Genomic DNA, 496,118 nt, shown 5'->3' with positions numbered 1-496,118 from the left:
GCCCCAGCATAAGTCTAAACACTACAAAGGAGTGTGACAGCTGGCACACGGACACATCCAGCAAGACTCGAGCAGGATGAGCCTCTGGACAACGTTCAAGGACAAGTCTACAAACCGGGGGCCCCTCCTCCAAAATCATCTTTCTCCCCTGCCTAGCACTGACAGGCCAACTTTATCCAGTGATGTTGGGAGAATACCCAGAGATGGGGAGAGGAGGGCCTCTTATTTATCAAGCAAGACTTCCTCCTCCACTAAGAGCCACAAAGTTGAGTCTTTGCCAAGAAATCTTGCACACCTCAGACACCAGAGATCTCACCCTGCTCTAATTAAAAAAGAGAAAGTCATCTTTTGTATGCAAACATCCTGAGAAATAAAACCTGGGCTCCTGGAGAAAAGAGAGCAGCACAGACCAGGTCCAATTCACAAGGAACACCCATATGTGGAAATCCACCGAGCTCCTCCTGGGGGCAGATGGAATTTTATAACTCTAGGGCCCCTGAACCAAGACAACACATTTCGTACTGCATCACAAGCACGCGAAACATCTGTGATTTACGAAGTATCCCATAAATCAGCCCGGACAACGGTCTTGGCTCATGGAGTTTAAATAGAAACCCGCAAAATGATCTAATGATTTCCATAGAAATTTTCTTTCCATAGGAAACCTGCCTGATAAGATTCATAAAAATGGGAATAAAAGAAAAATGTATCAACAGGCTCAAATTTGATAACTTCAGTTTTACTTTAAGAGGATAATACAGATTTTGGTAGCCCGGGAAGGGGAGTGGGAAGGTTGTGGAAAGGCTGGGAAACATCAGAATATCTTTATAACACAAGACATTTGGCCAACACAAGCAACCTTTGTGCCTACACACACACACACACACACACACACACACACACACACACTTTCTCTCACACACACCCCACATAAGGCACTGAACAAAACCTGTTCCTGATGACTGAGGGACCTTATGAATCCACCACTGGCTTCTAGCATGGAGGGGACAAATGCCCCCTGCCCTGAGCCTGGCCACAGCCAGCCCATCCCCTGTGGCCACTTTGTCCGAGTCCTGCAGGGGGTGTGGCTTTGCTACTCAATGGCAACTGGATTCCAAGAGTTTCAGGAAGGGTAGGGGAGCAAGATATCAAAGGCTCAAGCTCGCCCCCTTCGTCCAGACAGACTTTTCATATTTCGTTTGATGAGGATTAGGAAGAAAAGGGCGAGGATTAGGCCTAATTTACTGCCTCTGTCAAAAGCTAGCGAAGAGTGGAAGGGAAGGGAGTAAGTGGATTATGCAAAGAAAACAAATGGAGAAAAAGGGGGCCAAGGATGAACCGCGTTCAGTGATATTTATTCATCTGATTGCAAAAGGAAAAGAAGGGATGTGTTCCCATGGTTCACCTTCCTGTGAACCTGGAGCTCCCAAAACCCCGACAAAGACCTTCTGACACTGCCATGAGGTAGATCGGAGCCGTTTCATGGCTACGGTGAGAGAGGCCAGTGCTTGAGAGCCGTAATGAGGGAACTAGAGACAAAACCCCAAATCTTGGTCTTTTCCAGCCTGCTACTCTGAGCCTGGGCTATGGAGCCTGGAGAACACTGCGGTCTCATCAGGGTTTGGGTGGCAGAAGGAATGGGACCGGGGGCGCTCTCTTTGCCCTAAGCACTCACTGACTGCACAAGCGAGCCAGGTGATGGGTGCCCTCTACCAAAGCCAGCTGGCTGCTCCAGGGCAGCTGGGCACTACCACCAAAGGAGGAGTGAAGTTCAAGGGTGGGGTTTAGAAAACATCTCTCAGAGAGTGAAAGAACCCACTTGGTAAGGATTCCCCACTCGGGTCACATGGCCCAGTCGCCAGGTTCTGAAGGGTAGAGTGTCACAGCCCGGAAATCCCATGGGATTCATTGTGAACAGAGGCTAGAGGCTTTCCACAAGTTCTGATCAACCGAGTTGTTCCTTCTTGTCCTTCAGGCCTAAGAAACTCCCCAGGAAGCCCTGAAACAAAACAAAACAAAACAAAACAAAACAAAAAACGGAAATAACAGCCCCTGGGGTGAAGGGAGGACCAGGTGCACTGAAGGAAGGGGCAGGGATCAGGGACCCTGGAACGCATATTTAATTACACAAAAAACGCCAGGGCACCACCGGACCACACACGCCCCACCCCACCCCCACTCCAACCCAGCCCAGGCACGAATCTGCACTCACAGGCTCCTCACAGCTGCACTTCATACCGGAAGTGGATTCTCACCTCCACGGCCATCAAACCTTTCAGAAAATTCAGAACTGAATCCGAGGGCTTGGGGGTGGAGGGGCGGGCACTAGCCCTGTCTTCAAGTGTGAGCCAGGTCTAGAGATGGCCAGAAATCGGGGTGGGAGTGGAGGTAAAGAACTAAGCAGGAAAACCAAAGCTAGAGCCGACCCGGCGCCCTGGCTCAGGCCTGTGAAAGTGAGCTCTTCCGTGAGCTGACATCTCACCACTGCATTCCAGCCTGGGCGAAAGAGATGAGACCCTGTCTCTATTTAAAAACAACAACAACAACAACAACAAAACCCAGAGCCAACCAGGCAGTGCCAGAGTCCTCGGGACACCGCAGCGCTTTGCCATGGCGCACCTGTGTCCTGAAAGGAAAGGGCCCTGGGTCCCATTTTGGTTCGCTACTCCTCGTTCCCTCTTCTCTCGAGCAGAGCCATCCCAGCTCCCACCTTCTCCTAGGAAACTCCAAACTCAACAAGTCGACGCACGGAGACATCGCAGCCTTCCCGACCCTGAGCCGCGGTTCCCTCCGCCCGGGTTACCTACCCGTCGAGCTGTCGGCAAAGCCTGGGCTGCGCGGGGCTGGTCCCGGCCTCGGAGGCGCCCGAGGGGACGAGGGCGGGGGAGGCGGCGGCGCGGGGCTCCCGGGGCAGGCAGCCGCCACCGCGGCACAGAAGACGGCGGAAGGCGCTACGAAAGTCCGGGCTACGGCAGTAGATGAGCGGGTTGAAGGCAGAGTTGGCATAGCCTAACCAGTTCAGGGCGAGGAAGGCCGGGCCGGGGACCAGAGAGGGGCCCCCCAGGGCGCGCAGCACGTTGGCTAGAAAGAAGGGCAGCCAGCAGAGAGTGAAGGTGCCCATGATGAGACCCAAGGTGCACAGGGCCCGGTGTTCCCGAAGAGGCAGGAGGCGCTCGGGCCGCCGGCCGCAGGCGGGCACTGCTTCAGCTGGAGCGCACGTCTCAGCGCGGGCGGGGGCCAGAGTGCGAGACGGCGCCGGCGGAGACTCCTCCGGCGGAAAGCGGCGCAGCTCCCCGCGCAGCAAGCGCAGCTGGCGAGTAGCCACCACGAAAACCCGCGCATAGACGAAGAGCATCACGAGGAGCGGAAGGTAGAAGGAGACGGAGGAGGACAGCAGCACGTAGGGCACGTTGGAGGCGAAGGCACAGCAGCGCGGGTTGGAGTGGCAGCGCTGCGCCTCGGCGTCGGCCCCTACGCGCCACCACTGGCTCATGATGGGCGCAAACGACACCGCGGCCGACACGGCCCACACCAGGACCACGGCTGCCCGGGCGCGGCGCTTGGTGACCAGTGCGCTGTAACGCAGCGGGTTGGTCACGGCCAGGTAGCGGTCCACGGCCAGGGCGCACAGGGTTTCGATGCTGGCGGTCACACACAGCACGTCCACTGAGGTCCACAGCTCGCAACCAGTGGCGCCCAACGGCCAGTGGCCAGTCAGCGCCAAGGTAGCCCCCGGCGGCACCACCAGGAGTCCCACCACCAGGTCGGCTGTGGCCAGCGAAGTCACGAACACGTTGGTCATGGTCTGGAGTCTCGGCGTCCGGGCGATGGCCACGATGACCAGCAGGTTGCCTCCCACGGTGGCCAGCACAGCCAGCGCCAGCAGCGCCCCAGCCAGGGCCGCCGCCCACGGCACCCCTGGCAGCCCACTGGTGTTGGCGGTATTGGGGACGTCCGGCCACTGGGCTAGAGTACTGTTCCTGTGAGGCCACGGAGTCATCCCTGGTGGCGCGTGGGGTGGGAGGGAAAGAAGGAAGAAGAGGGCCTCCCAAATCACCTGGCTCAGGGGAGGGGGCAGCGGGAGTTGAGAGCGACTACCCTAGCCTGGACCATCTTCCCTAGCAGTCCGGGCAAGAGCGCTCAGCCTCCCCTCACCCCCACTCCCTCTGTGCCACCGCTGGGGGAGGAGTGCGGCGCTTAAAGGGGCAGCGGCCGGCGGATAGTCTGGAGGGGCCTCTGGAGCCCAATTGGAGAGTGGGGAGGATGGCCGATGAGATGTTCCACGTTTCCTTTAGCTAAATCTGGAGGAAGGGACGCCCTGGCTCCTCTGAGACGATCTGTCCACTCCTGCCCTGGCCAGACCCCTGGACTCAGCACAGCACTCCCCGGACACTGGCTTCCTGGAGCCCTGCGCCTCCTTTCCCAGAAGGTCCCAAAGCAACGCTGGGGAAAGGGAGATGAGAGGGCTCCCATCTTCGCCCTTTACCCTGTCAGAGGGAAGGTAACCCGCTGGAGTCAAGCAAAGGATCCACAGGAGCCCCTCATCCACTTGGGTGGCCTCCTCTAAGGTATTCTAAATTAAGTAATAGAGCGCAGCCAGTACTTCCTCTCCCAAGACCTCAGCCTGATGAGATCTGTCCCCTTTCCCTTCTATTTCAGTTACTTTCTCTTCCAGCTTTGTTTTTGTCTTTTTAATATTTTCATGTTATGAGGAAATTTACCATATTTCAGGACTCTTTCTCTCTCTTTCTCTCTCTCCCCCCCCCCCGCCCTTTCTCCTCTCTCTGCTTCTTTCTCTGTCTCTCTCTCTCTCTGGCGGGTAGATCTCTGTCTCTGTTTTTCCCAGGCTGGCTTTGAACTTCTGAGCTGAAGCCATCCTCCTGCCCCAACCTCCTGAGTAGCTGGAATTGCAGGCACGAACCACTAGTAGGCTCGGAAGTTTTTTTCATTGCTAGCCCTGGATTTGCATTTGGATTTGGCACTATGTAGTCTGCGATGCTGCAGAATTTCAGTTTCTCCACCTTCCCCACTCTGTACTGCCCCTTCCACGGACTTTTCCACCTAGCAGTTTTCTAGATGGCCTCTTCTCTTAAAACCCTTCTATTATATTAAAAATGGATGAGCCAAGAGGCGGAGTGGAGAGGCTCACTTGGGCCCAGGAGTTCAAGGTTACAGTGAGCCATTATCACACTACTGCACTCCAGCTTGGACAAGGGCAAGAAGCGAGACCCTATTTTTTAAAAAAATGGGTAAATGGGTGACTAGGTAAGAGGCATGTCTACCATCCCCCCCCAACTATACACAACTCTTCTGTTGCCAACCCCCCAATGGTAAGTGTTCATGCCACTTCCTTTAGGATTTTTTTTTTTTTTTTGAGATGAAAGTTCACTCGTGTTGCCCAGGCTGGAGTGCAATGGCACAGTCTTGGCTCACTGCAACCTCCACCTCCCAGGTTCAAGCAATTCTTCTGCCTCAGCCTCCCAAGTAGCTGGGATTACAGGCATGTGCCACCACACCCAGCTAATTTTTGTATTTTTAGTAGAAACGGGCATTTCACCATGTTGGCCAGACTAGTTTACTCTTGGCCTCAGTCAGGCGATCCACTCGCCTAGGCCTTCCAAAGTGCTGGGATTACAGGTGTGAGCCACCGGGCCCAGCCATCCTTGAGGATTTTATTCATGAACTTTTACAAACTAGAAGGCACTGAGTTGAGGCATTCATGCGTTCATCCTTGGGTGTGTACCATGGCAGTCCTGGTGTTTCAAAGCCTCTGAAGTCTCTTGGGCTGTTCCACCAGAGGCTTCCCTTATCTGAAGAAGCCAGAGGCCTCTTCCCCTCTCCCTTCCCTCACTCAAGACTTGGAAGGCTTCCTTTCTCCAGGCCAAGCTCTCCCAGTCTCTAAACCAGTTTCTCTCAGATTGTGTACGGGGAGGGGGTGCTGGGAAATAAAGCCTCTGGGTTCAAGTGGTGGGGCAGGAAGATGGGACACCTCATTAGGGCCTATCAGGACCTGATTCTTGAGCTATCGTGCTTCCTCCACTGAAACAATGGGGAAAAGGGGGAAAAATTATCATGGAAAATGCCTCCAGGGCTCTGCCCCGCCAGGTCTCCTCTGAATAGCTCTATATTTCCAAAGAACACTTGCGAGTCACTGGTATGAACAATCCCTCTGGGAGACTGAGCCAGGGCTAAGAGTTAGGAAGGTTGCAGGGGAATTCCGAACCTAAAATTATCCCCAAGGAAAAAGAACCAGCCTCATCTCCCAGGGACCTAGCTGCTCACCCACGAGCAGGAGCTGTCAGGCTCCCAAGCAAGTGCCTTCCATACCCATGAGGAACCCCAAGCAGGCCTTTGGATCCATGGAAATGCCCAGGGGGTGAAGGTGAAGAGTCAGCCTCTGGCCCTCCCATCTCCTACTGCCCCCACTCAAGTCATGACAGAGTGGTGCAGGCCCCACTGGGCCTGGAGTCTTGGCTATGGCTTCCTGTTGACCATCAAGGCGGTCACTCCCAAGAAGGGTTTTGCAACACCCCAGAGTGTTGTTGCCAGTTATCTCAAAAGGGTATCATAAGATTCCCAAAAAGTAATCTCTAAAAACCGATACATGCCATCCAGCATTTTTGGTTTCTTTTGTCGTTTTTTTTTTTTTGTTTTTGTTTTTGTTTTTTTGTCCAGGACATTAGCATTGGATGGGGAAGGGAAAGGGGTGCCAGGAAGTCGAGCAACTTCAAAGACTGTCATTGCCTTAGAGGTGACCTTGTAATTTGGAGGAAGTGTGTACAAATGTTTAACATATTTTAAAAAAGACAAGATTTCTCAAACCACGTGAGTGTACCTGAGCTTGGGGAATTATTACGCCAATAACCAGACGACACTGTAAGAAGAGAAATTTCTGACTCGCGTTAGGAAAGGTTTTATGAGCAAACACAGCGACGTCGAGGCACCTGGCCTCCTCCTCCTCTGCCAACCCATCCCCGCTCCCATTCCTCAGTCTGGTTTCCCACTGCCCAAGCAGATGGCAGGGGGAAGGGCTCCCTCATTTGCCACTTCAGTCTATAAGACTATTGGGTCTTATTTGTGATTTTGTCTTTTTTAACTTAATTTTTTGAATAGATTATACGTGCACATTATTCAATCATCAAAATATACCAAATGTGGTCAGGTGTGGTGGCTCATGCCTGTTACCCCAGCACTTTGAGAGACCAAGGAATGTGGATCACCTGAGGTCAGGAATTGGAGACCAGCCTGACCAACATGGTGAAACCTCGTCTCTACTAAAAATACAAAAATTAGCCAGACATGGTGGTGGGTGCCTATAATTCCAGCTACTCAGGAGACTGAGGCAGGAGAATCATTTGAAACTGGAAGGCGGAGGTTTCAGTGAGCCAAGACTGCACCATTGCACTCCAGCCTAGGAGACAGAGCAAGACTATTATATATATATATATCAAATGCATATTATAGAGACTTGCTTTCATCCCAGTTTTCATCTCCCTAGCAGGTAACTACACTTAGTCTCTGGTTTATCCCTTGGCTAATATTTTATATACATACAAGTCAATACAAATGTATATATATTCTTGTATCCTTTCTTTTCTACACAAATAGCAGTCAAATATACCCACTGTTCTGTACCTTGTTTTTTGTTTTTTGTTTTTTGTTTTTTGTTTGAGACGGAGTTTCCCTCTTGTTACCCAGGCTGGAGTGCAATGGCGCGATCTCGGCTCACCGCAACCTCCAGCTCCTGGGTTCAGGCAATTCTCCTGTCTCAGCCTCCTGAGTAGCTGGGATTACAGGCACGCGCCACCATGCCTAGCTAATTTTTTGTATTTTTAATAGACACGGGGTTTCACCATATTGACCAGGACGGTCTCGATCTCTTGACCTCGTGATCCACCCGCCTCAGCCTCCCAAAGTGCTGGGATTACAGGCTTGAGCCACCGCGCCCAGCTGTACCTTGCTTATTTTAACTTAACTATGTGTCTGTGATCCCTCCAGATCGATATACAAAAGTGTCCTTTTTTTGAGACAGAGTCTTGCTTTGTCACCCAGGCTGGAGTGCAGATGCCCAATCTCAGCTCACTGCAACCTCTGCCTCCCAGGTTCAAGCAATTCTCCTGCCTCAGCCTTTCAGGTAGCTACAACTACAGGTGCGCGCCACCATGCCCAGCTAATTTTTGTATTTTTAGGAGAGATGGAGTTTCCCCATGTTGGCCAGTTGGTCTCAAACTCCTGACCTCTGGTGATTCGCCCACCTTGGCCTTCCAAATGCTGGGATTACAGGCATGAGCCACCGTGCCCATCCAAAAGCATCTCATTTTCAGTATCCCATTATATGGATATATGATCATCTATGAAACCAATCAGCTACTGATAGACATCGAGCTTACTAACAGATGATGTTGCAACAAATAAACACGTCTTTTCACCTGTATGTGAGTATATCCTACAAATAGATTTTGCTATATTATAAGGTCTTTGCATTAGCAAATTTGAAAGATACTGCCAAATGGTCCTCCCCAGGGATGTACCCAATTATACTCTCACCATCATTTTTGATGGTCAGCAGAGGGGTGGAAGCAAGTGACCGACTGCTCTGGGAAGTCATCCTAATGACTGGCCCAAGGGGAATTAGTACTGCCTGGGCTGGAAAGGTCATCCAACTTGGGATAGAAGCATGCAGTGCCCAGAGAGAGCACATGCTGGCCCTCAGCCCCCAGATGACCTATGTTCTGTGCCCTTGGAAGCAGGCAGCGCCTATGGGCCTCTGATTGCACTGAGTTCAGGCCCCCAGGCTGCTGTTTACATGTCAGTGCTCCAGGGTTATGTGTCAGGGAGAGTCATGCTCTGAGATTTAGAGTATGTGGCTGGTAAAGCCAGAAGTGGCAGCAGCCACCTGACAGGTCGAAGTTCTAACAGCAGGGAAGAGTACTGTCTCCTGTGAACTTCATGATTGGGTGCATGTATGTGTGTGCCTATGTGTGTTCATGTGCCATGGAATAAAGAAGCCAAAGAGAGTTCAGGTGATCCCAGCCTTGTACCCTGTCTAAGACTACAATGTGTAACAGGTGGTTCTCTTCTACCATTCATAATCCACCCCTCTTGCTTTAAAGTTCTTGGAATGGTCCAGCCACGGTGGCTCACACTTTTAATCCTAGCACTTTCAGAGGCCAAGATGGGAGGATCACCTGAGATCAGGAGTTCGAGACCAGCCTGACCAACATGGAGAAACCTCCATCTCTAATAAAAATACAATATTAGCCGGATGTGGTGGCACATGCCTGTAATCCCAGCTACTCAGGTAGCAAGAGAATCACTTGAACCCGGGAATCGGAAGTTGAGGTGAGCTGAGATTGAGCCATTACATTCCAGCCTAGGCAACAAGAGCAAAACTTGGTCTCAAAAAAAAAAGTTCTTGGAACAGAGCAAAAACTAGGTGGAAGTTTTTGCTACCCGTTTACCCTGTCTCTTTTCTCCATTGCCCACAGGGACCATCCACTCATTTTTGTGAAATCATGTGTGTATATTTGCCTCTGAGCAGCTGGTTTGGTGTTTGCTGTTTCTCCTTTCATCATCAATAGTCTAGGGGCATAGGGCAGAGGTGGCAGAGCGTAAGTGCTCAAAGCAGTCTTAACGATCAAATCCAGTACCAACATTTTGCAGAATTGAAAATCTGAGACCCAGCCGGGAGCAGTGACTCACATCTGTAATCCCAGCACTTTGGGAAGCCAAGGCAGGCAGATCACTTGAGGTCAGGAGTTTAAGACCAGCTTGGCCAACATGGTGAAACCCTGTCTCTGCAAAAATACAAAGATCTGTAGAGCAGGCGTGGTGGTGAGTACCTATAATCCCAGCTACTCAGGAGGCAGAGGCTGGCGAATCGCTTGAACTCAAGAGGTGGAGTATGCAGTGAGCTGAGATCAGGCCACTGCACTCCACCCTAGGTGGCACAGCAAGACTCTGTTTCAAAAAAAAGAAAGAAAAGAAAACCTGAGGCCCAGAGAGGAAACGGAGGTTGCTCCATGATCACACAGTAAAGGTTTGTTTCTTTTTTCTTTTTTTCATCTTATGGAAAGTGCACAGTAAAGGTTCATTTCTAACATGTACGCAGGCATCCAAGGAGCTGGTCCCTTGTCCAGAACAACTCCCCTCCCTCCCAGCCAGGCCGTGACTGGTGCCACCTTCCAGCCTGTCCTCTCCAGGCCCCCACAGTGGCAATGGCCCACCATCTAACCAGGAGGCAGAGAGAGAAAAATTATCAGAACTGAAAGAAGCCCCTAACCTGAGACTTTCCTTGTATCCTATAATGTGGCACAGCCAACTCTGCACACACCTGATTCGTTTCCCAAGGTCAAATCCAGAGGACTTGAAGGGGAGACAGAGAAGGGATCTCCGTTACAGGGAAGCCAGAGGCATTCTGGTGCCTAAGGGCTGGCCTGGAATGAAAGCCTTGTACGTGGGGAGATGGGGGTGGACAGGGAGGGTGTTCTAGCAGTGCCTTCTCTTTTAGCGTCTGATTATAAATGGAAGAAGGCATAAGAAATGTTTCTTTCTCTCCTGAGATAGGAAGAGAAATCCTTCTTCCAGTTTCTGAATAATCATTGAAATTTGGCAAGTGACAGGAAGGAAAAAAGGAAGGAAGAAGGAAAGGAGGAAGGGAGAAAGGAAGGAAGGAAGGAAGAAAGGAAGGAAGGGAGGGAGAGAGGGAGGGAGGGAAAGAGGTAGGGAGGGAGGTCATTGAGATCCTACAGTTTGGGGAAGCTGCTCCCCAGACGCTGGAGAGGTCACGAGTCCCACCTACAACCCAGGCCCAAATGCTTAGGCCTCCATCCAGAAGGTAGGAGAGGGATCAAGCTTGGGAGGTGGCGGGGTGGGAAGAGAAAGCAGTGATGCAGGATTTTTCTTTTTCTTTGAGACAAAGTTTCTCTCTTGTTGCCCCGGCTGGAGTGCAATGGGCACGATCTTGGCTCACTACAACCTCTGCTTCCCGGGTTCAAGTGATTCTCCTGCCTCAGCCTCCCGATTAGCTGGGATTACAGACCCCTGCCACCACGTTCAGCTAATTTTTGTATTTTTAGTAGGGATGAGGTTTCACCATGTTGGCCAGTCCAGTCTCAAACTCCTCACCTCAGGTGATCCGCCTGCCTCAGCCTCTAGAAGTGCTGGGATTACAGGCATGAGCCACTTCACCCAACCTATGCAGGATTTTTCTTGGCCACTTTGCCAATCAGGGAGACCTCCACGACCAGCGACATCCCCTCTTCTGCCACTGCTCACTCGGTCCGTCTGTGTTATAGATTGCACCTGCAATCGGCCTTTCCCAAGCTCCTGTCCTGCATCCAAAAAGAATGAGGCTGACAATTAGAAGGGTGAGGATGGGCAATGAAGAATTCTGTTGAGCTCTCAGTCTAGAGAGGCTGGGGGGGGGGGGCTTGTCCTCCACCCCCACCGTCAGGTGGTTTCTCTTGGTGTGGCTGGGTCTGGGGCTTTTTATGGACTTAAACGGGGAGTGCGTGCTAATTGGTTTGTTGAGTATGCTCAGGTTAAAGCAGAGACACCACTTAAAGGTGGGCATGGACCATGTAGAAAACCAATTAAGAAAAGGCAGGTAAATGTAAAATAGGTGAGGGCTGGGCGCGGTGGCTCAAGCCTGTAATCCCAGCACTTTGGGAGGCTGAGGCGGGTGGATCACGAGGTCAAGAAATCGAGACCATTCTGGTCAACATGGTGAAACCCCGTCTCTACTAACAATACAAAAAATTAGCTGGGCATGGTGGCGCGTGCCTGTAATCCCAGCTACTCAGGAGGCTGAGGCAGGAGAATTGCCTGAACCCAGGAGGTGGAGGCTGCGGTGAGCCGAGATCGCGCCATTGCACTCCAGCCTGGGTAACAAGGGAGAAACTCCGTCTCAAAAAAAAAAAAAAAAAAAAAGCAAAATAGGTGAAGGGTGGGGATCAATAAGAGGGAAACATACCAAGATACCAAGACAGGTTCTCAATTTGGTCCGTGGATTTGACTTGTAGCTTGGCTCTCAGGCTTTAAAAAGTCCTCAGCACCCTGCGCGGTGGCTCAAGCCTGTAATCCCAGCACTTTGGGAGGCCGAGGCGGATGGATCACGAGATCAAGAGATTGAGACCATCCTGGTCAACATGGTGAAACCCTGTCTCTACTGAAAATACAAAAAATTAGCTGGGCATGGTGGTGTGTGCCTGTAATCCCAGCTACTCAGGAGGCTGAGGCAGAAAAATTGCCTGAACCCAGGAGGCAGAGGTTGCAGTGAACCGAGATCGCGCCATTGCACTCCAGCCTGGGTGACAAGAGTGAAATTCCGTCTCAAAAAAAAAAAAAAAAAGTCCTCGGCTTGGAGGTGTGGTTTCACAAGAGACCTGCCCCATCTGCCTAGGCATTTGTCTACCTCCTGCCACTATTAGCAGGAGAGGGTGCCCACCAACCCAGAAATAAGTTTCTAGCATCGCTAGATGTTTCGAGTCGCCTCTAGATGCTGCTTTGGCTGGTTTCTTTGCAATCGCCCAGACTGGAGTGCAATGGCGTGATCTCGGCTCACTGCAACCTCCGCCTCCCAGGTTCAAGCGATTCTTGTTCCTCAGCCTCCTGAGCAGCTGGGACTACAGGCACGCACCACCATACCTGGCTAATATTCGTATTTTTAGTAAAGGCAGGGTTTCACAATGTTGGCCAGGTTGATCTCAAACTCCGGACCTCAAGTGATCTGCCCACCTCAGCCTCCCACAGTGTATTTATTTATTTTATAGACAATGTCTTGCTCTGCCACCCAGGCTGGAGTACAGTGGTTCAATCAGAGTTCACTGCAGCTTTGAACTCCCGGGCTCAAGTGATTCTCCCTCCTCAGCCTCCGGAGTAGCTGGGGCTACAGACACCCACCACCATGCCTGCTATTTTTCTTTTACTTTTTGTAGAGCTGAGGCCTCTCACATTGCCCAGGCTGGTCTTGAACTCCTGGCATCAAGCGATCCTCCCACCTCAGCCTCCCAAAGCGCTGAGATGACAGGTGTAAGGAGGCAGCACAGAAAAGGGCACATCGTCCATGCTGCTTGATCCCTGCTCTCCTCTCCCACCCTCCCCCGGGAGGGAAAGCTCAGGCAAGGCTGAAACCTGTCTACCTCCCAAAGAAGCTGGTACTGGAGCTGAACCACGCTCTGATCCCTTCCCTCCTGTCAACCCACATCTTTCCCCCGGGAAGCATGAGCTTGGGAAAGAGCAGCTGGTGCTGGGAAGGAAAGAAGACAAGACACTGAGCATGGCTCCTCCCTGAGTGGGGAAGCCAGTGCTGGGTTTGATCAAATGCCTCTAATTAAGACAAGAGTGAGGAGCTTTCCTGGCTGAAAAAGGAGGGAAGTGGAGCCCCCTGACGCCCTGGCAGATGGCTGAGGACCCCTCAAGAAAGCATCAAGAGCATCAAGAGAATGGTCAGGATCCAGATGCCAGTGGGAGAGGGTGTGGCGGGTGAAAAGGGAAGTGTTTCCTGTTTTTGAAGAATTCATGGATGGGAAAATGCTTTTTTTTTTTTTTTTTTTTTTTTTCAATCCCAAGAGGCAGCAGAGCCGCTTGCCTTCTAGTCAGGATGTGATTTTCTTCCCCCTTCATGGTAAATTGAAAATGACCCATCCAGGAGCGCTATTATCCCAGCACTTTGGGAGGCTGAGGTGGGAGGATCACAAGGTCAGGAGTTCAAGACCAGCCTGGCCAACATAGTGAAACCCCATCTCTACTAGAAGTACAAAAAAAAATCAGTTGTGCATGGTGACACACACCTTTAATCCCAGCTACTCAGGAGGCTGAAGCAGGAGAATTGCTTGAACCCAGGAAGCAGAGGTTGCAGTGAGCCAAGATTGTTCCATTGCACTCTAGCCCAGACCACGTCAGTGCGGGACTCTGTCTCAAGAAAAAAAGAAAATGGGCCAACCATGGTGGCTCACACCTGCAATCTCAGCACTTTGGGAAGCCAAGGAGGGAAGATCACTTGAGACCAAAATTTTGAGACCAGCCTGGACAACATAGCAAGACCCCACCTCTGAAAATAAAATAAAATAAATAGCCAGGCATGGTGGCATGCACCTGTAATCCTAGCTACCTGGGAAGCTGAAATGGGAGGACTGCTTGGGCACAAAAGTTGCAGGTTACAGTGAGCTATGATGGCACTACTGCACTCCAGCCTGGGCAAAAGAGCGAGACCCTGTCTCTAAAATAAATCAATAAATAAGACAGGAGGAGGAGAAGTCACTCAGCCTGAGTCATCACAGGATGACCCAGCTGGTAGGGCTGCAGCACCCCAGGGGTGTCCAGCCTTTCCTTCCCTCCTCACACTTTTTCCAAGCCCCCACCTGTCCTTAGCCAGTCCCCACATTAGGTGTGCTGATGGAAAGATGACTAGGACCCAGTCCCTGCCTGGGGTAGGGAGCTCCCAGCCCCACAGAGAAAGGTGAGTTTTTACTTTGTTCCCCGGAAGGAGTCCTGCCAGTCCTGTGGGAGAGGCAGCTTTGGGCAGAGATATTGGGTAGGATAAACCCCTCACAGAGAGGGGAAGGAAAGCAAGTAAAGGCAGCTCCTGGGGAGACCAAGCTGATGTCTTTGTTATTGTTGTTGTTGTTGTTGTCTTGAAGTTTCACTCTGTTGCCCAGACTGGAGTGCAGTGGTACAGTCTCAGCTCACAGCAGCCTCCACTTCTCAGGTTCAATCAATTTTCCTGCCTCAGCCTCCACAGTAGCTAGACCACAGGTGCCCACCAACATACCTGGCTAAATTTGTATTTTTAGTAGAGCCAGAGTTTCACCTTGTTGGCCAGGCTGGTCTTGAACTCCTGACCTCAAGTGATCCACCTACCTCAGCCTCCCAAAGTGCTAGGATTACAGGCCTGAGCCACCAACCCTCGCCCCAAGCTGACATCTTGGAGGAGAGCCTGCTGTACCTTTCACCCAGCTCCACGCCCCTACCCCCACCCCTAGCTGGCAGACCCTTTCCCACTTCTAGTAAGACAGTGGCAACTGAATCTCTCTCCTTCCAACCATACTCCTCAGCGCCAAAAGGAGACAGCAGTAACCCTGTGTCCCACGCCTGAGCAATCCCTGTGAAAATGTTGCCTCAAGGACACTCTGCAAGATACTGGCAGTGGGAATTGGCAAAGGTTATCCTTTCTTTTTTTACAAATAATGCTATTAGGATGTGGTGAGGACACTGTTCGGGGTCACAAATGAAATGGGGTGATGAGGCCAGGAAGAAAAGCTATTTCTCCTGGACCTCCAGCCTGGAGTCTTTTTCCTCTGGCCTTGGCTGGCAGCTTATTCTGCCTTCTCTGCTGGACTGGGGTTTGGGGGAGGAGAGGGGAGGGAGGTAGAGGTGCAGAGAGGGCTGGAGACAGAAAGTAAGTCATTAACACTGACCTCCACTTCCTGGAATTTGAATTGCCCCCTGGTCTCCTGAAGGAGTTGGAAGGGATCATAAGAATCAGTAAGCTGGGCATGGTGATGCATGCCTGTAGTCCCAGCTACTCAGGAGGCAGAGGGAGGAGGATTACTTCAGTCAAGGAGTTTGAGGCAGCGATAAGCTATGACCGTGCCACTGCGCTCCAGCCAGAGTGACAGAGTAAGACCCCAACTTAAAGATTTTTCAGTTAAAAAAAAAAATAAGAAAGCCAAGTGTGGTGGCTCAGACTTTGGGAGGCTTAGGCAGGAGGATGACTTGAGGGTAGGAGTTCAAGACCAGCCTGGGCAACATAGTGAGACCCCATTTCTACAAAAAGTATATATATAGAGAGAAAACCATTTTTCTTTCTCATTAAAAAAAAAGAAAGAAAGAAAGAAAGAAAAGAGGCTGGGTGTGGTGGCTCACGCCTGTAATCCCAGCACTTTGGGAAGCCAAGGTGGGTGGATCACCTGAGGTCAGGCCAACATGGCAAAACCTTGTCTCTACTAAACACACAAAAATCAGCCAGATGTGGTGGCCAGCGCCCGTAATCCCAGCTATTCTGGAGGCTGAGGCAGGAGAATCACTTGAACCCAGGAGGTGGAGGTTGCAGTGAACCAAGATTGCACCACTGCACTCCAGCCTCGGTGACAGAGAGAGACTCTGTTTCAAAAAAGAAAGAAAGAAAGAAAGAAAGAAAGAAAGAAAGAAAGAAAGAAAGAAAGAAAGAAAGAAAGAAAGAAAGAAAGAAAGAAAGAAAGAAAGAAAGAAAGAAAGAAAGAAAGAAAGAAAGAAAGAAAGAGAAAGAAAGAAAGAAAGAAAGAAAGAAAGAAAGAAAGAAAGAAAGAAAGAAAGAAAGAAAGAAAGAAAGAAAAGAAAGGCCAGGTGCAGTGGCTCATGCCTGTAATCCAGCACTCCGGGAGGCTGAGGTGGGTAGATCATTTGAGGTCAGGAGTTTGAGATCAGCCTGTGCAACATGGTGAAACCCCATCTCTACTAAATATTTTAACAATTAGCCAGATATTGTGGTGGACACCTGTAATCCCAGCTACTTGGAAGGCTGAGACAGGAAAATCACTTGAACCCAGGAGGCGGAGGTTGCAGTGAGCCACAATCGCAATGCTGTACTCCAGCCTGGGTGACAGAGTGAGACTCCATCTCAAAAAAAAAAAAAAAAAAAAAAAAAAAAAAAAAAAAAGTAAAGAAGAGGAGGAGGAGGAGGAGGAGTGGGAAGGCCAGATGCAGTGGCTCACACCTGTAATCCCAGCACTTTGGGAAGCTGGGGAGGTCAGATAATTTGAGGCCAGGAGTTTGAGGCCAGCCTGGCCAAGATGACAAACCCCATGTCTCCTAAAAATACAAAAATTAGCCAAGCGTAATGGCACGCACCTGTAGTCCCAGCTACTCAGGAGGCTGAGGCACTTGGAAGCCTTGAACCTGGGAGGCAGAGGTTGCAGTGAGCCAAGATTGCACCACTGCACTCCGGCCTGGGCAACAGAGCAAGACTCTGTCTCAAAAAACAAAGAACAAACAAACAGAAAAAAAACTAAGAACAATGGGTGAAGGAAGGGTGGGATTCTAAGCCATGGCAAGTTAGGGCAGATTGGGCTGCCCCAGGCTTTGTTTATAGGGGCACAATTTATCTGCAAACCCAGAGAGCAGAGGTCCTGGAAGAGCTGGGGACCCGGGAGGCAAGGAGGAAGCCATGTAAACAGTGCTGGGAAGATCAACTCTCTCCTGGGAGGTGGGGGCAGTGGGAGGCAGCCCTGGCTTTCTAAAAAGGGTCCTCCCTTGTTGCCATCTGGACACCATTAAAATACTTCAAAGGGTGTGAGGGACACTGAAGGCCCAGAGCTCCCACGGCTCCCACGGGCCCTATCAGGACCACAGAGCAACAAGCAGAAATGGCAGTGGCCTGGGACAGTGCCTCGTGCCTGGAATCCCAGCACTTTGGGAGGCCAAGGCAGGAGGATTACTCGAGCCTAGGAGTTCAAGACCAGCCTGGCAACACAGTGAGACACTATCGCTATTATAGTAAAACAAACAAACCAAAAGAAATGGTAATATGCAAGAGAGTCCCAGATAGGACCAGCATGCCCCTCCTCCATTCTTCCATTCCCCTCTCAGAAAGGAGAAGCAAGAGCCAGTGAACCAAATGGAATCTGTTTCGTGTGGGGAGCTGCTTCTGTTCACGCTGGATGGCCATACACACGTGCAGCAGGGGCACCCTGATGTACACACCCAGCAAGACAGAAACTCAGACAAGAGCGCTCTCACCTCAAGGCCCCCCAACACACATATGAGCACAAGTGTAACAGGTGTGAGCCTTACACGCCTGCCTATAAGAGCATACAGCATCAGAGTCACACAAACACAGAGATGTGCACAACACTCCACAGAGCCTCAGATACTCAGAGGTACATACACCCCTGCGCCTCACCAAGGGTCATCACATCCATACATAGTCATGTACATCCAGTGGGAAAGTGCCCCCACTCAGATGCAAGCCTACGCCTCCACGTGAAATCCCAGAGGCTGAATTCCACACGGGCATGCTGGTCTGCTGAGCTGGGAATGAAGCGCCAGACCACATGGCTGCTGAAAACTCCAGCCCTGGTGCAGAAGCGGAACCGGGTCGGGGCCGGCACACTTGGTTGCATCTCTCATCACTCATCTCTAAGCCCTGGTGCTAGTGGCACAAACCTTCAGGTCCCCAGTCTGTTGTGGGAAAGTCCTCTGAAAGCATGGAAGGCAGAGCAGCCTAAATTAAACCCAGCAGCGCAACCCCTGCTTGCTCAGAGGAAAAAAGTCACTGGATAGCCAGCTCTGCTTTAAAAGGACTGAGGAAGAATGCCTGCCCTGATGAGTCAATTACCCATCCATCGGTCAGCAAGTATGGGACACAGCTACGTGCTAGGCAGCCAGGCTAGGGCCAGGTGCTGGGACATACCAAGAGGTGTCAGACACGATTGCCGCCTTCAGACAGATTCCACTCTAGAGAGAGAGGCTTAAACACAAGAAATAACTAGGGCAGAGGAGGGAAGTGAGTGCCAGTGAGGTTGGGATGCCAGGGAAGGAGAAACCACTCCCAGAGGGCGTGGTCAGAAAAGACTTCATGAAGAGGAGGAATAGGAGTTGAATGTTAACAAATGATTAGGGACTAGGCATGGTGGCTCATGCCTGTAATCCTAGCACTTCGGGAAGCTGAGGTGGGCAGATCACTTGAGGTCAGGAGTACAAGACCAGCCTGGCCAACATGATGAAACCTCATTCTACTAAAAATACAGACATTACCAGGCATGGTGGCGGATGCCTGTAATCCCAGCTACTTGGGAGGCCGAGACAGGAGAATCGCTTGAACCTGGGATGCAGAGGATGCAGTAAGCTGAGTTCACACCACTGCACTCCAACCTGAGTGACAGAGCAAGACTCTGTCTCAAAAACAAAACAACAAATGGAAAGGCACGGGAAAGGGAAAATAGCATCCAGATGGTAGGACTGGCATACGCTAAAGTGCAGAGGCTCCAGGTCAGGCATGGTGGCTCACACCTGTAATCCCAGCACTTTGGGAAGCCGAGTCAGGTGCATTGCTTGAGCCCAGGAGTTTGAGACCAGCCTGCGCAAGATGTTGAGACCCCATCTCTACAAAAAATAACAAAAATTAACTGGGCATGCTAGTGGTGCCTGTGGTCCCAGCTATGCAGGAGACTGAGTCAGGAAGATCGCTTGAGCTCAAGAGTTTGAGGCTACCATGAGCTGTGATTGCACCACTGTACTCTAGCCTCAATGACAGAGTGAGACTCTGTCTCAAAACACACACACACACAACACACACACACACACGTGTGTGTGTGACAGTCCAGCCAGTGAAGATTATAATGGAGCTGAAAAATTGCTATTGCCTAGTGAAGTTGTGTGCAATGGGTGACTCATGTGTTTGTGGTGATGATGGTGTGAACAAACCTACTACACTGTCAGTCCTATAAAAGTAAAGCACCTACAATTATCTACAGCACTTAATGCTTGATAATGATAATAACCAATATGTTACTGGTTTATGTATTTTACCTTTCCTATTACTGTTATTTTAGAGCATACTCCTTCTATTTATGTGTATACATATGTATATATGTTTGCATACATATGTATGTACATATATTTATGTGTATATGTGTGTGTGTGTGTGTTTGTGTGTGTGTATATATACATATATATATATATATTTTTTTTTGAGACGGAGTTTCACTCTTGTTACCCAGGCTGCAGTGCAATGCACGATCTCGGCTCACCGCAACCTCCGCCTCCTGGGTTCAAGCAATTCTCCTGCCTCAGCCTCCTGAGTAGCTGGGATTACGGGCACGCACCACCATGCCCAGCTAATTTTTTGTATTTTTAGTAGAGACGGGGTTTCACCATGTTGACCAGGATGGTCTCGATCTCTTGACCTCGTGATCTACCCGCCTCAGCCTCCCAAAGTGCTGTGATTACAGGCTTGAGCCACCGCGCCCGGCCAAAAAAATTTTTTTTAAATTTAATTTAAAAATAAAATTTATTTGTTTATTTTTTTGAGACAGAGTCTCACTCTGTTGCCCAGGCTGGAGTGCAGTGGCACACTCTGGTTCACTACAGCCTCACCATCTTGGGCTCAAGTGATTCTCCCATCTCAGCCTCCAGAGTAGCTGGGACCACAGGTACATGCCACTACATCTGACTAATTTTTTAATTTTGTAGAGATCAGGTCTCTCCATATTTTCCAGGCTGGTCTCGAATTCCTGGGCTCAAGTGATCCTCTTGCCTCAGTCTCCCAAGGTGCTAATCTTATAGGCATGAGCATCCCGTGCCCAGCCTAGATATGTTTAAATATACAAATACTGACCACTGTGTTACAATTGCCTACAGTATTTAGTACAGTAGCATCTGTACAGGTTTGTAGCCTAGGAGCAATAGACTATACCATGTAGCTTAGGTGTGGAGTAGGTGATACCATCTAGGTTGGTATAAGTACAGACCATGATGTTCTCACAATGTTAAATTGCCTAAATGTTATGCATTTCTCTGAATGTACCCTAGTAGTTAAGTGACACATGACTCGTGTGTGTGTGTGTGTGTGTGTGTGTGTGTGTATGTAGAAAGAGAGAGAGATTATTTATTGTGAAATAAATATTTCCCATTTGAGAATGAGATATAGATATTTCCCTTTATTGCGGGAATTGGCTCATGCAATTACGGAAGTTAGGAAGTTCCACCGTCTGCTGTCTGCAAACTGGTGGTACAGTTCAGCCTGAGTCTGAAGGCCTGAGAACCAGAGGAGCCATTCACGTAAGTCCTGGAGTCCCAAGTCCTCATAACCAGAAGCTGCAAGGTCTGAGGCAGGAGAAGAGTCATGTCCAGCTCAAGCAGAGACAGAACTCGCCCTTCCTCTGCCTTTCTGTTGTATCCAGGCCTCGGTGGATTGGATGATGCCCTCCCACGTGGCTGAGCATGCATCTTTACTCAGTCTACTGACTCAAATGCTAATCTCCTCCAGAAACGCCCTCACACACACCCAGAAATAACGTTTTAGCAGCAATCCAGGCATCCCTTAGCCCAGACAAATGGACGTAAAATTAACCATCACAATAGATCATGTTGTTCAATACCCTGTTTTTGCTGATTGAAGTGTAAAGGGACAATTCGGGGTTTTTTTGCTGGTTTTTTTTTTTTTTTTGAGACAGAGTCTCACTCTGGTTACCCAGACTGGAGTCCAGTGGTGCAATTCTGGCTCTCTACAGCCTCAACCTCCCCAGATCAGGTGATTCAAGAAGAGAAGGGAAAGGGAGGGGAGGGGAGGGAAAGGGGGGGAGGGGAAGGAAAAGGAGGGAAGGGGAAAGAAAGGAAGAAAGAATATGTTCCTCTTTAAACCTCTAGCATCCCCCTGTGAAATAATGGGTGTAGACAATGATCATCAGTAGCTACCAAAACCATCTAGGTAAAGGCTGCAGGGGAGTTGTTCAATGAATGCAAATAATAATAATAATAATGAAAGCATCCAGCTGACAACACCCGAACCCCAATAATCAATTTTAAAATCACCAAAAGAGAGATGGCCAGACTTTACATGCTCCTAATGTAATGCAATAAAAGTGCATTGCACTTTGATTAAGAAAAAAGGAGAGGCCAGGCGCAGTGGCTCACGCCTGTAATCCCAGCCCTTTGGAGGCTGAAGCAGGTGGATCACCTGAAGTCAGGAGTTTGAGACCAGCCTGGCTAACATGGTGAAACCCTGTTTCTACTAAAAGTACAAAAAATTAGCTGGGCATGGTGGCATGCGCCTGTAATCCCAGCTACTCGGGAAGCTGAGGCAGGTGAATTGCTTAAACCAAGGGGACTGAGGTTGTAAGTAAGCCAACATCGTGCCATTGCACTCCAGCTTGGGCGACAAGAGTGAAACTCCATCTCAAAAAGAAAAAAAGAGAAAGCATACTATAAGCAAGTGTACTTAAGTTGTTATTGTGGTTATGTATTTAAATAAACAGCCCTTGGCCAGGCACAGTGACTTAACACCTGTAATTCCAGCTCTTTGGAAGGCCAAGGAGGGAGGATTGCTTGAACTCAGGAGTTTGAGACCAGCCTGAGTGACACAGTAAGACCCAATTCAAAAAATAAAAATTAAAAAATAATAATAAACAGGGCCAGGTGTGGTGGCTCACACCTGTAATCCCAGCACTTTGGGAGGCTATGGCTGGTCTTGAACTTGAGCCCAGGAGTTCAAAACCCGTCTGGACAATATAGTAAGAATTTTTTTTTTACAGAAAAAAACAGCCAGCTGTGGTAGCATGCACCTGTAGTCTCAGCTACTTGGAGGCTGAGATGGGAGGATCGCTTGAGCCACGGAGGTGGAGGTTGCAGTCAGCTGAGATTACACCACCACACTCGAGTCTGGGCGACAGAGCAAACTCATGCCTGGAAAAAAAATAATAAAAGCCTTTATCTGTTAACAATCTAGATTATATAATTAAAGAAGAAATAATGGGCTCACTGGGATTCTGTTTAAAATGAACCAGTGGTGGCCGGGCACAGTGGCTCATGTGTATAATCCCAGCACTTTGGAAGGCCAAGGCGGGTGGATCACCTGAGGTCAGGAGTTCGAGACCAGCCTGGCCAACATGATGAAACCCCATCTCTACTAAAAACACAAAAATTATCTGAGGATGGTGGCAGGTACTTGTAATCCCAGCCACTCGGAAGGCTAAGGCAGGAAAATTGCTTGAACCCGGCAGAGGTTGCGGTGAGCTAAATCAAAACACTGTACTCCAGCCTGGGCGACAAAGCAAGACTCAGTCTCAAAATAAATAAAATGATCCAACGGATGTATGTATGAAACAAGATTGACTGTATATTGATCATCATAGAAGTGGGGTGATGAGTCCATGGGAGGTGAAATATATTCTGTCTACTTTCGTTTATTTTTGAAATGTTCCATAATAAAAAGTAAAGTCACAACCTCCAGTCATGATGTTATTGCAACTGAGTTAAAAGGACAAGAGGTTTTTATTCACAGCCGGACAGCTTTATGTGGGAATATCCAGATGAGGGCAGTGCAGAAGTGCAGCCAGTTCCTTCAGGATGGGCAGACAGAAAGCAGGATCCCTGGAGACATAGAAGCCGGTCCCTTCACCACAGGTGTAAACACAGGCTTCACAGTGGCAGTTTGCTGCTGACACGCACACAGCTCCTCTCCTTCCACAGGGCTGCAGCATGTGTTTGACCCCTTTTCACTTTTTTTTTTTTTTTGAGACAGAGTCTTGCTCTGTCACCCAGGCTGGAGTGCAGTGGCCGATCTCGGCTCACTGCAACCTCTGCCTCCCAGGTTTAAGAGATTCTTCTGCCTCAGCCTCCCGAGTAGCTGGGATTACAGGCGTGCCCTACCACACCCAGCTAATTTTTGTATTTTTAGTAGAGACAGGGTTTCACCATGTTAGTCAGGCTGGTCTCAAACTCCTGACCTGGTGATCTGCCCACTTCAGCCTCCCAAAGTGCTGGGATTCCAGGTATGAGCCACCGTGTCTGGCCCCGTTTTCACTTCTAAAGCCAGCCTCTGTTTATTTTGATTTACATTCACCTTGCATATAAACATACGACATGGGCTTATCATGGAAAGCTCAAGCTTTTTTCTTTTCTTTGAGAAAAAAAGGATCTCTGCCCACCAGGCTGGAGTGCAGTGGCACAATTATGGCCCACTAAAGCCTCAACTTCCCCAGGCTCAAGTGATCCTCCCGCCTCAGCCTTTGGAGTAGCTGGGACTACAAGCACTCACCACCACACCTTGCTAGTTTTGTATTTTTAGGAGAGATAGGGTTTTGCCATATTGGCCAGGCTGGTCTTGAACCCCTAGACTCAAGCGATCCTCCCACCTTGGCCTCCCAGCGTGCCAGGATTTCAGGTGTGAGCCACTATACAGTGCCAAAATAGGATTTTTTGACACATGAAAACCATGTGAAACTCAAATTTAAGTATTCATACATACAGTTGTATTGGAACACAGCTGGACTATTACTTACGGCTGCTTTCACACCACAATGGTGGTGGCATAGGTAAAGTTTGCAGCCAAACAGCCTTCAAAGGCTTGGAGGGCTGGGCACGCTGACTCATGCCTGTAATTCCAGCACTTCAGGAAATCGAGGCAGGAGGAATGTTTCAGCCCAGGAGATTAAGACCAGCCTGGGCAGCAGAGTAAGACCCAGTCTCTATAAAAATAAATAAGGTCGGCACGGTGACTCACGCCTGTAATTCCAGCACTTTGGGAGGCCAAGGCACGTGGACCACCTGAGGTCAAGAGTTGGAGACCAGCCTGGCCAACATGGTGAAACCCCATCTCTACTAAAAGTACAAAAAATTAGCCAGGCGTGGTGGTAGGGGCCTGTAATCCCAGCTACTCCGGAGGCTGAGACAGGAGAATCACTTGAACCTAGGAGGTGGAGGTTGCAGTGAGCTGTGATTGTGCCATTGCACTCTGTTGCACTCCAGTCTGGGCAACAGAGTGAAGCTCCACAAAAAATAAAAGAAAAAGAAACAAAAGCTGGTAAAAGCTTGGAGGGTCCCAAGATGGATCTGAATCCACTACCTTATTACAGTGGCTAGAACTTTCAGAACTAGGGCAAAAAAGGGAGGGGGGAGCAGCCATTCTTATCTTGTTCCCAGTCTTAGGGAGAAAGCATTCAGTCTTTCACCGTTCACAATGAAGTTAGCTGTCAGGTTTTTTGTACATGCTCTTTATCTAGTTGAGGTAGTTACCCTCTATTCCTAACTTGCTGAGAGTTTTTGTTTTTGTTTTTGTTTTTTTTTTGAGACGGAGTTTTGCTCTTGTTACCCAGGCTGGAGTGCAATGGCGCGATCTCGGCTCACCGCAACCGCCGCCTCCCGGGTTCAAGCAATTCTCCTGCCTCAGCCTCCTGAGTAGCTGGGATTACAGGCACGCGCCACCATGCCCAGCTAATTTTTTGTATTTTTAGTAGAGACGGGGTTTCACCATGTTGACCAGGATGGTCTCGATCTCTTGACCTTGTGATCTACCCGCCTCGGCCTCCCAAAGTGCTGGGATTACAGGCTTGAGCCACCGCGCCCGGCCGAGAGTTTTTATAATAAATGGGTGTTACATTCTGTCTAGTGCTTTTTCTGCACCAACTTACATGATTTTTTTTGTTTATATGGTGTATTTTTTTTTTCAAAATTTTTTTTTTTTTTAAGATGGGGTTTCACCATGTTGGTCAGGCTGGTCTTGAACTCCCAATCTCAGATGATCCACCTGCCTTGGCCTCCAAAGTGCTTGGATTACAGGCATGGACCACCACGCCGGGCCTATCTAAACTCTACTGATCTCTTGATATGGAAGACTTGTTTTTTTAACCTTCCTTTCTTGATATGGCATACTATTGATTGTTGAACCATCCCATATAGCGGGAATAAATCCTACTTGGTCACAGTACATAATTATTTTTATATTTATATTAATAATTCCTTTTCTTTTTTTTGAGACAGAGTCTCTCTCTGTCAGGCTGGAGTGCAGTGGCATGATTAGAGCTCATTGCAGCTTTGACCTCTCCAGGCTCAGGTGATCCTCCCACCTCAGCCTCCGGAGTAGCTGGGACTATAGGCACGCACTACCATGCCTGGCTAATTTTTCTATTTTTTGTAGAGATGGAGTTTCGCCATGTTGCCCAGGCTGGTCTCAAATTCTGGGGTTAAAGTGATCCATCTACCTTGGCCTCCTAAAGTGCTAGGATTACAGGCATAAGGCAGAGGGCAAGAGAAGAGCTGGCCACCCAGGGCCGCAGGGGAAAAGCTTCGACAACCGAAATCTCCCAAGAAAATCGCTGGGTGGGTCAGTTTGGGGACCAGCTCCCTCTGCTGGTCTGATGGGCATTTGGATGAGAAACTGGGCTAAAGGGGACCCGAGAAAGCAGGCACTTGTCACAACAAGATTAGTGAAGAGTAGGAAGTTAGGTCTTCCAACGCATACACCCTCCCTGTGTTCCTCATGGCACCATCCAGAGGCCACTTTCCAAACTGCAGATAAGAAGGTGAAGAATACACCAACGTAACAGGACATTCCCACAGGCGGGTCTTCACCATTGCTTACACAGTGGGGTCTGATCTTTTGGCTTCCCTGGGCCACACTAGAAGAATTGTCTTGGGCTACACATAAAATATTCTAACACTGGCTGAGCATGGTGGCTCAAGCCTGTAATCCCAGCAGTTTGGGAGGCCAAGGCAGGTGGGTCACTTGAGGTCAAGAGTTCAAGACCAGCTTGGCCAACAAAGCAAAACCCCATCTCTACTAAAAATACAAAAATTAGCTGGGCATGATGGCAGATGCCTGTAATCCCAGCTACCTAGGAGGCTGAGGCAAGAGAATTGCTTGAACCCGGGAGGTGGAGTTTGCAGAAAGCCAAGATCGTGCCACTGTACTCCAGTCTGGGCAACAGAGCAAGACTCCATCTCAAAAAAAGTAAAAAACAAAAATCAATAAAAATGTTTAAAAATACACTAAAACTGGGCCGGGCACGGTGGCTCAAGCCTGTAATCCCAGCACTTTGGGAGGCCGAGGCGGGTGGATCACGAGGTCGAGAGATCGAGACCATCCTGGTCAACATGGTGAAACCCCGTCTCTACTAAAAATACAAAAAACTAGCTGGGCGTGGTGGCGCGTGCCTGTAATTCCAGCTACTCAGGAGGCTGAGGCAGGAGAATTGCCTGAGCCCAGGAGGCGGAGGTTGCGGTGAGCCGAGATCGCGCCATTGCACTCCAGCCTGGGCAACAAGAGCGAAACTCCGTCTAAAAACAAAAAAAACAAAAAAAACAAAAACAAACAAAAAAAAAAAATAAAAATACACTAAAACTAATGATAGTTGATGAGCTAAAAAAATCGCAAAAAAGTTCATAATGTTTTAAGAAGGTTTACAAATTTGTGCTGGGCCACATGAAAAGCTGTCCTGGGCCACATGCAGCCCACAGACTGCAGGTTGGACAAGCTTTGCTTACAGTGTAGGCTGACAGAACCTTCTGAGATGGGAACACCATGTCTGTATCTACACTGTCCAAAGAGAGAGCCACTAGTCATATGGGTATCGAACACTGAAAATATAGATAGTGTGACTAAGGAACTGAATTTTACATTTGATTTAATTATAATTAGGTTTTGTTTGTTTTGAGACAAGGTCTGGCTCTGTTGCTCAGGTTGGAGTTCAGTGATGTGACCTCAGCTCACTGCCACCTCCACCTTCTGGGCTCAAGTGATCCTCCCACCTCAGCCTCCAGAGTGGCTGGGACCACAGGTGTGTGCCATCATGCCTAGCTAATTTTTGTATTTTTTGTAGAGACAGTGTTTTGTCGTGTTGCCCAGATTGGTCTCAAACTCCTGAGCTCAAGTGATTCGCCTTCCTCAGCCTCCCAAAGTGCAGGATTAGATGCGTGAGCCTGCACCTGGCCTAATTTAATTACAATAAGTTTAAATATAAAAACCTGTAAATTGACTGGTGGTTACTGGATTGGAAAATGCAGTACTAGAAGAATTCACAGAAGTGGTCATTGCACTCATCAACAAACAAAAAAACATACGAAAATCAGAATAAAGGCCGGGCTTGGTGGCTGACGCCTGTAATCCCAGCACTTTGGGAGGCCAAGGCAGGTGGATCACCTGAGGTCAGGAGTTCAAGACCAGCCTGGCTGACATGGTGAAAACCCATCTCAACTAAAAATACAAAAATTAGTCAGGCATGATGGCAGGTGCCTGTAATCCCAGCTACTTTGGAGGCTGAGGCGGGAAAATCATTTGAACCGGGAGGTGGAGGTTGCAGTGAGCCAAGATCGCACCGTTGCATTCCAGCCTGAGCGACAAAGCAAGACTCGATCTCAAAAAAAAAAAAAAGAAGAAAAGAAAAGAATAAAAATCTATAGTAAAGAAAAAAGTCACTAAGATACAATAATTTGCTTAAAATTGAACCAAGGTCAAGAGCAGTGGCTCTTATCTGTAATCCCAACACTTTACGGGGCTGAAGCAAGAGAATCACTTGAATCCGGAAGTTCAAGACCAGCCTGGGCAACATAGTGAGACCCTTGTCTCTACAAAAAAAACGAAAATAATTTTAAAAATTCGTTAGGCCTGGTGGCGTGCACCTGTGGTCCTAGCTACTCAGGAGGCTGAGGTGGGAGGATTGCTTGAGCCCAGGAGTTCAAGGCTGCAATGAGCTATGATTGAAGTCCAGTCAGGGTGATGGAACAACACCCTGTCTCTAAAAAACAAATATATAAAATAAAATTGAGCCGGGCGCGGTGGCTCATGCCTGTAATCCCAGCACTTTGGGAGGCCGAGGCGGGTGGATCACGAGGTCGAGAGATCGAGACCATCCTGGTCAACATGGTGAAACCCCGTCTCTACTAAAAACACAAAAAATTAGCTGGGCATGGTGGTGCGTGCCTGTAATCCCAGCTACTCAGGAGGTTGAGGCAGGAGAATTGCCTGAACCCAGGAGGTGGAGGTCACAGTGAGCCAAGATCACGCCATTGCACTCCAGCCTGGGTAATAAGAGCGAAACTCCATCTCAAAAATAAAATAAAATTGAGCCAAATGCCTCAATCCTTAAATTTGCACCAATGTGACAAGATACTCTGTTTTCATTTTATTTGGGCTCTGTGCATGATAATTTAAAAATTCACTTTTGGCCTGGCATGATGGCTCGTGCCTGTAATCTCAGAACTTTTGGAGACTGAGGCGGGATGATTACTTGAACTCAGGAGTTCAAGACCAGCCTGGGCAACATAATAAGACCTCATTTTTTTTTTTTTTTTTTGAGACAGAGTCTTGCTCTGTTGCCCAGGCTGGAGTGCAATGGCACAAAACCTCAGTCTCCCAGATTCAAGCAATTCTCTGCCTCAGCCTCCCAAGTAGCTTAGATTATAGGCAACTGCCACCACACCTAATTTTTGTATTTTCAGTAGAGACGGGGTTTCACCATCTCGGTCAGGCTGGTCTTGAACTCCTGACCTCGTTGACACCCATGTTGGCCTCCCAAAGTGCTGGAAATACAGGCGTGAGCCACTGTGCCTGGCCTCAACCTCATTTCTATAAAAAGAAAAAATTAATTAAAAAAATTTACTTATGACAATAAAAAGCAGCAAATCACAGACTGGGGGTTCAAATGAGATTCATTAACCAAGTATATAGAGTGAGTGGAAAGAAAGAACACCCAGAGATCTAAATTTTGTTCACTGCTACATCCACAGTGCCTAAGAATATCCTGATCCAGCACCTTGATCTTGGACTTCTAGACTCCAGAAATGTGAAGAATACGTGTCTGCTGCCTTAGCCGCTGAGTTTATGCTATTTTATTACAGCTGCCCAAGCAGACAAACATGCTGTCCTCACCTCTTTCTTCTTCAAGATGATTTTCCCCTTCTCCAGTAGAACCCGCTCTCAGCTAAAGATTCCACTTATTTCACAAGCTCCTCAGCTGATGCAATACACTCCTAAGTGGGGAATCATTGGTGGAGTGGTTAAGTGTATGGGCTTTGAATTAAATACGTTATGCAAATACTTAAATTTGGAGCCTGGGCAACATAGTGAGACCCAGTCTCTACAAGTAGTAAAAAAAAAAAAGAAGAAGAAGAAGAAGAAAAGGAAAGAAAAGAAAAATTAGGTGGCCATGGTGGTGCACACCTTTTGTCCTGGCTACTCCCAAGGCCGAGGTAGGAGGATCACTTGAGCCCAGGAGGTGGAGACCGCAGGGAGCCATCATTGCACCACTGCACCCCAGCCTGAGCCACAGAGCAAGACTTTGCCTCAAAAAAAAAAAAAAAAAAAAGGCTTTGGGTATAGCCAGGCTAACCCTCTACCCCCAGCCCCAAACCTCCTTTCCCTTGTGTATGAAATGAAGATCCTAGTACTTTTCCTATAAGGTTGTGAGGACGTTTCAGTAATTCCATCCATGTGAAACCTTGTGTGGCGCGGACACTGGGTAAGAGCTCCAGAACGTTTGTTTCCTTTCTTCCTTCTACAAACTCGGATGCCAAGGACATGTTTACAGTTTTGCAGAAACTTAGTGAAAAGAGCAGAGCACAGTTTCTCTGCCTGTAATCCCAGCACTTTGGGAGACCGAGGCAGGCAGATCACAAAGTCAGGAGTTCCAGACCAGCCTGCCTACAGGCACCCGCCACCACACCCAGCTAATTTTTTGTATTTTTAGTAGAGACCGGGTTTCACGATGTTGGCCAGGCTGGTCTCAAACTCCTGACCTCATGTGATCCACCTGTCTTGGCCTCTCAAAGTGCTGAGATTACAGGTGTGAGCCAACGCGCCTGGCCAGGATTTGCTTTCTGGAGTGCTCTGCACACCCCGTCCCTGTTTGTCATCTGCTTCACTGTGCTGGAATCTTCTGTTGCCCTTTCAGGTTTACTCTCCACTCCTTCCCACCCTGCTCTGAGCCCCAGGATGTTGACCTAAGGGCCATATCAATGGGCTGCCTTGTCCTTTGTCTCCCAGCTGGATTAGGGAACTGACAGGACATCTGAGGGCAGGAGGCAGTGAGGTGTTGGTGCCTGTGTCCCAGCTCCCTCCCTATGCCCAGGCCTGAAGGTGGAAGCCTCTGTGTGGCTCACTCGCTCTTTGGATTCCAGTCATCACTTCCTTGCAGTTTCCTTTCTGTTTCCCCATCTCCAGCCCACCCCATTGTAAATCATGCCTTAATTAAACTCTCCTCAGATGACCTAGTTTGGGTGACCCTGACTGATACATTCCTGAGGACCACTAGGTCCACATGGCCAGCCCCCTCCTGGTCCCCTGCTGTCACTAAAGATGACAGTGTCGCTGTTCTTCAGTTGCCGCCAAGGGCTCTCCCTGCTATGTTGCCTCTCCTGACCAACAACACACAATAGCTCTAAGCCTGAACCAACCCCAGGAGACACACCCAAGGCCACTGCAGGAGAAAAACCCCAGGCAGACTACCCTGTGGCCGCTTCCTCCACTCTCCAAAACCACGGTGTGGGTAAAACCATGTTCAGATGAAACCAGGGCATCGTGAAGGAGAAATAAGCCATCAGAGAGGCTCCAGCAAACTGGACCAGAGGAGTGGGGGCCACCTGAAACCCCAGCAGGCCTTATAATTTGTCCTGAAGCAGACCGTAACTAGGACTGTTACGAGAAAGAGGTCCTGATCCAGACCCCAAGAGAGGATTCTTAGATCTCACAGTAGAAAGAATTCTGGGTGAGTCCATAGAACTAACAAGTTTATTAAGAAAGTAAAGGAATAGGCCAGTCGCAATGGCTCACACTTGTAATCATAGCACTTTGGGAGGCCAAGGCAGGCTGATCATGAGGTCAGGAGTTTGAGACCAGCCTGGCCAACACAATGAAACCCCATCTCTACTAAAAATACAACAACAACAAAATTAGCCAGGCATAGTGGCAGGCACCTGTAATCCCAGCTACTTGGGAGGCTGAGGCAGGAGAACTGCTTGAACCCAGGAGAGGTTGCAGTGAGCCAAGATCGCACCACTGCACTCCAGCCTGGGTGACAGAGAAAGACTCCATCTCAAAAAGAAAGAAAGAAAGAAAGAAAGAATGGCTACTCCAGGCCAGGGTGTTCAGTGACTCACACCTGTAGTCCCAGAAATTTGGGAGGCCGAGTTGGGCAGATCACTTGAGGTCAGGAATTCCAGACTAACCTGACCAACAGAAGGAAATCCTATCTTTACTAAAAATACAAAAATTACCTGGATGTGGTGGTGGGCGCCTATAATCCCAGCTACTCAAGTGCAAGCCATTTTCGTTCCTCAGCCTCCCAAGCAGCTGGGATTATAGGCATGCACCACCACAGATGATTAATATTTGCATTTTTAGTAAAGACGGGGTTTCACCATGTTGGCCAGGCTGGTCTCGAACTCCTAACCTCAGGTGATCCACCCACCTCAGCCTTCCAAAGTGCTGGGATTACAGGCGTGAGCCACCGCACCTGGCCTGGATCTGTATATTAACGTGTGGCTGGGCAGGCCCAAGGGCACGTCTGGCTTCTCTTGTTTCTACAGCTCCAAACTTGAGAGCTCATCCTGTGCTGATATTGCATGTGAACTTCTTACGCCACTGCACTAATGACCATGAAGCAAAGAAAACTGTTTATGTGCAAATGCGCTGCACACACAGCACAGTAAAGTTATTTAATATTTGTATGCATTCCGACGTTACAGTTAACTCCTGCAACAGGTGTTGATTGAGCAGGTATGCTGATCTAAAGGAAGAAGATGAGGCACAGACATGATTTTTAAAAGTTTCCTTGGCTGAGCATGGTGGCTCACGCCTGTAATCCCAGCACTTTGGGAGGCTGAGGTGGGCAGGTCACTTGAGGTCAGGAGTTCGAGACTAGCCTGGCCAACATGGGGAAACCCTGTCTCTACTAAAAATATAAAAATTAGCGGGTGTGTTGGCACGTGCCTGTAATCCCAGCTACTCAGGAGGCTGAGGCAGGAGAATCAGTTGAACTCGGGGGATGGAGTTTGCAGTGAGCCAAGATGGAGCCACTGCACGCCAGCCTGAGTGACAAAGTCTTGCTCTGTCTCCAAAAAAAGAGTTTTCTTGAGCCAAAGTCAGAACAGCTGCCCAGGAAACACTTCGAAGTTGCTTTGGGAAAGTGCTCTGCTTGGTTTTTGTTACAAGTAAGTTGTTGTTTTTGTTTTGTTTTGTTTTTATTAGACACAGGGTCTCACTCTGTCACTCAGGCTGGATTGCAATGGTGAAATCATAGCTCAGTGTGGTCTCCTGGACTCAAGTGATCCTCTTGGGCTTCAGCCTCCCAAGTAGCTGGGATTACATGCATGTGCTGCCATGGCATGTGCCTGGCTACTTTTTTTTTTTTTTTTAGAGATGGGATCTTGCTATGTTGCACAGGATTTTCTGAAACTCCTGGGCTCAAGCAATTCTCCTGACTAAATCTCCCAAAGTGTTAGGATTATAGACGTGAACCATTGTGTCCAAACACAAGAAGATTTTTTTTTTTCTTTTTTTTTTTTTTTTGAGATGGAGTTTCGCTCTTGTTACCCAGGCTGGAGTGCAATGGCGCGATCTCGGCTCACCGCAACCTCCACCTCCTGGGTTCAGGCAATTCTCCTGCCTCAGCCTCCCGAGTAGTTCGGATTACAGGCATGTGCCACCATGCCCAGCTACTTTTTTGTGTTTTTGGTAGAGACAGGGTTTCACCATGTTGACCAGGATGGTCTCGATCTCTTGACCTCGTGATCCACCCGCCTCTCCCAAAGTGCTGGGATTACAGGCTTGAGCCACCGCGCCCGGCCAGATTTTTTTTTTTTTAAATGGAGTCTCACTCTGTCGCCCAGGCTGGAGTGCAGTGGTGCCATCTCAGCTCACCCCAACCTCCACCTCCCAGGTTCAAGCAATTCTCCTGCCTCAGCCTCCTGAGTAGCTGGGATTACAGGTGTGTACCACCGTGCCCAGCTAGTTTTTGTATTTTTAGTAGTGACAGGGTTTCACAATGTTGGCCAGGCTGGTCTCAAACTCCTGACCTCGTGATCCGCTCACCTCGGCCTCCCAGAGTGCTGGGATTACAGGTGTGAGCCACCGCACCCAGCCACAAGTAGATTTTTAAAGGCAAAAGGGAAGGAGTGAGGCTGATGTAGAGTTCTTCAACAGGAATTTTTATTTGTTTACACAAATAACATTGGTTAGTGATTGCTATATGTTGCAGAGCTATAGGGTATGAGTTACCGTGTCTGGCATATGGCACTTTCAGGTTAATTTTATGTTTGCTTGGTATCAGCTAACATAATGAGTGGCTCAGAGAGGTAGTTACTCAGCTCATGGGGTGTAGGGAGATGTGGCTGCTGTTGGATTTCAATGCCTCTCTGGGCTTGATAAAAAAAAGTTCTTTTTTTTTTTTTTTTTTTTTGAGATGGAGTTTCGCTCTTGTTACCCAGGCTGGAGTGCAATGGCGCGATCTTGGCTCGCCGCAATCTCCACCTCCTGGGTTCAGGCAATTCTGCCTCAGCCTCCTGAGTAGCTGGGATTATAGGCACGTGCCACCATGCCCAGCTAATTTTTTGTATTTTTAGTAGAGACAGGGTTTCACCATGTTGACCAGGTTGGTCTCGATCTCTTGACCTCGTGATCCACCTGCCTCGGCCTCCCAAAGTGCTGGGATTACAGGCTTGAGCCACCATGCCCGGCCTTTTTATTTCTTATTTCTTATTTTTTTTTTTTCTTTGAGACAGGGTCTCTCACTCTGTCACTCAGGCTGGAGTGCAGTGGCACACTTACAGCCTCGACCTGCTTGGGCTCTGTTGATGCTCCTGGCTCAGCTTCCCTAGCAGCTGGGACTATAGGCATGCACCACCAGACCCATCTAATTTTTTTGGTAGTTTTTATAGAGACAGGATCTTACTACATTGTGTAGGCAGGTCTTAAACTCCTGGGCTCAAGCGATCTGCCCGGCTCAGCCTCCCAAAGTGCTGGGATTACAGGCGTGAGCCACCACACCCAACTAAAAGTTTCATTTATTTCTCAGGTACTATGTGCCGAGAGCTGTTCTTCCCTTTGAAGTCCCTGCTCACATAGAATGGGTCTTCTATTGGAGGAGATGAAAAAAAATCCTAGAGCAGTTGGTAGTCGTCCAAACTATTGCAGTGGGAAGGAGATGATTCAAAAGAATATCAAAGGCTGAGCACAGTGGCTCACGCCTGTAATCCCAGCACTTTGGGAGGCCGAGGTGGTAGATCACCTGAGGTCAGAAGTTTGAGACCAGCCTGGCCAACACGGTGAAACTCCATCTATACTAAAAATACAAAAAATTAGCCAGGCATGGTGGTAGACACCTGTAGTCCCAGCTACTTGGGAGGCTGAGGCAGGAGAATCGCTTGAACCTGGGAGGGGGAGGTTGTGGTGAGCCAAGATCTTGCCATTGCACTCCAGCCTGGGCAACAAGAGTGAAACTCTGTCAAAAAAAAAAAAATATATATATATATATATAGATATAGATAGATAGATAGATAGATAGATAGATATATTAAGCCTAGGATGTGGTAAAAATTGCAGACCCTACTCTGAGCCACTAGGATTTTATGTAAAGCCTTGAGCCCATGGAGCTGCTACAGGTAGCTAGACAGGCATGAGTGGGGCAGGACAGGGCTCTCTCTCTCCCTACCAGTGGGTAGGAATATAGGGTGATGGTTTGGCAATTATCACATTGCCTCTCTAGAGTGATAAATTGGCAGCCAGCACCAGGGAGAGGCCATTTCCTGATGGCTCGCACCTGTGGCACTAAAGTGTTAATGGAATGCAGACGTCAGGGAAAAGCAACTTCCGCAGCATGCACACTAAGAGAAAAAATGGTGGGGCCAGGCGTGGTGGCTTATGCTTGTAATCCCAGCACTTTGGGAGGCTGAGGCAGGTGGGTCACCTGAGGTCAGGAGTTCAAGACCAGCCTGGCCAACAGAGTGAAACCCCATCTCTACTAAAAACACAAAAGTTAGCCAGGTGTGGTGGCGCGTGCCTGTAATCCCAGCTACTCAGGAGGCCGAGGCAGGAGAATTGCTGGAACCTGGGAAGCAGAGGTTGCGGTGAGTTGAGATTGAGCCATACACTCCAGCCCAGGCTGACAACAGTGAGACTCCCTTCGGGAAAAAAAAAAAAACAAAAAGGTGGAGTATGACCTTCCAGGGGCACTCCACCAGAAAAAGGAAGAAAGCCTCAGACGGACATGTGTACACCTTCCTAAATACACTGCGCATGCTCACTTCCCAAGGGGAAGGAGGGCACCGTGCTTGCAAGCAGCCCACCCTAAGGGAAGAATCATGGGAAAAGACCCATGAAGTCCTAGGATCAAGGTTAAACACCATGCCTGTTCTTCAAGAGAGAGTCTCACCCAGGCTCTCTCTCTCCTGTTCTAAAGCCATTTTAAATAAACTTCCACTCCTGCTCTGAAACTTGCCTTGGTCTCTTTTTCTGCCTTATGCCCCTCAGTCAAATTCTTTCTATTTTTAGGACTTTATATCCCCCTTTTTTTTTCAGCTTTTAAGTTCAGGAATATATGTGCAGGATGTGAAGGTTTGTTACATAGGTAAGCATGTGCCATGGTGGTTTGCTACACAGATCATCCCATCACGTAGGTATTAAGTCTGGCATCCATTAGCTATTCTTCTTGATTGTCTCCCTCCCTCTACCCTCTGAATTCCCTCTTCTGAGGTATCTCTACTAAAAATGCCAAAATGGTGGCACCAACCTGTAATCTCAGCTACCTGGGAGGCTAAGGAACAAGGTTTGTGGTTGGTGTTCACTTATCAGGCAAAAAAGGTGGAGGCTGCAGTGAGCAAAGATCACCCCACTCCAGCCTGAGTGACAGAGCAAGACTCTGTCTTTAAAAAAAAAAAAAAAGGTGCCGGGCGCGGTGGCTCAAGCCTGTAATCCCAGCACTTTGGGAGGCCGAGGCGGGTGGATCACGAGGTCAAGAGATCGAGACCATCCTGGTCAATATGGTGAAACCCCGTCTCTACTAAAAATACAAAAAAAAGTAGCTGGGCATGGTGGCACATGTCTGTAACCCGAGCTACTTAGGAGGCTGAGGCAGGAGAATTGCCTGAATCCAGGAGGCGGAGGTTGCGGTGAGCTGAGATCGTGCCATTGCACTCCAGCCTGGGTAACAAGAGCGAAACTCCGTCTCAAAAAAAAAAAAAAAAAAAAAAGGCCGGATGCCATGGCTCACGTCTGTAATCCCAGCACCTTGGCAGGTGGGCAGATCACAAGGTCGGGAGATTGAGTTCATCCTGGCCAACATGGTGAAAGTGTCTCTACTAAAAATACAAAAAAATTAGCTGGGCATGGTGGCACATGCCTGTAGTCCCAGCTACTCGGGAGGTTGAGGCAAGATAATTGCTTGAACCCAGAAGGTGGAGATTGCAATGAGCTGAGATAATGCCACTGCACTACAGCCTGGGCAACAGTGTGAGACTCCATCTCAAAAAAAAAAAAAAAAAAAGAATTGTAATCCCCAATACTGGAGGAGGGCCTTGTGGGAGGTGATTGGATCATGGAGTAGTTTCTCATTGTTTAACACCATACTCTCTTGGTGCTGTCATTGCAATAGTAAGTTCTCATGAGATCTGGTTGTCTAAAAGTGTGTGGCACCTCCCCCTCTCTCTGTTCCTCCTGCACTGGCCATGCAAAGTACAGGCTCACTCTTTGCTTCCACCATGATTGTAAGTTTCCTGAGGCTTCTGCAGAAGCCATTATGCTTCCTGTATACCCTGCAGAACCATGAGTCCATGAAACCTATCTCCTTTACAAATTACCCAGACTCAGGTTTTTTTGTTTTGTTTTGTTTTGTTTTGAGATGGAGTCTCGCCCTGTTGCCCAGGCTGGAGTGCAGTGGTGCAATCTCGGCTCACTGCAACCTCTGCCTCCTGGGTTCAAGTGATTCTCCTGCCTCAGTCTCCCTAGAGTTGCTTTGATTACAGGCACACGCCACCACACCCAGCTAATTTTTGTGTTTTAGTTGAGACAGGGTTTTGCCATATTGGCCAGGCTGGTCTCCAATGCCTGAGCTCAAGTGATCCACCTGCCTCAGCCTCCCCAAGTGCTGGGATTACAGGCATGAGCCACCGCTCCAGACCTTCAGGTATTTCTTTATAGCACTGTGCAAGATTAGGTGGAGAAAAGGCATACAGTTCATTTAAGCACGCATAGCACCAGAAAATTGTAGGAGAATTACCCAGTAAGTCAATGGGGTACAGATGGTTATATGAGACATCGCCACCACCTGTGGGGTCTGTCATGGAAGCCCTGACTCCACAACGGATGAGTAAAATACACTCACACACAAAGTACAGCGAACAAGTAGGCTAGGGAGCTTGTCCACTCAGAGGGCGGATTACAACTACCCAGCCCCTCAGTAGCTGCTCCTCCTCGCATTTATTCAGTATAGATTTTATAACAGAGGTTCTAAGTCAGGCGTCCCCAAACTACGGCCCGCGGGCCGCATGCGGCCCCCCAAGGCCATTTATCCAGCTTCCCACCGCACTTCAGGAAGGGGCACCTCTTTCATTGGTGGTCAGTGAGAGGAGCACAGCATGTGGCGGCCCTCCCACGGTCTGAGGGACAGTGAACTGGCCCCCTGTGTAAAAAGTTTGGGGATGCCTGGTCTAAGTCAACACGCTTGTGGTAATTAACATGGTTAAAAGAGTGGTTTTATGAATGATAAAAGCTTTGGTTCCTAGGCCCAGAACAAACACCATTAATGAGTAATCCCCCTTCCCCGCCTGCCCCCTAGAGGACCATGTGGGACAAAGTTTACATGAGTAATCAACTATTTAGAGTAGAGACAAAGGAATGTGGGGTAAACAGACTTAACTGGGGAAGCTTCTATTATCCCTAATCTTCACCCTATGACCTAATGCTCTAAGGTAAGGACCAGCTGCCTTCAGTCTGCCCCATTATTACAAGTCACTGAAAACCTTTCTGCCTTCCAAAACGTTTGAGATTATAATTTTTTTTTTTTTTTTTTTAGACAGAGTCTCTGTTGCCAGGCTTGAGTGTAATGATGTGATCTCAGCTCACTGCAACCTTTGCCTCCTGGATTCAAATAATTCTCCTGCCTCAGCCTCCTGAGTAGCTAGGATTACAGGTGTGTGCCACCATGCCTAGCTAATGTTTGTATTTTTAGTAGAGATTGGGTTTCACCATGTTGGCTGGGATGGTCTTGATCTCTTGACCTCGTGATCCACTTGTCTAGGCCTCCCAAAGTGTTGGGATTATGGGCGTGAGCCACCACACCCAGCCAAGACTATAATCTTAGAACTTCCCTAAGATTTCCCTTAATATTTTGCCAACCACCCTGAGTGAACCCAACAGTTATACAGCCTTTTTATTAGGAGAAAGGGAAGTGGGGAAATGTGGATGATTTTAGGAGGGTTCTAAAAGATTTTTAAGAGAATTCAGGCCAGGCGTGGTGGCTCACACCTGTAATCCCAGCATTTTGGGAGGCCAAGGTGGGCAGATCATGAAGTCAGGAGATGGGTTTCCCCATGTTGCCCAGGCTGGCGTCAAAGTCCTGGGCCCAAGCAATCCTCTTGCCTCAGCCTCCGAAAGAGCTGGGATTACAGGCATGAGTCACTGCGCCCGGCCTAGATATATATATTTAAAAGATATATATATTTAAAAGGTGTTTTTCTCTCCCAGGATCTCGTTTTTTGGGGAAAAAAAGGCTTTTTTTCTTCTCAGTTAACTGAATTCTGTTTTCTTCATGTGCTTCTGTCTGCCTCTCCTTCCTTTTGCCACCCTCTGCTGCCTGAGGGACATTAAATAGTTTCTAACAGCCAGGTACAGTGGCTCATGCCTGTAATCCTAGCCTTTTGGGAGGCCAAGGTGGGGGGATCACAAGGCCAGGAGTTGAAGAACACCCTGGCCAATATGGTGAAACCCCATCTCTACTAAAAATACAAAAATTAGCCGGGGGTGCTGGCAGGTGCCTGTAGTCTCAGCAACTTGGGAGGCTGAGGCAGAAGAATCGCTTGAACCCAGGAGGCAGAGGTTGCAGTGAGCCGAGATTGTACCACTGCACTCCAGCCTGGGCAACAGAGCAAGACTCCATCTCAAAAGAAAAAAAAAAAAAAAGTGAGACCAAACTCAACAGGTCTCCCCATCTCGGACCTTGTCCTCCTTGACCCATCCCAAAACTCCACTGGCTACTAGTTATCTTTCCTAAAAACAATACTAATCATGTCATCCCCCCACTTAAAAGAGCTCTGATATCTCCTGCCTCTCTAAGACAACGTCCAAGCAGTTTGGCATGATTTGAAAAACTCAGCGACCTGACCCCAATTTCCTTTTTGAAAAATTATTACATATTTTTTAGAGATAAGGTCTCTGTCCGAGGTGGAGTGTAGTGGTGTGATCACAGCTCACTGGAGTCTCCAACTTCTGGGCTCAGGCAATCCTCCAGCCTCAGCTTCCTAAGCAGCTGGGATGACAGGTGCACCACCCAATTTCCCTTTTGAACCGTCCTCTCTTCTTCACCCTCTTCCCCACATGTGCATACAATGATAGGAACTTCTCAAACCCAAGTTTTTCCACCCTCGGTCCTTCTTGCATTTTTCTCTCTCCCCTTGAACATCATCCATGCATAAATACACGCATGCATGCATGCATGCATCCATCCATCCTTCAAGGAGTACCTACTAAACATCCATCCATCCATCCAAGTACCTACTAAACCTCAGGCAGTGGGGTGGGCATTGGACCCAATTCAGGGGCTATCGGGAAACCTCTTTGACAAACTATTACTCCTCCCCTACGCGTCCTCCCTCCCCGCCGCCCCCAACTCTAAATTTAGCTCCCAGGACGCTGCTGGTTGGTTCACTCCTCCTCCCACCCCTTCTCTTCCTCTCTAAAGGCCAGGAACGGAATTGTTAGCCCCTCCACACCCACCTCCATCAAGGTCAAGAAATTGAGGTGGGGTGAGCATGACCAGTCAATCCCACTTTCTCATCTGAGGAACCGAGGCAACGAACAGGGGGTGCCGAAGGGTACACCGGGCCTGAAGTCTTAATGCCGAAACCGGGCCTTCCTGCAGTGGGCCGGGTCAGCTCGGATCTCCGCCCGGTCCCGAGACGCCGCCCTCAACCCAGCGAAGGATTAAGGTAGGTGAGCTATCCCGCCCGCCACCCCACCCGGGTCCCTGCCAGAATGGCACCGAGGGACCCGAGATCGGAGGAGCAGTCGCTGGGGGGCGGTGCAGAGGAGCCCGTGAGCAGGCGAGAGTGGATCGAGGGGCGGCGGGAGAACCCACGTGCAAGCAGCGGCCTGGAGCTGGGTAGGGCTGCCGCGCGGACTACAAATCCCAGGGGCGTGGGTCTGGAGAGGCGGAAGGGGCGTCCTGGGGCGGGGCGGGCCGGGGCGAGGCGGAGCGAGGCTGCAGGCGCTGGAGGGCCGGGAGAGGTTCGCGGGTGCAGCACACAGGAGACCATGTCCGGGGGCAGCAGCTGCAGCCAGACCCCAAGCCGGGCCATCCCCGCCACTCGCCGGGTAGTGCTGGGCGACGGCGTGCAGCTCCCGCCCGGGGACTACAGCACGACCCCCGGCGGCACGCTCTTCAGCACCACCCCGGGAGGTAGGCGCGGGCTCTGGGACGCCGCGTGCCGGCTCCCGGGCGGGCGGGAGGATTGGGAATCGCGGATCGGACCGGGTGTCCAGGCTCAAGGGCGCCGTGGCTGGAAAGAACGGAGAAGGGGCGTCGGGGAGACCGCGAGGGTCATGGAAGTGGCCGCCCGGCTGCCCTCCGAGTGCGTCGTCCAGACCCGAGCTGCAAACTGCCCCGTTCGTTTCCTCTTTCTGTTAGGTGTCAGACAGCTGACACCTAACTAACAAGCACGCCTCCAGGACGGCCACATGCCGAGCTGTGCTGCCCCTTGTGGATGTTGGGGGCGCTCCCCAGGCGGGATAGGGCGGGGTCAGTGTGGCCCACGATCCAGGAGAGGCCCAGCCTGGTGTTTTTATGGGATGAGTTGGGATAAATGATTCCTACAGGGCCGTTTTTTTCCCGAGGCACCCCTAGTTTTGCGTTGGACACTCGCGCTCTGACGGAGGTTTTGGTCTGGGGGTGCTCCCCTGCTCCAGCAGCGCCTCCCGGGCACCTGTGGCACGTTCCCCACTTATGCGAGTGGGATCTCCGCGGAGGGGCCTGGCGCCACGGGCCGGGCTGTGCAGAAAAGCACGTTCTTCTGTCCGGGGGGAGGAGGAGGCCCCGTGTGACCTCCCTGGGAGAGGATGAGGAAGAGGAAGCTGAGCTGGCTTGGCACGGGTGGGGTGGACAGCCTTGGGCTGCCCTCAGGAACCTGGCATTCCCTCCCAGCCCCGGAGCCCCAGCGCACAGGCGCTGATGAAACCTACGCTCCTGTTTGCATGATGAAATAAATCCTCGTGGCTCACCACTCTGGTCCCATCCTCGCACTGTCCCCACTCCTTTTGCTCCTCTCCCTCCATCCTCCTCCACGCTGCTTTCCAAACTACTGGAAAACGCGACAGATCCCGGCGCTTGGCTCGGTGGCGGTGGGGGTCACATGCTTATTTTCTCAGGCAGATTCTGCCCCACCGGCAGCAAGCACGGCCGGATCCGAGGTCCTCTGCCGTTTGATCCAAAACATACACTGTTAGAACGGTTAGGGATCTTGTCCAGCTCTGCCGCCTTGTTCTACAGAGCCCGGCACTGAGGCCTCAGAGCTGGAACACGTGTCTGTTGCCCATTGTCACACCGTTTTCCCAGATTTGGCAAGAAATAGCAACCAGGCAGACAACGGAGGAATGCTTCCTCTTCTGTTAGAAATGATCTGAGGAGAAGCTCGCAGGGGCTCTTGTTGCCACTCCCGGCTCATCCTCTTTCCCTTGCTGGGTCTTTTGTAGTCCATGCTGTTCTCCTTTGTCTCTGTCACAATGGTCTACCAGGCCAATTCCTGACACTTTTGGAGTTCTTTCAACTGAGGGGGTAAGTGTCTGCTGGATTTGTTCAGGGTGGGCCCTGAGGCTGGCCTGAAGGTGCAGGGAGCCCCTTTGCACCCTTCGTTGCTGGATTCTTGGGTCAAATTGGAAGCCAGGAATACTGTTTATAGGCACTTCTGGCTGAGGTACCAAGATTCATGCCTGTAATCCCAGCATTTTGAGGAACCAAGACAGGAGAATTGCTTGAGGCCAGGAGTTCAAGACCAGCCTGGGCAACATAGTGAGACTCCATATCTACAAAAAAAAAAAAAAAACAAAACAAAAAAAAAACAAACAACAACAAAAAGAATGTTGTCCTAGCTACTCCAGAGGCTGAGGCCAGAGGATCACTTGAGGCCAGGAGTTGGAGGCTGTAGTGAGCTATGATTGATCACTGCAGACCTTATCTCTAAAATAAATAATAAATGTAAAATATAGGAACTTTGAATCCACTTTTCACTTTGGATTGGGAAGTGAGGAGTAGTCAGGGGGCTGACAGACCATAGCAAATCCCACTCCCTTTGAAGGTCTTTAGCAGTAGCGGGAGGGGAGAAGGGGCTTCTGCATCGGGGCATAGCATATGTTTCTGAGATTACTGGAAGAAGCTAGCAGTGCCAGGAACCTAAAGCCAGCTCACTCTCTGGGGCGTCCTGTGGAGCAAGTACAACTCACAGTCCCTAAGCCAGGGAAATCCGGCTTACTTCTACTAAAGTCAAGCAAGCCTGGTCAGCCTCGATTAGCCAAGGTGTGGACTCTTCCTCCAAAGCCCATCGTAGCCCACTTTTGCCAGGGCAGAGAAGCTGAAATGGTCACATCCTGGGACCCTTTGGCTCCAGAGCAGAATACTGCCACTCACTCTTCCATGTGCATGAGGATAACTGGGGTCTTCATTTAAGGCATATTCTGATTCTGTAGGTGGGGGTGGGGACCAGATTCATCATTTCTTTTCTTTCTTTCCTTCTTTTCTTTTTCTTTTTTCTTTTCTTTTCTTTCTTTTTTTTTTTTTTTTTTTTTTTTTTTTTGAGACAGGGTCTACTCTGTCGCCCAGGCTGGAATGCAGTGGTGTGATCTTAGCTCACAGCAACCTCCATCTCCTGGGATTAAGCAATCCTCCCACCTCAGCCTCCCTGATACCTGGGACAACAGGCACATGCCACCCACAGCCGGCTAATTTTTGTATTTTTTGGTAGAGACGGGTGTTTCACCATGTTGGGCAGGCTGGTCTCCAACTCCTGACCTCAAGTGATCTGCCCGCCTCGGCCTCCCAAATGCTGGGATTACAGGTGTGAGTCACCATGCCCAGCCTAGAGTCAGCATTTCTAACTAAGTCAGCATTTCTAAGCTCTCAGTGATTGGTGCACATACCACACTCTGAGTACTCAGGAATTAGTGGAACATAACTTCCCTTACCTTTCAGATCTCTGGAGTCTGGAAAAAAAAAAAAGATGGTTCCATTTGAGATAAATTTTGAAGTTGGCTTCAGCATCCGTCTCTAAATCATGGTGTGGAAAGCCAGGCTTTTGATAGCGTGTCTGCACCTGCTTACTTAGAGGGACTGTCAGCTTCTCAGGAATAACCAATGGAGTAAATGCCCTCCAGTCACTCCTGCTGGGAATAGCCCTCAAGTGATTGTCCCTGGAGGGAAAGAAGCAGGAGTTGGATGGAACTGTCCCCATTCCTATAACTCCAGTTTGCTTTCCGTTTTTGTTTGTTTGTTTTTTAAACCTGAGATAAGGTCTTACCCTGTCACCCAGGCTAGAGTACAGTGGCATGAGTACAGTGGCATGATCATAGCTCATTGCAGTCTCAAACTCCTGGGCTCAAGTGATCCTCCTGCCTCAGCCTTGCAAGTAGCTGGGACTATTGGCACGTGCCATCATGCCCTGCTAATTTTTAAATTTTTTTGTAGAGGCGGGATCTCTCTGTGTTGCTCAGGCTGGTCTCAAACTCCTGGGCTCAAGCAATCCTCCCACCTCAGCCTCCCAAACTGCTGGAATTACAGGCACCTCACCTGGCCTCTAGTTTGCTTTCCATGGTCATTAACCATTTGTACACTGAGGCCCTGCTCTGAGGTTAGCTGTCTGGAGTACTTAAGAGAATTTTGCCAAAGGGAGTGTCATTTATGAATATTTGAGTCTGTGGAGTCTTGGAAATATCCAGCAATACCGTAAACTGCCCATTAGCCAACAGAACATTTGAGTGGGTCAGAAAGAAACCTTCCCCCATCAATTTCCACATTCCCAGCTCCATGTTGCCTCTTTGCCTCCGAAGCCTACAAACAGGCTTGGATGGCAGTCCTGCCTAAGACCTGTGCCTGGATAGGGTGAATCAGAGGTGAGCAGGTAGGGCTGCAGGTGTTAATGACACCCTGTTTGGTTAAGCAAACAAGGTCTGTGCCCAGGAAGCTTACCTTGGAACAGCTCCCAGGTCTTTGCACATGAAACAGTGCTGGGAAGAGAGGGACGTAGACTGGGCACCGAAGCCACAGCACAGCCCATGTCCTGAGGCCTTAAGTCACATAGAGGGAAGAAGTTATTATTAAGGACCGGTTAAAAGAGTTTGGACATTAATGCAGTGAGGAAGAAAAAATGGGCCCTCTTCTCACATTGACCCGAGCTTCCTTTTAAAGTGTTTGAAGGAGCTGGGTGCAGTGGCTCGCTCCTGTAATCCCAGCTACTAGGAAGGCTGAAGCAGGAACGTTACTTGAGGCCAGGAGTTTGAGACCTGAGTAACATAGTGAGAGACTCTGTCCGTATAAATTAAATAAATAAAAAAATTTTTAAGTGTTGGAAGCGTTCCACACTGTGTCCCTAATTAAACATTTGGTGGGGGGTTCCTGGTGTAGAGCATCCCAAACTCCCTCCAATGCTCAGACTCCTTGTTTTTTTTTTGTTGTTGTTGTTGTTTGTTTATTTTTAGATGGAGTTTTACTCTTGTTGCCCAGGCTGGAGTACAGTGCCGCAGTCTTGGTCACTGCAACCTATGCCTCCTGGGTTCAAATGAGTCTCCTGCCTCAGCCTCCTGGCTAGCTGGGATTACAGGCATATACACCACGCCCAGCTACTTTTTGTATTTTTATTAGAGACAGGGTTTTACCATGTTAGTCAGGCTGGTCTCCAACTCCTGACCTCAGATGATCCACCCGCCTCGGCCTCCCAAAGTTTTGGGATTACAGGCGTGAGTCACCGTCTCTGACCTTACTATTTTATTTTATTTTATTTTATTTTATTTTATTTTATTTTATTTTATTTTATTTTATTTTTGAGGCAGAGTCTCACTCTCTTGCCCAGGCTAGAGTGCAGTGCCCTGATCTCAGCTCACTGCAGCCTCCATCTCCCAGGTTCAGGTCAATTCTCCTGCCTCAGCCTCCTGGGTAGCTGGGATGACAGGCACATACCACCATGCCCAGATAATTTTTTTTTTCCTCGAGACAGAGTCTTGCTCTGTTGCCCAGGCTAGAGTGCAATGGTACAATTTCACCTCACTGCAACCTCTGCCTCCTGGGTTCAAGCAATTCTCCTGCCTCAGCCTCCCGAGTAGCTGGGACTACAGGTGCACACAACCATGACCAGCTAATGTTTTGCATTTTTAGTAGAGACGGGCTTTCTCCATGTTGGTCAGGCTGGTCTCAAACTCCTGACCTTGTGATCCACCCACCTCAGCCTCCCAAAGTGCTGGGATTACAGGTATGAGCCACCCCATCCAGCCTATTTTATTTTATTTTTGAGGCAGTCTTGTTCTGTCACCCAGGTTGGAGTGCAGTAGCACTATCTCGACACACTGCAGCATCTGCCTCCTAGGTTCAAGCAATTCTCCTGCCTCGGCCTCCCAAGTAGCTAGGACCACACACCCGGCTAAATTTTTGTATTTTTGGTAGAGATGGGGTTTCACCATGTTGGCAAGCTTCATCTCAAACTCCTGGTCTTAAGCGATCCACCCGCCTCAACCTCCCAAAGTGCTCGGATTACAAGTATAAGCCACCACCTCTGGCCAGGCTCCTTGATTTTATTTTTATTTTTATTTTTTGAGACAGAATCTTGTTCTGTCACCCAGGCTGGAGTACAATGGTGTGATCTTGTTTTGCTTTGTTTTTTTTTTTTTTTTTTTTTGAGATGGAGTCTTGCTCTGTTGCCAGGCTGGAGTACAGTGGCACGATCTTGGCTCACTGTAACCTCCACTTTCCAGGTTCAAGCTAAATTCCCCTGCCTCCGCCTCCCAAGTAGCTGGGACTACAGGCCTGTGCCACCACGCCCCTGCTAATTTTTTGTATTTTAGCAAAGATGGGGTTTCACCATGTTGGCCAGAATGGTCTCAATCTCCTGACCTAATGATCCGCCGACCTCAGCCTCCCAAAGTGTTGGGATTATAGGTGTGAGCCACCACGCCCAGCCTGTAATGGCATGATCCTGGCCCACTGCAACCTCTGCCTCCTGGGTTCAAAGCAATTCAGCCTCCCAAAGTGCTAGGACTATAGCCATGAGCCACCATGCCTTGACCCCCTAGTTCTTTATTTTTTGAAAGGAGAGGCCAGGTGCAGTGTCTTACACCTGTAATACCAGCACTTTGGGAGGCTGAAGCAGACAGATCACCTGAGGTCAGGAGTTTGAGACCACCTTAGCCAACATGGTGAAACCCTGTCTCTAATAACAATACAAAAAATTAAAAAAAAAAAAAAATTGCCAGGCCTGGTGGTGGGAGCCTGTAATCCCACCTACTCTGGAGGCTGAGGCACAAGAATCACTTGAACATGGCAGGCGGAGTTTGCAGTGAGTCAAGATGATGCCATCGTATTCCAGCCTGGGTGACAAGAGTGAAATTTTGTCTCAAAAAAAAGGGTGGGGGGGGGCAGTTTGATTTTTATTTTTCTTCCTAAAAGAGCAAAAAAAGCCCTTCAATTAGCAAATTTTGGGAAAAAGTCAGCAGAGCAGTGCCATATTTATCCATTGGCATAAAGTAGTGAGGCATTTTCTCATATGGACCTTTATTTTAATGTTCTGGAAGATGAGTTAGGAAGGCACAGCAACAGTTTCTGGGGTTTTTTTTTTTGTTTTGGTTTTGTTTGGTTTTTGAGACAGGATCTTGCTTTGGATTTTGAGACAGGGTCAACTGACAAGTCAGGCTGGAGTGCCGTAGCAGCCTCAACCTCCTGGGCTTACGTGATCCTCCCACCTCAGCCTCCCAAGTAGCTGGGACTACAGGCATGCACTACCATGCCCGGCTGATTTTTGTATTTTTTGGTAGAGATGGGGTTTCGCCATGTTGCCCACGCCGGTCTCAAACTCGTGAGCTAATCCACCTGCCTTGGCCTCCCAAAATTCTGGGATTATCGGCAGGCGCCACCGCGCCTGGCCTGAAACGGCACAGCAATACTGAAAAAAAGGAACATTGCTTTCTTGGGTGAGTTTTTAAATAAAAACGTTCACTTATATGCACACAAATTCTTGCCTGTGCCAACAAATTCATGAAAAACCTGTTTCTTTCTGGTCTGACTTAGACCCTGCCTGGGGTCTCTCTTCATTATGATTCACAGCGAATGAATCACACGTATTTGTTTAAGTGTTTGTTCCCTAGGTTAGCCAGGAAATTTTTTCAGGCAGTCTTACTCATCTTTGTATCCACAGGACCTAATGCCAGGTCTAGTATTTGGAAAGTGAAGAGTTGGAAAGAAGGCTAGAACGAAAGCGTTCCTCTCAGGATAGCCTAGTTTTCTTTTTTCTTTTTCTTTTTTTTTTGAGACAGAGTCTCACTCTGTCACCCAGGCTGGAGTGCAATGGCATGATCTCGGCTCACTGCAACCTCCACCTCCCAGGCTCAAGCGATTCTCCTGCCTCAGCCTCCTGAGTAGCTGGGATTACAGGTGCGTGCCACCATGCCCAGCTAATTTTTGTATTTTTAGTAGAGACAGGCTTTCAACATTTTGGCCAGGCTGGTCTCGAACTTCTGACCTTGTGATCCACCTGCCTCGGCCTCCCAAAGCGCTGGGATTACAGGCGTGAGCCACCGCGCCGGGCCAATAGCCTAGTTTTCTTACCATCAGGCCTGGGTCTCCACTGGCTCAATGATGTTGTTTAAATTTCCTTTTCTGTCCTTTAAGTTGCAGGGTATGAGTGTTTATCTCAGAATGCCCCAGGGGCAGAAATTAACTTTCTCTGTTTTGATGTTGTTGTTGTTGTCTGTTTTTTTGTTTGTTTTTTGAGACAAGGTCTGGTTTTTTGTTTGTTTTTTTGTTGCAAGTTGGAGGACAGTGGCATGATCATGGCTCACTGCAGCCTCGACCCCCTGCGCTCAGGTGATTCTCTTGCCTGAGCCTCCCCAGTAGCTGGGACTATAAGCACATGCTGCCACCACGCCTGGCTAATCTTTAAATTTTTAGTAGAGACAGAGTTTTGCCATGTTGCCCAGGCTCGTCTGGAATTCTTGGACTCAAGCGATCTACCACCTCAGCCTCCCAAAGCACTGGGATTACAGGCATGAGCCACTGGACCAGCCAGAGAATGACTTTCTCTGAACCTTCCTACTTACCCTCATACAGATGGTCCCCACTTATGATGGTGCGGCTACAAATTTTGGCTTTACAATGGTGTGAAAGTGATATGCATTCAGTAGGAATTGTACTTTTTAAAATTGTTTTTGAGACAAGACTCTCATTCTGTTACCCACGCTAGAGTGCAGCGGCATGATCTCAGCTCACTGTAACCTCTGCCTCTCAGGCTTAAGCCATCCTCCCATCTCAGCCTCCCAAGTAGCTGGGGCTACAGGTGTGCACCACCACACCTGGCCTAGAAATTGTACATTGAATTTTGAATTTTGATCTGTTTCTGGGCCAGCAATATGAGGTATATGCTCTCGAGACGCTCAGCAGGGACAGTTTGCTGCAGCTCCCATTCAGCCCTGCAAATGTGAGGACAAACAGCCAATTACAAGCTTGTCCAACCCGAGGCCTTTGAGCCATGTGTGGCCCTGGATGGCTTTGAATGAGGCCCAATACAAGTCCATTAATTTCCTTAAAACATTTCAAGATTTCTTTTTCAATTTTTAACCTCATCAGCTATTGTTAGTGGTTTTTTTTATTAGTGTTAGTGTTTTATTTTATTTTATTTTATTTATTTATTTTTTTTGAAACGGAGTTTCGCCCTTGTTACCCAGGCTGGAGTGCAATGGCGCAATCTCGGCTCACCGCAACCTCTGCCTCCTGGGTTCAGGCAATTCTCCTGCCTCAGCCTCCTGAGTAGGTGGGATTACAGGCACACGCCACCATGCCCAGCTAATTTTTTGTATTTTTAGTAGAGACGGGGTTTCACCATGTTGACCAGGATGGTCTTGATCTCTTGAACTCGTGATCCACCCGCCTCGGCCTCCCAAAGTGCTGGGATTACAGGCTTGAGCCACCGCGCCCGGCCCATATATGTATATATATATATATTCCACACCCGGCTAACTTTGTAGAGACAGGGTTTCTCCATGTTGGTAAGGCTGGTCTCGAACTCCCGACCTCAGGTGATCTGGCCACCTCAGCCTCCCAAAGTGCTGGGATTATAGGCATGAGCCACCTCGCCTGGCCAGTGTTATTGTATTTTATGTGTGGTGCAAGACTAGAGTCTAGTGTGCTGTGTTACTAGATGATTTTGCCCAACTGCAGGCTAATGTAAGTATTCTGAGCACATTTAACGTAGGGAAGGCTAAGCTATGATGTTCAGTAGGTTAGGTATACTAAATGCTTTTTTTTTTTTTTTTTTTTTTTTTGAGATAGAGTCTCATTCTGTCGCCCAAGCTGGAGAGCAATGGTGCAATCTCTGCTCACTGCAACCTCCACCTCCCAGGTTCAAGCAATTCTCCTGCTTCAGCCTCCTGGGTAGCTGAGATTAGAGGCATGCGCCACCACGCCCGGCTAATTTTGTATTTTTAGCATAGGTGGTTTTTCACCATGTTGGCCAGGCTGATCTTGAACTCCTGACCTTGAGTGATCTGCCCGCCTTAGCCTCTCAAAGTGCTGGGGTTATAGGTATGAGCCACCACACCTGGACCTGATATTTTCTACATATGCTGGATTTATTGGGACATACTTCAGTGTAAGTCAAGGAACATTTGTATTACAGATAACAGTATTGATGATAATACTTTTCCCAATATTACTGAACAGGGAGTGGATACTACTTTTTATTTTATTTTAATTCTTTTCTTTTCTTTTTTAACTTTTTACAGATAGGATCTCCCCTCTGTGGCCCAGGCTGGAGTGCCTATGGGCTGGCGTGCAGTGGCACGATCACCACTCACTATAACTTTGAGCTCCTGGGCTCAAGCAGTCTTCCTGCCTCAACCTCCCAAGTAGCTGGGACCACAGGCACACGCTACCACACCTGGCTAATTTTTATTTTTTTGTAGAGATGAGATCTCTCTTTGTTGCCCAAGCTGGTCTTGAACTCCTGGTCTCAAGCAGTCCTCCAGCCTCAACCTCACAAAGCATTGGGATTACAGATGTGAGCCAATGTACCTGGTGACTTTTTCTTATACTGAACAAATCAGTATTGGGGCTAGGGTCTCAGACACTGGGACTGATGATCTTTATTTATCTGTTTCCATCCAGTATTGCTGACAAGACAAGAGTAGATAATTTCTGCCCACTGGCATTTGGGCGCTCAAGGGCATGGGCAGCAAAGGGCTCCTTATAATCTAACTGTTCTACCCATGAAAGCTCATGAAGAGAGCTCAGATACTAGGCTCAGAGGATCAGGGTTTCTTAGCTGCCCAGGGACACTTCATGAAAATGGTTGTATCAGTTAGCTATTGCTGTGTAACAAGCCATCCCCAAACAGTAATTAAGCAGGAGCAATTTGTCATTTCTCTCCATCCTTTGGGCTGATAGGGTTCTTGGCAGACCTTGCCTGAGCTTACTCATATGGCTGCATACAGTTGACAGCTGGATTGTCCCGGAGTGAAAGCTCCAAGATGGTCTTATCCAAATATCTGGGCCACTGCTGGGGACAGCCAGAAGCTTGGGAGTTCACTCTATCCTCTTGGTCTCTCAACATTCTGATCACTTAGTAGTCGAGCTTCAGTTCTATTTACACGGCATTTTCCAAGGCCACTTAAGGCCTAGGATCAGAAGTCCCATAACATCACTTATCAAGTATTCTGTCAGTCAAAGCAAGTCACAGGGCCAGCCCAGATTCAGGAAAACAGGAAGTAAATGCCTTTTATTTTTTGAGATGGAGTCTTCCTCTGTTGCCCAGTCTGGAGTGTTGCGGCCGGATCTCGGCTCACGGAAACCTCTACTTTCCGGGTTCAGGCGATTCTCTTGCCTCAGCCTCCCAAGTAGCTGGGATTACAAGCCTGCACTACCATGCCCAGCTAATTTTTTTTTTAAGAGGAGTCTCACTCTGTCACCAGGATGGAGTGCAGTGGCGCGATCTTGGCTTACTGCAACCTCCGCCTCCTGGGTTCAAGCGATTCTCCTGCCTTAGCCTCCCAGTAGCTGGGATTACCGGTGCCCACCACCACGCCTGGCTAATTTTTTTGCATTTTTAGTAGAGACGGGGTTTCACCCTGTTGGCCAGGCTGGTCTGATGGATCAGGGATTGATACATTGGTCTGATTCGTCCGCTGCAGCCCCTGAAAGTGCTGGGATTACAGGCGTGAGCTACCAGGTCCAGCTGGCTAATTTGTGTATTTTTAGTAGAGACAGGGTTTTACTACATTGCCCATGCTGGTCTTGAACTCCTGAGCTCAGGTGATCCATCTGCCTTAGCCTCCCAAAGTGCTGGGATTACAGATGTGAGCCACCATGACTGGCCTTTTTTGTCTGTTTGTTTGAGACAGAGTCTCACTCTCTCCCCCAGGCCAGAGTGCAGTGGTATGATCTCAGCTAACTACAACTTCCACCTCCCACGTTCAACTGCTTCTCTTGCTTCAGCCTCCCAAGGAGCTGGGACTACAAGTGCCTGCCACCATGCCCGGCTAATTTTTGTATTTTTAGTAGAGACAGGGGTCTCACCATGTTGGCTAGGCTGGTCTTGAACTTCTAACCTCAGATGATCTGCCTGCTTTGGCCTCTGAAAGCACTGGGATTACAGGTGTGAGCCACCACGCTTGGCAGGAAATACGTGCCTTTTAATGAGAGAAGTTACCTGCACAAACAGGAATGGAGGAGTTGTAGGAGCCACATTTTCGAATAAGCTTCCACAAGGGCCAGACCTCAAAGAATGGGCCTTGGAGGGAACGTGCTGCCCTTCCTGATGTGTGGCCAGCACAGCGAGGACCAGGTGTGGAAGCCGACTGGAATCACAACCGTGTGAATCAGGGTTAGTTTAAGAACAAAGGACACCTTCCTGAAGGTACTGACTCATAGGTCCCATACTCTGTCTTCAAGGCCTTACATTCAGCTCCACAGAGCAAACCATGCAGGGTCGGGTACAGTAGCTCATGCCTGTAATCCCAGCACTGTGAGGCCAAGGCGGGTGGATTGCTTGAGGCCAGGGGTTCGAGACTGGCTTGGCCAACATAGTGAGACCCTGTCTTTGCAAAAAAGTTCACAAACTAGCCAGGCGTAGTGGCATGTACCTGTAGTCCTAGCTACTTGGAAAGCTGAGGCAGGAAGATCGCTGGAGCCCAGGAATCAGAGGTTACAGTGAGCTATGATCACGCCACTGCACTCTAGCCTGTGTGACAGAGTGAGACCCTGTCTCAGTAAGAAAAACAGAAAAGCAAACCACACAGGTGGCCATGATGCTGGACCACTAAGCAATATTCCTCTCTGTGTCATGCCTTCATTGCAAGCCACCACCCAGACCACCTCCTCTTCCCTCTCCAAGTGTCCTGTCAGCCAGGCTTTAGGAACATGCCTCAGAGGAGCCCACACCTGCCCTGCCCTATCCAGCACTCCCATATGAACATCCTTAATTTTCTGGAGTACTTGCGATAGGATGGACTTACTTATCTGTGCCCAGCAGTACAAAACCAGGCAGGAACGAGAAGAGCAGAGGGTGTAGTCGGATCAACAGTGTGCAAGTCTCTTGCCTTAAAGAGTGTGTGTGTGAGTCTGTGGTGTAAACAGATTTCTCTATTCTGCCCTTCTGAACGCAAGGGTAGAGTGGGCCTGTGTTAGTTTACTGTGGCTGCCATAACAAAATACCAAAGATTAGATGGTTTAAACAAAATGAGGCTGGGCGCCTGTAATCCCAGCACTTTGGGAGGCCGAGGCGGGCGGATCACAAGGTCAGGAGTTTGAGTAGCCTGGCCAATATAGTGAAATCCAACCTCTACTAAAAAATGTCAAAATTAGCTGGGTGTGGTGGCGTGTACCTGTAGTCCCAGCTACCTGGGAGGCTGAGTCAGGAGACTAGCTTGAACCCAGAAGGCAGAGGTTGTAGTGAGCCAAGACCATGCTGTTGCACTCCATCTTGAGTGACAGAACAAGACTCTGTCTCAAAAAATAAAAATAAAAATAAAAATTATCTCCCAGTTCTGGAGGCTGAAAGTCCAGGATCAGAGTGCCAGCAGGGTTGGGTTCTGAGGCCCTTCTCCTTGACTTGCAGATGGCCACCTTCTCCCTGTGTCTGCACATGGGCCTTCCTCTGTCTGCATCCAAGTCTCTTCTCATAATGACCTCAGTCAGTTTTGATTGGGGCCCTACCCTAACAAACTCATTTTTTTTTTTTTTTTTTGAGACGAAGTTTCGTTCTTGTTACCCAGGCTGGAGAGCAATGGCACGATCTTGGCTCACCGCAACCTCCGCCTCCTGGGTTCAGGCAATTCTCCTGCCTCAGCCTCCTGAGTAGCTGGGATTACAGGCACGTGCCACCATGCCCAGCTAATTTTTTGTATTTTTAGTAGAGATGGGGTTTCACCATGTTGACCGGGATGGTCTCGATCTCTTGACCTCGTGATCCACCCGCCTCGGCCTCCCAAAGTGCTGGGATTACAGGCTTGAGCTACCGCGCCCGGCCACAAACTCATTTTAATTTAATCATCCCTCCAAATATAGTTATATTCTGAGGTACTGGGGTTTGGGTTTCAACATAAGGGTTTGGAGGGCAGGCCGAGCATGGTGGCTCATGCCTGTAATCGCAGCTACCAGGAGGAGGCTAAAGCAGGAGAATCTCTAGAACCTGGGAGGCAGGGGCTGCAGTGAACTGAGATCATGCCACTGCACTCCAGCCTGGATGACAGAGCGAGACCCCATCTCAAGAAAAAAAGTTTTGGGGGGCGATGCTGTTCAGCTATTCAGCTCATAACAGGGCCATTCCCCTTCCCAACTGGGTCAGCAATCACTGCTGTTTGTAATGGCAGACATTTCAGAAGACCATTCCCTAATGGTAAAGAATTTCAGAGATAGTTTCACCACTGAGTGCATTTGAAGTGTTTGGGAGGGGACAAAGGAAGGGGAGGAGGTTGGACAGCAATCAGAATAATTAGCTCAGCTATTTTGTTCTGAAAGTTTCTGTCTAAGCCAATTTTCTTCTTTTTTCTTCTTTTTCTTTTCATTCTTTCTTTTTTTTTTTTGAGGCATAGTCTTGCTCTGTTGCCCGGGCTGGAGTGCAGTGGTGCAATCTCAGCTCACTGCAACCTCCACCTCCTGGGTTCAAGCAATTCTCTTGCCTCAGCCTCCTAAGCAGCTGGGACCACAGGCGTGCGCAACCACACCCGGCTAATTTTGTATTTTTAGTAGGGACGGGGTTTCACTATGTTGGCCAAACTGGTCTTGAACTCCTGACCTCAGACGATCCACCTGCATTGGCCTCCCAAACTGCTGAGATTACAGGCATGAACCACTGTGCCCGGCCCGAAGCCAATTTTCAAAGAAACTGACTTATTCTCTCCATGCCAGGGCCTGGGAGAGAGAGGCTGCTAATTGTCCCCGTCTGGTATTCAGCAGCTTCATAAACTCCTGGTCCCTGAGAAATGTTGGGGTCTTGGTTCTCTTTGCGGAGGTGGGTGGTTGAGGGGCAGAGGTAAAGAAAAGCCTTGGACCGAGCGTGCTCTGTGTCTTTCACCAAGATGTCCCCCTCTGCCAGTTCTGTCCTGCTTGTTAAATAATCCAGCCAGCCAGAAAAGCCACCCAGACACATGCGATTCCTCTCCAGACTGGCGAGGAGGGAGGGAAGACGGAAATTCTGGCATGTGGGTGTATTTACCTCCAGGTTAACAGGGGGCTGCTGCCCAGACCTGGAGTTCAGATTGTCCAGGGTGTTCTGCTCACTGGCTGTTGGCTTGAAACTGAGCACAAGCATTAGGACCTCCCCAACCCCGGCCCTGTTGTGAAATGCTGTCCCTCTCCCTGGAATGGGAACAGCAGTTCTAGGAATTCCATCCTCGTACTCTCACTAAGCCCCACATCCCCCCATCCAGGGGAAGAACGCTTCTGCCAAAGGAACCCCAGGGGAAAGTGAGGGACATGAGCGGCTCAGTTTACAGAAGCCCTGTCTAGCTGTGGAATATGGGCACTGGAGGGCGGTGGGGAAGCATTCAAGACAGGGAACATCCTGTTCTGACAAGCACCCAGAAGTCTAAGACCTCTTAATTTTTCCAGCCAAGAGTGTTAGCTAAGGGCTAGTAGCCTGGTCTGCCTTACTAATTTTATTTTATTTTGTAGAGACTGGGTCTCACTTTGTAACCCAGGCTGGAGTATAGTACCATGATCCCAGCTCACTGCAGCCTTGAAAACCTGGGCTAAAGTGATCCTCCTGCCTAGGCCTCTGGAGTAGCTGGGACCATAGGCACACACCATCTTGACAGGCTACTTTTTAAATTTTTTATAGCAATGGGGGTCTCACTATATTGCCCAGGCTGGTCTCAAACTCCTGGCCTCAAGCAATCCATGTGCCTTGTCCTCCCAAAACTCTGTGATTGCAGGCATGAGCCACTGCACCTAGCCGGTCTTGCTGATTTTAAACAGTAGAAGGCATTTAGGATTGGAGTCAAGGCGGGTTAGGCTGGACTCTGGATGGCTGTGAAGGGACAGCCTTTCTGGGTCTCAGTTTCCTTTTCTGGAAGGTGAGGCTCCTCCATGGGCAGTTGTAAGGGGGACTAAGACCTAGCACATCAGACTGTGAGCACAGACCAGAGGGGATGATGGATGGCAACCAGGATTGCTGTATGCACCTCACCTGAAAATCCAAGCCTTGGCTGGGTGCCACGCCTATAATCCCAACACTTTGGGAGACCAAAGTGGGCAGATCACAAGGTCAAGAGATCGAGACCATCCTGGCCAACAGAGTGAAACCTGTCTCTGCTAAAAATACAAACACCTGTAATCCCAGCTACTCAGGAGGCTGAAGCAGGAGAATCACTTGAACTAGGGAGCTGGAGTTTGCAGTGAGCCAAGATCAAGCCACTACACTCAGCCTGGGCAACAGAGTAAGACTCTGTCTCAAAAAAAGAAAAAGCTAAGCCTTCATCATGCAGCACTTCAGTGCTCCTTGGCCTCCAAAAAAATGCTCCCTGTTCCGGCTTATGACATCTTTCTCTGGTTGTATATGTTCTCCCAAGTGATCTTCTTTTTAACAGCAATTATGTGAGTGTCACTGTATTCTCATACAAAGAACTTTGATGTTCTTTATTTTATTTAATCTTCATGATACTCCTCTGAGGTTTGGATTTTGTGATTTCCTCCCTCTTAAGCTGAGGAACGAAAGAACAACTTGCAACTCAGGGACTGGTATGTGGCAAGCCCAGGTCTGAACCCGGAATGCCTGCCTCCAAGCACTGTGCTATTTGTACAGTTAGTACCTGCCAACGAGGAGATCCTAAAAATAAATGGCACATGCCTGGTGCTTTCAAAATAGTTTGAATGAGCCTAGTATAGTGCCCTTGTTTTACAAGTAAAGGAAACTAAAACCTAAGGGAATGTCTCTGTGGCTTTATTTAGTGTAATCCCAGAACTTCAGGAGGCCAAGGTGGGTGGATTGCTTGAGCCCACAAGTTCAAAACCAACCAAGGCAGCATGACAAAACCTCATCTACAAAAAATAAATTAGCTGGTCATGGTGGCGCATGCCTGTATGCCCAGCTACTTGGGAGGCTGAGGCAAGAGGATCACTTGAGCCCAGGAGGCAGAAGTTGCAGTGAACCTAGATCACACTCCAGCCTGGGCAACAGAGAAAAATGCTGTCTCAAAAAATAATAATCATGATAATTAATTAAAATATTTATTTACTTATTTTTAGAGACAGATCTTGTTCTATCTCCCAGGCTACTGTGCAACGGTACAATTGTAGCTCCCTGCAGCCTTGAATTCTGGTTCAAGCCATCCTCCTGCCTCAGCCTCCTAAGTAGCTGGGACTGCAGGAATGCACCACTATACCTGGCTAATTTTTTTTTTTTTTTTTTTTTTTTTTTTTTTAAGATAAAGTCCGTTCTGTCACCCAAGCTGGAGTGCAGTGGTGTGATCTCGGCTCACTGCAACATTAGCCTCCCAGGTTCAAGCAATTCTCCTGCTTCAGCCTTCCAAGTACCTGGGATCACAGGCGTGTGATCCAGCCACCACATCCAGCTAATTTTTGTATTTTTAGTAGAGATAGGGTTTTACCACGTTGATCAGGCTGGTCTCAAACTCCCGACCTCAGGTGATCCACCTGTCTCAGTCTCCCAAAGGGCTGGGATTACAGGCATGAACCACCACACCTGGCCTATGCCTGGCTAATTTTTAACTTCTTTTGTAGAGATGAGATCGCGCCTTGTTATCCATGCTGGTCTCGAACCCCTCTGTTTCTTTATCTGTCGAAAGCAAACTGCTGTCACCACAAAGCATGCCTTGAAAAAAATATGTATTATTCCTATATTTAGTGCACATCTGGAGTTTAAAATTCCAAAGGATACTGCCTAGGAAACATGCTGAAGTTCATGATGGTTCTTGGTTTCCGTGGACCTAAAAAGGATGGAGGACGCCCTCACCCTGTCCCCTCCAAGTCTTTGTCCTGGGTTGCTTACCTGTCCTATGATTTGTCCTTTTGACTGATAATTGGTTCCTGGTATGGATGAGACTGAATAAATGGTGAAATATGTCACCTGGACCCATGCAGGTCATGATAATAGCTAGAATTGTATGGGGCTTACATTGTGTCAGCCACTGTTCAAATCCGTACAGTAACCCTATGAAGTTGGGACTATCATCATCATCGCCATTCTTGCAGAAGCAGAAACTGAGGCTCAAAGAGCTTAAGTCATAACTTGCCCAGAGTCACGAGAGCTGGTAAATGGTATGACAGAGCTGGGTTTCCAAAGGCTTTCTGATAGAAGGAGCCTCCGTGACTGCCCACAGATAGTTCAAGACCAAACCTTGAACTCTACCCTCAGCACGCGACAGGGGCTGGATCCCAGCTACACAGATGGTTTGAGGCATAAGGCAGGAGTGCTCCTCTCTTCTCCTCCTGCCCTGCTGGGAGGCAGGGTTCTGGATCGCCCTGCCTTGCACCTGCAGGTTGGCAGTAGAGGTCAGCCTTAGCCCACTTCCCTCACCCCTTGGGCGCTGTAGAACTGGGTGAGATGGATGTTTCTCTGGGCCAAGGGTTTAGGGTCAGGCTGCCTGAAGCAGGAAGATGGGCTTGGGATTTGTGTCCCTCTGTGGTCTCCCCTTAGGGCTGTCTGTGGACTTAACATGCTTGGCTGTCATCACTTGTTTACAGGTCTTTCTCAACTAAATTAGATAAGGTTTAGATTTAGGTGCTTTTACTACATCTGACTTTTTAATATCCCTAGCACCTGGCACGGCGCTGGAACAAAGTAAAGTTTCAGTGAGTAAATAAATGAGACCAGCACACCTACTTTCAGGAAAAAAGATTGAGCAAAGACTGGCTAATCTGTGGGTGAGGATTAACACTTTTGTCCCTGGACTGCAGTCGTCTCTATACTTGAATACGGTTCACGGAGTTTAGGTGTAGTGTAGATTTTGTTTTTGTTTTTGAGACAGTCTCACCGTGTCACTCAGGGTGGAGTGCAGTGGCCAATCTCGGCTCACTGCAACATCCGCCTCCCAGGTTCAAGCAGTTCTCCTGCCTCAGCCTCCCAGCTAGCTGGAATTAATGGGTGCACGCCAACACGCCCAACTAATTTTTGTATTTTTAGTAAAGACAGAGTTTCGCCATGTTGGCCAGGCTGGTCTCGAACTCCTGACCTGAGGTGATCCACCCACCTTAGCCTCCCAAAGCACTGGATTACAGGCATGAGCCACCATGCCCAGCCTGAATCACTTTTTTGTTAGATGAGAGTTGTTAGTTTGTTTGCTTGTTTGTGTGTGTGTGTGTTTTTTTGTTTTTTTTTTTTTTTGAGATGGAGTTTCGCTCTTGTTACCCAGGCTGGAGTGCAATGGCGCGATCTCGGCTCACCGCAACCTCCGCCTCCCGGGTTCAGGCAATTCTCCTGCCTCAGCCTCCTGAGTAGCTGGGATTACAGGCACGAGCCACCATGCCCAGCTAATTTTTTGTATTTTTAGTAGAGACGGGGTTTCACCATGTTGACCAGGATGGTCTTGATCTCTCGACCTCGTGATCCACCCGCCTTGGCCTCCCAAAGTGCTGGGATTACAGGCTTGAGCCACCGCGCCCGGCTTAATGTGTGTGTGTTTTTTAAGGCAGAATCTTGCTCTGTTGCCCAGGCTGGGGTGCAGTGGCATAGTCTTGGCTCACTGCAACGTCTGCCTCCCCGGTTCAAGCAATTCTTCTGTCTCAGCCTCCCAAGTAGCTGGGACTACAGGCGCACACACCACCACACCACACCCGGCTAATTTTTGTGTTTCGAGTAGAGACAGGGTTTCACCATATTGGCCAGGCTGGTCTCGAACTCCTAACCTCATGATCTGCCCACTTCAGCCTCCCAAAGTGCTGGGATTAAAGGCATGAGCCACCGTGCCCGGCCCTCACCAGTTTTTTTCACTGTGGGCCCCTGTGCCAAAATCAGTTTCTGGAGGTCTTTATCTTCACTCTTGATTCTGAAGCAGGGGAGAGGAGAGGGTTTAAGGCTCACCATTCAGGAGGTCAACTTTAAGTTCCCTGTCACCCCCCTCCTTGGGGTAAGGGACATCTGGCACCCCTCTGGTAAGGTTGCTCAAGAGAGTAAGCCTCGGGGCAGCTGCCAGACACTGCTAAGAACCTGGGATTTTCATTTTCCATAAAAGCAGTCTCCCTGTTATCAGCCCCTCGCTCCAGATTCCATGCTGTCCCTAACTCCTGAACCTTCCTGGGCAAATGGAGAACTTGCTCCCCCTCCACCTCCCTGCATTTCAGTGTCGCCCGCCGCCTCCCTGTGAGATTGTGGTCCCTACATGCACTTGCCTCTCTCTTTACCTGTTGTGATTTGGGGTGACAGTTGGAGCTCTCCCTGCATCCAGGTTGGAAAGCGTGCTCGTCCTTCTCATTCTTGGTGTTTGGCATGACTTCTGAGATAAGAAGTAGGAGAAAAATGTCATGACTCTACCTCTTGCAGTCACCTTGATCCTCAAAAGCACTTCATACTCTTCTTTGTAGTGACCTAGTGGAGGTGGGTCATTTACCCCAGTGTAGAGAGGGGTCCAAGACAGGCTCACTGAGGAAACAGGACCTCAGCTAAAGAGGTTTTGTTTTGCTTTTATTTATTTATTTTGTGTGTGTGATGGAGTCTCGCTCTGTCTCCCAGGCCAGAGTACAATGGCATGATCTCGGCTCATTGCAACCTCCACCTCCCAGGTTCAAGTGATTCTCCCGCATCAGCCTGCCAAGTAGCTGGGATTAGGTGTGTGCTGCCATGCCCAGCTAATTTTTGTATTTTTAGTAAAGGCAGGATTTCACCATGTTGGCCAGGCTAGTCTCGAACTCCTGACCTCAGGTGATCCACCTGCCTCAGCCTCCCAGAGTGCTAAGATTTACAGCCACCGTGCCTGGCCTATTTTGCTTTTAAAAATGAGGTCTCGCTGTGTTGGCCAAGCTGGTCTGGAACTCCCAGCCTCAAGTGGTCCTTTAACCTTGGCCTCCCAGTGTCAGGATTTACAGATGTGAGTCAGTGCGCCCAGTCATAGCCCCCACCTTTGGCTAAAGAGTTTTAAGTTTTATGTGGAAGCCACATTTCTGAACATTGCTGTTTACTCCTCACAGCCCCCTCTCCAACTGAAATACTCTGATTTTATTTATTTATTTGTTTGTTTGTTTGTTTGTTTGTTTGAGATGGAGTCTTGCTCTGTCGTCCAGGCTGGAGTGCAGCGGCACGATCTTAGCTTGCTGCAAGATCTGCCACCTGGCTTCAAGTGATTCTTCTGCCTCAGCCTCCTGAGTAGCTGGGATTACAAGCATGTGCCACCATGCTCGGCTGATTGTTTTTGTATTTTTAGTAGAGAGGAGGTGTCACCATGTTGGCCAGGCTGGACTTGAACTCCTGGCCTTGTGATCCACTGACCTCAGCCTCCCAAAGTGCTGGGATTACAGGCGTGAGCCACTGCACCCAGCAAATACTCTGATTTTATTAGGTAAAATTGGAATTCTTGTTTTTATTTATTTATTTGAGACAGAGTCTCACTTTGTTGCCAGGCGCCAGACTGGAGTGCAATGGCACAGTCTCGGCTCACTGCAACCTCCGCCTCCTGGGTTCAAGCAATTCTCCTGCCTCAGCCTCCCGAGTAGCTGGGACTACAGGTGCACGCCACCATGCCCAGCTAATTTTTGTATTTTTAGTAGAGACGGAGTTTCACCATGTTCCCCAGGATGGTCTCGATCTCTTGATCTCGTGATCCACCTACCTCGACCTCCCAAAGTGCTGGGATTACAGGCTTGAGCCATCGTGCCTGGCTGGAATTCTTATTTTTAAGTAAGTGCAGTAGCCATAGGACAAAGGGCACGGAGACTTTTTCTTTCTCTCTTTTAAGTATAATTAGTGATTTTTTTTTTTTTAATTTTCTTTTTGAGACAGAGTCTTGCTCTGTTTCCCAGGCTGGAGTGCGGTGGTGCGATCTCAGCTCACTGCAGCCTCCACCTCCCAGGTTCAAGTGATTCTCCTGCCTGAGTCCAGAGTAGCTGGGATTATAGGTATGTGCCACCATATCAGCTAATTTTTGTATTTTTGGTAGAGACGGGGTTTCACCATGTCGGCCAGGCTGGCGAAAGCAAGATCTTAAAGAGGTGAGATCTTTGCCACAACCACAGGGCTCAAGATGCTAACACAAACAGAAGTAGCCAGTTCGAGGACTGAGTTGGTTAATGAGGATTACTAATAGAGATAACTTCTTCCTAGTTGTTTAGGCAGGATACATTATTTGAGTGCATTTTCTCATCTACACTGATCAAGCTAGTTTGAAATTCTTCTTATCAGCCCTTAACTATGTTAACTTTACCAACACAGACTTTGAAATATTTTTTTTCTTATCATGAAAAGCTTTTAAGTTTTTTGCCTAGACTCCAAAGTAAGAAATCAATTTAAATGATATAACTTTCAAACTAGATTTCTGAAAGACTTTATGCATCATCATTAAATCTAAATTGATTTTTCTTTAAAAAAAAAAAAAAAAGATCTTAAAGAGGTATTTGTCCTCCCATGTTGATAGCAGCATTATTCACAGTAACTGAGAAGGAGAAGCAGCCCCGTGTCTATCACTCGGAGGAGAGAATAAGCGTGATGAGCACACACTCACAATGGGGTGTTATTCAGCCTTCAGCTGGAAGGAAATCCTGCCACAGGCTACAGTGTGGAGTGGCCTTGAGGACATCATGCTAAGTGAAATAAGCCAGCCATGAAAAGGCAAATCCTGTATGATTCCACTTATGTAAGATACCTAGAGTGGTCAAATTCAGAGAGACAGAAAGTGGTAACCTGGTTGCCAGGGCCTAGAGGAAGAGAGGAATGGGAGTTGGGTTTTGTTGTTGTTGTTTTTGAAATGGAGTCTCACTCTGTCACCAAGCTGGAATGCAATGGGGCGATCTCCGCTCACTGCAACCTCCGCCTTCTGGGTTCCAGGGATCCTCCTGCCTCAGCCTCCCAAGTAGCTGGGTCTAGAGGCATACCCCACCGTGATCAGCTATTTTTTTTTTTATTTTTAGTAAGCGGGGTTTCACCATGTTGGCCAGGATGGTCTTGGTCTCTTGACCTTGTAATCCGCCTGCCTCAGCCTCCCAAAGTGCTAGGATTGCAGGCATGAGCCACCACACTGGGCTGGGAGTTGTTATTTGATGGGTGTAGAGTTTCAGTTTTGCATGATGAAAACATTTTGGAGATGAATGGCAGTGATGGTAGCACAGCACTGAGAATTTATTTAACACTACTGAACTGTACCCTTAAAATGTTTAAGACAGTCAATGTTACGTGTACTTAACCACAATTTTTAAAAAATCACTAGGGGCTGGTGACTTTTAAAGAGGCTCTCCAGACGATTGCTGGCCCCTGGGCTCTTCTATTTAATCTTTAACTTTTAGGTTTCACTCTATGGTAAACAAACCAATTAAAAAAAAAACAAAAACAAAAACAAAAAACATGGTGGCTCATGCCTGTAACCCCAGCACTTCAGGAGGCTGAGGCCAGTGGATCACTTGAGGTCAGGAGTTCAAGACCAGCCTGGCCAACATGGTGAAACCGTCTCTACCAAAAAATATGAAAATTATTCGGGCATGATAGCACATGCCTGTTGTCCCAGCTACTGGGGAGGCTGAGATGGGAGGATTGCTAGAACCCAGGAGGCCAAGGTTGTAGGAAGCCAAGATCGCGCCACTGCATTCCAGCCTAGGTGACAGAGTGAGACTCCATCTCAAAGCAAACAATAAAAAGCAAAGTTGGGGGGAAATAAGAAGCAGGGGCCGGGCGCGGTGGCTCAAGCCTGTAATCCCAGCACTTTGGGAGGCCGAGGCGGGTGGATCACGAGGTCAAGAGATTGAGACCATCCTGGTCAACATGGTGAAACCCCGTCTCTACTAAAAATACAAAAAATTAGCTGGGCGTGGTGGCGCGTGCCTATAATCCCAGCTACTTAGGAGGCTGAGGCAGGAGAATTGCCTGAACCCAGGAGGCGGAGGTTGCGGTGAGCCGAGATCGCGCCATTGCACTCCAGCCTGGGTAACAAGAGCGAAACTCCGTCTCAAAAAAAAAAAAAATAAATAAAAATAAAAATAAAAATAAGAAGCAGGGAGACTCCTGCCGAGTCTCGCAGATTAAGAAACAACAGAAAAAAAGTGGTCCCATCTGGAGCCAAGATGTCCAGCCACTTGTCCACTGAGTCCCCACCCTGCTGCCTGAACGCTGGGGTCTCTGGGGAGGGGATGATTGTACAGCCCCAAGCCTTGCAGAGTGGAGCAATGCCACATCTGGCCTCTAGAACCGAAACAAATCTGGGTCACTTTTTTAATAATTTTTTTTTTTTTTTTTTTTTTTTTTTTTTTTTTTTAGACAGAATCTTGCTCTTGCCCAGGCTGGAGTGCAGTGGTGCGATCTCGGCTCACTGCAACCTCCACCTTCCAGGCTCAAGCGATTGTCCCGCCTCAGCCTCGAGAGTAGCCGGGTCTCCATGCGCCCACCACCACACCCAGATAATTTTTTATATTTTTAGCAGAGACAGGTTTTCATCATGTTAGCCAGGATGGTTTCAATCTCCTGACCTTGTGATCCACTCGCCCTGGCCCCCCAAAGTGCTGGGATTACAAGCGTGAGCCACTGTGCCCGGCCTGGGTCACTTTTTAAAAAAGAGAGTTAGAAATTGGTCTTCCCTTTCCTCCCTTCTCACCTGCCCCTGCCATGCAAAAAGAGTACACCACCACTCTCCATCTGTAATCTACTGGGCTCACAGGCACTCAGACCTAGAAGGTGCATGGGTCTTTATTTTACAGATGAGGAGACAGCGGCCCAAAGCAGGGGTTGCAAGGAGTAACATGCATAGGGTCACACAGCTGGCTGGGAGTGGAGACCAAAGTGCAGCCTGGCTCTTTCCTTTTACCGCCTTCCTCCTAAGAAACAGCTGGAGTTCCCCAGGCAATGAGCAGGGCTGTCAACTTCACTGCCTCTCCTGCAAGGGAACAGGAAAGTAAGACCAGTGACTGCCTGGGCACAGCCAGACTAGAGGAACATGGCTGGCAGGTGAACTTTTCTCTTTAGTTATCTCTCTGCATTCCTCTGCCCTTCAGCATCTCAGGTCTTCCTCAGCATGGAGCTACATTTCATGAATTCATGCTCAGTCTCTGAGATGGAAACTGGTGCCTTTCCAGGAGTTTACAGAGAGTCCAGTGCTGAGCATCAAGAAATGAATCTCAGAATGTACAAATATTATGGCTCCATAAAAATTAAAAATCACAAAAGTAAAATAAAGCATGAGAAATGAATCTTGGCCATGCGCAGTGGTGCACACCTGTAATCCCAACACTTTGGTAGGCCACGGCAGGCAGATCACCTGAGGTCAGGAGTTTGAGACCAGCCTGGCCAATATGGTGAAACTTCGTCTCTATTAAAAATAAAAAATTTAGCCAGGCGTGGTGATGCAGGTCTGTAATCCCAACTACTCAGGAGGCTGAGGCAGGAGAATTGCTTAAACCCAGGAGGCGGAGGTTGCAGTGAGCTGAGATGGCGCCACTGCACTCCAGCCTGGGCAACAGAGCAAGACTCTGACTCAAAAAAAAAAAAAAAAAGAATCTTATCTGGTGGAATGCCACTCATCATTACCCCTAAGTGAGGGAGAGATTTCAAGTTATTGATAAGGAAGGGCATTCCTGAAGCCCTCAAATCATGGTTCCAAAACTTAGGTTATTCATATTTCATCTGCACAGTTATTACCATACTTTGCATTCCATTTGTATAGATATTTAATATTTCTTTATATCACCTTAGATTTTGAATTTAATTTACATTATTTTATCATAGACTCTATCATATATTGATATTAAATAGCAATATTAAAAGGAATTGCTGTCACTACTATATATGGAAAACCAGATTCACTTGCCATAAATAGAAGGTAGCTATAAAAAGAAATAATCATGACAGCAGACAGTTTTAACATTCTTACTAGATTCCACTGCCCTCTGAAGGCTTTGAGCCTGAAGCCTGCTCTTTGCTGAAAAGGGAGCAGTCAGCAAATGCAGTCAAGGTGTTGGAGATGATCAGCACCATACAGCTTTTTTCGAGACAGAGCCAAAGAAGAATAACCTCCTTGTTGGGCGCAGTGGCTCACGCCTATAATCCCAACAGTTTGGGAGGCTGAGCCAGGTGGATCCCTTGAGCCCAGGAATTCGAGACCAGCCCTGGCCAACATGGTAAAATGCCATCTCTACTAAAAATACAAAAATTAGCCAGGCGTGTTGGTCTTTAGACCCAGCTACATGGGAGGCTGAGGCAGGAGGATCACTTGAGCCCAGGTGGTGGAGTTTGCAGTGAACTGAGATCACGCCACTGCACTGCAGCCTGGGTGACAGAGTGAGACCCTGTTTAAAAAATAAGGGTCAGGCACAGTGGCTCATGCTTGTAATCCCAGCACTTTGGGAGGCCAAGGTGGTCGAATCACCTGAATCAGGAATTCAAGATTAGCCTGACCAGCATGGTGAAACCCATCTCTACTAAAAATACAAAAATTAGCAGGGCATGGCAATGGGCACCTGTAATCCAAGCTACTTGGGAGGCTGAGGCAGGAGAATTGCTTGAACCTGGGAGTCAGAGGTTGCAGTAAGCTGAGATCCTGCTACTGCACTCCAGCCTGGGCGACAGAGTGAGACTCGGTCTCAAAAAATTATAATAACCTCCTCACTGTTCACTGCTATTTGATAGATCAGGTAGGCCTGCAAAAATTTTGGGTCCCCTACTGTGAGAAAAAGACTCATTTCCTTGTTAGTACAGTAGTGAATTTAAAAAGATTTTTTTTTTTGTTTTTTTTGTTTCGCTCTTGTTGCCCAGGCTGGAGTTCAGTGGTGTGATCTGGGCTCACTACAACTTCCGCCTCCCAGATTCAAGTGATCCTCCTGCCTCAGCCTCCTGAGAAGCTGGGATTACAGGTGCTACCACCAACCCTGGCTAAATTTTGTATTTTAGTAGAGACAGGGCTTCACCATGTTGGCCAGACTGGTCTCAAACTCCTGACCTCAGGTGATCCTGCCCGCCTCAGCCTCAGTCCCCAAAGTGCTGGGATTACAGGCGTGAGCCATCGCATCTGGCCTCCTCTGGCTTTTTCAGGAGAATCTGCTGCCTATGCTGGAGCCACACCTTAAAAAAGTGGAAAAACCAGCAGGCAGGAGGTTGCAGGTGGCTTCAGCAACCTTCTTGTGCCCTTCTAGGTACCAGGATCATCTACGACCGGAAATTCTTGATGGAGTGTCGGAACTCACCTGTGACCAAAACACCCCCAAGGGATCTGCCTGCCATTCCTGGGGTCACCAGCCCTGCCAGTGATGAGCCCCCCACGGAAGCCAGCCAGAGCCACCTGCGAAATAGCCCAGAAGATAAGCGGGCAGGCGGTGAGTGGTGGGGCTTGGCCCTTGGGAAAAGGAATGCATGAGGCTCCTGGAGTCCATCCACCGGGAGGAATTCCAGGGAGGAGGAATGACAGGGCCTCTGCCCTACCCTCTAAGGGGCAGCTCAGAGCCCAGAGGGTGACAGTAGGGGCGGGGAGGTTTAGTTCTTCATTGGTAGCAACTTTCCCCCTGAAAGGGGCCCACACACCTCAGGAAAGATGATCTGGCACCATTTGGTCATGTAATTAGTGCGGAGCTTGTTTGAAATGGCAGTGGCTGCACACAGCAACTTTCATAAGCATCCCCCTCTATATAATTGTTCCTGAAGCGTTTCCACTTGGAACACACCCATGATGTTTGTGGTGCAAGAGACAAGTTATCAAAGGCACAGTGTACTTGTCCGTTGGGAAATTACATGTCTAATGTCTACAAGATAAGAAATACATCCGGGATGACTCCTGTTGGGCTGCTGGTCCCTAGTGGATCTTTATGAAGACAGGTAAAAACAATGCAGCCAGTTGTCTCTGCCGCTTTGACCTTTGGTAGCTGGGTTCTTCCTGGTGTCCCCACCTCCCGAGTAATCAGAGCAGCCACTCTGGTGGTGGTGTCAGTGAATGTACTCTTTGTGGCACCCTGATTGGCTTGGCAGAGTGTCAGAGTTTTTGTAAGCACTTCTGGGCAACTATAGTCAGTCTGGAACCCGCTGACCCTTCACCCAGAAGGCTATACACCAGGCCCAGATAGGGAGCAGCAGGAACCTCAGCTGGGCTTGCCCTGCTGACAGCAGCTGAATTCATCTCCCCAGGGCCCGCAGGACATGATTCATAATTATCTTGGGAACCTCACAGTTCAAGACAGACAGGAGTTGCCTGTGTCTTAGTCTTTTTTTTTCTGGCTGTAACTGAATACCTGAATACCTGGGTAATTTATGAAGAAAAGTGGTTTATTTCTTACAGTTCTAGAGGCTGGGAAGGCCAAGGGCATGGTGGCTGCAACTGCTTGGCTTCTGCTGAGGGCCTCCTGCTGCATCATAACATGGCAGAAAGCATCACAGGGCAAGCGGGGCACAGGACAGAGAACCAAGCTGGCTCTTTGTTACATTCTTGTGATAACTAGCCCACGCCTGTGGTAACCCATTAATCCAGGAGTGGGTTAATCCATTCATAAAGACGGAGCCCTTGTGACCCAATTACCTCTTAACAGCCCCACCTCTTAATACTGTTACATTGGGGATTAAGTTTCTGTATGAATCTCAAACCATAGCAGTCCAGCCCTGTACCCCCAAAATTCATGTCCTTCTCATATACAAATATATTTAGTTGATCCACCTATCCCCAAAGACTTAACGTGTTCCAGCCCAGCTCGAAACCTCAAAGTCCAGAGTTTCATCTGAATCAGATGAGACTCAGCATGATTCGTCTCAAGCTTAATTCCCTTCCAGCTGTGAGATTGTGAAACTAAACAACTTATCCACTTTCAAAAAATAGGGGCTCTCCCTGGCCCTAAAACATCAGCTGGTGGCCAGACACAGTGGCTCATGCCCAAAACCTCAGCACTCTGGAAGACTGAGGCAGGAGGAATACTTGAGGCCAGAAGTTCAATACCAGCCTGGGCAACAAGGTGAGACCCCATCTCTACACAAAATTTTAAAATTAGCCAGGCGTGGTGGTCCACGGCTGTAATCCCAGCTACTCAGGAGGCTGAGGCAGGAGGATCACTTGAACCCAGAAGGTCAAGGCTACAGTGAGCTATGATTGTATAACTGCACTCCAGCCTGGCCAACAGAGTGAGACCCTGTCTCTAAAGAAAAAAGCAAAAAGAACAAAAAATTCAGCCCAAGTGATATAGTTTGGATATTTGCCCCTGCCCAAATCTCATGTTACATTGTAATCCCCAGTATTGGAGGTGAGGCCTGGTGGGACATGTTTGGTTCATAGGGACAGATCCCTCACAACTTGGTGTTGTCCTCATAATAGTGAATGAATTCTCGTGAGATCTGGTTGTTGCAAAGTGTGGCAGCGCCACCCCACCCTCTCTTGCTCCTGCTTCCTCCATGTCACATGCCTGCTCCCACTTTGCTTTTCATCCTGAGTAGAAGCTCCCCGAGGCTCCCCAGAAGCCAAGCAGAAGCCAGTGTCATGCTTGCACAGCCTGCAGAACCATGAGCCAGTTAAACCTCTTTTCTTGGCTGGGCGCAGTGGCTCATGCCTGTAGTCCCAGCACTTTGGGAGGCCGAAATGGGCAGATCACCTGAGGTCAGGTGTTCAAGACCAGCCTGACCAACATGGTGAAACCCTGTGTCTACTAAAAATACAAAAATTAGCTGGGTGTGGTGGTGGGTGCCTGTAATCCCAGCTACTTGGGAGGCTGAGGCAGGAGAATCTCTTGAACCCAGGAGGAGGCAGAGATTACAATGAGTCGAGATTGGGCCACTACGCTCCAGCCTGGGAGATGGAGACTCCATCTCAAAAAAAACAAAAAACTTCTTTTCTTTATAAATTACCCAACCTCAGGATTTCTTTACAGCAATGAAAGAACAGCCTCATATACCAAGCATTCACCTATTGTTGACCTGGCCCTCTGTCCCCTCTCTCCCCAGGTGAAGAGTCACAGTTTGAGATGGACATTTAAAGCACCAGCCATCGCACGGAGCGCTGCCAAGGGGCCCCTCAGGCCCTTCCCGGGAGGAGTCCCACCAGCCAGGCCTTACAAAAGTGGTCATCCTGGGCAGGTGTCGGCGTGGGGTCGGCCACCCCAGCCCTCTCTCCCTCACTCAGGGCACCTGCCCCCTCCTCTTTGTGAACACCAGCAGATACCTCCTTGTGCCTCACTGATGCGGGAGCTGCCGCCCCAAGGGGAGTGACCCCTGCCAGCCAGCACACCCTGCAGCCAAGGGCCAGGAAGTGGACAAGAACGAGCCCTTCCGTCCGAATGATCGGGGGCACAACCACCCCTTCCTTAGGTTGATGTGCCTGGGAAAGCTCCCTTCCCCCTCCTTCCCCAAGAGAGGAAATAAAAGCCACCTTCGCCCTAGGGCCGAGAGTTAGGCCCTGTCTGAGCTTTTTTCAACTCTATATGGTAACTAACACCAGCTGCTATCTGTACAGTGCTTCTTTTTTTTTTTTTTTGAGACGGAGTTTCACTCTTGTTGCCCAGGCTGGAGTGCAATGGCACGATCTTGGCTCACTGCATCCTGTGCCTCCTGGTTCAAGTGATTCTCCTGCCTCAGCCTCCAGCCTCCCAAGTAGCTGGGATTACAGGCACCTGCCACCACAACCAGCTAGTGTTTTTTTGTATTTATCGTAGAGACAGAGTTTCACCATGTTGACCAGGCTGGTCTTGAACTCCTGACCTCAGGTGATCCACCTGCCTTGGCCTCCTAAAGTGCTGGGATTACAGGCATGAGCCACCACGCCTGGCCTTGTACAGTGCTTCTGAAGCATGGGGCTATCCTTATTTGATTCTGACTCTGATCCTGTGGGTAAGTAGAAAAACTGTTATCCTCACTTTACAGGTGAGAAGACTGGCACAAGAACAGGTAAAATAAAATTGCACAGCTGCTGAATGGCATGTGGGACCTGGTTGGAGTCCTGCTACATTTTTTTTTTCTTTCTTTTTTTTTTTTTTTGAGATGAGATCTTGCTCTGTCATCCCGGCAGGAGTACAGTGATGGTGCAGTCCTAGCTCACTGCAGCCTCAAACTCCTGGGTTCAAACGATCCTCCTGCCTCAGCCTCCTGAGCAGCTGAGACTACAGGTTCACATCACGATGCCTGGCTAAGTTTGTTCTGTGTAAAGATAAGGTCTTGCTGTGTTGCCCAGGCTGGTCTTGAACTCCTGGGCTCAAGTGATCCTCCCACCTCAGCCTCCCAAAGTGTTGGGATGACACATGTGAGCCACCACACCCAGCCCATGCCCTGCTATTCTTGATGTCTTGTTTTTCAGCAGCAAGGCAGTTGCCTTGCTTCTGGGCTTTCTCCCCCTTCTCTCAAACCCAAGCCTGTCAAGTTTGTCACCTTCCCCTCAAGGTCCATTCCATGCAAGAATCAAAGGGAAGAGCCCTGCCTTGGCCAGTGTGGCATCTGATCCACAGGCACTAGACCTTTGCCAAGTGATCGCTTTGTGTGAGCTGTCACGAGTGGCACAAACACAGACAAGCTCTCTGCCTTAAAGATTTTCATTGAAATGTAAGATTTGCCCAAAAGTGGGCCAGGCGCAGTGGCTCATGCCTGTAATCCCAGCACTTTGGGAGGCCAAGGTGGGCAGATCACAAGGTCAGGAGTTCGAGACCAGCCTGGCCAATATGGTGAAACCCTGTCTCTACTAAAAATACAAAAATTACCTGGGCCTGGTGGCACTCGCCTCTAGTCCAAGCTACTCGGGAGACTGAGACAGAAGAATCGCTTTAACCTGGGAGGTAGAGGTTGCAGCGAGCTGAGATCATGCCACTGCACTCCATTCTGGCTAACAAAGTGAGACTCCATCTCAAAAAAAAAAAGGTCTGCCCAAAAGTAAAGGTAGCATAGGCTGGGCACAGTGGCTCAAGCCTGTATCCCAGCATTCTGGGAGGCTGAGATGGGAGGATTGACTGAGACCAGGAGTTTGAGAACAGTCTGGGCAATGCAGTAAGAACCCATCTCTATAGAAAATTTTTTAAATAGCCAGACATAGTGGTGCATACCTGTGGTCATAGCTGCTCAGGAGGCTGAGGTGGGAGGAACACTTGAACCCAGGAGTTCAAAGCTGCAGTGAGCCACGATTGTGCCACTGTACTCCAGTGACAGAGTTGAGGCTTCATAGAGGTGATGCTACAGCTCCAGCCTGGGAATGAGTGGGTTGGGGGAGGCAAGGACCCCTGTGTTTCCAAGCTCAGATGGTCTTGGGGAGCTGGGGTGTTCAGGGATGGGACATCAAGTAGCCTGCTTTGGTCACAGCAGGCAGTTTGTGTGGGTGAGAATGACTTTTACAAATGGCCAAAGAAGGGTGAGGTGTCTGAAGGTCTTGAATGCTAGGCAGGGATCTTTGCTGAGGAACAATAGGTATTTCTCATTACAGGATATGCTAGGGGGTGGACGGATGGCCTGTGAACAAGAGGCAGTGGCTGGCATTTACTTAAGCTCCAGGTACATGGCGCTTGTCCACCTGCCATTTGGAGAGCAGCAGATGATCAGTGGCCAAGTCGCTTGCCTGGCCTTCTCCATAGTTGGGTTGGAGCCCCCTTCCCTCACAAGGACTGAAAGCAGCTGAGTCCAGGCACATGGTGATACGTGGCAGGCCTGGCCTTTGGCGTGCTGCCTCCAAGCACGCAGCAAAGTATCCATATTGATGGAAAAGAGACGCTAAGGATGGGACACTACCAGTGCAAAGAACAATGAAAGTTTCAAGTAGGCTCAAAGGAGAGGTTGGCTCAGACTTCCCAATTCCTTAGCTTTCAGATAAAAGCATCTTGCTCCAAGGCCAGGTGCAGTGGTTCCTGACTAATCTCAATGCTTTTGGGAGGTTAAGGTGGGAGGACCACTTGAGGCCAGGAGTTTGATACCAGCCTGGGCAACATAGTGAGATCCCTATCTCTACTACCAAAAAAAAATTTTAAATTAGCCAGACATGGTGGCACACGCCCGTAGTCCCAGCTGCTTGGGAGGCTGAGGAGGGAGGATCACTTTTAGCTCAGGAGATCGAGGCTGCAGTGAGTTATGCTCATAGTACTGCACTACAGTCTGAGTGACAGAACAAGACCTTGTCTTTAAAAAAAGGGCCAGGTAAGGTGGCTCATGCCTGTAATCCCAGCACTTTGGGAGGCTGACTTGGGCAGATCACCTGAGGTCAGGAGTTTGAAACCAGCCTGGCCAATGTGGCAAAACCCCTTCTCTACTAAAGATACAAAAATTAGCCAGGCGTGGTAGTGCACACCTGTAATCCCAGCTACTCGGGAGGCTGAGGCATGAGAATTGCCCAAACCAAGGCGAAGGCTACAGTGAGCCAAGATTGCACCAGTGCACTCCAGACTGGGTGACAGTGAGACTCTGTCTCACAAACAAACAAAACTCACTCTGACATTCCACCAGAGGTCTTGCCAGCCTATAGCTCCATTTCCCTTCTTGGTCTTATGTCTCAAGGTCTAAGAGACAGGGTTTAAAAAAATGATTTATCTGATAGTTCAAGGGCCGCAGTAAGATAATTGTTCAGGCTGGGCATGGTGGCTCATGCCTGTAATCCAGCATTTTGGAAGGCATCCCTTGAGGCCAGCAGTTCAAGACCAGCCTGGGCAACATGGCAAGATCTCCCCATCTCTGAAAAATAGAGACAAAAAAAAAAGAAAAGAAGTGTGCATCTTTCCCGCTGAGCAGAAGCATCCTCCCGAGGGCCCCAGGTGTGTTCTGAGTGTCAATTCTAGCTGGGTGCTATGGAATGGCCATAATCCACAACACAGTACTTGTCCTCAAGGAAATTAAAATCCTGGGGAAAGCGAGACTGTTGTGGTCCATCTGAACATGCGTGTGCACTGAGCTCCAAAGCTTCTATAGAGATGCTCACTCTAGGGGAACATCACAGTCTGGCGCTGCGACCCTTCAACATCACCGAAACCACTGTTTCTGCCATTGGGGAACCCCTCCGAGAACTATTGGACAAACGCCACATTCCATGACCCAGGAGAGACAAATGAGTGTTTTTAGCGCTGTGTGTGTTTTCTCAAAGCACTTCCAACCTGATCAGGAAATGAGAAGTCCTCCAAATAGTAAATGATCATTGGAAATATAAAGCAATTTGGATACGTCTCTGTAGCAAGGTGTAAGAAAAAAACTTAAAAAAAAAAAAAAAAGAGAAAACAAGGAAATGTAAAGCAATACTTAATTGCTTGCCCAGTGAATGGAGGGAAGGCTGTGCGTGCCCCAAACTGGAGGAATCTGAGGTTTGAGAAGCCTTCACGGAGGAGGTGTGGCTTGATAGGACTGGTAGGATTCCTGCGTCACGAATGGCCTAAGGTACAGGAGCCCCTAAGAACAGTTCACCTGGAGAAATGTGGACGCTGTTAGGCTTTCTATGCATGAAAGAAGAAGCTGGCCCGGCAGTGGAGATGGGAATGGGGTGTATTGGGAAGGAAGCTTGACACCCTTGGGTGTGGTAGAGGGAGGAGGGATGTGTTGAAGGTATCTGGTCCAGGAAACCCAGGCAAGAGATCAGAAAGGAATTGCTGGTTTAGGAATTAGGCAGAGTTAACAGCAAGGAGGCCAAAGATGGAACTGTGGGTAATGTTCCCAGTGAGCATGAGTGGAGTGTGGTGAGCTGAACTGGTGCTTTTCCAACCTCCAGACTGCTGTTGACACAGCTGTGGGCGTCGCTCCAACTCCCAGTTAGCCAGACAGGTATCACCAGGCTCTTTGTCCTGGCACCCTTCAGTGCGACATTCATCAGGATGACTCAAGGAAAAGCCTAAGGACATGTGACCAATCAAGAAGGCTCATCATCAGCTGGGCACAGTGGCTCATGCTTGTAATCCCAGCACTTTGGGAGACCGAGGCGGGCGGATGACCTGAGGTGAGGAGTTCAAGACCAGCCTGGCCAACATGGAGAGAAACCCCGTCTCTACTAAAAATACAGAATTAGCCAGGCGTAGTAGCTCATACCTGGAATCCCAGCTACTCGGAAGACTGAGGCAGGAGAAACACATGAGCCCAGGAGGCGGAGGTCGCGATGAGCTGAGATTGTGCCATTGCACTCCAGCTTGGGCAACAAGAGCGAAACTCCGTGTCAAAAAAATGAAGGCTCATAGTCTTGCCACCTGAAAAACCAACACTTCCAGAAGTCTGGGATTCAGTAAAAGACTCCAAGTGGTGTTTTCCAGCTAAATACAACCTCTGATTTTTTTTTTTAATTTTATTTATTTATTTATTTTTGAGACAGAGTCTCGCTCTGTCACCCAGGCTGGAATGCAAAGGCATGATCTTGGCTCTCTGCAACCTCAGCCTCCCAGGTCCAAGCAATTCTCCTGTCTCAGCCTCCTGAGTAGCTGGGACTACAGGCGTGTGCTACCATGCCTAGCTAGTTTTTGTATTTTTAGTAGAGAGGGTTTCGCCATGTTGGCGTGGCTGGTCTTGAACTCCCACCCTCAAGTGGTCACCGCCCTCCTAAGCCTCCCAAAGTGCTGGGATTAAAGGCATGAGCCACTGCTCTGGCCCCAACAGAAATCTGATTTAACAAGCATTATTAAGTGTCTAGTAAATGCTAGACCTTGAGGCAATACAAGAGAATTTTAAAACAAACACCTGACAAAATATGAAATGATCCAAAGGGGCATGATTAAGTACAAATAAATGGAGTGATAAATGTGACAGGCAAGCAAGACAGGGATAATCGGTGACAGTGAGAAAGATATGTAGGCTATAGAAGAAGTTGAAGCTGGGCATGTGGTTCATGCCTGAAATCCCAGCACTTTGAGAGGCTGAGGTGAGGGTGATCACTTGAGGCCAGGAGTTCAAGATCAGCCTGGCCAATGGTGAAACCCTATCTCTACTAAAAATTCAAAACTTAGGCCAGGTGCGGTGGCTCACGCCTGTAATCCCACCATTTTGGGAGGCTGAGGCAGGTGGATCACGTGAGGTAGGGAGTTCGAGACCAGCCTGACCAACATGGAGAAAACCTGTCTCTACTAAAAATACAAAAAATTAGCCAGGCGTGCTGACACATGCCTGTAATCCCAGCTACTCAGGAGGCAAGAGAATCGCTTGAACCTGGCGGGGGCGGATGTTGCAGTAGATCACGCTATTGCACTCCAGCCTATATAAAAATAGCCGAGCATGGTGGTGGGCACCTATAGTCCCAGCTACTCAGGAAGCTGATACAAGAGAATCACTTGAACCCAGGAGGCAGAGGTTGCAGTGAGCCAAGATCACACCACTGCACTCCAGCCTGGGCAACAGAGTGAGACTGTCTCAAAAAAAAAAAAAAAGAATGGCATTAGCAAAAGTGTCTGGAAAGAATCCAGCATGTGTAAGATGTTAGGATAGGCCGGGCATGGTGGCTCAAGCCTGTAATCCCAGCACTTTGGGAGACCAAGGCGGGTGGCTCACAAGGTTGAGAGATCGAGACCATCCCGGTCAACATGGTGAAACCCCGTCTCTACTAAAAATACAAAAAATTAGCTGGGCATGGTGGCACGTACCTGTAATCCCAGCTACTCAGGAGGCTGAGGCAGGAGAATTGCCTGAACCCAGGAGGCGGAGGTTGCGGTGAGCCGAGATCGCACCATTGCACTCCAGCCTGGGTAACGAGCGAACCTCCGTCTCAAAAAAAAAAAAAAAAAAAAAAAAAGATGAAAAGATGTTAGGATACTGTTAGGCAGGTGGGTGTTGGTGTGTTGGGTGGCATGTGGTAGGGTTAGATAGCATGGGATTTAATTATTGGAACCAAAAAAAAAAAAAGCATGAATGGAATGTCTTCCGGCTGTCTGGAGCTTCACTACTATCTTATTTAGGATCTTCATAATTTATGAGGTTAGTATTTTTATTCCTGTTTTACACATGACCATGGCTAGCGAAGGCCAGAATTAGAAATCCAACTCCTGTCTTTTCAGCCCCAAAACCTATGGGTTTTTGTCTTGTTTTAGTGACAGGGAGGTCTTGGATTTCTGGCCTCAAGTGATTGTCCTGCCTCGGCCTCCTAAGTGTTATGATTACAGACAGGCATAAGCCACTGTTCCCAGCCTCCAAAACCTATGTTTGTTTGGTTGTTTGTTTTTGAGATGGAGTCTCACTCTGTCACTCGGGCTGGAGTGCAATGGTGCGATCTCGGCTCACCGCAACCTCTGCCTCCCAGGTTCAAGCCATTCTCCTGCCGCACCCTCCTGAGTAGCTGGGACTACAAGCACATGCCACCACGCTTGGCTAATTTTTTGTATTTTTTGGTAGAGACGGGTTTCACCATGTTGGTCAGGCTGGTCTCAAACTCCTGACATCATAATCCGCCCGCCTCAGCCTCCCAAAGTGCTGGGATTACAGGCGTGAGCCACTGCACCTCACCCTTTTTTTTTTTTTTTTTTTTTTGAGACAGTTTTGCTCCTGTTGCCTAGGCTGGAGTGCAAGGGCGAGATCTCAGCTCACTGCAACCTCCACCTCCCGGGTTCAAGCAATTCTCCTGCCTCAGCCTCCCAAGTAGCTGGGATTACAGGCACCTGCCACCACACGCAGATAATTTGTGTATTTTTAGTAGAGACAGGGTTTCACCATGTTGGCCAAGCTGGTCTTGAGCTCCTGACTTCAGATGATCTGCCCACCTCGGCCTCTCAAAGTGTTGGGGTTACAGGCGTGAGCCACTGTGCCCAGCCTAACCACCACACCCAGCCCTCCAAAACCTATGCTCTTAATGCCATACTGTGAATAGAACTGAAGTCTGGGCTGTTCTGACTCTGAGCTGTCGGCAACTGGGATACTGACTGGAGGTGCCAGAACAGGGCCAGTGACAGATGGATATCAAGGTAAAGCAGGCGGAGGTGAGACCTGGAGCCAGGAAGTCATTCAGGTGTTTGGTGGTTACTTAGAATTCATGGGTTTAGGGGAATGAAGTAGTGTTAAGGAGTATGGCCAGGCATGGTGGCTGGCTCATGCCTGTAATCCTAGCCCTTGGGAGGCTGAGGCGGGCGGATCAGGATGTCACGAGATCGAGACCATCCAGGCTAACATGGTGAAACCCTGATTCTACTAAAAATACAAAAATTAGCCAGGAGTGGTGGCATGCACCTGTAGTCCTAGCTACTCGGGATGCTAAGGCAGGAGAATCCCTTGAACCTGGGAGGTGGAGGCTGCAGTGAGCCAAGATTGCACTATTGCACTCCAGCCTGATGACAGAGCAAGACTCTTGTCTCAAAAAGAAAAAAAAAAAAAAGAATGTAAGATTGACAGCCTTTTCGAATTTACTCAAGGGCTATTTGTTGAGTGCCTACTGTGTGCCAGGCACTGTTTTGAGCACTGGGGTAGAGTGGAGAACATAAAGCCCTGCCTTCAAGGAGCAGACCTTCCAATGATGCAACAGCCGTGTGTGCACCCGGCTTTCACTGCGGACATCACAAACTTGGCCTCCTCGAAATAAGGTGCAGAACTGAGCCTGTCCGACCTTCCCTCCCTGCAAGCAGAGGACATGTGCTCCTTGCTGTGAGACAATTAGTCCTGTATGGAGGAGCCAGCACCCCAGTGACAGACCATAGACGGAAATAACTGAACAAAGCCCCGTTTCTTGTCAGCAGGAAAAGGCAAGGAACCCACTTTCTGCAGGTTAACCATGGGGGAAAGTGCAACCCCTAAAGATTAGGTTTTGTTGAGTTTAACACACTCCAAAGAGTATGTGGCAGGGAGGGCAGGGAAGGGCTCTTGGGCCACAGCAAAGTGAAGGTAAATCCCTCCAACCCCAGCTGCAAATCAGAGGCCGTTTCCTATGCAAAACCGCGTGGGAAGCCCTTTTCCTGACGAGGAGCCTTAGAGCAGTCCTTGCTTGTTCCTTACTCTTCGGTTCTCAGGAGGAACGATGTTGCAATCCTCGCCTTTGTGCTGCCGCCTGCTGGAAGAGTTCATTAAAGCAAGGAAGGCAGGGTACGTCTAGGAAATGGTTATTGCACTCCGTTAGATGAAAAGTGAGGATGCCACATGTACTCAAGACCAGGCTGGGCGCGGTGGCTCATGCCTGTAACTCCAACACTTTGGGAGGCCAAAGCAGGCGGATCACAAGGTCAGGAGATCGAGACCATCCTGGCCAAGATGGTGAAACCCTGTCTCAACTAAAAATACAAAAATTAGCCAAGCGTGGTGGTGTGCACCTATAGTTCCAGCTACTCAGGAGCAGTGAGCCAAGATCAAGCCACTGTACTCCAGACTGGGCAACAGAGAGAAACTCCATCTCAAACAAAACAAAACAAAACAAAACAAAACGGACCTAAGCACATTTTTTCAACTGAGATCCTGCAACTGGATCTTCATTTTCTGAAAGGAATACTAAGGGAAAAGTTTTCCACAGAGAGCAGCCAGGATTGTGCTGTGGGGCAGAACCAGAGGTAGAACAGAATGCACTGCACTGCCCAGACCTGTTTGGGACAAGCTAGTTATGGCCCTGCTTCCTCCCTTCTACCAAGAGCAGCCATGCATGTGGCCATACTGCCCTTTGATCCTCGACCCACCTCTCTGGCTGGCAGCAGCCAGCTGGCTCTATCTGCCAAGGAATTCCAGCCAGGAACACAGTTTACTCTCATATGGCATTTCTCAACCCAAGCTTCCACTATTAGGTTGCATTTGAACCTTTTCCTAGGGACTGCAGTACCTTCCAAAAGAAGTCAGGACTCTGCGCTGTTCAAAACTTCTTCCCTAGCCTCTATAGGATAGGTTTCAGATTTGTGTAGGATCATGGATATACATAGCCATCACTCAGGTAACTCGTCCAACTCTTGGGACAGTTTCAGCTTCGATTTCGTTTTGTTTACTTAATTTTTGAGACAAGAGTTTCACTCTTATCTCAAAAAATTAAGGGCAATGGCACAATCACTGCAACCTCTGCCTCCCCTTAAAGTGATTCTCCTGCCTTAGCCTCCCAAGTAGCTGGGATTACCACCACACCCAACTGATTTTCACATTTTTAGTGGAGACGGGGCTTCACCATGCTGGCCAGGCTGGCCTAGAACTCCAGACCTCAGGCGATCCGCCCCCTTCAGCCTCCTAAAGTATTGGAATTACAGGTGTGAACTACCACGCCTGGCCTAGTTTCAGCTTCTGAGCCTTTCAGGAACCAACCAAGAAACCCATTCACAGCTCCCCAGCCTCTTAATTCCAATGAGGGATATCTACAGTATAGGGGAAAGCTCTGATGACCTACAAAGGAACATTGATACCCAAGTACTCTTTAAAAATTTTAATGTAATTTTTAACTGTCTTTTTGTTGTTGTTTGAGACAAACTCTTGCTCTTTCGCCAGGCTAGAGTGCAACAGCACGATTTCAGCTCACTGCAACCTCCGCCTCCTGGGTTCAAATGATTCTCCTGCCTCAGCCTCCCAAGTAACTGGGATTACAGGCGCCTGCCACCACACCCAGCTAATTTTTGTATTTTTAGTAGAGACAGGGTTTCACCATGTTGGCCAGGATGGTCTAGAGCTCTTACCTCATGATCCACCCACCTTGGCCTCCCTAAGTGCTGGGATTACAGGCATGAGCCACTGTGCCTGGCCAATTTTAAATTTTTTATTATAAATTGACAAATTATAATTATATACATTTATGAGATACAAAGTGATGTTATGCTATGTGTATACAGTGCAGACTGATTAAATCAAGCTATTTAACCTATCCAGCACCTCAAATGCTTATTTTTTTTTCTTTTTGAAGATGGGGTTTCACTCTGTCACCCAGGCTGGAATGCAGTGATGTGAACAGAGTTCCTTGTAGCCTCACCTCGTTGGGTCAAACAACCCTCTTGCTTCAGCTTCCCTCGTAGGTGGGATACAGGCATGTACCTCTGCCCAAGCCTGTTTTTTATTCTATTTTGTAGAGACAGGGTCTTGCCATGTTGCCCAGGTTTGCATATCAGTGTTTGTGGTGAGAACATTTGAATTTGATTCTCAGCAGTTTTGTGTATTTTTCTGTTTTTTTCTTTACATTTCTTTCTTTTTTTTTTTGAGACAGAGTTTTGCTCTTGTCACCCAGGCTGGAGTGCAATGGCAGGATCTTGGTTCACTGCAACCTCCACCTCCCAGGTTCAAGTGATTCTCCTGTCTCACCCTCCCGACTAGCTGGGATTACAGGTGCATGCCACCACACTGGCTAATTTTTGTTTTTTTGTTTTTGTTTTTGTTTTTTGTTTTGTCTTGTTTTGTTTTTGAGACGGAGTTTCACTTGTTACCCAGGCTGGAGTGCAATGGCGCAGTCTCGGCTCAACGCAACCTCCGCCTCCTGGGTTCAGGCAATTCTGCCTCAGCCTCCTGAGTAGCTATTACAGGCATGCGCCACCATGCCCAGCTAATTTTTTGTATTTTTAGTAGAGACGGGGTTTCACCATGTTGACCAGGATGGTCTCGATCTCTTGACCTCGTGATCCACCCGCCTCGGCCTCCCAAAGTGCTGGGATTACAGGCTTGAGCACCGCGCCTGGCCCTAATTTTTGTATTTTTAGTAGAGACAGGGTTTCATCGTATTGGTCAGACTGGCTTGAACTCTTGACCTCAGGTCATCTGCCCGCCTGGCCTCCCAAAGTGCTGGGATTACAGGCATGAGCCACTGTGCCCGGCCTGCAAAATGTATTTCTTATGTGAGTTGTGGCTAAAACATTTTAAACACATTGTTCCAAATTAATGGTCTTCAAAATTTTGTTTGCATGAGTTTATCATTTTTAGTTGCAAAGGATTTCATATGAATTGTAAACATTAGCATAATTAAATAAAACTTTGAAAAGTATTTCTATGTAGTGATTTCTATGCCTGTCATCATTCATTCAAAAAATACATAAGTCAGGCACAGCAGCTCATGCCTGTAATCCCTGCACTTTGGGAGCCAAGGTGGGCATATCTCCCCATCTAGGAGTTTGAGACTAGCCTGGGCAACATGGGGAAACCCTATCTCTTCAAAAAATGGAAAAATTAGCCAGGCATGGTAGTGCACATCTGTAGTCCCAGCTACTTGGGAGGCTGAGGTGGGCAGAGCACCTGACCCTGGGGAGGTCGAGGCTGCAGTGAGCTGTGATCATGCCACAGCACTCCAGCCTGGGCAATAGACCAAACCCTGTCTCAAAAAATCAAAATAATATGAACAAGTTTTTTTTTTCTTTTCTTCTTTTTTGAAGTAGGGCCTTGCTCTGTTGCTCAGGCTAGAGGACAGTAGTGCAATTAGAGCTTGACCCGTTTGGGCTTAGGTAATCCTCCCAAATAGCTGGGACTAAAGGTGTGTGCCACCACACCCAGCTAATATTTTGTTTTTTGTAGAGATGAGGGTCTTGCTGTATTTCCCAGGCTGGTCTCTAACTCCTGGACTCAAGCAGCCTTCCTGCCTCGGCCTCCCAAAGTGCTGGGATTACAGTCATGAGCCACTATGGCTGGCTGGCAATATAATTATTAGTATACAATTAATCAAATGTAGTATATATATTGATAAACATAAAAATCAAAATTTTATTGAAGGTGCAATTTTTTTTTTTTTTTTTTTTTTTTTTGAGACGGAGTTTTGCTCTTGTTGCCCAGGCTGGAGTGCAACGGCATGATCTCAGCTCACCACAACCTCCGCCTCCTGGGCTCAAGCAATTCTCCTGCCTCAGCCTCCCGAGAAGCTGGGATTACAGGCATGTGCCACACACCCAGCTAAATTTGTATTTTTAGTAGAGACGGGGTTTCTCCATGTTGGTCAAGACAGTCTTGAACTCCCGACCTCAGGTGATCCACCCACTTCAGCCTCCCAAAGTGCTGGGATTACGGGCATGAGCCACTGCACCCAGCTGAAGGTATGATTTTTAATGGGACTGAGCATTTATTTTTTTCAATTAATATGTTCACGAATGAATACTGTTATTGCTAGAATGAAAGACTTAGCATCGACTGTTCCTATTTTTCATTTTCTTTAAAAGACTTGTTCTCACCATGTTGCTTGCAGTAATGTTGCCCAGGCTTGCCTCTAACTCTTGGACTCAAGATCCTGTCCCAAATAGCTGGGACAGGCATGCATCACCACATTCAGCATACTTCATTTTTATAGATGTAAGAGCTTTTGTTTACATAAATTAGCATTTCCCCACCCATGATTTACTGAAGCAATGGAACTCAATTCTTTGAACCCCTTCAAAATTCTACGTCAGGGCCGGTGGCACAGTGGCTCACACCTGTAATCCCAACACTTTGGGAGGCCAAGGCTGGCGGATCACCTGAGGTCAGGAGTTCGAGCCTAGCCTGGCCAAAATGGTGAAACCCCATCTCTACTGAAAACACAAAAAATTAGCTGGGCATGGTGGCAGGTGCCTATAATTCCAGCTACTCCGGAGGCTGAGGCAGGAGAATCCCTTGAACCCAGGAGATGGAGGTTGCAGTGAGCCAAGACCATGCCATTGCACTCCAGCCTGGGGAACAAGAGTGAGACTCCATCTCAAAAAAAAAAAAATTAAGTGTCAAGCTAGCCCAGTAATATGAACTAGCAGTACCAGCCACTTGGGAGGCTGAGGTTGGAGGATCCTTTGAGCACAGGAATACAAGTCCAGCCTGGGTAACAGAGTGAAACCAGGTGACTTAAAAAAAAAATGTAGGTACCACTCAGGGTTCAATCCCCAGACCACTCACTGGCATTTGAAAGCAATGTGACATACGTGTTTCATATTGCTGGGGTCATCAAATCCATTTAGTATGTCACTAATTTAGTATTTCACTAGCATGAAAAAAAGACATAATACAAAGTTTCATAAATCTTTTGCTTCAATTAGAAATCATGTGTATACTAGGTCATTGTAAAATGCATTTCTCTGACAACTCAGTTAGGTCCTTCTTTAATTTTGTTGAAAACAAGTCATTAGAACCAACTGAGAAATCAGTACCTACATATTTTCCATGGTGTCCAGTGGCCTAGAGGTTCCTACACTATCCGTGGATACATCAAGTAAGACTAGACTGAGGATTGGCGAGGGATGCGCCGTTCTTGTGTAAATCGGAAAGAGTGTGTTGTTAGGCAATTCTTTTTTTTTTTTTTTTTTTTTTTGAGGCAGAGTTTCGCTCTCCTTGCCCAGGCTGGAGTGAAATGGCACAATCTCGGCTCACCCAAACCTCCGTCTCCCGGGTTCAAGCGATTCTCCTGTCTCAGCCTCCCGAGTAGCTGGGATTACAGACAAGCACCACCACACCCGACTATTTTTTTATTTTTAGTAGAGGCTGGGTTTCTCCATGTTGGTCAGGTTGGTTTAGAACTCCTAACCTCAGGTGATCCGCCCACCTCGGCCTCCCAAAGTTCTAGGATTACAGGCGTAAGCCGCGCGCCCTGCCCGTTAGGCAACTTTTTAGGATATAGGATAAACACTGGTATCCTGAAAATGTTTTCGGCTGCAACACTTTTGAGATTTGCATTCTCGAGTTTGGAGACCACGGCTTTTAAAGACTCCACTCACTCCAATGATGCCAGCAACCAGCTACTGTCGGTGACTTCCAAAGTTCCTACTTTCAGTCCACACCTCTTCCTTTCGTTGGGCACACTTGCCTACACTCGGAGTGCCCCGGTACCCCGCGCCCCCCCGCCCCCGCCCTGGGCTTCGCTTTCCGCCCCTCACACTAGGAAGCCACGAGCCGCTTCTGGTGCCCACGCCGCTCCTCAGCTGCCCCGCCTGGGTCCTCCATCCTCGCCCCTGGAATCGGCCTCCCTAATTCCCTTCCCTCTGTAGGTCATTTGGAAAGGGGCTCGAAGGGGCGACACTGCGTAGAAAACCAAATTCCATCCGGGCGGGCGGGGAGTGCTAGTCTCGAAGGAAGACGTTTCCCACGTTTGGTAGTGAGGAGCGTTTGCGGGACAGCCAGCGCTCTCAAGGATCCTCTGCGCGGGGATAGCCAGTCGTAGCCTCGAAAACACGTCGCGTCCGTCCCTGACTCGAAGAGTAGTCTTCGAGGAGCCCCACTGACCATCCAGCTTCCTCCGCCTTCCCCCGGCAGGGCAGGCGCGGGGGCCCCGCCCACCTCTGCCAGCGCGCCTGACTTTAAGGCGGGCGTGGAGTTGGGCTTTCTCAGGCAGACGGTGGACCCACCGCGAGCCTTTCCTGTTTGAAGATTACACCGTCACACAGCAACTCGCGCGAGACGAAGGGACTTCTCGCGATAAGTCCGGGGGTGGCCGTGATGGCGGCGGCGGGAGCAGGACCCGGCCCGGAAACGGGTGCCGGGCCTGGCCCTGGAGCGGCCGCAAATGCAGCAGCCTCAGAAGAGGGAGAGACGAAGCCGATGGCAGCGGGAGCAGCCGCTCCTGGTGGAGAGGGGACCTCTGCTGCTCCGACGGCTGAGCCCGGTTCAGGGGAGGCTGAAAGCGGGTAAGAGGTCCTGGAGCCGAGGAGGACGCGGGAGGGAGGCCCGCCCCTCGCGAATCCTGCGGCTCCTGGAGCCCTGCCGCCCGCCCCCTGCTATCCGAGGCCCCGCCACCAACGGCTCGCCCTGCCCCTGCGCTGCTTGGCCCGTCCCCTCTCTAATATATCTCGGATAACGCCCCTTCCGCACCTTTTTCTGGCGGTGGGGGCCGAGGATCCTGTCGTTATCTCTGCCTCTCGCATTCCGGCAGGAAGCTGGTAGCCCACTCTTCTAACGGGAGCCCTTCACATATCCCAGAAAAGAAACCACTTTGCAGTGCCAGACTGGAAGAATTAACAGTCACTCTGAAAACAGGGTGGGAGGGCTGTCTCTTTTTGAACCTCTCCCAGGATCAACTCTAACCCAGGTAGATTTGTCTGTAAAGGTCGATTCGGCTTCCCTCTGCTCCCTAACAGTACCTTGGGCATCCAGTCTGAGAACAGGTTTAACTGAAAAAGCTGCAGGAGTGTGAAGTTCGGTTGTAATTTGATCATCTTTGGGAATGGGCTTTTTGAGGTTTGTTTCTCTTGAAAATTCTTACTTGAGCGCTTTCATTATCTTCTAGGGACGCAAACTTGGTCGATGTAAGTGGTGGCTTGGAGACAGAATCATCTAACGGAAAAGATACAATAGTAAGTATTTCTTAGTTGTTTGCAAGGCAAAACCATCGCTTTTAAATTTTTGAGCTAATCAAAAACGTAGGGCCGGGCGCGGTGGCTCACGCCTGTAATCCCAGCACTTTGGGAGGCCGAGGCAGGCGGATCACCTGAGGTCAGGAATTGGAGACCAGCCTGACCAACATGGAGAAATCCGTCTCTACTAAAAAAAAATTAGTCGGGCGTGGTGGCGGGTGCCTGAATCGCTTGAACCCGGAAGACGGAGGTTGCAGTGAGCCGAGAGCGCGCCATTGCACTCCAGCCTGGGCAACAAAAGCGAGACTCTGTCTCAAAAAAAAAAAAAAAAAAAAAAATACGTTCAGGCCAGGCACAGTGGCTCATGCCTGCAATCCCAGCACTTTGGAAGGCCGAGGCAAGCGGATCACCTGAGGTCAGGAGTTGGAGACCAGCCCTGACCAATATGGTGAAACCCGTCTCTACTAAAAATACAAAATTAGCTGGGCGTGGTGGCGCATGCCTGAATCGCTTGAACCTGGAAGGCGGAGGTTTCAATGTGCCGCGAGCGCGCCATTGCACTCCAGCCTGGGCAACAAGAGCAAAACAAAGTCTCAAAAAACAAAACAAAACAAAACAAAACAAAACATTCAGCAGAGCGCGGTGTCTGAAGCCTGTAGTCTCAGAATTTTGGGAGGCCGAGGCGGGTGGATCATGAGATCAGGAGTTCGAGACCAGTCAGGCTAACATGGTGAAACCCCGTCTCTACTAAAAAATGCAAAAATTAGCCGAGGGTGGTGATGAGCGCCTGTAGTCGCAGCTATTCTGGAGGCTGAGGCAGGAGAATCACTTGAACCCAGGAGGCGGAGGTTGCAGTGAGCCGAGACCTCACCATTGCACTCCAGCCTGGGTGACAAAGCGAGACACTGTCTCGAAAAAAAAAAAAAAAATGCATTCAGGTCAGGCACGGTGGCCCATGCCTGTAATCCCAACACTTGAAAGCTGAGGCCTGAGGATCACTTGAAACCAGCCTTGGCAACATAGAGAGACTCTTTGTCACTTAAAAAAAAAAAGTAAAATACATTCACCTCAACTGATTTGATTCTTGAATTGCTCTGTGAACACAGGAAGGTGCTGGGGATACATCAGAGGTGATGGATACTCAGGCGGGCTCCGTGGATGAAGAGAATGGCCGACAGTTGGGAGAGGTAGAGCTGCAATGTGGGATTTGTACAAAATGGTTCACGGCTGACACATTTGGCATAGATACGTCGTGAGTACTTTTCATAGTTTATGTAAGAATTGCTCGGTAAAATAAATCTCAGCACGCTCAACAGTTAGTTTGTGGGCAAAATAAATGCAAAGTATTTCCTATGTTTTCTAACCCCTTCTCAGCAGCTAGGATGTTGAATCAGGAATTGTTTAATTCCCTTAGTGTGTTATTTGCTTACTGAGGGCACAGCCCTGATAGAGTGGTGGGTATTGTCCCTCCTTTTGAGTTTACAACCTGGTTTGGAGACCAAAAAATGCAATTACAAAGTGTTATATAAACAAATTTAGGACAATATAAACTTTGTGTGTGGGGGGTCTTGGATTTTTCAGAAAGGATTAGTGTATATGTGGACAAAGCCTGTTCTCCAAAATTTGAGACAACCCATGCTCTTTATGCCTGAATCATCCTTTTTTTTTTTTCTTTTTCATTGCTGCTGACTCATTCCTTGAAATATCTCGTCAGCAAACCTATTTCCAATCGTGTACCTCTTCCAGTATATTAAAATCATACTGTGATTGCGAATGAAATTTTTACCTTATACTGACTCACTGTCTATTGTACTGCTCGCTCTCTGTAATGTTCTTTATGGTCTATATTATACTAATATATTTATATGAGACTATCGAAAAATAAGGTTGCATTATAGTGAAATTAATCCACCTTGGGTAAGATTGGAAAGACGTATATATATATATGTTTGCTTGTTGTTTTCTCGAGACCAGGGTTTGCTCTGTTGCCCACGCTGAAGTGCAATGGCTGGGTCACAGCTTGTTGCAGCCTCAAATTTCTGGGCTTAAGGGATCCTCCTGCCTCACCCTTCCAAAGTGTTGGGATTACTGGCTTGAGCCATCATACCGTGTTTTCTTTTATAATCTGTTGTATGCTTTCTAGTTAAAAAGTTAAAGTGGGTTTTAGAAATGCCGATATCTCAATTAACATGTGACTTATGATTTAGGAAAGAGTGTTTTAAAAAGAAAGAAAAATACTGAAGGATCAAGAAGAAATAATTGATCTTGGTAGCAAGATCTGCTCAGAAAATCCTAGCTAAGCAAGACTGGTCACTTAGAGAGGCCTAAGATAGGGCTATTTCAGCCAGAATTATTTGTTTGGATTGACAGAATTTAGGAAAGGAAATTTACTAGAGAGATAACTAGGAGGAATTCAGGGAATAATCAAATCACAGTTAAAGTTTTGATAGCGGAGAGAACAGTTTGTAACTGAATTTCAAAAGTTGTATCTAAAGCCCAGTTAGGTCCTATCCGTGGTATCAAGTTTAAAAAAAAAAAAAAAAGGCCAGGCTTGGTGGCTCACATCTGTAATCCCAGCATTTTAGGAGGGGAGGATCACTTGAACCAGGAGTTCAAGACCAGCCTAGGCAACATAGTGAGACCTCATCTCTATGAAAAATAGAAAAAATTAGCTGGGCTTGGTGGTGCACACCTGAAGTACCAGTTACTTGGGAACTTTAGGCAGGAGGATTGCTTAAGCCCTGGAGGTTGAGGCTGCAGTGAGCCATGATTGTGCCGCTGCACTCTAGCCTGGGTGACAGAGTGAGACCCTGTCTCAAAAAAATAAAAAAATAAATAAAAATAATAAAGCCCAGTTAGGTGGGATGGATTACCTTTTACAACTGAGAGAGTGTGAGCTGGTGGGGTATGAGAAAGGCTGCTCTTGGCCAGGTGCGGTGGCTCACACCTGTAATCTCAACACTTTGGGAGGCCAAGGTGGGTGGATCATGAGGTCAGGAGATCGAGACCATCTTGGCCAGCATGGTGAAACCCCATCTCTACTAAAAAATAAAAAAAATTAGCCAGACGTGGTGGTACACGCCTGTAGTCCCAGCTACTTGGGAGGCTGAGGCAGGGGAATCACTTGAACCCAGGAGGTGGAGGCTGCAGTGAGTGGAGATCTCATCACTGCACTCCAGCCTTGGCAACAGAGTTAGACTCTGTCTCAAAAAAAAAAAGTAGATAATAGTTATTTGAATTCAAATACAAACAGGTGTGAAGAGCAGCCTTTTTCTTTCTCTTTTTTTCCTTTTTGAGACAGAGTCTTACTCTTGCCAGGCTGGAGTGCAATGGCGTGATCTTGGCTCACTGCAACCTCTGCCTCCCGGGTTCAAGCAATTCCCCTGCCTCAGCCTCCCAAGTAGCTGAGACTACAGGTGTGTGCCACCATGTCCAACTAATTTTTTGTATTTTTAGTAGAGACGGGGTTTCACCATGCTGGCCAGGATGGTCTCCATCTCCTGACCTGTGATCGGGCCTCGGCCTCCCAGAGTGCTGGGATTACAGGCGTGAGCCACCGCACCCAGCCTACCTACCTATCTTTAGTATGAGGCTTTGCCTTCTGTAAATGAGCCTATCACAATAGACTGTTTAACACAAGAGGTTCTACAGAGAAGTGAAGGTAAGGGAACTCAGCGTTAACATTTGTAAGAATGCTTTTAATTCCATTAGGTTGGCAATAGTTGGTAAAATGCTTGGTAGTCTTCTCTGAGGATACTCTAAGCTATTTCAGAATCCAAGATAAACTTTTGTTCTGATTTTTCTCTTTTAGCTGAAGCCGTTTATACTAAAGGTCTTCTGTTCTTCTGTTACTTTGCCTTTTGCAAGACTAAGCTGTCCTGTCCTTTTCCTGTCATCCTGTGCAGTCACTACCATGTTTCTCTTCTCAATTGCATTGGTTCCTCTGTTGCATCCAGTCTCTGCCATTCCCCTCCAGACCTCTTCCTCTCTTGCCTTCAAAACAGGCAAGTCTTCTCTTGACGTCAAGTGATCCACCCACCTTGGCCTCCCAAGGTGCTGGAATGACAAGCATGAGCCACCTCGCCTGGCCTAATTATTTGCTTTTTCTGTTTATTTTTTCATACATTCTGCCTGCCCTTTCTAACCACACTATTGATACCATCGAGATAGACCTTAGACTATTTGTCCTCTTCTACACCTGGCCTGGCATATTATTTTTAGGCACTCAAAAATAAACTAATAAGGTACCAGTGAGAACCTTCTAGATGCTGAATTGTCCAGTATAATGGTTAAGGTCTTACTATTGTGACAGAAAAATCCGGGTATTTATAAGAATATGAGCCATGTGCCGGCGTGGTGTCTCACGCCTGTAATCCCAGCACTTTGGGAGGCCAAGGCAGGCAGATCACCTCAGGTCAGGAGTTTGAGACCAGCCTGGCCAATGTGGAGAAACTCCGTCTCTACTAAAAGTACAAAATTAGCCAGGCGTGGTGGCACACGCCTGTAATCCCAGCTACTCAAAGAATCACTTGAATCCAGGAGGTTGTAATGAGCTGAGATTGTGCCATTGCACTCCAGCCTGGGCAATAAGAGCGAAACTCTGTCTCAAAAAAAAAAAAAAATATGAGCCTGTTTTGGTTTTGACAGCCTTTTTACATTTTAAGAATATGTTAACATATGAACATTTTTAATATTTTAATTTACCTGTCACTGATGGGAATGGATTCATGTTAACTTACTTCTCATGATATACAGCTTGGGCAACATGGCAAAAACCTGACTCCATTTAAAAAAAATACAAAAATTAGCTGGACATGGTGGCTTATGTTTGTGGTCCAAGCTACTTGGGGGGCTGATGTGGGAGAATCACCTGAGCCAGGGAAGGTCAAGTCTGTAGTGAGCTATGATTGGACCACTGTACTGCAGCCTGGGCAACAGAGTGAGACCCTGTCTTTAAAAAAAAAAAAAAAAAAAGGTGTGTGTGTGTGTTCACAAGTTCACTAATTTGTATAATTTGGCTCTTCTGCAGATCCTGTCTACCTTTCATGACCAACTACAGTTTTCATTGCAATGTCTGCCATCACAGTGGGAATACCTATTTCCTCCGGAAGCAAGCAAGTAAGAACAAACTCGAGTATTTGAAGATGATTATCCACTGGAAAAGAAAAGGGATCTGGGCTTAGAATCAGGAGACCTTTGCCTAATAACTGGTATAAGTTAAGTTGGAGTTTAGCTCTGAATAATGTAATTGCCCATTTCAGGTCATATGATGACTCCGTTTTGTTGCTCTTATTGTTATTTTCTGTACCACTTATTGAGTATTCCCTTGGAAATAGAGATGTAGTATTATAGATAACTATTTTTTCCTTTTTATTTTTGATAGACTTGAAGGAAATGTGCCTTAGTGCTTTGGCCAACCTGACATGGCAGTCCCGAACACAGGATGAACATCCAAAGACAATGTTCTCCAAAGATAAGGTAGAGGTGGAATTAATGTAATTGCAGTTTTACTAAAGAGTTAGAAGGAAGTTCTGGGGTCTCTCTTTGCCGCGGTGCGCCAGAGCAGAAGGAAGTTCTAAATACATTCTCTAACAAGTACTTTCTTCCCAGCTTTTATGAGTATACGACAGTGGATTCAGTGATTACCTTTTTCTTTTTCTTTTTTTTTTTTTTCAGATGGAGTCTTGCTCTGTCACCCAGGCTGGAGTGCAATGGCACTATCTCAGCTCACTGCAACCTCTGCCTCCTGGGTTCAAGCGATTCTCCTGCCTCAGCCTCCTGAGTAGCTGGGATTACAAGTGTACATCGCCACGCCTGGCTAATTTTTTGTATTTTTAGTAGAGACAGGGTTTTACCATGTTGGCCAGGTTGGTCTTGAACTCCTGACCTCATGATCCACCTGCCTTGGCTTCCAAAGTGCTGGGATTAAAGACGTGAGCCACTGCGCCTGGCCTGTTCTATTTTTTTGAGAGAGGGTCTCTGTCACCCAGGCTGAATTGGGATTACAGGTATGAGCCACTGCACGTGGCCCCTTTTTAGTTTATTTTTTACAAAATTACTTTGAAATTTTTCTTTTTCTTTTTTTTTTTTTTTTTTTTGAATTGGAGTTTTGCTCTTGTTGCCCAGGCTGGAGTGCAATGGTGTGCTCTCGGCTCACTGCAACCTCCGCCTCCCGGGTTCAAGCACTTCTTCTAACTCAGCCTCCCAAGTAGCTGGGATTACAAGTGTGTGCCACCACGCCCGGTTAATTTTGTATATTTAGTAGAGATAGGGTTTCTCCATTTTGGTCAGGCTGGTCTCGAACTCCCGACCTCAGGTGATCCACCCACCTCGGCCTCCTAGAGTGCTGGGATTACAGACGTGAGCCAACATGCCTGGCCTACTTTGAAAATTTTCAAGGTGGAATGTAGTGGCACCATCATGGCTCACTGAAGCCTTGACCTCCTGGGCTCAGCTGATCCTCCCACCTCAGTCTCTAAAGTAGCAGGGACTACAGATGCTCACCACCACACCCAGCTAATTTTTGTGGTGGTTTTTGTAGAGACAGGGTTTTACCATGTTGCCCAGGCTGGTCTCAAACTCCCGTATTCAAGTGATCTGCCCACCTTGGCCTCCCAGGGTGCTGGGATTACAGGTGTGAGCTACTGTGCCCAGCCCATTTCTTCCTAGATTTGCCAGTTAACCTTTTTTTTATTTTTTAACCTACATTTGTTTTATCTCCCCATATCTCTGTTTTTCCCTTAAGCTGTATGAGACAACATTGTAGATACACTTTACCCAATATTCTGTTATACAACCACAATGCAATTATCATAATACAAAAATTTAACATTGGTGCAGTACTACTGATTTATGGTTCATATTTGTAGTTTCTCAGGATTATTACTGTGTTCAGAATATTCTCCTTCATAGCTTTTTCCTCCATCCAGGATCTGGTCAGGATCACTCATTGCCATTAGTTGTAATGACTGTTTTGTCTCTATTAATAAAACTATTCCTTTTACTTTTTTTTTTATTATTTTTTTAAAGATGGGGTTTCACCATTTTGGTCAGGCTAGTCTTAAACTCCAAACCTCAGGTGATCCACCCACCTTGGCCTCCAAAGGGCTTGGATTACAGGTGTGAGCCACCATGCCCGGCCCAGTAAAACTATTCCTTTATTCTTTTTTTTTTTTTTTTTTTTCTGAGACGGAGTTTCGCTCTTGTTACCCAAGCTGGAGTGCAATGGCACGATCTTGGCTCACCGCAACCTCCGCCTCCTGGGTTCAGGCAATTCTCCTGCCTCAGCCTCCTGAGTAGCTGGGATTACAGGCACGTGCTACCATGCCCAGCTAATTTTTTGTATTTTTTAGTAGAGACGGGGTTTCACCATGTTGACCGGGATGGTCTCCATCTCTTGACCTCGTGATCCACCCGCCTCGGTCTCCCAAAGTGCTGGGATTACAAGCGTGAGGCACTGCACCCGGCCTATTCCTTTATTCAATTTTTTTTTTTTTGGGGGGAACAGGGTCTTGCTCTATTGCTCAGCCTGGAATGCAGTGGCACGGTGATGGTTCACTGAAGCCTCGACCTCCTGGGTTCAAGCTATTCTCCCTTCTTGGCCTCCTGAGTGCTGGGATTCTAGGCTCATGCTGCCACACCCAGCTAATTTAAAAAAATTTTTTGTAGAGATGCAGTCTCAGTATGTTGCCCAGCTAGTTTCAACTTCTCAGGCTCAAGTGATCCATGTATTTAGTAAAGTAAATACTTTTAAGTGCTTAGGCAGTTGTTCGGCATGATATTCCTCAATTTGCATTTGATTGTTTTCTCATGATTAGGTTCAGATTAAACTTTTTTTTTTTTTTTTTTTTTTTTTTTCCCTTTAATAGGGACAGGTCTCACTATGTTGCCCAGGCTGGTCTTATACTCCTGGGCTCAAGCGATCTACTGGCCTTGGCCTCCCAAGGTGCTGAGATTACAGTTGTGAGTTACCTTGCCTGGCCCTGTGTTACACATTTTTGGCAAGACTATTACATAGGTATTGTTTCTTTTTTGGACTATCACGTCAGTAGATATATAAGGTATTGGTTTGTTTTACTATTAGTGATCTTGAATTGAACTAGTTGGTTAAGGAGGGAGCATTTTTATCTTTGTGATAAGTAATCCTTGAGCCATACATGGAGATTATGTGAGTACCTTATTCTCTTACTCCTTTCAACCAGTGATTTTTAGCCACCATTGATTATCCAACCCTGAATCAGTTAATAGAGTTGGTTGTAAATCAGAAGATATTCATTGGTTGTAAATCTTCTGTAAATAATTTTCCCTCATTCTTTTTCTTTCCATTTAAATATCAATGAGTTTTTCTTTAAAACAGTCAATGTTCGGCCGGGCACGGTGGCTCACGCCTGTAATCCCAGCACTTTGGGAGGCCGAGGCGGGTGGATCACGAGGTCAAGAGATCGAGACCATCCTGGTCAACATGGTGAAACCCCGTCTCTACTAAAAATACAAAAAATCAGCTGGGCATGGTGGCATGTGCCTGTAATCCCAGCTACTCAGGAAGCTGAGGCAGGAGAATTGCCTGAACCCAGGAGGCAGAGGTTGCGGTGAGCCGAGATGGCGCCATTGCACTCTAGCCTGGGTAACAAGAGTGAAACTCCGTCTCAAAAAAAAAAAAAAAGTCAATGTTTTATAGTCCATTGTTGGGTTTTTTTGGTGTTTTTTTTTTGTTTTTGCTTTTGTTTTTGAGACAGAGTCTGGCTCTGTCACCCAGGCTGGAGTGGAGTGGTGTGGTGTCTTGGCTCACTGCAACTTCTTCCTCTCACTGCAACTTCTTCCTTCTGGGTTCAAGCAGTTCTGCCTCAGCCTCCTGAGTAGCTGGGACTACAGGCATATGCCACCATGCCCAGCTAATTTTTGTATTTTTTGGTAGAGACAGGGTTTCATCACGTTGGCCAGGCTGGTCTCAAGTGATCTGCTCACCTCGGATTCCCAAAGTGCTGGGATTACAAGCATGAGCCACCGTGCCCTGCCATTGTTGAATTTTTTATTTCTGACCCTCCCAGATTCAACTATTGTAGACAAAACTGTTGTCCCAGATTCAACTATTGTAAACAAAACCTGATTCCCTATCTGGCTGATTCCTGAAACTCTTTGATATCCATTTTTGAACTCTTCCTTACTTTCTGGAATAACAGAATATTCCAGGCTTACTTCCCTTGGTTCCTTTTAGTAAAGATTTGGTTTTCATGGAGCTAACTCTGGTGGTGGTACTTTAGAAGATAATCTAAATAGGAAGCCAGAAGATGAAGGTCAAAAGTCGTTTCCATCATGCAAGCAGGAGTTGGTGAGAGCCACAGTCACAGCAGTGGGGATAGAAGGGAGGCCCGATTGGAGTGACGTTTCTGAAATTTTAAAATTTATTTGGTGACCATTTAGGTGTCAAAATTGTCAGACAAGAGTCAAGGACAACTCTATTGTGTCTAGCTTATTCTGGGTGATCACTGGTTCTAAGTATCAGGAGCAAGAATAGAAATCTGAAAAGCAGATTTATGAGGTAAGATACCAAGTTCCGTTTCAGTCACAAGAACTTTGAGGTGCCTTTAGGATGTCCAGGTAGAGATGTCTCAGCAGGTAGAAATAGGAGCTCAGGAGAATAATTTGGGAGTCATCTTCTAATTGACAACTAAGGGACTGTGACAGAGCTTTTTCTTCCAACTGGAGTATAAGACCTGCATGGCTAAGATTTGTTTATACTTGCGGAAACCCCCATAATTTGTATATCGTGTGCATGCAATGAAATATTCAATGATTAAAAGATAAAACATGGACATCTTGCATAACAGTATGGGGGGAAAAAGCTAACATAGTTTTTCTCTTGATTCTAACAAGGTCCTTGAAAAATGCTGTTTTCTTTCTTTGTAGCATACCTTTGGCTGTAGCAGTAATAGTCTTAATATATTTTCTTTTAAAAATTAGGATATTATACCATTTATTGATAAATACTGGGAGTGCATGACAACCAGACAGAGACCTGGGAAAATGACTTGGCCAAATAACATTGTTAAAACAATGGTAAGTAGACTAAAATTGATTAGACTTGACATTAAAAAAAAATTCTTTGTAAGAAATAATATTTCGTCTCATTGTGAAATGAGAAAATGAGAACTTAATGTTAAACCTTTGAATATGAGATACAGCTAATTGTGAATTTTAATAGTTTTCACACCATTAGTGAAATGCATATTGTGTCTTATGTGAACATTGCCCACATAAGCCTGGTTTTATGTATTGAAACTTTTGTCCACTATATTTTGCAAGAACAATTTTACATTGAATTGAGACAACTTTTTTTTCTTCTATTAAAAAAAATTGTTCTAAGCCATATTGTCCTTAAACGTAAAGAGAGCACCCAGGGAGAAGTAACAGCAAGCTGTTAACAGTGCTTATCTCTGTAGGACAGAAGGATAGGTGAGGATTATGAAAGACTTGGGCACTCTTCCTGTTTCTCTGTTGTTTGAATTTTTTGATGGCTGTGTATTGTCTCTTAGAAAGAAAAACAATACTGTCTTTTTTGAAGACTACACCTAGGAATTGACTTTTGGAGTGGGTGGTTGATTATCCATTCCATACTTTTAAGTATAAAATGTTTATTAATAGTAAAACACTGCTTCGTTTTAGAGTAAAGAAAGAGATGTATTCTTGGTAAAGGAACACCCAGATCCAGGGAGTAAAGACCCAGAAGAAGATTACCCCAAATTCGGACTTTTGGATCAGGTACATTAATATGTTTTATATTTTCTTTTCAATTTTAAGCTACTTGGGGATAGCAAATCAGGTTCTGTTTACATCTGTATATTTCCCACATAACACACTGCCATTACATGCTCTTAGCATGATGGACTCCAAAAAAACAGTGACCAATAGAAGAGTATCCACCTTCAGCTAGGAGGAGACCAGTGTTTTAGTTGTGTGTCTTCCCCAGAATGTTACGAATTTCTTCAAATCACTTTTTTTTAACTTTAGTTTCCTTACTTGCAACATGTAAAAATAGTATTTCAAATTACTCATAATCTTCCTGCCATCTTAAATTTTGCTCTTAAAAACATTCTTTGTTGTGAAAAGAATTTGTTAAACGAAAAAATTTGTGTTGCATATCTAACATAACAGGAAAACGAAAATTTCCACTTTTTGTTGAATAGCAGGGGTCACATTTGGCAAGTGAGAATATCACATCTTAAAGCTCTATGTTTACATGTTTGATTTGCTGGCTTTAAAGATGCACGATTTGGCCCGGTGCAGTGGCTCATGCCTATAATCCCAGCACTTTGGGAGACTGAGGCAGGAGGATTGCTTGAGCCCAGGAGTTTGAGACCAGCCTGGACAATACAGCAAGACCCCGTCGCTCAAAAAAGAAAATGCAAGATTTCACATAGAAATTTAGATTTCTGTCTTGTAAAATGAAGATATATGACTACATGGGGCCTGAATTCCCATAGGAGCTGAGTAAATGGGGCTTAGACACTCCTGTGCCCTCTCCTGCCTCTACCCAAGTTGATTAATTCCCATTTATCACCATTCTGAAACTACTCTGATCCTTACAGTTGGCCTGCCTCACACGAACTTGCAAGGGTGCTTGCTGATCCATAACGCACCCAACTTTGGGACCCTGCAAGCTTCATTGTTTAGAATTGTCCATTTCAGGGCAGGCGTAGTGACTCATGCCTGTAATCCCAGCACTTTGGGAGGCTGAGGTGGGCGGATCACTTGAGTTCAGGAGTTTGAGACCAGCCTGGCTAATGGGGCAAAACCATGTCTCCACTGAAAATACAAAAATTAGGGCAGGCACCATGGTTCACACCTGTAATCTCAGTACTTTGGGAGGCCAAGGCAGGTGGATCACCTAAGGTCAGGAGTTTGAGACCAGCCTAGCCAACATGGTGAAACTCATCTTTGCTAAAAAATACAAAAAATTAGCTGGTTGTGGCAGTGGACGCCTGTAATCCCAGCTACTTTGGAGGCTGAGGCAGGAGAATCACTTGAACCCAGGAGGCAGAAGTTGCAGTGAGCCGAGATCGTGCCATTGCATTCCAGCCTGGGCAACAAGAGCAAAACTCTGTCTTAAAAAAAAAAATAGCCAGGTTTGGTGGCATGCACCTGTAATCCCAGCTACTCTAGAGGCTGAGGCAAGAGAATTGCTTGCACCTGGGAGGCGGAGGTTTGAGTAAACTGAGATCATACCACTGCACTGCAGCCTGGGCAACAGAGTAAGACTGACTCAAAAAAAAAAAAGAATTGTCAATTTTAGTTCCCATTCTATTAGAATTTCTCCTGTTTTATGAGCATACAGATTGACTGACTTACGTAGACTTGTTTTTTAATTGGGTATTTATTTTTGCAGGACCTTAGTAACATTGGTCCTGCTTATGACAACCAAAAACAGAGCAGTGCTGTGTCTACTAGTGGGAATCTAAATGGTAAGTGTTTACATATCTCGTCACTGAAATATTTTGAAGCTGTTGAATCCAGTTGTGCCTAGAATTGGCCATTCTTTGGATTGGCCCTTATCCTGGATACTTACTAAGATGCTTTTATAGTCCAAACTCAAGTTTTAGGAGCTAGCCAAGGATTTGGCAGACGGTAATAGAGGAGAACTTTTTGTCACTTTACAACACAGTTTGGTGTTGAGTGAGACAGGCTTAGCATGAAACAGGGAACCATTTCAAGGTCAGATTTGCTGTGTTTATATCTGTATCCTTATAACTAACATTTAATTTAGAAAGATTTAGCTGCTCTCCACTCTTTTTCTGTAATTCAGCCGTTACTTTTAACAGACTTCCTATGCCCATGTTCTAATTTTTTTTGCCTGAAACTTCCGCTAATTCATATGGTAGCATTTCTGTGTTAACCACCCATGCAGCTTGTTTCTCTGTTCACCCATCTAATAGCAGGAAAACCCTTTGTTACTAATGGTTATCTAATAAAAGTTGGGGTGGCTGAGAGATGTTTAGCTATTCCTCTGATACATGGCATCATTAACCTGTCTTTTGGAGTGGTAGCATCTTAAATATCTGATCATTTCTACTGTTACTAATATTCTGCGATGGGTTGGAAATAGTTAGATGTGTTGTTTATCTTTTTACAACATATTTCCCCCTTTTAATTGTTAAAATTTGACAAATATATGGTACCACTTCTGTTCTTACAGGTGGAGCCACTTTTGGAGGTGAATTCCTCCACTGTCTTCTTTCAGCCTCTCAGACTTAAGTATTTTGTGGTTTGGAAAATGCTTTTTGCTGAGCTGTGGTAGAAGCTAAAACCAAATAATTTTAAAGCATTGTGAAAATGGCAGTAGCACTTAATATGAAACAGTAGTTGAGTTTAATGTTAGTATTTAAAAGCTTGTATGTTGTTATATTCTGCCTTACATGGCCAGCCACACCCCTTTTGTATTGTTTGCCCTGTTTTGGATGGATCTGAAACTTCTTAAAATAATTAAAACGTAAATGACAATAAAAAATGTAATCGTGACTGGGAGCAGTGGCTCACGCCTATAATCCCAGCACTTTGGGAGGCCGAGATGGGCAGATCACCTGAGGCCAGGAGTATGAGACCGGCCTGGCCAACATGGCAAAACCCCATCTCTACTGAAATACAAAAAAATCAGCCAGGTGTGATGGCAGGCACCTGTAATCCCAGCTACTCGGGAGGCTGAGTCTGGAGAATTGCTTGTACCCAGAAGGCAGAGGTTGCAGTGAGCCAAGATTGTGCCACTGCACTCCAGCCTGGGTGACAGAGCAAGACTCCATCTCAAAAAAACAAAAATGTAATTGTTTTTGCATTACAGTGACTTAAACTAGAGTGGACATTGCAGCAGTTTAACATTAAACCTTTATGAAAAATAGGAACATCTGAGGTGTTCACCAAAGGAAATTCTGAGTAAATCTGGTCCTGTATATGCAGAATATGACCTACCTTCATTCAATGTCTTGATCCTTTTCATTGCAGCAGAACTGCTAGTAATTCCCAAGCTTGCCCCAAATTAAGATTTAGTCCTCTGCAGTTGTTTACGTAAAGGTGTTTTCCTACAGTTCAGGGATGTTTTCTGGAAGAGAGAAAAAGAACTAATTGAGAGGAATGATAGAACCGAACAAAAATTTCAAAGTACCTACTTCAGAAATACACAAGGTAATATTCCTTGTGGCTTCAGTATGTAGCTAAATTTTTCGTATAAAATAAAAAAAATTGTCTATTCATATTAATTGCTTTTAGTTCCACAAGCCAGGTTAGTCTAACCTGAATTTTGTGCATTGGCACAGTCTTAATGTTGTATTGACAAATGGGTCTGGAACTAAAAATTGCCTACCAATTTGAAAGCCTTCTTTCTTAGTTGTGTCATGTGCAACCACAGTGGAGATCTAGCACTACTGGAGAGAAACACCTTTTTAGTACCTCTGTTTCTGTTTTCCATGTTGTATGTATGTTGTCTTGTTGGATATTCAACTTCAATGCTTTAGCAGATACTGTGCCTTTATGATGTTTATGTTTACATTGTGTAGTTCAAGCAAGTGAATATCGACTTCCAGTGAGGATATTCTCTCTTTATGGGTGTTTGTATTAATTTGAGTGTTGGCCGGGGAGGGGGGGGGACAAAAAAACTGTACCCATAGTTATTTTCCTTCTATCTGTGGGTGTTTTGGATCTGAATGGGTGAAAATGCATTGTGTCACACCCTCAGAAAGTATACTAATAGTTGCAGATCATTAGGAACAAAAGTTAAAATTGTAACCCAGACATCACTAGTGCTGGATTCATTTGAGCTTATTGCCAGAACCCAGTGTTCCTGGGCTGTGAGAGGCTTAGTAGATTCTTTCAAAACCAGGGTGAAATCCAGTATGATTTTGGAAGGAAATCCTCTTGTGGTGTTACGCAAATGCACATTGGGTGTGTGGTCCTCTTGAAATTCCAGTATCCACATGGTGCTTCTCTCATGGCTCATTGAAAGTGATCTGCCTTCTCTTCAAAGGAGGAATTGCGGCAGGAAGTAGCGGAAAAGGACGAGGAGCCAAGCGCAAACAGCAGGATGGAGGGACCACAGGGACCACCAAGAAGGCCCGGAGGTGGGGAGAGTGCCCACCCCGTCCCACCTCATTATTTAAGTATTACTTGGTGCTGGGAAAGCCCAGCAGAGGGAAAAGAGGTCAAGGGTCTGAGATTAAAAAGCCTGTCCGTTATTTCCAAACCTTGAGCATTTTGAGGGACAAAATAACCCCAGGTTGGAGGTCGGGTGCAGGGGCTCACACCTGTAATCCCAGCACTTTGGGAGGCTGAAGTGGTTGGATGATCACTTGAGGCCAGGAGTTTTAGACCAACCTGACCATGGCGAAACCCCATCTCCACTAAAAATACAAAATTAGGCAGGTGTAGTGGTGAGCACCTGTAATCTCTGCTGCTTGGGAGGCTGCAACAGAAGAATCACTTGAACCTGGGAGGTGGGTTGCAGTCCGACAGGATCATACCACTGCATTCCAGCCCGGGCAACAGTGAAACTCTGTCTCAAAAACAAAACAAAACAAAATAACCCAAGGCCGGGTGCTGTAATCTCAGCACTTTGGGAGGCTGAGACAGGTGCATCACCTGAGGTCAGGAGTTCAAGACCAGCCTGGCCAACGTGGCGAAACCCTGTCTCTACTAAAAAGAAAAAAACAAAAAAATTAGCTGAACCTGGCGGTACATGCCTATAATCCCAGCTACTCAGGAGGCTGAGGCAAGAGGAGCACGTTGCAGTGAGCTGAGATCGCACCATTGCACTCTAGCCTGGGCAACAAGAATGCAACTCCATCTCAGAAAAATAAAACAAACCCAAGTTTAAGTATCATGTTTTATAAATTTGTTAGTACAAAATTTATAATAGTAACAAGGACAGCATCTTCTGGTGATAAGCCTGGGAACCTAGGGAGTGAAGGAAGTTCTGTTAAGGCAACTTGAAGGAGGATAGGTGGGGAGGGAGTAAAACCAGTGTTGAATGTTAGCGCCTTCACTTTCTGCTTCTCCCTTCTCATGCCTTTTCCTTTCCCTTAGTCTAATGCTGAGTTGACGAAATCCAGGTTACTTACTTACTTATTTATTTTTGTGAGATAGAGTTCTCTGTCACCCAGGCTGGAGTGCAGTGGCAGGATCTCAACTCACTGCACAAGTTACTTATTTAGATTAGCAAGATAGCAAGTGCTTAGGTCTCTGAGCTTCTGTTCATTACTTTATAATAATCAATATACTGAAGAAGATCACCCTAATCACCCCCGTTCCTCTTCTCCCTTCACCCCGCTAGGATGTACCAGCTTAGTTTCATAGACCTCAATTCATGCTTAAAGACCACCAGGAAGATCCCCACAGGCTATAAGTAATTTAACCAAAACTACCTTGTCCAATAAAGCTAATCCTTTCACTTCCCTGTTTTGCCTGAAGAGGGCAGAGTGATCTGAGTAATGAGAAGTATTTGCTGTGAAGTTGCATGTGTTCTAGCTGAAATCTAATAAACCAAAGGCCTTTCTTGCACAGTTGTATGCAGTTGAGCTAGAGGGGGTTTTAGTTTCTTGATTTTATTTTTTCCTTTCTGCAGTGACCCTTTGTTTTCTGCTCAGCGCCTTCCCCCTCATGGCTACCCCTTGGAACACCCATTTAACAAAGATGGCTATCGGTATATTCTAGCTGAGCCTGATCCCCACGCCCCTGACCCCGAGAAGCTGGAACTTGACTGCTGGGCAGGAAAACCTATTCCTGGAGACCTCTACAGAGCCTGCTTGTATGAACGCGTTTTGTTAGCCCTACATGATCGAGGTATGTAAAGTATTAGGGATCATATGGATGCAGGGTTACTTTGAACTGCCATCATCAGCCTTGTCAATCTAGAATTAGGGGTACATCTCAGTCTTTTACCACTGCCTCACTCCATCTCTAACTAGATTCATCCAGAATGTACAAGAAATAACCTCCTTTTCTGTTCCTTCCTATAAGCTCCAGCCATTTTATATACATATATATGGTTTTTTCATTTTTCTTTTTTTTTTTTTTTTTTTTTGAGACAGAGTGTCGCTCTTGTTACCCAGGCTGGAGTGCAATGGCGCGATCTCGGCTCACCGCAACCTCCACCTCCTGGGTTCAGGCAATTCTCCTGTCTCAGCCTCCTGAGTAGCTGGGATTACAGGCACGCGCCACCACGCCCAGCTAGTTTTTTGTATTTTTAGTAGAGACAGGGTTTCACCATGTTGACCAGGATGGTCTCGATCTCTCGACCTCGTGATCCACCCGCCTCGGCCTCCCAAAGTGCTGGGATTACAGGCTTGAACCACCGTGCCCGGCCTCATTTTTCTATTTTGAACTAATTTTAAACTTGAAGTAAAGTTGCCAAAAATAAGGTTTTTTCTCATAAAGCTTTTCCTAATGATAATATCTTAGAAAACCATATACAGTTACCAAAACTGGGAAATTAATGTTGGTAAATATTATCAACACAACTAAAGAAAGACCTTCTTCAAATTTTATCAATTTTCCACTCACACTTATTTCTCCTTAGTCTGTTGTAGTCTTTATCAGTTCCAAAGCCATTGTTTAGCTTTCATGACCGTGATATTTTTTAAGTGTTTTAATCAGTTATTTTGTTGAATATTCCTCAGTGAGGATTTGCCTGATGTTTTGTCATGATCAGACTGAAGTTATGCAGTTTGGGGAAGAATAACATAGACATGATGTCTTACAGTATCATCTCATAGGATTCATGATGTCAGTCTTACTGGTTATGTTGACGATGATCATTTGGTTAAGGCAATTATGCTGGCTTTCTCCACTGTAAAAAGCTACTGTCTTTCCTTTTATAGTTAATAAATGTCTTAGGCAAAATACATCAAGTCTATCTATGCAAATATCTTGTTTGTTTTTAAACTTAATGTCTACTGATTTTAGCACCAATCAGTGGATATTGTCTGCCACAATTATTACTGTGTTGTTAGTAATTTTCTATTTCCTCTTTCTCTTTTCCATTTATTTAATTGATTATTTATATGAGTATGGACTCACAGGTACTTATTTTATTCCAGGGAGTATAATCCAATACTTTGATTATTTTGTTGTTTAAATTATTCCAGCTCCAGTAGGAGCTTCTTCAAAAAGTTGGTTCTTGTGTCCTTTTGATAAACGGCATCTTTTTTGTTTTTTTAAATACTTACTTTGAGGCATCAAAAGGTGTTCCTGGCTAATCTTATATTTTCTGTACCTCAGGCCTACTTCTTCACTGAACCCTGGTTCCTTTGATTGGAACGTGTTGTTTAGAAGTTAACATCTAGACGCTCATTTCCGTAGCACATATACCAAAACTGGAACGACACAGAGAAGATTAGCATGCCTCTGTGCAAGAATGACACGCAAATTCAGGAAGCATTCCATATTTTTTTTTAAGTAATAAGTAGTAATCAATATCTAGGTGTTAGGCGTACTGTTACTGGGCGTCACTGCTTCTAGACTCTCTCAGTGGTCAGAGGTAGGAAATGCATGTTTGAGTTTGTACAAACCCGCATGTACACACATAACTAAATTTATATTGGTACCTGGGATGACAGCCTTCTTCCTTTCCTTATTTGTAACGTCTTTCTCCAACAGTGGGAAATGTGAATAATTAGATAATTATCTACAATATATGTACTTTATTTCACATTATATTTTATTTATTTTGTTATAGACATCAGGGTCTCACTCAAGCTGGTATGCATTGATGCAGTCATGGTCACTGCAGCCTCAGTCTCCTGGGCTCAACTGATCCTCCTGCCTCAGCTTCCTGAGGCACACAGGCACACGCCACCACACCTAGCTGATTTTTTTGTTTTTTAATTTTTTAGAGGTGGGGTCTTGTAGGTTACCTAGGCTGGTCTCAAACTCCTGGGCTCAAGCATTCATCCTTCCTCAGCCTCCCAGAGTCTTGGGAGTAAGCCACTATACTTGGCCTTGTTCATATTTGTAATGTGCACATAAAGTAGTTTCAGAATTTCTAACCCCTGGGAGAAACATTTGCTAAGTAGATTATAACATTTATATATAGCTCTTTTTGTCTTTAGCCTTACAGTACCTAGTCCAAGATACAGGTAACTTAGATTAGTTCTTTTCTTCCCCACCTCCTTCAGTGTGATCATGTCTAATTAAGTTGGGTTCATTTCCTAATGTTTGATGCTATTTTGAATTCTCCCACATCTTGATTGGTTGTGTGTCTATATGTTTGGAATGAGGATGTGAAACATGACTATGGTTCTGGGAGTCAGAGTTGTACCAAAAGGTTTACAAAATGTCACTCCTCCCTCATCACCCCTACAATGCCCTTCTCCTTCTCTTTTTTCCACCATCTTCCTGCCCACACCTTAGTTTCTAGTTTATCCTTCCTGTATTTCTTCTTCACAAATGAGCAGATAAGTACATGTATATTTTATTGTATCTTCTTTTTTCTTCGTTTGTTTTTGGGTTTTTTGGGGGGTTGATTTGTTTTTTTTTGAAGCTGCAAGGCAGTGGCCTGACCTCGGCACACTGAAGCTTCCACCTCCCTGGCTCAAGCAGTTCTCATCCTGAAGCCTCCTGAATAGCTGGGACTACAGGTGTGTGCCACCACCCCCAGCTAATTTTCCTATTTCTAGTAGAGACGGGGTTTTGCCATGTTGGCCAGGCTGGTCTTGAACTCGACCTCAGAGGATCTGCCCATCTCAGCCTCCCAAAGTGCTGGGATTACAGGCAGGAGCCACTACATCCAGCCTTATCTCCTTTTTTTATACATGAATAGCAGTGTGCTATAGTCTTTGCCCCATGCAGTTATTATATTATTTGATTTTTATTTTATTTATTTATTTATTTTTATTTTTTATTTTTTTTAGATGGAGTCTCACTCTATTGCCCAGGCTAGAGTGCAGTGACACGATCTCGGCTCACTGCAAACTCTGCCTCCCAGATTCAAGCAATTCCTCCTGCTTCAGCCTCCCAAGTAGCAGGGATTACAAGCATGCACTGCCACGCTCAGCTAATTTTTGTATATTTAGTAGAGATGGGGTTTTACCATGTTGGCCAGGCTGGTCTCAACTCCTGACCTCGTGATTCACCCACCTCGACCTCCCAAAGTGCTAGGATTACAAGCATGAGCCACCACGTCTGACTTACCTACCCATGTATGTATGTATGTATGTATGTATGTATGTATTTAGAGAAAGGGTCTTGCTCTGTCACCCAGGCTGGAGTGCAGTGGTGCAATCTCAGCTCACTGCAGCGTCGACATCCTGGCTCAAGCAATCTTCCCATCTTAGCCTCCCAAGTAGCTGGGACTACAAGCATACATCACTGCACCCAGCTAAATTTTAGTCATTTTTTGTAGGGACAAAGTATCATTCACTGTGTTGCCCAGGATGCTCTTAAACTGCTGATCTCAGGTTATCTTCCTTCCTTAGCCTCCCAAAGTTCTGGGATTACAGGCATGAGCCATTGCATCTGGCTTCATTGTTTATTTGTTCATTAGTTTGTCTGTTTTCAAGATGGGATCTCACTCTACCACCCAGGCTGGAGTGCAGGTGTTGCAATCACAGCTCACTGCAGCCTCAATCTTCCCTGATAAAATCAGTCTGCAAAGCCTCAAATTCACTCTCACCTTTTGCCATTTTTTCTTTGTGTGGAAGTCATGGGGTCCTCCCGACTATTTAAATTGCCCCTTATCTCTTTGGCTCACAGTTTCGAAGCCTGTATAAGAAGCATGGGACTAGCACCTGCTTCTGTTGAGGATCCCAGGCATGTCCACTCATGGCAGAAGGCAAAGTAGAGCAGGCATTAGATGGCAAGAGAGGAAGCAAGACAGGGAGGGAGGTGCCATGCTCTTTTTAACAAGCAACTCCCTCAGGAACTAATAGAATGAAAACTGAGTCAAACCCCCACACTCCACATTAATCTGCTTTTGAGGGGTCCACCCTCATGACCCAAACACCTCCCATTACACCCCACCTCCAACATTGGGATCAAATTTCAGCCCACACTTGGGCTCAAATACCCAAAGTATAGTGATACCTATACACCGTTCACCCAACTTTTAACAGATCAAGATTTTGTCATGTTTGCTTTATCTGTTTATTTCTTTGTCTTGCCCTCTTTTTCTGAATTAAAAAAATCCATATCATCCTACATACTCTAAAAACTATGCATCTCTTCTTAGAAAAAATATGTGGATTTTTTTTTTTATAACCGTAATAATTCCTTGCTATCATCTGGATTCAGTTTATAGTCAGATTTCCTTGATTGTCTTAAATACCTATTCATCTCCCTGAGATGTTTATTAATTACAAAAGGAAAATTATTTGTAATTGCAAAATGGAGCCCACTGTCTTAAGAACCCATGCTTCCTTCTGTTATTTTTTTGAGATGGATTCTTGCCCTGTTGCCCAGGATGGAATGAAGTGGTGTGATCTCAGCTCACTGCAACATCTGCTTCCTGGGTTCAAGCGATTCTCTTGCCTCAGCCTCCCAAGTAGCTGAGACTATAGGCGAGTACCACCACACCTGGCTAATTTTTGCATTTTTAGTAGAATTGAAGTTTCACTATGTTGTCCAGGCTAGCCTTGAACTCCTGAGTTCAGGCGATCTGCCCACCTCAGCCTCCCAAAGTGCTGGAATTATAGGCGTGAGCCACCGTACACAGCCCATGCGTCCTTGAAGTACAAGTCTGTTCAGCTTTTTATGCAGTCATTACTCTGCAACAATCACACAAAGTACCATCACTGTGGGCTTTCAGTCACTAAAATTCCATTTATGTTCCTTTTTGATAAGAACATGAGAGACTCAAGACTCAATTCAAAGGACTAGAAAACCTAATTAAATTAGCAGAAAACCTGGAGAACCAAGCACCTTAAGAACACGTTGGGTTTCACAGGGACTGACTTAGTTTGGATCAGCCATGGGTGAAGCAGGAGCAAGGAGCAAGAGCAACAGTTGATGTTGTTTCTCAAACATGAGTCTTGTGCAGTAGCCAGTAACTGGGAAACTCAGCTGAAAGCTCCCTCCTAAAGCCTGAAAATTTGTATTTCTTATCAGATACAAACATGAAAAGAGGGAAGGACCCCTCAGATGATCAGAATAAAAGTATTACTTCCTAAGTCATTCCATTGCAATGGAGAAACCTGGCAGGCGAGTGAAATCACTATTTTAACAGCATGTGTGATGCACTGAGGGGCACATTACCTCATTGGAGTTCCTGAGTAAAAATAGCAATGACTTGGACCGTAAAATGAGGAAACACCAGGCCGGGCGTGGTGGCTCACGCCTGTAATCCAAGCACTTTGGAGGCCAAGGCGGGCGGATCACCTGAGGTCGGGAGTTCAAGACCAGCCTGACCAACATGGTGAAACCCCATCTTAAAAAAAAAAAAAATGAGGAAACACCAGGCCAGAGTTACACCTGTAATCCCAGCACTTTGGGAGGTTGAGGCACGTGGATCACCTGGAGGTCAGGAGTTCAAGACCAGCCTGGTCAACATGGTGAAATCCCATTCCTACAAAAATACAAAAATTAGTCAGGCATGATGGTATGTGCTTGTAATCCCAGCTACTCAGGAGGCTGAGGCGGGAAAATCACTTGAACCCAGGAGGCAGAGGTCGCAGTGAGCCGAGATCACACCATTGCACTCCAGCCTGGACAATAGAGTGAGACTCCATCCCCGAAAAAAAAAGAAACACCAGACAAATGTAATTGAGGGACATTCTACAAACTAAAGTGACCAGTATTCTCCGAAGTATCAAGCTTATGAAAGGTTAGGGAACTGTTTGAAATTGCAAGAGACTAAGGAGACATGACAAGTAAATGAAATGTAGACTCTAGGATTAGAACCTGGGCCAGAAAAGGGGATATAACTTGGGTAATTGGCTTGATTTTAAGAAGATCTATGGATTATTTAATAGTATTTTATTATTAATTTTCTGGTGATGATTATGTTATGATTATATGTGGTGTTAACATTTGGGAAAACTGAGTGAGGTACACACTAGGACTCCATCATTTTTTGGAAGTCTGAAATTGTTTTAAAACAGTTAAGGCCAGGTGCAGTGGTTCATGCCTGTAATCCCAGAACTTTGGGAAGCCAAGGAGGACGGATTGCTTGAGTCCAGGAGTTTGAGACCAGCCTGAGCAACTTGGCCAAACCCTGTCTCTACAAAAAAATAGCTGGTTGTGGTAGTGCTTGTAGTCCCAGCTACTTGGGGGCTGAGGCAGAAGGATTGTTTAAGCCCAGGAAGTCAAGGCTGTAGTGAGTCAAGATCACACCACTGCATTTCAGCCTAAGCAATAGCATGAGACCTTATCTCAAGGGGGAAAAAAAAAACTAGATAAGAGGCTAGGCACAGTGGCTCATTCCTGTGATCCTGGTACTTGGGGGGCCAACACAAGAGGATCACCTGAGGCCAGAAGTTTAAGGCTGTAGTGAGCTATGGTTGTACCACTACACTCCAGACTGAGTAAGAGAGCAAGAACCTAGCTCTTAAAAAAAAAAAAAAAAAAAAAAAAAATAGAAGGACGGGTGTGGTGGCTCACACCTATAATTCCAGCACTTTGGGAGGCCAAGGCGGGCAGATCCCTTGAGTCTAGGAGTTCAACACCAGCCTGGGCAACATGGCAAAACCCCATCTCTACCAGAAAAATAAAATACAGAAAGTAGCTGGGCATGGTGGCACTTGCCTGTAGTCCCAGCTGCTTGGGAGGCTGCACTCCAGCACAGGTAATAGAGCGAGATCTCTGTCTCAAAAAAAAAAAAAAAAAAGAACCAAAACTTAAATCTTTTTTTTTTTTTTTTTTAATTTTTTTTGAACTATGATCAGGAGAACAAAACTTAAATCTTTTAAAGGAAAATTCATTTAAATTAAGTTCCAAACTCATCACCATTGGTTCATTATATTTTAGGGAATATGCAGTATAATTAATCAGATATCTTAAAAATAATCACACATAGGCTGGGTGCCGTGGCTCACTCCTGTAATCTGGCACTTTGAGAGGCTAAGGCAGGTGGATCACCTGAGGTCAGGAGTTCAAGACCAGCCTGGGCAACATGGCAAAACCCCATCTCTACCAGAAAAATAAAATACAGAAAGTAGCTGGGCATGGTGGCACTTGCCTGTAGTCCCAGCTGCTTGGGAGGCTGCACTCCAGCACAGGTAATAGAGCGAGATCTCTGTCTCAAAAAAAAAAAAAAAAAAAGAACCAAAACTTAAATCTTTTTTTTTTTTTTTTTTAATTTTTTTTGAACTATGATCAGGAGAACAAAACTTAAATCTTTTAAAGGAAAATTCATTTAAATTAAGTTCCAAACTCATCACCATTGGTTCATTATATTTTAGGGAATATGCAGTATAATTAATCAGATATCTTAAAAATAATCACACATAGGCTGGGTGCCGTGGCTCACTCCTGTAATCTGGCACTTTGAGAGGCTAAGGCAGGTGGATCACCTGAGGTCAGGAGTTCAAGACCAGCCTGGGCAACATGGCAAAACCCCATCTCTACCAGAAAAATAAAATACAGAAAGTAGCTGGGCATGGTGGCACTTGCCTGTAGTCCCAGCTGCTTGGGAGGCTGCACTCCAGCACAGGTAATAGAGCGAGATCTCTGTCTCAAAAAAAAAAAAAAAAAAAGAACCAAAACTTAAATCTTTTTTTTTTTTTTTTTTAATTTTTTTTGAACTATGATCAGGAGAACAAAACTTAAATCTTTTAAAGGAAAATTCATTTAAATTAAGTTCCAAACTCATCACCATTGGTTCATTATATTTTAGGGAATATGCAGTATAATTAATCAGATATCTTAAAAATAATCACACATAGGCTGGGTGCCGTGGCTCACTCCTGTAATCTGGCACTTTGAGAGGCTAAGGCAGGTGGATCACCTGAGGTCAGGAGTTCAAGACCAGCCTGACCAACATGGTGAAACCCCGTCTCTACTACAAATACGAAAATTAGCCAGGCATAGTGACGGGCACCTGTAATCCCAGCTACTCGGGAGGCTGAGACAGGATTGCTTGAACCCAGGAGGCCAGGGTTCCAGTGAGCCAAGATCAAACCAGTGTACTCTAGCTTGGGTGACGGTGAGTCTCAAAAAAAAAAAAAAAAATCACATATAATAAAAACTAGGTAACCTAACAACTTTCTCGTTTTTGTTCCTTTCTCATTATTTGCTAGTATCTTATGTTGAGATTTTTAAACTCCTCAATTAATATTTCAAACAGCTTACCTGATATTTGTGATTTTTAAATTTTGTTTTGGCTGGGTGCAGTGGCTCACGCCTGTAATCCCAGCACTTTGGGAGGGCTAGGCAGGCGGATCACATGATGAGGAGGAGTTCAAGACCAGCCTAGCCAATATAACAAAACCCCTTCTCTACTAAAAATACAAAAATTAGCTGGGCGTGGTGGTGGGCACCTGTAATCCCAACTACTTGGGAGGCTGAGGCAGGAGAATCACATGAACCCAGGAGACGGAGGTTACAGTGAGCCAAGATCATGCCATTGCACTCCAGCTTGGGCAACAAGAGCAAGACTCCGTAGGAGAAAAAAAGAATTGTTTTATTGGAGTGTAAGGGACTCATGTTTTTGTGGCAATTGGCCCCAAGAACCTCAAATAAGTTGCAGGCCTCTGTTTTAATCTCTGTCACTGTAGCTCCCCAGTTAAAGATCTCGGATGACCGGCTAACTGTGGTTGGTGAGAAGGGCTACTCTATGGTGAGGGCCTCTCATGGCGTACGAAAAGGTGCCTGGTACTTTGAAATCACCGTGGATGAGATGCCACCAGATACTGCTGCCAGACTGGGTTGGTCCCAGCCCCTAGGTAAGCTGGGGTCTTAATATGGACATCACAGCAGATAGAGAGGACAGACTATCTGGCTAAGGGCTAAGGCTTCAAGGCGTTGGGTTGACCAGATTATGGGCGTAGAATTCATTTCCTAAGGGTTGAGCTGGTTTGCAATTTCCGGGATATTTTTGTATTCTTTGCTTGTGAGAAAGTTTTTAAGCAATTTTACAAAATTGGCCAAGAAACAAAAAGGAATAGAATCTTTTTCCTTCAGCAAACTAGATTTGACTTGCAATCTTCTGAATTATTGTGTATCTTTTTATTGGGACAGGTAACCTTCAAGCTCCTTTAGGTTACGATAAATTTAGCTATTCTTGGCGGAGCAAAAAGGGAACCAAGTTCCACCAGTCCATTGGCAAACACTACTCTTCTGGCTATGGACAGGGAGATGTCCTGGGATTTTATATTAATCTTCCTGAAGACACAGAGACAGCCAAGTCATTGCCAGATACATACAAAGATAAGGTGAGTTTGTCCTCTCCCAGCAGATTTCTGGCTGTGAAGACCTGTGGCAGCCAGTGCCTATCGCTGCAGCTTATGTGTTCTCTCACGAGCTGACCCTTAGCTCACACATTTTGAGAATAACAATAATAGTCAGTGCCCAAATAGTCATACATTCATTCTTCCACCCATCTATCATTTGTTTTTTTTTTAGTGCACTACAGAGAAAATGGCAGACATCAGGGCGTTTCCCCACTAAGTACTTCAGGATACATAAGCTAGAGTTCAACCTGTTTAATTCGTTCTTTTGATAACAAAATTTATATAAAATGAAGTATGGCTGGGCGCGGTGGTGTGTGCCTGTAGTCCCAGCTACTCCGGAGGCTGAGGTGGGAGGATCGCTTGAGCCCAGGAGTTCTGCACTTACAGTGCACTATGCTCATCAGGTGTCCACATTAAGTTTGGCATCAATATGGTGACCTCCCGGGACCGAGGGACCACCAGGTTGCCAGAGGAGGGGTGAACCAGCCCAGGTCGAAAATGGAGCAGGTCAAAACTACCGTGCTGATCAGTAGTGGGTTTGTGCCTGTGAATAGCCACTGCACTCCAGCCTGGGCAACGTAGTGAGACCCCCATCTCTTTAAAAATAAATAAATGAATAAGAAAAAAACAAAGTATGGCCAGCCACAGTGGCTCATGCCTGTAATCCCAGTACTTTGGGAGGCTAAAGCTGGTGGATCACATGAGGTCAGCAGTTCAAGACCAGCCTGGCTACCAAGTTGAAACCCCGTCTCTACTAAAGATATAAAAATTAGCTGAGTGTGGTGGTGGGCACCTATAATTCCTGCTGAGGCAGGAGGATCACTTGAACCTGGGAGGCAGAGGTTGCATTGAGCCGAGATCATGCCATTGCACTCCAGTCTGAGCGACCAGAGCGAAACTCTGTCTCAAAAATAAATAGTAAAATAAAATAAAATGAGATATACAAATTCTAAGTGTACATTCACTGAGTTTTGAGTCTGACCTAAACCCCTATTGAAATGTAGGCTCCACTAGGCATGATGATTCACACCTATAATCCAAACACTTTGGAAGGCCAAGCTGGGAGGATTGCTTGAGCCCAGGAGTTCAAGACCAGCCTGGGTAACATCACAAGACCTCATCTCTACAAAAGACTAAAAAGATTAGTAGGACACGGCAATCGGTGCCTATAGTTTCAGCTACTTGAAAAGCTGAGATGGGAGGACCATTCAGCCCAGGAGTTCAAGGTTACAGTGATTTGTGATCACACCATTGCACTCCAAAAAAAAAAAAAAGAGAGAGATGTACACTCTTACCGTCACTCAGGCAGTTTCCTCATGCCTTTTCCCAGTGAGTCCACATGCCCACAGAGGCAACCACTGTTGTAACTTTCTTTCCCACGAACTTCAGTTTTTGCCTCTTCTTGAACTTATTTAAATGGGTTCATGCAATTTGTGGTCTTTTATGTCTGGCTTTTGAGACTTATCCATGTTGCTGTGTATATCTGTGGGTACTTTTCAGTGCAGGGTAGTACCCCATTGCTTGAATGTGTCCCAGTGTGTTTATCCATTTTCCTACTGACAGACACTTGGGCTGTCTCAGGTTGGGGCTGTTATGAACAAGATGCTATAAATATTCTTGTACAGGTCTTTCTGGATCATAGGATAGTTACATATTTAATTTCGTAAGAAATTGCCAAAGTGTTCCCACCATGTATGAGAGTTTTAGTTGCTGACATTTATGGTCATCAACTTAATTTTAGCCATTTTAATGGGTGTGTAGTGGTATCTCATGAGTTAAATTAGCATTTATTTGATGACTGATGCGGGGCATTTTTCATGTGCTTTTCAGTCACTCATCTGTTTTTTTGTGAAGTTTCTCTTCAAATATTTTGCCTGTTTTTTAATGTGGGTTATGTATTTGTTATTGGTGATAGGAGTTCTTTATATATTCTGGAGTACAGTTCATTGTCAGATAAATATATATATGGGGTTTTTTTTTTTTTTGATGGAGTCTCACTGTGTCACTTAGGCAGGAGTGCAGTGGTACAGCCTCAGCTCACTGCAACCTCCATCCCCCGGGTTCAAGCAGTGCTCCTGCCTCAGCCTCCCGAGTAGCTGAGATTTCAGGCGCTTATTGCCACGCCTGGCTAATTTTTGTATATTTAGTAGAGATGGGGTTTCACCATGTTGGCCAGGACGGTCTCAATCTCCTGATTTTGTGACCCGCCCTCTTTGTCCTCCCCAAGTGCTGGGATTACAAGCTTGAGCCACAGCCCTTGGCCACACATGTGTTTTTTAATTTCGAAGACAGAAAATGCCTAGATTCTCTGGAAGGATACCAGGACACTGGAACAGTGATTACTTTTTGCAGGCGAAACGGGATATGGGACATAGAGAGACTTCGTTTTACATGCTTTTATGTCTTGGGAATTATTTTTTTCTAACCATCCTTAACACATATATATGTTAAGAAATTGAAATTTTTAAAATAATGTCATCTGTTTCTCTGGGAGTGAATAGTTCAATACACTCTTTAGAACCAGTAATAAAGAGGTGACCCAGAGACCACCTATGGGAACAGATGGGAAACTAGGACAGGGAAGAAGGTGACCTTCAAACTATTTTCACAGAATAAGGGATTGTCAACAGGGTAGAGTGGCTCACGCCTATAATCCCAGCACTTTGGGAGGCCAAGGCAGGTGGATCACCTGAGGTCAGGAGTTTGAGACCAGCCTGGACAACATGGTAGAACCTCATCTCTACTAAAAATACAAACATTAGCCAGGTATGGTGGAATGTGCCTGTAATCCCAGCTACTTGGGAGGCTGAGATAGGAGAAATGCTTGAACCTGGGAGGCAGCGGTTGCAGTGAGCCAAGATTGCACCGCTGCACTCCAGCCTGAGTGACAGAATTAGATTCTGTCTCAAAAAAACCCAAAAAGAATAAGAGATTGTAGACTCAATAAACTTGTCCTTTCTTTCAGTGAGATTATTGGAAAAGATATGTGAATTTAGCCACTTTTATGTGTATTTTTGTTAAGTGTATATATATTTATATGGATGTATTTTCTCATGTTTCTTACTAAAGGCCTTCTGAAAATGTTTTAGCAAACATGTGCCATCTGGTGTTTTTTAGGAAATAAATAATAGTTCAAAATCTAGCAAAATTAAACTGCAGAGATTTTTTTATGTCTGTTTTAGACCTCAAGGGGTTAATGCTGTTTGTGTGCGGATAGGGTTTTTTCATGATAATGGAGCTGATACTTCATTGTGCCTTTTTTTCTTTCTTGGTTTTCAAGGCTTTAATAAAATTCAAGAGTTATTTGTATTTTGAGGAAAAAGACTTTGTGGATAAAGCAGAGAAGAGCCTGAAACAGACTCCCCATAGTGAGGTAAGTCATGGCCATAAGAACATTAGAATCATAAGCCCTTGAGGGTTAAGACCCATTCCTTCATTATAAAAGTGAGAATGAGGCCCAGCGGGGAACAAAGGGGCCTCCGGTAGCGCCACTGGCCAGCAGCGAGTTCACCCTCTGCTTATTGTGTTTTGCTCTTTATATAGTACCTTGCTGCTGCTGTTAGAGGCATGATCCTGTTCTTTGCGGATCACTCTGTAAAATGCATGAAAACAGTGGCCCGGCCAGGCATGGCGGATCACAAGGTCAGGAGTTTGAGACCAGCCTGGCCAACATGGTCAAACCCTATCTCTACTAAAAATACAAAAATTAGCCCAATGAAGCCGAGCGCAGTGGCTCAAGCCTGTAATCCCAGCACTTTGGGAGGCCGAGGCGGGTGGATCACGAGGTCGAGAGATCGAGACCATCCTGGTCAACATGGTGAAACCCCGTCTCTACTAAAAATACAAAAAACTAGCTGGGCATGGTGGCGCGTGCCTATGATCCCAGCTACTTAGGAGGCTGAGGCAGGAGAATTGCCTGAACCCAGGAGGCAGAGGTTGTGGTGAGCCGAGATCGCGCCATTGCACTCCAGCCTGGGTAACAAGAGCGAAACTCCGTCTCAAAAAAAATAAAAAAAAAATTAGCCCAATATAGTGGTGCACCCCTCTAGTACCAGCTCTACTTGGGAGGCTAAAGCAGGAGAATTGCTTGAGCCCAGGAGGTGGAGGTTGCAGTGAGCCAAGATTGCGCCACTGCACTCCAGCCTGGGTGACAAAGCAAGACTCCGTCTCGGAAAAAAAATCAAAATAAAACAGTGGCCTGAGGGGGAATCTACAAGAGACTGAGGAAGCAAGTCCAGCATCTTTATTCTTTATCAGAGGGGTGGTATCAAGTCCAAAGACAGGGAAACTGGAGTGGGAGAGTAGACCCTGTGGTGTGGCCTGGGGCACTAGGGTGTAATGGCTCACTCACTGTCCTTCAGAACTCTCCCTGCCTCCTCTTCCAGGGTTGCTGAGAACATGTCTACCCAAGGTCAGAGCACAGTCAGAGAAAGGCTGGCACATCTGGGCCAGCCACAAGACCAAAAGTAAAAAGGGAAGTGGGGTGGAAAGGAAGAAAGTTAAGAGCTGGAAACACTTTTTTCATAAAAATGCTAATGCTGTGAATCCACCCAGGACGCTAATAGAAGGACATGTAGGTGAAATAAAGAAACTAGAGTTTCAGCTGTTTTTGGGAAAGAAATACTAAAGAGAAACAGTTACTAGATCTAAAGATGCAATAACCTGAGACTACTGAAGCCCCCTCTTGCTAAGAAGAGAAGGGAGCCTTTTCTGAAGAACACATACAGTGGTCAAGAGAGAATATTCAGTATAATTCTGGGAGAGAAAGGACAAACATGAGGATCAGAGATGTGACATAAGAGTCTTAGAGAACTCCGAGGTTAAAAAGCAGAAGTGAGAACTGACACAAGGAAAGGGATTGATACATAAATAAGCATTCTTGCCAGGTGCGGTGGCTCAAGCCTGTAATCCCAGCACTTTGGGAGGCTGAGGCGGGTGGATCTCAGAGGTCAGGAGATCGAGACCATCCTGGTCAACACGGTGAAACCCCGTCTCTACTAAAAATACAAAAAATTAGCTGGGCATGGTGGCGCGTGCCTGTAATCCCAGCTACTCAGGAGGCTGAGGCAGGAGAATTGCCTGAACCCAGGAGGCGGAGGTTGCGGTGAGCCGAGATTGCGCCATTGCACTCCAGCCTGGGTAACAAGAGGAAAACTCCATCTCAAAAAAAAAAGCATTCTTGCCGGGCGCGGTGGCTCAAGCCTGTAATCCCAGCACTTTGGGAGGCCAAGGCGGGTGGATCACGAGGTCGAGAGATCGAGACCATCCTGGTCAACGTGGTGAAACCCCGTCTCTACTAAAAATGCAAAAAATTAGCTGGGCATGGTGGCGCGTGCCTGTAGTCCCAGCTACTCAGGAGGCTGAGGTAGGAGAATTGCCTGAACCCAGGAGGCGGAGGTTGCGGTGAGCCGAGATCGTGCCATTGCACTCCAGCCTGGGTAACAAGAGCGACACTCTGTCTCAAAAAAAAAAAAAAAAAAAGCATTCTTAAACAAGTGTGGTCCCAGGGAGTCCATGGAAGGACAGCTTGCTTAAAAAAAATAATTGTAGAGATGGGGATCTCACTATGTTGCCCAGGCCAGTCTTGAACTCCTTGCTTCAAGTAATCCTCTCTCCTCAGCCTCTCAGCTTACTTTTATAAATACAATGCAGTGAATAATGAAATATAGAACTGTTTGGTATATGTAGCACAGAAAGTCAGAAAACACCACCCAGGAGTTTGAGACCAGCCTGGGCAATATAGACAGAACCTGTCTCTACAAAAAATTTTTAAAATTAGCTGGATGCAGTGGTGTACACCTGTAGTCCCAGCTACTTGGGAGGGTGATCTGGAGGATCACTTGATCCCAGGAGGTTGAGGCCACAGTGAGCCAAGATCACACCACTGCACTCCAGCTTGGGCGACAGTGAGACCCTGTCTCAAAAAAGAAAAAAAAGAAGCCTGAATAGTGCATATTAACGTCCTTTGAAAAATCTAAGGTATTATATAAATTGAAGATGTTGTTGTTACACAGTTATGTACTGTTCTTAGGTGTGCTATTACTAGTCTTGCAGTAGCACTTCTAAGGTATTTTCCGAGAGAGTTCCTCTTTTTGTTCTTTTTTACAATTGTGAAGTAAAATCATGGTTTTTCTTTCAGATAATATTTTATAAAAATGGTGTCAACCAAGGTGTGGCTTATAAAGATATTTTTGAGGGAGTTTACTTTCCAGCCATCTCACTGTACAAGAGCTGCACGGTACGTACATGTTTCCATCCCATGAACAAAACTGGAGGGAAGCAGATGAATGGGTCATGGTGACAAAGTTACTGGGTGCTGGAAAGAAATCCAAGCAGTCTCAGATTGGCATGCGCATGTGTTGCTACCATTACTGTTTAGTCCAAAAACACCTGGGCAGCTTAAGAGTATTTGCTGGATAGAAAAAGGTCCTGCAATTAATGTGTGCCGTACTTTTCCCTTGAGTGTGTGGTGTGGTGTTATTGTTCAGTGGAAAGAATAAGAATACACATACACAAATCCTCCTGGTGGGATGTCATGATAACCCACCATTATTAATCATTGTTGCTTATATTGATTTTTTTTTTGTAATATCCAACATGAAGAAGGGGATTATCATTAGGGCCTGTTGGTTTTGGATATATAAATAAAAGTTGGCCGGGCAGATTGGTTCATGCTTGTAATCCCAGTGCTTTGGGAGGCCGAGGTGGGCGGTTCATGAGGTCTGGAGTTCAAGACCAGCCTGGCCAACATGGTGAAACCCTGTCTCTACTAAAAATACAAAAATTAGCCAGGCATGGTAGCGAGTGCTTCTTAGGAGGCTGAGGCAGAAGAATTGAAAGAAAGAAAAGTTAATGCATGGAGATTTCCATGTATTTTTAGTCTGTCAGTAGGCACCATTGAAGCAGGTTAAAAGGAGGAAATCTTTAGTTTGCAAACAGTGTCAACCAAAAACTGAGTCAGATATCAATCAGTTTAGAAGTTTATTTTGCCAAGGTTAAGGACCTGCCCATAAGAAAAAAGCACAGAATCACAGTAACAGTCCAGGAGGTCCTTGACCTCCTGGGCGCATTTGATCCTCCCACCTCAGCCTCCATAGGTCTGTGCCTTTCTCCAAGGATGAATTCGAGGACTTAAATATTGAAAGGAGAAAAGAGGCTACGGGGAGTGGCTCACACCGATAATCCCAAAGATTTGGGAGGCCAATATAAGATAATCAGTTGAGCCCAGGAGCTCGAGACCAGCCTGGGAAACATAGCAAAACCCCCTCTCTACAAAAAATTAGCCAGGCATGGTGGTACATGTCTGAAGTCCCAGCTACATGGGAGGCTATGGTGGGAGGATCACCTAAGCCCAGAAGGTCAAGGCTACAGTGATCCGTGATCACACTGTTGCGCTCCAGCCTGGACAACAGAGTCCGACATTGTCTCAAAAAAAAAATACAAAGTAGGCCCGACACGGTGGCTCACACCTGTAATCCCAGCACTTTGGAAGGCCAAGGTGGGCAGATCACGAGGTCAGTAGTTGAGACCAGCCTGGCCAACATGGTGAAAACCCACCTCTACTAAAAATACAAAAAATTAGCTGGGCTTGGTGGCTGACACCTGTAATCCCAGCTACTCAGGAGGCTGAGGCAGGAAAATTGCTTGAACCTGGAAGCCGAGGTTGCAGTGAGCCAAGATCATGTAACTGCTGTCCAGCCTGAGTGACAGAGCGAGACTCCATCTTGGAAAATAATAAATAATAAATAATAATAATAAGTAAAATGAAGGGGAAATGAGAGCTATAGAGGAAAGTGGGAAGGTATGATCATCCACATGTTGCAAGAGAAAAGGAGCAGATAGGGGAACAGTCAATCATGTATTCATCTTGTGCTCAGTAAGTCGGCACTTTACATAAGATAAGGTGAACATAAAGTGGCTACCTACGGGGATATTTAACCTTTATCCATAGGTGTCCATTTAGGAACAAAAGGAAAAGCAGTTTCTTGCATGACTCAGCTTTCAGCTTAATTTTTTCCTTTTGATAGAGCAAATTGGGATCCTGAATTTTTATTTTTCTTTGACAACAGAAGTCAACACAGACCTGTTTTACTTACCTAATTCTTAATGGACATCAGGATGTTGACCACTTTTAGTAATATTTAATATATATATCTCATTTGTTCCATTTATCCCCCAAGTATTACAGCCATGTTTAAAGTGAAAATTTCCTGTGTCAGGCTGGGTGCGGGGGCTCATGCCTGTAATCCCAGCACTTTGGGAGGCCGAGGCAGGTGGATCACGAGGTCAAGAGATTGTGACCATTCTGGTCAACATGGTGAAAACCCGTCTCTACTAAAAAAAAAAAAATACAAAAATTAGCTGGGCATGGTGGCGCATGCCTGTAGTCCTAGCTACTCGGGAGGCTGAGGCAGGAGAATTTCTTGAACCCAGGAGGCGGAGGTTGCGGTGAGCCGAGATTGCGCCATTGCACTCCAGCCTGGGTAACAAGAGCGAAACTCTGTCTCAAAAAAAAAGAAAGAAAGAAAGAAAATTTCCTGTGTCGGCCGGGCGCGGTGGCTCAAGCCTATAATCCCAGCACTTTGGGAGGCCGAGGCGGGTGGATCACGAGGTCGAGAGATCGAGACCATCCTGGTCAACATGGTGAAACCCCGTCTCTACTAAAAATACAAAAAAATTAGCTGGGCATGTTGGCGCATGCCTGTAATCCCAGCTACTCAGGAGGCTGAGGCAGGAGAATTGCTTGAACCCAGGAGGCGGAGGTTGCGGTGAGCCGAGATCGCGCCATTGCACTCCAGCCTGGGTAACAAGAGCGAAACTCCGTCTCAAAAAAAAAAAGAAAATTTCCTGTGTCAAATTAACTTTTCCAATATTTTTTGTCCGTTTTCTCTGTGCCTGCTTGAATTGAATTGTCTCCAGGTTTCCATTAACTTTGGACCATGCTTCAAGTATCCTCCGAAGGATCTCACTTACCGCCCTGTGAGTAACTTACAAATGCCTGCTTGCGTCCTCAGCATCCTTGGCTCTCGCCGTGGCTGCTCTAGTTACTGTTCGTTTCTCATTCCTCCTGCAGATGAGTGACATGGGCTGGGGCGCCGTGGTAGAGCACACCCTGGCTGACGTCTTGTATCACGTAGAGACAGAAGTGGATGGGAGGCGCAGTCCCCCGTGGGAACCCTGACCAGGTCCCTTTTTCTTTTCAAACAAGGACTTTCTAGGGAATAATACTGGGGCTTATGTTTTCATTGTAGAACTGTCTCAGATGTTCTAAAGATACTACAGAACACAGCCTGTCCTGTTAGCAAGTTAGAAGGCTGGTAGGACTGCGGGAGGCTGCCTGCCCTTCACCATTTTCTCCCCACTTCCAGTAACTGCTCTTATTTTGTGTGCCAACAACTGCTGACTCCAGGATTGCGTAAGCCCCCTGTGAAATTGGTGTCGTACCGCATACCCTGCCAGCTGGGACTTGTTATCCTACTGTATTTTCTAAGGAGTGAACAATCTTGTCCGAGTAACTAACTTATTTAAGACATTTCCTTCTATGGGCATTGACTCCATCTCACCAATTTTCCAAGGAAATGGTAACCTGTTTATGAGAACACGTGAAATCAATGGCTGTACATTTCAAACCAATCTAACAGCTATTTCCTTTTGGTGTGGGTTTGGTTTTGTTGTTCATTTTGAAATACCCTTTTGAACACTGACATGCCTGAAACTACTAGATCTTCAGAAGTGTAATTGTGAAAGAAACTTGCTTGCAATTTTAACAAAATGAGAAACTTGCCAAATAAAATGTGTTTTGAAGTTTGTGTGACAGTTTGCTTCCCTGCAGGTTGAGTGCCTCTTGTGACAGTGTTCAGAAATGTGGGCAGCATGAGGAAGGGAGCTGGCACTGGGTCGAAGAGCCGGGTTTCTGACTTATTTCTTGGTTGCTTTCCTGTTGCTCCCATTCTTGCCAATCAGCCACCCCCCTACCTGTGAAAATCTGCCACCTTGAGGAGAAGAACAAGAGTTTGAGACGGAATTTCTCTCTTGTCACCCAGGCTGGAGGGCAGACTAGTGGTGCCATCTTGGCTCACTGCAACCTCTGCCTTCCGGTTCAAGCGATTCTCCTTCCTCAGCTTCCTGAGTAGCTGGCATTACAGGCACATGCCACCATGCCCAGCTAACTTGTATTTTTCATAGAGGTGGGGTTTCACCATGTTGACCAGGCTGGTCTCAAACTCCTGACCTCAGGTGATTCACCTGCCTCAGCCTTCCAAAGTGCTGAGATTACAGGCGTGAGCCACCATGCCTGGCTCCTGGAACAAGAGTTCCAAAGAGCTAATGGTCTCCCTCCAGCTCCTCCCTTGGGATGAGCTGTGGATGTTGATATATGCAGATGATATCCTGTCTTACTCATCTTCCTTTGCCCTTAGCTGATGGCTAAATGGCAATTTTCAGACTATTAAAGACTGAAATGTAAGAATGAGCCTTCCAGCCTCAGTGGTGCATGCCTGTAATCCCAGCACTTTGGGAGGCCGAGGCAGGTGAATCACTTGAGGTCAGGAATTCAAGACCAGCCTGGCCAACATAGTAAAACCCTGTCTCTACTAAAAATACAAAAATTAGCCGGGTGTGGTGGTACGTACCTGTAATCCCAGCTACTTGGGAAGCTGAGGCAGAGAATCACTTGAACCCGGGAGGCAGAGGTTGCAGTAAGCTGAGATGGTGCCATTGCACTCCATCCTGGGCAACAGAATGAGACTTTGTCTCAAAAAAAAAAAAAAAGAGGCCGGGCGCAGTGGCTCACGCCTATAATCCCAGCATGTTGGGAGGCCACGGTGAATCACTAAGTCAAGAGATCGAGACCATCCTGGTCAACATGGTGAAACCCCGTCTCTACTAAAAATATAAAAATTAGCTGGGCACGGTGGCACATGCCTGTAGTCCCAGCTAGTCAGGAGGCTGAGGCAGGAGAATTGCTTGAACCTAGGAGGCAGAGGTTGCAATGAGCCGAGATCGCGCCATTGCACTCCAGCCTGGGTAACGAGCGAAACTCCGTCTCAAAAAAAAAAAGAAAAAGAAAGAGCCTTCTAGACGTGGAGGCCCACGCCTATAATCAGCATTTTGGGACGTAAAGGCAGAAAGATTGGTCAAGACTGGAGTTCAAGACCAGCCTAGGCAACATACCAAGACCCCTTCTCTATAAAAAAATTAGCCAGACATAATGGCACATGCCAGTAGTCCCAGCTACTTTGGAGGCTGAGATGGGAGGATCACTTGGGCACAGGAGTTCGAGGCTGCAGTGAGCCATGTTTGCCCCACTGCACTCCAGCTTGGGCGACAGAGCAAGACCTTGTGTCAAAAAACGAAAAAAGTCTTCCTTTTGTATTCCTTTATAGTTCCCTTGTCTAACTTTTCAAATATGTCAGTCTTACAAAGGCAAAGGCAGCCCTCCCAGGATTCCCCAAAGACTTCTGCATTTACCTGTCTACCTCAGTTAATAGATAGAGTGGCTCACCATGTGGTAGGTGATATGCTGCTGCAGAGTCAACCTGTTATGCCTGTAGCTCTTCTGAATATCTTGTTATTTTCCTGTTTAAGAGAGTTCCCACACTTGAAGAGAATATTGGTGTTTTAACATAGTAGCATTGACTAATATATTTGTCTCCTGATGAATTACTCAGACACTTTGATTTAGCCACTCCATATCTCTGAACAGGAAAGCTCGTATAGATGGAGTGTGATTGGAGGCTGAGCCTCAGCCCTACTCACCTTTATTTATGTATGTATGTATGTATTTATTTATTTATTTTGAGGCAGAGTTTCGCTCTTGTTACCCAGGCTGGAGTGCAATGGTGCGATCTCGGCTCACCGCAACCTCGCCTCCTGGGTTCAGGCAATTCTCCTGCCTCAGCCTCCTGAGTAGCTGGGATTATAGGGACGCGCCACCATGCCCCGCTAATCTAGACACCTATTAATGCATGAGCTGTTCAAGGACAGACCTGGTTATAAAGCTTCTGGGTCATCGGAAGGAGTCCTTTGAGGGACTCCAAGAAAATGAGGGTAGTATTATTTAGAGGAAGCTGAATGTTAACTCTGTAATATAAATTACTACATATAAGTTGTATACCCACTGTCCATCTAAATTACAAAATTAGCTTTTGTATATATTTGATTTTCACAAATCAAAGGTTACAGGTAATAATGTTCTTTTCAAACTTCAAAAGTGTGTGTGTGTTCATTAGAAGGACTCAGAGAATATTTACTTTTCACGTAGTCCTATATAAAATAGTTTCTATAATCAGATCAACGGTGATAACTTTTTTATTCCAGTGTAAAATTAAACAAGTGCGAAGATATCCACAGAGACCACAAAGATACAATTACATAGTTTGAAGGAGGCAATTAGAATCCAGCAAACTAGTGTGTTTGTTAAAAGCCTATTTCTTGACTGTCAGCCTTTCTCTTGAAACTAGAATATATGTTGCTTTAAGGTGTCTTTAAACAAGTAACCATTTTCTCTTAGCTGGTAGTGGATGATAATTCCCTTTTAGAAATACTTCTCTACAACTATCCTCTCTCAACTCTGAGGATCTTGGATAAACAATAATTTTAGCCGGGCGCGGTGGCTCACGCCTGTAATCCCAGCACTTTGGGAGGCCGAGGCTGGTGGATCACGAGTTCGAGAGATCGAGACCATCCTGGTCATCCTGGTGAAACCCCGTCTCTACTAAAAATACAAAAAATTAGCTGGGCATGGTGGCGCGTGCCTGTAATCCCAGCTACTCAGGAGGCTGAGGCAGGAGAATTGCCTGAACCCAGGAGGCGGAGGTTGCAGTGAGCCGAGATCGCGCCGTTGCACTCCAGCCTGGGTAACAAGAGCGAAACTCCGTCTCAAAAAAAAAAAAAAAACCAATAATTTTATCCACGCCAAAAATAAACTAAGAAACAATCAGAATAAATTATAATAAATACCTCTACTAGTTGTAAAATTTTAACACCTCAATAAATGCCACAGTGTTCCCACTAATAAATTTTTTAATTTAGTTTGTCATAATTTGGTTTCATCTACTCCTTTGTCTTTTTTTTTTTTTTTTTAGATGGAGTCTCACTATCTTGCCCAGACTGGTCTCAAACTGCTCTCCAACAGTCCTCCCACCTCATCCTTCAGAGTAGCTGGCATTGTGGGTAGGCACCACCATGCCCAGCTCCTGTTTTATAATATATAAGCCAGAGCTCTATTTCCAAATGTTACAAATCATCAATGCTATTAAAACAAGAATGGAAAAGCTTCAGGTGGTAATGGTGATTTTTTTCATCCTCCCTGTACTCTCATCACTGTGTGTGTGTGTATGTGTGTGTGTGTCTGTTTATGTGTGTAATTTTTTTTTTTTTTTTTTGAGACTGTCTCATCACCCAGGCTGAATTGTAGTGGCTCCATCTTGGCTCACTGCAACCTCTGCCTCTGCATTCAAGCAATTCTCCTGCCTCAGCCTCCTGAGTAGCTGGAACTACAGGTATGTGCCACAACACCTAGCTAATTTTTCTATTTTTAGTAGAGACAGGGTTTCACCATGTTGGCCAGGATGGTCTTGAACGCCTGACCTCAAGTGATCTGCACACCTCAGCCTCCCAAAGTGCTGGGTTTACAGGTGTGAGCCACCATGCCCGGCCCAAATGTATATTTTTAAAGCTTAAATTCTCTGATTCCTAGGAAAGGGAATTTGCTTTCACCATATTACCCCTTCATCCAGTCACTTCTCCCAAAATACGAACTTTTAGTCTATTTAAGCAGAGAGATTAGCAGCCCCAAATCAAATCGACAGCTGTGGAATTCTCTCAACTACTAATTGGCATCGTAACAGAAATGCTATGTAATACTGATGATTCTCTCATGTTTGGCACTGTCTTTCCTTTTAATTAGGTAAAGAAACATTCTCAGTTATAACCTTCATCTTCCAGGGCCCATTAATCAGCTATTGCTTAAGTTCTTTAAGAACTCATGCTTATCATGGAAATTACATTTTTATGAATGATCCTGGTAACAGAGTCTAAATAATTGAATGTGTAAGTTCCCAATAGTTCCTTTCCCTTTAATGAGCCTCACTAATTCAGTTTAACTGATTAAAAGCTTTGTCCCAGACTTCTCTAGTGTGAAGTTGTAAGCTAGCATAGATTTTTTTAAATAGTACGGTATTAAAACATACAAACTGATGTTTTTGTGTGAATTATGATTCTTTATTCTGACTGGTACCTACAGAAGCAATAGGGAAACCTATCTAGTTCTGTCTTTTTCCATAGAGAAAGCCTGGACTATGTTTCTGGAAGGCCCCACTGTGGGGTGCTGCTTGTTCTGTGGTGTTGCTGTGCGGCGACTGGGAGCAGTGGAGGGCTGCCAGAGACCCTCTGAGATTCTGCCTTGTGCACACACACTGCCTGCAGGGCATGGCATTCTTGAGCCTATAAAGGAAGACTTCCTGGGCCCTGTGATGAGTATCCCCCGCACCCATATCAGCCACTAGCATTTTAAAGATGGTTTTAGTTGGGCACATAAGGACCCAGAAAAAAAGTTTTAAAATTACTTCATGTCATAGTTAATCAGTGAATGACATTAGTTTTTAATCCAAGAGCCTCATTCATGTTTTCTTGGTACTAAAAACTTTTACCAATCTGAATCCTCTTGTCATACTCTGAACACTAACCCCACCCATCCCACTGTCGCCAGATGGAGATCTTAGACTTGCAGGCTTCCAGCGGGATTCTTCAAATGAGCGTCCACACCAGTGCAGCTGGACACAACTGGGAACAGCAGGCTGGTCTTCAACACCTGGCTTCAGAGGCAGGGTAGGACTCGAGGCGCTTGCGCAGGTGGTTGGCAAAATCCACCTGGGTCTGGGACAGGACCTGGTTGATGATGCTCTTGGGCAGCCACCCCTGCAGTAGGAGGTAGGAGAATTTGGCCACCTTGTAGGTGATGGCCCATACAGACCCTTTTACATCCTATCACAAACAGGCTGCCAGGGGCTTGGTCTTCAAGCTCTGTTAATAGGTACAGCCTTTGAATTGGCCGGGTCAGGGGCCACAGGACTGCCTTGCTACCCTGCTGTTGTGACTTTCAGAAGCACAAAGACTGGCCAACATTTCAGGCTGGTCCTCCCAGTTGTGTGACCCTGAACAAGTTATGTCACCTTTTTCATGCTTCAGATTTCTGGACCTAAGTTTCCTTCTTTCCAAAATGATAACTACATACAGAGTTGAACTTTGCTGTAAGACAGAAGAAGGCCCAGCACAGTGGCTCACACCTGTAATCCCAGCACTTTGGAAAACTGAGGTGGGCGGATCACTTGAGGTCAGGAGTTTGAGACAGCCTGGCCAACATAGTGAAACCCTGTCTCTACTAAAAATACAAAAATTAGACAGGTGTGGTGGCACACACCTATAGTCCCAGCTACTCAGGAGGCTGAGACGGGAGAATCACTTGAACCCAGGAGGCAGAAGTTGCAGTGAGCTGAGACCATGTCATTGTTCTCCAGCCTAGGTGACAGAGTGAGACTCCATCTCAAAAAAAAAAAAAAGGCCGGGCGCGGTGCCTGTAATCCCAGCACTTTGGGAGGCCAAGGCAGGCAGATCACAAGGTCAGGAGTTTGAGACCACCCAGGCCAACATAGTGAAACCCCATCTCTACTAAAAATGCAAAATTTAGCCAGCAATGGTGATGCGTGCTTGTAACCCCAGCTTACTCAGGAGGCTGAGACAGGAGAATCGCTTGAACCTGGGAAGTGGAGGTTGTAGCAAGCTGATATTGCGCCACTGCACTCCAGCCTGGACAACAGAGCAAGACTCTGTCTCAAAAAAAAAAAGGAGGGTACCATCACAGGCTTTGGAGATGGTAGAGTAGCAATTAGGCCATCACTCACGGCCCTTCCTTTTCTTACAGCCTGTGATTCTATCAGAATGGAAGAGGATTCTTTGTGCTGCATGGGGGAGGGGAAGAGCCTGTTTTTCTCACTACCACCTGCTCCCCGGAGCCATCTCCCGTGCCCTTCACCTTGAGGTCGATGCTGAGCAGCCACGTGAGTTTGGTCTTGGAGGGACTTCCAGCCAGCGGGTGAAGCACCATACAAGTGGGACCATGTTCCGCCCTGGCAAATGGAGAAGTCAAGTCAGGAGGACAGTTGCAAGTTGAGTTCTCTCTTGCACTGGCCAGTTATGCCAGTACTGTAGATACACGTTTCTAGAGTAACTTGTCTTTTCTAAGTCTCATCAGGGAAGTGCCCCTTGCCAATAGTAATTATTTGGCAGTTGGCACGGTTACCGCCTCATCAGAATAAAACCTGCTTGTAGCTGGAGCGGCCCCTGAGGCTGCTCGTGCCCTTTAGTTGCTGGATTACAGGGAGGTCAGGGAAAGGATTCAGGCTGGTGGCTGGGCTGGGGCCTTGTGAAATTTGGGAGGCCATGGTGTTCTAAGTGGTATGATTTATTTCAATATTTTAGTCAACATTACACCTGTGCCTGAGCATACTCGCTGAACCTCAGCCCTACCCCATGCTTCAGAAAATAATAAAGGTTCCTAAACTTTCTGAGAGGGTCAGGGCAAGTTTAAGTTTTTTTTTGTTTTTTTTTTTTTGAGACGGAGTTTCACTCTTGTTACCCAGGCTGGAGTGCAATGGCGCGATCTCGGCTCACCGCAACCTCCGCCTCCTGGGTTCAGGCAATTCTGCCTCAGCCTCCTGAGTAGCTGGGATTACAGGCATGTACCACCATGCCCAGCTAATTTTTTGTATTTTTAGTAGAGACGGGGTTTCACCATGTTGACCAAGGATGGTCTCAATCTCTTGACCTCATGATCCACCCGCCTCAGCCTCCCAAAGTGCTGGGATTACAGGCTTTAGCCACCGCGCCCGGCCTAGTTTAAGGTTCTTAAACTTTCTGGGAGCTGTCTGGCTGGCCAGGTAGGGCCTATCTTGTCCTTGTCCCCTGCTTTGGTAAATAAGTATCTTCTTTTGCACAAGGAAGCCCTGGTTGGGGATCAAGGGTTGATTTCTTGGAGCGGGGGATGCAGTCCACATGTTTGGGTGCACACCTGCAGGCCTGTGTTGGAAGAGGGGGGTTGGGAGCCTGCCACCCGTATTACCTGATGACACCCTTCTGCTCAGGCATGTTCCCGAAGTCTGTGGCCATGCCAGCCAGCACACAGGTAGAGCCTCGGCGCTTGGCACAGCGCACGCTCACAAAGTCACGGGGCCCCACCAGGCTTCCTGCTGCCTCTGCAGCCAGCTCATGGGTAATGACTGTATCTTTTCCAATCTTCTGCAGGACCTACCAGGCCATGGGGAACCAGAATCACAACTCAGCCCGTGTTGAGCTAAACACCTCCCACACCTAGGGGTCCCCTCTTTGATCCACCGTTTCCACTGGGCTCTCCTGGGCCCCTGCCACCCACACCTGGACTTTGCTTACCTTGATCTCCTTGACACTGGGGTTCCACTCCCCCATGGCCTCCATGCGTTCCACGAGCTCTTCATAGAGCCTCTCCATGGGCTGGTCCACCACGACCTCCAGCCGGAACACCTTTCCCACATCTGGGACCACTTTACTCATCACTTTGTCCCCATTGTCCTGTCAGAGAAAGGAGCCCCAGGAGAGGGTTAGACAAAAATATTCTTGGCTGGGTGCAGTGGCTCACGCCTGTAATCCCAGCATTCTGGGAGACCGAGGCAGGTGGATCACGAGGTCAAGAGTTCAAGATGAGCCTGGCCAAGATGGTGAAACCTTGTTTCTACTAAAACTACAAAAATTAGCCAGGCACGGTGGTGGGCACCTGTAATCCCAGCTACGAATCGCTTGAACCGGGTGGCAAAGGTTGCAGTGAGCCGAGATTGCACCACTGCACTCCAGCCTGGCTGACTTAGACTCCGTCTCAAAAACAAAAAACAAATATATATATATATATCTATTTTAGCCTAGGTCTCATAGATCAGGTGTCCCCAAACTTTTTACACAGGGGGCCAGTTCACTGTCCCTCAGACCGTTGGAGGGCCGCCACATACCGTGCTCCTCTCACTGACCACCAATGAAAGAGGTGCCCCTTCCTCAAGTGTGGCGGGGGGCCGGATAAATGGCATCAGGGGGGCCGCAGTTTGGGGACGCCTGTCATAGATGATACCAAGCAAGGTGGGAAGAGGAACAGCAAAGGAACTTTAAGCTGAGCACGAGGAAGCCTGGAACTGTCCTAAGATAGAGTTGGTAATCATTGTTGCCATGGCCTTGTGCGTCAGCTAACAACTGGAGGAGGTTACCTGCTGTTACTGGGCCCTTTTTTACATTTTTTTCTTGTTTTTTTGAGACAGAGTCTGTTGTTGTCCAGGCTGGAGTGCGTGACAATCGTGCAGTGACATAACCTCAACCTTCTGGGCTCAAGTAATCTTTCTAGTTGAGTCTCCCAAGTAGTTGGGACTACAGGCATACATTTTTATTATTATTTTTTTTAATAGAGATCTCCCTGTGTTGCTCAGGTTGGCCTCAAACTCCTAGGTTCAAGCAGTCCTCCCATCTCAGCCTCCTGGCATGAGCCACTGCGCCCAGCCCCCCTGGACCCTTTGTTTTGGTGGCGAATGATGGTGGTATGGGTAGGTCCAACTGAAAAGACCCTTACTTGACTTCAGAAGCTCGAGGATCCCAAGAGAGAAACCTGGGAGTGGGAAAAGTGGTTTACATCAGCTTAACTAGATATGTGGAATGTTGATGAGATCTTAAAAATTTGTTTTAGTTCAATGCCTCATTCCACACCAGAAGAATGTGGGGCCAGAGAAGGCCAGTGATTGGCTCAGGAACCCTTAGCTAAGAGAGTGCTGGCCTAAGTCCCGGGTTCCTTGACTCCCAGACAAGTAGCCTGGTAACTCCATTACTCTGAGAACTTAGAGAAGGAGAGGTTCTACCTGAACTTGGGTAGTGGGCAGCATGTCAGCTTTTGATGAAGGTAAAGCCACCAAAGTCTCCATGACAGAGCCACCAGCATTAACTGTGAACCTGGTTACTGTCCCCAGTGATGGGGCAGTGCTCAAGCACAGAGAACCCCAGAAGGCTGTGGGCCACTCTGTGTTCTAGTCCAGGCCTGTTGCAGGGTGAGCCCACATCACCCCTGCAAACCCCACCACAAGTGGGCTGACAGCACAAGACAGTGCACTTTGGTGTCGTTAGGAGACCTGACCCAGGGCGATGAGGACTCGTGTGCACTTAGGAGTCCCTCTTGCATGGTCCCTGCCAAGTGGGTCCACAATGCAATCCTATCCTGTAGCTAAGGACACAGGAATAGTGTTTCTCCAACAGGACTCTCCAGGATGCCTTCTATGGGGGAAGAGCATTAATCTGAGAATATATTCTTGGGAGAGTTCTCAAGTTAAAACCACTGGCTGCCCAGTGACTGCTGCGAGACAGAAATTCTGGGAAGAACAGTAGCCCCAGCTGGCCTTGAGGATGGCAGTAGAGCAAGGAGGAACCACAGGCTTCTCCCCGACGCTTACCTGCTGGCTCTCCTTCTTCCAGCCCTCCTGATTGCTTAGGATGCCCAAGGCTTTTTGCATGGCCTCCTCCCCCTGTCGGAGATAAGCCAGCTCCTGGTCACTGTAGAGAGTCTCTTCCAGCCGAGAACCTGGGGTACACAGCCAAAGAGAGACAGAGCTTCCTTCATCTCCCAGCCTCCACCAGCTCTCATCCCTGGAACTCTGTGTCTGCTCTTTCCTCTGAAGAGCCAGAACCAAAGCCATAGGGGCCAGCCTGCTGGTCAAGTTAGACACAGCCACCATAGGTGACCGGAGGGGGATCTGACCTTGAGGAACTCTACCTGGGAATGTTCTATCACAATGAAAGAAGGGCATGAGGGGAGCCAAAGCCACATGCACCACATCACCCTCCCAGGAGCTTCCCTGGGAAGTACCGGGACCCCAGAAGCCTCAGCACTTACCAAGCAGAGAGCTCCGCCGCCGAACCTGGTTAATCCATGCACTAGGAGTGGGGCCCCCCAGGGCCCTCCGGTTCAGCTCCTGGCCGATGGCCATCACAGCCTGTTGCCTCAGCCCTGCAGGGAGGGAAGAACCCTTTTTCTAGGAGCTGGAAAGCCCCTTAGAGATGGACCATTCACCTCCTCATCTTGTCACAAGTGAGGAAATTGGCTTGGAGAGGGAAGTGACTTGCTCAGGAGCACACAGGATTCTAGGAGGGACCTGAACTAGACCCTGGCCCCCAGCTCCCACCACAGTGCTCCAGGGTTCAGAAATCTAACTTCCATCTAGGGTGCCTGGAGACGGGCTGTACCAGAGCCTGCTGGATTTTCTGTCCCTAAAGGGGAAGAAGCTGTGTTCAAACAACCAGAAGAATCCTACTTCAGAAGGAGAATACAACCCCTGAGGTCTGTGTGCTTGCATGCATCTGTGCTTGCATGAAGTCTGTCTGCTTACCTGAGGTCTGTGTGCTTGCATGCATCTGTGCTTGCATGAGGCCATGTGCTTACATGAGTCTGTGTGCTTGCATGTATCTGTGTTTGCATGAGTCTGTGTGCTTGCATGTATATGTGCTTGCATGAGGTCTGTGTGTTTACATGAATCTGTGCTTGCACAAGTCTGTGTACTTGCATGAGTCTGTTTACATGAGGTCTGTGTGCTTGCATGAGTCTGCTTGTATGAAGTCTGTGTTTACGTGAATCTGTATTTGCACAAGTCTGTGCTTGCATGAGTCTGTTTACATGAGGTCTGTGTGCTTGCATGAGTCTGCTTGCATGAAGTCTGTGTGTTTGCATGAGTCTGCGTGCTTACATGAGGTCTGTGTGCTTGCATGACATCTGTTTACATAAGGTCTATGTGTTTCCATGAGGTCTGTGTGTTTCCATGAGGTCTGTGTGCTTGTATGAATCTGTGCATGCATGTGACTGTGTGCTTGCATGTGACTGTGTGCTTGCATGTAACTGTGCTTGCATGTGACTGTGCTTGCATGTAACTTTGTGCTTGCATGCATAATCTGCTCCGTGTGCCCCTGGATTCTGAGCCAGGCAAGTCCTATCCATCTAATGAGGACAACCTCACTGCTGGCTGCAGATCTATGAATGGCTTCCGGCTCTAACAGTAGCTAATTCGATCCAGTGCAATTGGAAAGATTGTGTCTAGATTGACTTGTGTAGCCTTCAGTGGCAGCAGGAGATTGATTCAAATGACCTTGGGTGCTAATCAGCTCTGCAAAAGTGGCCTCTTGTAGCTGGTTCCTGCCTCTTTCTGGCTATTCAGTAGCAACCAGCCTTCCCAGCCCCACCATCTTCTCTCTCTCTCTCTTTTTTTTTTTTTCCAGATGGAGTCTTGCTCTGTTAAGCAGCTGGAATGCAGTGACTTGATCTTGGCTCACTGCAGCCTCCACCTCCTAGGTTCCAGCAGTTCTCCTGCCTCAGTCTCCCAAATAGCTAGGACTGCAAGTGCACGCCACCACGCCCAGCTAATTTTTGTATTTTTAGTATAGATGGGGTTTCACCATGTTGCAAGGATGGTCTCAACCTCTTGACCTCGTGATCCGCCTGCCTTGGCCTCCCAAAGTGCTGGGATTGCAGGCGTGAGCCACCGCACCTGGCCGTCTTCTCCTTACCTGTCTTACTCCCCTGTCTCTCTTCTCCATCTTTTCTTGCCTGTGGGAGTCAAATCTAGTATTTACTCTGCCACTGTGGGCAAGACTTTCTTGGTATCCCTGCTACAAGCCTTGTCCAGCAGTAAAAGAAGGCAAAGTCAGAAATCCTTCAAAAAGATGACCAGGCATGGTGGTGCATGCCTGTAGTCCCAGCTACTCAGGAGGCTGAGGCAGGAGAAGTATTTGAACCAGGAGGCTGTAGTGAGCCAAGACAGCACCACTGAACTCCAACCTGGGTATCAGAGCAGACTCTGCCTCAAAAATAAAACAGGCTGAGCGCTGTGGCTCACACCTAGAATCCCAGCACTTTGGGAGGCAGAATAGGGCTGATCACCTGAGGTCAGGAGTTCAAAGCCAGCCTGGTCAACATGGCAAAACCCTGTCTCTACTAAAAATACAAAAATTATCCAGGCATGGTGGCGTGGACCTGTAATCCCAGCTCCTCAGGAGGCTGAGGCAGGAGATCACTTGAACCCAGGAGGTGGAAGTTGCAGTGAACCAAGATCATGCCACTGTGATCAAGGCTGAGCAATAGAGCAAGACTCCGTCTCAAATAAAACAGGCCAGGCCTGGTGGCTCACACCTGTAATCCCAGCACTTTGGGGGGCCAAGGTGAGAGAATCCCTTGAGCCCAGGAGTTTGAGGCTGCAGTGAGTTGTTATTCCACTGTATTCCAGTCTCTGTGACAGAAACCTTGATTCAAATAAACAAAGAAAAGGTAGAAGAAAAAAAGAACAAAGGAAGAAAAAGGAAGGAAGAAAGGGACAGAAGGAGGGAAGGTAAAAGGAAGAAAGAAAAGGTGAAAAAAAGACTGGAGTTCTAGAGGGGAGACCAGAAATTATAGAACGTGGATGGGATACATCTTATAACCAGCGCACTTCTTCAGAAGGGAAAACTGAGATTCAGACGAAAGAAACTTGCCCAGGTTCACCTAGTAAGAGGCACAACTAGGATCGGAATTGGGTGGCCTGAGCCTCATCTGCTGAGAGCTCTTGGCCAACCCCTCATTGCCTCCTTCCCGCAGTGCTCACCCTTCATGTTGCGCATGTGTCTGTAGGAGCTCCCGGCACACAGCTTGAATGTCGCTAGCAGCATTGTTTCCTGGCAGATGTGGCAGTGGTGGGGCTGCTGCTGCTTTTTCGTCCTTCTGGAGCCCCTCAAGCTTCACCTCTGAGTGCCGCAGCTGCAGCCTGGACCTGGTGTTCTGCGTCTTAAATACCCCCCGCTGAAGGCTGTGCATCATCATCGAGATAAAAACGCCATCACTCAATGTACAAAGGAAGGGGTCAAGGATAGAACGATTGCCTCACACTGCTGCTTTGGCCATTTGTGGGGAGCGCGGGGGGAGGGTGTAGCAGGGAGTAGGGAGGCCAGGGTCAGGCTGGAGAGATGGAGGGGAGAGAAGCAGCGGCCACTGGGATGGGGGCAATTTAGATGAAGGCACACAGTAGTTCTCAGGAGTTTAAAGTGCAGATTTCTAGCCCTTGTCCTCAGAAACTCCAGGCTCAGCTGATCTGGAATTGAGGCTCAGAAACCTGCATTAAAAGAGAAGAAAAGGCCGGGCGCGGTGGCTCAAGCCTGTAATCCCAGCACTTTGGGAGGCCGAGGTGGGTGGATCTCGAGGTCAAGAGATAGAGACCATCCTGGTCAACATGGTGAAACCCCGTCTCTACTAAAAATACAAAAAAATTAGCTGGGCATGGTGGCGCGTGCCTGTAATCCCAGCTACTCGGGAGGCTGAGGCAGGAGAATTGCCTGAACCCAGGAGGCGGAGGTTGCGGTGAGCCGAGATCGCGCCATTGCACTCCAGCCTGGGTAACAAGAGTGAAACTCTGTCTCAAAAAAAAAGAAAATAAATAAATAAGAAGAAAAAACTTCCCTTGGCCAGACGCAGTGGCTTACACCTGTAATCCCAGCCCTTTGGTTGAGGTGGGCAGATCACTTGAGGTCAGGAGTTGAAGACCAGCCTGGCCAACATGGGAAATTCCATCTCTACTAAAAATAAAAAATTAGCCAGGTGTGGTGGTGCACACCTGTAGTCCCAGCTACTCGGGAGGCTGAGGCATAAGAATCACTTGAACCCAGGAGGCAGAGGTTGCAGTGAGCCAAGATCGCACTACTGCATTCCAGCCTGGGCAACAGAGTGAGACTCCGTCTTCACACATACATACATACATACATGCATAAATAACTTCCCAGTGGTTGCAATGCATGTGTTGTGTGTACACACTACACTTTTGAGAACCACCATCTCAGGCGAGTGAACCAGGATGTTTAACAGGCAGTAGAGACCATCTGGCTGTTGTTCTGGGTGAGGACCCTGAAGTCCAGAGAGTGGAATTGACTTGTTCGAGGTTAAACAGCTGGCCAGGGGCAGGGCCAGAACAACAACGCAAGCCTCTGGCCTTCAGGCCATCTGCACAGTTCCTCCTGCAGTCCCCAGGACACCTGGTATGTTCAACTGTCCATTTATTTACTCATCCATTTATAGAAACAACCTTTCCCAAAGCCCTGTTCTGAGTGCGGGTTCCTCTCGGGTCTGTGCTGGAGCAGGAATGACCTCTCACGGCTGAGTTGGGGGTGCAGCCTTATCAGCTTACAGCAGTGAGAAGATGTGGGCCTGGGCCATGCCCGCACCCTTTCTCACGCTTTTCCCCCAGTAGCTTTGGCTGCATGAGCTGGGCTGAGGGTCTTGGTATGTGCAGAAGCTTGGAAAGACAGGGCATTGGGGTGTTCACCCTAGTCTTTGCACTTTGGGGGCCCTGTCAGGCTGAGCAAGGCCCTGGGAGGTCTCTGCATTTCCTGTTCACCCTTACCCAGGCACAGCACGTGCTGGGCTGTGACGGAATCTCTTCCCTTAATGGTGACCTTGAGGCTGCTTTTAAGCCAGATTGATTCACTGGTCAAGAATATTGGGAGTGGAAAGACTTGCATTGGAACTGCCCCTAGCCAGGGCCCTGCTCCCTGTGTGAGGGGGTTCTGTGTCCTCCCACCACCTCAAGGAGGCAGAGGGGAGTCCTAAAAATGGGGAGCAGTACCGGGGCCCCACACACTCTCACTGTCTTCCCCACTCCAGACAGGATGAAAGGGACAGGATCTGCTCAGAGCCAGGCCTGGCACCTGGAGCCCATACAGAACAGGGGAGTTGTCCTCGAGACCCGATTTCCACCTTGGTGAGGCAGTGGGTGGGCTCCTGGAGCCCAGACAACTGGGGAGTTATTCCCCCAACCCCTGATTTCCACCTTGGTGAGGCAGTTGGGAGAATCCTGTGAGCAGAGGCTGCCCAGAGGCACCTGGCCCCTTCCTCAAGTCCTTCTCCTCCAGGAAGGCTTCCTGGACCACCCCTGTCTTCTGGAATGGCTGGTTCCTCCCACCACACCCTTACGGTCAGTATCACTTGAGGGGCTTAGCTCTGGTCCTGATTTGTTGACTTGTTTGTGAGTGTTTGCTTATCTCTTCTGTGGAATTATCTCCCCAAGGCAGGTACTGGGTCCACCTTCCCCCTTAAATGCTGCCCCCTACCCTCAGCATTCAGCTCCATCAGAGACACAGGGGACTTTTGCTCCTTCTCTATTAAATTTTTCTTTTATTTTTAAAAATAGAGATGGGCTCTTGCTATGTTGCCCAGGCTGGTCTTGAACTCCTTGGGTCAAGCCATCCTCCTGCCTCAGTCTCCCAAAGCGAGCCACTGCACCTGGTGTGCTCCTCTATTGAGTGACCAACTGGGAAAGCAGCTAGGGGCGCAAGTACATCCTTAGACTCAGAAACCTGCCTGAAGGCATTGTCTCCAGCCCTTAGAGAGTCCCCAGGAGGACAGAAGGGCCTCTCCTCCTCTGTCAGCCTGTGCCTAGGACCTTTCAGAGAGGAGCTGAAGTGGATGGGCTGGGCTGGGCAGGCCAGGCACCAGCTCCCCCGCCTCCTCTCTCTCATCTGCTGGGGCATGTGCCCCTCCTGCACATGTGTGCCTGCCTCAGCGAGGTCGGGGGGAAGCGGGAGGCGGTTATTATGGGACATGCCATGCAGATGATCCTCAAGGCCCTGCTGCTGCCTTTCTGTGGAGAATTATGGCTATTCGGAGAGGGGAGGAGGTGGGAGGATCGAGCCTATGGCCATGGCTGATGTCAGAGGCTGCCATTGACTCTGGAGGGGGATTGGGAGGTGGTGCTGAGTGACCTCAGCAAGGGCCAAGGCTCTCTTCCTCATTCTTTCCAGGCAGAATGACTTGTTAACTCTTGCCATCCCTCTGAGCAGTAAGGTGGCAAGAGCGGTCTGGGAATTTCCTCTGGTTCTGGACCATCTGTATCTGGCTCTGCTTTTTGATGAGGGCAGCGCTTCCAAGAAAGGAGGCCAGATGGCCACAGCAGACCATGGGGGAGGATATCCTGGGGCCCAGCTCAGGTGGTGTGGGCGTGCCATGCTGGAGAAGAAGCCCCCAGTCGAGGGGAGAGTGCCAGGGCTTTGGAGCAGACAAGGGAATTCCAATCCCTCCCTTCCTCCCTCTCTCCTTCCTTCCTTCCTTCCTCCCTCTCTCCCTTCCTTTCTTCCCTCCCTCCTTCCCCTTCTTCCCTCCCTCCCTCCTTCCTTCCCTCCCTCCCTTACTTCCTTTCCTCCCTTCTTCCCTCCCTGCATTCTTCCCTCCCTCCCTCCCTCCTTTTTTTCTTCCTCCCTTCCTTCCTTCCTTCCTTCCTTCCCTCCTTCCCTCCCTCCCTCCCTCCTTCCCTCCCTCCCTCCTTACTTCCCTCCCTCCCTTCCCTCCCTCCTTTGTTTCTTCTTGCTTTCCTTCCTTCCTTCCATTTATTCAACAGTCCTTTCCAGAATGTCCCTATATGGCTATAAAGCTAGGATGATATGAATTCAACTATATGACTCAGTATGGACAGTCATAGGGCAGATTAGGTGTTTTGGAAGTAGAGATGATGGAACCCCTAATTCTAGTGGGGAGGGAAGGAGGAGTGTTATGGAATTTTTCTGGAAAGTACAATTGGGAGTCAGCTAGGTTTATGGAAGGGCTTGAAAATCGAGAGGTGATGGGGCGAGGGTTTCCAAGGTAGAGCAGTTGGCCAGCAGCTTGGTGGAGGCTCTGAGGGCTGTGAGCTGGCTGTCGGGGGAGCTTGGGCCGTTCCACGTGGCGTGGCTGTGGGGATCCTGGATGTTGGTGGGGTGTGGTGAGAGCTGAAGACTGGAAAGAGGAAGAGGTCAGAGTGTGTAGGGTGGGAATGGGAGGATTCCTCTTCAGGTTCCCAGGAGGCAGAGGCTGAGGTTGGGGAGGGGGATGAGCTTGTCTGGGCTCCAGCTCAGAGAAGGTGCAAGCAGCTCCTACCTATGGCTTTAGTGCCCTGAGAGTGTCAGGCAGAGTTGGGGATGCCTGTGGTTTGTGTTCAAATGACCCCCGAGTCATGCTCCCACCTCTAACTTTATGATTGTTAACAGCTCACTTCTTTCTTTTCTTTCTCTTTTTTTTTTTTTTTTTTTTTTTTTGAGACAGTCTTGCTTTGTCACCCAGGCTGGACTGCAGTAGAGCAATCTTGTTTCACTGCCACCTCCACCTCCCAGGTTCAAGTGATTCTCCTGGCTCAGCCTCCTGAGTAGCTGGGATTACAGACATGCACCACTGTACCTGGCTAATTTTTTGTATGTTTAGTAGAGATGGGGTTTTGCCATGTTGGCCAGGCTTGTCTTGAACTCCTGGCCTCAAGTGATCTGTCCACCACCTCGGCATCCCAAAGTGCTGTTTCTTTAATCTGAACTTCCTTGCCTGTAAAATAGGGATATATGCAGAGCATTGTGGCTCATGCCCATTTTCCCAGCACTTTGGGAGGCTGAGGCAAGCAGATCACTTGAGGTCAGGAGTTTAATACCAGTCTGGCCAACATGGCGATACACCATCTCAACTAAAAATACAAAAATTAGGCCAGGCATTGTGGCTCATGCCTGTAATCCTAGCACTTTGGGAGGCCAAGGCGGGCAGATCACGAGGTCAGGAGATTGAGACCATCCTGGCCAACGTGGTGAAACCCCATCTCTACTAAAAATACGAAAAAAGCCCCATCTCTACTAAAAATACAAAAAAGTTAGCTGGGCGTGGTGGTGTGCGCCGTAGTCCTAGCTACTTGGGAGGCTGAGGCAGGAGAATTGCTTGAACCCAGGAGGCAGAGATTGCAGTGAGCCGAGATCATGCCACTGCACTATAGCCTGGGCGACAGTGCAAGACTTCGTCTCAAAAAAAAAAAAAAAAAAAAAAAAAAAATTTGCCGGGCATGATGGGGCACACCTATAATCCCAGCTACTTGAGAGTCTGAGGCACAAGAATCACTTGAACACAGGAGTTGGAGATTGCAGTAAGACAGGATTGCACCACTGCCTTCTAGCCTGGGAAATAAGTGAGACTTCATCTCAAAAAAAAAAAAAAAAAAAAAGGGATATGCTTTTTATTTTTCGTAGAGATGGGGTCTTGTTGTGTTGCCCAAGCTGGTCTCTGTGACCTTCCACCTCAACCTCATCTCAATCTGTTGAGATTACAGGTGTGAACCACCACACGTGATTTTTCTTTCTTTTTTTTTTCTTAATCCTCTCAGGTTAGTTCTAAGGTTTAAATGAGGTAACAAATACATCAATAGCTCACAAGATAAAGTCCAGAATTCTTAGCACAATTCCAATCTGACCATCCTAGTACTCACCTGGATTCTTTCCAGCAGCGCTCAGCTTCCCCTATGGCACATGCTGCCATCCCGTCTGTCTGGTGCATACCTTCTTCACTCCAGGGATGCTCGCAGTGCAGTCTCCCCTCTAGGCTGTCCTCTGTGCCCCTCCTCACCCTACTCTTTAATTAGAATTCAATATTTTGGCCAGGCACGGTGGATCATGCCTGTAATCCCAGCACTTTGGGAGGTCAAGGCGAGTGGATCACCTGAGGTCAGGAGTTCAAGACCAGCCTGACCAATGTGGCGAAACCTCATCTCTACTGAAAATATAAAAATTAGCTGGGTGTGGTGGCAAATCCCTGTAATCCCAGCTACTCAGGAGGCTGAGACAGGAGACTTACTTTAACTTGGGAGACAGAAGTTTCAGTGAGCCAAGATAGGGCCACAGCATTGCAGCCTGGGCAACAGAGCAAGATTCCATCTCAAAAAAAAAAAAAAAAAAAAAATCCAATATTTTACTTTTTGGCCCCATCTTGATCATGTTTATCACAGCATCAATAAGATTCTTGTCAATTTCTCCTTGTTTTACATCTTTTCTTTTCTTTCTTTTTTTTTTTTTTTGAGACAGAGTTTTTTGCTCTTGTTACCCAGGCTGGAGTGCAATGGCGCGATCTTGGCTCACCGCAACCTCCGCCTCCTGGGTTCAGGCAATTCTCCTGCCTCAACCTCCTGAGTAGCTGGGATTACAAGCACGCGCCACCATGCCCAGCTAATTTTTTGTATTTTTAGTAGAGACGGGGTTTCACCATGTTGACCAGGATGGTCTCGATCTCTTGACCTTGTGATCCACCCGCCTCGGCCTCCCAAAGTGCTGGGATTACAGGCTTGAGCCACTGCGCCCGGCTTTCTTTTTTTTTTTTTTTTAGATGGAGTCTCGCTCTGTCACCCAGGCTGGAGTGCAATCGCACCATCTCAGCTCACTGCCATCTCTGCCTCCCAGGTTCAAGGGATTCTCCTGCCTCAGCCTCCTGAGCAGCTGGGATTGTAGGCACACACCACCACACTTGGCTAAGTTTTGTATTTTTACTTTCACCATGTTGGCCAGACTTGTCTTGAACTCCTGACCTCAGATGATCTACCTGCCTTGGCCTCCCAAAGTGCTGGGATTACAGGCGTCAGACACCACACCCGACCTTTTTTTTTTTTTTTTTTTTTTTTTTTTTTGAGACAAGGTTTTGCTCTGTTGCCTTGGCGGGAGCACAGTAGTGTAATCCCAGTTCACTGTAGCCTCCTCAGTCTCCCAGGTTCAAGGGATCATCCCACCTCAGTTTCCCGGGTAGCTGAGACTATAGGTGTGCACCTCCATGCCCAGGTAATTTTCTTATTTATATTTTGTAGAGGCAGGATCTCACTATGTTGCCCTGGCTGATCTTGAACTTCTGGGCTCAAGCAATTCTCTTGCCTCAGCCTCCCAAAGTGCTGGGATTACAGGCATGAGCCACCGGGCCTTGCCTGCTTAACTTTTTAAAATCTCCTGTCTTTCTCTGTGACAAGTGGGGCTAAGGCCGGGCGCAGTGGGTCACACCTTGTAATCCCAGCACTTTAGGAGGCCAAGTGATCATGAGGTTGGCAGATCGAGACCATCCTGGCCAACATAGTGAAACCCTGTCTCTACTAAAATATAAAAAATTTGCAGGGTGTGGTGGTGGGCGCCTGTTGTCCCAGCTACTCTGGAGGCTGAGGCAGGAGAATCACTTGAACCCAGGAGGCAGAGGTTGCATGAGCCAAGATCATGCCACTGCACTCCAGCCTGGCAACAGAGTGAGACTCTGTCAAAAACAACAACAAAAAAAGAAAAGGGGGGCTAATAGTTGCATCTCATAGCATATGCCTGGCTGCCATCTAGCAGTCTCTCAATAAATTTTAGGGTGATGGATGCTTACTTAACTTTAAATTCTGTTGGAGTCCCTTGTTTCCCCACTGACCCACCATTTCAAGCATGCAAGCCAGACTTTCGATTTCCTTTCACAGGAATTTTGGCAGAGAACATAGAGCTTTTGGTTTTTTTGTAATCACCTAAACCTGAAGAACAAACTGAATTTAACTTTCACAATATTTTTTTTTTTTTTGAGACGGAGTTTCGCTCTTGTTACCCAGGCTGGAGTGCAATGGCGCGATCTCGGCTCACTGCAACCTCCGCCTCCCGGGTTCAGGCAATTCTCCTGCCTCAGCCTCCTGAGTAGCTGGGATTACAGGCACCCGCCACCACGCCCAGCTAATTTTTTGTATTTTTAGTAGAGATGGGGTTTCACCGTGTTGACCAGGATGGTCTCGATCTCTCGACCTCGTGATCCACCCGCCTCGGCCTCCCAAAGTGCTGGGATTACAGGCTTGAGCCACCACACCCGGCCAACTTTCACAATATTTAATTTGACCTATGCACCATTTTAAGAACATTTTGAATTCGTTGCCACTGAGACCTATAGGGACAGAAAATTGAACAGTGTTATCCAGGGGCCAGAAAGGAGGAAGGAATTAAATACAAAGGGGCAGGAGTGATGAAAACATTCCATATTTTGATCATGATAGTGGTTACATGACTATGCGCAGTGGTTAAAACTTACAGAAGTCGGCCGGGCGTGGTGGCTCACGCCTATAATCCCAGCACTTTGGGAGGCCGAGGCGGGTGGATCACAAGGTCAAGAGATCGAGACCATCCTTGTCAACAAGGTGAAACCCCATCTCTACTAAAAATACAAAAATTAGCTGGGCATGGTGGCATGCGCCTGTAGTCCCAGCTAGTCGGGAGGCTGAGGCAGGAGAATTGCTTGAATCCAGGAGGCGGAGGTTGCGGTGAGCCGAGATCATGCCATTGCACTCCAGCCTGGGTAACGTGTGAAACTTCGTCTCAAAAAAACCAAAAGAAACAAACAAAAAAACTTATAGAAGTCTACACCAAAAAGGGTGAATTTTGTTTTATGTAAATTACTCCTCAGTAAACCTGACCAGAAAAAAATTGTGTCTTGGTGATGGATTCCCAGGCGTTCTGGGTTCCTGACCTTGAGATCTGCCCAGCAGTGAGCCCTCTCTCTTCCTATCGGCCCCAGCTATGGACTTGGGCCCTGACACTACTCAGTTCTCTGGTTATCCAAAGCAACAGGCTTTGAAACCCTTTTTCTACCCCTGGATCTGGCCAAGTGGCAGCAACCACTGCTGAGTAACTGAAGTCAGAGGGAAAGAAGGTAAAGGAGAATGGGTAGAAAATAGGAGGCCAAGAGGGGGTACAGAGAGGCACAGCAATAAATCCGGACAGGAGACAAGGCAGGCAGCACCTGATTTTATTCTGCTTCCAAATAGCCGTGGCAGAGTGTGGGGATTAGACAGGGCAGTACTAGCCAAGGTGGACCAAGCCAGAGCTTTGGGACAGGCGAGCAACAGATATGCTTCATTTTCTTTATTTTTATCTTTTTGAGACAGTCTTACTCTATTGCCCAAACTAGAGTGCAGTGGCGAGATCTCAGCTCACTGCAACCTCCGCCTCCTGAGTTAAAGTGATTTTCCTGTCTCAGCCCTCGGAGTAGCTGAGACTACAGGTTTGTGCCATCATGCCTAATTTTTGTATTTGTAGTAGAGACAGGGTTTTGCCATGTTGGCCAGGCTAGTCTCGAACTCCTGACCTCAGGTGATCTGCCCGCCTTGGCCTCCCAAAGTGCAGGAATTACAGGCATGAGCCACTGCGCCCAGCTGATAGGCTCTATTTTCTAGGCTTGTTTTCCAGTTCTTTCAGGGTAGAAAATTTTCCTTTTTTTTTTTTTTTTTTTTTTTTTGAGACAGAGAGAGTCTCGCTTTTTCTCCCAGGCTGGAGTGCAGTGGTGCAATCTGGGCTCACTTCACCCTCCACCTCCTGGGTTCAAAGAATTCTCCAGATTCAGCCTCTCGAGTAGCTGGAATTACAGACATGCACCATTATGTCCACCTAATTTTTGTATGTTTAGTAGACAGGGTTTTACCATGTTGCTAAGGCTGTTGCGAACTCCTGGCCTCATGTGATCTGTCCACCTTGGCTTCTCAAAGTGCTGGGATTATAGACATGAGCCACTGTGCTTGGCCAGAAAATTAACTTTTGATCTTTGGCCACTTAGATAAATACAAGACCAGTTTAACTGGTAAAAGCAAATACCCTTAAAGCAGTCTCTTGGACAGGTGGCTCACGCCTGTAATCTCAGCACTTTGGGAGGCTGAGGCGGGCGAATCACTAGGTCAAGAGATCGAGACCATCCTGGCCAACATGATGAAACCCTGTCTCTACTAAAAATACAAAAATTAGCTGGGTGTGGTGGTGTGCACCTGTAGTCCCAGCTATTCGGGAGGCTGAGGCAGGAGAATCACTTGAATCTGGCAGGGGGAGGTTGCAGTGAGCCGAGATTGTGCCACTGCATTCTAGTGTTGCAAGAATGAGAGAGAGAGGGAGAGAGAGAGAGAGACACTCCATCAAAACAAACAACAACAACAAAAAACAATCTCTTGCCCAGCACAGTGGTTCATGCCTGTTATCACAGCAGTTTGGGTTAGGATTACAGGAGTGAGTCACCACACCCAGCCAGGGGTGCTATTTTAAAGAGGCAGTCAAGGGAGGGGAAATGTGACAGAGATCTGAAGACAGTGAGAGAAGGATTCATGCAGATTTCTGGAAATAGCATAGAGATTGACAGATTCAGTCCCATCAGGGGCACAGGTGATTTTCAGGAGTTGAGAAGAAAGATACGAAAATGAATGTGGACTTAAAATTTTCTTTTCTTTTCTTTTCTTTTTTTTTTGAGACGGAGTTTCGCTCTTGTTACCCAGGCTGGAGTGCAATGGTGCGATCTCGGCTCACTGCAACCTCTGCCCCCTGGGTTCAGGCAATTCTCCTGCCTCAGCCTCCGGAGTAGCTGGGATTACAGGCATGCGCCACCAAGCCCAGCTAATTTTTTGCATTTTTAGTAGAGACGGGGTTTCACCTTGTTGACCAGGATGGTCTCGATCTCTTGACCTCGTGATCCACCCGTCTCGGCCTCCCAAAGTGCTGGGATTACAGGCGTGAGCCACTGCACCCAGCCAAAAATCTTTTTTAAAAAAACTTGGTTTCACCATGTTGTCCAGGCTGGTTTTGAACTCCTGACTTCAAGCAATCTACCCTCCTTGGCCTCCCAAAGTGCTGGGATTACAGGCGTGAGCCACTGGCCTGGAAGAGACTATTAAAGATCAAACAGAAGTATGAAATGAGACTGATCCTGAGGCCTAATAATACAAGAGTCCAGCAATGGTTGGGGAAGAAAGCAACTGGACTTCAATATCTGCAAAGACTGGCTTAGGCAAGTTGAGGGCAAACCATTGCACTGGGCAGTCAGAGAACTGAGAAGGCAGCAGATAGTCTGGAGAGTTTTATCCTTTAGGTCCAAGTCTTGGCCACTGGCTGCATGATAAAGGTCTAAAGCAAGACATTACACACAATGACTGAAACCTTGCTGTGGCTTGGAAATTTTTTTTTTTTTTTTGAGACAGAGTTTCGCTCTTGTTGCCCCAGCTGGAGTGCAATGGCGTGATCTTGGCTCACAGCAACCTTCACCTCCCAGGTTCAAGCAATTCTCTTGCCTCAGCCTCCCGAGTAGCTGGGATTATGGCATGCACCACCACATCCAGCTGATTTTTGTATTTTTAGTAGAGACAGCGTTTCACCATGTTGGTCAGGCTGGTCTTGAACTCCTGACCTTGTGATCCACACGCCTCAGCCTCCCAAAATCCTGGAATTACAGGAAATTCTTGGAATTTAAAGATTCTTGAATTATTGTGGCTAAGTCCCATTTCCTCTGGTTTAATGTAAATCATAACTCTTGCCATTACAGTGGAACTTGATGGATGTTGAAAACACAAGATAACTGTAATGAATTCACATTTCTTGGAGGTGTCACACGTTTTGAAGCAGTGGAGCTCTGAAAAACAAATGATGTCATTCTGCTGAGTATCTCATTGTAGTCAGATAGACATGTTTCTCCAAAGTTGGCACTTCTTTCTTCTATGTGGGTAGTTAACAATACACTCTATTAAACCATAAGATTATGGGCAAAATATCAGGTAAACCATTAAGTGCAACTGTTTCTTCATAAATTACCTATTGTAAAGTTAGCCCAACGATTAATAGTTCAGAAGTCTAATGGTTTATAGGCATTTTGGGCAGTTATAAAACCACCTAAGCTCATAAAATGTTTATTTAATACTATACAATAATTCACACACATACAGGCCAAGCATAGTGGCTCATGGCTGTAATCCCAGAACTTTGGGAGGCCAAGGCTGGTGCATCACTTGAGGTCAGGAGTTTGAGAACCAGCCTGGCTAATATAGTAGAACCCCTATAAGAATACAAAAATTAGCAAGGATGTGATGGTGTGTGTCTATAATCTCAGGTACTCAGGGAACCAGGGAGGTGCAGGTTGCAGTGAGCCAAGATCACACCTCTGCACTTCAGCCTGAGCGACAGAGCAAGACTCTAAAAAAATAAAAAATAATAATAAATAATAAAATCACACACATACAAATTAGATAGAAAACCTTATGAAAAGAACATCTTTGCTTAACAGATAATAAAAGGAACAACCTGGAATGATAGTTTTCTTTTTTTTTTTTCTTTTTTTTTTTTTGAGACGGAGTTTCGGAGTTTCGCTCTTGTTACCCAGGCTGGAGTGCAATGGCGCAATCTCGGCTCACCGCAACCTCCACCTCCCGGGTTCAGGCAATTCTCCTGCCTCAGCCTCCTGAGTAGCTGGGATTACAGGCACGCGCCACCATGCCCAGCTAATTTTTTGTATTTTTAGTAGAGACGGGGTTTCACCATGTTGACCAGGATGGTCTCGATCTCGTGATCCACCCGCCTCGGCCTCCCAAAGTGCTGGGATTACAGGCTTGAGCCACCGCGCCCGGCTGATAGTTTTCTTAAAATTAATGAGAGTCAGAGGATGACTTACTCGATTAATCTGCTAATAAGCCAATTTTATACCATGTCTCCGCCTACTTGGGCCCAGCCTAACAACCCATACTTCCTTCTCTTATTGAGATGGATTCTTGCCTTGTTACCCAGGATGGAATGAAGTGGTGTGATCTCAGCTCACTGCAGCATCTGCCTCCTGGGTTCAAGCAATTCTCTTGCCTCAGCCTCCCAAGTAGCTGAGACTATAGGCGAGCACCACCACACCCAGCTAATTTTTGCATTTTTAGTAGAATTCAGGTTTCACCATGTTGTCCAGGCTAGCCTTGAACTCCTGAGTTCAGGCGATCTGCTCACCTCAGCCTCCCAAAGTGCTGGGATTATAGGCGTGAGCCACCGTACACAGCCCATGCGTCCTTGAAGTACAAGTCTGTTCAGCTTTTTATGCAGTCATTACTCTGCAACAATCACACTAAGTGCCATCACTATGGGCTTTCAGTCACTAAAATTCCATTTATGTTCCTTTTTGATGAGAACATGAGAGACTCAAGACTCAATTCAAAGGACTAGAAAACCTAATTAAATTAGCAGAAAACCTGGAGAACCAAGCACCTTAAGAACACGTTGGGTTTCACAGGGACTGACTTAGTTTGGATCAGCCATGGGTGAAGCAGGAGCAAGGAGCAAGAGCAACAGTTGATGTTGTTTCTCAAACATGAGTCTTGTGCAGTAGCCAGTAACTGGGAAACTCAGCTGAAAGCTCCCTCCTCAAGCCTGAAAATTTGTATTTCTTATCAGATACAAACATGAAAAGAGGAGAGGACCTCTGAGATGATCAGAATAAAAGTATTCCTTCCTACGTAGCCAGCTATTTGAAACTGTGACTGAAGGGGGAAATCCCATTATGTGGATTCTAATACCTTTGAGAGCAGAAACTTAATTTTGTCTATTCATTAGAGGCAACTCAAACTTGGAAATAACATGACACTTTTGAGATTCATATTTTATTTACAAGTAAATGAAGAATGTCCCTGTAGACTCTGATTCGGGATACAAAGAACAATATAAAGTAGTTGCTGGCGCCACAGTGACATGTGGAGGAGTCTATGGCACTGTTTCTTGAAACAATGATTTTGTTGTTTAAAAACAAAAAAACAAAAAAACTCACCTACATGATTTCTTCATGTTGCATGTGTAAAAGAATGAAAAATAAGGCCGGGCGCGGTGGCTCAAGCCTGTAATCCCAGCACTTTGGGAGGCCGAGGCGGGTGGATCACAAGGTCAAGAGATCGAGACCATCCTGGTTAACATGGTGAAACCCCGTCTCTACTAAAAAATACAAAAAGTTAGCTGGGCATGGTGGCACGTGCCTGTAATCCCAGCTACTCAGGAGGCTGAGGCAGGAGAACTGCCTGAACCCAGGAGGTGGAGGTTGCAGTGAGCCGAGATCGTGCCATTGCACTCCAGCCTGGGTAACAAGAGCGAAACTCCATCTCAAAAAAAAAAAAAAAGAATGAAAAATAAAAGTGATTTTTCAAAACTCTACAGTCTCTGATCAACTGTGTGAGGTGGCCAGGATGTCACTTTCACTCAGTGACAGCCCCTACTCTTCAAGAGCAACAGCCTCTGGGCAAGACTTAGTACTCATCCAGAGTATCTGCTCGAGGAATGGAAAGACCTCGGTCCTTCAGGGCCTGCACTTTCAGCTTCTCTGCCTCCAACTTGGTCTGCTGTTCCACCCTTTGCTCTTCTAGAATTTCTTCAATGGACACTTGCTGGAGGGGTGTGTCACTCTCCTTTTCCAAGTCCTACAAAAGAGACAGTTTTGAAAACTTCACCTGAAGACCAAGAATAGAAAACATTACTGATCTAAAGGCAGATGGATTCCTGTATCAGGCTCGAATTATTTTTCATAACTGTGACAGGACTGAAATATCCTTCTCCTAGGGACAGGTAAGTTTTTCAAATAAGTGCCTGACAACACTCCAATAAGAAACATACTTACAATGAATGTAGTAATAGTGACCAGTATTTCTAAAACAAAGCTTTATGTGATCCACAATCCCATATTAGGATTAATTTTCTATTAGTTAAGGATTAATTTCCTTAAAAAAAAATTAGGGCTGCTTATAGACAGCTATCTCCCTGGCTGTAGAGCAGGCGTCCCCAAACTACGGCCCGCAGGCCGCATGCAGCCCCCTGAGGCCATTTGTCCGGCCCCCCGCCGCACTTCAGGAAGGGGCACCTCTTTCATTGGTGGTCAGTGAGAGGAGCACAGTATGTGGCGGCCCCCCAACCGTTTGAGGGACAGTGAACTGGCCCCCTGTGTAAAAAGTTTGGGGATGCCTGCTGTAGAGAATTCAAGAGGGAGGTTATTGAGGCAGTGTGGCCTTCGAAAAATTTTTTTAAAAATTATTTTAAGGATGAGTAGAGTGGCTCATGCTTGTAATTCCAGCACTTTGGGAGCCTGAGGTGGAAGGATCACTTGGGCCTAGGAGCTCGAGACCAGCCTGGGCAATAGAGTGAGACCCCAACTCCACCAAAAAAAAAAAAAAAAAAAAAAAAAAGCAGGTGTGGTGGTGTGCATCTACAGTTCAGGCTATTCAAGTGGCTGAGGTAGAAGGACTGCCTGAGCCTGGAAAGCTGAAGGTCAAGGCTGCAGTGAGCCATGAACATGTCACTGCACTCCAGCCTGGGCAACAGAGCAAGACTCTGTCTCAAAAATAAATAAATAAATAAAAAGGCAAAAATAAAAGGGATACTCTTGCTTTCACCTCCCAAGTAGCTGGGACTACAGGTACATGCCATCGCACTGGCTCTGTAGTCTCTCAACTGTAACACAAGACTCTTTTTCCCTTTACGGCAAGAAGTATTCTAGGGAAAACCTCAGCAGACCATTTAGGTTACTAAACCAATTTGGTCCCAATATTTTTCTCTACTATTTAAAAAATTGTTGCCTAATAAAAAATTTGTTTTCCTTATTTAAAAAATACATGCTCATTGCCGGGCGCGGTGGCTCAAGCCTGTAATCCCAGCACTTTGGGAGGCCGAGGCGGGTGGATCACGAGGTCAGGAGATCGAGACCATCCTGGTCAACATGGTGAAACCCCGTCTCTACTAAAAATACAAAAAATTAGCTGGGCATGGTGGCGCGTGCCTGTAATCCCAGCTACTCAGGAGGCTGAGGCAGGAGAATTGCCTGAATCCAGGAGGCAGAGGTTGCGGTGAGCCGAGATCGTGCCATTGCACTCCAGCCTGGGTAACAAGAGCGAAACTCCATCTCAAAAAAAAAAAAAAAAATACATGCTCATTGTAGATAATATAGAAAATAGATAAACAGGAAAAACTTAAAAATTATCCATAATTCCAATATGGAGAATTAACATTTTTGGTTAATATCCCTACAATTTTTCTATGTATATACTGACTAAAAAAAAGCCCCAGCCAGGAGTGGTGGCTTACACTTGTAATCCCAACTACTCAGGAGGCTGAGGCAAGAGAATCACTTGAACCCAGGAGGCAGAGGTTGCAGTGTGCCAAGATCACACCACTGCACTCTAGTCTAGGCGACTTGAGTAAGACTGTCTGAAGAGGAAAAAATAAATAAAAAATTAGCTGGGCATGGTGATATGTACCTGTAGTCCCAGCTACTCAGGAGGCTGAAGGGGGAGGATCACTTGAGGCCAGCAGTTTGAGGCTGCAGTAAGCCATGATCACACCACTGCAGTCAGCCTGGATAAGAGTGAGACTCTGTCTTAAAAACAACACCCCCAACCAAAAACCCACAATGCAAATATTGACTGTAATTCATTTTCATTTACATGTGGCACCGTATGCTTAATATTTTTATTTTTGAATGGCTTTATAAACATTTTTCATGTATTTATTTTTAAAGATATGGAAGGCTTCACAAATTTGTATGTCATCCTTATGCAGGGGCCATGCTAATCTTCTCTATGTTGTTGCAATTTTAGTATATGCTCTGCCAAAGCGAGCACAACATTTTTCATTTTATGTATATATTTTTAATAGAGTCAGGGTTTCACCATGTTGGCCAGGCTGGTCTCAAACTCCTGACCTCAGGCAATCCGCCCACCCCAGCCTCCCAAAGTGCTGGGATTACAGGCGTAAGCCACTGCACCCAGCAACATTTTTCATTTTTTTAGAGATAGGATCTTGCTCTGTTGCCCAGGGTGGAGTGCAGTGGCATGATCACAGCTCTCCATGATCTGAAACTCTTGGGCTGAAGTCAACCTCCTGCCTCAGCCTCCTAAGTAGCTGGAACTACAGGTATGTGCCACCACATCTGGCTAATTTTATTCTCCTTTTTGTAGAGATGGGGTCTTGCTATGTTGCCCAGGCTGGTCTCAAACTCCTGGCCTCAAGCTATCCTCTTGTCTTGGCCTCCCCAAGGGTGAGCCACTGTGCCTAGCCCTTATAAATATTTAATAACCAATGTCATAAGGCAGAATAACCTTGCTAAAAAAGTATCTCACTATCCACAGATTCAGTTTAATGTCCTTAAAATGAATGTACAGCTATTATTCTATGTTTCTGTAAGATGGCAAACCTAACAAAGTATTCCTGTTTTTTATCCTCCTCTATGACTTTCAATGACAAAGTTTGGGAAGGTATTGACACACAACTTCTCCATATGCTCTGGCCTGTATATATCACTACATGCTGCCAAGGTCTCAGAACCCACAGGCAGTGGCATTATCAGACAGCGAGAGGACTCTCGCCACAGAAATTACAATGAAAGCCACACAAATTACATAAGCAAGCCCTGGTCCAGGTCCAAAGTTAACAGCACCCAGCAAAGTATACATTACCACATAACACCTGCCCTCCCAACCGGTAAGTAGCAGCTAAAGGGAGGACAGTGTTCTCAACCTAATGCACTGCCTCTTGGGCTTTTCAGTATGTTACTCACTGAGCAATTCATGCTGCTGCTGCTTCTTCCCAACAGTCTTATCTCTTAATGCTGTGTCATCATCATCATCCTTGACACAGGATTCAGAGATTTCTTAACCAATGCAGTGTTTATAGAAACTAACTGATTTCTACATATGAACTCCTCTGGGGTTGAAACATAATTTCCCCTGACTGTTGATTCATATAACCATGTAGGCATTCCTGGAACCATGTTTCTCTAGTGGTACACCTGTAAAACTTCTGCAGCATCCAAACTATAACGTATTTTTTTTTTTTTTGAGACGGAGTTTCGCTCTTGTTACCCAGGCTGGAGTGCAATGGCGCGATCTCGGCTCACCGCAACCTCCGCCTCCTGGATTCAGGCAATTCTCCTGCCTCAGCCTCCTGAGTAGCTGGGATTACAGGCACGCGCCACCATGCCCAGCTAATTTTTTGTATTTTTAGTAGAGACGGGGTTTCACCATGTTGACCAGGATGGTCTCGATCTCTTGACCTCGTGATCCACCCGCCTCGGCCTCCCAAAGTGCTGGGATTACAGGCGTGAGCCACCGCGTCCGGCCTACGTATTTTTTTAAAAAGGGAACTTTTTCCTCACAAAAGGGATCCAAGGAAACAACAAAACTTCGAGAACAAACATGTTCACTTCTTTCTCTGTACACACACACACACACACACACACACATCTACTCAGATGTACCTCGGTGCCAATGTAACTGGTATAAAGAGCATGTTTGCTGTGTTTACTACCATAAAATAGAAGCACAGTATCTGTCAGTACTTTTTTGAGACAGGATCTTGCTCTGTCACTCAGGTTGGAGTGCAGTGGTACAATCATGGCTCTGTGGCCTTGACTCAGGTGAATCTCCCACCTCAGCCTCCTGAGTAGCTGGGACTGGTGGTGCACACCATCATCCCTGGCTAATTTTTGTATTTTCTTGTAGAGACACAGTTTAGCCATGTTGTCCAGGCTGGTCTCTTGGAGCTTAAGTGATTTGCCTGCCTCGGCCTCCCAAAGTACTGGGATTATAGATGTGAGCCACTTGTACCCACCCAATATTTTTTTTGACGGAGTTTCGCTCTTGTTACCCAGGCTGGAGTGCAATGGCGCGATCTCGGCTTACTGCAACCTCCGCCTCCTGGGTTCAAGCAATTCTCCTGCCTCAGCCTCCTGAGTAGCTGGGATTACAGGCACGCGCCACCATGCCCAGCTAATTTTTTGTATTTTTAGTAGAGACGGGGTTTCACCATGTTGACCAGGATGGTCTCGATCTCTCGACCTCGTGATCCACCCGCCTTGGCCTCCCAAAGTGCTGGGATTACAGGCTTGAGCCACCGTGCCCGGCCCCACCCAATATTTTAACTTAAGTCTTTTCCTCTGATATGCTGCCTCCTTAAAATTAAATTCAAAAAAGTATTTTAAAAAAATCCTCTATGTCCCCACCATGCAGAGATGGGTGAGCTCCCCTATATACTGGCAGTACCAAGCATGGTGGCATTTTATAGTCCCAGCTACTTGGAAGGCTGAGACAGGAGGATTGCCTGAGCCCAGGAGTTTGAATCTAGCCTGGGCAACATCTCTGGAAGAAAAAAAAATACTACTTTACAGTCATTTAGTATCTCCCCATGGGTACTAGGTGCTTGGTTTCAGCCTTTACATAAGAAGGTTAACAATTTCTGCTACGTAAACATGCAAGAAATGATAAACTTAACTAAAAGTACAAACTACAAAAATATCTTATAAGTTAGAATATGATATTTCATATACTTCACAGCAGCATTTGGACAGTATTGATAGTATGGATTAGTCATTTCTAGCTATTTCCAAAATGAGGTCTCTGAACCAACCCAACCCTGGCAGAATTATGTCCTTGCTTTCTCAAATGGCTATTAAAAATGGCTACAAACCAAACCACTCTCAAGACCTCTGCAAGCTGATTTAAGACGTGGCTAGGAATTTAGAAAACAGAATGAAAAGCTTTAAAAATTAGGCAAACACCATAGTTTTTGGTAAGAAAAAGGAAAACAGCACTGGTTCAGCCCTTAATTTCAACTAGTCTTGAAGGGATTTATATTTTGCTTTTCCTTGCAAACCCAATAATCAGAAGTAGCAAGATGAAATTAAAGGTTTTTAAATAAGGTACTTAGCCGGGCACGGTGGCTCAAGCCTGTAATCCCAGCACTTTGGGAGGCCGAGGCGGGTGGATCACGAGGTCGAGAGATCGAGACCATCCTGGTCAACATGGTGAAACCCCGTCTCTACTAAAAATACAAAAAATTAGCTGGGCATGGTGGCACGTGCCTGTAATTCCAGCTCCTCAGGAGGCTGAGGCAGGAGAATTGCCTGAACTCAGGAGGCGGAGGTTGCGGTGAGCCGAGATCGTGCCATTGCACTCCAGCCTGGGTAACAAGAGCGAAACTCCGTCTCAAAAAAAAAAAAAGAAAAAAAAAATTAAGGTACTTAAAAAAATATCTGAGTAAGGCCGGGCGCAGCGGCTCAAGCCTATAATCCCAGCACTTTGGGAGGCTGAGGTGGGTGGATCACATGGTCAAGCAATCGAGACCATCCTGGTTAACATGGTGAAACCCCGTCTCTACTAAAAATACATAACATTAGTTGGGCATTGTGGCACGTGCCTGTAATCCCAGCTACTCAGGAGGATGAGGCAGGAGAATTGCCTGAACCCAGGAGGTGGAGGTTTCAGTGAGCCGAGATCGCACCATTGCACCCCAGCCTGGGTAACAAGAGCAAAACTCCGTTTCAAAAAAAAAAAAAAATCTGAGTACTTCTAGTAGGGGGTGTGATTTAACCTTTCACCTGCCAGCTGATCTTTCTGGCACAGGTACCACTGAAATACCCTCTTTCTGGCTGTTAGCAAAGGATCCAAGTGAGACTGAATTCCATTCTCGGAATAGGTAACAGAAAAGCTTTTCCTATAGCCTGTCTTTTCCTTTTCTCCCTTTACTAATATGGATATCACATTGTACTGCATATGCAATGTATGCTTCCCTCCAACACTGTATTTAGCTTTATGTCATGAAAAACTACTTGTAACCAATTGTTTAAATGACTGCAAAATATTTCAACATATATAAATCATGCCTTCCCCAGCATATATAAATCAAGGTTTTTCAATTTTCTGCTATTAAACAAATAATATGTTAATGAACACATTTATTATAGAATAATATTTGCTACAGAATAGTATTTCTTGTCACCCAGGCTGGAGCTTTTTTTTTGTTTTTGTTTTTGTTTTTTTGAGAAGCAGGTAGAGGCCTCATCAGCTAAAAGTTAAGATATTTTGCTGCCAGTGGGATCAAAAATCTTTAAAATGCTAAAAGGCACTGAAACAAAGTTAAGTATTCTCTGTAGCTTCCCTAAACTAATTTGGTAGTTGCGCCTGTAAGAAGCCAGATGAAATGTGGAAAATATTTTTATTCTCTCTTGAAAAGACAAAAAAAAAAAAAAAAAAAAAAAATCTAACTAGCATGAATAAAGATCTACAGCAGCTTAACAATTTTCACTTACTATTTCTCCTAGTAGGACCACATTTTCTCCTCTGACCACAAAAATCCCTCGAGGAATATCACCGTATTTTTTGCCCACATGAATACGCTCCACAGTCTGATGTAGCACTAAGTTTGCTATAAGTGTATAGGGAAGAAACAAAAATATTTAGTTTAAGTTATTGGGTAAAGGCCCATAACTCAATTAATCAGTTATTTTGAATAGAAAAGATTTAGCTAAACATCATTTCCAAACTTTCTAATTCTGAGGAAGGCTAAAATTTCAAATAATCTTCTACAGTTTCATTGACTGGGACATACCACTTAGGAGATGCCTGGGATTATATTGGGCTAATACCTGAATGATGGTAGAAATAAGAGAAGTAAATTCCTTTATTAGTTAATTGCTACCAAAAAAGCCATAGGAAACTATAAATGAATAAGAAACTTGGAAAACTTGAGCCTAAACAACCACAAAGATCAAAACTTTGTTTTCTGGAAAGGAACAGCTTTTCTTTTTGTGTGGGTATGTGTATGTGATGATCTGCTGAAGATTTAACTTTGTTTCAGTACTTAGGATTCATTTAACCCAATGCAGGTATCCATGGGTTATGATGCAGAAAAACCTATTTTTTCGCCCTGACAGATAACTATACTTTGTAATCTAAAAGTCAATTTACTATTCACTACCTTTCCCTCAAAGTACTCTGATGAATCTGACTTAAGGATCAGAACTCCAATTTGTTAACAATAATTATTTTTCTTCTTTCAATTAGTACTACTTGTCCTGTTTGAAGTAAAGGAGAAATCTATGTTCATATCTTCTGTAATTCTTGTGTTTTAATTATGTTTCTTCCTCATGCTCAAATCCAGTGATTTCGCAGATATCCAATAAATGTTAGCATGAACATGAAGTTCCTTGAAACAGAAGGAAACATAATCTTTTAACTTTAGAAAAATGCATGATGCAAAACAAAGACAGAGACTTCTGATTCTAATGTATCCTTATATGTAAAGTATTAAGTTTACTGTTGAGGGTCCTTAAAAAGCTTCAGGAAATGCCTTCTACCCAATTTTCATTGGCTAGGGAGGGATTACCTTCACTTCAGGAACTGATCTGAAGTCATTACACCCAGCCAATGTAGAAATGAGCAGCCTTAGGTGGGCACAGTGGCTCACGCCTGTAATCCCAGCACTTTGGGAGGCTGAGGCGGGTGGATTACCTGAGGTCAGAAGTTCCAGACCAGCCTGGCCAAGATGGTGAAACCCCGTCTCTACTAAAAATACAAAAATTAGCTGAGTACGGTGGCTGGAGTCTGTAATCCCAGCTACTTGGGAGGCTGAGTGATGCACAACAATTGCCTGAACCCGGGAGGTGGAGGTTGCGGTGAGCCAAGACTGCGCCACTGCACTCCAGCCTCGGCTTTGAAACAGAGCAAGACCCCGTCTCAAAAAAACAAAACAAAATGAAAAAAGGTGAGCAGCCTCTTCAGTGGACTGAGTTTATTTCTATCATTTGGCTCCCCCTAATGGGGAGTCTAGTGAAAGCCAGTTTTAGAAGCATGGGCTTGTAAACATGTATAAGCTTTGAACCACCTAATCCGAATGTAGAGCAAACAATGATGTACTCAATAAAATCGGTTCCACTATGCCACACACAAGAAAAAGCTGCAGATAAATTTCAATATGAAATAACAGAAATTGCAATGGGCAGCTGTTATCCAGAGTATAAGAGATGTCCATAAATTAATACATACCAAATTGATCAATGCTTCTTAAAAAGCCTATAAGTGTCCTTCCATCTCGAAGCAGGACCAAGTGCTTTTCTGGGGAGAGGGGAAAAAAATCTTTTAAACAAAAACTGACTAGTTCAGTGAGTTTTTAAGATATTAAAGTTAATAACAGTTTAAACTGTACCACTTCCTCTGCCAATGTATTTAAGGTGAAGTTCAAGTTCATTGGAGAACTGGAGGGAGAAGCACAGCAGCCCGGGATTTAGATAAGAACATCAATGGTGAAGAGAATCAGAGCAGTGTGGCAGAGTGGGACAAAGACAGGGTATGGCATCAGGAAGCCTGACTGGCTGGCTCTAGACCCTTATTTATTTATTTATTTAGACAGAGTCTCACTCTGCCACCAAGGCTGGAGTGTACTGGCTCACTACAGCCTCCCAGGTTCAAGCAATCCTCCAGCCTCAGCCTCCTAAGTAGGTGGGACTATAGGAATATGCCACCACGCCTGGCTAATATTTGTATTTTTTTTTTTGAGATGGAGTTTCGCTCTTGTTACCCAGGCTGGAGTGTAACGGCGCGATCTCGGCTCACCGCAACCTCCACCTCCTGGGTTCAGGCAATTCTCCTGCCTCAGCCTCCTGAGTAGCTGGGATTACAGGCATGTGCCACCATGCCCAGCTAGTTTTTTGTATTTTTAGTAGAGACGGGGTTTTACCATGTTGACCAGGATGGTCTCGATCTCTCGACCTCGTGATCCACCCGCCTTGGCCTCCCAAAGTGCTGGGATTACAGGCTTGAGCCACCGCGCCCGGCTAATATTTGTATTTTTAGCAGAGACGGGGTTTCATTATGTTGGCCAGGCTGGTCTTGAACTCCTGACTTCGTATGATCTGCCCACTTTGGCCTCCCAAAGTGCTGGGATTATAGGAGTGAGCCATGGTGCCCAGCCTAAAGACCCTTATGTTTGACACTTAAACTGTCTCAGTGTAGTGTCAGTTTTTATGTCTGTAAATTGACAAATTTAGTCTAGATGATTCTTTTTTTTTTTTTTTTTTTTTTTTTTTTGAGACGGAGTTTCGCTCTTGTTACCCAGGTTGGAGTGCAATGGCGCGATCTCGGCTCACCGCAACCTCCGCCTCCTGGGCTCAGGCAATTCTCCTGCCTCAGCCTCCTGAGTAGCTGGGATTACAGGCACGTGCCACCATGCCCAGCTAATTTTTTGTATTTTTAGTAGAGACGGGGTTTCACCATGTTGACCAGGATGGTCTCGATCTCTCGACCTCGTGATCCACCCGCCTCAGCCTCCCAAAGTGCTGGGATTACAGGCTTGAGCCACCGCGCCCGGCCGTCTAGATGATTCTTACAGTCTTATTTATAGAATTATTTTGTCCTCAACTTAAAAGAAGAGCTTCTATCTCACATTTGTTTGTAACCAGGGAAGGCTTTAAATAAAAACTCATTGCTTCAGGCATTTAAAATGAAGACTAATAATAAGCTAGAGCAGAAATTCAATGTTTACTGACAGGCATATGCTATTCTGGGGTCTAGACATATAGTAGAGAATGAGACTCAGAAAGTCACCAACCTTATGAATTTATATTCATGGTGGATGAGGACAAATAAATAAGAAAATTACCCATTGTGATTAGGACAATGGAATAATAAGCTAGCAAGACAGTATGACGAAAGGAGAGAAGTGGTTACAGAAGGAAGGGTGGCAAGGAAAAGCCTCTCTCTGAAGAGGTGACTTTGAGCTGACACTGAAGAATGAGAATAAGCCAATTAGTAGCACACCCAGCAAAATTTCTTTCATTCACTTCTTTAATGCCATGCCTAAAGTACTTTGTAGATGCACAACAAGGAAAAAGAAAAAAGACAGGAACTGTGCCCTGAAGGAATTTATACTCTTCCTTGGGCTATATGTAAGTATCATACAAAGCAAATCTTAATTATATGAGACTACAGAGAGAGAAGTTTTATTTCTGGAGGAGGCAGATAATTTCTTGAAAGGTAGATAATTTCTGGGCAAGGGAAGAGTAATAGGAAGAGGCGGTAGAAGGAAATTTGTAAACTGAGGAGGAGGAAAAAAGGGGCTATATATCCATGTTTGGCTAAAAGCTGAGGGTGTGAAGGGAAAGTACAGTAGATAAAGTCAGAAAAGTACTAGGGGCAGGCTGCATTTGGATTTTACTTCATAAGAAACAAGAAAACATTAGGTGATGGAGTCTGTTAACTCAGTTTGTATATGTGGGTATGTGTGAGAGGGTGGGGTACTGAAGATGTGAGGTAAACAAGATGTAAGAGCTTTTTTTTTTTCTTTTTTTTTTTAAGAGACGGGGTCTCGCTATGTTGCCCAGGCTGGAGTGCAGTGGCTATTCACAGGCGCGATCCCAGTACTGATCAGCATGGGTGTTTTGACCTGCTCCGTTTCTGACCTGGGCCGGTTCACCCCTCCTTAGGCAACCTGGTGGTCCCCTGCTCCCTGGCGGTCACCATATTGATGTCGAATTTAGGGCAGACACCCAATCGGCGTAGCGGACTACAGCCCAGAGCTTCTGGACTCAAGTGATCCTCCCACCTCAGCCTCCCAAGTAGCTGGGACTACAGGCACGCACCACCGCGCACAGATTTAAGTTTTTTTTTGTTTTTTGAGATGGAGTTTCGCTCTTGTTACCCAGGCTGGAGTGCAATGGCATGGCCTCGGCTCACCGCAACCTCCGCCTCCTGGGTTCAGGCAATTCTCCTGCCTCAGCCTCCTGAGTAGCTGGGATTACAGGCACGCACCACCATGCCCAGCTAATTTTTTGTATTTTTAGTAGAGACGGGGTTTCACCATGTTGACCAGGATGGTCTCAATCTCTTGACCTCGTGATCCACCCGCCTCGGCCTCCCAAAGTGCTGGGATTACAGGCTTGAGCCACCGCGCCCGGCTACAGATGTAAGTTTTATAAGACATCACAAAAGTATTTACCAAGAGTTGGGAATAAAAGCAGTAAGCTCAAGGTGAAGGTTATTAGCTCTTTGTGGTTCTAAAGTGCTATCAGGACACTTACATAGAAACATATGCAGACAGTTGGAAACAATAAGACTGGAAAGCCAAAGACATCAAGATTAGAGAAAGTAATTTTGGATAAATCTACAAAGAGGTGATATGAAATTACTGAAGTAGCAGAGATCTACTGAAGAAGTGGGCCACATGTAATCTAAGTGACCATCTATTTTGGAGAACAGTAAGAGCCAAAGAGGTAAGAAAATCACCAAGTACCAATTGTTAGAGAAATCAAGAGAAGAGAATTATAGAATCTGGTAGGGACAATATCACAATGCTGCAGAAGGGAGAGAACACAAAAGAATGCCTTAGATGATTAACTTTGAAGAATGTACCTTGAGTACAGTACAGGATAAAAATTAGATTGCAGGAGTAATATAAATGGTCTATTGAAGGTGATCAGGAAACATAGTGTCAAAATGAAAATGACTCAAGGTTTTGAGATAAAGATATGAAAAAAGGGATGGGAATATGATGAGATAGAACTGAGAAAATATTTGAGATGGACAGACAATAATACATATGAAGGGAAGAACACAGGGGTTGGGGAGACAGGGGATATGAAAGAAAAAGGATAACAATGAAAAAGGTTCCAGAAGCAGTGAGAAGAGACAGTAGTAACAGACAAAAAGGTAGGAATCCTTCCTACTCAAATTAGAGGACGGGTGAAAATACTGAAAGACTGAGAGAAGAAACTGTGTGTTAGGTTGGGGGAGCAAAGGGTGCTTATCAAAATGGTTTCAGAGTTTTCATAAAGTAGGCAGTCTGGAATCTACAAAGAGGTAGGGGTTAGAGGGCTGAAGAATAAAACTGATTTTTAGTAAAATGGCAGGATGTGTTAGGGGATATATAAGAAGAGATAAGAGCAAAAGGGCATCCTCAAGCAACAAAAACATCTTGTTACACATAACAGGTTCATATAGATGTTAATATATATGTATTTAGTCCAATTACACTTAATTTCCCTTACATAGCAAAGTAAGTAATTTGAGTTTCAAAAATTGTATGTTGGCCGGGTGCGGTGGGTCACACCTGTAATCCCAGCACTCTGGGAGGCCGAGGTGGGTGGATCATCTGAGGTCAGGAGTTCGAGACCAGCCTGGCCAACATGGCGAAACCCCGTCTCTACTGAAAATGCAATGGTTCGATCTCGGCTCACTGCAGCCTCCTCCTCTCCAGTTCAAGCGATTCTCCCGCCTCAGCTTCCCAAGAAGCTGGAATTACAGGAACCCGCCACAGTACCCAGCTAATTGTAGGGCTTTCACCATGTTGGCCGGGCTGGTCTTGAACTCCCAACTTCAGGTGATGTGCCTGCCTCCTCCTCTCAAAGTGCTGGGATTACAGGCGTGAGCTACCGTGCCTGGCCCATAAAATGAAATTTTAATCACAGATTCTAAGTTGCATATTCACAGAGTAACTAAGGCAATTGCAACTTGTTTAAAACTATGTGTAAATCATCTTGCAACAAGAGGTTAGTGAGAAAGGTCACATGATTGAAACAATAAAAAATGTTGCTAGAGGAATAATGCACAGATAGAACTTAGAAAAAAGGAAAGCCAGGACAACTCCAGTGGTTCTTTCTGCTTTTGCATAGGACTGAGCTCCTCTTCCGGACCAAAAATAGGAATAAGGGAGGTCTTCTTAGTAAAAGCAAAAGTAAATTGTCTAATAGAAAATAAGTGGTTAGAAGTGACTTGGTCTTTCCGGAAAAGCCGATACCATGTCTAACAGTGGTCTTTACAATAACTTGAAGGTGCTAATTACCTTCATAGTAAAAAGAAGCTAGTAAATGACCACACCGTAGAAAGCCTATGTTTAATGCCAATTAAATACAACTACTACTGTCTTAATATTTTCGCTTTTTAATGAATCTTTTCTCTAGGTATTCAGATCCATCCACCCGTAACACGCGAATACTTCGAAATACTGCAGGTGGGAGTGGACGGGAGAGAAGCCCCCTTGGGCTTCTGCTGTTCGGCCCTCTGCTGCGGCGACCCACGGAAGCAATAATGAATTCCATCGCCTGGAGCTCACCAACCCGGAGGCTGGCAGAGGCTGCGAGGGGCAGAACAAGAAGTAGCAGGCTACCGGGTGGGCAAGTAGTGTGTCCCGGAGCTGTGAAGGACATCAACGCGGAACACCCGGATTGAGCTCAGAACACAGGGTCCCCGCCCGGGACTTATTCTACCAGCTTCTTCGGAAGAGGCGTCCGCCGGGGAGGAAGGGTCTCCCCCAGGCTCCACAGCGTGGAGATGAACTACTCACTGTCAATGTCCTCGATGAGGCTGGCGGTGCCGGGCATATAGTTCATTTTGAAGGGAAATAACGCTGCACAGAGGTGGGGGCCAGCGCGTCCAAAACCTCCGCCCTCCTACCGAAGTCGCCGCCTCGGCGGGGCTGACCCCGGAACCCCGACCCAGACCAGCACTTCTGCCCCGGCTTTCAGCCGCCGGGGCCTGCCGGAAGCTCCTCCATATTATCCCCACCCACTTCCGGTATCACGTGCCGGCCCCCCAGGAAGAGGCGGGGCAGCCGTACTGTCCATGGACACCCTTTCCCTATTCCTGTTAAGTAGGGAAGAGGAATCTCCATTGGATAGATGGTGAGGAAACGTATCCTCCCTCTTAAGGAACACGGTGTCTCCCTCCCCGTCTCTGGGTTCCCGAGATCCCAGAGTCACGGACATCCGTCCCCCAGCTCTCGGGGCTCGGCAGCAGAAGGGGCGGGACCGGGCCTGGGATTGGCTGGCGTCGTCTGACCCCCTTCTCTGCTCACCATTCGCAATCACCCGCGGGCGCCTGCGCTATGGGTCGGCCGTGGGGGGCGGGAAGCGCTTCAGGGCAGCGGAGCCCATGTCGGCCCTGAGGCGCTCGGGCTACGGCCCCAGTGACGGTCCGTCCTACGGCCGCTACTACGGGCCTGGGGGTGGAGATGTGCCGGTGCACCCACCTCCGCCCTTATATCCGCTTCGCCCAGAACCTCCCCAGCCTCCCATTTCCTGGCGGGTGCGCGGGGGCGGCCCGGCGGAGACCACCTGGCTGGGAGAAGGCGGAGGAGGCGATGGCTACTATCCCTCTGGAGGCGCCTGGCCAGAGCCAGGTCGAGCCGGAGGAAGCCACCAGGTAAGCTTTGCACCCTCTGTCCTCGCGAGGAGGTGAGGGCCCTTGGGACTGGGGTTCGTAATGAATCGGGTTTCATATTTGTTTTCCTTATGTGGAGGAGGGTTGGGGGGTGTTGGAGAGACCGAGGCTGGCATCAGAGGTGGGGGGATATGCTTGTGTTCCCTTTGCCCCTTCTTTTTTGCCTCGACCACAAAAAAATGTTTATTACCATTTAAAAAGGAAGGGAAGGTCCTGCGCGGACTTACTAAGCTTAGCAGCAGGCTGCAGTTCTCTCTCCTGGGAACGGTGCTGGGCAGGGGTGGCACGGCTTTGCTGCTGGAGCTCTAGCAATTTATCCTGCGTGGCTGGCAGGCCGGCTCTCCCGGGAGGGGAAGCGGCTGCAGCCCCTGACGTCGCTCAGCGACCCTTCCGCGTACAAGGAAACTGTGCGAGAGGAAGCGATCTGGGCATTTAGCCGTTTGCCCCTAATGCCTTGCCTGGGATCGAATCGTGAATAATCAGTGCTGTAAAGCACCTTTACGCGGATTGACTGATAAAATTTTCACAGCGACTGCGAGGTAAAATGTCATGACAGCAGCTCTTTTTTTTCCAGCAAAGGACCGGGGCTCTGCGAGGTTAACTCACTTGCCTAATACACTTGGACCTGTAATATTTTATTCTGTTTTCCTGCTGGAAATATACTTCTGCTTTGTGAATGCAGTCTTCTGGGTAGGGGGTTATCGTTCTGCGGTGGCGGCACACCTCTCTTCGTTCAAGAATTATCCTCATTTGTTGAAAATGAGATTCTCGAACATTGCTGGTGGGGATGTAAAATGGTGGAAAATAGTTTGGTAGTTCCTCAAAACATTAAGCATAGAGTTAGTATATGACCCAGCAAACCCACTCCTGTATATACACCAAAGAAAACTGAAAACATGTTCACACAAAACTTGTATACCTGTGTTCATACCATCGTTATTCATAATCGCCAACAAGTAGAAATGTCTTTTTTTTTTTTGAGATGGAGTCTCGCTCTGTTGCCCCAGCCAGAGTGCAATGGTGCAATCTTGGCTCACTGCAGCCTCCGCCTCTCGGGTTCAAGTGATTTTCCTGCTGAGCCTCCAGAAATGCTGGGATTACAGGCGTGAGCCACTGTGCTCAGCCCCAAATGTCGTTTTATCATTTGAGTTATCAAGTGAGTGAACTTCTCAGAGCCCTGATTCTTTATTAGAATACGGGAATGTTGTAAGGACATAACGACTGATGCATCACTAAACAAAATATGGTGTTAATATATTCGTACAATGGAATATTATTATTATTATTATTATTATTTTTTTTTTTTTGAGACAGAGTTTCGCTCTTGTTACCCAGGCTGGAGTGCAATGGCGCGATCTCGGCTCACCGCAACCTCCGCCTCCTGGGTTCAGGCAGTTCTCCTGCCTCAGCCTCCCGAGTAGCTGGGATTACAGGCACGGGCCACCACGCCCAGCTAATTTTTGGTATTTTTAGTAGAGACGGGGTTTCACCATGTTGACCGGGATGGTCTCGATCTCTCGACCTCGTGATCCACCCGCCTCGGCCTCCCAAAGTGCTGGGATTACAGGCTTGAGCCACCGTGCCCGGCCTACAATGGAATATTATTTGGCCGTAGAAAGAGTGAAGTACTGATGTGTGCTGCAATATGAATGAACGTTGAAAACATCACACTACCTGAGCAAAGTCAGAAAGACTGCATATTGTATGATTCCATTTACGTGAAATGTCCAGAGTAGGCAAATCTATAGAGACAGAATGCTTAATGGTTGCCAGATGTTGGTGGACTGGAGGTGTAGGTGAGAATATTGAGAATATTCTTTCTGGGATGATGAAATGTTCTAAATCAGGGCCGGGTGATGTGACTCACACCTGTAATCCCAGCACTTTGGGTGGCTGAGGCGGGAGGATTGCTTGAGCCCAGGAGTTTGAGACAAGCATGGGAAACATAGTAAGACCTCATCTCTAAAGAAAAATAAAAAATAAGAAATGTTCTAAAATCAGTGGTGATGGTTGCATTGCACAACTCTGAATATACTAAAAACTCTGAATTGTATATTTTAAAAGGGTAGGATTTATAGTTGATTATATCACAATTTAAACAATTGTATGAGAAAAACATGTAGCAGTCAGAGATTAATTATTTTTTATTTTCGAGGTGGAGTCTTGCTCTGTCAACCAGGCTGGAGTGCAGTGGCACAATCTTAGCTTACTACAACCTCTGCCTCCCGGGTTCCAGCGATTCTCCTGCCTCACCCTCCCAAATAGCTGGGATTATGGGTGGCTAATTTATGTATTTTTAGTAGAGATGGGGTTTCAGCATGTGAGCCACCATGTCAGATTTTTCTTTTTCTTTTTTTCTTTTCTTTTCTTTTTTTTTTTTTTTTGAGACGGAGTTTCGCTCTTGTTACCCAGGCTGGAGTGCAATGGCGCGATCTCGGCTCACCGCAACCTCCGCCTCCTGGGTTCAGGCAATTCTCCTGCCTCAGCCTCCGGAGTAGCTGGGATTACAGGCACGTGCCACCATGCCCAGCTAATTTTTTGCACCTTTAGTAGAGACGGGGTTTCACCATGTTGACCAGGATGGTCTCGATCTCTTGACCTCGTGATCCACCCGCCTCGGCCTCCCAAAGTGCTGGGATTACAGGCTTGAGCCACCGCGCCCGGCTTGATTTTTCTTTAATTTATAATTAATCTTGGCCAGACACTTTGGCTCACTCCTGTAATCCCAGCACTTTGGGAGGCCATGGTGAGTAGATCACCTGTGGTCACAAGTTTGAGACCAGCCTGGCCCATGCAGGGAAACCGCATCTCTACTAAAAATACAAAACTTAGCTGGATATGGTGGCAGGCGCCTGTAATCCCAGCTACTTGGGAGGCTGAGGCAGGAGAATTGCTTGAATCTGGGAGGCGGAGGTTGCAGTGAGCCGAGATCACACCATTGCACTCTAGCCTGGGAGACAAGAGTGAAACTCCATCTCAAAAAAAAAAAAAAAAAGTCCGCATTTTCTCTGCCTAAATCTGGAATACGTAGGTCATGGGACTTTATAGAGTGATGAAATGCTTGGCCAAATTAGGCCAAAAATCAGTTGAAGTGGGGAAAGAGGACAGGACCCCTCAGCCCTATCAAAACCAAAGTTTCTGGCATAGAGTTAGGGAGAGTTGGATAGACTAGAGAAGTTAAGATTTTAGCATTGTGTAAAGAGTTGTCAGGTGTGGTTTGAGTTCACTTGTACCCATAGGGTGGGTAATGGTGCTGAAGTAGTTGGAGATAAAGGTGGAAATGTGTAGTGGGCATTTGTAAACCATTTTAAGAGTGTGTGCTGTCTTTCAGAATGATTCTGAAACTATAAAAGTATAAGATGGTAATTTTTCTGCAGCAATAGAAACTAATGCAAAAGATATGCATGTTAGAGATGTTGCAATGTTTTTTTCTGAATTTGATCTTTTGTTTTTTTTTTATGTTTTTTATTTTTATAGTATAAATCTGTCAAATTAAACAAACAGTATAGGAACCTTTTATTTAACCTTGCTACTCAAAGTGTGGTCCATAGACTAGAAGCCTCAGTGTTGTTTGTGAGGCTGATAGAAATGTGAAAATCCTCTTCCAGACTTACTGCTGCAATTTATTAAGATCCCCAGGTGATTCATATGCACATTAATATTTGAGAAGCATTGCTCTGTAGAATTGGTTATATTGAGATGATGTTGCACTGAACTATAAAACAGACTTGGCTATATTAACATATTTCAATATGGCAGGGAAAAAATTTGAAATCTACCACTCCCTATTTTTTTTTTTGAGATGGAGTTTTGCTGTTGTTACCCAGGTTGGAGTGCAATGGCGAGATCTCAGCTCACCGCAACCTCCACCTCCTGGGTTCAGGCAATTCTTCTGCCTCAGCCTCCTGGGTAGCTGGGATTACAGGCACATGCCACCATGCCCAGCTAACTTTTTTTTTTATTTATTTTATTTTATTTTTTTTATTTTTTTTAAAAGGCACGCGCCACCATGCCCAGCTAATTTTTTGTATTTTTAGTAGAGACGGGGTTTCACCATGTTGACCAGGATGGTCTCGATCTCTTGACCTAGTGATCCACCCGCCTTGGCCTCCCAAAGTGCTGGGATTACAGGTGTGAGCCACCGTGCCCAGCCGACCCAGCTAACTTTTTGTATTTTTAGTAGAGACGGGGTTTCACCATGTTGACCAGGATGGTCTCGATCTCTCGACCTCGTGATCCACCCGCCTCGGCCTCCCAAAGTGCTGGGATTACAGGTGTGAACCAATGCGCCCGGCCCCCATTTTTTTTTTTTAATTTCTTTTTTTTTTTTTAAATGGAATTCCACTCTGTTTGCCCAGGCTGGAATGCAGTGGTGCAATCTCAGCTCACTGCAACCTCTGCCTCCCAAGTTCAAGCGATTGCCTCAGGCTCCCACGGAGCTGGGATTACAGGTGCATGTCACCACGCCCAGTTAGTTTTGTATTTTTAGTACCCAGCCACTCTCTGTTTTTTTAAAGAGTAAAACTTTAGGCTGGGTGAGGCGGCTTACGCCTGTAATCCTAGCACTTTGGGAAGCTGAGGTGGGTGGATCACCTAGGGTTGGGAGTTCAAGACCAACCTTGCCAACATGGTAAAACCCCATCTCTACTAAAAATACAAAAATTAGCTGCGCATGGTTGTGAGTTCCTGCAATCCCAGCTGCTCTGGGAGGCTGAGACAGGAGAATCACTTGAACTCCGGGAAATGGGGGTTGCAGTTAGCTGAGGTTATGCTACTGCACTCCAGCCTGGGCAACAGAGTGAGACTCTGTCTCAAAACAAAAGGGTAAAACTTTAAAGAATAAAACTTTTTGGCTGGGCGCGGTGGCTCACGCCTGTAATCCCAGCACTTTGGGAGGCCAAGATGGGTGGATCACCTGAGGTCAGGAGTTCGAGACCAGCCTGGCCAATGTGGTGAAATACCGTCTCTACCAAAAATACAAAAATTAACTGGGCGCGATGGTGGGCTTCTGTAATTCCAGCTACTTGGGAAGCTGAGATAGGAGAATCACTTGAAACCGAGAGGTGGAGGTTGCAGTGAGCAGAGTGCCATTGCACTCCAGCCTGGGTGACAGATCGAGACTAAATTAAAAAAAAAAATTTTTTTTTCTCACCTTGTTATATTGTTATACTTTTAACACTAGTTTGATCTCTAAACTAGCAGCATCTGCGTTACCTAGGAGCTTGATGAAAATGCTATATCTCAGGCCCTGCCCAAGATCTACTGAATCAGAGTGTGCATTTTAACAACATCTCTAGGTGATTTACGTGTTTCTCCAGAACAGGTCAACCAAGAGAGCATGCCAAGACAGAAGCTAAGAAGTCTCTCATAACCCAGTCTTGCATGAGAAGATAACTAATGTAGGCCAGCGTGGTGGCTCATGCCTATAATCCCAGCACTTTGGAAGGCTGAGGCAGGTGGATCACCTGAGGTCAGGAGTTTGAGACTAGTCTGGTCAACATAGTGAAACCCATCTCTACTAAAAATACATAAATTAGGCTGGGTGCGGTGGCTCACGCCTGTAATCCCAGCACTTTGGGAGGCCAGGGTGGGCGGATCTCAAGATCAGGAGTTTGAGAACAGCCTGGGCAACATAATTAAACCTGTCTCTACTAAAAAACATACAAAAAATCAGCCGGGTGTGGTGGCGGGCACTTGTAATCCAAGCTACCTGGGAGGTCGAGGCAGGAGAATTGCTTGAACCTGGGAGGCAGAGGTTGCAGTGAGCTGAGATCATGCCACTGCACTCTAGCCTGGGTGACAGAGTGAGACTCAGTCTCAAAAAAAAAAAAAAAAGACAAAAGAAGATAACTAATGTAAAATTGTTTTTTCAGAAATTTGTTAGTAAATGAGAAAGTGTTTATTTGACTGGGAATCATGATTTAGGGAAGACTTTAGGTTTAGGTGGCTTGAATATGTTTTTAAGCAGAGAGTGAGCTAGTAGATTCAGAAAAAAGATACAAGTAGAAAGATGGATTTTGGCATGGGGAAAATGGGATTAAGAAGTAAGGGAAGGCTGGGCCCAATGGCTCATGCATGTAATCCCAGCACTTTAGGAAACTGAGGCAGACAGATCATCTCAGGTTGGGAGTTTGAGACAAGCCTGGCCAACATGGTGACATTACCATCTCTACAAAAAATACAAAAAGTAACCGTGTGTGGTGACTCATGCCTGTAGTCCGTTACTTGGGAGGCTGAGGCAGGAGAACCGCTTGAACCTAGGAGATGGAGGTTGTAGTGAGCCAAGATCACACCACTGCACTCCAGCCTGGGCAACAGAGCAAGGCTTTGTCTCGAAAAACAAACAAAAAAATTAGCTGGCCGTGGTGGTGGGTGCCTGTAATCACTGCTACTCAGGAGGCTGACGCTCGAGAATTGCTCAAACCCAGGAGGCAGAGGTCACAGTGAGCTGAGATCACACCAGCCTTGGTGACAGCAAGACTGTCTCAAAACAAAAACAAAAACAAAAAAACAAGGGAAAAGAGTTCAGAAACCTTTTTTGAGCTAAAGGGAGAAAAGTAAGAAGTTTGGAATTGGAGCAAAGGGGCATTGACAGCTACTGGTCTCCTTTAATGGTGGAGGAGGAGGCTAGGTCATCTTATAGTAAGGGGAAGTAGAGTGGAGTGCTCTGGGAAATTTATATAGTAAATGTTTGAACCATTTACTACAAGGGGCAAGAGAGACAATACAGAGAAGCATTTGGAAGAGATCCAAATGAGATTGAAAAGTTTAAAAGTTATGATGATGGGGCGCGGTGGCTCAAGCCTGTAATCCCAGCACTTTGGGAGGCCTAGGCGGGTGGATCATGAGGTCAAGAGATCGAGACCATCCCGGTCAACATAGTGAAACCCCGTCTCTACTAAATATACAAAACATTAGCTGGGCATGGTGGCACGTGCCTGTAATCCCAGCTATTCAGGAGGCTGAGGCAGGAGAATTGCCTGAACCCAGGAAGCAGAGGTTGCGGTGAGCCGAGATCGCGCCATTGCACTCCAGCCTGGGTAACAAGAGCGAAACTCCGTCTCAAAAAAAAAAAAAAAAAAAAAAAAAAAAGTTATGATGATGGTCAGTATTGGAGCATAAGGTGATTTATTAGTGATTTTTAACTATGTAGCTATACAAATAATTTATTGTGTACTTTACTAATAATTTTTGTCCAGTTCTTTTTTTTTTTTTAAAGATGGAGTTTCACTTTTGTTTCCCAGGCTTGAGTGCAGTGGTGTGATCTCACTTCACTGCAACCTCCACCTCCTAGGTTCAAGTGATTCTCCTGCCTTAGCCTCCCAAGTAGCTGGGATTACAGGCATGCACCGCCATGCCTGGCTAATTTTATTTTGTATTTATTTATTTATTCATTTTTGAGATGGAGTTTCACTCTTGTTACCCAGGCTGGAGTGTAATGGCGCGATCTCGGCTGACCACAACTTCCGCCTCCTGGGTTCAGGCAATACTCCTGCCTCAGCCTCCTGAGTAGCTGGGATTACAGGCACGCACCACCATGCCCAGCTAATTTTTGTATTTTTAGTAGAGACGGGGTTTCACCATGTTCACCAGGTTGGTCTCGAGCTCTTGACCTCATGATACACCCGCCTCAGCCTCCCAAAGTTCTGGGATTACAGGCTTGAGCCACTGCGCCCGGCTATTTTGTATTTTTTTTTTAGTAGAGATGGGGTTTTTCTGTGTTGGTAAGACTGGTTTCGAACTCCCGACCTCAGGTGATCGGCGCACCTCAGCCTCCCAAAGTGCTGGGATTACAGGTGTGAGCCACAGCGCCTGGCCATTATTTGTCCAATTCTTATGAAAAATATAAGCAATTCTGTAAATGGAATTTATGTAGTATAAGTGCTACTGATTCTTCTGCTGTTAGATTTGCTTGGGCTAGGGCTTCAGCTGGGGGGAATACTGGAACTCCGGAAATGTAATCATATATCCACTTTAAAGGAATTGACTCCAGTCTTCATCTGGGATTATTTATTTCTCAAAAGAGAAGAAAGGAAAATAAACTAGTTATCTTGCATAATCTTTTTTTTTTTTTTTTTTTTTGAGACAGAGTTTCGCTCTTGTTGCCCAGGCTGGAGTGCAAAACGATCTTGGCTCACCGCAACCTCCGCCTCCTGGGTTCAAGCAATTCTCCTGTCTCAGCCTCCCAAGTAGCTGGGATTACAGGCATGTGCCACCACGTCCAGCTAATTTTTTGTATTTTCAGTAGAGACGGGGTTTCACCATGTTGGCCAAATGGTCTCGATCTCTTGACCTTGTGATCCACCCTCCTCGGCCTTCCAAAGTGCTGGGATTACAGGCGTGAGCCACTGCGTCCGGCCCTATCTTACATAATCTTAATCAAATTTTCTTTGGCATACAACTTTTTTTGTTTTGTTTTGTTTTGTTTTTTTTTAGACGGAGTTTTGCTCTTGTTACCCAGGCTGGAGTGCAATGGTGTGATCTCGGCTCACTGCAACCTCCGCCTCCTGGGTTCAAGCAATTCTCCTGCCTCAGCCTCCTGAGTAGCTGGGATTACAGGCATACGCCACCACGCCCAGCTTATTTTTTGTATTTTTAGTAGAGACTGGGTTTCACCATGTTGACCAGGACGGTCTCGATCTCTTGACCACCCGCTTTGGCCTCCCAAAGTGTGGCATACAACTTTAATTCATGTTATTATGGCTTGTGAAAACATTTTATTACCTTTGTTTTAGTTTGTATTTCATTCAACAAATAAAAAGTTTGGAAAGAGTTAGGCACATGATAAAATTGGTAACTTAGTTTATAGAGTAGAGTTCAGCTTCAGCCAGTTTCCTGTGGAATCAAATGCTATTTCATAGAATTAGTGTCATATTGGGACATGAGCTATAGGCTTTCACTGTTACTGGGGATATTTTTAGATTTGTCCCATTTTGTCCAAAAGGAGGAAAAATAAGACAGACATTCTTTTTTTTTCATTAAGACAATAAAATTGTACTTTTTAGTCATTAAAAAAATTATGGCATAATTTACATAAAGTAAAATTTCACTCTGTTTAGGGTATATAGTTCTGTGAGTTTTGATAAAAGCATGCAATTATGTAACCACCACCACCACCACAACTGAGCTATACATATTGATCCATCTTTTAAACAGGAATTCTAGGGTAAGAATTTAAGAAGATTTAATTTTGGCCATCTCTAAACCCTGTTAAAATTACAGAAAAGGAATTGTATTTCTCATTTTAAATGTTTAATCTCCACCCTCATTTTTTAAAAGGAGCATTATGAACTCATTTGTATAACATATATATCTATGTGTGCATATACATGCACATGTACATTCAATATATTGAGTGTGTTTCAGTCAGTTGCAATCTTTTTTTTCTTCCCACAAATGGACCAAAGAGTCACTGGCTTGCTTTTAATTAGCTTTAACCTTTAAGCTTTTACAGGTGTAATCAGCTAGGTAAGGGTGGTAGGGACTATTTCCTAATACTTCTGCAAACTCAAATGCTGGGTTCTTTAGAGTAAAACAGGCTCTTCACTGTTTTCAAGGTTATTCCGGAGTTTTCCTTGTATTCCTCTATTTAATTTCAGTTGCCACAATCAGACAGACAGAAAGCGCAAGGACACTTTTTTCTTAGCATCTGTACCTTAGCAGCAAATAGCAGTCATTCTTTTTGATGCTTAAATGATACCATATTATGAATTAAATGATACCATATTATATCAATGGGAGTCCCTTTTTCTTGACTTCTGATTCCTTTGGTCATTGATTTGGTCACTGATTTTTTTCTTTTTCATTTTTGGATAATAGGGTCTTGCTATATTGCCCAGGGAGGTCTCAAACTCCTGGGCTTAAGCTACCCTCCCGCCTCTGCCTTCCTAAGTGCTGGGATTACAGGTGTGAGCTGCTGTGCCCAGCGTGACTCACTGATTTTTGATAGCTTCCTTGATTTCTGGTACAACAGGGTGTCTCAGGCTTTGTGTATATTTTGTCCCAAGACACATAATTAGCCATTCCTTAAGAACTTGATCGTATTTTTCTCCCAAGTGGAGAATTAACCTTTAGAAACCATTAAGTCAGGATCTGAGCAGGAAAACAGAAACCACACTAGTTGGAATTTGATTTAGGAAATTGGTTAAACAGGTTATTGGAGTTCTGAAAGGGAAAAGGAGAACACAGAAGTAACAAGACAGTAAGTAGAGGAAGCAGCTACTATTCCTAGGGCTGGGAAATAAAGGGAAGAGGTTGGGATGATTAGAACCAGGAAGCTTGGGAGAATGGCTGGGCATAGTGGCTCATGCCTTTTGGGAGTCTGAGGCAGGCAGATTGCTTGAGCCCAGGCGTTAAAGATCAGCCTGGGCAACATGGCAAAATCCTGTCTCTACAAAAAAATACAAGAATTAGCCAGGCGTGGTAGTGGGCCCCTGTAGTCCTAGCTACTCAGGAGGCTGAGGTGGGAGGATCACTTGAGCTCAGGAGGTCGAGAGTGTGATGAATTGTGATTGTGTCACTGTGCTCCAGCCTGGGTGACAGAGTGAGAGACCCTGTCTCAAATAAATAAATTAATTAAAATACAAGAACCTGGAAATTTGGAAGAGTGGCCTGGTGGAGCTGGAATCCAGGAGGTGGCGCTGCCTACTTGGTGCAGGTACCTCTGAGGGCATTCGGGTTGGAGAGTGCTGTTGACTGCTGCGTACTGGTCGAATGGCATTGTCTGGCTGGCACTGACCAAAAGAGCAAACAGACAGGAAGAAGCAAGTCCACTGTCTCCTCCTCTAGAGTAGCGTGCTGTGTTGGCAGAAACAGCAAGCAAGCTGGTGAGGGAGAAATGTTTGTAGACTTCTAGCCTTGCATCACAGAGCCAAGTATAGAATGCTGTGTTTGGAGCTGACGGGCAATACCTTAATACTTGGTATAGAAATTACAGTTGGGTTCCTGGTGTACATACTAATCGTTATTGTGTTGTTGCTTCTAGACCTTTCCAAAGGGCAGAATTATAAAATAAGTATTTTAAAATGGAAAAATAAATGAATTTATACTTATATTCAAATTTAATATTATAGAAATTTCAACTTCTGTGAATATTTTATATGAAAAAATCTTGATTCCTAACTTAAAATAATTATAAATATTTGCACAATCCAACAATAATGCATAAAATAAGTTCAAAATAATGCTAGGTTCCAGTTCTGGTATAACAGCGTGAGGAATTCTGTGGACCTGGTCCCCGGTGAAACTGGTGAAATTAATTTTCAAAAACAACAAATTACAGTTTCTGGAAATGGTCCTAGGGAATATAGCAAATGAGGAAACATTTGTTCAAGAAAATCTACAAAACTCAGTAAGAACATTGGGTCTGTGATATTTGAACTAAAACCCCTCCACATCTCCCTTTTCCCAGCTAGTAAGACAACAACTTCACTGTAGAGGGTATAGCCAAGAACACAGGGCTCCATGTATTCCACCTCATTGCCTCCTCAATCAGAAGGTTTTCTTCCTACGAGGAGTAGCTACCAACATTTCGCATTTTGCCCCAGGTGCCTGTCACTGAGGCAAAATTCTAGGTAATTGTGACTGAGTGGTGGTAGATCCTTTCTTTAACCTAGTCCCTACTCCTAGGATGGAGACTTGAACTTCGGCAAGGCACTGCTAAGAATACTGGGGCTCTGATCACCCTTACCTGTGCTTGGCAAGACGAGAAGACCTAAGTCTACAGCCTCCCTTCTCCTGGGTGCTCCACTTCCTAAAGCAGGGATGCCATCCAGATAAACACACCATTGTCTCCACTCTAGCTGTAGAGAGTAGCTCAGATGTTTTATCTGGAAGCAGAAGCATGCTGTAAAACAGGTAGCTCCTAATCTTTTTCCTAAAGGAAAAAAGTATGGGGACGCTCAAGAATATGAAGAAACTCAAAAAAACTGGAGGTTGTTGTACAAGGCAATAGGGAAGAGACTGGCTAAATTTATTGGAGATGGAGGATAAACTGTAGGCCAGCTAGTTTGTGGGAGAGAACCAGGAAAAGACAAAGCTAGGAGGAGCCCTTTGACATCAGAACAACTCTGACACTGACCTTGGGAACTGTCCCTTCAGAGAGACCCAAATTTCAGCGACTCAAGTCTGTGGAGCAATTTATGCCCCAGGGTGTTAAAACCAGTAGAGCAATCAGCTGGAAACTAGTGAAGCTTTAACAACTAGATGCGGTCAAGGAAAGACATACTCAAAGAAAGTCTTGCAAAAACCTGAAGTTTGGAGGCAAATACACTTTACAAAAATAATCCAGCTAGTTACTAAGCAAACAAGCAAATGACAATAACAAGCCTGAGGTGGAGAAGGTGGGATCAGTAGTACTCAGAGTTGCTAAAATGTCTAGTTTCCAACAAAAAATTATGAGCTATGCAAAGAAACAGGAAAGTATGACCCATACACGGGAAAAAAAAGCAGGTATCAGAAACCAATTGTGAAAGTGACCATATGTCACATTTAATAGACAAAGACTTCAAAGTAGCCATTATATATGTTCAAATAACTAAAAAAACTATAATTAAGCTAGGCACTGTGGCTCATGCCTATAATCCCAGCACTTTAGGAGGCCCAGGCAGGCGGATCACCTGAGGTCAGGAGTTTGAGACCAGCCTGGCCAGCATGGTGAAAACCCATCTCTACTAAAAATACAAAAATTAGCTGGGAGTGGTGGCCGGTTCCTGTAATCCGGGCTACTTAGGAGGCTGAGGCTGGAGAATCTGTTGAACCTGAGTGGCAGGAGTTGCAGTGAGCTGAGAATCGGCCATTGCACTCCAGCCTAGGTGGCTAAGCGAGACTCCGTCTTAAAAACAAAACAAAACAAAACCACTATAATTAAAGAAGCAAAGAAAGGTGTGTGATAATGTCACATCAAATAGGGAATAAGAGATAGCAATTATATATTAAAAAAAGAACCAAGTAGAAATCCTGGAGTTGAAAGGTACAATAACTAAAATGAAAAATTAACTAGAGGAGTTCAGTAGGCTTGAACTGACAGAAGAAAGAATTCGTGAACTTGAAGAAAGATCAATACAGATTATGCAATATGAAGGAGAGAAAAAAGACTGAAGTGTTGAAGAAATGTCAAACACCATTGAACACACCAACATATCAGAAATGATTAGTAACAAGGTTAATATAACAAAAGATACAAATAATGCTCTTTTCTTCAGATTCTTTAAAAGACATCATATAAAGTGATAAGTATAACAATACGATGTTGAGTTTGTAACATTTGTAGGCATAATGTGGATAACAAGTCACAAAAAAGGCGAAGAGGAAATAGACTTATATAGGAGGAACATTTCTGTATCTCACTGGAATTAAGTTGGTATAAATCAGAAGCTGATTCTGATAAATATATTGTTAGCCCAAGGGTAACCTCTAAAGAAAAAAAAGTATAACCTTTAAATTATAATGCTACATTTGAAAATACTTAATGCAGAAGAAAGCAGTAAAGGTAGAATAAAGGACAAAAACACATGAGACATTTAAAAAGCAAAAAGTAACAGTAGATGACAAAAAGTAAAAAAAATACATGTAAATCCAGCTATATCAATAACATTAAATGTGCATGGATTAAACAATCTAATCAAAAGGCAGACTGGATAAAAAAAAAAACAAGATCCAACTATATGGTGTCTAAAGGTAGCACACTAAATGTTTAAAGATACAAATATGGCCGGGTGCGGTGGCTCAAGCCTGTAATCCCAGCACTTTGGGAGGCTGAGGCGGATGGATCATGAGGTCAAGAGATCGAGACCATCCTGGTCAACATGGTGAAACCCCGTCTCTACTAAAAATACAAAAAAATTAGCTGGGCATGGTGGCACGTGCCTGTAATCCCAGCTACTCAGGAGGCTGAGGCGGGAGAATTGCCTGAACCCAGGAGGCGGAGGTTGCGGTGAGCCGAGATCGCGCCATTGCACTCCAGCCTGGGTAACAAGAGCGAAACTCCGTCTCAAAAAAAAAAAAAAGATACAAATATGAGGCCGAAGTGGTCAGATGACAAGGTCAGGAGTTAGAGATCAGCCTGGTCAACATGGTGAAACCGCGTTTTTACTAAAAATACAAAAATTAGCCAGGTGTGGTAGCATGCTCCTGTAATCCCAGCTACTCAGGAGGCTGAGGCAGGAGAATCACTTGAACCCAGAAGGCGGATGTTGCAGTGAGCCAAGATCACACCATTGCACTCCAGGCTGGGCAAAAGAGTGAGACTGTTTGAAAACAAACAGAAACTAAAACCAATAGTTTGAAAGTAAATGAATGGAAAAAGAAATAAAATGCAATAAAGAAATAAAGAAAAGATAAATGTTTGAGGTGTCAGATATACCAGTTACCCTATTTTGATCATTACACTTTGTATACATGTATCACAATATCACATGTATACCCAAAATATGTACTACCTTTATATATCAATTAAATATATATATGTGTGTATATATATATATATATATACACACACACACACACATACATACATACATACATACATATGAAATATGCAAACACCAACTATGAGAAAGCTGGAGTGGCTATATTAATATCAGACCAAATATACTTTATTTATTTTATTTTACTTTTTGAGATGGAGTCTTGCTCTGTCACCCAGGCTAGAGTGCAGTGGCACGATCTTGGCTCACTGCAACCTCTACCTCCCAGGTTCAAGTGATTCTCCTGCCTCAGCCTCCCAAGTAGCTAGGACTACAGGTGTGTGCCACCACGCCCAGCTAATTTTTTTTTTTTTTTTGAGCTGGAGTCTCCTTCACCCAGGCTAGAGTGCAATGGCATGATCTTAGCTTACTACAACTTCTGCCTCCTGGGTTCAAGCAATTCTCTTGCCTCAGCCTCCCAAGTAGTTGGGATTACAGGTGCCCACCACCGTGCCCAGCTAATTTTTGTATTTTGTGTTTCACCATGTAGGCCAGGCTGGTCTTGAACTCCTTACCTCAAGTGATCCACCCACCTTCGCCTCACAAAGTGTTGGGATTACAGGCGTGAGCCACCATGCCCAGACTGAATTGTACACTTTAAATGGGTGAATTGTATGGTAATGAGTAAAACTGTTAATAAAAATGAGAATACCAGTTTTATGACTAACAAATAACTGATGGATGCAGTTTAGGTTTCTCTGCAGTTCAGTTTGTCCTTAGAGAATAAATTCCACTGAGGACTTACAGTCAAAATAATGTGAGCTAAAAGTAATTTGAAGTAATTCTTTTTTCTCTGTGGTTATGTTACCAACTTGATATTTAGTTATTGCATTAATTGACTTTTCCTATAGTAAAACAATTATTCCAGGATCTTAGTAGCTTACAGTGATAAACATTTATTTCTTGCTCAGGTTCTGAGTCCACTGCAGTGGTGCTTCCTGTGTGTCTTCCCATCCTGGGACTTCAGTTGAAAACACAGGTCCTATATAAGATCATGTAGGACTTGTGGAGGGCACAGGAATACAAGAGGGTTCCTAGAATTTGCACGACTCCCAAATCCTCTATGTGGACTGACACACTGTCACTTTTATCCATATTTATTGGTTTTGTATAAAAGGTTAAATTACATTTTTTACTTACTTGAGTTTGTATTGAACACCACCACATTCACTATCACCCAGTTTTTCCTCATCTTGCCCTATTCTGTATTTTATCTTTCCTTGTCCTTGTGAAAATATTGGTTCTCAATAACACTACTGTATGTATTTATTCTATTCTACAATATGTACAAAATGGTTTAAAAATTAAGATAATATCCCTACTAAAAACTTTCTATGAAAAGTTTAAGATATTTTTGAATTTCTTTTGCCTTTAGAATACGTATCACAGAGGATGCTCGTTCAAAAAACTGTTCAAGAGTTATTTGAATTATTTTCTGTGTGTGGTTATCAAGTTGGTAGTTATTTCCTTTTTAAAGATGGGGTCTTAGTCTGTTGCCCAGGCTGGAGTACAGTAGCACAGTCATAGATTATAGCTCACTGTAACCTTGAATTCCTGGACTCTGCCTCTGCCTCTTAAGCCTCCTGAGTAGCTGGGACTATAGGCACCCACTATCATGCCCACCTTTTTTTTTTCTTTCTTTTTGAGTAGAGACCAATCACTATTTTCCATGCTGGTCTTGAATTCCTGGCCTCTGGCCTCAAACAATCCTCTTGTCTCAGCTACCCAAAGTGCTGGGACTACAGATTGAGCCACTGCGCCCAGCACAAGTTGGTATTTTGTTTTGTTTTGTTTTGTTTTGAGACAGATTCTCGCTCTGTTGCCCAGGCTGGAGTGCAGTGGCCCAATCTCAGCTCACTGCAACCTCCCCCTCCCAGGTTCAAGCGATTCTCCTGCCTCAGCCTCCTGAGTAGATGGGATTATGGGCACCTGCCACCATGCCCAGCTAATTTTTGTTTTTTGGTTTTTGGTTTTTCTGGGATGGATTCTTGCTCTGCTGCCCAGGCTAGAGTGTAGCGGCATGATCTCGGTTCACTGCAACCTCTGCCTCCTGGGTTCAAGCAATTCTATGCCTTAGGCTCCCAAGTAGCTGGTATTACAGGCGCCCACCACCATGCCCAGCTAATTTCTGTATTTTTAGTAGAGACGGGGTTTCACCATCTTGGCCAGGCTGAGTCTTGAACTCCTGACCTTGTGATCTACCTGCCTCAGCCTCTCAAAGTGCTGGGATTACAGGCGTGAGCCACTGCGCCCAGCCAAGTTGGTGGGTTTTTTTGTTTGTTTGTTTTGTTTTTGTTTTTGTTTTTTTTGAGATGGAGTTTCGCTCTTGTTACCCAGGCTGGAGTGCAATGGTGCGATCTCGGCTCACCGCAACCTCCACCTCTCGGATTCAGGCAATTCTCCTGGCTCAGCCTCCTGAGTAGCTGGGATTACAGGCACGCGCCACCATGCCCAGCTAATTTTTTGTATTTTTAGTAGAGACGGGGTTTCACCATGTTGACCAGGATGGTCTCGATCTCTTGACCTTGTGATCCACCCGCCTCGGCCTCCCAAAGTGCTGGGATTACAGGCGTGAGCCACCGCGCCCGGCCCAAGTTGGTGGTTTTTTAAGAAGACAAAATACAGTTTGAATTGATACTGATACTTACAATTCAAATTAAGGATTATAAGGTTTTAAGTTTCATTATTATATCTGTATTTTCTATCTCCCATTGTGAAAATACTGATTCCCAGCAATACCAATGTAAGTATTCATTTACAACTATAATACCAGCATAAACAGTATCAAGATAACAGTACCAAGAGTGCTGATAATTATTATGATTATACTTTAATTTTTTATGATTGCTGAAAAAATTTAAAGTATTACTGAAAACAAAGTATTATGAATTTGATAAGTAGTGCAGTTGCTAACAGGAATAATCTCAGTTATTTCAGATCCCAATGAATTTCTTTGTAAAATCATATGGAAGGTCTTGTTCAAGCTTAAAACTATACTTAATCTATACAGTTCGAAGCAAAATAACTCATAGGATAATAAATGTATGTAATAAACCAGATAATAAATGCTCTGAGAAGTTTTGAATCTGTTTAGTCTTTTTTTTTTTTTTTTTTTGAGACGGAGTTTCGCTCTTGTTACCCAGGCTGGAGTGCAATGGCGTGATCTCGGCTCACTGCAACCTCCGCCTCCTGGGTTCAGGCAATTCTCCTGCCTCAGCCTCCTGAGTAGCTGGGATTCCAGGCACGCGCCACCATGCTCAGCTGATTTTTTGTATTTTTAGTAGAGACGGGGTTTCACCATGTTGACCAGGATGGTCTCGATCTTTTGACCTCGTGATCCGCCCGCCTCGGCCTCCCAAAGTGCTGGGATTACAGGCGTGAGCCACTGCACCCGGCCTGTTTAGTCTTTTATCAGAGTTTTTTGGCTTATTGTAAATCATTGCATTAACTTTTTGAGTTGGAGAGAAAGGCTGATGAAATTATTGTAGCTAGATTTTTCTCTTTGGATTGGTGAATGTTCTGCATCTATGCCCGAAACTGAGGCTGCCAGCAGAAAGCTTAGCCATAGCAGAGAGTAGAATAATATTAAAAAAACTAGGGTGTGGCAAGGCAAAGAAGTTGGAGATTGAAGATGTACGTGCTTGAGCTAAACTCTAGTAGTAATGTCTTCATGTTCCAAAGTTATCGGTAAGTATACAGTAGCAAATAACCATTTTGTTGCACTAATTAAATTAGTAGTCATGAGGATTAGTTACTGGAGAGGGATAAAGGTGATCTAATGTCTCTGATTTTGCTAATCATCTTGATGTAATAGAATCCCTTTATATAGCATTTGGTGTCATGGCATTGGTGAAATGCTTAAGAACAGCTTTTTAACTAGCTAATAATTGTTTTGTCCTAGAGCAGGCGTCTCCAATCCAAACTACGGCCTGCGGCTGCATGCGGCCCCCTGAGGCCATTTATCTGGCCCCCCGCGGCACTTCAGGAAGGGGCTCCTCTTTCATTGGTGGTCAGTGAGAGGAGCACAGTATGTGGCGGCCCTCCAACAGTCTGAGGGACAGTGAACTGGCCCCCTGTGTAAAAAGTTTGGGGATGCCTGTCCTAGAGCATGTGATTTACCATGTATTGAATAATGAATGGTTTTATAGTGGAGTTCTATTGCCTTTTTTTTTTTTTTTTTTAAGAGACAGGGTCTCTGTTGACCAGACTAGACTCAATCATCTGGGCTCAAGCGATCCACCCACCTCAGCTCTGCTGTATCGGACAACAAGCATGTGCCACTGTGCCCAGCTTATTGCTTTTGTCTATTGCTTTTTTTTTCTTTTAAATCCTTATAACCTGCCTTTATATGAATGTTATTAAGAGTGAATTTGTTTTTCTTTTTTTCTTAGGAGCAGCCACCATATCCTAGCTACAATTCTAACTATTGGAATTCTTCTGCAAGATCTAGGGCTCCTTACCCAAGTACATATCCTGTAAGACCGGAATTGCAAGGCCAGGTATGATTTAAAAACAGAGACTTTCTGAACTTTTTCTTAATGAATAGATTTATTTTCAAAACCTGTGTAGATTTCAGAGTAGTGGTGAGTATGGTTTTTTTCCTTTGTTTTAATGGGCTCCATCAATCTCATCTTAATGTTTTTAGCTCAGAGATAAATAACTAGGCAAATATTACCTATAGCTTGAGGCATAGTAAATGATTTTTCAGGACCCAGAAGCAACAAACATAAAACGTACTTATTTTTTAATATTTGACTTATTACAGACATTTAATTTAAAATATTTTAAGCATACAAAACATACAGAAAATATGTGCATTTTAAATCTGGCATGCAGGGCCGGGTGTGGTGACTCACGCCTGTAGTCCTAGCACTTTGGGAAGCTGAGGCGGGCAGATCACCTGAGGTCAGGAGTTTGAGACAGCTTGCCAACATGGTGAAATCCCATCTCTACTAAAAATACAAAAATTAGCTGGGCATGGTGGCAGGCACCTCTAATCTCAGCTACTTGGGAGGCTGAGGTGGGAGAATTGCCTGAACCCAGGAGGCACAGGTTGCAGTGAGCTGAGATCACACCATTGCACTCCAACCTGGGCAACAGAGGCAGACTCTGGAGATTCTGTATTAAAAACAAAACTAAACAAAAACTCAAAAACAAACAAATCTAGCATGCAGATTTGTCAATTCTTTTTTGCCACATTTGTTTCCGATTTTTAAAAAAGAAGTAAAAAAAATAAAATGGAAGCCCAATGACACTTCATTTACTGAAGTTTTATTTATTTATTTAAAACAGGGTCTCGCTCTGTTGCCCATCTCAGCTCACTACAACCTCCTTCTCATAGGTTCAAATGATTCTTCTGCCTCAGCCTCCTGAGTTGCTGAGACTACAGGCACGCACCACCATACCCAGCAAATTTTAAGATTTTTAGTAGAGACAGGTTTCACCATGTTGACCGGGCTTGTCTCCAACACCTAACCTCAGGTGATTGGCTGGCCTTGGCCTCCTGAAGTGTTGGGATTATGGCATGAGCCATTGTGTCTAGCCTACAGTTATATTTATTATTCCATTTGTGTTTTTATGCCTTTACAATGTGTATATATATATCCATAAACTTTATATACTTTTATTTAACATGTTTTTAAACTTGATATGTGTGATTTCATACTAACAAACACACTCCTACAGCTTGCTTCTTTTGCCCATTGTTGGTTTTCATCTTTCTGTTATATACATATGAGATAAGAATTTCCCTAGGGTATGGAATTTTTGGGTTTAAGTGTATACATTTTTATTAAATATAGCCAATTACTCTTCAAAATGGTTGTACTAACAAAGGAATAATTGTCATATTTTCATATTTCCATTTTTTTTTCTATCTAACCATATTTCTGGGTTTTTTGTTTGTTTGTTTGTTTGTTTGTTTGAGACAGGGTCTTGCTCTGTATCCCAGGCTGGCATAATGACAGCTCACTGCAGCCTCAACCTCTTGGCCTCAAGCCATCTTCCCACTTCAGCCTCCTGAGTAGCTGGGACTACAGCTGCACACTACCATGCCCAGCTAATTTTTAAAATTTTTCTTAGAGTTAAGGTTTTGCCATCTTACCCAGGCTGGTTTCCCAATCCTAGGCTCAAGAGATCCTCCCACTTCAGCTTCTCAAGTAGCTGGGACTACAGGTGCATGCTAATTTGTTTGTTTTTTTGTAGAAACAGGGTCCTGTTGTGTTGCCTAGTCTGTTTTCAAACCTCTAGCCTCAACCTATGTTCCCAAATTGGCCTTTCAAAGCACTGGGATTAGAGGTGTGAGCCCCTGTGCCTCACCTATAATGAACATGTTTATGTGAACCTCAGGATGAGGTTGATCAGAGATAATGGAATGCAAAATAAAAGAACATGTTAGTACTTATCACAAAGTTTCATTTTACTTGTGTCAGCCTTATCCCTGTGACTGAAATTGAGTAGTTATTATTATTATTATTATTTATTTATTTATTTATTTTTTGAGACAGAGTTTCGCTCTTGTTACCCAGGCTGGAGTGCAATGGCGCGATCTCGGCTCACCGCAACCTCCGCCTCCTGGGTTCAGGCAATTCTCCTGCCTCAGCATCCTGAGGAGCTGGAATTACAGGCACGTGCCACCATGCCCAGCTAATTTTTTGTATTTTTAGTAGAGACGGGGTTTCACCATTGTTGACCAGGATGGTCTTGATCTCTTGACCTCATGATCCACCCGCCTCAGCCTCCCAAAGTGCTGGGATTACAGGCTTGAGCCACCGCGCCCGGCATTATTATTGCTAAATGTTACATAGTTTTAGTTTGGCCACATATTACAAAATCCACCCTTCAAAGTGTGCAGTTCAGTGGGTTTTAGTATATTCATAAAGTTTACCCGTTATCACTGTCGAATTCTGGAACATTGTCATCACCCCAATTAGAAGCCCTGTACTTAAAATGTCATCACTCCCTCCCCCCAGCTCTTGGCAACCTGTAATCTACTTTTTATCGCTTAGGATTTGTCTAACCGGATATTTTGTATTGAATTCTACAGTATGTGGCCTTTTGTTTCTGGCTTCTGTCACTATGTAATGTTTTCAAGGTTCTCCATGTTGTGAGGATATACCAAATTTCATCAATTGATAGATATTTGGTGTGTCTTTCTTTTTTTTTTCTTCTGTCATAAGTGATGCTGCTACTACATTCATGTACAGGTTTTTATGTGGAAATATGTTTTTAGTTCTCTTTGCTCTATACCTAGACGTGGAATTGCTGGGTCATAGAGTAACCCTATATTTGTCAATTTGAGGAACTGGCAAACTGTTCTTCAAACTGTACCATTTTATATTCCCATCAGCAATGTACAAGGGCTCTGATTTCTCCACATCCTTACCAATATTTGTTTTCCTTTAAAAAAAAAATTAAAGCTGGCTGGGCGTGGTGGTTCACGTCTATAATCCCAGCACTTTGGGAGGCCAAGGCAGGCAGATCATGAGGTCAGGAGTTCAAGATTAGACTGGCCAACTGGTGAAACCCCATCTCTACTAAAAAATACAAAAATTAGCTGGGCATGGTGGCTCGTGCCTGTAATCCCAGCTACTTGGGAAGCTGAAGTAGGAGAATTGCTTGAACGGGGACCTGGGAGGCGGAGGTTGCAGTGAGCCGAGATTGCACCACTGCAGTCCAGTATGGGCTACCGAGTGAGACTCCATCACAAAAAAAAAAAAAAAATTATGGCCATCTTAGTGGGTGTGAAGTGGTATCTCATTGTGGTTTTGATTTGCAGTTCTCTGATGACTGATTTGAGCATCTTTTCATGTGCTTTTAGCCATTTATATATATTGTTTGGAGAAATGTCTATTCAGATTCTTTGGGCTGGGTGTGGTGGCTCACACCTGTAATCTCAGCACTTTGGGAGGTGGAGGTGGGCAGATCACTTGAGGCTAGAGACCAGCCTGAGGAGTTAGAGACCAGCCTGGCCAACATGGTGAAATCCCATTTCTGTAGTAATACTTTGCTTAAAATACAAACACACTGTACAGCGGTACAAAAATGTTTTCTTTCTTTATATCCATATTCTGTTCAGCTGCTTTTTCCTGTTTTTAAGTTTTTTGGGTTTTTTTGTTTGTTTGTTTTGAGATGGAGTTTCGCTCTTGTTTCCCAGGCTGGAGTGCAATGGTGCGATCTCCGTTCACCGCAACCTCTGCCTCCTGGCTTCAGGCAATTCTCCTGCCTCAGCCTCCTGAGTAGCTGGGATTACAGGCACACGCCACCATGCCCAGCTAATTTTTTGTATTTTTAGTAGAGACAGGGTTTCACCATGTTGACCAGGATGGTCTCGATCTCTTGACCTCGTGATCCACCCGCCTCGGCCTCCCAAAGTGCTGGGATTACAGGCTTGAGCCACCACGCCCGGCCTAAGTTTTTGTTTTTTTAAAAACTGTTTTTGTTAAAAAGGAAGGCACAAACACATTAGCGTAAGCCAACCTGGGGTCAGGATCATCAGTATCACTCTTTCACCCCCTCATCTTGGGGCAATAAGACGCATGGGAGCTGTCATCTGTGATTATGACTGGTTCTGGAATACCTCCCAAAGGACCTCCTTGAGGCTGTTTTATGGTTAATCTTTAAAAAATGTACCAGTAGAAGGAGTACACGCTAAGATAATGATAACAAGTATAGTATATAGTAAATACATAAACTAGTAAAATAGTCAATTATTATCACTAAGTATTATGTATTATATATAATTGTATGTACTATATTTATATACAACTGGCACACAGCAAGTTTGTTTACACCAGCATCACCATAAGCAGGTGAGTAATGCATTGTGCTACCACATATGACAGCTACACTGTTGCTAGGCAATAAAATTATTTGGCTACATTATAGTCCTGTGGGACCACTGTTACGTATGCACTCCACCACTGACTAAAACATCATTATGCAGTGCATGACTGTGTATGATTTACAAATAGTTTCTCCCATTCTGTGGGCTGTTTTTTCACACTCTGATTGTGTCCTTTGAAGCACAAAAGCTTTCAATTTTGATGAAGTGCAATTTATCTGTTCTTTTGTTGCTCCTGCTTTTGGTGTCTTATCTAAGAAGACTTTGTCTAACCAGAGGTCATAAAGATTTATTCCAATGATTTCTTCTAAGAATTTTTTATAGTTTTAGCTCTCACATTTAGGTCTACGACCCATTTTAGTTAATTTTTGCAATACGCTGTGAAGTAAGGCCCAAGTTCATTGCTTTACATGTGGATAGTTATGTCTCAGCACCACCAAGACTATGCTTTCATCACTGAATTATCTTGATACCCTTTTGTTTTTTTGAGAAGGAGTCTGACTCTGTCTCCAGGGATGGAGTATAGTGGTGCAGTCTCAGCTCACTGCAACCTCCACCTCCCAGGTTCAAGTGAGTCTCTTGCCTCAGCCTCCCAAGTAGCTAGGATTACAGATGCTCCCCCCCACCACACCCAGCTAATTTTTTTTGTATTGTTAGTAGAGATAGGGTTTCACCATGTTGCACGGGCTGATCTCAATCTCCTGACCTCTAGTGATCCACCTACCTGCCTTAGACTCCCAAAGTGCTGGAATTATAGGTATGAGCCACCATACCCTTCTTAAAAATCATAAATGTACCCTTTGGTACCCTTCTTAAAAATCATAAATGTAAGGGTTTATTTCCAGATTCTCAGTTCTGTCCCATTGATCTATATGTCTGTCCTTAAGCCAGTACCAAACTGTTTTGATTATTATGGCTCTGAAGTAAATTTGAAATCCAGAAGTGTGAGTCTCTTCAAAGAGATGGACTCTCAATCTCTTTTTTCTTTTTCTTTTTCAATATGTTTTTGGCTATGCTGGGTCCCTTGCATTTTCATTTGAATTTTAGGATCAGCTTTTCAACTCACGCAAACAAGGCAGCTGATTTTTCCATTGAGATTGCATTATAGATCAGTTTGGAGAGTAGCATGTGTACTTTTATAGTTAATGTAAAAGGGAGACAACACCCTCCAAAGTCATGAATTACAAGTTAATGTTAATTTTTCTGATTTTACTGATTGATCTTACTGATAAAGGTTGCTTTTTCTCATGACATTTCCTGCTTAGGTAAAAGTATTTATTACATTCATATATAGGTTCAAGAAAGATTAACTCATAATTTAGTAGTAACTTTTTTAAAGCAACAGTAATAATGTGCGAGTGTTTTTAGATACAACATACAAGTTGTTGTATTTAAAATAACCCAAAGATGTCTAGATAAAACCTTTTTGGGGTGAGCACATGTGTATTTTCTGGTGAAATGGCAAGTGGAGATTATACATTTATCATCTTTTTTGTTTTTTTTTTGAATCGGAGTTTTGCTTTAGTTGCCCAGGCTGGAGTGCAATGGCACAAACTCGGCTCACTGCAACCTCTGCTTCCTGGGCTCAAGCAATTCTCCTGCCTCAGCCTCCCGAGTAGCTGGAATTACAGGCATGTACCACCATGCCCAGCTATTTTTCATGTTTTTAGTAGAGACGGGGTTTCACCACGTTGAACAGGTGGGTCTCAAACTCCCAACCTAGGCTAGTCTTGGTCTTGAACTCCTGGGCTCAGGTGATCCTCCTACCTCATCATCCCAAAGTGCTGGGATTATAGGCATGAGCCAGTGCACTTGGCCTAGCTTCTATCCAAAACAGACTCCTATCGTGGTATATAGATACGATTGGTTTCCTTTTAAAAACATTAAGCAGTATCATCTCTTTGCCTTCTGGCGCTACCTCCTTGGGTTAGCCTTGCCACATGGTCATTCTTCTATTTGGTAGGATTTTTTTTGCTTTTTTTTTGAGACAGGGTTTCACTCTTGTTGCCCAGGCTGGAGTGCAATGGTGTGATCTCGGCTCACTGCAGCCTCCACCTCCTGGGGTCACGTGATCCTCCTGCCTCTACACCCAGTTAATTAATTTTTTTTTTTTTTTTTTTTTTTTTTTTTGGTATTGACAAGGTCTTCCTGTTTGCCCAGGCAGGTCCCAAACTCCTGGGCTGAAGCCATCCTCCTGCCTTGACTTCCCAAAATGCTGGGACTTTTACAAGCATCCGTCCCTGTGGCTGGCCATAACAGTAAAATTTGGAGACTGAATTAAAAGTTTTTTTTTTTTTATTTTTTAGATGGAGTTTCACTCTTTGTTACCCGGGCTGGAGTGCAATGGCGCGATCTCGGCTCACCGCAACCTCCGCCTCCTGGGTGCAGGCAATTCTCCTGCCTCAAACTTCTGAGTAGCTGGGATTAAAGGCACACGCCACCATGCCCAGCTAATGTTCTGTATTTTTAGTAGAGATGGGGTTTCACTATGTTGACCAGGATGGTCTCAATCTCTTGACCTAGTGATCCACTCCACCCGCCTCGGCCTCCCAAAGTGCTGGGATTACAGGCTTGAGCCACCGCGCCCGGCAGAAGTTTTTCAATTAATAGTCCTTAATCTACTTAAAGATTCCATTATTGTTATTATTATTATTATTTTTTGAGACGGAGGTTTGCTCTTGTTACCCAGGCTAGAGTGCAATGGCGCAGTCTCGGCTCACCGCAACCTCTGACTCCTGGGTTCAGGCAATTCTCCTGCCTCAGCCTCTTGAGTAGCTGGGATTACAGGCACGCGCCACCATGCCCAGCTAATTTTTTTTGTATTTTTAGTAGAGACGGGGTTTCACCATGTTGACCAGGATGGTCTCGATCTCTTGACCTCGTGATCCACCCGCCTCGGCCTCCCAAAGTGCTGGGATTACAGGCGTGAGCCACCACACCCTGCAAGGATTCCATTATTATAGAACATTTAGGTTGTTTACAATTTTGTATGATTGTAAATAATGCTGCAATGAAGAATATCATGCCTATAACTTTTTCTGTAGTTGAATAATTTCCTTAGGATTTCTGCAAGTTGAATAACATTACAAAAAGCCACATAATGTTTTATTAGGTCTCCAATTTATTAAGGGGTTCTTTGTTTATGCCTGAAGACCTTAACAACCTCTTAGTAGTTATAACCAAATGGTGGTTCATGGTCTTCTGCTCAGGGAATGCATTGCTGACTATTGCACCTCGTCCTGCATGGAATTCTTTAGTCATGGGTATCCTCGTACCTAAAGTGGAAAAGATTATGTACTCTTGGAGATGCAGATAAGTATAGGAAAACTTGATTCTGTGTTTTTTACTGTTTTTAAAGGGTAAAGTAGAAATTAATAGAAAGCATTAAGGTAATCATTGAAATTTAGTATTAAGCTTGAATCTTTTTTTTTTTTTTTTTTTTTTTGAGACAGGGTCTTGCTCTGGTGCCAGGCTGGAGTACAGTGGCACGATCTTGGCTCACTGCAACCTCTGCGTTCTGGGTTCAAACGATTCTCCTGCCTCAGCCTCCCGAGTAGCTGGGACTACAGCCAGGAGCCTATGCCTAGCTACTTTTTGTATTTTGAGTAGAGACCGGGTTTCACCATGTTGGCTAGGATGGTCGTGATCTCCTGACCTCATGATCTGCCTGCCTTGGCCTCCCAAAGTGCTAGGATTACAGGCGTGAGCCACCGTGCCTGGCCCTGAATCTTTTTTAAAAAATGACTTTATATATATATATATATATGAAATTTGACTATGTTGCTGAGGTTGGTCTAACTCCTGAGCTCAAGTGATCCTCCCTTCTCAGACACCCAAAGTGCTGGGATTACAGGCATGAGCCAGTGCACTTGCCTAGTTTGAATCTTGTTTGGATTATTGAACTGAAGATTCTGGGTATGGATAAGAGTCTGAATAGGTGATTTAAAACTACAATGAGGAATATATGAGGAGTTTGTCTCTGTTTTCTGTTGTTGATATCAGTTGGAATGATCATCTGGGATACAGAGTGATGGTATAATACAAAGAACATGGACTCAGAGTCAGATCTGGGTTCATTTCATGACCCAGCCATGGCAAAACTAACAACAGTGATAATGCAAATAATTACCATTTTTTGAGCATACTATGTGCCAGACACTATGCTAAACATTTTACATATGTCATCTTATTTTAACAGATAAGTCAAGATAAATTTGTGATCTTCATTTTCCTGATGGAGAAATTGAAGCTAGGGGAGGTTAAATACAAAGCCTATAGCAGGGCTAGGTATATCTCTGTAGTCTTTAAAAAATTTTTAAAAATATTTTCATATACTTTTTGTGACAGACTCTCACTCTGTTGCCCAGGCAGGAGTGCAGTGTTACACCCATGATTCACTGCAGCCTTGGCCTCCTGGGCTCAAGCAATGCTTCCCACCTCAGCCTCCTGAGTAGCTGGAACTACAGATGTGCACCATGTTGCCTGGCTAATTTTTTTCATTATTATTTATTTATTTTTTTGAAGCAGAGTTTCACTCTTATTGCCCAGGCTGGAGTGCAATGGCGCAATCTTGGCTCCCTGCAACCTCCACCTCCCGGACTCCCGGATTCAAGTGATTCTTCTGCCTCAGCCTTCTGAGTACCTGGGATTATAGGCGCCTGCCACCACGCCTGGCTAATTTTTTGTATTTTTAGTAGAGATGGGGTTTCGCCATGTTGGCTAGTCTGGTCTCGAACTCCTGACCTCAGGCAATCCACCCCCCTCGGCCTCCCAAAATGCTGAGATTCCAGGTGTGAGCCATCACACCCGGCTAATTTTTAAATTTCTTTTTGTGGAAACTAGGTCTCACTGTGTTGCCCAGGCTGGTCTCAAACTCCTGACCTCAAATGATACTCCCACCTTGCTGGTATTATAGGTGTGAGCTACTGTGCCTGGCCTGCATTGGTGATTAATATCTTCTCAAAGTTTTCACGTTTAGGCATTAAGTCAGGGCATTTCAGCTCTTCTACTAATTCATCTTTTTTTCTCTGAACTTGCTTTTTTGCAGAGTTTGAATTCCTATACAAATGGAGCATATGGTCCAACATACCCCCCAGGCCCTGGGGCAAATACTGCCTCATACTCAGGGGCTTATTATGCACCTGGTTATACTCAGACCAGTTACTCCACTGAAGTTCCAAGCACTTACCGTTCACCTGGCAACAGCCCAACTCCAGTCTCTCGTTGGATCTATCCCCAGCAGGACTGTCAGACTGAAGCACCTCCTCTTAGGGGGCAGGTTCCAGGATATCCGGCTTCACAGGTGAGTTGTTTTCTGTTGGGGAAAAAATGAATTCAAAGTCTCTGCTTCTTGTAAATAGTGGAAGGGCATCTGTTCGTACTAGTGCTGATTTAATAAGACACTTTAGATTGGGAAGGCTTTTATGGTGATGCCTTTCTCACATGTAGCAGCTATTGCAGTAAGTGGACTTTGGCTGAAGGTACCTTAAAGATGTCATAATCATAAATTTTTTTTTTTTTTTTTTTTTTTTTTTTTTTTTTTTTTTGAGACGGAGTTTCGCTCTTGTTACCCAGGCTGGAGTGCAATGGTGCGATCTCGGCTCACTGCAACCTCCGCCTCCTGGGCTCAGGCAATTCTCCTGCCTCAGCCTCCTAAGTAGCTGGGATTACAGGCACGCGCCACCACGCCCAGCTAGTTTTTTGTATTTTTAGTAGAGACGGGGTTTCACCATGTTGACCAGGATGGTCTCGATCTCGACCTCGTGATCCACCCGCCTCGGCCTCCCAACGTGCTGGGATTACAGGCTTGAGCCACCGCGCCCGGCCAATCATAAAATTTTTATACTGAAAGTAATCTTTAGAGTTGCTGCTTGAAAGTTTCCCTATCTTAGCCTTTTTCAGGACCCTGTAGGTGTGTATTTTTTTTTAATATTCTGTACATGATAACTGTTTATTTCTCTGTTCACTTCAAGAGGAGTTCTAACATGTCTTTATTTGTGCTTCCTTATAGCATCTAGGTCCATTTGTTTATAGTATCTATGGGACAGACTTAGTATTCATCCATTAAATTTTTAGGCCTATTCCTTCTGAGTTTTATTTTCATTAAATCTATCCCTGGTATCTTTAGAACTAACTTTTTGAGGCTTGGAAAAATTACTGGAACTGATTAGAGTTATTACTGTTTGGTCCAGTAGCAGCTAATGCATACTCTGTTAAGAAGAGAGGAAGCATCTCAGAATCTGCTTATATAGAATATTTTTATTACAAGTTTTTAACAATGACTAGTATATTTCTTCCTCTCAATCTAGAACCCTGGAATGACCCTGCCCCATTATCCTTATGGAGATGGTAATCGTAGTGTTCCACAATCAGGACCAACTATACGACCACAAGAGGATGCATGGGCTTCTCCTGGTGCTTACGGAATGGGTGCCCGTTATCCCTGGCCTTCATCAGCACCCTCAGCACCACCTGGCAATCTTTACATGACTGAAAGTACTTCACCATGGCCTAGCAGTGGCTCTCCCCAGTCACCCCCTTCACCCCCACTCCAGCAGCCCAAGGTAGGAGACCTAAACATTGTTCCTTTGATGTGTGTGTAATTAAGAGAACATAACATTGTTTATATAGTTTCTGTATTGGTTTGTGTTAAACGGGAACTAATTGCAAAAAGTTGGTGACGGTCGGGCGTGGTGGTTCATGCCTGTAATCCCAGCACTTCGGGAGGCTGAGGCAGGCAGATCAAGAGGTCAAGAGATCGAGACCATCCTGGCCAATATGTCGAAACCCCATCTCTACTAAAAATACGAAAATTAGCTGGGCATGGTGGCGCAGACCTAGACTCCCAGCTACTCAGGAGGATGAGGCAGAAGAATTGCTTGAACCCAGGAGGCAGAGGTTGCAGTGAGCAGAGATCCCACCACTGCACTCCAGCCTGGCGACAGAGTGAGACTACTATCTATAGCTTTACCTCAACTCAATTTCCTTTTTTTTTTTTTTTTAGTCGACTTTAGAGAAGATTTACAGTCTAAGAGACAGAAAAATACACATTTTCTGTTGTGATTCTTCTAAATGTTAAATGCAAAGACTGTGTTTTACGACTTCAAATAATCTATGGACAGAAGACAAAAAAACCCAATGTGAAATATCTGCAGTATGAGCTTGTATTTAAACCACAGACTTGAACATTATCACCTGTGGCTGTGTTCCTATTCAAGACCTTGCTTGAGGTTTTCACCTTTTAGAGGAAAAACTAGTTCTTATTGGTTAAGTCACAGGATAGATTATGAGGTCCTCATGGTGATGGGTCTGCCACAGGGCAGGTTCCAGCCATTGTAACTCAGAAATTCTGTGTCTTTTGTCTGCGTGGCACTCCCTTTTACCTTCTTAGGACTGTTTTTTGCAAATGATTAAGGAGAGAGGTCCAGTTTTATTGGTAGGGAATCTTTTCATGTACCTTTCTGGTCAAGTGAAAGATGTGGGCTAACAAATTTGATGTTGATGGATTCCCATTAAGACAGCTTTTTTCCTCTTTTTGCTCTCTCCAAGGATTCTTCATATCCCTATAGCCAATCAGATCAAAGCATGAACCGGCACAGCTTTCCTTGCAGTGTTCATCAGTACGAATCCTCGGGGACAGTGAACAATGATGATTCAGATCTTTTGGATTCCCAGGTCCAGTATAGTGCTGAGCCTCAGCTGTATGGCAGCACCACCAGTGACCATCCCAACAATCAAGATCAAAGTAGCAGTCTTCCTGAAGAATGTGTACCTTCTGATGAAAGTACTCCTCCGAGTATTAAAAAAATCATACATGTGCTGGAGAAGGTCCAGTATCTTGAACAAGAAGTAGAAGAATTTGTAGGAAAAAAAACAGACAAAGCATACTGGCTTCTGGAAGAAATGCTAACCAAGGAACTTTTGGAACTGGATTCAGTTGAAACGGGGGGCCAGGACTCTGTACGGCAGGCCAGAAAAGAGGCTGTTTGTAAGATCCAGGCCATACTGGAAAAATTAGAAAAGAAAGGATTATGAAATGATTTAGAACAAAGTGGAAGCCTGTTACTAACTTGACCAAAGAACATTTGATTTGGTTAATTACCCTCTTTTTGAAATGCCTGTCGATGACAAGAAGCAATACATTCCAACTTTCCTTTGATTTAAACTTGAAAAACTGGCAAAGGAATGGAAGAATATTTTAGTCATGAATTGTTTTCAGTTTTCAGACGAATGAATGTAATAGGAAACTATGGAGTTACCAATATTGCCAAGTAGACTCACTCCTTAAGAAATTTATGGATATCTGCGAGCTGCTTCTTAACAGCAGGAGGGAAACACACTTTAAGTAACAGGCTTATCAGAAACCTACCAGATGAAACTGGATATAATCTGAGACAAACAGGATCTGTTTTTTTAAACATCTGGATATCTTGTCACATTTTTGTACATTGTGACTGCTTTCAGCATACACTTCATGTGTAAATTATAGCTTAGACCAGGCGTCCCGAAACCATGGCGGGCCGCATGCGGCCCCCTGAGGCCATTTATCCGGTCCCCCACCGCACTTCAGGAAGGGGCACCTCTTTCATTGGTGGTCCGTGAGAGGAGCACAGTATGTGGCGGCCCTCCAACGGTCTGAGGGACAGTGAACTGGCCCCCTGTGTAAAAAGTTTGGGGACGCCTGGCTTAGACTTTAGCTTTCTTGGACTTCATTTTGTTTTGTTATTTGCAGTTCACAAATATAGTATTATTCTCTACTTCTTGGTACATTTTGTAGTAATATGTTTAATATAATTATTGAAGAGACTATATTAACAGCCAGTATGGCAGTTCTGAAAGAATTTTTATCTTTTCACCACTTGAATATACTGTAATGTGTAGTGAGTAATTCGTTTCCCTTTTTGTATAGGTCGTTAGGTTAGTGTTTTTTACCACTTCTACTGTTCATGGTAGTAGTGGAAGTAAATTTGGAAATGGCATTGACATAAAATGAAAATGTTTATGGACATTTTTCTTTTTTGCTCTTTTATTGTATTTGGATAAAGATCCACTTAAAAATTACCTGTTTTTTTTTTTTTTTTTCTCAAAGTGTAATTATGTTTTCACTATTGCTGCTTCTATAGAGGGCATTGTGATAGAGAGATACAGATGAAACATTAAATGCCACAGTGAGTAGAAATAATGACTATAAAAAGTAATATTATTTGGTAATATAATTCTCCATTTAAAACATTAGTTTCACCTATGAGTAGATTTCAGCTCAGTTTATAGTTTAAAAACAATGAGGGTAAAAGGGTATTCATGCTCAGGGAATGAATCAGCCATAGTTAGAATGGTAAATTATTATTTTCTTCATTTAAAGGTAGATTTTATGTTTATCTTTCTCTAAATTGCATAAAATAAGATTATAATAAAAAGACATTTATTACCATTATTAACAGTTATTTTAGAGCCAAATTTAAGAAAAGGATATTGAAAGGGTCTCTGTTGGCCTTGCTTGGGTAGCTCTGTGCTATTATAGAAGAGACTTACGTAAATAACTTTTCCTGTCTTAGGTGAGTACACAACATTGGTTCTTGGAAAAATAGCTGTTTCTTCGTCAGATACCCAAGTTATAATTTTTTACCTCCTAGACTGTCAGGCCTATGAGTAATACTAAACCTATTAGCTATCTCCACTCATAAAACAAACCAAACCAATACAAACATACTAGATGAAGAGAGGAAAGAAGTAAAAATACTGGCTGGGTCTTATTGTTGGGATGAGTGATTTTATAAGATAATATGGTGATAATTTTATTCTAGGATTTTATTTTTGGCCTAATATATGAATGTTTAAAAAGGCTTTTCTATGAAAATTAGAAATTTATACTTGAGGTTAGAAGTCTAGAAGGGGGAGGACCTTAAAGCTAAGTTACCAGTAAGACAGTGAGTAATCAGAAGCGAACACTACTCTTTTACTGACTGAGTGCCCAAGATGCCAATTTCCATGAAGTCTTGATTTATATATATGTACACTTGTTATGCACATATATACATATGTGTGTGTGTTTTTTACCAGTTATTTTTTAAGTTTTTGAGATGATTTTAGACTTACAGAAGAGTTGTAAAAATAGTAGAGTTCTTGTATACTCTGCACCCACCCTGCCCTTATGTTAACATCTTATGTAACAATAGAACATTTGTCAAAATTAAGAAATTAACCTTAATACTATTAACTAAAGTAGAAAGTTTAAAAAGTAGAGATTTTAGTCTTTTCACTAATGTCCTTTTACTGTTCCAAGACCCAGCCTTGCATTTAGCTGTCATGTCTATGTTGTGTCCTCCAGTCTATGACAGTGTATCATAACGGGATACCTGATGTTGTAATGTATTTCTGGTGTTGTTAACCTTGATCACTCTGCTAAGGTGGTGTCTGCTACGATTCGCTATTGTAAACTTACTGTGTTTTCCTTGTAATTATTGAATATTTGCTGGAGATACCCTGAGACTATGCAAATGTCCTGTATCTGCTTAAACTTTTGCTCATTTTACTACCCATTGGCAGATCTTGCTTGTGGCAGTTACTACTGTGGTGTTCTAATGGTGATTTTCTATTTCTCTCAATCCTTCTACGTTTATTAATTGGAATTCTTCTGTAAGGAAGAGTTGTCACTTCTGGATTTATATTTTTAATTAAAATAAGATATTCAGGATAAGTATAGATTTAGAACTTAAAGATGTTAAATCATGTTAAAATTATTCCAAATACCAGTATCAAAGAAAACTAAGTTGGTAATCTATCTCAGAAGATATAATGAACTTAAGAAGGAAAATAGTATTTATGGTTTGTAGAATTGGTTCAACTTTTGACTTAATATTAACTTTGGAATGAATTCAAAGTTTTCTTGACATTTCACATCTGGACTTTTTAAAGTGTCTACATTTATATTACTTTGGGGATCGTTTTGTCAAAGTCTTGAATAAAGTTACCCAGTCCTGGCATGATAAACACAACTATGATTTCTTTATAATAACCCTCTATTGTTCCAAGTATGAATGACAATGTAACTGTTTAAACAAGCCCTAATGAAGTATATGGGGGTTGGATTATATGTGTCTCCACATGTTAGTGCAGAATTCATTTTTTTTTTTTTTTTTTTTTTTGAGGTGGAGTTTCGCTCTTGTTACCCAGGCTGGAGTGCAATGGCACGATCTCGGCTCACCGCAACCTCCGCCTCCCGGGTTCAGGCAATTCTCCTGCCTCAGCCTCCTGAGTAGCTGGGATTACAGGCACGCGCCACCATGCCCAGCTAATTTTTGTATTTTTAGTAGACACGGGGTTTCACCTTGTTGACCAGGATGGTCTCGATCCCTTGACCTCATGATCCACCCGGTTCGGCCTCCCAGAGTGCTGGGATTACAGGCGTGAGCCACTGCGCCCGGCACAGAATTCTTTTAAATGCTTTTAAAAATGGAGTTTTGGGGCCAGGCACGGTGGCTCGAGCCTGTAATCCCAGCACTTTGGGAGGCCGAGGTGCGTGGATCACGAGGTCAAGAGATCGAGACCATCCTGGTCAACATGGTGAAACCCCGTCTCTACTAAAAATACAAAAAAAGCTGGGCATGGTGGCGCGTGCCTGTAATCCCAGCTACTCAGGAGGCTGAGGCAGGAGAATTGCCTGAACCCAGAAGGCGGAGGTTGCGGTGATCGCGCAATTGCACTAAGAGCGGAACTCTGCCTCAAAAAAAAAAAAAAAAAAGATGGAGTTTTGAAAACAGTTCTTTAGTTGGTTAATGTCAATAATACCATTATAGGTAGACAGGTTTTGAGGCAGAGTTTCGCTCTTGTTACCCAGGCTGGAGTGCAATGGCGCGATCTCGGCTCACCGCAACCTCCGCCTCCTGGTTTCAGGCAATTCTCCTGCCTCAGCCTCCCGAGTAGCTGGGATTACAGGCACGCGCCACCATGCCCAGCTAATTTTTTTGTATTTTTAGTAGAGACGGGGTTTCACCATGTTGACCAGGATGGTCTCGATCTCTCGATCTTGTGATCCACCCGCCTCGGCCTCCCAAAGTGCTGGGATTACAGGCTCGAGCCACCGCGCCCGGCACGGTAGATAGGTTTTAAAAAACGTTGAAGAAGGCTGGGTGCGGTGGCTCACACCTGTAATCCCAGCACTTTGGGAGGCCGAGGCGGGTGGATCACGAGGTCAAGAGATCGAGACCATCCTGGTCAACAAGGTGAAACCCCGTCTCTACTAAAAATACAAAAATTAGCTGGGCATGGTGGCGCGTGTCTGTAATCCCAGCTACTCGGAGGCTGAGGCAGGAGAATTGCCTGAACCCAGGAGGCGGAGGTTGCGGTGAGCCAAGATCGCGCCATTGCACTCCAGCCTGGGTAACAAAAGCAAAACTCCGTCTCAAAAAAAAAAAAAAAAAAGTTGAAGAATGTAGATTAAAGGCCAGACGCAGCGGCTCACACCTGTAATCCCAGCACTTTGGGAGGCCGAGGCGGGCGGATCACAAGGTCAAGAGATCGAGACCATCCTGGCCAACTTGGTGAAACTCTGTCTCTACTAAAAATACAAAAATTAGCTGGGCGTGGTGGCACGTGCCTGTAGTCTCAGCTACTCGGGAGGCTGAGGCAGGAGAATTGCTTGAACCTGGGAGGCAGAGGTTGCAGTGAGCCAAGATCGTGCCACTGCACTCCAGCCTGGCTCCTGGTGACAGAGCAAGACTGTCTCAAAAAAAAAAAAAAGAATGTAGATTAAATGGGCATTATATAAAAAGTTTTTTGGGGATGGATAGTTGATGGAACTTTTCTTTTACAAATTTACTTTTACTTTAAAAAAAAGTTAGGAGTTTACATCAATTCATAGAAGTTAGGAGTTTAAAAGTCAGTTCTATGATCAGTTCGCCTGATCCCACTCCCATTTTTCCTTCTCTAATGGTAACCACTTTCAATTGAGTTTTTCTTTTGTTAATCAAAAAATTTTGTTTTTAGAGACAGAGTCTTGCTGGGCTCTAAACTCATAGCTCAAATGATCCTCCCGCCTTAGCCTCCTGAGTAGCTGGGACTACAGGCATGGACCACCTCAACCAGCTTGAATTGAGTTTTTAAAAAATGTATTTCTATATTATTTTGGAGACAGGGTTTTACACCGTGGCCCAGGCTAAAATGCAATGGTGTGATCCAGCTTGCTTCAGCCTCAATGTCCCAGGCTTAGTTGATCATACCTTACTCTGCTGAGTAGCTGGAACTACAGCTATGCACCACCACACCCAGCTAATTTTTCTATTTTTTATAGTGATGAGGTTTTGCCCTGTTGCCCAGGCTGGTCTTGAACTCCTGGGCTCAAACGGTCCTCCCATCTCAGCCTCTCAAAGCACTGGGATTCCAGGCATAAGCCACCATGCCTGGCTTTGTATTCTTTGAAGTATGGTTTTATTGCCCTGGAAACCCAAAATTATTTTTATTATTATTTTTATTTTTTTTGAGACACGCCTGCTATATCACCTAGGCTGGAATGTAGTGGTGCAATCTTGGCTCACTACAACCTCCACCTCCTGGGTTCAAGCAATTCTTGTGCCTCAGCTTCGTTTTTAGTTGGGATTACAGGCATGTGACATCGTGTCCAGCTAATTTTTGTATTTTTAGTAGAGACAGAGTTTTGTCGTATTGGTCGGGCCGGCTCGAATTCCTGGCTTCAAATGATCCTCTCACTTCGGCCTCCCAAAGTTCAGGTATTACAGGTACTAAAATTACCTTTAGAAAATGTTTCTTGACTGTTCTGTTTAATTACTTTTTTATAATCTTTCTTGGAGCAGATTTTAAGTGTATTTTAAGGTATTTTAAGTCTGAAATTGGGAAGAGGAGGCTATCTGCATGAATTTCACTCTTGTGTGAAAACAGGAAAGTTTTACACTCTAGCTTTTCTCATGGGGAGTAGTGACCACATTTGTTGTGATGAAGTAGGAGATAGAGATGGAACAGCTGAGAGAGTATTTAGGTGCTTCTGGGATCATGGCACATTTTCTCTCAGCCAATCCTTAAATGTCCTTTAATTTTGCTAAGGCCAAGAGTAGAATTGACAGATGAAATACAGAATTCCCAGTTATATTTGAATTTCAGACAATCATTTTTAGTATCAATATGACCCAAGCAATGTTTGGAAAATACTTAAAGATGATTTGTTGTTTATGTTAAATTCAAATTTAACTAGGAGTACTTTTTGTTTGTTTGTTTGTTTGTTTGTTTAGAGACGAGGTTTCACCTTATTGGTCAGACTGGTCACAAATTCCTGACCTCAGGTGATCCACCCGCCTTGGCCTCCCAAAGTGCTGGGCGGAAGCTACCGCACCCGGCCTTTTTTTGTTTGTTTGAGACAGAATCTCGCTCTGTGACCCAGGCTGTAGTGCAGTGGCATGATCTCACTTCACTGCAGCTCAACCTCCCAGGCTCAGGCAATCCTCCCTCCTCAACCACTTAAGTGACTGGGACTACAAGTGCATGCCGCCACAACGTCTGGATAATTTTTGTACTTTTTTGTAGAGACAGATTTTGCCATGTTACCCTGGCTGGTCTCGAATTCCTGAACTCAAGGAATTCACTCATCTCAGCCTCCCAAAGTGCTGGAATGACAAGTGTGAGCCACTGTACCTTGCTGTATTTTTTAAATTACAGTTTTTATTTTGAAGTACTTGTAGATTTACATGCACTTTTACAAAATAATACAGAGGCCAGGTACAGTGACTTACACGTGTGAGCAACATAGTGAGACCCCATCTGTACAAAAAAATTTAAAAATTAGCCAGGCATTACATGGCATGTCCCTGTAGTCCCAGCTACTCAGGAGACTGGCAGGAGGATCACTTAAGCCCAGGAGTGCAAGGTTACAGTGAGTCATAATGGTGACACTGCCCTCCAGCCTGGGCAACTGTCTCTAAAAGAAAAAAAAAAAAATAGTACTACAGAGATTTCATGTACCCTTTACCCAAATTCCTTCAGTGGGTAAAATGTAAAACTTTACTGCAAACTTACAACCAGGATACTGAAATTGATGTAATGAAGATACAGAACAGTTCCATCACTGCCGTTTATCCCTCCTGTTGACCTTTTTATAACTGCATGATTCCCCTCTCCCCCCACACTAAAACCCTGGCAACTACTAATCTGTTCTTCGTTTCTAAATTTTGTCATTATAGGAATGTTATATAAGTAGAGTCATACAGTATGTAAGCCTTTAGAGTCTGGCTTTTTTTTTTTTTTTTGATCAGCATAATTCTGTAGAGATTCATCCAAGTTGTTTTCTGTATAAATCTTTTCTTTCTTTCTTTTTTTTTTAGATAGAGTCTTGCTCTGTCATCCTAGCTGGAATGCCATGGTATGATCTCAGCTCACTGCAGACTTGACCTCCTGAGTCCAAGCAGTTCTCCCACCACAGCCTCTGGAGTAGGCAGGACTACAGGCATGGACCACCACTAATTTTTAACTTTTTTTGGTAGGCTTGATGTCTCACCATGTTGCCCAGGGTGGTCTTGAACTCCGGGGCTTAAGTGATGCTCCCACCTCATCTTCCCAAATAACTGGGACTACAGGTGTGCACCACTACTCCTGGCTAATTTTTTTTTTACAGATTTGGTGGCCTCACTATGTTGCCCAGGCTGGTCTTAAACTCCTGGGCTCAAGGGAGCCTCCTATCCTGGCCTCCCAATATACTGAGATTACAGGCATGAGCCACTGTGTGCAGCCAGTTGTTTTTTGATTATTGCTATGTAGTTACCTGTAGTATGGATGTGCTATAATTTAAGCATCCACCTGTTGAAGGACATGTGAGTTGTTTCCAGGTTTTGGCTATCGAATGAAGCCTCTGTGTACATTCTTGTACAGGTTTTTGTGTTCATACAAAATTTTATTTCTTGGCCGGGGACTGGTGGCTCATGCTTGTAATCCCAGCACTTTGGGAGGCCAAGGTGGATGGATCACAAGATCAGGAGATCAAGACCATCCTGGCCAACATGGTGAAACCCTGTCTCTACTAAAAATACAAAAATTATCTGGGCATGGTGGCACATGCCTGTAATCCTCTGCTACTCAGGAGGCTGAGGTAGGAGAATCACTTGAGCCAGGGAGTCAGAGGTTGCAGTAAGCTGAGATTGCGCCACTACACTCCAGCCTGGTGACAGAGCAAGACTATGTCTCAAAAAAATGTTGGGAAAGTTTTTATTTTTTACAAAAGGAAATAATGCCTAGGAGTGCAATTCTAGGTCATAGTTTAGTTGCACATATAATCTTTTTTTTTTTTTTTTTTTTTTTTTAAGACAGAGTCTCGCACTGTCACCCAGGCTGTAGTGCAGTGGCACGATCTCGGCTCACTGCAATCTCTGCCTCCTGGGTTCAAGCAATTCTGCCTCAGCCTCCCAAGTAGATGGGACTACAGGCGTGCGCCAACATGCCCAGCTAATTTTTTGTATTTTTAGTAGAGACGGGGTTTCACCATGTTGGCCAGGATGGTCTCGATCTCCTGACCTCGTTGATCCACCTGCCTTGGCCTCCTAAAGTGCTGGGATTACAGGAGTGAGCCACAGCGCCCAGCCATACATATAATCTTTAAAGAAACTGCCAAATCTTTCTGTAGTGGCTAGACCATTTTACATTCTCACAGGCAATATATGAGGTTTGCTGTATCCTTGCCAGTATTTGGTATTGTCAATATTTTTTATTTTGTACATAATGATAGTTGTGTTTTGCTATGTCGTTGTTTAACTTGCATTTCTCTAATGGTTAATGATTTTGAACATCTTTTCATTTGCTGATTTGCCACTTTCCTCAAAGTGAAATATCTAGAGCAATTATTCACATTGAGGGCAGGAGCTTTTCAGTTGTGGCTATAAAGTAACAAAATGCATTTTCATGACTGGTTTATGAGCTTATAAAGACCACTGAGTTTGGGCTGGAAGATAACATCACTCTGGATGTCTCTAATGTTTCTTCTAATTCTAACATTCTTTACCAGCAAGGGGTAGAGCTGAAATTATACCTTAAGCCTTCTTGTTTCCTGATGCAAAGCATCTTGTCTCACAGCTGCAGCCTGCATATTCTTGATTAAAGTATAGATTCATTTTATTAATCAGAGTTCTCCAGAGAAACAGGACTCATAGTATAGATAGATGACAGGAGATTTATTAGGGAATTAGCTCATGTGATTATGGAGGCTGAGAAGTCCCAGGCCAGGCCATCTGCAGGTTGGAGACCCTGGGATGCCAGTAGCGTGGCTCTATCCAAGTGTGAAAGCCTCAGAACCAGGGATGCCAATGGCATAATTCTGTCTGAGGCCAAAGGCCTGAGAACACGTGAGACTGCTGGTGCACATCCTGGAGTCCAAAGCCTGGCAACCCTGGAGTTCTAATGTCCAGGTCAGAAGACTGTCTCGAGCTCCAGAAGAGAAAGAGAAGAAATTAAGAAATTGCTTTTTCTAGGCCGGGCACTGTGGCTCAAGCCTGTAATCCCAGCACTTTGGGAGGCTGAGGCGGGTGGATCACGAGGTCAAGAGATCAAGACCATCCTGGTCAACATGGTGAAACCCCTGTCTCTACTAAAAATACAAAAAATTAGCTGGGCGTGGTGGCGCGTGCCTGTAATCCCAGCTACTCAGGAGGCTGAGGCAGGAGAATTGCCTGAATCCGGGAGGCGGAGGTTGCGGTGAGCCGAGATCGCGCCATTGCACTCCAGCCTGGGTAACAAGAGCGAAACTCCATCTCAAAAAAAAAAAAAAAAAAAAAAAAAAAGAAAGAAATTGCTTTTTCTTTCTTTCTTTTTTTTTTTTTTGAGCCAGAGTCTCTCTCTGTTGCAAGGCTAGAGTGCAGTGGTGCAATCTCGGCTCACTGCAACCTCCTCTTCCCGGGTTCAAGAGATTCTTCTGCCTCAGCTCCCAAGTAGCTGGGACTACAGGCACGCGCCACCACACCCAGCTAATTTTTGTATTTTTAGTAAAGACGGGGTTTCAATATGGTGGCCAGGATGGTCTTGATCTCTTGACCTTGTGATCCGCCTGCCTCAACCTCCCAAAGTGCTGGGATTACAGGCGTGAGCCACTGCGCCTGGCCTCTTTTTTTTTTTTTTTTTTTTTTTGAGACGGAGTCTCACTCTTGTCCAGGCTGGAGTGCAGTGGCGTGATCTCGCCTCACTGCACCCTCCGCCTCCCAGGTTCAAGAAATTCTCCTGCCTCAGCCTCCTGGGTAGCTGGGATTACAGGCATGCGCCACCATGCCCAGCTCATTTTTGTATTTTTAGTAGAGACAGGGTTTCACCATGTTGGTCAGGCTGGTCTCGAATTCCTGACCTCATGCTCCACCCATCTCAGCCTCCCAAAGTGCTGGTATTACAGGCATGAGCCACTGAGCCCAGCCCTTTTCTCTGTCTCCTCTGTTCTGAGACCCTAGCTAATGGGATGGTATCATCCCAAACTGATCTTCTCCACTCAGTCCACAGACTCACAATCAATCTCCTCCAGAAACATCCTCCCTTATGAACATACCCAGAAGTGATGTTTCACTAATTCTATAGGTATTCCTTAATCCGGTCAAGTTGACACCTAAAATTAAGCATCACAAGTTCACCTCTTATCAACTTGGCACCTATATGCATCTCCTTAAACCTTTATTTAATCTCAAAATAAAGATAATAGATATTATTTCTGCCTACCATGATGCAACTATCCTGTGTACAATCAGAAATGCATTAATCCCATCCCTAGAAGAGGAGGTGAAGTTCTTGGGTGATGTTTACTCTTCTCCTGATATCCCATAACTTAAATACTATGATGTAAAATTAGCAATGCTTAAATATTGATGTAAAGTCAATATACCTTATGTTGTATTATAAAGAAATAAGGAAGGAAAACAGATACTTGCTCAATATATGCGTGCAGGCTGGGTGCAGTGGATCACGCCTGTACTCCCAGCACTTTGGGAGGTTGAGGTGGGAGGATCTCTTGTGCCCAGGAGGTCAAGGCTGCATTGAGCTGTGATCATGCCGCTACACTGCAGCCTGGGTGACAGAGTGAGATTCTGTCTCAAAAAATTAAGTGTAGGCTGGTCTGAGTGCAGTGGTGTTTACAACTAATTGATCACTACCAGTTACAGATTTCTTTGTTCCTTCTCCACACCCACTGCTTCACTTGACTAGCCTAAAAAAAAAGCGTGTGTGTGTGTGTAAATAAAATATATACATATGACTTTTTTTGAGACAGGGCGATATGTTTTGGCTGTGTAGCCACCCAAATCTTGAATTGTGGTTCCCATAATTTTTATGTGTTGTAAGAGGGACCCAGTGGGAGGTAATTGAATCATGGGGGCAGTTACCCTTGTGATAGCAAGTTCTCACAACATCTGATGGTTTTGTATGGGGCTTTTACTCCTTTTGCTTGGCACTTCTTGCTGCTGCCATGTAAAGAAGGATGTGTTTGCTTCCCTTTCTGCCACAATGGGAAGTTTTCTGAGGCCTCCCCAGCCATGCTGAACTGTGTCAATTAAATTGCTTTCCTTTATAAATCACCCAGTCTTCGGTATGTCTTTATGAGCAGTGTGAGAACAGGCTAATATACGTGGCCTCAGTCTATCACCCAGACTGAATTGCAGTGGCATGATCTTGGCGGACTGCAACCTCTACTTCCTGGGTTCCAGCGATTCTCTTGCCTCAGCCTCCCTACTAGCTTGGATTACAGGTGTGTGCCACCACACCAGGCTTCTTTTTGTTTTTTGTTTTTGTTTTTTTTTAGTAGAGACAGAGTTTTGCCATGTTGGCCAGGCTGGTCTTAAACTCCTGGCCTCAAGTGATCTGATCAGCTTGGCCTCCCAAAGTGTTAGGATTACAGGCATGAGCTACCACACCCAGCCTATATGAGACTTTCTTAATGAAACACTCTTTGTTTCTGTAACATGGTTTTAGTTGGTATTTTTAATTTCTACTATCCATTTGTAGAATAAGTCAGTTATAAATACTAGCCAAGATCCTTACTCTGTATTCCCTTTGCCTTCAGCAAGCACCTTAGCTGGTTGTTGTGGTTCTTACCTGGCAGGGTGACCCAAACCTTCATTCCTGAAGAGTCTGGGCCATTTGAAGTCCTGCCTAGATTGGGTTGTTGTAGTTTTCCACTGACCTTAGTTGCGGAGCATGGTAATACTGAGACATGCCCTAAGCCATCTCCTGTATTCCACATTTACTCTTCCTGGCCTTCACTGGGGGTAGTAGGCCAATTTCTCCCTGGTAGTCTGGATCAGTCACCCCAGCCAACATAGTAATTCACTTCTTGGCCTTTTGACTCAGATGCATGAGAAGCCCAAAGTGGCCGGGTGTCAGTCTTAATTTCCAGTTCAGTGGAATCATTATTGTGGCTCTTGGTGGCAGCATTTCTCCTTGTGGAACTAAGACCTTTAGGCCGGCAAAGCATAAAATCTGGGGAATAGGCAGCAAAAATTTTGCTAATGGGTCACTAGGGATGATGGTGAGTGGTGCCACTCCCATTTCCGCCCCTCGATTCCTGAACACATGAATCCTGGCTATGGGAAAAACAGTTCCATATGTTGGATGCTGATTCAGAGCACCTACACGTTGTCCCAATCCTGCCAAGTATTACCACCTAGCTGGTGCTGTAACTGATTTCAAAAGACCATTTCACCACTCTGTCAAGCCAGCTGCTTCAGGATGGTGGGGAACATGGCAAGACCAGTGAATTCCATGAGCATGAGCCCATTGCCACACTTCCTTGGCTGTGAAGTGAGTTCCTGAGTCAGAGCACTGCTGTATGGAATACCATGACAGTGGATAAGCATTCTGTAAATCTAGGGATGATGGTTTTGGCAGAAGCATTATGGGCAGGGAAACCAAATCCTATCCAGTGTCTATTCCAGTAAGAACAAAACACACGGCCGGGCGCGGTGCCTCAAGCCTGTAATCCCAGCACTTTGGGAGGCCGAGGCGGGTGGATCACGAGGTCAAGAGATCGAGACCATCCTGGTCAACATGGTGAAACCCCGTGTCTACTAAAAATACAAAACATTGGCTGGGCATGGTGGCACGTGCCTGTAATCCCAGCTACTCAGGAGGCTGAGGCAGGAGAATTGCCTGAACCCAGGAGGTGGAGGTTGTGGTGAGCCGAGATCGTGCCATTGCACTCCAGCCTGGGTAACAAGAGCGAAACTCCGTCTCAAAAACAAACAAACAAACAAACAAAAAAAACCAAAAAAAAAAAAAAAAAAAAAAAGAACAAAACACACTACTCCTTCGGTGATGAAAGCCGTCAGTGTCATCAGCCTGCCACCACGTGGCTGGCTGATCACTCCAGGTAATGGTGCCACAATTGGGCTCAGCCCTGGTCTCTGTTACTGTCAGATTAAGCACTTGGAGGTAGCCATAGCCAGGTCAGCCTTGGTGAGTGGGAGTCCATGTTGCTGAGCCATGCAAAACTTTTATGCCTACTGCCATGGCCAATTTCTTCATGAACAATGATGGGTGACTGGGCAATGACAGGTGGCAGGGGCCAGAGGCTGACTAGTATCCACAGAATAGGTCATCCTTTCTCTTTGGTTATTAAAGTCCTCTTCTGCTGAGGACCCTTTGGGGAGGATTCACATGGGACATATTTATCTTCACATCTTCTGCCCCCTCAGAGAGGTCTCTTCTGGAAACACCCTCACAGACACATCACAGACACGCCCAGAAGTAATGCTTTACCAGTTCTCTAGGTATTCCTAAATCTAGTCAAGCTGACATCTAAAATTAACCATCACAATATGGATGCCTCTGATTAAATGTTCGAGTCAATCAGAATCTTGTTGGATTCTGAAAATCTGTTTTAATTTACTTTTCTGAATCTACATTTCAGATGGTGTTGTACCTGAAAATCTACATTTTAAGAACCTATTTAGGGCTGGGCATGGTGGCTCATCCCTGTAATCCCAGCATTTTGGGAGGCCAAAGTGGGAGGCTTACTTGAGCCCAGGAGTTGGAGACCAGCCTGGGCAACATAGGAAGACCCTGTCTCTACAAATAATTTTAAAAAAATCGCTGGATATGGTGGTGGACTCCTGTGGTCTCAGCTACTTGGAAGGCTGAGGTGGCAAGATCATTTGAGCCTGGAAGGTCGAAGCTGCAGTGAGCGGTGAAAGCTTGAAAATAACTGTCAAAGCCCAAAGCCCTGATCTTGTTATTTTATAATCAGCATCAGAGTCAACTGTGAAGTTTTCTTCACTGTGGATGCCTATGTGTCCATCTGGGAGTGAGGAGTTCTGCCTCCAAAAACAATGATTCCAGCTTTGGATATAAGATCCAGTTGTTTATGACCCCTACATTCTTGCTTTTGCTCTTTAGACAACTTACTGGCCATTAGCATTATTTTCTGCACTAGGAGCATGGGGTCAGCAAACTGCTACCTGAGATCAAATTAAACCCCTGCCTGCTTTTGTAAATATAACTTTACTGGGACACAGCCACACTCCTCAGTTTACAGCTCCTCTCTGGTTGCTTTAGTGTTGCAACAGGAGAAGTGATTAGTTGTGACAGAGCCTATGGCCTACAGAACCTGAAGAAGTTATCTGGCCCTTTACAGAAAAAAAGTTTGCTGCCTATTGCACTAGAACATTGAAAGGGAAAAAGTAGAGATTGTTTTACATTTTACCATTAAGGCTTGTCTGGTAAAAGGCTGATATACAACCACAAACAATAGCCAGTAAAATTAAGTGGGTTTAAAAATTATTTTTATAGGCCGGGCGCGGTGGCTCAAGCCTGTAATCCCAGCACTTTGGGAGGCCGAGGCGGGTGGATCACAAGGTCAAGAGATCGAGACCATCCTGGTCAACGTGGTGAAACCCCGTCTCTACTAAAAATACAAAAAAAATAGCTGGGCATGGTGGTGCGTGCCTGTAATCCCAGCTACTCAGGAGGCTGAGGCAGGAGAATTGCCTGAACCCAGGAGGCGGAGGTTGCGGTGAGCCGAGATCGCGCCATTGCACTCCAGCCTGGGTAACAAGAGCGAAACTCCGTCTCAAAAAAAAAAAAAAAAAAAAAAAAAATTATTTTTATTTTTGAGACAGAGTCTCTCTCTTGCCATGCTGGCATGATCTTGGCTCACTGCAACTTCTGCCTCCTGCGTTTAAGCAATTCTCCTGCCTCAGTCTCCCAAGTAGCTGGGACTACAGGCACACGCCACCACACCCAGCTAATTTTTGTATTTTTAGTAGAGACGGAGTTTCACCATGTTGGCCAGGATGGTCTCGATCTCTTGACCTCCTGATCTCGGCCTCCCAAAGTGCTGGGATTGCAGGTGTGAGTCACCGTGCTTGGCCATATTTTTATTTATTTATTTATTTTTTGAGACGGAGTTTTGCTCTCGTTGCCCAGGCTGGAGTGCAATGGCGCGATCTCGGCTCACGGCAACCTCCGCCTCCTGGGTTCAGGCAATTCTCCTGCCTCAGCCTCCTGAGTAGCTGGGATTACAGGCGTGCGCCACCATGCCCAGCTAATTTTTAGTATTTTTAGTAGAGACAGGGTTTCACCATGTTGACCAGGATGGTCTCGATCTCTTGACCTCGTGATCCACCCGCCTCGGCCTCCCAAAGTGCTGGGATTACAGGCTTGAGCCACCGCGCCCGGCCCATATTTTTATTTTTTATTTTTTATTTATTTATTTTTTTTTTAAGACAGAGTTTCGCTCTTGTTACCCAGGCTGGAGTGCAATGGCGCGATCTTGGCTCACCGCAACCTCCGCCTCCTGGGTTCAGGCAATTCTCCTGCCTCAGCCTCCTGAGTAGCTGGGATTACAGGCACGTACCACCATGCCCAGCTAATTTTTTGTATTTATAGTAGAGACGGGGTTTCACCATGTTGACCAGGATGGTCTCGATCTCTCGACCTTGTGATCCACCCGCCTCGGCCTCCCAAAGTGCTGGGATTACAAGCTTGAGCCACCGCGCCCGGCCATATTTTTATTTTTAAGGGGCACAGTAAGATATTCTATTTGCCTGAAACTACCTATCTATGCAGACTATTGGGGAACCTAAAATTTATACTATGTGGATTCCAAATACTTGCATCCAGATCATGTGGGATAATTATTTAAAATGCAGATTCCTGCTGGGCACAGTGGCTCATGCCTGTAATCCCAGCATTTTAGGAGACTGAAGTGGGAGGATGACTTGAGTCCAGGAGTTCAAGACCAGACTGTACAATGTAGTGAGACCCTGTCTCTGCAAAAAATTTAAAAATTAACCAGGTATGGCTGGGTGTGGTGGCTCAGGCCTGTAATCCCAGCACTTTGGGAGGCTAAGGTGGGTGGATCACGAGGTCAGGAGTTTGAGACCAGTCTGGCCAGCATAGTGAAACCCTATCTCTACTAAAAATATAAAAATTAGCCAGGCATGGTGGGTGCTTGTAGTCCCAACTATTTGGGAGGCTAAGGCAGGAGAATCACTTGAACCTGGGAGGCAGAGGTTACCCAGGCTGGAGAGCAGTGGCGCAATCTTGGCTCATTGGAACTTCTGTCTCCAAGCAATTCTGCCACAGCCTCCCAAGTAGCTGGGATTGCAGTTGCCCACCACCACGCCCAGCTAGCTTTTGTATTTTTAGTAGAGATGGGGTTTCCCTATGTTGGCCGGGCTAGTCTTAGACTTCTGACCTCAAGTGATCCATCTGCGTTGGCCTCCCAAAGTGCTGGGATTACAGGTGTGAGCCACTGTGCCTGGCCTGAAACTATTTTCATCATAATACTAAGGTATGATTTGCCTTTTTTTCGGGGTTGACATTGGACTATTCACATAAAAGCAATGCTAAGAGTGCTGGCATCCTAACATGAATTAAAGCAGTAGAAATAAATTATACTGTCAGTCACTGTATTCTTTTTTTTTTTTTTTTTTTTTTTTTTTTGAGACGGGGTTTCGTTCTTGTTACCCAGGCTGGAGTGCAATGGCACGATCTCAGCTCACCGCAACCTCCGCCCCCTGGGTTCAAGCAATTCTCCTGCCTCAGCCTCCCTAGTAGCTGGGACTACAGGCGTGCGCCACCATGCCCAGCTAATTTTTGTATTTTTAGTAGAGACGGGGTTTCACCATGTTGACCAGGATGGTCTCGATCTCTTGACCTCGTGATCCACCCGCCTCGGCCTCCCAAAGTGCTGGGATTACAGGCTTGAGCCACCGCGCCCGGCCAGTCACTGTATTCTTGACTGCCATGCATTAATGATAATAGTGCCAGTTTTGCTTAATAGTCTTCATATTTTTTCAGTAAAAATTATTACTTTTGTTAACTCTTTATTTTTTTTTTAAGAGACGGGGTCTTGCTATGTTGCCCAGGGTAGAGTGCAGTGGCTATTCACAGGAGTGATCCCACTACTGATCAGCACGGGAGTTTTGACCTGCTCCATTTCTGACCTGGGCCGGTTCACCCCTCCTTAGGCAACCTGGTGGTCCCCTGCTCCTGATGGGTCACCATATTGATGCCGAACTTAGTGCGGACACCCAATCAGTATAGCGCACTACAGCCCAGAACTCCTGGGCTCAAGCGATCCTCCAACTTCAGCCTCCTGAGTAGCTGGGACTACAGGCACGCACCACAGCGCCCGGCTTGTTAACTCTTAACTCATTAGTTTACATCTTTTTCATATTCTATGTGACAAACTGGTTAGTATGAATAAAACTTGTTTTTCAGACAGGGTCTGGCTCTGTTGCCCAGCCTGGAGTACAGTGACGTTGATTACAGCTCACTGCAACCTCCCCTTCTGGGCTCAAGCTCTTCTCCCATCCTGAGTAGTTGGGACTACAAGTCTGTACCACCATGCTCAGCTAATGTTTTCATTTGTTTGTTTTTAGAGATGGGTGAGATGGGTGTCGTCATATTGCTCAGACTGGTCTCAAACTTCTGGACTTAGCAATCTGCCCAACTCAGCTTCCCAAAGTGCTGAATTACAGGCATAAGCCACTGTGGCCCATAAAACCATTTTATTAAATACCAAAACTCCAGGCCGGGCGCGGTGGCTCAAGCCTGTAATCCCAGCACTTTGGGAGGCCGAGGCGGGTGGATCACGAGGTCGAGAGATCGAGACCATCCTGGTCAACATGGTGAAACCCCGTCTCTACTAAAAATACAAAAAGTTAGCTGGGCATGGTGGTGCATGCCTGTAATCCCAGCTACTCAGGAGGCTGAGGCAGGACAATTGCCTGAACCCAGGAGGCGGAGGTTGTGGTGAGCCAAGATCGCGCCATTGCACTCCAGCCTGGGTAACAAGAGCGAAACTCCGTCTCAAAAAAAAAAAAAAAAAAACCAAAACTCCATTTATACCTATAGATATTTTATTCACAACTGGCCACAGCTGTGCTTCTTGGCCATGGTAGGGGAGGAGTGTGTAGGTGCCATCGTTTGCAAGTTGGATATGCACAAAAAGATGTTCCGCAGAGGTTATATAGCCATGTTCGCTGTGGATTCCAAATACAGGAGAAATGGCATTCGTACTAACTTGGTTAAGAAAGCTATATATGCCATGGTTGAGGGAGACTGTGATGCGGTTGTTCTGGAAACTGAAATAAGAAGTCTGCTTTGAAACTTTATGAGAATCTTGGTTTTGTTCGAGATAAGAGGCTGTTCAGATACTATTTAAATGGAGTTGATGCACTGTGACTTAAACTGTGGCTGCGTTGAGAAACTGACATCAAGGAACAACTTTCAACCACACAGAGTCGACCTTTGCATGCAATGCAATTTGACAGAATTGCTTTGCAGGTGGATTTAGTAATTTCCATACAGCTCTTACCATACAGGTAATTTATTTATTTATTTATTATTTATTTATTTATTTTTTTTTTTTGCAATACAAAATCCCTGACCCACAGTGGTCATTCACAGCTGACATCACCCTCCTGGCCAAGGATCTTCCTAAAGCCACCATGTGAGGATTCGGACGAGAGTCTGAGCTGTATAGCAGACCATGTCCTGCTGTTCTAGGGTCATGACTGTGTGTACTCTGAAGTTGCCACTCTCACAGGGGTCAGTGATACCCACTGAACCTGGCAGGAACAGTCCCGCAGCCAGAATCTGTAAGCAGTGCCTGTATGCAACGTTTAGGGCCAAAGGCTGTCTGGTGGGGTTGTTCATTACAGCATAATGAACTAGTAGGTCAAGGATCCAGGGTGTTAGGGGCTCAAAGCCAGGAAAACGAATCCTCAAGTCTTTCAGTAGTCTGATGAGAACTTTAACTGTGGACTGAGAAGCATTTTCCTCAAACCAGCGGGCATGTCGGATGGCTGCTAAGGCACTCTGCAATACCTTGATATCCAAATGGAGTTCTGGTCCAGTTTTTGAAGATTGGGTGGCACTGTTGTAATGAGAATCTTCACTGTAGCATCAGAAGAACTGATTTCAAAGCCAGTTTCATTGGTTAGCATGGTTAAAACTTCAGAAGGATCCTGTGCTCTTAGGCTTTCCAGGACTTTGTTCCCCAGGGCAGCAACAGCTTCCAATGTTGGCAGAATCTTGAGTATCACCACCAGGTCAGCCACATTGTGTCCTGGAAGGGCAGCTCGATTTAGGTCAGGTCCTCCTTGATTCTAGAAGCAAGTGGTAGTCAACCACCCCCAATTCTGCCACTCTCTTGCCCCCATCATTTGGCTGTGATGATGCTTGGTGTCTCCCTGGTTTTCTGTCGCTGGCACAGGAGGGTACAGTTGGGAGAGTGTGCCGTTCTGGAGCTCAGGCCTCCTGCCATTATTCACATGCTTCAGAGCAGGTCTTTATGCCCTTGAATCAACATGGGGATCTGCTTGGCACCCAGAGCTCTGGTCATGGTGTCCAACCACAACCCACCCCACCCCTGTGCCCTTCTCCATCTTACCCACCCACAACCACAGGGTGCCCACTAGTGTCAGGCCCAAGGTGTCAGCCTTCTTTCCTGCCTTACCTAGTCTACCTAGATATTTATTTCCTCCTCTTTGTATCTTTAGAGTAGATAAGCCATGCTGGGGTCCGTGCTCCAAGCAGCCTGCCTCAGCTCAGAGAAGTGGTCAGAGAGCAGAGCACAGTACCTGGTATGTGAGGACATTTGGTTTTCTTGCAGATCATTTAATGAATCCTCAAGGACTAGTGAAATAAATCCTAGACTGCTGAAGAATAAAAAAAAATGGTGGCCTCTTGAAGAAAACAAACTTGAGTGATTATTTGAATTGGAAGCTGCCAACACCAACAGATGCTCTTTTTTCATACATCTTTTTTTTTTTTTTTTTTTTTTTTGAGACAGAGTCTCACTGTTGCCCAGGCTGGAGTGCAGTGGTGCGACCTCGGCTCACTGCAACCTCTGCCTCCTGGGTTCAAGTGATTCTCCTGCCTCAGCCTCCTGAGTAGCTGGGATTACAGGCACGTGCCACCACGCTTGTCTAATTTTTGTATTTTTAGTAGAGACAGAGTTTCACCATGTTGGTCAGGCTGGTCTCGAACTTGTGATTCGCCTGCCTCGGCCTCCTAAAGTGCTAGAATTACAGGCATGAGCCACTGCACCCAGCCATCATTTTTAGTAGAGATGGGGTTTCAACATGTTGGTCAGGCTGGTCTTGAACTCGTGATCCACCCACCTTGGCCTCCTAAAGCGCTGGGATTACAGACGTGAGCCAGTGCGCCCAGCCATCATTTTTATTTGAAAGTACAATGAGCCGGGCGCGGTGGCTCAAGCCTGTAATCCCAGCACTTTGGGAGGCTGAGGCGGGTGGATCACGAGGTCGAGAGATCGAGACCATCCTGGTCAACATGGTGAAACCCCGTCTCTACTAAAGATACAAAAAATTAGCTGGGCATGGTGGCACGTGCCTGTAATCCCAGCTACTCAGGAGGCTGAGGCAGGAGAATTGCCTGAGCCCAGGAGGCGGAGGTTGCGGTGAGCCGAGATCGCGCCATTGCACTCCAGCCTGGGTAACAAGAGCGAAACTCCGTCTCAAAAAAAAAAAAAAAAAAAAAAAAAAAAGAAAGTACAATGGACAAACTATGGCTATTTGTATGTAAGTATCTGGCAGAACTTTACTTGAAAACAAAGGAGGCTTGTCACTTCAAGGAAGACAATTTATCCTTTGTTGCCAATGATACAATTTGATCTTTTAAGAAAAAAGCAGAATATTGGAAAACTTGTACCTGCTACTCTGAGCTTGACAGCTTCCCAATATTAAAGATTTTTTTCTGATGAGATCGGTAATTTAAAAAAAAAAATTGTATAAGGCTGGGCGTGGTGGCTCACACCTGTAATCCAAGCACATTGGGAGGCCGAGGTGGGCAGATGATGAGGTCAGGAGATCAAGACCAGCCTGGTCAACATGGTGAAACCCCAATCTCTACTAAAAATACAAAAATCAGCTGGGCATGGTCATGTGTACCTGTAATCCCAGCTACTCGGGAAGCTGAGGCAGGAGAATCGCTTCAACCCGGGAGGTGGAGGTTGCAGTGGAAATCGTGCCACTACACTCCAGTCTGGGCGACAGAGCAAGACTCTTGTCTAAAAAAAAAAAAAAAAAAAAAAAAAAAAGGGGAATAAAATATATTAACATTTGGAAGATCTGCATAGCTCAGTGAACTGATATTTTCCCAAATGACCAATATAAATCACACATGGGTAAAAGATCCATTCAAAGTGCAAGATAAGCTGCTCTGCCTATGGCATAGCCATTCTTTTTTTTTTTTTTTTTTTGAGACGGAGTTTCGCTCTTGTTACCCAGGCTGGAGTGCAATGGCGCGATCTCGGCTCACCACAACCTCCGCCTCCTGGGTTCAGGCAATTCTCCTGCCTCAGCCTCCTGAGTAGCTGGGATTACAGGCACATGCCACCATGCCCAGCTAATTTTTTGTATTTTTAGTAGAGACGGGGTTTCACCATGTTGACCAGGATGGTCTCAATCTCTTAACCTCATGATCCGCCCGCCTTGGCCTCCCAAAGTGCTGGGATTACAGGCTTGAGCCACCGCACCCGGCCGGGCATAGCCATTCTTTTAGTCTTTTACTTTCTTAATAAAGTTGCTTTCACTTTACTCAAAACAACAACAATAAAACAAAGTGCAAGACAGACCAATGGATTTTAATGGTATCAGAATATGAAAAGTTTACGTTTTCAGACTGCACATTGCAATCCACTTTTTTTGAGACAGCCCCCCAAATTGCCTCTATACCCCCAAAGCTGGTATAGAGGCTACAGCAGGATTTGAAGATAGAGAACCTAAATTCAAGTTCCAGTTCTGTCACTTACCTGACTGATTTTAGGCCAGTTATTTAGGTGTAGGGTCTGAAGTCACACTGTGTGGGTTCATGATTTTAGCTCCACCCCTTGGTAAACAGGCCTGCCTGGGTCTCCCGAAGTGCTGACATTACAGGCCTTAGCCACCGCACTGGCCTTGCAGAAGCTATTTTACATGTAATAAATTTAAAGGGAAAGTATAAGTTAACTTGGAGATATTTGCGTGTGGCCGTTAAATTGTAAAGAGAATAAATTTGTTATAAATTTTTTTTTCTGTTTTTGAAGAAAAAACTGAAACACCACGCCCAGCTAATTTTTATTTTTTATTTTTGAGACAGAGTTTCGCTCTTGTTACCCAGGCTGGAGTGCAATGGCACGATCTCGGCTCACTGCAACCTCCGCCTCCTGGGTTCAGGCAATTCTCCTGCCCCAGCCTCCTGAGTAGCTGGGATTACAGGCACGCGCCACCATGCCCAGCTAATTTTTTGTATTTTTAGTAGAGACGGGGTTTCACCATGTTGATCAGGATGGTCTTGATCTCTTGACCTCGTGATCCACCCGCCTCGGCCTCCCAAAGTGCTGGGATTACAGGCGTGAGCCACTGCGCCCAGCTAATTTTTATTTTTTCGTAGAGATGGGGTTTCACCATATTGGCCAGGCTGGTCTGGAACTCCTGACCTCATGATCCGCCCGCCTTGGCCTCCCAAAGTGCTGGGATTATAGGCATGAGTCACCGCATCAGGCTCCTTTTGAGATGAAGTCTCTCTCTCTCTCTCTCTCTCTCTCACCCAGGCTGGAGTGCAATGGCCATGATCTTGGCTTACTGCAATCTCTGTCTTCCGGGTTCAAGCGATTCTCCCACCTCAGCCTCCCGAGGAGCTGGAATTACAGGTGCGCGCCACCACAACCGGCTAATTTTTGTATTTTTAGAAGAGATGGCGTTTTAGTAGAGATGTTGGCCAGGCTCCTCTTGAACTCCTGGCCTCAAGTGATCCACGCACTCTGACCTCCCAAGGTGTTGGGATTACAGGCATGAGCCACTGCACCCGGCCCCTTTCAACTTTTCACCTGTTAAGTCTTCCTGTTTGGACAATACCTCGCCTCCCAACTTCCTGGCATCTTTTAAATCCTGTTAAGGTCGCCTCTACATGAAAAAAAGAAAGAGGGCCGGGCGCGGTGGCTCAAGCCTGTAATCCCAGCACTTTGGGAGGCCGAGACGGGTGGATCACGAGGTCAAGAGATCGAGACCATCCTGGTCAACATGGTGAAACCCCGTCTCTACTAAAAATACAAAAAATTAGCTGGGCATGGTGGTGCGTGCCTGTAATCCCAGCTACTCAGGAGGCTGAGGCAGGAGAATTGCCTGAACCCAGGAGGCGGAGGCTGCAGTGAGCCGAGATCGCGCCATTGCACTTCAGCCTGGGTGAAAAGCGCGAAACTCCGTCTCAAAAAAAAAAAAAGAAAAAGAAAAAGAAAAAAATTATTAATTTTGTTTGGAGACGAGTGTTGAAGTGTCACCCAGGCTGGAGTGCAGTGGTGCCACCTGGGCTCATGCAGCCTCCACCAACCTGCTCGAGCGATCCTCCGGCCTCAGCCTCCTAAGTAGCTTAGAGCAAGGAGCTGACACCACGCCCAGTACCTCTACATTTTTTAGGGATACCTTTTTGGTAACCTTTAAATCAGGCGTCCCCAAACTACGGCCCGCGCGCCGCATGCGGCCCCCCGAGGCCATTTATCCGGGCCCCCGCCGCACTTCAGGAAGGGGCACCTCTTTCACTGGTGGTCAGTGAGAGGAGCACAGCATGCGGCGGCCCTCCCACGGTCTGAGGGACAGTGAACTGGCCCCCTGTGTAAAATGTTTGGGGACGCCTGCTCTAAATCATAATAGATGCACAGAGGAGGGACCAAAGACTTTTTTCCTGGCAAATGCCAGTGGCACCTGTTCCTCAGCACCCAGAAATGGAGGCCGGGAGCGGGGCGGCTGCTCCTGGGGCCGCGGCGTCCCCGCGTCGCCCCTGGCGCACTAGTAGGGTCCGCAGCGTATCCCGAGGATCAGGTCGACGTTCCCGCCCCATACGTGACCGGCTGCTTCCAAGCCCCTTCCGCCGCGGACACTGGAAACTGATCTCGAAGCCCCTTCCACTGCGGACACTCAAAACTCTCCCTCGCGGTTAGAACTCAGCCACCTCCTCTAAATGAGGGCCCACCGCCTCCCGTCCGGTACTGGGCCTCCCTGCCCGCAGGAGGAGCCACGTCTCGCGCGACTCCACTCCACCTCTCGCGACACTTGCCGCCAGTGCCCTGAGGCCCTGCGCACCCGACCCGCGCTCGCGCGCCACGCTCCCAGCTGCCTTACCTTTTCGCCCGGCACTCGGGCCCGCTACTCGCCCGCTGGGAGCGCCGTGGCGCCGGGTGTTCTGCACGAGCCCGGCGGGGCCGCAGGCTCCGCCCTGCTCCGCCGCGCCCCGCCCGGGCTTGGGTAAAGGCCGCGGCCGGGCCATGCCGTGCCCCCTTCAGCGAGGGCAGGAGGGCGTAAGGAGCGGCTGGGCCGCCAGGTGAGTCCGCGTCCGGCGGGCGGCTGGGCCGAGGGAGGCCCGGCCTGGTGCCGGCGCTGCGGGGCGGGGGGACCCCGGCTCCCGGGAAGCCCCGAGCCCGGGGAAACCCTGTGAACCCTGTGGTCTGCATTGGCGTCCCTGATGCTGTCGCGGGGCTGCGGGCGGGCGAACTGAGCCGGAGCTCCGAGGACCCGGAGCGGGGCGCCAGAGCCTAGGGTCACGAGGGTCAGGGAGGCGCCAAGGTGCATTAGGTACGTCTGTGGGGGGGCGGGAAAGGACAGTGGGGCCGAACGCCGGCGTCTGCAGTTCCCCAGTCCCTCGGGCCCGCGTGAGATGCCCTCTTGACTCCCGCCCCACGGGGCAGCTTAGAAGTGTCCTTCTGGTGCCTGCGGCGCTGGTCATTGCCGAGTGGAAGGGGTGTTTGAGATGCAGGGACAGCTGTCACAGCCGCCCCCGCGGGAGGAGGCTTTGGAGGTCGCTTGTTATCTTTCACCTGAGACTCGGGCGGTGCGAGTGGACGTGCGCGTGCGCGCCGCGGCCAGGGCGAGGTTTCATCTTTTCGGAATTTGTACCACCGCCCATTAAGCGACTTCAAGCATCCGTCAAAAATAATTGGTTCTTAAGCGATGAGTTTTATTTTCCCTATTTTAAGATTCCATTAATCGTATAATGATAGGGGCCTGGAGGCCAAAACCCAGCCGTTATTAGAACAGGGCATGACCCAGCTGACTTCGTTGGAGTAAATTTTCTGCCTTTAACTACATTTAGATTGGAAATTGGGGTGAAATGTTTCTGTTGCCATCGAGTTTCGAGCAAGGAGTCCTGTGATTCTGGATTTGTTTTATAACTTACAAACTGAGTAAAACCATAGTTTTCCGAGAGAATTGGGAACTCGTGCAGTGGTTGATCTAATGGAAGCATTTTATTTAAAGCTCCCACCCATCCAGCTGTTAAATTATTTCTCTTTTAAATTATGTGAATTTTTGTTGTTGTTGCAGAAATGGCTCCATAAAATGATTAGTTTTGTGCGTATGTGTGTCAACAGTTACACAATTAAGAGAAGATCATTTTCCTGATAGTTTTCTTTTGTCTTTAGAGAGCGAAATGTCATCAGTGCAATCACAACAGGAGCAGTTGTCCCAGTCAGATCCATCACCATCACCAAACTCATGTAGTTCCTTTGAGCTAATAGACATGGATGCTGGCAGCTTGTATGAACCAGTTTCTCCCCATTGGTTTTATTGTAAGATAGTAGATTCTAAGGAGACATGGATTCCTTTCAACTCTGAGGATTCACAGCAGCTAGAAGAGGCGTATAGCTCTGGTAGGTGAAAATTATGACTTGGACTAGACAAAGACTTTTCTCTCTTCAAACTATAATATAATGGTCCTTATATTGAGTACTGTGAAAATTAAATTTTAGAATTTTCTAGTTAAATAATTTCTTACAGCGTTTTATATAGAACTTCTGTACTAGTACCTAGCCAATCAATAATATTCAAGAATTCGGTGTCTATTTTGAAAATAGTATCTGCTATTATTTCTGCATAGTTACCCAATAATCTTTTTTTTTTTCCTTAGAGGTGGCCGTCTAATTATATTGTCCAGGCTGGTCTTGAACTCCTAGGCTCAAGCAGTCCTTCTGCCTGGGTCTCCAAAGTGCTAGGATTGCAAGCGTGTTACACCCTGTTCCTGGCCTCCCAATAATAATATCTTTAATGTTCTAACTTACGTTTTACATTATTTTATTAAGAATGTGTAAGGCTGGGCGCAGTAGCTCACGCCTGTAATCCCAGCACTTTGGGAGGCCAAGGCGGGCAGATCACTTGAGGTCAGGAGTTCTAGAGCAACCTGGCCAACATGGTGAAACCCCTTCTCTACTGAAAATACAAAAATTAGCCAAGTGTGGTGGTATGTGCCAATAGTCTTAGCTGCTTGGGAGGCTGAGGCAGAAGAATCGCTTGAACCCATGGAGGTTGCTGTGAGCCAAGATTGTGCCACTGCACTCCAGCCTGGGTGACACAGTGAGACTTGTCTCAAAAGAAAAAAATAAAGAATGTGTATATTGTGGGTGGGGGGCCGGGGGGATCACGCTGCAGAGGAATGAACTCTCTAACTTGTCACTTTTATAAAACAAGAATAATTCTAGTTATTCTGAATCATCAGGGACACTGCTGTCTTTCCTCAGAAAAAGAAGTATTTTTTTCATGTTTCATTAAAATCAGGAATGATTTTGATGGTTTGTAAAGTAGCTAGTGAAAAAGATAAGAATTGAATTTTATTTTGTTTGGTGTTTAGCCAGGTAGAAACTGTTCATTCATGTGTTTCATAGCATTATTTAGAGCATAACTCAGAATTGTATGTTAGGAGATTTATTTTGAAATATGGACTTATTTTCCTCTTTTCAATCCTTAATAGGAAAAGATTGTAATGGAAGAATTGTTCCTACTGATGGGGGCAGATATGATGTTCATTTAGGGGAGAGGATGCGGTATGCTGTATACTGGGACGAACTAGCTTCGGAAGTGAGGCGATGTACATGGTTTTACAAGGGGGACAAAGACAATAAGTATGTTCCCTACTCGGAGAGCTTCAGCCAAGTTTTAGAGGTATTCCTTTGACTCCTTTTTTACTCATCATTTTTTTCCTTCTCTTATTTAATAATCTTTTCTCTTGTAACTTGTGAAATTTCTAGAAAGCGTTTGCTTCTATCTGCATCACGTTATAAAATAAATAAAGCATTTCTATTTACAAGCAAGCTTCAGATTAAAGTAGTCTTATCTTCAGATTTTGTTTTGTTTTGTTTTTTTGAGATGGAATCTTGCTCTATTGCCCAGGCTGGAGTGCAATGGCGTGATCTTGGCCCACTGCAACCTCCGCCTCCTGGATTCAAGTGATTCTCTTGCCTCAGCCTCCCAAGTAGCTGGGATTATAGGTGCCTGCCACCACACCTGGCTAATTTGTTTTGTATTTTTATTTGTATTTTTATTAGAGATGGGGTTTCACCAGGTTGGCTAGGCTGGTCTTGAACTCTGGACCTCAAATGATCTGCCAGCCTGGCCTCTGCCTCCCAAAGTGCTGGGATTACAGGCATGAGCCACCATGTCCAGCCTTTTTCAGATTTTAAAATACAACAGAAATGATTGTGGTGTTTTAAGTAGTTAAAAAAAAACTACTGGCGGGCACAGTGGCTCTCGCCTGTAATCCCAGCACTTTGGGAGGCCAGGGGCAGGAGAATCACTTGAACTCAGGAGTTTGAGAACACTGGGCAACAAAGCAAGATTCCACCACTACCAAAAAAAAAAAAAAAAAAAAAAAAAAAATGTGCACACATACACACACACAAGCACAAAATGCAAACTATATTATGCCTTTTATTTAAATTTTAATATTTTTTCCTGATGTCCATCGTTAATATTTAAACTATGGTCACAGGATTGATCTTTTTTAGCTTTTATTTTTCTTGCTCTGAAAACTGAAATTTTTATTTTAAATTGGAGTAGAACATTAATATTTGCTTTTTTTTTTTTGAGACAGAATCTTACTCTGTTGCCCAGGCTGGAGTCCAGTGGCGTGATCTCTGCTCACTGTAACCTCTGCCTCCTGGGTTCAAGCAGTCTTCCTGCCTCACCCCACAAGTAGCTGGGATTACAGGTGCACACCACCACACTGGCTAATTTTTTTTTTTTTTTTTGAGACAGAGTTTTGCTCTTGTTACCCAGGCTGGAGTGCAATGGCGCGATCTCGGCTCACCGCAACCTCCGCCTCCTGGGTTCAGGCAATTCTCCTGCCTCAGCCTCCTGAGTAGCTGGGATTACAGGCACGTGCCACCATGCCCAGCTAATTTTTTGTATTTTTAGTAGAGACGGGGTTTCACTATGTTGACCGGGATGGTCTCGATCTCTTGACCTCGTGATCCACCCGCCTCGGCCTCCCAAAGTGCTGGGATTACAGGCTTGAGCCACCGCGCCCGGCCACACTGGCTAATTTTTATATTTTTAGTAGAGGTGGGGTTTCACCATGTTGGTCAGGCTGGCCTCAAATGCCTGACCTCAAGTGATCCTCCCACCTTGACCTCCCAAAGTGTTGGGATTACAGGCATGAGCAACCACACCCAATCTAGAACATTAATATTAACAAATATATTAAAATGGGAACAGTAATTATCTAGTGTAGATCATGGAATTAGGAGTGTTCCCCCCCCCCCTTTGTCCTGGTGCTACTATCAGTTGTAAGTTCAAAAGTTTTAAAAATAAACTTGATAAGTTGGAGTAGGATATTCTTATTGAAACTTGTTAATAAAGTAGTAGTCTTGTGAATAAGTTCGGTTTTAATAGGAAGATTATTAGAGAACTCTAATGAAAATGTGTTTTCTTTTAAGGAAACTTACATGCTTGCTGTAACTTTGGATGAATGGAAAAAGAAACTGGAATCTCCCAACAGAGAAATTATTATTTTACACAATCCAAAGGTAAAACAAAGCATTCCTTTTGTTGGGATAAAAAGTTAATTGCACTATTAGGGAGAACTAAATTGGTTTATTTTGCTAAGCACCCTATGTCAGATAACGTTTGTCAAATTTTATATTGAATTCACAGTTATGAAACTTAAAAGCTTGTCCATTTAACCAACTCAGCTTATACAAAATAATTTTCTTAGGGAAATTATGCCACTGTAGAATAAGAAAATCACTGACATACTATGAGAGCGTGTCTTCTATGTAGAAGGGTATTATTGGCAGATCTGTTAGCCTAATATATTTTCAGGTTTTGAATTTCAAGCTGTATGAGTTGTATATCAAAATTCCAGTTCAGATTTGACTGTATGGTTTTAAAGACATTATTCTACACTTAAAAATGCATTGTAGAGATGACTGTATTGTAGAATATCTTTATTGCTCTGATCTGTTCTGTTTCAGCTTATGGTGCATTACCAGCCAGTTGCAGGGTCTGATGAATGGGGTTCAACGCCCACGGAGCAGGGTCGACCAAGAACTGTGAAGAGAGGAGTTGAGAACATCTCTGTTGACATTCATTGTGGTAATGTTAATCATTTATTTTTTCTTATCTTCTGATACATTTGTTTAGTCCTTAAATTGTGATGTTTTTCTGTGGATTTGGATTACCTCAAGGCTTAAAAATAATCTTTAATCATATTGTTTTATTCCAAGTTGAGATTAGCATCATTTCATTTACTAAGAATCATTATAGATGTAAAAATCTCTTTCAAAGCTGCTAAGTACATATGGTAGGATGGGTAAAATTTGGCAATGCTACCCAGGAAGTCACTAAGTACAGATGAACTGATTTAGTCCTAATTCCAAGAAGTGTGATTCCACTTACTTGACTAGAAATTTATTTCTGGTAACTCCTTGTCCTTGAAGATTTTCAGCTAAGGAAAACTATTTTTCAGTAGGACCTGATTGTCCACTGCCATCTAGGTGGGGATCATTTATGGTTTTATAATATATTTAATTGAATTATAAAATTCCTTTTTTTTTTTTTTTTTTGCAGAGGAGATGACTTGTCTCTTAGACAAAATCGTAGCTTTACTGTAATTTAAAAAGATGAGTTTAGGCCAGTCGAGGTGACTTGTGCCTGTAATCCTAGCACTTTGGGAGGCTGAGGTGGGTGGATCACGTGGTCAAGTGGCCTGTAGTCCCAGCTTCTCAGCAGGCTGAGGCAGGAGAATCACTTGAACCTGGGAGGCAGAGGTTGTAGTGAGTTGAGATCGCACCACGTGCACTCCCACTCCAGCCTGGTGACCTGGGGACAGAGAGAGACTCTATCTCAAAAAAAAAAAGTTTAAAATTTCAGGCTTTAATGTTCTGCACATGTACCCCAGAACCTAAAGTGCAATTTAAAAAAAAAGTGTGTGTGTGTGTGTATATGTATAAAATATTTCATGCTTAGGCTGGGCGCTGTGGCTCAAGCCTGTAATCCCAGCACTTTGGAAGGCCGAGGCGGGTGGATCACGAGGTCAAAGAGATCGAGACCATCTTGGTCAACATGGTGAAACCCGGTCTCTACTAAAAATACAAAAAAAAAAACGTTAGCTGGGCATGGTGGCGTGTGCCTGTAATCCCAGCTACTCAGGAGGTTGAGGCAGGAGAATTACCTGAACCCAGGAGGCGGAGGTTGTGGTGAGCCGAGATCGCGCCATTGCACTCCAGCCTGGGTAACAAGAGTGAAACTCTGTCTCAAAACAAAACAAAACAAAACAAAAAAACAAAAGTTTTTAAAACCTGAAAAAATGAGTTTCTTTTTCAGAGATCAGAAAAAAGAAAAAAACCTGAAAAAAATTTTACAGACTTATTTCAAGATACATTAGAAACCAAGTAAAATCAGTGTGTTTTTGCTAAGTACTTAAATAAAGGACTATTTTGTGTCTTTTACATTATCTGTTCATATTTTAACTTGCTCATATTTATAACCTTTTCATAGTGAATGATACTAGAATACATGACTATACAGAATAATTTTCTTTTTAATTTCATTTATAGGAGAACCTTTACAAATAGATCACTTGGTTTTTGTAGTCCATGGAATTGGACCAGCTTGTGATCTCCGCTTCCGAAGCATTGTACAGTGTGGTAGGTTTGCAAAGCATGCGAGATTAGATCATTTAAGGAGAATTTAGTCCTTGCTCTTGTGAGCTGAGATAAAGCCTTGTCTTTGTTCTGTTGTCTTAGCTGCCTAAGAAGATTTGGAGAGTTAAAGACAGTTGGCAAGGTAGTAAAGCTTCTCAGCTTAGACCTGAAGTGCTAGAAAATTCCTAAGGCTAATAGTTTATACTCTTAACTATTATAATATTCTTGAATGAACAAGTACTTAATCCCTATAAAGTTGTTTTATGATAGGATGGTCCTATTTCTACCTATTTCAAGTTTACAGGGAACCATAAAGATGATAGAATTTAATAAATAAGGCCGGGCGCGGTGGCTCAAGCCTGTAATCCCAGCACTTTGGGAGGCCGAGGCGGGTGGATCACGAGGTCAAGAGATCGAGACCACCCTGGTCAACATGGTGAAACCCCGTATCTACTAAAAATACAAAAAATTAGCTGGGCATGGTGGCACGTGCCTGTAATCCCAGCTACTCAGGAGGCTGAGGCAGGAGAATTGCCTGAACCCAGGAGGCGGAGGTTGCGGTGAGCCGAGATCGCGCCATTGCACTCCAGCCTGGGTAACAAGAGTGAAACTCCGTCTCAAAAAAAAAAAAAAAAAGACTTTAATAAATAACAGAAGCTTCAATCATTTTGTAATTCATATTGTGATAAACCTCTTGATACTGCAGTTGGAGGATTTAAGTCATCAGTATAGCTAGATTTTGAAAGTTGTCCTCTAAAACCTGACAGTATTCAAAATTTAATTGTTCCTATTAGGGTGTCTTATTCTACTGGCTAGTGGTTCTAAACATAAACTAGTATTGTGGAAGGTTGAGATTGATGTGATATGAATTTCAAACCGCATTGTATTTTTATTTCTTTAAAGTATTGGGTGGTGCTTATTCATAAGAACCAGAAAGTTAGGATAGGAATTCAACTGCAAGACTGTTGATGTATTGTCATGTGATTAAAAAAAAAAAATTGAAACCGGCCGGGCGCGGTGGCTCACGCCTGTAATCCCAGCACTTTGGGAGGCAGAGGCGGGTGGATCACGAGGTCAAGAAATCAAGACCATTCTGGTCAACATGGTGAAACCCCGTATCTACTAAAAATACAAAAAACTAGCTGGGCATGGTGGTGCGTGCCTGTAATCCCAGCTACTCAGGAGGCTGAGGCAGGAGAATTGCCTGAACCCGGGAGGCAGAGGTTGTGGTGAGCCACGATTGCGCCATTGTACTCCAGCCTGGGTAACAAGAGCGAAACTCTGTCTCAAAAAGAAAAAGAAAAAAAAAATTGAAACCATTCCCATGATGCTGATGTTTTGAAGTTAGCCTTCTGTTTTTTTTTTTTTTCTTTTCCTTTTTGTTTTTTGAGACAGAGTTTCACTCTTATTGCTCAGTCTGTAGTGCAGTGGAGTCATCTCGGCCCACCGCAACCTCTGCCTCTCAGGCTCAAGTGATTCTCCTGCCTCAGCCTCCTGAGTAGTTGGGATTATAGGTGGGCACTACCACACCTGGCTAATTTTGTATTTTTAGTAGAGATTGGGTTTCTCCATGTTGGTCAGGCTGGTCTTGAACTCTCAACCTCAGGTGATTCGACCACCTTGTCCTCCCAAAGTGCTGGGATTACAGGCGTGAGCCTCTGTACCCAGCCAGCATTTTTTTTTTTTTAAATATACTTTCTTCTTCCTGACACAGAGGTCTTGCTCTGTCACCCAGGCTGGAGTGTAGTGGCATAATCTCAGCTCACTGCAATGTCTGCCTCCTGGGTTCAAGCAATTCTCCTGCCTCAGTTTCCCAAGTAGGTGCGATTACAGGTGCCTGCCACCATTCCTAGATGATTCTTGTATGCTTAGTAGATGAGGGTTTTGCCATGTTAGCCAGGCTGGTCTCAAACTCCTGGCCTCATATGATCTGCCCACCTCAGCCTCCCAACGTGCTGGGATTACAATGCATGAGCCACTCCTCCCAGCCTGAAGTTAGCCTTCTTTTGATGAAATATTTTATGTGGTAAAAGCAAGCAGTTAGACCAGACTCGGTGGCTCACGCCTGTAACCCCAGCACTTTGGGATGCTGAGGCAGATCACCTGAGGTCAGGAGTTCAAGACCAGCCTGGCCAATATGGCAAAACCCCATTTCTACTAAAAATACAAAAATTAGCTAGGCGTCGTGGCATGCACCTGTAATCCCAGCTACTCTGGAGGCTGAGACAGGAGAATTGCTCAAACCTGGGAAGTGGAGACCGCAGTGAGGCGAGATCTCACCACCGCACTCCAGCATGGGTGACAGAGCAGTACTTCATCTCAAAAAAAAAAAAAGAGTTGTTAAAGAAACATCTTTTCCTGTATGCATTTATAATTTTTCCTGAATACCACTTTATTTTTGATGGAAGTTAATATGTGTTCTATGCAAATAGACTATAATTACATGATTCGTTGCATCCTAATTCTACAGATTTATTACTGCATTGTTGATGCATAAGTTAATTTTCTTTTCCAGTTAATGATTTTCGCAGTGTTTCCTTGAACTTGCTACAGACACATTTTAAGAAAGCCCAGGAAAATCAGCAGATTGGGAGGGTAGAATTTCTTCCAGTCAACTGGCACAGTCCTTTGCATTCTACTGGTGTGGATGTGTGAGTAATACTTTATACCTTTGAGTTGTTAGCTGTGATTGTATTTTCTGATTATTGCTATGCTTAAGGACATTTTTATGCCACAGTTGACTGAATATTTAAAATTTCTTAGAGATATGCTATTAAATGTTGATCAGTCCCTTGGTTTAATTAGCCCTGGTTAGGAGTAGAGAGCTGTGTGTATCTTCGGTGTGTACTAGCTCACTAGTATTTACTATTGCAGCTTTATCGTGTCTTTAGCATTAAAGCCAAATATTGCTGTCTTCCCATAGCATATGACCATTTCCATCTTCAGATGTCAAAAGCCAACCATAGTCGGCTGGGCGCGGTGGCTCAAGCCTGTAATCCCAGCACTTTGGGAGGCCGAGGCGGGTGGATCACGAGGTCAAGAGATCGAGACCATCCTGGTCAACATGGTGAAACTCCGTCTCTACTAAAAAAATACAAAAAATTAGCTGGGCATGGTGGTGCGTGCCTGTAATCTGAGCTACTCAGGAGGCTGAGGCAGGAGAATTGCCTGAACCCAGGAGGCGGAGGTTGCGGTGAGCCGAGATCGCGCTATTGCATTCCAGCCTGGGTAACGAGCGAAACTCTGTCTCAAAAAAAAAAAAAAAAAAAAGCCACCCGTAGCCCAAGATGTACAAAGTATTCTGTTGTTTCTTTTGTCATTATATTTATTTATTGATCTATTTTATTTATTTGAGGAATTAACAGTCTTTATTGGGCTCAGACCAGGAGTCCATGGATCTTAAGGACCTCTGTGTGTTTGTCAGTTTTCTTCCTCACGTTCTTCTTAGCCTGTTTCTATAGCCTCATGAGCTGTTTCTTCTTCTGGTAATGGATCTTGGCCTTCTCCTTTCTCTTCTCCTCCAGGGTGGCTGTCACTGCCTGGTACTTCCAGCCAACCTCGTGAGCCTGCCGCCCCAGATAGGCAGACTTTCTTGTAGGCTTCAGACGCACAACCTTGAGGGCAGCAGGAACCACCACCCGCTTTTTCTTGTCGTAGGGCAGTGGGATGCCATCAGACACCTTAAGGCGGTCCAGGATGGTCTGGCCTCACTTGGTCTTGTGGGAAAGCATGCCTCGCACTGTTCGCCAGAATATGCAGCTAGGAGCCTGGAAGTGGTAGGGGCCTTGGGAAGGAAGGGTTGGTGTTCGTCTGCTTGCAGAAGAAAGCCAGATACTTCAACTCATTTCTGTAGAAATTGCTAGAAATGTTGATGCCCTCATAGTGTACGACCACCACCTTCCTGCCCAGCAGTACCTGCTTAGCCATGATGGCCTCCAGGCAGCCCAGGAGACGGCTTCAACCATCGAGCACCAGGACCTGCACCTCCACCATCTTCACTAGCCACCTGGGAAAGCTGTTATTATATTTAAATAGTATTTGTCCAAATTTAGAAAAAAGGAATTCTCAAACATTAAACTATTAGCATTTATAACTTGAGTTATAATTGGTACAGTGACTTTTAAGTGATGGCTTTCCTAAGGTACAAGCCCCTAGTTTTGTTTGTAAATTTTATGGTAATGACAGAGAAGTTTGCTTAAATTGAGGATATCTAGCTATGGGTCCTCCAGCAAGTAGTGTGTTTCTAATATAGTTCTAGAATAGAACTAGGAGATGCAGGAAGTATGCTCTTGGAAATGACTTTTCTGATTCTGTGTCTCTCAGTTCTCAATACCCTGTGATTTGAGTATATTCCATTTGCCAAACACTTCACGGTGGTGGAGTTTGAATTCTTTAATATTTGAGCAGATGCTAAGGGGTTCTAAGGGCACAGAGCCCTTATAAATTGCAGAAGCAGTTGAGTACATGAGGAATCTTTCTGGGAATTTTAAGAAACCTTTAACTGGATGTTGATTTAGATTTTGTCAGTGTAGTCTTCCTCTGACAGATATGAGTTCTGTTTGCTTTTAGCACATGCTATTCACACCTTTTTCTGCTTTTAGAAATTGTGCATTGAGAGACGGAGCTAGCTGATCTCTTTATCTTTTGACATGTGATCAAAAAAACCTTACTGCTGAGAATTCTAGGAAAAACCTTTTACATTTCTTGTTTTGTCTTTTTAGAAAACTTTTTTTATTAGAGAGAATTTTTGTTGACAGAAGTGATATATATGATGAATCCTTGTGTACTGATTACCCAGCCCCAACAAGCCTCAACATATGGCTGGTTCTGCCTCATCCATATCTTCATACTCTATGTACTGCCCCTTCATCACCATATTATTTTTATCTTAGACATCCCGTAATTTCATCTGTAAATGTTTCAGTTTGTACCTTTTTTTTTTTTTTTTTTTTTTTTTTTTTTTTTTTTGTTAATCACAGCTCACTGCAGCCTGGACCTCCTCGGGCTCAGGTGATTTTCCGACTTCAGCCTCCCAGATACTGCTGGGACTGTAGGCAGGTGACACCACTCCCAGCTAATATTTCTATTTTTTGTAGAGATGGGCTTTTACCATGTTGGCCGAGCTGGTCTTAAACTCCTGGCCTCAAGCAGTCTGTCTGCCTTGGCCTCCTAAAGTGCTGGGATTGCAGAGTTAGCCACAGCACCTGGCCTGAATATATGTGTATATATGTGTGTGTGTGTGTATATATATATATACACACACACACACATATATATATATATATATATGTATTTTTTTTATTATTTTATTTTAGAGACGGAGTCTCGCTCTGTTGCCCAGTCTGGAGTGCAGTGGCATGATCTTGGCTCACTGCAACCTCCACCTCCTGGGTTCCAGTGATTCTCCTGCCTCAGCTTCCCGAGTGGCTGGTATTACAGGTGTGTGCCACCATGCTTGGCTAATTTTTGTATTTTTAGTAGAGACAGGGTTTCACCATATTGGCCAGGCTGGTCTCGAACTCCTGACCTTGTGATCCACCTGCCTCCGCCTCCCAAAGTGATGGGATCACAGGTGTGAGCCACTGCTCCCAGACTGAACAGTATATTTAAAGAACTTAAAAAATATAGAACCATAACACTATTATCACACTTAAAAATTTCTTAATATCATCATATACCTAGTCAGTGTTCAAATTTCCAGTTGTCTATTATAATTTTTATATACCTATTTATATAATTACAAACACCTGTTGTTGTTTTTTTTTTTTGAGACAGAGTTTCACTCTTGTTACCCAGGCTCGAGTCCAATGGCACGATCTCGGCTCACCGCAACCTCCGCCTCCTGGGTTCAGGCAATTCTCCTGCCTCAGCCTCCTGAGTAGCTGGGATTATAGGCACACGACACCATGCCCAGCTAATTTTTTGTATTTTTAGTAGAGACGGGGTTTCACCATGTTGACCGGGATGGTCTCGATCTCTTGACCTCGTGATCCACCCGCCTCGGCCTCCCAAAGTACTGGGATTACAAGCTTGAGACACCGCGCCCGGCCACAAACACCTGTTTTAAACTGGAATCTAAATAAAGTCTATACATTGCAATTAGTTGATATGCCTTTTATTTTAAGTCTCTCTTGGGCTGGGTGCAGTGGTTCACACCAGTAATCCCAACATTTTGGGAAGCTGAGGCAGGTGGATCACCTGAAGTCAGGAGTTTGAGACTAGCCTGGCCAACATGGCAAAACCCCATCACTACTAAAAATATAAAAATTAGCTGGGTGTGGTGGCACATGCCTATAATCCCAGCCATTTGGGAGGCTGAGGCAGGAGAATTGCTTGAATCTGGGAGGCAGAAGTTATAGTGAGCCAAGATTGTGCCACTGCCCTCCAGCCTGGACAGCAGAGCAAGACTCCATTTCAAAAAAGTCTCAATTTCTTAGATTACTTCTCTGTCTACATCTATGGTTTTCTTGCAGTTTACATATAGACGAAATGGGTTTGACTTGCAGGGTTTCTTATACTCTGAATTTTGCTAATCACATCCCTCTGGCTTGACTAAACATGTTCCTTTGTCCTATTTTTTTTTTTTTTTTTTGAGACGGAGTTTCGCTCTTGTTACCCAGGCTGGAGTGCAATGGCGCAGTCTCGGCTCACCGCAACCTCCGCCTCCCGGGTTCAGGCAATTCTCCTGCCTCAGCCTCCTGAGTAGCTGGGATTACAGGCACGCACCACCATGCCCAGCTAATTTTTAGTATTTTTAGTAGAGACGGGGTTTCACCATGTTGACCAGGATGGTCTCGATCTCTTGACCTCATGATCCACCCGCCTTGGCCTCTCAAAGTGCTGGGATTACAGGTTTGAGCCACCGCGCCCGGCCCTTTTTTTTTGGTGGGGGGACTGAATCTTGCTCTTTTGCCAGGTTGGAGTGCAGTGGCACAATCTCGGCTTATTGCAACCTTTGACTTTTTGGTTCAAGCAATTCTTCTGCTTCAGCCTCCCAAGTAGCTGGGATTACAGGCACATGCCACCACGTCCAGCTAATTTTTGCTATTTTTAGTATAGATGGGGTTTCACCACTTTGGCCAGGATGGTCTCAACCTCTTGACCTTGTGATCCAACCACCTCGAAGTGCTGGGATTGCTGGTGTGAGTCACAGTGCCCGGTCCCTTCATCCTCTTTTTGTTTTTTCCTATGAATTGACATTTGTTTCTTATAAAATGTTTAAGCTTGCCGGGCGCGGTGGCTCAAGCCTGTAATCCCAGCACTTTGGGAGGCCGAGGTGGGTGGATCACGAGGTCGAGAGATCGAGACTCAACCTGGTCAACATGGTGAAACCCCGTCTCTACTAAAAATACAAAAAAAAAATTAGCTGGGCATGGTGGTGCATGCCTGTAATCCCAGCTACTCAGGAGGCTGAGGCAGGAGAATTGCCTGAACCCAGGAGGCGGAGGTTGCGGTGAGCCGAGATCGCGCCATTGCACTCCAGCCTGGGTAACAAGAGCGAGACTCCGTCTCAAAGAAAAAAAAAAAATAATAAATAAATAAAAAATAAAATAAAATGTTTAAGCTTGAAGGCTTAAAATTGCAAGTGGCTATGAAATGTATTTAAAACTCCTGCTTAAATTATCTTTCCTTTTTTCAGAGATCTGCAGCGAATAACCCTGCCCAGCATTAACCGCCTCAGGCACTTCACCAATGACACAATTCTGGACGTCTTCTTCTACAATAGCCCCACCTACTGTCAGACTATTGTGGACACAGTTGCTTCTGAAATGAACAGAATATATACACTTTTTCTGCAGAGGAATCCTGATTTCAAAGGGGGTGTATCCATTGCTGGTCATAGTTTAGGTAACAAATGAATTCTCTGTGACCAGAGAAGACTGTCACATTTTGAAGACACCTGTTTTTGAAGCACAGTGTCTTTTATCAGTATGAAATTCAGAGGTTTGAAATAGTCTGTGATCAAGAAATTTGGAAGGGGTTGGAAGGGTGGTGGTAAATTGGAAGGAAAGACTACTTCCTGTGTAGATTTGCTTATGTGTGTAATTGGCTTATGACTTTTTTGTATAACAGACAGCCATTTAGTGCTAATGCTTAGAAATTGTCCCTTCTTCTATTTTACTTATAGGTTCGCTTATATTGTTTGATATCCTAACAAATCAGAAAGATTCTTTGGGGGATATTGACAGTGAAAAGGTAATTTAGATGTTCAGATAGGTTTTTGTGTGGTTTTCTTTAGTAAGGATTTATAGAATTTAGATTTATTTTCTGTTTTTAGCTGAGTTTAGTTTTGTGTCATGACTTTATGTTTACACTCATTTTAACAGCCTTTTAATTATCTCTGTCATTCTTGGATGATAGAAGCAAGGTAGTAATATGCTTCTACAAATAATAATTGTTATATTCTAAAATAACCTTAGGTATCTTATTTTTTGTGTGTGAATATGCACTGCTGGCCGGACGTGGTGGCTCACGCCTGTAATCCCAGCACTTTGGGAGGTCGAGGCGGGAGGATCACCTGAGGTCAGGAGTTCAAGACCAGCTTGGCCAACATGGTGAAACCCCATCTCTACTAAAAATACAAAAATTAGCCAGGCATGGTGGTGCATACCTGTAATCCCAGCTACTTGGGAGGCTAAGGCAGGAGAATTGCTTGAACCTGGGAGACGGAGGTTGCAATGAGCCGAGATTGTGTGCCACTATACTCCGGCCTGGGCGACAGAGTGAGACTCTGTCTCAATCAGTCAATCAATAAGCACTGCTGATGTGTTAACAGACTTACAGAATCATTGAGCTAAATGAAGTTTGCATATGAACAAATGAATGAATTGGCCACAAATTGATATGATTTATAGAAACTGAAAGTATTCGGGGACTGGATTAAACATTATTTTAGTAAAAAGTCCTATGACTATGAATTACCTATAGGATTGCTTTGGTACTTAGCATATATTATTTTGTATTTTTAAAATCTTTTTGGGTAAGTGTGCTGTTTCTCCTGTTGGATCATGAGTTCTTCCAGAGCAGAACTTTTGTCTTAGACTGTTTTATTACTTAAGCACTGTTTCCCTAATTTCTTAAGTGCTGAGCTCCCTTAAAACTCAGCAAATGTTCGTTGATGATGAGTATTTTGCTCACTTCTTTAAAAACATATTTTTGGTTGAAGTTGCAAAACTTTGGACCTCTTAATTTATATCTTGCATAAATGACAATTTACTAAAGTTAAGATACTTTGCTGTGGAAATCTATGTATTTCTTTACCACAAAATAGTATTAATAAAGGGAACTAAATGAATTTCAAGAATATGAGCTTTATAATTTAATTTTTAGGATTCGCTAAATATTGTAATGGATCAAGGAGATATACCGTCATTAGAGGAAGATTTGAAGAAACTTCATCTCTTTGAATTCTTTGATGTCTTTAAGAAGGAGAAAGTAGATAAGGAAGCTCTGGTAAAAATAATCTTTTAAAACTTTATGCCAAGCCATTTTCAGTATATTTATTGTTTATCTTCATATTTACTAAAAGCCTACCCTTTAGACACTTTTTAGTCATAAATACTTTACCATTAATAATGTTCTTTAGTGTTGTTTATCTGCTTTTTATCATGTCAGGTGACCTTTGCTTTATGGAAGTCCAAAGTTCAGATGGCCATATTGATAATCGTAGAGCAGTGGAGCAGACTAACCAGTACAGCTCACAGAAAACATGAGTGCAAGAACAAACACCTAAACAAACAGCCATTCCAACTCTAGTATTCTATTGTACTTTCAAGAGCTCTACTGTTACTTGCATGTTTATTTTTTTTATTTTTGATGGAGTCTCACTCTGTTGCCCTGGCTGGAGTGGAATGGCACGATCTTTGGCTTACTGTACTGTCTGCCTCCTGGGTTCAAGCAATTCTCCTGCCTTAGCCTCCCAAGTAGCTGGGATTACAGGTGCCCGCCACCACACCCGGCTAATTTTTTTATTATTTTTTTATTTTTTTTATTTTTTGAGACAGAGTTTCGCTCTTGTTACCCAGGCTGGAGTGCAATGGTGCAATCTCAGCTCACCGCAACCTCCGCCTCCTGGGTTCAGGCAATTCTCCTGCCTCAGCCTCCTGAGTAGCTGGGATTACAGGCACGTGCCACCATACCCAGCTAATAATTTTTGTATTTTTAGTAGAGATGGGATTTTACCATATTGGCCAGGCTGGTCTTGAGCTCCTGACCTCGTTATCTGCCCGCCTTGGCCTCCCAAAGTGCTGGGATTCCGGGCGTGAGCCACCACACCCAGCCTGCTTTTTTGTTTTTTCTCCACTTTTGTTGTGCCTTTTTCTGATTCGTGATACATTCACTCATTTAACAGATATTTAGTAAATGCTTACTATACCAAGTACTGGACAGATTGGTACATTAGATATGATCTCTGACCCCATAGTGTTTATAGTTTAGTGGGGAATCACACACATCATTGGATTATGATAAGAACTAAGTAGGAAAAGTACACCATTTTATAAGAATTAACCTGGTGTCAGAAGATGCAGTAAGTCTTCCCTAAATATGAGTGACTCTTGATATCTCAATTGTTAGTCTGTTGCATACTTGTGTGTTTGCTATATGTTCTCAGTGCTTTCGTTCATGAGCAGGAGTATAATCCTTGTCAGGCATGTGACATCTAAGTCAATACAGAAATCAAGGAAGATTTCTATGTCCTGAAGTCCTTAAAATGCCAACTTCTCTAGGCATGTATTAATGTCTGTATTATTGTAACCTTGATAAGTATTGATATTTTCTATTTTTTTTTAGGCTGTTTCATGAATAAAACAGGTCTTTTTCTCTGGAAGTTATTAATGATATTTTACTACTAGAGACAGGCAACAACAGAGTGCCTAGGTCTTATTCCTCTTATGCTATGGGATCGATTTTATTTTGTCTAGAAATAAGAAAGACTTGGTTCTCTATGCCTAGGCTTTATGTACAGACAGAGATCTTCAGGAAATGGGAATTCCTCTAGGACCAAGAAAGAAGATACTAAACTATTTCAGCACCAGAAAAAACTCAGTGGTATGTACCTGATACAACTTGTTGGACTAAGCAATTCTTTGATGTCCATAGTGTATCCTTGTGCTTTGTAAGATGTTTATTCTGGGGAGCTAAGCAGTTTTTTGGTAATTGATCTTCGGCTCTCTCTTTTTTTTTTTTTTGAGATGGAGTCTCACTCTGTCACCCAGATGAGTACAGGGGTGTGATCTCAGCTCACTGCACCCTCTGCCTCCTGGATTCAAGCAGTTCTGCCTCAGCCTCCCGAGTAGCTGGAACTACAGGTGCCTGCCACCATGCCCAGCTAATTTTTCTATTTTTCATAGAGATAGGGTTTCACCATATTGGCCAGGCTGGTTTCAAACTCCTGACCTTGTGATCCACCTGCCTCAGCCTCCCAAAGTGCTTGGATTACAGGCGTGAGCCACTGTACCCTGTGGCCAATCTGTGGCTCTCATTTTAGAAATTAAACATATTTTCTTTTTTATAACTTTTTTTTTTTTTTTTTTTTTTTTGAGACGGAGTTTCACTCTTGTTACCCAGGCTGGAGTGCAATGGCGCGATCTCGGCTCACCGCAACCTCCGCCTCCTGGGTTCAAGCAATTCTCCTGCCCCAGCCTCCTGATTAGCTGGGATTACAGGCACGCACCACCATGCCCAGCTAATTTTTTGTATTTTTAGTAGAGACGGGGTTTCACCATGTTGACCAGGATGGTCTCGATCTCTCGACCTTGTGATCCACCCGCCTCGGCCTCCCAAAGTGCTGGGATTACAGGCTTGAGCCACCGCGCCCGGCCTTTTTTTTTTTTTTTAAATGAAGTCTCACTCTGTTGCCCAGGCTGTAGTACAGTGGGACAGTCTTGGCTCACTGCATCCTTCACCTCCTGGGTTCAAGGGATTCTCCTGCCTCAGCCTCTTGAGTAGCTGAGATTCCAGGCACACACCACCATGCCCAGCTAACTTTTTGTATTTTTAGTAGAGATGGGGTTTCACTATGTTGGCCAGCTGGTCTTGAACTCCTGACCTCAGGTGACCCACCTGCTTCAGCCTCCCAAAGTGCTGGGATTACAGATGTGAATCACCACTCCTGGCTCTTTTTTTTTAATATCCTTAAAAGTGTTATTAGCTTCAGAAATCATCTTTCCTCTGAAATTCTCCAACCATTTATTTATTTATTTTGCTTTTTTCTTTTCATAAGAGCTTTACTGATACATAATTCACATCACATACCATAAAATTCACCCTTTTTTTTTTTTTGAGATGGAGTTTCGCTCTTGTTACCCAGGCTGGAGTGCAATGGCGTGATCTCGGCTCACCGCAACTTCCGCCCCCTGGGTTCAGGCAATTCTCCTGCCTCAGCCTCCTGAGTAGCTGGGATTACAGGCACGCGCCACCATGCCCAGCTAATTTTTTGTATTTTTAGTAGAGACGGGGTTTCACCATGTTGACCAGGATGGTCTCGATCTCTTGACCTCGTGATCCACCCGCCTCAGCCTCCCAAAGTGCTGGGATTACAGGCTTGAGCCACCGCGCCCGGCCTAAATTCACCCTTTTAAAGTTTACAATTTAATGATTTTTAGTATATTCATAGAGTTATGTATCTATTACCACCGTCCAATTCCAGCACATTTCCATTGTCCCTCAGGGAAACCCCATACCCATTTGCTGTCACTCCCCATTGTGCTCTGCCCCCAGCCTCTACCACTAATCTACTTTCTGTTTCTACAGATTTGCTTATTTTGGACATTCCATATAAATGGAATCATACAATACGTGGCCTTTTGTGAATGGCGTCTTTCACTTAGCATAATGTTCTCAAGTTTACCTGTGTTGTAACAGTACTTCCACTTTGGGTTTTCTGGTCACTGAATTCCTTTTTGTATCTTAGTAGTTCTTTTTTTTTTTTGGAACGGAGTCTTGCTCTGTTGCCCAGGCTGGAGTGCAGTTGCACAACTTTGGCTCATTTGCAACCTCCACTTCTTGGGTTCAAGTGATTCTTCTGCTTCAGCTTCCTGAGTAGCTGGGATTACATGTGTGCAACACCACGCCAAGATGATTTTTGTACTTTTAGTGGAGATGGGGTTTCACCATGTTGGCCAGGCTGGTCTTGAGCTCCTGACCTCAGGTGATCTGCCCACCTCAGCTTCCCAAAGTTCTGGGAATACAGGCATAAGCCACCATGTCCAACCAGTAGTTAGTTCTTTTCCAACTTTTTAGCAGTTGGCTCAGTCCTTTTTTAAGACTCAGTTCTTGGCCCAGTCTGTGTATCGTATTCTACACCCATAGACATCCTACTTGCCTTGATTGCAGAGGCACAGCACTTCATAGAACTCTAGCAATTTTCAGCATTATCTTCCCACAGTGCCCTGCTATTGTGTTCTCTTACGGTTGTTGCCTAAAGTTTCAACTGCTGCTGAAATGGCTATATACAACTTTCATCATTTTAGAGCATGTAGGAATGTTATTTAACAATTTCAGGAAATAGTTTAATCTTGTTTTCTAAGGGAATCTTCCTAGAATTTTTGGCTGCCATTTCAGAACTTTCCCAAGCATCCTTTCAAACCAGTAGAAAACTATATAATCCTTTGACTATGCTTTTACTATATAGTAGCTCCCATAACTTTTTTTTTTTTTTTTTAAATAGAGACTATGTTGCCCAGGTTGGACTTGAACTCTTGGGCTTAAACAATCCTCTTCCCTCAGCATCCTGAGTAGCTGGGACTACAGGTGCATGCTGCCGTGTCCAGTTTCTCCACGTAACTATCTTTTATTCTTTAGGGTATTAACAGACCAACCCCGCAGTCTGCTTCAGGGGCAAACATCGCCAAAGAATCCGAGTTCTGCAGTAGGAGTAATACTAGAAATGATGACTATCTGGATGTTGGCATTGGGCAGGTAACTAATTCTCTTTGATCATTTTATCACTTGCTATTGGTATGGTAGAAACAGATGTAACTTTTATCATGAATAAGAGATGCTTTTATTTTCTTTCTTCGAGGTGTCTGTGAAATACCCCCGGCTCATCTATAAACCAGAAATATTCTTTGCCTTTGGATCTCCCATTGGAATGTTCCTTACTGTCCGAGGACTAAAAAGAATTGATCCCAACTACAGATTTCCAACGTGCAAAGGTTTCTTCAATATTTATCACCCTGTAAGCATTGTATAGCCCTTGTGGTTTTACCTAAGTATTAGGGCTTACTGGTAAAGGACATAAGATTTTCTGTTGTGTTAATTTGGTTTTTTTTCCTATTACATTCTCTAGCAATGAGACAACTTACAATAGTATTGCTTTGGAAGTTATGGGGCAGAACTGTACATTTTTTTTTTTTTTGAGACGGAGTTTTGCTCTTGTTACCCAGGCTGGAGTGCAATGGTGCGATCTCGGCTCACCGCAACCTCAGCCTCCTGGGTTGAGGCAGTTCTCCTGCCTCAGCCTCCTGAGTAGCTGATATTACAGGCACGCGCCACCATGCCCAGCTAATTTTTTGTATTTTTAGTAGAGACGGGGTTTCACCATGTTGACCAGGATGGTCTCGATCTCTTGACCTCGTGATCCACCCACCTCAGCCTCCCAAAGTGCTGGGATTACAGGCTTGAGCCACCGCGCCTGGCAGAACTGTACATTTTTAAAAAATGAACTTAAGATTATTCTTGCTTAAAATATATAGTTCTGGTTGTGCATGGTGGCTGATACCTATAATTATAGCACTTTGGGAGGCCAAGGCAGGAGGATTGCCTGAGCCCAGGAGTTGAAGGCTGTAGTGAGCCACGGTTGCACCACTGCACTTCAGCCTGGGTGACAGAGCGAGGAAAGAAAAAAAGGTTATGTAGTTTCCAGACTTTATGTGTTCAGCAGAGGTAAATGTAGCTCTTGTTTTTTCTATGTAGTTTGATCCTGTGGCCTATAGGATTGAACCAATGGTAGTCCCAGGAGTGGAGTTTGAGCCAATGCTGATCCCACATCATAAAGGCAGGAAGCGGATGCACTTAGGTAAGCCTGAGCATAGAACTTGATAATTCTAAACCTTTTGGCCAGTGCAAAGGGTGTCATTCACTCTGTTCAGCTGTGCTGGACCTTAAACTCTTTGTAAATCATTTAATGTTCTTTATGTGTTTCAGAACTGAGAGAGGGCTTGACCAGGATGAGTATGGACCTTAAGAACAATTTGCTAGGTTCGCTGCGGATGGCCTGGAAGTCTTTTACCAGAGCTCCATACCCCGCCTTACAAGCTTCAGAAACGGCAGAAGAAACTGAAGCAGAACCTGAATCAACTTCAGAGAAGCCTAGTGGTCAGTGACACTGTACACACTGACCAGCTGCCAGATAAGAGGGATGCCATGGTGTGGCATTTTTCATAGTTAATTTCACAGTTAAAATCACATTCTTTTGCTTTAATTTTAGTAGTAGCTTTTTTTTTTCTTTTTCTTTTTAAAAAACAAAGAAAGAAAGAAAAAAAAGAAAAGAATGAAGGAGAGGAAGAAAGAGGAAGAGGGAGCGAGAACAGGGGTGTTGTTTTATTGCCCTGCTTTAATTTTAAACTTCTAAAGAGCCCTATTCCTGCTTTCATTTAGTATAAACCCAAGGCAAATGACCTAGCTATAAAAGGTACAGTAATGAGATGTGTTGAGCAAAAGCAAAAAAGGGAATTGGACAAAATTAGTGTGACCTCAGAAGGAGCTTTAAGGAGACAGAGAGGAGGAAGATGGGAGAGAGCGCTCTGAACAGAGAGTAGCTCATTCCGCGGTAAACTGGGAATGTCAGGAGAACTTAACAGGATAACCCTGAAGGCCAAAAGGTTTTAGATTCTTATTATGGTTCTTCCATATCCAGATATTAACACAGAAGAGACCTCTGTGACAGTTAAAGAAGAAGTCCTGCCTATCAATGTGGGGATGCTGAATGGAGGCCAACGCATTGACTATGTGCTACAGGAGAAGCCTATTGAAAGTTTTAATGAGTATTTATTTGCTTTACAAAGCCATCTGTGCTACTGGTAAGTGTTGTTTATTTTTGTTTCTGTTTCGTTTATCTGTTTCATAGATATTTGATAGATGTAGAAAAAGGAGGATAGGTGTTGGCTGGCTCAGGCTTGGAATCTCAGCACTTTGGGAGGCCAAGGTGGAGGACTGGTTGAGTTCAGGAGTTTGAGACCAGCCTGGGCAACGTAGCAAGACCTTATCTCTACAAAAATAAATTAGCTGGGCATGGTGGTATGTGCTTGTAGTCTCAGCTACTCAGGAGGCTGAGGCAGGAGGCTCACTTGAGCCCAGGAGCTCGAGGCTGCAGTGAGCTGTGATCACACCACTGCACTCTAGCCTGGGTGACAGAGCAAGACCCTGTCTCAAAAAAAAAAAAAAAAAAAAAAAAAAAGGGATAGACCTGTGTACCTTTGGGATTAAAATGACTTCTCATTTAGACAGCACAATCATGCCATTTCAAGAATCTGGTTTAGGCCGGGCGCGGTGGCTCAAGCCTGTAATCCCAGCACTTTGGGAGGCCAAGACGGGTGGATCACGAGGTCAAGAGATCGAGACCATCCTGGTCAACATGGTGAAACCCTGTCTCTACTAAAAATACAAAAAATTAGCTGGGCATGGTGGCGTGTGCCTGTAATCCCAGCTACTCAGGAGGCTGAGGCAGGAGAATTGCCTGAACCCAGGAGGCGGAGGTTGCGGTGAGCCGAGATCACGCCATTGCACTCCAGCCTGGGCAACAAGAGCGAAACTCCGTCTCAAAAAAAAAAAAAATCTGGTTTAAACACACTGTTGTTTTATTTTGCAGCTGGGTAGAACATGGATGAGGCTAATGATGCCAACAACCATAAGTTCAGTTAGGTGTTAAAAATGTGTCTTTCAGCCATTTAGGTGCATATGAGTGAACTGGAACAAGTAACATTACTGTTGTTGGAAGTGTTATAGCAACCCCATTTGAAAGCATTTATGGTAGCTAGATCAGAATTATTATTATTTTATCATTATTTGAGTCAGGGTCTTGCTGTGTCACCCAGGCTGGAATGTAGTGGCATGCTCATGGTTCACTGCAGCCCTGACCTCCTGGGCTCAGGTGATCCTCCCAACTCAGTCTCTCCCTAGTAAGTAGGATGACAGTTGTGAACCACTATGCCCAGCTAATTTTTGTAATTTTTTTTTTTTTTTTTTTGAGATGGAGTCTTGCTCTGTTGCCAGGCTGGAGTGCAGTGGCATGATCTCAGCTCACTGCAACCTCCACCTCCCAGGTTCAAGTGACTGTCCTGCCACAGCCTCCCGAGTAGCTGGGATTACAGGTGCCCACCATGATGCCCGGCTAATTTTTGTATTTTTAGTAGAGATGAGGTTTCACTGCGTTGGCCAGTATGATTTCAATCTCTTGACTTCGTGATCCCCTCACCTTGGCCTCCCAAAGTGCTGGGATTACAGACATGAGCTACCACGCCTGGCCAATTTTTGTTAATTTTTGTAGAGACAGGGTTTCTCCACGTTGCCCAGGCTGGTCTCAGACTTCAAGCAATCAACCTGCCTTGGCCTCCCAAAGGGCTGGAATTACAGGCATGAGCCACCATGCCTGGACAGAATTATTATTATTATTATTATTATTTATTTTTTTTTTTTTTGAGAGGGAGTTTTGCTCTTGTTGCCCAGGCTGGAGTGCAGTGGCACGATCTTGGCTCACTGCAACCTCTGCCTCCAGGTACAAGCAATTCTTCTTGCCTCAGCCTCCTGAGAACCTGGGACTACAGGTGCGTGCCACCACGCCCGGCTAATTTTTGTATTTTTAGTAGAGACAGGGTTTCACCATGTTGGTCAGGCTGGTCTCAAACTCCTGACCTTGTGATCCACCCACCTCAGCGTCCCAAAGTGCTGGGATTACAGGCATGAGCCACCATGCCCGGCCAGAATTATTATTAAATATAATTGGTTACCTGGTGGATTGTGGAATGGATTAATGACACTTATTGAAATTCAGGCTAGGTATGGTGGCTCATATCTAAAATCCCAGCACTTTGGGAGGCCAAGGAAGGATGATTGCTTGAGGCCAGGTATTAAAGGCTGCAGTGAGCAATGAGCCTGAGTGGCAGAGTGAGACCATGTCTGAAAAAACAAATAGTATAAAAGAATACCAATTAATTACTAAAGAAGGTGACATAAAGAAAAAGCAAGGAAAATAGGAGGGGTCAGAGATAAGTGTTTTAAAAATGAAAGCTCAAACCAGCCTAGCCAACATGGCGAAATCCCATCTCTACTAAAAATACAATTAGCTGGTGCTTGCCTATAGACCCAGTTACTAGAGAGACTGAGACAGGAGAATTGTTTGAACCCAGGAGGCAGAGGTTGCAGTGAGGTGAGATTGCACCGCTGGACTCCATCCTGGGCGACAGAGTGAGACTCTGTCTCAAAAAAAGAGAAAGCTCAAAGGTCCTAATACTTTTTCTCTTGAATTCTGATAAGGAATTATCATCTGATGTAATCACTATCATTTGTATATAATAAATACAGTTAGAGGCCATGACATAAAATCAAAGTGCAGTTCAATAAAAGCAATCTTGTAAGGGGCTAAAATAATGCTAAGAATGAACTTTGCTGATCTGGTTTGATAGAGAAGAGTTCTTTTTTTTTCTTTTTAAGACGGAGTTTCGCTCTTGTTACCCAGGCTGGAGTGCAATGGCGTGATCTTGGCTCACCGCAACCTCCGCCTCCTGGGTTCAGGCAATTCTCCTGCCTCAGCCTCCTGAGTAGCTGGGATTACAAGATGCCCAGCTAATTTTTTGTATTTTTAGTAGAGACGGGGTTTCACCATGTTGACCAGGATGGTCTCGATCTCTCGACCTCGTGATCCACCCACCTCGGCCTCCCAAAGTGCTGGAATTACAGGCTTGAGCCACCGCGCCCGGCAAGAAGAGTTCTTTTAATATTTCTGTGCGGGCAGTACATTGATATGATTTGAAATTCAAATAAAAATAATGAAAAGCCTCTTTTTTATTTTGTTCCTTGCTAACTAGTTTCTTCCCCATATACAACTAATGTAAGATATCTTCCAGCCATATATTTTATGCCTCCATAATAAATCTATGTATGTGAATATATTCTTTCTCTTCTTTTAAAAATATAAATAGTATCATATTAAAGGCAATGTTCTGTGCCTTGTTTTTTCTACTAGTATACATTGGCATTTTTTGACCCTTATTTGTAGTTTCCTCATTTTTTTAATCTGCATAGTCTTCCATTGTCTAAATACACCATAATTTATGTGTCCAGTCTTCTACTTGTGGACTTTCAGGTTTCCTTTTCCTTTGCACACACCTTGTTGATGTCGTTTCACCTACTCATGAGTATATCTCTAATGTGAAATACTTCAAATTGGAATTGATAGCATAAAGGGTATATACATTTGTAAAATTTGATAAATATTGCCAAATGAGAGATTGTACCTTTTTATACTCCCAGCAATAATGTATGAAAGTGTGTTTCTTCACAGCTTTTCCAACACAGTTTTATTAATTTTAAATCTTTGCCAATTTGTTGGGTCAAAAATGTACATTATACTCCACATATTTAAATAATACACATTTGATGAGTTTTGACATGCATATACCTGTGAAGCCATCACCACAATCAACTTAATGAACATATTCATCACTCTAACAAGTTTCCTTGTGTCTTTGTAATCCCTCCTTTTTCTCTTCACCACTCCTCCTAATTTCCAGGGAGCCACTGATCTGTTCTGTCACTATAGATGTGTTTGCTTATGACTTGTATTTGGAATCATACAGAGAGTGTGTGTGTGTGTGTGTGTGTGTGTGTGTTGAGAAAGAGTCTTGTTCTGTCATCTAGGCTGGAGTGCAGTGACACAATCATAGCTCACTGTTGCCTAGAACTCTGGGCTCAAGGGATCCTCTTAGGTCCAAGGGATCCCCTCCCATCCCAACCTCCTGAATAGCTGGGACTGCAGGGCCACTGGGCCTGCCTAATTTTTTTTTAATTTGTTTTTGTAGAGATGTTTTCTCACTATGTTGCCCGCATTGGTGTCAAACTCCTGGTTTCAAGCATTCCTCTTTGGCCTCCCAAGCTGTTGGGATTATAGATGTGATCTCAAAATAACATAATTATTTTGAGATTCATTCATGTTGTGTATATCAATAGTTTGTTCCTTTTTATTGCAGAGTAGTATTCCTTTATATGGATATATCACAATTTATCCATTCACCTGTTGATGGATATTTGGATGGTTTCCAGTTTTTGCCTATTAAAGAACAGAGCTGCCAGGAACATTCATGTTTAAGAATTTGCATGGACATATTCTTTAATTTCACTTGGGTAAATACTTAGGAATGGAATGGGTGGATGCCATATGGAAATATGGAAATGTATCTTTTTTTTTTTTTTTTTTTTTCCTGAGACGGAGTTTCGCTCTTGTTACCCTGGCTGGAGTGCAATGGCGCGATCTTGGCTCACCGCAACCTCCGCCTCCTGGGTTCAGGCAATTCTCCTGCCTCAGCCTCCTGAGTAGGTGGGATTACAGGCACGTGCCACCATGCCCAGCTAATTTTTTGTATTTTTAGTAGAGACGGGGTTTCACCGTGTTGACCAGGATGGTCTCGACTCTTGACCTCGTGATCAACCCGCCTCGGCCTCCCAAAGTGCTGGGATTACAGGCTTGAGCCACCGCGCCCGGCTCGGAAATGTATCTTTAAAAGAAGATGCCGAACTGTTTTGTCACCAGTCCATTTGCTCCACATCAACATTTTTTTTTTTTTTTTGAGACGGAGTTTCGCTCTTGTTACCCAGGCTGGAGTGCAATGGCGCGATCTTGGCTCACCGCAACCTCCGCCTCCTGGGTTCAAGCAATTCTCCTGCCTCCACCTCCCTAGTAGCTGGGACTACAGGGGTGCGCCACCATGCCCAGCTAATTTTTTTTGTATTCTTAGTAGAGACGGGGTTTCACCATGTTGACCAGGATGGTCTCGATCTCTTGACCTCGTGATCCACCCGCCTCGGCCTCCCAAAGTGCTGGGATTACAGGCATGAGCCACCGCGCCCGGCCAACATTTTTTTTTTGAGAGAGAGTGTCACTCATCTATAATCACCAAGGCTGGAGTGCAGTATTGCGATTATAGCTTACTGCAGCCTCTACCTTTCGGGCTCAAGTCATCCTTCCAGCCCAGCCTCCCGAGCAGCTGGGAGTAGCTAGGACCACAAATGTGCACCACCATGCCCAGCTAATTTTTACGTACGGCTATCCGGCTATTCTAGCAGCATTTGTTGAAAAGTTTATCCAGAGGAAATAACTATTGAATTGCCTTGACACCATGGTGAAAAATAATTGACCTTATATATGTGTTTCTGTTTCTGGACTTTATTCCATTGATCTCTTTGTCTTGATGCCAGGAAAATACTTAAGGTAGTTTTATAAGTCTTGAAATCAGGTAGCATGAGACTCCCAATTTTGTTCTTATTCAAAGTGATTTTGGCTATTGTAGGTCTGTTGTATTTCCATATATGATTTAGAATCAGCTTGTAAATTTCTACAAAGATGTTTGCTGCAACTTTGTGGTTGCTCTTTATCAAGATCAATTTTATCTATAAATGAACGTAGATTGTATTTTATTTCTAGAGAATCAACATTTTAATAATATTGAATCTTCTGGTCCATGAACATGGTATTTTTCAGTTTATGTAGGTGGTCTCTAAGTTCTCTCGGCAGTGTTTTATAGTTTTCATTATACATACTGTGCACAGCTACAGTTTTACGTTTCCTTTGTAATTTTTAAATTGGAGATGCGGTCTCTCTGTGTTGCACAGGCTGTTCTTAGACTCATGGCCTCCAGTGTTTCTCCCACTTTGGCCTCCCAAAGTGCTGGTATTATAGGTGTGAGCCACAGTACCCCACCACACAATGCGTTTTTAAATTCCTGTTATGAATAGGTAGAACATCTTAACATTTACTAAGGACTATTTTTATTTCCTTTTCTGGGAGTTATCTATACTCCTTACTCCCTTTTATATTGAAATGTTGACTTTTTTTGTATTGATTAGTCTGTAATATGAGTTACAGATAACTTTTCCCCATTTTGCCTTTTGATATTGCTTATGTTGGTTTTTGGTGAGTCAAAAAATTTTTATTTTTATTTTTGAGATGGAGTCTTAAGTCTGTCACCAGGTTGGAATGACAGAATCTTGGCTCACTGCAACCTCCGCCTCCAGGGTATAAGCAATTCCCCTGCCTCAGCTTCCTGAGTAGTTAGGATTATAGGCATGCACCACCACACCCAGCTAATTTTAATATTTTTATTATTTATTTATTTTTCATTTTCTTTTTTTCTTTTTTTTTCTTTTTTTTTCATTTTATTTTTTTTTTTATAATTTTTATATTAGTAAAGACAGGGTTTCACTATGCTGATCAGGCTGGTCTTGAACTTCTGACCTCAGGTGATCCGCCTGCTCCTTCCTCCCAAAGTACTGGGATTACAGGCATGAGCCACTGCAGCCAGTCAAATTTTTTATTTTTATGTAATCAAATTTGTTGACATTTGCTTTTTTGTTTCAGGAATTTGTGTCATACTTAGATCTTCCTTACTTTCCAAAAAAAAATTCTTACCACAGTATTTTCTTTTTCTTTCTTTTTGAGATGGACTTTTGCTCTTGTTGCCTAGACTAGAATGCAATGGTGTGATCTCGGCTCACTGCAACCTCTGCCTCCCGGGTTCAAATGATTATCCTGCCTCAGCCTCCCAAGTAGCTGAGATTACAGGTGTGCATCACTACGCCTGGCTAATTTTTCACCATGTTGGTCAGGCTGGTCTCAAACTCCTGACCTCAAGTGATTCACCCGTCTTGGCCTCCCAGAGTGCTGGGATTATAGGTGTGAGCCACCGCACCTGGTATCACAGTATATTCTTTCTTTTTTTTTGTGACGGAGTTTCATTCTTGTTGCCTAGGCTGGAGTGCAATGGTGTAACCTTGGCTGATTGCAACCTCTGTCTCTTGGGTTCAAGCGATTTTCGTGCCTCAGCCTCCTGAGTAGCTGGGATTACAGGCATGTGCCACCATGCCTGGATAATTTTGTATTTTTAGTAGAGATGACGTTTCTCCATGTTGGTCAGGCTAGTCTCGAACTCCTGACCTTGCCCTCCTAAAGTGCTGGGATTACAGGCATGAGCCACCAGACTTGGCCTGTATTCTTTTATTTATATATATATATAAATATATAAATTTATATATATATATAAATTTATATATATATAAATATATACACACACACACACACACACACACACACACACACGTACACACACACGTATATATTTTTTAGAAACAGAATTTTGCCATGTTGCCCAGGCTGGAATGCAGTGGCTTTTCACAGGCATAATCTTAGTGCCCTAGACCCTTGAATTCCTGGGCTCAAGCAATCCTCTTGTGTTGGCCTCCTGAGTAGCTGAGACTGCAGGTATACAACACCATGCCTGGCTATTCTAATATTTTATCATCTCATTTTTACCTATAAATCTTTGATACAGATTCAGGTTCTTCATGTCTCAACACTATTAATAGATTTGAGGTTGTAACTTAATTAAATTCTTTTTTTTTTTTTTTTTTTTTTTTTGAGACAGAGTCTCACTCTGTTGCCCAGGCTGAAGTGCAATAGTACGGTCGAGGCTTACTGCAACCTCCTCTTCCTGGATTCAAGTGATTCTTCTGCCTCGGCTTCTTGAGTAGCTGGGACTATAGGCGTGTGCCATCATGCCCGGCTATTTTTTGTGTTTTTAGTAGAGATGGGGTTTCACTGTGTTGGCCAGGCTGGTCTCGAACTCCTGACCTCAGGTGATCTTGCCTGCCTTGACTCCCAGAGTGCTAGGATTATAGGTATGAGCCACTGTGCCTGACCACTTAATTAAATTTCTATTCATAATTGGGACTATTTCTCAGCTTTTATTATTTATTGATTTGCTTATTTATGTACCATTTTAATATCTGATAGAGCTAATTCCCACTTGATGGTATAGGAATTTCTTAAGCTGGGGTCTGTGTATATGGAGTTTGTGGGAGATGAGGGATGTATATGAATCCAATGAAATACAGGTTTATAGTTGTGGTTACATTGTGATTCTTGGGAGAAATCCATAATTTATTAGATTCTCAAAAGGATGCATGACTCAATAAATGTTGAACCACAGATTTAGAAGAATGTTAGAGCCTTACATCCTTAAGGCAGTCCCTCATGAATGTTATCTTTTGAATCAAATTTTGTTATGAACTATAGATATAAGTAATTGTGCATACATAAAATAACCTGGAAACTGCATGAGAAATTGGTAACATTGATTGTCACATGATGAACTGGTGGTGGTTCAGGAACAAAGGTGGGAGGGAGACTTCATTACTTTCTTAGGTTTTTGGAATTTAGAACCATATGATTGTATTACCTTTTCCAAAAAGTGCATAATATTTTAAAAATTAAGGTGACCAACTGGATAACTCTTCAGTAGTGTCTCTAGAATTATTTCTGTGGAAAAAGAACAGTTCTTGGTTACTTACTGGCTTTTTTTTTTTTTTTTTTTCCAGATGGAGTCTCACTCTGTCACCCAGGCTGGAATGCAGTGGCGCAATCTTGGCTCACTGCAACCTCCACTTCCTGCCACCACACCTGGCTATTTTTTTTCTTTTTCTTTTTTTTTTTTTGAGACAGAGTTTCACTCTTGTTACCCAGGCTGGAGTGCAATGGCACAATCTCGGCTCACTGCAATCTCTGCCTCCTGGGTTCAAGCAATTCTCCTGCCTCAGCTTCCCGAGTAGCTGGGACTACAGGTGCGTGCCACCATGCCCAGCTAATTTTTGTATTTTTAGTAGAGACAGGGTTTGACCATGTTAACCAGGATGGTCTCGATCTCTTGACCTCGTGATCCACTCACCTCGGCCTCTCAGAGTGCTGGGATTATAGGCGTGAGCCACTGCGCCCGGCCTATTTTTTTTCTTTTTTTTGAGATGGAGTTTTGCCCTGTTGCCCAGGCTGGAGTGCAATGGCGTGATCTTGGCTCATTACACCCTCTGCCTCCCGGGTTCAAGAAATTCTTATGCCTCAGACTCCGGAGTAGCTGGGACTACGTGCCACCATACCTGGCTAATTTTTGTATTTTTAGTAGAGGTGGGGTTTCACCCTACTGGCCAGACTGTTCTCGAACTCCTGACCTCGTGATCCACCCACCTCGGTCTCCCAAAGTGCTGAGATTACAATTGTGAGCCACCGTGCCTGGCCCTAGTTTTTGTATTTTTAGTGGAGATGGGTTTCACCATGTTGGCCAGGCTAATTCAAACTCCTGACCTTTAGTGATTTGCCCACCTCAGCCTCCCAGATTGCTGGGATTACAGGCATGAGCCACTGTACCCTGCCTCTCTTACTAGCTTTTTTATTTTACTAGACTTAATGCTAGAGTTCTTTGCCAGGTCACCTTCCAAACCACTGCCAATTACGTTACCTCTGTATCTCATTTCTTTGGAGAAGTAAAAAACTTGCAAAATGGCTGTATGGATTAAATGAGATAATATATGTAAAACATTTGGCACAAATGTTAGTTCCTTTTCTCAATATAAATTTTTCTTTATAGGGAGTCTGAAGATACGGTATTGCTGGTCCTCAAAGAGATTTACCAAACCCAGGGTATCTTCCTTGATCAGCCTTTACAGTAAAAGTCACCCATCTATGGCTGCTTAATGTAAGTTTTAAAATGTCATGTATGGTTAACAGGTTATAATGAACTATAGAGCCTCAGGTTCTTTTTTTTTTTTTTTGAGACGGAGTTTTCGCTCTTGTTACCCAGGCTGGAGTGCAATGGTGCGATCTCGGCTCACCGCAACCTCCGCCTCCTGGGTTCAGGCAATTCTCCTGCCTCAGCCTCCCGAGTAGCTGGGATTACAGGCACGTGCCACCATGCCCAGCTAATTTTTGTATTTTTAGTAGAGACGGGGTTTCACCATGCTGACCAGGATGGTCTCGATCTCTTGACCTCGTGATCCACCCGCCTCGGCCTCCCAAAGTGCTGGGATTACAGGCGTGAGCCACCGCGCCCGGCTAGCCTCAGGTTCTTTATAAATAATACTGTTACCTGTCACCAAGATCTAGGCTGCTGTTCATTTTTAGAAGGACTGGTAGAAATTCATAGGGGAAAAAACATAGTAGCCCATTTAGAGGAAGAATAGTGTATGTCTGTTTTCCTAGAGATTTTGTCCAATGACACCTGTCATTTTTTTAGGATCTAAGCTTAGAATCTTAATGGTTCTGATTAAGAATTACTGTGGCAACAGTTATGATTTTAATTACAAACCACCCATCTGAGATATAAATTACTCAGCTTTTTAGATGTGAAACTATAAAGTCTGTATATTCGACTCTGGCATTGTCTGTGGTTGCCTTCCAGTTGTGACTGCAGCTCTTCTCCCACTCTCTTCCCTAGATGGATACTGAGGGATCCTTCCCCAGAAAATCCACCTGTTTGTTGCTGCAGTTTTCCTCTCCTCAGCTGCGTCATTTCCTGCATGTTGCCTGCCACTTACCACTGGGGTCTTCGGAAGATAATCTTCCTCTTTGGAAATGAATGGAAAAGCAAAAGGAATACCCTGTTACTTTTCACCACTGGCTTCATATAAACACTTGCCATCTTTTCTTCAGAGCAGGGGGTGGTTTGTATCTTTAACTCTTTGATGATAGTTTATTAGGTGCCACACTTTATTGATTAGTACTTGGTGTAAAGCCTATTTGGGGTTTGATTTGTTTTGAGTGAAGTAGACATGTTTTTAAGGAATCTATTGCTTATCTTTAGAAAATGTTCTAGTTTGGAAACAGATTCTTGAGATTTAGAAGGCATTTTAGAGTACTGTCATCTCTTGTTTGTGTTGAACTGAAGGCTAAGTCTCAGCGGATATGGAAAAGGCTTTTGAATGATTTATTTTTGAACCAGCATTTCTTTCATATGTGTACCATATGAAGGACTAGGATGAAGCTTTAAAAAACTGTTCACTCTCTTAGAACTGACTGACAGACTTACTGCTAGAAATCACTGATGTTCATTGTTTTTGCAACTGTTTGAACTGCTGTGAGAGTCTAAAGCTGACAAGTTCGTGTTAAGTGTATCTTTATAAAGCAAAGATGTTATATATCGTAGGCTTCCCTTTTATATTTGATAGAATTTGATAATAGCTTCTATTGTTACATTGAGAGTAGTTATAAAAGCTGATGAACCTGAACTTATGTAGCCTTTACAGGCTGCTTAGGTTCTAAATAAAATCTCTTAGTGTTGCCTTTATGGCGAAACAATTTGTCACCTGCCCTTTCTTTTTAATTTTTGAGATGGAGTTTTGTTCTTGTTGCCCAGGCTGGAGTGCAATGGCGCGATCTCGGTTTACTGCAACCTCCGCCTCCCAGGTTCAAGCGATTCTTCTGCCTCAGCCTTCTGAGTAGCTGGGATTATAGGCATGCACCACCATGCCCAGCTAATTTTTTGTATTTTTAGTAGAGACGGGGTTTCTCTATGTTGGTCAGGCTGGTCTCAACCTCAGGTTATCCACCTGCCTCAGCCTCCCAAAGTGCTGGGATTACAGGCGTGAGCCACCGCGTCTGGCCCAACCTGCCATTTCTACTTGGGCGAAGGTGGTATTGTGTATCCTCTTTCCTTTTTGGGTATCCATAATCCACAAAGCATATTTAAAAGGCTCCTGGCAAGGCCAGGCACGGTGGCTCACGCCTGTAATCCCAGCACTTTGGGAGGCTGAGGTGGGCAGATCACAATGTCAGGGGTTCGAGACCAGCTTTACCAACATGGTGAAACCCCGTCTCTTAAAAATAAATAAATAAATAAATAAATAAAAATAAAAATAAAAGGCTCTTGGCATGGGCAGCATTGGTTGAGCAGGTAGGTTTGGCTAGGGTGAAATGTTTAACTTACTCTGAAAGAAAAACTTATGCCTGTAGGGTCCAAGAAACAGCTATTGCAGAGTCAGTGTCAGCTGAGTCTGGAACCTATGAAGTGGGGTTTAATTCTAAGAACACAAGTGACTGACTGCACACTAATTTTGTCAAGGCATCTTTTTCACTATTTTGCTGTAGATTTTTCTTCTTTATTGGTCAGTTTGTCATTGTCTTTGCAGTTATCTTTATGATAGTCCTTTCTACTTGCTCTGATTCCACAGGCCTCTGTTTATAGAGTGGCAAAGGCAGGCCAGCTGTGGTTTATTGTTTATATATTTTTTTATGTTATGGTATCCAAAGCCTCTGGCATTTAATGTTTATTGAAGCCATTCCGTAGACAGTAGTGGTCTTTATCCCTTTCTGGAGGAAAAAAAGGAAAATGAAGGGTAATTACTGTTGCCTTGGAGATTGTAGAGGTAACGCTGGGGTGTAGGTCAGGCCTGGCCTTTCCTTGTCATGTGCTGATGGTCTAATGCTAAGTACGCCACTAAGTTTCAGATTTTATGGAATACTTTATTTTTTAAAAAGTATATAAACTTGGAGTTACTGAGAATTAAGAAGCATTCACTGTATATTAAGGGGAAGCTTTTGCCAAGTTGCAGTCTTCAAATTTATGTTTACTCTTCCTATTGGCAAAATAGGTGCTATTTAAGAGTAAAACAAAGGACAAGAGAGAGTGAGTCCCTGTAACCAAAGATGGACAACATAGCCCTGGATAGCCAGATAAACCACTCTTTGTATTAAGAAATGTTTCCTTCCTAGTGGTGAGGGGGTGGGTAACTGTGAAGAGCTTTATATCTTGGCTATTCATGGTATTATATCTGTATATTCCCAGGATAATAAGCTTGATTGAAATCCTGTATTTAGTCATATATTATTTGCACTGCTTTCATTTGTATCATGTGCAATCTGTAGACCAAGCCTATTTTAAAACTCTGGTACAGCATCATTTTGTACATATTCCCAGCTGCAGAATTAGTATTACTTATCTCGGCAAAAGAGATTGTTTGCATGGAAAGAGTAATAGCACTGATTAGATTTCTAATATTTTGCACTTTTGAAATGTTTGTTTTTTTACGTGATTATATTTAAAACTTTAGTAAATACTGAAATCAAACCGTATTGACTAGTTGCCTACTTTCACCTGGACTCATCCGTCACAAAGTAAAGAAAATCAATACAGTAACGATTTTCTCTTCCTTTATGTATTGCTAAAACAAAAAAAAAAAAAATAAAGTTTTGGGCAAAGAACTAACAGGTAAGTTCTTTTCCCTTGATTGGTGTTTTTATTGTCATAGGCAGTTGTCGTTCAGAAGTTAAAGCATGGCAATTATAAGATAAATATGGATACTCTTCTTTGGTATTTATAAAAATTAGCCAGTACCATAGGTAACAGCATTTGAATCACTTAGGGTGGATGAGGAATTCAATGTTTTGCTTTATTAAAGTTCCAGCTCCTTAATGGTACTTTAAATATTTAAAAAAAAAAAACACAAATTTACCATTTTATTTGAATATCAGGTTTACTGAAGGAAAAAGATATATTGAAAATATAGGAAGATACAGATAAAAGACAAGGTCATATTTAAAGTATAATCACAATAAAGAGAAAGGGAGCTGTAGGTCCTATGGCATCAGTTCTGATGACACACTGTAACTGTTCCTTATATCCCATTGTGAAGAAGGGGCAGAAAAAGATTCATTTGTCCTTCAGGTGGTGATGTCTGTAATTTTTCTTTTCTTAGTCACTTGGCAGTATTGGTGCATTTGAGCAGATCTTCATTTATGAATGGAAGGAGAGAAGCTCACAGTTACGGTCAAATGAGGTAGAAACAATCATCTGTTAGTACTGAAACCATACTCCTGACCATTTTCTTCTTTATCATGGTGTTCACTTCGTAATCCAACACTGTTTATGCCCACGGTGTTAAAAATGTGTAGCAGTACCAGATGGCTGGACTCAGGTAAGATACGCACAAAAGTGATAAATTACCCCAGATTTGACATTTTCCTATTTAAGGCTTGATGGAATTGTCATCACAGAAGATAAACAGAATCAAAGTAATTTAGCTGGTCATGCCTTAGATTTTAAGATTTTTGAGCTTTACAAAATGGAAATTAAATTTAAAACTATGTAGATCTTTGGATATCAATCTGATAGGCCAGATTCATAAGCTGTTGGATGCCTTTGAAATATCCCTTTACTAGAATATATGGCATACAGTAGTTGACAAGAGCTGTGCCTCCTCAAGATAGAGCTGTGTGAGCAGGGGCAAAAGTGCGTAATCATTTGGAGGCAGAATACAGTGTGACTTATGTCCTCACTTGTACCTTGGAAGGGGAAAAAATGGCCAAAATTTCTTGTCTTGTGCATGGTCCAGTTTGGAGGGCTAGTTCACCTGTTCTTCATGGAAGTAGATTCTTTTTTTTTGAGATGGGGTCTCACTCTGTTGTCTAAGCTGGAGTGCAGTGGTGTGATCTCGGCTCACTGCAGCCTCTGCCTCCCAGGTTCATGTAATTCTCCCACCTCAGCCTCCCGAGTAGCTGGGATTTACAGGTGTACCACCTCTCCTGGCTAATTTTTATACTTTTAGTAGAGACAGGGTTTCACCATGTTGGCCAGGCTGGTCCCAAACTCCTGACCTCAGGTGATCCACCCTCCTAGGCTTCCCAAAGAAGTGTTGGGATTACAGGCGTAAGTCACCGTGCCTAGCCAGATTCAATTTTTAGATATCAAAACAATAAGAATCCCCAGGCTGCTTCTGTGCAGTAGAAAGTGCACGTTTGTCCTGAAATGGTTTATGGCATTCTACATCAGTCAGAGGAGGATAATACTGCCGATAGCAGACATAGGCAAATGTCATTCCAATTATGGATCCAACGAGTACATCTGAAGAGAATAGAAACAAGGTCTTCTCTTAATATTAGGCTCTTAAATCCTTCTAGTGTATTGCATAGAGGACTTGTCCCTCCAGGATATTCTACTATGGTGCTAAAATCTCAATTCTAGATTTATGGTTTCATTAGGCTTTCTCAATTTTATCATAGTTACAGGATTATCATTGTCAGGTTGCTCTCCGAACACCAAATCAAAACACATCTTTTGTTTTTTTTTTTTTTTAAGACAGAGTTTTTCTCTTTCATCAGTCTGGAGTGCAGTGGTGTGATCTCAGCTCACTGCAACCTCTGCTTCCTGGGTTCAAGTGATTCTCCTACCTCAGCCTTCCAAGTAGCTGGGACTACAGGTACGAGCGATGACACCCAGCTAATTTTTGTATTTTTAGTAGAGATGGGGTTTCTCCATGTTGGCCAGGTTGATCTCGATCTCTTGACCTTGTGATCTACCTGCCTTGGCCTCCCAAAGTGCTGGGATTATAGACGTGAGCCATGGCACCTGGCCCTTCAAAACACATCTTAAGTAAATACAATAAGCTTTGTTCAGAGTGTATTAAATTATATATTTTTTAACTCCAAATAATAATAAAGGTCCACTTAATGCTATTCATCTACCCATCTTCACTATTTAAAGGGTCCTAGAGGAAGGAATAAAGTCTTTTAAGAGTTGCTTCTCTTGGCAAAAAGCTAGTTTATTTAAAATATGGTTCCTGAAGACCTGTGGGCAATACTATCAATGTTTTTTTGGAATTGTGGCTTTGAAGGTAATTCTATAATTTTTTTTTTTTTAAGGTACAGTCTCAGTCACTTGGGCTGGAGTACAGTGGCGTGATCTCAGGTCACTGCAGCCTCCACCTCCCAGGTTCAAGGGATTCTCCTGCCTCAGCCTCCTGAGTAGCTGGGACTACAGGCATGTGCCACCATGTCTGGCTAATTTTTCTATTTGTATTTTTATTTATTTATTTTTGAGACAGAGTTTTGCTCTTACTGTCCAGACTGGAATGCAGTGGCATGATCTCAGGTCACTGCAACCTCCACCTCCCAGGTTCAAGGGATTCTCCTGCCTCAGCCTCCCAAATAGCTTGAATTACAGGCATGTGCCACCACGCCTAGCTAATTTTGTATTTTTAGTAGAGATAAGGGTTTCACTCTGTTGGTCAGGCTGGTCTCGAACTCCTGACCTCAGGTGATCCACCTACCTCAGCCTCCTAAAGTGCTGGGATTACAGGCATGAGCCACTGCACCTGGCCTCAACTAATGCATTTTTAGTAGAGATGGGGTTTCACTATGTTGGCCAGGCTGGTCTTGAACTCCTGACTTCAGGTGATCTTCCTGCCTGGGCCTCCCAAAGTGCTGGAATTACAGGTGTGAGCCACCACATCCAGCCAGGTATTTTATAACTTGGATATTTTACTTACTATAGTATTCAGCTTAAATTTGTTTAATTACATGTTTTCTTGAATTTTACTTGTTTCTGAACAAAAGTCCTATGACAATGAACCTGATTTATTTATTTATTTATTTTTGAGACAGAGTTTCACTCTTGTTGCCCAGGCTGGAGTGCAGTGGCATGATCTTGGCTCATCCTGCAACCTCCACCTCCGGGTTCAAGCTATTCTCCTGCCTCAGCCTCCCAAGTAGCTGGGATTACAGGCATGCACCACCATGCAGGCTAACTTTGTATTTTCAGTAGAGATGGGGTTTCACTGTGTTGCTCAGGCAGGTCTCAAACTCCTGACCTCAGGTGATACACTCACCTCGGCCTCCCAAAGTGCTAGGATTACAGGCGTGAGTTACTGCGCCCGGCGAACCTGATTTTTAAGAGAGTAAACTGAACTTTGAGGTTTTAAATTTCTTATACTTTCAGTTTAACTTGAACTTACAGTGCTTCAAATCATGGAAAAATTAGGACATTTATCTTTGGGAAACTCTTTTGCTCATTCTTCCTATAATTTTAAAAGCATATTCTTAGTAACAGAACCCAGACCATCCATACTCATTGATTTGTTCATTCAGCAGACATTTGGTAAGCATCAGGTTCTGGGAATAAAATGAATGAAATATGCACACTTCCACGGCATAAATACTTCGCTTACCTTGCCAGTGATGCTTGTAGTCACACGTGCGGGACAGTGCAATCACAGCTGCAAAAAGCAGAGGCGCCAGAAAGGCGCAGAGCCTCCAAGACTTCCCACGGCCTCGCGGTGTGAAGCAGTGTAACTTCCCTGCCAGGTAGAAGGAAGCAAAGGCCAGACCAGCAAATGCAACTAGAATCAGAAAAACTTCTAAGTGTGTATCTTTTAAAGGAAGCGACCTCATTCATCTCCACATAGGAGGCTAGAGAGCATGAGCATGTTTTTATTTTTATTTTTTGAGACAGAGTCTTGCTCTGTCACTCAGGTTGCAGTGCAGTGGCACCATCTCAGCTCACTGCATCCTCCACCCCCCGGGCTCAGGCGATTCTCCTGCCTCAGCCTCCCGAGTAGCTGGGACTACATGCATGTGCCACCACACTCAGCTAATTTTTTTTTTTTTTCTTTTGAGATGGAGTCTTGCTCTGTGGCCCAGGCTGGAGTGCAATGGTGTGATCTTGGCTCCTAGGTTCAAGCAGTTCTCCTGCCTCAGCCTCCTGAGTAGCTGGAACTACAGGTGCCCATCACCACGCCTAATTTTTTGTTTTTAGTAGAGATGGGGTTTCACCGTGTTAGCCAGGATAGTCTCGATCTTCTGACCTCATGATCCGCCCACCTCAGCCTCCCAAAGTGCTGGGATTACAGGCATGAGCCACTGTGCCTGGCCTAATTTTTATATTTTCAGTAGAGACAGGATTTCACCATGTTGGCCAGGCTGGTCTTGAATTCCTGGCCTCAAGTGAGCTGCATGCCTGGGCCTCCCAATTGCTGGGATTACAGGCCTGAGCCACTACGCCCAGCCATGAGCATGTTTTAATCCTTTTTTGTGTATATGTCTAGTGTAAATCATTGTGAAGGAAAAGGAAACAAAAAGAAAAATAAAGGACTTCGTGTGCCGAAGTTAATGTTTTATCTGAGAATAGTTTTGGAATACTGGCTATCTGAATTAACTTGTTGATGCCTTAGTTTCCTCATTTATAATAGTCAAGGCTCAGACTTGTTAAACTGTGGAGTTACTAAAGAAGGGGGATTTTCCAAATTCTAGAAACAACAAGAGTAGTCAGATTTTCCAATCCCTACTAACTTTCTAGGTTAAATTCAGTGACGTGAAAACAAGCATAGGGATAGAGTCCATACGATACTCATACAGGAAGAATGTCCACTGGGGAAGCTCTTTCGGCCCTCATTCACCACGTCCTTATCCCCTGTACACATCAAGTCCGAATGGGCTAGCCCATCAGGGAAGCAGCGGTAGAAGAAATCGGGGCGTGGCCTGGAAGAAAGAAGCGTGGTTGGAATGTAAATCATTAACTCCAGAAATGATTTTTCAGTTGTAGCAGACATGAATAATCCTGTGAACTATTGGTCAAAAAATGCCCCAGCCAAAATAAGGTAACTGGATTAGTACAGTCACCACACTAAGAGAAAAGCCTTGCTTCCAAGGTCAGCATTTAAGGTAGTTAGGGGAAAGCCCCACCCCAGCACATGATTACTTTTTAGGGCAAACAGCAAATGACACCAGCTTCAGGAGATGCTCAAGAGGTCACCGACCCCTCTGCTGTGGCTGTTGGTGGGAAATGCTGTTCAGGGCAGAAAAGAGCCCAGGTGTCACCTGGAGGACTGAGGTGCTCGGAAGGGAGTCAGCAATGAATGAGAAAAGAAAGATCAGAGTGAAGATAAAGGGGAAAAGGATAAAGACACTGGTGGTGGGCACCATTACCTCTCTGTCCTGGTGGGTAAGGGCTGAGGCAGATGCTGGGGTGGTTGGCTCTTGTCACTTACCTCCCTACGATCAGTTTTATTATGTTGGTAAAGACGCCATTCAGAGCCAGGGCAAGGCTGGCAGCTGCAAAGCAAAGCAACTAGTTAGTGGGATCTGTCTAGGAAGAAAGGCATGGTCGTGGCCTCACTTGAGAGAGCAGCCATGCTGTTTCTGAGATGGATAAAATCCAGGCCTGGGCACAAAATTAATTACGGTCCTCAGTGATCATTCTATTGCAGCCGAGAACTTCCGTACTAGGCCAAAGACATTTCTGAGGTACAAATAACCCAGTGCATTTAGGCACAGGGCTGCCTGCGGTGTAGCCTGCGTAGCCACATCCCTGCAGTGCTATTTTCTTCTCCTGCGGGGATAGAGTTCCTTTAGGAATGCAAAAACTGTGTGGCCTCCACACAGGCTCCCCGTGGCTGAACCCCACAAAGACTTCTTAGGTTCCCAGCACGAAGAAACCGGCCGGAAAGGGCTGGCGCTCACCCAGGCAGGCTTGTCTGCTGTCTCTTGTGTCTGCCTTCTTGAGAAATTTGGCCAGGAAGATCAGAGACAGTGGAGAGAGAAATGCAATAACCTGAATTGGAATGTCAGAGGTTAAAACAATCCAAGGAAAGCCACACTCGTGTTTAAAGCAGCTCCTACAGGGAAAAGGGATGGGCGTGACACGGCAGGACTCACGAGTGCTAACACAAGGTCTTGAGTGTGCTTCCTGGGGGCGTAGCCGGGCGCCAGGCAGCACCCCCAGTGCAGTGCCCGTGGTGCTCGGCCCGGTACCTCAGGCGGAGGCGGAACCCGGCGCACAGCAGCGGAGGGGGCAGCGGGTCCCTGCAGAGGCCGCCTCGGGGCGGAAAAAGGACATGTGCCCGCGGGAAGCCCGGTCACGGGGAGGGAGGAGGGTCGATTTTTGTCCACGCACAAACATCGGTTTGGTGGGGAAATACTCCGCCTCCACGTAGGGGTTCCGATAGAGCCACATCTCCTCCGGCTGGATAAGCCTCTGGAACGGGGGGAGCAGCTCCGTCACCCTAGAGAACAAAGAAGCGCAGAGCAGGTCGTCTGGCTTCCCTTCCGCGGCCCGGCCCTCCGCCCTCTGCCGCCTGCCCGCCTGGGAAGCGGGGCCGCCGGGGCCCGGCTGCGGATCTTACAGGAAGGCCGAAAACAGCGCGAGCCGCACCCCGACTTCGGCCCCAAAGGCCGCCGCCGCCGCCGCCTTCCCCATCCGGCCGCGAGACCCGGTCGACGTCGCGCTGACGTGGCCGCCTCCGTGGGGAGGGCCGGGCGGGGAACTACGCACCGCCCCCCTTTTCCGGCCGCCAGCGCTCTGGCGGCTCCCAGGAAGCTGGACGTGCAGTGGGCATGGGCTGGCAAAGGGGCCGTGAAGCCAGCGGACCTGCCCTCTGGCGCATTCAGCGGGGAGCCAGCGTCCCAGCGGCAGCCGTGAGGAGCAGCTCCTCTTCACACCACTGCGGGGAGCAGCCTCCCCCTGGGACTCCGCCTCTAAATGTAAAACCCTACAGCTCCCTCAGAGCCTCGTTCCTTAGCAACGCAGCGGCATTCTGCAGGAAGCGATACCGACTGAGGTGGGCTCGATTGTGTCATGTACTCTTCCAGGGTGGCCTCCTGCCCAGTGAGTTGTAGCAAAACTATTACTGGCAAAGAACAAGCCCACATTTAATTTGGAACATACAGGACAATTTATTGAAGTCAATCTCAAGCAAAATCCGAAATCAGTGGAATGTCATTAAAAACCTTTCCAAATTAATCCTCACGGAAGAAAAAAAAAAAAAAAAAAACCACACTGGAATTCCAAAGTATTTGTAAAATAAAAAAGGCAACATCTCAGTAAATATAATGTACAAAAATTGTATGTTCCTACCAGCACACACATCAGTAAGAAGCTTAAATATTACAGGCAATCCTAAATACACCGTAACTAGTCAACAATAAGCTATCTATATACAGGTTAACCAAGCTTTACACGTTTCACACTATGCAATAAAACATAGGCCAATCAACAAAATCCTCAAAATATCATATATCTTGAAGTCTATGTGGCAACATCAAATCATTATACAGTAATGCCCTAGTGGAACACCCCCAGGGAAAATGAACACGAATCCCTTAGTGTCAAGAGCATCTAGCCAAGTCACAGAAACTCAAAAGAGATTGACTTTAGTGAATATTGATGCTTTGTTATTCAAGACTCAAGTCTCGTGAGTTAGGCAAAATAACGGTTCACAGGATCTACAAAGTTTATTACAGATAAAGTACAGAAATAATCTACAAAGATTATCATAAAGAACACGAGAAAATGAAAACAGTCTGTAGGTATCTGTGTGTGTTGTGCAGTATCACTCAAATGGGTACAAATGAATTTCTCGTTTCCAAATATACACACACCCTTGCATATAAAAAATGATATTAGCCAGTTGTAATACTCATTTAGCATCTTATTAGTGGCAATATAATTTTCTTAACATAGGGTATGTAACAGGACAAATGAGATAAAATAATGACAACAAAGTTTTATCCAGTCCATTTCTAAACTGACAAGAATATCTTATCAATACCTTATATAGGTAATCTGACAGATACTTGAGGGCTATTTGCACACATCAACTGTGTTGGCAGGCAGGGAAGGGAGCAGTAAAAGCTGAGGGTGCTTTTTCAGTAACTAGCAGATGCAGTAATGCCACATAAGAAAACTAAAGACTGAAAAAATGACTTTGGCATCTGTTCTATTTTCCCTTTTTATTTACACATAAATTACTTTTACAGCCTACTGAAGGACAGGTAACTCTCATTTCCCCCTTCATACGTGCCACAAGCACCCAAACTTGTCACTTATGCAATGGACTGACCAAAACAAAACAAAAACAGAAATGGTTTTCGAAAGACACAGATTACCCACATTTTGGGAGTGTGACATTAAGTGCAATTTTAAATTTTTTTCCCTACACAGACATAGTAAAAGGAAAGATGATGTGCTTGGGGACAGGGTTGACACAATGACAAAATAAAGAACATACATAGGAAGTATTCATAAAAATGCTGGTATCTCATGCAGGAGTCTCTCCCTCAAGTGTGTTCAATCAATCTGAGCTATCTACTGTGAACACTCCCATTTGCAGAATTTCGCCTTTAATCCACACTAAAGAGGATAAGAGACTAGGCTATTTATTTTCAAAACAGTTTACAAAACAATGCTTTCTACTTCATAAATTTAAAAAGAAACTGTAAAATAAGGAGAATCTGAAGAGTTTCAAGTACTTAAAAAACCTGAATTCAATGAGGCAGAGGTCTCAATGTTAAAGTGACTACTTCGTACCTGTGGTAAACATTATGATCCCCCCCACTTACCCTATTTAACCCCCCTTTCTCCTGGTACCCCACCCCAGGTAAAAGTTGGTGAGATTTCAGTATATACACATTTCCAACTTTTCAGTATTAATTTCATTGCAAAGCTGTCAATTATACTACTCCCTAGCCCATCTGAAAATGGAAGCAAGTTCTATTTTTTGTTTTACAAATAACCAAAAACCAATTATTCTAGGTAGCCTTAGGCCAAAGGAAAGTGTTTCATTTGATCAATTCATGTCTGCACCAACTTGGACAATTGGGGGGTGGCTGGATGCATCAGCCTTATGAAAAGTAACTTTAGTCTACACTGCCCAGAAACAAAGCAACTTTCCAATGTCCTTGGTATCTCATGTGGAAGTACATCAAATGTAAGCTTCCCAAGTCGTGAGGGCTCCATAGTAACTTGTTTTCTTATCCTGTTAAAGGACATGGCATGTAGCAGCCAGCACCTTGACTTTAAGGTGAATGCTAAAGGAAGAGCTTTGTATTTAAAAATGAAATGAAAAACAAGCAACAAGTCCTGGGCAGTCCAGAGATTATATTCTCTACAGATGGCCTGTTTGCAAACTTTAGGTCTGGATTTGACCTATTGGAACATACCATGCAAGAAACTATTCAAAAAGGAAATTCCATTTCATGAACTAGGAAAGTTGTCCAACAGCCTGTCTTATCTGAGAGTCCTTTACATGATTAGATACTCAATATCTCTGTTCTAAAACATTATTTACAGACATGTTTTCAAATATTTTGTGTAAATGGCAGAAGGGAGCTGGGAGCAGCCCATCCACCTCCATTACTTTTTTAGTTTTCAGGTATGTTCCTGAATCGAACATACAGAAAAATTCCAAATTTTAAATGATTTCCAAACTCAGCCAGTTCTATAGATTAGCGCAGATCATTTTTGAGAATTTAGAGTGGCAAAAATGAAAATAAAACCCACCTCACTCCTATCTCTGTCCCTGATTAGACATTAAAGAAGTGAATCACTGCCTCTGGCTGCTTCAGCCTTCCAGGAATGAAGGGCCATTCACCCTGTCCTTCCCAGCCAGCCACGGGCAGCTCTTCTGATTCCTCCCTAGCAGCAGCGGTGGTCCAGCCACTCCCTCCCCTGCACAGTGCCTGGGAAGGTTTCCCAGGATTTCATCTTTAGCTCTTACTGATCCAATTTCTGAAGATTTAGGCTGATTATCAAAAATCTTATGTTCACTTCTTTCAATGAATTAACATGTTAAAAAAAATCTACCATTAGCCCATGCTGCTTTAAGTTATTTCATTGTTGGACAAGAATAAAAACCAACCACTTATACTCTGACCACATACAGATTTAAAAGTTAACAAATACCAACTTTAGACAATGAGTGAGCAATATGTCTTTTGGACTATTTCATTGGTGTAGCACGGGCACAGTGCACATATACTCAAGCACAGATAAAGGACAATTTTATCTTTCTGCATCTATAATCTGCAACTTAAAAATATACCAAATAGGTCAACATTCACGCTATGGAGGTGTGAGGAGAGCTCCTTGGCATTGGCATGACTAAAACGACTTTTTAGACCATTAAAGAACACTCATGGCCAAAGACTTCAGAACTATGGTTAGTTTTTTTGTTTTTGTTTTTTTGAGGCGGAGTCTCGCTTTGTTGCCCAGGTTGGAGTGCAGTGGCATGACTGATCTTGGCAAACTGCAACCTCTGTCTCCTGGGTTCGAGCGATTCTTCTGGCTCAGCCTCCCGAGTAGCTGGGATTACAGGCTTGTGCCACCGTGCCCGGCTACTTTTTGTATTTTTAGTAGAGACGGGGTTTCACCATATTGTCCAGGCTGGTCTCAAACTCCTGCCCCTGTGATCTGCCCACCTCGGCCTCCCAAAAGTGCTGGGATTACAGGCGCGAGCCATCATGCCCGACAGCTATTTTGTTTTCTACTCTGATTTCTGAAATGGTGAAACAATCCTATTAATCATAAAAAAAATATTTAAAAAATTTCAGCAGAGCTGTGTTACAGATATGAAAATAAAACGTGACACAATGAAGAAGCTGCATAAAAATACTGAAACCTAAGGTATCTGTAGTATATAAGATGTACCCTGGCTTACCATATAAAAGTTATTAGATAGTAAATAGCATTAAGTCTAAAAGCAAGGAGATAAGATTTCATGTTGGATACTGTTTCAACAAGAACTGTATTTGGAATATTAAAGGAAATCCTTATGTTGTTAGTAAGTTTAAAAAACCAAACATCATATACAAAATAAAATTTTAGTATGATAAAACCTAGCTTTTCTTAAATTATTTTTTAAAAGGACATCAAACTATATAATTGCTCAAGAGCAACGTTTAGTGTTTTGGTGAGCTGTATTTCATGTTACTTGTAGCAATTATATTTGGTGACATGGATTGCATTTTCCATTTTGCTCTTTCTTTTGGGACCATATCTAATCAACAGAAGTACTGGAAGCCCAGTGAGTCACCGCAGAATTAATTGCTGGAGTTAGGCAAATGGCAGTTTAGGAGCTTCAGTAAAAGAATGTAGTGTTATTTTTTACAAGAGAAAATCCAGTATAATTGCACATTTACATACAAAAAAAGAGGCACAAAACAGCTTTTTTCCCTCTTTCCATAGAAGAGCTCTAAGTTGATAAGCAAACAGAATACTCAGTACAGCTGAAGGAATGTGGTAGAGCACCTACCCTCCCTACCTTCATAAGGTTACTAGGTACTTAAGGGAAAATAAATGCTACCAGGTACCAGCAATTGTAAGCAGTCAAAATTCACAGAGAAAGTTAACGTTCATTCAAGCTAACCCTAGACTTCTACTTAGTACAGTGTTACAACAATGTCTGACATTACTAATTATTTCATACAAGGAATACTGGAATATATATATTCCTAAGCATTAAAACCAAGTGAGTTTCGTGAGCAGACATCTTGGTATACTTGCGTCTTTAAGAGTCAAGCATCACCGTCAACCATTTTTGCTAACACTGACTTTCTTGGGCATTTTCTCCAAGTGCTTCCTAAGATGAAGTGTGTTTGTGTGGCTCTTACGTATCCTGTAAAAGTAGAAGTTCTTCCCCACAATGGGAGCAATGTTAAGTACTGGATAATAGAAATTATTTATATGTAACGTGGGGATGCCCCTACTACTTTCACCCCCCAAATTAGGAACTCAACCAAAAAGATCTATTCAAATACAATTCAAACTCACTTGTGTGGTTTTACCAGGAAACATGACTGAATGGTCAGCTGACGAAAGAAATGTTTGATTAGGAGAGGAAAACAGAGACAAAAAATAAAGTGCCTGTATTTCTCTCCAGTTTAGACCAGGGTCTACATTAAAATTGGACAGAAAATGGTGCTTATACGATCCAGCTTTTGGTTTGTGCCTTCATTCCCCTTTAGCTGCCTTTATCAGTGTCAGGAAAATAAGAATGACCATTCCAACGATGCCTCAGATCCACAGAAACGCACTTCATCCAAACCCAAACCATCCATGTCAATGGAAAACGTTCCAAAAATCAGTGAGCACATACATTCCTCTTTTTCCTTCCTCCAAAAAAACACACTGTATACCTTTCTACGTAAAGTTACCATAGCACAAAGCCCACCTCGTTTAAGACCACAGAGGTAAAATCCACCGAGGCATTGTTTTCAAGAGGCCAGATTTCCTGCTTCCATAGAGCTCTTCTCTAAGCCTGTGAAAAGCATTTTGAAGGGAAAGAGAAGTGAGTCTACCTACTGCTTAGTAGAGGTATATAAAGCTTATCATACCCTTTCCTAGAGGGCTTTCTCAGATTCCTACTTAAAACACACACATACACTTGATTAGACTATTGAACTACGCTTCTTGAAATTCCTAAAAATGAAAATAAATAAAGGAATGATGGCTACTTTTGCTTTATACAACCAAGGAACACATCTTAGACTTTAAATTTATCTCATTAGCAAAACTTTCTTTTCTCTTTGTTCTTATTTTAAAAGCAAAACCTTTTCTTTTTCAAGCTGCAATGGCATTGAAGCACAATAAAAGGCAAGAAAAGACCAAGGGAATTTAACCCTCCACAAAAGAATCCCTAAACCAACCCAAACAAAACAAAACCAGACACCACCAATTGCTTCTGCCTGCATGAACTGGTTTCCCACTTTTGCTTTAGTAAGGCAGTTCCGATGGCAAAGGCTGTATGCACTGTAGCAGTCTCTTCTTTTTAAATGCATGATCTATTTGCTTTTTTCACTGAAATAGAAAGGAGGGGACACCACACATTTATTCTTTTACTTCTTCTCCATGATCTTGTGATTCCCATTTACATTTTATCTTGCTCCAGTATTCTGGTGACACAGGAGACATGGGGTCGTGTTCCGAGCAGCAGAGGCGGCCTTCCAGTGCGGAGGGAACCAGGGCCCCCTTTTCATGATCTTTACAAAATGAATGTGGACAGAACTCACAGAAGGAAACAGCTGCACTGCTGCACTCATCGCACTGATGCCACGGACACTCCCATTTTCCTGAGTCGGGGAGAAGGGGAGGGAGAAGTGCCCAAGTTAGTGCCTGTCTTCATTACCTGTGAAAAACCCAAGTTCCTTCTTCTCTGATTGGAGATGGAATTCAACTGATTACAACTCCAAATTTCAACCAAACACAGATATGGGTGTAGTATTTAGGATGGATGTGAGCTACTGGCCAAAACCCAATGCCATAGGTACCAACTACCCACCTGTGGGAACAGTATACAAGAAACCAACCCTTGATGGCTGACAGGATATCCCAAATGTGTAAGGGGAAAGATTTTTTGCCAGCATATTTTTTTGCAATTGTTTGTTCTATTCAACATTTCCTGTTCCATGGCATGGAATATATTCTGAGTTACACATAGTTGGCAAAGACACAAGTTAGGGAAAGGGTCCTGAAGGTCCAGCTTACCATATGGTGGCTGAGTCAGGTTAAGGCATAGGAGGTGGTATGCTTTGGGACAGTCTTTTTTGTCACACATGACCAGCTCTCCACCATCTCCACATTGAAAACAGTAATCTTCATGCATCTGCTTTGGTTCTGTTTTGATCTTTCGTCTCTTCTGCTTTAACTTAGCATTTTTTGCCTTCTCTTCAGTTGTTGACGCACATGCCGACTGGCAGGAAAAAAAAAGATCATAGTTTCAAAGATCACAGACAGTGCATAAAGCTGGACACAGACAGAAAAACCATGCAACCTCACATTCATTTAAATTCATGTGGTGTACAATTACCTAAAAACATCAGGAGGCCTTATCCTGCAACAAATACTATAACAAAAATAAAGCTTTGTTTTCACTGACTTAAAAATTATTTTTTTTTTGAGATGGGGGCCTCGCTGTGTTCCCCAGGCTGGAGTGCAGTGTTGCAATCTTGGCTCCCTGCAGCCTTGACTTCAAGGGCTCAAGCATTCCTCTTGTCTCAGCCTCCCAAGTAGTTGGGACTACATGTGCATGCCATCATGCCTGGCTAATTTTTGTACTTTTTTTTTTTTAGAAACGGTCTTGCTATGTTGCCCAGGCTGGCCTCAAACTTCTGGGCTCAGATGATCCTCCTGCCTCAGCCTTTCATTGACCTTTTTTTTTTTTTTTTTTTAAGTTTCACTCTTGTTGCCCAGGCTGGAATGCAATGGCGCGATCATGGCTCACTGCAACCTCCGCCTCCCAGGTTTAAGTGATTATCCTGCCTCAGCCTCCCGAGCAGCTGAGATTACAAGCATGCACCACCATGCCCGGCTAATTTTGTATTTTTAGTAGAGATGGGGCTTCTCCATGTTGGTCAGGCTGGTTTCGAACTCCTGACCTCAGGTGATCCACCCACCTTGGCCTCCCAAAGTGCTGGGATTATAGGCGTGAGCCACTGCACCCGCCTTTTTTTTTTTTTTTTGAGACTGAGTCTCATTGTGTTGTCCAGGCTGGAGTGCAGTGGCGTGATCTTGGCTCACTGCAACCTTTGCTTCCCAGGTTCAAGCAATTCTCCTGCCTCAGTCTCATGAGTACTTGGGACTACAGGTACGTGCCACCACACCCGGCTAATCTTCTGTATATCAGTAGAAAGGGGGTTTCATTGTGTTGCCTAGGCTGGTCTCAAACTCCTAAGCTCAGGCAATCCACCTGCCTTGGCCTCCCAAAGTGCTGGGATTACAGGCATAAGCAACTGTGACTTCACTGACTTTTGAATAGGGTAGCTTTTTAATTTTAATTGCAGGGGTAGTGGTAAATCCAAGCAACTTTTAGACAACCTATTAATTTTTTCATTGTAATATCATTCACATACCACAAAATTCACCATTTTAAAGTGTATAATTCAGTGGCCTACAGTATTTTGTGGATTTTTTTAAAGTTTTAAATTAGTTTTTTGCTAATTTCATATTCAACCAGAAATATAAATACATTTTTTTCCCTTTTTTTCAGTAGAGATGGGGGTTCCACCATGTTGGCCACGCTGGTCTCGAACTCCTGACCTCAGGTGATCCACCCACCTCAGTCTCCCAAAGTGTTGGGATTATAGGTGTAAGCTACCGAGCCCAGCCTATAAATACATTTTCAGAACCTAACAGACCTTACTGATACAAGCTTCCTTGGAAAGTCACAGTCTAAATGTTTGGTAAGCCCAGCTTATGACCCACAAACTAATCCAGGTGCTCAAATTCCAGCAGGTTCCTGAGATGGTCATAAACAGCCTTCTTCAACAGCCCTTCTCCTTATCTGCTGTTGGCTGGGGGCGCTCCCCTGCAAGACTGACCTTTGGCCGCACTCCTAGAAATCCACTGCAGTTATCTGCCCCGCAGTGGCACGCCGTTCTGCCGTTGCCCAGGCAATCTAGGTTATAATTAAATGTTAACTCCATCCCTGAAACACAGGAGAAATAATTATTCATACTTGAGTCATGGGGAAGAGAAATGCTGTCATAGGCACACTCTCCTAGTGAAAAAAGAGACATCATTCTGGCATGAAGGCGTTTCCCTTCCCAGTGTTCTATCTCATTGATAACAGTGATGGTAAAAAAAAAAAAGAAAAGGAGAAAAACGGGAGGAAAACATGCTCACTCATGAACAATGACAGCAACACTACATGTCCTAAAGAGTCATGTCCTTTTCATAGAAGTGGTCAAAACCAATGTGATAGGGTGTAACAATCTGCAATCTGTGCTCAGGAGAATAGGTTCTAGCTCAGTCTGCTTTTCTTTTTCTTTCTTTCTTTTTTTTTTTTTTTTGAGACGGAGTTTTGCTCCTGTCACCCAGGCTGGAGTGCAATGGCACGATCTCGGCTCACCGCAACCTCCGCCTCCTGGGTTCAGGCAATTCTCCTGCCTCAGCCTCCTGAGTAGCTGGGATTATAGGCACGCACCACCATGTCCAGCTGATTTTTTGTATTTTTAGTAGAGACGGGCTTTCACCATGTTGACCAGGATGGTCTCGATCTCTCGGCCTCTTTCTTTCTTTTTTTTGAGATGGAGTCTTGCTCTGTTAGCAGGCTGGAGAGCAGTGGTGCGATCCCGGCTCACTGCAACCTCTGCCTCCTGGGTTCAAGCAATTCTACTGCCTCGGCCTCCCAAGTATCTGACACTACAGGTGCCTGCCACCACGCCCAGCTAATTTTAAATTTTTTTAGTAGTGACCGGGTTTCACCATGTTGGCCAGGATGGTCTCGATCTCTTGACCTTTTGATCCACCCACCTCAGCCTCCCAAAGCTGAGATTACAGGTGTGAGCCACCGTGCCCGGCCAGCCTTCTTTTCTATAGCTAACTCATACTTGTTTCTAAATGAACAATATGACAATGGAATTGTGACAACACTATTTCCAGTAATTAATGCCTTATATTATGATCAACTAAAGATCCAAAAAGAAGGTTTACTGCATAGACAAAGATCCAGGGACTCAAACTAGGGCCTCCTAAGCTTTCTTTTAGCTGGGCTTGAACAATCCACAGTGGGTTCTAGAAACATAGTTTAAATCTGTTTTAGCTATAGCATTTCTCTTCTCACCTATTTTTCTACAAACTAAACAAAGGAGAAACCAAGTTTTATTGTCCAGATACTGGATGGGTAAGGAAAAATGAAGGCAGCATCTTTCGCTTCGGAGGCTTTGATGTCCAATTTGAAACAGAATGATCTTTCAAAATGAAAACAACAAAAAACACCAGCAACTAAGGAATCAACTGCTGTGAACACAAGCTAATTACTGTTAATATGTTTTAAAAAGAAAACAGCTAAAACATCTGGCTACACTGTACAGACAGCAGCTGACTTGGAGAATTCATTCAGCAGGACGGTGGACACAGAATCCTGTTAGGCCCACTCTTACATAAAAGTTCTCTGTAAGTTTCCTTTTGAGCATATAGATGTTTGCCTCTCATTGGCAGCTAACACTAAGTTCTAAATATAACCTTCCTCTTATTTGAATAAGTTTTCTAAATATAACCTTCGTCTTATTTGCATAAGTTCTTGGGCATCAAGCCTTGAAGAGCCATGTCCTGGCTCTAAAGGATCTTGTTTCTTCCTAGGGAGGTAACCATGGCTAACAAGTCACTTTTTTACCTGCAGGAATATCACAGAGAGCAAACAGTCCAACTCGAACATCTCCGTTCACTGTCCACTTTTGTGTTTCACAGTTAGGATTACAACTGTGGTTCATGAAGCGAGAATAATTTCCTTTTGGGCCGGCATCAATTATACGGTCCTTCAGAAAGAAAAGAAAGGTGCCTTTTACGTAAATTAAGTCTCTCCCAGAAACATCCAACTCAGTCAAGGATCACAGGCAGCAGCATTTTGCTACCAGCTGGCGTTTGACAACCGACAAATCAGGAAATGTAAGGCCGCCTGGGCAATTTACTAAGTTCTCTCCTTTATTTGATGACCTTCAAGTCAAAGTCAAGTAATTAGGATAAAGTGGGATTTAGTTGCTTTTTAAGTTTGCTTCTAGAAACAAATAGACCATGGAATAATGCTGTTTAGAAGATTAGTGGGCCAGAGGTTTAGGAACGGCATTTTCTGATTAGAGAGCTCAAAGTACTGATAACTACTCTGGTGTTCTGCTGTCAGCCCTCCTTTCCTGCTCCAAGCAGGATGCAAAACTAGTAGAGGAGGGGATATGTGAGAACTTATGCCAGAAAGAAAAAAGAAAATGGAGAAACAAAACCTGGAGATCTCGTTGATGGAGGGACACTGTTTGGATATATTCTCCAGTGGTTATCTATTTACTCTGTTTTTATTATATAAGTTCAAAATACATTTAAAAGCTGAATATTTAGGTTTCCTGAATTTAAACTCTAATACTCTTGATACGCTCCAGAGAACTGAGCCTCTTAAGTGCTGTCAAGAAGCCTAGAGGAGCTACTGGCAGGGAGGATAGGGTTGAAGGAGCCAGATCCCAGTAATCATAAAGAATGGCATTTTAACTGATGTTTATGAAAGTTGTAAAACTTTCAAACAATGAAATATCAGTTAAAATACTTTTAAGCTCTATTTCTTACTTTAATGACATTCTGAATTTCAGTTTTAGAGATGTGATAGCCTGGAACACAGGAAATATGGGTACTAGTCTTGGTTCTTAAAACTGTAACAAAATAGTCAACAAATCACTTATCATGGCTGGACATCAGTGTCTCATCCTCTGTAAATCAGAGAACTGATGAAAAAATTAACTGAGATAATGGATGTAATGTGTATCAAATAGGTCTTATGACTGTAGGGATTAAACTAGCAGTTTTACTGTCATTTTTTTTTTCATGCTGCTGATAAATACTGTCATTTTTCTTATGACAACACTCATTATTTTCCTCTTTCTTTCTTCTTTTTTTTTTTTTGAGATAGGGTCTTGCTCTGTTGCCCAAGCGGGAATGCAGTGGTACGATCACAGCTCACTACAGCCCTGACCTTCTGGGCTCAAGTGATCCTCCCACCTTGGCCTCCTGAGGCACTGGGACCACAGGCACATGCCACCATGCCTGGCTAACTTTATTTTTATTTTTTGTAGAGACAGGGTCTTCCTATGTCACACAGGCTGGTCTCAAACTCCTGGGCTCATGTGATCTCTTCTCAGCTTCCCAAAGTATTGGGAATACAGGCGTGAGCCACCATGCCCCACCAAAAAGTGTTAATATACAGAACAATTTGGAGTTTTGGCTACCACAGAACTTTAGTAATAACTTAGAATTAGAGAGTTGATTCTCTACTTCAGTAATAAAGAAACTGACGCCCAGGACATTTTTGACAGAGTTCAGACTAAATCCAGATATCCTAACCCTGCTCCTGGTTTTATTTTCACTCGGTGTGTTCTCACATGACATGTACAAGGCTTCAGTAATCATTCATTTTGTACTTTGGTGTAATTAGCATATTATAGTAGGCACTACACTAGCTACTGCAAATCCTTATGCTCTGCCTGAAGAAAAATCAAATTAAAAGAAACTGAGTTCAAATTAAGACAATGAAACAAAAACAAAAATCCCTTTTTCTTACAAAAAAAAAAGCAATTTTACCTTGGTAACAGTTAACATATAAAAATTAGTTACACTGTTCTCGTGGGCTCGCTTGATTCGCAATCTGCATTCTTCTTCATCAATTAATTCACCGACGTATTCATTTACAAATTCACCCTGGAGAGAAATGTGCAATATGTAACTTAAAATCAGTGTATTATACAAAGCATTGCTTAACAACACATGTATAACCCAAGATCTTCGAAGAGAACCCTGAAAATACAACTTCAACCTTAGAAAGAAATGGCTATTTATTCATGGGCATTCAAGTGGCATTATTTTTCTGGTATAAGTGCTTCATAAGGTGACAATCTGCTTGCCTTTTTGTGCTGACAATACTGTTTTTATAGCCCAAGTGACAACATGTGGTGTGTCGCTGGGTTTAGGGATAAAGCTAGCTCTAGCCTTTGAAGCTATATTATAACAGACTTTACTAGTTTGTGGCTATGCGGGTTTCAGGGTAAGACCTGGAAGAGATCTGAATCATAAACAAGTGAGCTCTGTTTCTGTTTTTAAGCTTCTTTTGAAGTAATTACTGACATTCAGAGGAAGTGGCAAAAATAGTCTATGGGAAATCTTGGTAACATTCACTCAGTTTCGCCCAATGGTAACATCTGACATAACTACAGTACAATATCAAAACCAGAAATCTGACTTGGTCTAATCCAGACTACCAAAATTATATGCATGCATTTGTGTGTGTATATAGTTCTATGCAGTTTTAGCAGGCAGAGAATCACGTAATCACCACTGCAATCAAGATACAGAACTGGTGCGTCACCACAGAGATTCATTGTGACACTCACTCCTTTATGATCACACCCTTCCTCCATCCTTCCTCCACCCATCCCATCCTAGCTCCTGGCAGTCACTCATCTGTTCTCCATCTCTAGAATTTTGTTATTTCAAGAATGTTTTATAATGGAATGATATAGTACAGAACCTTTTGAGATTGGCTTTAAAGAAAAAAACTCAGGCAAATTCCCTTGAGATCCACCCAGGGTACTGAGTGTATCAACAGCTTGTTCTTTTTCAGTCTCTGAGTCGTGTTCCACAGTGTGGATGTACCACTGCCATTTGTTTAGCCATTCACCATGGAAGAACATTTGGACTGTTCCCAGATTTTGGCTTTACAAATAAAGCTGCCATGAACATTCTGGTGAAAGTTTTCGTGGACATAGATTTTCGTCTTTCTGGATAAATGGCCAGGAGTGCGTCTGCTGCACCAAATGGTGAGCGTATGTTTCCTTATTAAGGAATCTGCCAAACTACTGTCCAGAGTTGCTGTCCTTTCGGATGCTCCCACCAGCAGTTCATGAAATCCACTTTCTCCATGTCCCTGCCTGCATCTGGGATTGCCACTATTTATCATTTTAGCTGTTCTAACAGGCATACAGTGATAACAGTGATAAGCTCCTTTTAAAATATTTGTACATTCAACATTTTAATTACATAACATTAACCTGTTCACTTCAGAAGTTTTGCTGATTCAATCTAGGTCAACATTCTCTATAAGGATTTGCCAGTCTTACTAATATAGTTTAGAGGAAAATAAATGTCTTGAAAACCAAAAATGAATTGGCTTATTTTATCAGATTTCTGTCCCATTCTTCCTCCCTCCCCCACCTCACAAATTTCCACTAGACTTTCTCACAGCTCTTAGTATTACAGAACTATTGGTAGTCGATATCTGAAGAGAAGTACTGCATCGCTTTTTCTGATTGGGGAAAATTGTTTAGAACATAAGCCAATGGTTTTAAAAATATTTAATCTTTTTCTATTGATAAACAAATATTACTGTATAATAAAGAGAAAAGAAATGAACGGTTAAACTAGAAGGGCCCGAGCTTCCCTGCCTCTTCCTTGGCAGCGTGGGGAGAATGAGTTGGGTGAGGAGCACCGGTTACCTTCACTGAGCTACATACCTTTTCAGCTGTAGAGCAGTCACCACCAGTGGTGACCTCTTGCTTTTTCTCTTTCCTTTTATCTACTGTATAAGCTATGACAAGGAATTCAGTTAGAAAAACAAAAACAGGCCAGGTGTGGCGGTTCACGCCTATAATCCTAGCACTTTAGGAGGCTGAGGCAGGAGCACTGCTTGAGTCAGGAGTTTGAGATCAGCCTGGGCAACACAGCGAGACCCCATCTCTACAAAAAATAAAAAGTATCAGCCAGGTATGGTGGTGCATGTCTGTGGTCCCAACTACTCGGGATGCTGAGGCAGGAGGATCACTTGAGCCCAAGAGTTCAAGGCTGCAGCGAGCTGTGACTACTGCACTAAAGCCTGGGTGACAGAGCAAGACTCTGTTTCAAGGGAAAAAAATAAAATTCATCTGTAACTGCAGCACCGTAAAGTTAAGTTCTTTCACTTTTTCCTTCCAGTCCTGTCTCACAAAGGACATGGACATTTTGCAACTATCAGCCTCAAATGGCTTTTCCTGTATCTAGTTTGGATTTTGTCATTGGCTGCTGAGCACCATTTTGTACTGTGATATGATACTGAAGGGTAGCAGAAGATTGTACTGCCGTCTTGGCTGCACCTACTGTTACTATACTTGATGATGTTAGGGCTAATTTTCTTTTTTTTTTTTTTTCCCCCTTTTTTATTTTTTTGAGATGAAGTCTTGCTTTGTCACCCAGGCTGGAATGCAATGGCATGATCTCTGCTCACTGCAACCTCTACTTCCACCGGTCAAGTAATTCTTCCGCCTCAGCCTCCCGAGTAGCTGTGATTACAGGCGCATGCCACCATGCCTGGCTAATTTAAAAATATATATTTTTAGTAGAGATGAGTTTCACCATGTTGGCCAGGCTGGTCTCAAACTCCTGACCTTATGATCTGCCCACCTTGGCCTCCCAAAGTGCTGGGATTACAGGCGTGAGCCACCACGCCTGGTCTTTTCTTTTTTTTAAAAGATGGGGTTTCACCATGTTGGTCAGGCTGGTCTTGAACTCCCGACCTTAGGTGATCTGCCCACCTTGGCCTCCCAAGTGCTTAGATTACAGGCGTGAGCCACCACACGCCTGGCCTTCTTTTTCTTTTTTGAGATGGAGTTTCACTCTTGTTGTCCAGGCTGGAGTGCAATGGTACAATCTTGGCTCACTGAAACCTCCACCTCTCAAGTTCAAGCGATTCTCCTGTCTCAGCCTCCCAAATTTTATATTTAGTAGAGATGGTGTTTCACCATGTTAGTCAAGCTACTCTCGATCTCCTGACCTCAAGTGATCCACCTGCCTTGGCCTCCCAAAGTGCTGGAATTAGTGAGCTACTCCACCTGGCTTAGGGCAAATTTTCCTTTTTTTTTTCTTTTTTTTTTTTTTTTTTTTGAGATGGAGTTTCGCTCTTGTTACCCAGGCTGGAGTGCAATGGCGCGATCTCGGCTCACCGCAACCTCCGCCTCCTGGGTTCAGGCAATTCTCCTGCCTCAGCCTCCTGAGTAGCTGGGACTACAGGCACGCGCCACCATGCCCAGCTAATGTTTTGTATTTTTAGTAGAGACGGGGTTTCACCATGTTGAGCAGGATGGTCTCGATCTCTTGACCTCGTGATCCACCCGCCTCGGCCTCCCAAAGTGCTGGGATAACAGGCTTGAGCCACCGCGCCCGGCTGGGGCAAATTTTCTTTAGTGGAAACTATAGAGGAGAATTTCAACCAAATCAACTCTACTACTTCTTTTTTCACACATTGGGGTTCAAGGTAAGATTTCATTTGAAGAAATAGTTTTGTGACTTTAAAAGCTTAATCATGATTTATTATGGTTTATACCAGGCATCCCCAAACTTTTTACACAGGGGGCCAGTTCACTGTCCCTCAGACCGTTGGAGGGCCGCCACATACTGTGCTCCTCTCACTGACCACCAATGAAAGAGGTGCCCTTTCCTGAAGTGCAGCGGGGGGCCAGATAAATGGCCTCAGGGGGCCACATGCGGCCCGCGGGCCGTAGTTTGGGGACGCCTGGTTTATACTTACTAGTCTATGAAAATGAGTAAATACAGAAAAATTAAGTGCTGTTATCAAATACGAGGAGAGCAAGTCTCAAACTTGTTATCACTGTAAATAAAGATGGAAATGTTTCAGATGTCCTAAAAGTGACAGATCTTTAGCCTCAAAGAGTTGCTTACTAGACTTAAAAACCATTAATTGCGAATTCAATTGTGAACAAAAAATTGTAACAAATTCAATAACTTAAAAAATGCTATAGATCTGTCCTTAAAAGACTGCAGCAAAACGGCTGTAACTGAGTATTTAACACCTTAAATTTTTTTCTGAGAAAAAAACAACTTCCTAACAAGAAGTCCCTAGTTTGACTGTCATACATTTTCAGGAATCTGTTCTATGTGGAAAGAAGGGGACTGACACACACATTCCATTTCATATTGGGCTTCTTTCCTGTAAATGCACCAAATAGCTTTTTTGTGTTGCTATGTCTTTATGATTACACTTTTCAATGATTGTATATTTCTAGCTATTTTGTAAAAGACCAATTGTCTTACATCAGCAATCCCTCAGGTGCTAAAGAGCAGGAAAATCAAGATTGTATTTTATTCTCTTGATTATATTATTAATGTTATCTTACAACACATTTTAGAATAAGCGCAACTACTATTAAAAGGTGTTAACACAATATTAAAGTGGATGGATTTCAGGATGGCCCCATGAACTCCTGTGCAATCATAGGCAAAAAATTCTATATATGATAACATGACACTGAATTTATATAAAACGTTTTACACTATACAATGATGTTTTAGATGTAGTTGGCCTTTGACCAAGCAGCCCAATTCACATATCAATACATCAGCAAATCCTGTTGGCTCTACCTTCAAAATGTCAGAAATCCAACCACTTCCCTCCTGGCTCAACTACAACCCCAGTGGTTCCACATCACCATCGTCTTTCTCCTGGGCGACTCTGATGGTCTCCCTTTCATCACTCTTTCCTTCATAAGTTCTCCACAGCACAGCCACAGTTATCCTTTCAAAACCCAAATGTGGCACACAGACTCTCAGATGGCCCCCTGCGACACCTGGCTGCTGGTGTTCGTGCTGTTGTGTTGCCCCCTCCCCTGCTGAGTGTGAGCAGAACCTGTGATTAGCTTCTAACCAACAGAATATGGCGTGGGTGAGGGGGTGATTATGTGACTTTATGACCTAAGACTTTAGTGTCTATCTTCCTGTAGTGTCTCACCCCTGCTGGCTGTAAAGATGCAAGTGGCCATGCTGGGAATCCCATGTGGCAAGGAACCGTGGGAAGCCTCTGGAGGCTGAGAGCAGCTCCTGGCCAACAACAAAACAAACAAACAAACACACTCCAAAACAAAACAACTGGAGTATCTCAGCCCTATAGCTAGAGAATGGAGTTCTGCCAACAACAGTGCAAGCAGGGAAGCAGATCCTTCCCTAGTCCAGCCACAGAAGAGAACCCAGCCAGTCAGCACCTCGATTGCTACTTGGTGAGACCTTCAGTAGAGGACCAGTTAAGGATTGCCTGGATTCCTGACCCATATTAACTGAGAGATAATAAAATGTGTGTGGTGTCTTAATTTGCTAACTTTGTGGTAATATTTGTATGTGGCAACAGAAAACTAACAGATCAAATCAGATCAAGTCACTCCTTAGTAAAATCCTCGAGACACTCCCCATCCCATGGCGGATATGGCCAGTAAAGCCCCATCTTATCTAGCCACAGTGGCTGCCCTTCTCCCCACAGCTCCTCTCTCTCCTCTCCTGTGACTCCTCCCCAGGCACACAGCTTCCTTGCTGTTCCTGGAGCATGCTGCAGCCTTTACAGCTGTCTGCCTCCAGTCTGACTTGCTCTTCTCCTGCACACACCTGCATGGCTTTCTACTACACACAGGGCAAATGGCGCCTCCTCAGGCCTCCCTGAGCCAATCAATTGAAAAGGGCAATTCCTGTCACCAGCTAGCCCCTTTTCCAGCTTTATTTTTATTTACAGCAGTTAGCAGCACTCAGCATTATATATATGTTTATTATCTGTCTCCTCAAGCAGATCCTTTAAGGTAAGGGCTTCATGTGCCTTGTTGACTATTGTTTTCCAAGTGCCAAGAATAGTACCTGCCACATAGGAAGCAGCTTAATAAACATGTACCAAATAACTGAATTCACTTCAAGCAATCTGACCTACAGAAATAGGCGCACAGGGCCGGGCGTGGTGGCTCACGCCTGTAATCCCAGCACTTTGGGAGGCCAAGGCGGGTGGATCAAGAGGTCAAGAGGTCAAGAAATCGAGACCATCCTGGTCAACATAGTGAAACCCTGTCTCTACTAAAAATACAAAAAATTAGCTGGGCATGGTGGCACGTGCCTGTAATCCCAGCTACTCAGGAGGCTGAGGCAGGAGATTTGCCTGAACCCAGGAGGCGGAGGTTGCGGTGAGCCGAGATCGCGCCATTGCACTCCAGCCGCGGTAACAAGAGCGAAACTCCGTCTCAAAAAAAAAAAAGAAAAAGAAAAAGGTACACAAAGGTAGATGACCAAGAACATTCATTATGAAATTTAAAAATATTTATTTATTTATTGAGAAATAGGTTAAATTATTTATTTATTGGGAAATAGGTTAAATTATTTATTTACTTACTGGGAAACAGGTTAAATAAATTTTACTATGATTGAAATGAGACTGTTACAAAGAATGAAGTAAAATCTATATGTACTGCCACAAATGTATTTATGATACAGTGTGTGAATAGGGAGAAAATGTCTGATTATATTTATGGTTAGAAAACACTAAAAAAAAAACAACTCTGTATTTTTATATATGTTTGTTTATAACTACATAGAAAAAGTTCTACAAGATTACCCACTATTAACAATGGTTATCTTTGATGAGGAAATGAGGAACTGAAGGGATGAAGGAAGAATTTCACTCTGCTATCTTTTTTGTATTGTATTGTATGACTTTTCTTTACTACATTAGATGGTATTTTTAAATCACAAAGCTGATTTTTTTTTTAAAGGTAGAAAAATGTCAAGAGTAATTTTAGTTTGGACACAGTGGCTCATGCCTATAATTCCTGCACTTTGGGAGGCCAAGGCAGAAGAATCACTTGAGTCCAAGAGTTTGAGACTAGCCTGGGCAATGTAGTGAGACCCTCCCCAGCTACTTTGGATGCTGAAGTGGGAGGATACCTTGAGCCCAGGAGTTCAAGGCTTGAGTGAGCTGTTAACACACCACTGTACTCCAGCATGGGTAACAGAATTGGGGCCCTGTCACTAAAACAATAAAAAGACAAGTAAAAACTGTTCCACATAGAAATTACCAGTGTTCCCTCTCTCCTCCTTTTTTTTTTTTTTTTTTTTCTTTTGGAGACAGAGTTTTGCTCTTGCTGCCCAGGCCGGAGTGCAATGGCATAATCTCGGCTTACTGCAACCTTCACTTTCAAGCAATTCTCCTGCCTCGGCTTCCCGAATAGCTGGAATTATAGCTGCCCGCCACCACGCCCAGCTAATTTTTTGTATTTGTAGTAGAGATGGGGTTTCACCATGTTGGCCAGGCTGGTCTTGAACTCCTAACATCAGGTGACCCGACTGCCTTGACCTCCCAAGATGCTTGGGTTACAGGCGTGAGCCACGGCGCCTGGCCCCCTCTCTCCTTTTTATGACGAGCCACTGGTCAAATACTCAGAGTTTAAGTACATTTTATCACTGTCTTCTTCCTACCATTCCTCTCTGCTCAAGAAGTACCAAACTCTCAACATGGGAAGTTCTAAAATTTTACCATAAATCCCTGTTATTTTATCCCTAGAACTACACCCTATTGAAGCATTCCTAAAAGGCTCAGGTTCTGGTCTCTTCTGCGCTCCACAACCCCATCCCATGCTATCTTTTTTTTTTTTTTTTTTTTTTTTTTTTTTTTTTTTTTGAGACGGAGTTTCGCTCTTGTTACCCAGGCTGGAGTGCAATGGCGCGATCTCGGCTCACCGCAACCTCCGCCTCCTGGGTTCAGGCAATTCTCCTGCCTCAGCCTCCCGAGTAGCTGAGATTACAGGCACGTGCCACCATGCCCAGCTAATTTTTTGTATTTTTAGTAGAGACAGGGTTTCACTATGTTGACCGCGATGGTCTTGATCTCTCGACCTCGTGATCCACCCGCCTCAGCCTCCCAAAGTGCTGGGATTACAGGCTTGAGCCACCGTGCCCGGCCTTTTTTTTTTTTTTTTTTTTTTGCATTAGGTAATCCGTGCTACCTTCTTAATGCTCCTTTTGGTCCTGAGGCCCCAGCCTCTCCGCTCTGTTTTGATGATCTCTGCATCAGGGTACAGCCTCTTTGTAAAGCACTGGTTCTGACAACGATCTCCAGCCGGGCACACCTGCGGGTGGCATTCGTACTGCAACATTCTGTTCAGACACTCTGATTCCAAGCCACAAGGGTTTTCATCAGCTGGCTTGCAGTTACAGCGGGGAATCTCTGACAGGTCAGCAACCTGGATCTGCACCTTTCCTATTACTTTGTTAGCCTAGAAAACAAAATCACAAACAAGAGGGAGGCAGCAGGTAAGTCATCTGGCAACATGAACAGGAACATCTAAAACATCCACGCTACTACCTCGTGGTGCGACTCCAAGAAAGGCTCTTTATCTTTCAACATGAATAAGCTGAGATTAATAACCATCTCTTGCCATTTAGTTGACAAAAATAACAAAGTCTCATGAATTTTCACGTATTTATCCTGGGTATTTCTACTTTCATTAGACGGAAATTTCATAACTGAAAACAAGAGAAAATACGCTTGTCTGTGGGTTCTCTGAAATAAAGGGAGTAAACACCTATGTTCTCATTCGGTGGCAGGGTAACCTGGTAGAACAAGAACAGGATTTCACAGCAATAATAGCTATGGCTCCCATCTGATGCTTCCAACAGGAGCTGTGTTTTACAGAAGACTGACAATTAGCGAAAGTTTGCACAAGTCACAAAGGGTCTTTAACTACTAAAAGAGCAATGCATTTTGTCTCATCTATTAAATACCAATGTTTGCATAATAAAGACTTTCTTATTTTATTTGGCAGCCCCAGGCCAGAGATAAAGACTTACTTTGATGTGTTTGTAGGGAGGGGGTTTTCTTGAGTTTTTTTCAATCTCTAGGGCTTCTTTACTTTCTCTTTGTGCTTTCAATTCCTGGAAACGTTTTGCAGCTTCTTCCAGTGCTGCCAATAAGACAATGCAAAGTATGTAAATACCAAAAACCAAACGAAAATTGATGGGATAGTAGTTTTACACTGCCTTCCCAATGCTTGCATCTGGCCTGAGATTTTCTTTTAAAAATTATTTTCTGGAAGTTACTGTTTACCACCAGGATGGGGTAACAATGAAATAGGATATAACTCACTGAACACTATGCTCTGTGCATGCTGCTGCCTCAGGGAAGAGGCTCCACTTCAATGATCAGAGGTCTCCAAGTGACCCTAAGAGCAGCTTTTTGCCTTGTACTAGATTTAAATTCATTTTACTCTTACCAGAAAGCCAAAGTTGCTGGCAAATTTTACAATTGCAAAAGCAGTTATAAGGCTTTTCATGGAAGTCTTTAGTTGTGGCAAAGGAACTTCACTTGATTAAAAAGATTATTCTCAGGCTGAGTTTGGTGGCTCCTAGCTGTAACCCCAGCACTTTGGAAGGCTGAGGCGGGCAGATCGCTTGAACCCAGGAGTTCAAGACCAGCCTGGTCAACATGGTGAAACCCTGTCTCTATAAAAAATACAAAAGTTAGCCAGGCATGATGGCAGGGACCTGTAGCCCAGCTACTTGGGAGGCTGAGGCAAGAGGATTAGTTTACCCTAAAGTTCAAGGGTGCAGTGAGCTGTGATCGTGCCACTGCATTCCAGCCTGGACAACAGATTGAGACCTTGACTTAAAAAAAAAAAAAAAGATTATTCCTAGAATAATCTGTGTTTATAAAGGATCACTGAAAAAATTCCTTTCAAATACACAGCACAGTCTACAATATTGAAATGTATTTCAAACCTGGTTCTAATGTGACTGGAAGCTTATGGACAGAGGATCATAATGCCTAGTGAAAATTCTCTAAAACTGGAAAAGAGAGGTGAGAAGATGCTGAGAAACCAACGCTGAAGTTGTAGTTATGAGTCACTGTAAACATCATCCAGCTTACCTTTTTTGAAGGTCTTGTTAATACTAGTCTGCCCCTCAGCAAAGCTTTTGTCTCCTTCAACATAAGGGAACACTCTGCCCTGGTGTACCCAGTAGTAGTCATGAGAACCAAAGAAGAACACAGGGAAGTCTCCCAAGTCATGTTTAAGGCCCTGGATGTTCAGTGGCACAGACCTGGGGTTGCAGATCTCTGCTGGCCACCATCTGAAAACAAAAGCAATTTTAGATCAAGAAGGCAATAAAGAAATCACACTATTTACAAGGTTGGCAGAAGGGAAAAAAGGTTTTGTATTTTGCGATTTTCATTCAGATTCTAAGAATATAAAATGTCACATATCATTAAAAAAATTAACAAATTAGCCGGGCGCGGTGGCTCAAGCCTGTAATCCCAGCACTTTGGGAGGCCGAGGCGGGTGGATCACGAGGTCGAGAGATCGAGACCATCCTGGTCAACATGGTGAAACCCCGTCTCTACTAAAAATACAAAACATTAGCTGGGCATGGTGGCACGTGCCTGTAATCCCAGCTACTCAGGAGGCTGAGGCAGGAGAATTGCTTGAACCCAGGAGGCAGAGGTTGCGGTGAGCCGAGATCGCGCCATTGCACTCCAGCCTGGGTAACAAGAGCGAAACTCCGTCTCAAAAAAAAAAAAAAAATTAACAAATTAATTAATGAAATAGTGCACACAGACAAAAGAAATTAGGCCTTAAACATCTGATCTACTTTCTTGTAAAAATTATTTCGTATTTATAAAATACATATCATGAAAATATGTTCTAAAATGTAATAATAAAATAATACTGAACCTACTACCCAATGATATTCCAAACCTAATTTCAATCCTAGAAAAGTTACACTTCGATGGGTGGGGTTAAAAAAAAAAAGAAAAGTCATGTTTCACCCGAAACTTAATATTAAGATTATCCTCCAAGGTATAGCAGTTGATTTCTAGTAGTCAGTGGAATCATTCTGAGAATAAACTGACGCTGTAGTAAAGAATGACCACTCCCATTCAAATCAGCATTCAGTCTCTAGTCACCTCTCGGTCAAATGTACTAGGTTTTGTATCAGTTTGTATTTCAGAATTTAATCCATCTTAGATCATAATAGACATGGAACAGAGGACAGAATGAAAATATAACTGTTTGAGGCTATGATAACTGAATACTAGAGCAGTCACTAAATGAAACTACCTGTGAGGAAATCTGATAGTTTCTAGCAAGCAGATAAATCAGGAACTGTATGATGAAGCTAACAGTCAGAAAATGAGGCCAACCTCATGGGCTTTTGTAGTAAATATACATAGACTTACTTTTTTTAATCTCTTAGATATGCCTAATAAAACAATTTTTAACACATAACTGTATTACTTAGAAGATACATGATGACATGATTGCACTCCCATATTTATATTACAGAACTTGGTAAGTGTCACCCGAAAGGTACCATGCTGTTCATCTAAGAATTAAAAACACGGGTAAGAATCCATGTTCAAATTGTAAACCAAACAAAAACCACATTTTCTGTGATCATTATGGTTCATTCTCAGGGCAGGCTCTATTTATTTCTAAACCATTTTAAAGGAATTAAATATGTATACAATTACTGCCCTCACTAACATCAGTTAGGAAGAGGCAAACATTCTGCCAGGGTTTGTTCCAGGTCCTCATATGTTCCCCCATGAAGCAACACATTGGAGTAACTAGTTATTGAAAATAAACAGCTTCATGCAGCCCACTGGGCCTGACTGGAAATAAATACATTAAGAATTAGTTCATGGGCCGGGTGCAGTGGTTGATGCCTGTAATCCCAGCACTTTGGGAGGCCGAGGCAGGCAGATCACCTGAGGTCGGGAGTTCAAGACCAGCCTGACGAACATGGAGAAACCCTGTCTGTATCAAAAATACAAAATTAGCTGGGCATGGTGGCGCATGCCTACAATCTGAGCTACTTGGGAAGCTGAGGCTGGAGAATCGATTGAACCCGGGAGGCAGAAGTTGCGGTGAGCTGAGATTGTGCCACTGCATTCTAGCCTGGGCAACGAGAGTGAAATTCAGTCTCAAAAATAAAAATAAAAATAAAAGAATTAGTTCATGGATGGAAGTTTTTCCAAAACATAAAGAAGAATCTGACCTAGATATAAAATCTCACAGGACTGTGAACTTAATTGAAGCACTGTTTCGGTTTTTTTAAAAAAATGTAATTAAAATTTAAGTATTAAAATAAGTCAAAGATATTTTCATATTCATAACTTTTAAAAAATTACTCTGAAGTTTATTTGAAGATCTGAAGGCTTCTTACATTGTTTTAGATATTTCTTATCTAGGAAAGTCTTAAATGTATGAATTTTCAAACTGTGCACCCTTCTCCACACCAGAAAGATAAATGTTTTTCAATTATGAAAGCAGCATAAGGTTCTTTTAAAAATTAAAACAATCCAGAAATGTATAAGAGAAAAGTGAAAATGTTTCTCCTTGTAATCTCATCCTTGACACTATTAAGATTAGACGTATTTCTTTCCAGGTATTAAAAACACATATATCAGGCCTGTAATCCCAGCAATTTAGTAGGCTGTGTCAGGCGGATCACTTTGAAGTCAGGAGTTGAAGACCAGCCTGGCAACATGGTGAAACACCATCTCTACTAAAAATTCAAAGATTAGCTGGGCATCATGGCATGTGTCTGTAATCCCAGCTACTTGGGAGGCTGAGACAGGAGAATCTCTTGAATCTGAGAGGTGGAGGTTGCAGTGAGCTGAGATCATGTCACTGCACTGCAGCCTGGGTGACACAGCAAGACTCATCTCAAAACACACACACACACACACACACACACACACACACACACCCCGAAAACAACGAGGTATGTACATCTACAATTTAAAAAAATGTATTAACACATTATGTATCATGGATGGCTTTTCATGTTACTGTATAGACCTGCATTATCCTTGTATTGGCTTCACAGTATTCTACAACATGGATACACTATGATTATCTGACAAATCCTCTACTATTTGGATTATTTAAATATTTGTGATTGAAATAATACTGCAATAAATACCCTTATAAACATATTTTTGCCTGATTACTCATTTTTTTCTTTAAATAAATTTATTTCAGTGGAAGTGCTGAGTCAAAGGGTATACACAGTTACAATTTTGATATGTGATGTCCAACTGCCCCAGGGGAAGAAGTGGTTTAACTCTCCATGCCCTTACTGGCCACAACATTACTAATCTTCTAAATCTTTGCCAATCTGTTAATTGGGAAAAAAAAAAACTTCTCTGTATTAATGTGCATTTATTGCTGGTGAGGCTGAGCATTTTCCCATCTTTATTTCCTATTTACTATCTTTTACAAATTGGCTTTCTCTCTGTGCCCCTTTTTCTAATAAAGTTTTTGGGTTTTCTTATTGAATGTAGAAAAGCGAGTATCTTCCTCCAGTTTGACAGTAACCTTTTAACATTTTATATCTTTTGCGAGAAAGTATAAAATTATTTATGTATTCAAATTGTCAATTTTAAAAAAGAACTTAGAGGGTTTTTGTTGTATATTGAAAAATAAGGGGAGGCCAGGCTTGGTGGTTTACACCTGTAATCCCAGCCCTTTGGGAGGCTAAGGCTGGCAGATCAGGAGGTCAGGAGTTCAAGACCAGCCTGGTCAACATGGTAAAACCCTGTCTCTACCAAAAATACAAAAATTAGCCAGGCGTGATGGTGCACGCCTGTATCCCAGCTACTTGGAAGGCTTAAGCGAGAGAATTGCTTGAACCCGGGAGGCAGAGGTCGCAGTAAGCTGAGATCACGCCACTGCATTCCAGGCTGGGATAGAGTGAGATTCTGTCTCAAAAAAACCAACCAAAACAACAACAAAAAAGCCCCACAAAAGCAAGAAAAATAGGGGGAGGTTTGATCTTTTTATCTTAATACCCCAGATGGCAGCTAAAAATGAAGTTCTAAAATTTAAATAGGTAAACATGTAGCATATTTAAAAGAGAGAGAACAGACTGGGTGTGGTGGCTCACGCCTGTAATCCTAACATTTTGGTAGGCCAAGGCGGGCAGATCACGAGGTCAAGAGATGAAGACCATCCTGGCCAACATGGTGAAACCCCATCTCTACTAAAAATACAAAAATAAAAAAAAAACATGCCTAGTTCCAGCTACTCAGGAGGTTGAGGCAGGAGAATCGCTTGAACCTGGGAGGCAGAAGTTGCGGTGAGCCAAGATAATGCCACTGCATTCCAGCCTGGTGAGAGCTACACTCTGTCTCAAAAAAAAAAAAAAAAAAAAAAAAAATGGAGGAGGGGTGTGGGGAGAGAACATAGCTCTTGCTAAAAGAATTAAAACATGTTTGAAATTTTCTAGAAATATATTTTACAGCCAGATGTGTGGTAGCTCACACCTGTAATCCCAGCACTTAGGGAGGCTGAGGCGGGTGGATCAGCTGAGATCAGGAGTTGGAGGCGAGCCTGGCCAACATAGATGAAACCCGTCCATACTAAAAATACAAAAAGTAGTCAGGCGTGATATCAGGCACCTGTAATCCCAGCTACTTGGGATGCTGAGGCAGGAGAATCGCTTGAACCTGGGAGGTGGAGGTTGCGGTGAGCCAAGATCACTCCAGCTTGGATGACAGAGCTGGCCTCTGTCTCAACAAGCAAACCAAGAAATATATTTTACCTAGGATTCTAACTGAAAAGCAGGACTCTATTGTGCTTTTTTTTTTTTTTTTTTTTTTTGAGACGGAGTTTCACTCTTGTTATCCAGGCTGGAGTGCAATGGCGCGATCTTGGCTCACTGCAACCTCCGTCTCCTGGGCTCAAGCAATTCTCCTGCCTCAGCCTCCCGAGTAGCTGGGACTACAGACGTGCACTACCATGCCCAGCTAATTTTTGTATTTTTAGTAGAGATGGGGTTTCACCATGTTGACCAGGATGGTCTCGATCTCTTGACCTCGTGATCCACCCGCCTCGGCCTCCGAAAGTGCTGGGATTATAGGCTTGAGCCACCGCACCCGGCCCCTATTGTGCTATCTTGAAAAGTATCTATTTTCTTAGTAAAATGATAAATATATGCCTCAAAATGTAGAGTTTTCAAGTTTTTTTTTTTTGAGACTGGGTCTTGCACTGTTGCCCAGCCTGCAGTACAGTGGCACAATCATGGCTCACTGCAGCCTTAACCTCCTGGGCTCCAGCAATCCTCCAGACTCAGTCTACCGAACAGCTAGGATGCTACGACACCTGGCACACCACTATGCCCAGCTAATATTTATATATTGTGTAGAGATAGGGTTTTGTCATATTGCCCAAGCTGGTCTTGAACTCCTCAGCTCAAGCAAATTACCCACTCCAGCCTCCTACAGTGCTAGGATTACAGGCATGAACCACTGTACCTGGCCAAACTGTATCAGTACACCTGTTCAGTGAAGGCTCGTTAAAACCCTTAAAGGATAAAGTATTATTAAAATAATGGTATTCATATACTTCCTGCTTCATTCCCTTAAGCCTCTTAATGGAATAATCTCCCTTAAATTCTAAAATGTTTTCTCTTTACAGATGGTTTAGGGCTTTCAGCTAGAACAAAATGGACCAGATTCAGGGGCAAAGAGCTATTTTGGCCAGAATACAAACTTGATTTTATCAGAAATAAGAAATCAACATATATCTAACTAAGACACAAAGAAAATATCATCTCAGGCCAAGTGTGGTGGCTCATTCCCATAATCCTAGCACTTTGGGAGGCTGAGGCAGGAGGATCACTTGAGCCTAGGAGTTTGAGACCAGCCTGGGCAATATAGTGAGACCACCCCCCATCTCACTATATTTATTCAATTTAAATAAAATTTAAAGTTTTTTTGAAAAAAGTTATCTCCACTGTCCACATAAGACCTTTTATTTCAAAATCTAGTAGTACATAGTCCATTAGTATAAAACAACTTTCAGAACTTAAAAACAAACATTGGTGGGCATGGTGGCTCACGCCTATAATCTCAGCATTTTGGGAGGCTGAGGTGGACAGAGCTTGACTCATGAGTTTGAGACCAGACTGGGCAATATGGCAAAACATCATCTCTACTAAAAATACAAAAAGCTTGCCAGGCATGGTGGTGTATACTTGTAATCCCAGCTACTCTGGAGACTGAGGTGGGAGGATGGCTTGAGTCAGCAGGTGGAGGGTGCAGTGAGCCGAGATCACACCACTGCACTCCAGCCTTGGCTCAAACAAACAAACAAACAAACAACAGTCAACCCACCAATGCCAAAGAAAAATAAAACAAAAATCAATAATGAATTAGGAACATAATCTTCCCAACCCCTTAAGAACCCAAACTCAAACATGGTGCTTTTCTTTCTTTTTTAAGGAAGTAGGTCCATGCTGTCTACCTAATCTAAGTCCAAGTCACTCTGCATCCAGAGTATGAAACTGGTCTGCACAATGACTAAATACTTCCTCTTTGTCCTTGGAAAAACTTGCCTGTAATTTCCCAATTTGACCCAAACAATCTGCTTGTAATGTAGTTTCTTGCCAGCTTTACAGTCATTACAATTCCAGCAGCCTTCTGGCATTTCTATGCTCAGACATTCCGGGTGGAAGGAAGCTGGGCACGATTCACAGCAGAGCAATCTTCCACCTTGAAACAAATAAACAGTCTTAATAACTGAGAAAAGAGGAGAGAGAAAAAGAAAGAAAAAGGAGAAAGTTACCTTTTCTGCACATTAAATTTGATTCAAATTGGGGAGAAATAACAAAGGAACTGAATCATATCTACAGTGATGGAATAAAATAGCAAACAAACGTATTTAGCTACTTTTCAGGGTTTCAGTGGCCAGAAACTCAGAGCTTCTGAGTAGTACCAAAAGCGCATATGTACTCTTTACTCTTTTAAACTATGGGATATTGAGGTATCAGTTTAGAAGCTAAACTAACATATAACCAAATTGATGCATAAAATCTTTGACTAAGTAGATTTGATAGTAGGTTTTTCAAACATGTAAGTAGCAACTTTCTTTTCTCCTTCAGAGGTAAGAAAGCAAGTCATCACTGTATTTTAATCCAGTGCCACAGTTAACTAAATCCCTTTACAATATAATTAGCAATAAAGAAAACAGCCAATGGATTGATCAGTACTTTTCTCTTTCCATAAAGAAAAAGCAAAAGGAACACAGAATTTCAAATTGGTGTTTATGTTATCATTACCTTTTGATGAAGATATACAGGCTATACAGCAGTGGTTTGCAATTTTTTCATCACCAAGGATCCCCTTTTCCCTCCTCATGAACCCACATGACTTCAAATATTTTATCAACAACCAGAACACCTGTGTGTGTGTGTGTGTGTGTGTGTGTGTGTGTATGTGTATATATTCTCTCTATATAGAGATTATATTTTGAGACAGGCTCTCACTATCTTGCCCAGGCTGGTCTTGAACTCTTGGCCTCAAGCAATCCTCCTGCCTCAGCCTCCCAAAGTGCTGGGATTACAGGTGTGAGCCACCATGCCCGGCCAAAATCTGCATTTTAAAAGTAACAATTTCTCCAATTTTTATTAGCCAAAGAAATAAAAAACTGCCAGTCAGAGATTCTGATTCCAATAACAAAACTAGTATTATCACATTAAATTGTTAAATAGCCAAATTTTAAAAACTCATGCAGGCCGAGCGCGGTGGCTCACGCCTGTAATCCTAGCACTTTGGGAGGCCGAGGCAGGTGGATCACGAGGTCAAGAGATCAAGACCATCCTGGCCAACACAGCGAAACCCCATCTCTACTAAAATATAAAATATTGGCTGGGCATGGTGGTGCGCGTCTGTAGTCCCAGCTACCCGGGAGGCTGAGGCAGGAGAATTGCTTGAACCCAGGAGGTGGAGGTTGCAGTGAGCGGAGATCGCGCCACTGCACTGCAGCCTGGTGCGTGGTGACAGAACAAGACTCTGTCTCAAAACAAACAAACAAACAAACAAAAAAAACAACTCATGCACCCTGATTCTGTACAAATGTGTAATTCTGTTAGATTTTCTGAAATATCAAACACAGTTCAAAAATTTTGTTTACATAAATCTTTTCTGACTTTATATTGAGAACCACTGCTTTATAGCATAAAATTAAGCAGTTATCAGTATAGAATGAAGTATCATATGCAAGGAGCTCCCTACAAGTTCCCTATCAAAACTGTTTCCTTTTAGATACACAAAATACTCTCTGGATTGAGACCAAAACAGGTGCGGCAAAGAAAATAGTTTGAAACGCTAAGAAATACGAAATTCTGGGAAGAAATTAGGTATTTCTAACATGTTTTTAATACGTGACAGAGAATGTGGTTAACCACTGAAGACAAAATATAATAAAGACATTTACAGCAAAAAATGGATCTTTTCATTGGAAAATCAGGTCTATAACCCATGAGTGCACCAAGATTTAAAGTCTCATAAGCAGGCCGGGCACGGTGGCTCAAGCCTGTAATCCCAGCACTTTGGGAGGCCGAGACGGGTGGATCACGAGGTCAAAAGATCGAGACCATCCTGGTCAACATGGTGAAACCCCATCTCTACTAAAAATACAAAAAATTAGCTGGGCATGGTGGTGCGTGCCTGTAATCCCAGCTACTCAGGAGGCTGAGGCAGGAGAATTGCCTGAACCCAGGAGGCGGAGGTTGCAGTGAGCCGAGATCACACCATTGCACTCCAGCCTCGGTAACAAGAGCGAAACTCCGTCTCAAAAAAAAAAAAAAAAAAAAAGTTTCATAAGCAAAAAGGTAAGAGCCCTCTATACAACTTTATCAAATCACATGCTGCAACCTTCTGAGGGCTTGCTACCAATTTTCCAGAAAATCTTGTCTTCCTATATTTTCAAACTTCTGATTAACATAAAACCAAAAAGAAAATCCATATACAACCCACGATGAATTAAATTGCTATATTTCCTCTGCTTAAAAGCTTTTACTTCAATCATCAGGATTTTTTTTTCCCTTGGATTACATCTCAATATGGATTAACTGGTTCAATTCACCAACCTAGAGATCAGATGCTCAAGTGCTCTAAACTTAGGTAGGGAATTCTTCTATAAATTTAAAGTAAAATGAGGTTATTCAGTTTTTTCTTGCTTTTGTCAGCATTTTCGCAAGCAGAGATTATTCATTTTTTTGCATCAGAAAGGAATGACCAGTAGGAAGAAAAGTCTGCAAACAGCTTTAGAGGACATGTGATTATTAGCGCTGATGTAGAAAAGTCAGGCCGGCCATTTTTAACATTATGGAATATTTCTTAATTTTGAGTCTTATTTCAGAGGAAATACAGAGCCAGAATCATCAGAGAAAAATCAACATGATAAAAATGTTTAAAATACACAAGGGAAATAAAAATAAGTAAATAAAAATATGAATGGTCCACCTTGGTACTATGCAAGAAAACTAGGATGCAAGAGAAGGAAGATGTGGTTCAAGCTAGGCAAACAGAGGGCTCAAAATAATTTCAGTTCATGGCAAAGTTAATACTGAGTACTGAAAATAAAGTAAGCAACAACTGAATTAATCTAATTTTATACAGGTACCAGTAGGAAAATAAAGCATTTCCCAAAATGTCTCAGGCAGAATAACTATGGAGTAAGTCAAACGTATGTTCATTTTATGTTTTGGAAGTATCATTAATAAGGTGATAATAATCTGGGGAAAAAAACAAAAAAGCCAATACTCTCATCAATACTTCTAATATGTTCAATCCACCTTGCTTAGTTGTCCTTTCTTTTAGTCATGGGTTGCCACTTCAGATGTCTGACAAACAGCAAAGATACATCAAACAGGCAACACAACTTTTTCAAAAGCCCATTTCAAATACACCTTGTGTGTGTGTGTGTATGTACTTAGTTACAAGTGAAGTTTTCTTTAAAGATTCTGAACCTGGCCACAGATCATAATGGGAAGGTATATAGGAAAAGGCCCTCACCTTTCAAGCTCATTTATTTTTCCCTGTGGGATAATAACTCCCCAAATAATACATCTTTGTTAAATCATTTTTATAACAGGTAGGTTATGGAAAACTAAACATAATATAAAGTTTTCTTCCATAGGTTAAATTAACTGGGAGAACAGAAATACACATTTAGCTCTTGGTACTGTATGGATAATTATCCATCAACAATTCAGCTGGGCTACCTTCCAGCATCCAGTATTAGGGGTATTCTCCCCCGTCAGCTTCCCACCAATATTTCCTAAGGGAAGGGCAACCAGTTTTCATACCATCTTAACCAAACATTTAAGAAGCACAATGACAGAATGGATTCTAAAAGCAACCTTTTAAGTATCAGTATCTTAGTTTCCTTCTTTTAATAACCTACCTTGTTATTTAGTTGAAAGTTAGTAACCAATTATAACCTATCTTTTCTATTCCAACTTGAATGATAGTTTCACACCAGGAAAAAGAGAAAGAACATTTAGAATATGATTCTATATTTATACTGACCAAAATCCTAGTCTTCCTATTTTAATAACTTATAAATATGGAATGTGTGAAAATTTATTCAAGGAAAGAATAAGTAAAAATTTGCAATAATGGAATTATTTTAAGCCCTTTTTAATAATTATGCAGCCATATGAAGACACAGTCACAACCACCAAGGCAGAATTTACCAAAAGCAACAGATGGTGCTTGACAGGCATACGTTTCCCCCCTACATTGAAAGAGAAAAAAATAGGAAATGCAAAAATAAAAGCAAGAGAAACTATTTTGATTATTACCTTTCTCACATTTCTTTTTGGAAGCTGACGAAGAAGGAATCATAGGTAATTTCATCAACTCAGCACGATTTGATTCATTCAGTAGGTAGTGGGACTTATAGGCATATGAACTGAACATGGGGTCTGAATGGTCCTGAACTATCAGCCCTATACGAAACAAACAGAAAGAGATGAGCTGCAATGAAACTACCCATGATTCCATGAGGAAAAAATAAACCAACACCTATTATGTATGCTTCAAAGTTGGGGTGGGGAGGGTGAAAATGAGAATATGAAGAAAAAAGAAAGATCTGACAGAAAGGTTTTCTACAGTTTTCAAAGGGAGTCTGAACTACTCAATTCCTTATCCCTATATTATAGAAACCTATATACTGCAGAAGAAAACTTCAAATAATTTGAAGATATAAACAACACTTGACATCATACTGAAAACCCCTTAAGAAAAACAAAGCTACATTGCTGCATATTTGGATGTACAAGGACAACAACCCAAAGAACGACATGATATTATATATCACGTAATGAGACAGAAATCAGAATCATTTACATAATGTAAATAGACCCTATCTACCTTCAATATATCAATTAGCGCTTTAAGGCAGAATGGAGTCTCTCCTTTTCTCTATTCACATCTTCAGACACACTCAAGGAAATCCTAACTTTCTCTGCCAGATAATGAAACTCGTCTCTATCAATATGGATGTTTTATTTCATTTATATTGTGTGTGTATACACACAACAAACACACACACACACACACACACACACACACACACACACACACACACACATTTTTGAGACAGCCTTTTGCCTTATCACCCAGGCTGAAGGGTAGTTAATTATATTGTATTTTTTTGAGACAAGAGTCTTGCCCTGTCACCCAGGCTGGAGGGTAGTGGTGTGATCGTGGCTCACAGAAGTTTTGAATTCTTGGGCTCTAGCGATCCTCTGGACTCAGCCTCTCAAGTAGCTGGGATTATAGGTATGTGTCAACACACCAGGCTAATTAAAATTTTTTTTTTTTTGTAGAGATGGGGTCTATAATAGCTTTTGTGCCCAGGCTGATGTCTAACTTGTGGCCTTAAGTAATCCTCCCACCTTGGCCTTACAAAACGTTGGGATTACAGGCATGAGCCACTGTGCCAGGCCTGGTACATAATTTTAAAGGAGCCATGATTTCCTGAACTTTACTGAGGTAGTACAAACATTTTCATTTTTTCCCTGCCACAATATAAAGTGATTACCAACTTAAGGGTTAATAAAAGTAACCCTTTTGATCTACCAATTGTAGCTATGCTACTTAGAGGAAAACACTAAAGCTACCTGAGGTTCCTTCTTCTTTCCCTTCCCCTTCCTCCAGTTAATTCATGATGTAGCTATAAGCCACTCCTAAACCTAGGCAACTGTGAGACCATGGGACATTTCTCTATCCTCTGCCTTGGTTACTGGTCAGTGTATAATGATGTAGGATTTTACAACACAAATTACGGCAGCAGTTTTATTTAGAGACCATTTTGAAGGGGAGGGAAGTTACCATTTACTTTTTTCTGTGGGCATTATCTTCATTTGATGCTACCCTACACTGAGATGCATTCGAAAAATAGCTCTGACCTAGAAGACAGAATGGAACCTGAAATTACTAACAATATGACAATCTTTTTTTTTTTTTTTTTTTTTTTTTGAGACAGGGTCTCGCTCTGTCACCCAGGCTAGAGTCCAGTGGCACAAACACAGCTCACTACAGCCATGACCTTCTGGGCTCAAGTGATCCTACCACCTCAACCTCCAGAGTAGCTAGGACTACAGGTGCATGCCATCACGCCTGGCTAAGTTTTTGATTTTTTTTGCAGAGACGAGGTCTTGCTGTGTTGCCCAGGTTGGTGTTGGATTCCTGGGTTCAAACAATCCTCCCACCTTGGCCTCTCAAAATGTTGGAATTACAGGCGTAAGCCATAGTGCTCAGCCAGAATCTTCTAATAAAAGTTATGTAGACTGGGTACAGTGGCTCATGCCTATAATTCCAGCACTTTGGGAGGTCGAGGCAGGCGAATCCCCTGAGGTTGGGAGTTTGAGACCAGCCTGACCAACATGAAGAAAACTCATCTCTACTAAAAATACAAAAAAATTAGTTGGGTGTGGTGGTGCATACATGTAATCCCAGCTACTCGGGAGGCTGAGGCAGGAGAGTCACTTGAACCGGGGAGGCGGAGGTTGCAGTGAGCCGAGATTGCACCATTGCACTCCAGCCTGGGTAACACGAGTGAAACTCCGTTGCAAAAAACCACAAAAGTTATATAATGTTGAAATGAACTTCATACATTTACTAGAGGGAGACGGTGTAGTGTAAAAGAATATGGGCTTTGAAATAAGAATGATCAAGTACAAATACTGGTCCCTCCATTTAACAACTGTGTGACCTTAGGTAAATTATTTCATCTGGGTTTCAGTGTTCTCATCTGTATACTATGGAGAGAGAACTTCTTAGGGAAACTGTGGCAATTCATTCAGATGATGTTTAGTAAAGTTTGACTTACATATGCAAAATAAATTGCTATTATTTCCTGTTAAAATGAAAAGAAAACTCCGGCTTACGTTATCCATTTAAGATTACCATTACAAAGAAAGGCAAAGAATGCTAAGTAACTTATTTTACACAACCTTCTAGATAAAAGGAGATGCTAAAGAATATACACTACACTGAAAAATGTCTGCACACTTCTTGTGACTCCATGACTAGGTGGGAGTTGGAAGAGGAGCAATGTTCCTCCAAACCCTGAAACATTTCAAAAAATATATCCAGACATTGCAGTCCTTAAGAAGTAGCTTGATTATCTGAAACATCCAATAACCAAGAACTAAGAGAAAATCTATGTGCAGAGAAAAATTCTGTGAGGCAAGAAACAAGCAAAGCAAGTTAAGTTTTCTAATACCCAAATATAAATGATTAAAGTGTTCCTTTCTGTGTGTGTAGATTTATTACAGTTATGTCCCCTTAAAAAAGGTGACCTTTATAAATACTTATAAAAGAACACGTATTATTTACTTCTGAAAGAATTTTGATTTAAGACTTCCCAACATCTGATCTATTTACAGTAAGTCTTTGTCAAATGCTAGAAAACAAAATGAAGGTTTCTGTTTACCATACAAGGTTTTACCATTAAAATATTTGGGAATTAAATAATTTTGCTTAAATAGGCATTTAAATTCAGTGAATCTTCCAGAATAACTATCAAATTGATAAGATGTAAATACAGATTTTGTTGTTCAAACATGAGTTTTCCATCCACTTACATTATTCTCAGAATTTTAACCAAGCCATGTAAGTCAAATTTAACAAAAACGGTTACAGAGTTTCTATAAGCGGACCATTTTCTAGCTGTCCTAAATTGAAAATGCTGTATTTTGTTTCACTGCTCACTGCAGCCTCGAACTCCTGGGCTCAAGTGATCTTCCCTCCTCAGCCTCTAGAGGTGCTGGAATCATAGGCACACACTACCATGCTTGGCTAATTCTTTTATTTTTTGTAGAGATGAGGTCTTGCTATGTTGCCTAGGCTAGTCCTGAACTCCTGGGCCTTTAGCAATCCACCCAACTCAGCCTCCCAAGGTATGGGATTACAGGCATGAACTATTATGCCCAGCCTGAAAATACCTATTTTAAAGCTATCCCAATTATTGAATAAAGTAGAGCAAAAGAGAATATTGATTAATCTACTGATGGCATTTGATTTAGAATGTGCCCCAACATAAGCCAACATAATAGTTATAAACTTGATATTAAAATGCTGGCTAAATTATTCATGCTTATACACTGACAGGAAACGTTGGTGCCTACGAATGGTAGAATAGAGTTTGCAAAGCAGTAAGAGGACTTTGTTATCACTGCCACTCATCTGTTTAAAAGACTCTGAAGCTAAACATACAACTGATAACACAGTAATTTCTTCTAATCATTACTTTCTTAGGGATGCAGAGATGAGAAAGGCAATGAGTGACAACTTTTTATTTATTATGTGCCCACTTGTTACAATATGGCAGGAAACATTTCAGACCTACTCCTCCATGACAGCAGCCAGGTTTCAGAGCAGAATACAGTTGTCACTGCTTTACTTAGGAAAGACACACGGTGCTTCCTGCTCCAAAGGCAGACAGTCACATGTGCTTATAAAACAGGCAAACAGGCTGGGCGCGGTGGCTCAAGCCTGTAATCCCAGCACTTTGGGAGGCCGAGGCAGGTAGATCACGAGGTCGAGAGATCGAGACCATCCTGGTCAACACGGTGAAACCCCGTCTCTACTAAAAATACAAAAAATTAGCTGGACATGGTGGCGCGTGCCTGTAATCCCAGCTACTCAGCAGGCTGAGGCAGGAGAATTGCCTGAACCTAGGAGGCGGAGGTTGCAGTGGGCCGAGATCGCGCCATTGCACTCCAGCCTGGGTAACAAGAGCAAAACTCCGTCTCAAAAAAAACCAAAAAACAAAAAACAAACAAAAAAAAACCCAGGCAAACAGAAAGTAGTGTCTACTATAAAACCTGAAGACTACCATTATTTAATCTTTTACTGCTGACCTCCGGGTAATTTTTTCATAATGAGAGATACAAAAGCAAAACAATCTAAGATCTATCATACTACCTAAACTCTTTTAAAAAGTTATGGTACTTTTACCAAATTAAAATAACTGTCTCCTAAAGCAAAATCAACCAAACAAAAACCACTTTCATCTTTAGTATGATCTACATAGAATCTAATGGGCATGATGGGCCTTAGAGACCTTGAGAATAGTTCACACCGAGAAAACTTAGCTCTTAAATTAAAAACAAAACAAAAACAATTAGTTGGTTTTTATAATGCTTACTAAGGACCAAAAAAGTTTTATTTTAATATAGCTGAGATAAAGCCAGATATTCTGTGTAACAGTCAACTAAAGAAGTCCCATTTTAGATTTATCACAAACACAAGTTCACTGACCCCCACAGGGGCACAGTATTGTTTTTAGTTGATCAATCTCTTGGCACACTTAAATATCAACAGCTGGCAATAAGAAAGCCCACACGGCTGGCTCTGAACTAACACCACCACATATGCTGCCTTGGCTGTGTCCCATCAGGCCTTCCTCAATGCCAGACCAAAACATTACGATAAAACACAACATAAACAACAGAAAAATAAACGTGCTAGTCTTGCCTTCCAAGTGAAGTCTTAGTCGGCTGAAAGGTCTGTTTTAAGATTATGACATGGGAAGGATCTACTTTGAATAGAAGAATTGTAGAAGGGAAAAAATTAATCTTTTAATGCTCTGAACAGAAAAACTAAGAACTGTAATTCTGTGATTTTTAGAAAGGCAGATTTTAGCTTAACTTATGGAAGAATTAATATTCTAACAATTTGGACATCTAGCGTTATAAAAGTTACTGGAAATGTTCATCTCTCTCAGGGATATATCACAGTGGAATTCTGCACTGGGTAGGAGATTGTACTAGATAGCCTGAGTCCTTTCCCAATGCTGAGACTCTATGTTAATGGAGAAATATGCCAATGACCTCAAAAATAAATGTAGAGAAAAGTTAGACACTCACCTCTGGCACAAACGAAACAAAAGCCTACATTTACAGCAGAAGAAGAATTACTGCTCCGTTTGGAATGATTACTACAGATGAGAATGTAGGAGGATACTAACATGCTTCCAGCCGCAATGCAAGCATCTCCAGTGTGATAGGCAACTGGACATCTCAAACATCTCATCATGCGGCCTGTTTAAAGACAAGTCAAAAAGGAATCTAATAAGGCATCAGTGGGGCATAAAATGAAGTTTCTGGAGTTGGGCTTTTTTGGGTTCCCATGTGATGCTAGCTATAGTAAGATAAAAAGCATTTTGTCTTCCCTAGTCTGGCTCTGTCATCCTATGCTACATGGCCCCTAAATGTAAGCCTAATAGTCACTTAGAGATCATCCAAAGAAAAAATTATTTGTTCCAATGCTGCAGAGATGGTGGTATCCAACATGGCACCTACCTAAAGATTTCGAGGGTATTTGGAACACATGGAATTTTCTACTCATGGTCTGAATTTAGAATGTAATTTCTACTTAACATGCTATGTACTGTGGCTCAACTGTTAAAGCTAGAGATATACAGAGGAAGAATACCCTATGTTTTTTGAAATATATGCTTGATATTATTTGCCACTGCACCTAAAACAACAATCTTTGACTCCTTCTTCAGCTATTTTACCTTTGCTTGCTTTGTGGATGTCTTTCTCCATAGAGCAGGCAGAGCAGCAGTGCTGAGGACAGCGGAATCCTTTTGATTCAAAGATGGCAGTGGGGAATTTGCGGACACAGGCTTCATGATAAAATTTTCCACAAGCACCAACAGAACAACGCTTCACATCTTTACCAGACACTTTACATGAAAAACATGGGTGCTGCCCTGGAAAATTAGTGAGGAATACAAATTAAATAAAATCGACTAAAGCATATTCAAGTAGAAGCAGCTACAGACATCAAACACCTACTCCTAAAACAGACTCTATTACCATATATAAGAATTTAATACACAAAAAAGCATTTAAAATAAATGCTAAATTGAAAGTATGTTTTAGGCCGGTGCAGGCTCACACCTATAATCCCAGCACTTTGGGAAGCTGAGGCAGGCAGATCACAAGGTCAGGAGATTGAGACCATCCTGGCTAACACAGTAAAACTCTCTCTACTAAAAATACAAAAAATTATTAGCGGGGATTGGTGGCAAGGGCCTGTAGTCCCAGCTACTCGGGAGGCTGAGGCAGGAGAATCACTTGAGCCCGGGAGTGGAGGCTGCAGTAAGCCAAGATCGTGCCAATGCACTCTAGCCTGCGCAACAGAGTGAGAAGCAAGACTCCATCTCAAAAAAAAAAAAAAAAAAGTTATGTTTTAAATTTTGCTAGAATAATTGATTATCAATTTGGAGACAAAACACTAAAAACAATTTAAATCTCCAAAATTGAAACCGCAGAAAATCCAAAAGAGAATTTGTTTAACATCTAGTAGCAGAGAGGAGCAAAGTCTTCCCCACAGAAAATAAATAAATTACCAAAGGAAAGACAGATTCCATTAGCTAATCACTGATTATTTCTATGTGCAAAACAGACAGAAAATGAAAACTTACAATCCTAATAAAAAAGAAAATTACAGCTAGACATCTTATTTAAACTATAGAAAATCAAAGACAAAGAAAATATTCAAATTATCCACAGAAAAGACAATTACTTTCAAACAGAGCTGACTGAAAGAAAAAAATAGAAGCCAATAAACAACAGAATGCTATCTTCAAAGGGCTGAAAGAAAATAATTAACAAACCAGAATTCTATACCCATTGAAAATATTCTTCAAGAACGAAGTGAAATCAATATTCACTGGGGAGAATTAACAAAACCTAGTTCTTTGAAAAAGAATAATAAAACTGATACCTCTGGTAAAAGTAACTAATTAAAAAAAAGGAAAAAGGTCCTAATATTAATATCAGAAATGAAAAATGGAACATCACTACAAATCCTACAAACATTAAAAAGATAGTAAAAGGCTATCACTATATTCTTGCTAATAAATTTGAAATTTTAGATGAATGGAGAGATTCCTAGAAAAAAAGAACTTACCAACACTGGCACAAAAACAGGAAATATGAATAGTTCTGTAAACTATTAAAAGAAATTGAAGCTATAACTGGAAATCTTTCAACAACAACAAAAAATTTAGGCCCAGATGGCTCCACTGGTGAATATGCCAGACATTCAAGGAAGAAAATAATGCCAAATATGAAAAAATTAAACAGGAAAAGGGGGAGAAACAAGTAAAAGACAAACAGATATAGGGAAATATGCAACAAAAATGATAAAAGATTATGTTTTGTTGTATAAACAGTTTACATATGAAGAAAATACACATAACATATATAAGCAAAGATAATGGAATAGGACTTACAAACTATAAAACAATATAGAAAACAACCAAAGCAGCCTAATGTAAAAATGGGTAGAAGACTTAAGTAGGCAATTTACAGAAAGACAAAGAGCCAAAAGAACATTAAAATATGTTCATTTTCACTAGTAATGAGATAAATGCTAACTGAAACCAGTTATAAAGTAGAAAAAACTTAAAGTGTTTGATAATATCAATTATTATTATTTTTGAAACAGAGTCTCACTCTGTTGCCCAGGCTGGAGTACAGTGGTGTCATCTTGGCTCACTGCAACCTTTGCCTCCTGGGTTCAAGTGATTCTCGTGCCCCAGTCTCCTGAGTAACTGGGACTACAGTGCTAATACCAGTTATTGATAAGGGTATAGGGGGCTCATTGGAGTTTAAGTTGGAAGGAACAACCTTAGAAGGCAACTGGGCAATATCCATGAAAATAAAAGTACACTCACTTTCTGCCTAGAAATTCAATTTCTCATTAACTACATTAGGAAAGACAGAGTAAATGTAAAAGGATGTTGCCTGATGTTGCCTGAAATGTTGTAATGGCAAACAAGTGGAAGTAACTCAAGTTTCCTTCAATAGGGGATGACTTAAATAAACTATGATTATATGTATACTAGGGCACTATGCAGCAATTAAATAGAATGCATCTGTACTGACATAAAAAGAGCTCTAGCAGAACAATGCTATGATAGATTTGTCCTACCACACGCACACAGACACACACAAAGGTTTGCAAGGCTACACATCAAACTGACAATGGTTGTTGGAACTGGAACTAAGTAAGGGGCTAGGATTAAAATTGATGATCAAGGGTGACATCAGCTAGAACAGTAATTATAATATTTTCATAACAATGTGGTTATATTTTACTTGTATAATTATAAATTTAAAATATTAACAAATAACATTTTAACACCACAAAACAAATAAGAGACATAAACAGATAATTCACAAAAGCAAACAAAGATAACAGAAAGAAATGTTTAACTTTAAGCAAAGAACTGCAGATTATAATAACAAACTTGTCAAATGTTTACTGGCCACTTGGATATCATCTTTGAAAAGTGTTCAAGTCTTTTGTCCATTTTTCTTGTAGTCTATTAAAAATCTGAAGTAAAAAATGTAAGGAATAGCTGTGTTTTTTTTAATTGTACTTTAGGTTCTGGGGTACATGTGCAGATCATGCAGAATTGTTGCGTAGGTACATACATGGCAATACGGTTTGCGTCCTTCCTCTCCCATCACCTATATCTGGTATTTCTCCCCACGTTATCCCTCCCCACCCTGCCTACACCCCGCTATCCGTCCCCTAGTCCCCTACAACTGACCGCAGTGTGTGATGCTCCCTTCCCTATGTCCATGTGTTCTAATTGTTCAACACCTGCCTATGAGTGATACCATGTGGTGTTTGATTTTCTGTTCTTGTGTCAGTTTGCTGAGAAGGAACAGCTTTGTCTTTTTACAGAAAGTTAGGTGAACTGTATTATTGTTCTTTGATTCTGGAAGTATCTAATCCCTACAAATTGGCTGAATTATAAATGAGTAGTTAAAACTGGGATATTCACTTGTTAAATTGCCTTTCATGCAGAAATAAAGTACAGTAAGATGGTTTTTTTGGGTCCCCATTGTATATATGTAATTTCAAAGTACATTTTTTCACCACCATGTTTAAGGCCAATAAAGTATACCTTACCATGTATATAGATATGAAGGTAATTGTATTTTTTAAAATAACTTTTATAAGTTTTAAACATTAAAAAAAAATATATTTTAAAGGTAGGAAGTTAGACTTCACAGATTTGCCCAATGCATAAACTGCTCTATGTAAAACTAAAATAGGCTGCTGGGCACAGTGGCTCACGCCTGTAATCCTAGCACTTTGGGAGGCTGAGGCAGGTGGATTACCTGAGGTCAAGAGTTCGAGACTAGCCTGGACAATATGGTGAAACCCCATCCCTACTAAAAATACAAAATTAGCCAGGCGTGGTGGTGCATGCCTGTAATCCCAGCTACTTGAGAGGCTGAGGCCACGAGAATCACCTGAACTCAGGTGGCAGAGGTTGCAGTGAGCTGAGATTGCGCCATTGCACTCCAGCTTGGGCAACTAGAGCAAAACTCTGTCTCAAAAAAAGAAAAAAGAAAATAAATAAATAAATAAATAAATAAAATAGGCCTTCAGCTGGTCATGGTGGCTCACGCCTGCAATCCCAGCCATTTGGGAGGCCGAGGTGGGAGGATCACTTGAACCCAGGAGTTCAAGACCAGCCTGGGCAACACAGTGAGACCCCATCTCTACAAAAAAATTAAAAATTAGCCAGGTGTGACGGTATGTGCCTGTGGTTCCACCTACTCAGAAGGCTAAGGTAGGAGGATTGAGCCCAAAAGGTTGAGGCTGCACTGAGCTATGATCACGCCACTGCACTCCAGCCTGGGTGACAGAGCAAGAACCTATCTCAAGAAAATCTAAAATAAAATAAGCTTTCATTTATGTAATTATCAAAATAAGCCTAATATAAATGAAAATAGTTAAAACTAGTACAAGTGTTATGCTAACAGAGAGGTGAACTATCAAACTTAAAACTTTAAGACTTAGGTTAGGGCTCTAACATGTGAGTGCTTTCCAAACTCTTCCTTTTCACTAGGAAATGGTCTTCATTAAGATTCAGTCAGTCAGGAGCCAAGAATGGTGGCTCACACCTGTAATCCCAGCACTTTGGGAGGCCAAGGTGGGTGGATTGCTTTAGTCTGGGAGTTCAAGACCAGCATGGGCAATACGGTAAAACTGTCTCTCTACTAAACAATACAAAACAAAACAAAACAAAACAAAACAAAAACAAAAAAAACTAGCTGGTGGCTGGGCATGGTGGCTCACACCTGTAATCCCAGCACTTTGGGAGACCAAGGGAGGTAAATCACTTGAGGTCAGGGGTTCGAGACACCCTGGCCAACATGGCAAAACCCTGGCTCTACTAAAAACACAAAAATTAACCAGGAGTGGTGGTGTGCGCCTGTAATCCCAGCTACTTGGGAGGCTGAGGCACAAGAATCACATGAATCTGGGAGGTGGAGGTTGCAGTGAGCTGATATTGCACCACTGCACTCCAGCCAGGGCAAAAGAGCAAAAATCTGTTTCAATAAATAAATAAATAAGCTAGCTGGGCATGGTGGTGCATGCCTGTAGTTCCTGTAGCTAATCAGGATGCTGAGGTGGGAGGATCACCTGAGCCTGGGAGGTTGAGGCTGTAGGGAGCTGAGATTGTACCATTGCACTCCAGTCTGGGCAACGGGACCAGGAAAAAAAAAGAACAAGTCAGAAGTCAGTCCATCAGGCCAGAGTCGAGGACCATGGGGGAAGTGGGGAAAAAAAGAATAAGTAAAACTGTTACAGAACTCTTTTTGGAGCCTTATTCTAATATACATTTTATTCAAAAGGCCAAATAAAAATGCTTTCTTTCCAGAAATCACATCTGTCTTCACAATAGAGAGTAGTAGTATGCACCTGTAATACTTCTTACATGTGAAGTGTCTATTTTTTGACAAAGGAAAACTGCCTCAATGACCTTAAACAATGGTTTAAAGAATCAGAGTTCTCACTTCTGACACATTAGAAGTGTACCAAATTGGTACCAAGCTAATTTTCATGTCATAAGTAAACAAAAAGCACTTTTTAAAATAATTGTGGTAAAATATATACAACATAAAATTTAACAATTTAACCATTTTTAAGTGTACAGTTCAGTAGTATTAAGTACATTCACACTGTTACCACTATCTGTCTCCAGAACATTTTCATCATCCCATACTGAAACTCTGCACCCATTAAAGAATTTATCTCACCCTCCCAAACAACCCTGGTGAATACTGTTCTACTTTCTAAGAATTTGACTATTCCAAGTAATCCATATAAATGGAATCATACATTTGTTGGCCTTTTATACCTGGCTTATTTCACTCAGCATAATGTCCTCAAGGTTCATTCATGTTGTGGCATGTATCAGAATTTCTTTTTAAGGCTGAATAATATTCCATTGTAGGTATATGCTACATTTTGTTTATTCATCTATCAATAGACATTTGGGTGGTTTCTACCTTTAGACTACTGTGAATATGTTGCTATGAACATGAGTGTTCAAATATCTGTTGGAGTTCTTTGTTTTTTTTTTTTTTTTTTTTTGAGAGAGTCTCACTTTTGTTGCCCAGGCTGGAGTGAAGTGGCACAATTACAGCTCACTGCAGACTTCCTGGGCTCAGGTGATTCTCTCACTTCAGCCTCTTGAGTATCTGGGACTATGGGCACGTGCCACCACGCCAGGCTAATTTTTTTTTTTTTTTGGATTTTTAGAAGAGATGGGATTTCACCATGTTGCCCAGGTTGGTCTCAAATACTACCCTCAAGCAATCCACTCATCTTGGCCTCCCAAAGTGCTCGGATTACAGGCGTGAGACACTACGCCTGGCCCCTTCTTTCAGTTCTTTTGGATATATACCCAGAGTTAAATTGCTTGATCATTTGTTATTCTGTTTAATTTTTCAAGAAACTGTCATCAGATTTTCAACAGCCACAACACCTTTTACATTCCCACCAACAATGCATAAGGTTTCCAATTTCTCCACAGTTAAGCCAACATGTTTTCTTTTTATTTTTTTGATACTAGTTATTTTAATGGGTATCAAGTGGCATCTCATTGTGGTTTTAATTGCATTTCCCTAATTACTGTTTTTGTTTTTTTTTTAAATAGACACAGGGGCCGGGCACGGTGGCTCAAGCCTGTAATCCCAGCACTTTGGGAGGCCGAGGCAGGTGGATCACGAGGTTGAGAGATCGAGACCATCCTGGTCAACATGGTGAAACCCCGTCTCTACTAAAAATCTAAAAAATTAGCTGGGCATGGTGGCGCGTGCCTGTAATCCCAGCTACTCAGGAGGCTGAGGCAGGAGAATTGCCTGAACCCAGGAGGCGGAGGTTCCGGTGAGCCAAGATCGCGCCATTGCACTCCAGCCTGGGTAACAAGAGCGATACTCTGTCTCAAAAAAAAAAAAAAAAAAGAGATAAAACTGTTATGAAGTAAACAGTGTTTTAAGCCGGGCGCGGTGGCTCAAGCCTGTAATCCCAGCACTTTGGGAGGCCGAGGCGGGTGGATCACGAGGTCAAGAGATCGAGACCATCCTGGTCAACATGGTGAAACCCCGTCTCTACTAAAAATACAAAAAATTAGCTGGGCATGGTGGCGCGTGCCTGTAATTCTAGCTACTCAGGAGGCTGAGGCAGGAGAATTGCCTGAACCCAGGAGGCGGAGGTTGCGGTGAGCCGAGATCGCGCCATTGCACTCCAGCCTGGGTAACAAGAGCGAAACTCCGTCTCAAAAAATAAATAAATAAAATAAATAAATAAATAAATAAATAAATAGACACAGGGTTTCACCATGTTGCCCAGGCTGGTCTCAAACCTTTGAGTTCACAGATCTACCTGCTTTGGCCTCCCAATGTGCTAGGATTACAGGCGTGAGCCACTGCACCTGGCCCTGAGTACTCATTATGGTGAGCATGTTTTCATGTGTGTATTGGCCATTTGCACATCTTCTCTGGAGCACTATTTGCTCAAGATCTTTGACCAATTTTGAATTGGGTTGTTTAGTTTTTTTATTACTGACTTGAAGACGTTCTCTATATATTCTGGGTATTAATCATTTATCAGATACGTAATTTGCAAATATTTTCTTCCATTCTGTGGGCTGCCTTTAATTTTGATGAAGTGCAATTTATCTATTTTTCCTTTCACTGCCTGTGCCTTCAGTGTCATATGTATGAAATCACAGCCAAATCCATTGTCACGAAGCTTTTCCTTTATGCTATGTTTACTTCTAAGAGTTTTATACTTTTAGCTTTTATATCTTAGTCTTTGATTCATCTTGAATTAATTTTGTTTATGCTGTTGGGTAAGGGTCCAACTTCCTTCTTTTACAGGAATATATCCAACTTTTCCAGCATCATTTGTTGCAAAGACTGTCTTTTTTTCTACTGACTAGTCTTCACACCTTATCGAAAATCATTTGATCATATATGCAAGGGCTAATTTCTAGGCTTTCTAGGCCATTGGTCTGTATGTCTGTCTTTATGCCAATATCACACAATTTTGACAGTTAAGCCAACATGTTTTCTTTTTACTTTTTTGATACTAGTTATTTTAATGGGTATCAAGTGGCATCTCATTGTGGTTTTAATTGCATTTCCCTAATTATTGTTTTTTTTTTTTTTTTAAATAGAGACAGGGTTTCACCATGTTGCCCAGGCTGGTCTCAAACCTTTGAGCTCATAGATCCACCTGCTTTGGCCTCCCAGTGTGCTAGGATTACAGGCGTGAGCCACTGCACCTGGCCCTGAGAATTCATTATGTTGAGCATATTTTCATGTGTGTATTGGCCATTTGCACATCTTCTTTGGAACACTATCTGCTCAAGTATACTTTGAAATGAGGAAATGTGAGTCCTCTGACTTTGTTCTACCCAACTGGTTTTTTTTGAAAATTTTGTTTTCATGCTGACAACATCCCATACTTAACTGTTTTTTAAGCAAATTTCCCTCTTACATTTTCTAATAATGTGTACCAAATTAAATATACCTAACCTCTGTTAGAAGAATTCTCCTGGATTCTGGAGTTAGAAAAGAAGCCTTAAGAGTGTTTTATGCCAGATGCAGTGGCTCATGCCTGTAATCCCAGCACTTTGGGAGGTCAAGGTGCATGGATCACAAGGTCAGGAGTTTAAGGCCAGTCTGGCCCAGATGGTGAAACCCCATCTCTACTAAAATTACAAAAATTAGTTGGGTGTGGTAGCAGGCGCCTGTAATCCCAGCTACTGAGGAGGCTCAGGCAGGGAATTTCTTGACTCTCCCAGGAGGTGGAGGTTGCAGTGAGTCGCGATTGTGCCACTGCACTCCAGCCTGGGCAACAGAGCAAGACTCCATCTCAAAAAAAAAACAAAAAAAAAAAAACGTGTTTTAATATTGAGATACATGGTCCTTCCTATCAATATCTTAAATCAGGGATTGAATACTTGATACAGTTTGGAAATTTGTCCCTACCCAAATCTCCTGTTGACATATAATCCCCAACGGTGGAGGTAAGGTCTGCTGGGAGGTCTTTGGATCATGGAGGTGGATCCCTCATGGCTTGGTGCTGTCTTTACGACAGTGAGGGAGTGCTTGTGATATCTGGTCATTTAAAAATGTGTGGCCCTCTCCCTCAACTCTCTCTCTCTCGCTCCTGCTTTTGCCATTTGAACTGCCTGATCCCACTTTGCCTTCTGCCATGATTGTAAGTTTCCTGAGACCTCCCAGAAGCCGAGGAGAGACTGGCACCATCCTTCCTGTACAGCCTGCAGAACTGTGAACCATTTAAATCTTTTTTCTTTATAAATTACCCAGTCTCAGGTATTTATTTATAGCAGTACAAGAACTGCCTAATGCTTGAATGCTTAAAGGGGCCAGGCAGGATATGTAAGTGACTGGAATGTCGGAGTTTTAGAAAAAGGAATAATGGGGAATGTGAGGAGCCAGGATGACATGCTCTATCTGTGTTCAAAAATGAAAATGCATTCTGAAGGCCAAACAAAGTGGTGTGCAGATAATATGACCGACAGGCTCCCTGTTGTCAAACTGTTCACAAGTTTTACTGTAGAGTCTAAATGTGATAAATAAAATATTTTATAAGGGACAAATTTTAAGTTATATATTCTAAACAGCTTCTATAGCTTAGTTTGTGTATGTTTGTGGTGTGTGTGTGTATTTTGTGTGTGTGTGTGTGTGTGTGTGCATCAGTGTATATTAGGATATATGACATATGACTTGCGATATCCATCCTACTCACTAGGGCAGTAGAAGACCACGGTAAAGAAAAAAAAAATCTGGAGTCAAGTTGCTGGGTTTAAATCCCAGAGTCATCATGGGCTACCTTTGTGACTCTGGGCAAAGTACTAAACTCTCTAAGCCTCAGTTTCTCCTTCTGTATAATGGAAATCATAATAGTACCTATCTCATCATGGATCAAATGAAACAGCAGGAGAAAATGCTTAGTACTCGTAGCACCTGGTATTTAATAAGTCAGTGTTCAGTAAAAAAATAAAGATTTTAGGAGGCATACAATCAAATAAGAAAAGATAAAATAAACATCGGTAAGAATCCAAATAAAAGGAAAAGGAGTAGAAATAATAATAGAGTTAAAGGTAAGAAAAATAATAAAGAGTCACATCCAAATAAAAGAGAAAGGAGAAGAAAAACAATAAAGAGTCAAAGGTAACATCAGAATATCATCATATATTTGCTATCCAATCGGCTTAGTTCCTTATAGCTAAAACAAAGCAAAGCAAAACAAAAAAAAAGTGAATGGTTCCTAGAAGCACCACCATGTCATCCCAGTTATTTTTTATTTGCCATGTCGTTACGAGTTTAACAACTACAACTTGCTTTTCATATTAACCAGAATTATGGCTACAGAGAGAAGAAATACAAACTAGCATATTTATTTTTCTACAAATTACTTTGGTATGTGGTAGTCTATGCATAGTGAGATAAGAAATAAATGGTGAATCCCAAGTTTAAAAAATGATTTCTAGTAGCTGCAAATTTCAACTAAAAATATAGTCACTGTAGTTATGCAATGATACTTGTGTCACAGTCTATTAAAGTTAAAAAACTTTAAACCAATTAATTTAGCCCCCAAAATCTGAAATCCATTTGAAAAATAACTCAATTAACATACTTTGTATAACTCTTTAGATAAAACACAAATTGATCTCGGTAATTTGACAGATTTTATGGCAGAAGGCACCAGCAGGAGGACATTTAACTATTTTTTTAATCTTGAAGCTGAATCTTAATTTGTTGAAAGACCTATGAGAAGAGGGGAGGAGGGCTAATAAAAGTGATGAGAACAAAATGTCCCAGGAGAGGTTGCCAGTGCATATTCCTGGCGCAATCCCATTCATCTTTTCATGACTATCGAAGTAAGTCATCTTACCGGTTTTACATTCCATGCAGATGAACCTGCTATCAGGGAGTGATGTCAGTCCCAGGCACTCCAGGTGAAAGTGTCTGCAACACTCTCCCTCACAAGCAATCAGAGAGTCACCAGAGCTTTCACAAATCTGTAATATGGCAAAAAGCAGTGGTTCAAACTTTTGGCAAACATCAGGACCACATGGGGGGCTTGTTACAACACAAATTACTGGGTCCCTCACCCACAGATTGTGATTCAGTAGTTCTGGTGGGGGCCCCTGTATCCAGAAGATGCTGATGTTGTTTGTCTTTGGCCTTCACTTTGGGAACCAGAGAACTAGATAATTACAGTATTTCCAGATCCAATATGGTATAAAGTTTAAAGTCATACTTGATCTTTTATGATTCCTTCTTTGGGATCTGCATATGTAACTTTTCTTCACAGGGCAAAGCAGTATTTTTCAAGAACAGTAAAAATACAGTGAGAGAGTTATTACTTCAAAATTTTGAATTTAAGAAAGTTTTTCCAATCAGTCATCTGCCATTTACTTCTAATTAATAATAATACATTACACTAGAGATTGGCATGTGGGTAAGTATTCCAACTCAGAAAGGGAAGAAAAGAACCAGAAAGAGAGGTTTTAGATCTGTAGCTTTAAAGTAATATCACAATAATTTAGAACCATATTACCCTCTTCAACAGGAGTTAAGTCTATTATTGGCAGAATATAATAGCAATTGTTTCAAGCCATCACACCAGTTACCTGCCTACCTGACATACAGTGTCCTTCTTACTCATTCCAGTGCCTCTTCTTGACAAACTTGAATCCATGGACTGCACATCAGAAATGTCTGCATCTGCAGTAGCTGAAGGGCTATCTACTTGTTTTCCAAAGCCTACCTACATAGAAAACATAGTATTTTTAAGAAAAACAGAACAAAACGTCCCCCAAAGTTAGATGCTATGAAAATCCTAGTAAGACTTGCTCAAACATTAGATCTTGACACAACAACTTCTTTTTTCCTTCCTTTCTTTCCAAAATCCACAGATATCATAGGTCTGCTGTTTTGGGAAAAACGGTAGTTAAAATTACAAACAAACTATAGTTTTGTTATATAACATGAGTGCAAAAAAAATTAAGATGCTCCTAAGTTACAAAATAACCAAAGTGATTTTTTTTCTATGAGTATTTAAAAATTTTTCCCAATTTTCCCAAATAAATTAGGAAAAAGCATTATGTTCAAGAAAGAGCACTTCGTCCAGACCCTTGCACATATTTACCTGCAGGTCACTCAGTCCTCTAGAATCGGAGTCAGATGTGTCTCTGTATGCTGAACTAGTCATTTCTACGTCAGTTGAGGCGCGACTCCTTTTCTTTAGAGGTTTACAGGAATCTGAAATCTCGCTGGCACCTTAATACAACACACTGAAATTAATCCTAAAATAGTATGTAAGGTTTAATTTTTTTGTGTGTGGGAGAATACTTTCTTTTCCCAAACTCATCTTTAGTGTGGAAAAAGCACAGCTGTCTTTGTTAACAATGAAATAATGAGTCAAAATTTCAGAACTCTGACCTTCCTGGTAGTGATTGATTTAATTTACAACCACTCTATCAAAACATTTAACTCAGTTCTCCTCCTCTAAAGCTATTTTTCAGTCAACAGAGCCCACGTTCCAACCTAAAAATCAATCCTATCAAAATTGCAGGATAGCTGATGGATCTGGAGCAATTCAAAGAACCATTCAATTTGGAGGGGGAAGACATAAAACCCAACATACTGTGTAGCTTACAAATATGGTCGCAGAGACATCTCCATCTTGTTTTTATTAGGGATGTGACAAATCTTTGATTTGTATTCGATTCGTACACGGATAGTGCCATTTTCCCCCGAATTTTGCAATTCAGTTGATTATTGCCCCCCAATAAAATTTGGATGTTCATAATTGTTCATCTGAGACTTCCTTGGTGAAGTGGCATTTATTGTGACCATTAACAAGCGCTGCAGCACATCTACATATGTCATGCCATTCAGGAGGCATACTGCTGAGGGTTGTAAATGGACAATCAGTGTTCAAGTGCAGCCAAATCACGTAGAGCTGGATGGGAGGCCTCTATGTGGCATTTGTGCGGGAAGAAATAAATAGGAAAAAAAAAGGCAGAGAATAGTGTGGAATTTTTTTTTAAAACTGTGTGTAATACAAATCCAGCCAAAACAATAGTGCAAAAAGTTACAAAGCAACAATCTCTTGGGCTAATGCAGTATAGGCTATACAGAAACAGCCACGATGAAATGTGCAGATCAGGCACGGTGAATACCAAGGAACCAAGGAGACGGTTAATATTTCAACCCACAGTTTGTGTTTTGGATTTTTTTCCCCCAAAATTTCCATACAACAAACAGACATCTAGATCAGCCCAGCAAGCTATGATGGAAGTGTGCAGTCCAGAAGAGCCCATGGAGAAACAAGTCTCCTGAGGCCATGAAGATCCGCAACAGGCTGAGTGAGAGTAGCACTTGGAACATAGCCACGTTCTGAGGTGGAGGAGGTGGGCCTCGTTAGACTGCTCAGATTACTGGAACCTCGTTATCACATCCCAGTCTACAAGTTTTTCACTGAATGTTTCCTGACATCTATAAATGAGGGTGCCTGCCCATGTTAATGCTGATTAAAAAACACAAGTACACAAATCTATCTCCTTCATTGCTGGTGTATGGACCCAGAACACCACCATAAAATATTTCCTTGGCCTAAAAGATCACTGGATTAACAAGGAGTTTTAACAGAGGAACAGGAGTGCTGTACTGAGAGGCTTTCGAAGGGAAACACAGGTACCGCCATTTCCGATGAGTTTCTGAAAATGCTAGAAAAATGACAGACTGCCAAAGACAGCTGTCATGCTGTTCTCCATGATAACGGCACTAATATTAAAAAAAATAAGAACTTTTAATGATTGTAATGTATACAGTTTGGGCTCTCTGGCAAAACCCTGCAGATGTGCATTAATGATGCTTTATTTAAAAACAAAAAACCAAAAACAGTCCATGTTGAAATTGATCAGTGTAAGTTAAATGGTGGTTTTTAGGCTGGACCCATGATTTAAGCTGTACCCATCCAGCTCAAACCGAAAAAAAAAATCATTTGAATGTTAAAGCAATTGTTCAGAGTCTTGAAGAAGAAACCAGGCAGGAAAATGCCAATAATGATGATTGGCAAAATCAAAATCGAAAACAAAGAAACTGTTTATCAAGCCGCCGACAAAGAAATCTTGCATGGAGACTACAAGTCTGGAGTTTCTGGGATGAAATTGTACAGGAATCTCAGTCCACAGTTTCCTCAATCGCTGCGGAGACGGAGCTGTCACTGAATCTGACAGAGCCCTGCACTCCCCGGTCCGCCGACCCTGTGGAATGGTGGAAACACAACGCAATCAGGCCTCCTAATCTCGCAGCGATCGCGATGTCTTTTCTTGGAGCTCCGCCAAGCAGTGTTCCCTCCGAGAGGCTGTTCAGTTCTGCTGAGGATCTCCACGGAGACCATCGCTGCAGACTTCTCCCCGAGAATGCAGAGAGGCTGTTGTTTTATTTTATTTTATTTTAAAATAATGCAATTTGCCCAGAGTAAACTACAGGTATTAAATACAGTTTGATCTCACCAAAAACGCACGAATCATGCTATGGAGTTTGTACTGTAGTCAAATTGCACACAGAAAATACAGATATAAGTTTAAGCTTTTTAAAACTTTGTGCATATCTCAAATAGATTCGCATAAGGTCATCTAATAGTGGCCATAAATATGCTATGAATCATTTTAGTTTACAAAAAGATTTTACAGCACTGTAAAAATAAATGTGGCAAGATTTTTTCAATCAGGTTGTCTTGTCTGATTTGTCCATGTTTGACAAACATGAATAGCTACTATTCGGTATTCAGTCGAATACCAAAAAAAGTGGATTCGTCACATCCCTAGTTTATAAGCCAGTGAAACCCCAGAATCTTATGGAGAAAAGTTGGAAACAGTATCAAGTCTACGTGGTGTTCTCCAATTTACCAAAACAAGTAAGACTTTCCCTTGGAGGTACAGAATAAGATCAACTCTAAAAGTCACACACACACACACACACAAACACCGGGGAATACTGCAATTTCACACTGAAGAGCAACAACAATGATTTACAGAGACAGACAAAAATACATGAAGTACAAATAAGTAATTCTTAAAAATTGGTTTTAATCAAGGAAATGCAAAGCAACATTATAATGTTAACTCACCTTTCTGTAATCCAGTCTTCACCGTAGCCTGAGGAACTGTTTCTACCTGTTTGGACAGAAAAACACAGGATTAACAGGGAATTTTTTCCCCTTTTAATTATTAACAGAGGGAAAAGATACTTTCATCAATCTAAGTAGTGATGAGTGATTAATGTATCTGAAATCTGAACTCAGTCCCATCTTCTGGGTAAAGTTCTCTGTCTCAAAATCAGGGAGGGTTTAAATCCTAGCTGCCTGTGCTGAATACCAAGTGACAACACACAGCCACATGCTCTCTAGCAAAGACTTTTCCCACCATTCCCTTGGTATATGAAGAGAACAGGAACACTTTCCTCAGTGTCTGGAAGGCAGGAGAGGGGTTGTTTCTACAACCAGCCCCAATGTTGCTATAAACCCCTCCCTCCCCAAAGACGTTAGGATAAATTTTTACTTACTATGATACTCAGGTTAATGTAACTCACGCCACTTTAAGACCCCTTCCGCGCCTGCACTCACAGCTAAGTTGCTGGGAATCAGGACCCTCTCTGTAGAGAGTGCTACAGGGCTCCATACAGCTGGAAGCTCAATACTTTTGCTGCTAGTACAAACTTAAGAAAATAAGTTTGTGATATTGCAAAAGCACTTTCTTGAGTGTCTTATGAACAGTGTCTTGATCCTACATCAGGAGAGCGAGATCAGAAGTTATTCTGCCAATGTATATGTAAAACACGTGGTAATTTGAGGATTGAACCATTGGAATTAGAGAAAGGATGCTGTTTGGAGGAGTTCCTGTTTAAGCTATGAACTGAGTTTCATGTTTCTTTAAGATGTGGTGAAATATGAATGTTGAAACACATTTTGTAAATATTTAAGGATTGTTCTAAGCTTTTTTAAAAAAATTTTATTTTTTTTTTACAACAGGTAAAAAAACATACAACAGAAATGCTTTTATAAGATACAATTAGTAATACAAATATAAAATCTTCTAAACAATCACTGGCATTGTCCTATTTCTAACTATAACACAGTGGCATTAACAATTTGTCCTGCTTTTTGTATTCATTCTGCGTATTAGTTTAAAACTGACTGGTCACAGACTTAATTTGGGAACCAGCTGGCAAAATCACAACTTTATTTTGGTAATGAATACTATAGTTCTTCAAGAGCTTAGAAAGATTTTTTGGAATATAATTTCCTAAGTATGAAATATGAAAGTTAATATGATAAATGAATGACAAACTAGTATACTGTTTAAGTTTTAGTTAAATATTCTGGAAAAACTGTTTCACTTGCTTGGTGATACCACAGAGCACCTACAAGGTTAGCTTTTAAATTTGGAAGTTTAAAATGATGAAGGACATATTTTAAATAGAAAAGCCCACACTCTTTCATATTAAATGGTTTAAAAAATATAAAACTTATTGAAACTAATTTTATTCAAAATTTGTTTTCTTTACTAGCAGGTGTTTAGGCTGTAAGAATGGATACTCTCACTAAAAAGTTTTTTAAATATCTGATTGTGAGTTTAATTTAAAAAAGAATGGTTTCTAAAATTTTCTTTGAAAAGGTCATTTAAATGTATCTTACTATATTGATTACACTGGTTTAATATACTTCAGTCAAAATGCAACCCCCCTCGCCTTTTTTTAACTAAGTATTATTTATCTGACAACCTGATACCAGGTGAATATTCCACTGGGAAAATAACATTCCAAAAAATCTGCGATATAAACAGAAAAACCAGATCATCTATGATTATCTGCTTCTTAAATATAAGAATATAAATTAATTGATTTGTTTAAAAAATAAAAAAAATACATACCAGCAGCTTAAATCAAAAATCAAAATTAAAAAAAAAAAAAAAAGGGAACTCAATGATGGTTCCAAATAAAAATTATAAAAACATGATATCATTTTGCTGACAACCAAAACTTCTAAATAAATGTGAAGGATTTTTTAAGAGTCTTGCACCATTGGCTTCCCATCTCCTGAAGCCTATTTTCTGTGAAAATGCTTGAAGCAGAATCACAGGAATGGCTGTATTAAAATTGAGCACTGGAACCCACCAGGACAGAAGTGTAAGATAGTCCAGAAAGGAAACCCAGTGTGGGGGAAAGTTTCTTTCTTTTAAGATAGGAATGTAAGCCACAACATTTACAAATACAATGTTTTAACTCTCTACATGTAGGAAGCCAACCTGCTCCTTTTTGATCTTCTTCTTTGGCACGACCTCAGTGGATTTCTCTGATTCAGAACGAGTTCTAATTGATCTTCTCTGCTGCTTCTTTTCTACTGAGCCTAAGAAATGATTTAAACACACAAACAAAAACTCATTTAAGGATATCTTGACATCTATGTAATTAAGATATGACCAAATTCCTTGCTTTTCTTATCCATTTAGAATTTTAATTAAAATCATTAAAAGCTGCTAAATACTCAGGAGCATATAAATTATTTAACAGAACAAATTGTAAAGGCTGATGAGCTCAGACTGGGATTCACAAAGGTTCTTAAATTATACAAATAAACAGGGATTGGTTTTTTAAAAATTAAAAAGTCAAACTAGGGCCGGGTGCGGTGGCTCAAGCCTGTAATCCCAGCACTTTGGGAGGCCGAGGCGGGTGGATCACAAGGTCGAGAGATCGAGACCATCCTGGTCAACATGGTGAAACCCCGTCTCGACTAAAAATACAAAAAATTAGCTGGGCATGGTGGCGCGTGCCTGTAATCCCAGCTACTCAGGAGGCTGAGGCAGGAGAATTGCCTGAACCCAGGAGGCGGAGGTTGTGGTGAGCCAAGATCATGCCATTGCACTCCAGCCTGGGTAACAAGAGCAAAACTCCGTCTCAAAAAAAAAAAAAAAAAAAAAAGTCAAACTAAAACAGCAGAGACATAGTTTAGTTTTAAAGGCACATAAACCTCTTTAGGTAACTATAATTCACGGAATGAAGGGACTGAAGGGGTGCATAAAAATGTCTTTATTACCCACTTGATGTTAGGAATTACTGGTTCAAAAAATCATTTTTCATTTTAACAAATGAGTTTAATTAATTCTATACGTAAAATAGTTAAGAAGGCTTGTTGCACCTATATAAATTTTGCTATTGTTATTAACAACAAAAGCTGGAAAAGCACAAAAATGTGAACCTAATCATTAATTTGACTATTAAGGGATGTTATACTTTGGAAATAATTAGTTGTGGAAAACAAGTTGAAACAAATTATCAGGCTTTTTCATGTTAAATGGTAAAACAAACTATTAAGATTTTTAAAGAATACAATTCTTTAAAAGCAAATTGAAGAAAACTCACATAGACCCCCATTTTTGGAAAGGATAAAACTGAAATTGAAGAACACAACTTGAAAGAAACTAAGGAATGATTTCATTCCGTGAGCCTGAGGAGGAATGATACCTGCAGCGCAGCTGTTCTCCGTTTTCAGTGCTTGGACACCTACATGTTCCTTCCTAACTCATAATCACCTTTCACTTGCCATAGGAAGAAGCCACTAAGACCTATAAAATCAGACAGAAGCTATATCTATCTATAAAGCCTTTCATCTAACCTTTCATTGCTCTTGGATATGTATAAATGACTTCCCTTCACTTTAGTTCAAATCCAGAATGAAGGATCCCACTACTTTGTTTTGTTTTTGGGAAGGAGTGGGTAGTCTGATGATAATATATTGTTTTGGAGCTGTGGTTAATCAATTTATAGTAATCACAAATAAAAGTATTGGCTCTTTATTTATTTTTTTTTTTGAGACGAAGTTTCACTCTTTTGCCCAGGCTGGAGTGTAGTGGCACAATCTCAGCTCACTGCAATCTCTGCTTCCTGGGTTTAAGTGATTCCCAGGCTTCAGCCTCCTGAGTAGCCGGGACTACAGGTTCAAGTGATTTTCATGCCTCAGCCTCCCGAGTAGCTAGGACTAGAAGTGCGTATCACCACACCCTGCTAATTTTTTGTAATTTTAGTAAAGATGGGGTTTCACTATGTTAGCCAAGCTGGTCTTGATCTCCTGACCTTGTGATCTGCCTGCCTCAGCCTCCCAAAGTCCTGGGATTACAGGCGTGAGCCACCACACCCAGCCTGCTCCCTTTTTTTAACTGTCTTCGCCTTACACTGACAAAAATGTTTCCTAAGACAACAGATATGCTACCCTCCCAGACCGACCTGAGAATCCCAGGGATCTATACTTAAGTGTAAGTGTCAACATTCAAGTTCTACTCTAGGGAGGGCAAAAATGAAAATGGAATTACTTAAAAACAAACAAAAAAATATTTAGTTGTGTTGAGGGTAATATAATCACACCGTGAAGAACAGATAAGATTTGATTTACTGTCTTACAGAGGATAAAGCAACATGATTTTTAAAAATTATTCTCAAAATTACCCAAACAACACGTACATTTAAAACCACTGAAGAGTATTATATTCATGTTCTAAGAAAGAGGAGGTGAGCATTTCTGGGTTTGGAAAACAGCTTTGAAAACTAGTGTGAATACAAGTACAATTCTTCAAATGACAAAAATGTGACAGTGCCACACATTTTATGTATCCCTGAAATTTACTAAGAAAAGGCTCAAGAATGTCCTCAAGCAGTTAACACCAGCTGAGATGATGTAATTGGTTTCTCAAGGATGAACAAGTCTCTATTCTGACTTTTCAACTACTGAAGTTATTTTCACCAAAAGCAAAATGGTCATTTAAAAAGACAAAGTATGCTTATCAATCACAGCTGGTAACCAAACTTCAACCAAGATCAAAGCTTTAGAGCACCAGTCCCTAAATTAAGTTTTCTTTTCTTTTTTTCTTTCTTGAGAAAGAGTCTTGCCCTGTTGCCCAGGCTGGAGTGCAATGGTGCCATCTTGGCTCACTGCAACCTCTGCCTCCCGGGTTCAAGCAATTCTCCTGCCTCAGGCTCCCAAGTAGCTGGGATTACAGGTGGGCACCACCATCGCCGGCTAATTTTTTTTGTGTGTACCTTTGTAGAGACAGGGTTTCACCACGTTGGCTAGGCTGGCCTCAAACTCCTGACCTCATGATCTGCCCACCTTGGCCTCCCGAAGTGTTGGGATTAAAGGCTCAAGCCACCACGCCTGGCCCTAAATTTAGTTTTCCATTTTAATTTACAACTTAAATTCTAAGTGGCTGCTTAAGCAAAGAGCAATACTGCCTTTTTCTGGATATAAGGAAGTATAACCTTCCACTTAAATAAGAAAAAAAAAAAAAGGAAAAATTCACAGCAGAACTTAAATCTTACAATGAAAAAAGTACATAAAAAGAAAATGTTCAGGCTGGGCACAGTGACTCATGCCTGCAATCCCAGAACTTCAGGAGGGCAAGACGGGAGGATCGCTTGAGCCCAGGAATTCGAGACCAGCCTGGAGAACAAGGTGAGACCCCATCTCTATAAAAAATAAAAATAAAATAAATTAGTCAAGCATGGTGGCCAGCACCAATAGTCTCTACTACTCCACGAGCCTGAGGCAGGAGGATTGCAGGAGCCCAGGAGTTTAAGGTTACAATGAGCTATGATCATACCACTGCAATCCAACTAGTGTGCAAGACTCTGTCTCAAAAAACAGAACAAAAAACAAAATTTCAGTAACTGAGAGGAAGAAGAAAAACAAGCTGCATCCAAAATAAAAGCCTATTCTTTTATTTGAGTTAAGATCAGTCTGATACAGGAAGAATTTACTTTCTCCTTAGGAAAATGCTGATGTCAAATAAAGATCCCCCACTTAAATTCAGACAAATTACTTATTATTTAGTATAAAGAGGTAACAAAACTGACGTACCTAATTATGGAAAGTTATGGAGGTCGAAAGATTCTTTTAATATTCAAAGAAAAGGAACATAATTCTCAATTATGACTAATGTGAAATCTTCTATCTACTCATTCCTTTGACATTGTAAGTTAATCTTTTTATAAAGTATTTTGAAATGATACAAGTTGCAAATGTAGCACTGGACTTTGCTATTCATGCCCTCCTTTAACTCAACTTTCTTTCCCAATTCCATACTGAAAAAGGCTGTTTAGGCCAGGTGTGGTGGCTCATGCCTGTAATCCCAGTCACTTTAGGAGGCTGAGGCAGGCAGATCATGAGGTCAGGAGTTGGAGACCACCTTGGCCAATATGGTGAAACCCTGTCTCTACTAAAAATGTAAAAATAGCTGGGCATGGTGACACACACCTGTAGTCCCAGCTATGTGGGAGACTGAGGCAGGAGAATTACTTGAACCCAGGAGGTGGAGGTTGCCGTGAGCTGAGATCGTGCCACTGTACTACAGCCTGGGCAACAGAGCAAGACTCCGTCTCAAGGAAAAAAAAAAAAAAGGCTGTTAAAAATAAAATGCCGGCCGGGCACAGTGGCTCAAGCCTGTAATCCCAGCACTTTGGGAGGCCGAGGCGGGTGGATCACGAGGTCAAGAGATCGAGACCATCCTGGTCAACATGGTGAAACCCCGTCTCTACTAAAAATACAAAAAATTAGCTGGGCATGGTGGTGTGTGCCTGTAATCCCAGCTACTAAGGAGGCTGAGGCAGGAGAATTGCCTGAACCCAGGAGGCGGAGGTTGTGGTGAGTCGAGATCGTGCCATTGCACTCCAGCCTGGGTAACAAGAGTGAAACTCCGTCTCAAAATAAAATAAAATAAAATAAAATAAAGTAAAATAAAACAAAATGCCCCATCCAACATGTATCCCATCTCTACCGGCATTACCTCTCCCTGTCCTGCAGCTCCCATTATCTTAAAATAAAAAAAAAGCTAGCCCAAGTACCTTTGTGAACAGTGGTTGTTTTTATTTTGCTATTATAATAATTCAAATCTTAAATATTTCCCTTACAAAAATATTTATCCTTTATGCCAGTCAGTCACCAGTTTGCCTGAGTTACTATTGATTCACAATTACTACTTCAGGTCTTAAGACTTTGATCCATCTAGAAAATTACTTGGTCACTGTGATACTGTGACATAAGAAATATATATTTGATCTCTGCCCCTGGTTCCTGGCACAGAGCTCCTAATCCCTTGGAATTTCCTGGGTAAGGCCAGTGTTTTCTGTTCTAAAGAGGCAACTCTTGGTGAACTGCTAGGTCACAAGAAAGACCATGCCATGATTAGATGCTTTAATCTCCACCCCCCTCATCATCCAAGAAGGGGAGAGGGGCTGAAGACTGAGTTAATAATTGATCATGCCTACATGATGAAGTCTTCATAAAAATCCCTGAGCTACAGAATTTGGAGAAACTCCAGGTTGCTAAACACATGAAGGTGCCTGTAGGGGGGCATGGCAAGAGAGGACATGGAAGCTCCATAGGCCTTTCCATGTATCTTGCCCTGTGCATCTCTTCCAGCTGGCTCTTAATCTGTATCCTTTGCCATCCATAGCCTTTATCATGAACCAGTAATGTAAGGAAGGGCTTCCGAGTTCTGTGAGATGCTCTAGCAAATGACTAAACCAAGGAGGGGAGTTATGAGAACCTTCAATTTATAGCTGGTCAGTCAGAAGTTCTGGAGTCCCAGACTTGCAACTGGCATCTGAAGTGGGGACGGTCTTATAGGGGTGAGCCCTTAACCTGAGGGATCAGACTCTAACACCAGGGAGACAGTGTGAGAATTGAATTGGATCATAGGACACCCAGCTGGTGATGGAGAATTGGTCAGTGTAGGGGTGGGGGAGGAAGCATATACAGGTCAATAAGTATGTTCAGAAAACAGTTTATCTTTTTTTTCTACTATACTCGATTCTTAGATTCAAAAAAAAAAAAAATTAAAGAACAAAAATGAGGCCAGGTGCAGTGGCTCACGCCTGTAATCCCAGCACTTTGGGAGGCCAAAGCAGGCGGATCACAAGGTCAGAAGTTCAAGACCAGCCTGGTCAATATGGTAAAATCACGACTCTACTAAAAATACAAAAATTAGCCAGGCACAGTGGCAGGCGACTGTAATCGCCTTGGGAGGCTGAGGCAGGAGAATCACCTGAACCCAGGAGGCAGTGATTGCAGTAAGCCAAGACTGTGCCATTGCACTCCAGCCTGAGTGACAGGGATAGACTCTACCTCAAAAAAAAAAAAAAAAAAAAAAGAAAGAAAGAAATCAAACAGACTCCCTTCTCCTAAACTAATATTCCAAATGAACAAGCTAGTTAATACTTAACTCTTTTCTTGACAGCTATCTGAAGCAAGAAGTATTACAGAAATACTGATATAATGCTGTTATATAAACCAAACCCACCAGACATACAACTAAAACTCTAAAATCCTTAGTAAGTTAGTCTCAAAAAAAAAAAAAAAAATTTATGTTGGCTGGGTGCAGTGGCTCATGGCTATAATCCCAGCACACTGGGAGGCTGAGGTGGGTGGATCACTTGAGCCCAGGAGTTTGAGACCAGCCTGGCCAACATGGCAAGACCTCATCTCTACAAAAAATACAAAAGCTTAGCTGGGTATGGTGGTATGTGCTTGCGGTCCCAGCTACCTGGGAGGCTAAGGTGGGATGATCACCTGAGCCTGGGAGGTTGAGGCTGCAGTGAGCCATGATCGTACCACTGTACTCCACTCTGTATGACAGAGTGAGACCCTGACTCAAAAAAAAAAAAAAAAAAAAAAAAAGAAAAGAAAAGAAAAGAAAAAAAATTAAACATTCCAAAGGCACCATCTTACTGAATACAGTCATTTCTCCTTTAAGCAAGAATAACATGGCTTGATTTTCAATTCATGGTGTCTGTTAATCAGAAAACAGGTTGCATTCAGATAATTAGGCTCTGCTACTCGTATCTAGCACTAATCTAGAAATAATGACAAGAGCTCTGACATCTGCCAATTTGTTTCCAACAGAGGTAAAGGAGAAAATAGTACGTGTGTGTTAACAGAGTGGGAAAAGTAAAGCTGTTATTATGCAAAAAGAGATAATCAATGGTGTATTTACTCAGATATGTATAGATTTTTATAGGTATACACTTTTAATTATAGAACCCTCTTATTAAATTCTTGTACAAAAAATAACTTGCTATGAATAAAATTCTATAGCCCCTAGCCCATTCTTTCCTATTAAAATAACTGCTTTTATTATTTGGTTTTTAAATATAATTTGCTTTTGATAACTGAGAGTTTCTTAGGAACACAGCTACCATATTACAGCAGAATAGAACAATGACTTCTCAAAATTGACCTATATATACTCTTCACTCATACCAACCTGTAGAACCAGATGTTGCTTCAGGAGATGATATACTCTGCGTTGGCTTTTCATTTCTCTGGTTTGGTGTAGAAATTATAAGCCTGTCTTGCCCCCTGACACTTATTTCTGTTTTGTTACCAATTCCCTTTAAAATAAGGCAAAAGAAAAAACAACAAAACAGGTGATTACCAGGCAAGTGGCATCATGGGCTTATAAAGATGGCTTCAAATGATGGTAATTTGCATAAATTTTATAGGATCTTTGATTGCAATTAAGTTATTATCTTAGCTTTTATTAGAACAAATTTGATTAAGTGACCAAGGTATTTTTTTTTAAATTAAAAAACATTTTGTTTTTTTTTTTGGAAATGGAGTCTCCCTCTGTCGCCCAGGCTGGTCTGCAGTGGTGCAGTCTTGGCTCACTGCAACCTCTGCCTCCTGGGTTCAGGCAGTTTTCCTGCCTCAGCCTCCCTGAGTAGCTGAAACTACAAGTGCATGCCACCATGCCCAGCTAAGTCCAATATATATTTTAAAAAGCATGATAAGATCACGCAAGGAAGAGTATTTGTCTAAGTCCAGGTGATAAACATTACTAAAAAAAATACACCTGTATCACTCAATATTCTATCAAAACAAAGTATGTTCTGGTCTTTATACATATCACAGTAAGAGAACTCCAAGTCATTTTCATTTAGTAAAGTGCTCTATTACACAGAAAAAAATGCCAACCTTTCTTAACAGACAGGAATATTCCTAGATACAGAAATACATCACTCATGGTGACCAAAATGTAACCTACTAAGTAATCTGGAGCAGAAAGAAGGCAGGTATAAATAACTTAGGTCTCATTTTAGGTATTCTTAATGCAATGCAATAGAAGCAAAGAAGTGATTTATAAATAAACATATATGGCCAGGCACCGTAGCTCCTGCCTGTAATCTCAACACTTTGGGAGGCTGAGGCAGGAGAACATCTTGAGGGCAGGAGTTTGATACCAGCCTAAGACCCTGTCTGTACGAACAGTTTTTAAAAGGCCAGGCACACAATGGCTCATGCCTGTAATTTCAGTGCTGTGGGAGGCCAAGGCAGAAGATCCCCTGGGGCTTCAGTGAGCTATGATCGACTACTGTACTCCAGGTTGGGCCACAGAGTAAGACCTCATCTCTTAAAAATAAATACACACCTCATCTCTTAAAAATAAACACACACACACACACACACACACACACACACGTATTTTTAAAGCCTTCATTTTGAAAGATGTTTTATCTTGAATTCCTTTAAATAGCATTCTTCGAGGTGGTGGTGACAAAGTTTGACTTGTACATCCAGAAGCAGTAAAACTAGCTCCAAAAATAACACCAATTTGTACTCAAAAAAGATGCAACATACTCATTTGCTATTTGAAAGATGAAAAATATTCATTTGCTATCAAGATAACCAAGTGAAGACTGCAACTCATGTTTTTCTAGGTAGCTTGGCCTTAACTGAAATCAGCTGAACTCATAGGCAGACCCAGTTAAAAGAGCATCCTTAATGTTTCTCTAGGAAGATGTATTACTAATGAAGCATACCTGTGTTTAACTAATTATACTGTATATGACTATATTAGAGAAAAATAAGCATAGACTTCTTTCATACACATGAATGAAAAGGAACTAAATCAAAATCCCAAACTCGACACTGTGGTATGGGATTGGATGGTAGTGAAGAGGTACATGGAATAAATACTACCAATATTATGGAAGAGTTTTAAAGTCTTCAAGCTGAAGCATAGTGCCCTAAATGGAGGCCCAGAACAAACTGATGAAGGCACATAGTTTGTAGAGGCTGTTTTTAGCCCATTACCCAAGTTACTGCCACAGCTAATTGTTACAGAACAAACAAAGTTCTGGGATTTCTGTGAAATGCAGTTAGATATCCCAAGCCAGTAAGAATCTAACAAAATTGCTGGTAGAACCAAACAGCTCAGCAGGTACAACTATTACAGTGGCTTTTATAACAATGGTCATATAATTAACAAAAATGATTTTAATAAGAAGCACACTTTGCAACTAAGAAAAGCTAACTACACAAACTAGAAACAGGCAAAGTGCCCAGTTTTTTTCCATGATTTTAGGGAGCTAAGCTCAATTTTGGCTGCACAGCTAAAGACTAATCTACTACAGATGGGAATATCACAAAAGGAGGAGGAAGAAAAGAAGAAAAACATAGCCTTTTTTGCCTGTCTTTTTTGCCCAAAGAATACAACGACTGTACATTTCAAATTCAGTGGGTAGAAAGGGTATTTAAATGTTGCCAAGGTTGTTTTTTAAATGCCAACATTAGCCACTTTTAAAATACCATCCCCCAAAAAATGCCACGAAAAGAGGTACCTTTGTTGAATAAACAAATTGATCAATAAATTTCCCATCCCCTGTAGCATTCTGAAGAGCAAACACTTGTTCAATTTTCACAACTGGAGACATGTTACACTTCTGCAAATCCAGGCTCCCTTTGTGCATCGTAATGGAAGCTGGTAAGGATTTCCTTGCTGCCGCAGTTTTCCAGGCTATTTTAACAGGAGGTGGCTCTTCCTCTTCCGCACTTGTGTGCCGCCTCTGGCTATGTCTCCGAATTTCAGTACTTGAGAGTGAGGAGGCCACCTCCCCTGCATTGGTCTGTTCTGGTTGAGTATTCAGCACAGATCTTGGTCGTCGAGTTTTTTTAACTTCAGTTTTGGAGGCAACATTCTTTTTTGCTTGGGATAAAGCCTCTTCAGGCTGTTTATCAATATAGATAAAAGTATACTGTTCTATTCTTTCTTCTCGAGTCATTTTCAATGCTTTCTCTGCATGGGCAATGCCAATATCCCACTGAGCACGCTCTCTCTGAGGTCGGGGTTTCCGAATCTTTAAAAAAGATAAGAGATTATCAGACATGCTTTACTCTAATAAATACATTAAAATCGATATGCATTTTCCCATGTGATCCTGTTATCTTTTCAGGTCTACATAAATATCTTCAGGTTCTTTGGTCAAACAAGTGGAATGTTCTATCTCCATAATTCTGATAAATAGTTATTAGGTAACATGAGGATCTACTCTCCTTTATAGCATTCCTTTGCTGATCACTCTGCTGGACAAGGCCCCCAAAGAGGGAGACATCCTTCTCCTCACATACACATAAAAAGCTAGTGATAAGGAAGGAGAAGAGAAAAATGATTACAGAAATGATTATTTTCAGTGGCTAATAAAAATACTAACAATAAAAATGATAGCCTGAAACTCCCATTTCTCCCCCACATCTAGGGTAGAGGGCAAATCAGGGGTGCTAAAGAGATCACAACAAAGCTACTAGCAGAGTCTGAATCACAATGCAAGCAGGGACAGAATGAAGTGAAAAGACAGAGCTCCAAGGAACAAATGAAAAGTTGACAAGACAAAGGAAAGAGGCATTGATCAGAAAAAGAGGTAGACCTCAATTAGAGTTTCCATAGGTCTCTAGGTCCAGAGTTGATCAGAAGACTTTAGATTGGCAAGAGAGGTAAAAATACTTTGAATAAAGATGTGTGAGGTGGCCAAAGCAATTAGGAATTATCCATGTGGCTGGACTGATGATATTAGTTAAAACTATCAGACAGTATATGTCAAATACTGATATATAAATCTGTAAAATGTGTCTCATAAAATTAATTAAAATTCTGTGATAAAATTTAGTTTTTCAAGTGTAAAAAATGACAAATTTCTAAATCAGAGACCCACACTAAAATTACTTGAGTTTAAAATCTGAACCAGATTACCAAGAGTTCATGTCAAAATTCTAAAATATCCACCACCACATCAAATATATTTCCTGATTCCATCACTTGTGTGATCTCGGTTAAACCAGTTACATAAGCTATACCTCAATTTCTTCATCTGTGAAAAGGGGAATAATAGTATCTACCTCCTATAGGTTGTTATGAATAATAAATGAGTATATATATATAATGCTTAAAACAATAGCTGTTTGGTAGGTACTCACTAAATATTTTTAAAACTTCACTTTCATAAAACAATTTTGTTAAATAAGAATGAAAAGAAATTATGGAAAGATGCTGAAATAGAAAAAAGAGTAAAAATCCCTGGCAAAATCCACATTTCACTAGCATCTACTACACTTATGCACATTAATGAAACTCACAATAGAAGCCAATATTGTATTAAGCAAGTAGCTAAAGTTTTTAATAATACTACATATTGTTTATATGACATATAAAACTCACTGGTGTACTTAAAAACTTATTAGACATTTACCATTATGATTAAAACTGAGCTTAAAGGGGTTTTAAAAAAGGATTCTAGTAATTGAATTCAAGCATGAAAAATTCTTCTAAGTTACTAAATTCTTTAAAAACCATACTATGCCGGGCGCAGTGGCTCACGCCTGTAATCCCAGCACTTTGGGAGGCTGAGGCGGGTGGATCACGAGGTCAAGAGATCGAGACCATCCTGGTCAACAAGGTGAAACCCTGTCTCTACTAAAAATACAAAAATTAGCTGGGCATGGTAGCGCATGCCTGTAATCCCAGCTACTCAGGAGGCTGAGGCAGGAGAATTGCCTGAACCCAGGAGGCCGAGGTTGCGGTGAGCCGAGATCGTGCCATTGCACTCCAGCCTGGGTAACAAGAGCGAAACTCTGTCTCAAAAAAAAAAAAAAAAAAAAAAAAACCATACTAGGTAAATAATATTAATATGTTAGTTACCTTTTGTTTCTCAGAGTGATTGCTGGCTTGTTTGGTTGCCTCAGCCAGTAATTCTTCATACTGTTTATGACCTTTATACTCCCGTACCCGTTTTTCATGAACCCATGCCCTCTCTGGCTGGTTGCTAAAAAACTGGACATGATATTCTCGTGCACCTGTAAGTAAAAATTCTTATTAACCATTTCAGAACATGAGCATTCTTATTAACCATTTCAGAACATGAGCATCCATAACTATTTTGCCAAAGATGGGACTCTAACCCAAGTTCTTCAATTAAAACTTGTATGTTCTGACTGAAATGTTCAGAACATACCATGTTCTCCCATTAAAACTTGTACGTTCTGACTGTCCAAAGATATATTACAATATCTACCAGTTATAGAACTAATAGCTACTGTAAAAGTCATTACAAATAATTAAGTGACTGCACCACTGGACTCCAGACTTAGTGACAGAGCAAGACCCTGTCTCGAAAAAAAAAAAAGGAGATTTACAAAAATGTAAAACAACTTTCTTCTCATTAATTTTTTTTAACAAAATAGTCATTTTTCATAAAAATATAATTAATGATAGCATGTTAGTGGTTCCTGTTTTTAGAGACATGGTTTCTTTCACTCTGTGGCCCAGGCTGGACTGCAATGGCATGATCCTAGCTCACTGCAGCCTCAAACTCCTGGGCTCCGGCAATTCTGTGCCTTAGTCTCTTGAGCAGGCAAGACTTATAGGCACATGTCACCATGCTCAGTTTATTAATAATTTTTTTTTTTTTGGAAGAGATGGGAGTCTTACTATGTTGCTCAGGCTGGTCCCAAACTCTTGGCTTCAAGTGATCCTCCTGCCTCAGCCTCCCAAAGCACTGAGATTACAGGAATGAGCCACTGGCCTCAGCCTATGATAGGTTCTTATTTTTCAATAAATTAATAAATATTTTGAAATTTTATCAGCTTTAACTTTTTTTTAACTGAGATGGGGTCTTGCTATGTTGCCCAGGCTGGTCTTGACCTTCTGGGATCAAGCAATCCTCTTGTCTCAGCCTCCCAAAGTGTTAGAATTACAGGCGTGAGCCACTGCACCTGGCATCTCAGTTTTAATTTCTAAATTTAAATAACATTAGATATAACCCACATAAACAAAAGCCTTTTTGAGTCTTCAAATTTTAGGAGTAAAAGGGGTCCTGGGACCAAAACATCTGAGAACTTCTGATTAAGGGCAATGCTACTACTCTGAAAGTTGTTTGACCCACAAGCCAGTCTGTGACTAAGTAGAGAAGTTGAGTTGGCATTGAGAAGCTCTGACAACAATATGACATTGTTATGATACCTAGACACATGATCAAGTATTTTTTCACTGGAAGGGCATTCATTTTTTTAAAAACAATTAAGTTTGGTTGCATTTTACAGAGGTATTAATTTATAGCAGACTAAAAATTGAAAAAATAAAAACTGATCTTAAAAATAGTCTGAAAAATGCTGTTCTAGAGAAAACATATTAGATCAATGGAGAAATGCAGAAACTGATCTTTTTAAGGTAATTAGGTAGAAGAGAAAGGCAACAGTGAACTCAGATTTCCACATCATCTCATCTGAGAATAAAGACCCAAGCACAAATCTAATTATAAATTAATCAAGGAAGATTTTTCTGAAATCCAAAGATTTTTTTTGGGGGGGGGTGGATATAACCTAAACTAATAGGGGAACTTCATGGACAGGGTAGTGGGTACAGGTATTGGGATTAAAAAAACATAGTACATGATGTTTTCAAACATCAATGTTATTTCTTCAGCTATAAACAGATAATCCCAAAGGACTTAACATAAAAACTGAAATTTATAGATTACACAATTTCATTTTAATCTGTATTTTCAATTTCTTCCTCCATTAAATCATTTACTAGAGAAGAAACAAGACAAACATTTTGCCTATTTGTTAGCACTTTGCTTCCTGATACATGGAAAACTATAAAATAAGACTGAAATAAGAAGCTAAAGGCCTGAAAAGTAAAGAAACAAGCACATCTGTCTCTGACTGAAGAGCTACATTTTTATTGAGACCTAAATAATGAAATACAACTTAAAATAGAACTGTGATCCAAACATCTTTCAACATGCTCTTATAAAGAATTGTCACATCTTTATGTGTGAAAAACTATTAAGTGCCGGGCACAGTGGCTCAAGCCTGTAATCCCAGCACTTTGGGAGGCCGAGGCGGGTGGATCACGAGGTCGAGAGATCGAGACCATCCTGGTCAACATGGTGAAATCCCGTCTCTACTAAAAATACAAAAAAATTAGCTGGGCATGGTGGCGCGTGCCTGTAATCCCAGCTACTCAGGAGGCTGAGGCAGGAGAATTGCCTGAACCCAGGAGGCGGAGGTTGCGGTGAGCCGAGATCGTGCCATTACACTCCAGCCTGGGTAACAAGAGCGAAACTCCGTCTCAAAAAAAAAAAAAAAAGAAAAAAGAAAAAAAGAAAAACTATTAAGTACATTTTCCAATCCTAAGAATCTAATAAAAATACTAACTAATAACAATATGGAAACCAGTGATTACTATATATGATGAAGATAAATTTCACAAAGTTGCTTAGATAGAAAGCAACACAGGAGATTCACTCATTTCTCTAGATATCTCCCATGTATACATGTGGTATTACATGCTATTAAAAAAATAAGCAGCATAAAATGCTTAATAGGCATCATGGGTGGAACACAATAAAATTTTTAGGCTGTGTTTTTGATTTTCAGAAAAACTGAAAAAAGAAAAACTGTCAGAAAAAAAAAAACTACTGCATTTAAAACTATACTATATAGCCATAAATGGAACACGATTTGGCAATAAAAAGGAATAAAGCACTGATACCATGCTAAAACATGGATGAACCTCAAAAACATTATGGTAAGTGAATGAAGCCTACAGAGACAGAAAGTAGTTACTAGCTGCTTAGTGGGTGGAAATAGGGGTGACTGCTAATAGATACAGGATTTTTTTGGGGTGATGAACACTTTCTAAAATACATTGTGGTGATGGTTGCACAACTCTGTGAATGTATAGATTTTTTAAATCAATCAAGTGCACATTTTAAAAGGGTGAATAGGGCCGGGCGCGGTAGCTCATGGTTATAATTCCAGCACTTTGGGAGGCCGTTGAGGGCGGATCACAGGGTCAAGAGATTGAGTTTGACATTGTTATGATATGCAGACATGTGATCAAGGATCTTGCACTAGGTATTTTTCACCCTGGCCAACATGGTGAAACCCCGTCTCTACTAAAAAAATAGAAAAATTAGCTGGGCGTGGTGGTGGGTGCCTCCCAGCTACTTGGGAGGCTGAGGCAGGAGAATCACTTGAACAGGCAGGAGGCAGAGGTTGCAGTGAGCCGAGATTGCGCCACTGCATTCCAGCCTGATGACAGAGCAAGCCTCTGTCTCAAAAAAGTAAAAAAGGGTAAATTGGCCAGGCACAGTGGCTCAGGCCTGTAATCCCAGCACTTTGAGAGGCTAAGGTGGGCAGATGGTGAGGTTAGAAGCGCGCACACACACGCACGCGCGCACACACACACGCCAGGCATGGTAGTGGGCGCCTGTAATCCCAGCTACTTGGGGAGGCTGAGGCAGGTCATTCGCTTGAACCCGGGAGGCAGAGGTTGCAGTGAGCCAAGATTATGCAAATGCACTACAGCCTGGGCGACAGTGTGAGATTCCAACTCAAAAAAAAAGGAACGGTAAATTTTATGAAATAAAAATTGTATTTCATTAAAGTTTTTTAAACCGCTATAGAAAATAGAACAATTTAAATTTTTATCAAAATACACATTTTTTAACCTAAAATTTCAGACCTCTGATAGTAATATAAACAAAATTGGTTTCTTGTCGGGGTTGTTGGGCATCTACGGTACTCATATGAGTTAATTTTGTTGTATTAGAGAAATAATACACAGGATTAGGGAACTAATTAGATAAATAATTATAAAAGCGTGGTCATGGAAAGTGAGTAATTCTTCTATAACAGGGGATGTAGCATCTTAAAGGCCTAATTGTACTGGATGAACCATTAAGATATATAGTGTTTACCCTTTAACTTTGGCAAAGTTATGTAATAATTTTCCTAATATCTTATTGAGAAAGAGTCATAGAGGTTATGGGATTGGCTTGAAACCAGTTTCTGGAGGTTTGATTCCTTCCTTTCTCACTTAGTTTTCACGTAGGTTGGCTCTTCGAATAGTGGAAAGCCGTAAAATCAATTGTTAGTAATTTTTGTTTTAAAGTAATGACTTCTCAGATCATAAAGATTATTAGTATAACTGCTATGAGATAAATGAGCCTACAGATGAGATGATATTTCATGTGATATGTGCATCAGGATAATTCGAGTGATGTCAAGGCATACTGGATAGGCCAAGGAAGAGCTGTGGAAAAAAGGTTAAATTAATACCTATGAATATAATGGTGAAGTAGATTTTATCATAGGTCTTATTTTGTAGCCTGAAAATAGGGGGAATCAGTGGACAAAGCCTCCCATAATAGCAAATACCTCTCTTATTGATAGGACGTAGTAGAAATGGGCTACAATATGTGTCTTGTAAGACAATATCTAAGGATGAGTTAGCTAGTATGATGCCTGTTAAACCCCCTACTGTGAAAAGGAAAATGAAATCTAGGGCTCAGAATGTTGCAGGAGATCATTTGATGTTACCACTGTGCAATGTAGCTAATCAGCTGAAGATCTTGACACCAGTAGGGATAGCAATAATTATGGTAGCAGAGGTGAAGTATGCTTGTGTGTCTACGTCTATTCCTACTGTATGGTGAGCTCATACAATAAACCGTTAGGAAGCCAACTGATATCATGGCTCACACTATGCCCATGTACACAAATGGTTCCTTTTTTTCCGGAATAATATGTTACCATGTGAGAGATTATCCCAAAGCCTGGTAGGATAAGGATACAGACTTCAGGGGGACCAAAGAATCAGAATATATGATGGTACAAGATAGGGTCACCCCCACCAGAAGGGTCGAAAAAAGTTGTGTTGAGATTATGGTCGGTCAATAGTATAGCAATGCCCGTGGCTAGGACTGGGAGGGAAAGAAGCAGAAGGACAGCTGTAATGAGGACTGATCAGACAAAAAGGGGTGTCTGATACTGGGATATGGCTGGGGGTTTTATGTTAATAATTGTGGTAATAAAATTAATGGCCCCTAAAATAGAAGAAGCACCTGCTAAGGGGAATGAGAAGATGGTCAGATCCACAGAGGCTCCTGCCTGTGCTAGGTTTCCTGCTAAAGGGGCATAAACTGTTCAGCCAGTTCCCACACCAACTTCTTCTACTGAGGAGGCAAGCAGGAGTAGAAAAGATGGGGAAAGAAGTTAGAAACTCATATTATTTATCTGGGGGAATGCAATATTGGGTGCACTGATACAGTGCACTAAAGTAGGAGACTGCCTAGGGGGTACCAGGCTAGATAAATTTTTTTTTTTTTGAGTCCGAGTCTCACTCTGTCACCCAGACTGGAGTGCAGTGGTGCAATCTTGGCTCACTGCAACCTCCATCTCCTGGGTTCAAGTGATTCTCCTGTCTCAGTCTCCTCAGTAGCTGGGATTACAGGTGTGCACCATGACACCTGGCTAATTTTTGTATTTTTAGTAGAGATAGGGTTTCACAGCATTGGCCAGGCTGGTCTTAAACTCCAAACCTCAGGTGATCCACCCACCTCGGCCTCCCAAAGTGCTGGGATTACAGGCAGGAGGCACGGAGATCAGCTAAGATTAGGTTAATTACAAAAATTAAATGTAAATACTTCCTTTGAAATACAGATGAGACATAATTGTGCTTTCATTTGTATCTTGAAAAAAGCTGAAATCAGCAGGTTTTCATAAAGTAATTGAATATGAAACTCTTTATATAAGCTCAACAGTATGCTTTCCTCAGGAGAGAGAACTGAAGAGCCACAGTTCTGACATGATGTAATTTCTTAGAGAGCTCTGGAGGCCCAGATGTGAACATCAATTGTTTTATTTAAGAAAGCACGGCCTTCTTGGAAAATCCTTGTCTTGTCTCTTCCCACTCATATAACCATAGATTATGAGAGGGACAGGGTAATTCAGAGATGACTAGTCCAATACCCTTCTTATATAAACGAAGGAACTATAATAAGACTGCCTCCCCCAACCTCTGTAAATGATGACTGGGTGAATTTAATTGCTTTCCCTGTAATATAAGACAGTGTTTAAGAGGACAGGTTATGAAATTAAGATTTCTTTGAGATTCTATTTACTTATTTGAAACAAGGGATAATAATAGTACCTATTTCATTGTGTTGCTGCTATGAGGATTGTATAAGAAAATATGTAAGATAACTGCTGAATACAAGACCTTGCACTAAAGCAGACAGCCAATAATGTTGGTTTTTCACTTCTGCCTCTCTGATATACCCTCTCTCTTAGCCTTTAATCAGCAGGTCACATTGACAAGATGAAACATGGTCGAGCCAGGTGGCCTTCTACACTGGGAGAGATTCTTGATAATGGAGCACAAGAATTACAGATATTGTTGATCCGGTCGCATATCTGCCTTGCCAGACATAAATAGACTGTTTTTCCCTTCACAAGAGTGAACAAGGACCAAGACAGACAGTTTAAAGTAAAAGAAACAGGTACAAACTTGTCACAAACAATGAGGAACTCTAAACATGACAAAAGTCAATTCACAAAGTTAACACCCAGAAATAATTTCTAAGCTCAAACCTTTCTTTGGCTACTAAGCAAGTTCATTGCAAATGCGAGAATCTCAGCAATCTAATCCACATCACTCTTTGGTCGAATCCCAGAAAAGGAGTAGAAAGAAGTTAGAATATGTCTTTCTTAATTTTTATTAGCATTCTTAAGGTAGGATTCTATATTACATAGCTAGCTTCAGGCTACAATTCTATGTCATATCAAATTTATAGGGATGCCCCAGTAGACTTACAGATTTAAGAATGGAGTGTAGAGGAAAAAAAACCATCCTACAAAATTTGTCTGGGTGAAAAATTACTATCCATAGCAGTCAACGACAAAATAAAAATGTTCAAAGAAGGCTTGGCCCAAATGCTTATTAAGCTCATATAAACATCTGATAACTTATCCATACAGTTTCTTTAGGAAACGTGAGGTCATATTTTCAGTCAGATTCAGGTCTTTAAAAAAAAGCAAGTGTAAAAAAAATTATAAGCAAATGTAGGATGTCATAAGGGAAACAAGGACTGCATTAGCCATAGAGGCACTCTGCCAGTTAAGATGACCATCAGTATTTCACTGGTTTTGAAAACTGATACAGAGGCCAGGTGCAGTGGTTCACGCCTGTAATCTTACCACTTTGGGTGGCCAAGGCAGGTGGATCACCTGAGGTCAAGAGAACGAGACCAGCCTGGCCAACATGGTGAAACCTGGTCTCTACTAAAAATACAAAAAATAGTTGAGACTAGTGGCACACGCCTGTAATCCCAACTACCCCGGAGGCTGAGGCAGGAGAACTGCTTGAACCCAGGAGGCAGAGGCTGCAGTGACCGAAGATCACGCCTTTGCACCCCAGCCTGGGTGACAGAGAAAAAACTCAGTCTCAAAACAAAGCAAAGCAAAACAAAAACCCACAAAACTGATACAGACATGCACACTTTTGTATCAGATTATATGTTACATTATTCACATACAACATTTAAAAGACACTTTTATTTCCAACCTTTTACTTAACATCTGTTTATACCTTTTCTTACCTCTTGTGTTAATTTTGGTATGAACCTCAAGCTGGGGATCACTTGAAACCATACAAGGCCACCAAGGATAGGTTCCCACCTTGGACCACACAAGATCACCAACCTGAAACTTAACACCAGTGGACACTTCTGTTGTTGGAACAGAAGATAATATTGGCTGAACCTACAGGAAAGGATCAAAAACTTCATCAGAAATTCAAAAAAAGAAACTATGTATAAAGTACATTAAAAATGCTAACAATATAAATTTATCTTCAATTACACTTTACTGATATAGGGAAGGGTCAAAAACTTCATCAGAAAATAAAAAAAAAGAAACTATGTATACAATATATTAAAAATGCTAACAATGTAAATTTATCTTCAATTATACTTTTCTCTCATACCTCCTATCTAAAACTAGCAAAACGGAAGGAGGAAAAATATTAATAAGCCCTACCCCAAATACTGAAAATAGGACTGATGGTTTCTGTTGGCAAATAAAAATTTTTTTTTCAGACAGTCTCGCTCTGTTGCCAGCCACCAGGCTGGAGTGCAGTGGTGCGATCTCAGCTCACTGCAACCTCCGCCTCCTGGGTTCAAGCAATTCTCCTGAGTAGCTAGAACTACAGGCGCACACCACCACGCCCAGCTAATTTTTGTATTTTAGCAGAGATTGGGTTTCACCATGTTAGCCAGGATGGTCTCAATCTCTTGACCTTGTGATCCATCCGCCTCAGCCTCCTGAAGTGCTGGGATTACAGCCGTAAGCCACTGGGTCTGGCCTCTGTTGCCAAATTATTAACAAGGCATGTTAAGAATACACATGATCAATTAAAAAAAAAAATAGGTCATAGTTTTGAAACGGAAAATAATTCACTGAAAATATCCACCTCTCAAACTAGCTCCAAGATTTATTTCAATATAATTTCTGAAATTAAGAAGCACAGTACCATAATAAAATGTGTTGCAATTCAATCATTATGTTTCACCTTCTTCCACCATATGTGATTAGACAGTATTCAGTAAAACAACTTACCGGGGCTTCCTCTTTTAGTACTGGATCTTCCCTTGGTTTTTCGGCTACACTGTCAACCCTCTCATTTGGTCTCTAGGTGAAAAGATATAGGTAAGTTGAATAAAATGGCATTACAGATACAAAAAACGAAAACAGTAACATATAGAAAAAGAAAAACTAAATAAAGAGAATAAAGGGCATTTATTAAATGAACAATATAAGGAGTAAGAATACAACTTAATTAGACATAATGCTGTCTCAACATCCATTTTCCATTCCAGGCCATAGCTTTATCTCTTTTTTCTTATATTGTTACTTTTAAAACTTAATTTCTAAATAAACTGGTAATTTTTCTTTAACGCTCAGATTCTAGAAAAAATAGGTATTCTAAGATTTCTAGTAAGATGTAACTTGAAGGCCGGGCGTGGTGGCTCAAGCCTGTAATGCCAGCACTTTGGGAGGCCGAGGCAGGTGGATCACGAGGTCAAGAGATCAAGACCATCCTGGTCAACAAGGTGAAACCCCGTCCCTACTAAAAATACAAAAAGTTAGCTGGGCATGGTAGCGTATGCCTGTAATCCCAGCTACTCAGGAGCCTGAGACAGAAGAATTGCCTGAACCTAGGAGGCAGAGGTTGCGGTGAGCCAAGATCGCGCCATTGCACTCCAGCCTGGGTAACAAGAGCGAAACTCCGTCTCAAAAAAAAAAAAAAAAAAAGATGTGTAACTTGAAACTTTTCTGGAAAGCAATTTGGCTGTATATATGAAAAGCATTAAATTCTCAGACTCTGACCTTGCAAATCCACTTCTAAGAGTGTGTACTTGAAAATCACTGAGAAATGTAAAAAATATGGATAAGTATGAAGATATGCATACCAGTGCTACTTACAAGAGCTAAGTATTAGAAATAATCTGGATGTCCAAACATCTTAGAATATAGTTAGAATATACTTAGAATATAGTATAGCTAAGTAGAACATATTTTAAAATACCACTAATTACAATGTTATTTTAAAACAGTACATCACAAAGCAGTTTGAATAGTATGATTCAAGTCTTAATAATTATTTTTATGTGCACAGAAAAAAGACTAAAAGGATAGGAAAGTTTACCACCAGGTAATAAAATAAGTGATTTTTTTTTTTTTTGGTGTGTGTGTGTTGGGGGGCGGGGGGACTTTCCTTTTTTTATTTTATTTTTATTTTTTATTTTTTGAGACAGGGTCTTGCTCTGTGGCCCAGCTGGAGTGCAGTGTAGTAGTGATCATGGCTCATTGTAGTCTCAATGCCACAACCTCCTGGGCTCAAGAAGTCTTCCTACCTCAGCCTCCTGAGTAGCTGGGACTACAGACACATGCCACCACACTCAGCAAATTTGTTGTTATTGTTGTTGTTGTGTTGAAATGGGGTCTTGCTATTACTCAGGCTGGTTTCAAACTACCAGGCTCAAGCGATTCTCCTACCTTGGTCTCCCAAAGTGCTGGGATTACAGGTGTAAGCCACTGTGTCCAGCCGGTGCTTTTCTGTATTTGTCAAATTGTCTATAATAAGCATTATGTTACTTTTCTAACCATAAAACCCACAAGTATGTTTTTTAAAAACTAGTTTCTAAAACTCTTTGGCGAGGCAATTTGGAAGTAGCTATCAAAATTCAAAATATGTACACTCTTTAGCAATTACATTTTAGAAATTTATTCTGAAGAAATATGCAAAATACGAAAATCTAAGCAGAGGAATGGTAACGACAGTATTATTTCGTGTCAGTAATCTGCATGTCTACCAATATCTTCCAACTTGTTATTTAAAAACATATAATCTATACATGCCTTGAAAATATTTGGTACAATGTAAACAAAATTGATATCAGTAATTATCTTTTGGGAATGACATTAGGGAAATGGTGAAGAAAGATCTTCTATACCTTTGTATTGTCTTTTCTGTAAAAACAAAGATCCAAATTACTTCTACAATTTAAAAGATTTTTTAGGCTGGATGCAGTCTTAAAATTCTCATTCTATTGTTTCAAAACATTTAAAGATACTGTTGTGAAAAGTATAAAAAGGTTTGGTTTTTTTGAGACAGAGTCTTGCTCTGTTGCTTAGGCTGGATGCAGTGGTGCAATCTCAGTTCATTGCAACATCTGCCTCCTGGGTCCAAGTGATTCTCCTCCCTCAGCCTCCTGAGGAGCTGTGATTACAGGCCTGTGCCACCACACCCAGCTAGTTTTTGTATTTTTAGTAGAGACGGGGTTTCTCCATGCTGGCCAGGCTGGTCTCAAACTCTTAACCTCAGGTGATCCACCCACCTCAGCCTCCCAAAGTGCTGGGATTATAGCCATGAGCCAATGCATCTGGCCTAAAAAAGTTTTTAAGTTTTAGGAAAATGGTATGTTCTATAAGCCAGACTAACGTCTCCAAACTCAAGTATCAATCATTCATTTCATAGTGCCTAGGACATTCCAAGACCAGTTCTAGAAGCTATATAAGCTATATTTAAAGGTGAAACAAACAGATGTGAATCCTGACCCCAAGGAGTTTATAGTTGGACAGGGGAGACTGACATTAAAAAACAGAAACACAAACATCCAGTTATAAAGTAAGCACTGTGGCTGGGCATGGTGTGGCTCACACTTGTCAGCACTTTGGGAGGCCAAGGTGGAAGGATCTCTTGAGGACATGAGTTCAAGACCAGCCTGGACAACACAGTGAGACCCAGTATCTAAAAACAACAAATGTCTGTAGTCCCAGCTACTCTAGGGGGCTGAGACAGGAGAATCGCTTATGCCCTAGAGTTCAGGGCTTCAGTGGGCTATGATTGCCACTGTACTCCAGCCTGGGTAACAGTGAAACTCTTCTCTTAAAACAATAACAAACAAACAAAAAAAGTAAGTGCTAGGAAGAGAAAGATACATAATAGTGTGTGAGCATATATGTATTTTCAGATATGAAGGTCAGGAAAAGCCACTCTATGAAAATAAATTACAATCTAGGAATCAAAGGAAGAATTAGCTTAGTAAAACATGGAGGAAAGAACATTCCAGGAAGAAAAAGTAGCATGTGTGAGATACCTGAGTGAGGTTAAAAATGGTATCAGCTGGGCACAGTGGCTCACACCCATAATCCCAGCACTTTGAGAGGCTGAGGCAGGTGGATCACTTCAAGATCAGCCTGGGCAACATGGCGAGACCTTATCTCTACAAAAAAAAGAGCCAGGCATAGTGACGTGTACCTACATAGTCCCAGCCACTCCAGAGGCTAAGGTGGAAGGATTGCTTGAGCCCAGGAGTTTGAGGCTGTGTGAGTTATGATCACATCACTGCACTCCAGCCTGGGTGACAGAGTGAGACCCTGTCTCCAAAAAAATAAATAAATAAATAAATAAAATAAAAAACAACAATTTCCTTCCAAACCTTATAATTCAAATGTCTTATCTTTTTAAATTTTTCAATTTCTTCCAGATTGTTAGTGTTTCCTTCAGGCTGGTTTGAAACACCATCAAAATCACTTTCAAAAAATTAAATTTTTTTACACAGTCATTTTAAAAGAAAGAAGTGGCTAGGGAGCGAAGGATGCCCAAAAGGATTTATTCTAAGCTTTCAAGACTATATAGATAAGAGAAGGAAAAAGAAGTCAAGTAAGGATGCTGCAATGATAGAGAAGGAGGACCCATTATAAAATGTGCTAATGCTTTAGCAAAACAGATACACCTTGTAGGCATTTAGAGATAGAGACAAGTCTAAGACATTAAAATTAAGTAAAGACAGAGATATCATCTGTGGGTACTAACTCTGTTGCTTTGTCAGAAGGAGAAAGCATCAGAGAAAACGATGACAGTGAGTTACCACTCCTTAATGTTCAGTTCATCTTAATTTTAAATTTATGATTTTGTGGGTATATACCACATAGAAACACCTAAAAATTATGTTAAGAGTGGCTAAAATAAGTTACATTATCCTAAACGTTTCTTTAAAAATTTTAGCTTAGTACTTTTATTAAAACCCAAGAGATTCATTAAGATGAGTAATTACAGTCCAGGTACAGTGGCTCAGACCTGTAATTCCAGCACCCTGGGAGGCCAAGGTGGGCAGATCACTTGAGGTCAGGAGTTTGAGACCAGCCTGGCCAACATGGCAAAACACGGTCTCTACTAAAAATAAAAATAAAAATAAATTAAAAAAAAAAATTAGCTGAGTGTGGTGGTGCACACCTGTAATCCCAGCTACTTCAGGGCTGAGGCACAGGAATCACTTGAACCCAAGAGGCCAGAGGTTGCAGTGAGCTGAGATTGTGCCACTGTACTCCAGCCTGGGTGATAGAGACTCTGCCTCAAAAAAAAAAAAAAAAAAAAAGATTAGTAATACACATCGAATCTGTCAGAATTTCAAACCCTTAATAATAATACCTAAACAAATTTCAAAAACATTGAGTAAAATCATAGTCCCTAAAAGAACAAAAGACTAATGTTAACATTAAAGTTGGAAAGAAAATTTTAAGGTAATAAATTGTATATTTTTATTTCACTTTCTGAATGACTTAAGTTCATAACCTTAAAAATAAAAAGTGTGGGTTGGGCACAGTGGTTCACACCTGTAATCCTAGCACTTTGGGAGCCTGAGGTGGGTGATCACCTAACGTCAGGGGTTCGAGACCAGCCTGGCCAACATGGCGAAACCTCGTCTCTACTAAAAATACAAAAATTAGCTGCGCATGGTGGCACATGCCCGTAATCCCAGCTACTCGGGAGACTGAGGCAGGAGAATTGATTGAATCCGGGAGCTGGAGGTTACAGTGAGCCGAGACTGCGCCACGGCACTCCAGCCTGGGTGACTGAGTGAGACTCCGTCTCAAACAATAAATAAATAAAAATAGAAAATGTGTACGAACAGAATATTTTGCATATAAAGAGTTATTAAGAATTTTAAGGCCTAATACTCTGAGGCTAGAGAACCAAACCTGCTACCTTAGTGTTAATGGGACTGATCCAGTCACTCTGCCTTTTTTTTTTTTTAATTATTTTTGAGACGAAGTCTCGCTCTGTGGCCAGGCTAGACTGCAGTGGTGCGATCTCGGCTCACCACAACCTCTGCCTCCCAGGTTCAAGCAATTCCCCTGCCTAGCCTCCTGAGTAGCTGGGACTACAGGCGTGTGCCACCATCCTGGCTAATTTTTTGTATTTTTCAGTAGAGACAGGATTTTACCATGTTAACTAGGATGGTCTCGATCTCCTGATCTCATGATCTGCCCACGTCGGCCTCCCAAAGTGCTGGGATTACAGGCGTGAGCCACTGTGCCCGGCTCACTCTGCTTTTTATAAGTAGAAATGGCAAGCTAAGGGTTAATAAGACTCTGCCTTGGTGGATTAGCCCACTGAGGTGCTGATGGGAGACCAATGACTGTTTGAATAATTGGGCCTATGCTCACATGCCTGAGGCATTCCACCTGCCAAGGAGGAAGACATACAGAAACATTGCCACATGTTTCTGATTTGGTGGGAGGAAAAACAGCTCATGAAGATTTTTTAAATATACGATTTCAGTGGTGATCTCAGGTCTCCTGCTGCCTAGATGTTTGGACACATTTTCATCGTTGAGAAGATACACTTAGGTTGTTTCAAGTAACAGTCACTCTTCAGAAGGCCAAACAGCTCAGAATTAGGGAGAAACACTTACACATCAAGTACTAAGAAGAAAGTAGCAAGTGAAATCTTAAAATATTGTGTTTTTTATTTGTTTTTGAGACAGAGTCTCACTCTGTCACCCAGGCTGGAGTACAGTGGTACAATCTTGGCTCACTGCAACCCCCATCTCCCAGGTTCAAGCGATTCCTATGCCTCGGTCTCCCAAGTAGCTGGGATTATAGGTACCCACCACCACATCCAGCTAATTTTTTTGTATTTTTAGTTTAGTCGGGGTTTCACCATGTTTGCCAGTCTGGTTTGGAACTCCTGATGTCAAGTGATCCCCTGCCTCAGCCTCCCAAAATGCTGATATTACAGAGTGAGCCATGACGCCTGGACTTAAACATGGAACTCAACTATATGAGGTTTTGTTTGCTCAAAAAAGAACCTATGAGTGGGCTTTTAAGGAACAGTAACAACAAAGTAAAGTAAAAGAAAAAATCTACATAGAAGCAAATCCAGCTCCAGGAGAATTATATCAGACTCTTCTCCAGGAATACAGTTTTCATTATGCCTCCCTGGGGCATCCGGGGGAGGGAAGCTGTTCAGCCAAGTCAGTGGGCTCTTCTTTGGGCTTCCCTTTCACTTCTCAGTCCTCTACAATGCTAAACACCAAGGTCTGGACAACCAGCAGGCATAGGGTATTGCATATTAAAACACTGAAAACAACTGCCCTGAAGGAAGCACTGTAGATGTTCAAGTTAAGGAAATCTAATTTAAAAACATAAGCAGTAATGAAACATTAATTTTTATGTATCTCTAGCTTAGCAAAACCATAACATTAACAATAGGCAAGAGCCGTGGGAGCTCTGGCTTTGAAGGTCTATGGTCAGAATGGAGTACAACTTCTATCACTGCCTTCTTGTGTGATACAATCCAATTAATCAAAATTCAACTAACAAAAACTTACCTCTTCACTTCTTTGAAGGAAGGGAAGAGAGAAGGAGGGAGAAAGGGAGGGAGAGGGAGACAGAGAGAGGAGAGAGGGGGAAAGAGAGAGAAGAAAGAAAGGGGGAGAGAGAAGAAAGGGAAAGAAGGGAGGAATAGAAGATGGAAAAGACAGGAGGTGGGTGAGGGATGGAGAGAGATAGGAATGGGGAGAGGGAGGGAGAGGAAAAGGGATCGAGGGAGAGTGAGAGAGAGAATGAACAAGAAAAAAAACTTGCATTTCCCCCCAAGACTCAACTTTCAGACAGTTGAGAGTAACATTCCAGGCAGTCAATGCCACTTTCTACAGCTATACTTTTGGTCAAAATTGATGTTCTTTTACCCCAAGCTATTGTAAGATCCTAAATAATCAAATAGTAAATTTTGGTCATCATGATTCAATGAAAAGAAAAATGAACTAAAACCCTTAAATTAAAATCTAAACATTCTAAATCTTAGCTGTAACAGTTAACTGAAGGTTTAGGTGTTACAAAGAACTAGGTATAGCAGATATCCAACAAAGACAGAACTGGTTTTAGAATCCCATTGCAAAATGACTACTAGAAACATCACTGATGACAGCAGGCATCTCTACTTTTCATTCATTGCCATACCTTCAATTCTTAGAGCATTGCCAGCACATAGTAGGAGGAGTATTTCACCAACATTTGTTAATGAATAAATAAGAAAACTATAGAAAAATGAGGGAACATGTTGAAATGTCGCAGGTGGACTTTTGAGAATCTAGAACCATTGTGACCTTTACTCCAGAAAAACATTATATGAGTTGAAGTAAGAGAAGCCAGCTACCAAAGAAAAGTGACACATATAAAAGCAGATAGCTGTCACAAAAATAGTTTTCCAAGTCAAAGTTTAGAAAACATTTGCAATTCATATTATGAACTCTTCATTTAAGCTCAATTATTTGTTACATAATTATTATCATTATATTATTGCTAAGCAAATTCAGGCTGAAACCTCAGATATTAAAAAATTCAGCAGCATGTAGCTTAAGTTACCTATAAAGGATGATTTTTATAAAAACTCACCTAAAGTTTTAACAGTATGTATTAATACTAACTCTGACTTTAATAAAAAGATTTCTATGATTTCAGGCTATTTTGTAGCAAACATATTAGCAATGAGTTAAATCTAAGCTCTGCTGGCAAAAGTTGGTCTAAAATAATAAAAATCCAATATAATTAACTATCTTCTCTTTTTGTTTCCTCTTCATTTTCAAAAACCAACAGTCTATTATAAGCAAATAAAAATAACCAAGGCCATTAGGGCAAAGAAACATAAGCAGCAAGATTTGTTTCACGTTTTAAAACTATTTCTTAACAAATCATGTCCATTCATATATTCAACAAATACTCACTCAGCACCTATCGTAATATTCCAAGCACTTTGCTAGTGATTAGAAAAAAGAAGTTACCAGAAAGATTCATATTTACATTTAAGCAGCTAAAAACCAAAAAGATCTCTTGAACTTCCAGTAAATGTGAAATATAACAAAATTTTTCAAAACGACTTTTCAACTTACATTTTGTTCCTCTGGTTCTAATTTGGGGATTTTGTGTGACTTGCGCTCTTCAGATCTAGATGAGTCATGCTTGTTGCTTTTTTTCCTCTTTTCTTTTCTGCTTTCATGCTTTGACTTCGTGTGCTCACTTGCCTGTACTTCATTTAAAAGGTCTCCACAAAGGGAAGACTCAAACAATTCCCTGCCATTCTGGATAGTTTTGGTTATTTTTAGTTTAATTTCAGGTGAGCCAGTCTTCTTTGGAATCACAGTTTGTGGTACCGAAGGAGGAGGTGGTGGCTGTGGAGGGGAAGGTTTTTCCAGAATTTCATGTGGTCTTGTGTTTGGAATTTCTGAATGGTAATAGTCAGTGGGGCTAAAGTTTCTAACTGCACCAAAGCCATTGGCTGATCCATTAGGATACTGATTATACGACTGGTATTTGGTTTGAGGTTCATACATGCTGATTGATGATGGATAGCCATTTGTGAGTGGAGGAAGATCTTCTGTTGTAGCTGGGTACTGAAAGCCTTGCTGCAAGGTAGCTTCATATGGTGTCTGGCCACCATCTTCAGCAATGTCACTGTTGTTATCAAAGGCATCCTCCTGACGGATGTTGGCGGAGTCAATGAGTTGAGGTGGTTGCTGAATTGTGTTTCCCATGATCCCTTGCATGAAAGAGAAAGAGAAATCCATTGTTCTGCTCCAGCATCCTTAACTTTCCCTTTCTCTCATCGGGCCTAAAATTATAAAAGAGGGGATTACAAGGTGTTAATATTATCATAGGCTAGAAGCTAATCAACTGAAAAAGGATTAAACTAAAATGTTTTGAACTCAATTTTCATATCCAGATATGCCTAGACATTAAATATTTCTAAAACAGATAACCAATGTAATTCTGACACAGGGCAAATACCTTTTATCTTCAATGCTTATCTGTTTGAAACTCCCGATTACTTTTCACAACAAGTGTGGCAACAGATTTTATCGTGACTGCCAATACACAAAATAGTTTTGACATTCCTTTTTGTTTCCCAAGTTTAGATGGTAAGTCTCAGGTTAAAACTTGTGTTTGCAAAACAAGCAGTATCCTGACACGTATCAATCTATTTCCATAAGAGCTTCCTTTAAAATCATTCGTATTTTGTCCAGAGGTTGTTTTTATTACAAATATAAAAAAAAAAACTTATTGCAAATTTTTTTTTTTTTTTTTTGGAGACAGAATCTCACTCTGTCACCTAGGCTTGAATGCAGTGGTGCAATCATGGCTCACTACAGGGGTGGGCTCCTGGGCATAAGTTTTTTAAGACTATATCCCTGTTAATTCTGATTAACTGATTGTAGCTGCCTGGAATACTATGAAGAAAGATCCTAAGGTTACATTCCAGTTTGATTCTGTTAATAACAAAATCATTAACAATGCCTATTATTAATAGATTAATAACAGACTGATTAACAGTATCTACCATCCTGGTTCTAGTAGGATTTGGTGTTATAATAAAACAAATAGCCCAAAACGGCAAATGGAAGAGGGAAACAAAGTTGGCAACACACTTTTCAAGTTATATCCAATTATATAGCCACTGTTTGTTCTGCTGTTAGCAAATGGAAATCGTTTTGGAAGTTCTAAAATTACAAACAAATAAGTAAGACTGCACACAAGAAATTGAACCGTGTGTACTGCTTTACATTGGCGGGGGGTGGGAGGGATCTGGATGGAGCACTCTCATTTTCTTAGTGTCTCCTCTGGGTCAGGCACTTTACACATCAGCTCATTTAAGCATCTCAACAACTCTGCAAGATAGGGATTGTGATTTCTGGTTCATAGGTAAAAGAAAGTGAGCTTCAGAGAGGTTAGATAGCCTGCTTAAACCACAAAGCAAAGGGGGAGAACTTGAATTTGGATCTAGGTATGTCTGACTCTCAAGTCCATGTTTTGTGTGTGTGTGTGTGTGTGTGTGTGTGTGTGTGTGTGTGTGTGTGTTCTTTGAGATAGGGTATCATTCTGTTGTCCCAGCTGGAGTGCAGATAACATGCAACCACAGCTCACTGTAGCCTTGACTTCCTGGGCTCACATGATTCTCCCTACTCAGGCTCCCAAGTAGCTGGGACTACAGGCACATACCACACCTGGCTAATTTTTTTTGTATTTTTTGGAGTTTCAGTATGTTGCCCAGGCTGATCTCAAGCTCCTGATGTCCATGATTTTTACTACTGTATCACTTCTGTTTCCTTCAGCTATCCGTTCTGGAAAAATAATTCTTTTGTACGGGTACTTTATTTCTTGGTCACTACCAAAATTACAAATACTCGAATAACTACCAGTATCACTTACATAGCACTTTGTATGTGCCAGGCACCATTCCAAGTGCTTTACATAAGTACTACGTTTAATCCTCCCAACAACCTTCATGTAGATATTATCTCTTACCATAGATAGGGAAATAGAGGCACAGAGAAGTTAAATGACTTGCTCAAGTGCACATGGCTAGTAATTAATTGACAGAGCTAAGAGTCAACCCAAGCTGTCTCCTTCCAGGGTCTGTGCTTCGGATTAGCATATCCTACTTACTGACAATGTTTAAGAACTAAAACATTACCTTAATTTAACCTTTGGCAAAAATGTATAGCTCACAGCAACAGACGTAAGAAGGAAATGTTTAAAAATTCTGTTAACAACTACACGGGCAGGAATCAAAAGTTCTCATTTATACTTCCAACTTGAAGGCAAGTCAAATAATGACATCTAACAAAATGCAACCTGTGTTTTTGGTTCTTGTAACTGTCATATACAAGATCAACTTCCAGATTAGTCTCCCAAATTATAGTCTTCAGGGTTTTTCAAGCATATGTATTCAGAGACAGATTTCTGATGCTTTTAATTGAGTTTCAAACAAAAGAAGCTTTAGATTTTCCCCTTTTCCTGTCTTCTTTACCCCAACTCCAAATATTTTATTTTAGTCTCAACTAAGAAAATAACATTACCTTCTTACAATTACATAGGAGTCCACAGAGTGAACTCATACGCATTCGTATTGCAGAGTGTTTTCATTTACATTTGTATTTGATCCTCAAAACAACTCTGTAAGGATGACAGGGCAAGGTGTGTATTAGCTTCATTTTTTTAGGTAACTACATGGAACATCTGAGATACTGACTTTCCCAAGCTCACAAAGCTAATTAGTGATTAAACTTGAAAAATAATCAGTCTCCTGATTTCTAATCCTGTATTCTTTTTCACAATATTCCACTGCCAGAGAATAACCAACTACTTAAGGACAACTACACTAAACTCTTAAAAGTCATTAGTTCAAAACTAATTGCACTGTCCTTTTCCTAGTTCAATGTCCCCTTCAGACTACCCCAATCTGTCATTGCTTCCACCACTTTTCTAGCTTCTCAGACTAGAAATCTCAGGCTCATAGGTGATTGATTGTCCCCTCTTTGTTAAGCCATAAAACTAGTCATTTAACAAATCCTGCATTTTTTTCCTTTGAAGTATTCTTCCCAGTGCTTCAATTGAATCTAAAGTGAGGGGAATAATCAGACAAATCCAAAATGGGGGATATTCTCCCAGACAACTGGCCTGGGCTCTTCAAAAAAGCTAAAGTCTAAAACAAACAAAAGGTGCAAAGACTATTCTAGATTTAAAAAGATTTACCAACTCAATACAATGCATGCACTTTGATTAAATCCTGAATTTAAATACATACAAACACACAGATTAAACATATATTGTGGAGACAACTATAGAATTTTAAATATGAACTGTCTTTAAACAATGGAGCTATTCATTTCACCGGCCTGATAATGCTATTCTGTTTATATAAGAGAATGTTCTCATTCTTAGGAGAGCTATGCTGAAATACATAAAGTGTCATGGTATCTACAACTTTCAAATGGTTCAGGATTTTTAAAAAGGTACATATACCTAGAGTAAAGCAAATGAGACAAAATGTTAACAATTGACGAATCTAGATGTTGAATGAAATATTCTTCAACTTTTCTAAAGGTTTGAAAATTTTAGCCGGGCACGGTGGCTCAAGCCTGTAATCCCAGCACTTCGGGAGGCCGAGGCGGGTGGATCACAAGGTCGAGAGATCGAGACCATCCTGGTCAACATGGTGAAACCCCGTCTCTACTAAAGATACAAAAAATTAGCTGGGCATGGTGGCACGTGCCTGTAATCCCAGCTACTCAGGAGGCTGAGGCAGGAGAATTGCTTGAACCCAGGTTGCGGTGAGCCGAGATCGTGCCATTGCACTCCAGCCTGGGTAACAAGGGCGAAACTCCGTCTCAAAAAAAAAAAAAATTTTTTAAATGGAAAAGTTGCGGGGGATGGAAGGGAACAACAAATAATTTGGCTAGTGTTTGGAAGAAGTACTAAAAATAAGCTACAGGTCCCTAAGGTGGTATGAACCTCCATTAAATTCTGGTGCCATGTTCTGAGCAAACAAGCTAAATAGGCCACATTGTTACATTTTCTAGAAATCCTAAGCATGAAGAGGACCATACTTCTTCATACTCTGCCTCCAAATAATACAATAATGCAATCAAGAAAGCAGTTTTGGTAGTTTATAAAAACAGATATTTTGGGACCACAACTAAATTTCTTTACATAGTTGATTTTTATGTATAATGGAGTCTGGTGGCCAGCCTTCAAAAAGCAGACACACCAACTGATACAATGGTTAAGACCTCACTAAATTAGGAGGCTCTACTCAGCACCATGTTTGAGAGTACAAGTTCAGAATCAAACTAAGTTCAAAAACATACCAAGTTCTGCTGGCTGTGTGACTTTAGGTGACTTTTTCATTATCCCTAATCCTCAGTTTCCTTAGCCAGAAATTGTAAATACCTGTAATTGTGTACCTTGTACAGGGTTGCTGTAACAATTAAGAGTTAATCCATGAACAGCACTTAAGACAGTGCCTGGCATACAGTCAGAGCCTGGCCACTTGTTGGCTCTTTATTATTATCATTCATTGCAATGCTGGGTACACAGACCTGGTAAAAAATAAAATAAAATAAAATAAAAATAAATAAATAAATCACTGACCTAAAAGCACTTTCAATCTCTTCAGTAAGACATGTACGATTTTCTAAGACACATAAAATAGTAGCAAACAATGTGAAACAGAAGGTGACTAAGAATTGAAATTGTGTTACTACTACAATTATAACAGACATTTGAGGAGAAGAACAATGCTGGTTAAGGAGGCATTCAGGGCATGAGAAACAAGCAGGATGTGGAAGTAAGATGTTCTTCACACACTGTGCTTTTAAAACTGCTTGGTACAGGCCAGCAAGAATATTTACACCTTTGTCCTTAATAAATCCCTGATAAAGACAGTATGTTCAATTTATTTTTAAGACAATAATATTAATGGCTAACATTTGAGAGCTTAGTGTCAGTACTATCCTAAACATTTTATATTTGTTATACTATTTTACTTTGTGGAACACGCCTTTGAGGAAATACTATTACTATCCCATTTTACAAATGAAAAATCAAGGCCAGTATGATTAATAACTTGTCCATAGTCCAGATCAAGTAAATGGAGGATTCAAACACACACTGTTCTACAGCACTGGCTTTTAACAAGTAAGCTTACTTCCCACAATCCCTAAATATGTAAAGTAAACAACAACAACAACAACAGAACCTCACTGACATTTTGTCACTCCCACTCCCCAAAGTTAACTAACAATCTGGTGGAAGACTAAATAATTGTACTAATCTATCCATTCTATTATGTACTTTCAAGTAAATGAAATCGCCACATGAAACCATTTCTGATCAATTTTTCCTCTGAAGAATGTTTCTAGGCTAATTTTTTTTAAAGATAAATCAATCAATGAATACATCTTATTTTGTTGAAACTATACAGTTTTAAATAAGGAAAAATAGTTGAAAATTATCAATCAAAGCTTTAGTGCTCTTATTTGTTATTTACCAACTTATTCATGGTGGTGGGGGTGGTGGTGGGAAAATAGAAAAGTTTATAGAATCCTTAAGCCAAATCACAGATACAGAGTTTAAAAATAAAAAACAAAAAACAAAAACAGGAAAAGAAATCAAGCCAGACATAGTGGCTCATGCCTGCAATCCCAGCTACTTAGGAGGCTGAATGAGGGGGACTGTTTGAGGTCGGGCATTCAAGACCAGCCTAAACAATGCCCTTCCTCTAAAATAAAAAAAAAAGGGCAAGAGGAAGAAAGAAAGAAATCATGTTATATGTTTCAGATGAACAACTTCAGCCTATAAATGTCAATTAAGTATTCATAATATGCTAAATTTAGAGTTTAAGTGACTGTAACAAATTCATAAACAATTATTTTTGTGGAATGTATTGCTGGATTCCACTTTATAGAATTACATGTTGTGCTGCATATATTCATTCTTTTTCTATGTTTAAAATGCCAATTGCTTCTCAATGATAGAAACTTTTTATTTTATTATACTTCAAAATTCCTTATGCCTGGAGCAGTGGCTCACACTTACAATCCCAGCACTTTGGGAGGCTGAGGTGGGTGGATCACCTAAGGTCACAAGTTTGAGACCAGCCTGGCCAATATGGCAAAACTCTGTTTTTACTAAAAATACAAAAATGAGCCAGGCGTGGTGGTGCTGCACCTGTAATCCCAGCTACTCAGGAGGCTGAGGCAGGAGAATCATTTGAACCCGGGAGGCAGAAGTTGCAGTGAGCCGAGATCACACCACTGCACTGGAGCCTGGGTGACAGAGTGAGACTCCATTTCAACCACCACCACCACCACCACCACCACTTCCTTACATTGATATCATTATTTAAGTCTTTTGGAATTAGAAGTGGTTTTTTTTTTTTTTTTTTTTTTTTTTTTTTGAGACGGAGTTTCGCTCTTGTTACCCAGGCTGGAGTGCAATGGCGCGATCTCGGCTCACCGCAACCTCCGCCTCCTGGGTTCAAGCAATTCTCCTGCCTCAGCCTCCTGAGTAGCTGGGATTACAGGCACGCACCACCATGCCCAGCTAATTTTTAGTATTTTTAGTAGAGACGGGGTTTCACCATGTTGACCGGGATGGTCTCGATCTCTCGACCTCGTGATCCACCCGCCTCGGCCTCCCAAAGTGCTGGGATTACAGGCTTGAGCCACCGCGCCCGGCCAGAAGTGGTTTTAAGATGTCATGTAAGTTGCCTATTTCTGTTTTCAGACCCAGCTACTCTACAAATACATTCCTAGGTTAATTTGGTTTTTTTTTTTGTTTTTGTTTTTTTTGTTTTTTTTTGAGACAGAGTTTCGCTCTTGTTACCCAGGCTGGAGTGCAATGGCACGATCTCGGCTCACCGCAACCTCCGCCTTCTGGGTTCAAGCAATTCTCCTGCCTCAGCCTCCTGAGTAGCTGGGATTACAGGCACGCACCATGCCCAGCTAATGTTTTGTATTTTCAGTAGAGACGGGGTTTCACCATGTTGACCAGGATGGTCTTGATCTCTCGACCTCGTGATCCGCCCGCCTCAGCCTCCCAAAGTGCTGGGATTACAGGCTTGAGCCACCGCACCCGGCTTCCTAGGTTTATTTGTAAATCTAACCACATCACTCTTCCTGATTAAAATCCTTCACTGGTTTCCCATTGCCCAGAAAAAGGCAAAGCACCTAGACTGACAGATCATATAAGGCCCTCCAAGCAAGGTCTCTAAGCTACCTCTTCAACTCCAAGTCACTTTTGTACCCTAGTAATTTGAAATCACTAGAAATTTCTGTGCACACTATGATTTCACTCCTCTGGGCCTTTACTAACAGTATCTCCTAACCATAATATACCCTTTTACTTTTTAATTTTTTTGCTTGACTCTTAACCATCTTTTGAGCTCAGAATGTCATTTCCAAGAAGGAGTCACTTAAGCTCTAAGTTAGTCTGAGTAACTTTCCTCTACATTCTAAGATATTCTATGCATGCTTCTTAGAATTAATCATAAAACAATCTGTTTATGTGAGTTTTCTTAAGAGCAAGAAGTAATGTTATTTCCATACTCTTGGAACCAAACTCAAAGGCTCAGAGGAGGGGTTTCAATGAATCTTTCACTCTATTGCATAAACTTAAGAGTTATTTCATATAAATGAAATGCTTCACAGAGCTGCTGTGGGTCTTTGCATGAAGGTAGTAACAGAACATAAAAGCAGTTACCATCTCCTCAGGTAAATATCCTTGGTAAAATGTGACTAACGACTGCTTTCTTAGATGCCACTGAGATTCTCTTTAGTTGTGGGCTTAACTTTCATGAAGGTTTAAAGTTCCAACAGGCTGGCATGAAGTCAAATAAACTTTCAGAGGGAGTGTTAACCCAACTGAAGATCAAGATATATAAAAAAAAGAAACTCATGTGAATATCCATTTAAAACCTTATTAATAATGTAGATCTGAAATTCAGAATGTAGAAGCTCTCAAAATATAATTGTCATAGTTGCAGTTAATTGAATCAGCATGAAAATCAATCTGTTTTCCAAAGCTGTTCTAGTAAACATAATCAATCATACTATAAAACAAAGTGTACTTGATAGATCTACATTAGAATTTTTACAACTAAAAAAAAAAGTAGTAGAATATGATTTTCATAACAGAGAGGAAGAGGGTGGTCTTCTTTAACCCCAGGATAAACAAAGGATCCAGATGTTTCTTTATGTGAACTGCTGCAAGGAATATTTCTCAAGGTTTATGATAAATCAACACTCAATGTGTTTCCATAGTAACAGGAATGGAGTGCATGCAGACAGTCTACAGTAATGAACCAGTTATGCTGGTTCTTGAAAACCTGGCATTTTCACTGTTTGGCAATTTCTGCAGCAAGAACATTATTTAAAAAAAAAAAAAAAAACTTTTGGCCATGCAAAGTGGCTTATGCCTGTAATTCTAGCACTTTGGGAGGCTGAGGTGGGTGGATCACGAGGTCAGGAGTTCGAGGCCAGCCTGGCCAATATGGTGAAAGCCCGTCACTACTAAAAATACAAAAATTAGCTGGGTGTGGTGGTGGGCACCTGTAGTCCCAACTACTCAGGTGGCTGAGGCAGAAGAATCACTTGCACGCGGGAGGCAGAAGCTGCAATGAGTTGAGATTGTGCCACTGCACTCCAGCCTGGGCGACAGCAAGACTCTGTCTCAAAAAAAAAAAAAAAAAAAAAAAAAAAAAAATTAAAGACATATAATGTTGGCAGGGCACGGTGGCTCTTGCCTGTAATCCCAGTACTTTGGGAGGCTGAGGTGGGCGGATCACAAGATCAAACATTTGAGACCAAACTGGCCAACATGGTGAAAACCCATTTCTACTAAATACACAAAAAAATTAGTTGGGCGTGCCAATAATCCAAGCTATTCAGGAGGCTGAGGCAGGAGAATCGCTTGAACCCAGCAGGCAGAGGTTGCAGTGAGCCGAGATCACGCCACTGTACTCCAGCCTGGGCGACAGAGCAAGACTCCTTCTCAAAAAAAAAAAAAAAAAAAAAAAAAGATACATAATGTTGAAAAACTAGAGGGTCATTTCGTTTTAAAATCAAAAGACTGAAATGCAGTACATAAAGACAAGATTAAGCATAGATGCTGTGAAGTATGAAGCAAGAACTATCAAATACATTCATATACTAATTTTAAACTGAATGATCACTTAATGTTTCAGTGATCATGTATTTGGATCCTGTCTCTGAAATCAATTTAATATGTACATATACGCAAAGCCCCCCTAAAAACATCTTCTGAATATGACTCACATTTAATCATAGAATATGAAGATCTCTGAGAGACAAAATCAAGGGAGATTCTCATTTTACAATTTTTTCCCCAAACTGACACCAAGAAGAAAATGGGGGGAAAAGAAACAGTTCATTTTTTTCCAATGCAAGACCAAAAAAAAAGAAACAGTTGATTTTTAAAAAAATATGCTCCATTATTTTCAGTACATGGGTTTGCTAGAGTGAAACCAAAAACTCTACAAAGAAAAAATGCTTACATACAGAAAGATGCTAAAATCCTCTAATGTCAGTTTTTAAAAAAGACTCCATTATTTCTGGTTCTGTGTTCTACTAATATTTTAATCTAAGTATATGATCAGAGTGATCCTTTGACTGTAAGATATAAATTCTGGTATTGCTCATTTTGGCTTTCCTAATTTAAAAATTTTGGGTAATATAGTAACAAATATGTATTGTTTAAAAATAAAGGAGGTATATTTTTAATGCTATTTGTTGTAAAACTAAAAGCCCCTCATCCCTATTTGAAGTAAAACATACATATTTTTAAAGAACCCAAACACATACCTTTAAAAATCAGCAAAATCAAACTGCTATGAAGTATGAACAGAAGCAAAAGTCAATTTCTACCCTCTGGACAGGACACAAATTACACTAAAAATCAATATTTTTCCTTTGCAAGCCATGAGTCCTTTCTAATCACATTTTAACTTCACCCTCACCCCACACGTACAAAAGAAAAAGCAGAGATGGGGGTGGGGACTTACAGAGGAAACAAAAAGTAAAAACCAACCACCTGGTTCTAAGAACTTGACCACACCCCTATGGTACCAAAAAGGAAACGAACAACAATGTTTATCTTTTATTCACCAAAAGCAGCTAGAATCGATAGGATCTAATCTAGCCCTCATTACAGACAAAAGCAATAACCAAATTTGGTACAGTGACAATACAACTCAATGTTAACTTTCAAACAAAATGGATCCTGGTTGAAAACATGTTGTCAAGGAAATAAAAATGAAAAAACAAATCCAAGTGATTGTTCCGTTTGTCTTTAGATTATTTTAGCCTTTGAGGAAACCAACACTATCTATAAAATAGAGCTCACTATTTTATACACAAACAAAATACAGTGTTTTTAATGGCATCCAAGTGTTATACAGTTGGCAATTATAGTTACCCAAAAAGTCTGAACCGCGATAGTACAGATGCAAATTATTTCTGACTAAACTGTGGGTATTTCCTCTCAAACATTTTTTTATTTTTTGAGACAGCCTTTGTCACTGAGGCTAGAGTGCAGTGGTGCAATCACAGCTCATGGCAGACTCGACTTCCTGAGCTCAGGTGATTCCCCCACATCAGACTCCCAAGTAGCTGGAACTATAGGCATATACCACCATGCTTGGCTAATTTTTAAATTTTTTTGTAGAGACAGGGTTTTGCTATGTTGCCCAGGCTGGTCTTGGACTCCCGGACTCAAGCAATCGTCCTACTCTGGCTGGGATTACAGCCATGAGCCACTGCGCCAGTCCAAACAATTTCTTGAATTCCCATGTTAATGCATATACTTGGACTTCTCAGACTCCAAGGCCATTATATATTAATTTTACAGGCACTTAACACATTTCTAGTTCTCCTATGGTTTTTTAAATAAAAACTTGAGGATGTCAAAATTATGAGGTTTGAAAAGACTGCTGGTCAAATTCTGAATCATTTAAAGAAGTTTACTACCATTCTGGTTGAGGCTGACTCTCAAAGTTTAAGGCTATGATTTAGGGGAAAACATTTTCCTGCACTACTTTTCAATGGTTATACTAATAAAACATCAAAAATTCTTCAAATGACACAAAGGACTTATACAGCATTTTAGTATGTAAAACAAATGTTCTATATTAGTAAATCTTATCTGTATATCTTGACTTAAAGGTACTTTCCGTTGTAGCCTTTTAGAAAGAACTCTAAGCTGCTGACTAATTTCTGGGTTAAACTGGAAAATCTGCTTGGTTTAAAAGTAAACAATTTGGGAAAAATACATTCCCTTTATATTTTCATGTAATTTTACTCACTTTTCTCCAAGACATGAAACAAATCATGTCATTTTTGTATAATTACTAACAACATGTATCCAAAACAAAGTAGTCTAGCTCCATCTATATATAATAAACTCAAGATGTATCAACAGAAGTTACCCTTCTAGAACAGGATTTGCTATATGACATTTAGTCATTAAATTACTAAGAAAAAGCATAAGAAGGACCACTCTTTTCAATAAATGAAGGAGGTTTTTTTTTTTTGTTTTTTTTTTTTTTTGAGTCAGAGTCTCACTCTGTCACACAGGCTGGAGTGCAACGGTGTGATCTCAGCTCACTGCAACCTCCTCCTCCCAAGTTTAAGCAATTCTCCTGTCTCAGCCTCCTGAGTAGCTGAGGTTACAGGCACATGCCACCACGCCCAGCTAATTTTTTAATTTTTAGTAGAGATGGAGTTTTGCCATGTTGGCCAGGCTGGTCTCGAACTCCTGACATCAAGCGATCCACCTGCCTTGGCCTCCCAAAGTGCTGGGCTTACAGGCACTGCTCCTGGCCAGAAATAAATTATGTTTGATAATTGAACAATAGAAACAAAACAAATAAATATTTGTGATTTTCTCTTCTCTTCACTAAGATATGGTATATCTGTCTTCCTTTTTTGGGGTCTCACTATGTTGCCCAGGCTCGAGTGCAGTGGCTATTCACACATGGAATCATAGTGTCCTGCAAACTTGAATTCCTGGGCTCAAGTTATCTTCCCTCGAGCAGCTGGGACTAATGGTACACACTAATGCCCCTGAGTTGTCCTATTTTATTTCTTTTATTATTATTATTTTTTAAGACAGGGTCTCACCATGTTGGTCAGGCTGGTCTTGAACTCCCGACCTCAGGTGATCTGCCCGTCTTGGCCTCCAAAGTGCTTGGATTACGGGCATGAGCCACCACACCCGGTCTTGTCCTATTTTCTTATACACACAGTAATAGTCCTATATAATGCCCTGTTAATCTATCAAATTTACTCAATTTAAATAAGAATTTAAAAGTCACATATAATTCAATTTACATGAAATGTCCAGAAGAGGCAAATTCACAGACAGAAAGATGATTGGTGATTCCCAGAATTTGGAAGGATGGAAGGAATGGAGGGTGACTGCTAATAGATTAGAACATTCTGGAATTAGGCAGTGGTGATGATTGCACAACCTTGGGAATATACTAGAGATCACTAAATTGTATACTTTAAAAGTATGAATTTTATGCAATGTAAATTATATCTCAACAAACAAATGCTCTTAAAAAAATCAACAAAGCATTTATGTATGTTTCTCAATAATAAAGTTTCCAATACGTAAAGAATTACTAATTTATATACATATTAAATCTGCTTAAAATGAAAAGCTTTATTCTTATTATTAAGCTACAGTAATTAGAAGGTACTAGCAAAAGATGGACAATGAAACAGAATAAGATCCTAAACACAGAACCATTCTATGGGAATGTGACATATGACAGGAGCAGCACTGCAGAGTAGTAAGGAAATGATAAAACATTCAAACACTGGTCCTGGGACAACTGCTTATCCACAGAGAAAAAACTTAGATCCTCACCACATAATATACCAAACCAACCCCAGGTGGATTAAAGATCTCATATACACAGCACATCTTTCAAACTTTTAAGAAAAATCAGGCCTGACATGATGGCTTACGCCTGTAGTTCTGGCACTTTAGGAGGCCAAGGCGGGCTGATCACAAGGTCAAGAGATTGAGACCATCCTGGCCAACATGGTGAAAAAGATAGCTGCAATGAATAAATTAAAGCTCAGTTCTACCTTTCAACTTTCTTCCAGATCTGCCCGATTCTTGCTATGTTCATTGGCTGTGTCTTATCATTTCTCAACTACATTTGAACAACATCTTATTAGCTGTTCTTCTTGCTTCCAACCTTGTCTACCTCCAATCCACCCTCTACAACATTGACAGTGCTTAAGAACAAAACTCCAAACCATTTAAATTTAGTAACATCCCATGGCTCTTCATGCCTCAGCATAAAATCCAAAAACCCTTCATAATGTGGCTCCTGCTTCTCTGTCTGGCTACCTCTCCTGATGCTTTGGCCTGCCCACCTTGCCCTCCACCTTCCTAGCTTTTCCTGTCTCATCTCTCACTCATCCTTAAAGATTCTATTCAGAAGTGTGAAAATACTCCAAGAAGCTTTTCCAGAACATCCCCACATACCACACACCCTCTGAAGCCAGGTCACATATTCCCTTCTGCTGGCGTGGCATCCTACTACAGTCAGAGCACTAAACACATTCTACAGGGCCACCTTGACATACAGAAAGGGTGTGTGCATAAGTGAATGTGACCTCAAAATATGTGTGTAAGAAAGAATAGTAAAATACTTTATTACAGAAATTCTGGACACCAGCTGCTGTTTGTTAACTGCCCTCTACATGTTGAGACAAGGCTGTGCCGAGGTTCAGGTCAAAAGCTCCTCCCTTCCCACTCTGCTGCTGCTACAATAGGAAGGTGACCCAAAGTTAACAGCCAGTTGTCCCCACCCCAACCTACACAGGCTTCTCTGATGAAACGAATATTTATTGAGCACCTATTGACCAGACACTGAGCTAAGCACTAAAGTTATATGGATGAAAATTCAGACAAGGTCCTTACAGCCATACAGCTTACATCACCATATGGAAGAGATGGAGGCAAAAAGGAAAGTGCTGGAGATGAGGCTTGGACATTGCCTTTTGTGAAATGCATTTATTGATTTCATACTGAGTACCCGCATGATGTCAAGTCTTGGGTGTCAGAGAACAAATCCTTGTTTTCTGATCCCTAATGACAGAAAGGGAGAAGTGCCCTGGATGACAAAGGGAAATATCCAGAGTTGAGAAGCTGGGGGTGTGGGGATGGGGAGAGAGGGGGCAGGGGACCTCAGACATTTCTGGCTTAAGAAACAAGTTCTAACCTGTAGTAGAGGAGAAAGAAGCTCCTTTCCAAAGACCTACAATAAACCAGTACCTAAAAGACTTTCCACTGAGAACCTTTTTGGCTTCTTAATATCACAGGTTTTAAATGATCTAGATTTTTAGAAGGGCTTTTCTTGATACGTTGCAAAATCAAATTATAAGTATTTAATAAAAGCACACTATAAAACTCCAGGAAATAAAAACAATTTAAATGCCAGAGAATATGGACAGACTGAAAGTTTGAGGACATGAAACTAGTTCATCCTTGAATCCCCAGAGCCAACTACAGTGCCTGGCACACTATCAATAAACAAATCAATCCTAACAGAAGAGAGTATCACAGTAAGGGGGCGGGGGGGGGGGGGCAAGATCAGATTAACCATTTAGATAGCTTAATATGTGCTAATACCACCATTAAGTAACTAGTATTATTGAAATATCACAGGGTGTTTTTTAATAGCATGCATTTTGAATTGAGCGTAGATTTGCTTTTTACTTCCTAAGGCCTCATAAATGTATCGACACTCAGAGGAAAACACAAACAAATTTTGCCCCAATTACTTTTAAACTTTTAAAAAAGTTTAGTATATAATTTTTTTTTTAATTTTAGCAAGTAATCTTTTCGGCAGAAAATTAAAATTAGAGGATATTTTATTAAGTGTTCAAAATACGGAGTGTAACACAACATCCAAAAGAGTCATAACCTGACAACAATTTTTTTCCAAGAAACTTTAAACATTTACATAACCACATTTAATATGATGTGCTCTTCCATGAATCTAATAATAATTCTACAAGCATATATAAACGATTGACAACATACTATGATTTATATTTTCCTAAGCAGTGGGTATGTTATGACATGAAGCTTTGTCTTTTGTATCAGTATATAAAACCTACATTCATGAATAGGATAACAAAAACTGTCACATCATCATCACTGTAGAACGTAACTCATGATGAGAATCTGAAACTCTAATAAAATGATTTCCTTTTTTGTATCATTTATAGACTAATACAAAACCTGTGCTCAACATAAAATCAATTTATTTTAGAATGTCATGATATTTAGGTATCTCTGAGCAACTTCAGTAACCAGAGAATTGCGAAATGCGTGCTGATAACTAAAGTTCAGATTTGTGGCTTCATTCATGGAAAGAAAAACAAAACAAAACTACGTCCATGTTAATGAAGGCACTGGGTACTTCTACATCTTGTTCACTGCTGTAACCCTATCCCCTAGTATGTGAGGAAAGAAAGCTGCTAAATGAATATAGGAATGGCAGCAAACACAATGCCGCAATGTTGGCCTATACCATTCAGGTGGGGCCAACATAATCACAAGGACCCTTATCATTCTTTTGGTGGGAAGGATCAAGAGTCAGAGAGAGATTTAAAGACTGCTGACTGAAAATGGAGGAAGAGGGCCGAGCATGATGGCTCACGCCTGTAATCCCAGCACATTGGGAGGCACAGGCAGGCAGATCCCTTGAGGTCAGGACTTTGAGAGCAGCCTGGCCAACATGGTGAGACTCTGTCTCTACTAAAAACACAAAAATTAGCTGGGCATGATGGCACATGCCTGTAATCCCAGCTACCAGGGAAGCTGAGGCAGGAGAGTCGCTTGAACCCGGGAGGCAGAGGTTGCCATGAGCTGAGATTGCGCCACTGCACTGTAGCCTGGGCAACAGAGTTAAGACTCCATCTCAAAAAAAAAAAAAAAAAAAAAAAAAAAAAAAGGAAGTAGCCAGATAAATCAAGGTAACAGCTTCTCTCCTAAAGCCTCCAGAAGGAATGCAGCTCTGCCAACACCTTGATTTTAGTCCCATGTCAGACTTCTGACAATCAAGAAATGCAAAAAAATAAATCTGTGTTGTTTTAAGCCATTACGTTTGTTGTAATTTGCTACAGCAGCCACAAGGGTTTTTCTGAAAGCCTTTCCACTCACTTGGTCATCTTCAGTTTCATGAGCATCCCTGTAAGTGAGAAGGAGAGGAGTCCTCTTAGATTCATTAACCTAAGATTTGGGGTACCCAAAATAGAAATAATCACTTTAAAAAAAGTCTTAGACTAGGCACAGTGGCTCACACCTATAATCTCAGCACTTTGGGAGGCCAGGGCAGGTGGATCACTTGAAGTCAGGAGTTCAAGACCAGCCTGGACAACAAGGTGAAACACCGTGTCTACTAAAAATACAAAAAAAAAAAAAAAAATTTAGCTGGGCATGATGGCACACATCTGTAGTCCCAACTACTCAGGAGGCTGAGGTGGGAGAATCGCTTGAACCTGGGAGGTGGAGGTTGCAGTAAGCCAAGATTGTGCACTCTAGCCTGGGCGACAGACTGAGACTCAAACAACAACAGCAGCAACAGCAACAACAACAACAGCAACAACAGAAGTCTTCCCCCATCACAACATAAACAGTTCTACCTACAGACATGGTCATGAGGGGCCGGGCGCGGTGGCTCAAGCCTGTAATCCCAGCACTTTGGGAGGCCGAGGCAGGTGGATCACGAGGTCAAGAGATCGAGACCATCCTGGTCAACATGGTCAAACACCATCTCTACTAAAAATACAAAAAATTAGCTGGGCATGGTGGCACGTGCCTGTAATCCCAGCTACTCGGGAGGCTGAGGCAGGAGAATTGCCTGAACCCAGGAGGCGGAGGTTGTGGTGTGCCGAGATTGCGCCATTGCACTCCAGCCTGGGTAACAAGAATGAAACTCCGTCTCAAAAAAAAAAAAAAAAAAAAAAAAAAGAAATGGTCATGATAATGTGACCTACAATTTGTCCCTGGACAACCAGGAAAATCCATAAGATTTTAATTGCTGGTAGGGTGTTGCTGTCATCTCTCACGCATCCAGAAGAAATGGAAATGATTTCTCCCATTTCATTGGCACAGCTGCCACAGTTTTTTATGCTCTGGAGTTTACTCTCATTCCAGAGGTAGATCTGATACAAGTAACAAAATGACAGTCAAGCAATTACTAGGTATGACGTAATAAAATGCTATGGGTCCTTTTACTACTGAAACACTTACCTATTTAAGATTTTTAATTTCTGACAACCAAAATCTCTGGGCCACACTGAATTTTGTGGCTGATTTTCATAAAAATATATAGGGAGGAAGAAAACTCATAGTAACAAAGATAGCACTATACTAAGAATCATTTTTTAAAGTCTTGTTAAACATATAATGGTCACAGTTTTTTAAAAAGCCCCTTATAGCCATCAAAGAATTATACTAATCCAACATTTTTTCTAAAGAATAACCACTAAGTAGAAATTTATTTTGTAAAGATAAATAATGTGCAAGTTTCCTAAATAAACATGCTTTAATTCACATTTTAAAACACTACTCAAGAATAGGCATAGGAATAGCTGAATAAAACCAAAACCCTTTCCACATTTATCATGATGGCATTTAAAAATTAGAAATTAAATCACCTAATTTACTATAAGAAAATGATCTCTACTCACAGATAACACAAACCAGCATCAACCAAGTTCTGCTTATGTCAAAGTGCCTATGTCTGCTACACAGTGACGTTCATTCATGGATCATAATTCAAAACAACACACTGGAAAATTAGGAGTTGGCAATCCTCCTCACCATTCCACCAATGGCATACAAATGACTTTGAGTAAATCCCACAACCTCTGTTTTCCCAAAGAAATTAGACTGACTAGTCAAACACTGACCATGGAAATATTTTCTCATGTTTGTTTCTATTTTCCAGCTCTATAAGGTGGATAGAATTTATTTTGTATATCTGGACAAAAGTTTGTTTTTAATTAAGTTCCCAGAGAAACATTTCTATACAAAATTAATCTAAACTAACCAGCTTGAATTACCCACATCAGCACTACCAAGATAAGTAAAAGCTGAGTCTCACCTTGCCTATTTCCAGACTCCAAGTGCCATGTTATACATCTTTCTCCTTGCAGAGTCCTATTTTTGTTTTGGTCTGTGATGTGGGCCATTACTGAACACCAACTACGTATCAGACCCTGTTCTAGACCTTGAGAAATCCAAAGAAATAAGATTCGGGTCTCATAGAGCTAAAATAAACAAGGAAATTTCAGAGTGATATGCTACTACAAAACAGAGTAATACAATACAGGGACAGAGGGTAGATTCCCTTTTTTGGAGACGGGAGTCTCGTTCTGTCACCCAAGCTAGAGTACAGAGGCACAATCTTGGCTTACTACAACCTCCACCTCCCAGGTTCAAGCAATTCTTCTGCCTCAGTCTCCCAAGTAGCTGGGATTACAGGTGTCCACCACCATGCCCGGCTAATTTTTATACTTTTAGTAGAGATGGGGTTTCACCATGTTGGCCAGGCTGGTCTCGAACTCCTGACTTCAAGTGATCCACCTGCCTTGACCTCCCAAAATGCTGGGATTACAGGTGTGAGTCATGGCGCCTGGCCTAGATTCTTATTTAAAAAACGAATGAAACCAAAACCAGCAATCAATCATATAGAGAAGCTGAAAGAAGACAAGGAAAAAGATGATCATCAGGTATTATCTTTTATTTCCTTTGAAGTTCACTTTGTTTCTGAGGTTTCTGAGTTATGGCTATAGTGAAAAGATTTAAATTATGGTTTACTCAAGTATTCTATATAATATAAAGTTTAAATCTTAAATGTTATGTAAATATAACTAGTCCAAAATATGCTGAAATGCAACTCTCAGGAGGCTGAGGCATCAGAATCGTTTCAACCTGGGAGGCAAGGGTTGCAGTGGGCCAAGATTGCACCACTGCACTCCAGTCTGGGCAACAGTGTGACACTATCTCCAAAATAAATAAATAAATAAATAAATAAATAAATAGCTGAAATGAAGGCAATGCAGTCTGCATTTAAATCATTGTGTTGGTCAGCAATCTGTAGTCTGTTAATAATTGCATTGATTAAAAGAATATTTTAAAACATTTCAGCTTTCAAGCAACTATTATTGGTAAGTTATAGTTATCTTTCTTTCCCAGGAAGAACTTATTTACCTAACATAGCAAGCACGTTGGAAAAATGAGATTTTAAACATCCAGTCCACAAAAACACAAATACAGTAATCACAAGAGCAAACAATGTAAAATTATGCCCACATCTACTTAATTATTTCCCTTTACTAAGTATATCTGATTCTGGGCTAGTCACATGTAGCTATTTAAATCTAAACAAGTTAAAATTAAATTAAACATTTAGTTTCTCAGTTACACTGGCCATATTTCAAGCATTCAATATCAACATGTGGCTAGGGTTACCATATTGGTCAATGCAGATACAGAGTATTTCCATCATCGCAGAAAATTCTATTAGACTGTGCTTATCTACATTATTTTTCAAATTTTACCTTAACAAAAACATCCTTTAAAAGCTTAATAAAAATAAGATTAATTATAAGTTTTTAAAGAAATCTGTTAATATTACTGTGATGCTATAAAGAAGTCACATAACAGAAGTTCAGCAAACAGATTTCTACACCAGAGTAGGAAAAATTCATGCCAGGTGCGGTGGCTCATGCCTGTAATTCCAGCACTTTGGGAGGCCGAGGAGGGTGGATCACAAGGTCAGAATATCGAGACCATCCTGGCCAACATGGTGAAACTCCATTTCTACTAAAAATGCAAAAAAATTAGCTGGGCATGGTGGCGCACACCTGTAGTCCCAGCTACCTGGGAGGCCGAGGCAGAAGAATTGCTTGAACCAGGGAAGTGGAGATTACAGTGAGCCGAGATCATACCACTGCACTACCGCCTAGGTGACAATATGAGACTCCGTCTCAAAAAACACACACAAAAAAATTTCATATATCTAGGGTCAAATGAAATGTCCACAAAGTAGCCGATGTACTCTAACATCGGTCTTATAGTCATGAGACTTGAAGACTCATGAGACTTGAAGACTTGAATTTTAGTTCTGTTTCTACCTCTAACTTAGCTGCATAAATTTTGAAGACAGACAATATCTTTGTGTTTTGATTGAACATCATAAAAAGGTTGGATCAGGTGATCCACATATGTAAAAGGACCATGAAAAAATGGGAAAATGAGCTGTGATTCCTCCTAGTTATCAGTACATAAACATAGGGCTTGAATTTTCACTTTGACAAGAATATATGTGGTTAAAATACTAACTTTTGGCCAGGCATGGTGGCTCATGCCTGTAATCCCAGCACTTTGGGAGGCAAAGGCAGATGGATCACTTGAGGTCAGGAGTTCAAGACCCACCTGGCCAACAAGGTGAAACTTGGTCTCTACTAAAAATCCAATAACGAGCTGCCGTGGTGTCACATGCCTATGGTCCCAGTTGAGGCAGGAGAATCACTTGAACCCGAGAGATGGAAGTTGCAGTGAGCCAAAACTGTGCCATTGCACTCCAGCCTGGGCAAAAGAATGAGATTCTCTCTCAAAAACAAACAAACAAACAAAAAAACACTAACTTTAAACCTTATCTATCACCTTAAGACAACCACTATTTGTAATATCAAACAATAACATGAAACCCACAACCCTAGGATTTTAGGAAGTAAAATCAGAATGACCACCATAATTCTCTTTACAAAATTCTAGTAAGAAATCAAGGTGTATTGGAGAAGTTGTATGTTTTCTTTTAATTTGTTTTAACTTTTCTGAGTTTAAACTACTAATAGAGCAAAGTATCTTTTTTTTTTTTTTTTTTTTTTGAGACAGAGTTTGGCTCTTGTTGCCCACACTGGAGTACAGTGGGGCGATCTTGGCTCACTGCAACCTCTGCCTTCCAGGTTCAAGTAATTCTCCTGCCTCTGCCTCCCAAGTAGCTGAAATTACAGGCATGCACTACCACGCCCAGTTAATTTTTGTATTTTTAGTAGAGATGGGGTTACACCATGTTAGTCAAACTGGTCTTGAACTCCTGACCTCAGGTGATCCACCCGCCTCCTAAAGTACTGGGATTACAGGTGTGAGCCACCGAGCTGGGCTGCAAAATATTTAAAGTATAACTGTACTACTCCACAATCTGTTTAGCTTTAGTGTTGTCACCTCAAATATTTTCTAAAATGTGTTCACTTTAAATTTTCCACTAAAAATTTAGAGAAGGATGACAATTAAAGACATTAAAATATCCTGAATTAGGAAGTGACCCACATGAAATAGAATATAGTTAACAAAATACAAACAACAACAAGTATTTAACCATAAACCCTGTCATTAAATTCAATCATACAGTTTTCACTTGACTATGATTCCATTAAGCTATACGATATTTTAGGTTGATTTGTAGTTCATATTTTTTTTTTTTTTTTTTTTTTGGGAGATGGAGTTTCGCTCTTGTTACCCAGGCTGGAGTGCAATGGCGTGATCTCGGCTCACCGCAACCTCCGCCTCCTGGGTTCAGGCAATTCTCCTGCCTCAACCTCCTGAGTAGCTGGGATTACAGGCACACACCACCATGCCCAGCTAATTTTTTGTATTTTTAGTAGAGACGGGGTTTCACCTTGTTGACCAGGATGGTCTCGATCTCTCGACCTTGTGATCCACCCGCCTCGGCCTCCCAAAGTGCTGGGATTACAGGCTTGAGCCACCGCGCCCGGCTGTAGTTCATATTTTCTTCCTGACTAAGCCACATTACTATTGAACTGTCTTTTACCAATATCAACCTTACTAGTAAAACACCCTGTTTCCCTTATCTATCTAGTTTAACCTCAACTGTCTTCACTTTGTTGTTGACCACACCCGGCAACGACAGACATCGTATTACCACTTCAAGGAAATTACATTATTTTCCAATCCTTTACAGCAAGGGTAGTTGCTCACAATGAAAATTACTACAAACAACTTTCATCACTCATCTTGTTCCACTCACTATGAAATCTAGTAAACTAACAAGTTCATCCACATATTTTCCTACCTATTTCCTGAACAAACTTTTAAATTACGGTAAAATGGTTTGAGATTGGTTCTTAAAATTTTGCAAACATTCAAATTTACTTTCTTTTACCTTGTATTCTCCATTCCCCACAAAAAGGCAAAAGAGAAGGTATGCCAAAAATGATATGCAGTTTTTAAAGCACTAAGCAATTTACTATATCTAAAATGATAATTTACTAAGTTTATCTTTTCTATAAAGACCAGTTTGGGTTTTGTTTGTCTTTTTGTTTATCACTTTAGTATTTTAGGTTCAACTGTATTCAACATGTAGTTTTCAAAATAGCAATAAAAGTTAGAAAATTAAGAACTACATATTATACATCCAAATTTTACATTACCTATTTGTTTAATCAGAGCACCAAGCTTTGGTGAAGCTATAGCCATCATGAAGTTTTAATAATAACAGTGGAAGTAAAATTGGACTGGGAAGTTAACTTCGTGTTCAAACTTGAACCAGCATGAATTTTCTTACCAATTAAGAAACACCCATATAACCCATGCAAAGATTCTGTTCAGGTATTAGTTAATGTTCAACTTTTAACTTCTATGAAAGTGAATTTAGGCCAATTGAGTTCATTTCTTCTTTCATTAAACATGTGACTAAAGACTAGCTGATTTTAGGCCGGGCGCGGTGGCTCATGTCTGTAATCCCAGCACTTTGGGAGGCCGAGGCGGGTGGATCACGAGGTCAAGAGATCAAGACCATCCTGGTCAACATGGTGAAACCCCGTCTCTACTAAAAATACAAAAATTAGCTGGGCATGGTGGCGCACGCCTGTAATCCCAGCTACTCAGGAGGCTGAGGCAGGAGAATCGCTTGAACCCAGGAGGCGGAGGTTGCAGTGAGCCGAGATCGCGCCATTGCATTCCAGCCTGGGTAACAAGAGCGAAACTCCGTCTCAAAAAAAAAAAAAAAAAAAAAAAAAAAGACTAGCTGATTTTGTGTACATTATCTTTCTTCTATTAAAAAAGTTATTAATTGGCCGGGCGTGGTGGCTCAAGTCTGTAATCCCAGCACTTTGGGAGGCCGAGGCGGGTGGATCACGAGGTCGAGAGATCGAGACCATCCTGGTCAACATAGTGAAACCCCGTCTCTACTAAAAATACAAAAAACTAGCTGGGCGTGGTGGCGCGTGCCTGTAATCCCAGCTACTTAGGAGGCTGAGGCAGGAGAATTGCCTGAGCCCAGGAGGCGGAGGTTGCGGTGAGCCGAGATCGCGCCATTGCACTCCAGCCTGGGTAACAAGAGCGAAATTCCGTCTCAAAAAAAAAAAAGTTATTAATTAACAACTATATATCTGGTACAGTTCTAGACACACTCTAGTACTTCTAATTTGAATCCCCATAACTCCAAGAATATATTTTCATTTGCACTTTTAGAGATAAGAACACTGATCTTAGTGGTACACTGAAGTGGAGATAGGAACTCAGATCCCCTTGACTCTTGCCCTGTAATTCACTGCCCACCCAGTTTCTGGGGGCTTTGTTTGTTTTGAGACAGAGTTTTGCTCTGTTGCCCAGGCTGGGGTGCAGTGGCACGATCTCAGCTCACTGAACCTCACCTCCTGGGTTCAAGCGCTCAGCCTCCCGAGTAGCTGGGACTACAGGCAAGCGCCATGATGCTAGCTAATTTTTCTATTTTTAGCAGAGACGGGGTTCACTATGTTGGCCAGGCTGGCCTCAAACTCCCGACCTCAGGTGGTCTACCCACCTCTGACTCCCAAAGTGCTGTGATTACAGGCGTGAGCTACCATACCCAGCCAGCCCACCCATTTTTTTTTTTTTTTTTTTTTTTTGAAACAGAGTCTTGCTCTGTTGCCAGGTTGGAGTGCAGTGGGACAATTTTGGTTCACTGCAACCTCCGCCCCTCAGGTTCAAGCAATATCCCTGCCTTAGACCTCTGAGTAGCTGGGAATACAGGTATGTGCCACAATGCCCAGCTAATTTTTATATTTTTAGTAGAGATGAGGTTTCACCATGTTGGCCAAGATGGTCTCCATCTCTTGACCTTGTGATTTGCTCACCTCAGCCTCCCAAAGTGCTGGGGTTACAGGCGTGAGCCACTGCACCCAACCTGCTCACCCAGTTTTTAAAAAATGTTTTGTTGGCTGAGCGCGGTGGCTCAAGCCTGTAATCTCAGCACTTTGGGAGGCCGAGGGGGGTGGATCACAAGGTCAAGAGATCGAGACCATCCTGGTCAACATGGTGAAATCCCGTCTCTACTAAAAATAAAAAAAAAATTAGCTGGGCATGGTGGCACGTGCCTGTAATCCCAGCTACTCAGGAGGCTGAGGCAGGAGAATTGCCTGAACCCAGGAGGCGGAGGTTGCGGTGGGCCGAGATCACGCCACTGCACTCCAGCCTGGGTAACAAGAGCGAAACTCTGTCTCAAAAAAAAAAGAAAAAAAACGTTTTGTTAAATGGCTTAAGCAAACAAGACAAAAAGAACAACTTTCATGGGTGAAGTTCAGTTAGTATAAAGCAAACCTCTACCACATTTTCTATAAGGTAGTAAGTTTGCTACAGTTAACTGTATAGGTAAAACACGCTTTCCATAGATGTTTTCTAAAATAAGATGCTTCTAAATCAAATTTGAATTTTTTAAAAAACATTTTAAATCATACATACTACTCTCTTAATAAAGACATTCTGACTGTCCAGGAGAATAGTTTTATAATTTAAAAAATATACCTCATACTTTGTTTCATCAGCAGGTTTTCTTAAAACGGGACATAGGTGCATCATCTTTACATGCAGGACTTTCTAAAATCTCACTCAAATGCACATAAAGTACATATCATACAAGCTGTTTTGTTCCTGTATACTGTACTACACTTTAAATGTTACAAATAAATGCTATTTTTAAAACAAAACTTATGATATTGCTGGATTTAAACTGGTTCAAACCTTTCTGGAAATGTTCTAAAATTGATTGTGGTGATGGTTATACAAGCCTGTGGATATACTAAAAGCCACTGCATCGTATACTTTAAATGGGTGAATTTTATATGTGAATTATATCTCAATAAAACCACTATTTTAAAAAATCATTCAAGAGAACGATTTGGGGCCGGGCACGGTGACTCAAGCCTGTAATCCCAGCACTTTGGGAGGCCGAGGCAGGTGGATCACGAGGTCAAGCGATCGAGAGCATACTGGTCAACATGGTGAAACCCTGTCTCTACTAAAAAAATACAAACAAATTAGCTGGGCATGGTGGCGCGTGCCTGTATCCCAGCTACTCAGGAGGCTGAGGCAGGAGAATTGCCTGAACCCAGGAGGCAGAGGTTGCAGTGAGCCGAGATTGTCCATTGCACTCCAGCCTGGGTAACAACAGCGAAACTCTGTCTCAAAAAAAAAAAAAAAAAAAAAGAGAGAGAGAACAATTTGGAAATATGTATCAAAAGCTTTCAAAATGTTTATATCTTTTAAGTAATTCTACTTCTAGGAATTTATTGTAGTAAAATAATCAATCATATAATTTTTTTTAATGTATAAGGATGTCTATCAACTTAAAATATCCCAAAATTGCAAATTACTTAAAAGACCTTCAACACAGAATGGTAGATAAAAGTGCACCCATACAATAAAATTCTATATCGATTTTTTAAATCACAAACATATTTCATAATAATATAAATGCACCATTCTAATTATGTAAAAAAAATACATAAGAAAAAATATTGGAAGGATATAGAACAAAATATTAATAGTAGTTACTTCTAGCTAGTAGAATTTTAGATAAATTTAATTTTCTTTATACTTTCTGGTTTTCAATTTCTCTGTAATAAACAATCCTTACATAAATGTTATTTTAAAACTAGTAGCCACTTCGGAGAAGTTCAAGTTTTCCATTAAAAAATAAAAACAGGCTGGGCGCAGTGGCTCAAGCCTGTAGTCCCAGCACTTTGGGAGGCCGAGCGGGTGGATCACAAGGTCAAGAGATCGAGACCATCCTGGTCAACATGGTGAAACCCCGTCTCTACTAAAAATACAAAAAATTAGCTGGGCATGGTGGCGCGTGCCTGTAATCCCAGCTACTCAGGAGGCTGAGGCAGGAGAATTGCCTGAGCCCAGGAGGCGAAGTTTGCGGTGAGCCGAGATAGCGCCATTGCACTCCAGCCTGGGTAACAAGAGTGAAACTCTGCCTCAAAAAATAAATAAATAAAATAAAATAAAATAAATAAAAAAATAAAAATAAAAAAATAAAAACAAGTGGTAATGACACAGATACCATGAGGTAAATAAAAGTATATTAACTCCACTTCATACACAAAGCCAAATTACCTAATTTATCTTTTTAAAAATATCAAATATGTTTATTTCCACAACTAGGAAAACTCAACATATATATCCAAGAGTTAAAATCGCTATCACCCATGGAAGGGAAAAATTAGCAAGAAATATATTTAACCTTCAACGGGAGTAAAAAAGAATGACATTCTACTGCACTACAGAAAAGAATTCAAGGGATACAATAAAGCAAAGCAGTAAGTTTCTCACCACAGTCTAATATGAAATACTATATTCTCATGCATTTGAATCTTGCAGAGGTCATATAAAGGAGACTGCTTAGAGTGACAAAATTATAGTAACCAAATAAAGGCTTTAATTTATAAAAATGCCTTCTCAAAATTCATATTGCAGAGTTGTACGAAAATAGACTGTATTCAGCAAGTACTCAGAGGGAAAAAAGCATTCAACTTTTTCTGCTATCCTAATCCTCAAAAATTAACACTTAACCTTTCCAAATACCTAAGAAAATAGTCTTGAAGGCCAAGAAAGCATAATGCAGCTTCTCTAGTTTCAAAAGAAATTTGGTTCTCTTGGCCAAATTAAAGAAAAGGTAAGATTCAAGAAGCACCAAGGATGAAGGGTCAAACACAGATTGTCATCAATGATTACTTCTTATGTTAATACTTCTTGAATGGTTCCAATACTGCAAAAGCAAGAGTGTCAAACTCGTTTTTGTTAATTAAGGTAGTTAAACTAAGAAATTAACAATGTAGACAAATCAACATTTTCTAATCAATCATTTTAGAGTTTGCGTATTAATTTAAAACCTAATCACTGAATCTTACCAAAAAGTGCAACAGAGATGAACTCTAAATAAACAACACTTTGTATAAAACGGCACTTTCTTACAGGATTCAGTATTAGTTTTTGTATTCGTCGGTAAGGTACTAGGATTTCAAATCACTAACCACTGACAATAAATGTTAGAAAGCTGCTTTTAAAAAAATTGTTCAGATACCTCTTCTGACAATAACAATTGAAAACTGGTTATTCAGTTTTCATATTCGTTGACCTCTCATTGTTATAAATTTTTCAGGTTTTTTGTTTTTGTTTTTCCAAGGAGTTTCGCTCCTTCACCCAGGAGGGGTGAAGCGGCCCAATCTCGGCTCACTGCAACTTCCGCCTCCCGAGTTCAAGGGATTCTCCTGCCTCAGCCTTCCGAGTAGCTCGGATTATAGGCATCCACCACGAAGCCCAGCTAACTTTTGTAGTTTTGGTAGAGACAGAGTTTCGCCATGTTGGCCAGGCTGGTCTCCAACTCCTGACCTCAGGTGAGCCTCCCGCCTCTGCCTTCCAAAGTGCTGGGATTACAGGCATGACACAGCGCCCAGGCCTCAGGTTCTTATTATTATATTAAAAAAAAAAAAAAAATGATGTCCTTCCATCCACCAAGGAAGGACATCAATACATTTTTATCCTTAAAGTCCAACTACCACCAAAGCAATACCAGCTACACCAATGAGACTGTCTCTGCAGCTTTTCTTAAAGGGCTTATCACATGGGGAATACTCACATGACGTTCACTTCCTTTTTTTTTTTTTTTTGAGACAGAGAGTCTTGCTTTGTTGCCCAAGCTGCAGTACAGTGGCGCAATCTTGGCTCACTACAACCTCTGCCTCCCAGGTTCAAGTAAGTCTCCTACTTCAGCCTCCCAAGTAGCTGGGATTACAGGAGTGTGTCACCATGCCCAGCTAATTTTTGTATTTTCACTACCTAATTATTTGTATACTGTACATTCAAGTTTTATAAGCTTTTATATTTCACATTTCATAACTTAAAGGCTTTAAAATGCTTTTTTTTAAAAAAAAAGTTTTTGTTTTTACATATAGCTTTCTTTTCTTTTTTTTTTTGAGACAGAGTCCCTGTCTCTAATAAAATAAAATAAAATAAAATAAACCTCTTAGATATCTTAGGAAATACGTATATAACTTACACCAAAATAAGAAAATGTACTTCTATAGTAGAAAAATATTTAATATTTAATTATCTACTAGAATGTGGATGATACAAGCTATGAAGAAAAATCAGGACACATACACTCTTAACAATTTTTTTTTATTTTTTTTATGGGATTACAGGTAATTTTTATTTTTTATTTGTTTGAGTTTTTTTAAAGTAGTCATACAGAGCCAGATGCAGTGGTACCTGCCTGTGTTCCAGCTACTAGAGAAGCTGAGGCATGAAGACTGCTTGAGTCCAAGAGTTTGAGTCCAGCAGAGGCAACACAGCCATATTCGGTCTCACAAAAAAGAGAAAAGATTAATTATACTGAAATCTGAAAACTTCATTCTCTGTAACATGACAGTTGATTTAGCCTGAAAGGGTCTCTGAAATCTTAATTTTCCCATCTTTGGATTGAGTTAAATAATTCTTGTACTTTCCAACTTAACATTTTTAAAAAGCCAAGTTATTTGTGGGAATTCTATCAAATACCTCAGAAAATGCCATATAAATGTAAGTTATTATTCATGTTTTATCTTTCCATGCTACACATGGCTGAAATTGAAACAGTATGAATATCAACAATTTTCATTTTCCTAGTCACTTTCTCTAAGTAGCCCTAAATATACATGGGAAAAAAGAAAAGCCTAGTAAGAAGAGGAAAAAAGTTATCACTGTAGATCAGTTAATGATGATGAAGATCTACATCTGAATAAACAAGTTAAGAATCGTTTTTCAAAGAGATTTTTCAAATTCAAAATCTTATCAATAAAGATGTGCTTTAGGAGTAACAACAGATCCATGTGGTAAAAACTGAACATTCTCTAAATCCCCCAAATTTAAAATATCCCTTACCTTCTTTTCATGCTACACAGTGCAGGTACAACATTCTATAGAAGTGCAAGTGTAAACACAGAAGTATTTAAAGTCTTTATTACGTATTTACTAAAAGGAACAGTAAAAATGAAAACAAAACTGTAAGCTTTTTTAAAAAGTTTAGGTAATGTTATAATAAATTTCTTAAATTTGTTCTTAATATTTATAAAATTATAAATATTATTTATAATTTATAAAAAGAATGGCCTGCAGAAATAAAGTTCCCCATTCATTTAAAAACTCAAACACTGGGGCTGGGCTCAGTGGCTCATGTCTGTAATCCCAGCACTTTGGGAGGCTGAGGTGGGCAGATCACAAGGCCAAGAGATCGAGACCATCCTGGCCAACATGGTGAAACCCCATCTCTAATAAAAATACAAAAATTTGCCACGTATGGTGGTGCGCACCTGTAGTCCTAGCTGCTCAAGAGGCTGAGGCAGGAGAATTGTCTGAACTCAGGAGGCAAAGGCTGCAGTGAGCCGAGATCCTGCCATTGCACTCCAGCCTGGGCGACAGAGCTAGACTCTGTCTCAAAAAACAAACAAAAAACTCAAACGCTGGACATGTTGATTAACAAATAAATAAATCATCTTAGTTGCTTTTTCAAAAATAAACTGCTTTTTTTTTTTTTTAAAGTAAAGCTAAAAACAGAACTGCATTGAAAAACAGATTTTTATGGACAGATGCCAAGTTCTAAGCATTTTTAAAGCTTTAATGATTTTAATTTCTTAAGTGTCTACAACAGACAAAACTATCTTTTTGGTTTAAAAGATCCCAATGAATAACCCATTTTCTTCTTGATAGAAAAAAAAATTAAATAAAGTAATCAACAGTGCCTGCTAAGATTTTCAACTTGTTTTCAATTAGGGATTTTTAGCTTACTTTTAAAATTTTACCAGTGTCTCAATTTTCTTTCCAGGTCCTTTTCCAAGACCACGATGGACCTCTAATTTTTTTTCATTTCATTGTTATCTTATTTTATTGATAATTTTGTTCAAACAGGAAAAAGTCACATACAAAAACACACACTTCAAGATAACTTAGGCACAATTCAGTTTTGCATGTAAAATATTTTGTGCATATACTGTATCTTTACAACATGGTGAATAAAATATGGAAAAAAAAAAAAAAAAAGCAACATCTCTTGCCTCCCTGCAGCTTACTTGCCTCTAACTCATTATACTAAATATACCTAACCTTAAGTTTGCCCCCTCACCTTCAGCTTTCATAGGCAGCTTACTTAAAAATAGAAATTTCTAATTCTTTGTTTTTCTTGAGATGAAGTTTTGCTCTTATTGCCCAGGCTAGAGTGCAACAGTGCAACCTCACCTCACTGCAATCTCTGCCTCTCAGCTTCAAGCAATTCTCCTGCCCCAGCCTCTGGAGTTGCTGGGATTACAGGTGCACACCACCAGGCCTGGCTAATTTTTTGTATTTTTAGTAGATATGGGGTTTCACTATGTTGGCTAGGCTGGTCTTGAACTCCTGACCTCAGGTGATCTACCCATCTGGACCTCCCAAAGTGCTGGGATTACAGGCATGAGCCATCATGCTGGCCAGGCAGCTCCAGTACTTTCATAGTAAGGAAGTTAATAGGTTGTGCTGTAAAGAACCAAGTAATGGGTTTGTCACAAAAGCCCTGGACTTCACTTGCATAGACCTCAGTTTTCTCTCTTGTAAAATAAAGTAGCTGGACTATCTCTCATCCATTTAACAGGCTATTAGGAACTTAATTCAGGACCAACTATTATTTATTTATAATAGCAAAACACGCTAACAAATTAAATGTCATTGTTTCAAACAACGGAATACTTGTAAGACACTTTATTTTTTTTTTTGAGACGGAGTTTCGCTCTTGTTACCCAGGCTGGAGTGCAGTGGCGCAATCTCGGCTCACCGCAACCTCCGCCTCCTGGGTTCAGGCAATTCTCCTGCCTCAGCCTCCTGAGTAGCTGGGATTACAAGCACGCGCCACCATGCCCAGCTAATTTTTTTTTGTATTTTTAGTAGAGACGGGGTTTCACCATATTGACCAGGATGGTCTGGATCTCTTGACCTCGTGATCCACCTGCCTTGGCCTCCCAAAGTGCTGGGATTAGAGGCTTGAGCCACCGCGCCCGGCCTGTAAGACACTTTAAAAAAAAAAAGCTGTGGATCCATATGTACTAATTTTTATTGTTTTGGTTTTTTGCTTTGTTTTTGAGACGGAGTCTCAATTTGTCTCCCAGGCTGGAGTGCAGTGGCACAATCTCAGCTCACTACAATCTCCGCCTCCCAGGTTCAAGTGATTTGCCTGTCTCAGCCTCCCCAGTAGCTGGGATTACAGGCATACACCACCATGCTCAGCTAATTTTTGTAGTTTTAGTAGAGATGGGGTGGTGGGGGAGGGTTTCACCATGCTGGCCAGGCTGGTCTCGAATTCCTGACCTCAAGTGATCTGCCTGCCTCCACCTCCCGGAGTGCTGGGATTATAGGCATGAGCCACCATGCCCGGCCTTGTTTTGTTTTTGTTTTGTTTTTGAGATGGAATCTCACTCTGTCACTCAGGCTGGAGTGCAGTGCAATCTCGGCTCACAGCAGCTTCCCCCTCGGGGTTCAAGTGATTCTCCCATCTCAGTCTCTGGAGTAGCTGGGATTACAGGTGCCAGCCACCATACCCAGCTAATCTTTGTTATTTTGGTAGAGGTGAGAGTTTCATCATGTTGGCCAGGATGGTCTCAAACTCCTGACCTCAAGCAATCCAACTGCCTCAGTTTCCCTCCCAAAATTCTGGGATTACAGGCGTGAGCCACTGTACCCGGCCGTGGATCCACACGTACTAATTTAAAAAGATGTCCCAGATAGCCTGTTAAAAAGAAAAAGTGGCCAGGTGCAGTGGCTGATGCCCATAATCCCAGCACTTTGGGAGGCCAATGCGGGCGGATCACCTGAGGTCAGGAGTGACCAACAATGTGAAACCCCATCTCTACTAAAAATACAAAAATTAGGCGTGGTGGCATATGCCTGTAATCCCAGCTACTAGGGAGGCTGAGGCACGGAGAACCACTTGAACCCAGGAGGTAAAGGATGCAGTGAGCCGAGGTCGCACCATTGTATCCAGACTGGGCAACAAGAGCGAAATTCTGTCTCAAAACAAAAACAAAAACCAACCAACCAAACAAACAAACAAAAAACAACCACCACCATCAGCACTGGAAAAGCAAAATGCAGATAGCATGACCCATTTGTAAGTACTTTGAGAGATATACACGTACAAGCACAGAAGTTTTCTTAGAAGGACATAAAAGAAACTTCAAGTTTATAAGTTATCAGTGGAAGAGTGCTAACTTTATTTTAGCCTTCTAAGATATGTGGGCCCTTCCTTCCCTTTCCTTCCCTTGTCTTTCCTTCCCCTCCCTTCCCTTCCCTTCCCCTTCCTCCCTCCCTCCCTCTCTGCCTTCCTCTCTCTGTCTGTCTGACAGAGTTTCACTCTTGTTACCCAGGCTGGAGTGCAATGGCGTGCTCTTGGTTCACTGCAACCTCCGACTCCCAGGTTCAAGCAATTCTCCTGCCTCAGCCTCCCAAGTAGCTGGGATTACAGGTGTGCACCACCATGTGCGCCTAATTTTTTCTATTTTTAAGTAAAGACAGAGTTTCACCATGTTGGCCAGGCTGGTCTCGAATACCTGACCTTGTGATCTGCCTGCCTTGGCCTCCCAAAGTTCTGGGATTACAGGCATGAGCCACCATGCCCAGCTTCTTTTTTTTTTTGTTTGAGACACTCCAACCTGGGCAATAAGAGCAAACCTCTGTCTCAAAACAAACAAACAAAAGCCTCTGTATCGGCTGGGTACAGTGGCTCACACCTGTAATCCCAGCGCTTTGGGAAGCTAAGGCGGGTGGATCACGAGGTCAGGAGTTCGAGACCAGCCTGGCCAATGTGGTGAAACCCCATCTGTACCAAAAAAAAAAAAAAAAATACAAAAATTAGCTGGGCATGGCAACAGATGCCTGTAATCCCAGCTACTCAGGAGGCTGAGGCAGGAGAATTGCTTGAACCTGGGAGGGGGAGGTTGTAGTGAGCTGAGATTGTTCCATTGCACTCCAGCCTGGGTGACAGAGCAAGACACCTCAAAAAAAAACTGAGGCAGAGAATTGCTTGAATCCGAGAGGTAGAGGTTGCCATGAAAGCCTTAAAAAAAAAAAAAAAAAAAAAAAAAAAAAAGTACTAACTTCACAAACTGTTGGAAGGATAAAAGAAAATTAGGAAATCATGTATGTCAGACACTCGGCATAGCACAATGTGAGGACAACTGTGAGCAGATATTACTGGAATTATTATGAATATTATTATAAATTCCAGAAACTGCTGTTATTATAATCAGATTTGACAGTTCACTCAACAGTCATCAATCTCAAAGACAATCAGTTTCTTTTATCCAAAGCTCATTCAATCCGATCAATGTAAGAGAGGGCATTTGTTAATTTAAGGTTAAAAAAAAAAATCACAGGTAACAGGTGATGGACATGTCAATCAGAGTTTGGGTTTTATGTGTTACTTAACAAGAGTAGGCTTCTTTGTATATGAATACCTATCCAAGGAACCAGGATACTTATGACAGCTGGGCAGGAACCCTGATCTTTAAAGGATGCTGAATACATAAAAATAAACCATTTCTTTTCTTTTCTTTCTTTCTTTTTTGTTTAAGCAATGAAAGCTTCCAACACAAAATTTTCTATTTAATGATTGCTTATTTTCCTAAAAATTTACATCACTGATAGTTCATGTATACAATTTACTAGCTAATTACAAATAAGATGTCAATTGAGTAGGGGCTATAAAACAAACTGCCATAAAAATAAATTCCAAAAAAAGCATGCTGAATTATTTTTTTTTTGAATGCAGCTTTTCCTCACAGAATTTCAAACAAATTCAGGTTGAATATTATCAAAATAAAATACTCCATGTTGCAAATCTGGCTTTTAAACTAAAAGACCCTCTCAAAATACCACTTTAATGATATTCATTTTAATTTTTCTAACAAACCAAAAATATATCCTAAGCTTCTATATAACAACTGAAAGGATGTTGCCATTTAGGTAGAATAAACGCAGTTCAACTGGTTTGAGTCTACCATATTACAATGTTAACAGGCCTTCTTGGTATTAGAGAACAGTTTCAATACAAATTTGATAGGTTAAAGTTTGGATTACTCCAACTGCTATAATAAAAACAGACGGTCACACACACATTTAATCATTTTCAATATGAAATAAAATAGGCTCTACTTAACACCAATGTATCTTCTGTAAATTTGTCAGAATTTAAACCTTAGAATAGTAATTATTTCAAATTGCACAAGTAGTTACAGTTGAGCATACTGAAGTTACTGTAGCTTTCCTGAGAGTCGCCTCAAGTTCCCATCAAAAAACAAACAAAACAACAACAAAATCCTGGCATGTCAATGAGACTCTAAAAACTGCACGCCTGCTTCATAGATCATTGCACTGTGCTAAACTGGCATCTGGAGACTGTATTGAGCTAGCTATATGAAGGCAAAAGGAAGAGATGGGGAAAGAGTTTATTTTAAAAAGAAAATACTATTAACACACTCATCACTCAACACCTATAAGCAAGAGCTCATCAACTATAAGCAAGAGCTATCAGAAATACTATTTAAAAATATATACATTTCTAATTTTTCAACATTCAGAACACAGCAAGCAGATAATCTACCACAAGCAGATCTTCCTACCGCTTTCACCCGGACACAGCGCTTTGCCAAGAGCACAGGCCCAAGTAAAACAACCGATGCAATTTCCTTGTTTACTTAAAGAATTGCAGAAAACATGCTGACTGGTTCTGGGGCTTCTGAAACAAACGAATTTTCAATACGTAAAATACTTGATGATCATGTTTTATATGTAAGCGTAGCAATAATTCCTTCAACTAGTAAAAATCTAGTTTTCGATTGATTAAAAGGGTTAAATTTACACTGCAGCTTATCAGCATTCCTTATTTACAACCAGAAGGAAGAGGGTAAAGAGAGAGAGAAAAGCAGCAAAACCACACAAAATGGAAAACATCACTACCTCCTTTGGCTGTTATGAATAATTTAAATGACCCAAGATGTAAGGGTAAAAGAGTTCATGAACAGAAAGAAAGGGGGCTAACATTCTGAACTGGCCTCTTCCAGATTCACACTGATGTCGGAGAGGAAAAGGAATTTATTTACACTGCAGTGCCTGGCAGCAAACATGGCTGCCCCTGCCCCCTTTAAATCGGAATAATCTTCACTCCCTCCCGCAAACCGTCAAATTATGGCCATGTCTCTCCCTGCCTCCCTACCATAACACAAACACATCGCCTCCTCCCTCAAAACAGTAAAACCCACACCTCCACATTTCACAACAATCACAATCCCATAACCACTAGCTTCTCTATTCTCTTGCTTGAAAGAAAGGCACAGAATACACACAAATATAGGAACAAAAGGCTTCCCTTCCTAACACTTCAACGACCCCCATCCCCTTCTTTTCCTCCCACTCTGACGCTAAGCCGATCGTTCTCATCCCTGTCATCATTCAGTTAATTTCCTTCCCTAGCCCAATCCTGTCTTCCAGTTTCCTGCGTCTATTTCCCATCCTCCTATTGCAGCCTGCCTCATCCCTTTTCCTAATCCACCTTTTCCTTCACTTTCATTCCTCGTTTCTCCCTTCATTAACATAAAATACCCCATTTCTCCAGCAAATTTATCCCCTTCCCCTAGACTCTTCGGCTTCCCACACTCCATCCCCAAACCTCACTATTTATCTCAGTCCACCCAGGTCTCTAATCTCCGTGCAACTCTTCACCCCTTTCCCTGCCCCTCCCCATCCCATCCTTATCCCCGCCCCCATCCCACTTCTACTCCCAATTCCCAGCTCAGCGCCACTCCGACTCGGATCCCACTCCCACCTCCCCTGCCCCACCCCCCAATTCCCTCCACACCCCCCACCTGGCCATCTGCTCCTCCGTCAGGACTCCCCTCGAGCCGGTTCAGGCCACCAGCTTCCCCTTCCATTCCTCCTGGGGTCTGGTGCCCCAGCCTTAGGTCGCCCCCTCCCCGTCGTTCCCTCCTCAGCCCTTCCTTGTACTACACGCGCGCGGGGACACACACACACATGCACTTTACCTTCAGTTTGTTCCATTCTAACCCCCCGGCCGTGTCAGTGCGATCACAGGAGAGACACGGAGGCCCGGAGTGGGGCTGGGGTGCGGGCAGCCGCCGGGGCCGCGCGGGGAGGAGGCGGAACCGAGCTAGGCCGCATGAAATCCCCGAGCTAGATTTTCCCCGCGCCGGACGCCTCTGCCATGGCGGCCGGCACCGAGGAGGGCCACGGCCGGGCCGGGCCGGGCCGGGCGTGCCGCGGGAGAAGGAAGGCTCGGAAGGTGGGGAGGGAAGAGGAGGCCGAGGGACTGAGGTCGCCCCGCCGCCGACACCGCCAGAGAGTAGCCTAAGGCTGGCGGCCCGGCCTGGGCAGCAGGGTCCTCAGCTCTCGGCTCCGAATTCGCACGCCTCTCCGCGGCGACCTGTGCACAGCCCCCTCGGCCTCCGCCTCCGTGCTGGCCGCCGCCGCCGCCGCCGCTCCCGCCGCCGCCGCGCACAAAGCCCCCCCACCCCGACTCTCCGGGCTCCGCCGCCGCCAAATCCTCAGCCCCTTATTGGCCGCGGGCCGCGGTGCCTGCCGGGAAATGCAGTCCCGGGTTCGGGGCGCTAGGGGCCCAGGAGCAAGCGGCGAGTCTGCTGGGCAAAGGGGGCGGGAGCGCGAACCAGGAACGCCCGCGGCCGCTAGCGTCTGGACTACCGGGGAGACTGGGCGAGAGGGCTGAGGGACGGGGAGGGACGGTGTGAGGGAGAGTGACACACAAAACACCCCGGGAAGCTGGAGGAGGCGGGGAAAGGTGGGGCCCGGAAGGGAAAACTGGGCTCGGCGCGTTCTATGAAGCTGATTAGAGAACAGCGTGCATTCAGGGCCATATGGCGCTCTTCGAGGTTAGAAGCGACCCTCTCGCGGTCCCCGGTGGGCGACTGCGCGAGGGCAGGGCAGTCCAGGCGACCCCTCGGCGGTCTCCCATCCCACAGCTGTCAGGGAAGGGCTCCCATTCCAGGAGGGTCTGCATCTGGAATGCGGGGGGCGATGCAAGACCGCCTTGGGGGCGGTTTCCCTCTCAGCCCCGGCTGGGTTGTCGATGGTCCCCCTCCCCCGGTTGCCAGCCGTAGGAGGCCGGGCCGGTGGCACAGTCCCGCTGAGGAAGCGCCCCGACTTCCCCGGCAAGCGCCGGCCCCGCGCGTCTCTTCCTGCTCAGCTGCGGCCCGGAGGCTTGTGGGTAACCGGGAGGACGTCAGCGCCCACCGCATCCCCCAGTGCCCCCCGGCCGCGGGAGACCGCGACGGCTCCGTGCCCGTCACGTGCCGTGGCCCGCGGCTCCTCGCCGCCAGACCTTCGCATCGAGGGACCTGAGGGATATTTGTCCTAGACGGCCCAAGCAAGAACCAGAGGAGGAACTGGGAGGCAATTCTCCGTCATCCTCTAGCCCCCCGGATCCTAGGAAATGTATGGAAAACAATGGAAGGTTAGACGTCTGCACCAGTGATCTAGCCCCGCAGGAGCGTGCCGACCAGGTGATATTTCCTGGGGCCTGGTGATTAGGACTTAGAAGGTTACAGCACAGAAACGGGAACTAAAAAAGAAACACAGGCAGCAAGCAAATGAGGAAACCGATACTGTCTGTTCTGAGAATAATAAAGCCATTTCACTGCTAGACGTCATACTCTCTGTAGACGTTACAGTGCTGGATGTCTTTGGTACTATTACAAGAAATTAGGTATCTATATCTTTAACTACCACGTAAACAGGAAATTAAAACATTCCTACAGATCAGTTATTTGAATGGGCACTAGTTATGAACCACTTAAAAAAACAAAAACAAAAACGTAATCCGGTTAATTCTACTAAGGATGGTACTGAAAAGTAAGAGTTCTCATTAGTATTAATCATTAAATATTTTTAGACGTATGCTTTAAGTAGTACCACAAGTTTAAGCTATCAGTAAAAGCATACTTTTAATTTGTGATATGGCTTTTTTTAAAACACAGATGGCCAAAGCAGGCCACCAAGTCTAGCTTAATTCTATCTCCAGGAAAGAGGGATTAATTAAATTAGTGTTTTGTTTTTCTATGAGCCTTTCTACTTCTATTCTTCTTTTTCTTCCTCCTGTGTCTTCCTTGCTTTGTTGAGAAACTGTTGTCTTGACCCGGCCCCTGGGTTTCTTCCTTGAGAATCTGTTAAATTGTCCCCAGGGATCTTATATTAGCCTGTTTTAATAGCTATGCTATTAGGCAGCAAGAGTTTAAAATTGGAGTTTAAAATTATGTGAAGTAGATGCACAGTCTTTTCCTGCAAAACATTACAAAATACAGTTAGTAATATTTGAACTAGTGCCATATTTAGGAAAATAGCCATTGAAAATAATAATTTACATTTTCAGCATCTAAGTTTTAGACCATGCTTACTTTTCACCACGGAAAATGAGCAAGCAGCTCATTAAGACAGCAATCTAACACAATTCTCAGTGCCAGAGTCATGGAGGAAAAAATATTTTTTAAAAAATTTCTTAAGATTATATACAGAAACTCCTTACATGATAAATCACTTATCCTGAAAGTCAAAGAAATTGCCAAGTCTCATAACAAGGGAAGACAGATATTGCTTTCAACAAATAGATTTCAATAAGAAGGGTTCTTAAACCTTCTTTTTTTTAAGGATAGGATTGCTGACATATGGCCGTTGTAGAAAACCTAGCTCATCTTTGAAATACCGGGCATGGAATCGTTCATCTGGTTTATAAATACTTAATGATATTCACTGTGCCTCGTTGTAAGTGAATACAATGCATGAATATTTCCCCATATAAAATGTCTCCCAGGGAACTGAGAATATTTTTGCATCCTTTATGATCTTTTCCAGAAAAGTACCAGTACATGGTAGTGCAATTATGAAATCAGTGTGGAAACTACACCTACCTTTTAGAGCTCAAAATTTGACCACCAGGAATTTTCAGTGAGGGAAAAGTAAAGAGTCCAAAGCTTTGTAGATTTTAATTCTCGTAAACAGAACGTGAAGTGAAACCTTTATGTGCAAAGTTGAACATCAGACATGCACAAAGAGACCTCTAGTGGCCAATCTGAAAAGTTTTGCCTATTTAAAGTTGATCTATTTGGTTATTAGCTGAAAAATCCTTTGTGGATTAAAAGCAGTCTGCATTTTTTTACTGACGTTTAATACCCGCCATCTTCCATTCTGAAAAATGTGCAGCCCAGAGGAGTAAAGTCTGTGGTCAGCTCACATGTTGGGAGACGTATTCTCCGTGAGAAACCGATTCCTTGCTGTATGGCGGCGTAGAGCCACTAAAAAAAAAATTTTTTTTTTAGATGGAGTTTCCCTCTTGTCGCCCAGGCTGGAATGCAGTGGCACGATGTCGGCTCACTGCAACCTCTGCCTCCTGGGTTCAAGCGATTCACCTGCCTTCGCCTCCAGAGTAGCCGGTACTACATGGTGGTGGTATGCCTGTAGGCGCATACCACACCCCCAACTAATTTTGTATTTTTAGTAAAGACGGGGTTTCACCATGTTGGTCAAGATGTTCTCGATCTCCTGATCTTGTGATCTGCCCGCCTCGGCCTCCCAAAGTGCTGGGATTACAGGCGTGAGTCACCGCTCCCGGCCTAAAAGAAGTTTTTTAAAATCTTTCTTCCAGAGCCAGATAAAATGGATGGGAAAAGATAACTGGGGAACGAGAATATTTCTTGATCTTTCATTTTCCCAAGATGGCTCAGTAGCCCATCCTAGGAACTGAAGTGCCCTCAAACCTGCAGTGTCTCATTTCACAGTTACTATAACATACATTTTATATGTTGAGATTTCTAAACAAACTACTAATCATAAACAACACTTGTTAAGGGAACATTTGGAAAGTGAATATCTTTAGTAGAATACAGATTTCCATAGAATATTTCACAGTATTCCAGCCGCTGGAGAGAAAGGGAGAGGGATGCGTTCCTTCCGATTCCCGCCCTTTCTGCGACACCAGCAGGTCCTCTCCGCGCCCCCGAGGCAGTTCCGGAATTGCGGGGGCCGGAGAATACATCAAAGTGATGTCATTCGTGACTCCGAGATGGTTACCATGGCGACTGCCAGACATATTACCCTGTCAGTAGGGTAAGAACCTGTTTAACCCAGTCTTCAATCAAGGGTTTCCTCAGGGGTTAACCACAGCCTGCAGATTGTGGACTGACAGAAAAACGTCACCTTCGGGCCCCCCAGCACCAACGCTCCTTAAATCAAGCCCCACAGAGAAGTTATTTCGTTGATGGGAACGTGACTTTGCGGCTTCCTGGGCTGCTACGGTGAAGGACGCCCGCCCTCCCCAGAACTTGAGAGCTTATTGGTTGATGATGTCGTCACTCAGATTGACGTCAGGGGCGAGAAAAGAGGCGGAGCCGTAGAGACTTGGCTTCGGGCCCTTCTAGCATGGGGGTGCCTGGGGGGACCCGGGAAGGAACTAGGAGGACCTCGGCGGCCGTTCCGCGGAGCCCGGCCGAGGAGGTAGGGGTGGGCAGGCCCAACCTTCAGGCCGCGACCTGGTGGGCCGCGCTGCCTCTTTTTTCCTCGGGAGCCCGCTCCGCCAGCATGCTGCTCCTCCCATCAGCGCCCGATTCAGGCTCCCTGACAGCTTCCAGTTCCCACCGCGCTCTCCTCCGCTCCCGACCTCATCCCTGCCCACGTCCCAAACTCTGAAGCTCGGTATCCCCTCCCCCGCACAGCGCGCTCCGTCCTTCTTTCTGTCCCAGGCCCTGCTTCTCCTTGGCTTCATTTCCAACAACCCCGATCGTCCACCAGGGTCGTCGTTCCGGTGCCTGTCCCACCCCCGCGCCAAAAAACCAAAGCAAATCCCTCGGACCCCGCCGCATGCAGGCCGCGCACACACCAAGCGCGCCGAGGCCGCCGGCGGAGGAAGCCGAGGGCGCGTTTTGCTCCCGTGTCGTGAGGGGCAAAGCCGAGGGTGCCTGGGAGCAGCGGGCGTGGGGCAGTGCCAATGTGAGTGCGAGTGGTGTCCGCCGCCCGGGAGAGCCCGGGCCCGAGCGGATTAACCGCCACCTCGGGTCTCGTCTCCCGCCAGCGAAATGCCACCCACCGTTAGTATGGGTCCAGAGGTTCCAAGCCCTTGTTCAAAGTGTCAGCTCTGTGGTTGAGGTTTCTTCCCAGGAGAGCCCCTGGAACTCCCTTCCCAGCCGAAAGAGAGCAGAGCTGCCACTGCGATATGCCAGCTCTTCTGCTGCCCATCACCGCCCTCAGCAGAAAAGCACCCCTGGATGGAGAATGGTTTTGGTGAAGGTTATCTACATATTCAAAGCTCAGTTTGGGCTCTGGAGAATCACTAGCAAGGGAAACAATTTTACCTCCACTTGAGCGATTAGTAGGTTCCATGTCTACCTTCATTCACTGCTACCTAAATTAGGTTAGTGGGTACTTCAGTCTTCAGGGTTTGGGACAGCTTGCCTAAATATAGAACAATGCTAACTGAAAAGAAATCCAGGATATTTACTTTTTACCTATATTTTAAGGCTACAAATAGGTATGTCTTGCTCCACTTTTTAAGTACTTGGCAATCATTGAAATTGCATTACTAGATACTGTTGACCAGAAATCAAAATGTCTCTGAGGACCTTACCATCTTCATGAGCATCATCATCTTAGAGATCATTACCATTTGTTGGGATCTCAAAGTACCATTCTCAAGTCCAGAGCAAAGAAAATATCTACGATTGTTGGAAATTAGCTTGAAGGAGATTTTGTACCTTGCCTAGGCAAATGTTCTACCTTTGCAATAGTTAAAAACACTTAAATCCTGATGTTTGTTAATTGTTGTGTTTTTAAAATACTAAATCGTTTACTTACTCCTTTTGCCTAGGTCCCTATGTTAACTAGTTGAGACAAAAATAAGTATGGCCTTTTACAGTTATAATTCAGTCTTAGCTGTTGCTCGAACAAGGTAAGCATTGGTGTTACACGCCAACCCCCCATATGAACTTCATTCTTTTTTTTTTTTGAGATGGAGTCACACTCTGTCACCCAGGCTGGAGTGTAGTGGTGCGATCCCTGCTCACTGCAAACCTTCTCATGGGTTCAATTGATTCTCCCGCCTCAGCCTCCAAGTAGCTAGATTACAGGCGTTTGCCACCATGCCCGACTAATCTTTGTATTTTTAGTAGAGACCGGGTTTCACCATGTTGGCCGGGCTGGTCTGGAACCCCTGACCTCAGGTGATCCGTCTGCCTTCAACTCCCAAGGTACGGGGATTACAGGCATGAGTCACCTTGCCCAGACTGAACTTCATCCTTCTAGATGGAAAGGATGTGTATAAAGGGATTGGCTTCGTACAGTTAAAACTTTCTTGGAGACTGGGCTTGAACCTGGGATGCGGAGGTTGCAGGTTGCAGTAAGCTGAGATTGCTCCATTGCACTCCAGCATGGGTGACAAGAGTGAAACTCTGTCTCAAAAAAGAAAAACAAAAAAACAAAAACTTGGTTTTTAGGATGTTGACATCTTAATGTATTTAAACTTACAGCAAATTTTCTACGTGCTTTAGAACTCAGGCAGAGTAATTTTGTAGATATGCGGTACAGGTTAAGATAGAAGATCCAATTTTTTTTCTTTCTTTCTTTTATTTTTTTGAGACAGAGTCTCACTCTGTCATGCAGGCTGGAGTGCAGTGGCATGATATCTTGGCACACTGCAACCTCCACTTTCCAGGTTTAAGAAATTTTCCTGCCTCAGCCTTCCAGGTAGCAGGGATTACAGGCAAGCGCCACCACCGGCTAATTTTTGTATTTTTAGTACAGATGGGGTTTTGCCATGTTGGCCAGGCTGGTCTTGAACTCCTAACCTCAGGTGATCCACCAGCCTCGGCTTCCCAAAGTGCTGGGATTACAGGCATGAACCACTGTGCCTGGCCAGAAGATGTAATGGTTTTAGAGTGACATATCTTTAATTGATGAATGTCACATGAGGTCCTTAGATGTAAAGGGAGTAAAATGGCTGATGAACAAGCCAGTCTTAGGGCATTTTTCTATCCCATTAAGGTCTGTTACCATTTATTTATTCACTGAGACTAAGTAAAAACTATTCACTGAGCACTTTTCCCTTTTTGGCCATTCAAAGAGTGTTTTATCTTGGCATGCCTCAAAAATAGTCTGAGGATGGAGCAAGGCGGCCGAGATGCAGATGCAGAGATATAGATCTTAGTGAAGACTCTCACGGGCAAGACCATCACCCTTGAGGTCGAGACTGGTGACACCATTGAGAATGTCAAAGCCAAAATTCAAGACAAGGAGGGTATCCTACCTGACCAGCAGTGTCTGATGTTTGCCAGCAAACAGCTGGAGCATGGCTGCACTCTCTCAGACTGCAACATCCAGAAAGAGTCCACCCTGCACCTGGTGCTGCACCTGTGAGGTAGCATTATTGAACCTTCCCTCCGACAGCTCGCCCAGAAATACAACTGCAACAAGATAATCTGCCGCAAGTGCTATGCTCACCAGCACCCCCTGCTGTCAACTGCCACAAGAAATGTGGCCACATCAACAACCTGTGCCCCAAGAAGAAGGTCAAATAAGCCTCTTCCTTCTGGGAAGGGCAGCCTCCTGCCCAGGCCCCATGGCCCTGGAGCCTCAATAAGGTGTCCCTTTGGTTGACTGAAGCAGCAAAAAAAAAAAAAAAAAAAAAAAAAATCTGAGGCTGGCTACAGTGGCTCACACCTATAATCTTAGCACTTTGGGATGTCTAAGCAGAAAGACAGCTTGAGCCCAGGAGTTCAAGAACAACCTGGACAACATAGTGAGACCTTATCTCTGTAAAAATTTTAAAAACTATCTGGGTGTGATAGTGTGGGCCTTTAGTCCTAGCTACTCAGGATGCTGAACCTGGGAGGTCGAGGCTGCAGTGAGCTGTGATCACACTGCTGTACTCCAGCCTGGGTTTTTAACACTTTAAGAACCAAGCCAGGCATGGTACTGTAATCTCAGCTCCTTGGAAGGCTGAGGTGAGAATTGCTTGAGCCCAGAGGTTTGAGGCCAGCCTGGGCAACATAGCAAGACCCTGTCTCTTAAACAGAAAGAAAAAAAAAAAGAGCCGGGTGTGGTGGTGGGTGCCTGTAGTCCTAACTACTCAGGAGGCTGAGGCAGGAGAATCACTTGAACCCAGGAGGTAGAGGTTGTGGGGAGGCCGAGGCAGGAGAATCACTTGAACTCAGGAGGCAGAGGTTGCAGTGAGCCAAGATTGCGCCACCGCACTCCAGCTTGGGCAACAGAACAGGACTCTAGCTAAAAAAAAAAAAAAAAAAAAAAAAAAAAAAAAAAAAAAAAACCCAGACAAGTTTTCTTTGCTTTTGTTTTTGGCATATTCCAAAATAATGAATATTGCATATGCATTTAATTCTGTAGGCTATTGAGAACTTGTGTTGATTTCTTCCACATGAGCCTGGGAGGTCATGGCTGCAGTGAGCTGTGATTATGCCACTGTACTCCAGCCCTCCAGCCTGGGACCCTGGGTTGACAGAGTGAGAACCATGCCTGTCTCAAAACAAACAAACACCTGAAAGAATGGAAAAAGCCATCTCTTTGCCAGTCACTTTCTTTGCTTATATCTGTCATACTCTGATTTTCAAACAATCTGATATGGCAGTTTAACTGCAGACTATGGGCTGTTGCAATACCAGAATGTAGAGATCCTTAATTGGGGTGCCCAATCCTAATTCTTTTTTTTTTTTTTTTGAGATAGAGTCTTGCTCTGTCCCCCAGGCTGGAGTGCAGTGGCACAATCTCGTCTCACTGCACCTTCACCTCTTGGATTCAAGCAATTCTCCTGCCTCAGCCTCCCTAATAGCTGGGATTACAGGTACATGATACCACACCTGGCTAATTTTTGTATTTTTAGTAGAGATGGGGTTTCACCATGTTGGCCAGTCTGGTCTTGAACTCCTGACCTCAGGTGATCCACCTGCCTCAGCCTCCCAAAGTGCTGAGATTACAGGCGTGAGTCACTGCACCCAGCCCTAATGTTCTTGAAGAATTTAGGTGAAGGGTATTTTAGCTGTAAGTGCCTCTCATTTGAGGGGTTCAAAGACACTGCATAGGCAAGGCAGTATTATGTGATTGGTTAATCCCCTCAGCAACCATCAAATGTTTCTTTGAAACAATATTCCTTGGCCAGGCATGGTGGCTCACGCCTGTAATCCCAACATTTTGGGAGCTCAAGGCAGGAGGTAGGGCATTTGAGACTAGCCTGGCCAACTGGGTGAAACCCTGTCTCTACTAAAAACACAAAAATGAGCCAGGCAAGCTACTCAGAAGGCTGAGACAGGAGAATTCCTTAAGCCCAGGAGGCAGAGGTTATTGTGAGCTGAAATCATGCCACTGCACTCCAGTGTGGATGATGGAAGTGAAAAAAAAAAAAAAAAAGCTGTTTTATTTTGACCAGATGTACTACCTATTTCTTTAATAGTATGTGCTTTATGATACTGTGTGCTTTGTAATAGTATGTATTTAACTCAGAGGATGTTGCTCTTTATTACAGATACTCCAGCCATTTTGTCCATCCTACCTGCTCTTTTTATTCCCCATCATGTGCATTTCTTCACTTGCCAGATTCCCATTTAAATAAGACATGTTTGAAGAACTATGGGAGCAAGAAGTACTCAGATCCTAGTCAGCCAGGCAATACAGTACTTCACTCACAAACTAGACTAATGCAAAAGCTACACACATCCACTTGCTGGCTGCGAGAGGTTCCTGGCAAACCTCAGCTGGAGCAAGCCACAAAAGATCCACAGGTGACAAGCCCTCAGGCCACAAAAGAAACTGGCACAAAGATTAAAGAAGGCGAGCAATCTTACAGACAAAAAATCATGGATGAACTTAAATATTATTACAATGGATTCCACTTACTTTGGATTGACACCAAAGTTGCTGCCAGAATGGTTTGGAGGCTGTTGCATGGACAGGTCCTGACCAGACGAGAGAGACGAAGGGTAGGCAAGAATCGTATTTGAGAAGAAAAATGTGAAATTAAAATGAACTCTTTGGGAGCTCTAAATTCAACATAAACTTCATCTTAAACATCCCAGAGTAGGTGCCTGGGTGCGGTGGCTCATGCCTGTAATCCCTGCACTCAGGAGGCCGAGGTGGGCAGATCACAAGATCAGGAGTTTGAGATCAGCTTGACCAACATGGTGAAACTCCGTCTCTACTAAAAATACAAAAATTAGCTGGGCATCATAGCATGCACCTGTAATCCCATTTACTCAGGAGGCTGAGGCAGGAGAATCACTTAAACCAGGGAGGTGAAGGTTGCAGTGAGCTGAGATCACGCTACTACACTCCAGCCTGGGTGACCGAGAGAGACTCCCTTTCAAAAAAAAAAAAAATCTCAGACTAGGCCAGGCACAGTGGCTCACGCCTGTAATCCCAGCACTTTGGGAGTCCAAGGCAGGCAGTCATGAGATCAGGAGTTCAAGACCAGTCTGGCCAGCACAGTGAAACCCTGTCTCTTCTAAAAATACAAAAAAAAAAAAAAAAAAAAAATAGCCAGGCATGGTGGTGGGCGCCTGTAATCCCAGCTACTTGGGAGACTGAGGCAGGAGAATCACTTGAACCCAGGAGGTGGAGATTGTAGTGAGCCAAGATCGTGCAACTGCACTCCAGCCCAGGCGACAATGTGAGAGACTCCATCTAAAAAAAAAAAAAAAAAATTCCCAGAGTAGGAATAATAACTACTGGTGAGAACTGGAAGTCTTGCTCTGTAGCCCAGGCTGGAATGCAGTGGCGCGATCTTGGCTCGCTGCAACCTCTGCCTCCCGGGTCCCGGTTCAAGCAATTCTCCTACCTCAGCCTCCCCAGTAGCTGGGATTATAGGCATGAGCCACCATGCCCAGCTAATATTTGTATTTTTTAGTAGAGACAGGGTTTCACCATGTTTGCCAGTCTGGTCTTGAACTCCTGACCTCAGGTGATCTGCCCGTCTCGGCCTCCCAAAGTGCATAGACTATAGGCATGAGCTACAGTGCCCGGCCTGTAGTATGGTTTTTAAACAAATTTTTATTTTAGGTTCAGGGGTACATATACATGCTTGTAGAATGGTTATAATTGTGTTTTTTAATCTCTAAAAGAAGTTGAGAGGCTTCGTATTTGAAGTATTGTTAAATATTAAGCATATACATTTTAAAACCCAATTTTGGGTGAGCATAATGACTCACACCTGTAATCCCAGCACTTTGGGAGGCAGAGGTGGGCAGATCACTTGAAGTCAAATGTTTAAGACCAGACTGGCCAACACGGTGAAATCTTGTCTACTAAAAACACAAACATTAGCCAGGCATGGTGGCATGTGCCTGTGGTCCCATCTACCCAGGAGGCTGAGGCAGGAGAATGGCTTGAACCTGGGAGGCAGAGGTTGCAGTGAGCTGGGATTGTGCCACTGCACTCCAGCCTGGGAGACAGAATGAGACTGTGTCTCAAAAAAACAAAAAACACCCCAATTTGAAGTGGTACTATGCTATTAAAGTATGGACCCTCTAACGTAATAAAGTCTAGGAGATGCCAATAATATTTTTATTATCATAGATTTCCTTCAAGATATCCAATAAAAATTACTTCAGAGCTATGATAAGCAGGAAAACTCTGCCTTTTCATTTTATAAACTGCAGAAAACCTGTCTTGGGGTTTTAACACTTTAAGAACCAAGCTGAGCATGGCACATATGCTTGTAATCCCAGCTCCTTGGGAGGTGGGAGGATTTTTTGAGCCCAGGAGTTTGAGGCCAGACTGGGCAACATGATGCAACACTGTCTCTTAAAAGAAAGAAAGAAAGAAAGATGAACCAAGACAGGGTTTTTATTGTTTTGTTTTTGATTTTTGTTTTTTAGTGTGCTCTAAAATAATGAATATTGCATGTGCATTTAATTCTATAGCTGTTGAGAACTTGTGTTGATTTCTTCCGCCTGGTTCCATTTATGGTGTTCATAATTGTACCCTTCATGGAATTCTTATTACCAGTGTTTCTGAAACTCTTCCCAGAGATGTTGCCATCAACTTTTGAAAGTGAATCCAAAAAGGTATGTAGGATTTTTTTAACTTTAACAAAATTTAATAACCTTTATTAGAGAAGTTTTTAGGTTTACAGAAAAATTGGGCAGAAAGTACTACTTCTCCCCACCATACCCTGTCACAATTTCTCCTGTAATTAATATCTTGCATTAGTGTGATATATTTGTAACAATTACAGAACCAAGACTGATATTTTATTATTAAAGCTCATACATTAGGGTTTACTCTTTATGTTGAAACAGTTCTGTGGGCTTTGGAAATACATAAGGTCATGCATCCACCACCACAGTATCATACTCAGTAGTTTCACTGCTCTAAGCACAGTAGCTTATGTCTGTAATTTCAGCACTTTGGGAGGCTGAGGCAGGTAGATCGCCTGAGCCCAGGAGTTTGAGACCAGACTGGGCACCATAGCGAGACTCCATTTCCACAAAAAACAAAAAAATTAGTTAGGCCTGATAGCTCATGCCTGTGGTCCCAGTTTCTTGGGAGGCTGAAGCAAGAGGATCACTTGAGCCCAGGAGGTTGAGGCTGCAATGACCTATGATAGTGCCACTGCACTCTAGCCTGGGTGACAGAGGAGGACCCTGTCTTTAAAAAAAAATCCCCAGGCCGGGTGTGGTGGCTCACACCTGTAATCCAAGCACTTTGGAGGCCAAGGTGGGTGGATCACCTGAGGTCAGGAGTTCAAGACCAGCCTGACCAACATGGTGAAGCCTCGTCTTTAAAAAAAAAAAAAAAGTCCCCATGCTCCACCTGTTTGTCCCTTCCTCTTCTTCCTCCAACTCAAGGCAGCCCCTGATCTTTTTCTGTCTTTGTAGTTTTGCCTTTTCCAGAATGTCATATAGTTGAGATCATACAGTGTGTAGCCATTTTAGATTGGCTTCTTTCACCTAGCAATATGCATTTCAAGTTCTTTTCATGGCTCAATTCATTTTATCACTGAATGATAGTCCATTGTTATGGCTGTACCACAGTTTGTTTATCCATTCTCCTATGAAAGGACACCTTGATTACTTCCAGTTTTTGGCAATTATGAATAAAAGTTCTATAAACACTTATGTACAGGGTTTTTTTGTTGTTGTTTGAGACGGAGTTTTGCTTTCGTTGCCCAGGCTGGAGTGCAATGGTGCAAACTCGGCTCACTGCAACCTCCGCCTCCCAGGTTCAAGTGATTCTCCTGCCTCAGCCTCTCAAGTGGCTGGGATTACACCATGCACCACGACACTCAGCTAATTTTGTATTTTTAATAAAGACAGGGTTTCTCCATGTTGGTCAGGCTGGTCTTGAACTCCCGACTTCAGGTGATCCACCCGCCTCGGCCTCCCAAAGTGCTGGGAGTACAGACGTGAGCCACCGCGCCCGGCCTTATGTACAAGCTTTTTGTGTAGATGTAAGCTTTCAACTCACTGGCATAAATGCCTAGGAGAGTAATTGATAGATTGGATAGCAAGACTATGTTTAGCTTTTAAGAAATTACTAAACGGTCTTCTGAAGTGGTTGTATTGTACTATATTGTCACCAGCAATGAATGAGAGTTCCTGTGGTTCCACATCTTCACTAGCATTTGATGTTGACAGTGCTCTAGACATCTGCTATGAAATAGATGTGTAGTGGTATCTCATTGTTTTAATTTGTAATCTCCTGATGTCATATGATGTTGAGCAGGCATCCCCAAACTTTTTACACAGGGGGCCAGTTCACTGTCCCTCAGACTGTTGGAGGGCCGCCACATACTGTGCTCCTCTCACTGACCACCAGTGAAAGAGGTGCCCCTTTCTGAAGTGCGGCGGGAGCCGGATAAATGGCCTCAGGGGGCTGCATGCGGCCCGCGGGCCGTAGTTTGGGGATGCCTGATGTTGAGTATCTTTCCTGTGCTTATTTACCATCTGTGTATCTTCTTCAGGGAGATGTCTGTTTATATCTTTGGTTGACTTTTTTTTTTTTTTTTTGAGAATGAGTCTCACTCTGTCACCCAGGCTAGAGTGCAGTGGTACAATCTCAGCTCACTGCAACCTCCGCTTCCTAGACTCAAGTGATTCTCCTGCGTCAGCCTCCCGAGTAGCTGGGATTAGAGGCATCCACCACCACGCCCAGCTAAGTTTTGTATTTTTAGTAGAGGCCAAGTTTCAACTTGTTGGCCAGGCTGGTCTCGATTTCCTGACCTCAGGTGATCTGCCTGCCTTGGCCTCCCAAAGTGCTAAGATAACAGACTATCATTCACTGTGCCCAGCCGAGTTAATTTTTATGAAAACTGTAATGTCAGTATCCAGATTCATTTCTCTCTCTCTCTCTCTCTTTTTTTTTTCTTGAGACACCAGGCTAGAGTGTAGTGGTGCCATCTTGGCTCACTGCAACCTCTGCCTCCCGGGTTCAAGTGATTCTCCTGCCTGAGTCTCCCAGGTAGCTGGGACTACAAGCACGTGCCACCATGCCCGGGTAATTTTTTGTATTTTTAGTACAGACAGGGTTTCGTTGTGTTAGCCAGGATGGTCTCAATCTCCTGACCTCATGATCCACCCACCTCAGCCTCCCAAAGTGCTGGGATTACAGGCACGAGCCACCGTGCCTAGCCTCATTTCTCTGTTTTTTTTTGTTTTTTGTTTTTTGTTTTTTAATGTGGGTATCTAGCTTTTGCAACACCGTTAGTTGAAAAGATTTTCTCTTCTCCACTAAATTCTAACTTGATTTTAACTGTTAAAAGAATAAAGAGAACAGGCTGGATGCTGTGGCTCATCCCTGTAATCCCAGCACTGCGGGAGGCCAAGGTGGGAGGATTGCGTGAACCCAAGAGTTCAAGACCACCCTGGGCAATATAACGAGAATCCTGTCTCTACAAAAAATTTTAAAACAAATTAATCAGGTGTGGTAGCATGCACCTGTATTCTCAGCTACTTGGGAGGCTGAAGTGGGAGGATTGTTTAAGCCCAGGAGGTCGAGGCTGCAGTGAACTGAGATCATGCCACTGTACTGCACTCCAGCCTGGGCAAGAGTGAGATCCTGTCTTTAAAAAAATAAATAAATAAAATAAAAAGAATAAAGAAAACAGAAGTCCACAGTTACTGCGGTGACGAGGTTTGATTTAGCCCAACAGACTGTTCGGCAGCCCCTGAGAAGGAGGAGCCTTCATTGAGTGTGGCAGTCACTGTGCAGGTGAGAAAACAGAGGCAGCTCCTTCCTTCTCCCTCTTCTGTGCCACTCTACTAGATAGCGTATGGTAAGGAGGTGTGAACAAAACATTACGAGAGGACAAAGAGGGCAACTTTTACATCAGTAAGGTTGGGAAATTTTTCACAGAAAAGGTAACTTTGGAACTGAGACTTAAAGAGTAAGTGGGATTTTACCACAGTCTGGGAAAGGTATTCTGGATAAAAGAAATAGCATTTAACATGGCTCAGTGGCATAAGAGAGTATGATGTAGTCAGAGACCACTGGTCGGTTATTTGTGGTTGAAGTAGGCAGTTCCAGGGTGTCAGTGACAGGAAACAGACAAAGTGATGTGTTGGGATCAGGTTGGAAGGCATCCACCTGCTTAAGGAATTTAGGCTTTCTCATGGTGAGTAATGGAAAGGGAGCATTTGAAGCAGGGTAGCTGGGTAGATGACGTGATTAGATCTGTGTTTTGGAAGAATAATTTTGCTGGCGGGAGGGGCTGCAGAGGGCAGAGCCAAGGTAGGGAAACCAGCTGGAATGATAGCCCGAGAGAGATGGCAGAGACTACATTATGAAATTGACAATAAGAATAAAGATTTCAAGGCCAGGTGCAGTGGCTCACACCTGTAATCCCAGCACTTTGGGAGGCAGAGGCGGCTAGATCACTTAAGGTCAGGAGCTCAGTATGAGCCTGGCCAACATGGTGAAACCTCGTCTCTACTAAAAGTACAAAAATTAGCTGGGCATAGTGGCATGCACCTGTAGTTCCAGCTACTTGGGAGGCTGAGGCAGTAGAATCACTTGTAGCCAGGAAGTAGAGGTTCCTATGAACCGAGATCATGCCACTGCACTCCAGCCCAGGTGACAGAGTGAGATTCCGTCTTAAAAGAAAAAAAAAGACTCAAAGATAAATTTGGGATACCTCCACAAGATAAAATCACATTACAATATTTGACTGCCTGGCAATGTTTTAATTTGCTTACATGTAAAATAATCAGCATCTAGGCCGGGCATGGTGGCTCACACCTGTAATCCTAGCACTTTGGGAGGCCAAGGTGGGTGGATCACCTGAGGTCAGGAGTTCAAGACCAGCCTGGCCATCATGGTGAAACCCCATATTAAAAAAAAAAAAAAAAAAAGTATCAGCATCTAGAATTAATGCCATAACATTCCAAGGAAAACTATTAGTGAATTCAGGAAGATGGGGAAATAGAGGAAGTGATTTATTTAAACGTTATTTCTTTCCTGAACACCACTTATTCCCCCAAACATACAAATATGTCTACATCATGGCCACAGTCTTAGAAAATTCTTGTTTGCTTTGTTCCATGGAGAGAGGAGCTTTCTGTTTACATCAGATCACAGTACCATGCATTTCTCTTTCATAGCACTTACCCATTATGCTTCTCTATTAATATGAGGAATTACTGGATTATCATTAGTCACTAATGTTTGTCTCTTCCACTACACTAAAAGTTCCATGAGGGCAGGAATTCTTCTTGTTTTTTTTTTTTTTGTTTCTTTTTTTGAGATGGAGTTTTACGTTTGTTGCCCAGGCTGGAGTGCAATGGTTCAATCTCAGCTCTCTGGCCTCCCAGGTTTAAGTGATTCTCCTCAGCCTCCTGAGTAACTGGAATTACAAGCATGTGCCACCATGCCCGGCTAATGTTTGTATTTTTAGTTGAGATGGAGTTTTACCATGTTGGCCAGTCTGGTCTTGAACTCCTGACCTCAGGCGATCCACCAACCTCAGCTTCCCAAAGTGCTGGGATTACAGGCGTGAGCCACTGCGCCTGGCCACTAAGTGGTTTCCAACCATGGTTTTGCCATTGTGTGATTTTTTTTTTTTTGGTCTACATCCTTTAAGATCTATCTAAAAATCAGTGATTCCTATGACTGGCTGATCATTAGAATCTCCTAGGCAACTTAAAAATATACACAGATTCCTGTTCTTCTTTACCGCCCTGAGTCCTGACTGTGGTTATTTTGAAAATGCGACCATACTACATGTCTGATATTGAACAAGGATTAAGAAATACCAGTCGGCCGGGCGCGGTGGCTCAAGCCTGTAATCCCAGCACTTTGGGAGGCCGAGGCGGGTGGATCACGAGGTCAAGAGATCGAGACCATCCTGGTCAACATGGTGAAACACCGTCTCTACTAAAAATACAAAAAATTAGCAGGGCATGGTGGTGCGTGCCTGTAATCCCAGCTACTCAGGAGGATGAGGCAGAACAATTGCCTGAACCCAGGAGGCGGAGGTTGCGGTGAGCCGAGATCGTGCCATTGCACTCCAGCCTGGGTAACAAGAGTGAAACTCTGTCTCAAAAAAAAAAAAAGAAAAAGAAAAAAAAATTAGCCAGGTGTGGTGGCACACACCTGTAATCTCAGCTATTCAGGAGGCTAAGGCAGGGGAATTGCTACAGCCCAGAAGGTGGGGGTTGTGGTGAGCCAAGATCATTGCCACTGCACTCCAGCCTGGGCGACAGAGTGGGACTTTGTCTCAAAAAAAAAAAAAAAAATATATATATATATATATATATATATGTATATATGATCATTATTTAGAATGAAATACTATATATATAGTATATATATACTATATATTATATATACTATATATAGTATATATATAGCATATATATATGCTGGGATTTTATATATATATATAGCATATATATATATATAGCATATATATATGCTGGGATTACAGGCATGAGTATATATGTATATACTATATATATATATGTATATATATATATAGTATTTCATTCTAAATAATGATAAATATTAAGCCTCCCATTGGGGGAACATTTTGGATCTATTACATGCTTATGATTACAAAAAGTAAGGAGACAACTTCCAAATAGAGGCTTCTTTTTTTTTTTTTTTTTTTTTTTTTTTTTGAGACAGAGTGTCGCTCTTGTTACCCAGGCTGGAGTGCAATGGCACGATCTCGGCTCACCACAACCTCCGCCTCCTGGGTTCAAGCAATTCTCCTGCCTCAGCCTCCTGAGTAGCTGGGACTACAGGCACGCGCCACCATGCCCAGCTAATTTTTTGTATTTTTAGTAGAGACGGGGTTTCACCACGTTGACCAGGATGGTCTCGATCTCTCGACCTCGTGATCCACCCGCCTCGGCCTCCCAAAGTGCTGGGATTACAGGCTTGAGCCACCGCGCCCGGCTGGAGGCTTCTTTTTACTTGCTCTGGTCTCACAAACCCATTCAGCTAAGCCTGAGCATCATGTGACTACATGATGTAGGGATGAGCAGTAACAAGGAGACAGCGATTTTTCTCCCATCTTTATCTACCAATTTGCAATCATGAAGTCTTGAGTAACTTTTACTCTTCTACCATTAAGGAAGAAAAACAGAAAAAGAAAATGGCTGCAAAGTTGGAAATAGCAAAATTTCTTCAAGAAACCATGACAGAAATGGCAAGGAGGAACAGAGCCAAGATGGGCGATGCCTCTACACGGCTCTCATCCTACGTGAAGCAGGTGTCCATCTTTTATGTAATGCCAAACAACTTCAGGGCTGGGAGTTATATGAACAACCCATGTCCTCATGGATTTCCCAAATTGTTCACCATCTTTGAAACTGCAAATATCTAAATTATGAACATAATTAGATATTGTAAACATGTAATATTATAAACATTGATAGTAGTTTGCAGAAAAGCCTGCCTTAAAGTAATCAACGTGTTGAAGACCTTGGTAACTTCTTGGTAAGAACAGTAGATTTCGAGTCAAACTTTTGAACTACTGATTTTTCAGCTGTTATAGTTTGACTTCAGACAGATATCTTTTCTGTATACTATGAGACCCATTTCCAGATGTGTCACAGAGTCCCATAAATGCTTTGACATCTCTTTCAAATAGCCTAGTGGGAAAGTTAAATTAAGTAGGAAACATTTTAATTGGCTTCTTTGTTCCACTGCCTAGGTCCAGACAGGCCACAAGCCCAGCACAAAGGAGATAGTTCAATTTTCCAAACTGTTTGAGGACCAGCTGGCCCTGGAGCACCTAGATCGCCCTCAGCTGGTTGCCCTTTGCAAACTGCTGGAATTGCAGACGTTTGGAACCAACAACCTGCTACGCTTTCAGCTCCTGATGAAACTGAAGTCTATAAAAGCAGATGATGAAGTAAGAACTTAACCAGGGAATTAGCAAGGTTTTAGGAGATAACCTTAGGGTGCCTGTGGGATGAAGTGTGCAGTATTTTTTGCTTTTGTTTTTGAGGCGAAGTCTCACTCTGTCGCCCAGGCTGCAGTGCTGCAATCTTAGCTGATTGCAACCTTCGCCTCCCACGTTCAAGCAATTCTCCCGCCTCAGCCTCCCAAGTAGCTGGGATTACAGGCATGCACCACCACACCTGGCTAATTTTTGTATTTTTAGTAGAGATGGAGTTTCACTATGTTGGCCAGGTTGGTCTTAAACTCCTGGCCTCAGGTGATCCACCCTCCTCGGCCTCCCAAAGTGCTGGGATGACAGGCGTGAACCACTGTGCCTGGTCAGAAGTGCAGTATTTTCTGTTGGGTCTAGTCATGTTGAGTTCTGGCAAAATGAGTGGTTTAAACAACTATTACTATGACAACTTGAACTTTGATTACTCATTTGAGGAGTTGTCATCCTCTTCCTCATTTTCTTGAGAAGGCCATCATAAGCAGTTAGCAATTTGGATTATCTTAGCTGGGACTCATCTAAAGCAGTTAGGATCTGCTGGGAAGGAAATAACAGCTCAGTAGATTCCTGACAAATCTCTGCTCCCACACTTCTGCTTTCATACCGGGAAGCTGGTGCCAAAGTCAATATTCTGCGGGGCGCATTGGCCTGCCAAGAAGGGGTAGTTGGCCTGGTATGCAAGGCATAATGCTAGGAGGAAAGCAGAGCCTCAACACCTTGTAGAAGAAAGGCATCCTTGGACTATAACTACTAATTAGGCTTTTTTTAAAAAAAAAAATGGACGGAATGTTTGTTGACTCAGAATCAGCTGATTTAAAAGCATTTCGCCTGGGAGAGCAGGTTTCCCAGAACTGAGAATGCATGATCCCTTTGGCCCCATTTAGATTTCAGTTGTTGCTCTTAGAACTTTGGAATAAATACTGGCCCCAGAAATACCATCATTTTGGGTTACGCCAAGCAGAAACTGTTGAAAAAATGTGCACTTTGAATGAAGAGACCTTCCAAACAGGCTTTGTGTGAGCAACACGGCTGTTTATTCACCTGGGTGCAGGTAGTCTAAGGCTGGGAAGGGCATTAGCAAAGGGTAGTGGGAGAGGAGTTGGTTTTATAGGTTTGGGTAGTTTTTTGGGGAGTGGGGGTGTTGCAGAGTAAGATCAGTTATACTGGTGGGGGGGTAGGGGCAAGGGAGTATACATGACCACAAGTTCCGTTACAATGGCAGGGTTGGGTGAGAGGTATTTACATTCTCATAAGAACAGTTAAGATGGCAGGATTGGGTGAGGGGCTTGTCCAGGAAAGCCATCAGGGACAATGGCGAACGCAGGCAGGGGTGGGAGGCATCAGCCGGGGCAGGCAGGACTTCAGACTTTCGGGCTCCAGGCTTGCATATGGAGACCTGACATAAACTGTAATATATACTGAGGGGGTTTTATGAACCAATGTGTTAGGGCCATTTCTGGGGCTGGTGGGAGGACAGCAGGGGAGAACACTACAGGGACATGCAACAAATGGTACATTGTAAGCTTTTCAAGTGAACTACTCTTTTCTAATGAACCATAAAACTGCCGTGGAAGAGAAAAGTAGATATGTCACAACCAGACAGAATGCAGATCAAGAGGGGAAATAATTACTCTGATGACAGAATGTTGGGGAGGAGTTGTGTAAATATATCTGATATTGCTAATACCTGTTGGCAGGATTCCCATTATTTCAACTGCTACCTCCCTACTTCGCCTTTGCAGCAGCAGCCAGTGCAGGGGACGAGCTGTCCAAGCCTCTGATTCTGTTTCCACTGATTTGCTGGAATTTAGGGATTATGTAAAACTGGAATTAAAAGCTCCAACTCCATCCCTTACATTTCTTTCAGATAATTGCCAAGGAAGGGGTGAAGGCATTGAGTGTATCAGAACTACAGGCTGCCTGTAGGGCCCGAGGGATGAGATCACTGGGTCTCACAGAGGAACAATTGCGACAACAGCTCACAGAGGCAAGTAGCAGCACCCCTCCAGGGCCCTCTTCCCCAGAACGCTCCCCCACTACAATATGCAAACCTCCTCATGTGATTTCTCCTTTGCCAGTGAACCATCTTACCTAATTTGCCTTATTTCATTGAGCAGTGGGATGCTGAAGAACCAGGTTGATTTTTCCCTTTGATTGAGATCAGGTACTCTATCAGTTTTCTATTGCTGCCTAAGAACCATGAACTTAGTGGCTTAAAATCAGTGTATTAGCTCACAGTTGGTAGGTCAGAAGTGTAGGCTGTATTCCTTTGGAGGCTGTGGGAAACGACCTGCTTCCAAGTTCATTCAGTTCGTTGGCTGAACTTAGTTCCTTGCAGCTGTTGGACTGAGGTCTTTGTTTCACAGCTGGCTGTGAGCCCCAGGCTACTCTCAGCTCCTAGTGGCCACCTGTATTCCTTGCTTCTTGGCCCCCTCCGTCTGCAAAGCCGGCATCAGAGGATGTCTCACATGCCAGAGCCTCCTCGTGCTTGAAATCTCCAGTTTCCCCCATGTTTGACCTCTAGCCCCAAATTTATGGTCTCGTGATTAGGTGAGGCCCATCCAAATAATCTCCCTATCTTAAGGTCAACTGACTTGGGACCTCAATTACATCCGTAAAATCCTTTCATACAGTGCCCAGAATAATGTTGAGTAACTAGAGGGTGTGGGTACCCCAGGGACAAGGTGTCTTGGGGCCACCTTAGAATTTTACCTACTCCACGTAGTGTAAAGGGTCCTTGCAAAAATTTCAGGTCAAGGCCTGTCATCTGTGTGAATCTGTTTGGGGGTCCCCACTTTGCCTGGTGGCCCACCTGGGGCTGTTTTTCAATTAGTGCCCCAAACCAACACATGCTATGGTAACCCATGTTTAATATTTTTCCTCAGATAGCATATTTATACTTTAAGTAAGAACATCAATGCTTTAAAACAAAGGAGTAACTCCTGTTACATTTCATTCCTATCATTGTTAAAAATTCCATGAAGAATGTGCAGATGGTGTTAGGATAGCAGCCGTGGTGTGGCTTGGAAATCAGGGTTGGGGGAGTGGAGGTGATGGGAAGCTATCACCGAGGAAGGCGCTAGATGACCGTGGGTTCCTCCGGCTCTGGCGTTCTGTGATTCTCATAATGTTGTTCCCCTCCTGTTCTCCAGTGGCAGGACCTCCACCTGAAGGAGAATGTCCCTCCTTCCCTTTTGCTCCTGTCTCGTACCTTCTACCTGATAGATGTGAAGCCCAAGCCAATTGAGATACCACTCAGTGGAGAGGTGGGTACCTGTCTTAATGTGGACCCTCGACATCCATTCAACTGAGGCCTCTCCATAAATGCTTGGTGTACTCTTGCAGTCAGAGCAGGCACTTCTTTTGGCCTTTTAGAATTTGGCCCAACTAGCTTTATATGTTTATATGTTTTAAAAATTCCCCAAAATACACAGAAAACAAAAACAAAGGCTAGGTGTGGTGGCTTGCACCTGTAATCCCAGCACTTTGGGAGGCCGAGGTGGGTGGATCACCTGAGGTCAGGAGTTTGAGACCAGCCTGACCAGCATGGTGAAACCCAACCTCTACTAAAAATACAAAAATTAGCTGGGTGTGGTGATGCATGCCTGTAATCCCAGCTACTTGGGAGGCTGAAGCAGGATAATTTTTATATTTTTAGTAAAGACGGGGTTTCTCCATGTGGTCAGGCTGGTCTCAAACTCCCAACCTCAGGTGATCTGCTTGCGTCAGCCTCCCAAAGTGCTGGGATTACAGGTGTGAGCCAGCACACCCGGCCAGTAGTAGTTTATTCCTTTTCCTTCATCTATCTCATCTTCATTAGCAGATTGGTGTGACCAGTTGTGTGTGTCTGTGTGTTTCTGCTGCTTTCTCCTTTTAGACTGAACGGTTCCTGTTCTATTTCATTTGTCCAGATTCCTATTAATTTTTAAGCATTGATTGGCTAATCTAGAATGTCTTCAATTCACTTCCTTAATCATTTTCCTTCATGGTGTTGTACAGAAGAGCACAGGATTGGCCCAGTTACTACAGCATCTTGCTCTGGGCCCATCAGAAAGGGTCTCCTGCTTCTCTAGCTGGTGGCTTCCTGTCTGACTCAGAACCCTGCATGAGTAAGAAAGGAAAGACTCTTGTAGAAGATACTACACTGTGGTTTAGGGGATCAGTCCAAGAACTAAGTGAGGACCAGTCATTTTACGTCTTAATTAGATGTAATTGAGACAAGCCTTGGACAAGCCAAGGAAAATTATTTGAAGTCCAGTATGAAAACTTGACTTCAGGAAACACCATCTTGCTTTCCATTTTCATATCTGATTTTGGGATTTGTCCAGGAAAAATTCTAGGGAGACTGGGAGCAGTTTTTCAGTACAGACCATGTTCTAAAAGGCAGGGTAGTGGGTTCTTATTCTATCCAACTCTTGGATCCATTCATTCAAGACAGACCAAAATTAATTGTCATTCTTAGATTATTCTAGAGGCAAGAAAATCTTGGAGGAGCTCATTGTCTCAGCTAAATTTGGGTTCTCAGAATTATTCTAGAGGGCCATAAATTCTTTATCCAGATGTTGCTTTCTGGTATGGGTGATAGAGGAATTTAGGACAAAATGATTAGCGCCTAAGCATTTTATTGGCTTTTTCCCCACTCAAATTTTTAAACTTCTATTCTACATGTAGATATACAAAATGAGAACAAGTAGCATGCTAGGTTCTGTGAAGAATAGAGAGACATCAAATCAAATACACTGTAATATAGCTACCTATTCTATCACCACCCCCATTCTGATCATTATATATTTTAATACCACCCCTCTCCCCATCTTCCTTGTGTTACAGGAGCTTGCCATTTTAGTAAGGCAGGCAATTTTATCATTTATTATTGATACTAAAAATGATAAAGATGCAATTTAGACCAAGTTATATCAATGCTATTAGAAAACGATAATTGAGGCCAGGTGTGGTGGCTCACACCTATAATCCCAGCACTTTGGGAGGCTGAGGCAGGCGGATCACGTGAGGTCAGGAGTTCAAGACCAGCCTGGCCAACACAGTAAAATCCCGTCTCTACTAAAAATACAAAAATTAGTAGCTAGTCTTGGTGGTAGGCACTTGTAATCCCAGCTACTCAGGAGGCTGAGGCAGGGATAATTGCTTGAACCCAGGAGATGGAGGTTGCAGTGAGCCGAGCATGCCACTGCACTCCAGCCTGGGTGACAGAGTGAGGCTCTGTCTCTAAAAAAAACCAACAACAAAAAATAAAATGACAATTGAGAAATGGCTTTTTATTTTTGAGGCCAACAGCAGGATCAGTATTGGATCAGTGGATTGCTAATGAATGAGTATTTTAAATGCTAGAATGAAATGAGAGTGCAACTTTTGCATATAAAGTACTCAAGACTCAGAGAAATAATACTAAGTTGCTATGTCAGGGGCATATTTCCTATGTTACTCATAAAGGGTAGAGCTGGAGGAGGAAGTTAGGGATTTAGTGGAAAGCAAATTGTGCTAAAAAGGGTACTGACTACTGTAAAAGAGTTTCTGAGTTTTAGGAAGAGCCAAAATTTTATGATATATAAAATGTTTCTCTCCCCAGGCTCCAAAGACAGATATTCTTGTGGAATCACCTACTTTCACTGAATCTAAAGAGAACATGGTGGATCTTGCACCTCAACTGAAGGGAACTAAGGTTAGATGGTTACTTTCCATTTGGTTAATGAGACTAAAAAATGAAAATAGCAATAGGTCAGTTTCTCCTGTTTTAATCCCCTTAATGAAATTGAAATTTAATGCAATGTTCTTTAATAAGGAACATTTATTGTACTGTTTGATCTGTTTCTAAGGAAGCTTAATATTCTGTAATTAGGTTTCAGATTTTGCCTTTTGAATCCTGTGCCAGGATATGAAGTCGTTATGACAAGTTCCTGGTAGTCAAGGCAGTGGACTGTAGATTAATACACATTTTGTTTTAAATCAGTAACCCAACTCTGAGTTCTGATGTTTAAGGATGAAGACTTTATACAGTCGCCACCAGTTACATCACCCATAACACCATCAACACCTCTTTCATTACCTAAAGGATCCATCACTACTTCTAAAGAAGCTGTAAGTATCTTTAATAAAAGAAAAAGAAAGAGAAAACTCTTTCCCTCTAGTTATCTTTAAGGGTAGTGAGAATCTAGAATTAGTCCTATTGCAAAACATGGCACAATTCTTCCTGTTGTCCAAACAGGAAATTGTAGGCTGAACTTTAGTCATCTTATAACCACTATGTTTTTTACTTCAGCTATCCAAAAGCAGAAAAAAAAATCCACCAATACAATTGTGGGTCAGACAAAAACATGCCAAGCGTAGAAGCCAATTACAATAGGCAGACCCTTTTTTTTATGTGCCAGATGGAAATAGTTTCTACGTGTTGTGTATTTTACACAGGCTTCTGATGTCAGGAAATACTAGCAGGAAGGCAACTTGAATTTCAGGAGAAATGCATGTAAATAAGAAATTACTTATCTATCATCCAGTTTTCCCATTTGGGTGAACAGATTTGGGGCAAGAGCACAGGGCATGACACGGAGCACAGAGTAAACAGTGGGGAGGGAGACTGTGGAGAGCTGAATTGGGAAGTGGCTCTTGTAGACCAAAGACGCTCCTGGTAGAACAGAGAATCTGTGAAGACACAGATGGATAAGCCCAGAAAAGCATCCAAGGCACACATGGACCTTGTTTTTTGTATATCCTCTTTATCTTTTATCAACTTAAATTATAATCTCAGATTTGACTTTGTGGTCTGTCACTATTTTGATTAAGAAAACAAAAAAGGGATTCACTCCTAAAGAATTTACAAGTCTAATTGTGACTAATGCATACAGTCCTTATGTTTTTTACACCTAGACACTCCAGGCCAAATCACAAAAGACAGAACAGCAAGGCTAGTTCAAAGGATCATAAGGACTGCTTGAGAATGGAGCTCACTCTCTCCAGCTTCTGGCCCTCAACAGTGGAATCTTTAAAGGACCTCCCAGCTAAGACTCTGTCTGGCTTCAGAGCGAGGATCAGCCGTTTAGCCCTTGGGGCAGTCCTTTGAGGCCTTGTAACCATTCCAGGTGATGTGAGTAGTGAGACCAAGTTCAGATCATTTAGAAAAATATAATTGCAAAGTCCATTCCTCTGTACCATTGCCACCCCACTCACCTTTGTGTAAAGCCCGCCCCCCACCAGATTGTTTTTTAACAGCTTCTTGTGTACATCCTTTTAGAGAGGAATTTTTTTTTTTTGCATAATGGAATCAGCTTGGCACGTTAGATATCTGTCTCCTATGGCTTGGAATTCTAAGTAAGAACTTGGAAGCTCCAAAAACCATTTTAAGAGCACCTGATTAACTTTCTGAATAACCCATGAGTAGGATCAGCACCCTGGAAACAAAGTACCTCATGAGACGGGATGGATATACTCCTCAGTAAGATCTTTCTGGATATAATGAAGAGAAGCTTCTTGGAGAAAATGGGGAGTTAAACATTGGCAAGCAGAAAAGCTGCTTCGTTGTTCTGACATCCTCCTCTTGGGCCTGCAGAGGCTACAGGAATCTGAGAGGCAGCCACTCTCCTAGCACATGTGGCTTTCATTAGCCACCATTTTGCCAGGAAGCATAATTAAGGGTTTAAGCCTTAACCATGTTTGTGTTGGGGGTGTGTTTCTGGTCAGTTTGTCTTTCACAAACAAGACTATTAGTCATAGGGGTTGTGAAGGTCTGCTATAATCCTTGTACTACCCAGCAACAAGTATGACGTTAGGATACTTATGTTTGGTGTTTTCAGTATTGCTAATACTACGCAACAGACAGACTGCCAGGCAGCTGACCAAAGAGTTTTCTTCCCTTGGGGAGTGGTTAGAAGGCTAAAGGTATTTCAGCCTGTAGGTGATAAAATTAGATTTACTTGCTGTGGTTAGATGGTAGTCAGTTAAAACGGAATTCAGCTGTCCTGTCTGGGATCGCCTAAATGTGAATGTCACCAGCACTTCAAGAATATGCACTCTGCGATGCTTTCTGAACTCCTGCTCCATCAGAGAAGCCCCATGTCCCACTAATGAAGCCCAGTTCTCAGGGAATGAATTCCTACCATGCAAATACAACAGTCATGGATCCTGCCTAGTGAGGTGATTCACAATATATTTTCCCATTTTAAAAATGATGGGTTTTAATTAGTCACATTGCAGGTGTTAAATGTGGGAAAGGGATTAGCTAGTTAAAACTTGCTCAACCCTGTTTTAGCTGAGTGAGTCATAGATACTGTTGGGCTGTCCTGTAGTTCCTTCTGGCTTGCCCTCCAAACAGGGTGGGAATGAGCAGTCACCCGGTCAAGAAACACCGGCCACCTTATATGCCTCTCCTCCCACTCTTCTGCTAGCAGCAGTCAGGGATGTTTCATTGCTCTCATCACTTAGAGGGCTTGGCTGTTGGGCTCAGTGATCCTTACATCTAGCCCCAGTCAGTGGTGTTCTGGTAAATCATTAACCACCAACTCTTTGATGGGGGGAAAGCCCTGATAAATAGCATCTGCCTATTCCAGTGATATAAATACTCCCACCATGTCAATTTCAAGCCACTGCCATGGTACCACTGGACAGTGCAGAGCTGGGAGGAGACATGCAGTGTTCCTAGAGAGCTGCATGCCTCCCAGGGTAGAGACAATTATACCTCTTTTAGCATTATTTATGAAATAGATCTCTTCTGTGTGCAAAGACCAGCACGTAGGGCAGTATAGTGGAAATAGTCCCGAACACTTTTGAGCATCCACCTAGAGGGAACCTGCCCAGATTAAGTCTTAGTAGTTGGGTTCTTGCCAACTGCCCTCTTCCCTGGCTCTCCTCAGCGGAGGGAATGGAAGGCTGTGCCAGCCGCCTCAGAGAGTTTTCCTCTCTGCTCCCTTCTCTATAGATGCAGATACCTTGGCTTTACCTGCTGCTAATGATCTCACTGGGTATGACTTCAGACAATTTTTTTTTTTTTTTTGAGACGGAGTTTCGCTCTTGTTACCCAGGCTGGAGTGCAATGGCGCGATCTCGGCTCACAGCAACCTCCGCCTCCTGGGTTCAGGCAATTCTCCTGCCTCAGCCTCCTGAGTAGCTGGGATTACAGGCACGCGCCACCATGCCCAGCTAATTTTTTGTATTTTTAGTAGAGACGGGGTTTCACCATGTTGACCAGGATGGTCTCGATCTCTCGACCTCGTGATCCACCCGCCTCGGCCTCCCAAAGTGCTGGGATTACAGGCTTGAGCCACCGCGCCCGGCCCAGACAATTTTTTTTTAAAGACAGAGTCTCACACCGTCACCCAGGCTCGTGATCTTGGCTTGTTGCAACCTCTGCTTCCTGGGTTCAAGCGATTCTTTTGCCTCAGTCTCCGGAGTAGCTCGGATTACAGGCATGCACCACCACGCCCAGCTAATTTTTGTATTTTTGTAGAGACAAGGTTTTGTCATGTTGGCCAAGCTAGTCTTGAACTCCCAACCTCAGGTGATCTGCCCACCTCGGCCTCCGAAAGTGCTGGGATTACAGGTGTAAGTCACTGCACCCGGCCACTTTAGGCCATTCTCTAAAACCCAACCGCAGTGGTGCTAGACGTGGCCTGTGTCTCACACAGAATTCTGCTACAACAGAGGTGGTGGCCTGACACTTATGGCCTTGCACCTATGTCATGTCTAATTTCAAAACAAACCACGTATGTGCTGTCCAATCAATTGCTCTGTAATGCCAAATCTAGGCTAAAGATTTCCCACTCACCACCAGCACACACTAACATGTAGTAGTCAGACCAGTGTGACTTGAGAGCAGACTGGTGTGTCACCTAATGCCAACTGAGACTTTAGTTCACTGACTCCATCCAGAGGTGGCTAATAAGCAGAGCAACCTCATTATCATTGAGACAGATTTCTTGCCTCATTTGATGCTCAATCTTACTTACCTGAGATCAATACATTACATTAGCAAGGCCAAGGGACCAATGATACCCAGCCTATGACAATTTGGAAAGACGGAAAGGCAATATTGATTAATGCTGTGGTGATCCCAGCCCTAATCTTTTAACCCTCAGCGCCTAGATAGCGCAACATCTTCATTGGATAAACTGGATTCCTTTCCTCAGGAGACCCAGTCTGGTCCTCTAAGTAAAATGGCCGTTTCATTTTCTCTCAGGTCAATTTCATTCTCTTTTATTTGACAGCTAGTACAGTCTTTGGGGAAATTAATGGGTGATTTGAGTAGCAACAGCAAGGACATCACTGTAATAATGATAGTGCCTTATATTTTTCTAGCACCTCTCCCAAGGCTTATGAAGCCTTTTAGATTCTTCATCCCTTCACACAACATTGCTTCAAGGTAGGGCCAAGGCAGAAATTATCATCAGTATTTTACAAGGAAAGACACTCCTGTGCAGCCTCAAAGCAAATGATTTTAAGGAGCTAAAAATTCATTTTCTGGCTCTGTTCACCAAATGATGCCTTCTTTAAACATAAATACAAATTGTAATGTAAGCAGGTGCATATTTACAGAGAGAAACCAAGAGAACTTTACAATAGTGACCAACACTGCAGCTGCCAAGAAATACCTAACGTGGAAATTTAAAGCAGCAATCCCATTTTCCCTACAGAAGTGAAAGCATATTGAACTTTCTTTTGTATTTAGCAGTAATCCAGCAAATGTAAGCTTTAATATAGCGGTTGAGTGGTAGTTTGAGCCATGAGGTACTGGGGAGCCAGAATCCACTTGGTGAGGACAGTGATGACCAGCAGGTGGCAGAAGTAAATTCCAAGCAGCCAAAAACCAAAAACATTCGGAGAATTTTCTCCCCCTTCCTGAGCGGCAGGGTGGAGTTTGGACAGGAAGAACCGTAAGCAGCCAAGATCTGTGACAGTCCCAACAAATACAGTCTGGTCACATGGATTCAGGAAAGACGATCTGGGGAGGAATAACAACAACAAAAAGAAGCCAGGGACTTGAATGCGAAACTAGCCTCAGGTGACACGCTCTCCTGCACTTGGAAGCACCAGCAAAACCACGCCCACACAGAGGGGGCAGACACGTCTGGGTTTGTGATTCTGCAGACCTCCATCATTCGCTTTCCTTTCTGTTTTTTTTTTTTGAGATGGAGTCTCGCTCTGTTGCCCAGGCTGGAGTGCAATGGCGTGATCTCGACTCATTGCAACCTCCGCCTCCCAGGTTCAAGGGATTCTCCTGCTTCAGCCTCCTAAGTAACTGGAATTACAGATGCCTACCACCATGCCAGGCTAATTTTTGTATTTTTAGTAAAGACGGGGTTTCACCATATTGGCCAGGCTGGTCTTGAACTCCTGATCTCAAGTTATCTGCCCACCTCGGCCTCCCAAAGTGCTGGGATTACAGGTGTGAAGCTTCCTCTTAATCACTTTAGCTCTACCCTGGTGTGGCTATTCCTAGGTAGATGTCCCCCTTCCCCAGCTCAGCCCCACAGGTTTCCTCAGAGGAAACCGTCTGTGGTCGATGGCTGCTGGGCCTTGACCCTCCACCCAGCACCTCTAGTGCATGGACGGGGGTTCCTGCCCTTGATGCAGACATCTTCTTTTCCTGACTTTCCAAAAGTATCGGAGAGGCAGGAGGTGTGTCGTGAGGTCTGGGCGTGGGACCTAGGAGGAAGAGGTTACAAGGAACCTGTGCAGGGAGTGTGCGGTGCCCTTGTGACAGAGCCAGCCCCGGAGCCCATGAGTGTCCCTCTTCCAGTGGACATTCTTGCCCTTTTCACACAGTCCATAGAAAAATGAAGCAGCAGCAATTTTTATTGAGGGACCTAAACTGAAAATAGGTTTAGAACATAATTTAAAAAAATAAAACAGCAAAAGTAGCAAAAAATATATGACCTTTTTAAAAACATTTTCTTTTTTTTTCTTTTTTCTTTGATTTTAATATATAGCAACTGATGCCTCCCAGCCACCAGGAGCATCTTACCCGATGGGTAAATCTCTGGTAATGACCCTTTTAAAAAGACATGTAAATATATACTCAGATTTATACACTTTGTGTTTTCTTCATAGCTATGTACAGAGCCCCCAGTTTGGGGCTGAGCCCCAGGGCCACAACACTGCCCCCAACCTGGCCTTCGCCTCACCATCCTCTGGTACCAGGCATTTGGTCAGCAAAGCAACTATCTGAATTAATAAGCCGCTGGCACCACCTATCTGGAGCAGAGGTCACCTTCGATCAAGGCCCAAAGCACTTATCTCCCTACTACTGTAGCCCTGAGGACAAGGCACCTGCCGCCAGAGTGCTAGGGGCTTCTGGGTGAAGGCGAAACACACCAAACCCAAATAAGAAAGCCCAGGAGGCTCTCACTTGCATGCCTGTTCATCGGCTCCCACTCCCCGCCTTCCAGGCAGGACCTGGTGGCAGGGAGGGGTCTTGGTCCAACATCTGGGAGGGGACGAAGTGGCCGGCAGCAAGGATCTGCCTCTTTGCACCTCTCACTGCCAGGTGGAGAGGAGGAGGAGGAAGAGATGAGCTGAGCGGGGTGAAGGCAGGCCACACAGGAAGGCCCCTGGTAGGCAGCCAGCTCCTGCCAGCAGGAAAGGGGACAGAGACAGACGGGCGGTGGGCCTGGCAGGGGCTGTGGGTAAGGATTACAGCTGATGCTGGAGTCTGAGGAGGGTGTGCAGGGTGGCAGTCAGCGGCGTTTGAGTCCGCCATTGGCAAGCTGGGCTGGGTGTCGGGGCAGGCAGGGCTCCTCAGGCAGCGGCTCATGAGAGAAGACGGAATCCTCCCCTGAGGAGCACGTAGAGCTCCGGGTGTCGGGAAAGCTGGGGGAGTACTGGTCCAGGGGCATGGACAGGTCCAGGTACTCCTGTGAGGGGCGAGAGGAAGCAGCAATGGGCTGGGCCCCTCCTCCCTGCTCAGAGAGATGCATGCATGCCGTGGGGACGGCCTGAGCTCCGGCACAGGCAGCCTTACCTGGTTGGAGGTCAAGGCCACGATGCGGTCCAGGTCTTCCACCAACTGCTTGAAGGTGGGTCTCTGCGAGGGCACTGCATGCCAGCAGTCCCGCATCATCATGTACCTGGGGCAGGACTGTAAGGTCAGGGAGGAAGGGCCGCCTCCTGGAGATGGACACCCTCTAGTACAGCCCCCTGCCCCTCAAGCCCACTCTTGCCCCAGGGCCTGGCTTGGGGCCTCCGCCATCTCCTCAGACTTACAGCTCGTTGGTACAGTTACTGGGCTTGTCCATGCGGTGACCCTCCTTCAGCAGCTTGAAAAGCTCCTCCACAGGCACACCAGGGTATGGGGAGCCACCCAGAGTGAAGATCTCCCACAGGAGCACCCCAAAAGACCACCTGCAGACAGGTGCAGAGCCATGGGTGTTAGAGCTTCTCCGCCTCCCCTCCCCCAGCACAAATCCTCCACCCAGGGCAGTGCCAGGAGACAGTGTGGCGAACAGATCAGCCTTTCAACATCTGGAGCAGAGGCAATGGCTACAGTATTTTGCTTTTCTCTTGGGGCGGAAGGACTCCTCCATCCAGGGGGAATGCAGGACTCTGCGCTGCTGGAAGTTCTTTATCCTTTCTTTAACCCACGCCTCCCTGGCAACTGCTTATTGCAAACTCACACATCACTCTGGTGGGTGTAGATCCGGTCAAACAATGCCTCGGGCGCCATCCACTTCACAGGCAGTCGGCCCTGCAAGCAGCACAGGGGAGGTTGTGGTGGCCCCGGGCAGGGCCGTGAGGACACAGGTGGGAAAAGACTGGGGGATGGGTTCTCAAGCCATCCCACCCACCCCTTGCTTCTTAGATGAAACCACCAGCATGGGGTGGCCCTGTTAGCACTCACGTTGGTTGTCTTTTTATAGTAGTCGATGTGGTGAATGTCCCGTGCGAGGCCGAAGTCCGCAATCTTCATGACGTTGTCCTCTGTCACCAGGACGTTCCGGGCGGCCAGGTCTCGGTGTATGCACTGAGGAAGGAGGAAGGGAGAGCAGGGGGAGGGAGGGGAGGGAGCTGGAAGGCTCTGGGGGCCGCCACCTGTGCAACTGGCCGACTTGCCTTACAAGACTTCTCCTCCATACTATTCTGCCCCTGAACCTTTGCTTTCCCTTCTAGAAGGTTCTCTGGCAGTTCCAGGCTTCTCAATCATCACAGCAAGTGCTCCTCCCTTCCCTCCCCCGAAGGCTGGCCCTTTATACCTCTCCTTTGTCTGACACGGCGTGTGTTCCTAGGTCCTGCCTCCCAGCAAAGCAAATCCACACTGAGCTGGGCTCAAATCAAGCTAGCGCTTACACACCAAACACTGCACTCAACGCTCACCGTTTCATTTTAACCTCGTAGAAATTCTACAACATAGTTATTATTATACTTTATTTTTTTCGAGACACGGTCTTGCTCTGTTGCACAGTGGTGTGATCATGGCTCCTGCAGCCTCCAACTCCTGGGATCAAGCTAGCCTCCCACCTCAGCCTCCCGAGTAGCTGGGACGACTGGCACGCAGTACCACACCCAGCTAACTTTTAAATATATATTTTTTAAAGACGGGGGTCTCACTGTTGTTGCCCAACCTTGTCTCAGACTCCTGAGCTCAAGCAATCCTCCTGCCTTGGCCACTGCACCCAGCTGATATTATTCTTATTTTGTATTTGAAGAATTGTAAGAAGTGACACAGAAAATGGCAGTGTACAGATCTGACCCTACATCAGTCTGACCCCAAGGCCACCTGGCTACACTGGTTCTCCTGACTCCGAGGTTACCAGAAAGCCTAAGACAATGCACAGGACCCGTGCTCAATGCATCCACAATGCCACCACAAGATGACAAGTCACAGGCTGGAGGACAGTGGGGGGGGGGGAGCTCTGTTCCCACCCCGACATTACCCAGGGGAGCCTTCAGGTTCCACACCTTCTTGGAGGCCAGATACTCCATGCCTCGGGCCACCTGATAGGCGCAGGACACCAGGTCCTTGGAGGAGAGCTGCTCCTCTGGGTTGTGGCTGGGGTTGTAGCAGTATTCCAGCCCTGGGGGCCTCCGGGCCTGCAGGTACTCCCGCAGGTTGCCCTTGGAGGCATACTCCACGATGACATACAAAGGACCTGCGGGCACAGGAGGAAGAGGCCACGCAGCCGGCAGCAGGTGAGCAGGTTTGGCATCACCTCGTGGAAACCCCACCCCCAGCAGCACACCCCAGGCAACCTCCCCTCTCCTGCCTCCTTTTAGGGGACCTGGAAAATCCATTCTACCACCCAAAGAAAATTAGAGAAATACTTATTCCTGGCATAGTCCAGAAATTTCCCAAGCAACGTTGGGATAAGAGCCCCAGCTTATTTATTTTTGAGATGGAGTCTCGCTCTGTCCCCCAGGCTGGAGTGCCGTGGTATAATTTTCGGCTCACTGCAACCTCCACCTTACAGATTCAAGTGATTCTCCTGCCTCAGCCTCCCAAGTAGCTGGGATTACAGGCATGCACCACGCCGCCTGGCTAACTTGTATTTTTAGCAGAGAGAGGGTTTCATCTCGTTAGCCATGCTGGGCTCACCTGATCTCAAGTGATCCTCCCACCTCGGCCTCCCAAAGTGCTGTGATTACAGGCATGGCCACTGTACCCAGCCTGAGCGCCCTAATTTAGACCAGAATTACTCAGCTGTCTCTGTTAACACGCCACGTGTGTGAATCTAGGTATCTGTATTCTTGGATGAACACATATGGGCTGAGCCCAGACCCCGAGAAACACGTTTCAACCTCTGCGAAAGCAGCCTCTCTTAACCCCCTTCCCTAACAGCTCAGACCTTCTGCCTGCTGGGGAGGGAAGGCCAGCCTGGCCGGGACCCACCGTCCTGCGTGCAGGCCCCCAGCAGGTTGATGATGTTCTTATGCTTCCCAATCATCTTCATCATCTCCATTTCTGAGATCAGGTCTGACAAGTCTTTCTCTGTTGCATCCGCTTTAAAGAACACGTTGAGACTCATTTACTTTTGCAAGGGAGGAGGGCAGGAGAAAGGCTAAGGGAGCGGGGTATGTGCCGAGGGGCCGCTTTTCTCTGGGGCTTGATTCTCTCCTCCCCACTTCCACCTTCCCTCTCCTGGGAGCTGTTGTTGCAAGAGGTGGTAGTGAGTGGGGAGGGATGCGGGGAGAAAAGGCAGCAAGTGATAGATCCAGGATAGACATCTAACCACAGCCCAATCTCAGGGTGCAGAACTCCCACTCCACTCCCAGGTAATCCCAAGCAGGCAGGGGAGCAGGTGTGGGCAGCAAATAACCAGAGAAGCTGCTCTGCTGGGCCCGAGGCCTGCTGTTTGCTTGGAATGGGACAAGATGGACTCTGCAAGGACAGAAGCATCACTTACACTTCAACATCTTCACAGCCACCTTGGTCACACGGTTGGGTTTGTCCTTGTCCAGTCCGATGGCCTCTGCCAACACCACCTGCCCAAAGCAGCCCTCTCCCAGGGGTTTTCCTAAGACCAGTCTTTCAGGGGAAACAGAGAGCGGCATTAGGTTGGGGCTGGTGAAGTTCAAACTTTGAGAGGCACCCCATCTCCACTTCTGTATTTCACCCAACTGTGGGCAGAAAGTAGAAGTGAATGTTTCTGCAGGCATTTCATACACCTTCACTGCCCAGAAGGTGTTAGTATACACACCTTCCACCACTAGAATAGCAAGCAAAGGATGCCTTCAAAAAGTTAGGAGTTAAAAGGATTACTACCTGTCCCGAGGCAGCTCCCAGCGAGGGTCTTCGGGAAGCTCATACTCAGAGACCCCTGCTAGCATGGGAGTCCCACTGGAGGAGAGCCGTGAAGGCCGAACCAGAAGAACCCCAGAGTTCATGGACGCACTGGAGTCAGCGGACACCTGCAAGGAAGAGTGGGGTCACCCTAGAGCAAGGAGGGGGGACAGGGGCGACTCCTTCCCATTCCTAGTCAGGGCTTCCCAACAATGGCAGAGGCACATTTCTGTATATCTGATGTTCTTTCACCGACACAGAGTGGTCCGAAGACCACAGAGGCCCAATTTCTAGGACTGACATATGTCTGCCACTGGCTGGCCTTTCTGGATTTCATTCACCTTTAAAATAAGCAGACCAAATGCACCTCTTCCAGCTTGATATTTTAACTGGTCACTGGAGTAACAACTCTACTCTCACAACTCTTCGCTAATACTTTGCCTTAGCTTATGGATTCCTAACTCCCAAAGCACCTTCCAGAATGAGCATAGGCTTCTGAGGGAATGGTCACTCTTGCACACGCCTGTACCTATACAGTTTCCTCCCATGGGGAAGGGTGGGCACACAGGAGGACAAGGGGATAGGATGGTATGGCTGATACGGTTGCTGTGTCCCCACCCAAATCTCATCTTGAATTCCCACGTGTTGTGGGAGGGACCTGGTGGGAGGTCACTGACTCGTGGGGGCAGATCTTTCTCGTGCTATTCTTGTGACAGTGAATAAATCTCATGAGATCTGATGGTTTTTAAAGGGGAGTTTCCCTGCACAAGCTCTCTTTTCTTGTCTGCTGCCATGTAAGACATGCCTTTTGCCTTCTGCCATGATTGTGAGGCCTCCCCACCCACGTGGAACTGTGAAGCCATTAAATCTGTTTCTTTTGTAAATTGCCCAGTCTTTATCAGCAGCGTGAAAATGGACTAATACAGACGGTCCTCTTCTCTAACTGCATCTCTGCACTTCTAAGCAGCCCTTGGGGACAGTTCAAATGCATGCTATTGGCTGCACATTCCATCCAGATAGGACTTCCTCCCAATCCATGTGCCAGGGGTCCGGGGGACTTTCAATGGGATAGGGAGGGTGCAGAAGATTCACGGGCTACACTAGCTTAAAACAGACTCTGGAGCACTTAGTTCAAGACATTCTGCTGTGCCTGGCTCAGAAGCCAGAAAGCCAAGCCCAAAGCTGTAGATTAGGGACAGTGGAGAGGCCAGCGGATTAGAGGCCCAGAGAGGTGGTGCTGAGTGTGCAAATCCCCCATCTACTTTCTGTTACCTGTCTGCGCAGAGGGATGCTCTTGGCCAGCTTGTGCACGGCCATCTGGCTGTGGAAGTCACTCTTCTTGGTGCCGCTCTTCATCTTGTAGACGATGACCGACCCCACCATGCAGGAGATGAGGAAGGCCCCTGTGCAATAGATGATGATCTCCAGGTACAAGGGCGAGGTAATCACGGCTGGCCTCTCTTCCAGGGCTGAGTCAGTGCGAACAGGGTGTTAGCAGGTTTGGAGGGGCCCGTCCATGCAAGGCTCCACTCCATTAGAAAAATAACACCTATCTCCTGTCCCCTGGGAACTGTCAGGGAGAAGAACCATGCCACGTTCTAGGTAGGACTAGGATTGTGGCCCTAGGAGGATCAGAAAAGCCCCTGATCTCAGAGGCTGCCTTCAGTGGACTGGAGCCCTGGAAGAGGGGTGGCCTGGAACCATCATGCTATGCAAGTCTCATCCTCGTTTATTCCTGGGCCTCCTTGCTCAGGTGGACTGGATGGGTACAGGCACCCAGGGACCCTGCAAGGGCCAGCTGAGAAGTCACTTCTGTGTGCCTTTCTTGGTCTCCTCAGGGAGCCATGGCCCTTCTTTGCAGAGCCTCAGCTCTGTGTGCATGCACTTAACACACAGGGACAGAGATGTTTGAGTCCTCTGTCCCTAAGAAGCCACAGGGTTCCTGAGGGCAGGGCTGGTGCCTTGTTTATTTTTGCAGGCCACAGCACCTGGTGATGGTGGCACTCACAGAATGAGGACAGAGGACAAGAGGGGAACCAGCCTGCACCCTGCTCAACGTCCCACTTGCAGTCTGTGTCATCTCTGTCGAGTCACATAGGTCAATATTTACACCTAGTCAAACCACAGGCAAAGCTGACTTAATTTCCAAAAATAAGCTTTTTTTGGTAGTGCTTATGAATTCTACTTTCAGGCTTCGATTCCTAAAACATAAACAAATGTGGTGGCAGGGGGGCAGGGGCTGCATTTTACTATTCTCTTCTCCCACCTTCAGATTAGGATTCACCCCCCACCCCATTGCCAGAGCAGCTAAGCCAGTTCAGTCCACCCTTCCGTTCAGCACGAGGGACTGGGAGGCTCTCATCCCAGCTCACGCAGCACTGATTTCACAGAACATGCTTTGCCCCACGGGTGTGGACAGCCCTCCTCCTTCCACAGGCCTCCTCCCAAACTTCCCCTTTAAAACTCATCAGCCAGCCTCGGAGGCGGCACCCCTGAGAACCCTCCCAGAGAGGCATGAGGCATAACCCCAGACTGAGCCCACGAGAATGTCCCAAGGCCCGACAAGGAGACAGCAGAGCTGATGACAGGGAGAAGTGCTGCTGTTTTTTTCTTTCCCTGGTGTTGAGGAACAAAGACAACTGATTGGGAGCACACGGGGAGAACGGACAGGACAAGGACAGGGACGATGAGAAAAACAGAGCACTTCTTGCCTGCAGCAGGGGCATCCGGAGACCCTGATGGGCAAGCAGGGCAGAGGGGGAAAGGAGGCGAGAGGAGAGGGCAGTGCAAGCAGGACCAAGAGCAGTGCCCAGACCCACGTGCAGGACATTCCAAGAGACAGCAGCGAGCCCTGGCCCTGGGGTCACCAGCCACCACCCTGAGCAGGCTGCAGGCTCCTTCCTCCCCAGCTCAACACGCAGACCTCCTCTTGGAAGATGAGAGACAGCAGCGGCCAAAGAGGACACATGGACATCAGGAAGCCTGCTGTGGCTGCCCCGGACAGGCCTTTTTGAAGGCCGCTCAGTTCACGTGACCAGGCAGACTTTCTCCTCCTCCAAAGGCATAGGATGGTAGGACAGGAAGAGGGTGGGCTGCTCTTTGCAAGCAGCAAGCCCCCCTGGGCCGAGCGCCTGAGTGCAGGGAGAAGAGGCATGGGGCCCTATCTGAGACTTTTCAGATGCTCAGTACCCAGAAGAGGAGGGAAGGCTGCTGGAGCCAAGGATGGAAGGAGCCTGCTGTGGAGGAGTCCGGCTGCAGGGTTAACCCAGATCGCGGGCATGCATTGCACTGGCCGCGGGAGAGCAGAGGCAGGCGGACAAGTGGGAGGCTCCCCTGTGCCTGCAAAACTAGGGAAGCTCTTCTCTCAGGCGAGAGGATTCAGCCCTTCAAGCTGGGGCAGGGCGTGGCACCAGGCAGGCGGGAGCCTGTTCTTCCAGCTCTTCTGCCTCTGTGTCTCCCCAAGCCTGGAAATGCATGCTCCCCCCGTGCCCATGGCGAGGGCAGGACATCGAGAGGAGAAGTTACAGTGTGTACCTTCCAGAACGGTCAACCATGCAGAGTGATGGGAGAGTCCGATAGAGTTACCCGCCAAGCACGTATACTCCCCTGCGTCCTCAAAGGAGACATTTCTTAAGTGAAGCACCTCCATCTCTTTGTCAGTGGTATTCACTCCAGCAGTCTAAAAGAGACAACGGAAGCAAAATGGACAAGCACAGGACATGAATCCTCTAAGAGACGCAGAGCAAGGGAGGGAGAGTCAGAGTGGGGGGGGACCAGAGGAAGAAATGCTCCCCCGCGTCTTCTCTGTAACAAGGAACAAACGAAAACCACCAGGCAGCAAAACCTGTTAGAAGAAGAAGGTGAGACCCTGCGGGAGGACCTCCGGCAGACCTGAGAAGACGATGGCTGGTTACGACCCTTCACCAGACGCTGGCAGCCACTGGCCCATCCGAGCATGCGGGCGGTGAGCAGCATGGAGAAATGGGGCCGGCAGGCGGGGACTGTTTGGTTTTAGGTAAAGACAGCCAGAGGGTGAACACAGGAGGGATGGCGGGGGCTGCAGACATGCACACATGTGCGCGCACACACACGCACGCACACACACACACACGTGTGCGTACACAGCCTGCAGATGTGAGTGCAAGGGAATGCCTGGCCCCTTCTCTCTCTTGTTTTTAGAGATGCGGTCTCACTCTGTCACCCAGGCTGGAGTACAGTGGTACAAACATAGCTCACTGAAGCCCCGACCTTCTGAGCTCAGGCAATCCTCCTGCCTCAGACTTCAGACTAGCTGGGACTACGCTACCATGCTTGGCTAATTTATTTTATTTATAGAGATGGAGTCTTGCTATGTTGCCCAGCTTGGTCTCAACCTCCTGGTTTCAAGTGATCCTCCCACCTCAGTCTTCCAAAGAGCTGGGATTACGGGAGTGAACCACCGTGCCTGGCCTAAGACCCCTTCTCATAACCACCACTCACACCTTCTGTCTGAAGTACCATTTGTAACGCAGCAAGACTGTGTTCCCATGAGTCCTCACATGGATCCACACACAGCCAAGGAACACACAGAAGGCAGAGAGGGAGCCCGCAGACACCAACACAATACCAAACCAAATCAGCCTCCCAGGCCGGGTATTTTTCCATGGCTCTGGGCACTAGAAATACAGTAGGGTGACAGGGACAGTCCAGCACTGGCTTCCCCGCCTGCCCGGCAGCTTGAGACCTACGCCACATCCCCAGCACAGGATCCCATCCATCTCCCCATTACCTTTTGCCACAGGTCTGGTGACAGTGAGCCACGCAGACTGGTTAGCTTCACCAATATAATTGGAAACCTTACACACATACTCCCCGCTCTGGGCCTCTGTCACATTGAACAGGGTCAGCACCTCCGCATCCGAGCTATTAATCCCCGAATGCTGGAACAAACCAACGACACACCAGTCAGTTGGGCAAACTCTGGGATGTGGCCACGCACATTGCCCCTGTGTAACTTTCAGGCAGGCCCAGGGAGTGAAGGGAGATGTTAAGTGAGATTTATTTTCTTCTCTTTTAGTTTTTCTTTCTTTCTTTTTTTTGAGACAGAATCTCACTCACTCTGTCACCCAGGCTGGAGTGCAGCAGCGTGATCTCAGCTCACTGCAACGTCCGCCTCCTGAGTTCAAGCAGTTCTCCTGCCTCAGCCTCCTGAGTAGCTGGGACTACAGGTGCCCACCATCACGCACAGCGAATTTTTGTATTTTTAGTACAGATGGGGTTTCACCGCGTTGGCCAGGCTGGTCTCGAACTCCTGACACGTGATCTGCTGGCCTCAGCCTCCCAAAGTGCTGGGATTACGAGCGTGAGCCATAGCGCCCAGCCCTCTTTCCCTTTTAGAAGGAGAGAACAAATGGACTTCAAAAGTCCAAAGCATTTGATTGAGGAGGGAGGGGAATCACTGCTTCAAATGGAATGTTCTGTTTGTATTTAACCCACTCCCTCCAGGACTGGAGCAGGGGTTGTGAGTGGAGACAGTGACCAAGGTCCTACAGAGCAGTTTTAGCACCAGCGGCGAAAAGAAGGGAGGGCCAGTATATCTCTGAGACAGCCGAGCCAGGGGAGGATGAGGTCTAACTCTGGGACAAGGAGGTAAACAACTTTCCCAGCTTCTGGTTCCTTCCTGTTGCAAGATCCACTGGAGATTTAAGCAATTACCTTTCCTGGATTAATGGAGCATTCAGGGACAATGAAGTCTGGGAATAAGAGGAAAAAGGAAGAAAATGCCATTACTCCTCGCATGGCTTATAATTTATAGGTGGCTTTTGTTTTTCCAACTCTTCGTAAGAGATGCTCTTATCATCCACCCCATTTGCCAGAAAGATCGTACGTCGCTCGGGAAGCAGAGCGAAAACTGGGAAACGCTTGCTGGAAAGGCTCTAGTCTCAGGCAATGAAAAGGCAGGGGTCCAAATGCCTTCCTTGCGTGGCTGACCCTAAGGCTCCAGCGATGTTGCTCTCAAAGCTCATTACAGACCAGCATCACCCACCCCTGCAGCCCTTGTTCCCAGCTAACCTCCACTTTGCAACCTCTGTCACTAGTCCTGGGGGATATGGCTAGATCCATACCAAGATGGAGTGTGTGTGCCTGCAGGGTAAGGGATGATCCCGTTTAGGGGCACTGAGCTTGCCCACAGCAACTTGAGCCCTGGAGGCACTGGTGTCCTTCCCAAGTAGACTGGCCCATGAGGACCGGGGCCATGATTACCTTCAAGATCTGGACATAAGGCAGGTTGTCTGGACCAATCTTGCTCCCGTTCACCTCGATGTGCTTTAGCCACTGGATGTGTGGTTGTGGGTCACTGTACACCTTACACATGAACTCCACGTTGCTACCCAGGGCCACTGTCTTGTTGGCGGGCAACCCTGCTTGCAGGATGGGCCGGTGAGGGGACCGCTCTGTGGAAGACGGGAGAGGAGGTGCTTGTCATGGGGACCCTGCCATGGCTAAAGAGTGGTGTGCTCACCTGCATCCCCCTTGGCTTCCCGGTGATGGGTTGTAAACCTCCCAGCACTTCTGCTGAGCTCAAGCCTCTCAAACCAGAGCTAGGGAAATGGACACCTTCTCTTCAGGCCCTAAGCCATCAGGAGCCTCCTCCTCCTCAAGGTGCTGCATCATATTTACAGTCACAGTAAGTCGCTCATGATTTCATGGAGAACATTCTAACTCAGCTGCATCCCCAGGCCTCAGCGCAACTTGTTTCTCCTTAAGTAAAACCAGTCATTTAGACTCCTGCTGTTTTAAAGTACGGTCCACAAGCAGTGCTACCGGCATCCCCTAGGAGCTTGTTAGAAATGCAGAATCTCAGATCTTACTCCGATCTCTTGGATCAGAATCTCTTTTTTTTGAGGCAGGGTCTCACTCTGTCACCTACGTTGCAGTGCTGGGATGGCATCCTAGTTCACTGCAGTTTTGAACTCCTGGGCTCAATGATTCTCCCACCTCAGTAGCCTCAGTTACTCAGCTGGGACTACAAGTACATGCCACTGCACTAGGCTAGTTTTAAATTTTTTTACAGAGAAAGGGTCTCACTGTGTTGCCCGGGCTGGTCTCAAACTCCTGGCCTCAAGCACTCCTCCTGCCTTGGCCTTCTAAAGTGATGTAATCACAAACGTGAGTAATCCCATCATACCACCTGGAGCTCATAAGCCACCGCGCCTGGCCACAATCTCCTTTTTAGACCATATCGTCACAGTCAAGAACACTGGCTGCGAGACTCTGTACCCAATGACCTCTAGAAAGTGAATTTCGAATTCCTAGAGGAAAAGGCTGCAGTTATAGCTCCAAGAGGCTTGAAGTTCTTCCGAGAGTCTCCTGTGATGCCCTGGAGTTGGCACAGCCGTGGAGTTCTGCATTAGCAAGGTGTCTGACCTCTCTGAGCCTCAGCGCCTGCGCTCCTGTGTAGAGCTAGACTAATACCACCCACCTTGCAGGTGTGCTACACGCATTACAGGGCAAGTATTTAGGGAGCCTGGCATTAAGCGACAGTTCCTGTTACGCTATATTTAACATCGCTCCAACAGCGCCTCTTTCAGGACATACCCTGAACAGCACCTTCCATTTCACAGTGACAACCAGCTTTGACATGTGTTACTGTCTGATCTTAACTCTATTTCACAGATAAGAAAAGTGAGGCTCAAAAGAGAGAAGTGACCTGCTCAAGGTGACAAAGCCGGGAACTGCCAACCACTATCCTGACTCGTCCCCTAAGAAACCTGGACACTCTGGCTGTGTTCTCCAAGCGGCTCTTCCTGCTAAACTCGTTCCTCCTGCCGCCTGTGCCCTCTTACCCACGACGTCCAGCTGGTAGGTGTGGTTGATGCTGCCGTACTCATTCTCCACGATGCAAGTGTAGTTGCCCTTGTCAGAGGGCACCACGGAGTCCATTATGATGCTCCAGGTGGCATAACGGACCTAAGGGGAAATGCCAAAGGGGTACATTGAGGGTCTGAAGGAAAACGCAGGCAGAAGCTCCACGACAATGTCAGCACCCTGTGACACCTGCCCATCCACATCAGAGCCTGGTGGAACAGGGCCCCAGGCTTCAGGGTCGGCTAGGATGAAGCATGCAGTGGCCCCTACCAGCCCATTCACATTCGGAAACAACACATCAGACAAGCTGGCAGATGGGGTGTGAAGACTCTGGAAGTTTCCACTGTGACACTTAAGGTCATTCATGATGCAGACAGACGTGTCTTCTGCAAACACTCCCAAATACACTAGGAATGTTCCCAACTGTGCACTTCTCCTATTTGACAAGAATATAGCCCCCACTGCCCTTGACAGCTCATTTCAAAAGCCATCTCCTCTTTGGGAGGCTAACATGGGAAAATCACAAGGTCAGGAGTTTGAGACCAGCCTGGCCAACTTGGTGAAATCCCATCTGTACTAAAAATACAAAAAATTAGCTGGGTATAGTGGTGAGCACCTCTAATCCCAGCTACTTGGGAGGCTGAGGCAGGAGAATCACCTGAACCCAGGAGGTGGAGGTTGCGGTGAGCCGAGATTGGTGCCAGTGCACTCCAGCCTAGGCAACAGAGCGAGACTCTGTCTCAAAACGAAAACAAAATAAAAAAAATTAAAAAAAAATTTCCTCCAACCCAGTCTTTGGCCTGAACTGTGCTTACCCTTTGTCTACTGAAGCACTGATCATAGTCTGCTTTTTATAACAGCAGCTCATGACATTTGCCTTCTATCAGACTAGAAAATTTTTATGGGCAGGAATGTTGTCTTGTAGCACCTAAAGCATGGTGTCTTGCATGTAGTGAGTGCATGGTGAATTAATTTAAAATGTTTCTGGCCGTGCGCAGTGGCTCATGCCTGTAATCCCAGCACTTTGGGAGGCTGAGGTGAACGGATCACTTGAGGTCAGGAGTTCAAGACCATCATGGCCAACATGGTGAAACCCCATCGCTACTAAAAATACAAAACTTAGCTGAGCATGGTGGCCCACACATGTAATCCCAGGTAGTCGGGAGGCTGAGGCAGGAGAATTTCTTGAACCTGGGAGGCAGAGGCTGCAGTGAGTCAAGACCATGCCACTGCTCTCCAGCTTGGGTTACAGAGCGAGACTTTGTCTCAAAAAACAAACAGATAAAAAAAAGTTGCCCTATTCTTTCTGAAAATACTCTGCTTTCCTTACACGTAATTAATGAGATAAGAGGTGAGATGAAAGAAAAACAGGGACTATAAGGAGGACCAGAAACTCTGAAGAGGAATTAAATGAAGGTGTTCTTCCTACAAATATAGATGGGCAGAGGATGTGATGGATAGTTTACACAAGAGGAAACGAAAACTGCTTGCTAATATATGAAAATTCTAACTTTATTAATAAGCGAAATAATGTACAAGAGAATAATGAAATAAATACAGTCATCCCCCTGATCTGTGGGGGATATGTCCCAAGACCCCCTGCGGATGCCTGAAACTGCAAAAAGTACCAAAACCTACATATCTAATAGCACTGGTTTCTCCTATACAGACACACACACGATAAAGTTTAATTTATAAGTTAGGCACAGCGCAAGATTAACAACAAAAACAGAACAATTGTAATAATATACTATAATAAAAGTTATATGAATGTGGTCGCTCTCTCTCAAAATAACTTATTATACTGTACTCATCTTTTTTTTTTTTTTTTTTTGAGACAGAATCTTGCTCCTGTTGCCCAGGCTGGAGCACAATGGTGTGACCTTGGCTCATTGCAACCTCCACCTCCTGGGTTCAGGTGATTCTCCTGCCTCAGCCTCCCAAATAGCTGGGATTATAGGCACCCACCACCATGCCCAACTGATTTTTGTATTTTTAGCAGAGACGGGGTTTCACCATGTTGGCCAGGCTGGTCTTGAACTCCTGACCTCAGGTGATCTGCTCACCTCAGCCTCCCAAAGTGCTGGGATTACAGGTGTGAGCCACCATGCCCGGTCTCATCTATTTTTAATTGTTGGTTGACTGTGGTAATGAAACCACGGACAGCGACACCAGGGACAAGGCGGGACTGCCTATCAAATTCGTCTATCAAATTTGCTGGCAAAGGTATAGTGGATTTGTCATTCTCATACTCTTGCTATGGGAGGGTGAATCAATCTTCCCTTTCAAGAAAGTAATTTGGTAAGGCTCAAAAAATGCTTACAACCCTTTAACTTGGTAATTTCACGTGTAATAATCTGTCCTAAGGAAGCACACTTAAAAATGCTGACAGGGATTCACTGCAACATTATTTACTATGGTGAAAACTAGAATATACCTAATGTCACAATAGTTCATTAAATTATGGGAGTTTTATTGTTGTTTTTTGGAGACAGAGTCTTACTCTGTCACCCAGAGTGAAGTGGTGAGATCTCAGCTCACTGCAACCTCTGCCTCCTGGGTTCAAACGATTCTCCTGCCTCAGCCTCCCCAGTAGCTGGGATTACAAGAGCCTGCCACCATGTCTGGCTAATTTTTTGTATTTTTAGTAGAGAGGGGGTTTCACTACGTTGCTCAGGCTGGTTTCAAACTCCTGAGCTCATATAATCCACCTACCTTGGCCTCCTAAAGTGGTAGGATCATAGGCGGGAGCCACTGTGCCCAGCCAAATTATGGGATTTTAAAATAATGGAATCTTACACAGTCATGAAAAATTATGTTTCAAACAGTCATGCTTGAAAAAACATCAAAAAAAGACTCATGTTAACAAATAAGAAGGCAAGAAAATTACATACATGATGTGATCAACTATGTAAAAACCATATAACACAGAAAGAAGACAAGACATTTTTAAACCTTATTTGCATTTGTTTGTATTTAAAAACTGTAATGCAGCCGGGCGCGGTGGCTCACGTATATAATCCCAGCACTTTGGGAGGCTGAGACGGGTGGATCACGAAGTCAAGAGATCGAGACCATCCTGGTCAACATGGTGAAACCCCGTCTCTACTAAAAATACAAAAATTAGCTGGGCATGGTGGCGCACGCCTGTAGTCCCAGCTACTCGGGAGGCTGAGGCAGAGGAATTGCTTGAACCCAGGAGGCGGAGGTTGTGGTGAGCCGAGATCGCGCCATTGCATTCCAGCCTGGGTAACAGGAGCGAAACTCCGTCTCAAAAAAAAAAAAAAAAAGAAAAAGAAAAAAAATGTAATGCATTACCTGGATAGTTGGAAAAGATTCCTTAAAACAATTAAAAGCATATAATCAGGATTTCCTAACTCGGCCTCCCCTGTTGCCATTACTCTAACTTTCGCATGCACACACACATACCTTGTAGCCTCCAATCCTGTGGTCAGGTTTGAATTCTTTGCCATTTTTCAACCAGCGCAGTGTGGGGTTTGGGGTCCCACTGGAAGGGCATTTGAACTTCACTGTCTTGGCAGCTGGCACCGCATGCAATTTCTTTTCCATCTTTTCTGGGGATGTCCAATATGGAGCTACAGCTGCCCAGGGAAAGCCAAGAGAGACAGGCAGGGTGGGAAGAGCAGCTTGTCAGGCTCAGGAGCAGGGCCCAGGTCAGGACCTGGGGGTGCCTTGCCCATCTGCCCAACACCTGTGAGCAGTGCCTAGCACTTAGCAGAACGGGCACCATGACCCCATGTATCCTCTCCTCCAGCCCGTTCAGCCTTTCCCTCCCCTCTTTTAACCTAAAACCCAGGGCAGTAAGATAGGAAACAGTGTCTCACGCATACGGTTTGGTTTGGTGTTATCTGTCTCTTTCTCCTCTGAAGAGGAGTCATCATCATCATCATCGTCCTCCGAGGAGGGGAGAGCATCTATGGGAAGAAGAAGGGGCACTGAGGTTCCTCCTAGGGATGCCTGGATTTCACTCACTCAGGCTAGTGCAGTTCCAGATGAACACGGACACCCTCCCCATGGGGATCCCAGTCCCACTTCTCCCTTAGTGACCATCTCTCGGTGGGATGGAAACTGTTTAAGCACGGTTCCTGTTCGTGTTTCCTTCCTTCCCCGAAGCACTGCCTGGAAGCCTTCACACTGGGTGGTTCCATCAGGGTCAGCTGTTCCTCTTTAACTTATCCTGCATTCAAAGGCTCTCTCTCAACTCGTGGTGCCACCTGGGTGTGTTGGGTCTCAACTTGCAGCCAGGCAGCCTGTATTCTTCTTTGGACAGCTACTATAGGGAAACCCAGGCAGGCCTCGACGCACTGTGGCTAGATGCGATTTCCAAAGGATGGGCTAAACACCCACAGTCAGAATTTTTCTGGCATATGTCTACTAAGGTTTGGCGGCTGCGCTCCTTAACCAGAGCAGATAGGGCACCCACCACCCCGGCAGCTGCCAACACCTCTCCCCAATAAGTACTTATTTCTTGTAAGAACAGGCTGGATACACATGTGGTCACCCATTGGGGTTCATGCCAGATCTTTCTCCAGTCCTTCCTATCACCTTTGGGGATCTGGTGCCAAGTCCACACCCCGAGGTGCATACATGGCATAAAGAAAATTTCAGCTCCACTTCCTCAAATCCTAGTTTTGTGAAAGTCACATTCTCAGAGTGGCAGGTTCCTGGATTCACAGAGCTCCAGGATTCCCTGGCTGCCCTGGCATAGCTCCCTTGCGGTGCACCTGGTTTCCTCACTCCAGCACAGCAGGGATCCCGCCACCTGTTCGGGGGCTCTAATCACTAAGCCAAGTACCAAGTCCAAACGGCAAGGGAGTGGTGGGGTGGAAGCTGGCCGAGCATCACTTAGCTTCCTGGCAATCTGGGCAAGCTGTGGTGGGAAACATCACAGGGTCTTAACGTCCCAAGATCCCTGGCAATCACCTCCGAGATGGGTCCTGGAAGCCCCAGATCTCCGGCCTGGGGCCCCCCAACCTGCTCACAACTCTGAGAGCCAAGCCACGCGGCAGGCAGGGAGCAATGTTAGTGGGCAGCAGTTTCTGAAGCAGAGTGGGGGCAGATCACGAAGGGGAGGAGGTTCATTCACCTCCCCCTGAAACCTGAAACTGGCAGAGAGCGTTGGAGGGGGTGGGTCTAGGGAGAGGCGAGGGCAGGACTTGGCTACCAACCTGAAACATTGACGGAGAAGTAGGTGGTGTCGCTGCCCAAAGGGCTGCTGGTCACGCAAGCATAGAGGCCGGAGTCCGCGGGCACGGAGTCCCACACCTCCACCTCCTCCCCTGTGATGCGGGTGCGGTTGCTTTCCGCCAGTTTCACCCCGTCCCGCAGCCAGTCGATGCTCTGCACATCATCACGCAGCCGGCAGCGAAGCTGCAGCAGGTCACCAGAGTGGACCAGGAAGGACTCTACTTCCACAGGGGCTCCCCAGGGCTGGGCTGCAGCCACCACAGGGCCGGGAAGAGGAGCCAAGGGGCGAGAGAGGAAGACAGGGAGAGGGGAGGAGGGGAGAGACAAAGGGAATTACGCTGGCCACCCGGAGCCGCACCGTCCTGGGCATCACTTACTGGAGGCTCCTGAGCTGGGGCAGCGGGAGTTGGAGCAAGGGTCAGTGGAGAAATGGCTGGCTGCCTGGGAACCCCCATGTCTTTCCACCCCACTCCTCCAAAAGTCAAAGGAAGAAAGAGGCAAAGTTAGGAAGCAGCTGTAGCAGCATTAAGCAGATTGCATTTCATTTCCCTCCATCCTAAGGGGAAAGGTCCGCCCTCCCCAGGACTTGTGTCCAGAGTTGCCCCCTCCCCAGACGCTCAGTTCTTTGCCAAGACCACCACTTGCAAGAGGAACACCCCATTTCCTTTGGGATAGCTCAACCTCACCCTTCCCTAGCAACAGCTGAACAAACCCCGCCCCTGAAAACCCCAGCAGCCCCCACCCAGGTCAAGAGAAGACAATTTGTCAACGGGGCTGTCCAGGATTTGCGTGATTTGGTGAGGGTAGGGGTCCGGCCCCCGATGTGTCAGATGCACATGTTGGGGGGGCAGCCCAAGGAGAGGTCAGCTCAGGGAACCTTTCGCTGGCAGGTGTCAGGCCAGGGGATTTGGAGCTGTTGACTGTATTAGGACTGGAGGCCGCAGCTGCCACAAAACCCACACTTGCTCTGGCAGCAGGAGCTGTCGAATACAAAGCTCCTTTCTCCTCAGCCCTCTGCCTGGGCATACCCTCTCAGGCCCCCCACCATCCACTTTCCCTCCCCATGCCCTGTCCTTCTCTGTCCCTGGGTGGGAGCGCTGGACCCACAGGGCGTGTCTGCAGCTCACAAGATCTGATACCACCAAGGGCACGTGTCTCTCCCCTGACCAATGCCTCTTCCCACACGCGTTCAAGAAAGGCCTGTGCCTGGACACACCTGAGTCCACCATCCTGGGCTGTTACCCGTCTCCTGAATAAACCCCTCTGCACTCACCAGGGGAAATGAAGTTTCTATTTCCTTTTAGGATGTTCAAATGTACTCCTGGCGTCTTCCACCTCTCACACCTTCCACCCACATTCCACCCGCAGCCTTGGAGAGGCCTTTTCTCACCATCTGTTCACCCTAAGAGACTCTGTGGAACGAGTGCTGCTCCCCGATGCACAAGGCTCTGAAACAGCATGCTCTCCCTCAGCCCTTGCTGTGGCTCACGGCTGCCCCAGCTCTCACTACTCACTCTTCAGTCTCAGCCTAGTTGGTGACTTCTCCTCGAGGGCTGTTCTGACTCCCAGTCTGGGTTAGGTGCCCTCCCCCTCCTGTCACACTGAAGGGCAGTCCTCTTTCTGAACCTGAGTATGGGGATGTGTCATCGGTACTTCAAATCCCCAGCAGCTACTATCATGCCTGGTACTCAGGAGTTGCTCAGTAAATGCTCAATAAAGAGCACACCTGCAGTCACCTCGGCCCTTCACTGCCTTCCTTTCTCATCTCCCTTTTCTCTTTCACTCCCCATCATTTTAAAGAAGGTCTTTCCGAAGTGCTCAACAGGCTTCCACTAGAAACATTAAAAATGAAAATGGGGCCGGGCGCGGTGGCTCACGCCTGTAATCCCAGCACTTTGGGAGGCCGAGGCGGGCGGATCATGAGGTCAAGAGATCAGGACCACCCTGGCCAACACAGTGAAACCCCCGTCTCTACTAAAAATACAAAAAAATTAGCCGGGCGTGGTGGCGCACGCCTGTAGTCCCAGCTACTCAGGAGGCTGAGGCGGGAGAATTGCTTGAACCCAGGAGGCGGAGGTGGCAGTAAGCCGAGATTGCGTCACTGCACTCCAGCCTGGTCACAGAGCAAGACTCTGTCTCAAAAAAAAAAAAAAAAAAAAAAAAAAAGGGTCCTGAGCATCATAAGTGACCAGGGACTGACATTTCTCCCTCAGGGGGGACTGAGGCTGCAGGCCCAGCCCACATCAACCCATGGGCTTTATCTTAAATAAGAGTCACCAGAAATGGGGGTGCAGCTTTAAAAGAGCTCAGAAACCACTAGGCTTGCATACATTTATTTTTGCGAGTCCGGTCAAGGGGAACACCACAAAGGTGAGTAGACCACACAACCGATTAAAACAAGCTTTTGTGGGCCTTAGAAAAAGTTATTCTTTCCATTTTTAATGGTCTGTGGTTTTGCCAAATGAAGGTAGGAGAAAAGCAGTTTGGCCTCAACTCTTAAGGAACAGAGCAGACATTCCTATTGATCAAATCTCATTTCCCTCAAATGACCTGAGTGATTAAGTATTTCGCAGCTTGTGATCTGTGCAAGCTGAATTTTTACCCTCTGGCATCACAAGGCCTATTGCAGCCATTCCCAGAGAAAAAAAGCAGCCCCCAAAGACAAAAATGCAGTAAAGAACCCCCAGGCATTTATTTCCCCCCAAGAGAAAACAGCAAAGGAACACTAGCCCTGGTGACACTCGCTCTAGCTGATACCAGCTTGGATCCATAACTTCTGCCCATCCCAACCAGAACCTGCAGACAAAACTCCACCATACGTGATCTCCAAAAGCCTCAAGAGCCAGCTCGCTTTCCTCTGATGCAAGCTTAGACACCGGTTCCCTTCCAAATGTGGCTCAGGTATGCTCTGCCCTCTCTCTTTCCCAGAACCATCTCAAGATAATTATTTTTATTTTTATTTTTAGATGGAGTCTTGCTCTCTCACCCAGGCTGGAGTGCAGTGGTGCAATCTTGGATCACTGCAACCTTAGCCTCCTGGGTTCAAGTGACTCTCCTGCCTCAGCCTCCTGAGTAGCTGGGGTTACAGGCATGAGCCACCACACCCAGCTAATTTTTGTATTTTTAGTAGAGATGGGGTTTTACCATGTTGGTCAGGCTGGTCTGGAAACTCCTGACCTTGTGATCCACCTGCCTGGGCTTCCCAAAGTGCTAGGATTACAGGCGTGAGCCACTGCGCCCAGCTGGGATAATCTTTTAAATGGCCTCCCTGGGGCTGCAGTTCTGGCTCTCCCTGATACTTCCAAGTAGTCATGTGCTTTACATTATTTTCCTAATAAAAATCTATCCTGTGTACAGAATAAAATCCACATCCCTGCCTCACCTTTAAGGCTCCCTGCAATCGGCTTCCACTCTCTCCATCTAGCCCCATTTTCTCTACCAGGGGCTGTCTGTCCCTCCCCGAGTTGGGATGCTTTCAGCCCCGGCTGCATCCTCCCTGGCACAGCAAAGCTTACTCCTTTCCTGGAGACTGTCAGTGCCATTCCAGGGTCCTCCTGCCCCAAACTACTCTAATTCCACCATCCAAAATGTCCAGGGGCTGGACGCAGTGGCTTATGCCTGCAATCCCAGCACTTCAGGATGCTGAGGTAGGAGGCTCACTTAAGTACAGTGAGCTACGATCATGCCACTGCACTACATCCTGGATGACAGAGACCTTGACTTTTTTTGTTTTTTTTTTTTTTTTAAGATGAAGTTTTGCTTTGTTGCCCAGGCTGAAGCACAGTGGCATGATCTCAGCTTGCTGCAACTTCCACCTCCCAGGTTCAAGCCATTTTCCCACTTCAGCCTCCGGAGTAGTTGAGACTTCAGGCATGTGCCACAATACCTGGCTTAGTTTTGTATTTTAGTAGAGACAGGGTTTTGTCATGTTGGCCAGGCTGGTCTCGAACTCCTGACCTCAAGTGATATGCCTGCCTCGGCCTCCCAAAGTGTTGGGTTTACAGGTGTGAGCCACTGCACCCAACCAGACCCTATCTTAAAACAAAACAAAAAAAAACTAGGAAGCCTTGTTTACACCAATGTCTCATCTCTCATTTTCTATAAAACAGTTACTGTCTAAATCACACAAATTCATACTCAGTTACATTCCATTTTGTATTGTTTCTATTTTTTTAAACAGCAGACAGGTAATTCACATGCTGTAATATTCGTCCACTCAGTGGTTTCTGTATATTCAGAGTTGTACAACCATTTATCACAGTCTAACTTTAGAACATTTTAACCATCCTCAAACCACCCTGCACCCCACCCCACCCCCCCAAAAAAAAAACAAAAAAAACCCCTGACCCATGCTAGTCACTCCTCCATCCCTTATCCTCAGTCTAATCAATCACCGATCTGCTGTCTATGAATTTAGGTATTCTGGATATTTCATATCAGCGAAATCCTACAATATGTTATCTTTTGTGACTGGCTTCTTTCACTTAGCATGTGTTCAAGCTTCCTCCATGTTATAGCATGGAATCAGCACTCTGTTCTTTTTAATGGCCTAGTAATATTCCGTTGTATAGACATACCACACTATAGTCATCAACTGACAGACATTGGATGTATTGTTCCTCTCTTTTTTAAAAAAATAAGATAAAGGTTTCACTATGTTGCCCAGGCTGGTCTTGAACCCCTGGATTCAAGCAACCCACCCACCTTGACCTCCCCAAAGTGTTGGTATTACAGGCGTCAGCCACCACCCTTAGCCCATATTGCTTTTAACAACTGATAATCAATTTATTAAAATAGTTGACTTTGAGCATCTGCAATGGTGACTTCTGCCGCAATTCCTGGCTCAATACTGATGGAAACCAACTGCCTAACAATCTCAGAAGAACTGTGTAAGTCAGTGGGTCGCTTGTGGATTTTCATCCGGAAATAATCCCACGTCTCAGAACCTTCACCATAAGTTTTTCTTTTACTGATTCTCAAAGTCTTGGCAGGCATTCGAACTGGTCCTTTCACCTTGAGATTCTTTCTCTTTGCTCCTGTGATCAGGTCAGCACACACTTTCTCCAGGGATTTTACATTGCGGCTCATTAGAGAGATTCGAATTTGGTGAATGGCCACCTCCAATTCCCCACGTGTTTTTTCTGATCTTTAAAAGCCATGGGTCCAGTGCGGGTTCCTGACTGATTTGTTTGGAATGGTGGTGAGTGAGGAGAAGGAGTGGACAGACCACAGCTCCGCACCACCTATGACCTCATCTTAAAGAACTGGATTACTTCTTTTTTGAGGCAGAGTTTCACTCTACTTGTCCAGGTAGAGTGCAATGGCGCGATCTCGGCTCACTGCAGCCTTTGCCTCCTGGGTTCAAGCGATTCTCCTGCTTCAGCTTCCCAAGTAGCTGGGATTACAGGTCATGTGCCACCATGCCCGGCTAATTTTGTATTTTTAGTAGAGATAGAGTTTCACCACGTTGGTCAGGCTGGTCTCCAACTCCTGAGCTCAGGTGATCCACCCACCTCAGCCTCCCAAAGTGCTGGGATTACAGACGTGAGCCACCGCGCTCGACCTGTATTGCTTCTTTACTGTCCAAAGTGTCCAAGTCTCTCCTAGAAATTAGCAAGCAACTCAGGGCAGATTTACCTGTCATAACTGTCCCTCGGTTCCTAACAATGTCAGAAACCCAGAGACTACTGAATAGGTCCAGAACTGAAACTGGCACCCAGCAAAAGCTAAGTTTCAGAGGAACCAAAAATCAGCCAGCCTACCCTTGAGTTCTAGTGGCTCGTCCCCATGGCTAGGAGCGCCCTTGGTGTGTGTCAGGGTCTCTGTTTACAAAGCAGGGATGATGCCACTTTCTTATAGGAAGAGATGGAACCAACTGCTTGTGCGCTTACCAGGCCCTGCTTGACCACTCACTTCCCTGTGCAGTGGCCCTGACCCTGGGCCATGTAAGGTGGCTGATTCAGGGGCACGACTGCGCACTGGCACCCCGCAACTATCATGTCAGTACTTCCACTCTCTTTTGGTCTTTCCAGCATCCCTCACTTATGTCCTCATTAGAAAGGTCCTTGCATCTTCAGCTACGGCTGCCCTGAGCTGGCCTTTCTCTGGTCAAGATCCATAGGCCAGGGTGTTGTTAGGTGTCCATTAGCAAAGGGCAAAGCTACCTGACACTTTTATTGGGCTGGCCAAGAAAGATGAAGAAAAAAAAGCCACTTGATTGTTCAGTCACTTGAAACCAACATTTCAACTCTTGGAGAATCTGATTAATTGGAATCAGATCCAAAGGTTGTCCTCAAAATGCACAACGGGGAAGCTGTGAGGGAAGCGGCACCAAAACACTTGCTTTATGTGTCTTGTTTCCTGAGAGACAAGGTGGGGAATGGAGGCTGGAAAAGGCTGGCTGTTCACTGTTACAGGCTCTAGGTGCCATGTGTTAATAGTGCATTGTGGGCTGGGTGCGGAGGCTCATGCCTGTAATCCCAGCCTTTTGGGAGGCCAAGGTGTGAGGACTGCTTGAGGCTAGGAGTTCAAGACCAGCCCTGGCAACACAGTGAGACCCCATCTCTGAGCAAAGTAAAAAACTTAGCCCGGCATAGTGGTGCATGCCTGTAGTCCCTCGTACTTGGGAGGCCGAAGAGGGAGGATCCCATGAGCCCAGGAGCTCAAGGCTGCAGGAGCTATGATCGTGCCATTGTACTCTAGCCTGGGCAACAGTGAGATCTTCTCTCAATAACAACAAAAAAGGTGTCTTATGCTTCTATGCCAACAGAACAGAATCAGCGTTCTCATCAATGGGAGTGGGAAGGTCGGGGTTAGGGTTTAACTTGAACATCGCTAGAGGACTCAAGGTGCTGATCTCATTACCATGCAGGTTCCTGGGTTAAGGCATGTAGTGGGTAGACCTTGGGAATTTGTGCAGCTGCAATCAGTGCTCCTTTTAGTATGAGTGACAGGGATTCGCACATCAAACCTACCCTGCTTCTCTTAATGTGCCTCTGTACTCTAAGAAGAAATCAGAAGTCCACCAGAGACCCACACTTTTTGGTAATCCTCAAGGAAGCAGCTAGAAAGGACAGAGACAGGCGGGGAGGGGACTTTCTCATGGTGTGTTCAAGTTCAGGAACATAATGAATGATAATGAGGCCCTCTTCCCTTCCTACTTTCCCCGCAAATACTGCAGGCTTGTAACTCCCCACAAGCCAACGTGCGAGGCATTTTGCTTCTGGCAGAACTGGACAAAAATCTCCCACAGTCATTTAAAGGCAGTTCTGGGATCTTGGCTCACTGCAACTTCCACCTCCCAGGTTCAAGTGATTCTCGTGCCTCAGTCCCCTGAGTAGCTGGGACTACAGATGAGCACCACCACGCCCAGCTAATTTTGTATTTTTAGTAGAGGTGTGGTTTTGCCATGTTGGCCAGGCTGGTCTTGAACTCCTGACCTTAAGTGATCCGCCCACCTTGGCCTCCCAGTTTATTCTAAATCTGTGTCTTCCACCAGCCATGGGCTCTCTAAAGCGTGTGGGAATGGAACCATGAAGAAGCCCAAACCCATACAAACCTTGCTATTCTTAGGAGAAAATGAGATCCCAGTTCTCAAAAATCTAAGGGGAAAACAAGGAACTTTCTTCAACACAGCTACCATTAGGTGATTCTGGGAGCCCTTGTTACTGTGCAAGGGGAAATGGGTGAAACAAAGGCCCAGAAGACATTTATCTGGCCCTAACTGGGGCATCAAGAATTGCATAGTGCCTTGATATGCATGAAGATTTTATACTGCAACACAAAGCAAGTGGAGAATGTCAGGACCAAATACAGGCAGGTTCAGCACAGGCTCTGAAGTCATGAAACATAAAGTATTGGTAGTGAGAGCAGAGGTTGGACAAAATGATAGGGAAGGGAGAGGGGAGGATTTAGATGGGAAGTAAAACGTCTTGGGGGAATGGACGAGAATGAGGTGCTTACAGGCATGGCTGTGCCCTGGTCTGAGGGGCAGTGGGAGACCAGGCCAGGCTGGGAGAAAACAGTAACGAATAATGATTTCAATCTGTACTTGAGGGATAGAACAGAGCCACCAAAGATCCCCCAGGGAACACACCTCTCTGCAGAGACTATGAATGCAGGCCATTCATGCCACACGGACAAATACACCTGGAAATGTATGCTGAAATACCACTTCACCAGCCTGGGCCCATAGCAGCCACTCTGGTCTGGAAGTTATCCATCCCCAAACCCCACAACTTAACAGGAACCCGGTGAAGTATAACAACATATTTGCATAGCACTTTGCAATTTACCATGTGCCTTCCCATATATTATCTAGGGATCCGTCAACATCTGAGTAAACAGCAATACTACTACTGGCCAAGATTTCTAGCATGCTCACTGTATCCCATAGGCTAGGCAAAGCTTTTAACACAGACCCTCCCATTTCATCCTTAGAGGAACCTTATGAGATTGATCCTGTTGTGATTTCTATCCTATGATGTGTAGGCTTACTACACACCAGCATAGTTCTCAGCATGTGTTAACTTAAAACCTTGTGAAGTATTTAATAGTTAGAATTCTTGGCCAAGTGCAGTGGCTCACGCCTGTAATCTGAGCACTTTGGGAGGCCGAGGTGGGCGGATCACGAGGACAAGAGCTCGAGACCAGCCTGACCAACATGGTGAAACCTGGTCTCTACTAAAAATACAAAAATTATCCAGGCATGGTGGCGCATGCCTGTAATCTCAGCTACTCGGTAGGCTGAGGCAGGAGAATTGCTTGAACCCAGGAGTCAGAGGTTGCATTGAGCCGAGATTGTGCCATTGCACTTGCAGCCTGGACGACAGAGCAAGACCCCATTGCAAAAAAAAAAAAAAAAAAAAAAAGCAAAAATTACCTGGGCATGGTGGCAGGCACCTGTGCCTGTAATCCCAGCTACTCAGGAGGCTGAGGCTGAGGTAGGAGGATTGCTTGAACCCAGGAGTCAGAGGTTGCAGTGAGCTGAGATTTTGTCACTGCACTTCAGCCTGAGCAAGAGAGTAAGACTCTGTCTCAAAAAAAAAAAAAAAAGTTAGAATTATTATCTTTAGGCTGGGTGCACTGGCTCATCCCTGTAATCCTAACACTTTGGGAGACAGAGGTGGGTAGAACATGAGGCCAGGAGTTCAAGACCAGCCTGGCCAACATGGTGAAACCCTGTTTCTACTAAAAATACAAAAAATTAGCCAGGTATGGTGGTGCACGCCTGCAATCTCAGCTACCTGGGACACTGAGACAGGAGAACCGCTTGAACCTGGGAGGTGGAGGTTGCAGTGAGCCAGGATTGCACCACTGCACTCCAGCCTAGGCAACAGAGCCAGACTCAGCTACGTAGTAAGTAGCAGAGCTGGGATTCAAACACAGGTAGCCTGGTTCTCCAGAATCCTCACACATCCAGAGTCCAGCTTTACTGCTTTGCAAAGCAGCCTCAACCTTCACAGTGTCATGGCCTCCCCACGTGAGGAAGCCCTTCTGGCTCAGCCCTTTGATTTTGTCTAATGGCACTTCCACATCCTACCTCCTTCTGAGAGATTCTGAAGTTGGTTGCTTTGGCCTTATCCTCCCTTCCCTCCCTCATTTCCTCAAGCCCATAGCTTGTATCAATCATTACCTTACAGTTGAGTGCTTTTTTTTTTTTTTTTTTTTTTTTTGAGACGGAGTTTTGCTCTTGTTACCCAGGCTGGAGTGCAAAGGCACGATCTCGGCTCACCGCAACCTCCGCTTCCTGGATTCAAGCAATTCTCCTGCCTCAGCCTCCTGAGTAGCTGGGATTACAGGCACGTGCCACCATGCCCAGCTAATTTTTTGTATTTTTAGTAGAGACGGGGTTTCACCATGTTGACCAGGATGGTCTCGATCTCTCGACCTCGTGATCCACCCGCCTCAGCCTCCCAAAGTGCTGGGATTACAGGCTTGAGCCACCGCGCCCGGCCCCAGTTGAGTGCTTTTAATTATAAAACACACTCTCCTGTCCCTACGAGTCCAGCAGGCTCAGCTGTCCAAATGCAGCAGGGGAGGAAATGGCGGAGCTATTCACCGTGATCGGAGCAGACTCAGGAACGGTACTCATGTCCCGTTTTGGCATTGCACTCAATATTTCATAGGGCCTGCTTCTTCATGTCCAGGTGACTCATGTTCCTTCCCATTTAAACATGGAAAAATGGAGCTTGAGAGATAGATGGCTCCAAAGTCACAAAACAGGGACAAGCTCTAGAGGCTATGTGTGCTGAGTCCTGGCCCCTCCACTGTGTCCAGCTTCTCCCCCAGGGCTCAGTCCAGCCAGCACTGTCACAGCACCTGGTGATGAGGGGTGGCCCACTCCAGGTCTGTGCCACTCTGTCTGGGCCATAGGAGACAGCACCCTGCGTCCCCTGTCCTCAGCTCAATCCCCAACAGTCACCTGACACCTTCTCTCTTCTCGAATCCCTCACTCTTGATTACAGATTGCAGCTGATGACCCCTGATGACCCACTGAGAAGATGAAGAACTCTGGGCAAAGGAGCTGGTCAGCCCTCCCCAGGCCACGTCCTCCGGACTGCACAAGCTCACAGGGGTCCTGGCTCCCAAGCCCTGCAAGTTGTCTGGAGCCTCTCAAATCATCTCTTCTGCCCCTGGTACAGCCACCACCCCAGTTCCACCTCTCCAGTAGAACTCTGCCCCTTTGATTTCCCTTCTCCTAAATGCCTTCCTTCTTCTCTCTCTCCAACAAGCAATCATCTCCATCACTTTCCTAGGCCTTAAAACTCACTCTTCTGAGACTGGCCCAACTACATTCCCCACCTCCCCGCAACCTGAATGTGCCTTCCCCTAGACCTGAACATGCTCGTGGCCGTGTCTCGCACTTCCCCGTACTGCTGGGATGCCGGGCTGACAGTAGGTCTTTGTCTTACCTACTCTATGTTCTATGCCCCAAAGGGCCTAGGGCTTGGATAACTGGCCCCCAATAAAACCCAGGCATCCTCTCCAGCAGCATGATGTCTCAGGGCAGCCATTTCTATCATCCCTGTTCCATCTTTTTAATTTCTGGATTTCTGGGTTAAGAAAATGAGGAGAGAAAGGCTAAACTCCTCAGCAACATGGCGGAACTGGTGGTCCAGGAATGTTTACGGTCTTGGTACAAACTCCCCAGAGATAAATGAGGGGGCAATTGTGGCTGGGGGAGGAACTCGGGGTGGCTTTGAAAGCAACTTAAAAGGAGCACAGAACGGCGCAGCAGGGCTCCGGGGGCCCTCTGCAGAGGTTTTTTTATTACGTTATTTTGGCTTTGAAATGGAACTGAAAACTTACCTTCGGCTGGCAGGACCCGGCCAGAGTGCAGAAGCATCTCGCCAAGTCCCGGGTCACAGCCACCACCCTACAGGGGTGGAGAGAGGAGCCCGAAACGTGTGTTGCCCTCAACTCACGGAGTCCACAAGTACGAGAGCTGCAAAAATGGGGTGCCACAGGTATGTGTGGAAGGGGAGCCGGGAGCACCAAATCAATTAGCGGGGCCTGACACCCAGGGTCACTGGCGTCCACCAGGCCCCGACCCGGGGGGATTTGGAGAAGCGCTTTTTTTTTTAAATTGAAGAAAGTGAAAAGAGTAAGAAGGGACATTTTGCATGCAAATGGGCCACTGCCAGAAGAGCCTATTAAAATGTAAAAACTCCACATTCAGCCTGACAAAACGGTGCAAACTGCTGTGTTTGCCAGAGGGCTGGCAATAAAGCTCACAACAAAGGGGCCGGGGGACAATGGCGGGCTGAATGGCCCCTGCCAGCAGGTCCCCCCTCGCGTTGCCATGGGGACCCCACCGGGGCTTACTAAAGGTATTTCCTGAGGAGAAAGGCCGTGCACACAGGCCCAGGCAGCCTGGCTAATCCTGACAGGAAGCCACGGCCATTCAGCAGCCCAGGGGCTTGGGGCCCGGAGTTTTGTTTTGTTTTTATTAAAAAAAGATTTCGGCCTTTTGTGTGTCCCACCTCGTCACTGTAATTTAGTGCGGAGCCGCCAGCGCTGGCCAAAGCCACAGCCCGGGCCCTGCGCCCGCCCTGAGACCCCCCCCAAAAACAGGTCACCCCCCACCTAGCTCAGCCACAAGACACGTGTAGAACCCCACTTGGGAAGCCCAGGTGGAAAGCGCTCTCGACCTGGTGAGCTCCGTGTGGATCTTAAGAGACAAGGGTCTCTGGGTGCTTCAGGAGCAACGCAGCCTCAGAACTGATCTGGGGTTGGAGCTTCTGTGCGCTCGGTCGTCTGATGCCTCCTTCAAATCTGTACTTTTTTCCCCTAGGGATTTTTGCCACCTTTCTCCAACGACCGATGGGCACCAGCGTCCCCACCTCCTCCCCACCTGTGCTGGGAGAAGCACTGTAATTAAGTGATTAACAAAGGAATGCACTCAAGAGTTGTCTTAAAAGAAACTTCCCTCCTTCCTCTCTACCCAGCAGAAGTTCTCACCCCATTGTTTACTGATGCATTAAGGATAGAGCTGTGCCGAAAACTCTTACTACACCCATTCGCTCAACCTCCTCCCAATACACCTTGCTTCTCTCCCTCCAATCTAACCAGGAAGAAAGCATTGCTCTGGAAAGAGGGAAGTTCACTCACTCATCCAAGAGGAGCAAAGGTAGCCGCCCTGAGGCTATGGGGGGAGGGGGGGTCCATGCTCACAGTTCCTAAAAGTTTGTGTCACCATTTCACATTTGGCACCAGAATCCAGCCTTGGCAGATTCAGGGAAGAGAGCCAATGACACAGCTGGCAGTGGAGACACAAACTCCTGTGTGACAACTGCCCCCTAGGACACAGTTTAGGGTCAATTAACATTTCCCAAACAACTTGCAAGTGGAAAGAGCCATCCCCAGTGAAGACTGAAAAATGAGAGGCTCAACTCATCCATCCATTATGACTTGAACCCACGTCTATCTGTGTTTGCAAAGGCTGTGCTGTTGCATCCAGACCTCCACGCAAAAACAAGTTTTGGGCCTGGTATTTTAATAGAACCAAAGAGAGGAAAATGTTCTATTTGGAGGCATGAAGACTGTGACTAGGAACTGCCGCGGATACCTTGAGAAGCTTCTAAGGCCATATTGGGTGGGTCTTATTTTGGGAAAATAAGCTGGGGCATCTGCACAATGATAGAACGCTCCCAGAATCTGGTAAGGATCACTTAGGTAGACTGAAAGTTGCGGGGGCGGGGTCTTCTCCTGCCTTTATTATAATATAAATCACATCCTAAACCCAAAGCAAAGTCCAATTCAAAATCACCTGTGACGGTGCGTTAAGAACAACTTCCACCAAGTTGCTAGCTAAAGTGGTGTGTGTGTGCGTGTGTGTGTGTGTGTGTGTGTAGCGGTGTGTGTGTGTAGGGGTCCCACTGCTACAGGGGAGCTCAGACCCTCCCACTACTGGCCGGGAGCCCAGGCCTCCCAGCCATGTGTCTGCAGCTGCGACCTGTCATGTACTTCCTGGTCTGGGTTCTGTAATGGAAAGATCATTAAGAGTGGGGGAGGGTAAAGAGATGAATCAATGGCAAAGAGGTAACCCTGCAGCTCCCACTCTCCACTGAGCTCTGACCTTAAAGTTCGGTCAGGTTCCTTAAAGAAAACAATGTATTGCCCTCCCCCCACCTCTACTGGCCTGGGCCTCTCGAACCTCCCCTCCCCTCCCCCAAGATCAGCAGAAATTGTATGGGGACGGAAACGCGGGCAGCTGGGCAGGGAAAAGTTGCTGCTCCCTAAACTTGCTGATGAATTAGTAGAGGCCTCAGCTGTTTCGGGATGTGCCTTCTGGCCCCCCCAAGCCCGCCATGGGTGGCTGAGCCCACAGTTCACCTGGACTCTCAGTGCCCCAAACGCCTGCCATCTCCCTCAATCCTGACTCATTCCTGCAAGGGTGGGGCTGGGTCACAGCCCACTCAGAGTGCAGAAAGGAATGGGCTTCATAAAGTTATCTTTTTTCCACCGTAGAGAAATTTTCTTATGGTTTTACATGACGAGACTAAAGACAACGAATAATCGAAAAGGCATAGAATAGTAGGTACCAAGGGCTGTAAGAGGGGAGATGGAGGAGTTAGTATTTAACCAGTGGGGACATCAAAGAAGGTAAAAAAAGTTCAGGAAATAGATGGTGGTGATGGCTGCACAACAGTGTGAATAAGCTTATTGCCACTTAATGCCACAGAGCTGTACACTTAATAGTGAAAATCCACCACAAAGAAATGATGAATATTTAAAGTGATAGACACGCCAATTACCCTGATTTGGTCATTACATAATGCGTGTGTGGATTAAAACATCATAGTGTACCCCACAATTATACATAACCATTACACATCAATTAAAAATTTAAAAATTGGTCAGGCATGGTGGCTCACACCTCTAATCCTAATACTTTGGGAGGCTGAGGTGGGAGGATTGCCTGAGTCCAGGAGTTTGAGATCAGCTTGAGTAACAAAGTGAGACCTCATCTCTACCAAAAAAAAAAAAATCCCAAAAAATCCAGAAAACAAAAAAGCGCAAAATTAGCCAGGCATGGTGGTGTGCACCTGTAGTCCCAGATACTCAGGAGGCTGAGGTGGGAGGATCTCTTGGGCCCAGGAGGTCAGGCTGCAGTGAGCTGAGATTGCCACACTGCACTCCAGCCTGGGTGACAAAGTGAGACCCTGTCTCAAAAAAAATAAATAATCAATAAACTTAAAAAATAATGGTTAATTTTATGTTGCATATATTTTACTGCAATGAAAGAATTAGATGGCAATGGTAGGAGGCAGCATTAGTTTATTTAAAATGTTCTTACTTGGCAAAAAAGTTGGTGATCCTTTGTTGGTTCCAAAAATTTGGGGGGAAATTTTGCTGGGCCATGAAATCTAAAAATCTGGGACCAATGGTCTGTTCCACAAATTTCCAGGAGAGCACATACCCAGAGACTGCTTCATTCATATCCCATCCATCCACACACCACACATGCATCCTTCAGTCTCGCTTTTATGCATATAGTATGAATGCTGAGCATTTAGTACTCTCAGTTTAATTTTAAAAAATTAAAAACATGGGCCAGGTGGGGTGGCTCACTCCTGTAATCCCAGAACTTTGTGAGGCCGAGGTGGGTGGATCATGAGGTCAGGAGTTTAAGACCAGCCTGGCCAACATGGTGAAACCCTGTCTCTACTGAAAATACAAAAATTAGTTGGGTGTGGTGGCGGGGGCCCATAATCCCAGCTATTCGGGAGGCCGAGGCAGAGAACTGCTTGAACCTGGGAGGTGGAGGCTGCAGTGAGCTGAGAATGCACCACTGCACTCCAGCCTGGGTGACAGAGAGAGACTACAGCTTAAAAAAAAAAAAAAAAAGCCGGGCATGGTGGCTCACGCCTGTAATCCCAGCACTTTGGAAGGCTGCGGTGGGCAGATCATGAAGTCAGGAGACTGAGACCATCGTGGCTAACACGGTGACACCCTGTCTCTACTAAAAATACAAAATTAGCCGGGCGTGGCGCATGTGCCTATAGTCCCAGCTACTCGGGAGGGTGAGGCAGGAGAACTGCTTGAACCCAAGAGGCAGAGGTTGTGCTGAGCCAGGATCGTGACGTTGCACTCCAGCCTAGGCAACAAGAGGGAAACTCCATCTCAAAAAGAAAAAACAAAAAACAAAAAACAAAAAACCACAAACCACAGTTTGAGGATTTTTTTGTTTTGAGACAGGGTCTCACTCTGTAACGCTGGCTGAAGAACAGTGGCACAATTTCAGTTTACTGCAGCCTCCACCTCCCTGGGTTAAGTGATCCTCCCACCTCAGCCCCCCAAGTAGCTGGGAGTACAGGAAGGTGCCACCACGCCTGATTTTTTTGTAGAGACAAGGTTTTACCATGTTGGCCAGGCTGATCTTGAACTCCTGACCTCAGATGATCTGCCCGCCTGGGCCTTCTGAAGTGCTAAGATTATAGGCGTGAGCCACGGTGCCCAGGTGCCCAGTCGGTTTTGGATTTTTCTACCTGAGAGGGTGTGGCTCTGTGGTAGCCAGGAAGCTAAAGCCTAGTATCTATGCTTAGGGCTCCAGTGACCTGGGGCTCTAGAACAATCCTGGGGAAAGAGCCTTACTCTCGGCAAAGTCACTATTCTCCATGTCCTACTGGAAGTGAGAGAATATACTTTGAGGTCCTTGTAAAACCATTTAGTCCCAAACTCAGCTTGAACCACAGGTGATGTCACTGGCTAGGTACCACCAGAGACAGCACCTGAAGAAACCACTCAGTGACAGCTGATCGCTTACTGTGTGACCTCAGGCAAGTCACCTCCCCTCTCAGGCCTCAGTTTTCTCCACTGTGAAATGAGAAGGCTAACTGGCTGTGTCCCTTTCAGCCCTAACCAATGTCCCCTGTTTCAACTGGGTCTTGTGAGATGATAGTGGGTATTGCTTACTGACATCCCTTCCCATGCCCACCGTGAGCACAGAGCTCCCTCAGATGTGAGGGAAGTGAAGAGCTCTCAACTGAACTGTCCTTCAGAATAAAAGATTCTGTGCTGGTCTCAGGGCTCTGGCCACCAGCACCTTCAATAAATGCTTCTCCTCTTGATCCCTTCTCCCTGGCTTGGGGTGCTTCTCGAGAATCTAAGACTGGCAGAAAGCCCAGTTACACTGGGAGGATTCACTTTAGCGTCATCTTTTGATGGTCACAATATATTACCCCAGAATGACTAGGTAAATTTTTTAAATGCATTGGGAGTCTGGGGGTAGTGAAGAAGGGCTAAAATTGTGAAATAAATGTCACCTTCAAGTGCATTTCAGGCATTCATAGTCTTGATTGCACACAGCATATACAATTGACACTTCGTTTTTTGGGGGGATGAAGTCTCACTCTGTTGCCCAGACTGGAGTGCAGTGGTGTGATCTCAGCTCACTGCAACTGCTGCCTCCTGGGTTTCAGTGGTTCTCTTGTTTCAGCCTCTGGAGTAGCTGGAAGTACAGGTGCCTGCCACCACGCCTGGCTAATTTTTAAAAAAATATATTTTTAGTAGAGACACTCATTATGTTTGCCAGGCTGGTCTCGAACACCTGAACTCAGGTGATCCGTCTGCCTCGGCCTCCCAAAGTGCTGGGATTATAGGTGAGCCACCGTGGCTGCCCACAACTGACACCTGAAATCATGACAACCCAAGTTTTGAATGCCTAAGGGAGAATTTCATTCAGTAGTTAGCAAAGGAATCTGATTCTTCTAAGGTTCAAAAGCTAATTCCTAAAACCTAAGGAAAATAAACCTTAATTCCAAAAGTAAACTCTGTAGTCTGACAACAGAGGAGCAGAGTTTTCTGAATTCGAGAAAGGACACTTCTGAAGTGCTGGAGCGCTGATCAGCATTTCTAAAGGCAGCGATAATTGACCAGAAGCTGTGGCGGAGCAGGCCAGCACTCCAGGAAAAGGGTGTCCTTCCTTCCTAGGAATGCTCTTAGATCACTTCCCTGTCCCACTCCTTCTCCTCCCTCATGCCTCCAAGGCAAAGGGACTCAGCCCTCTCCCACCTTTCCCGCCCATTTTGTCCTTCTTCTCCTAGACTCTGACATTCCAGCCTCCTCACCCACGACAGGGATCAGAGCTGAGATAACCCAAGACTTGGCTCCACCATTTATTAGCTTGTACCTTGGCAAGTTTTTGCTTGTTTTACCTCCGTCAGCCAGTTTTCTAAACTGTTAAATGGAAATAGTGTCTGACAGACTTTCTTGGGATGAGAATTAATTGATACCAGATATTCTCAAAGTGTGGTCCCTGGACTGGTAGCATCAGCATTCCTTGGAACTTGTTAGAACTGTCAAGCTTGGGCATTTTCATAACCCCTCCAGGTGACACTGAGCCATGGAAACCTGGGGCCACTGCATGAGATACTCAATACATGCTAGAAATAATGATTTCCCACCTATCTTCCTTACCTTCTTACTGAAAAAGGTTCTCTTCCTTGCATTTCCTTTTTAAAGCTAGAAATTTTAGGTATCTTTCTTAAAAAAAAAAAAAAAAAAGAAAATGAATTGTTACTTGCCTGTGAATTTACTTATTCAAAAAGTATAAACTGGCTGGGCGCAGTAGCTCACGCCTGTAATCCCAGCACTTTGGGAGGCTGAGGTAGGTGAATTACCAGGTCAAGAGATCGAGACCATCCTGGCCAAAATGGTGAGACCTCGTCTCTACTAAAAATACAAAAATTACCTGGGTGTGGTGACACATGCCTGTAGTCTCAGCTACTCGGGAGGCTGAGGCAGGAGAATCGCTTGAACCCGGGAGGTGGAGGTTGGTTGCAGTGAGCTGAGATTGCGCTACTGCACTCCAGCCTGGCAACAGAGCAAGACTCCATCTCCAAAAAAATTAAAAAGTATTAATTGAGCAAATAATACGTAACGGACACACACACACACATCCCACACACACATGTTGTAGCCCCAACAAATGATAATCAATTTGTCCCTTCACTTTGGAAAAAAAGCCATCACCTGTGGGTTTTTAAAAATTATTATTATTGGGCCGGGCGCGCTGGCTCACTCTTGTAATCCCAGCACTTTGGGAGGCCGAGGCGGGTGGATCACGAGGTCGAGAGATCGAGACCATCCTGGTCAACATGGTGAAACCCCGTCTCTACTAAAAATACAAAAAATTAGCTGGGCATGGTGGCACGTGCCTGTAATCCCAGCTACTCAGGAGGCTGAGGCAGGAGAATTGCCTGAACCCAGGAGACGGAGGTAGCGGTGAGCCGAGATCGCGCCATTGCACTCCAGCCTGGGTAACAAGAGCGAAACTCTGTCTCAAAAAAAAAAAAAAAAAAAAAAATTATTATTTTTTGAGACAGGGTTTCACTCTGTCACCTAGGCTGGAGTGCACTGTCACGATCATGGCTCACTGCAGCCTTGACCTCCTGGGCTCAGGTGACTCTCCACCCTGTCTTCCAGCAGCTGGGACTGTAGGCGCCCACCAACACGTTCAGCTATTTTTTGTGGAGTCAGGGTTTTGCCATGTTGCCCAGGCTGGTCTCAAACTTCTGGGCTCAAGCGATCTGCACACTTTGGCCTTGAAAAGTGCTGGAATTATAGGCATGAGCCACCATGCCTGGCCTTAAAAAAAAATTATTTTTTAATTAGTATAAATGTAGGAGCTACACAGATATATTGGGTATAATATTATTTTAAAATAAAATTATTATCATTACTTTAAAATTACCCGTTAACTAATTTCTCATCCCTCTCCTCACCTTCCTCCACCTGTGGTTTCTGATGTCCTCATAACCTGGATTTTGTGTGCTTATTTGATGTAATCTTTGGATGACACTTCTTAAATGAGTCATTTATTGTGTTTGCATATGTCTTTAACACGGGCCAGTGCTGGACCTAACCTGTGGTGAGAGGGTGGAGAATGGCATTTGTCCTAGGCCCCGAATACAAGCATTCAAGTGGGGCCTCCAAGACTTTTGATGTTTTTCTCTCAAAGTAATAGAGAGTCAATGAACAGAACTGGAAGAAAACCCCAACAACTTTCAGTAGATCTGCATTCTGCTCTCGGGGCACTGCAGGTAATACACACCTTGGATTTAACATGCACTTTACAAACTTTGTAGCTCTTCGTGCCTAGCCCAAGTGTGACTGAAATCCTGTCTCAACTGCATTATAATATATACAGGTTTTGCCTAAAACATTAATTTGTTCAACACTAAGATAAACAAAATTTCAGAACTCCCTCCTGTTTTTGCATTTCTTCATTATTTATATTTTTTACCTTCTGAGACAGGATCTCACTCTGTTCCCCAGGCTGGAGTGCAGTGGCACAATCTCAGCTCACTGCAACCTCTACCTCTCTGGTTCAGGTGATCCTCCTGCCTCAGCCTCCTGAGTAGCTGGGACTACAGGCACCCACCACTACATCCAGCTAATTTTTTAAATTATTTTTTTAGTAGAGGAGTTTATGCCATGTTGCCCAAGCGGATCTCCTGAGCTCACTCTATCTATCCACCTCGGCCTCCCAAAGTTTTGGGATTACAGGCGTGAGCCGCTACGCCTGGCTCTTCTTATTTAAAAAATACACTACTGGCCTGGTGCTGTGGCTCAGGCCTGTCATCCCAGAACTTTGGGTCAGGAGATCGAGACCAGTCTGGCCAATGTGGTAAAACCTTACCTCTAATAAAAATACAAAAATTAACTGGGCGTGGTGGCGTGTGCCTATAATCCCAGCTACTCAGGAGGCTGAGGCAGGAGAATTGTTTGAACCTGGGAGATGGAGGTTGCAGTGAGCCGAGATAGAATCATCACACTCCAGCCTGGGTGACAGAGCAAGACTTCATCTCAAAAAAACAAACCAAAAAAAACCCACTAGCAACCTCAAAAAAATGTTAATGCCCCAGCCTCTAAAGCTTTTGATATGTTTACTTTCATCATCAGACATTGTCAGACCACAACCATATTAGAAGCAATCTAGTTTGTGTGTTCAGGCAATACCCATGTCATACATTCTAGGCTAACTGTGACTTACAAAGAAAACTGAGGTGTGGGATCTAACACACTGGAAACCTCTAATCCTAGACCTTCTCCAAGTAGGAGGTCTCTGGCAACAGTGAAAATGGCAGCATCAATTGGGATTATTTTCTACTGATTATTCTAGGCTAAGGGACATTGTTCATTAAGGCAGCTCACAGACCTGTAACTGTGTAACCTCCCTACAGAAGGCCACAAAAGACATTACTGCAAACACACACACACACACACACACACACACACACACACACACAACCCAACAAAGGAAGGGGACATCAGACTCCTGAGAGACAAGGGGACTGAGTCAGCGACGTTTACATTCAGAGATTGGTCCACATGGATTTTGTGGGGAAACCCAATTTGATATAGAAACGTAGTGCAGGCCGGGCGCGGTGGCTCAAGCTTGTAATCCCAGCACTTTGGGAGGCCGAGACGGGTGGATCACGAGGTCGAGAGATCGAGACCATCCTGGTCAACATGGTGAAACCCCATCTCTACTAAAAATACAAAAAATTAGCTGGGCATGGTGGTACGTGCCTGTAATCCCAGCTACTCAGGAGGCTGAGGCAGGAGAATTGCCTGAACCCAGGAGGCGGAGGTTGCGGTGAGCCGAGATCGCGCCATTGCACTCCAGCCTGGGTAACAAGAGCGAAACTCCGTCTCAAAAAAAAAAAAAAAAAAAAAAAAAAAAAAAAAAAAAAAAAAGAAACGTAGTGCAATATAGGGGAAAAAAATACTGTAGTCAGAACCACCTCAGTTTAAATCCTAGTTCTACCCCTCACGTACTATATAAACTTAGATAGGTTACTCAACCCCCCAAATCTCAGTTTAGTCATCTGATTATAGTCATAAAACCTATGTCTGTGGAATCATCGTAAAAATGGGAAAATGTCAAGCATGCAGAGCATGGTGATGATAATTATTATTATTACTACTTTGGAGACAGCCTTGCTCTGTTGCCCAGATTGGAGTGCAATGGTGTAATCTCAGCTTATTGCAACCTCCACTTCCCAGGTTCAAGCGATTCTCCTGCCTCAGCCTCCTGAGTAGCTGGGACTACAGGTGGCCACCACCATGACTGGCTAATTTTTGTATTTTTAGTACAAACAGTGTTTTGCCATGTTACCAAGGCTGGTCTTGAACTCCTGACCTCAAGTGCTCTTCCTGCTTCTGTCTCCCAAAGTGCTGGGATTACAGACATGAACCACGGTGCCTGGCTGGTATTTATTATTATTTTAAAAGACACTTACAGACAGGCGCGGTGGCTCAAGCTTGTAATCCCAGCACTTTGGAAGGCCGAGGCAGGCAGATCACAAGGTCAAGAGATCAGGACCATCCTGGCCAACATGATGAAAACCTGTCTCTACTAAAAATACAAAAATTAGCTGGGTGTGGTGGCACGTGCCTGTAGTCCCAGTTGCAGGGAGGCTGAGGCAGGAGAATCACTTGAAACCGGGAGGCAGAGGTTGCAGTCAGCCGAGATCACGCCACTGCACTCCAGCCTGGCGACAGAGCAAGACTCTATCTCAAAAAAAAAAAAGCAAAAAAACCCCACCAAACCAAAACTAAACAAAAACAAGGAAAAAAGGGCATTTACTGGTATAATCTTTTGGGGGCAATTTGGTATAGTGATGTAATAGTGATATAATCAAAACTTTTTAAAAAATGTAACTATCCTTGGATACATAGACAGGTTTTATTTGTAAGAGTACGTTTTATTGAATGCAAAGTATTGAAAATTACCTAAATGCTCAAATGTAAAGAACGGGGTAATTTTTTTATACCCACACAATGGAATACTATGTAGTTCTTAAGCATTATGAAATACATTCTCTGTATGGCTATAAATGCTGACATCGGTTACAAAACAGTACATACAGTATAAATCCCAATTCTAAAAAGTCAGGTTTGTCGGGCGCGGTGGCTCAAGCCTGTAATCCCAGCACTTTGGGAGGCTGAGGCGGGTGGATCACAAGGTCAAGAGATCGAGACCATCCTGGTCAACATGGTTAAACCCCGTCTCTACTAAAAATACAAAAAAAATTAGCTGGGCATGGTGGCACGTGCCTGTAATCCCAGCTACTCAGGAGGCTGAGGCAGGAGAATTGCCTGAACCCGGGAGGCGGAGGTTGCAGTGAGCCGAGATCGCGCCATTGCACTCCAGCCTGGGTAACAAGAGCGAAACTCCGTCTCAAAATAAATAAATAAATAAATAAAAATTTAAAAAAGTCAGGTTTATATAAATGCAAGAAAAAAGTCTAAATAAATTCCATTAACAGTGATTAGTTTTGCATGGTAGAAATATAGGAGTTTTCCTTTTCCTCTTTACAGGTCTGTATTTCCTAACTTTTTGTTGTTGTTGTTGTTGTTGTTGTTGTTGTTGACCTCGCAATCCACCCGCCTCGGCCTCCCGAATTGCCGGGATAACAGGCGTGAGCCACCACGCCCGGCCTGTATTTTCTAACTTTTGAAAGATGAACCCAGACTACATATCAAGCACCATTTTTTTTTTTTTTTTTTTTTTTTTGAGACGGAATTTTGCTCTTTTGCCTCGGCTGGAGTGAAGTGGTACAATCTCAGCTCACTGCAACCTCCGTCTCCCAGGTGCAAGCCACTCTCCTGCCTCAGCCTCCCAAGTAGAGGTGCCTGCCACCACATGCAGCTAATTTTTATATTTTTAGTAGAGACGGGGTTTTGCCATGTTGGCCAGGCTGGTCTTGAACTCCTGACCTCAGCCTCCACCTGCCTGGGCCTCCCAGAGTGCTGGGATTACAGTCATGAGCCACTGCACCCGGCCTAAACACTAATGTTTTAAAAAAGAGAGATAAAGATACACTTGCTGACTACACGGAACTTTGCTCTAGTGGAGTAAACAGACATGTATTAAAAACTCCACATAATATGAGGCAGAGTAAAGTGTTAGAATGTAAGTTAAAAAGAGGCCAGGTGCAATGGCTCATGCCTGTAATGCCAACACTTTAGGGGGCTGAGGCCGGAGGGTTGCTTGACATCAGCAGTTCGAAACCAGCCTGGGCAATGGAGTGAGACCCACCCTCTAAGATAACTTGAAGTTCAAGACCAGCCTGGCCAAGATGATGAAACCCCCGTCTCTACAAATATATATATATTTTAGAAAAAAAATTATCAGGGTGTGGTGGCACACACCTGTAGTCTCAGCTATTCGGAAGGCTGAGGGAGGAGAATCACTAGAACCTGGGAGGCAGAGGCTGCCGTGAGCCATGATTGCACCATTGTACTCCAGCCTGGGCGACAGAGTAAGACTAGGTCTCAATAAATAAATAAATAAATAAAAGAAAAAATTAGGTGATTAATTTGGAGATAGGGGAAGGCTTCGAAAGGGAGGTAGCCCTTAAGTTAAGCCTTAATCAAAACCCAAGCTAAACCTTAAACTAAGATTTGAGCAGGAATTAACAAAAAGTGAAAAGGAAGAAAAGGAATGGAACAGACAGCTAAGGGACCAGGATAAACAGTGTATAATGTATATGTTGTATTTATGGAAAAAGGAAGAGATTTGCTTGACTGGATGAATGAATAAATGAATGAGTGAAAAAAATCAGTGAATGAATGGACCATGAGCCAGGGGCTAGTTTTTCCTCCTACAGAAAAGTGAGGAAGGGCGAAGCTCTGAACTCAATGTTCAGTGTTGGTTAACTCTTTGAAACCTCAGTGTTGCTGTTTCTGACCTCTTTCCCTGCCCAAGCTCAAAACCATTAAGTCCAGTCTTTGCAAAACTCGACCCTCTCCTCACTTCAGGCTCCCTGTGTCTCCATGTCCATGGCCTGGGAACACAAATGGCACAGCCCCCACCCCAGCATGTGAAAAAGGAGAAAGCGTGGAGTTTCAAGCTCTGCCGGGGCGGATCTTTCTCAGAACCTGAAACCAACTAAATAGATCGGTCACCCCACAGCCCCTAGTTTGCAGGGCACAAATCCTTTACATGAAGGCAGTGGGCACCTCGTTTGGCAAGCGGAAAGGCAAGAGTTGTTGTGAGCCAAGAAACAGGAGAAGGGAGGGAACTCTGAGGGCTGAAGTTCAATGTCTCTTGGTGCCACACTGGCAACGCTAAGAGGCAACAGGCCTGCTACTGGGGAGGAGGGGTTCGGTCAATCAGCCCTGCTACTTGGCTGCCACCAGCTGGAAGTCAGAGCAAACCCAAGGTCAGAAGTGGCCCAGATTCCGGCAGGCTTCTCCTAGGAGGAAACAGTTTGGGATTTAGCCCAGGCCTTTGAGATCCAGGTAGGGCAGTAAGCTTTCAGCTTCATTGCTTACGGTGCAGTGGGGCTGGGGAGTAGGGTGGGTGGGGAGAAGGCAGTGCCTGCAAGTCTGTGAAAAAGCTGGACTCAGGAGCCCAGGAGGATGAGAGCAGCTGGACTTCCCCGGTCAGCAGGCAAACAGTTGTCTCATTTCCAAGCTTCAGGGAAGGAAGAAAGAGGCAAAGGTGGTGTCTACAGGGTGAGCTGGAGCCCCCAGTGGCCCTGGAGGAACGAGGCATTGTGAAAACAGGGCCAGCTGCTGGTCGGGCTCCCTGACCCCAGACCTCGCCCTCTAGGATAATGACTCCCCAGGACTCACTTCTCCCAGGGCCATCCATCACCGCCCAGAAACAAGCCATCACTCACTGCTTCTGCCTGGCCCAGAGCAAACACCCCACCGGGCTGGGGCCACAGGCTCCCAAAGAATCCCTGACGCCGCCTCTCCAGTTCCTGCTGACCCGACTCCAGGTAGTCACAGAAACCAGGTGATGGAAACTAGACAGAGTCTTTGTTTGGGAGCCCTCCCTTCCCCCACTGGCAGCGAGTTCTCTGGACAGCCATTTGTTCTTCCCTGAGAAATTCCTCCTGCCTGACTTCAGGGAGTGGGCCTGGCAGAGACAGAGTGGAAAATCAGTGAAGCTAATGGTGTAGCAATGCAGAAGCCGGAGCCAAGAACACAGCCCCGGAGTGGCTTTGCTGTGCTTGCCCCAGCTTGGTCAAGACAGCCACGTGAGCGTCCTCACATTCTCTCACAGGCCGAGGGCTGGGTCCTCCCTGTCCGGCTCTAAACACTTGCAAACACCCCTTCCAAGGCACTGGAGCCACCTCTCCAGGGGAAGTGGGACAGAGCTGATCCTCTGGAGAAATCTGTTAGCTTAGCACCTTGCAGATTTCTAGAGGCCTAAATCCTCCACCCTTGTTCTCAAGTGGGTCATCTGATACCACCTTTTGCTCCATGGAATTCCACTCGCCTTCTAGCAGGGGATGAAGAAACTCCTCTTACCATCCAGTGTGAATGAGAAGCAAACAAGTTTTTTTCACCAGAAGAAATTCTGCTGGAGATGGGGTGGGAGTAGGGGAGGGTCCTGCCTGTGTCCCAGCGCAGCCTTGGGACACTGGACCACAGTCTAGTGTAGACGCTTGACTGGTGGCAGGACAGAGGGTGTCCCACTACTGAACATGTAGTACCTATTTGAGACTCTCCCTGCAGCTAGGCTGAAATGCACACCCCTTTGGGCCAAAGGTAGCTGCAGATGCCCAGGGATGCAGGAGCTGCAAGGGCGCTGTGATTTGAGGTTTGGCAGTGGCTCCAGCACCATGCACAGCCTCTCCCCCATAGGTGCAGATTTCTGCAAAACAGAGACAAAGCCCTGCTTTGTGGTGCACACAGGGCATCCAGGGGGCTTGAGGCCAGAAATGGAAATGTGCGGTTTTTCCATTAAGTACAACCTCTCCCCCCTCTAACAGGCCACCAGACTCCTTCAAATCTGGGTGGGTGGGAGGAGCTGTAAAACCCAGCCATTAAATCGCTTATGAGCTGCAGGTTTTCTGAGCACAGAGGGAAATGCAGGGGGCCGGGGGTGTTTAACCCACAGTACTGCTGAAAAGAGGGCAGGACCCCCACCCCAACTGCCAGCAGTGGCCCTGCAAGGAGTGTGGCACTCACGCACTGGCTTTCCTCACTGAGACTTACTGCAAAAGATAGACAAATGCACCCTCCTCAAGCTCAGAAAGTTGGTGCTTATCATCTGAAACCGGCTTCAGTCTTTCCACACAACTCCCTCACCACTCTGAGAGCCTGATCTGAAACAAGCTGAGGCTGTGTAAGATCCCAAACCAGAGGAAGGGAAGGAGAGGGAGAGGGGAGGGAGGCTGGTTTTCCTGGAATGCTTATTAAATCAACTTTCCAAGGACAGCCAGAAACTGCAGGCCCTCCCCAATCCCTCAGGAGCAGCAGCAGACTGCTCGGTGGGGAGGGGCTCCCGACACACACATATGCGCGCGCGCACACACAATTACAATCACAGCAAGGCCTTTCAAATGGGGAAAACTCAGTATGAACAGGGTTTTGGGTGGTTTGCTCTCACCTTTTGAACAGAGATTTATACATAGATTGTAATGTGTTTTTTCTTTTTTTAAAGACAGGGTCTCTGTTACCCAAGCTGCAGTGCAGTGGCTTGATTATAGCTCACTGCAGCCTCAAGTCCTGGGTTCAATCAATTCTCCCATCTCAGCCTCCTGAACAGCTAGGACTGCCAATGCGTGCCACGTTACCCAGCTACTTTTTTTTTTTTTTTTTTTTTTTAAGAGACAGAGTTTCATTCGGTTGCCCAGCAATAGCGCAATCTCAGTTCACTGCAACCTGTGCATCCCAGGTTCTAGCAAATCCCTGCCTCAGCCTCCCGAGTATCTGGGACTACAGGCACATGCCGCTACGCTCGGATAATTTTTTTTAGTTTAGTAGAGACAGGGTTTCACCATGTTGCCCAGGCTGGTCTCAAACTCCTGAGCTCAGGCAATCCACCCAACTTGGCCTCCCAGAGTGCTAGGATTACAGGCCTGAGCCACTGCGCCTGGCCTACCCAGCTAATTTGAAAAACTTTTAGGCTGGTCTGGGACTCCTTCCTGGGTTCATGCAATCAGTCCTCCCACCTTGGCCTCCCGAAGTGCTGGGATTAAAGGTGTAAGCCACTGTACTCAACCTATAATTTGTTTTTAAACAATAGCAACATCATTATTTAATAATCAGCAGGCCCAAGACGATGCAATACTGTTGACGCTGACAAGGTTCCTTACAGCTTACAAAGCATGAAGCTAGATCTCCCCCTAGGATGTCCAGGGCCCAGCAGTTCTCTGTTCTGTCACAAAGCTCATGAAAGACAGGCTATGTGAAAGCACCACACTCACACTAAGACGGGTGTTTACTCCACCAAACGGAGATCTGGGGCTTGTTCTCCAAGTGCAGCGGCTTTCCATTGCTGTGTCCCACGAAACAACATGCCCCTCCCCTAGAGTCTCTGGAAAAGGGACCCACAACTGCCATTGACTGCCCATGGCCTTTGGGGCAGGCATGTCCTACGAGCTCTGCAGACATTCTCATCTGATATTCACAATGACCTTATGAGCACACATTCATTATCAATGTATTTTACAGAGAGGCACAAAGAACTTCCCCAAGAGCCAACAGTCCATAAGGTGGGGGGCCAAAATCAAAACCAGGGCAGTCCAAGGAAAATGTGTGCCCACACAGGCCTGCACATGAAGGTTCACAGTAGTTATACTAATAACAGCCAGAATTGTTAATGACCCAAATACAGGTGACCCAAGAAACAGGGGCCTGACTGCAAAGGCGCATGAGGGAAATTTTTGGGCATCATAAAAATGTTTCATCTTTTGATTGGGGTAATAGTTACATGGGGTGTAGACATTTATCAAAACATGTCAAACTATGCACTTCAAACAGTTGTATTTTACAGTGGGTATTAAGTTATACCTAAATTAAGTTGGTTTGGCCAGGTCTGGCTCACACCTATAGTTCCAACACTTAAGGAGGACAAGGTGGGCGGATCACTTGAGGTCAGGAGCCCAAGGCCAGCTTGGCCAACATGGCAAAACCTATCTCTTCTAAAACTATAAAAATTAGCCAGGCATAGTGGCCGGCACCTTTAATCCCAGCTACTTCAGAGGCTGAGGCAGATAAATTGCTTGAACCCAGGAGGCAGAGTTTACAGTGAACCAAGATCATGCCATTGCACTCCAGCATGGGCAACAGAGCAAAACTCTATCTCAAAAAACAAACACACACACACACACACACACACACACACACCACACCACACACAGAGCGTTTTTAAGAGATAGGGTCTTGCTCTGTCACCCAGGCTAGAAGACAGTGGGGCAATCACAACTCACCATAGCCTTAAACTCCTGAGCTAAAATGATCCTCTTGCCTCAACCTCCCGAAGAGCTGGGACTAGTAGCATGTACCACCATATCCAGCTATTTTTTTTATTTCTTGTAGAGACGAGGTCTTGTTGATCTTTTTTTTTCTGAGACGGACTTTCACTCGTTACCCAGGCTGGAGTGCAATGGCGTGATCTCGGCTCACTGCAACCTCCGCCTCCTGGGTTCAAGCAATTCTCCTGCTTCAGCCTCCCGAGTAGCTGGGACTACCGGTGTGTGCCACCCTGCCCAGCTAATTTTTGCATTTTTAGTAGAGACAGGGTTTCACCATATTGACCAGGATGGTCTTGATTTCTTGACCTCGTGATCCACCCACCTCAGCTTCCCAAAGTGCTGGGATTATAGGTGTGAATCACTGTGCCCGGCCCAGGTTGACTTTACACCCCTGGGCTCAAGAGATCCTCTCACCTCTGCCTTCCAAAGTACTGGCATTACAGGTGTGAGCCACTGTGCCTTGGCCAATTAAGTTGATTTTTAAAAAATGGTCACTTAATGTCAGTCTTCCCAGGTACATGGCATCCTAAGAGCCCCATCCACCTCTCCTACTCTCTGTCTTCTGTTCACTGGGCCTGTGCTTTGTCCTCATTAAGACCTTCAGGCCGGGCGCGGTGGCTCAAGCCTGTAATCCCAGCACTTTGGGAGGCCGAGGCGGGTGGATCACGAGGTCAAGAGATCGAGACCATCCTGGTCAACACAGTGAAACCCCGTCTCTACTAAAAATACAAAAAATTAGCTGGGCATGGTGGCGCGTGCCTGTAATCCCAGCTACTCAGGAGGCTGAGGCAGGAGAATTGCCTGAACCCAGGAGGTGGAGGTTGCGGTGAGCCGAGATAGCGCCATTGCACTCCAGCCTGGGCAACAAGAGCGAAACTCCGTCTCACAAAAAATAAAAAAATAAAAAAAAAAAAAAAGACCTTCAGCCTCCAGGTTCCAGCCTCCACCCTGTCTCTGGTTCCTGTCCCAGCAGCTTCTGTGACCCCCTCCTCTAATAGCAGCGCCATCCTGGCCCTAAAGTTCCTTATCCTCATGCCATCGGACTGGCTCACAAGCAGCCAGGCCTGAGACCACGCCGCCCTTCTTGGGCTGCAAAAAAAAAAAAAAAAAAAACGAATTAAAGAAAAAAAAAGAAAGTATTTTAGGGTCCATCATAAATTCACATTCTCAAATCTCAACCAGGTCCTCACTGTTCTTGGACTCCTTTCCCGCTGTATACAATTGGCAGATTCAAATCTCCACTCCCCTCAAACCTCCCACTCTGATTCACTCCCTTTACACTTTCATCTCATCTTTGTCTAGTCGCCCACAGTTGACACCCAACTTACTTAAACCCACAGATGCTCCTGCTGTAGTGTCTTTACTACTATTTCCTTCCTTTATCATCTCCCAGTCCCCATCCTGGTCAGTACCCGCGCTTCCTCTAGCTAGGCACTCAAAACAACCTTCAACCTCATCCTTCTGGCAGTAGCGGTGGCAGTAGTAACAACTACTAACACCTTACATAACCCTTTATTATTTATCCCTGTTTTACAGATGAGCAAACTCTGGTGTACCATGTTTGAATAGTTGTTGAAGTAAATAATGCAGCCATCAGGTGGCAGAGCAGGACGCAAACACAGGTGCACCTCACTCTCCTCCCAGCCATCCACACTGAGCTGCCAAATTAACTTTCTGAAAGCTGATCGTGTCACTACTTGCTCAAAACTTTTCAAGTTCCAGCATCTGCCCATTTAAGTCTAGTTTTCTTTGTTTTTTTTTTTGAGACAGAGTCTCACTCTGTTACCCAGGCTACAGTGAAGTGGCATGATCAGAGCTCACTGCAACCTCCACTTCCCAGGCTCAAAGTGATCCTCCAATCTCAGCCTCCCTAGTAGATGGGACTACAGGCATGTGCCACCACACCTGGCTAATTTTTCTATTTTTTGTAGACATAGGGTCTCACTATGTTGCCCAGGCTGGTCTCAAATTTCTTGGCTCAAGCAATCCTCCTGCCTCACCTCCCAGAGTACTGGGATAACAAGCATAACCCACGCCTGGCCTAAGTATAGTTTCCTTAGCAGGGTATTAAGCCCCCCATATGCCAACTCAATCCAATTTTTCTGGGTTTTGCTTCTGAGAACTTCCTACTCATCAGGCAAACCATTCTCCATAAACCATATATGTGCTGCCTCTGAACACTCATGCTGTTCCACCTGGAAGGCCCTTCATTTTCCCCTTCCAAACTCAAGCCCATCTCAGGTGCTCTCTGCTCCCCTCTTCATCTGCATTCCTACCACCTTTGGTTGTAATTCCACGGTGTGGTTTAAACAGTCTGCCTTGTGTTACTTATCCCTGTACTTCCTGTCCCCTTCGGACCATAAACTACCCTTGAGCAGACAGTCTCTCCCACTTTGGGTCTCTACCGTGCTCCAACTCAGATCTTGCCTTCAGTTCTGTTACCGACAGCAACATGAACATGCCGGCTCTAACCATTGCACCTTCTAGAAAGTCTCACACAACTTTCCCTGTTCCCTCCCCAACTCCACCCAGGGGACACATATTCTCACCCATCACTCATCATTCAAACGAGTCCCTGACTAGCTCAATGGCAGCCTTTTGCACCCCCAACCTTCCACCCACTGTATGTCAATCTTCTCTGTGTGACCAGCCACTGAGTCCTCTGGCAGTCCTCTGGCAGCAGAAATGCCCATTTGTTAGTTCTCAAAGTCCCTTGAAAGCCACCTATGATGTACCTGCAATCTCCAAGACCCTGTTCATAACTTACACAAATCCCATCCGTGGTCAGGAAAGTCCTTCCTGTTACAGATGATGGCTCTGAATTTCTAATACGCCATAGGTCTCCACGCCCCATCACACTTCCTTGGTCTCAATCACTTCAAAATCCCTCAAACAGTACCTATTCAAAGCAAACTGCTCAGCAGGACCCCCAAACAGGGCCTGTGAGACAGTTAAGGATCCAAAAATGCAGGCATGCAGCCATGACTGCCGACCCTTATAGAAGATGTGCCTTTTTTTCACCCAGGCTGGAGTGCAGTAGTGCAATCACAGCTCACTGCAGCCTCAACTCTTAGGATCATGTGATCTTCCCGTCTCAGCCTCCCGAGTGGCAAGTAGCTGGGACTAGCAGTGTGCACCACCATACCCAGTTAACTTCTTTTTTGTAGAGACAGGGTCTCTCTATGTTGCCTAGGCTGGTCTTGAACTCCTGGCCTCAAGTGATCCTTTTGCCTTGGTCTCTCAAAGTGCTGGGATTACATGTGTGACCCCACCATGCTGAGTGAAGATGTGGCTTTGGAACAATTTTCTAGAAGCCAGAGGTCTTTATTTAGCAAGCTCCCATCTTCTATACCATCCCCTCTACTCCGATCCAAGTTCTACCCCCAAATTCAAAGGCCATTCTCTCCCCACTGCACCACCCAGCTGCATTTTCCATATCCCCTAAGTTAAAGAGTGACAGTAGGATCCCAATCAGACATTCTTTCTTCAAAAAGAGAAAAGCATAAATAACCCCCAAACATGTCACCTCCGGTAAATGGATGTCACCAGCCTTCATGACCCCAACCTCTGATGAAGTCAGTTATGTTTACAACCAGGCCAGAACCAGCCCAGGTATTTTGAGAGTCTCTCCTACAGGAAGGGAGCCCTTTGCTCCATCTGGGAAGCAGCCTCTTCCTTGTTGACCACATTACCAACCATATCACCTCCCTCCCAGCCCACACTGTTCCCGTGGCCCAGGAGTCCAGGCTGCCCCCCGCCAGCACCTTACCTTGTTCAGACAAGGTCGGGGCCGGCCTAGCGGTGCAGAGTGTGGCTGTGACCAGCACAGCCCAGAAGAGGAGGCACTTCCAGCTCCACATCCCAGTTCTGCAGTTAGAGGTTAGTGACAAGGCTCCACACCTCCATGGATACTCCACCGTGAGCTCGATCCTCCTTTTCAAGCTGACCCTGGGGAAAGAAAAAAACCCCAAAGTTAGGAGGGTCTGGGTAGGGGAGGAGCAAGAAGAAACAGAAGGTAAAGTATGCCACATGGTGGCTGCTTAAAGCATGGACTTACTCCTTAAGGCTTCCAGAAGAAAATTGTGACCCTACCCCAACAATGAATTAGAGGTTAGAGGTCCTGGTCGGTGCAGTGGTGCACCCTGTAATCCCAGCACTTTGGGAGGCTGAGGCAGGAGAATCACTTGAGGTCAGGAGTTCGAGACCAGTCTGGCCATGGCAAAATCCCATCTCTACTAAAAATACAAAAATTAGCCAGGGATGGTGGCACACGCTTACATGCCTATAGTCCCAGTTACTTGCGGGGTGCTGAGGCAGGAGAATCGCCTGGACCCGGGAGGCGAAGCTTACAGTGAGCCAAGATTGCGCCACTGCACTCCAACCTGGGCGACAGAGCAAGACTCTTTTTCAAAAAAAGAGGTGATTCGTCTTAATTGGACAAAGGGATGCTTTAGTTCAATTCTACAGCTATGTTTTGAGTGCAGATTATCTACAAGTCCAGGAACACCAACATGAGGTTTTCCTGTAAGCTTCAAGGTAGTGTGTGTTACAAAGTGAATGGTCTCACCGAAGTCCCAAATAGCTCTGCCCCTTTGTGGGAAACAGCTTTACAAAGTGTGCCACAATTGCAGGGGGCTTGAGCATGCTGAGGCTCCCCAGGATAAGATTTCACTCTGTCTAGGCCAAGATCGCGGCACTGTAGTCCAGGCTAGGTGATAGGGTGACTCTTGTCTCTTAAAAAAAAAAAAAAAAGACCGCTCCATCTAGGGCCAACCAGTCCCTCTGGTGAGAAATAAGGGGTGGCGGGGAATCGTGGAACAAGCTAAGGACTGGGAAATGGAAGCCAAGTACAGAGATACCTAGTTAGTAACTGCTGGACTCGATGCTGAACTCCCCGACCTATGCAATGAAGCAGCTGAAATAAATGACCTTGTGGGTACTTTCTCTTTGTAAAATTGTATGAATCACATCCATAGTTCTACCAGCCTCCCTTGCAGAGAGAACAAAACCCTCACCAGCTACTTACAAAGAGCCTCAGAGTGTGGAGCCAGGAGGGAGCCAGTTCTCCCTGATGCTAGAAGGTGACAAGTGATGTCTGACGGATATGAGGCCAGAAGTTGCGGGGGACAAGGGGACCTGGGAGGTCCCACTGCACAATCAAGGGCTCTTGCAAGCACGGAGTCAAAGATGGCTCACGCTGGCCCCAGTTAAAAGAACAGAATCTGCCGCCCTTTACCCTTCTCTGGTCTGTAGCGGTAAATTTTAAAACTCCCCAGGGTCTTAAAGAACGGATCATAGCTGTTAACATTTACCAAGTGACAAGAGTTTCTGGGCACTGTCAGGGCTATGTGGAGGTGACCATCTCTGCCTTCCAGGTGGCTTCTGTCCTAAATGCTCCAGGGAGCCATCCAAGTTATTCAGAGAATCCACTTCCCCGGAACATGCCCTAATGTGGTACTTCAGCCCTGCCTCCCCGGAGCCAGGCAGGGCCCCTCACGAGTGAGTCAGTGCTGGCTGGCAGAAAAGCCCCTGGCTTCCTGGCTTCATTCACATGTGCTTGGCCAGTGAGATACGCAGGCCATACCGCTAGCTCCCTCCAAAGGCTTACTGAAATGTTTTAATGATTTCAAATCAAAAAAGAAGTAAGCATTTCTCTTTCATTTTACTAAATTTAGGAAAGGAACTAGAAAAGACAAAATGGAATGAATACTGAACCCACTATGTAACAAGGATACCCCAAGTAGAATTAACTTAGAACTAGAAAACTTCATTTATTCCTCACTAGAAATGAGGAATGGGGGGGATAGGAATTATTATTCCTTTTAAGCAATGGAGAAACTGAGGCTCAAAGAGGTTAAGTACTTTACCCAAGGAAATGTAGCTAGCATGTAATAGAGCCTTGAGGCTTTTGGATATTACAGGGCAGTAAATAAGGGGGTTTTGGATATTAGAGGAGGAAGTAAATAAGGGGTTGACCAAACCTGATTCCATCTGATGCAAACTCAATCTCTTCAAACCAAGCAGATAAGGGCAAATCCAAGGTAACTCCGGTAACAAGAGAGCCTTGATTTTCAACTCTGTTGGTCAAAAGAAAGACCCTTGTGCCAAGGCACAGTGGCTCACACCTGTAATCCCAACCCTTTGGGAGGCTGAGGCGGGTGGATCACCTGAGGTCGGGAGTTGGAGATCAGCCTGGCCAACATGGAGAAATTCTATCTCTACTGAAAATACAAAAATTAACTGAGTGTGGTGGCATGTGCCTGTAATTCCAGCTACTCAGGAGGCTGAGGCACGAGAACTGCTTGAACCCGGGAGGTCGAGGTTGCAGTGAGCTGAGATTGCGTCACTGCACTCCAACAGGACTCAAAACGAACTAACTAACTAAATAAAAGAAAGACCCTTGGAAGCAGACCACAGATGGGCCATCTAGGACACTGCATAGGGCACATTCACAGATCTGGGATAGACGCATTACTTGCTGGAGGATACGCCTAAAGCCACATTCCACATCTTACCACATCCCAAAGATACACTTGATGCAGGCCTGTCACCCAGAAACGCATACCTGACCAAGAAAACCCAGGTCCCATGGTAACTGCCAGAGTACTGAACGAGTTTTCAGGTTCCAACAGGAAAGAGTGGTGTCACGTTGAGATGGTTAAGGTTGTTTCCACTAGGCCACTCAGTCCCCAGAAAAGCCTGCCGCCTCCTCCCAGGTGTGGGCTGGCTGCAGACTGCCCCTCTCAGCTCCCTGGCCAATGCACTTCAAATTCATCTGCCAGCTTCCCTCTTGTTCTTTCCCAAAAAAGATGCAAACGTCTCTTCCTCTCCTACCCCTCTGGCTCTCACATTTGACATTTGTAAAACAAGGATGTTAAGGAAACCTGGCCTCCTGGTACCAACTTCCGGAATAAGAAGTGGGCACACGCTCAATGCCACCTGCCTGCAAAAAAACGTAATGACACAGACCACTAGTCCATATACCGTCTGGGACCCTGTCACTGCCTCCGTCACCTCAGTTTCTCATTCTACTAATTAATGAATTTTTCCAGTCCCTCGGGAACAGCTTCCTTCCTTCACTGCTTGACAGATGTGACCTGCAGCCTTGCAGGTGTGCACGGCAGCATCCGCCAAGGCCCTGCAGCTGGTTCCCCCCGCCCCAGTTCTCCAATATCAGCCAGGCTCCTGGGATTCACGCCTGCATGCAGAGGTCCTTGGTGGGGAGCAGAGAAGGGGCACAACATCTTAGTTTCCCACTCATCGGAGGGGGCTGAAACACTTGCCCTGCCTCCATCACAGGGGTTATGAAGACTGAATGGGCTGCATGGGTGAAAGTGCCTGCAGTCTTCTCACTGGAGTACTGATCTAACATAAGGGGTGGTCAGTGTCTGGTGAGATAGGTGGGTCTGGATGGACCTTGTGACCTTGCAGCTCTCCCAGTTCTAAGAGAAAAACCTTCTATAAGAGCCGGGCGAGGTGGCTCAAGCCTGTAATCCCAGCACTTTGGGAGGCTGAGGTGGGTGGATCACCTGAGGTCAGGAGTTTGAGACCAGCCTGACCAATATGGTGAACAAAAAAAAAAAATCTTCTGTGAATGTCAGATCTTGTTCAAAAATCATGTAAGGAAAACTAGCTGACGAATTCCTGGCCAAGTCTTTTTATTCTTTTTCTTTGTCACCCAAGCTAGAGTGCAGTGGCACGATCTCAACTCACTACAACCTCCACCCCCAGGCTCAAGTGATCCTCCCACCTCAGCCTCCCAAGTAGCTGGGACCACAGGCATGTGCCGCCATGCCCGGCTAATTTCCTGTATATTTAGCAGAGATGGGGGTCTCACCATGTTGCGCAGGTTGGGCTTGAACCCTTGAGCTTAAGCAATCCACCCACCCTGGCCACCCAAAGTGCTGGGATTACAGGCATGAGCCACCGAACCCAGCCTGAGTCTTTTTATTCTTGCCTGCTGGAGACAGTATAAATTCATGCCCTTCCATTTATGATCCTGTACTCTGGGACAGTCACTTAACCATTCTGAGCCTCAGTTTCCCACTGACAGGAAGTTATACCATAGGTGGTTACGAGGCTCAAATGGGTGGTGTGGGTGAACGTGCCCGTTCTCTCCTAAGTACTAACCAAATTTAAAGAATTACATATTTGTATTTCATACATAATATTAAGATACTTGTAATTCTTATTGTATAGTGCTTTGAGTCACTCCTTGATAGCACTCTCAGGAGATTTGGTAATTGGCAGCAGGAAGACAGGAACTTCCAAACTTTTCAAAGGCAGTTCTCATTCTCCATCTTCATATCTTACATTCGTTTTTTTTTTTTGAGACGGAGTTTCGCTCTTGTTACCCAGGCTGGAGTGCAATGGCGCGATCTCGGCTCACCGCAACCTCCGCCTCCTGGGTTCAGGCAATTCTTCTGCCTCAGCCTCCTGAGTAGCTGGGATTACAGGCACGTGCCACCATGCCCAGCTAATTTTTTTTTGTGTGTATTTTTAGTAGAGACAGGGTTTCACCATGTTGACCAGGATGGTCTTGATCTCTTGACCTCGTGATCCACCCGCCTCGGCCTCCCAAAGTGCTGGGATTACAGGCTTGAACCACCGCGCCTGGCTCATATCTTATATTCTATACTTGTGGCTCATACAGTGGCTACTGCACACTTGAAATGTGGCTGGTGCTAACGGATACGCTAGAAGTAAAAAGTATATATACATTGCACCTTAAAAACTTGTTATTGGAAAAAAAAAATGTTGGCTGGGTGTGGTGGCTCATGCCTGCAATCTCAGCACATTGGGAGGCCAGGGCAGGCGGGTCACCTAAGGTCAGGGGCTCGAGACCAGCCTGGCCATCATGGTGAAACCCCGTCTCTACCAAAAATACGAAAGGATTAGCCAGGCATTGTGGTGGTCGCCTGTAATCCCAGCTACTCAGGAGGCTGAGGCAAGAGAATCAATTGCTTTAACCAGAGAGTGGGAGATTGCAGTGGGCTAAGATCATGCCATTGCACTCCAGCCTGGGCAACAGAACAGGGTTCCATCTAAAAAAATAATAATAAAAAACTAAAAAAAAAAAAAAAAAAACCACCTAAAAATATAAAAATTAGCTGGGTGTGCTGGCATGCACCTGTAGTCCCAGCTACTCTGGAGACTGAGGCAGGAGAATCACTTGAACCTGGTAGGTGGAGGTTGAAATGAGTCAAGATTATACCACTCTGCCTGGTGACAGAGTAGGACTATGTCTCAAAAAAAAAAAAAAAAAAAGTAAAGTATCTCTTCAATAATTTCTATATTGATTACATGTTCAAATGATAATATCTTGGAAATACAGTTACATTAAATTAATTATTAAAATCTAAACAAGTTAATTAAAAAGCAAATTTTACTTGTTTCTTTTTACTTAATTTCCAGTGTGGCTTCCAGAAAATGTGAAAGTATACATAGCTCAATGTGATGTTATATTTCTTTCTTTTTTTTTTTTCTTTGAGACAAAGTCTTGCTCTGTCACCCAGGCTGGAGTGCAGTGGCGCAATCTCAGCTCACTGCAACCTCTGCCTCTCGGGTTCAAGAGATTCTCCTGCCTTAACCTTCTGGGTAGCTGGGATTACAAACATGAGCCACTATGCTCGGCTAATTTTTGTATATTTAGTAGAGACAGGGTTTCACCACGTTGGCCAGGCTGGTCTTGAACTCCCGACCTCTGGAGATCCAACCACCTCGACCTCCCAAAGTGTTGGGATTACAGGCGAGAGCCACTGAGCCCGGCTTTTTTTTTTTTTTTTTTAAACAGGGTCTTCCTCTGTCCCCCAGGCTGGAGAGTAGTGATGCAATCACAGCTCATTGCAGCCTCTGCTTACCAGGCTCAAGTGATCCTCCCACCTCAGCCCCCTGAATAGGTGAATAGCTACCAGTACAATTAGAACGCTTGTCTATTTTGTGTACTTTTTGGTAGAGACAGGGTGTCACCATGTTGCCCAGGCTCGTCTCCATCTCATGGGGTCAAGCAATCCGCCTGCCTTGGCTTCCCAAAGTGCTGGGATTACAGGTGTGAGCCACTAAGCCCAGCTGCTCGTGTTCTATTTCTATAGGACGGCACAGCTTGAAGCAACCTCCATGCCTCTGTACAAGAGTTTCTTCTTTGCCCTTCCTTGTTCTGCAACACGCCAGGTCTTCCCCTTTCTCTGAAACCTACTTTAAGAAGCAGTCTCTTACATAAGACTTTCTTGGGCCTTCTAGCTAGAGGATTTCATTCTTTCCAATTTGCAAACCACATTACTGGCCCCTCTCACGTGGTGCTTAGGTCATATTATATGAATGCTATTTATGTTCATTCTCTTCTCTCCCCACGAAACTGCAGGCTCCTTTGGAGCAGGGTTTGTGCCTCCCTAACCTTTGCTAACACGATTGGCACCTAGTATGTACACAGCAGATGCCAACATGTTTGTTAACTGGATGAGTAAGTCAATGAAGAAAAATAAAAGGCGGATGAGAAGAAACTGACACAGATCCTCCTCCAGAAGTGAGGCCGAGAGTATCAGAGAAAAGCAATTAGCTAGTACCTCTTGTTAACCAGCCAAACTCTAGTCCAAGGAACACTGAGAAAATTTCTAGACAACTTGGTTCTTCAGAATTGAGGAAGTAGCACAAAACATTAATCCCTTCAAATGGGAATAAGACTTATTTCTTAGCAGAAATGGTTGCTTTTCCCCAAAGTGAGCGTTCTCTACTCGTATGTTGAGAGGGTAGGGGGTAAGTACTTAATAACATACGGAGAAAGTTATTTAGCTCAGCTTGCAAAATTTTAGTTGGTCCAAGGAAAATGCGAATCTTTTGAGTCTCTGTTAAAAAAAAAAAAATTTGTCCAAATGTACTTGGGAGTAGAGGTATATAAAAAATTAGCAGTAAGTGGTTGGGCATGGCGGCTCACGCCTGTAATCTCAGCATTTGGGGAGGTCAAGGCCAGTGGATCACTTGAGGTCAGGAGTTGAAGACCAGCTTGGCCAACATGGTGAAATCCCATTTCTACTAAAGATACAAAAAATTAGCCAGGTATGGTGATGCATGCTTGTAATCCCAGCTACTCAGGAGGCTGAGGCAGGAAAATCGCTTGAACCCAAGAGGCAGATGTTGCTGTGACCCAGTATCATGCTATTGCACTCTGGCCAGGGTGACAGAGCAAGACTGCGTTTCAAAACAAAAACAAATTAGCAGTAAGTGAAACACGAACTGCTACACGTAATCTAGAAAAACACGAACTGCTACATGAATCTGCTGCTCTTGCAGTGACTCACGCCTGTAATCCCAGAACTTTGGGAGGCCAAGGTGGACAGAGATCAGCCTGGCCAACATGGTGAAAACACTCTCTACTAAAAAAAATACAGAAACTAGCCAGGCATGGTGGCGTGCACCTGTAATGCCAGCTACTCGGGAGGCTGAGGCAGAATTGCTTGAACTCGAGAGGTGAACGAGACTCCATCGCAAAAAAAAAAAAAAAAAAAAAAAAGGAAAATCTTGCTCTTGGAGACAGAATGTACTATGAGTGGAACCCCACCAAATACTTGGGATGGTTCATCTAGGTGAGTGCTATTTAATGGGGTAGAGGGCCCTAAACATAGTTTCTTTCACTGCAGGGGAGAGAGAGGTGGTGGTGAGGAGAGAATTTCTGTTTAAAGTAGATGCACTCTTAGGGGAAAACAAATATCCTAGCCCAGGTCTGACATTTCATCCTCTCTGGAAACACCAGAATCTTCTCTAAAGCTCTGCATCTGGGCTTCCACCAGTCCCTGGTGCGTTCGGGCCTTTTACAAAGCTCTGGGGAAGACAAATGCAAGACACAAATTTCCCAGGAGGAAATTAAACTCATCAAGTGATGCGAGGCCCTTTCAGAACAAGACATACGAATCAATTCTAACTTCTTTTCCACCAGCAGCAACAGGCTCAAACTTTGCTAGGATGCTCTTTAACTAACAGCCATTTTGATGAAAGACACTTTAAAAACAGAGGCAAGAAAAAAGCCTTTGGAGAACCGGCTGCTAAAACCCCAAGTTCACAAGAGCAAATCTCTCATTTTAGGAGTCTTGTTTCAGGTCAATACTGAAAACAAAGAGCACACCACTAAAAGCAAAACCCATGGATTTTCCTTGGTCTCTAAGGCTTGAATCTGCCTATCCAGTGTTCAATTCAATTTTCTTGCCCTCTGGAGTCTACTAGGAATAAAGCCAGCCCAGCCTGAGGGATGCACCAATGTATCTAATCCTCTTCCCCCAGGGAGTGGGGTCACTTCTCCATTTCTTCCTGAGCTTTTGCTTCCCTTGCTATCAAAGGGCCACCCAATGGAACTTTCTAACAACCTCCATGGCCAGAGGCCAAGGAAAAGAAGCACCCTTAGACTGTCCAAGTGGTACCCACTCTGGTCCGAATCCCCACTGGGAAAAATACGTCGAAAATGAGCACTTTTGCAGGCATGTTTGGAAAAGCAGGCAGTGAAAGTACACGGTCCAAGTGGCTCTCAATCTGGATGAACCTCATTAAAAAGCTGACACTCAACTATGACTAAGAGCAAATGCAACAGATATTTCAAGGAGCTCGTCACTGATGTAGTTCATAACCCTCCCAGTTGGAGTCAGGCCCCAGCAGCCTCCCTGTCCCCAAACACCCTGCACCCGGAGGGAGGGTCAGGGGCAGCCCCAAGCTTCTCCTAACCCACTGGGGGGAGGATATGTAAACAAGTCATTAGGGAGGCAGGTCATCGGGACAGACGGCCGGCAATGGCAGAGGCTGCTAGACCTCGGTCCTGAGAGAAAGGTGTATGACCCAGGCGTGGGGGTGATTAACCAGACCAACGTGGGTCCCAAGGGGTCCTGCTACTTCGCTTTTAAAGAAGCCTCAGGGAGGAAACCGGGAGCCCGGGCCAAAGGGAGGAAAATGGCCACTTTCTGCTCAACAGTCTCAAGGCTAAGGTTTTCCCATTTAGATGGTATTCCAAAAAAAGCGCTGGTCCGGAGGTGCAAAGGGCAGGGCACATCTGCGGAGGAAACAGTCACCTTAATTACCACGTCTAGAGAAAGTGCGATTTCATTACAGCCTCCTAAACTACCGCCCAAAGAAGGAAACCAGAGAAGTGTTTTCAATTTGAAAGAGACTGGAAAGAAGCGGGTAAGAGACCAACTCTCCGGACTCTCCCCACCCTCCCGCAACTTGGGACCACAGGGCGCTTTCCTGCCTCAATGACTATGACCAAACACAACTCGACAATCCAACCCCCGCTTTCAAACCTGTGGCCGTTATTTAAACGGTAAAATGTCCCACTTTAGTTTCCGGGAATGCGGCCCAAATCAGTTCTTAAAAACACAGAGAGAGCACCTCTGGCAACAGCCGCCCACGCCCCCGGCCCTGCGCACCGGGCTCGCTCTGGGAGGGGAAGAAGGGGCGCGTGACGCCACCGCGGGGCGGCCGAGAGGGGACCGCGGGCTCCGGGCGGGTCAGGCGCTCCTGCAGCTCCAGCTATAACTCAAGGGAGAGAAAGCAATGCTTTGGTTCCAGAAACTTCCATCGTCAAGGCCACTTCTGGCCAGACGCACGGCCAAAGAGCCCCCCTAGTTTCGCGGATGAACCGTTCTCAAGTGCCATCCCCTAAAACCTTGGCCCCATCTCCCAAGATGCCTCTTTTCTGCGCAATCCAGAAAGCAGCCCGACCGCTGCCACCCACCAGCAGCGGCGAATAACTTGGTGGGATCTTAAATAACTCGGGATCCAAGCGAACTTTCTTTTCTCCCCTGAATCTCAACGCCGCATCTCCAAGTCTCCAGAAATGTTCGGGAGGGAGGTGGTCAAGGCGAGTTGAAAAATCCGAGTTTTAATTTGGGGGAGGGGGAGGGGAGGAAGAGGTAAGTTAATAATGCGGCTGCGGTGTACCCGTGTGGGGTGAAACGGAACCAGATGCGGCCGCCACATCTGGAAAAGGGGGATGGGGGAGGGCTAGGGGAGAACGGCACCGTGGAAATATTTTTCAAACGGGCTGATAGCTTCTGGGCCCAGAACAAGAAACAGGCTTCACCCCCCGACACACACACACACACACAGTGTCTGGCTGCCTCATAGGGGGTGTTCTATATGAACTCCATCTACAACGTCCACAAATTTCTCTGCAGACATGGGTCGTAGCCTTCCTTTTCTCGCAACCCCAAACATAACGGGAGGGGACGCGGGGCGCAGAGGGGTCTGGGCTAGACAAGCACACGCATCGCAGCCGAGTGAACCGCACCGGACAAAACCCTTATCCCTTCCTCCACCTCCAAGAACCAGATTGGGACCGAACGGCCCCGGCCCCGGCCCCCGGCCCCGCCCCATACCTCGGCTTAAAGACTGCGGGTCGTCCTCCCGTTCCCCAAACTTCCGACCCTTTCAGAGACCAAGTAGATCACCCCTTCTGGAAAGGGGAGTCGTTTTTCGCTCTCAGCTCAAGCAGATTCAGCCATTTGGTGACGACACCTCCTTAAAACGTATTCCAAGAGAAGCTAACCTCGCTCTCCACATCCTCCGCATTTCATCCCCCCTCGCCCACTCGCTCCCCACCCGGACCCCAGACTTTCCCGGGGGTGGAAAAGGACTTAGGAATGTCCCGGATTTTTAGCGTTGAGCCCAAAGCTACCTGCTGAATTGGGGTGAATCCCCAAAAGTGGACCAAAAAGAGATGGGAGTGGAATGCAATACACACACACACACAGACACACAGACACACAGACACACACACACACACACACACACCGCACCCCATCTCGCCGCCCACTCCCGTCCTCCTCCCCAGTCCTGGAAACCGCGGGCCTCGCCGCCTTCGCCCAGGGCCTGTCCCTCCCGGGACTCACCAAGTAGCCGCCGCCGCCGCCGCCTCGCCAGCTCCCGAGCGCGAGTTGGTAGAAAAGTTGGGCGGCGGGAAGAGCGGTGGGACGAGCGCAGGGAGGGGGCGCAGAAAGCGACGCGGGCGGAGGGAAGGGAGGGAAGACCCAAGAGGGGCGCGGATTGCCGGGGAGGGAGCCGGGAGGTGGAGGGGGAGGGCGGCGAGCGGAGGGAGGCGCCAGCCCCGGCTGGGCTGCGGCGGGCGAAGCGCTCAGCTGGGAGGCTCTGGTGCCTGGGGCTGCTCGGGACGCTAAGCCCGCCCCGGATCGGGGGCGCCGCGGTTCTTACCTCGCTCGGCGTGGAGGTTCGGCCTCGGGAGAGTCCGCCGTGGCTTGTGCGGGCGGGCGTGTGCCCGCGTCCCCGGCGCCGGCCCGCCGCCCCCGGGCTCTGTTCGGGTGCTGGCGGGGTCGCGAAAGCCCCGCGGCCGGCGCTCCACTCCTGGCGGCGCTCGGTGCTCGGCGCCTCCAGCCCGGGCGGGAACAATGGAGCCGGAGCTGGTGCCCCGGAGGCGGGGCGGGGGGAGGGCTCCCGTCCGCCGCCCGGGGTCTCCAGACCCTGCGCCCCCCTTCTCCGGAACGCGGCGGCGGCGCCTCACGCTCCTTGCAGACCAGGACCCATCGCCCCGCGAAGGCTCCGGCGCCGCGGCGTGCCCGACTGCAGCACGGGTACCGTGCGTCCTGCGGGGCGCCAAGAGCTCGGAGCAGAGAAAAGTCCTCGCGTTCCGCGGCTTTTCCAGCAGCGGCGCTCTCGCGGCCGGGGAAGGCTAGGTCGCCGCAATGCGCTACGCGAAGTCTCGGTCCGGTCCGGACGTGGCCGCCTAGCTCCCGGCACTGCCCGGGTTCCTCCGCGCCCTGCGGCTGCACCGGCGTCCCGGCTCCCGCTGCCTGCCGCCCGCCGCCGAGGCCGCCGCGCCTGTGGCCGCAGGAGCGCTCCGAGCGCTGTGCGCCGGCGAGGCGCGAGGGCTCGCCCTCTCACTCCCACCCGCGCTGGTCCCTCCTCCGCCTCCGCCTCCTGCCGCTGCCTGCTGGGCCTTGTAGTTCCCGAGCCGCGGCCCCCGAGGAGGGGGAGCGGGCCGAGCTGTTCCCGGCTCTACCCTTCCCTTCCCGCAGTCTGGTCTCCTTTGGCGCTCGCGACCCTGCATCTGAGCACGTCCCAGAGGGCGCCAGAATTTCAGGCCCTAGACCCAGCAGCAGTGTGGGGGGCCAGGTGAAGGGACGCTGCAGCCCTGAGGTTGTACCTGGTAGCGTGGGTTCTGGAGTCTGTGCGCCTTGGGGAAATGATTTTCGCGCTCTAAATTTCGGTTTTGCCATCTGTAAAAGGGGAATAATAGTGCTTTTCGTATAGAGTTGAGGCGTCAACGAGGGCCTGGCGCATAGTTAACACTTAATAAATACAAGCTGGTTTTATTCTTGAGAGGGTCAGCCCCTCCTCAAACCCTTCCTTTGGATCTCAGCTTTCCCCAGTCACATAATTTAGGTTTTGTGGTCCACCGGGAACTGGACTCTGTAAATTCTACAGCGATGTTGTTGGTCTCCAGAAGTCTCCAGCCTGCAGCGAACCTCTAGGAAGCAAAGAGTAAGCAGTGGGAGTTGAGGGGAGAGGTGTGGTTGGTTTGGAAATTAATCACAGCCCACTCAGAACACCCTCCGATACTGTGGAACCCAGGAAAGTGGCTAAAATGCTTCCCCCTGAGTCTTCCGTGGAATGGTATAATCTAGTGGTTCCCTAATCCAAATGGACACGGGTCCTGTAAAGAACGTCTGAAAAATACAAATTCATAGGCCTGCTCAGACATGAGGAATCGTGCTGTCCCAGGAAGGAGCCAAGAATCTGTGTTTTTTCCAAGGCTCCGTGGGGCCTATGATGTGAGCCCAGGCTGAGACCACTGTTGGGGTGGGAAGCAGGCAGCTCTAGGGCTGAAGGATTCCTCCATTCTGTCCATCATTTATGAAGTTTGATGTAGGACAAGTCATGCATCTGATAAAATCAAAACAGGGGTAACTGTTGCTACTCCTTCACAAGATGGTCATAAGAATCAAATACAATAATAGCCATCAGTGTGCCAAAAATATTACACAAATAGATGTCACTATGTAAGTTAATGGCAGGGCCTGTTCCCTCACCATCACCCACCTCAACTCCCAAATTTGTAAGAGTTTGAATACTGAATGAGATCCCCCACGAAACTCCTCCCCCACCTCACCCACTGCTCCTCCCCACCCCACCCCCGTTAATTTAAGAATTAAATTATTTTTAATTTTTTCTTTTTTTCCTTTTTTCCCTTTTTTATTTTTTCTGAGACAGAGTCTCTTTCTGTCGCCAGGCTGGAGTGCAGTGGCGCGATCCCAGCTCACCACAATCTTCTATTCCCTAGTTCAAGTGAGTCTCCTCCTCAGCCTCCTGAGTAGCTGGGATTATAGGCACGCGCCACCACGTCCAGCTAATTTTTGTGTTTTTGGTAGAGACGGGATTTCTTCATGTTGACCAGGATGGTCTCAATCTCCTGACCTCGTGATCCGCCGGCCCCGGCCTCCCAAAGTGCTGGGTTTACAGGCGTGAGCCACTGTGCCCGGCCTATTTTTCTAATCTACCAGTAGGTGACAGACTAGTGACCAATACAGTGTTATTCATAGTAGACGTTCATGAAATTCCTTGACTGGCCAAAGAGTAAATATTCAATAAATATTTGTTGAGCAAATGAATAAATAAACAACTAAATTACAGCTCACCCCTGTAATCCCAGCACTTTGTGTGGCCGAAGCAGGAGGATCACTGAAGCCAGGAGTTCAAGACCAGCCTGGGAAATAAAGTGAGCCCTTGTTTCTGCAAAAATTTTAAAAATTTGCTGAAGTTAGAGGCTGAAGAAGGAGGATGGCTTGAGCCTAGGAATTTGAGGCTGCAATGAGCTACGATTGAGCCACTATACTCCAGCCTGGACAACAGAGCAAGACCGTTTCTCAAAACAAAATAATACAAAATAAAACACTAGAAACAGGACCTCATATATTTGTTGAATAAATGAACTTTAGACTGGGTGCGGTGGCTAAGGCCTGTAATCCAGCACTTTGGGAGGCTGAGGCAGGGGGATCATGAGGTTAAGAGATCAAGACTGTCCTGGCCAATACGGTGAAACTCCATCTCTACTAAAAATAAATAGATAAATGAACTTCAGCCATTGTTTATAGGGTTTTCCCCTACAAACCACCCTTTAATCCTTCAGCTCCTGGTCAGGCTTGGTTTATACTCCTATAGATGCTGCACACCCATTAGGCCTCCTACATTTTAATTAATGGTCATCACAGGCTTGTAAGAAGGCCAAACTCACACCCTACCCCCAAGTGGCCTTCCCTGCCCATCCCAGCCTCCTTAGTCCCTGGACCCCCTGCTGACTTTCTGGCTATCTGCCAAGTTGATACTTACCATAGCTTTGTTAGTGGTTTTCCTTACTCAGCTTTCTCTCTAGCTGGCTTCTAAACTGCTTTATGGCAAGGATCTCATCTAGGCGTCTGACTAATGCCACTCGGGAGGTTTTCCATGTATCTTTGCTGTTGATGGACTTGCTAAGCGTAACAAACCTGGGTTACCAGAGGAGGAAATATAATTTGAGGGAATATGATTGGGAAGGCAAGCCATGAAAAAAATCCAGCATTTAATATTAATACCCAGCTACTATTTTCCTACTTTATTCCTATCGGAGTGTGTATCACCCTTCCTCTCCGTAATTCTTCTAAAACAAGGGTTTTTTTGTTTTGTTTTTGTGACGGAGTCTTGCTCTTGTCGCCCAGGCTGTAGTGCAGTGTCTCAGCTCACTCAGCTCACCTCCACCTCCCAGGCTCAAGCAGTTCTCCTGCTTCAGCCTCCCGAGTAGCTGGGATTATAGGTGCCTGCCACTATGCCCAGCTAATTTTTATATTTTTAGTAGAGACTGGGTTTCACCATGTTGGCCAGGCTGGTCTTGAACTCCTGACCTCAGGTGATCTGCCTGCCTTGACCTCCCAAAGTGCTGGGATTATAGGCATGAGCCACCACATCTGGCTTAAAACAAGGGGTTTTAAATCAAGCTGTTTTTTTCTTATGGTTTGGAACCATTATAGGAGTATCTTGATCCCCAAAGAAGAGGCTAAAGAATGCGTTCTTGATTTAAACAGAAAGAGAATGATCTAAATGCCTGTTTGGTGTTGAAGGACATGGGCCCGCTGCTGAAAAATCTTCTATAGATTCGTCAAGAAACCAAAATGAAAGCAAGTGGCCAACTTGCCAGGGCTCCCTCCTCCACTCTCAGGAAAGAGCTGATGGCAGCTGAACGGAGAAGGTGAGAAACTCAGTGAAGGCATGAGCTGTCCACAGACCACAGACACACTTCTGAATAATTGAGAGTTGGCTGCTTTTATCCTTCCAGCCCATCTCCCCCTCTGTCCCACTCCTCTACCCGCCTCTTTCTGAAACGCAGCCCTCCCATTTCTGGAAGGGCCCCAGGCCAGAGGGAGAGTGTCCCTAGGACAGCCCTAAGCCACTCCAGGCAACCGGGGGGTCAGCCTACAGCTCCGCCTGTCTCTGTCCTGCCCGAGGCCTCCTGGCACCTTGCCTCCCCATACAGAAATGTAATCTTCCCTCCGAGATAACAAAGAGCTGGGAGGGTCAGGGAGGATTTGTCGGCCCTTCGCCCTGCCAGCTAGATGTCTACAGGAAGACAAAGGCCCTCACGCTGGAGGGCCTGATAACCAGTTGGGGGCCTGTTGCCTCCCACATCTGTGGGAGGAGGAGACCACTGCTGAATGAAATGAAGGGAAGCGGAGCTCTCCCCAAAGCCCAGCCAGCTCTCTTTGTTTGGGAACACTGCAGGAAATCTCTTCCCTGCTCCTCTAGCTTCTTGTGTCCTCAGAGTTTTCCTGGGGAGAAAAGAGCTTCTCTTCTCTTCTCCCCACATTCCTTCTGCCCCAGGTCTTCCCTGCTCTGTCTGGGTTCAGCTGTGCCTACCAGGGATGATCACCCCACCACCCTGGATGGATACTACAGAATTAACACCTCCCTGTTATGGAAGAGGTCAGGTCAGGTAAGTGCCGTTGATATGGGGCGAGGTTGCAGAACTTCCAGACCAGGCTTCGAGAGTCCCCAGGACGTGGTGAGAGCTGGCAGAGTCTCCACTCTGAGAGCTGGTTGTGGAAGGGGATTTGGGAGGAGGGAGTTGTCTGGGTTTTTCCCTACAAAGTGGATCATTCACAGGTCCTGGGAGCAGGTGGGCAGCCAAGCCTTTTGCCCCAGGCCCCTGGAGTTAGGGAACAGCAGTCAGTCACCATCTGGCTACCATTTGGTGACCCCTGTCTGTTCCCAGAGCAGCTTCAGCATGTCAGGGAAGGGAGGGTCTTGTTTGGCTTGGTGTTTTTGTAAATAACGTTCACTCTCTCCTGCCAATTTGGAGTGAGAAAGGGAGCGAGCTGTGTGGCAGCTCAGCTCTGTCTGGCCTGAATGCCACATCTATATGGAGCCTGTGGGTGCCAGGGAACACTTCTTGTGTGTCAGGCACTGTGTCAGGCACAGTGGATCCAAAGATGAAAGAGATGGGGGCACAGCCTGGGGGACCTCCCTTGTCTTGTGGGTGAGACCAAACATGACATGTAGTGCCACCCAGGGCCATCTGCAGGGCGCTGTGGGACGAGAGACCAGAAAAGAAGATGACTTAGGGGAAGAGATGCCTGAAACTTGAACGAGAACAATGTGAAAATCCAGAAACTCATCTGGAATAACTGAGGAAAGCAAGCCTGGAGTGTACATGGTGAGGGGTAGGGGTGAGGGTCGGCGGTTGGTAGTAATTGAAGCATGGAATTATTTTGCTCTGAAGGGATGAACTTAGTCTCTGGGGTCAAACAGTTTTGAGCATGGGTCCCGATTCTGCCACTCACTGCTCTCTGTGTGATCTGGGCAAGCTAGTTAGCTCCACTGCATTTGCTCAATGGTGAAATGAAGATAACAATGGTAACTGTTCTTCCCAGGACTGTTGAAAGGATTAAATGAGAAATGCATGTAATGCTCTTGGCAAAGTGCCCAGCACATTGTAAATGCTCAATAAATGGTAGTCGTTGTTGTTGTTTTCTAAGCCCAAGAACTTTCCTTTGATGGAAGACACCTTCTGGAGCCTGGGTATCTTCGTAGCCTTTTTCTTTTTCTTTTCTTTTCTTTTTAGATGGTGTTCCTTGCTCTGTTCCCCAGACTGGAGTGCAGTGGTGCAATCTTGACTTACTGCAGTCTTGACCTCCTGGGCTCAAGCAATCCTCCCACCTCAGCCCTCCAAGCAACTGGGACTCTAGGCATGAACCACCATGCCAAGCTGGTTTTTATGGTTTTTTTGTGTGTGGAAGTGGTGGTCTCCCTATGTTGCCCAGGCTGGTCTTGAACTCTTGGGCTCAACCATTCACTTTCCTCAGCCTCCCTAAGTGTAGGGATTACAGGTGTGAGCCACTGCACCCAGCCTTTTTTGTGGCTTTACTATGTACCTACCACCTCTGCCCCCACCTCCGACTCAGATTCTGTTCCCCAACACTAGCTGCAGAAAAGGATATATTTTTCACCCTCATCTCCTTCTTCCTTGCTGCACCCCAAGATAAACAGCCCTTTTGTTTTAGGTTTTACTGTGAAATAAGAGAAAAACAACAAGAACACATATGGGGAAGCTAAGGGGGCCTATAAAACCTCAGCAAGAATCTTCCATCTATGGTCACTGGTGTAGGATTCTGACTCCCTTCAGAACACTAACTGCAAACAAGCTGGTCTTTTGTCCTCTGCATTTCTTCAGGGTTCCCCAAAGGCTCTCCTCTTTCTGACCCAGACTTGTAAACCCTCTCCCAGTTAAAGCCACTCATCCAAGGGCTGGGGTCTGGAGAGATGACAGATAGGCAGTGGCAGAACAGTGAACAATTTACATTTCCGAGGACCCCCCTCCCCTCCCTTCACCCCCAGTAGTGAGGGACCCAGTTCCTTAGGCTTTGCTCCGCCTAGGGACAAAGATCAAAGTATCAGGGTTAGATGGAGATAATTGAGGATTCAGCTTTGAAGTGGCTTCCATCCAAGGATATGCTAACAAAGTTGCAGCTGACTTCTCCTGGGTGGTTATGAACCAAAATAGACAGTGTTCTCCCATTTCCCCCTAAATGAATTTTATTATCCTGTCAAAACAAAACAAAATAGTTAACCATTTTTTTTTTTTTTTTTTTTTTTTTTTTTTTTAGACGGAGTTTCGCTCTTGTTGCCCAGGTTGGAGTGCAATGGCGCGATCTTGGCTCACTGTAACCTCCGCCTCCTGGGTTCAAGTGATTCTCCTGCCTCAGCCTCCCAAGTAGCTAGGACTACCAGTGCATGCTACTATGGCTGGCCAATTATTCTATTTTTAATTTTTTGTAGAGACAGGGTCTAGCTGTGTTGTCCAGGCTGGTTTTGAAATCCTGGGTTCAAGTGATCTTCCTGCCTTGGTCTCCCAAAGTTCTAGGATTACAGATACAAGCCACTGTGCCTGGCCCATTTTTTATGTGCCCTTACATTGTTTGAGTTTTTTGAGAGGAGTTTTTTTTCATGGTCCTGTCCATGTGGTTGAGCAGGTTGTGTCCTGGGCTGGAATCCTGTGTGCTACTGCCAGGCTGCCTCTGCCCGGAGGAAATGGCCTCCCAACTTGCTCCAAAGCACCCTGGCCCTAAACGTGCATTAGTTTTCTAATCAGCAAAATAATAATAATAATAATAATAATGACATATTTTTAAAAAGCAAACATATACAGGGTAATAGGATTTTATCTTTCAGCAAGAAGAAAGGTCATGAAAAAATGCCCTGCTGAATGTAAGTTCATTCAGACAACATTTAACAGGAAAGAGTGAAGGTTATTTACAAAAACAGCAACCCAGTGAAGACCTTCCCTTCCCTGATATGCTGAAGCTGCTCTGAGAACTCTCGAGCCTTCCCAAGACACTCCTAATCCTTCACCCGTAGTGACCACAACCTTACCATCCCAGAAAATAAGATAGGCTTACAGAAAATAAGCCTTCTGGCGGTGTACTGTGGCTCACGCCTGTAATCCCAGCACTTTGGGAGGCCAAGGCCGGTGAATCACCTGAGGTCAAGAGTTTGAGACCAGCCTGGCCAACAAGGTGAAACCCCATCTCTGCTGAAAATACAAAAATTAGCTGGGCGTGGTGGCATGCTCCTGTAATACCAGCTACTTGGGAGGCTGAGGTAGGAGAATCGCTTGAACATGGGAGGCAGAGGTTGCAGTGAGCCAAGATCACACCATTGCACTCCAGCCTGGGTGACAAGAGTGAGACTCCATTTCAGAAAAAAAAAAAAAAAAAAGGAAAGAAAATAAGCCTTTTCAGTCATCCAAAGAGAAAGAGGGACAACATGAAAGCCTATCTCCTGATATCTCAGATGACTAAAGAATGGTTTGGGTTCTGGAAGGGCTGGAGATGCCTCTGACTGCCTGTCTTCACCAAAACCTGTTTTCCTCCATGCCAGTGAGTGCAGAGACCTTTCAGGGCACCTTTGTGAGGCCTGCCCAGCCCAGGAGAAGCCAGACATACCCCAACATTGCTCTGCAGCCCATATAGGGTTTTGGTTAGCAGCTGAGGAGAGTCTGTAGGCATCTCTTTGCTGAGTTAGCTAAGGTGGATTTCTCAGGCCTATCTAGAAAGTGATCTGCATAGGTTTAAGTCCCTTAGTTCTTCCAGGATGTTTCTTGCTAAGACTAGAGAGAGGCCAAGAATTTGCTAGTGTTCCTAACACCGCTTGTCTGGTTCTGGTAGGTTTCCAAGCATGCGAGCTTATTTTCTGAGACAGATGGGCCTTGCTTTGCTTTATTGTATTTCCCAGACAGTGCAATTTTTAAGAATGGAAGGTTTGTGGCCAAGCTGTGTTGAGCAAGGCCACTGGTGCCATTTTTCCAGCAGTTTGTGTTTACTTTTATGCCTTCGGGTCACGTTTTGGTGACTTTGGCAAAAGTTCACACGTTCTCATTATTATTATATCTGTTGTAGTGATCTATCAACGGCAATCTTTGACATGATTATTTTAATTGTTTTGGGACGCCATGTGCCATCCCCATGTGAAACAGTGAACTGAATCGATAAATGTGTGTTGTAACTGCTCTGCCAACTGGCTGTCCCCAACCCTCCCTTTCCTTGGATCTGCCTATTCCTTGAGATACCACAATATTAAATTAGGCCAATTAATAATCCTACGATGGCTTCTAAGTGTTGAAGTGAAAAGAAGAATTCCATGTCTCTCACTTTAAATCCAAAGCTAGAAATGATTGAGCTTAGGCCGGGCGCGGTGGCTCAAGCCTGTAATCCCAGCACTTTGGGAGGCCGAGGCGGGTGGATCACGAGGTCGAGAGATCGAGACCATCTTGGTCAACGTGGTGAAACCCCGTCTCTACTAAAAATACAAAAAATTAGCTGGGCATGGTGGCACGTGTCTGTAGTCCCAGCTACTCAGGAGGCTGAGGCAGGAGAATTGCTTGAACCCAGGAGGCGGAGGTTGCGGTGAGCCGAGATCGTGCCATTGCACTCCAGCCTGGGTAACAAGAGCGACACTCTGTCTAAAAAAAAAAAAAAAAAAAAAAAGAAATGATTGAGCTTAGTGAGGAAGGCATGTTAAAGACTGAGATAGTCCCAGACCCAGGCCTCTTGTGCCAAACTGATTAGCTAAATTATGAATGCAGAAGAAAAGTTCTTTTTTTTTTTTTTTTTTTTTTTTTTTTTTTTTTTGAGACGGAGTCTGGCTTTGTCAACCAGGCTGGAGTGCAGTGGTGTGATCTCGGCTCACTGCAACCTCTGCCTCCTGGGTTCAAGCAATTCTCTTGCCCCAGCCTCTGGAGCAGCTGGGACTACAGGCATGCACCACCACGCCCAGCTAATTTTTGTATTTTTAGTAGAGGCAGGATTTCACCATATTGGCCAGGCTGGTCTCGGATTCCTGACCTCTTGATCCACCTGCCTCGGCCTCCCGAAGTAGTACTAGGATTACAACCTTGAGCCACCCCGCCCAGCTTTTTTTTTTTTTTTTTTGAGATGGAGTCTCAGTCTGTTGCCCAGGCTAGAATGCAATGGCACGATCTCATCTCACTGCAACCTCAGCCTCAAGCAATTCTCCTGCCTCAGCGCCCTGAGTAGCTGGGATTGCATGTGCCTGCCACCATACCTGGTTAATTTTTGTATTTTGTATTTTGTAGAGACAGAGTTTCACCATGCTGGCCAGGCTGGTCTCAAACTCCTGACCTCAGGCGATCAACCTGCATCAGCCTCCCAAAGCGCTGGGGTTATAGGCATGAGCCACCACGCCCGGCCACTGATTTTTGTATTTTTAGTAGAGACGGGGTTTTGCCATTTTGGCCAGGGTGGTCTTGAACTCCTGACCTCAGGTGATCTGCCTGCTTTGGCCTCCCAAGGACTGGGATTACAAGTGTGAGCCATCACACCCAGCCAAAAGTTCTTAAAAAAAAATTAAAAGTGAGGCTGGGCGAGGTGGCTTATGCCTGTAATCCCAGCACTTTGGGATGCTGAGATGGGTAGATCACTTGAGGTCAGGAGTTTGAGACCATCCTGGCCAACATGGAGAAACCTCATCTCTACTAAACACACACACACACACACATTAGTCGGGTATTGTGGCGATCGCCTGTAATCCCAGCTACTCGGGAGGCTGAGGCAAGAGAATTGCTTAAACCCAGGAGTCAGGGGTTGCAGTGAGCCAAGATCACACCATTGCACTCCAGCCTGGGTGAAAGACTGGGACTCCATCTCAAAAAAATAAATATTTAAAGTGCTACTCCAGTGAACATACATATGATAAAAAAGCAAAACAGTGTTATTGCTGATATGGAAAAAGTTTGGGTGATCTGGATAGAAGATCAAACCAGCCATAACATTCCCTTAAGCCAAAGTCTAATCCAGAGCAATACCCTAACTCTCTTCAATTCTATAAAGGCTGAGAGTGGGGAGGAAACAGCAGAAGAAAAGTTGGAAGCTAGCAGAGCCTGCTTCAACTTAAGGAAACAAGCCAGCTCCATATTATAAAGGTGCAAGGTGAAACAGCAAACGCTGATGTAGAAGCCGCAGCAAGTTATCCGGAAGCTCTAGCTAAGATCATTGATTTTTAATGTAGATAAAACAGCCTTCTATTGGAAGAAGATGTAATCTAGGACTTTTCTAGCTGCAGGTAAGTCAGTGTCTGGCTTCAGAGTTTCAAAGGACAGGCTGACTCTCTTGTTAGGAGGTAATGCAGCTGGGGACTTTAAGTCAAAGCCAGTGTTCATTTACCATTTCAAAAATCCTATTGCTGTTAGAAATTACGCTAAGCCGGGCGCGATGGCTCAAGCCTGTAATCCCAGCACTTTGGGAGGCCGAGGTAGGTGGACCATGAGGTCAAGAGATCGAGACCATCCTGGTCAACATGGTGAAACCCCACCTCTACTAAAAATACAAAAAATTAGCTGGGCATGGAGGCGTGTGCCTGTAATCCCAGCTACTCAGGAGGCTGAGGCAGGAGAATTGCCTGAACCCAGGAGGTAGAGGTTGCAGTGAGCCGAGATTGCGCCATTGCACTCCAGCCTGGGTAACAAGAGCGAAACTCTGTCTCATAAAAAAAATTACGCTAAATCTACTCTGCTTGTGTTCAGTAAATGGCATAACAAAGCCTGAATGATAGCACATCTATTTACAGCATGGTTTACTGAATTTTTTTTTTTTTTTTTGAGACAAGAGTCTAACTCTGTTGCCAGGCTGGAGTGCAGTGGTGCGATCTTGGCTCACTGCAATCCTGGACTCGCTGGTTCAAGCGATTCTCCTGCCTCAACCTCCCAAGTAGCTGGGATTACAGGCAAGCGCCATCATGCCAAGCTAAATTTTGTATTTTTAGTAGAGATGGGATTTCACCATGTTGACCAGGATGGTCTCAATCCCCTGACCTCATGATCTACCACTGCAGCCTCCCAAAGTGCTGGGCTTGCAGGCGTGAACCATGGTGCCCAGCGGTTTAGTGAATATTTCAAGCCCACTGCTGAGACATACTACTTAGAAAAAAAAGATTCCTTTAAAAATATTACTACTCATTGACAATGGACCTGGTCACCCAAAAGCTCTGATGGAGATGTATGAGGACATAAATGTTGTTTTCATGCCTGCTAACATAGCATCCATTCTGCAGCCCATGGATCAAGGAGTAATTTTGACTTTCACAACTTAGTGTTCAAGAAATGAATTTCATAAGGCTATATCTGTGTTAGATAGTGATTCCTCTAATGGATCTGGGCAATGTCAACTGAAAAACTTTCTGGAAAGAATTCACCATTCTAGATGCCATTAAGAACATTTGTGATTCATAAGAGAAAGTCAAAATATTCACACTAATTGGAGTTTGGAAGAAGTTTATGCCAACCCTCGTGGATAACTTTGAGGGGTTCAAGACTATGGTGAAGGAAGGAACTGCAGATGTGGTGGAAATAGCAAGAGAACTAGAATTAGGAGTGGAACCTGAAGATGTGACTGAATTGTTACAATTTCATGACCGAATGTGAACGGCTGGGGAATTGCTTTGTTGCTTCTTATGAATGAGCAAAGAGAGTGGTTTCTTTCTTTCTCTCTTTCTTTTCTTATTTCTCCTTCTTTCTCCTTCTTTCTCTTTCTCTCTCTCTCTCTTTCTTTCTTTCTTCTTTTTCAGATGGAGTCTGGTTCCGTTGCTCAGGCTGGAGTGCAGTGGTGTGACCTCAGCTCACTGCAGCCTTCGCCACCTCCCAGGTTCAAATGATTCTCCTGCCCCAGCCTCCCGAGTAGCTGGGATCAGAGGCGTGTACAACCACACTGGCTAATTTTTGTATTTTTAGTAGAGACAGGGTCAGAGTTTCCTTCTTTTGCCCAGGCTGGAGTAAAGTGGCATGATCTTGGCTCACTGCAACCTCCACCCCCTGGGTTCAAGCAATTCTCCTGACTCAGCTTCCCAGGTAGCTGGGACTACAGGTGTGCGCCACCACGTCTGGCTAATTTTTGTATGCTTAGTAGCAATGAGGTTTCACCATGTTGGCCAAGTTGGTTGTGAATTCCTGACCTCAGGTGATGCACCTGCTTTGGCCTCCCAAAGTGCTGGGATTACAGGCATGAGCCACAGCACCCAGCCAAGAGTGATTTATGTATTGAGATGGAATCTACTCTCTTGGTGAAGATACTATGAGCGCTGTTGAAATGACAGCAAAGGATTTAGAATATCCCATAAACTTAATTGATAAAGCAGCGACAGAGTTTGAGAGGATCTACTCCACTTTTGAAAGAAGTTCTGCCATAGATAAAATGCTATCAAACAGTATCACATGCTACAGACAAGTCTTTTGTGAAAGGGATAGTCAATTGATGTAGCAGACTTCACTGTTGTTTTATTTTAAGAAATTGCCACAGCTACCCAAATCTTCAGCAACCAACCACCCTAATCAGTCAGTATCCATCAACATCAAGGTAAGGCCCTCTGCCAGCAAAAAGATTACAAGTCACTGAGGGGACAGGTGATTGTTAGTATTTTTAAATTAAGATATGGGCATTGTTTAAATATGATGTCATTGCAAAGTTAATGGACTACAATATAGTGTGAACATAACTTTTTTTTTTTAGGCAGAGTCTTACTCTGTCTTCCAGCCTGGAGTGCAGTGGCACAGTCTTGGCTCACTGCAACCTCTACCTCATTCAAGCAATTCTCCTGCCTCAGCCTCCCGAGTAGCTGGGACAACAGGCACGCACCACCACGACCTGCTAAGTGTTGTATTTTTAGTAGAAATGGGGCTTCGCCATGTCAGCCAGGCTAGTCTTGAACTCCTGACCTCAGGTGATCCACCCGCCCCAGCCTCCCAAAGTGCTGGGATTACAGGTGTGAACCACTGCACCCGACCAAACAGAACTTTTATATGCACTGCAAAACCAAAACATTAATTTGACTCACTTTATTGCAATATTAGCTTTATTGTGGTAGACTGTAATTGAACCTGCAATGTCTCCAAGGTATGCCTGTACAGAAAGTACAAATAGTGGACCCAGAGTGGTGGCTCATGCCTGTAATCTCAGCACCTTGAGAGGCTGTGGATCACTTGAGCACAGGAGGTCAAGGCTGCAGTGAGCCATGTTCATGCCACTGTATTCTAGCCTGGGTAACAGAGGGAGACCCTGTCTCAAAAAAGAAATAATAATAATAAATAATAAATAAACAAATAAAATACAAATCACAGTGTTAGATTTGACCTCTTTACATAAGTTTTTTTGGGGTATGTTTTAATTTGAGGTCATGATAGCTACTATTGAATGAATACTTACTATGAGCAGGTACTACGGTAAATGCTTTTACACATTTCAACCTCACAAATGCTATTGTTAGCTCCCATTTCACAGGTGAGAAAACTGAAGCTACATAATTCTACAAGTCATTAGGTAAGGAAGCAAACCTACCAAGCAGACAGGCTGACTCCAGAGCCTTCGCGGCCAGGCAGTCCATGTGGGAAAAGAGGCTGTTCTTGATTAACAGTGTCTACAGAAGGGAATTAAAAATCGCTCATTCTTTGAAAATTCAATTATTTAAAAAAAAGTTTAAACCACACCAAATAGAATTGTAACAGTTTGAGTGTGTTTTCTTTTTTTGAGACGGAGTCTCACACTGTCCCTTGGGCTGGAGTGCAGTGGTGCAGTCTCGGCTCACTGCAACCTGGCCTCCCGGGTTCAAGTGATTTTCCTGCCTCAGCATCCTGACTAACTGGGACTACAGGTGTGCACCACCACACCAGGCTAATTTGTATATTTTTAGCAGAGACGGGGTTTACCGTGTTAGCCAGGAAAGTCTTAATCTCTTGACCTGGTGATCCGGCCGCCTCCCCAAGTGCTGGGATTATAGACGTGAAACACCGTGCCCAGCCAAGCATGTATTTTTAAAGAGAACTGTTTAGTAATCTGCTTGAATCAACATCAGTGCCATTTTTCTAAAACAGTTCTACCTCATAGGATCTCGTGAAGAGTGTGTGTGTGTGTGTGTGTGTGTGTGTGTGTGTGTGTGTGTGTGTTGTGGGAAGAGGTGGGATGATAGAGAAAAAAAAAAAAGAGCTGAAATCTGATACCTGTGGACCCAAATCTCAGTGTCACTAGAGGTGTCCCTAAATTTCAGAACCACCCTGCCTGCTCCAGTTCCACCAGCTCCCTTGGAGGTGGTGTTCAGAAATTCTGTGTTCAGGCTAAAGCCGGGGCCAGTGACAATATGGAGGGCATTTTTGGGGAGACTCAATCCATCAGTACAGAAACTGTATTTTAAGAAACCATATCTCTGTGTTATGAATAGGCCCACAAAGAATTGAGATGGAAAGAATCTTTCAAATCAAGTGTGCTTTCTGTTAGGTATGTTTCAAGTTTATTTTTCATTTGTATCTTTTTGCATGCCTTCTGCCCGTAGTTTCCCTCCTTCTGTCTTTCAGAATTTTTTTTTTTTTTTGAAATGGAGTCTTGCTCTGTCACGAGGCTGGAGTGCAGTGGTGCCATTTCAGCTCACTGCAATCTCTGCCTCCCGGGTTCAGGAGATTCTCCTGCCTCAGCCTCCCAAGTAACTGGGACTATAGGCACCCACCACCACACCCAGCTAATTTTTGGTTTTTTCTTTTGTTTTTTTGAGACGGAGTTTCACTCTTGTTGCCCAGGCTGGAGTGCAATGGCGCGATCTCGGCTCACCGCCACTTCCGCCCCCTGGGTTCAAGCAATTCTCCTGCCTCAGCCTCCTGAGTAGCTGGGATTACAGGCACGCGCCACCACGCCCAGCTAATTTTTTGTATTTTTAGTAGAGACGGAGTTACACAATGTTGACCAGGATGGTCTCAATCTTTCGACCTCGTGATCCACCCGCCTCGGCCTCCCAAAGTGCTGGGATTACAGGCTTGAGCCACCGCACCCGGCTAATTTTTGTATTTTTAATAGAGACGGGGTTTCACCGTGTTGGCCGGGATGGTCTCGATTTCTTGACCTCATGATCCGCCTGCCTTGGCCTCCCAAAGTTCTGGGATTACAGATGTGAGCCACCATGCCAGGCCTGTCTTTCAGAATTTGAGTAGAGGAGCAAGGGGTCGGTAATCTTCTGATTAAAGAAATGGTTTTAATTGGGCATGGTGGCTCACGTCTGTAATCCCAGCACTTTGTGAGGCCAAGGAGGGTGGATCACTTGAGCCCAGGAGTGGGAGACTGACTTGGGCAACATAATGAAATCCTACGTCAAAAAAAAAAAAAAAAAAGAAAGAAAGAAAGAAATGGTTTTGTCTCTAACTTTGCTGTCAGGTTCTCACCAGAAACTTTCTGTTTGGCTGTTGTGTTTCCTACTTCTATGAAAGATCACCTGTCCCCGCCTCCTAGCTTCCCAGGTAGAACGCAGGTCACTAGTTGCCCAAATTAGATCTGTACTTCATACCTTGATTCAAAACCAAGGTTTTAAATGCAGTGAACATTATTAAAACAATCGGGAAGAAAGTGGTTTTTTTTTTGGCGGGGGGAGTGGGATGGAATCTTGCTCTCTTCTCCAGGCTGGAGTGCAATGGCATGATCTCAGCTCAACCTTCACCTCCCGGATTGATGTGATTCTCCTGCCTCAGCCTCCCAAGTACCTGGGACTACAGGCACCCACCACCATGCCTGGCTAATTTTTTTGTATTTTTTAAGTAGAAACAGGGTTTCACCAGTTGGCCAGGCTGGTCTCAAACACCTCATCTCAAGTGATCCACCTGCCTCGGCCTCCCAAAGTGCTGGGACTATAGGCATGAGCCATCGTGCCTGGCCATGAAGAAAGTCTGTTATGGCAAAATGTTGAATATGGGGGCAAAGAAAAGAAAACAATCGGGAATACAAATACCCAACACATCTGTGTCCCCTGTTCATTTGGAAGCCTGTTTCTTCACCAGGAGGGTCCCCTCTGCGGCAGCACCTGGCAATCTGCACAGTCCTCTGCTAACGACTTAATGGAGATTTGGGAAGTACTTGCTGACGTGGACTCCGCTCTGTGGCTTCTTCCTTCCTGCATTTTTATTGAAGCCCTGGGAAGGCAGCCAGGACGTTTGATGATGTTTGTTTCTACAGATACTCCACTCCTTTTGAAAAAAACCTTCCAGATTAGATTATCATGTGTTGGTGGCAGCAAAAACAGGGTTGATGACAGAGGATCGCTGGTGCACATATTGGGACAATAAATGTCCACACAACTTTGTCCAGACAAAGCTGTATGGCCTGTTCCCCTGGCCCTGGCTGAGGGGGCTTTGTCCTGAGATTGAGGAGCAGTTATATCCCCTTCCTACCTTCCTATTCCTGTTTCTGCTTCAGGTGGCCTTTTATTTAAATTCTAAAGCCCTTCAGAGGATCTAAATGAGACTGTCTCTCTCCTTGATCACATATACAGAATAACTGCAGCCCTCCTTAGCATTTTGCTTCACTGACTTTCCAATATTCTCCTAGGAGCTGGGAAAGCATTGGTCTGTCCAATATACAAAGCTTTTCTTTTGTCACTCTGGCAAATTTAGCAGCCTCTCTGTGCCTCAATCTCCTCAACTGTAAAATGGATTTGAAAGGTTATGAGAATGTAAAGCTCAGGACTTTTTAGCTGGGTTGGTAATCGATAAGGACTACCTTTACCTGAGCTGCAGGAGTCACCAATGGGCAAGAAGGCCTGAACTACTGTCTAGTTTATTGATCAGATATTTGGGGGTGGTACCAGGCTCACCTCTCCACAGAGCCATTCTGAAGCTGCCACTCAGATTGCTGCCGGTTTGGGTCTAAAGAGATGGGGGTCAGGCACAGTGATTCATACCTGTGATCCCAG

The 496,118-nt window shown here is 44.5% G+C and overlaps 11 protein-coding genes, 2 non-coding genes and 3 pseudogenes across 41 annotated transcripts in view; 7 read left to right on the top strand and 9 right to left on the bottom strand.

Annotated features, from left to right (window-relative positions):
- Positions 1–4,123, bottom strand: part of ADRB3 (adrenoceptor beta 3) — a 4,415-nt gene extending 292 nt beyond the window's left edge. Inside the window, exons 1-3 of one of the 2 annotated variants that reach the window (XM_039463392.2) lie at positions 2,808–4,123; positions 2,213–2,272; positions 1–1,999 (exon numbers count right to left, since the gene is read on the bottom strand). The exon at positions 1–1,999 is cut by the window's left edge and continues 292 nt beyond it. In XM_039463392.2, coding sequence (XP_039319326.1) covers positions 2,233–2,272; positions 2,808–4,000 — 1,233 coding nt within the window. In that variant the 5' untranslated portion in view covers positions 4,001–4,123 and the 3' untranslated portion in view covers positions 1–1,999; positions 2,213–2,232. Of the gene's footprint in view, positions 2,000–2,212; positions 2,355–2,807 lie in introns of those variants that run through there. The other variant, XM_010348704.3, reaches the window with a different exon arrangement.
- Positions 4,124–40,864: 36,741 nt separating this feature from the next.
- EIF4EBP1 (eukaryotic translation initiation factor 4E binding protein 1) lies at positions 40,865–74,642 on the top strand. Its single transcript, XM_039463353.2, has 3 exons — positions 40,865–41,078; positions 67,632–67,811; positions 70,408–74,642. The coding sequence occupies exons 1-3, from the start codon at positions 40,934–40,936 to the stop codon at positions 70,437–70,439; spliced, it is 357 nt and encodes a 118-aa protein (XP_039319287.1). The 5' UTR covers positions 40,865–40,933; the 3' UTR covers positions 70,440–74,642.
- Positions 74,643–85,588: 10,946 nt separating this feature from the next.
- ASH2L (ASH2 like, histone lysine methyltransferase complex subunit) lies at positions 85,589–135,280 on the top strand. Of its 5 annotated transcripts, none has more exons than XM_074383869.1 (18): positions 85,589–85,811; positions 86,411–86,477; positions 87,584–87,729; positions 91,507–91,595; positions 91,861–91,955; positions 96,438–96,533; positions 97,140–97,235; positions 98,860–98,935; positions 99,667–99,684; positions 101,485–101,578; positions 103,078–103,295; positions 112,160–112,327; positions 112,623–112,816; positions 116,115–116,207; positions 118,974–119,072; positions 121,754–121,813; positions 121,908–122,019; positions 128,757–135,280. In XM_074383869.1, exons 1-17 carry the CDS (start codon positions 85,624–85,626, stop codon positions 122,013–122,015), a joined length of 1,905 nt encoding a protein of 634 aa, XP_074239970.1. In that variant the 5' UTR covers positions 85,589–85,623; the 3' UTR covers positions 122,016–122,019; positions 128,757–135,280. The 5 variants fall into 5 exon arrangements, with proteins under 5 accessions (XP_074239970.1, XP_039319286.1, XP_010347007.1 ...); XM_039463352.2 differs by lacking the exon at positions 128,757–135,280 and adding an exon at positions 125,920–126,110; XM_010348705.2 differs by lacking the exon at positions 128,757–135,280 and having other exon boundaries at positions 121,908–122,638.
- Positions 104,798–104,903, top strand: LOC120361559 (U6 spliceosomal RNA). Its single transcript, XR_005577736.1, has one exon. It is a non-coding gene; the product is annotated as a U6 spliceosomal RNA (small nuclear RNA).
- Positions 126,568–136,025, bottom strand: STAR (steroidogenic acute regulatory protein). The gene is made up of 7 exons (XM_010348707.2): positions 135,514–136,025; positions 132,783–132,896; positions 132,343–132,470; positions 130,280–130,438; positions 129,954–130,138; positions 128,868–128,961; positions 126,568–127,753 (listed from the first exon to the last, which is right to left on the bottom strand). Exons 1-7 carry the CDS (start codon positions 135,575–135,577, stop codon positions 127,640–127,642), a joined length of 858 nt encoding a protein of 285 aa, XP_010347009.1. The 5' UTR covers positions 135,578–136,025; the 3' UTR covers positions 126,568–127,639.
- Positions 136,026–144,447: 8,422 nt separating this feature from the next.
- Positions 144,448–163,796, bottom strand: LSM1 (LSM1 homolog, mRNA degradation associated). 3 transcript variants are annotated; one of them, XR_012513201.1, is made up of 5 exons: positions 163,574–163,796; positions 158,284–158,352; positions 156,549–156,664; positions 149,256–149,895; positions 144,448–147,095 (listed from the first exon to the last, which is right to left on the bottom strand). XR_012513201.1 is itself a non-coding variant. In XM_039463400.2 (4 exons), the coding sequence occupies exons 1-4, from the start codon at positions 163,617–163,619 to the stop codon at positions 149,725–149,727; spliced, it is 402 nt and encodes a 133-aa protein (XP_039319334.1). In that variant the 5' UTR covers positions 163,620–163,796; the 3' UTR covers positions 149,073–149,724. The 3 variants fall into 3 exon arrangements, 1 of the variants encoding a protein (XP_039319334.1); XR_012513202.1 differs by lacking the exon at positions 158,284–158,352; XM_039463400.2 differs by lacking the exon at positions 144,448–147,095 and having other exon boundaries at positions 149,073–149,895.
- On the bottom strand, positions 151,979–152,083 carry LOC120361556 (U6 spliceosomal RNA). Its single transcript, XR_005577733.1, has one exon. It is a non-coding gene; the product is annotated as a U6 spliceosomal RNA (small nuclear RNA).
- A 61-nt stretch (positions 163,797–163,857) lies between the features above and the next one.
- BAG4 (BAG cochaperone 4) lies at positions 163,858–198,749 on the top strand. Its single transcript, XM_003938120.4, has 5 exons — positions 163,858–164,430; positions 183,305–183,412; positions 192,803–193,057; positions 194,064–194,318; positions 195,304–198,749. The coding sequence occupies exons 1-5, from the start codon at positions 164,161–164,163 to the stop codon at positions 195,787–195,789; spliced, it is 1,374 nt and encodes a 457-aa protein (XP_003938169.1). The 5' UTR covers positions 163,858–164,160; the 3' UTR covers positions 195,790–198,749.
- Positions 198,750–214,060: 15,311 nt separating this feature from the next.
- On the bottom strand, positions 214,061–215,326 carry LOC101042838 (interleukin enhancer-binding factor 2 pseudogene; annotated as a pseudogene).
- A 4,937-nt stretch (positions 215,327–220,263) lies between these two features.
- DDHD2 (DDHD domain containing 2) lies at positions 220,264–256,232 on the top strand. Its single transcript, XM_039463407.2, has 18 exons — positions 220,264–220,539; positions 221,636–221,863; positions 222,958–223,148; positions 224,921–225,010; positions 225,458–225,578; positions 227,042–227,131; positions 229,644–229,779; positions 234,768–234,976; positions 235,257–235,324; positions 236,459–236,581; positions 238,082–238,177; positions 240,932–241,048; positions 241,152–241,307; positions 242,045–242,147; positions 242,276–242,446; positions 242,988–243,150; positions 252,754–252,861; positions 253,600–256,232. Exons 2-17 carry the CDS (start codon positions 221,644–221,646, stop codon positions 252,833–252,835), a joined length of 2,136 nt encoding a protein of 711 aa, XP_039319341.1. The 5' UTR covers positions 220,264–220,539; positions 221,636–221,643; the 3' UTR covers positions 252,836–252,861; positions 253,600–256,232.
- On the bottom strand, positions 230,469–231,121 carry LOC101032361 (large ribosomal subunit protein uL13 pseudogene; annotated as a pseudogene).
- A 382-nt stretch (positions 256,233–256,614) lies between the features above and the next one.
- Positions 256,615–263,482, bottom strand: PLPP5 (phospholipid phosphatase 5). 2 transcript variants are annotated; one of them, XM_039463408.2, is made up of 7 exons: positions 263,054–263,482; positions 262,825–262,933; positions 262,392–262,482; positions 261,920–261,983; positions 261,286–261,410; positions 260,102–260,272; positions 256,615–258,000 (listed from the first exon to the last, which is right to left on the bottom strand). In XM_039463408.2, the coding sequence occupies exons 1-7, from the start codon at positions 263,125–263,127 to the stop codon at positions 257,837–257,839; spliced, it is 798 nt and encodes a 265-aa protein (XP_039319342.1). In that variant the 5' UTR covers positions 263,128–263,482; the 3' UTR covers positions 256,615–257,836. The 2 variants fall into 2 exon arrangements, with proteins under 2 accessions (XP_039319342.1, XP_039319343.1); XM_039463409.2 differs by having other exon boundaries at positions 260,102–260,230.
- Positions 263,483–263,578: 96 nt separating this feature from the next.
- On the bottom strand, positions 263,579–386,009 carry NSD3 (nuclear receptor binding SET domain protein 3). 12 transcript variants are annotated; one of them, XM_074383857.1, is made up of 26 exons: positions 385,501–386,009; positions 353,450–353,598; positions 351,577–351,673; positions 348,613–349,331; positions 340,490–340,561; positions 339,472–339,634; positions 331,725–331,879; positions 329,374–329,889; positions 327,018–327,144; positions 320,013–320,113; positions 317,837–317,882; positions 314,846–314,976; positions 314,336–314,464; positions 313,586–313,712; positions 302,847–303,044; positions 302,194–302,367; positions 296,617–296,763; positions 292,363–292,546; positions 285,887–286,089; positions 284,812–284,924; positions 283,968–284,237; positions 275,761–275,877; positions 273,818–273,959; positions 272,022–272,128; positions 270,190–270,394; positions 263,579–269,774 (listed from the first exon to the last, which is right to left on the bottom strand). In XM_074383857.1, exons 4-26 carry the CDS (start codon positions 349,285–349,287, stop codon positions 269,533–269,535), a joined length of 4,344 nt encoding a protein of 1,447 aa, XP_074239958.1. In that variant the 5' UTR covers positions 349,288–349,331; positions 351,577–351,673; positions 353,450–353,598; positions 385,501–386,009; the 3' UTR covers positions 263,579–269,532. The 12 variants fall into 12 exon arrangements, with proteins under 12 accessions (XP_074239958.1, XP_074239957.1, XP_074239962.1 ...); XM_074383856.1 differs by having other exon boundaries at positions 353,464–353,598; XM_074383861.1 differs by lacking the exon at positions 385,501–386,009 and adding an exon at positions 367,218–370,714 and having other exon boundaries at positions 353,464–353,598.
- A 3,904-nt stretch (positions 386,010–389,913) lies between these two features.
- LETM2 (leucine zipper and EF-hand containing transmembrane protein 2) lies at positions 389,914–416,592 on the top strand. The gene is made up of 10 exons (XM_074383868.1): positions 389,914–391,421; positions 395,004–395,457; positions 397,396–397,539; positions 404,049–404,186; positions 404,631–404,831; positions 406,738–406,857; positions 408,023–408,136; positions 410,458–410,550; positions 410,868–410,966; positions 411,753–416,592. The coding sequence occupies exons 1-10, from the start codon at positions 391,375–391,377 to the stop codon at positions 411,792–411,794; spliced, it is 1,452 nt and encodes a 483-aa protein (XP_074239969.1). The 5' UTR covers positions 389,914–391,374; the 3' UTR covers positions 411,795–416,592.
- LOC141580832 (ubiquitin-ribosomal protein eL40 fusion protein-like) lies at positions 391,418–395,051 on the top strand (annotated as a pseudogene).
- A 59-nt stretch (positions 416,593–416,651) lies between the features above and the next one.
- Positions 416,652–479,245, bottom strand: FGFR1 (fibroblast growth factor receptor 1). 10 transcript variants are annotated; one of them, XM_010348718.3, is made up of 18 exons: positions 478,563–479,245; positions 467,146–467,324; positions 434,625–434,891; positions 433,281–433,370; positions 432,865–433,037; positions 429,414–429,537; positions 427,831–428,021; positions 425,122–425,266; positions 422,854–423,056; positions 421,570–421,715; positions 421,211–421,332; positions 420,697–420,807; positions 419,769–419,959; positions 418,711–418,833; positions 418,487–418,557; positions 418,077–418,214; positions 417,835–417,940; positions 416,652–417,727 (listed from the first exon to the last, which is right to left on the bottom strand). In XM_010348718.3, exons 2-18 carry the CDS (start codon positions 467,234–467,236, stop codon positions 417,551–417,553), a joined length of 2,469 nt encoding a protein of 822 aa, XP_010347020.3. In that variant the 5' UTR covers positions 467,237–467,324; positions 478,563–479,245; the 3' UTR covers positions 416,652–417,550. The 10 variants fall into 10 exon arrangements, with proteins under 10 accessions (XP_010347020.3, XP_010347024.3, XP_010347023.3 ...); XM_010348722.3 differs by having other exon boundaries at positions 422,860–423,056; XM_010348721.3 differs by having other exon boundaries at positions 433,287–433,370.
- Between the last annotated feature and the right edge of the window lie 16,873 nt (positions 479,246–496,118).

Source organism: Saimiri boliviensis, chromosome 13 (assembly GCF_048565385.1).
Source record: "Saimiri boliviensis isolate mSaiBol1 chromosome 13, mSaiBol1.pri, whole genome shotgun sequence".
In the NCBI taxonomy this organism is placed as follows: domain Eukaryota; kingdom Metazoa; phylum Chordata; class Mammalia; order Primates; family Cebidae; genus Saimiri; species Saimiri boliviensis.
This window is presented reverse-complemented; position numbering and strand designations above follow the sequence as displayed.

Coding starts and splice junctions, on each gene's coding strand:
- PLPP5 (XM_039463408.2), bottom strand. CDS start 263,127: ATGGGGAAGGCGGCGGCGGCGGCGGCCTTTGGGGCCGAAGTCGGGGTG. Junction 261,411..261,919: donor ATAAAACTGATCGTAGGGAG/GTAAGTGACAAG, acceptor TCTTTCTTCCAG/GCCACGCCCCGATTTCTTCT. Junction 258,001..260,101: donor CTACAAGCATCACTGGCAAG/GTAAGCGAAGTA, acceptor TATTCTCTTCAG/ATGTACTCGTTGGATCCATA.
- DDHD2 (XM_039463407.2), top strand. CDS start 221,644: ATGTCATCAGTGCAATCACAACAGGAGCAGTTGTCCCAGTCAGATCCA. Junction 235,325..236,458: donor GGGATATTGACAGTGAAAAG/GTAATTTAGATG, acceptor TTTAATTTTTAG/GATTCGCTAAATATTGTAAT. Junction 242,447..242,987: donor AACTTCAGAGAAGCCTAGTG/GTCAGTGACACT, acceptor TTCCATATCCAG/ATATTAACACAGAAGAGACC.
- STAR (XM_010348707.2), bottom strand. CDS start 135,577: ATGCTGCTAGCGACATTCAAGCTGTGTGCCGGGAGCTCCTACAGACAC. Junction 132,897..135,513: donor ACACATGCGCAACATGAAGG/GTGAGCACTGCG, acceptor CCCTCCCTGCAG/GGCTGAGGCAACAGGCTGTG. Junction 130,139..130,279: donor CCAGTGTCAAGGAGATCAAG/GTAAGCAAAGTC, acceptor ATGGCCTGGTAG/GTCCTGCAGAAGATTGGAAA.
- EIF4EBP1 (XM_039463353.2), top strand. CDS start 40,934: ATGTCCGGGGGCAGCAGCTGCAGCCAGACCCCAAGCCGGGCCATCCCC. Junction 41,079..67,631: donor CTTCAGCACCACCCCGGGAG/GTAGGCGCGGGC, acceptor GTGCCCTTCTAG/GTACCAGGATCATCTACGAC. Junction 67,812..70,407: donor AGAAGATAAGCGGGCAGGCG/GTGAGTGGTGGG, acceptor CTCTCTCCCCAG/GTGAAGAGTCACAGTTTGAG.
- NSD3 (XM_074383857.1), bottom strand. CDS start 349,287: ATGGATTTCTCTTTCTCTTTCATGCAAGGGATCATGGGAAACACAATT. Junction 314,977..317,836: donor GAAGACTGGATTACAGAAAG/GTGAGTTAACAT, acceptor TGTTGTATTAAG/GTGCCAGCGAGATTTCAGAT. Junction 284,925..285,886: donor TAACAAGACCTTCAAAAAAG/GTAAGCTGGATG, acceptor TCTTATTGGCAG/CACTGGAAGAAGCTGCAAAA.
- FGFR1 (XM_010348718.3), bottom strand. CDS start 467,236: ATGTGGAGCTGGAAGTGCCTCCTCTTCTGGGCTGTGCTGGTCACAGCC. Junction 433,371..434,624: donor CTTCTCCGTCAATGTTTCAG/GTTGGTAGCCAA, acceptor TTCTTCCCATAG/ATGCTCTCCCCTCCTCGGAG. Junction 419,960..420,696: donor GGGGGCCTGCACGCAGGACG/GTGGGTCCCGGC, acceptor CTGTGCCCGCAG/GTCCTTTGTATGTCATCGTG.
- LSM1 (XM_039463400.2), bottom strand. CDS start 163,619: ATGAACTATATGCCCGGCACCGCCAGCCTCATCGAGGACATTGACA. Junction 158,353..163,573: donor CCTCATCGAGGACATTGACA/GTGAGTAGTTCA, acceptor CCCTCTCCCCAG/AAAAGCACTTGGTCCTGCTT. Junction 149,896..156,548: donor TGGTCCTACTAGGAGAAATA/GTAAGTGAAAAT, acceptor TCTCTTTTGTAG/GACTTGGAAAAGGAGAGTGA.
- BAG4 (XM_003938120.4), top strand. CDS start 164,161: ATGTCGGCCCTGAGGCGCTCGGGCTACGGCCCCAGTGACGGTCCGTCC. Junction 183,413..192,802: donor GACCGGAATTGCAAGGCCAG/GTATGATTTAAA, acceptor GCTTTTTTGCAG/AGTTTGAATTCCTATACAAA. Junction 193,058..194,063: donor CAGGATATCCGGCTTCACAG/GTGAGTTGTTTT, acceptor CTCTCAATCTAG/AACCCTGGAATGACCCTGCC.
- LETM2 (XM_074383868.1), top strand. CDS start 391,375: ATGGCCTTTTACAGTTATAATTCAGTCTTAGCTGTTGCTCGAACAAG. Junction 395,458..397,395: donor CCAGACGAGAGAGACGAAGG/GTAGGCAAGAAT, acceptor TTAATTCTATAG/CTGTTGAGAACTTGTGTTGA. Junction 408,137..410,457: donor AGATACCACTCAGTGGAGAG/GTGGGTACCTGT, acceptor TTCTCTCCCCAG/GCTCCAAAGACAGATATTCT.
- ASH2L (XM_074383869.1), top strand. CDS start 85,624: ATGGCGGCGGCGGGAGCAGGACCCGGCCCGGAAACGGGTGCCGGGCCT. Junction 91,956..96,437: donor CAATGTTCTCCAAAGATAAG/GTAGAGGTGGAA, acceptor TTTAAAAATTAG/GATATTATACCATTTATTGA. Junction 112,328..112,622: donor GGGTTGGTCCCAGCCCCTAG/GTAAGCTGGGGT, acceptor TTATTGGGACAG/GTAACCTTCAAGCTCCTTTA.